General features: G+C 41.6%; 3 protein-coding genes across 16 annotated transcripts; all 3 read right to left on the bottom strand.

Annotated features, from left to right (window-relative positions):
* Positions 1-72,546: 72,546 nt before the first annotated feature.
* Positions 72,547-86,721, bottom strand: PRDM14 (PR/SET domain 14; the record flags this gene model as incomplete). The annotated part of the gene is made up of 7 exons (XM_082600915.1): positions 72,547-72,774; positions 74,654-74,755; positions 79,761-79,963; positions 83,924-84,194; positions 85,160-85,317; positions 85,410-85,463; positions 86,022-86,721. The coding sequence occupies 7 exons, from the start codon at positions 86,719-86,721 to the stop codon at positions 72,547-72,549; spliced, it is 1,716 nt and encodes a 571-aa protein (XP_082457041.1).
* Positions 86,722-134,119: 47,398 nt separating this feature from the next.
* NCOA2 (nuclear receptor coactivator 2) lies at positions 134,120-409,925 on the bottom strand. 14 transcript variants are annotated; one of them, XM_082601468.1, is made up of 25 exons: positions 407,913-408,486; positions 407,162-407,261; positions 399,929-400,158; positions 308,009-308,065; positions 229,897-230,001; positions 227,090-227,262; positions 192,185-192,288; positions 187,986-188,163; positions 185,239-185,427; positions 182,798-182,899; positions 182,364-182,507; positions 178,814-178,961; positions 175,697-176,969; positions 168,237-168,447; positions 165,702-165,908; positions 162,787-163,002; positions 159,950-160,079; positions 150,729-150,894; positions 146,868-147,146; positions 145,908-145,985; positions 144,302-144,536; positions 142,110-142,287; positions 141,325-141,523; positions 139,471-139,560; positions 134,120-138,005 (listed from the first exon to the last, which is right to left on the bottom strand). In XM_082601468.1, exons 5-25 carry the CDS (start codon positions 229,980-229,982, stop codon positions 137,994-137,996), a joined length of 4,398 nt encoding a protein of 1,465 aa, XP_082457594.1. In that variant the 5' UTR covers positions 229,983-230,001; positions 308,009-308,065; positions 399,929-400,158; positions 407,162-407,261; positions 407,913-408,486; the 3' UTR covers positions 134,120-137,993. The 14 variants fall into 14 exon arrangements, with proteins under 14 accessions (XP_082457594.1, XP_082457597.1, XP_082457587.1 ...); XM_082601471.1 differs by lacking the exons at positions 399,929-400,158; positions 407,913-408,486 and adding an exon at positions 409,463-409,925; XM_082601461.1 differs by lacking the exons at positions 399,929-400,158; positions 407,162-407,261; positions 407,913-408,486 and adding exons at positions 230,730-230,778; positions 409,463-409,925.
* Positions 409,926-529,703: 119,778 nt separating this feature from the next.
* On the bottom strand, positions 529,704-559,413 carry TRAM1 (translocation associated membrane protein 1). The gene is made up of 11 exons (XM_082600981.1): positions 559,134-559,413; positions 550,694-550,757; positions 549,087-549,208; positions 548,855-548,971; positions 547,399-547,457; positions 545,637-545,721; positions 539,231-539,301; positions 539,021-539,125; positions 537,852-537,995; positions 537,341-537,501; positions 529,704-531,277 (listed from the first exon to the last, which is right to left on the bottom strand). The coding sequence occupies exons 1-11, from the start codon at positions 559,254-559,256 to the stop codon at positions 531,204-531,206; spliced, it is 1,125 nt and encodes a 374-aa protein (XP_082457107.1). The 5' UTR covers positions 559,257-559,413; the 3' UTR covers positions 529,704-531,203.
* Positions 559,414-560,416: the final 1,003 nt, after the last annotated feature.

Genomic DNA, 560,416 nt, shown 5'->3' with positions numbered 1-560,416 from the left:
ATGTGGAAACAACCTAAGTGTCCATCGACAAATGAATGGGTAAAGAAAATGTTGCCTATACAATGGAATATTATTCAGCCATAAAAAAAGAAGGAAATCCTGACATTTGTGACAACACGGATGGACCTTAAGAGCATTATGCTATGTGAAATAAGTCAGCTAGAGAAAGATGAATGCTGTATGTTATTGCTTATATGCGGAATCTAAAAAAAAAAAAAAAACAACCAAGAGTAGATTGGTTGGTTGGCAGGGGCATGGATGCGAGGGAGGGTGGCCAAAGAATACAAACTTCCAGTTATAGAATGAACACGTTCTGGGGTCCTAATATGCAACATCATGGCCATAGTTAACAATATTTTATTGGATACTTGAAAGTTGCTAAGAGAGTACATCTTAAAAGTTCTCATCACAGAAAAAAAATGGTAACTATGTGAGGTGAGGGATGTGTTAACTAATCTTACTGTGGTAATCATTTCTCACTATACATATATATCAAATCATCACACTGTGCACCTTAAACTTACCTAATGTTATATGTCAGTTATATCTCAAAAAAGCTGGAAACAGGGCTTCCCTGGTGGCGCAGTCGTTGAGGGTCCGCCTGCCGATGCAGGGGACGTGGGTTTGTGCTCCGCTCTGGGAGGATCCCACGTGCCGCGGAGCGGCTGGGCCCGTGAGCCATGGCCTCTGAGCCTGCGCGTCCGGAGCCTGTGCTCTGCGACGGGAGAGGCCACAGCAGTGAGAGGCCCGCATACCGCAAAAAAAAAAAAAGCTGGAAACAATTTTTGAATAAATTTTCACAAAGACTTTGGACAAGTCTTTACGGTTCTAAAAAATTTAACAAATTTTGTTAACTATTGTCAGAGGAATAACTGGCCAGAGTCCAACAAGCTAATATATGCAGAAACATTTGCGAGCATACAAGACCCCACTGTTTTGATTTGTTTGTTTGGGTTTTTTTTTTTTTTGGTGTGGGTCAATATATATTTTATTCATTTAAAAAATTCTTTTCCAGTGTCATGGAACTATAATAACAAATAAAAAGTGTATAGATTTGAGGCATACAACATGATGGTTTGACATAAGGCCCCACTGTTGCTAGTATCATGGCTTTGAAAATTCCTCTGGGGACTTCCTTGGTGGTCCAGTGGTTAAGACTCCACGCTCCCAATGCAGGGGACCCAGGTTCGATCCCTGGTTGGGGAACTAGATACCACATGATGCAACTGAAGATCCCGCACACCACAACAAAGATCCCACTAAGGATTGGGTCCATGTTGCATAGGGTCTTGCTGCAACTAAGACCCAATGCAACCAAATAAATAAATAAATTTTTTAACAAAATAAAATAAATAAAAATTCTTCTGGAATACTGGAATTAAAGATGAAATAGAGACCCCAGGAAAGTAGGTGTATCCTGTATTGTCATGTTTCAATAACTAGCCTCTTCCCAAAAATATATTTTCCCATTTAACAAGGAAGAAAAATAGGACAAGAGAAATGCACTCAAACTAAGATGTAAATAGACTCATTATGTAACTATCTGTCTAAAAATAAGAAATAAAAATAAGCTCGTATCTTCTACAGATTATTTAGATGCCCAAGATGTTTGTTACATTAAAAAGAGATTTAAGCTTTGAAAAAAATGATTAAATTGTGTATTTATTTGGAATTATGAATCTGATCACCTCATACTTGCCGAAGAAAAATATATAAAGAAAGGTTGAGGACTTCCCTGGTGGCACAGTGGTTAAGAATCCGCCTGCCAATGCAGGGACACGGGTTCAAGCCCTGGTCCAGGAAGATCCCACATGCCGTGGAGCAGCTAAGCCCATGCACCACGACTAACCACTGCACCTCCAGGGAAGTCCCTGATTTCATATTACTTTTATTCCTGTTTGTTAAGAAAATAAAAAGCATTTCTAAAGAGCTCTGTTTAATAAATAATTGAGGTTCTTCATATCACCTCTAATGTTTAAAATTACAGGTCCAGACTAATCATGTTTAAAATTTTTTTAATGTCCTAATATGCTGGACTTTCAAAAAGCATTAGCGATTTTGAAGAACACATGATGCCTCAGGATTAAATTTATCAGCTGTAAAAATGACGCTGACTCATTATGGGTTTATAGGAGTTGATTACACTTTCTCTTCCCAACTCCCACGTCTCTAATCTGGGAGCTGACCTGATTTATGGTAGAAACATGTCAGAAGGCAATGTAAAACAAAAGCAAGAGAAAAAAAAGCAATGGAAACATCACTAAAAACCTGAATTACTGATAAAACTAGAGCAGCAGCCATAAAGTGACGTGGGAATACAAAGTGCCTAAAAGTATTATATGCATTTAATCAAAGTAAACCTCATAAACAATAAATGATATCCCAAAATATTTCACTGGCTTAAAGGATTTTTAATGAAAGAAAACATCCTAGTTTTCTCTAGGATGATTAAACCTATGAATAAACCACAAATTAGACAAAAATTCTTCTTCACTTGAAAGAGCCTCCTCCTCTTGAATACCTCTTAATTGTTATCAGTTTAGAATTAAATGAATCAACTTAGAAAAGGATAAAGGCCCCAGCCCACTCACCATACATTTGAGCCTGAGGACTTTTGGCAAAAGATACCCAGAAAACTGTTCAGCTGACCCAGAGACTAACCCATTTATAAATGCATCCAGCCGCCACTGAGTATGATGGGGTTTTATTCATTTAATGAATACTGATCTAATGTAAATCTGTATGTAGTTAAAAATAGAGGACCCCATTTAATCCTACTCAGGACTTTTTATTTTGCTTCTTAGTGAGTACTGCTATGGATATGTCAATATTACTTCCAGAATGATAGATTCCTACCGAGTAATTCAAACATCCTAATGATGATAGCAGGAGGAAAAAGAACTCCAAGCACTTTGCTCTGACCCCATTCATTAGAACTCTTAAGGTTAAAAAAAAAAAGAAATGGGGAAATTCCCTGGCGGTCCAGTAGTTAGGACTTGGCACTTTCACTTCTGGGGGTTCTATCCCTGGTCAGGGAACTAAGATCTGGCAAGCCACGTAGCATGGCCAAAAAAAAAAAAAGAAGAGAAAGATGCAGTCTGCATGCACAATTGACAGTGGTTAAAAATATATGATTCCGGGCTTCCCTGGTGGCGCAGTGGTTGAGAGTCCACCTGCTGATGCAGGGGACACGGGTTCGTGCCCCGGTCCAGGAGTATCCCACATGCCGCAGAGTGGCTGGGCCTGTGAGACGTGGCCACTGGGCCTGTGTGTCCGGAGCCTGTGCTCCGCAACGGGAGAGGCCACAACAGTGAGAGGCCCGTGTATCGCAAAAAAAAAAACAAAAACAAAGAATCCGCCTGCCAATGCAGGGGACACAGGTTCGAGCCCTGGTCCGGGAAGATCCCACATGCCGTGGAGCAACTAAGCCTGCGAGCCGCAACTATTGAAGCCCACGCGCCTAGACTCCGAGCTCCGCAACAAGAGAAACTACCGCAATGAGAAGCCTGCACACCGCAACGAAGAGTAGCCCCCGCTCGCCACAACTAGAGAAAAGCCTGCGCGCAGCAACGAAGACCCAACGCAGCCAAAAATAAATTAATTAAATAAATTAATTTTTTTTAAAGTCTTCCAAGGCCACCCCTCCCCCACCCCAGGACCTCTTTATCAACATGCAGGTTTTGTTTTCTTTGACACATATTTATAGTTAAAGTTGTCTGTTTGTTCACATGTTTATTGTCTGTCTGGCCTTCTAGAAGGAAAACTCCCCAAGGGCAGCCACATCTGCCTGCTCACTTCTGTGCTCCCAGCTAAGGGAACAGCAACTGGCAGTTGAATAAATGAATGAAAACCTTTCAGCTCTAAGATTCCAGGACCCGTTTCCTCTCCCAAAAAACCTTTCAATGAACAAACACACTTAAAGAAAGCTTTAAGTGTGTTTATTAAGGAACAAAAAAGCAATTGTAATCTCTAGCTCTGATCCAAATCAAAATATAATTTGTAGTAATGTTGTTTCTGTTTTGTGGTATTTTGTTTCACAGTGAGAGAGGGATAGTGGTAGCTTTTGCCTCTTGAGAAGTGAAAGCAATGCTCCAACAGAAGGAAAACATAAAATCCTGATGTCTCAGAATATACTCAGAGATGGACCGAGAAATGATGGTAATAACGGTAATGCTTATACCACTAGCTAGCACTTAGCTTATTCAGTTCCAGGCCGTCTGTCTGTTAACTTGCTTAATCCTCACCACAACCCTACAAGGAACATAATGTCATTATTCTCATTTTATAGATGGGAAAAACTGACCAATTTAGCTTCAAGTCATCTACAGAAAAAAAAAAAAAAAAACAGCCAAGACGCTAACATGTTTCTTGCACTCATTAACTTTCACTGGTTGATTTAATGCTCATTCCGATTTTTTTTCCTCTCTCCAGCATCTCTCAGCATGATTTCAAAAGTGGAGACTGGAGAAATCTTTATTCCTTTCTCATGCAAAGATAAATTCCAGGAACACGTATAATCTGTCGTGTCCTATCATTTTCCATAATGGGATAACAATTTGTAACTTTTGTGAGACAAATTATGCAAATAAGCACAGCCAAAGAGAATGCACAAAGTAGGGTGAGAGCAATGGGAAAATGGAACGAGGGTGGCCCTTCTATTTTCTCTTACTGCAGCAATGTGCTGGAAGGCAGCCTCTTGGATGGGCAGAGGGTCAGGGTTTTGTCAGCAGGAACTGCACAGCTGCTCCTGGTCTGGCTCCAAGTGCCCACTCCCCGGCCAGAGGCCAAGATCTTCCTGTAATTGACTGTCTCCTGCCCCTGTTCATTAACATATGGCCCTCAAACAGGGCAGTTTGGAAAAGTGCCTCTCCACTCAGAAGGAAAGCCCTGAGAGCCCTGTCTGATACTTAGTAGGTGGTAGTGAGCAGCAATATGGCAGGCTGGCACCTCCATTCACAGTGCTGCTGACATATGTCTCCATGCAATCAAAAAAAAGATATCCCCAGATTAACTGGCTCATCGGGGAACACCTGAAGCAAGATGAGAAGGGGGCAAGAGACACATATTCAGGAGGTGTGAAAGACGTATTTCTCCATTTATCTAAACAACAGTAGCAGAATCTCATCCAAAAAATGAAAAGCACTGGGCCTTGGACAATTCCACAAAGAAAGCCACAGCTACCGAGCTGACGTGTGCTATGGTCCTAACAGTCACAAGGCCACAGCTTAACTCTGAGCTCAGGCTGAATCTGAGAGTTTAAGAACCAAGTTTCAGATCAATTTCTAAATGGTCAGATATAATGTATTGGCATTTAGAGCCAAGAAATACATTCCTTTTATAGAACTCGTTTGTGTTCCAGAAAGACACTATGCACATCAGCTTCAAATTACAGACCGGCTTTTGTTTCTCAAGGATTCAACATACCACTTTTAGCTGATTTCTGTCTTTTAAAAGACAAGCTGTACCTTTAGTTTAAAAAGTAAATGGTCAAGGACTTCCCTGGTGGCCCAGTGGTTAAGAATCTGTCTTCCAGAAACCCTCTTGCACTGTTGGTGGGAATGTAAATTGATACAGCCACTATGGAGAACAGTATGAGGTTCCTTAAAAAACTAAAAATAGAACTACCATACGACCCAGCAATCCCACTACTGGGCATATACCCTGAGAAAACCATAACTCAAAAAGAGTCGTGTACCACAATGTTCATTGCAGCACTATTTAGAATAGCCAGGACATGGAAGCGACCTAAATGTCCATGGACAGATGAATCGATAAAGAAGATGTGGCACATATATACAATGGAATATTACTCAGCCATAAAAAGGAACGAAATTGAGTTATTTGCAGTGAGGTGGATGGACCTAGAGACTGTCATACAGAGTGAAGTAAGTCAGAAAAAGAAAATCAAATACCGTATGCTAACACATATATATGGAATCTAAAAAAAAAATGGTTCTGATGAACCTAGGGGTGGGACAGGAATAAAGACACAGACATAGAGAATGGACTTGAGGACAAGGGGAGGGGGAAGGGTAAGCTGGGATGAAGTGAGAGAGTGGCATGGACATATATACACTACCAAATGTAGAATAGATAGCTAGTGGGAAGCAGCTGCACAGCACAGGGAGATCAGCTCGGTGCTTTGCAACCACCTAGAGGGCTGGCATAAGGAGGGTGGGAGGGAGACACAAGAGGGCGGAGATATGGGGATATATATATATATATATATGTATAGCTGATTCACTTTGTTATACAGCAGAAACTAACACAATATTGTAAAGCAATTATACTCCAATAAAGATGTCAAAAAAAAAAAAAAAGAATCTGTCTTCCAATGCAGGGGATGCAGGTTTGATCCCTGGTCAGGGAACAAGGATCCCACATGCCTCGGGGTAACTAAGTCCACAGGCCACAACTACTGAGCACAGGAGCCATAACTAGAGAGCCCGTGCACTGCAACAAAAGATCCCCCATGCCACAACGAAGATGCCACATGCTGCAACTAAGACCCAACGCAGCCAAAAATAAAATAACAAATAAATAAATATTTTTTAAAAGTAAATGGTCAGTGGTGATGGCTGCATAACTATGTGAATGTACTTAGTGCCACTGAACTAGATACACTTAGAAATGGTTAACCTGGTCAGTTTTATGTTATGTATATTTTACCACAAGTTTTTAAAAATTTTACTTGAAAGAAAAAGTAAATGGAGACATATTTGAAAGTTTCATCTTTAATGATAAGGTAAGGAGACAATAATGCTGACAATGGTAATTTTACATCAATATATTTCCATTTTATTTTTTATTTTATTTATTTTTTAACATCTTTATTGGAGTATAATTGCTTTATATATTTCCATTTTAAATGACAAAAGAGAAAACAAGGAAAAGAGTTAATAAAACAAATCTGAAATGTCTTGTTTTCAGGCATAATGTCCACATGGGAAATCACAATTTTTCATTAGCACAAAGTGGAGGCATTTTTGGACTGCAGGTTGAACTCAAAACACTGACTAGATCTAAAAGTCTTTGAGGAATTTTAACAAATCAAAACCAAATCTCTTAAAATTCTGATTATTTTAGTTCTCAAAAATGACAAGAAACACTGTGTATCAATTAAATTCTGAATCATCTTACAGAAATTCCTTAAAAGCTGTCAGATTTACTTGACATCATCAATGGAACAGAACACAGTCTAGAAATAAACCCAAATTCATTCAGGAATTTAGTATACTATAAAGATTGACTTCCAAATAAGCAAGGAAAAGAAAGATTAACCAACAAATAATATTGTGATAAATGAGTAAAGTCATCCCTACCTTACTTATATACCAAACTGAATTCTAAATGAATCAAATATTTCAATGTAAACACACACACACACACACATGCACACACACACTCACACTCACAAAAGAATGAGAAGAAAACATGGAAAATTTTGTAAAATAATCTCAGAATTGGGGAAGCTTTAGTAAGATACAGCATCCAAAAGCTGTGAAAAAATATATCAATGAAATCAAAAGAAAGGAAAAATATGAGAAAAACATTTGCAACAAATATCACAGACAATAAACAAGTAATTTATTAATATACAAAGAGTGCCTAAAATCAGTAAGAAAAAGACCAATCACCAAAAATAGGTAAAAGGGTAAATAAACAATTTATACAAAAGAAATACAAAGGTCTTTTATACATATAAAAACATGTTCAATTTGACTTATAAGAAAAATGATAATTACAACTACAGTGAGATACCATTATGACTTTCAAATTAGCAAACAGCAAAAATCTGATGACACATGACACACTGTGTTGGGGAGAAAACGAGCAAACTAGCACTTTCTTATCTTGTTGGTGGAAATGTAAATTTATACGACTTCTTTGGAGGAGCTATCTGGAAATATTTATCAAAATGTTTAATGCATATTCTCTTTGGCCTGGCAATTCCAGATTTAGAAATTGATCCAACAGTTATGCTCACACTTATAACAAATGCTGTTTGTACAAGAATTTTCACTGGAAACAACAAAATGTCTGGCTAAAGAAATGCTTAGGTAAATAGAATACTATTAGGTAGTTCTGTCTGTAATATATCCCATACGTGTAACTCAGAAAGCAAGGTGCATGTACAAGCGATCCTTTGAGAGTGTGTGTAACTTTTAAAGGGATGCAAAATACACACACACACACACACACACACACACACACACACACACACATACCCTTAAATGTGCTGTAGAATTCTCTGAAAAGGTACACAGGGAACGGGGTATCATTTCCAGTGCTTCTGTGAACAGGAAATGAACAGCTGAGGGAATAAGAGGAAAGCTTCCTTTTTAACCATAAACCCTCAGACTCTTGAATTTTGTACCATCAACATTACACACATCCCTAAAAATTATTTTAAAGGAAAAGCCAACCAATATAAATGTCTAACCTACCGACACCGATTAATTAGCTCCAGATTTAGTGGTTGAATTGATATTTTCAGAAAAGAAACTGAAACACAACTCCTATCCCTGACAATATAGGATAAAATCGATGAAAACTCAGTTTCATTAAGAGGAGTCGTGAAAAAAACTTTTCTTAAGAGCAAAGACAATAAGTATAATTAAACTCTTCTTTTGTCAAGCGTCTCAAATACTCCAAGATTTTACAAAGCCCTTGGAGCAGGAGGGCAAAATGGTAATAATCCACATTTAAGAAATGAAAACCTTTCAAAGTATTTTCAGACAGAAGTGGTACATAATTAGATTTAAAAGACAGCTCTCAGGTTGTCTTCCCCGCCAACCCCTGAGCTGTCACCCCAAAATATATATGTACAAGCATCATTCTAATCCCATGCATGCACCATTATCAATAATCAGAATGTATCTGGTTAGGTAGGCAGTGGGGCAAGTAGCTAACAATCCTTCCAATTTGGCCATTAGGATATTAGTTTTGCTTTATTGTTTCCAGGAAGTGTTTTCTCCGACAGCCAGCCTGCCACCCCTGACCAAAGTAACAGAAAGCTGGAGCCCAGATCTCTGTGCTGTGTCCTAGGAAAGGGAGACCCAGGCAGGTCCCCCCGGGAGGGGCTGCTGCGGAGCCAAGCGCTGCTGGGGCCGGCTGCATCCCCTCCACGTCATCTGTGGGCCACGGGAGAGTGGAAGAGGCATCAAGGAGACGGGAAGGAATTTCATCCTTGAAAGAGCAACGGAAAGCACTTGACATGGTTCAGGTCCAAAGATAAAAACTCTTGGAGAGAAGAATTTTAATTCTCCAGAACACTTTCAGGAGATTAGCATGTTATAATTAGCCATAATTCACTGCTGTTAATTCTATTTAGATTCCTTTTTATGGACAGACACGGCATACTGGGATACACAGTGGAAAGAAAACAACACAAGACCTTTCGTTACAGGACCATCACCCCACCTACCCTTCCGGTCTTCCCGCTCACTCTTCTCCTACAGAAACTCTGCGTTTTCCCACCTCTTCACCTTGCTTATCCTGTTCCTCCTTCATGAGATGCTCCCTTTCCAGTCTATTGAAGCATTTTATTGAAACGCTTCCCATCCTTCAAGGCCCATACCAAATCCCAGTCCCTTCCCCAAACCTCCTCGAGTCTCATATGATAGCTCTGAATTTTAAGACACTTAATATTTTATATTAAATATATACATACACACACATATATATATACATATATGTATGTATATATCATTTCAAAAGGCAATTAAATATAACAGCCATAACAGGCAACTGAACATAACAGTTAAGATGGCCTGAGGTCCTGGGGTTGGGATTCCCATGCCATCTTTCCTGTGTGAGCCTGAAGAATTCACTTAACCTCTCCAAGCCACGGTGGTAAGACCCAAGTTTAAGAACTACTACTCATCAGGGGAATTCCCTGGCTGTCCAGTGGTTAAGACTCCGTACTCTCGCTGCCAAGGGCCAGGGTTCAATCGCTGGTCGGGGAATTAAAATCCCACAAACTGCGAGGCACAGTCAAAAAAAAAAAAAAAGAACTACTTTTCATCACTGTGTTAATCAAGTATTTGCTAAAAGTCAATTACGTGCCACGTCCTGGAGAACAAGATGAACAAGATCTCACCTCCATAAGAATCTAGTGTACAAACACGATCAGTGAAATCTAGATACAGTCTAAGTGGAGTCTCACTCATCATAAAATAGCCCACAAATAACCAATAAACAATTCCAATGGGAAATGACTTCAGTGATTTTCCAGAACACTTTTTAATGATGTTATCTAGAACATGATAAAGCTATGATTATGAAGAACAGTTTGTGAATGCAATTGTTCAAATTTCTAGTGACATGAGCACACATCCTAGATGCCTAGTTTATTTTTTTAATTTTTATTTCTTTAAATGTGGCAAACAATTTATTTTTAACATAAACATTTCCCCCTAAGCATCATATAATGCTTTTATATTAATAACATATATATATTCAACTTTCTTCTGTAGGTAAGGATATTGCCAGACCTCAGCCATAGTTCTATAACACATATATGCTACATCTAAAAGGCTGCACCTGAAATAAGAAATACAGAAATAAGAAACTGAGCTGAATGTGTACCCACCTCAGGGTATCCTTAAGGTTGTTTGAATTTATTTTTAATAAACTTAATCTGACTTTTTTAAAGAGTAACTTGTTTTACTAAGTAAACACTCAGCAAATATTTGAGTATTCATTAAACAATGTTCTAAGTGCTAAAAGGCAGAACAGGAGATGGGACGAACTTGAAGATTTCAGACAACTGGTTCCTAATTAATAAAAGTTAGCCCTAATTAAATCACCAACAATACAAACAATAAAAAATTGACTGTCTCTTCTATCTTTACGCCAATGATGTAAAAATTATTTCCTCTTATTAGTAGGGCAGCCTGCCTGCTATTTTCTTGCTTTGTAAAACTCTCCCAGGTTGCAGCTATGCAGGATCCTTCCCTACCTAGCAACTGATAAACAACAACAACAAAAAAAAAAAAACAGAAAAAAAAAAAACCCTTTGTCATTGGCCAGATCTCTTTTTGGAAACAGGCATAAATTCACTCGTCCTAATTTTAGCTACTGGAATGCATCTTAGCAGAGGGAGAAGAAAAGAATGTAGCTTTTTTTAAGCTCTATTTTTTCATTGAAGTATAGTTGACTTACAATATTATATTAGTTTCATTATAACACAGTGACTCGATATTTTTACAGATTACACACCATACAAAGTTATTATAATGTTATTGACTATGTTCTCTGTGCTGTCCATGACACCCCTGTGACTTATTTATTTTATAACTGGTAGATGGTAACTTTTTTTTAATGTTTGTTGTATTTATTTTTTCAATTTATTTTATTGAAGTATAGTTGATTTACACTGTTGTGTTAATTTCTGCTGAACATCAAAGTGATTTAGTTATACATATATATATATATATATATATACTTTCTTTTTCATATTCTTTTCCATTATAGTTTATCCCAGGAATGTAACTTTTCAGTGCACTTTAGCCTCTAACGTGTGTGAATGCCCCAGAAGAGAGCGTCACAGTCTGTAAATGAAGAGGAAGAAAAAGAACTTAATGACACATTGAACTCTTTAATTAACAAGACCATCTGCTATTGTCCTAGTTCAGGTAGCTCATGGTGGGACCGGGGATAATAGATATGAAAAAGCAACGACACTTTTGGTGCAGTGTTATGTTTAAAAACAATGACGCACGCTCATGGAAAAGCTTGCAGAGACGGCCCCCAGGTGTGTCTCCTGCCGTCCTGTGCTGCCCAGGCTCAGAGCGAAAGAAAACCAATACCAACGCTTTCAATCTTCTTTTCTAGGGTTTTTGAAGTATTGATAGTTTTACTCATCTCACATTCATCTTGCCAACAACCCTATGTCAAGGCTAGTATGATCCACACCAGAGATCTGGCCCTAGAAGGATTCCCAAGGTTATAATGAGTTTCCAACAAGCCCAGGAATCAGGTCCAGGTTTCCAGTCTCTGCTGGCTGATCCCCGTTCCACGTTGGAAAACATTTCTTTCCCTCACCCCATCTCTCACCCTCTTCTATTCTGAGACAGTGTTGATGCCCACGCTGAAAATAGAGTCCCACACCACTGCCTAAAGATTCTCCCTTCCCTGCCCACCAGAGGGGGAGTCAGAACATGACAATGACCCATCAGGCTTATCTCCCGAGGTCCCCCCAGTTAGGCTGCTGGGTTTAGCAAAACAATAATGTAAGACACCCAGTTAGATTTGAATTTCAAACAGTGAATGATTGTTTAGTACAAGTACGGCCCATGCAAAATTTGGGACAGACTTATACTAAACATGTATTTGTTATTTATCTGAAATTCAAATTTAACTGGACGTCCTGGCAACCCTATACCCACTTGTCCGCACTTCTACCCTTGTGCCCACACACAGGAACACATCAAGGACAGGAAACTCACCCAGGACATGGGGAACAACACACAGATGTTTGGGAAGGTTGTCTTCAACTCAATTATGCAAAATTGTTCTCTAATCCAAACCTCAGATAATCAGGCTCATAGGTATTTTATAATAAGCTTTAAAAAAAAATGCAGCGACTTCCCTGGCAGTCCAGTGGTTAAGACACCGCACTTGCGTTGCAGGGGGCATGGGTTCGATCCTTGGTCGGGGAACTAGGGTCTGGCATGCTGCACAGTGCGGCCAAAGAAAATAAAAATAAGTTTAAATTTTAAAAAAATGCAGTAATATTTATGGAGTTTTTTCCCTAATTGCAAAAGTAAGATGCGTGCATTTTCCAAAGATGGTTGCAATATCTCCCATCTCACTTTTCTCCAATGTGACCAAGAGATGGTGTCTATCTATGTCCCTTCCCCCTTAAATATGGATGAGCTTGTAACTCATACTCAGTAGAGCCAGCAGAGTGAGACCACACAACTTCCAAGGCCAAAGCAGAAAAGGCAGTGCAACGTCTGCCTTGCTCACTGTACTGGTCACACTGAAGCCCTCAGCTACACTGAGGCCGCCATGCTGGGAGAGAGCCCAGACACACAGAGAGACCACATGTAGGCGCTCCAGCAGATAGGTCAGTCTTCAAAGCATCCCAGGGGTCAGACATGTGAGCGAAGGAGCCTTCAGGTTGTTCCAGCCCCCAGCTGTTGAGTCATCCCCAGACTTCAAGTCTTCCCAGCTGAGGTGTGAGATGTGACGAGGAAAAGCCAAGCTGTTCCTGCTCTGACCTGTCCAAATTCTTGACCCATAAAACCTGTAAACATAGTAAAATGACTGTTGCTTTATGCCAGAAGTTTACCGTGGTCTGTAATACCGCAGTAGCAACTAAAACACAAGACATGCTCATGGCAGAAAAATCAAAAAAACCTGTAATTCTCCATGCAAAGTCAACTGCTTCCAAATTTTGAGCTATGTGCTTCCAGTGTTTTTCTATGGCCATATGCACACTTTTCTTCTTAGGTAAACATAACATGGGTCTGATTTTTTGGCTTCAACAGTATTACTTGAAAAAACTCCATCTCACTGAACAATCCTGTCTTTGATAATAATAACTGTAACAGCGATTACTGCACATGTAGGTTGTTTCTAATTTTTTATTAGTATAAATACAGCTGTACATACAAAGCTTTCCATTCTTCTAATTTTGGCCTTAAGATATTCCTCGTAGTATTTAGAATTCTTAGGTCAAAAGGTTTATGTATTGTTTAAGGTTTTGATACATACAAACTTTCCTCCAGAAACAGCTATTCTTTTCAGTAATGGGTTATATCATTTTCTGCCGCCAACAGTAATTTATGATTGCTCATTTTTCACATTCTCACCAGCAACAGATACTCTGATTATTTTAAATCTGGGGACTGCCCTAGTGGCACAGTAGTGAAGACTTCGAGCTCCCGATGCAGGGGGCCTGGGTTTGATTCCTGGTCAGGGAACTAGATCCCGCATGCATGCCGCAAGGAAGACCCGGCACAGCCAAATAAATTAACTAAATAAATAAATATTTTTTTAAATAATAATAATAATAATAAAATAAAAAGGGAAATGGCTAAGAGCACAGGCCTTAATAATAAAAATCATTAGTAGTATAGCAATATCCAACATCTACTCACTTTACTTAGTACTTTGTATACTTTTCCTCATATAATTATCACAATTACCATTTAGAGAGGTACTATTAATATTTCTAACTTATAATTGAGGAAATGAGGCTTAGCAAGGGTCAAATGACTGGTAAATGCTATACTCTGAGGCCTGACCTCTGCCTCAGCCTGAGTATCAAACACCAACTAAATATTACCATTTCCCCTCATCTACTTGCCTAACCTCTCCAAACCTCAGCTTCCATACTTGGTCTTTTGAAGATTAAATGACACCACATATATACGGTGCTTAGCATAGTGTCTGGCACACAAGATGTCCTCAATAAAAGGTCTGTCATAAAAGATAAGTGTTGGCGATGATGTAGAGAAGTTGGAACCCTTTTGCACTGTTGGAGGGAAAGCAAAGTGGTGCAGGCATTATGTTTTTTTTTTTGTTTTTTTTGTTTTTTTTTTTTTTGCGGTACGCAGACCTCTCACTGTTGTGGCCTCTCCCGTTGCGGAGCACAGGCTCCGGACGCGCAGGCTCAGCGGCCATGGCTCACGGGCCCAGCCGCTCCGCGGCATGTGGGATCTTCCTGGACCGGGGCACGAACCCGTGTCCCCTGCATCGGCAGGCGGACTCTCAACCACTGCGCCACCAGGGAAGCCCTGGTGCAGGCATTATGGAAACCAGTATGGAGGATCCTCAAAAAATTAAAATAGAATTACCATATGATCCAGCAATCCCACCTCTGGGTATTTATATAAAAGAAATGAAATCAGAATCTCGAAGAGATATTAGCCCTCCCAGGTTCACAGCAACACTTTTCGCAATGGCCAACACATGGAAACAACCTAAACATCCAATGATGGACGAATGAATAAAGACACTGTGCTATAACCAATGTTCATTGCAGCACTGTTTACAATAGCCAAGACAAGGAAACAACTTAAATGTCCATCGACAGATGAATGGATAAAGAAGATGTGGTACATATATACAATGGAGTATTACTCAGCCATTAAAAATAACGAAATAATGCCATTTGCAGCAACATGGATGGACCTGGAGATTATCACACTAAGTGAAGTAAGTCAGAGAAAGACAAATATCATATGATATTGCTTATATGCAGAATCTTAAAAAAAATGATACAAATGATCTTATTTACAAAACAGAAACAGACTCACAGACTTAGAGAACAAACTTGTGGTTACCGGGGGCAAGTTGCAGGGATAGATTGGGAGTCTGGGATTGGCATGTACACACTGCTATAATTAAAACAGATAATCAACAAGGACCTACTGTACAGCACAGGGAATGCTGCTTAATATTCTGTAATAACCTAAATGGGAAAAGAATTTGAAAAAGAATAGATACATGTATATGTATAATGGAATTTCTCTCTCTTTTTTTTTTTTTTCTCCAGAAGACTCGGGAGACCAGGAGAGCTGTACCAGCACATAAATACAACTTTCTACACCAATAGACATTTTTTCCTAATCATGCCCCATCATGAAACTTTAATACTACAAACCAAGGTACTATCTGTTGAAATAGCACAGATATTTTTGTCCTCAAGAATCCATTATCAGCCCCTTGGGTTTTGGGTTTTGTTTTTGTTTTTTTTTCTTTTTTGGCCTTGTCGTGTGGCTTGCGGGATATTAGTTCCCAGACCAGGGATTGAACCCGGGCCCCGGCAGTGAAAGCACAGAGTCCTAACCACTGGACCAGGGAGCTCCCCGTTATCAGCCCCTTGGAGTGATATTATCCCCACCATCCTTCCAAGCCTCCCTCTTTGAGAATGCTTGGTCTGTGTTAACCAGAAAAGCCTCTGATGGGCATCCTGCCTATCCTTCGACACCCATATCCTGACATGGTTCATCTGAATAACGCTGCTGTGCAAACCTCAGCAGATGCAGGACAGTCCACTTAAAACCCAGCCCCAGTTCTGACATTTAGAAGCTTTGTAAAAACAGATATATAAATAAAGGCAAAAATATTGATCACCTATTTTTTTCTACCACTTATAAAGAGGAAAGAATTGTCACTGATAATTTTTGCAAAGATGAGCCTGGACGAATGATCCTGCCTGAACTAAGTCGGTATGACCGTCCATGTGTTTTACCTACCTTTCTATGATGTATAATTGATCAAAAGATGAAAACTGACAGAGAAGTGATGCCACCCAATAGCTGGGAGTTATTAAATCACCGGCTAACGAGTCTTCTGCAATGCACTGCAGATGGCAAATTCTCTCCGCCTTCTATTTTTTGATTTAAATAATCTAATGTTCTGCTCAAGGTCAGAAAGATTCTGGGTTCATTGACTGTGGTGAGGTGGGATTTTTGCTGAGTATTAGGCAATAATCATGATCATTTAACAGCTAGGAGACAGGATAATCCACTGCTGAAAATAGCATCCACAACCAGCTTGGAAAGTGTTCTGTGGAAGAAAATGTACTCAGGCAAATGCCAGCGACTTGTCACTTTGCCAGAATATTCTTCTTCCTGGTGTGTGTTTTGGACCAACTTCTTCTTACATACCAACACAGCCCCATCCCATCCTCAAACTGCCTCTAACGAACTGTGCTTTGGTAGTGAGCCCTCAGTCTGGCAGAAATAACCATGCAGCGCTCATATTTACTGTCAGAATGTTGGTGAGAATACTGTTCCCTACAGAAGCCGATGTTCTCTACAAGACAGTAGACATTATTCTTTGGTTTCAGCCCCAGGAATGATTGTACTCTCCTTTAGTTACCAGTTTATTTTTAGATACAAACCATGAACAGGAGACCCTTGACATTTGCAGATTTGATCTTTGTATTTTCAACTGTTCAAAAGACTCAAGTCCTATGGGCCTCAAGTTTAACTCGCAGCCACTGCAGAGCTGGGGGGCGGTACGAAACTCTTGCTAACAAGTGGGTCTGACCCCCGCGATGTGCAGGTGTTAGCACAGCTCAGCTGTGGGCTGACTCGCATCCTTCTCTACCACACTGTCCTGTCCCTCCCTACTTTTCCTCCCCCTGGGGGCTGCCAGAAAACTCGGAGCCTTCTAAAGGGAATTAGAATTCACAGCATCAGTTCTGGGTTCAATGACTTCAGAGTTTCCAGGTGCCCTGCCGAAGGGCCGAGGGGTCTGCACTGTGTCACTTCACCCTGAACGGAGTCAGAGCTCCGCTCTGCGGGACCCTGAGCTGGGTTCTGCGACAGGACAGAATAGAGCAGGAGGGGGCGCAGGACCACGCCACGACCGGACGTGCTCGCTTCCAGGAAGGAGTTCCGTCCCGGCAGAAGAAAGGGATGAGGGAAAACAAAACAGAAGGAGAGATGCTCATCTTTCCCCCCGATGAAGGGGGAAGAAGGTCCTCTCTCCCAGCAAATGAGAGAGAAAGTGCCATTTCCGGCAGTTTTGAGAATCACTTCTGGGTATTTCCAGCAGAGGGCGCTCGGGTATAGGAAGAAAGGACAGCAAGGCGCGCTACCTCTTGGGGAAATCCCGAGAAGCCCAGACAGGTTGCCCACCCAGCTCCAGAGTTTCTATACAGAAGGCACTTGGGGGTAACAATCTGGGTGGAAGCCGGGAGGGCTTCAAAAGTGTGTTTACATAGAAGGGGGAGGTGGAGTGGAATTGCCCCTAGGAGTCCTTGGGGCTTCAGCAGCCCTTAGAACAGTCACCGAAAAATAGGTAAAATAGTTCCAGGAATTAAGACCTACTGTATTACTAATAATTTTCCCTGGTATGTCTTATCATAGTAGCTTTCTGTACTTTGGCCTTTCACTTAATGAGTTCATTAAGTGAACTCATTCAGGCACTCATTAATGGTGCCTTCGATGGGCGAGCAAGCTGTCACGTGCTGTCACATGCTGTGGAGACTTGAAACATGTAAATCCAGTCTCTGTCCACAATGAGACTTTTATAGTCTAAAAGTGGAGATTAAGCAAAAACACAAGTCATTGTATTCTGCAAGTCAGAATAGGGCCAACACCATCAGAAAGACACAGTAGGTGACGGTAGGAAAGGAAAGTTCATGGGGAGCTGGGGAGAATAATCAGAAAACCATTTGAGGACGGCAGCTCACACATCATCCTTGCTTGCGTAGCTGTTATTCTAGGGCAATCTCCAGGGACTTACAAAGGTCCTGTTGTCTAGACATCAAAATGCCCTCTGAGGCAAGGACTGATAAAAATCATCACAGTTAGCCTTGGAGAACCTGATAATAGACCTCGTGTGTCTTTAATCCTATGACAATCATATAAGATATTATTATTATTATTATACATTATTATTCTCAGATGAAGGAATTGAGCACGTGGTCACCTGTTAAATGTCCTCACAGTCAGGATCTGAACCTGAGTCTGTCCAAGTCAAAAGCCTGTGTTGTTAGTCTCATTTCTCCATCCTGCCTCTCTGGTGTAACTAACTCTCTTAGTAATTGTATTTTACTAAAAGACAATGTTTTGAAAGAAAAAGTATTTAAGAGCCAAAGGAGAAAAGCCTTGGCAACCAGTGGGCCTTTGAGGTAGACGGGAGGGATTTTTAAGATGGTCCTGACGACATATCCCAGAGGCACACAGCCTCTCCATTACTCCTAAGTATACCTTTTCCCTCTGCAAAACCACTGCTTAGCAACATTTTTTGAATATTAATAATAATTTTCAGGTGACCTGAAATGAAAACCTCTGCCCTGAAAGCCAGGGGTCCTAATAGGAAAATGTTGCGTCTCTTTTCCACAAATCCTATAGGTGGCGCCCATGCACTGGTTTCCACTGAAGGAAACCAGCGCTACCTTTCAGGAACCCTGATAGGCGCACAGCATTCACCAGAGTAACTCCTTTCGTTCAAAGTGAGAAAGAAATAAGAAGTATAGCCTTGCTCCCTGTAACTTCACCTAAAAAGTCTCCCTTTTAACAAGGCTTATGTTCACCTGGAGAGGATACAACGGAGAAGTGCCAGCTTCCAGACGCCTGAGACTGACCGAACATATGACCTTGAGCAGACACCCAACCCACAAGAAGGGTTGGGGGTCTTCGGTTGGCGGTCTGATCTAGGCAGTCTCTAAAGTCCCTTCTAACCCATAAATATTTTGTTGACCTATCCCCGCCCCGCTAAAAAGAATCGTGAGGAGTCCCTAAAGGGAAAAAAGAGGCATTTGTAAAATCAGACTTGAAAGGGACTGGGAGGGTGATCCAGCCATTCGTTCTTGGAAATCCTCTGCCATATCTCCCTCCAGAGGTTGTTGCCGTCCAGGAATCATCAGTCCAGTACTTCACAGGACAGCCTGTATGACCACTGGAAAGTTCTTAACACAGTTTCCAAGCTGGCCCTAACCCTCCATTCCCTGGAGGGTCTCACCCCACCGGCCAGATCTCCATTTACCCAGAAGCAGCAACCATGCCCCCTACTTCTTTTTTTTTAATTATTCATTTTTTTTGGCTGCGTTGGGTCTTCGTCGCTGCGCACGGGCTTTCTCTAGTTGCGGCAAGCGGGGGCTACTCTTCGCTGCGGTGCGTGGGCTTCTCATTGCGGTGGCTTCTCTTGTTGCAGAGCTCAGGCTTTAGGTGCGCAGGTTTCAGTAGTTGCGGCGCGCGGGCTCAGTAGTTGTGGCTCGCAGGCTCTAGAGTGCAGGCTCAGTAGTTGTGGCGCACAGGCTTAGTTGCTCCGCGGCACGTGGGATCTTCCCGGACCAGGGCTCGAACCCGAGTCCCCTGCCTTGGCAGGCGGATTCTTAACCACTGTGCCACCACGGAAGTCTCCCTGCTACTTCTTATACTCATACACATGCATTCCCCCAGCCTGTCTATATCCCTTTTTTCCTCAGTGAAATGCTCTCGGTAAGTCTAAATGAAGTGGAGTAGAACAAAACTGTCAACTTCCTTGTTGCAAATACTGTACCTTTATTATTTCACATTACTAACAGCCACATTACACTATAGACTCCTAAATAACTCCAGCCAACTGAAGAGTCTAAAGCTGCATGGTCCAATAAGGCAGCCACCAGCCACATGTGGCCACTGAGCTCTTGCTATGTGGCCAGTACCACTGAGAAACTAAATTATTTTAATTTACATAATTTAATTTAAACTGGAAGACAAATTCAATTCAGTTATTGGAAAAAAAATTTTAAGTATGTTTGAAACAAGTTGGATATATGAATCTACTTTTTTAACTGTAAATTTTATGAAAGCTAAGTACAGATTAAGTATTTCCAATGAAAATTTAACTTCTGGGTTTGCGATACGCTCTAAGTGTAAAATGCACACTGGATTTTAAAGATTTCATATAAAAAGGGTAAATACATCAATAACTTTTAAATTGCTTAGTTGTTGAAATGATAATATTTTGGATAAATTGGGTTCAATAAAATATATTATTAAAAGTAATTTTATCGGGCTTCCCTGGTGGCGCAGTGGCTGAGAGTCCGCCTGCCGATGCAGGGGACGTGGGTTCGTGCCCCGGTCCGGGAGGACCCCATGTGCCACGGAGCGGCTGGGCCCGTGAGCCATGGCCGCTGAGCCTGCACGTCTGGACCCTGTGCTCCGTAACGGGAGAGGCCACAACAGTGAGAGGCCCACGTACTGCAAAAAAAAAAAAGTAATTTTATTTACTTCTTTTTACTTTTATTATTGGACCTATTAGAAAATGTAAAATTACATATATAGCTTGTACTTTTCTATCAGACCATACTGCTCCAAATTATTCAAAGCAGCTATCTGTGAGTCTTTCCATGCCAATTTGTCCAGTTGGGTTTTTAAATTCCAGTGTTAATCTTTATATTAATCCCCTTACATTTCTATTTCTTTGATCTGACTTACTATTCTAGCCAGGCAACCTGGGCTTTTGGAATTTCGATCCCATATATTTATAATCCCCTTCAACTTCACGTTATCCACAAATTTGATAAGTAAACTTTATATTCATCCAAGCCTTCAATTAAAATATTGACAAAGTCAAGGCTGAAACATTATTAGAAATCACTTTTCATCTTAGAAACAACACATTCATTAAGCATTACCGTGGATATGCTTTTTTTTTTTTAGCTAAATAGTAACTCACTAGTTGTAATAGGGTACAGTCAGTACTTTTCCATCTTCTATTGTATTGCCCTGATCGGCCCATCTCCTGCCAAAGAGTTGATGGACAGAAAGCTCACGGCAATCAGCGAGGCCAGGGTCAGGGTCAGGGTAGGCCTGGGGCTGGGGACAAGGCATCTAAGGAGACTAACATTGGCCGTGGCTGGGATAAGCCAGGCTGCAGCTTAAGAGAGCAGACTGTCCCAAACCGGGCTGGGCTTTCTGATGATCAGGTAAGAAATGCAGGGTCTCTGACGCCAGAGTGATGGAATTATGACCTTTAAGTAAGTTTGCTTCCCGGGTGGAATTTCAGAGCCAATCAGCCTTTCCCTCTAGCTCTCATTCCCTGTTGTCTCCCTTGTCTTAGGGTCAGAGGACCTTAGTCGAGGACTTCGACATCCTTTCATTCAAACTCCTGGTCTGTTCTACAACATCCTTGCAAAACCGGCAATTTAAGCCATCTGGTCGCCGCTAAAACATCCCCAGCAGGAGGGCCCCCACTATTTCATTGGGAAACATTCCATTTGCAAAAAAATGAATTGTTAAGGAATCCTTCCTTAAGTGGAAATCTGAGTCCTTTTTTTTTTGTAATTTAATTTTTATTTATTTTTGGCTGTGTTGGGTCTTTGTTGCTGCACACGGGCTTTCTCTAGTTGCATCGAGCGGGGGCTACTCTTCACTGCGGTGCGTGGGCTTCTCATCGCGGTGGCTTCTCTTGTTGCAGAAGACGGGCTCTAGGCACGCTGGCTTCAGTAGTTGTGGCACGCGGGCTCAGTAGTTGTGGCGCATGGGCTTAGTTGCTCTGCAGCATGTGGGATCTTCCCGGACCAGGGATCGAACCTGTGTCCCCTGCATTGGCAGGCAGATTCTTATCCACTGCGCCACCAGGTAAGTCCCTGAGTCCTTCTAACTTCAACTCACTGGTCTTATTTCTGCCTTCTGAATAAACCCAGTTCTTCTTCAACATGCCCGTATATATATATCAGGGCAGTAAGTGACCCTCTGAATTCTTTTCATATCCAGACGATCCCTAGTACCGTATTTTAGTCATTCTTCTTTGACCTGGTTTCGAACACTTCACCATCCCAGGTGCCCTGGTCTGACACACTCTAGTGAGCCCATCGACGCCCCCCATAAGGTGCAGTACCCAGTACTGAGCACAGTACCCCTGCAGTGTATCACCTCCCTCCCTCCCGACCTATACTTCCTCTAACATAGAGGAATGATTTGAGGCATTCACAGTAGACTGTTGACACATTCAGAACCTGTAATGCATGCAAATGCATGGATGATCTCATGCAATGCTGTTCACTGCATGTGTACCCCCTGCATCTATGCCAGACAAGGCTGATCAGTGTGGCACGCTGGTCCCTGGGATCCAGAAGTGTCCTCAGATTCCTTCTTAACACAATCTCTGGTCAGCCACTGAGAGCTGACACAGGTGCAGCCTATTTGGTGCCCGAATGCCAAGTTAAATCTCCTCCACCCTGTACCTCTGTGGCTGATTTTTATCTGACAAATCAAAGGCCTTTACATTTATCCTTCATTGAATTTATTGATATTAGATTTGACTGATCAAGTCCATTTTCATCATCTCTATAACACAGTGCTTAACAGAATATCTACAACTCCATCCGAAAGTTTCCTCCTTCGTCCTATCTTTCTTTTAATATTGCTCCCTAATGGTTACTGGAAATTATCTATTTTATCATCTGAGGTATTTATTGAATGGACTTTGATGTTCTCTCTTTAGTTTCAAAGTACTTCCATTTCACATTAAATTAGCTGCTTTGTAAAATTCATGTGGCACTGATTTTTACATCCATTTCAATTGTAAGCTTTTATTGGGAATCTGTGGGGTGCAAGCAGTAGACATCAATGTGATCCAGACCATGTGCAGTGCTCACAACTCTTTAACAAGCCTGATCCTTAATTCATCACAATAATTTCTTCCCAGGATCAGTAGGCTCCGTGATCATCAACTAATATTTTCCTGTCTCATTCTCATTGTCACAGAAGCCATCAGGGCAGAAGACCTGAATCCTTTAAGAGCAGAAACTGGTACCAAGCTTTACTTTTCCTCTGCTCGGTCTCCCCCAGGACCCTGCAGCTGGAAGAGTGTGGAAATGGAATGTTCTGGTTTTGAACTTTTGTATGACATGCAACACACACAGCAGAGGTAGACAAAGACTCATAACCAGAATCATCCCCTTCCCACAAAATAGGTTATAGAGGTTCAATGTTAAGTAATAGAAGTTTCTTAGGAACAAACCAGATCTTCCGGTGGGGGGGGTGGGCTGTATTTCAGATCACAAGTCTTGGGTCTCTGAAGCAGTGTCGCCATCAGATGATGTCCTCGTGGCTAAGAATGTAAATTTTACACACCCAGCGTTACCATATATTACAGAACTCTGTATCACACAAGGTCAGAATACATTAAGTAGGTGTTGAGTTGTTGCCCAGCCTCGCTTACCCATAGACAAGCAAACCAGATATTCTAGGAAACAGAATATGATTCACATAATTCCTTTTCCTCTCCCTGTCCTTTAGCCAACCACCGTATTACTGGGGACGTGATACTCTGCTAGACAATCTCTACTCTAATTGAAATTACCCAAAGACAACAGTGTGATGAAGTGGTTTGAGCACAGAAGCTGCAAAGAGAGATCCATTTTCCAATCCAACTAGGAGGTTAATGATTATATGTCACTTTGGAAAATCATCACCTCTTTGCTGAAATTAAAACTAAATCCAAACGCATGTTGCGTTGTGTTGGGTCAGACCCTCTAACCTTTAGGGGGAGAGGTCAAGGCCTCCTTCCCACCCCTATAAAGGAGCTCTGAGAAAGGACAAAATAGTGTCTCCAAGATGCATAATTTAGAAACGTTACTAGATCTTTCTGTGGGAGGAAAAACAGAGCTCAAAAGCCCCTGCATCCACCAACAAGTGTAGGCAAGAGGGACTCTGGGGCCCCTCTGGCTTGTGGGGCCTGGCAGGACACCCCTGGGGTCCAGGTTAAAGGAAGCAAACCCAGAGCAGGTAGATTCCAGCTGGCTCTTTCCTGCGCCTTAGGACGGGAGGAAGAAAGAAATTCTGAGATTCCCGTAATATCCTCCTCAGCTTATCAACAGGAGAGACGTGATAGGGATTTGGGGCAACCTTGTAGGAGGAATAAAAATATATATGTATATTTGCCTGCATGGCCCTCTACCCCAGGAAACAAGCAACTCAGTAGGGGGTGGGAAGGGACTTATGGAAACATGTCTTCCAAAATGACGGGCATTCTGGAAGCAGACGGCACTGTGAGAGAGTGAAGAACAGAAGCCTGGAGTCAGGTGAGCTGGGTTTCCATCTTGGCTCAGCCTTGGACCACCTGTATGACCTCGAGCCTCAGCTCCCACCTCTGTTAAATGGGGCTTAGAACCCACCTCAGAGGGGCAAGACTGGAAAGGTCTGAAGCACATAAAGAGATTATCGGGGGCTTCCCTGGTGGCACAGAGGTTGAGAATCTGCCTGCCAATGCAGGGGACACGGGTTCGAGCCCTAGTCTGGGAAGATCCCACATGCTGCGGAGCAACTAAGCCTGTGCACCACAGCTACTGAACCCATGTGCCACAACTACTGAAGCCTGCGTGCCACAACTACTGTAGCCTGCACACCTATAGGCCGTGCTACGCAACGAGAGAAGCCACCGCAATGAGAAGCCCGCGCACAGCAACAAAGAGTAGCCCTCGCTACCCACAACTAGAGAAAGCCCACGTGCAGCCACGAAGACCCAACGCAGCCAAAAATAAATAAATAAAATAAATAAATGTGTTTTAAAAAAAGAGAGATTATCGGGAGTGAGTGCAAAATAAGAGCCCCATAAATATTAGCCATTGTGATGGTAACAAAGCTTTTCAAGCTAAGGTTAGAACACACTGATTTGGCGGCAGCATAATCAGAGCCTTAATTCATATTATAAACACCCACATGGAGCCTCAGAAAGGTGAGCAATAGAAGACCAACTCCCTCAGGCAGCCCCCAGAGAGAATACCTCATAATGGAGGCCGCTTCTGGGTAAGTTTCATTATTAGTCACATCAATTTCTACCCCTACCCCCAGCAGCAGCAGCAGGAGCAGCTCAGAACCTGGAAACAAGTAAATACTAAGTGGTGACGATAGAAAAGTGGAAAATTTGTACAAAATCCCTGACCTCGTGGTGCTTCTGTTCTGGTGCAGGGAGAGAGACAACAAATAAATAAACCAATACAAATCAGATACAATGGTGTAAAGTATCATGAAGAAAAACAGAGCAAGGGAAGGGAATAGAGGGTGCTGGGGGTGGGACTTTGGATGTAGAGGGCTAGAAGGTCTTCTCAGAGGAGATGGCATCTGAGCAGAGAACTGACTGAAGGGAGGAGCAAACTGGGCATATGCGAAAGGAGCATGACCCAGAAGAGCATGTGCAAAGGTCCTGAGGCACAGCCTTGGTAGTCAGTGCTTGGGCAGGACTGTTGGCTGGAGACAGGCAGTTGGGGGCTTGAGTAAAAAGGCAACTCACCCCCACACACCTCCACTGGGTGCTCCTTTTTCTTTTTTCATAGTGTTCATTCCCTTCTAACAAGCTATAGGTTAGTGATGTAGCGTGTTTATTTTGTGCTACCTCCCCTTGCCAGAATGCAAGCTCCCACAGCACAGGGATCTCATCTGTCCATTTCATTGTTCCATCCCAAGCATCTAAAACTGGCCCTGCACAGAGCATAGAACACACAATTACCTGGTGAATGAAGGAATGACCTGCTGGCCAAGATGAAGATGGAGTTTGTTCTAAGGACAATGGGACTTTGGGGAGATTTTGAGCAGGAAAACGACGTAATCAAATTTACGTTTTGATTGCTTTAGCTACTGTGAGAAAAAAGACCAATATTGAATGGATGGTTGATGGTTCAATGGTAGATCATTGAATGAATCCCAGGATCCGTAGCTCCTGCTTTTGCAGGGGAGGATTTTTCAGATGCAGTTCAAGCGGGACGCTGCTCCGCTAACGTTGGAGTTGACCATCATCCTCACCACATCCTGCCGCTTCCCTGTGGCTCTGAGGGACTCGGGGAGAGAACAGAGCAGAGAACTGCAGTGCAGTGCAGCGGGGAGACCCTCCCAGGAAGGGGCAGGGGGCTTCCAAAAGCGAGCGAACCTCAACCCTTCAGAACCCTGAGCAAGCACAGAGAGACCATATCTATGGCTGGTGTTGGCGCAAATCTCGGGAAGCCGCAGCGGGGGAGCCGGAAAAGGACCAGGGTAGCCAAAGGGAGCCGGGCTCAACAGACAGAGACGTTTGTTTTCTGAGACACGCCCCGCTGGGGGTACTGCCAGCTTCCTCTTGAGGAGTTGGAGGTTAATGCCAGAGCCGTGCTGTAAGGTATTTGTAGTAGAGAAACTCATGTTTAAGCCCATGGTTTCAGAAATCACAGGTCTCAACCGTGTGGTCCAGTCATTCTCATAACCTCTTTGATGTGACGGTGTAAGGTCCTGAATTAAAGAATTTCTTCAGGTGTTGATAAAGTTAACAATACCATGGGGTGAAGAGTACTGAAAATTTCTGTCGTCTGATGTCCAGGGTACAGCGCCCCCTACAGGATGGCCCCTCAAGACCATCTGGGGGTGCCACCTTGTCCCACACACGTTCCTTTCTATGTCAGATTATTTTTACTGAACAACTTTACTGACTTACAGTGTGTGTGATAAAGCAAAGACTCTGTGTATATCCCATATGAGGCCAGATTCACTTTTTTCCACATTTAATTTTCAAGTGCACAGAATGACTGGTCACCTCGTCCCATATCAACATTTGCTCTAATCAGATGAGCAATCCATCTGCAGAAAGACGAGGCATCCATGTTCACTTATACAGGAAAGAGCTGGTAAAGTCTTCCCTCTTTGAAATCCACCTAGAGTCTTTCTTTTCCTCCTCGATTTTGGTTTCCTCTTGTGGCTTCTATAATCCTATACAAGTGATATTTTACATTTCCTAAAACCTTTTAAAAGCTTGAAGTTTGGTAAATGAGACAGTATGGTCTTTCTCCTTTGGAAGAAGACATTGCCGTCTTGTCCGTTTACCTAAATCATTTTATGGGTCATTAATTGAATAGGTAATGTTTCTCAGCAAAGGCTGAAGGGTAATTTACTATTTTCAACTTGACAACTACCCGTGATCACAAGAGAGCAATACAGAGAGAGGTGACACGGAGCTTTTATGAAGAGCACAGACCTGGCTGGAATCGGAAAGCTGCACGTTTTAGTCTCTTTTTCTGCACTTACACAGGAGATGAATGAGATGACTACCAATTTCTTCACTGTAATGAATCTCTGTTTTAATTGCAAATTCTGAATATCAAAAAGTCTGCCAATATGATGCTTTGGTTTCAGAAAACCAGAGGGTATGTTTTGTTCTTTATGATTCAAGAAATGGCTGGATGCAAGACCAGAGATCTCATCCCAAACACCCTTGACTGTTGCCATCTTTTTGTTAGAGGCACGGGGGGGGGGCATTGAACTGCTTTGCTAGCCAGGGTCAGAACAGAGCTTAAGTCTCTCGGAAAACAGCTCTGCAGTGATTAGATAACTAGAATCAGAGGAGTAATAGTGCCTTTCCTTTTTTTTTTTTTAATTGAAGTATAGTTAGTTTACAATGTTGTGTTAGTTTCAGGTATACAGCACAGTGATTCAGTTAGGTAGGTACGTAGATAGACAGATATACTTTTTCAGATTCTTTTTCATTATGGTTATTACAAGGTACTGAATATAGTTCCCTGTGCTATACAGTAGGTCCTTGTTTATCTATGACTTTCCTTTGGAAAGATGTCAAACAAACAGAAAAAAAGGAGTTTCCGTCAAAATGCTGAGTTCTTGGAATGAAATACAGCTCCATATCAAATCACCCTGCAGCACCACTTCCCCCCAGCCCCCATAACCTCTGACAGTCTGACAAGACCATGCTTCGTTGCATCAAACGAGTCACTAAGGGCAGAGGGCTTCAACCACCACTGGCAAGGTCAGTTTCTTCCATCACGGGAGAACCAGCATAGCCTTTTTTTGTTTAATTGTGGTGAAATATACATAACTTAAAATTTATCAAGTTAACCATTTTTTTTTTTGGCTGCACCACACAGCACGCAGGATCTTAGTTCCCTGATCGGGGATCAAACTCGTGCCCCCTGCAGTGGAAGCACAGAGTCCTAACCACTGGACCACCAGGGAAGTCCCATTTTAACCATTTTTAAGTGTACATTTCAGGGACACTAAGTACATTCCCGTTGCTGTGCAACTATCCCCACCATCCATCGCCAGAACTTTTCCATCTTCCCAAATTCAAACTCTGTACCCATTAAACACTACCTCCCCATTCTCCCGTCCCCCGCCCCTGGCAGCCAACATTCCACTCGTGTCTCTAAGAATCTGTCTAATCTAGGGACCTCTTATAAGAGGAATCATACGCAATATTTTTCCTTGTGTGACTGGCTTATTTCACTTAGCATGATGTCTCCAAGGTTCATCCATGTTGTAGCACATGTCAGAATTGCCTTCCTTTTCTTTTGTTTTTGTTTTTGTTTTTGCGGTACACGGGCTTCTCACTGTTGTGGCCTCTCCCGTTGCGGAGCACAGGCTCCGGACGCGCAGGCTCAGCAGCCATGGCTCACGGGCCCAGCCGCTCCGCGGCATGTGGGATCTTCCTGGACTGGGGCACGAACCCGTGTCCCCTGCATCGGCAGGCAGACTCTCAACCACTGCGCCACCAGGGAAGCCCCAGAACTGCCTTCCTTTTGAAGGTGACTAATACTCCATTGAATGCATAGACCACATTTTGTTCATTCATTCATCAATGGACATTTGGGTTATTTCTGCCTTTGTCTATTGTGAATAAGGCTGCTATGAGCATGGGTGTACAAATATCTGAGTCCTATTTTCACTTCTTTTGAGTGTATACCCAGACGTGGAATTACTGCATCATACAGTAATTCTGTTTAATTTTTTGAGGAACCCCCAGACTGTTTTTCAGAGCAGCTGCACAATTTTACATTCCCATCAGCAATAACATGCTCTTGTTGCTGATTCGTCAATGTATCACCAACGTCTTTGGCTGCAAATATCACCATTTGTCAATTCCACCTTGTTAGCTGTCATGTTAGAGTTCAAGGACACAGAGATAGGAAATGGCCGTGTAAATGGACTTGTGACATTTTCCCCACAAGAGGGTATGCCCAGCAATCAGCACATTGTTGGCTCAGGTGAGGAGAAGATTTTAGTCTCGTGTTACACAAGCTCAGAAGAAGGAAGAGGAATCCTTCAGGTTGCAGCATAAAGCCTGTGGGACACCCGTTCTCTCCACCCAACTTCATCTCCTTCAAGATGCTGGCAAGGGCGCTGATATAGAGTCATGAACGGAGCTCCCCAGAATAAAGTAGGGGGTGGAGAGCTTTACTGGAAGAGGGAATGAGATGATGCAGGACCTGAACTAGCCTGAGACGTTTCCCTTCCCACCAGGGAAGTGAGCACTTCTCATCAGAGCCTGGGGCGGGGTCTTGGGGAAAGTCCCTATCAATGCTTAAAGAATGAGGATTAAAGGTGGTTCTTTAAGGTTTGATATCCAGAGCAAAAGCCCCAGCCAGATTTTAAGAATTGACACTTGCTTCAACTGATCTGTGTTTTCTCTTAGGAATTTTAAACCCAGTGGTAGAGACTGAGGATAAAAACCCATTAGATTCTGCATATATGCATTAATATATGATATTTGTTTTTCTCTTTCTGACTTACTTCACTCTGTATGACGGTCTCTAGGTCCATCCATGTCTCTACAAATGACCCAATTTTGTTCCTTTTTATGGCTGAGTAATATTCCATTGTATACAATGGAATACATTATTTATACATTATTTATACAATGGATAAAGAGAGGTACCACATCTTCTTTATCCATTCATCTGTCGATGGACACTTAGGTTGCTTCCATGTCCTGGCTATTGTAAATAGAGCTGCAATGAACACTGTGGTACCTGACTCTTTTTGAATTATGGTTTTCTCTGGGTATATGCCCAGTAGTGGGATTTCTGGGTCGTATGGTAGTTCTATTTTTAGTTTTTTAAGGACCCTCCATACTGTTCTCCATAGTGGCTGTATCAATTTACATTCCCACCAACAGTGCAAGAGGGTTCCCTTTTTGCCACACCATCTCCAGCATTTGCTGTTTGTAGATTTTCTGATGATGCCCATTCTAACCACTGTGAGGTGATACCTCATTGTAATTTTGATTTGTATTTCTCTAATAATTAGTGATGTATATTAATATGCATTATCATATATTAATGCATATATGTGGAATCTAGAAAAATGTCACAGAAGAATTGGTTTGCAAGGCAGAAATAGAAACACAGATGTCGAGAACAAACGTATGGACACCAAATGTGGGAAAGTTGGGGGGGTGTGGTGGGATGAACTGGGAGATTGGAATTGACATGTATACACTAATATGTATAAAATAGAAAACTAATAAGAACCTGCTGTATATAAAATAAATTAGAAAGGAGAACTTTTCAAAATTGAAAAAAAATACAAAAAGCCTTAACATGAAAAAAAAAGAAATGTATATTACTATCATGTCTGTTGTATTACTATTAGTTTCTTGCACAGTCTTAGAAGTAAAAACAAAAAATCTAAAAAAAAACCCATTAGAGAAAGGAGAGTCTTGAAGCCTGATAAGGGTTGAGTTGTGTCATCTAAAAAGATATCTCAAAGTACTAACCTTCCCTTACCTGTGAACCTTATTTGGAAATAGTCTTTGCAGATGTAATCAAGTTAAGATAAGGTCATTAGAGCAGTGCCTAATCCATTGGAGGTGAGCTGGTCATGTGTAGATGCAAAGAAGGAAATTACACTAAGGAAAGCCTCTCCCTAGAGGTTTCAGAGGGAGCATATCTCTGCCGACACCTCGATTTCAGACTCATGGGCTCCAGAACCCTGAGAGAATAAATTTCTGCTGTTTTAAGCCACCTAGATTGTGGGACTTCGTTCTAGCAGCCCTAGGCAACTAACACAGAGCCCAATACCTAGAAACCACACCTTACACACATGTTCACATCACTATTGTTTCCGTATTTATTATGAGAGCTGTTGGGTTACGCAGGTTTTTTGAGGAAATGATCTCCTGTCATAATTTCAGATTTCCCTAAGTGTTTATGGACTTTAAAATCATAACCTGAGTTGATGAAATTGTCTCCTGCTGGAAGGTTTTCTTGTTGGTACGTAGACATTGCTTTTCTTTTCTTTTTATTGTTCACATTTTAGTTTATTTTTTTTATTATTTTTTAAAAAATTTTATCGGAGTATTTTTTTTATAAATTTATTTTATTTTATTTTTTGGCTGTGTTGGGTCTTCATTGCTGCGTGTGGGTTGTGGCGAGCAGGGGCTACTCTTCGTTGCAGTGCACGGGCTTCTCATTGCAGTGGCTTCTCTTGTTGCGGAGCACGGGCTCTAGGGCGCACGGGCTTCAGTAGTTGTGGCTAGCGGGCTCTAGAGCGCAGGCTTCAGTAGTTGGGGCGCATGGGCTTAGTTGCTCCATGGCATGTGGGATCTTCCCGGACCAGGGCTCGAACCCGTGTCCCCTGCATTGGCAGGCGGATTCTTAACCACCGCACCACCAGGGAAGCCCTATTGGAGTATTATTGATTTACAATGTTGTGTTAGTTTCAGGTATACAGCATAGTGATTTAGTTATACATATACATATATTCATTCTTTTTCAGGTACCTAGACATTTTTAATCCCTACATTTGATTCACTTTTTTTTTTTTGGCTGTGCTGTGCAGCTTGTGGGATCTTAGTTCCCTGACCAGGGACCAAACCTGGGCAGTGAGAGTGCTGAGTCCTAACCACTGGACAACTAGGGAATTCCCTTGATTCACTTTCAATGAAAATTATAAGCCCCATTTTGTTCGGATGTTCCCGAGTCAGATTCGTACAAGCTAAAGTCAGGAGTGATTTATCATGATAAAAAGTGAATAGATTCTACACCCACTTTTCTTCCCTTGGAAGAGACAGCTTTGCTGCAGGACATTACACATGGGTTTCAGAGGCTCATTCGGCTTTCTAAAATTCCCACCCCCCTAATCTCCAGTAGTCAGGGAGGGTCTGAGAACCCGCCTATTGCCTTATCAGCTCCTTGAAGGGAAACAGGGTAGGGCCCTGCAGCTCCCACATGTGAAACCAGCATCACAGATGTTACTGCCTAACTATCTCTTCTGTGTCATCTGCTTCTTCAGTGCAGAGAAGAAATTAAAAAGTGTGAGTGCCAAAGGCAAGAAGCATCTACCTAATGAGATATCTGATGAGTTCACTGCTAGGGGTAACTGAAATTAATTGACTAATAGTCTTTGGATTCCATGTGGTTGGTGAGAAGAAGAATAGGATGGGAATATAAAATCAAACAAGATCGGAGTGGAGAAGGCGGAGAAATACAGCAGCAGAAAAATTCATTATTCTTTACACACTTGCTCAACACACACACACAACATGAAGAGAAAAAAGTGCCACACTTAACTGTGACATTAACAAAGAATGGCCATGAGTAGACAGTTCACAGAAAAGGAAGCATAAAAGGCCTGAAACGTGTGAAAAGAAGCTCAACTACACTTATAACATGAGAAAGTGTATGACGTTAAACCTACATAGAGGGACTTCCCTGGTGGTCCAGTGGTTAAGACTCCACGCTCCCAATGCAGGGGGCCCGGGTTCAATCCCTGGTCAGGGAACTAGATCTCGCATGCCACAACTAAAGATCCCACATGCCAAAACTAAGACATGGCACAGCCAAATAAATAAATAAATAAATAAAATTTGAAAAAAATTTAAAAACCTCCATGGACATACAACTTCTCATTTATCAGATGGGCAAAGATTCAAAATAATGACAACATACACCCCCTATGGCAGTCAGCTTGGCCATATATGTTCAGATGACAAATGCATTTGCCCCTTGACCTGGCAATCCCACTTTTGAGCATTTACCCTAAAAGATGCCTACATATGTTCTAAATATACAAGATTATTTATATCTGCATTATTTGTATAATAGCAAAAGGTGAGAACAATCCAAGTGTTCATCTATAGGAACTTTAAAATTTACACAATGAAGAAAAGAATGGGAAATCATTATACGTACATGTGTAGGAAAATCTCTATGATACATATCGTTACTTTTTTTATTATTATTTTTTTTTGGCCACGCCACGCAGCTTGCAGGATCTTAGTTTCCCTAACCAGGGATTGAACCCAGGCCCTCGGCAGTGAAAGCACTGAGTCCTAACCACTGGACCACAAGGGAATTCCCCTATCATTACTTTTTTTTAAAAGGTGCAAAACCATGAAAATATGGTGGTATTAAAATATGTGCACAAATTCTTTGATACTTTTCCCTTTAAGAGGTGGAGCCAAAGCCCCTTCCCTTGAGTGTGGGCTGGGCTTAGTCACCTGTTCCTCCTAAAGAGAATAAGAGCAGACGTGACATGAGGCTGCAGAGACTAGGTCATAAAAGGTACTGTGGCTTCCTCACTCTTTCTCTTGAATCACACGCTCGGGGGACCCAGCTGCTACGCCATGAGGATGCTCTGATGATTCCATGTGGCAAGGAACTGAAGCCTTCTGCCCGTAGCCATGTGGGTGAGCCATCTGCCTGGAAGAAGACCTTGTATCCACCGTCAAGCCTTCAGATGACTGCACCCCAGCCAAGAGTTTGACAGAAACCTCCTGTGAGACCTTGAGCCAGAACTACCCAGCCAAGTCAATCTTAGATTGAGGACTCTCAGAAACTGTGTGATAATACGTTTGTTTGTTTGTTTTTAAAGATGCTGTGTTTGAGGGGAGTTCCCTGGTGGCCTAGTGGTTAGAATTCCAGGCTTTCACTGCCGTGGCCCAGGTTCAATTCCTGGTTGGGGAACTGAGATCCTGCAAGCCTTGTGGTGTGGCCAAAAAAAAAAAAAAAAAAATGCTGTGTTTGGGGTGGGGTGGGGTGTTAATTTGTTATAAAGCAGTAGCTGACTAATGCAACAGTGTTTAAAACAGGCTATTTTGTGTGTAATAGAGGAGAAAATATACAATTATATTTTCTTATTTTACAATGAAGAAACACTGGAAGTGTACCCAAGGATTAACAAAAGTGGTCACCTGTATAAAAGGTGTGTGGAACGGGGAACAGGAGAGATGGGAATAGGGAAAAAAACAAGACTTCTCAAACTATACCTTTTTATAGATCCTCTTCTATTTTTTTAAAATGAAGTTCATATATATTAACATATTTTAAAAATAATTCCTTTCAAAAAAGTAAAACTCTTTAGGGCTTCCCTGTTGGCGCAGTGGTTGAGAGTCCGCCTGCCGATGCAGAGGACGCGGGTTCGAGCCCCGGTCCGGGAAGATCCCACGTGCTGCGGAGCAGCTGGGCCCGTGAGCCATGGCTGCTGAGCCTGCGCGTCCGGAGCCTGTGCTCCGCAACGGGAGAGGCCACAACAGTGAGAGGCCCACGTACCACAAAAATAAATAAATAAATAAATAAAAATAAATAAATAAATAAATAAATAAGTAAAACTCTTTAAAAAGGACTACCATGGAAAAGCATGTCCTCTGTTTAGTGGCTGTTATGGGTGCTCATGGGGTGTCATCCTAGCCTTGGTTTGTCACTAGCAAGACCCAGAAAGCATCTTAAGAGAAAGGTTGACAGATTGCTAGGAAAGAGATCAAAGGAACATCTGTCCTGGAAAAAAAAAAATCCCAGAGAGAAGGAGAAATGGTGACATGTCATGACAAGCAAAGTGGCATCCCCCTCATTCAGACCATGTGGTGTGCACAAGAGGTTTCATATTGTTCCAAAGAGTCAAGCACACAGAGGGGGATGACTAGAGATAATACGATTGTCTGAAAGTTCTGGTAGAATGAGAAGCTGTGCTTACAGATGAAGTGGCAGAGAAGGGACAATAATCAGGTACATCAAGAGTCAGGGAGGGCTTCCCTGGTGGCGCAGTGGTTGAGAGTCCGCCTGCCGATGCAGGGGACACGAGTTCGTGCCCCGGTCCGGGAAGATCCCACATGCCGCGGAGTGGCTGGGCCCGTGAGCCATGGCCGCTGAGCCTGCGCATCCGGAGCCTGTGCCCCGCAATGGGAGAGGCCACAACAATGAGAGGCCCGTGTACCGCAAAAAAAAAAAAAAAAAAAAAAGTTTTCACAAGTTCAAGAATGTGTAACTTTTATATCTAATAATATACAGACTAAATAATAATAATCAGCAGCTTATTTCCATTGAGCACTTGTTAGATTTCAAAGACAACGCTAGGCAGTTTGCATTACTCTCTAATTCACAGAGCATTTCTCTCATACAGTATTATGTTTATTATTCCCATTTTACAGATGAAAAAACTGAAGCATTGAGAGGTTAACTGACTTGCTCAAGGTCATACATTCAGTGTAAGCATGAGAGGGGATGGAATGAAGGAGGAAGGCCATGGCCCAGCACAAAGCTATGAAAAGAATGACAAAGCCTGCTTTCTGTGTCCCCCACTTGCCCATTAGAAAATTCCTATACAAGTAAAATGTCATTGAGATTTCCCCATATAGAAGTAGTAGGTAAAATCACCGCCCCATAGTCCTAACAGATGATTGTCAAAAATGACATAAGTAGAGGGAATTCCCTGGTGGTCCAGTGGTTTGGGCTCAGAGCTTTCACTACCATGGACCCTAGGTTCAATCCTTGGTTGGGGTACTAAGATCCTGTGAGCCACATGGCGTGGCCAAAAAAAAAAAAAAATGACGTAAGTAGAAAGAAGACTTCTTGAAATTTTCTCTTGTAAATTTAGGATATTATTTGATGTTTACCTTGCCTCTTTATATAAAGTAACAAAAAAGATAAATTTTGACTCATTAGACTATATCTGGCATACTGTAATTATATTCAGGAGACAAAAAATGATGAGTATGTATTAACATTATTAGAAGAATAAATTATCTAAATGTTTCACTTAGTTTATTTGCTCCCAGTCACATCTACAAATGGTACAATTCTGTGTTTCACGGTGCTATTTTTTTAATTTAGATTTACTCTCACTTTTTTAAATTGAGGTATTTTTTAGTTGATGTACAATATCATATGTTTCAGGTGTCCCACATAGTGATCCACAGTTTTTAAAGGTTATACTCCATTTATAGTTATTATAAAATATTGGTTATATTCCCTGTGTTGTACAATATAGCCTTATAGCTTTTTTATTTTATACAAAGAAGTTTGTACCTTTTAATTCCCTACCCCTGTCTTGCCCCTCCCCCTTCCCTCTCCCCGCTGGTAATCACTAGTTCTCTACGTCTGTGAGTCTTTCTTTTTTTGTTATATTCACTAGCTTGTTTCACAGTGCTTCTTTAACGAAAGAATGTATTGCAACTCGTAATAAATAAACATTTACAACCTCACATAATTTCTATTTTTTTCCTCAATTGCTTTACTACTTGAATGACTAGTAATGTAGCTTAAAGATTTTTTAATTGCTTCTTTTTCTTGCATATTTATTTGCATTCCTAAATTTACTTAACAAAAGGTTTTCTTATTTGCATAGATCAATCTTGAATGCAAAGCCTATAGAATATACTTGCAAGCAGACAACAGCTCTGCAGGGTTAAGGTATTAGAGTGTGACTACCTTTGATTGTTTAAAAGATGGGCTAAGTGCTTCTTTTTAACCTAAATAGAGACCCCACGAGCACAAAGAACCAAAGTCAGTCATGGGTCCCTGCAACACCTTTACACAATTAAATGAAACACTCTGAAAACTCCTAAAAGGTTTTTAAAACTTGCCAAAAAAAGGGAAAAAACCATCTGTGTCACTCATTGCTACTAACCTCATTGCAACCACTGCAATTACTTTAACACACACTAATTAGATTTATTAGGTCATGGTGTTTGGGCTGGGTCTTTGCTAAAGGAGCACGCAGTCCAATCTGTAGATTATTAACGAAGAGGGTCTATATGCCATAAAGTCCATTCCGACCTTTTTATTTTTTCATGAGACATTCATCAATGAATGGATTAATAGGACCACAAAGGAAAAGTGAAGCATTTGTGTGCCATAATTCATCCTCTAAACGAATGATTAACTGACAGATTCTACTGAATGCCAAAACCTAACATCAAATTTTATTCTTCAACTGATGCAGCTTAGGAAAGTAATTATAAAATAAACATTTTTATAAGTCCAGAGAGAGAAAGCCTGGGAAAGCATGCCAGGAACTCGAGTCAGTGGTTATGATTCCCAATTAATTCTCCAGGAAATTTAGTGAACTTAGTCTTTTATTCATAATCTACCCTAGTTTTCTGGTTAAAATGGGAATGCTAGGGACCTCCCTGGTGGTCCAGTTGTTGGGACTCCTCGCTCCCAATGCAGGGGGCGTGGGTTCCGTCCCTGGTCAGGGAACTAAGATCCCACATGCCACACGGTGCAGCCAAAAGGTAAAAAAAATTAAAATAAATAAAGTTAAATGGGAATGCTAGTGCTTAGTGGATTAAAAAAATATTGGGGGGGATATTTCACACATACTTCTGTAATATTTGAGTTTTATATGATGAGCGCACAGTACTTTTGTAATTATACAAAACAAGAATTTTTTAAATTAAAAAAATTTTGGACAAAATGTTGACCTCCACCATTTTTTTCAAGAAAGAAAATGGAATGCATGCAGGACGCAGCCTCTCTTTCAAAGCATCTAGTCTACGAAATTTGTAGTTACTATTTACCCCTTTCAAAATGTCTCTGAAGTACACCTTCCCGGGTATCCGATTATTCAACAGCTTCCCTCCATGTTACTCCAAATGCAATGCCAGACAGAAGCATCCTGATTTTTTTTTCCTGCACAACATACAAAGCTGAATCTTACACTCTCATCCCTCCTCAATGGATAAAAACCAAGTCTGTAAAACTTGAGAGAAGGCATAAAGGACAAGCAGTTTTGAAAACAGAAGTTTGATTTGATTCTATTCTTCTTTCTTTAATTCTGATTGCCTTTGTCTAGTTACTTGTGAGTTTAATTTACATCTAATTTCCTGTTTGACTATTCACTATATTTACACCACATTTACACAAAGGCTTTAGAAAGTATGGAAAACATCGTTCAATGTGTGCCGTAGATTAAGATGAAACTACAATGCTTATTTTCCCGGCTCTGCAATGAATTTGAAATTTTCTGCCTGAAGATAAGACCCTGAAAAGAGCAGTTGTCTTTTCCTTTCGGTTAAACTTTTCTCTTCATGTTACATCTGCACACTGTACACGGTGAAAAAATAATTAACATTTTCACGAACGCTCCTTCCTTTCTCTGACCCGCCAACCTGAGTTGTGCTTTCTAACCCTGCTCGTGAGTTTGTGGGAACGAATGGAAATGTTTATCTATAAACTCGTACTAGGTTCCCACCCATTCTCATGCTGACGGTTATATTCCAAGAAGCCAGACATAGAAAGTAGCGTCATCGTCATAATACACTGAAACTATAGGATTCCATAAATAAATTGCTGATAAATGTTAGTAACCAGTTTTTTTCACTCTGCATTTCTCTGATTTTTTTTAGTTGCTCGCACGCGCGCACACACACACACACACACACACTACTATACTAGAGTAAATTAGCTTTTTGTCCCTTGCCAGAAGGAAGCTAAGACGCTAAGAGGTAATGAGTTTTATTAACTCTCAGAATGTCTGCAAAGTAGCCCAGCATCAAAGGATCGGATCCCTTTTTAGTCACTCCCCAAAGACCTACTTACAGGAGCAAGCGCATCGGTGCCTAATTGATCAGCAAAATGCCGGCTGAGGCATCTGCTTCCTCGCTGCTCCTGTACCATCTCCACCGCCTGTTACAAACTCGCTGTTCCTGTACCATCTCCACCGCCTGTAACGAACTTACCGAGACACGCACTGCGCTGTACAGGAATCAACGAGACCTGTTCCCCAAGTGTGCGCCCAGCTCATTTGTCTGGAACTGGGATACTTTTTTTCCATGTTACAATCGTTGTGAGGTTCTTTGGCTGGGACACGAAAACTCCCTAAGTCATTCTGATACTTTGTGATGAAAAAAAAAATAGAAAGCAAAAGTGAAATTAAACAAAGCTTTGCAAACCTAGACTAAGAAAGTGGTTTATTTTTTGGTAACTCCGAGGCTTGAGAGAAGCAGAATTAGAGACTTCCCGCGGCCTCAGGTCTGCAGGTGTGGGTGTGGGCTCTGTTTGCTCCCTAGTGAGTGACCTCCATCTTTGGCACAGATGTGCCCTATCCTTAGCATATCAATCGTGACAAGTAATCCCTTCACCTGTAGTGAACACACTTTCAAAAGAAGCCACTAGACTAGAATCAGAGTTTGTCAGGGTGGGGTCCCTAGACCTGCAGCTTCTCGGATCTGGTTAGAAATGCAGATGATCAGGCCACACCGCAGATTTTCCGAAACTGGAACTCTGGCGGGCGGTGCCCAGCCATCTGTGTTTTAGCAAACCCTCCAAGCGATTCTGAGGCAGGCTCAAGTTTAAGAAGCACTGGATTCGCTTTGTGTTTCCCAAACTATCCTGATAATTAAAAAAAAAAAATCATCCGGCGTCTTGATTAAAACTAAGGATTTCTGGAACCCTTCCCTGAAGATTCTTTCCGTGGAGCTGCTCTGGGGTCCGAGAATTTATTTTAACCAGAAGCCAGGGTGCCTCTTCTCCTCCTCTTAGGGCTCAATCCAAGGGAAGCCCTGGACTGAGCTCTGTCTCTAAGACTACCTTCCAGGTCTGGCTTTTCCTTTGTTGCTTTTGAATAGAGCAGTATTTTGAAATAGGGACAGAGAACAAAAGAGAGGTTGAGGTGAAAGGGTGAGGATCAGAGTCTGAACTGGAGGATGAAGTCTGAGGGAGGTAAAGAGATTGTGTTTCCATCAGTGAGGAAACCTTTGCCAGGGAAAGAATGTCCAGCTGGGTGAAGGTCCCTGTGTGAGGAACTAAAGGAAACATGGAAATCAGACTTTGGTTAGACTTTAGCTATGAAGTTAAATGTCTTCCTGGCAAGAAGGAGACAAGGAAAGTAGTGTGTAATTGACCACTCGCCTCAGTAGGATATTCTTAAATCAGGGTCCATAATTTAGGGGATGGGGGGCACGCAGCGTTGACATTTCAGTTGTACTATTTCTCTGCGTGTCTACATTAGACTGTTTGCCACGTGGACACTGGGAACGGTGCCAATGAGCACAGGCCAAAAAGCCAGCCCTGGGAATTATCTGGTGGTCCAATGGTTAGGACTCAGAGCTTCCACTGCAGGGGGCATGGGTTCCATCCCTGGTCACAGAACTGAGATTTCACAAGCCTCGCGACCAAAAAAAATAAATAATAAATCTAGCCCTGAAGGACCCCAGCCCTCTGCTGACAGTTACACCCCTCAAATTTCTTTCATAGCTTTTTAGACTTGAATCCCTTAAATATGCAAGAATTAAGTCTTATTTATCTCAAGAATTCTACTCCATATATCAGCTTAGGGCAAGGACAGGACCTAGGGCTGATGCCCAAGTAGCAGAATGCCTATATTTTCGGTGGTTTAAGGGAGCCCTTAGGGCTGTCTTGTTTGTTTCAATTGGGTAGGGAACCAGGTTAGAGGGTATGAAGATAAATAATAAATGAGTGACAGCTCAAGACCACAATTAGGCCAAGGTTAATAAGCCTCAATCCCAGCGGGTAAAGAATCTCTCTTTGGAAGGAGTCCCTACATAAATGTATATCACTGATGTACTTGTTGGTATTTCTTTTATTAAAACAATTTTTTTTCTAGGGGGGAGGGACAAATTAGGGGTGTTGGATTAACAGATAAAAACTACTGTATATAAAATAGATAAGCCACAAGAATACACTGTATAGCACAGGGAATTATACCCATTATCTTGTAATAACCTATAGTAGAGTATAATCTGCAAAAATACTGAATCACTGTGCTGTATACCTGAAACTAACACAATATTGTAAATCAAATATACTTCAACAATCCTACTTTTTTTTTTTTTGGCCACACCCTTGGCGTGTGGGATCTTAGTTCCCCAACCAGGGATCAGACCTGCACCCCCTGCAGTGGAAGCGTGGAGTCTTAACCACTGGACCGCCAGGGAAGTCCCCAAAGATACTTCAATAAAAATAAAATAAAATAATCAATTAAAAAATTTCTAAATCAAAATAAAATCAGAAGAGTATAATCTTGGGAGCAGGAGGTGAGCTTTTTGTCCCTTCTGTGACATTATCATGTTGGATTGGCAGTTCTTTTACAGTTAAATTTATTTCTAATTTTTATTCCACACAATAAGCCAGTGTAACATAAGTTCGTGTGCCAGAATGTGTGTGAATTTTTTAACCTGACTTCGCCACAAAAGTATTATGTTGACACATTCACCCTGAGCGTCCCTCCTCTGTCCTTATCCGTAAGCCTCTATAGCTGAAAGGCAGTGAGGAAGACTATTTAAAAGCAAATGCTTTGCTTTACGTACATATCATCAGGGGCTCTTCACCAAGTTGGCTACAGAAGACTTTTCTGCTCTTTCTCCATGTCTCCCAGCGATCACAGGCAAAAAGGACACCGATGAGAAATAATCATTTGCTACTCTTTTCTAAAGAGAAAGATACAGAATGTAAGTTTTCTTAAATCAACAAATGTCATATTCTCATTCTACACAATTAATGCATAGAGATTGGAAACAGAACCTTCAGGAGTCAAAAAGACAGCACAGTGGGCTTCCCTGGTGGCGCTGTGGTTGAGAGTCCGCCTGCCGATGCAGGGGACACAGGTTCGTGCCCCAGTCCGGGAAGATCCCACATGCCGTGGAGTGGCTGGACCCGTGAGCCATGGCCGCTGAGCCTGCGCGTCCGGAGCCTGTGCTCCACAACGGGAGAGGCCACAGCAGTGAGAGGCCTGCGTACCGCAAAAACAAACAAACAAACAAACAAACAAACAAAAACGGCACTGGGAGAGAAGGGAGCCTCTTCCTGTAGTCCATACAGATCATCCTCCCAGGGACAGAGTGAAAAATAATGGACAGTGAACTTGGAGGCGCAGATGGAGGATCAAACATCACAGCTTTACCAAACTTTGTTTTTAAGACTAAAATACTTGGAGTTCACTAGTGGCGCAGTGGTTAAGAATCTGCCTGCCAATGCAGGGGACACGGGTTCAAGCCCTGGTCCGGGAAGATGCCACATGCCGTGGAGCAGCTAAGCCCGTGTGCCACAACTACTGAGCTTTCGCTCTAGAGCCTGTGAGCCACAACTACTGAGCCCACGTGCCTAGAGCCCGTGCTCCGCAACAAGAGAAGCCACAGCAATGAGAAGCCCGTGCACCACAACAAAGACCCAACACAGCCAAAAATAAATAAATAGATAGATAAAAAGACTAAAATACTTACTTTTTAACTGATAAGAGCACTTATCCATAGTCAAACTAAATGCTTGAATGATGCCTTTGATAACACAGTCACATGTTAAGGTGTGTGTGCAGAGTCATCTATGTGGTCATATTTTTTAATTTATTTTTTAAATATATATATGGTCATATTTTTAAATTTTTAAAAAATTTATTTTATTTTTTACCTTTTTAATATATATGGTCATATTTTTAAGTTATAGAGTTTCATTATATTATATTATGATATCGGTAAAGGCATCTTGCTTTTTAAGAATTAAATAGAAACGACAATGACTATATCTTGAAAAGAAAATAAATTTCGGTAATCCTACTAGTTAACAATTTAAAGGATAAGTTCTTTAATATAAATGTAGATTTTAGAATTTCTGTCACATAAAATGCAAGATATTTTAAAAGCTGGTATTCATGCTCCTACCTGTGTTGTTTTAGAATGTAACTGAAAGTTACATTAAAAAAAAAATCCATATAAGTTCTTTTTCTTCTGCGGCTGTCATGAAATGTTGTTTAGCTGAAAACACTTCACTACCCACTTTGGTGAGGTGATTCCAGGCTCTAAGCTTTAAATCCATTACTAGTGGGATTATGTAAAGTTTCTTAATAATCCACAGTAATTTATAAATCAAATGGGGAAAAAATTGCAATGAGAGGACTTCAAAAATCTTCTAAAAAGTATCAATAGGGTAAATTGCTTTTGATTTCAAATTGCTTCCCCTTCTCTCTGAGAAGTAAATGAGGAATACAAGCTAAAGTTAACATCTGTAACTTACTTGAGAGGAAACTGTCCTAATAACTCAATCAGAAAAAATCACCTGGCTGTTCCTTGGAACTTCTCAGAAATGGTTTCTTTTCAATCCAAGGAGAAATCGTCTTATTAGATAAAGGTACCATGCGGAGAATGAGATGTGATCAGAAAGAGAAATGTCCTGTGAGAGACTTGAGGGGTCACCTGCAGGATTCTGATCATGGAAACGCTACCCCAGTTAAATCAGAGCATTGTCTGAAGTAAAAATGATAGTAAGGAAGATGAATGCGTTGTTCTAAAGATGCTCAGCTCTCAAAGATTCTTTCTAAAAAAGAACAGAGAACTTGATTGCTTAAGTAGTAAACTTAAAAAAAAAAAGTCAAAAGGAAAATATAAAGAAAACTGGCTCGCAGTTCATTTGGGCAAAAATAATCCTTCATTAGATTTATGTTTTCGGATGTTGGAAAACTAAATTAGGCAACTGTCTTACTAATAAGCCACCTTGGGTATTACCTGTGCCTGCCCTACTCAGACCAGTGGTTCAGAAAAAATGGGAAATGGGGGCAGTGCTTGTGGGTGTTTGATAATGTTGGTGGCAAGATCAAGAGCCACAGGGCAGTTCTGGAAGATGCACTTGAAATGCCATCTTCATAAATAACAAGGGAAATAAATCTTCTTAACAAGAACATCTGAACATTGAAGTTCAGCTTCCCTAGGCTCTGGGAGGCTATTGAGTTAGTTTCCCAGGGCTGCTGTAACAAAGTCCCAAATACTGGGAGGCCTAAAGCAACAGAAATGTACTCTTTCACAGATCTGGGGGTTACAAGTCCCACATCCAGGTGTTGGCAGGGCTGCATTCCTTCCTAAGTGTCCGGGGAAGAATCTCAGCCTCTTCCAGCATCTGGTGGTTCCAGGCAACACTCCAATCTCTGCCTCCTCTTCACGTGACCTTCTGTGGCTTCTCCTGTCTCGTAGAAGACACTTGTCATTGGATTTAAGCCCCACCTGGATAATCCAGGATGGTCTCATCATGAGATCCTTAACTTATTTACATCTGCAAAGACCCCTTTTTCAAATAAGGTCACAATCACAGGTTTGGGAAGTTAGGACAGGGCATAGCTTTTGGGGGGGTTCCCCATTCACCCCACCACAACTAGTGAGTCTGAATATTTACTCCTTTGGATGTTAAATATCTCATCCTCAAGATAAAGTGATGACAAATCACAGCAAAAACCAAAGGCTAATTTATTATAGGAGGCACCACGGAGACACCAGGGCAAACGCCTTGCTTACACGTTGACTTGGATCTTCTGGGTAGGTCTTTCATGGTTATTTGTTAGAAACCCAAATCCTGTAGGTTAATGATAACTGGAGCAAGCCATGATAACCAAAAGTTAATTTATCTTATTTTAATTAATTAATTAATTAATTAATTTGGCTGCATCGGGTCTTAGTGGCAGCATGCGGGATCTTCATTGCGGTGCACGGGCATCTCTCTACTTGTGGTGCGTGGGCTCAGTAGTTGCAGCATGGGGGCTTAGTTGACCCATGGCATGTGGGATCTTATTTCCCCAACCAGAGATCGAACTCGCATCCCCTGCATTGGAAGGTGGATTCTTAACCACTGGACCACCAGGGAAGTCTCCCAAAAGTTAATTTAAATGAAGAATCTTTGGTAAAATCTCTTTCCTTGGCTCATCTTTTGTAGCATCTTTTTAGGCTCCGGTCCCTTTGTGAGCCTCTGCCCAAAGCACCTAAATGCCCACCACTCCCTGAGCACTGAATTGCATTTCAACCGATAATCAGTTTCCTCATGCTCAACAGACATAGTATTTGACCAGTTTCACTTCCTACATCCAACCCATAACTACCACTCAGCCGCTGGACATGCTACTTTCCATCTTTCAAACCTTCTGATTGGGTCTCTATTCGACAGTGCTTTCATTCACTTATAGCCATGTGTTCATTAGGTAGCCAAAGTCACAGAGCTTCTTAGACGACATCTGTATTCAAAGTTCAAGCTTGAGTCAGTAATATCATCATATTAAATGAACTTGTTTTTAACTCAGAGTGTTTCTAACACACGGGGTCCTGCGTAGTAGCTATTCCTGCTTTAGTCTTAGGCTATCCCTTTTTAGTAGATAGTCACCAGTTTCTTTTTGGCTGCCCAGAGGACTCGAACATCCTCTCTACATATTAAGTAATCCCCCATGTTATGAGACAGAGTCCCCTCCTCTCTCTCTCTCTCTCTCTCTCTCTCTCTCTCTCTCTCTATATATATATATATATACACAAACACTCCCCTTTCCCAGTCCCTTGGAGCAAGGGCCTGGGTCAGACCTAGCTTCTACCAACAGACCCAGCTGCCAGCGATTTTAAATGTCAGGATTTAAATGGGGAAGCAGGAACAAGACCCTTATGAAAAGGGTGGTGGCCTCAGCAGGCCCTACTGCATACTTTGGAGGGTCCAGTACAAAATGAAAGTGTGGGGTTTCTTGTTAAAAGGGCAGGAAAAAAGTGCCATTAAAAATACTAAAATAGGGCCTCCCTGATGGCTCAGTGGTTAAGAATCTGCCTGCTCAATGCAGAGGACACGGGTTCGAGCCCTGGTCCGGGAAGATCCCACATGCCGTGGAGCAACTATGCCTGTGCGCCACAACTACTGAGCCTGCGCTCTAGAGCCTGCGAGCCACAGCTACTGAAGCCCACGCGCTTAGAGCCCGTGCTCCGCAACAAGAGAGGCCACCACAATGAGAAGCCTGAGCATCGCAACAAAGAGTAGCCCCCGCTCTCCGCAACTAGAGAAAGCTGCCGCACAGCAACGAAGACCCAACACAGCCAAAAAAAAACAATACTAAAATATAAAGCTTTTTCCTTTAAAAATACCTATTACATATAAAATGTAATAAGAGTAATAGTGATACATGAGTAAAAGCAAATTTAAAATTGCAAAAAAAAAGTATTTTTGGTTATAATTTTATAGGCACAGTAAATAATAATACCTTATTAATGTGATATTTTGATCGATCATAAGATTTTTCTGGCTCACTTTTCTGAAAGTAAGTAAAGGCTGATTTCAAAATTTGTACTCTTTCAACTTCATTTTCAGTTGGTATAATTGAAAGTCACACTTGGCATATGCAAGATCACAAATGATTTTTGATAATTTTTCTTTTTAGAAGGACTTTTCTACTGATGTAACGGTTACCGGCATTGTTAGAAGTATTTTTTTAGGCTGTGGAAACATTGGGATAACCTTCTGGTAAATTATTTCCGAATATAAATTTTAGGACATGGATAACTGATGATTCTCATGGAAAATTTTTTCTAAAAATATTTAGCTCTTCATACAAATCATTCGGTGTAAATCTAAATTTAATTTTAAATGCAAATGTATACAATGGCATTTTAATGCTTCCCCTGAAATTTCCTGTAACTCATGGAGGTTTACAAGAAACTGAAAGTGGCTTCATGATTTGTACATAATTCCAGTCGCCTGTTTCTGCATTCTGTCGCTGAATCTTCAATTATAAGAGAAAAATCAAGTTTGAAATTGTCTTCTTCGTTAATAATTGGCTTAGCTGAAGCAGCACATAAAAAGAGTGTTCTTTTCCATCAAATGTGACAATCTTTAAATTTAATTTCTATTTCTAAGGCTGCGGATATTGGTTTTGCTACGTTGCAGCAGTTTTCAAAACCAGGGATCCTAAATTCATTGAAGAGTTCTAGTTACGCTTTATTGCAATGTTCTTGCGTACATTTTTGCTCTGTAATAATTAACCGACAGTTTGCAGGCCAGAGAGGTACTGTAGGGATGGGCTCCGGGGACAGTAGCGCCGAGGACCCCCTCTCTCCAGCTTCTGCCGCTGCCACCACGATCACCAACGCTAATCCGAGCGAATCTGGGAGTCCCCGCCCCCCGCCCGGGACTGGCCCGAGGTTGGCGCGTGCGCACTAGGCGCCAGGTCAATCCCGAAGGGGTCATACTCTGTTGCCCGCTGGCCGGAGTCCCCGCCGTGCTGCCCGGTTTATCGGCCCATTGTACCATCGGCCGTTACTTACAAAACACAAGTTCCAAGGTAAAATTATTAAGAATTTCAAGACGGCAACAGCCTCAGGGCATTAAACGAAGCGCGAGGGCCCTTCCGGGGGCGGGGTGGGGGAGGGGGGAGGAGGTCTCGCATGCCCATAAAGGACCTTGCCTCCGTGGTGTCAGCAGGACAGTATGATGCTTGCACCCAGCCTTCACTCTAGAAACATGTTTTCATGTAAGGTGGATTTCAGATGAAACCAAAGGAACTGGGTACTTGTGTCCTTAAAAGTGATGGGGATTCTGCCACCGATGAGCTGTGTGCCCTTGGGCGAGCGGTTCGACCTCTCTCCGTCATTTGTAAAAGAATATAGCATTGTACCAATGTTAATTTCTTGGCTGTCCTCATCGTGCCTCGGCTAGGTAGGAGATTAACACTGGGGAAAGCTGCCTGAATAGCTGATGGAAATTATCTGTACAGTACTATTTTTGCAGCTCTTCTGGAAGTATAAAAGTATTTTCAGAAGCAGATGATTTGGAAGGGAAGGAGCGCCTCCCAGCCGGTATTAGAATCAGAATGCACAGGCACTGACAAGTCTTGGCTTCTCCTCGAGGCTTTGTTGTGAATAGTTGTATGTCCTTGGACACACTGCTTAACTAATCCCTTAACTTCCTGGGGAAAATGTGATACTGAATAGATTCTTAATGTCCTTTCTAGTGTTAAGATGTAAGAACAATTGAAGGGCCTCTAGGGTCTTTTACCTCCTTAGCTCTTCCTTAATTTTTTTTTTTTTAATTCATGCTTCCAACCCTCCCTAGCTGTGTTTTCCTCTTACTTTTTGATCCACTCAGTATATCTTGAGCACATTTAAAGTTAGTACTTACAAATATCCAGGAGTACATTTACAGAAGAAAAGCAGTTTTTACTGTGGGAAGAAGCCTATTTCTAGCATATCAAGTTGAAAGAAAGTGATTGTCACCCAGTCATTTTCAGCTCAACTGGCGTCCCACAACCTTGGCGGTCCCCTGAAGTCACCTGGGAATCTTTTAAAACTATGAATGCTCCACTGCCCACTGCCAGAGATTCTGATATAATAGGTCTGGGTGTGACTAGGCTGGATTCCACTTTTTATATTTGGTGCATTTGTGATATTCATCAAAACCATCGCTCCTCTGACATTATAATCGGTCCTATTGAAGCATAATTGTCTTTTCATAAGACATAAAATGCCTGTATCACATAATCCCCTCTCAAGTACAACTCCCATTTGGTGCAATGTGTACATTACTGCACGGTACAAGAAATGCAATAATGTATAATTGCACCAAATGAAATTGAGGTCCTTATAGATACTTTTGTTCATTCAATATGTGCATAAATACATTTGAGATTGTAAACTACAATGGGTCAGGGAGCTAAATTTTTTTATTACAGCTTTAATGTGATATAATTCATATAAAATGCAATTCATCCATGTAAGTTGTACAAGTCAATGGTTTTTAGTATATTCACAGAGTTTCAAGGACCTAAAATTTAACCTTTGTTATACAGGAGAGCAAATGTGAAAGACCCAAAAATTTCCACTTGATCAGGGCAAGCTTTTTATCATTTTTTTCCTCTCACCAGCCGTGTTATTCTATTAAACCTGCTTAAAGTAAAGAAGGTAATCACCAGTCGTAAACTCATCTTTAATGAAAAGAAGTGTCATTAGGAGAAAAAAATGTCGGTTTTCTTTTAATGCTCATTCATCTTTCCTGAAAGGACACAGAACACTTCCAAACAGTGATGATTAGATCCAAAATTTATATGCTCTGCTTTATATACTCTTTGATTAATCCATAGCAACCAATTACCATTGCTTACCTTTATTATTAGATTTTCCTGGCAACATTACACCCCTGACTAATGAAAATGCTAAGAAGAATCTTTTAAGAGCATGCACGATGCCGAACCATTCTAGCTAATGCCGAATGGTTAATTGTCTTCAAAATTTGAAAGCAAGGTCTTATGTTATACGGGACCCAGACTATATATAAACGGGTCCACATAAGGCACTTAGAAGAGCACTGAGCACAAAGTTAAGTATTCATGAGTAGAGTGATCATATCATCTAGAAACCAGGACACTTTGAGAGTGAAAGGGGGTGTGCGATTGTATTAGCTATTATGATTATATAGCATCTGTCTACTTTGCATAATTAAAATGATAATACAAACAAATGGCTGTTCTTAATATTAATTTATAATTAAATCTTGGAAAGAAACAGCACATAGACTTTTCAAGGTTTTCCATTAGAATTAAGGTACTTATAAAAAAATAAATTGTCTCCACTTTCGAATCACACTATACCCCCAACCAAATCCACGTCAGCCACAATACATAACTGTTAAACAGCCAGAGAATATATGTGTATGAGACTGGTCAGACCTTCCTGAGCCAAACGTGCAAACTAGTTGGTCTGCAGATGCCAGGCTCTTACACATTTGGATTTCTGGGGCAATTAATCTGTCACTTTTTGACATGGGATCCATTTTCTAATCATTGAACTTTAAGAGGAATGGGTAGACAATGGATCTTTGTACTCGAGCTGTAAGGAAGCGATGAAAACAAATGATTTTCCCAGGTCATGGGAGCTTCCATTATCAGCACTTCCAGTCATTTTAGGTAGAAATCTTCCAAAATGTGTGAGCCTCATAACAATGGTTTCCAAGAGAGCCTGGGTCCTTCTTTTAGGAAATCTCATTTCATGACTAGAAAATACATGGCTACTAGTCAGCCCAGTGCTTTGCACTTTCAGGGAAGAAAGAACATGAATGCTCTACTTACTCTACACGCCAAAGATGAGAGTCTTGCAGAGGCACCTCCTCATGCATCCTTGACATGGCTGCCTCTGTTCATTTACAGTCAGGGAAGGAGCTTCTGGAATCAACTTCTCCACAGGTTCCTTCATTATGATTTTCTAGCTTGGAAGTTTTGTCCTTTTTTCTGCTGTGACTCCTAACAGACGCTAGCCACCTTCGCAGCATGTGTCCAAGCATCCCCAGGGTGAGGCAGCAATGTTGGCTGGCCACTTATAATTTCACCCTTTTTCCTAGCACTCAAGAAAGCATATTGGGGGACTTCCCTGGTGATCCAGTGGTTAAGACTCTGCGTTCCCAGTTCAGGGGGTCCAGGTTCGATCCCTGGTCAGGGAACTAGATCCCGTAGGCTGCAACTGAAGATCCCATGTGCTGCAACTAAGACCTGGTGCAGCCAAATAAATATATAAATAAATATTTAAAAAAAGAAAGAAAGCATATTGGAAAGCAAGTAAGAGAGATATTATTGTATGGATAATCTCAGATCTGCTCTGATTTTCTTTTTAAGAGAACCAACTTGGGTATGTTTGCAAACTTGGATGTGTTACTGAGAAAACAAATATTTGTGAATTACAACTTAATTAAGACACAGCAGTGTGCGTCCTCAGACTCCCCTTGCTTTGATGGATCTGCAGTGAGGCCACCTTTCCCTTTCTTCCCAGAATAGTCATTCATTATTTGTTTATTCATTTGCTGTTCTTTTATTCTTTCCACAAACACTTAATGAATGTTTATTGTGCTACATGCTGAGGAAACATGATGATCAAGACCAAAAATCCTCTGCTGCTAATGAGCTCATATCTAATGAAGGAAGTTAGATATGTCAACAAAAGAAATGGAGATGAAAGCATGGACACGGTTATAGATATAGATACTGTATCTGATGGATGGATAGATGATTGACAGCTGAGGATAACTGCTACATACAGATACATATAAGAGATCCAAAGGGTCTCTAACTCTCCTGCGGGAGAAAGGTGGTCAAGGGAAGCTGAATCTGGATGAATTGGACCACTTGGCCAGCCAGGTAAAGTCAGGCAGGCCTTCCAGGCAGCGCCATAGACATGCTCTGTAACCAGCACGCAGGCCTGGAGCAGCAGTGTTGGTAAATTAACTTATGCCTCAGTGTAGTCTGAAGATGTCAGAAAGTTGATAAATCTGGCAGTATAAGGGCTATAAACTGTTTTTTTTTTTTTAAGAGTGAAGCCAGAAGAAAATAGAGATCTGGGAGGATTATGACGGAAAGTGGGAGGGAGATTAGAGGTCCCCCTCCTCTGAGCCCTCTCTGCCTCACCCCGTGTTCACTTATATACTTTTTCTCCCAGACCCCTCAGCTCCCGGAAGCAACCAGTTTAAATCTTATTAGTTTTGATCCAAAAACATAGTGATCTTTTTTTTTTTTTTTTTTAATTTTTTGGCTGAACCACTCGGCATGCAGGATCTTAGTTCCCCAAACAGGATCGAACCCGGTCCCCTGCAGTGGAAGCACAGAGTCCTAACCACTGGACCTCCAGGGAAGTCCCAACATGATGATCATTGAATTCCCTAAGATTTCAGGGTTGCAAAAGCACTTTCTTAGCGCAAAGGCTTCTATGTAAATGTTCCTACCAGCATTGTTCATAATAACCAAAAACTTAACTGGTGGTATTCCACACAATAGAATATTCTCCAGCAGAAAAAGAAACAAACTACTGATACTTGCAACAACATAGATGAACCTCAAAAATGTTACATTTAGGAAAAGAAGCCAGATACATATTACATGATATATGTATCTACCTATTTTTATGAAATTTCTAAAAAAGGAAAATCTATAGAGAAAGAAAGTGGATCAGTGGTCATCTGTGTCTGGGGGTAAGAGTGGGGATTGATTGAAAATGTGTAAGTGGGAACTTTCGGGGTTATGGGAATATTCTAAAACTGAATTGTGGGATTGGTTGTACAAATGTAAATTTATTAGAAACCATTTTTGCACTTACCACAGGTAAATTTTATAGTATGTAAATTAGACCTCATTTTAAAAATCTACTACCCACTTCCCTATTCTTTTAAGAAAATATATTGAGCATTATTGAGCCCTTGTCTTTAGGGTGATCCGCATAAATATATTGTATTATCAGTATAGCAGATTGGTTAGGTGATAAGCTGTTTGATCCTTAGCAAGTTACAAAATCTTCAAAGCCCTCAGTTTCCACATGTGTAAAATGAGAATAAAAGTATCCACCACATAAGATTGTTAGAAGAATTAAGAGAAAACCTGTAAAGTACTTAGAACAGAGTTAATAAAAACTCAGCACAGTAGCTGATATGATGCTAATGATTGTCATTCCATGATTAAAATAGCAGATGGGAGAAAGGGGAGGAGGTGGGAAAGGAAAAGCGTCCAAGGTGATAAAATTATGGCAGCTTATGTTCCCTCCAATCTTAGTTTCTTTTCTTTTTTTTTTATTAAGTTATTTATTTTTGGCTGCGTTGGGTCTTTGTTGCTGTGCGGGGGCTTTCTCTAGTTGTGGCGAGCGGGGCTACTCTTGGTTGCGGTGCGCGGGCTTCTCATTGCGGTGGCTTCTCTTGTTGTGCAGCACGGGGTCTAGGCGCTCAGGCTCAGTAGTTGTGGCGCATGGGCTTAGTTGCTCCACGGCATGTGGGATCTTCCCGGACCAGGGATTGAACTCGTGTCCCCTGCATTGGCAGGCAGATTCTTAACCACTGCACCACCAGGGAAGTTCCTCACTTATTTTTTAAACTAGTTTTTTTTTTCAGTTATTAAAAAATTCAAGCCATAAAAGTGGGTTTGTGTAAAGAAAAGTAAATCTCTCTCCACCACTCTTAGAATATTTCCCTGCACACCTAGGCATATGTGTGTACGCCTATTCGTATATTTACATAAGGTGTACCAGATACGGTTCTGCATCTTCCTTTTCAAATGTAGCAATATTTCTTGGAAATATTTGATATAGCATACTTTTCCCTTTCAGACAAGCCTAATATTCCTGAGATACCATAAATTATTTAACCCTACAACACATTTTATGTTATTTCCCATCTTTTTCAATTACAAGTAAACTAGAAATGATTATCCTCTTATATATGCTTGTCTCCATCTGGAATTGAATTTGGGGGTGAGAATGCTAGTTACCTCAACATTATTTAATGACTAAATTGTATTCTATCTCAGTGATTTGAAATGTCACCTTTCCTCCTATACTGGTCTAAATTCTCAAATGAATTTTTGCTCTATTTCTGCATGCCCTGTTCTGTTCCACTGATCTATATATTCTTGATTCATATATTCACGTGTCAATACTAAATAAACTGCTACACTTACTGTAGTTTTATAAAACATTTTGATATCTGTTAAGGATAGGATTCCCTTGTTCCTTTTATTTATGTATATTCAGTATTTCCAGAATGAATCTGAGGAAATTCCATTACATTGAATAGATGAACTATTTTAGAAATACATCTCATTTACACTTTAATGAGACAGAAAGTAGTAGAGGGACTCAAGGAATCAGAGATTTGGGGTGAGGGAGGGCAGGAAAAAGAGGGAACATTCAGATGTTAATTTGCTCAGTGAGCCCACACAGACACTAGAGGTCCTGAAAGAAAGAGGAGAGGGTTTCCAGAGAGAAAGGGGATGACAGGAAAGAGGAGGCTTTCACTCCTTGCCCCTGAGATCTGGCTTCTGTGCTCCCCACTCCCCACCATGCTCTTGACAAAGACACTGGATTTCTGGTTCCTAAATACAATGGGCTCTTCTCTTAGGGTCCTGGGCTAGCCCCCAACATGTAGCAGTGCTTTGCTGATACCCTCATTAAGCTGTAAGATCAGACTCAGTTTGAATGGCTGCAAACCTCAGCTCCTTTTGAGTTTAGTCCATCTCCCCAGGCCAAAAGAGTCCATCCAATCCACGTGCGATGACGTCTAGATCGCACAGGATAATCTCTGCCTTTGCCTTCAAGTATCCTCCTCTCAATCACATCTTCTCTCTCCTCTCAGCCTCCACCCCTCGTTATCCCTATTCCTTTCCCACTTGAGTTTCAGAATGGTACAGTGAAGTATTGGGGGAGGGAGGTGTGTGGGGACAGACTGGGGGAGACCCAGGGGTTAGAATTTCCCCCAATCGCCAACATTTGCCATACAGCATAATTTCCCTGAATAAATAGCTCTCAGCTGTTGGTAAAGTCCATGGTACAGTGTTGAGTACAATGTTTAGAAGCAGAGGTACTCAGTGTCTGTTGAATAATCAGCTACTGACTGGTTTGTTGCTCCTAAATCAAAATTGCTGTAGCCGTTAATGACAACTGTAGGTTACCCGAAGGAATTCATTTCTGCAGAACTTGGCAAAGACAGAGTTTGTTATAAATAAGTATAGTTTCATTGACATTTGGTCTAGGGCAACTAGATTACCCAATGAGGTGATTTATAAATTCATTCAACTTAACTGTTAGGAAACTGAGCAATGGTGCTCTGGTCATGGGGTCTGATTTATATCAGAAAAGTGTACAAAAGAAAATGGAGGTTCTCTATCTCACTCTTGCTCTCTCCTGGTCTCCTGTTACTATATAACATGCATCCTTTTCCCTGTAATTACCTTCTTCATGGCTTGAGAGCTTTGATGACTTGATTAAGCCTTGCAGTGTAGTTCCAGTCCCTACCCATCTGATTAATTAGCCCAAACCTTACTAACTTCCTAATTCTGATCAATAAGGCACTGATGCTAAACTATGCAAGGGCAAACTAAGGAGGCAATTTTATTGCAAGACACAAAGTCCCTACTGGTGTTTTGTTTTTGTTTTTGTTTTTGTTTTGCGGTACGCGGGCCTCTCACTGTTGTGGCCTCTCCCGTTGTGGAGCACAGGCTCCGGAGGCACAGGCTCAGCGGCCATGGCTCACAGGCCCAGCCGCTCCACGGCATGTAGGATCTTCCCGGACCGGGGCACAAACCTGTGTCCCCTGCATCGGCAGGCGGTATCTCAACCACTGCACCACCAGGGAAGCCCCAGAGCTATCTTTTTTTTTTTTTCCTGCCCCTTGGGTTTGCAGGATCTTAGTGTCCCAAACAGGGATCAAACCCGGGCCCCCTGCAGTGGAAGTGCAGAGTCCTAACCACTGGACAGCCAGGGCATTCCCCTGGAACAGAGCTATCTGAACAGAAGGCGGGGGGGAAGTATATATATATATATATATATACACACACATAAACAATTTGAAAAATACAGAAATGGCAGAAATCATTATCAGACTCATGTTTTCTGTCTCATTAAAAGTGTAATAAAAGACAAAAAAAGGAAAGGAAGAATGGAAAAAATAGATCTATCAGGTAGATGCTAATAAAAAGAAAGTAGACATAGTAATAATACTATTAGACAAATTTGGAATCAAGGCTAAAAGTATTAAAAGGGACAAGAGGAATATTTTATAGTCATAAAAGGCATGATCCACCAAGAATATGTAACAGTTAGGAAACTTTATGTACCTAATAACACAGATTCAAAATATATGAAAACCTGAAAACAAGACAAGCAAGTTATTGACAAACCCACAATATAGTGGGAGATTTTAACCTATCACTCAAAAATCAACAGATCAAATATATACAAAAAATATAGATGCAGATGATTAAATAACACAATTTAGTTAACAAACTTGAATTCATAGACACAGATTTTCTTACCCAACAAAAAAATACACATCCTTTTCAGACACTCATGGAATTTTTGCAAACATTAGCCATATATTAATTAGGCCAGTAAAAAAGTTCAATGAATTCCTCAAATTAGAAGTTTACACAGGCCACATTCATTGGCTATAATGTACTGAAATTAGAAGTTAGCCAAAAGGAGCACCCGTTCTAAAGATCTCTTCCAGTATGTCTCTGGAGGTCTGAGAATTTTTTCAGTTTTCTCCTTCTCCACACATTGTCTCTGTTTCCTCCCAGTTTTGTTTTGTTTTTTCCTATTTTCTTATTTTGATCTCTGTTTGGCACATTGAAGGCTTTTGCCATGTCAATGATCCTTGTTCAGAATGTGGATGTTCAGTGTGGCATTTTCTGTCCACCTGAGGGTGGGCCTGGATGCATAGGTTGGGGGGTGAGATCTGAGGATCTGTTTCTTATAAACCTGCAACCAATTCTCCTAACTTCATCCCCATCCCGTACTCCCATTTGTGGAAGAACTTGATGTCTCTCTGAGCCATCTTGGGGCCTGTGGTGGGAATCATCTTGATTCTTGCCAGTTTCTTCTCTGCCTCTAGAGAGTCAGCTCTCTCAGGTCGGCTGAAACAGTCAATACTTGACCATCTGCTTTCCAGCTTCCAAAATTTTGTCACAATACCTTGTCCGCCATGATTTCTTTTCCCTTTGTCCTTATAGTTTTCTGCCTTTTTTTCCCTTTTAGTATCATCTTTAAACCAAGCAATTAAAATAGACACTCTTTCTCAATGTACATTTTTGTGCTAGCATATAGAGTACTTATCCTTTTTTTTTTTTTTTTTACTTCCAGATATTTGACAATAAAAGCAAAAGAAGCTTTTAGATTTTGCACACTGCTTGGCTTTTTGTTTTTGTTTTGTTTTTTCTTTTATGGTTTCCTTCAGAGTGAGTCAGTCTTTCTAGAATGATGGCCCAATGAGACTTCTTCTCTTTTCTTTTTTTTTTTTTTTTTCTTTTTGCGGTATGCGGGCCTCTTACTGCTGTGGCCTCTCCCGTTGCGGAGCACAGGCTCCGGACGCGCAGGCTCCGGATGCGCAGGCTCAGCGGCCATGGCTCACGGGCCCAGCCGCCCCGCGGCATATGGGATCCTCCCAGACCGGGGCACGAACCCGTATCCCCTGCATCGGCAGGCGGACTCTCAACCACTGCGCCACCAGGGAGGCCCCTTCTCTTTTCTTAAATATAGTCTTTCCACTTCTCCAAAATTCTGTTCAAGATATTTGCTTTCCACAAAGCTTTCCTTCATTTGACTGCATCTTATTTCAATGCTTCTGGTCACTCTGGCTCACTAGCTGTATATTGGATGCATATTTCATGTTCATGTCACTCAAGTATATATCAGCTCATCTGATACATACTTCCCATGCCTCCCACTCCTTCACTTCCGGTGGACTGCAGACCATCAGAGAGAGAGTATCCATTTTAATTAATCCATTCAACTGTAGGTTTCCTGAGGATTTATGTCTTCTAATTTTGTGGGGAAAGGTGGGAACCAGTTTCCAAGAGGAGTTGAAAAGTAGGCTGAAACTTAAAAGATGTGGAATTTAGCTAGGTGAAACACAGTGATCCAGGTAGAGGAAATTATCTGCCCATACGTCTCCTCATCCCTCACAGCACTCAGAGGACACTGTCATTAATGATGGCCCAAACAGCAGTGAGCTCGAGGCAGCTTATTGCCATGTACAGAATTGTTGCTGTTTTATTCCTGGTTCTCTCTTGTCCAAACAGTAGTACCCAAGTAGGCAGTTTCTATATATATATATATATATATATATATATATATATATATATATATATATATATATATATATATATTCAGTACATAACTGTATATATATATTCAGTATACAAAAATATACATTATATGCATATTCATCTATTAAGGAACCAATATAGGAAGTATAAGAGGTAGTTCCTTGCATTCAAGAAGTTTAACAGTAGTTAAGGACATGTACAGGGCAATCAGATTTAGGGAGAATGAATAACCGAGAAACTTCATAAAGTGCCAGGCTGCATCAATCTTGGACTTGAGGCTTCCGCTCTACACTCCCTAAGCAGCTTGCAAAACAGCACGACAAAGATTGCGGAGGGGGGTGCGAGGGAAGGCTGCCTGCTCGCTCTGATGCCTTCCTTCAGCCCTGCCCCACCAAGAACCTCTCTCTGAGGTCTGGACCCATTCCGGCAAAAAGAAAAACATCACCAATAGAAACCAGGATCATTCGCCCTTTTCCTAGCCCGGCTACATGTTCTGGCCTTTTCCGAAGGTTGAAGCAGTGGAACCCCACGCATCGACCTTGGCCCGAGACTCACATGCCACCAGGCCTGAACCGAGAGCAAACCTCGGCCTGGGCGCTGGATGACTTCCCTGCGTTGGGCGGCCACTCATGCCAGTTCTGCAGGGACGGAACTACAGTGCAGGCGGGATGCTGCGTCTTGCTCGCAGCGGGCACAGAGACGGTTCCCGAGTTGAGAAGGGTCAGAAACGCTGTGGAGACCCACGTGTCCAGGAGCCAATGGCTGAAACCGAGACGGAGCGACAGTCACCCCGGGAAGAGGCGGATGCTACAGACCGCACAGCCCGGAGATGCCAGCACCCGCGGAGGTGGACAGAGGCACGGCCAGCCCCCGAAGCTGCTGAAAACTCAGGCTTAAAACAGGGTGGAGTCCGGGAAGGAACCCCAGCCTAACGCCCGGCCGAGAGCGCCCCTTCGACGATGCCCTGGCCTGGAGCCCAAAACACCCCAGTGGTGCCCTCATTCAGCCTGGGAGGACTCCTCCCCGGGCCGGCCCTGCACCGGGATGAGCCTGGGGTCACTGGGGTGCAGACAGTCCCCACTGTTCTTTCCTTTCCTGAACTACGTCATGCGATCAATCATAGCTTAAGGAACTTTTCTTTTAGATCTGCCTGGAATTGTCCTGCTTCTTATCTTATTCGAATCGTACACTGTGATTCAAAAGAAAAAAGAAAACCAGCGCCCCATCTCAGTGTGCAGGTAGAGAGCCCCGAGTTAGACCTTTCGTCAGAGGGCGGGTCTCTAGCTGCCTCCTAGGTGGCTCCCCAAAGTTAGGTGAGAGCCAGCCCGGCCTCCAGGGTTAGGGCGGTGAGTCGGGAGGGCCGGGGTGCAGCCTGGAGCGGGTCTAGGAGCTCCGGGAGGCCCGGGGCCGCGTGGGGAGCATGGAGCGAATCCGTGCCTCAGTTCCTCTCTGCAGGTAGGATGCGCGCCGACCGCGGCCACGCTCGCTCGCCCGCCCCCTCTGGCCCCAGACGGCGGCTAGGCTTCCCACTCACCCGGGAGTGGAGGCTCCGGCAGCCTCGGGTGGAGGGGCGGGGGAGGAGGTCCGGTGTGGGGTTAGGGAGGGAGAGGAGAAAGGAAGGGGGAGACTGCGACTCCCCATGGCCAGCGGCCCTGAAGAGGGCCACCTGTCGTCAGGGCCACTGTCACACCCACGCAGGGGATGGGGCGGGACCGGGCCCTGGAGGTCCCCTGCGAGGGACATCCATCCATACATTGGGTCTGGACCCCTCCTGTGCCTCTTCCCTTCCCATCCCACACTGGATGTCTGGTCTCTTGGCCGGGTCAGGACTCCCTACAGGGGAAATCGCTGGCAGTCAAGGTGAAATCAGTGCCCCGCTTTAAGCCGGGAAAGCTCTGAATAATGTCGATAATTATTGGAGGGGGAAGGGGGGCAGCTACAGGAAAACGTTCATTGCGTAGTAAGTGGGGGAGGGGCGGGTTACAAAACAGTTTCTGTTTAATGAGGAAGAGGTATAGACATCACCTGGATGCACAGAGATTGGAAAATGGTTACCTCCAGGTGGCTGGATGCAAAGCACCAATTTTCCCCAAGGATAAGAGAAAAAAAAGTTATTTCAAAAAGCAATTTGAGGACTTCCCCAGTGGCGCAGTGGTTAAGAATCCGCCTGCCAATGCAGGGGACACGGGTTCGAGACCTGGTCCGGGAAGATGGCACATGCCACGGAGCAACTAAGCCCGCGAGCCACAGCTACTGAAGCCCGCGCGCCTAGAGTCCGTGCTCCGCAACAAGAGAAGCCCCGTCAATGAGAAGGCCCCGCTCGCGGCAACTAGAGAAATCCCCTTGCAGAGCAAGAAAGACCCAATGCAGCCATAAATAAAATAATTAATTAATTTAAAAAAAAGCAATTTGATTCCGCCCTTCAAACCCTCTCTCCCTTCCCTTCCCCCTCGCTCGAGGTCGTCAAGTTCGGAGCAGCGGAGGGGGCTGGGGCGGCCGCAGGAAGCGAACCTGTTCCACGCCCCCTCTTGGCTGACCCACTCCAGCGCCGCCGCAGGCAACGAACGCAGGCATCCAAGGTCCGCCTGTGGCGGGACCCGGAAGGGTGTGGGCGGCTGGCCAGGGGTCCTGGCATCTCCACTCCCCTCTCGCCGCCGGCGCCTTCCTTCAAAGTGTGTTGATTTCGGGAACTGACCGGAAATTACAAGGCCAGTAAAACGTCCTCCGCTTCAGAACTCTGGTTAAGCCCGAGAGCAGATTGCCCCCCAGTCCGCCAGTCTCCACCGCGGTAATCTTTGGCGTTCCCCCCACCCAGAAATCTCCCGGAGGTGATCACTGCCGGCGGGAGGGGAGCTGTGTCATGGCCTCTGCTGGCCGGGAAGGAGTGTCTCAGTGACTCAGCAGAGACCAGATCGACTCCCACTCAAGACCAGAAAACCAGGGGGAGGTGGAACCCAGGGCGGCCACTGGCTCCCTGGAGACCCAGCCGGGAGACGGGGTCCTGGCCATCTGTTCTCAGGTCCCTGGGAGCAGGGATCTATTCCTCAGAATCTGCTGTGTGTCCCCCACCAAACATTAGGCACTTCTGTCTTTCCACCTCCATTGCCCCATCGGAGGCTGCTAGCCGTTTCTAGAGTTTTCCACTTCAAATGCTTACTAGCTTTGCACCCCAATTCGGCGTCTCCATACAGGGCCAAAAAAGGAAGGCCTGACCATAGCAAATGTTAGGGGAGAATGTGCCTTCCTTGCATGTTGGTTCATGGAAGCCTTATAGAGGATAAATTAGTTCAACCTCTTCATTTTACAGATAAGGAAGCTGAAGCCCAGTGGAGTGACAAGCCAGTCCTGGAGGGCATGATAGCTTCAGTACATAATGACAGCCCTTAAAGAATTTACATAAGGCCAGCTAGGAGGGTTTCCTATCTAATTTCCCCCTGCCTAGTTACTAGTGCCTGGAAAATTGTAGTTTTTACCCATCATGAGGAACTACACATAAGCTGTGTACAGATACATACCTGCTATACAGAGAGATAGGATTCTTTCTGGCTTCACATTACAGTGTGAGCTTTTCCCAATGTCACACAGTAGGTTTATAGAAAGAATGTCAAACATCCTTCGAAAAACTTCAATTTTAGTTAGCCACCCAACACTCCATTGTATCCATGGGCCACCAGTCCTGTTGCCGGACATTTATGTTATCATGTTTTTCATTGTCAAAAACAGTGCTGCTAAGGGACTTCCCTGGCGGTCCAGTGGTTAAGGCTCTGTGCTTCCATTGTTGGGCGCACAGGTTCGATCCCTGTTCTGCGTGCCGAGCTGTGCGGCAAAAAACAAAAACAAACAACCACAACAAAAAACACGGTGCTGCTTAGAGCACGCTGGGTTCATAAATCTTTGCATTTCTTACTCTCTGTAGAATGGCTTCCTAGATCTAGAATTAATTAAGTTAAAGACTACAGACCTTTTAAAAAAGGCTTTTGGTTTCCAGTGCCTAGTTGTCTTCTAAAAGAGTCGTGCTGGTCTATACACTGTAGGTAGCAGAATGGGTGCGCCCATTGGCTTTGATTACCAAGCCAAGGTTGAGAGGTTGGCAAGGTTGAGAATTTGTTGTGAGTGCATGAAAGTGACAAGGTGTAGCAGCCTGATGGTGGCCATATGGGATCCTGCAGAAGCATCCCAGGGTAGTGAACCTTCTTTAAGCGTACCTTGAACCCACTGTGCCTGGCTTCTCTAGTACCCGGGACCATGCATGTTGTTGACTAAATGAATGCGTTCCACATTCCTGCCACGCTTCCCGTTCCTCACCCCCAGCCCCATAGGTCCCAGCTGGCCCATCTGGGCTGTCATCTTCCTGCCTGCCAGCACAAGGTGTAAGCTTATCATGACGCTGCCTTTTCCCTCCTTGTCTCCACACAAAGTGCTGTGCTTTCCCACTTGCTCTTTTATTTTTAATTTAAAAAATTAATTAATATATTTATTTTTGGCTATGTTGGGTCTTCGTTGTGCGCTGGCTTTCTCTAGTTGCCATGAACAGGGGCTACTCTTCCTTGCGGCGCATGGGCTTCTCATTGCAGTGGCTTCTCTTGTTTCTGAACACGGGCTCTAGGCACACAGGCTTCAGTAGTTGTGGCATGCAGGCTCAGTAGTTGTGGCGCACGGGCTTAGTTGCTCCATGGCATGTGGGATCTTCCCGGACCAGAGCTCGAACCTGTGTCCCCTGCACTGGCAGGCAGATTCTTAACCACTGCACCACCAGGGAAGCCCCCCCACTTGCTCTTTAGTTTGGTGTCTTTGTTCTCCCCTCTCCAGGCCGTCACATACCCTGGGTGGTTGCTGTCACTCCTACACTTTGGTTCCATAGCAATGACAATACAGGGAAGGCCGGGGCTTCCCTGGTGGCGCAGTGGTTGAGAGTCCGCCTGCCGATGCAGGGGACACGGGTTCGTGCCCCGGCCCGGGAGGATCCCACATGCCGCGGAGCGGCTGGGCCCGTGAGCCATGGCCGCTGAGCCTGCGTGTCCGGAGCCTGTGCTCCGCAGCGGGAGAGGCCACAACAGTGAGAGGCCCGCGGACCGCAAAAAACAAACAAACAAAAAAAACCAGAGCTCACCTTTTCATAAGCTCATTCATTCATTTATTCATTCAATAAATATTTATTGAGCCACCTGCTATAAATACAGGGTACTGTATTGGAAACAGAGAAGGAAACAATATTGATATTAATATCTAACATGTATTGAACACACACTAAATGCCATACACTACATTAAGGATAAGGTTAGATTTTACTTAATCTTTATATAGCCCAATCAGGTAAGCACTATCATTTCCCGCATTTTACAGACAAAGGAACAGATGTCAACAGAAGCTAAAGGTCACACAACTGGTTAAATGGTGGAGTTTAGATCCAAATCTAGGTGGCCAGCACTCAAAGCTAGATGCAGAAGAATGGGGAGGGCTCCAGGCAGAAGATATATAATCAGTGAAGTCCCTGAGGCAGAAAGTAATTTGACTTGTTAAAGAGACTGTCAGAAACCTAGGGTGGCCAGAGCAGAGTTCTAAGGGGAGTGTGTTTCAGGAAGAGGCTGGAAACCTTGTAGGTAAAGGTTAAAGATTTTGGACTATAAATGCAAAGCCATTAAAGGGCCTTGAGCAAAGGAGTGATTTGTGTTTTGAAAAGATGCCTCTGGCTAGGAAGGAAAGGACCTGGAGGGGCAGGAATAGATGTGTGTCATCCGGTGGGGATGGTGGGCCTGAGGCTTCCGAGATGAAGTGTATGAGCTGGAGGTGAGGTGTGACCACCAGGTTCCTAGGACGGGAGGTGGTGGGACCCTTCCTATGATAGGGATCTGGTGGGTGGTCAGGCTTGTAGGAAATGTCTTTAGTTTTAGACAGGGCAAAATCAGGTGCCTCCAAGACACACATAGAGATTTCCATTAGGAATTCAGGTCAAAATGTAGGAATTGGCAGGGTGGAGGTGGCCGTTGAAGCCAGCTCTGGAAGTGCAGGACACTGTGGGGACGGAGTGTGTAGTGGGAGGAGAATGCAGGTTCCCAGCAAGGACAGATGAAGTATAGGAAGGGGGCCTGTAAAGGGGGCCTATTTCCAGAGGAAATTGGAGAGTCGAGGAGGGATCAGGAGAGGGATCCGTGCTTCAGATGCAGACTCACACCCAGTGGAGGCTGGAATATCCACGGGGGTCAGGCTTGTAAGCTGGGACCGGAAGTAACCTCACCTCTCTCGGCTCCCCAGAATTTGTGGGCTGACCAGCTGTCCACCCCCTGCTCTTATTTAGTTTCAGCAGAACATAATTCTGAAGTGACTATTAGGGCTTTCTTTGTAATTTCTAACAGATATTTACATTATGTCTCACCTAACCCCCAAAAAGGGGGGGTATAATTAAAGGACAAAACACACGTCATTGTATCCGTTTTCATTATTCATATTTCTGTCTGTGCACAGACTAGTCATTAATAAGTGAATGCAACTAAACATTTAAAAACATCCCTAGGGACTTCCCCAGCGGTCCAGTGGTTAAGACTCTGCGTGTTCACTGACGAGGGCGGGTGTTCGATCCCTGGTCGGGGAACTAAGATCCCACACGCTGGGCAGCGTGGCCAAAAAAAAACCCCAAACGAACAAAAATCTCTAGAACTGCACTATAGAAACAGTGAATCAAGTTCTCTGAGTCCTCATCTTCCCAAAACAGCAACGTGCAAATCCCAATTCTTTTCCTAGATGCCTCAAAGTCCAGTCTCATTTGGGCACTACTTTTTCCCCAACGAAACTGTCACCAACCATTGAGTCCCTGCTGGGCAAGACACACAGGTGCTGAGACATCCAGATTAGGTGCTCAGTAATTATTTCATGAAAGAAGGACAGGAGAGAGGCAAGGAAGAGAGGAAGAGAAGGGGGAAGATGATTCTTGCCATAAAAGAGCTCACAGTTTGGTGGTGAAGATCTTTAAATGACTGGAGGATATTTGGGTAAATGATGGCAATATGCTTATTTCCTAAGAACATGGTTGAAGATGAATCTTTAGAGCACTAGATCACATAGGCGTGTGACTCTGAAATGCTTTATATGAGATGAATACCTTTAAATAGAGTATATAAGCAATGGGTTTGTGTTTGAAATGAAAAAAAAAAAACCACTTCCATTGCCCTGCACGCTAGCCCAACGCTGTGTGCGCTGCATGGTAGCACACGAGCCGATTTCAGCATTATCTTCTTTTTAGCAGGTTTATCAACCAATCATTAAGTGAGTTAGCTCTACACCCAGGGAATGCTGATGGCAGCATTAGCCATAAAATAAATAAGCTAATATGTACAATAGCTAAATGAATAGACTTCTCCTTGGTTGTTTTATGGCCTGAAAAGAATGCAGCTTTTCATTAAAGGAATCATTTGAAAATGTGGAAACTGATACTGCCGCAGCTCAGCACCCTCTGCCCATTGGTAATGGCCTCTGGATCAGTAGTGGGAGTGCAGACCATGTCCATTTACTTTTGCAAAGATTGGTATTGAATGAAACCTTTAATGGGGGAGTTTACGATCCAGCTCAGCTAAGAGCTCAGGGCTGCCTTAGAATAGTCTTTCCCTCTACCTTGAGGGCTCTTAGAGAATCAATACAGGTAATATGTCAGTTGGTGGTCAGTCGTCCTGTAAATAGAAAGGTAGAGCTGAAATGGAAACTGACAGGTAGCCACTTAGAGAGAGGGTCTGAGGTAAACACTCTGAGAGTGAAGCTCCTCTTGGGAGTGTGCAGCCCTCCCATTACAGCCAGTGCTGGGATCAGACAGGAAGAGATTAGGAACAAAGGCTAGCTAGCAGGGGAAAAGCCACTCAGAGCTTAGGAAAGGCCTTCCATCATGGTGGTATTTTAGAGCCCCAGAATTCACGTGGTTTGTCCATCTGTAGTAGCTATCATCGGTCTCATTAAAAATAAATAAATAAATTAATTAAAGTGGTAAAATACACAGAACAAAATTTACCATTGTAACCATTTTTTGTTTGTTTGTTTTTTTGGCTGTGCAACTTGCAGGATCTTAGTTCCCTGACCAGGGAATGAACCCGTGCCCCCTGCAGTGAAAGCACGGAATCCTAACCACTGGACTGCCAGTGAAGTCCCCCATCTTCACCATTTTTAAGTGTACAGTTCAGTGGCATTAAGTACATTCACATTGCTGTGCAGCCATTACCACCACCCAGCTCTAAAACTCATCTTGCAAAACTGAAACTCTGTACCCATGAAACAATAATTCCCCATTCCTCCCTCCCCCGCCCCAGGCTACCATGACTCTACTTTCTATGAATTTCACTACTCTATGTGCTTCGTATAAATGGAATCGTACAATATTTGTCCTTTGTGATTGGCTTGTTTCACTCAGCATCATGTCCTCACAGTTCACCCATGTTGTAGTAGGTTGGAATTTCTTCCTTTTTAAGGTGGAATCTTATTCCATTGCAGGTACAGACCACATTTTGTTTATCCATCCATCTGTTCATGGACACGGGTTGCTTCCACCTTTTGGCTATTATTGTGTGGCCTCATTTTTGACCCTAAATTCACATACTCATCTTCTTTCCTAGACAGCAGTTTAAAAAACCTCCAAAACCCAGAAAACCTTCCTGGGATTCTTAGAAAAACAATACTTAGTTTGGAGCACCCCAAGCCTCCTGTCCTCTCCTCCCCACCCACACTGAGGGTTCATAGGCCATTTCAGGTGATGCTTATTTCTAGGCAAGTTTGAGAAACTTGGGCTTCAGCTTTATAGGGACCACTTTACTACAGATCAGCCCCTTTTACTTGGGAGTTAAAACATCACAAGCTTGATAAATGCATGGCTGATTGTATTTCTTTCAAAATATGGATTCTCAGTCTTGCAGTTTGTCATCTATTATTAGAAAGTTAAGGGCCAGGCACTATCTCAGAGGTTGAATAAGTCAACAGCTGTAACCACAAACCTACCCTTCTCATTTTCCATCCGAAATCATTTTTCAAATCCGGAGTGATAGACCAACTGATGACTGACCTATGGGTTGTGGGATTAGATTTCTCAGAGAGAATTTCTCATTCTGCGTATAAGTATTTCTGTAATTAGGATAATTCACATATAAGGAATTCCCTGGTGGTCCAGTGGTTAGGACTCTGCATTCTCACTGACAAGGGCCTGGGTTCAATCCCTGGTCAGGGAAGTAAGATACTGCAAGCCGCGCGGTGCGGCACAAAAAAAAAAAGGTAATTCACATATAGATTTCCATTTTTTAGTGTCTCTTGACATTTTGCATTTATTATTTCAGTAATATAGATTAACATCCAGTTCTTCCTTTGTATTTCCTCTCCCTCAAATCCTGCCACTCCTTGAGAAAAAACAATGGCATACACGGCCCCAGGTAACTAGTGGAGGCCTTTGAGATTTGTCAGTTGAACACTGGCAACAGTTCCTGGCTGGCCCTGCTCAAGGCCCTTCTCCCTGAAAACGCCCCTGGGCATCTGTGAGTCTTCAGACTCAGGACCCCCATGCACCCAGAGCTGTGGATAGCCTAAAGGGGCCTGTATCCCAGCACTAGCCTTTCCAGGCCCTTCGGTCCTCCCCTTTGGCCAATGGAAAAGACTGGATCCTAAGTCATGTCTGATCTTGAAACTACCCAGCCCTCGGCTGCTCCGATTTCAGGCCCTCCAGTTATAGGAATAGACCTGCCCTGGGCTTGCCCCGGGGGGCTTTAGGGCTGAAGGGATTTAATGTTCAGAGGAAACAGAGATAGCAGCTGCCTTCTAAGGAAGAACCTGGAAGAACGACCTTGGAAGACACCCTGTCCATTTTTAGTGGAAGGCAGTTTCAAAATCAAATTTAAGAGAATTTGGCTCTGGCACCTTTAAATCAGATAACCCTGGAGTGTGAAATTCACCAAGACAATGACTCAGCTTCCCTCCCTGGTTCAGGCCTTCACAGTCCTGTGGCAATCAGAGGTTGAGAAAACATTTCCAAAGGAAAAGAGAAGAAAAATCCTTCTGGCCTTGAAAACAAGCTGTCTTCCCTCTCAGTCGTCTTGCTACACCTAATTGGTTAAGAATGGGGGGAAAAATCACATATTTGGCCCTAAAATCTTACCTAGTACTTTTACTAGCATTTAATAAATAATTGACAGATGTCAAATAAAACACACTATGGGAGCAAATGTAAAAACACTTAGCGTTTTAAAACAGTTTGTATAATCAATAATCGAGGGCTTCCCTGGTGGCGCAGTGGTTGAGAGTCCGCCTGCCGATGCAGGGGACACGGGTTCGTGCCCTAGTCCGGGAGGATCCCACATGCCACAGAGCGGCTGGGCCCGTGAGCCATGGCCGCTGAGCCTGCGCGTCTGGAGCCTGTGCTCCACAATGTGAGAGGCCACAACAGTGAGAGGCCCGCGTACCGCAAAAAAAAAAAAAAAAAAAAAAATCAAGAATCGAATTCTAATCCCTTTGGTATATTGTGATAGCAAACAGCTTTCAACAAAGTACTATGCTACAAATAAATCCAAAACAAATCACACAAATTTATAGATAGAACTTACATAATGCTAAAACAATTTATCCCACTTTTTAATATATGAGGTCACAAAAACCCTGAGATAATGTAAGATGAAAAAGAATGACAGTGAAAGAATATTTTATCCTGAGATAATCTTCTCCCTAAACATTCTTTACCCTACTTGTAATTAGGGCTAAATATCATTTCAAAATATTATAATTCATTTTTGTTAACATTACTTTAAGCTCACAAAGCAATAAAGTTCAAGTTCTTTGCAGCAATAAAAGGAAGCATCATGTACTTTATATTTCCTGGATATACAACTTCTCAAAATAATGGAGAAAACTATTGTTTTCTATGAGATTCCCATACTTTATGTAGAGATTGTCAATGAGAGAGAAGTTTATTTCTATTTTATAGTATTTTTAACACTTTTTCTTTCAAAATAATTTTGGTTATTCTACTTTGATATATGTCAACCAACAAAAAAGTGCTGTGATATATTTGAGTTAAATGTTTCTACGGAAATAATTCAATATATAAATTTGTTCTCCTGAATTTTGGATAGGGTCCTTATAACAGCTCAGTGCAATTACTGTCCCTAAGAAGTCATAAAGCATTCTGAAAATGCATAAAACTACCATGAATGAAACATTGTACAGGGCTTCCCTGGTGGCGCAGTGGTTAAGAATCTGCCTGCCAACGCAGAGGACATGCGTTTGAGCCCTGGTCTGGGAAGATCCCATATGCCGTGGAGAGAAAGCCTCTGTACACAGCAATGAAGACCCACCGCAGCCAAAAATTAAATTAATTAATTAAAAAAAAAGAAATACTGTATAAACTGTCACGTCAATAGATGGCGTAGGACAGTATTTGTGGTTTTATCTCTATATATAGTGAATGGCAATTTCTCAAAACCCCAGTCTGCCTTGTACTCTGTGGGTACAAACCACGCTATGACTTAACTGCCATAACCCTGCAAGCCTACCTACTGCAGGCCCCATAGAGGTCCCAAACATCTGTCTACTTTGATAGCTTTGTTCATTGCAACCACCAACTTCCCGAGTCCCAGAAGGACACCCCAAGGGCCCATGAAGACCTCCATCAATATCACAGATGCCACTTTACTTTGAGCCTCGTTATTTTTCCAGGGTTCAGAGGTCCCTTTTTGTACATTTTTTTCTATAATAAATGAACTGCTATTTATCATCAAATATAGACTCAGGTAGGGAAAGGAATATAAGCAGAGAGATTACCTCTTGAGAAGGTCTCTAAATTCCATCCATCACGTTCGTAGCTGTAGAAAGAGTTCCCCGTGTTTCCAACAGGAAAATGACAACTGTGCTCTGTGGGTATCCATTATTCCCGGAAAGAGCACAATTCTGCCTGCCATCTGCATTCTAATGGTTCTTCCTAATGAACCACTCTGTGATTCTGCCAAGTCACCGAGCAGTTTTACCCATTGCTATGTTGCAGGGACTGCGAGGATAAATCACGTAAAGCAATGGTTCTCAAGCCTTAATACAATTGCTGGGTCCCACCCCCAGAATTTCAGATTTAGTAGATATTCGGTAGGGCTAGAGAGTTTGTCTTTCTAACAAATTCCCAGGTGATGCTAATTCTGTTAGTCCACAAACCACTGAAAGAAAGCATATATATCAATAATAAAATTTGAATAATTCTGTCTCCTCTTTGCCTTCATTGACAGGTTAAGAGGAAAGAAATAGATTTGTGAAGTATCATCCAGAAGGCAAGTTGTCTCATTTTACTTAATTCTCACAACACCCTACAGCATAATTATTACATGCTTATACGGATGAGCATGGTAAACTTTAGAAATTAAACAACTTGCCCAACGTTATACAATGAGGACATGGTGCACAAATGCCAGTCTGTCCAACTCCAAAATCTACAGTCCGTTTTCCAACCATGTTCGGCTAACACAATTACATTAGCTGAAAGTTTTAATTTAATTCTTTTAATGTGGTGGTTTGTCTTTTACTTTAACTGTGTTATTCCTTTTTTTTATTCTTATTGTTCTAAGCGGATCTAAATCATCTTTAGAAATCGGTGAGATGCACGTTTTAAATAAACACAAGAGAGCAAAGGTAATTACTAAAGGAAGATGTTATGAACTGACTATTTTCCCAAACAAAAAGTGATATATGTAACCCAGTCAATATGACCAAAACTTTGTAGAGACAGCTCAGATTAAATAAAAATGTCCAAAGTGTTCCAGCTAGTGTGGGGATGCGTGATCCATATACTAAGGTATTATTTGGCATGCAAGCATTTTGGAATTAGTGCTAGAAAAGAGGAAAAGAAATTTTTTTTACCTTCCTCTATTACCATTCTGGTTCAAAGAACAAAGTAGTTAATTTGCAATTATTCAACTAGTGGAAAAAATGGCATCACACCAGTTCCTGAGGTCTTGCTTTACTATTTGGTTTTAAAGTAACGTTCAAATCCATACATAGTAAGAAATATATTTAGAACTAGCAGGCAAATAAAGGCTGCCTAACTACAGGCTGAGCCCTGATCTTTTCAAAAGACCATTGTTCTGACTTAATTAACACGAACTGAAACAGTCCTGAAACAACAGGGCACACTCCCATTAGGATAAATTACTCAGACCTAGTCACCGCAGTCAGGCATTCCCCAGAGAAAAATCTGTCACTGCTTTTTCCACCTGCACTGCATCTCTTTCTCAAAGGACTCAGCCACAGCTAGGAGCCTCCCTCTGAAGGGGCATCTGTTCCATATTGAAATCTCTCCATTTGGAGACACATGGACCACGAAAAAAGGGTGAAGAAAAATCCTAGGCAGTCAATAGCACCACGGCTAGGGGTGTGACCTAGTAGCTACATAGCTGCTTGCCTACGATGCAGTTTTATTCTGGTCCCCGATTTTCCATGTGAATATTTAAAAGTTTGTTGTTGCTTGCCCCAAAGTAGGGAAGAATGGCAGTCAATAGAATAATGCTCTTTCCTTAGCAGGATTCATAAGTTGAATATAACTGGTTCATTAGAGCCTGGGCTTTGGGGCTTCCCTGGTGGCGCAGTGGTTGAGTCCGCCTGCCGATGCAGGGGACGCAGGTTCGTGCCCCGGTCCGTGAAGATCCCACATACCGCGGAGCGGCTGGGCCCGTGAGCCATGGCCGCTGGGCCTGCGCTTCCGGAGCCTGTGCTCCGCAACGGGAGAGGCCACGACAGTGAGAGGCCCATGTACCACACACACACACACACACAAAAAAAAAAAGAGGCGGGGCTTTGGAGTCAGGACGACCTGGCTTTGACCCTTAGAGGCAAAGGCTGGACCCCTTCTTTCTTTCCTTCAGTAAAGTGGTAACTCAGTGGCACTCTCTCAGAGGGTTCATGCTCTACATAGATGTTGGCTATTTTGACCCACATGAGATGAGTCAGTCTGCTGTCTCCTTGCACATTAGAAAGCCTTGTGACAATGTATGTGGCACATTTTTCTTTTCACTCTATGTATTAGTATGGACCAGCGAATTAGAAGACCTACAGAAAAATTCCACTTGTCTCTTCATCAGGTTTAAAACTAGAGCACTATAAATACATTTATTTATTTCGTAGCCTATTGCAATTTTCAGCCTTTCTTCATTTGGTAATAATTTTTCTTCCCCAATTGTTAGAGGTCACAGATGGTAGGGTGAATAAGTAACTTCTGTGTCCTCCAAGAAATTCGGTTTGGTGCTAAACAAACTGTTAACATCAGGTGTTTTTCATGTGATGGGTAGAAACTAAGGGTTTTAAAATGAATCCAAATAAAATGGGAGCTTAATTCATGTCTGAACACTTGTTATAATACTAATGAAGCTCTGGCTTGAATGGATTTTTAAAGAATTTATTCTGTTAAGAAACTAACAGGGGATGGGCACAGACATATTACAATTGCGGGCCTGAGGGAAACAGTAGAGAAAAAGCCTTTTTTTAAATCGCAAAATCAAAGACTTTGTTCCTAGTCCCTGAAATGAAATATAGTCCCTTTCAGGGTTGATGTTGAGTTTCCAGACCTTTAAGCACTATTAACAGCCAGCTTTCATTATTTCTAGGTGAATTCAACAAAACTCCATTCTTGTTAGAAATTATGAAAGACATTTCTGTGAAAGCTGTTAAAACCACAGTCAATAAATCTGGTAAATTCTGCTACTTGGTCAGTTCCATTATTCTGTTCCTCGTCTCAATCTAACTGGCTTTTGTTTGCAAGATACACCTATAAACAAGAAATATCAAGACAGAAATACAGAGGCACTGTCCTCAGACTCTCTGAGGGCTAGCAGTCTTCATGAAACTTCATGTGGGAGTGGAGGGCTTCTTGACCTGGGAAGGTCTTTCCACAGATGTTACAGGAACAGCCTTCATCCTCCTTGTGCGAGCGTCGGACATGGCTGTCGTGGGCAGCGTGGGATGCGAAAGATTTACCACAGTACTTGCATTTGAAGGGCTTCTCCCCGGAGTGCTGTCTGATATGTGTGCGGAGTATACTAGAGGCAGTGAACCTCTGCAGAGGACAGAAAGCAGGAGAAAAAGTAAACTTCCATCAGCTGGACAACCAGTGAAAGAAAGGGGTTAATTTCACTGTTACCGATCCTTATGTCACCCCTTAGTTCTCCATTCAGCGAACCTTGGGCTTTAATGCTACAGGGCACGCTTGGTCAACAGGTGTAGCCTTAATAAAAAAGGACACGATGGGGCTTCCCTGGTGGCGCAGTGGTTGAGAGTCCGCCTGCCGATGCAGGGGACGCGGGTTCGTGCCCCAGTCCGGGAGGATCCCACGTGCCGCGGAGCGGCTGGGCCCGTGAGCCATGGCCGCTGGGCCTGCGCGTCCGGAGCCTGTGCTCCGCAACGGGAGAGGCCACAACAGTGAGAGGCCCGTGTACCGCAAAAAAAAAAAAAAAAAAAAATTTGTGTACAGGTTTTCGTATAAACATATAAACTTTCATTTCTCCGGGATAAGTGCCCAGGAGAGCAACTGCTGGGTTGTGTGGTGGTTACAAGTTTAGTTCTTAAAGAAACTGCCAAATAGCTTTCCAGAAACGGCCAAATAGTACCATTTCAGATTCCCAAGTACTTTGCTGCTTTTACCTGTCTTTTCTTTCCCTTATTTATAACCTTTCCCTTAATTCATTTCAATACTCTGCTCTGACCTTTGTCACTTTCAAGTATTTATTAGCGATGTAATGACTCCATTTATTGGGAGTCCATTGACAGAGATACAAAACACCGGGTTCAACCGGTGACCTTGGATTTGGGGGGCTGGGCACGCATGGGGTTGGCCCACTGCTCAGTAAGGAGCACAAGGTGTAGGTGTCTAGGACACCCAGACAAGGACAGTCTCCATCAGCTTAGGTGACGGTAAGTCAGAACGCCAAACAGCTCAGTTATGCCCCAAGTGCACTGAGTTCCCTCTTTGGGCACCTCTCATTCCCAGGTTAGCCAGAAGACCAAGGTGGGGATCAGAATTAGAATGCCAGAAAGAGGAGGGGCGGTGGGATATTTTGAGCCTGCTCTGGAAATCCTGCGGGAGAGTATTCATCCCTCAGGATGGATTCCTCATCCATACAAATCCAGGGCCACCTTCCTTAGGTCTGTGCTGGCTCCATATGGTCTAGTTATGTCTTAGCCCCATTTTGCTACACTGTACACATTGGACAGTCCAAATGTATCTCATCAAAATAGAACATGAGGTGCTTTAGTATAATATTTTTAAGGAATGGTCAGACTTTTGTTTCTAGCCCAGCCACCCCTAACCACGTCTTTCTCTCTTCATTTTTATAACTTATTACTCTGTATAATGAAGATTAGATGCCACTTCAGCGAAATTGCTCTAAAAATTTAGATCAGCAGCGTGTAAGAGTCTGTACTTTGAAAGACTGCATCATCAGGTCTGCTATCATCAGGCTCCTGTAAATTTAGGGTCTATTTCATGACAAATGCCCTAGATGCCAATTTGGCAGTAGTAGGTTGCATCTGATCATTGTAAGTGAACAGGAGTATAATCTGGGGGTGGAAATTGGGGATGGGCTGACAATGAACTAATTTACCAGGAACTCTTTTTTTTTTTTTTTTTTTTTTTTTTTTTTTTGCGGTACGCGGGCCTCTCACTGTTGTGGCCTCTCCCGCTGTGGAGCACAGGCTCCGGACGTGCAGGCTCAGCGGCCACGGCTCACGGGCCCAGCCGCTCCACGGCATGTGGGATCTTCCCGGACGGGGGGCACGAACCCGTCTTCCCCGCATCGGCAGGCAGACTCTCAACCACTGCGCCACCAGGGAAGCCCCTACCAGGAACTCTTATAAGCTAGGGTTTATGCCACAAGTTCTTATCCATGGACACCCAATCAGGGCTCAAGGCAGATCCCTTAAAAGAAGGTTCCATTTACCTTTGTACAATATACACAGTGGTAGGGTCTGTCTCCAGAGTGGACTCTCATGTGCTTGTTTAGGCTGGAAGATTGAGAGAAACATTTCCCACACGTAGAACACTAAAACGAAAAAGAAAAATACGGTTGAAACCACGTCTTCCCCTTAACAAGTTTATTTCACCATTATGTTTATCTGGGGGGAAGAACTATTGTATTTATTCTGTGCACATCTGTAGGCAGAGGATCAAGCAGATCCAGGCTGAGGGTCTAGCTGAGACAGGAGAAAGGCATCCCGGGACTACAGGGAAGAATCTGGCAGCATGGGTTCTGGTCCAGAGGCTGCTAATGCTGTGACTAAGGCAGTTCATCTGAAGTCTTTGGGTTAAGTTAGCTGCTTCAGATGTGAAACGGCAGTGTATATAGAGGCCTGAATGTGTCCTGCTCTGTCAACAAGTAGCTGTGTGACCAGAACAAATCAGTTAAACTCGGGATCTTTGTTTCCTCAATTTTCCTCATGGGCAAAAAATACCTGTCTTGCCTTCCTCACAAGGCTGTGAGTAAATCGCAAGCCCCCAGCAATTAATTCAACAAGTATTTATGGAGAACCTCTCAACACTCTGCTAGAGACAAGGAGGAACAATCTAGTGGGGGTAGGGACGAATATGCAGACCAGAGCGGCAATACAGGTGACAGATAACTCAACACATGTACCTACAAAAAGAGGGTAATATTTTGGGGGGCCAGTGAGAGCCTGTGGTACAGCCACTTGCTGTGAACAGTTCCTGTCATTTCTCTGTGTTCTTGACCCTGATGACTTCTGTGCAATCTTCTCAGGAATTCTGAACCAAATAAAGGAAACTATTGTGTTTCTGGACCCTGTTCCCCAGGTGTCCTTATGGGCACAAATGAGAGCCTGGCTATTTTTAGATGGTGGGATTCTAGGGTGGATTTTTTTTTTTTTTTTTTGCGGTACGCGGGCCTCTCACTGTTGTGGCCCCTCCCGTTGCGGAGCACAGGCTCCGGACGCGCAGGCCCAGCGGCCCTGGCTCACGGGCCCAGCCGCTCTGCAGCATGTGGGATCTTCCCGGACCGGGGCACGAACCCGCGTCCCCTGAATCGGCAGGCAGACTCTCAACCACTGTGCCACCAGGGAAGCCCTACTTGACGTTTTAATAATGAGCATGTATTGTCATTACTGAAGCAAAAACAGATGTTGAGTTCACATTGCAAAAAGAACAGATCAATTATAAAAGGGGAGCAATTAGAACATGAAACTGTTCTTGGAAATTAAACAACAAAAAAGTATCGAATAGAAATGCTGTATGTAATAGACTCAGCTGACTGCTAAAGACTGAATACATGACATAAAAATTAAGGTTGGGGAACTCTCAGAGAATGCAGATGAAGAAGAATTAAAAGTCAAGTACAGGGAGGTAGATTCAACCTAACATTTGGCTAAAAGGAATCCCAGGAGAGAACAAAAATCGAAGACAGATAATAGCCAAGGAAAGGACAAGAGAATTCCTTTGAGCTTATCACTTGTGCCTTCAGGTGGAAAGAATACTTTGTCTTCTACTGACTACAAAGCAGGAAGAAAAAAAAAAAAAAAAGGAAAGAAAGAAAAAACCATATAATGTAACACATTCTGTTAAAATTTCAGAACTCAAAAGTTAAAGAACAATTTTCACAAAGCAGGAAACTGGTTATTTACAAAGAAACAAGAACCAGATTGGCATCAAATGGTAGAAGAAATGATTCTTTAAAAGTTCTACCAGTAAATTATTCCTATCTAAAATTCCATATCCAGCCAAACTATCAAAGACGTATGTGAGTAAAATATCCTAAAAGAAGGACTCAGAAAATGTTTCACTGTGCACTGCTAAAAACGATTACTTGAAGATGTGCCCCAGTAATATAAAAAGAGAAATCAAGAAAGAGAGAGAGTGGCATAGAAGAATCAGTGGAGCTAAGGAAGGTAATGAAAGATATCCAAATATGACCGTTTACAGGCCTAGGGAGCAACTGGTTCAAATCAGAACAAATTCAAATCAGAATCGGATTTAAAAAAGAAATGAGTATAATTTCAAGAATGTAAGTATTATACAAGTTATATAATTAAGAAGCTAAACGTATCACTTGCAATTAAAAATCCTAGCAAAAACAAAAGCTTGCAAGGAAGTCAAAGACAAAATACAAAGAAAGTTAAAGTCTGGCAGCAATTTGAACAAGTCATGGAGAAAAGAAACGCCTTCTGAAAAAAAACAAAGTCCTCTCGCCATTGGTCAGGTGTTTCAAAAAGTTGGAGAGAACTGACATTCCGAATCTATGTATGAGCTCTTTGTAGTCATCAAGATGGACTGCAATATTTTTGTGTTATTCATTAATTTTGCCTGACAAATCAGCTGAAAAGGAGGTTGTTTAGGCTTTAAATGCTGGAAGGAGGGTAATACAAGGTTCTTCACTGTTGGTTATACACCCAACATCTTCTGATATTTTAAATCAGTAATTTTTTTTCTCTTTCAGCAGCTGATCTTGTTAAAAAATCATTTATCTGAAGTTCTGCCTGTCTGTTTCACTTGAGCTTTTTTTTTTTTTTTCTGTTCAAATTAAATCAAACGCTTTCTTTGGGGCTCCTGCAGAAATTAAATATACTTTATCATCTTGAAAGTTAAGTACTCAAATTAAAGTATATGAAATAAAGAAAACTAAAAGAGAATAAAAAATGTTTAGCAGTAAAGAAAAGCAAAGAAGAAAACCTCAGTCTTCTGAACATAACAAAGGAAGGGGAAGTGCCCGGGGAAATTCAGGTTGAGATGTCGGACTCAGGCTCAGGACAGAATTCTGGCTTGAGATTTGAAACCATTTAAATGGTACTTATAGTCATGATAAAGGATCACACCATTCCGGGAGGGTTTGCAAAGAGAAATACTGTCCTAAAGAACTCTCAGGAACACTCAGTATAAGAGGATGCACCCCCTTCTCTAGCCTTTAAAAATCACTATCCTGGACTTCCCTGGCGGTCCAGTGGTTAAGACTCCAAGCTTCCACTGCAGGGGGCACGGGCTCTGTTCCTGGTCAGGGAACTAAGATCCCGCATGCCTCGTGGACAAAATAAATTAATAAATAGTTTAAAAAATAAAATAAAACTACTATCCCTCCACTCTACCATCAAGACCTCTCCTCTCTGGAAGCCCAAGACATTCACTGTACTACTACCAGCTTACACCTCCTCTTATCATTCCTGTCATCTCTGGGCCTCCTGGTCTACGGTCCCCCGATTTCAAAGCCAGCAGTACTTCCTACGGCTCCTCTCGTCGATCCCCAATCCAAGACCCATCATTGTCCTCAGTGTTTAGGCAAATGACCCACGTAACGTTCTAGTGTATATTTCTTGACCTGACTCAGATAACCTTTTCCTGCATTCTACTTTGGTCAAAAAACCAAACCAAACCAAACCAAACCAACAAAAACTAATCCTGTAGCTTCTGCTTTTTAAGCAAACATCTTTTGATCTGGCTGCAGCAATCCCAGCAAATATCTTAAATGCTCCATCTCATCAACTGTAAGATCCACCACTACTTTATCATTTATTTTTGGCTGTGTTGAGTCTTTGTTGCTGCACGTGGGCTTTCTCTAGTTGCACACTGCGGAGCAACTAAGCCTGTGTGCCACAACTACTGAGCCTGCGCTCTAGAGCCCGCGAGCCACGACTGCTGAGCCCGAGTGCCTAGAGACCGTGCTCCGCAACAAGAGAAGCCACTGCAGTGAGAAGACGGCGCGCCGCAACGAAGAGTAGCCCCTGCTCACCACAACTCCAAAAAAGCCCACGTGCAGCAACAAAGACCCAACACAGCCAAAAATTAAAAAAAAAAAAAATTCTTACAAAAATAATACATGATAATTGTAAAAATACTCAGATTTTATAGGAGTATATAGTCCAGTGATTGTGATTTTTCCAGAAGCTTCACTGTGAACGGGAGGGGAGAGACAAGAGCAGTTTTATGATGACCACTCTGTTTTCAAATGGAGAAAACTGGGGGCTTGGAGGAGTCCTGACAGGGCAGGAGTCCGACCCGAAGCTGTCTGTACCTGAGCTTCAGCCTCTTTCTCCTAATTAAGACCAGTGGTAGCCAGCACTTTCTTGCACCAAGCCTGGCAGAGCCACCAGGTCTCCAGAATGGTGGAAAATGACTCCCTAATGCCACCATTGCTTTTCTGCCTTACAAAATCCTTGGCATGGCATAGAGGCCATCCATCCTCTGGACTGTGCCCATGTTTCATCCTCGCCTGTAACTATCAACATGCCTGCACGTTGAACCTAGAGATTATCATACTAAGTGAAGTAAGTCAGAAAGAGAAAGACAAATACCATATGATATCACTTATATATGGAATCTAAAATACGACACAAATGAACCTATCTACGAAATAGAAACAGACTCACAGACACAGAGAACAGACTTGTGGTCGCCAAGGGGGAGGGGGTGGGGGAGGAAAGGACTGGGAGTTTGGGATGAGCAGATGCAAACTAGTATATATGGGACGGATAAATAACAAGGTCCTACTCTACAGCACGGGGAACTATATTCAATATCCTGTGACAAACCACAATGGAAAAGAATATGAAAAAGACTGTATATAACTGGGTCACTTTGCTGTACAGCAGAAATTAACACAACATTGCACACATCATGGAAGAAGGTGTAGTTACCTAAAACCACAGGCCAGGGCCTTTCCCACCTGGAATGTCTCGAACGCCCCCCACCCCAGCCAATCAACCCCACCTAAGATATAAGCCAGACGCTCCACTGTCCTAGCTTCTTCTCACGGCCACCTGTCTACGAGGCCTTGCATGACCCACGTGTCCAGGTAGGACACCCTTCCTCTGTCCCCGTCTACCATGTACCTCCAGCCTCACACTCGGGTGTCACGGCATTGGTTCACATGTGCTCTTCCACAGCACTGTCGCCTCCTTCAGACACCCTGTCCCGTCCTCCCACCTGCTGTTGTGTCCCAGCAACACGCACGCAGGAGGCCCTCGGTGGTCACCCAGGGCTTTGGGGAAGCAGCATGAACGCAGAGTGCTGGAGCAAAGGGCAGGGTCACTCGCCGCCCTGACTCTTACCTTGTGAGGCCGATGCTTCTCATGAACGTGAAGGATATGGATCCGGAGCCGGTCTCTCTTCTCAAAGGACCGTTTGCATAAAGAACAGGGGAATTTCCTGTCACCCTTGTCCACACAGGGGGTGTACTTGAGATGCTTGTCTCTGTAATATTTGTAGGTGAATACTTTTCCACATCTTTCACACCTGTACCCTTCTGCGGAGTCTGTCAAACACAGGGGGATAAGTCGCTCGGTCAGCTACCCTCCCTCATTCTTATTTTCTTCAAGGTGATTTTTTACAACTTTTTATTACCAAAAATTTGAAACATGTACCAAAGTCAAAATAATGGAATAAACCTTCAAGTGCCCAAACACCAAGCTCTGACAATGACCAACTCACTTACGTGACTTCCCTCCATAAGGGATTATTATTTTTTTTCCATAATGGATTCTTTTTAACACTAATTTCTCACTTGGTTCATAAACATCTCAAACCATAATCTTTAATAGATAACGACTTTTTAAAAAGCATAACCATAATGCCATTGTCATACCTAAACAGTCAATCCTTATTCCTTACTAGAAACATATATATTTATGTACATACACACATGCATACGTGTTTCATTATTTTATAGTCAGTTGATTCAATGTAGGATTCAAAGCCTATTGTGCTGTCCACAGAGGCTATGTCTCTTCACTCTCTTAATCTATAGGTTCTCCTTACCTTTTGTTCCCGAAATATATTTGTTGAAGAAGCCCTTCCTCTGGCCCTGTTTCTGAGCAGGTCAGTCCTACAGTTCCTGACTGGCATTCTTTACAAGGTTCACATACCAAACACCTACCGTTGTTTGTCCCTTTCAGATCAGCCTGAGAGCTACAAGTTCCAAGGCGTTCACCCAGGACCTTGATGGACACCCACAGCTTCTCCCCAAGCTTCCCGAGTTCTGTTCCATTTGACCCCATTTACGAAGCCTTAGGTGCCCTTTTAGCTTAGAGCCTACTTCTCTGAACTTTTAAGGAAGATTCTAGAACCAATACATAGGGTTATTGTGATGATTCATTTAACCTTAACACTCACTGACTTCTTATCAATAAGAGATACTATCACTGAGTGACAGACAGACTGAGAAAGGTAAATCCATTTTTATAAGAGAGGTGGGGGTGAGGTTAGAGAGGGTTCAGCCGACTCTAGCAAAGGAGGTGCCAGGCTCAGGGGTGTCTATGTATTGGGGGAAGGGGAGAGGACTAGGGCCACCTACAAAAGCATCCCTGCCGAGGACACTCTGGATTCCAGAGCATAAAGTGGTTTTGACTGTGAATGCATCCCTGAAACCTCATTGTCTGGCCCCAGGGAGGCGGAGAGCAGCCAGGAGTGAGTATATGCAAGAGTGTGAAGGTGGAAATCTTCTTAGTTAGCATCGGGACAGCAGGGAAGCTATCCATCGGGGGTTCTGTTCGTTGATAACTGCGTCCCAGGCATGTTTAACAGGTGGCTAAGGAAAGAAATCAGTTTATTAAGTAAATAACCAGGAAGGCAACCACCAACGTCAGGATGATCCATTGCCCAGTCTTGTCTATCGCTTTCATTGAGGTGCTAATATTCTCAGAATCTCCCTGCTGGGATGGTTTTTGCTCGGAGCTAGAATTTTCATTGGTTAGAAATACCTGGCCTTCCTGCTTCCTGGGGTAGGAAGAGGAGGTCTACAAGACAGGGTCAGCGATCTTTACAAATCAAAGCACGAGGGCACACCAGAATTCAGAATAAGGGTTCAGTAGTGAATCTGCATAAGAACCACCACTTAGGCAGAAATGACAGAGCTCTCTCACCCTCACTAATCAGGCTGCGGCTGCCCACGTTTTCGGCTCAGGTCCTTGGAAATTTCTCTTAACCTAATTTTGTCCCGTTTCCTTTCCTTCTTCCTCCTTCCCATCTCAGTCTTTTCAGCCGAGGGGTTTCTCAATACCCAAAACTATGCCTCTGACCCACTACAGACACACCGTTCGGACAGAGCTTGGTAACGATTAAGAGCTGTCTACACATGCCACACCCTCAGCCCCCCAAACACACACTTGGCAGGTTTGCAAACTCAAATAACCCGCCCACATAGGGCCCAGGCCCTTCCCCCGACTCAAGACCTTCAAGGGGAAGGTTCCCACCGAGCCTCACCGAAAGCCTTTGCAAAAAAAGACCTTTCTTTTGAGAGGACGGAGGAATTTTGATTTTTCTTTCCTTTTCAGCCTATCCCCAAACATTCCTATTAACAGAAAACAAATGAATTTATCCATTAGTCTTCCCAACCAACTGAGCTGTTCACAAGTTCTCTGCCACAAGTTATCCTAAATATTTACACATCATCCTAACAGTGCCAACAAGCCTCGGATATACTTTGGTTCAGGAGCACAGATAACTGCAGGCCCTGTTGCTTATATGATTAGGATCTCTGATGCCTGTACATTATTCCACGTTAATGTATCATCATTTACTTAATTAGTCTAGTATTGGGCATTTAGGTTGTTCGTGACTTTTCACAAACAGGGGTGACGCTGTATTAAAAATCTTTATGGACAAAGCTTTTCCTTTTGGACTATTTCCTGAAGATAAATTTCCAGAAGAGTATTACTGATACGTTACTGATATATCCAAGGTTATGAACATTTTAACAGCTCTGATGCATAGTGCTGAATAATTTTTCAAAAGGATAGTGATTCTATTTTGCGTTATCAAGCATGTATCGTTCTCAAATCCACTTTTCACTTTTATTTCAAAAAAGCACTTGGCACATTTTTGGAAGTGACCAAAAAGTCTTGGCTTGGCGCCAAGCATGGGGCATCTGTGAGGTCCAGACTCAAGAGAATCCTGCACCCCACGCCATGCATTTATTGCGGTAGTGAGAAGGCAGTTCACCGAAACGGTTCACCAGCCCCTCAGTATTTGGCTTCTAGAAAGAGACTGCTCATTAGTCACCTCCGAATCCCTGGTGAACACGTCCTTGCCCTTGGCTTCACTATCCCCCAAGCCTGAACTGCCTCGCCTCTCCCTGCCTACCTCATCCATCTCACCACATCCCTAAGCAGCTCTCCCCAGTTTAGCCCAGCCTTCCTCCTTCTTTCAAGGCACATGGGGATCCAGAGCAGGCGCTATTCAAGTGTTTAGGATTGTCTCCTGCCCTGAAGGGTCTCAGTCTAGCAGAGAGACACGCATGCAGACCATCACTGCAGTATGATGAATGCAATTCACATTCTCTTTTACCTGCTACTTACGACATTTGTTCTAACATAATAAGACGGTCTTCTATCTGATTACCTATATTACAGTAATTCGCACTTGTCCGGTCCCACTCATGAGATCAGTGGTTCCCAGGCCTTTGCAGATATAAAAATCAACCGCTCAAAGAGCTTTTTTAAAATGCAACTTCCAGAGGCTCGTTCCCAGAGTGGGTTGGTAGTCCTCTAAAGTGTGACAGAAATGCAGAATCTCAGGTCCCAGCCCTGAATGAGAATCTGCATCTTTCCAAGGTCCCCAGGTATTCACACCCGCATTAAAATTGGAGAGCGAGAGTCTAGCTCCATGCTTCCCAAAGTTGACTAAGACCCACAGTAAGAAACAGATTTTATACTTGAGACCCAGTTCGCACACATCCATTTGAAACAAAAACCTCACCAAACAAGGCTTAACTTAAATGAGATTCACATCAATATTTTCTATTCTATTTTATTCTCATTCTCTCTTTTTTTCCTTCTTCTTTAATACTGGTCTCTACCACCAAATCCCCCACCCCGCTAAGATATTGCAACCCACTACTTGAAAACCAGTGCTCTAAAGCTTAGACTTCCGGAGCTGTGTGAACCTCAGCAGAGATGAATCAGAAGCTGGCTCACCTAAGGCAGAGGTTGCATCCATTTATTTCACTTTTATTTTATTCTCTGGGAGCGGTAGAAGAAAAGGTATACTGGTGAATAGGAGTAGCTCCAGCAGCTTTGGAAAGATGAGGGCATCTTCCTCCAGCTGGGTAATGCCCAGCTGGTTAGAGACGCCCTCAGTTTTGTGCTCTGAGTGTTGTGTTGGGAGGGAGAAGTTCCACAAGCAGGTGGAAAAGCTGCAGGAAGGTGTTGAGTCGGAGAAAGAGCCCAGTCCTTCCACTAAGACGGCCTCACTGGGTGAGGGGAAGGGGTGCACTCACCTTCCAAGGGCTCAGGCGTCTGCTTCCCGTGCTTTATGACCTGCAGGCTCACGGGAATGTCCAAAAACTTCTCATAGCAATCTCCATACCACACAAGGAGTTCTTGGTCCTGGCAGATCTCCTTGCAGGTTTCATAAAAGATCTGCCCTTGACATTGGACTGCAACCAGGTTCTGCTCCATGGGGAAGCGAGCACAGTTGACATAGGACATCCAGTTCCCTGCACCTCCTTTTCCATCAATAAAGTGGCTCAGACGACCATCTTCAAAGATCTAAATGAAATCAAACAAAGTTTGGAAATGCACATTTTTTTGGTCTGATCTAGAAAATAAATTTACTTATTAAAAATTTATAATTCAAAACTCACACTTGACCTACTGAATATATTTATGATCAATATGATTGAGCCTAAATGGATTTATTAGCTTAAAGATACCTCTATAGGTAGTGTGACATTTTAAAGAGATTCTTACTTTTATCACTTCCTCGATTTCCAGATTTCTAGAGTGAGCATACATTAGTTTCATAAACAGAGGCAAGGGAAACAGGAGGTTACATTTAATTCCACCACTTCAAGACAACCAATTAGTTTAGTATTTTATCTCAATTTAGTTTTCATGTGTATTGATGGAGCCATAATTTAATTCCTTCTCTGCTGTGGGCAATTCTACAGTCTTCAATGTTTTGTTATTACAAACAGCCCTGTGAAGTCTGGATTTCAGATTATTTTCCTCAACTATATTCCTTGATGTAGAAATCCACAGCGAGGGGCGATAATCTGATACATTCTGACAAACTGCAGTCCTACCATCCTGCCTCAAACAGAGTTAAGAGTATCAGTTTTCTAAAAATCCTCTTTAGATGAATGACATCGAAAATTTTCAATCTAGTCTTAGTCCTTTTTGGCATATTCTTAGCATCACTCTGTAATATTTAAAGTGTTTGGTTTTGTCTATAAATATAACCCAATGTATTAACTCTTTAAATGTATATTGCATGGCTAATCTTCAGAGGAAAATGCCTTAAGCCACCAAAAATTACACAGAATCCATGCAGAGGTGTTATCCTCAGGGACTGAACAGCTTGCCTTTCTTTATGTTGCAAAATAGGCAGCACAAGTTGGCAGATTACTGCCCGGAGGGGGCCCCCTCTCCCAGGCCAGGGGTCTCCCAGAGGGGCAGAGACCAAGGTTTCCTCCACCCACCTCCCTCCACCAACCCGCCAGAAACAAATTTACCTCCCACATCAGGGAATTGTCCCCGTATGTCCTGACTTCGCTGGTGTTGACCACTTTACCCTGAAAGGGCCCAAATCTGACTCCTTTGGCGACAGGGCTGCTGCAGAACACACCAAAATGTGCCACTCCACCGAATTTCGTCTGCCCAAGGCAGAGACCTAGGAGAGACCCAGGGCGGGAAAGAAAGCCAGTGAGGAAACTGACTGCATTTGTGCTGGAAAAGAAATCCAAGCCAAGAAGCCCTGCCTACCTTCTGGTAGCTGAAGGGAGTTGTTATCCGGAGTCCGAGGAAGAGAACCGGACCCTAGAAAAAGACAGGGTTAAATTTTTATTTTTTCGATAAAATGTATTATGAAATGCTTTCACACGGCGCTATCCTCCCCACCCCCTAGAGCTCACCATTATCCTGAATTGGATGTTTACTTGTCCTTTCTAGGTTTCCTGCTCCTTTTACATAGGCCATTTCTCACGTGAGACTCAAAACGACTCTAGTGGGTTATGTTGTAATTAACCCCGTTTGCAAATTTAAGGAACTTGAGGATCAGAGATAATGCTGATTTTGAGACTCCCAGGTACCTTGCACATCCCGGTAGAATCTGAGCCGGCCTGATCAGCCCGCCCCGCATGAACCGTTTCTCTTCTCACTAAAACAATCTTGGGTGTCATGCGGTTAAGCACATAGGGTCTCGGAGGTGAGCCTGCCATCCTCAGCTCCGTCTTCTAATGGAAGCACCTACGCTCCGCTGCAGGACTCGCACAGCCTCGGACCCACCTGAAAGCGCCCCTGCCCCCTCCCGTCCTCACCTCTCTTCCCGCCTCCCACCCGCACCCCCAAGTCCCGGATCACGGGGACTGCCTTTACCAGAGCTGTCTGTGGGGACCAGGAGGCCCGAAATCGCGTGGCGCAGGCGGGCTGAGTTCTGAGGGCTGGGGATGACCCCGTAGAGAACTAAGTGCAGGTCTTCCTGGGTGAACTGGTAACGGTGAGATGCCTTCCCCTCTTGGTTCGCGAGTTTGGGGCTATCCTCAGAGCGCTCTCTCGGGGAGCACGGTAACTGCTGGGAGGGCTTCGGACTCTCAGGGCGCAGCGAAGCATCCACTGGGGGCGGCGGCACGAAAATTTCAGGTCCCCAGCACTGGCCACCGTCGCTACGGCCGCCAGCGGGGCCCGCGTCTTCACTGGAGACGCCTGTAAACTCGTGACTGCAGTTCGGGAAGTGTCGTACCTCCCTGGGGCGGCGGGGAATTGGGTACCACGGCGGCACCTTGCTGTACCAGGGCAGCTCGTAGGGCGGCTCCCTCTGCAGCGCCAGGCCGGGGCTCGGCAAGGGAGGCGCCATCCGGAAGGCGAAGGGGGGCAGAGCCGGGGACGCGGACAGGGCCTCCAGCTGCCGGAAAGTTTGGAAACCCTCCTCCGCGGCGGTTAGGGTGTTCCCGTAGTGGCCGTAGGGCTGGAAAGGCGGGTAGTAGGCGTCCACGCGTTGGGGGCTACTCTGGAGCCTGTCGGGCGGGTAGCACCCCTTGTCCTGGGGTCCGGCCTCACTTGGCGGCCGCAGAGCCATCCCGGGCCACGGGGCGTGACGGGTCTGCGGAAGAACAAGCGCGGACGAGTGAGGGGCGCGGGGCGCTGCGGCCCGGCTCCTGCCTGCCCAGCCTCCACCGCCCGAGGCAGCCCCGGAGAGAATCGGATAAACTTCCCACTTCGATCCCTCAAGACCTACCCGCAAACGAAACAAAAACGGCAACAAACAACCCCGCTCCCGCCTCCCCCCCCACACCCCAGAAAAGACAAACAAACTAAAACGAAAATCTGTCGGGATTCTGCCCGACTCCAAATTCCAGGTACGTGTCGCCTTTGCTTTCCCTCTCCAAAGACGCCTTGACCTAGCAGGGCTCGTTTCCAACACCCACTCTGTACATCCGTCCCCAACCCCGCTCCTGCCAAATCCGTTTCAAGCTCCCTCTTCCGTCCTCTCCTCGGTCCCCGACACCCTCTTTTCCAGGGGGGGTCGGAGCCACAGGGCCTTCCCACTCCCGGAGCCAGGAGCCGAGCGCAAGACCGAGCTTGGGGGCAGGCAGCAAGCAGCTTCAGGCGCTCCTGGGTCCCTAGCAGGGAGGGCAGAGCCCAGGGCCCGGGTTGGATCGCGTAGGAGACGCGCTCCCCCAGCCCGGGGGCAGGTCCGGGGAGGCTGCCCCGCTGCGAGGCCCGGGTCTGACCCCGAGGACCCGGGCGGTCCGGGCTGCCGGGAGGAGTAGGCCGCCGCCTTCGGCTTCCCTCCCAGCGCCGCAGCCCGCGCGGGTTCCCCACGTGGGCCGAGTCCCGCTACCTCCCGCAAGTCCCTCGGGAAACTCGTCACCCCACCTGGGGGCTTAGGGAAGCTGGGGTCGCCTCTCGGGAGCGGGCGAGGACGAGTCCCAGGCCAGGTGGGAGAGAGCAGGCTCCCGCCCATGCGCCGCCGCCGCCCGTACCCCAAAAGGATGGAGTTTTGATGGACATAAGTTCACCAAGGCTGGGGGATGGAGCCCCTTCAGAGCCGGCGGGTCCTGAGGGCAAGATCAATGAGCCCAATAAGGAAAGCAAGCAGGGTCGCGACTCAGAAATTAAAGAACACGAAGTCAGGAGAAGAGGTCAGCCACGACGAAGGCATCTGCCCGTCTCCTAAGCCCCCAAAGGCGCTCCGCTCCTGGCCTCCTCTCACCTCGAGGATCTGCGACTTGGGGTTGAAAGCCGCTTAAGGAGTAAAACCTCCAAGAGGGCAAAACAACCTCCAAAACGAACTGCGCCAGAGACTGGTGCCGGCGCTTCCCGACCACCCCGGCGAACGACAGCCCCAGGCCACAGCAGCGCGCCGGGCTCTGAACCCACCTTCGAGAGCGCAGCAGCGGAGCGCTTGCCTCCGGGCCGCAGACGGGCGGCGCGGGCTCGGGACCGGTAGGCGTCGGGCGGGCCCGCAGGGCTGAGCCGGGTTTAAGAGGGCGGCGGGCGGCCGGGCGGGCGGGGCCGCGAGACCGAGAGCGCACGAGGGTGGGGAAGCGACGCGCGGCCCACGCGGGTCCCCAGGCCAGTCTCCTCCCCGCCCACCGCGGCCATTGGCCGACGCGCGACTCGCCCCGCTCCCCAGGGGGTCGTGCACTGAACTCCTCACTTCTGCAAACCCTGCCCGGAACGCCGGCCGCGAGCGCGCGCGCCCCCCGCTCTCTGCGTCCGGCACAGTTGAGGCTCCAGGATGGCGGTTAAGCCCGGGCAAAGGTGGCCGGGGTCCCCAGACAGGCTCCTCCGCGCCCTTGAGGCCGGGACTCGCGGGCCGGGGTCGCGCCCCTCTCTCTCAGCTTCCAGTTCCCAAGAGCCGAGCCTGGCCGAAGGCCGCGTCCAACCCCGAGGACCAGATGGTCGTTCGTCCCTGACACCTCTTGGGAAGCCGGGCGTCGCCCCTCAGGTCCCAGGTGGGGAAGCCTAGATACTGCGGTGCCGCTCCCAAGGTTTCGGGTGGGTGTTGAGGCCTCTCGGGGGTTTCTACTTCTCAAGCAGCTGTCGCTGTCGGAGGACCGGCCCCTGCGCCGCCACCGAGGTCCCTTTCTCCCGGGAAGGCTCGCCACCTCGGACGCGCGGGGCTTTTCAGGCCCATACCTGGCGCTCCAAGACCGCATTTTCATTCTCTCCGGCCATTGAGGGAAAGAAAGGAGCACTTAGGCCCATTCACATTCACACAGGGAAGCATCTAGGGTGGGGGAAACCTTGGTCTTGTCAGGTGACCTTGGCCAGTTTCCTCGCTTCCTCTTTGCAAAATGGGGCGAGCACTCCCTGCGTCTGGGCGCCGCGGTGCGGGTTGAAAGGAGAGACGGAAACCCTCACGCCCGGCCTGGCCTTGGCTGGGTCGTTTCAAACGTGGAAGGAAGGAAAGAAGGCAGCATCCATCCGGCCGAGGGACGCCGCCGAAAGCCCTAAAGCCTGTGGCGGAACGGGACCTCCTCCGTGACCCACCTCGGTTTCCAGAGTAGCCGCGGCGCGGCGGACGCCTCCTCTCTGGGCCCCGGGGACCTGACCTTATAGCCTTCAGCGCCCGCGCGGCCGCGGGGAGAACAGTAGGCGGGCGCGGGGCCTCGGGGTTTCTTCGAGGGCGCGGGCTGGGGACGCCCGGCTGCTTCTCCCTGCCGCCGGCCGCGCCCACGTGCGGGGTCAAGTCACCGCGGCCGCCCGACGCCGTCGGGGCCAACCGCGCCGCCCGCGTGCAGACCCGTTTCCCAGTCGCAAGGAGGATCTGAGAGGAGGGGCGGCGTGTGATTTTCCCCACCGGGATGGGGTGACACGGAGCCCAGGGTTCCTTCACCCTTTGTTCTAGATTCTATGCCTCTACCCGAGTTCTTAGAATCTTCACTAATAGGTAAAAAGTATCCGTCGACTCTCGTCCCGAGAGCCTCTGGGGAGGATCAGGTACTTGGAAAAGCAGAAGAAATTCTGCTGCCGTCTTCCTTCCGGAGGCATACCCACCCCAGGACCCCTACGACCCACCTCCATTTACTGTATCTTCCTTCCTTCCTCCCAGACCTCACCCGTAGGATTTAAAGACTGATGCGCCCGGCGCTTGGGTGGTCCGTGGATGTCAGGTCCTCAGGAGGCCATTTTTTGGTGAAGTCGCTCACTGGTTGTAGATTTAATTTTGAACAGGCAACGTGAACTTTACCGTCAAGCCTTGTTCTGCAAAGATTCTAGAGTTTAAAATAGTTCTTAAAATTTATTTTAAATTATAGGCTTCCGTGTTTAACCTTTAGAGAAATCGATAAAGAGTGGAAATCCCTGCCCACCCCTCATCCCTAACCCTCCAGAGGTAAAGCTGACTAACAGTTTGGCTTATTCCCTAGTTCCATTACTTTTTTGAAAAATACCATTTTTTTTTTTTTTTTCTAGCTGCGCCGGGTCTGCGGCATGCGGGATCTTTTTACTTGTGGCATGTGGGCTCTAGTTCTCTGACCAGGGATCGAACATGGGGTCCCTGCACTAGGAGCGTGGAGTCTTAACCACTGGACCACCAGGCAAGTAAGTCCCTATGAGCCTTTTAAACTGTATTTATATATGTGTGGTTTTTTAAAAAGCAAAATGTGTTTATACTTTAGACTTTTATGCAACTTTTCTCACTATCCACTAGTTATTGTTACTAACAGTACATTAGTATTAACTTCATTCCTTACAATGGCTGCATGGTGCAGAAATTCATTTTATGAGTGTACCTTAGTTTTTCAGCCTGCTCTTAGAAAGGTATTTAAGTTGTCAGTTTTTCAACACTTCAAGCTACTTCTGGGAACACTGTTACACAAATACTTATTTGTGCTACTGTGCCTGCAGAATAAATACCGAGGTGTGAAATCTGTGGATCAACGGTATCAACCTTGAACATTTTGATAGGTACTTCAATCTGCTCCTGGTTTATACCTCCATCAACACTGAGTGTGAGTGCCCTGTGTCTCCACATCCTCACCTCATACGGAATATTGCCAGTCCTTTAAAGCTGCCATCTCTCACGTGAAAGGTGGTTATCTTTTTCTAATTTCCTTTTTAGTTATTTACCCAACAAAACTCCTGAACACCTTGCTCATGACGTGCTGGTCACCGGGAATACAACTGTGAGCGAAGCAGCTCCGTGCAGCCCTGGTCCCCACAGCAGTCTTATGAGGAAGATAAATATTTGTGTAAATATTTGACAAAAGTGTAACTATGTGATGGAAGCAAAGAAGAAACCATAAAGAAGGAATGAAAGGGAAGAGGAGCATGTCCTGACCTAGGCTGAGAGGACGGAAGGTGTGAAAGATCTCTAGGGGTTCACTAGGTGATGAGGGCAAGTGGTATTCCAGGTTAGAGGAACCCTTGGTGCCAAGGCTCTGAGGCCTGGAAGGAGTGTGTCTGATTCACAGAACTGAAGGATGCTTCCTGTGGAAGAGATAGCTAGGGAAGCTGGAGAATCAGCAGAGGCCAGGTCTTGCAAAAACACCTGTGAAGATGTAAGTTTCCTTACATCACTACTTGCAAGACTTTATTGAAGGAGTACTAGGAAGTCTTTGAAGGGAATAGGAAGCTACTGCGGCCATCAGTATACTTCAACCCTAAATTATTTCAACATGCATATCACTAACTAAAGTGCAATATTTGTTTATGGTTCTTTTTTTTTAAGGTAAAATTTATATATGAAGACAAGCACACATCTTAAGTGTACCATGAGTTTTGACAGTTGCATAAATCAGTGTATCTCCACCTCCTATCAAAACATAGAGAGTGTCATTCCGAAAGTCCTCCAATCCCCTTCCCAGGTGAGCCCTGTATCCACCAACCCCAGAGACAGCTGTTCTGTGTTTTCTTGCCCCACAGATGAGTTTTGCTGGTTCTAAACCGTCATAATCATAAAGGATGTACCCTTTTTTTTTTTGCCACACTGCATGGCATGCGGGGATCTTAGTTCCCCAACCAGGGGTGGAACCCACACCCCCTGCAATGGAAGCACAGAGTCCTAACCACTGGACCACCAGGGAAGCCCCCAGAATGTACTATTTAGTGTACTGTTAGAGCCTTAGCTCTTTGACAGTGAAAAGGTTTTTTGTGTATTTTTTGTTTGTTTGTTTTTGGACAAGTTAATTTATTTGAACCTCAGATGAAGAGTTTGTATGTTTGTGGGGTTTTTTTTTAAACATTTTTTAAATTTAATTTTTATTTTATATAGGAGTATAGTTGATTTACAATGTTGTGTTAGTTTCAGCTGTACAGTAAAGTGATTCAGTTATACATACATCTATTCTTTTTCAGATTCTTTTCCCATATAGGTTATTACAGAGTATTGAGTAGAGTTCCTTGTGCTATACAGTAGGTCCCTGTTGATTATCTATTTTCTATATAGTAGTGTGTATGTTAATCACAACCTCCTAATTTATCCACCCCCCTCCCACTTTCCCCTTTGGTAACCATGAGTTTGTTTTCTAAGTCTGTCAGTTTCTGATTTGTAAATAAGGTCATTTATATCATTTTTTTAGATTCCACATATAAGTGGTATCATATGATACTTGTCTTTCTCTGTCTGACTTCACTTAGTATGATCATCTCTAGATCCATCCATGTTGCTGCAAATGGCATTATTTTATTCTTTTTCATGGCTGAGTCATATTCCTTTGTACATATTTTAACACATCTTCTTTCTCCATTCATCTGTCGATGGACACTTAGGTTGCTTCCATGTCCTGGCTGTTATAAATAGTGCTGCTATGAATATTGGCGTGACAGTGAAAAGTTTTGATGCACCCTGATAAAGACATCCGGCCAGCAGTCATACCCCACTGTGACGGGGTAATGGGTAGGGGGTAATTATCTGAAGCCTATTTGGAAGACTTCAAATGGACCTTGAGGTTTTGGCTCCTGTCCACACTCCACCTTTAATGGTTTGCTTTTGCCAGGAGTATGTCGACGGCAGGTAAGACACCTTCGGCAACAGCATCAAAATGGCAGCACTGTATCCTTGCAGTGGTGGGTTCTCACCTGGTACCTCATCAAGATTCTCTCTATGAAAGGCTCTGGTGCTTCCAGAACTTCAGGGAGTATCTTTACATAATTTATATCTAGGTATCTCTCAGTTCTTCTTTGATATTGGAGTGTACTTTTAGCATTCTATAATGGTTTCTTTGAACCGCTCCATGGTCATGGGGTTTTGGGTTATCTTGATTGGCCAGCACTCTTCTAAGGGGCCCCTGCTTGAGGTAAATGATCGGATAGAGCATTTGTCTTGGCCAATGGATCACCCTGGACATTACTTATTTCTTTGGTAACATTAGGGTATTTCAGAGTTCCTTGACCTTGACAGGGATCCCCATTGAAATTAGCCTCACTGTTTCTAAAGTACCCAGACATCACAGATGACCTCAAGGCATATTTGCTGCCTGTGTATACTAACTCTTTTCTCTCTCTGGTTAGCAGGCTCTAATAAGGGAAATCAATTCTGCCACCTGGGCTGTAAGGAATCATTCTAAGAGTGATTTGAGATCTGCTATGACATAGTCAGCCTGATCATTTCCTGTTTCCGTCTGTAGATCTGATCCATCAGGAATCACGGTCAAGCATGGACTGTCCAAAGGCATTTCTGGTAAGTCTTCATGGGGCGTGGATGATTCTTGCACGAATGCCAGGGAAAATACGTTTTGCCTTCTTTGGGGACGGGAGGAGCATAGCAGGGTTCAAAGAATTACAGTGGAGAGAAATATGTGTAGGAGAAAGTAATGATATTTCATGGGATGTAAGCTGGCTTAGCCAGGAATGTTGTGCATTTCTTTCTTTTTAAAATTTTTATTTATTTATTTATTTATTTATTTATTTATGGCTGTGTTGGGTCTTCATTGCTGCACGTGGGCTTTCTCTAGTTGCGGTGAGCGGGGGCTACTCTTCACTGCGGTGCGCGGGCTTCTCATTGCGGTGGCTTCTCCTGTTGCGGAGCACGGGCTCTAGGCGTGCGGGCTTCAGTAGTTGTGGCACGTGGGCTCAGTAGTTGTGGCTCGCAGGCTCTAGAATGCAGGCTCAGTAGTTGTAGCGCACGGGCTTAGTTGCTCCGCGGCATGTGGGATCTTCCCGGACCAGGGCTCAAACCCCCCCTGTTCCCTGCATTGGCAGGCGGATTCTTAGCCACTGCGCCACCAGGGAAGCCCTGTGCATTTCATTAAATAAACAAAGGTTGTACAGCTTGGGGGACCGTTAGGTTCAAAGAAGATTCTAAAACTTTTGGTCAGTTCGACTGACCAAGGATAGAGGGCTGTTGAAGAGCTAGGTGGTATGCAACATTCGTGTCCATGACGTGTGTTCCCAGGAAAGGGGCCTCGTCACCTAAAGGTCCTAAAGATGAAGTAATTTCAGAGAATTTGAGAACACCCTGTTTATAATACCTTTTTCCATAGTGGTTCTGGGGAAGTTCTGGATGGCCTGTAGTCAGCCAATCAGAGGGAAGAGCTTGCCTGAGATAAATCATGCTCTAGGATAATGAGCCTTTTGTTGAAAACTGTAATTTTTTGGGACAGTATCTTTTTGTGCCTAAAGTCAGAAGGTAGGTAGAATTCATTTTAGTGCTTTTCTAATCTTTAGGTTAGCAGAAGCTCATTATAAAGAGAAACTTTGAGGTCCTGATTAAGAACTTGTGAAAAGTAAGAAACCACAGTGAATCTCTGAGGCATGATGAGGCATGTATACTGTGGGTTCTCCCAAGGACAGGTGACTAGGTATTGATTATTTGAATTTGAGAGAACAGGTTCTAAAGAAGGCAGAATGTAGATGCACAACTGTAAAACAGATGGCCTTAGGTGGAAGTGGGGGAAAGAATAGTATTGGGAATTGACACCACTGGAATGTGGGGTATCATTATCTTAATGATAGCTCTGAGATGGTGAGTAAAGCTGTACACTCATTTATTGGTTACTTAATAGTCAGGATACAAGTATTCTAAGTACTAGTGCAAAGTGAAATGAGTCTTTTGTCTATTAGTCCTCTTACTATGGGTTTTAATTCTTCCTTTCCTTCTGGCTTCAAGGGTACCATACAAGCCTGGGTAAAAGTTGGGATGGGGCAGTGAACCTTGATGTAATCCTGAAAATGGTGGTAAATTTTTGGTCCAGTAGAACTCCGGTACCTCATAGAGATCTTCAAGTGGCGTCTAATTTATGTATTTGTATCTGAATTCGCGATGGTGTGGTTATGAATATGGACATCTTCAGAATTTCAAGAAAGAGAACCTTTTTAGGAAATCTTCATCTGGCAATTCCATTTCCATAAATCCGTCTCCTCTTTAAGTTTAGGCTGGGCAAGAGCATGTTTTTAGTGAAAAGACCAAGAATAACAGCAGCTGGGACATAGAGGATGCTTGAGGGCTGTTAGAGACATCCACCTCCTGGGTTTAAGTGACTTCAAGGGGGAGGGATGGGATCACTAGCAGGGTTATTGTTGAAAGTGTAACATCTGTAACTCTAAGAAAACAGTGAGTTTGGCTCACAATAGTTCATGGTAATCCTTCTTGTGTTTTTGTTTTTAATTTTTAATTTTTTATTGAAGTGTAGTTGATTTACAATGTTGCGTTAATTTCTGCTGTACAGCAAAGTGACTCAGTTATACATATATATTCTTTTCCATTATCACTTATCCCAGGCACTGAATATAATTCCCTGTGCTATACAGTAGGACCTTGTTTATCCCTTCTTGTGAGTTTTAAGGGGAGAATTGCAAGTTGGGAGCTCCCTTCTCCTTTGGAACCCCTCTCATTATCTGTTAGATTTTTCCTTGCCCAAAGCGGGACAGTTGGTCTTCCAGCATCCCTTTTGTTCATAGTAGCAGCAAGTATCCTTTCTGGGGGGAGCCTTTTGAGGGGGAGGCATAAGGAGTATCTGCGGTCATCCAGGTGTTTAATTTGAAAAAACATTACCTTGATTAGAGTCTAACTCTGTTTTCGTTCTCTAACCTTCTCCAAATATTTGGACAAATGCTATACATCTATCCCATTCTAGCCATGAAGTACCAATTCCCTAATTTCTGGCTTAAAGCTGTTATCTAAAAAATGAGGATAGGGACTTCCCTGGTGGCCCAGTAGTTAAGAATCCGCCTGCCAATGCAGGGGACACGGGTTCGAGCCCTGGTCCGGGAAGATCCCACATGCCGCGGAGCAGCTAAGCCCAAGTGCCACAACTACTGAAGCCTGCGCGCCTAGAGCCTGTGCTCCACAACAAGAGAAGCCACCACAATGAGAAGCCCACGCACCGCAACGAAGAGTAGCCCCTGCTCGCCGCAACTAGAGAAAGCCCGCACGCAGCAACAATGACCCAACGCAGCCAAAAATTAAATAAATAAATTTATTTAAAAGAAATAAGGATAGGGCTTCCCTGGTGGCGCAGTAGTTGAGATTCCGCCTGCCGATGCAGGGGACACGGGTTCGTGCCCCGGTCCGGGAAGATCCCACATGCTGCGGAGTGGCTGGGCCCGTGAGCCGTGGCCGCTGAGCCTGAGCATCTGGAGCCTGTGCTCCGCAACGGGAGAGGCCACAACAGTGAGAGGCCCGCGTACCACAAAAAATAAATAAATAAATAAATAAATAAATAAATAATGTGGATAATGTGATTAAAGCATCTATCTATTGATCTACCCCAGATTGTTGTCTGAAGACAGTTTCTAAAATTCTCAATGAATTCGCTTAAAAAAAATTGGATTGATGCCCAGTCAGTCTTGACTCAAAATAAAATAGGCGTTGTCTTCAGTAAGGATTATCCAGGTACCGCGTTTTGTGCTTTCGTTAGTCACCGTTCTGTTTGACGGAGCTCAGGAATACACAGATTGTTTCCAAGGTCCTTTCAATCAACTCTTTCAAGCCAGGGTTGAGCATCTGAAGGACCTATAAATATCAATACATATGCTAGTTAATGTAGGTCAGGGAGGCTGGGGTTATGGCTTCCCTGTATACCAGCTTAAATTCTAAGGTTCTTCATATTAGTCATAAAAGGCTGACCATTGAATATTAAATTAAATAATTAAATTTGCTGCCTCCTCCCACTTTGTCCCTTTGTTTTAAGGTGCCCCTATGATGGACAGTTTTGGTGATACTGAAAACTTCTCAAAGTGGTCACTTGGTAAATTGTATCATTTTATAAGATATGCACAAGAATTTGAATTGTAATGAGAATATACAGAAGAAACAGGTGTTTAGCCTGCTGGAGGTGTGGGCTTGGACCGAGACACCCCCAGGAGAATTGATAATGATCTGTCAGATGTTTCCTTTGTGCATCTCTGACCTCAGCCCCCATCCAGAGGTTGGCTGTCTCTGACCACAGACCTAACAACTGCAGCCTGTGATGATCAAAGTTTGGGAGATTTTTTTTCTCCTAAACCAATTCTTAGGGAATAAAGATAGATTGGAAGAATAACAGACTTCATAAGGCTTTTAGAATGATTACCCATGGCAAATTTCATCTACTGAGGGACATCAGCTGGGCAAGACCATAAGCTGGCCAGTCCTTTGGACCTGGTGGGCTTCTGCTCATTGACTATTCTTTGCTCTTTCCCCACTTTGGTCAATGACACATTGTAAGACAGGAAAAGCTAAGATAAGTTTAGATGAAGAATATAGTTTCACCAAGAATTTCTAGAAATATAGGTCTAGGGACTCCCTTGGTGTTCCAGTGGTTAAGACTCTGTGCTTCCAATGCAGGGGGCTCAGGTTTGATCCCTGGTCATGGAACTAAGATCCCACATGCTGCGTGGCACTGCCAGAAAAGAGAAAGAAAGAAAGAAAGAAAGGAGGAAAGAAAGAAAGGAAGGAAGGAGGAAAGAAAGAAAGGAAAGAAAGGAAGAAAGAAAGAAAAAAAAGAAAAGAAAAAAAGAAAGAAGAAAGAAAGAAAGATCTAATCAGAAAACAGAGATTTCAGTGGGTGACATCTAATTTTCCTGAGAAAAATAAGAACATCAATGAAACTGGAGCTCAGACCTAGTGTGTGACTTATCTCTCTCTTTGGGCCAGGAACCTCAAGTGGAGAGATGCAAGATGACTCATGAGGTGCCCATATTAAGGGTGCATGGCAGGGGGTCACAGCTGAGTTTTCATGGGCCTTCCAAATTGTGGAAATCTTCCTCCTCAAATAAAGCATCTTGTGAGAAAACCCCACAGGGAAGCCCAGGAGTCTAGCAATTTATTAAAAATCTATCATACAGGGCTGTCCTTTTGCCCTTGAAGGAGTAACTGCCATAAAAATTGCCTTTCTACTGTGAACAATAGAAAATAGGACAAAGTATTTAAATCAACTGTTTTGAGGTGTTGGGCAGCAGGCAGCACAGGACTGTGATTCCTAAGAGAAGGGAAATCAAGGAGCTGAGTGTTCCGATGCCTGAGTTAACTACTTTCCTGAGGGAGTTTCCATGGCGCAGATGGGGAAGCGGAACCCCACATCAGGACGGGGAACCCCAAACCACGCCCGACAGTCTTGCTGAGCTGAAGATACAGAGATCTGCAAGATGGTTAGAATTTGTGAGGCCGGGTACCGACGAAGAGGGGACTGCACAGAAGGAAAGTTCTGGAGACCTGCAGAGAGATCTCCTTGCCTCTGTGACTGAGTAGTGGCCTGTGCAGGTATGAGAGGAAACTATGAGGCCAGGGAAAGAACCCTAGAAAATGGTAGAACAGATAGATGATTCCAGGATTACACAGAGCTGAGAATACATCACATTCCAACCAGCCAGAGTGGAGAGACCATACACAGGGCATTAGCTGAGTACACAGGGTGTTAATTGAGTCCTCAGAAGACTGTCACCAGAATAGTAGTGAAAAATTAACCCTAAATTAAAGGCTGCTCTGGACCTACCCTAACAAAGCATAAAAGCAAGCCTCAAAAGTAAGTATCAGATTTATCCTACATGACCTAACTGCTTTCCAGAACAAAGTTCAACATCTTTAATAGAAATACAATAAAATCTAGCACCCGAGAACACAAAATTTACAATGTTGGCATGCAGTAAAAGGTTAATAGACAGGTACATCATAATTAAACTGTTTAATTAAACTAGTGCTAAAAAATGCAAATCTACCATAGGAGAAAAGGGGTTACTTTCAGGTGAACAAAGATAAGAATGAAAGCAGACTTTCCATCAGAATCTATGCAAACTTGAAAAACAACATAGGGACGTCTTTAAAATACTGAAAGAAGAAACGGTCAGCATGAATGCCCCCAGCAAAACTATCTTTCAAAAATAAAAGTGAAATACCTTTTCGGACCAACAGAAGCAGAAATAGTTTATAATAGAAAAGACCTGCAGTCCAAGAAATGTTAAAGGAAGCTTTTGAGGCAAAAGGAAAATGATGGTAGATTTAAATCCAAGTATATCAGTAATTACATCAAATGTACATAGTTAAGACTCCAATTAAGAAGCAGAGGTTGGATTAAAAGTAACAACAAAATAAGATCCAACCATAAGTTTTCTATAGGAAACCCACTGTTAAGTTCTGTGAAAGGTCTGAGAATTCACCTCACTTGCAGGTTACCAAGGTAGCCTGCCACAGTTGCTTGGTTGCTGGTTGAAGACATCAGAATCCTGGGTCAGTTTATTGATGAGGGCAGTTTATTACTCAGAACAATAGAAACAGCCAGACTACCAGCAATTTTGCACCAGGTCCCCAAGTCGCAATTCCACAGGGCAAAGCAAAGGGGGTCAGATGACTCCAGTGCACACAGTGGGCTGCTTTACAGACATATAGTGGATGGCACTCTTACTTATTTATTTATTTATTTATTTATTTATGCATGCATGCATGCATGCATGCGGTTCGTGGGCCTCTCACTGTTGTGGCCTCTCCCCTTGCGGAGCACAGACTCCGGACGCGCAGGCTCAGCGGCCACGGCTCACGGGCCCAGCCGCTCTGCGGCATGTGGGATCCTTCTGGACCAGAGCACGAACCCGTGTCCCCAGCATCGGCAGGCTGACTCTCAACCATTGCGCCACCAGGGAAGCCCTATTTATTTATTTTTTAATAAATTTATTTATTTATTTTATTTTTGGCTGCCTTGGGTCTTTGTTGCTGCACGTGGGCTTCCTCTAGTTACGGCGAGCGGGAGCTACTCTTCATCACGTTGCACAGGCTTCTCATTGCGGTGGCTTCTCTTGCGTGGAGCATGGGCTCTAGGCACGTGGGCTTCAGTAGTTGTGGCATGTGGGCTCAGTAGTTGTGGCTTGCAGGCTCTAGAGCACAGGCTCAGTAGTTGTGGCACATGGGCTTAGTTGCTCCGTGGCATGTGGGATCTTTCCGGACCAGGGCTCGAACCCATGTCCCCTGCATTGGCAGGCGGATTCTTAACCACTGCACCACCAGGGAAGTCCCTGAATGGCACTCTTTTAAAATGGGCAGTGATCATCCCTGCCCATTGCTCTATCTTCCAAGATGGTAAGCAAGCCTGTTCTCTGTTCAGTAGAGATATTATCTCTGTCTTCCAAGATGGTTTGCCATCCAAACATACTTGAAAACATAAGCTAGAGAAGAGGGCAGTCTGTTTGGCTCATAAGATGTTCACAGAGTACAATGACACCCACTTTTCAGGAGTCTGCAGCTTCAGGTGCACCTGTGAGGTGTGTCCTGGTTTCCAGAGTGGGAATAAGCTGATTGAAAGAAAGAGGAAGTCCAAATACTTAGGCACCTGCTTCCCAGAATTTTCTTTGCTGATTAAAGAAGTCATTAAAAAAATGTGCAGCCTTTTCTATAAAATAAAGTAAATGTGTGTTTTCATAATTTATGAATTTCATCAATTTTCTTCTTATTTCCTATTAATCACCTGTTCTCTTTCCTCAGTTCTTGCATCTTCTTTATTTTTTTTTTAATATCTTTTTGTTTTTAATGAGAGCGTGTACACAATGTCTGCCACTCTGAATATGGTTAGTTCCCTTCTGCCTTCTTTTAGTCTCTCTCTAACACTGCATTTCTGGATATACTCTACTACTGGATACAGTCTCTTAATTTGCCCTTAGTTTCTCCTTTGTTTGGAGAACTCAAGATACGTTAATTTGGGGATTTCCCTGGCGGTCCAGTGATTAAGACTCCATGCTTCCATTGCAGGGGGGCACGGGTTTGATCCCTGGTCAGGGAGCTAAAATCCCAAAGCCTCATGGTGTGGCCAAAAAATATATATATGTGTGTGTGTGTGTGTGTGTGTGTGTGTCTGTGTGTGTGTGTTAATTTTTCTTAGAGAAAGTATATAAGAAACTAGAAATTGTAAACCATTTCTCTAGTGTTCATTAGTTTTTGGAGTTTATCATAATATGTAACAATTCATTACATATGCAGTAGATTTCTCTTATGTACAAAATGTTTACCTTCAAAGAGCAGGACTTCACCTGCTCCATTACAGCCACAGTAGGAAGCCAGCTTTGTTTAAAACTCTATATCAGTTTGGGACCAATCAGGAGAGAAAAACTGTGCAGTAATTTGAACAGGGAAAGCTTAATATAAGGAATTATTATCTACAGGGGAATGGAGTGACTAGGGATTTGCTAGTAAGAAGTAAAGAGAACTCTAAAGAATGTAGGAATAGCAGATATATAATAGCAGATACAGTATTACATGACAGTATATCTAATAGGCACCCCTCACCCCATGACCTGAGAAGCAGACCTTGTTGGAAAAGGCTTAGCCATAGCTACTGAAAGGCAGACAGGTTGCTGTGGTGCCCCCTGAGGAACCTGCTGCACACCTGCCCTCTGGAGCTTATTGGAAATCAGCCCCCTAGCATGCTGGGGAAACTTGTTCACAGGAGGTGTCTCACTGCAGGCACTCTGCTACAAAACCACCTGAGGGAGCTTCTGGGAGCAGCTGCTGGCCACTGAGTGTGGCTGACTGCTGTGCACGGCAGCAGGAGGGCACTGGGGAAGCCAGGCATCTGGCAGGACCCAGGAGAGGTGGCCTCAGAACCGGAAGAGACTTTCCTCCTGCGGTGCCTTTCCCGCGCCCTCTGCTGGCAAAGCTTCAGAGCCCGCTGGCAACTTATTTAAAGGGCTCAGATTAATTTTCATTACAGCACTCAGATAGGGTGAATTTGGGGCTGAGAGAAAATAAGTCAATGACCGGCATAAAGTCCAAAAGGTAAATAAATCCAGGCCTTTTATTCTTGCAAATCTAACCTTAGTTTCCTTCTTTTTAAATTGGTCGTGGTTGTGTTATTGTAAATTTGAAGTTCCTTTTTTTCTTTAATAAATTTATTTATTTATTTTGTTTTTGGCTTCGCTGGGTCTTCATTGCTGCGCGTGGGCTTTCTCTAGTTGCGCGAGTGGGGGTTACTCTGTGTTGCGGTGTGCGGGCTCTAGGTGCACCGGCTTCAGTAGTTGTGGTTCACGGGCTCACTAGTTGTGGCACGCGGGCTCTAGAGCGCAGGCTCAGTAGTTGTGGCACACGGGCTTAGCTGCTCCGCGGCATGTGGGATCTTCCCGGACCAGGGCTCGAACCCCTGTCCCCTGCATTGGCAGGCGGATTCTTCACCACAGCACCACCAGGGAAGCCCCTGTGTTTTGTTTTTAGATTCCTCTTGGGTTGTTCAGACCAAACAGAAAGCGAGAGAGCTTCCCTCTACCAGAGAAACCAGTGACACGAGGGTGTCAGCCCAAGGGTGGTGGCAGGCGTGTCTCTTTGGAAAAAGCAAGTAGATGGTTGACACCAGGAGAGGAAAACATGGCCAGCTTCTGGGAACAAAAATAAGGGATTGAGGGGAATTCCCTGGCGGTCTAGTGGTTAGGACTCCACGCTTTCACCGCTGAGGGGGGATTGAATACTGAAGAGCGAACGTTCACAAAGACCTGTGATCTGTGATCTGGAAAGATGCTCCTGGCAGGCTCTAAACAACTGCAGTAGTTCCTCTTCTGGTTGGCCGAGTCAGACAGTTGGCTTAGGGTTTGGGGCCCCCCAGTGGGAGAAGCTTTATGCTTTTTCTGCCCAAGGCTTGTTTGTGTGCATTTGTGATTATAAAAGTACTTCATCACCATTATAAGGTTTTACAAAGGATAGTAAAGAGTTGAAGAAAAAAAAGTTACTTGTAATCTTATCTGCTCTTTTTAATTGTCTATCACATTAGAAAAAATTAAGAAAAATAATACTACCCTATACTGATAAAATTATCCTTATTCTGTTCATAGTAGAATAAATTTTATGTTTTCCAAAAAGAAATTTGGCAATATGTATCAGGAGCATTTTTATTCCATTTGGAGAACCTTTGTTAAGGGAAATAATCTCAAATACAGAAATCTGTAAGCACAAAATTATTTTAGTACTACTTTTGCTACTGAAAACTTGCAAATGACTAAAGTCAATGGGATAGTAAGTAGGATATTAACATTGGTAAACTCATTTTTCACTAATAGGAGAACATGCTTAATTAAAATAAGAAAAGCCGAATTCAGAGGTTTAATGAACTATAGGTCCCCACGGTGAGCCACAGCCAACGCCCACCTCTGCAGGAGACCCTCCATCACTAGCAGAATCATAATACCATGTCACACCTGAAAAAGTTAAAAAGATCAAGTGTCATGAGCAGCCTTTTGGTGAAAATAGGAGCCAAGGAGCAGAAGGTGAGCCCCTAGAGAAGTGCAAGCTGGACTGGGAGGGCTTCACGGAGGAAGAGGGCATTGGCGAAGAACTAGCCATCCACAATCGAGGGAAGGAGGGGTTCATTGAAGGGAAAGCTTTTCTAGACTGAGTGGGTCACAGGCAGCTTGAAATCGAGCGAGATAGGCTGAGCAAAATGAAACCCTGATGTGATGAGGAACCTACAGCAGCTGAATCCTGTTACCAACGTGAGCTTTGTGTGCGTCTGTGAAATGTTTCCCGTGTTTCCCAGCAAGGTCTTTTTTTCTACATTGAATTTCTGTCTTTGTTAAAAAAAAAAAAAAGTTTAATGAACTATAAAGTCAGTTTTGTTTTTAAATTGCGTATGAGGACTAGAGGAAAATATATCCAAAACAGTAGTGACTCAAAAGTCTATTAGAAGTAACACCCACCACTTTTCATTTCTCTTCTTTTATGAACACAGTTTTCTGTAGACATCTGGAGAGAACAGTATACCTATAAGGGAGAAAAAAAAATCATTCCTTATCTCTCTCCATGGAGAAACTACTGTTCATATTCTGGGCTATTTCCAGAATTTGTGTCCAATATTTACGTATTTACAGTAAAGTTCACTGGTTTCTAGCAATTTGAAAGCTTTTTTATTCTTTTCTTTTTGCATCTGTTTCTTCTTGTGGATAAAATTTAGACAATTTTGGCAAATTAAAAAATCCCATTGAAATATGAGTTGAAACTAAGCCTATAAGTTGGCTGTGAAAATCCAACATCCTCGGGTTCACCTACTTAAATCTTTTTTGTTCCTCTCTTAAACATTTTTAATAAGCTTAACCTTAGGAACTTTATAATTTAACAAAACTGGTATTGTGAGTGGGAATGTTGTATCCAATATATTCATCTCACTTATTAGAGGTATTGATGACTGTGATGATCATTCTGAGCTGTCTTATGAATTCTCATCTGTTTCTGTTGATTCTGTGGGATTTTCTAGATAAACAATTAAATGAACTGTGTGATGGTAACATCGTCCTCTCGTTTTCACTAGTTATGCAGCTCCCACGGTCCTCACCCGTGATCTGTCACTTTGTAAAACTGCATCAGAGATTTTGGGGTGACTCCTCATGCCCTGATGATTCTAGCAATACCCCCAGGTTTGTGCTAAGTGGCCCTGTTCCTTAACCATAGCTCTTCAGAGGCCTGATCTAAGGTAGTTCAATTGTATTTTTCTCTCCGGGACATGGAATTCAAAACCTGGGGCACAGCAGCTGAAGCAGTGTAGCTGCAGCTCTAGAGAGAAAGTCACTGGCCTCTTGCTGAGGTAGCCCCAGTCGCACTGGTTTCTTCTCCTCAACTTCTTTTTGTTTGTTTTGTTTTGTTGGTAGAGAGGAAAGTTGCTTTTTTTATAAAAAATTTTTCATTGGAGTCGAGTTGATTTGCAATGTTGTGTTAGTTTCTGCTGTACAGCAACGTGAATCAGTTATACATATACATAGATCCACTCTTTTGTAGATTCTTTTCTCATATAGGTCATTACAGAGGACTGAGTAGAGTTCCCTGTGCTATACAGTAGGTCCTTATTAGTTATCTGTTTTCTCCTCAACTTCCATATCCTTCTACGAAAGCTCTTTGCTCTTCCTTTTCTCTCTTTGTGTGTGTGTGTCTGTGTGTTAAGCCGGAATCAGTTCCAAGTAGTTGCCACCAAAAGGAGCTCTAATGCTAACGTCACCTGAAACGTGGTGGGTTTTCATGCGACGTAACACGTCTCCGTTTAAATATTCCTTTTCCTCTGAGCCAAGCAGTCCGAGGCACTGTTCCAGCTCCATCACCCAAACCTTACACAGTCACAGGCTCCGCATCCCGTTCTCTTCACAGTGAAGCCCCGACCCTACATTCAATCCAAGCCCCACCCACCCAGATGGTTCTGCCTTCCCCAAGCTCCGGTGTGTCCCAGAGCCCCAGGGCAGGGCAGTGTAGATTTCCCCCTGTGGCCCTTGACCTTTTAAATGTCCATTTGACTCAGGCAAGGGGTCTACAAGCTTTATCCACAGGTGACACACGTAGGGCTGCCACCGTTCAACGTACCCACACTTCTGTGAATTCTGTGGCCTTTCACGCTATGCTCCTGTTTTTTTTTTTAAAATTTTTATTGAACTATAGCTGATTTACAATGTTGTGTAGTTCCAGGTGTACAGCAAAGTGATTCATATTCACATCTTTTTCAGATTCTTTTCCATTATAGGTTATTACAAGATACAGTTAGTTCCCTGTCCTGTTGGTTCACGCTATGCTCCTTGGAAGCATGTGTTTGTGAACTCCAAACTCAACAAGGGTCTGCGTTTCCTTTCAAAGTTCTCTCTGTTCTCTCCATCCTGCCGCATCCCCATCCTCCTCTAAATTCTAGCAGATTCCTGTACACCTGTGCACAATTGTCATCAATGGTCGAACTCTTAGCTTACATGAAGAGTTCAGGGCGAAGTTCCAGTTCCTCGTAACGTAAAGAAAGCTGGAAAGAGCATTGCCCTCAGCCTAACAACAAGGAAAGGCGGGTTAACTACACACTCATAACGTACCTTGAACCCCTCAGAGAGTTGAGTTTGCAGGGTAACCAAGTAGCCTGAAATCTAAGGAATACAGGTCCCCATCCGGAGGAGCACAGGAGGAAGAAATACCAAGACCTCAGCTGAACTTTTGAACTAATTGCCGTAGGCTGGTGTAGGCTAGCATCAAAGAATAAGGCCTTTGGGAGCCACGGCAAGAGGTGGGGTTCAGGTTCACCCCACGTGCAGGCTCTTCTCCGTGGATCTCCACTGGGCTCTCTGAGAAAGCCTTTCTCAGGCTGCAGGCCTGGGGGAGGGAAGCGGCTGGTGCTGTAGGAAAGACGTGATACCTGGCCCGCATCTTCTCCCAGGCAGACAATCGCAGAAAGGGAGAGGCCAGCGAACACTTTAGCCCCCGTGGCTCAGGCGGAGACCCACTGGGGCTGGTGGAAGGGTCAAAGAAAACCATTTTGCCCGACCAGTGCCTGCTTCACCTGCACCTGCTCGCAGGACTGACCTTCCTACTACTTGCCCCAGGCCCAGCTGATGATCATTCTTATCAAAGGGGTGGTGAGGGGCGGGCCCCTCTACTGGTTTCCCTGGTAACTAATGACCTGACATGAATTCCCCTATAACTGGTAACCTCCCCTTCCCTGCCAGGAGCGGAGACTGAAGACGGCCGCCATGTCCTGCCCGGTCGGCCTCACGCGGTGCGGTGTCTCTCAGGGACCTTGCTTCAGACACGTAAGCTCCCCCGTCCACTAAACCATGGATGTCTGTGTTGCTGACTCCGGGCTCTTTGTTTGGTCTTGAAGCTGGGCAAGCACAGGCCTTGCAGGCCTGCGGGGTGCCGCCCACCAATTGGCAAGGAGACCAAGGAAACTCCCGTCAGCGCCGAGATGTCGGGAAATACAGGCCGGGGATGGAGACTTGGGGGGCTGTCCACTGACACGGAGGGACCCAGAGTTGCAGCGGTAATCCCGAAAGTTAAGGGGAAATCCCAGGGGGGCTGTCCTTGCTGAATGGGGGCTGCCCAGAGATCTGGAGAACAATGGCCTCTATTGGCTGTACTGTTGTATCAAAGTGAGCCTTTTGTCATTGGTTAAGCCACCTCTCCAGAAGGAACTGGTATTTCTCTTGTGCCTTTGAGATGTAAATGATCTACCTGACCTCTCTGGAACTTTAATTTTGTGTGATCTTTAGGAGTAAAGGAGAAAAAAGAGCTTTTAGGTAAACGCTGTAGAAATAATTGTTTTGAGAATGTCTATGTAAAATAGTCTCTCCTTGGGCTTCCCTGGTGGCGCAGTGGTTGCGAGTCCGCCTGCCGATGCAGGGGACACGGGTTCGTGCCCCGGTCCGGGAGGATCCCACATGCCACAGAGCAGCTGGGCCCGTGAGCCATGGCCGCTGAGCCTGCGCGTCCGGAGCCTGTGCTCCGCAATGGGAGAGGCCACGACTGTGAGAGGCCTGCGTACCGCAAAAAAAAAAAAAAAAAAAAAAAAAAAAAAAAGTATCTCCAGGGACTTCCCTGGTGGCGCAGTGGTTAAGAATCCACCTGCCAATGCAGGGGACATGGGTTCGAGCTGTTGTCCGGGAAGATCCCACATGCCGCGGAGCAGCTAAGCCCGTGTGCCAGAACTACTGAGCCCACATGCTGCATCTACTGAAGCCCCGCCTAGAGCCCATGCTCTGCAACAAGAGAAACCACCGCAATAAGAGGCCTGCACACCGCAAGGAAGTGTAGCCCCGGCTCGCCGCAACTAGAGAAAGCCCGCGTGCGGCAACGAAGACCCAACACGGCCAAAAATAAATAAATAAATAAATAAATTTTAGACACTTTCTTACATCATTGAAAAGTTGAGTTTTCTGAGCTGTATTGCAGACCAGGATAAAAACCACAGGAGGGTGTGGTGTCATCTCAGAATGTGCTCACTGCTTGTATTTTGCTTAATTGTCATGATCTCCCCTGTGCCGGGCTTGTTAGATGTCTTACATCTTGTTCCTAGTCTGAGGGAAGAAATCCATTTGAGGACTGAGCAGCAACGCTGGCCTCACTGCAAGATGAGTCTAATTGCTGGGTCTGCATTGAGATGCTCCTGTCATCCTTCTCTGGACTTGCATGAAAAATGGACCCAGCTACTGTGACTATGCAGGGACTATGGACCATGGGGGAGAAAGACTCACCACCTTCCTGTCCCACATGCCAGTACGTTAGAAGGACCCCCCTTGGTAAATGTTAACTATACGACTGGCTGCCCATGAGCCCACATGGGCTATGCCGTGTGGAATGGAATCGGCTGGCTTCTGGACACAGAAGTCTGACCAGTGGGATTAACTGTTTTTGTTTGCAAAGACCTAACGCGTCCGCCCCTAATGGCACCCAGCATAACATGGGGTGATAGATCTGTACTGTGGCTGCTGACTCCGGGCTAGGCCACCAGAATGTTTCTTTTGAAGCTGGGCCTTCTCCTCCCCAAGGAGGTGGCTCTGGTTTTATGAAAACCAGGGATGGCCTTGCCTTCCTTATGACCAGACAGGGCACTGCTGCTGTTGACTCCCTTTGCTTTGACCCAGTAAGCGCTTGGCTCCAAAATTAGCCCACATCCTGGCAAATGACTGTTCTGAGCATGCTGGGTATCATACCCTTGACACTCCTTGGCTGCTGCTGTCTGTATTGTGTTTGTGGTATCTGGTTGCACTGCCCTATGTACCTGACTCCAGGGACATCACAGAAGAGGGGTGGACCAAGATCGTAAGGGCCGTGCAGGGCACATAGGGGTGGAGTGTGTGGCCAGGCCACTCAGGATGGCTGTTCTCCTGCTCTCTGTCCATCCCCTGCCCGACCAGTGCCTGCTTCACCTGCACTTGCTCATAGGAGTGACCTTCCTAGTACTTGTCCCAGGCCCCAGCTGGTGATTGTTCTTATCAAAGGGGCGGTGAGGGGCTTCCCTGGTGGCACAGTGTTTAAGAATCCGCCTGCCAATGCAGGAGACATGGGCTTGAGCCCTGGTCCAGGAAGATCCCACATGCTGCAGAGCAACTAAGCCCGTGGGCCGCAACTACTGAGCCTGCACTCTAGGTCCCGCGATCCACAACTACTGAAGCCCGTGTGCCAGAACTGCTGAACCCGCGAGTCACAAGTACTGAAGCCCGTGCACCTAGAATCCATGCTCCACAACAAGAGAAGCCACTGCAATGAGAAGGTTGCGACCGCAACAGAGTAGCCACCGCTCGCCACAACTAGAGAAAGTCCGCGCGCAGCAGTGAAGACCCAATGCAGCCAGATACAAATAAAAATAAGAAAACAAAATTTATTTTAAAAAAAAGGGGGTGAGGGGTGTGCCCCTCTACTGGTTTCCCTGGTAACTAATTTGCCCACCTGACGTCGATTCCCCTGTAACTGGTAATCTTCTCCCTCTGCCACACCCCCAGAGCGAAGACTGCCACCATGTCCTATCTGCTGGCAGAGCCACACAGTGGGTGTAGCTCCAGGACCTTGCTTCAGACGTGTAAGCTCCTCCACCCATTAAACAACTGATGTCTCTGCTGCTGACTCCAGGCTCTTTCTTTGGTCTTGAAGCTGGGCAAGTGCAGGCCTTGGAGGCCTGCGGAGTGTACCCCAACATGTCCTAAGGTAATTGCTTCTTTTTTTTTTTTTTTTTTTGCGGTACGTGGGTTTCTCACTGTTGTGGCCTCTCTCGTTGCGGAGCACAGGCTCCGGACGCGCAGGCTCAGCGGCCATGGCTCACGGGCCCAGCCGCTCCGCGGCATGTGGGATCTTCCCGGACTGGGGCACGAACCTGTGTCCCCTGCGTCGGCAGGCGGACTCTCAACCACTGCGCCACCAGGGAAGCCCGGCAGGTGGATTCTTAACCACTGCACAACCAGGGAAGCCCCTGTGTTTTGTTTTTAAATTTCTCTTGAGTTGTTCAGACCAAACAAACCGAGAGAGCTTCCCTCTACCAGAGAAACCAGTGGCACGAGGGTGTCAGCCCAAGGGTGGTGACAGGCGTGTCTCTTTGGAAAAAGCAAGTAGATGGTTGACACCAGGAGAGGAAAACATGGCCAGCTTCTGGGAACAAAAATAAGGGATTGAGGGGAATTCCCTGGCGGTCTAGTGGTTAGGACTCCACGCTTTCACCGCTGAGCGGGGATTGAATACTGAAGAGCGAACGTTCACAAAGACCTGTGATCTGTGATCTGGAAAGATGCTCCTGGCAGGCTCTAAACAACTGCAGTAGTTCCTCTTCTGGTTGGCCGAGTCAGACAGTTGGCTTAGGGTTTGGTTCTTCCCCCCAGTGGGAGAAGCTTTATGCTTTTTCTGCCCAAGGCTTGTTTGTGTGCATTTGTGATTATAAAAGTACTTCATCACCATTATAAGGTTTTACAAAGGATAGTAAAGAGTTGAAGAAAAAAAAGTTACTTGTAATCTTATCTGCTCTTTTTAATTGTCTATCACATTAGAAAAAATTAAGAAAAATAATACTACCCTATACTGATAAAATTATCCTTATTCTGTTCATAGTAGAATAAATTTTATGTTTTCCAAAAAGAAATTTGGCAATATGTATCAGGAGCATTTTTATTCCATTTGGAGAACCTTTGTTAAGGGAAATAATCTCAAATACAGAAATCTGTAAGCACAAAATTATTTTAGTACTACTTTTGCTACTGAAAATTTGCAAATGACTAAAGTCAATGGGATAGTAAGTAGGATATTAACATTGGTAAACTCATTTTTCACTAATAGGAGAACATGCTTAATTAAAATAAGAAAAGCCGAATTCAGAGGTTTAATGAACTATAGGTCCCCACGGTGAGCCACAGCCAACGCCCACCTCTGCAGGAGACCCTCCATCACTAGCAGAATCATAATACCATGTCACACCTGAAAAAGTTAAAAAGATCAAGTGTCATGAGCAGCCTTTTGGTGAAAATAGGAGCCAAGGAGCAGAAGGTGAGCCCCTAGAGAAGTGCAAGCCGGACTGGGAGGGCTTCACGGAGGAAGAGGGCATTGGCGAAGAACTAGCCATCCACAATCGAGGGAAGGAGGGGTTCATTGAAGGGAAAGCTTTTCTAGACTGAGTGGGTCACAGGCAGCTTGAAATCGAGCGAGATAGGCTGAGCAAAATGAAACCCTGATGTGATGAGGAACCTACAGCAGCTGAATCCTGTTACCAACGTGAGCTTTGTGTGCGTCTGTGAAATGTTTCCCGTGTTTCCCAGCAAGGTCTTTTTTTCTACATTGAATTTCTGTCTTTGTTAAAAAAAAAAAAAAGTTTAATGAACTATAAAGTCAGTTTTGTTTTTAAATTGCGTATGAGGACTAGAGGAAAATATATCCAAAACAGTAGTGACTCAAAAGTCTATTAGAAGTAACACCCACCACTTTTCATTTCTCTTCTTTTATGAACACAGTTTTCTGTAGACATCTGGAGAGAACAGTATACCTATAAGGGAGAAAAAAAAATCATTCCTTATCTCTCTCCATGGAGAAACTACTGTTCATATTCTGGGCTATTTCCAGAATTTGTGTCCAATATTTACGTATTTACAGTAAAGTTCACTGGTTTCTAGCAATTTGAAAGCTTTTTTATTCTTTTCTTTTTGCATCTGTTTCTTCTTGTGGATAAAATTTAGACAATTTTGGCAAATTAAAAAATCCCATTGAAATATGAGTTGAAACTAAGCCTATAAGTTGGCTGTGAAAATCCAACATCCTCAGGTTCACCTACTTAAATCTTTTTTGTTCCTCTCTTAAACATTTTTAATAAGCTTAACCTTAGGAACTTTATAATTTAACAAAACTGGTATTGTGAGTGGGAATGTTGTATCCAATATATTCATCTCACTTATTAGAGGTATTGATGACTGTGATGATCATTCTGAGCTGTCTTATGAATTCTCATCTGTTTCTGTTGATTCTGTGGGATTTTCTAGATAAACAATTAAATGAACTGTGTGATGGTAACATCGTCCTCTCGTTTTCACTAGTTATGCAGCTCCCACGGTCCTCACCCGTGATCTGTCACTTTGTAAAACTGCATCAGAGATTTTGGGGTGACTCCTCATGCCCTGATGATTCTAGCAATACCCCCAGGTTTGTGCTAAGTGGCCCTGTTCCTTAACCATAGCTCTTCAGAGGCCTGATCTAAGGTAGTTCAATTGTATTTTTCTCTCCGGGACATGGAATTCAAAACCTGGGGCACAGCAGCTGAAGCAGTGTAGCTGCAGCTCTAGAGAGAAAGTCACTGGCCTCTTGCTGAGGTAGCCCCAGTCGCACTGGTTTCTTCTCCTCAACTTCTTTTTGTTTGTTTTGTTTTGTTGGTAGAGAGGAAAGTTGCTTTTTTTATAAAAAATTTTTCATTGGAGTCGAGTTGATTTGCAATGTTGTGTTAGTTTCTGCTGTACAGCAACGTGAATCAGTTATACATATACATAGATCCACTCTTTTGTAGATTCTTTTCTCATATAGGTCATTACAGAGGACTGAGTAGAGTTCCCTGTGCTATACAGTAGGTCCTTATTAGTTATCTGTTTTCTCCTCAACTTCCATATCCTTCTACGAAAGCTCTTTGCTCTTCCTTTTCTCTCTTTGTGTGTGTGTGTCTGTGTGTTAAGCCGGAATCAGTTCCAAGTAGTTGCCACCAAAAGGAGCTCTAATGCTAACGTCACCTGAAACGTGGTGGGTTTTCATGCGACGTAACACGTCTCCGTTTAAATATTCCTTTTCCTCTGAGCCAAGCAGTCCGAGGCACTGTTCCAGCTCCATCACCCAAACCTTACACAGTCACAGGCTCCGCATCCCGTTCTCTTCACAGTGAAGCCCCGACCCTACATTCAATCCAAGCCCCACCCACCCAGATGGTTCTGCCTTCCCCAAGCTCCGGTGTGTCCCAGAGCCCCAGGGCAGGGCAGTGTAGATTTCCCCCTGTGGCCCTTGACCTTTTAAATGTCCATTTGACTCAGGCAAGGGGTCTACAAGCTTTATCCACAGGTGACACACGTAGGGCTGCCACCGTTCAACGTACCCACACTTCTGTGAATTCTGTGGCCTTTCACGCTATGCTCCTGTTTTTTTTTTTAAAATTTTTATTGAACTATAGCTGATTTACAATGTTGTGTAGTTCCAGGTGTACAGCAAAGTGATTCATATTCACATCTTTTTCAGATTCTTTTCCATTATAGGTTATTACAAGATACAGTTAGTTCCCTGTCCTGTTGGTTCACGCTATGCTCCTTGGAAGCATGTGTTTGTGAACTCCAAACTCAACAAGGGTCTGCGTTTCCTTTCAAAGTTCTCTCTGTTCTCTCCATCCTGCTGCATCCCCATCCTCCTCTAAATTCTAGCAGATTCCTGTACACCTGTGCACAATTGTCATCAATGGTCGAACTCTTAGCTTACATGAAGAGTTCAGGGCGAAGTTCCAGTTCCTCGTAACGTAAAGAAAGCTGGAAAGAGCATTGCCCTCAGCCTAACAACAAGGAAAGGCGGGTTAACTACACACTCATAACGTACCTTGAACCCCTCAGAGAGTTGAGTTTGCAGGGTAACCAAGTAGCCTGAAATCTAAGGAATACAGGTCCCCATCCGGAGGAGCACAGGAGGAAGAAATACCAAGACCTCAGCTGAACTTTTGAACTAATTGCCGTAGGCTGGTGTAGGCTAGCATCAAAGAATAAGGCCTTTGGGAGCCACGGCAAGAGGCGGGGTTCAGGTTCACCCCACGTGCAGGCTCTTCTCCGTGGATCTCCACTGGGCTCTCTGAGAAAGCCTTTCTCAGGCTGCAGGCCTGGGGCAGGGAAGCGGCTGGTGCTGTAGGAAAGACGTGATACCTGGCCCGCATCTTCTCCCAGGCAGACAATCGCAGAAAGGGAGAGGCCAGCGAACACTTTAGCCCCCGTGGCTCAGGCGGAGACCCACTGGGGCTGGTGGAAGGGTCAAAGAAAACCATTTTGCCCGACCAGTGCCTGCTTCACCTGCACCTGCTCGCAGGACTGACCTTCCTACTACTTGCCCCAGGCCCAGCTGATGATCATTCTTATCAAAGGGGTGGTGAGGGGCGGGCCCCTCTACTGGTTTCCCTGGTAACTAATGACCTGACATGAATTCCCCTACAACTGGTAACCTCCCCTTCCCTGCCAGGAGCGGAGACTGAAGACGGCCGCCATGTCCTGCACGGTCGGCCTCACGCGGTGCGGTGTCTCTCAGGGACCTTGCTTCAGACACGTAAGCTCCCCCGTCCACTAAACCATGGATGTCTGTGTTGCTGACTCCGGGCTCTTTGTTTGGTCTTGAAGCTGGGCAAGCACAGGCCTTGCAGGCCTGCGGGGTGCCGCCCACCAATTGGCAAGGAGACCAAGGAAACTCCCGTCAGTGCCGAGATGTCGGGAAATACAGGCCGGGGATGGAGACTTGGGGGGCTGTCCACTGACACGGAGGGACCCAGAGTTGCAGCGGTAATCCCGAAAGTTAAGGGGAAATCCCAGGGGGGCTGTCCTTGCCGAATGGGGGCTGCCCAGAGATCTGGAGAACAATGGCCTCTATTGGCTGTACTGTTGTATCAAAGTGAGCCTTTTGTCATTGGTTAAGCCACCTCTCCAGAAGGAACTGGTATTTCTCTTGTGCCTTTGAGATGTAAATGATCTACCTGACCTCTCTGGAACTTTAATTTTGTGTGATCTTTAGGAGTAAAGGAGAAAAAAGAGCTTTTAGGTAAACGCTGTAGAAATAATTGTTTTGAGAATGTCTATGTAAAATAGTCTCTCCTTGGGCTTCCCTGGTGGCGCAGTGGTTGCGAGTCCGCCTGCCAATGCAGGGGACACGGGTTCGTGCCCCGGTCCGGGAGGATCCCACATGCCACAGAGCGGCTGGGCCCGTGAGCCATGGCCGCTGAGCCTGCGCGTCCGGAGCCTGTGCTCCGCAATGGGAGAGGCCACGACTGTGAGAGGCCTGCGTACCGCAAAAAAAAAAAAAAAAAAAAAAAAAAAAAAAAAAAAAAAAAAAGTATCTCCAGGGACTTCCCTGGTGGTGCAGTGGTTAAGAATCCACCTGCCAATGCAGGGGACATGGGTTCGAGCTGTTGTCCGGGAAGATCCCACATGCCGCGGAGCAGCTAAGCCCGTGTGCCAGAACTACTGAGCCCACATGCTGCATCTACTGAAGCCCCGCCTAGAGCCCATGCTCTGCAACAAGAGAAACCACCGCAATAAGAGGCCTGCACACCGCAAGGAAGTGTAGCCCCGGCTCGCCGCAACTAGAGAAAGCCCGCGTGCGGCAACGAAGACCCAACACGGCCAAAAATAAATAAATAAATAAATAAATTTTAGACACTTTCTTACATCATTGAAAAGTTGAGTTTTCTGAGCTGTATTGCAGACCAGGATAAAAACCACAGGAGGGTGTGGTGTCATCTCAGAATGTGCTCACTGCTTGTATTTTGCTTAATTGTCATGATCTCCCCTGTGCCGGGCTTGTTAGATGTCTTACATCTTGTTCCTAGTCTGAGGGAAGAAATCCATTTGAGGACTGAGCAGCAACGCTGGCCTCACTGCAAGATGAGTCTAATTGCTGGGTCTGCATTGAGATGCTCCTGTCATCCTTCTCTGGACTTGCATGAAAAATGGACCCAGCTACTGTGACTATGCAGGGACTATGGACCATGGGGGAGAAAGACTCACCACCTTCCTGTCCCACATGCCAGTACGTTAGAAGGACCCCCCTTGGTAAATGTTAACTATACGACTGGCTGCCCATGAGCCCACATGGGCTATGCCGTGTGGAATGGAATCGGCTGGCTTCTGGACACACAAGTCTGACCAGTGGGATTAACTGTTTTTGTTTGCAAAGACCTAACGCGTCCACCCCTAATGGCACCCAGCATAACATGGGGTGATAGATCTGTACTGTGGCTGCTGACTCCGGGCTAGGCCACCAGAATGTTTCTTTTGAAGCTGGGCCTTCTCCTCCCCAAGGAGGTGGCTCTGGTTTTATGAAAACCAGGGATGGCCTTGCCTTCCTTATGACCAGACAGGGCACTGTTGCTGTTGACTCCCTTTGCTTTGACCCAGTAAGCGCTTGGCTCCAAAATTAGCCCACATCCTGGCAAATGACTGTTCTGAGCATGCTGGGTATCATACCCTTGACACTCCTTGGCTGCTGCTGTCTGTATTGTGTTTGTGGTATCTGGTTGCACTGCCCTATGTACCTGACTCCAGGGACATCACAGAAGAGGGGTGGACCAAGATCGTAAGGGCCGTGCAGGGCACATAGGGGTGGAGTGTGTGGCCAGGCCACTCAGGATGGCTGTTCTCCTGCTCTCTGTCCATCCCCTGCCCGACCAGTGCCTGCTTCACCTGCACTTGCTCATAGGAGTGACCTTCCTAGTACTTGTCCCAGGCCCCAGCTGGTGATTGTTCTTATCAAAGGGGCGGTGAGGGGCTTCCCTGGTGGCACAGTGTTTAAGAATCCGCCTGCCAATGCAGGAGACATGGGCTTGAGCCCTGGTCCAGGAAGATCCCACATGCTGCAGAGCAACTAAGCCCGTGGGCCGCAACTACTGAGCCTGCACTCTAGGTCCCGCGATCCACAACTACTGAAGCCCGTGTGCCAGAACTGCTGAACCCGCGAGTCACAAGTACTGAAGCCCGTGCACCTAGAATCCATGCTCCACAACAAGAGAAGCCACTGCAATGAGAAGGTTGCGACCGCAACAGAGTAGCCACCGCTCGCCACAACTAGAGAAAGTCCGCGCGCAGCAGTGAAGACCCAATGCAGCCAGATACAAATAAAAATAAGAAAACAAAATTTATTTTAAAAAAGGGGGGGTGAGGGGTGTGCCCCTCTACTGGTTTCCCTGGTAACTAATTTGCCCACCTGACGTCGATTCCCCTGTAACTGGTAATCTTCTCCCTCTGCCACACCCCCAGAGCGAAGACTGCCACCATGTCCTATCTGCTGGCAGAGCCACACAGTGGGTGTAGCTCCAGGACCTTGCTTCAGACGTGTAAGCTCCTCCACCCATTAAACAACTGATGTCTCTGCTGCTGACTCCAGGCTCTTTCTTTGGTCTTGAAGCTGGGCAAGTGCAGGCCTTGGAGGCCTGCGGAGTGTACCCCAACATGTCCTAAGGTAATTGCTTCTTTTTTTTTTTTTTTTTTTTGCGGTACGTGGGTTTCTCACTGTTGTGGCCTCTCTCGTTGCGGAGCACAGGCTCCGGACGCGCAGGCTCAGCGGCCATGGCTCACGGGCCCAGCCGCTCCGCGGCATGTGGGATCTTCCCGGACTGGGGCACGAACCTGTGTCCCCTGCGTCGGCAGGCGGACCCTCAACCACTGCGCCACCAGGGAAGCCCGGCAGGTGGATTCTTAACCACTGCACAACCAGGGAAGCCCCTGTGTTTTGTTTTTAAATTTCTCTTGAGTTGTTCAGACCAAACAAACCGAGAGAGCTTCCCTCTACCAGAGAAACCAGTGGCACGAGGGTGTCAGCCCAAGGGTGGTGACAGGCGTGTCTCTTTGGAAAAAGCAAGTAGATGGTTGACACCAGGAGAGGAAAACATGGCCAGCTTCTGGGAACAAAAATAAGGGATTGAGGGGAATTCCCTGGCGGTCTAGTGGTTAGGACTCCACGCTTTCACCGCTGAGCGGGGATTGAATACTGAAGAGCGAACGTTCACAAAGACCTGTGATCTGTGATCTGGAAAGATGCTCCTGGCAGGCTCTAAACAACTGCAGTAGTTCCTCTTCTGGTTGGCCGAGTCAGACAGTTGGCTTAGGGTTTGGGGCCCCCCAGTGGGAGAAGCTTTATGCTTTTTCTGCCCAAGGCTTGTTTGTGTGCATTTGTGATTATAAAAGTACTTCATCACCATTATAAGGTTTTACAAAGGATAGTAAAGAGTTGAAGAAAAAAAAGTTACTTGTAATCTTATCTGCTCTTTTTAATTGTCTATCACATTAGAAAAAATTAAGAAAAATAATACTACCCTATACTGATAAAATTATCCTTATTCTGTTCATAGTAGAATAAATTTTATGTTTTCCAAAAAGAAATTTGGCAATATGTATCAGGAGCATTTTTATTCCATTTGGAGAACCTTTGTTAAGGGAAATAATCTCAAATACAGAAATCTGTAAGCACAAAATTATTTTAGTACTACTTTTGCTACTGAAAACTTGCAAATGACTAAAGTCAATGGGATAGTAAGTAGGATATTAACATTGGTAAACTCATTTTTCACTAATAGGAGAACATGCTTAATTAAAATAAGAAAAGCCGAATTCAGAGGTTTAATGAACTATAGGTCCCCACGGTGAGCCACAGCCAACGCCCACCTCTGCAGGAGACCCTCCATCACTAGCAGAATCATAATACCATGTCACACCTGAAAAAGTTAAAAAGATCAAGTGTCATGAGCAGCCTTTTGGTGAAAATAGGAGCCAAGGAGCAGAAGGTGAGCCCCTAGAGAAGTGCAAGCCGGACTGGGAGGGCTTCACGGAGGAAGAGGGCATTGGCGAAGAACTAGCCATCCACAATCGAGGGAAGGAGGGGTTCATTGAAGGGAAAGCTTTTCTAGACTGAGTCGGTCACAGGCAGCTTGAAATCGAGCGAGATAGGCTGAGCAAAATGAAACCCTGATGTGATGAGGAACCTACAGCAGCTGAATCCTGTTACCAACGTGAGCTTTGTGTGCGTCTGTGAAATGTTTCCCGTGTTTCCCAGCAAGGTCTTTTTTTCTACATTGAATTTCTGTCTTTGTTAAAAAAAAAAAAAAGTTTAATGAACTATAAAGTCAGTTTTGTTTTTAAATTGCGTATGAGGACTAGAGGAAAATATATCCAAAACAGTAGTGACTCAAAAGTCTATTAGAAGTAACACCCACCACTTTTCATTTCTCTTCTTTTATGAACACAGTTTTCTGTAGACATCTGGAGAGAACAGTATACCTATAAGGGAGAAAAAAAAATCATTCCTTATCTCTCTCCATGGAGAAACTACTGTTCATATTCTGGGCTATTTCCAGAATTTGTGTCCAATATTTACGTATTTACAGTAAAGTTCACTGGTTTCTAGCAATTTGAAAGCTTTTTTTATTCTTTTCTTTTTGCATCTGTTTCTTCTTGTGGATAAAATTTAGACAATTTTGGCAAATTAAAAAATCCCATTGAAATATGAGTTGAAACTAAGCCTATAAGTTGGCTGTGAAAATCCAACATCCTCAGGTTCACCTACTTAAATCTTTTTTGTTCCTCTCTTAAACATTTTTAATAAGCTTAACCTTAGGAACTTTATAATTTAACAAAACTGGTATTGTGAGTGGGAATGTTGTATCCAATATATTCATCTCACTTATTAGAGGTATTGATGACTGTGATGATCATTCTGAGCTGTCTTATGAATTCTCATCTGTTTCTGTTGATTCTGTGGGATTTTCTAGATAAACAATTAAATGAACTGTGTGATGGTAACGTCGTCCTCTCGTTTTCACTAGTTATGCAGCTCCCACGGTCCTCACCCGTGATCTGTCACTTTGTAAAACTGCATCAGAGATTTTGGGGTGACTCCTCATGCCCTGATGATTCTAGCAATACCCCCAGGTTTGTGCTAAGTGGCCCTGTTCCTTAACCATAGCTCTTCAGAGGCCTGATCTAAGGTAGTTCAATTGTATTTTTCTCTCCGGGACATGGAATTCAAAACCTGGGGCACAGCAGCTGAAGCAGTGTAGCTGCAGCTCTAGAGAGAAAGTCACTGGCCTCTTGCTGAGGTAGCCCCAGTCGCACTGGTTTCTTCTCCTCAACTTCTTTTTGTTTGTTTTGTTTTGTTGGTAGAGAGGAAAGTTGCTTTTTTTATAAAAAATTTTTCATTGGAGTCGAGTTGATTTGCAATGTTGTGTTAGTTTCTGCTGTACAGCAACGTGAATCAGTTATACATATACATAGATCCACTCTTTTGTAGATTCTTTTCCCATATAGGTCATTACAGAGGACTGAGTAGAGTTCCCTGTGCTATACAGTAGGTCCTTATTAGTTATCTGTTTTCTCCTCAACTTCCATATCCTTCTACGAAAGCTCTTTGCTCTTCCTTTTCTCTCTTTGTGTGTGTGTGTCTGTGTGTTAAGCCGGAATCAGTTCCAAGTAGTTGCCACCAAAAGGAGCTCTAATGCTAACGTCACCTGAAACGTGGTGGGTTTTCATGCGACGTAACACGTCTCCGTTTAAATATTCCTTTTCCTCTGAGCCAAGCAGTCCGAGGCACTGTTCCAGCTCCATCACCCAAACCTTACACAGTCACAGGCTCCGCATCCCGTTCTCTTCACAGTGAAGCCCCGACCCTACATTCAATCCAAGCCCCACCCACCCAGATGGTTCTGCCTTCCCCAAGCTCCGGTGTGTCCCAGAGCCCCAGGGCAGGGCAGTGTAGATTTCCCCCTGTGGCCCTTGACCTTTTAAATGTCCATTTGACTCAGGCAAGGGGTCTACAAGCTTTATCCACAGGTGACACACGTAGGGCTGCCACCGTTCAACGTACCCACACTTCTGTGAATTCTGTGGCCTTTCACGCTATGCTCCTGTTTTTTTTTTTTAAATTTTTATTGAACTATAGCTGATTTACAATGTTGTGTAGTTCCAGGTGTACAGCAAAGTGATTCATATTCACATCTTTTTCAGATTCTTTTCCATTATAGGTTATTACAAGATACAGTTAGTTCCCTGTCCTGTTGGTTCACGCTATGCTCCTTGGAAGCATGTGTTTGTGAACTCCAAACTCAACAAGGGTCTGCGTTTCCTTTCAAAGTTCTCTCTGTTCTCTCCATCCTGCTGCATCCCCATCCTCCTCTAAATTCTAGCAGATTCCTGTACACCTGTGCACAATTGTCATCAATGGTCGAACTCTTAGCTTACATGAAGAGTTCAGGGCGAAGTTCCAGTTCCTCGTAACGTAAAGAAAGCTGGAAAGAGCATTGCCCTCAGCCTAACAACAAGGAAAGGCGGGTTAACTACACACTCATAACGTACCTTGAACCCCTCAGAGAGTTGAGTTTGCAGGGTAACCAAGTAGCCTGAAATCTAAGGAATACAGGTCCCCATCCGGAAGAGCACAGGAGGAAGAAATACCGACACCTGAGCTGAACTTTTGAACTAATTGCCGTAGGCTGGTGTAGGCTAGCATCAAAGAATAAGGCCTTTGGGAGCCACGGCAAGAGGCGGGGTTCAGGTTCACCCCACGTGCAGGCTCTTCTCCGTGGATCTCCACTGGGCTCTCTGAGAAAGCCTTTCTCAGGCTGCAGGCCTGGGGCAGGGAAGCGGCTGGTGCTGTAGGAAAGACGTGATACCTGGCCCGCATCTTCTCCCAGGCAGACAATCGCAGAAAGGGAGAGGCCAGCGAACACTTTAGCCCCCGTGGCTCAGGCGGAGACCCACTGGGGCTGGTGGAAGGGTCAAAGAAAACCATTTTGCCCGACCAGTGCCTGCTTCACCTGCACCTGCTCGCAGGACTGACCTTCCTACTACTTGCCCCAGGCCCAGCTGATGATCATTCTTATCAAAGGGGTGGTGAGGGGCGGGCCCCTCTACTGGTTTCCCTGGTAACTAATGACCTGACATGAATTCCCCTACAACTGGTAACCTCCCCTTCCCTGCCAGGAGCGGAGACTGAAGACGGCCGCCATGTCCTGCCCGGTCGGCCTCACGCGGTACGGTGTCTCTCAGGGACCTTGCTTCAGACACGTAAGCTCCCCCGTCCACTAAACCATGGATGTCTGTGTTGCTGACTCCGGGCTCTTTGTTTGGTCTTGAAGCTGGGCAAGCACAGGCCTTGCAGGCCTGCGGGGTGCCGCCCACCAATTGGCAAGGAGACCAAGGAAACTCCCGTCAGCGCCGAGATGTCGGGAAATACAGGCCGGGGATGGAGACTTGCGGGGCTGTCCCCCGGCACGTAGGGACCCAGAGTTGCAGCGGTAATCCCGAAAGTTAAGGGGAAATCCCAGGGGGGCTGTCCTTGCTGAATGGGGGCTGCCCAGAGATCTGGAGAACAATGGCCTCTATTGGCTGTACTGTTGTATCAAAGTGAGCCTTTTGTCATTGGTTAAGCCACCTCTCCAGAAGGAACTGGTATTTCTCTTGTGCCTTTGAGATGTAAATGATCTACCTGACCTCTCTGGAACTTTAATTTTGTGTGATCTTTAGGAGTAAAGGAGAAAAAAGAGCTTTTAGGTAAACGCTGTAGAAATAGTTGTTTTGAGAATGTCTATGTAAAATAGTCTCTCCTTGGGCTTCCCTGGTGGCGCAGTGGTTGAGAGTCCGCCTGCCGATGCAGGGGACACGGGTTCGTGCCCCGGTCCGGGAAGATCCTACATGCCGTGGAGCGGCTGGGCCCGTGAGCCACGGCCGCTGAACCTGCGCGTCCGGAGCCTGTGCTCCGCAACGGGAGAGGCCACAGCAGTGAGAGGCCTGCATACCGCAAAAAAAAAAAAAAAAAAAAAGTATCTCCAGGGACTTCCCTGGTGGTGCAGTGGTTAAGAATCCACCTGCCAATGCAGGGGACACGGGTTCGAGCTCTGGTCCGGGAAGATCCCACATGCCGCAGAGCAGCTAAGCCTGTGCGCCAGAACTACTGAGCCCACATGCTGCATCTACTGAAGCTCCGCCTAGAGCCCGTGCTCTGCAACAAGAGAAGCCACCGCAATGAGAAGCCCAAACACTGCAAGGAAGTGTAACCCCGGCTCACCGCAACTAGAGAAAGCCCGCGTGCGGCAACGAAGACCCAACACGGCCAAAAATAAATAAATAAATAAATGAATTTTAGACACTTTCTTACATCATTGAAAAGTTGAGTTTTCTGAGCTGTATTGCAGACCAGGATAAAAACCACAGGAGGGTGTGGTGTCATCTCAGAATGTGCTCACTGCTTGTATTTTGCTTAATTGTCATGATCTCCCCTGTGCCGGGCCTGTTAGATGTTTTACATCTTGTTCCTAGTCTGAGGGAAGAAATCCATTTGAGGACTGAGCAGCAATGCTGGCCTCACTGCAAGATGAGTCTAATTGCTGGGTCTGCAGTGAGATGCTCCTGTCATCCTTCTCTGGACTTGCATGAAAAATGGACCCAGCTACTGTGACTATGCAGGGACTACGGACCATGGGGGAGAAAGACTCACCACCTTCCTGTCCCACATGCCAGTACGTTAGAAGGACTCCCATTGGTAAATGTTAACTATACGACTGGCTGCCCATGAGCCCACATGGGCTATGCCGTGTGGAATGGAATCGGCTGGCTTCTGGACACACAAGTCTGACCAGTGGGATTAACTGTTTTTGTTTGCAAAGACCTAACGCGTCCGCCCCTAATGGCACCCAGCATAACATGGGGTGATAGATCTGTACTGTGGCTGCTGACTCCGGGCTAGGCCACCAGAATGTTTCTTTTGAAGCTGGGCCTTCTCCTCCCCAAGGAGGTGGCTCTGGTTTTATGAAAACCAGGGATGGCCTTGCCTTCCTTATGACCAGACAGGGCACTGTTGCTGTTGACTCCCTTTGCTTTGACCCAGTAAGCGCTTGGCTCCAAAATTAGCCCACATCCTGGCAAATGACTGTTCTGAGCATGCTGGGTATCATACCCTTGACACTCCTTGGCTGCTGCTGTCTGTATTGTGTTTGTGGTATCTGGTTGCACTGCCCTATGTACCTGACTCCAGGGATGTCGCAGAAGAGGGGTGGACCAAGATCGTAAGGGCCGTGCAGGGCACATAGGGGTGGAGTGTGTGGCCAGGCCACTCAGGATGGCTGTTCTCCTGCTCTCTGTCCATCCCCTGCCCGACCAGTGCCTGCTTCACCTGCACTTGCTCATAGGAGTGACCTTCCTAGTACTTGTCCCAGGCCCCAGCTGGTGATTGTTCTTATCAAAGGGGCGGTGAGGGGCTTCCCTGGTGGCACAGTGTTTAAGAATCCGCCTGCCAATGCAGGAGACATGGGTTTGAGCCCTGGTCCGGGAAGATCCCACATGCTGCAGAGCAACTAAGCCTGTGGGCCGCAACTACTGAGCCTGCACTCTAGGTCCCACGATCCACAACTACTGAAGCCCGTGTGCCACAACTACTGAACCCGCGAGTCACAAGTACTGAAGCCCGTGCACCTAGAATCCATGCTCCACAACAAGAGAAGCCACTGCAATGAGAAGGTTGCGACCGCAACAAAGAGTAGCCACCGCTCGCCACAACTAGAGAAAGTCCGCGCGCAGCAGTGAAGACCCAATGCAGCCAGATACAAATAAAAATAAGAAAACAAAATTTATTTTTAAAAAGGGGGGGGTGAGGGGTGTGCCCCTCTACTGGTTTCCCTGGTAACTAATTTGCCCACCTGACGTCGATTCCCCTGTAACTGGTAATCTTCTCCCTCTGCCACACCCCCAGAGCGAAGACTGCCACCATGTCCTATCTGCTGGCAGAGCTACACAGTGGGTGTAGCTCCGGGACCTTGCTTCAGACGTGTAAGCTCCTCCACCCATTAAACAACTGATGTCTCTGCTGCTGACTCCAGGCTCTTTCTTTGGTCTTGAAGCTGGGCAAGTGCAGGCCTTGGAGGCCTGCGGAGTGTACCCCAACATGTCCTAAGGTAATTGCTTCTTTTTTTTTTTTTTTTTTTTTGCGGTACGCGGGCCTCTCACTGTTGTGGCCTCTCCTGTTGCGGAGCACAGGCTCCGGACGCGCAGGCTCAGCGGCCATGGCTCACGGGCCCAGCCGCTCCACGGCATGTGGGATCTTCCTGGACTGGGGCACGAACCTGTGTCCCCTGCGTCGGCAGGCGGACTCTCAACCACTGTGCCACCAGGGAAGCCCGGTAATTGCTTCTTCACTGTGCCATTTCAGATTACCAAAGTTGCATAGGAATGCTCTTTCTGATAGCTGGAGAAGCCTGGGCTGTTTACACATATTGTCTGCCGTTCAGTCAAACCTTCTGAGGGAGCTCCCCGGTGGTCCAGTGGTTAGGACTTGGTGCTTTCACTGCCGTGGCCTGGGTTTGATTCCTGGTCAGGGAACTGAGATCCCACAAGCCACGTGGTGCAGCCACAATGTAAGAAAAAGTAATTCTGAGACACACAAAAAAGCCGTACAAACTATAAAAGAGGATGCGCTTGCCGCATTCCTTGGCCGGGTACCTGGTGCCCTGTTCATCTGCTGCAACGGTACCACATCCGGTACAGGAGCTGTGAGCAGGAAGTGAAGGCGGTCAAATCTAGGGTAGTGTATGCTGGTTCTCCAGGCTGCATCACCAGGGGCCACGCTGGTGAAGTACAGGGACTATATCCCGCCTCCTTTAGGTCTTTGATGGTGGTGCTCATCGGTGCCATCCCTCCTCACCCCAAATCGATATAGTTTTTGATTTACTGCCTTGACTGGACGTCGGTTTTGAAGTTTCCACTGTGCTTTCTCTATAGTCTAGAAGCCCAACACGGGGGTTATTCCAACTGCCAAGTATGTAAATTTGTCTTGTACACTTGGGGAACTGGGGGGAAAATGCCCCCTGGGAGGTCCATGGAACAAATGGGCCCACTGTGAGTGAGACTTCAGCCAGGACTCCATTGACCACCTGGTCTCTTGGACCCTCCCGTGGACAGAGGTTCAGGATGATGCTTGTTTTCGCACGTCAGTGTCACCTCATCCTGTGCCCATAGTCCTCCAAGTGTCTGCTTCTTCCCCTTTCCCCAGTGTAGAGTCACCCGAGTTAATGACTGTAGCTCCCTTGGGGGAAGCCTGGGGAATCATCCTGTTAAAGATCCTGGCCGTGGTGTGGCGGGGTTCTTATTCCTAACAACCTGGCCATCTGTTCAGTCAGTGGGTTTTAGATTTGAAAATTGCCTCAGGTCTGAGAACTGAACACGGGACCATGACTTCTTCTTTTTTTTTTTTTTATTAGTTTCTGCTTTATAACAAAGTAAATCAGTTATACATATACATCTGTTCCCATATCCCTTCCCTCTTGTGTCTCCCTCCCTCCCACCCTCCCCATCCCACCCCTCCAGGCGGTCACAAAGCACCGAGCTGAACTCCCTGTGCTATGCGGCTGCTTCCCAGTAGTTATCTACCTTATATTTGGTACTGTGTATATGTCCATGCCTTTCTCTCACTTTGTCACAGCTTACCCTTCCCCCTCCCCATATCCTCAAGTCCATTCTCAAGTAGGTCTGTGTCTTTATTCCTGTTTTACCCCTAGGTTCTTCATGACATTTTTTTCCCCTTAAATTCCATATATATGTGTTAGCATACGGTATTTGTCTTTCTCTTTCTGACTTACTTCACTCTGTATGACAGACTCTAGGTCTATCCACCTCATTACAAATAGCTCAATTTTGTTTCTTTTTATGGCTGAGTAATATTCCATTGTATATATGTGCCACATCTTCTTTATCCATTTATTGGATGATGGACACTTAGTTTGTTTCCATCTCTGGGCTATTGTAAATAGAGCTGCAATGAACATTTTGGTACATGTCTCTTTTTGAATTATGGTTTCCTCAGGGTATATGCCTAGTAGTGGGATTGCTGGGTCATATGGTAGTTCTATTTTTAGTTTTTTAAGGAACCTCCATACTGTTCTCCATAGTGGCTGTACCAATTCACATTCCCACCAGCAGTGCAAGAGGGTTCCCTTTTCTCCACACCCTCTCCAGCATTTATTGTTTCTAGATTTCTTGATGATGGCCATTCTGACTGGTGTGAGACGATATCTCATTGTAGTTTTGATTTGCATTTCTCTAATGATTAATGATGTTGAGCATTCTTTCATGTGTTTGTTGGCAGTCTGTATATCTTCTTTGGAGAAATGCCTATTTAAGTCTTCTGCCCATTTTTGGATTGGGTTGTTTGTTTTTTTGCTATTGAGCTGCATGAGCTGTTTATAAATTTTGGAGATTAATCCTTTGTCAGTTGCTTCATTTGCAAATATTTTCTCCCATTCTGAGGGTTGTCTTTTGGTCTTGTTTATGGTTTCCTTTGCTGTGCAAAAGCTTTGAAGTTTCATTAGGTCCCATCTGTTTATTTTTGTTTTTATTTCCATTTCTCTAGGAGGTGGGTCCAAAATGATCTTGCTGTGATTTATGTCATACAGTGTTCTGCGTTTTCCTCTAAGAGTTTGACAGTTTCTGGCCTTACATGTAGATCTTTAATCCATTTTGAGTTTATTTTTGTGTATGGTGTTAGGGAGTGATCTAATCTCATACTTTTACATGTCCCTATCCAGTTTTCCCAGCACCACTTATTGAAGAGGCTGTCCTTTGTCCACTGTACGTTCCTGCCTCCTTTATCAAAGATAAGGTGACCATATGTCCGTGGGTTTATCTCTGGGCTTTCTATCCTGTTCCATTGATCTATCTTTCTGTTTTTGTGCCAGTACCATACTGTCTTGATTACTGTAGCTTTGTAGTATAGTCTGAAGTCAGGGAGCCTGATTCCTCCAGCTCTGTTTTTTATTCTCAAGATTGCTTTGGCTATTTGGGGTCTTTTGTGTTTCCATACAAATTGTGAAATTTTTTGTTCTAGTTCTGTGAAAAATGCCAGTGGTAGTTTGATAGGGATTGCATTGAATCTGTAGATTGCTTTGGGTAGTAGAGTCATTTTCACAATATTGATTCTTTCAATCTAGGAACATGGTATATCTCTCCATCTATTTGTATCATCTTTAATTTCTTTCATCAGTGTCTTATAATTTTCTGCATACAGGTCTTTTGTCTCCTTAGGTAGGTTTATTCCTAGATATTTTATTCTTTTTGTTGCAATGGTAAATGGGAGTGTTTTCTTGATTTCACTTTCAGATTTTTCATCATTAGTGTACAGGAATGCCAGAGATTTCTGTGCATTAATTTTGTATCCTGCTACTTTACCAAATTCATTGATTAGCTCTAGTAGTTTTCTGGTAGCATCTTTAGGATTCTCTATGTATAGTATCATGTTATCTGCAAACAGTGACAGATTTGCTTCTTCTTTTCTGATTTGGATTCCTTTTATTTCCTTTTCTTCTCTGATTGATGTGGCTAAAACTTCCAAAACTATGTTGAATAAGAGTGGTGAGAGTGGGCAGCCTTGTCTTGTTCCTGATCTTAGTGGAAATGGTTTCAGTTTTTCACCATTGAGGACGATGTTGGCTGTGGGTTTGTCATATATGGCCTTTATTATGTTGAGGAAAGTTCCCTCTATGCCTACTTTCTGCAGGGTTTTATCATAAATGGGTGTTGAATTTTGTCAAAAGCTTTCTCTGCATCTATTGAGATGATCATATGGTTTTTCTCCTTCAGTTTGTTAATATGGTGTATCACGTTGATTGATTTGCGTATATTGAAGAATCCTTGCATTCCTGGAATAAACCCCACTTGATCATGGTGTATGATCCTTTTAATGTGCTGTTGGATTCTGTTTGCTAGTATTTTGTTGAGGATTTTTGCATCTATGTTCATCAGTGATATTGGCCTGTAGTTTTCTTTCTTTGTGACATCCTTGTCTGGTTTTGGTATCAAGGTGATGGTGGCCTTGTAGAATGAGTTTGGGAGTGTTCCTCCCTCTGCTATATTTTGGAAGAGTTTTAGAAGGATAGGTGTTAGCTCTTCTCTGAATGTTTGATAGAATTCGCCTGTGAAGCCATCTGAGGGACCATGACTTCTTATGGCGGAGACTGCATTCAGGCTACTGCTCTCCATTCTTTCCTGTCTTGATTATAGATGTTAAGTCGATAGCTCTTAGTAGGGAAGAGTGGGTCCCCTTTGCAAGCCCAGAGATTTGGGGGCTTCAGAATCAGCAGCAACCATCTAGATGTCTCTACCCACATTTCAGGGTCCCAGGTTTCCCTACCAGGGCCTTGCCTTTTGCATAACAAACCTGCCTTAATTGAGCATTTGAAAACTCCAATAATAAGCTCTGTAGCCTGCCCCTCAGCTGTGTCTGCTCTTCCACTGCAGGAGAGGCTCTCTGGGTGCCACCACAGAGGCTCTGTAGTCTTATTTAGTGTTAATTGCCCCTAAACGGCCCTCATCAGCCTCATTATCCCTGTGCAGGACAGCAATCCAACTTGGCAGTGACCAGCCTTCTCCACGGTCTTTGTAGGCATCCTCTCACCCCCAAATCTTTTTTTTGTTTTTTCGGTATGCGGGCCTCTCACTGTTGTGGCCTCTCCCGTTGCGGAGCACAGGCTCCGGACGCGCAGGCTCAGCGGCCCTGGCTCACGGGCCCAGCTGCTCCGCGGCATGTGGGATCCTCCCGGACTGGGGCACGAACCCGTGTCCCCTGCATCGGCAAGCGGACCCTCAACCACTGCGCCACCAGGGAAGCCCCCCCAAATCCTTTGAATGCCTTGCATCATCCCACCTGCTGTAGCCTTGCCCTTCGCTGGCACGCTTTCCGAGGTCCCCACCAGTGAAATCTTCAGCAACTGAGCCGCCACCTTGTGCCAAGGACTGTCTGTGTCCTATTTGCTAACCAAGATGATGTCCGCTTCTACTGGCCGTGAGTGAGCCCCTCCCACGTCCTCATCTCACTGCCCGCTTTCTTAGATCACTTACGTTAGTCTGCAGCCTCCAAGAAGCAGTCGCCGAGATGCCATTGGATGTGCAAGCGATTTGGTAGGTGAGATGCTTGTGAGGGAAAGTAGGGAGGATTCCAGAGCAGGCCAGAGGAAGGAGCAGAATTCTAAGAAATCTTGGCAAGGCCGTGTAGAGTCCTTGAGGCAAAACTGCTCATCAGAGCAGCTCCATCTCTTGGGTGGGTCTGCCTTGTTATTCCTGCTGCAGCCAGTCATTGGCTGGGAGCTGCCTGGGGGGAAAGGTAGTGTAGCAGCTGGGCCCTGGGCTGATCACACTCCCCCTGCACAGCAGATCCGAGGGGTGTGTGTTCATGGCTGCTGCAGTGTGTTTCTCATCACGGCTTGATGGAGTATGGTGACCCTTGTCTCTGTACTCATGTCTTAGAGGCACTGAAAGATGTTTGGAAGCGTAGTGTATGTGGACCGGATCGCCAGTTGTGGGCTTTGCTGTAAGGTGACCTGGGAGTTTTCATGGGCAACCGGAGATGTTAGTCTCGGCGTGTCTTGCCTTTGTAGCTGCTCAGATTGCCTTGTGAAGACACTTAGGCAACCAGGCAGGAGAGTGTGTTCAGGAAGCTAATTTGGTGAACATTCTAACCGAATGTTAGAACATTCTAACATTCTAACATTCACCTAATAATATCCTGTTTTCAGTACGGTGCCACCCCCTGATCCCCGTTAAACTTTTCTGGAGAAGACACCTTAATTCTGCTGCCCAGGTTGGGAAGGTTGTTTGCTTGGAGTGGATCTGCCAGCTTCTTCACTAGGCTTCTCATGCCCACGTCCGAAGACAGCTGCTCATTTCCGAGTCTCTGAGAAGTTCCACAGTGAGACTTTGTTTGCTTCTTGCCGTTACTCACTTTGGCCCAGCACTCAGCTGTGTCAGGTCTACAAAATGAGTTAGCACTCTTCCATTTGCTTTCAACTGCCAAACCTTTGTTGGAGTAGTTTCTATTCCTATTATCCTTGTCCTCGTGGGTTTGTGCTTTTGTAGAAAGGCCTTTACTGTTTTAGTGGGATTTGGGAGGGACCTGAAATGAAGTCATGGGTCCAATCCTCCATTAAAAAAGAAAAATTTATTATTTATTTATAAATTTATTTATTTTATTTATTTATTTTTGGCTGTGTTGGGTCTTCGTTGCTGTGCGCGGGCTTTCTCTAGTTGTGGCGAGCAGGGGCCACTCTGTTGTGGTGCACGGGCTTCTCATTGTGGCTTCTCTTGTTGCGGAGCACAGGCTCTAGGCACGCAGGCTTCAGTAGTTGTGGCACGTGGGCTCAGTAGTTGTGGCTCGCGGGCTCTAGATGGCAGGCTCAGTAGCTGTGGCCCACAGGCTTAGTTGCTCCGCGGCACGTGGGATCTTCCCGGATCAGGGCTCGAACCTGTGTCCCCTGCATTGGCAGGCGGATTCCCAACCACTGTGCCACCAGGGAAGCCCCAATCCTCCATTTTTAATTGGTGTCTTCAATAGCCTTTTAGCTGGCTTCCGTACTGACTTTTCTCCACGCAGTAGCTAGTCTTTTAAAGACACAAATTAGATCACATTACTCCCTTGCTGAAAACTCTCCAATGGTTTCTCAATACACAGAATAAAATCTAAATTCCTTGCCTTGGCCTATAAGATCGTATATAATCCAGCCCCTGGCTTCTTCTTGGTACTCATCTCCTACCTCTTATCCCATCAGTTATCTTCTCCAGCCACACTGACTTTCTTGCTGTCCTTCAGACATCAAAGCTGGTTCCTATCTCATAACCTTTGTATTTGCTGTTTGATCTACCTGAAACAATTTTCCCCCCAGATTCTTACAGGTCATGCTTCCTCACTTTCTGATCTCTGACCGAATGATTAAAGGGTCAGTTTATCAAAAGGACATATAACTGTTATGTATATATGTACCTAATAACAATGTTTCAAAATAGAAAAGCAAAGATGATATAATTAAATGGAGAGACAAATGTACAATCATAGTTGGAGACCTTAACACTTTTCTCTTACTGATAGAAAACTAGATAAAAAATTAGTAAGGGACTACTTACATGCTGTTCACAGGGTTTAAAGTAAAAGGATGAATAAAGATACAGCATGCAAAACTAATCCAGCATTAACATGCTTATATATCAGATAAAGAAAATAAGATTACTAGAGATAAAATAGGGCATTATATAACAATAAAAGGGCCCGTTCATCTTGCAGAAATGTTTATGTGCCTCATAACACCACTTCTGACTACAAGAAGACAAAATTAACAGAACTAAGAGGAAAAAGAAAAACTCAAAGCCATTACTGGAGACTTTGACAGGATAAGTAGATGAAATGTGTGGGATGTTGCTCAAAGCAGTAAACAGAAGAACATTTATAATCTTGAAATACATGTATTAGAGGAAAAAAGGTTGAAAATTGATAAGCTGTTCATACATCCTTAAGAAGTTAGAAAAGAAAAACTTGCCAAAATAAATGAAAAATAAGCACAAGCACAAAAAAGGTTCAAATATGCAGTAAGTGGAATAAGAGGACATCTCAAAGAATGCTATGGATTTAAAGAAGAGGACATTTTAAACAATTTGCCAGAAAACTCCAGGCATATGGCTTCAGTGATGAGTACTACTCAAAATTCAAAAAATACCAATCTCACCAAATTTATACAGACCTTCGCTTTGGAGGTCAGAGAATTTATACTCCCACTAAAGTCCATGGAAGTATTCATGGCTATACTAAACTTAACTTTTTGCCAACTGGATGAATGAAGAAGTTCCGTATTGTTTTAGTTTGCATTTTATTGATCACTAGTGATGGTGAGCATCTTTTAATATTTAGCAGCCGTTTTTCACTCTCATGTGTTCATGATCTTTACTTACTGCCTGTTATTTTTCTCATTTATTTTTGTAAACTTTATGTTCTTAACATTAGTTTGTTTCCCATTACACTTGCTGTGTCTTCAGTTTCTTGATAGAATATGAATTTTTTTTTTTTTTTTTTTTTTTGCGGTACGCGGGCCTCTCACTGCTGTGGTCTCTCCCGTTGCGGAGCACAGGCTCCGGACGCGCAGGCTCAGCGGCCATGGCTCACGGGCCCAGCCGCTCCACGGCATGTGGGATCTTCACGGACCGCGGCACGAACCTGTGTCCCCTGCATCGGCAGGCGGACTCTCAACCACTGCGCCACCGGGGAAGCCCAGAATATGATATTTTTATAAGTTTATTCTTAATAATTTTTTTGTTTTGTCTTTTAAAGAATGACTTCACTTTTCCAGCAATGTACACATGTATTCTTCTAATTTTATATTTCATTATGTTTACACCCTTGATCTATGTGAAATTTGTTAATATTGTGAGGGAGTTAACTTGTTTTCTCCAAATGTGGCTGTCTCAACACCATTTTTTTTTTTTTTTTTTTTAGAACAGAGACTCCTACTGATAAGAAATGGCATCTCTATCATATATCTACCTACATACAGCGACCTGTCTCTGGGCTCTATATTGTTCTTCTGATGTATTTAGCCGTTTCTACGTAAGTACACTATAGTACTCACCAGTATGTTATAAAATGTTTTTAGAAGTCTTTTTTCTTCTATAACATTTCCATTATTGTACATCTTACCTTCCAGATGCATCCTACTTTTTGGATTTGCACTGGAATTGTACTAATGCGGGGGCAGGAATTGATATATAATACTGGGCTTTCCTTTTCTAGGTTCATGGCACGCCTCCCCTTTTCCAGGTCTTTTATATCTTTTCGTAAAACTTTGCAGTTTCTTCACAAACGTCTTTCACACTTCATGTTAGGTATAATCTTACTTTATAATCATTGTTTATTGGTTATTGTAAATGGGGATTTAAAAAAAATTGGGTATTAGTGTGAATGGAAGTTATTGCTTTTTGTATGTTCCAGCCATCTGAGCTTCTTTACTCATTCCAAGAGCTGGGTGGTAGATTCATCTGGGCTTTCCCCATAGGTGGTCAAATTGGCTAAAAATGTTTTACCCCTTCTATTCCACTAGCGATGCCTAAATTCTTAGCACGGGTAGTGGGCCTCCTTAGTTTGTTCTGATTTTAATTCTTTTAATATCTCACCATGAAGTAAGATGTATCACAGTGGGATTGTATCCGATAACTTCAAATAACTTTGGGACATTTACTCTGCCTAGAGGTTTTACTTTTCCTGAGGTTTTCTCAAGAATGTGGGCTGAAATTTATCCTATGCAAATTTAACAAACAGCATCTATTAAGTTAATCATGTTTTCTTCTTCTTTTACTTTGCTAATATAGTTAGTAGCACAGGTTTTTCTAATCACTCATTTTGTTTCTGGTATACTTTAAAAATTGTATAGTATTGTATTTACTGTAATATTTCATGTAGTTTATGACCTGGGTTTTAAGTATTATACTTGCATTGCGTATCAACTATTAACAAACCAATCTATTAAAACCATCATGATTATTCGAATGCAAAAAGTATAACCTTAATAAGCCAGTCAGGAGTCCACATTAGTCTCGTACATGTTTTTGGAGAAGTGGGGATGAGCAGTGGTGGCATCATTTAGGGCTCACTTAGATCTGGCCTGTGTTTGCCATGGAGTTTGTCAGATAACCTTAAGCAGGACAAACCCCTCTTGGCTTCAAACTGAAAATCTAGAAAATGGGTCATTGAGATGATAAATGTTAACAGGCTGGGAACAGTGTCAACTACTGTATAAACGTTGGAAATTATTAAATTACACATCAGGTAATTTTATATTTAACTGCAATTATGAATGAAGATACAATATAAACACATGAAAATCTCCAAAGCCATGTAAAACCCGAAGGCATTAAAATTTATTAAATGATGCAATAACAACAGAATTCTTTATTTACAATAGCATTATTTAACATCAAATAAGCAAATAGCATCAGCAAAGCAATATTAACTTGCATAAATGTATTTAAAATTTCTCTGAATATATCTACCTTTTGCATAAACTGCTCACACTAGAAATACAAACATCAATGCAGGTGAACAAAGTGATGTTTGGAGTCAACTCCATTTTGAAAATAAATCACAACCTGCAACACTGTAAGCTTTCTCCTGAAGAACCATAGTTAATATATTGCTTAATTTTACCATTGTATAATCTTTTCATATACACACATCTCAGATGCAAGTTCATGAGGAACTGTACAAATAAAACCCACAAATGGCATAAGAAAAAAAAAAGACAGTTAAATGTTTGAAGAAATGTATCATCATCACCATTCGACAACATAAAGGTTAAGTGATGATCCACCTATTCAAAAAATTGTACACAGTTCACTATACAAATATAATACATCGGACAGCTATGTAGGAATATACAAGACTTAAAAACAGATCTAAGGCATTATGCTAGATTTTAGCATTTTGAGGTTCTTGCACATAGCTTTTACCTGTAGTAAGAAACTTAAAAGATTTCGTTTTAGTCTATAAAGAAACACCAGGGAGAAAATTCTAATTAAAATCGAAGCCACTACAGTAATTTTCTTTTGTGCAGAGAATGCTTTGCTCTTAGGCAGCATACTACCATACAAATACTAGAAAATTTTAAATTCACACCAACAATTAATGGCTTAAGTTGCATTTCAAAATTGATTGTGTATCTTTGGGTTCTGCAAGGGGATCTGTGCCACCCATTTCATGTGTTAAGCCCATAGGAACTCCGTTTTTAAACACATTAAAAACTGCATTATATAAACTGCAAAAACATTGCTTTCAATTGTTACAGGCCGTAAGAGATACACGTGGGAGGGGGCATTTTCATCTTCGAGTTCAACGAATTCATTGCAGGAAAACAGCTCACTTCACTTTTTCAACTTACCACATCACATGAACACGTCGATGAGTTTCACAACCAAGTTAATGTATGTATACTTTTCACATTATGTGTTTTTCACATTTAGTAATATAAGTAAAACACTGATTATTTGTTCTATTAAACGAAAACCAAGTACTCAGTCTAACAAGTTTATTGTATACAGCATGAGAAATACTGATCGTGGAGGGACTGATTTGGCTTTTGCTTCTGTCATGATCAATGTGATCAGAGGGTTCCTTCACTGACTTTTCTTCTCTTAATTAGATGTGAAATCCACGACCTGATCTGAGCCGTAAGAGAACCGATCATCTCTTTTCCTTCAAAACGGTAATGATCATGAATTATTCCAAATTACCAGTATCACAGGTTTGCAGATTTGTCTGAATTGGGACTGACAGTAGAACACAGTGGGCGGAGGAATAAACAAGAAAAGGTACACAGGTGTTTTTGGACAGTGTTCTAGTGAAAAGGGACTTAAAACTCAAAACGAACAAATCCAGTTTAAGCTCCATTTCCCTTCTGTGTGAAGTTAAAGTCATTCTAATTCACGCGTTTCTAAAGATCAACTTGGAACTGGTCACGTGACACCTTGTATGACACAAGCCTTGTGGTGCCAGTGAGGGCACGGAGTTCAGGGCCAACATCTGCCCGTGTTTTTCGGTCACAGTTGGGCGACCCAATGGTTCGGTTGAGAAAAGCAGAGCCTTTCAAGAGGGACATGTGAACTGGTGGCCCCCAAGAAGTGCTGTTCCTCGGCCACCTCCCTGTAGTGAGACCCCCTCAAGTGGAAAAGAGTAGCGAAATGCAAAATTTTCCGAAAATTTCTTTAGTATGGAGCCACACTTTCAGACTGTCTACTTACCATTCATCTTTGGGCTATACCTCTTTCTATACTTCCATAATCTGTACATATAGAGAGAGATATACATATAAATAGGGGTAGTTTGTATATTTTTCACCCTGCCACAAATAAGGAATCAAATTTCAAGGAAAAATCTCTCTGTTCCTAAAAAGCCTGGCTAATGAGATATAAAATGCTTTGCTTTTTAGACATCAAAAAGACATCATTCTGAAATTAGGTAAGAAAGTATGTGTATTAGGGGTTGGGGAGAAATTGCTCAAAAAAGGTCACCAGTTTCTTGGTATTACAGTTGTCTGAAACTGATGCCAATTAAGAAAAGATTGTTCCCCTACCAGAGTGGGCAAGAAAAACAACCAGAAAAGTGGCCTGCTTAGTAACACGTAGTCTTCCTAAGGTTCATTAAGAAAGAATATAAACATATAAAAATCAAGAATCGGTTTCTATAGCGGCTGTGTATCCTATAGATTAGATAAATGACTTATGAGCAGAATCACAAGGTTTAGAAAATAAAAAGTCTTTAAGTCTACAAATTAGGTCTAATCGAGGCCGTGACAGCCTTTACAAAACACCTTTAGGAGACATTGCTATGAAGAGATCTAATTTTAATACTGAAGTACCTCATTTTGGAGTCAATCCCACAATATGTATACCTCACAAAAATTATACAATTAAAACACTTAAGTTCTCAACTTAAATTATTGCTTGTTTACATATAAATTGGATTTTATGTACCTTACAAAACGTCGGCTTAGTCAGCACTGCTAAAAAACAAAATAAAAAACACATGGTGGAGGTGAAATCTGTCGTGATGTCTGCTGTCAATTGTAAGCACACTATTGTTTTCTCCTGTTTGGTGGACCGGTGTTGCCGGGGGAGAGAATGAATATGCTTTCAAAGCATGTGTCCAAAGCCTGACAGGTGTCAAGTCCTAACTTGGCTCCTCTCCTTGCCAGTAAATGCCTTTTCCTGAAAGTTAAGAGTCAGCAGTTGGTAAGTGGCTGGCAAAACACTTAAGGAAATAATAAAGGGCTTACCTGGTTTCTGTTGCTTTTATTTAAAAAAAAAAAACCAAACATGAGAGTGGGGAGAACTGGGGAAGGCGGAGGGGAAGGGACGAGGCGGGGCCCGATTCAAGAGGAGGTGCGGATTCAGGCCGTCTGATCAATCTAAGTGAATCTGGAAATGAAAACTATTTCTTCTTGAGTCATGATTTGGGTGAACTAGTTTGGTTTGAATCAGAAAAAAAAAGAGGAAAAAGAAGTACTTGTTACTGTTAACAGCCCTCCCACAGGCTCCTTTTCATCCATTCAGTAACTGGAAACGCTTTCCAACATGGTCTTGAGAGCTTTCTACAAAGATACAACTACGATTTCTTGGTCTTCACTTCTTGGGTGTCTCTGTACATAGGGCGCGGTCCATGGTGTCTCCCCTGCTTTTATCCCAAATGAAGGCTTAACTTAAAACATCTGTAGTTTGATTTTTTTTTTTTTAATTCTTTTCTTCCCCCCAGAAGAAATCTTACTCTTTTGGACTGGACTGGTTAGCCAGGGAAAACAAAGCAAGAAACCAGTGTCTGGAACCAGACAGGAACAGAACAAGAGCATGGGTGTTTTCCTTAAATACATACATTTAGATACATTCAATCTGACACGGGTATGAAGTCTGCCTGTCAACATTTACTTTGCAGGAGAGATCTAAGTTGCACTAAGGTGAATGCAGTGAACAGACTGACAACTGTCCGGACGCGAGCTGCAGACCGTCTGTCAACACAAGAGGCAGCTCCTCCTGCAGCAGCCGAGGGGACTCCACCGGGGGAGCGGGGCCCAGGCCCGTCTGCCCATCTTGCTCTGGCGGGACTGGATGGCAGGTCGGTTGGGTAGAAACAAATAGACGCAGCTCTCCAGACTGGTAAGCATCTTGAGCAAGTGAGCCCAGTCAGCTGAAGAAAGAAGCAACCAGCTCCCTTCAGTGTCAGCAGTATTTCTGTAGGAAAACAGAGAGTGGTGTAATAGCGTGGGATTTTTGGTAAGATCATCAGAAGGCCCATCACAAAAACATCAGACCACTTGGCCGGTTTAAATAATGCCAATCACAAAGGCTGCATCCGGATGAGTTACGCTTGATTTTGATGCAGATGGCACTGATCCTAACTGAACACAGAGAGTGGTTCCCACAGCTGGCAGATCCTGCACGCTACTCCGAAGGGCACAGACTGCAACGGATTTCCCATCCCTCCTTCTCAGTGACCGCTGCTCTCTTACCAGTGACGCCCGCCTCCGCAACAGAGATCATTGCGGTACCTGTGAGATACCCAGCTGCCGGACTGCCTGCTCTTTGTGTCCAATCCAGAAGGGGTCACTATTTTCTTCATCTCTCCTCAAATCATCCAGTACAAACCCACTTCCTATAAAACGTTCCTTCTTTTTTTTTTTTTTTTTTTTTTTTTTTCCCGGTACGCGGGCCTCTCACTGCCGTGGCCTCTCCTGTTGCGGAGCACAGGCTCCAGACGCGCAGGCTCAGCGGCCATGGCTCACGGGCCCAGCCGCTCCACGGCATGTGGGATCTTCCCGGACCGGGGCACGAACCCGTGTGCCCTGCATCGGCAGGCGGACTCTCAACCACTGCGCCACCAGGAAAGCCCCTATGCTTTTACCTTTTGAACTTGAATGCTAATAATACTATCAAAATGATCCAAGATCCACTGTTGTATAGGAAATTCCACATCATCCCTACCTTTTTCTCCACTGAGAGAGGACTTCCGCTTTAGAAGAGAATTACCTGCTGCTCAGGACTGTATCTAGCCCACCTTCAGAGGGCCCCGTTCACCTGTGCCAGGTGGCTCAGAGCCCTCCCGGTCCCTCTGGCATACCTGCTGCCAGGCTCCCAAGTCAGGTGGCTTCTAAGCACTGACTGTTCTACTGTTTCAAGACTTGGCTGAACACGGTAATATCACTCTTCTTCGAATAAGTGTTTAAGGCAATAAGCAAATGGTGGCCTAACTAAAATGAAATATAGAAAAACACTTAGAGTAAACTTAGACTTAATTAAGGGAGAGAGCGCAACTATAAGTTAGTTCCTCTCCATCCTTCTGAAAAGGCAGACATTATGATTCAGAAAAAGCAAAACTGAATCAGTTTGCCCTCACACGACTAATTCCTTGCTACTTGATTTTCTGCTTGGCTATAATAATTTCACTCCGGGGCAGAATTAGTGTTCTTAATTCACACTCCACCGTCAGCTCAGCCGAAATGAGCTTAGAGAAAAAATTATTCACACAAAAACCACTGTATGTCCGATAAAATTAGAAGACATTTTAAAAAAAATCACAAGTATTACACAACTCTCTTCAATCTCCTGGCGGACACCATATCCATGCCCATTTTAGTCTACAGAACATCACATTCGCTTTACTACCGCATTCATGGCTTACTTCTCTGCTGTCTCTTACCCGTGGTGCATCTCCCTCCTGCTTAATTATATCCATTCCAGGCAGCTGGCTTGGGAAAAGGCTGCCTCCTCTGAGAGCAGGATCATTAACCTGAGGGCGGCAGGACAGCACAGGGGCTTTATTCAGTGAGACATCCAGAAGCGTATGGGAAATAACCACCCACCTACCTGCTTCTTTGTTTCTTGGAGTAGAATTATGGGGAGAAAGGACTACATAAAAACGGCCACTTCCCTTATCTATTCTTCCATGCATACGTTCTGGGGGGAGTGTGAAGGAACATGAAAATAAATCCTTATAATACACTCGCTGCCTTCACAATTAAATATTTTTTTTTGTATTCTGTAGAGAAATTCAACAGCGATGGCTATATTAGAAACATTCTTATGCCTTAACGTGTTCACTTTTTTGAGTGCAAATTAGATCAATGATTCCTGATGTCTGTTACTTTAGGCAAGTTATTGATTAGCAAGAGCAGGTGTGAATACCCCAAACGGGGCAGGATCTTGTGAATCTTTTCTTAGTGAACTATTCTTGGCATCTGTACATTTCTTTTACAAATTACACTTTCCCTAGAAAGCAAGGCAGGAACTGCTGGTGGTCCACTCCGGTAGAAAATTCAGCATCCACACTATATTTTCTCCATTGAAAAGATGAAAGTCTATTTTTCTTTATTTTGTGTTTAATTTATACACATAAGCATTTAGGCACCAGAGAAGTACAATCAATTCAACCAGAGAAGTGCAAATTATTATTTCACGCATGCATAAAGCCTTCTTACGTTGCAAAGTGCTTATATTTTCTCATGCATCACTTTGCATTTTTATTAATCTTCTTTTTACAGAATAAAACACTGAGGATTGTAAAATTTAGTAAATTTCCACACAAATTGTCCTTTACCAACATCAGGATTCAGTAGACCTAATTAAACTTTCAATCTTTCACCAGTCTCACAGTCATGATCTAATGGAAATTTATGGTGCTGTCAATGACACTTGATTAATTTGTTTAAACTTTCCATGCCTCTATTTCTCCAAATTTGAAACAAGATTCAGGGTCCTTGCCCCATTAACACTTTGCCTGAACTACTGAGGTGGTAGAATGCCCAGCAATTTGTACCCTTTAAAAATAAGGTCTTTAATACAGTTTAAAAATTATTAACCAATATCTTTACCCATCATAGATTTCTGAATCCCAGGCTGGCTACCTATGTATAAAGTGCTTTGAGTCTCTTTGCCAGCAAGTGAAGCTGGCAAGTAATTAGGGATGGCAGAATCATTTCAGTATTATTCAACGCAAAACAGAATTATTAAAAAAAAAATACAGACCAAAAAAAAAAAAAAACCATGGTATCCACATCCCAGAGATGACGAAGAGTAGTTTTTGGATACTCTGTGTCAGTCTCCCTGCACATGTGAACTATCATTTAAAGCTAACTGGATGGCAGGTAGTTTGGCCTTTGCTTTTCATCTGTTTTTATGTTTAGGAAAAAAATCGGTTCTTAAAAATCCAAAAATAAAACTATTTAAAAAAACACCTTTCACCACTCCATTTTTCGAGATTCATTTTAGATAGCGCCAAATCCCTCAAATAAGAGAAAAATTCAGAAGACAAGAAAGATAAGAAATATTTTAAAAGATCTTTGAGCAGTCAGGGATCCTTTCATGTTTATTTCGTCATTATCAAGTATTTCTGTTCATCACACCAACACAAGTGACGGTAAGGTGAAAAAAACACTCAAAATCAATGTGGGAGTTGATGGCAGATGTTAAGCACATGGAAAGACACACTTAATGCAAAAAGAGACAAGAAGTTACAATCAGAAGCCCGCGGGGGGCTTCTCCTTGGGGTGCTCACCTGCTCGGGACCCATGGAGGACAGCCCTGACGTAGGCACGGAGGTCACTGAGGTCATGCTGATCTGTCCGGTCATCTGGTTCATGTTGCTCATCCCACCTGTGTTGGTCGCCATGGATACATTGATGTTCATATTGTTATTGTACATGCTGGTGTTTGCTTGCTGTCCGAAGTGTGGAGGGGACTGCTGCGAAAACATGCTAGAAACACAGTGAAAGATGAAAATGTTAGAGCCCTCGGGCAAACAGGCAGGCAGTTTTGAGCACTGGTTTCTCAGGCATTTCCTTCAGAATGAATACATCTAGGCTGAGACAATCTGGGTGGGACACCAGGAGGTGGTGAGGTCAGAAACAGCGGGGGAAGAAGCCCTTGGCGAAGCTGCAGGGGCCACGGTTCTCTGTCCTTTTCCCCACATTACCGTGAAGGTCTGGAAGGGCACGTCCCACTGTCATGTCTGTACCAGACAAGGCTTCTGTTTGCTTTTATTACCTGTACCGATAGAGGGTGGCTTCTAGGCCACTGCCTCCCACAGCGGTTTTGATCTTCCACTGGTGGCGGTGCTGCCTTCTCAGGGGAGCTCCTTTTTACTCCCAAGGAAAAAAACATTAAGCTAAGGTTTGGTAAATTCTGGTAACTTCTGCCCTAGGAAAAGTAGACTGGCTTACTTAGCAGTTTACTTGGTACTGCTTGCCTGAGCAAAGAAGAAAAATCCAGAAGAGAGACAGGTGGGCTATGGAAAGATTCCCTGGTGTCTTTCTATCAGAAGGACACAGACACGCGGCATACCTGTTTGCGCCCATGCTCCCCTGCGCCCACCCGTTCATGTCCGAGGAGGCCTGGTAGGCTGGGTTCGCCTGGGACTGCTGCAGCATGGGGCTCTGCGTGTGTGCCAGCCGGGGCGACATCAGAGGGCTTTGGGGCGCAGTGGCCCCAGCAAAGCCTGGATCAGGCTGCTGACTTATTCCTTAAAAAACAAAACAGAAATCCAAAGGAGATTGAGACGGGGGACAGAAAACATTCAAATCAAATACACAAAGAAAATTACTATCAAATACCTGATCATGTGCTGGTAAATTATATACATTTAAAAAAGATTCCAAGATGGAATAAAATGCATGAAGAAAAACTCTCCATACCTTGGTTCTCTATAGTAATTAGAGGGGTGCCTAGGAACGATATTAACCATCACGGCTAGAGGTAGAGAGAGATACTATTCTTTCCCCATATCCCTTGCAAATCAAGAATGAGTCAAATGTGTATATTTCTCTTTGACTGGAAACAGTCTTTCAATGTTTATGTATCACTACAACTGGATTAAGGTTTAGTTATATATAAAAAGCCAACACACTTGAATAATTTTTTATTAAATTAACCCAAGTTATTCTATGATGAGATAGATGCGTTTTTAAAAATAAGTGACTGTGGGAATTCCGTGGTGGTCCAGTGGTTAGGACTCTGCACTTTCACTGCCGAGGGCCTTGGTTCGATCCCTGGTTGGGGAACTGGGATCTCACAAGCTGTGCGACATGGCCAAAAAAAAAAAAAAAATTTAGAAAGTAACTGCATTCATGATTAGCTTGTTGTGTATTTATAAAGGGCTCTACCATGCTTTTGCGCTATATAAGATTAGCAAGAATAAGAAAAACAAATTCCATGTAAGCTTCTTGTTCAGTGCAAAGGCAAATGGTGTTTACACTAAAAGGAGAGAAAGAACTTTTAGCAGTCTTTCCTAAATGATCAAAAAGGAAAGAGAGGAAGAGTTGGGAAACAAAGGAGGCGGCTTCTTAGACAATTTCAGGGATGACATTGAGGTAAGCCCATTTTTGCCTAGAAGATGTGTTAAACATGCATATTTAATTAATGCTTTAATGAGCTATAGAAGAAAAGCTTAAGATCACACAGGAAAAAGCTGCACATTATCTTTCTGTTTCTTTAAAGAAATAGGAGACGTGAGGCTAAGTACCACAAAGACTTGGTAGTTGTTTCTAGAGAACTCTGGCAGAAGATGGGGAAAGTCATTGTGAATATTAACCTTGATGTAAGCCCTTACTTTTATCAATAATTCAACTATTGGGCTTCCCTGGTGGCGCAGTGGTTGAGAGTCTGCCTGCCGATGCAGGGGACACGGGTTCGTGCCCCGGTCCGGGAAGATCCCACATGCCGTGGAGTGGCTGGGCCCTGAGCCATGGCCGCTGAGCCTGCACGTCCGGAGCCTGTGCTCCGCAACGGGAGAGGCCACAACAGTGAGAGGCCCACGTACCACAAAAAAAAAAAAAAAAAAAAAAAAAATAATAATAATAATAATTCAACTATTAATCGAATATGACATGCACACAAATATTAATGTTTATGACATTGCACGCTTGTCTCTTAAGACTGACATTAAACAACAAATCAATACGAAGAAAATTAAGAGGTCGTCTGCTGTGGTTTCTGTGCAGCGCCCCTCAAGAATGATCAATTCGTTAAAGATCTGGTATAATATTGAGAGCTTTTATTTTTCAAAAGCTGTAGAAAGTCTGTAAAATACTTACAGTGATATATGTCTTTCAACATTTTCTATCTATCGTTTTTAGACTCAGAGGTTTTCAAGTATAAGCATATGCACATGCACCTGTGTTTACAGACACTGACATAAGTGCAGACATTCACACGCACTCACACGCATGACTGGCAGAGGCACGCTACGCATGCACACCTACTCCGGTCATTCTTAAAGAAAGACCTGCACTCAGAGCAAAGGTGGCACCTGAGCTGAGAGACTGGAAGGTACCCTGCTGGACCTGGGGACTCCTGACGGGCCCCAGTGGTCCTCCCGACGGGCCCCAGTGGTCCCCCCAGGTTTCCTAGCACCCCCCGGTTAGCCAGGTTCCTCTGGGAGCCATGCAAAGAGCTGCGAGAGAGGAGCTGTGACCCAGGACTGGGGGACACCAGGGAGAAAGGACCGGTGAAAGGCGGCGGCGGCGTAAGTCCCATACCGTAGCTCGGAGGGAAGGGAAACTGCTGTGCATTTGCCTGGGGGACCCGGGGGCTGCTCAGAGTTGCCGGCACACCACTAGGAGCCACCACGCTGGGCGTCATGGTCAGCCCCTGTCCTCTCATCATCAGAGCTCGCTGCTGAACTTGCTGTTGCTGATGCATTTGTCTCTGTCGAAGATGCTGGTTCAGGATTTCCCTCTGTCTCTGGGCCAGCATCTGTGCGTTAATAGGTGCCTGGAACGGGGGGCAAAACGCGGAGGAAGACATTGGGGGTGGAGACAGATCGAAGAACAACCCGTATGTTAGAAACAGGATAACAAAGGGTACTGTCTTGTGTGGAATTATTTGGCAAACAGAAGAGAACAGTTCAGAGCTGACCAACTGGTGGTTGAGAATGTGAGCTTCTGAATTCTGTAGAGATGATGATTCTGAAACCTTGCAATGACTGACATGCGTTAAGTTTGATGTCAGTATCAAGAAACTTGAGACTCACTGTGAGAGGGCCCAGGTGACGAGGGGAGCCCACGGTAACCCCGGTCCTATCTGTGAGAGGACTCTGTGCAGAAACCTTGAGGACGGCAGTTCAGAGTCTCATTAAGGGACATTCAAGTCTAAAGGAAAACCAAGTCACTGTGCCAAAAGGTGGCTTTGAAGCACTTCAGAAAAGGCTGAACAGAGGCAGGCGCGTAGGGAGGCCAGGACAGGACGGGAGGGGCACCCGTGCTTGCTGTCAGTAAGTGGTACCAGGCTGGTTATGGGTCCTGGCAGTATACAGTCGACCTGATTATTCATGGATTCTGCACTGGTGAGCTTGTCTACCTGCTGACATTTATTGGTCACCCCAGAACCAATACTCACGGCACTGTCGCGATTTATGGACACGTGCAGAGCAGCAAAAAACGTGAGAAGACCAACGTGCCCATTCCCACCTGAGGCTGAAACCAGGCGGCACTGCTTCTTGTTTCAGCTCTCGTACTGCGCACAAGTGTCCTTTTTGTGGACTATTTAGTTCCACGTTTTTCACATTGTCGTGCTTTTTGTTGGTGACTCTGCTGTTTAAAATGACTCCTGAGAAGTGCTGAAGTGCTGCCTAGTGTCCTAAATAAGCACAGGGGGCTGCGACGTGCCTTGTGGGGAAAATCTGGGAGTTCGATGAGCTTCATGCAGGCATGAGTTACAGTGCTCTTGGCTGTGAGTTCAATGTTAATGAATCAACAGTATATATTAAACAAGGTGTCTTCAAACAGAAACACACATTGATTCATGAAAATGTGACCAAGAGGCTCAAAGGAAACGAACCCTTTATTTCTCCTAGGTGCAACGGTTCAATATTCGCTAATTCAGTGTTTGCAGTAACTTTACTGAACACAGCCAGTGTGAATAACGATAATTGACTGTGCCTGGCAATAAACATGGCAGTGATGAGGAGGGAACCACAAAAGCGACACAGACCAGACAAGATAAGCGAACGACATGACATCCACTGTGTGGGTCTGGGTCTATGTGTGGCCTTCTGAGTTACTTTACGTGGGACGTCAAGGGGGAAGAAATGACAAGAGAAGTTAAGTGGATCCAGTAAAAGCTGACGGCTGGTCTGCCCCTTACCTGTGTGGGTACTCCAGGCCTCAGAGTCAGGTTCACGTTTGAAACGTTGCTGATTTGATTCATGAGTGGCTGGCGATTCTAAACGCATACACATGGCAATCAATGTATTTTTCATCAGAATATATTCTATTTCAAATCACTTCCTCAAGAAATTGCCCCTCTCCCCACCAACCCAACATCTGCTTGCTGCTGGGCATTGAAACCACGTGGTCTGTACCTGGATCCCCTTGTAAAGCTAGTTATCATTGAGGTTTCCCATTGCTTATAGCTGAGAAGTTATTCTGGACAGTCTGGAAAACACAGTGTTTCCAAGGGGGCAAGGGAGTAGAATGATCAGAAAAGGAGGCCAAGAGGAAGATTAGGAAAAAAGCAGAGGGAAAAAAAGGAGAGGCGATTTAAAAGCCCACAACACGATTATTTACTACATGAGAGAAATCTGTCCAGGCTTGTTTCAGTGAGAACATGCTTTCTGGAGCTAAAATAGGTATTCCATAAGGCGGCACCCTCTGCCACCACTCCACTAAGAGTGATGATTCTGGCCACAAGATAGGACGAATGGCAGGAGCTACGGTTGTCCTGGGAGCTCCCTTTGGGCCAGAAACTGTGCCGGGCCCCACAGACACACACATACTGCCCGAGACTGTACAGCGACCCCATTGTACAGATGTAAACACTGAGGCTCACAGAGCTCAAGGTCAGCCCCTCAGTAAATAATAGAGCTAGGAAACCAAAGAGCTGCTCTACGCTGGAGTGGAGTTAGTGGAGGAGAGAGGAAGAAGGGAAGGAGGTGCAGCAGAAGGGAGTCTGGACGTCGTACGGTAACGTGGCAACGCTTTCACCCTCTTGGAAAGGACAGAAGGAGCTTTTAGGGCCTCTAAAAGGACCCCCGGGCTCACGTCCACCTTCCCTGTGCCCCGCCTCCGCACCGCCCCGATGTTCCAGGCGTGGCCAAGAACACACCTGCTGTGCTTGGAGGCGATGCTGCAGCTGAAGCCTCAGCTGGTTGGGCTGGGTCTGTGCCAGGCCCGTGGGCCTGAGGCCGGGTCTGGGCTGCACACGGAGCGTGGCGTAGCTTGGCCGCTGCCCCATGGTGTGGAAGCTTGGATCCTGCATGGCAGTGTAGCTGCCTTGGGCCATTTGTGCCTGAGATGCGTACGGCTGTGGGAACACGGGGGCCTTCGGCTCCAGCAGGATGTTGGAATCCTGACTCGGGAACTGCTCTGGATCCACCGCTTGGCTCTGAAGAGAAAGCCCCCGGATAACAAACAAATCAATAAAACCACTGAAAACTGCAGAGCGAACAGAAGGCTGTTTCCTCTCGCTGCCCTGTAGTTGAGGCTTCTGCTATTGTACTTACTACACAAAGGGACTTCTACCTCGACTCCACTTGTCTTCCTAGAAAATGCCTCTGTTCCAGAGATCCAGTTACTTGAGGTAAGAAGCAGGGGTCAGGCTTGACTCCCCGCAGCGCTTCTTCCGAGGGAAGGGAGACAGGGGCTGTGACTACGGAATGCCTCCTACTCCTGCTGCCAGTTGGAAGAATGCGAACGTCCCCTAGACGCCTCAAGGGGCTTGTTTTTTTTTTTTGCCGGCTTGCGGGATCTTAGTTCCCAAAACAGGGGTTAAACCCGGGTCCTGGCAGGAAAGTGCAGAGTCCTAACCACTGTGCCACCAGGGAACTCCCTTGTGTTAAGTGTTCTGATTTCATTAGTCACACCTGTATTAATCACTTTAACTAGACAGCTGCCTTGGTACCTGGCTGGGATCAGCAGTGCTGGGGTGCCCACCACTATTCGCATTTTGCAGATAACAAAACTGAGACTTGCAGACGTGCAGCAAATTGCAAGAAGCCTGTCTGGCTAGTGAGGAGCGGGTTCCAGTAGAGTCTGTGATGCAGGACCTGAGCCGCTCACCAGTGTGAAGCACCACCTGTATCTGACTGTTTTCTGTGGTCGTCAGGATCCCCTACACGTCCCACATTCTGCCACCATCTTATTTCCTACTAGCCGTATTTAACATGTTTGTTGTCCTCGACTTCTTAGGGCTGCCCTATCTGGGTCAGAAGGAGGGGCTGCAGAAAGTCCAGAACTTCTCCGAGGGGCGCACCCCCGATGTAGGTGGCCCTACATGACTCTGTGTAGAGCAGGAAGGTGCCCCTGGTTCATTCTCCTCTTCCTTCTGCTACAAACCTCCCAACAGACAGGAGGGAAGGATGCAACAGCAAAATCATCTCTCAGGTTTGCTTTAGCCTAGTAACAGCCTAAGCTTTCCTCAAGCCAGTCTACCCATGTGAGAGCAGGGCTTGGGGCCACCCTGAATCCTGGGCTTAGGTCACATGGACCCGTGAGAACTGGGTCCACTGCCCTGTCCGTAGTAGTTTTAAAAATGTGGATGGAGCCCGCTTGGGGGAAACCATTCACTGTTGAATTACTGCTCTAACTACATCCACAAAACTATTTCAGATCTTTAAATATTTGCCCATCTTCAACAGAGAGAAAGTTTAATATCCATTTTTAAAGAAAACACACAACTCTGATGAGTACAAATAAAGTCCACGTGTATTCTACAGTTCCCGACTCCACCTAATCATTATTTCTATAATTCAGTTTAATATGATATAAGGATGAGGGATTTGATGAGACAAAACAGAAATAACACAAATAAATGAGAAGAAAAAAAAAAGAGACTGAAGATATTCATGAAATGATACCACTTTTGATAAAAACAATGCTCCGAGTCACTCAGCAACCCCAAGAATCACATCTTTAAATGTCACTTAGACAACTCAGGGATAACAATACTGAATGCTAAATTCTCACCAGCACTAAAGGCAAAGCAAACCAGCCACACAGGAAATACTTCAACTCCATTTTCCTTTCTTATTTCAGGTTATATCACGTAACCTCAAGTCACTTCTTTCCATTCTGCTGTTCTCAGTATGAACTATCAAGTCTCAACTCCCACCTATGTCTGCTGAACGTGGGGATTATGACAGGGCTGTTTTGAATACTTCAGAGAGGTCTCCAATGGCTCTGTATCTCCCTTTCCACAGACCCTCACGATACACCCTACGTCCAAGAAGCAGAGTGAACCCTGGAAGGTGTTTCTTAGCAATAAGAAATAAAGACGATTCACGCTGAGAAAAGAGGAAGACAGCAGTGAGACTCATCGTTTTATCCAGGTGACTCTATAGGAAACCAGGATGCCTGCTTCACACAAACTGGGCTGCGTAGCCTTGATTCAGAAAAGTCCTAAGTTATTTCATGAGACTATGTTAGGTTATTTATTATATTGTTGCTATAAAGTACTCTTGATGTAGTTCATGACTTTATGTCACCAACTAATCACCAGGAGGGGAAGCCCACTAAGATTGGCTAACGTCTTTACATTCCCATCGATATTAAATAGCCCCCATTTGACTGTGGCTAAATCCACACAGAGGGCAAAATGATGAATGAACTGCAGCTACCTTTAAAATGACTTCTGCTGGGACTTCCCTGGTGGCGCAGTGGTTAAGAGTCCTCCTGCCAATGCAGGGGACACGGGTTCAAGCCCTGGTCCAGGAAGATCCCACATGCCATGGAGCAACTAAGCCCGTGTGTCACAGCTACTGAGCCTGAACTCTAGAGCCCACGAGCCACAACTACTGAGCCCGTGAGCCACAGCTACTGAAGCCTGTGCGCCTAGAGCCCATGCTCCGCAACAAGAGAAGTCACTGCAATGAGAAGCCCGCCCGCCACAATGAAGAGTAGCCCCCGCTCGCCGCAACTAGAGAAAGCCTGCGTGCAGCAACGAAGACCCAACGCAGCCAAAAAAAAAAAAAAGACTTCTGCTAACTTATGTGCAACATATTCTTTTAGCACAAGTAGCTTCCTATCACTAGCCCACAAATGTTAAGATGGAGAGTGACTGAGGATACTAGTTTGTTTTTTTTTTTTGTGGTACGCGGGCCTCTCACTGTTGTGGCCTCTCCCGTTGCGGAGCACAGGCTCTGGACGCGCAGGCTCAGCGACCATGGCTCACAGGCCCAGCCGCTCCGCGGCATGTGGGATCTTCCCAGACCGAGGCACGAACCCGTGTCCCCTGCATCGGCAGGCGGACCCTCAACCACTGCGCCATCAGGGAAGCCCAGGATACTAGTTTTTATTATTTTTTATTATTTTTTATTTTTCATCTTTATTGGAGTATTATTACTTTACAATGTTGTTAGTTTCTGCTGTATAACAAAGTGAATCAGCTATATGCATACATATATCCCCATATCCCCTCCCTCTTGCATCTCCCTCCCACCCCTCTATATGGACACAAAGCACCGAGCTGATCTCCCCATATTTTACATTTGGTAGTGTGTATATGTCCATGCCACTCTCTCACTTTGTCCCAGCTTCCCCTTCCCCCCACTGTGTCCTCGAGTCCATTCTCTACGTCTGCATCTTTATTCCTGTCCTGCCCCTAGGTTTGTCAGAACCATTTTAAGGATACTACTTTTTAGATGGAAGGTTCTGGATCGCTGGGGCAGCAATGTTCTGTTCTTGGCTTCTCTGCCCCTTGCATGTTCCTCCCTGTCAGTAGATGAGCTGGACTTGAGTTTCTGCCTTTCAGCTCAATTGACCCAAAGTACAGGTCAAACTCATTCTCAGTATTTTCCATTCTTGATGTGAGAGTAACAAGGAGTGGGGGAGAGAGAAAACAGAGCTTGCTTGTTAAGAGGTAAGAAAGCATTCTAAAAAGCAGACTGCAGATTATCTGCCGACAAAAGAGAACAGATATCTCCGTGCCCACGCCAGTGCTCGGTCCCCACCAGCTTCACCCTGTGCCCACCTGGCTGACCAGCTCGGGTATCCCCAGAGCTCTGTCGATCTCCTCCAGGCCATCGAAGTTCCGCAAGGCCAAGTACAGCTGGTCCAGGAGAGCGCCTTCGTCACTTGGAGACTCCGCTGCAGGGTGTGGACATAGCAAGTCATCTGGAGGGTTGCCAAACGGCTGCCTGTAAAGAGACAAACTTCATCTCAGGCCCACGGAAAAGCTAGTTGATTAGAGAACGTTTTTTTCCCCTTAAAGACAAAAGTAGTAAAATACTATACCAGCCAGACACAAACAACAACCCTAAATAATAGATATACTTCATCCAGTGCCTAACAGAGATAAGCCAGACACACATCTAGGCATCAGATGTTGTGAGCTTTATTTTTATTGCCCCCGCTCTAAAGCTGGCAACGCTGAGGCTTGGAGAGCTTGTCAGACCCTGTGGTGGAGATCACACAGGCAGACACTGCAAAGGGGGGATTCAACACCGACCTAGGTGACCACTACATTCCCACAAGTCCACGCTGACTCTTCAAGCATGTATGTATTTACTCTGTACTGAAGTAGTCAAAGGAGTTTCCTGAGTTTTAGCAAGAAGGACCAGTTGCACAGTCTCATTTCACATGAGGTTCTGAAGACCCGTCTGAGGGACACTAGGAGCATAAAAGCTCCATTAACTTTTTTGAACTCAGCTGCCATTAGACTGCACGTGGCTGGACTAAGAGGACATTTCTCTGTCATGCATAATTGGGACTTGTAAACATTTACTAAAATCCTCAAGAAGCGCTGAGTTAGACCTCCTGAGTTAGTCAAGAAAAGTAGACCAGGAACATGCAGATTATGTTTGTTATTATATAAGGTGATGGGTGATAAAACCGTAATACTGTACTCCAAATTCTATGGTATATAAAACTCCTATAATTTAACTTAACTGACAAACTTGGGGAGTTTTAAAAAAGAGCTCCTGAGTTACTATAACACCAAAAGGGGAAATGATACTCTAATTTGTACTCTTAAAGTTACTATATGTTTTGGAGAAAATAAAGTTTACAGGTAAGTTCCCTTATTCTTAAGCAATGATAGATTCACCTAGGGATGAATGACCTATCTAACCGGTTTCATGTGCTTTGTGCCACTTTGGCCCAGAATGCTGAAATGCTGAGGATTAAAGCCAAGAGTCAGCTGCAAACAGTTCTAACCCAGTGCGCTGGAAACACTATCCTCTCCATTTAGCCCATGTCACTTGTGAAAAAAATCACCCACTTAAGTGCGCCCTCGACGACCCTGCTCGCCGGCGGTCCGCGGCTCCGAGCCCACGTCCCACGGCCTGCGCGGCGCCGTGAGGGGCACCATCTTGAGCCCAGCGTGTGCGCTACGCTGCCCACCCGGCTCCACCCGAGCGCTCCCGTCGCTAGGGCGCTCGCCGGCGCTGGCAGAGGCCCGTGCTCCCGGCCGGGGCTCTCTCTGCACCTGCCTCCTCTCCCACCATGGCCTCGGTTCCCAGGAAGACGTCAGGCGCTGGAATGGTTCCCCCGTTGCCCTCCGCGCTTCCACACTCTCCCAGAGTCAACTTTTTAAACACAGCTGTGACCAGATCACCGCACACTCAGGGAGCAGGAGGAAGGAGCGGACACAGAAAAGCGGCAACAGGGAGGAGGACAGCCACAGGTCTGCGTGTCATGGAAGCAAAGAGAGGAGGGGATTCCCCGAAGAGCGAGGACCCACGTTTAGATGCGGTCAATGTCACGAACAAAGGAGCTCAAGTCAGCCAAGAGTGGATGCTGTCTGTTTACCAAACTCTCTTAGGCCTGAGACCTCATTCCCCAAAGATGCTAGTTAATATTCTCTTCCTCTAGCTTTATTTCACAATTTTCGACTTCTGTTTCTTCAGAAGCTTTTATTCCCACACGACCACAACCCCCATCCCAGATCTCTCTGCTGATGACCGGCTAAGGCGAAGTCGACTCCCTTTTAACCCGAGCAAGGCTGCACGGGCTCCACGGCAAGGCAGACTGCCCAGTGTGCACCTGCCTGAAACCCAGCGTCAGAAGGAAGAGGCCACTCCGTCTGGTACTCTGGAAGACAGCTCCACCCCCGGGAAGAGACATCCACAGGCTTAAAGAAAAAGAACTACCGATGCGCATTGGCATCTGAACGATTGCCCACATAATAAAATAACCCATTTTTGTTACATGCTTTTTCTTTTCTTAATTCAAAACGTTAAACCAGTGCTTGACCCAGATTCCCACTTGGGTCCAGGCCCTCTTCAACTCGAGCTGGGACCTTCAAGACACTTTCCGGCTTACAGTCTCTCTCTGATTCTCCCGATATGACGCTGTCGGGTTCCTTCTCCCGTTACTGAGCTGACTCGCAACGTCTAAGGCCCTGGGACAGGGTGCTGGTGGTGGTGGAATTCAAGGACGCACACACTTTGGTAAAGCCTAACCTTTCCCAACGTAATGCCCACGACTTCCCTGTGGGTCCCAGCCACCCTGGGCAACTGGCCTTTTCCCAGAGGATGCCGCATACCCACCATAATGCCAAGACTTCCCGTTCCACGTTTCCCGCCCTCTTCTCCAACTGCAACTCTACCTTCCCATCCGGGCTCGCCATGTCTCCTCCACAGCCACTCTGGACCACTCCCACTCTCCTCTCAACTCTATGTGCCACTCACTGCACTATGCTGGCTTGATGTTGGCATTCATTTAGAAACCTCAACCCTAGACTGTGCCCAGTGAGGCCATCTTCAATCTCTTTGTTGGACCAGTACTTGAACTGCATAGGTTCAGCAAGCTGGTGAAAATAAAAGGTTCTTGATCTAGCCAGGTTATCATACCTTATACTCAAAGAAATACATTTTTATACTCAAAAATACACTGCATTGTGGCTTAGTATTACAAATTTGGGCATACCACGAGTTACATCACTTCCCTTAGAAACATCATAATACACTTGGCTTATAGAAAAAAATATTGATCCAGACTTCCAATCCCAACTTTATAAATGGCTGCCAACATAATGAAGAAATTATTTTCCTACATTTTGGGCAATTACAAATATAGTTACAATCTAGATGGTGGCTGACAAATATATTAAGTCAAGGATAAAATTCAGAGGAATAAAGGGAAGAACACACAGAGGCCCCAAGTTGGCAAGATGGTAAGTAATGAACTAGCAGAAGGTAGTTAATCCATCATCAATAAAAACCTTATTTCTTGAAATCTACACTTTCATTTATTTATAGACTAGCAGGACATTAAAGATGGTGATAAGAAGGGGAATAAGATCAATTCTGAGCTCTTGTTTGAGAAATCATACCATACGATCACTTTTCATGTGTTTTCAAAATTCTGCAAAAAAGTAGCAGCTACTACATGATGAGAAATAGTCAACCAAAGAACCTTTACTCTTAGACACATTACAAACAAGAGAAAACCAAATTACTCAGAGATTTTGAACTTAATGTGAAAGGAAGTCTTTCATGAAAGGCAGATACTTTTCACTTTTATAAATCCAATAGAAATCATCAAAAAATCATCCATAAATTTGGGGCTATATTTTAAACAACTCTTTTACATACCAAATGAATAAAGGAAGAAAAACCACAATGAAACTACAGAAAATGGAAATTCAGCTATAAATAAATGAGTAAGTGAATACATTAGAGATTAAAGGGCTAAACTACCGTCTTTCTGAAATGTGTATATAAACTAATGCTGGGTGCATAAAACATTTAAAAACCTATTCCTAAATAGGTAGGCAGTAAAAATACAAAATATTAATGGTGATACTTATAAAGGAGATTTTAAAAAGGCACTGCTTTTTGTTTATTTCAAAAGAGAGACGTGGTTAGAACTTTTGTTATCCATCATTTCTGGATTTCTATGACAATAAGACTACCATAAAGTTGGTTATAAATTTCTTCCAAACAGAATTATTTAAAATAAAAGAAGAGGGGTAAGTGGCTGGAAAAACAGAAATAAATAACTTTAAAAGTGGTGGAAATATTTTGCTTTGTCCATAGCGCTCTTCTACAAAGAAAACTGACAGCAACAAGAGAACAGGGCGGGGCGAGTCACAGAAACGCCCCCAGCAAACTGAACCAGCTGACTCTGTAGCTGGCCTCAGTGTGTACTCGGAATTCTTCCATTTTATTATTATTTGATTTTTGGCTGCGCCGCGTGGCTTGCGGGATCCCAGTCCCCGACCAGGGATGGAGCCCACGGCCCCTGCAGTGGAAGCGCGGAGTCCCAGTTGCTGGACAGCCGGGGAGGTCCTCATGTTTGCTTTAACAGAACCCTTCCTCTGCTTGGGCAACAGTGAAAATCCTAACGTTGGGCCCAGTTTTCCCTAGAAACTAATATTAGACATTTCATCCAAAACCAACTCTCAGGTGCTGGATTTAATTGTTCGACTACCTTTTTACTATGTGCAGGTTTCCATGGAAATGGGTGTGTTTTTTAACATATCCAATAAACATATTTAGAAAACGCGCAATACTCACTGACACCACGAAATCAGACTCAAAGAGCTGGGGGACCCCGAGAAAGTACCACCTCCAAGAAGGATCACAGCGGTTATTTACGCGACACTCTATCCCCAAGAATAGTACTCAGTGATGGAGGCCACACACCGCCCTTGGCAGCTAGTCCAGTAAGAGCCACACTGGCTGACTGCGGTTCTTGTCTGTTCTTCCACACAGAGTGCGTCGGGGGAGCAGCGGTGCTGGCATCACCTGGGGCTTGTTAGGAACGCAGAATCCTGGGCTCCACCCTGACCTGCCTTTCAGTGAGATCCCAAAGATGGTTCATAGGCACAGCGGGGTTGGAAGACATGAGTTTCCCCCGCTAAGCGAATGGAATACAGCTGGCGAGCACCCTCTCTTCCTTATCTCCCTAAAACAGTTATTAAGCAATTGGCCTAATCATCTTTTCAGTGAAGTAACTAGTTCCCAACTTTTTCGCACACATCCAGTATTGCTGGTCTCATATTCATCTTCTGCTATTTTGATTTTTTAAAACTTCATTGAATCCTCTGAATCCTTTACCACTCTCTTAAGACATACAAAGGGGTGACTGAGCGGAGCCCAGTGACAGGATGCTGCCCACGTTTACTATGTACTTCAATCCATCTCTGAAGGGATCCCCCTCTAAAGATGAAGATTGTCCTACCTCCAGCTGGCGTTGCTATTAGGAGACCTGCACATCCCACACCGGTGCAACAGTCTGCCAGCTAAATTTTAAAAAACTGCTGGTACCAGGAAAGATTCAGCACATTCTCTGCACTGGAAACCTTCGTACCAAAGAGAGTTATGACTGTCTCAAGACTCTGGCTGGTGATGTTCATACTGTGAGAGGAGACTTCGATGAGAATCTGAATTATCCAGAACAGACAGTTGTAACTGTTGGGCAGTTCAAAACTGGTTTGATCCATGGACATCAAGTTATTCCATGGGGAGATATGGCCAGCTTAGCCCTGTTGCAGAGGCAGTTTGATATGGATATCCTTATTTCAGGACACACACATAAATTGGAAGCATGTGAGCATGAAAATAAATTCTACATTAATCCAGGTTCTGCCACTGGAGCATATAATGCCTTGGAAACGAACATTATTCCTTCATTTGTGTTGATGGATATCCAGGCTTCTACAGTTGTCACTTACGTGTATCAGCTAATTGGAGACGACGTGAAAGTAGAACAAATCGAATACAAAAAATCTTAAAGTGAGGCGTGTCCTGATGATTTTTCTGTTGGGTTTTTTTTTTTCTTCATTCCCCTGTTCAATTCAAGTAATTAAATGTTTAAGAGCCACAAAATTGTATCACTTTTATAATATTTTGCAGTAAAATATAATCTTGTCTTCTGTTAATACAATGTTCTAAGCTTCTTGTAAACTATAAGATTATATTTAGTTTAAGTATATGATTTCTATGAAAAATGTCCATCACACAGTAAATGGTCACATGTTAAGAAAGATTTATCCTTGTAAATATCTTCATAGTTGATATTTGGAACTTTATTACCAAAGTAGTGCATGAGGAGAAAGAACCTAGATTTTCTTGTATACATTTGTCTCTTCTCCAGTAATAAACAGTTACTTTTTATATATATGTATAAAAAGAAGATATAGAAAGGAAAATGGGCACCACACCACAGTTCTGAGCTATGCAAAAGCATTTTATTCCAGGGTAATAAGAGTCACTATGAAATCTGTATTTTTTTTTTTTTAAACAAGAAGCTCTGGAAATATTCTACCCTTATAAAATTTCAGAAACCCTGCTTTCATCATTTGTGAATTTGATAAAAGTATTTCATAATTTTAGACTAGAATAATCCCCAAAGGACAAAACGATCTGTCTGGAAGGTCCTCACTGGGCCTCCAACCCAAACCTTCTACATGTGAGCCTCAAGGCCGAATTCCTCCAGTTTGTTTTCTAACATGGTGACTGCCCAGAAAACATCGCCTGCATCATTTAAGTGCCCACACTGACTCCTGCTTAGGCTCCTAACTATCTCTCTGCCTCGGGGCTCTTCGCCCACCCAACTGGCCAAGCAGCACCATCACATAGGCCTCAAGGTTGCCTGTGCAACGTCTGCTTCCAGTGCTTTGCTTAAAAACCATGGGATTATGCATATAACGCGACTGTGATACTGTCTTTGCAGGGAATAATGGAACAAGATCCATCTTTGAGCGAAAACTTGAGCAACACCTAAGCCCCCAGCAACGGGTGTGTTTTATCCTTGAGAGCTGGGGCACTGGGCCACAGCCAAGTGAAAGAGCTGAGCGGAGAGTGCTGGACTGCACTGAGGAGAGTGGTCAGCGGGGACCCTCACCTCCAGCAGAGACCAATGAAAATTCCCTTGCAAGCAAAGTGTCTTCAACTTTAACCCCCGGCTGGATCATTGACAAAGATCAACTAGGAACTCCCAATGAAAGATTACCAAAATACTCAGGGAAACAGGCCACCACGAGCAAGAGTCAATCACTGGATTTAGAACTGCAAGAAATCCAGATATTGGAATTATCGAATCAAGAAATTTAGAAAGTAATGATGAATGTGATGTTTAATGATATAAAGATGGAATCACAAAAATAAGCAAACAGTAAGAGACTATGAAAAATAACCAGACAAACAGAACTTTTAGAAATGAAAAATGTAATTGGTTTAAACATAGCCAAAGAGATAATTAATGAAATGAAATACAGATATGTATTATCCCAAATGTAGTACAGAGAGATAGGGAGATGGAAAATACATGGGTTAAGAAGTAAGGAGGGTAGAAGTTTTAAAAAATCTGATGTAGAAAGAGACAGTTAACGTATGTCTTGCCAGAATCCCGGAAAGAAAGAATAGAGAAAATGGTGGAGGGGCAGTACATAAAGAGATAATGGCTACAATTCCAGAGCTGATGAATCCACGATAAAATAAGCACAACATACACCAAATACCAAGCAGTATAAATAAATCAATCTACACCTAGACACACTATAGTAAGACTACTGTATAGCAATTCTAAAAATATTTCAAAAGCAATTAGAAAAGATTACCTACAAAGAAACAAAAATGATTAGACTGATAATCAGAATCAAAAAAATTCAATCAAACTTGATCATATACTACTTCCTTTTTCAAAAAACTTCTTCAACGGCTTAATGAAAAAAGGCTGAGGGACTTCCCTGGTGGTCCAGTGGTTAAGACTCCACGCTCCCCATGCAGGGGGCCCGGGTTCCATCCCTGGTCAGGGAACTAGATCCCACATGCTGCAACTAAGAGTTCATATACTGCAGCTAAAAAGATCCTGCGTGCCTCAGTGAAGATCTTGCACGCAGCAACGAAGATCCTGCATGCTTCAGCTAAGACCCTACACAGCCAAGTAAATAAATAAATATTAAAAAAAAAAAAAAAAAAGAAAAAAGCCTGAAGAAGAGTTTGGTATTTAAGACCCTCTATAAATCTATTCCGTTACTAATCTACTTTTCAAGCCAAATCTTCTTTTTTTTTTTTTGGCTGCGCCCCGTGGCATGTGGGATCTTAGTTCCCTGACCAGGGATCGAACCCAAGCCCTTTGCACTGGAAGCATGGAGTCTTTTTTTTTTTTTTTTGAATATATCAGTATAGTTTATTTCTTTTATAAGAGGGAAGAAAAATACAGGGGGAAAAAAGTCAATAGCTGTGAACTGAATTATTGAAGAAGAATCCGTGCAAAAATGACTGTCATCATCTCAACTGCGAGCTATGGGAACACTTTGAAAAAAAATCTTTGGTTTAGTTTTCCTATTAAGCATTAAAAATTAGTAAGATTAAATGTTTATTAAATCATGAAAATTTAAGGTAAATACAGTATATTTTCTTAAGCTGGAAAAAGAGGATTTGTGACTTTACTTGATACAAAATGAATGTATGCATCAGTGTTTTTAAATACAGCAAATTTAAGACCCCAATAATTTTTTGAATGATTTTGGAAAGTATACACAGGTCAAAACATTTTCTTATCTGAATATATTTTAAAGGCTACTTTTTATGAAAATTTAAACATTCAGGCATTTATTTCACGGACACATTTTTGAATTATAGCACTTTGAATGCAACAGATGAAATGTGCAGTTTTGCTCCATCATTTGCTAGTTTTCCTCCGGAAGCAGGGAGTCTTAACCACTGGACCACCAGGGAAGTCCCTGGCCAAATCTTCTGATACTTTTATTTATTTTTTAATGTGGTAAAATATATGTAACATAAAACTAGACTATTCTCTGTTACCCTAAACATACTGTGTTGCTTCTGTAACCTTCAGGACTCTGATTATTCTGCTTTTGCCAGATGGACTGGCTTCCTGCCATCTCTGCCTCCTGAAATGATACCTTTACTCAAGACTCTGAAGCTTTTCCCCAATCACCCCAATTGGACGATCCCTTGAAATATGGTTTATTTCTCTTAGGGCATATAGTACATACTAGCTCATATTACAGTTATTCATTAGTCTACATATTTTATTTTCCAACTAAATTATAACTTCTTTAAAGGCATGTGCTAGGTCAAACTGATTTTTGGATCCCCCGCCGGCCCCCCGAACCCCTGTACTCCCGGTCCAGTAAATGATATAGTTTGAATACATGAAAACTGGTCAGGCACCAACTGTTCGAAAGGACCAGACTAACTTGTGGCCTAGGTCTGAGATAACTCACGGCGCTCATGAACTCTACTCTCCGGGACCTCCTGAGTGCTCAAGACTCACCTGTTCTGGCTGGCAAACGGTGCCTGTTCTATCGGCAGGATGCTTTCAGGCCAGGGGGCGGTCTGATTTGGAGGCGCTTGTTGTTGGCTATACTGAGGTCCCCCCATGTTCATCTCTAATTCAGATGGCCCTGAAATGGGAGAAGGAAACAATTCCAAAATCTTACAACTTGTAATAAGGGAAGTCATCTGTTTTGGTTATAGAATAGAAAGAGAAATATACAATTTACAGAAAAAGACAGAAGCAATAATAATTAGGTGAAAATAATAAGAGAATTTTTGTTCTGAAATAGAAAAAAAGGCAAGAAATACCAAGGCTAGTCACCCACTTTAGAGACTCTCTAGATCAGCAGTTCCAAGCCCCTTGGACTTAGGAGTCTTTATATTCTTAAAGTACAGCTTTTGTGTATGTGGGTTATATCTCATTGATATTTACTATATTAAATTAAATTAAAATGGGAAAAAGAAAAAATGATTATTAATTCATTTAAAAGTCATCATAATAAATCCACTATGTTAACATAAACAAGATTTTTTTCTTCCAGTCGTATTGAGATACAATTGACATACAGCACTACAGAAGTTTAAGGTGTACAGCACGATGATCTGACTTAACATACATCATGAAATAATTATCACAGCCAGTTTAGTGAACATCCATCACTTCAAATAGATACAAACTTTTCTTCCCTTGTGATGAGAACTCTCAAGATCTGCTCTCTTAACAGCTTTCATATGTAACACACAGCAGTGTTAGTTACATTGACCTTGTTGTAACGTTATGTCCCTAGAACTTATAACTGGGAGTCTGTGCCTTTGGACCGCCTGCATCCAATTTCCCCTCCGCCCACCTCCCCTCTGGTAACAAATCTGATCTCTTTTTCTATGACGTTGTTTGTTTGCAACATAAACAAGATTTTTTTAGCCGACTCTATTGTGCATCCATGACAGAATGAGAGTGAAGAAGGTACGTAATATCTTAGTATTATTATGAAAATCGTTTTGGCCTGGCAGACGCCTGGACATACTTTTGAGAAGTGCTGGTCTGAGTAAAGGAGGAGCAGAGAGGTGGCCCAGACAACTTAGACGTGCTCTTTCTTAGAAGTTCTCTGTAGAGGATTAAAGCTAATGCATGATATGAGCTCCTTAATGATTTTATTATCACTATCTGTAGACCTGTTTTCCATTACAACAGGTACTTTTCTGTTGAGTTCAGGGCTTTTTCGAGCTTATTAAAAATCAGAGAAATTCAGCTACACAGTGAAGCTCACAGAGCCATATTTCAAGCTCAAAAGCCAGGTGCCATTCAGAGAAGAAAGACTGAGGCTAAATGAAATTTCTGGATATAAGGGATTTATTATGATGATTTTGTGTGTGTGTGTGTCGGGGGGGGTACACGGGCCTCTCACTGCTGTGGTCTCTCCCGTCGCGGAGCACAGGCTCCGGACGCACAGGCTCAGCGGCCATGGCTCACGGGCCCAGCCGCTCCGCGGCACGTGGGATTCCCCCCGGACCGGGGCACGAACCCGCATCCCCCGCATCGGCAGACGGACTCTCAACCACTGCGCCACCAGGGAAGCCCTATGATGATTTTTAAATGAATGAATTAGCATCTAAAAAATTTCCCAGTTTATTTTTGCATGGAAATCTGGCCATTCTTAGCATTTTCATGTAAGCCTCAAATTATGTGAATTTATGTTTGGGAATCACACATTATTAGTTTGAAGTACATTCTCTGTAGAAAGGCAACGTGAATGTCATCTCAGAAACAATAGCCAAAATGTGCTGAGCAATTAAACAACTAGAAAAGAAAACCGATGCTGGGGTAGGATGAGCATTCTGCATCATCGTGTCAAAACAATCCTGGCATCTTTCCATTAACGATTTAGCGCTTACTCATCGTGTACCATATCCAAGTATATGAAAAAGTACATGAACGTCAACTTATCTGAATTATGCTAATGTACAAGGTAAGAGGAAGGTTAGTATGTCAATGATTAAGAAAATCTTGAGGATGAGTTGCATTACTTTTTAAAAAAAATAATGGTTTTATTGAGATATAATTCACATACCATACAATTAGCCCGTGTAAAGTGTACGATTCCGTGGGTGTTAGTGTATCTGCAGAGTTGTAGAACCAGCACAATGATCAATTTTAGGACGTTGTCATTCCCCCCAAAGAAACACCATGACCATTAGGGGTCACTCCCCATTCCCCCCATAGAGCCCCAGCCCTAGGAAACCACTAATCTACTTTCCTTCTCTACAGATTTGCCTATTCTGGACATTTCATATAAATGGTATCAGACAGTGTATCCGATCATTAATTTTAATAACATGTGAACTGTATCCAAATAGAATTCTAGTGATCCCTACATTTTGTGAGATGCCCTCTAAGAGCCTGCACTTTCAGTGAGGAACTGGGAGAGTCTGGTTTAAATAGTCTAGGGTAGTGGCCCAGGGATCTGCATTTTAAGGTCCTGATGACCATGCAGAGTTAGGAACCACCGGTGCACCACTGAAATACTTCTTCAAGATATCATCTGTGTAACATTTACAGTGTTACAGTGCAATTCACTCCCTGCAAAAGTTGAAATTAGATAATTTAACGAAAATAAAACATCATAAAGGTAGTGGGTTCTCTTAAGTAACCGGAAAGGCTGCAATTCTATGATCCTATACAGAGTTCCAGCAAATTCCCACTTATGACAGCTTGACACGGGGGGATTACCTAAACCGCAAATTAGCAGCATGTCCTGACAGAACTTATGGAGCTGTTCCCCTCTTCTTCTAAGAAAGTATAAAAGTGAAAAGCAGAGAGCACAGGAACTGCCTTACCCATATTCATGACCTGAGGCTGAAGCATCTGTCTTTGGCCAGGCTGGCTGTTGGGTCTCATGGGGATGCTGGCTGTTGGGTTCCGAATCATACCTCCTTGGATCGGCCGGTTCATGGCACTGGTGGTAGGAGCACAGGTGACTCTCACAGCAGAACTCTGAGGTGCCCATTCCCCAGATGGCAGGGTGGGCCGGGCAGCATTACTACCAATCATGCCTGCAGGCAAGCCAGAGAAAACGGAGGTGCAGTGAATGGAAACACAGTCAGCACGTATGAACACCAGACGATCTTACTCCGGTACGAGACGTTCATTCTCGGTACACGGTCAGCCCAACAGCTCAGGCCCTCACCGGGACAGACGTGGGCCCCTGGCTAAGAAATACGAGGTGGCGATTCCTACGAAGTTTTTCACAACACGGACCTGCCACTGTTTACAGTTCGGAAAAGCTGTTAAAATTGTTCCCATATGTACTTAGAAACAGGTGCTGTGGCATGTGGATAACCCCAACTTCCTTCCTCAGGAAGTGAATCACATTAGCTGATATACACGTCAATGCTTTACTTTCCAAAAGAGAGGCGAGGCTAAGAGGAGCAAGGTAAAAACTGATAATCAATATTCTAATTAAAAACCCCAATCACAGAGAATATCCCATGAAGCCCCAGCCAGACTTTCCTTCCCCAAATCCCTTTCTGAGCATTATAATTTGTTAAGCTTCCAAGCTGACCAAAGCAGCCTCGGAAGCTGGGGGAATGACAGCGTCTTTCCACCCCAGTTCTTTCTGGACAAGGCAAGGGAGCGCCACCCACTTCGGTGGACCTGGACCACCACATTCCTGGCGACGTAGGTCTAGGCTGCGCTGGGACAGATTTGTAAAAACCCTTCTATACGTGAGACATTAACAGCTATGTGACCACACACACCAGTGAGAAGAGCACAACCTTGCTGGGCAGATCGTGTGTGTGCTCTCTCTGGCCTGCCCCCCGAGATGCTGGCAATGGCCAGACATGGGCTAAGACTTGATATCCTAAAGGGGAACAACCCCAAGTGAGGACCCTTCATTCTGAAGCGTTTAATAATGGATGTGTAACAGTTCTGCTTTCAGAGACATGGCTTGCTTTCATTTACTTTGATTATGATAAACAACTAAAAATAGGGTATTATTTCAGAAATGGAGAGAACATGTACTGTGGATGGTTTTTCACTGGTGAAATGAGAATGTGCTACATTAGGATGATTTAGAGTAAAGGGTAATTAGACTGAACAAGTTAGAACAATATTATGTTAATACATATTTTAAAAACCGTTTTAAGGCTAGGTTTTAATTATACAAAGATGTGGGAGAAAAGGCATTTTCTTTTTCAAAAAAATCTATGATCTAATTAATATAACAAGATTATAAAAAGCATAGAAAGCAGGAGGGAAAATAATCCATACTTCGAAATATTAATGCACTTGTAGCCAGGGTAGTCTCTTTCAGGTTTTTTTCATTTTTCTTTTTGAAACAAAGCACAGGCATTGTAGGATCTTCACAGCCTGGATGCCAGTCATCTCCAGGCTGCCCAGATTTGAATATAGGTATATCCCCAAATTCCTAAAGATTCCTCCAAGAACCCAGATCTTCTTGTATTCCAATAATAAGAAGCCACCTTTCATAAATCATTGGCTCCTTTTCTCTTACAGAATTTTACGTAAGTCAATATTTTACTTATATAAATCAATACTTTATTGTAAAAATAATGTAAAACTAATATGGCATTGTTTCTGCGAATAAATAAATTAGGGATGTAGTCAGTGCCTGGCACGTATAGTAGGCACCTAATAAATACCTGCTGAATGAATAAACTATTTTAATACAACATTCTTCACATTTCCCATGAATTGCTTACCAACAACAGAAAGTTAAAAAAGAAATCCATCTTTTCAACCCTTAGACTGAACTCTTACTTTCTGTTAACTATCTAAATGGCAATGTGTATACAGGGATTACAGATAAGAATTAAAACCCATGAATATAAGTTCTTTTTATAATATCTGTTTCTTTCAATGCCTTTGTCTCCAGCGGTAAACTGTGAGCAGTTCTCCATTAGAAAACCTAGCATCCTAAGGGTACAGGATAACACAGGGTACAGATACCATTGGGTACAGGATACCACAGGGTACAGGACGTGGTGGTAACAGCAATCAATGCTGCAGCAGTGATTCCTAGCCTGAACTGGGTGGAGGTTTGGGAGTACGGTTGCTGCTATGACGGTGACTACCACTTAGGAATATTCACGGGCAACTTGGCAGACACCTTAAGTTACAGCAGGTCAAGGGCCAAACCAGATCACAGGCAACTTCACAGGTCTTTAAAAACGGAGCCCCTGGATCAGCTACTCTTAGGCCAGGCATACTACTATGTAAATTTCATTATTATTATTTTTTAAGTTCGTTATTTTTAATTAATTTTTTTTTGGAATGAGAATTGCTATCGTTACGAGTATAAAAGGTTGGTTGAATTTTAAGCCTTCATTCTGAAATTCGCCCAACACAAGTCATCAACGAACAGGGAGCTCTGGGGTTATCAGCAGATTATCACGACAAGCTAGCAACCACCAAATTATTTTACACATATCACTACAATGTCTGGAATAGTAACTGGAGCAGAAGTGAAATAAGCCTATGCCACAGGATTAATGATTAGAACCCTTGTAAAAACAATGATCACAGAACAAAAGGGTCAGCTTACTCAAATGCTTTCCGATGTTTCATATACCACGGTCGCAGTGAAAATTTGCAGAATTTAGTTACATTCAAATGTTAGTTTCTAGCATAAAAAATTTCACTTGAAAAATTCTACTAGTTTGACGTGGATGAATACATCATTAAGTTAAATAACCCACCAATAAAGTTAACAGCACATTTGAGCCCTTACCTGTGCTACTGTTCCCTAAATTTCCTTGGTTTCCTATCATCCCTTGATTACCCATCATTCCTGGCTGAGGTATCACTGAGTAGGGACTACTGTTTCTGATTGGTGGGAAAGGTCCAGCACCAGTTGGGCTTTGCAATGTGATGTCAAGTGGTAAATTCTGGTTTGGCAATAACCTGCCCAGTTGCCCTGGTCGTGGGTTATTAAAAGCTAAGGAGAAAACAAATGAAAATTTAAGGTTAATATAGGATAATGGAAAATAACAACAGAAGTAGTGTTCAGGGAAAAGGTCGTTTGTAAAATAACAAAGATACGCACGTCAGGGACCAGCTGCCTACATAAAAGACAACTTCACAGACAAAAGAACATGTGGCACGAAAACACAGACTTGCAATCTAATCAACAAGTCTCTAATTTAAATTCCTGACAACCTTGCAAAACAAAAAAGAAGTAAAAGGAAAAAAAAGAACATGTCTATTATTTACCATATATTTTTCTCCCCAATATTAACTTCTAATATTCAACTGTATTTGTTAAGGAAACTACTGATATTTTTTTTTCATATATTATTTGAATTTAGCAATATCGCTTTGTCACAGCTGTGAAGCCATAAACATCTCCTGCATATAGCACCAAACCCAGATACATGTGGTTTGGACATGAGGCTAGCATTTTTTAATTGGACTTTCCTAGGACTAGAATTAGGTTAAAAATGTCTACTCTCATTGGAAGTTAAAATCTTTAAATGTGTGAACTCTGGTACCTGAAGTTAGTATTGAAGCTTTAGGGCCCTGTTAAGTCTTCTAAATACAGCTTCTTTAAATTCCAGATACCTTTATATTTGAAAGGATTCTTATGGTTAGTTCACAAGTTTATTGTGCAGTAAGTACTACGCCAGTGCACTATACTATCACACAGACAACCACTGATTTGATAACAATGTTTCTTCAAGAACAAAGATATTATAAATTACAATTCATAGAGCTAATATATTAAATAAGATCAAGGACTTTATTTTCTCTGAATTATATAAACACAGTATGAAATAGAACATTTAAAACACGTTAACGTTCTTAACAATCAATAGCAGAAATAAAATATTTGGAAGAATTAGGGTTTAAATGAAAATGATGTACGTGCTTAAGCTGCCTTCCTCAGGTTTAGTTATCTGGTCAGCATTCAGTAGTCTGGATACCATCAGGAGGTACAGACAGAGGAGAAACCATGAGTTTTCAGGCAGTCCTCCATTAACTCCGCTGGGTCATGAGCATAAACCCGCTACTGTGTTTCTTACTCACTTCTCAACTCTCTGACTTTGTGATCTCTCATAGGCCATAAGCAACCCTCCATTCCCTAAGAAGCAGGCACGTTTGACAGATAACAAGCAAAAACTCTGTGTCGTTTTACCCTTTTCAGAATGATCACGAATCACTCTGAGAAAAGATCTATTAATCAAGGATATTTTGTGATTTGGTTGATGGTTGCCGCCATTTCTGATTTGAGAACAGATGCTAAGCTTTGGGTCAAACTGTATTTGAAGAGGGAAAAATCATTCTGTTCACCAATTTAACACTGAAGAGGTTCTCTGTCTTTCTACAGATCATGTCCCTAGCGCAGGAAAGATATTTTCTTCTGCGCACAACTATTGGACAACTTTAGCTAACTATCAAGTTTGTAAACTAAGTGGAGAAAGACCTCATCTTAAACTTACAAAAATATAAAATAGGGAATTCCCTGGTGGTCCAGTGGTTAAGACTCTGAACTTCCACTGCAGGGGGCACAGGTTCGATCCCTGGCCGGGGAACTAAGATCCCGCATGCTGCACAGTGCGGCCAAAAAAAACCCCAAAAAACAAAAAAAACAGGGAACTGAGATCCTGCAAGCCGCACAGTGTGGCCAAATAAATAAATAAATAAAATTAAAAAAATAAAAGTAAGTGATAAAAAATGTCACTTATAAAACAGTCTAAGGTCTTCCAGCTGTATATCCTACTAATTAAACTTAAGATGCACTTAGAAAACATTTATATGATAAATTTCCATGTAAAATGGATATTTATATGAGGATTCCTAAGAGACAGGACAAGATATTTTTAATGTGTGTAGCCCTCTCATGTATGAGTATTTTGATAAAAAAGTTTTAGTAGTATATTATTCCTGAAAAGTCAGCATAACTTTCTAAGTTTCTGTCTTTTAAGTATTCAGCCATATATTAAGACACAGAAAATCTATTGTAAACTCCATTTCTGAAGGCAGTAACTGAAATGAAGGGAACTATGACAATCATCCGAAGAACTTTATCAACGCAGGTCGGTCTCACCCCGTGTTGATTATATTAACCACAAGCGCCTGCAGAAAGGCCATGTTTACTAGAATCCACCCTGAATATTGTTTTGAAGGGCTGGGACGGTAGGTGGTGCTATCTGACCATAAAAACCTCGAAGTGACTAAGCTGTTTGCGTCAGATTTTAATAACCCCTGTTTCTGATGGTGATAACATGGGAATTTCTTGGCATAACCATCAATATCTCATACTCACTGCTCTGTGAAATTCGCAATGCTGTTTTCTGGGCTCCAACAGGTGTAACAGGGCTGCTCTCGGCTGTGAGTTGCATGAGGTCATTGATGATGGCTTGCTTGTCAACTGATCCAGCAGGGGCGCCTGGCCTCGTGTCTGGGAAAAGCTGTGGTAATTGACTATTCTGCAAATCATCCAAAATCTCCTCCAAGTTGTCCAGCTCACTGCCAGGCTGCGGTTAACAAACAGAAGAGTTTATCCAGTCCCACGCGAAGAGTGGGCGCCACAGGCCCGGTTTGCAATTACAGACCTAACCGGTGTAAGGCACCAGAGCCAAACAAGAGATGCAGACACACGCGAACCTCAGGCCTAACAAGTTAATTGATCATCTTTAAAAAAAATTAAATCAACAAAGGACAAACAATTTAATCTCTTGCTCCTCAGTTTCCTCATCGGTGAAAAGAGAGATGACTGAATTAGAAAGAAAGCTCTCTTCTAGCACTGTGATTCACTGGTGATTTATAAATTCCCCTTTGTTTTATGCTAATAATTCAATTAATTATGATTATGTGTATTTCTAATTAACCGTGGGTGTACTATGACTTACAGTCCAGGCCTAGGTTTTGTGGTTACCTCTCCTGACGAAGTAACAACAAAAAATTGGTGGAAAATATGATCCAAATTTACATGAAATCAGTATTTAGTAAATGGTTATTTCCTTTTAGAACTTTGTTTTTCTTTCTTTCTTTCTTTTTTAAGAGCAAGGAGTGAAACGCACGAGGAGCTTGAAGTAACCATGAACAGCTCAGCCCTGCCTTTTCCATTTGAGTGGTGTTTTTTTCCTGCTTACACTTTCAGTTTCGAATGACACTGGCTTTCTCAGTCACTCACCAGCTTTGGTGACAAAGGGAAGCAGGATGAAAACACAGCAGATATTAATTTGACTTTACAGAAGCCACAAAAATATTTCTTACAGCTTTTCCCTTTATTAAAATAATTTCCTTTCAACTACCAACATTAAAATAATAAGGTACATATCACCACTATTTCACACCTAGTGCTTTTCTTCCAGAGAGCTCAACTGAATTTATATTCGTTTAAGTAGAACCTATCTGTGTGCCAAGTATTTAAAATCAGACAGCGCCAACCACGTAAGAAAATGGCTAAGTTAACTCCCAGGATTACTTTCTAGTGAAGAGCGTGGTAAGAATGATTCTCCTGATGTGTAGGTGGAAAAACACAAGTTAGGCAACTTCCCCAAAGTCACTCGATGGACTTTGAATCCTTGACCATGTGACTAACGCTTTTGTCTACACTGGCAATTCAAATGAAAGCATTTACATCTGACATGAGGTATACTTACAGCAGAATGGCTTACAGTTTTATTCTATACACTAGAAGCTGCATTTACTAAGGTTTTTGCAATTTATGGCAAATGTAAATCTATATAGGAAGTCTTTTTACTGGACATAATTTCTCAAGTTAGGAAGGATACAATGAAGTGATATTTTACTGGATTCTTTGTTCAGAGTCAACTAGCTTAGCGAGAACTTGCAGATCCATTTTCCAGGGAATTCCTAATGCACTGTTTGAGCAATTACAAGGCCATTTTCGAGTTTTTTAGTTTATCCACCCGTTTCTAACAAAAGAGGGAGGGATCAAACTTGGGAGAGCTACATCTTAGGTAAGGGTTAGGTTCCAAAGTTAGCATTCTAAAGTATAGACAGACACAGACAAGATGATCCTTAGAACGGCTCGGGAAGGAACCTTATTGTATGTCCCCTCCACCAAGGGCAACACAGCCAGTTTTCCCTCCAGAGTGAAAGCACATCACTGCTTCTTTGGCTGAGTCCGAAATGACGAAGTTTACGTGGAGGCCATTCCGCACTTAAAAAGCCTGTAGCTACATTTCCACACTACTGGAGCTTCAAGGCAACCAAAACCCAGTTAAGTCTCTTGAACGGTGGGCAAAACTGCTCACGTGACTTAACCATTTAATAGCTCTCTCTCCTTTTCTTTTTTCTTCTTCTGAATGTGTATGGACAATTTTGGATAAGTTAAACATGTGTAAAGTGACTCCGCTGGAAAGCTATCGTTACCATGTTTTGCTGAATATGTAAGATACAAACATCAGTGTAATAAGCACTTACTGCCCTCTGAGGACAGTGCCTGGAACATAGCAATGGACACTCAGTCAACCCGATGAGTTCCTTCAACTATTTTAACCGGTAATTTAAAACATTTCCCAGAATTAACTCAATTTCTCATAGAAATTCCTATCATTTCTATAATTTCTCAGAAAAAAAGTTTCATAAAGATGGATAGGGACTTCTCTGGTGGCACAGTGGTTAAGAATCCGCCTGTCAAGGCAGGGGACACGGGTTCAAGCCCTGGTCCAGGAAGATCCCACATGCCGCGGAGCAACTAAGCCCGTGCGCCACAACTCCTGAGCTTGCGCTCTAGAGCCCATGAGCCACAACTACTGAGCCCGAGAGCCACAACTACTGAAGCCCGCGCGCCTAGAGACTGTGCTCTGCAACAAGAGAAGCCACCACAATGAGAAGCCCATGCACTGCAACGAAGAGTAGCCCCCGCTCGCTGCAACTAGAGAAAGCCCGTGCGCAGCAACAAAGACCCAGTGCAGCCAAAAATAAATTTATTTTTTTAAAAAAGATGGATAAATATCCTTATAGTTGTATCATGAAAATAGCTACAGAGGTATTAAGAGGTTCCAATAAACTGTGAAGTTTACTGCTGTCCTAGGAAACCAGGTTTCCCTACTACAGTAATGCTGCCTTGAGTATTTTAAAATTCATTGTTTGTGGAGGGGTGAGAGGGTGGGCCGTAATAAGTAATAAGCTACTTCTTGAGAAAGCTTCGCAGATGCCTTGAATGAGAAACGGCCCAAATAAATAGGTTCATATAAACGATAATAAAAATAAAGTATATTACTTTCCTCAATGGATGCTCTTGTATTTGCTCCCAATCCCAGACGTGTGTAAAAGCAAGCTTTTACAATATACATTAATAGTCTGGGTCCAGACTCCCACCTTTCCTTTTTACCTTTATTCTTTTCACATAAATAAAATGATACTTTAAACCATCTTGAATAGAAAAATAACTATCATAGTTTCAAAGAGTTCTAATGATAGGATTCATGATTCTTCCTTTGTGATCTACTCTTGTGTCGAATATGATGAGTTTAAAATAAGTCTAGTTAATCTCTCTCTATATACATAGCTATAAAAACATTAATATATTTGGATGGTTTAAACCTGTTTATTAGTTCTTTATTTCAAATAATTAGATAATTTAAAATCCATGATATTCCTTGATTTTTATTTTTAAAAAGCATATATTAAAACTGATTTTCAAACTTTAATCTTTGCCATTTCTAAGAGGTGATCAAATTCAACTGTGTTTCAGTCTAGCTTTGACAAGTAACTAAACACTTATTTGTCTTAAGAAAGTCATACAGGGACTTCTTGGCGTTATATTCAGAAGGAACTGGTTCTTTGGAGAGAAAAAAAAAAAAGGGCTTCCCTGGTGGCGCAGTGGTTGAGAGTCCGCCTGCCGATGCAGGGGACACGGGTTCGTGCCCTGGTCCGGGAAGATCCCACATGCCGTGGAGCGGCTGGGCCCGTGAGCCATGGCCGCTGAGCCTGCGCGTCCGGAGCCTGTGCTCCGCAACGGGAGAGGCCACAGCAGTGAGAGGCCCACGTACCGCAAAAAAAAAAAAAAAAAAAAAAAAAAGGGCTTAACTATAGTGTTCTTAACTATGGACACTATAGTATATGAATTCATTCAGCTTACCATCAGAAAAACGCATTATGAAAATTTCCCCACTAGAGATAATATTGCTTTGCTTGTGTTTATTTCTTGTCAATATCTGGAGTGTGCATTTAAATTAATCTAACTGTCTCAACTTTACTTGAAATGTTCTTTTTCAAGGAGAATATCTCTACACCTTTGGTTGCCTAGGAATAAAATTTGACAACTACGGGCATTTTCTTCTGTAGTCATGTAAGTCCTGGAAGGGGTGCAATTGATCACATGAAGTTTCTGATCAAACATTTCTGCCCCCTAAGTAAGCTTTAATTCTCATCAAAAGTTCTTCTAGTTCCTATCTAGTTCCTTTCTTAGGCATGATTTCTTCACAAAACAAAAAGATTAATGCCTTCCTTGAAAACGCTTTGCCAAGATACTTCGAAGTTTTGCTTAGGCATCTCTTCGAATGCTCAAATTAGCCACATCAATTTGAAGAGTTGGTTTAAACTATTTCAGGCAGAAAATGAGTCAGAAAGATTTTTGTAAAAGTTTTACAAAATGAAAATTGGACTTGATTTCTGCAATTTTTTCTGGTTTTATGAATTTTTCATGTGTCAAATCAATTTGTTTTCTGAAGGAAATATAAAGAACATATGTATTTTAATACATGTATTCTAATAAATTACAAAACAGTGTTTCAAAAAAATTTTTAAAAACTGTTATTTTACCACATTTGCCTAACATAAAATTGCTTTAAAAAAGGGCAACACAATTCTACCACATTTGGAGGGAAATTTTCAGGACACTACCAGTTTAAAATATGGTTTGCTTTTCTAATGGAGCCAAATAACAAGAAGAAATTCTTTACAGACTATTTCTAAACCCTCATCATAAGTGGCCCAGTAGCATTAAGAAAGACCATAAGAGTACCATTTAGTTAGTATCATTTACACATGCTCCACTGTGTAAATAAGTATATAACTTAAAAGTCAGTGAACATATCGGAAATTTTTCTGTCATTGTTTCCTGCTGGTTATGAAACACTGTAGAAACAAATGTTGTTTAAATACTCTACCTAGTGAAGAATGCTATTTTAGGTATAATGGCACCATCGAAGTACTTCCTGCCCTTAATAAGGTAGTGATAGGTTAAACACACACTGGGATAATGGCTCTTTTCTGAGTCAAAATAACAAGACAGTCAACTGTGCAATTCGGGCTCGCTAACAGTGTAACTTACTGAATAAAAATGTGTTGTGTTCCCCTGAAGTGAAAGAAAAACCTCTGATAAATTTGTACAGAAGTCAATAGGAGATACAATCAACCTGTATTTGGGAAAAGTGAAGGAGGGCGGGAAGTGAAAGAATCCCTGTTTTTTTTTTTTTTTTCCTTAAAGTAAGCCATTCTAACTTTGATCTAAATTTAGGTAATGCATACTTCCTGTGGTAACCTTTCTTTTCAAGCTGCAGTGTTTTTGATGTTAAAATTGCTCTGAAGCAGTACTTTTTTGGTGGAGTTTTAAAATGGGAATAGATGGAGGGTAAAACCAGGAACTGGGTTTCATTAAGAAAAAAATACTGCGTGTATGGGTGAGTGTGAGTGTGTGTGTCCACCCAAAATGACAGGTTTGTGCTGACCACACTCTGTGCTTTAAGCTCCCAAAGTAAGATAATGTTGATCAGAAAAAACGTTCTTTTAAATACCAATTAGAAACCTGCAAGTGACTCAAGGACTTTAAAAAAACAAATAGAACTTCTTCTGTGTCAGTTTCTCGTATGAAGTTAGTGGAATCGTACAGGTAAATACAGAAATGCCGAACAGCGCCCCCCTTCCCTGACCCTCTAAGTCCCTAGGGCCTCAGGCCTGGGATAGAAATAAATTCTGTTTATGGAGCGGGGGAACAGCCACTTAGCCACTAACCCAAGGGGGACCTCATGAGTCACCATCTTGCCCTCTAGCATGTGTCAAGAGACCTGAGTGACAGTGTCTCTGCCTGCCACTCTGAACGGCCACTAGCTCTGCGTATTCTAATCTAGTAAACCTCAAAAGATTAAAACATCTACAGCTGTCAATATGCTTTTACGCTACACTTTATCCAAGATATTGTTATTAACTTTCCGCTGAGCCCCCGGGTCCCCCATGCAATGATCTTTCAGCATCACAGAGTAGCTGGTGTAGAGAACTCAGCACTAACATCTAAGTTTAAGGATTCATCCTCACCAAAGGTGTTTACACAATTACGCTGTTTCCCTCATGAAGGGCACAGGGAATGGTAGCAGCTGTCCAGACATCAAAGTGAAAGACAGACAGGAAGCTGCGCGCTCAGGACCTGGGAGGAGGCCGGCTGTCCAGCACGCCTGGCCTCGGCCCCGCCCCCTCCCCCGCCCCCCATCTGTGCTCTCCACCCCAGAGCTGCTGCTGGGTCAGCCTCCACCCGGGAGGTCCAAGGTGACGGCCAGAGGTGCTCCATTCTCGCCTCCCCATGCACACCTAGTCCCTGAAGACAGCGACACCTAAAATGTCCGCTTGTAAAACAAGTTTCAAGGCCCTATCAGTGAACCATTTTAAGTAGAGAGGCCTGCGCGGCTTCTTCACTTCTTAACCCATCACAACTCAAGGCGGCGCTCAGGGATGGCAGGGTTGATGACGTCTTGGACCTTTACCCCACCGGTCGTTGATTCCCCAGAAAACCCCTTATGCCAAGTCGTTATTGTCAGCAGTAAATCATTTTTTTTTTTAAATAGGAAAATTTTAAACAGTCTTCATTTTCCCTCTGTGATGTCACTACCTCAGAGTGTCATCAAGAATGACTCTGAATATCACTTTAGCTATCCTTGATTTTCTCAGGAAATTAATTTTTCACGTAAGAACAACAGATAACGCAACCTATTATTTCAGTTTTGCACTTATATTTGATGGTTCCGCTCTACCAACATCAAGGCCACCTTTACCTCCTCTCTACTCTCCATTTCCCCTTAAATACTTTTTATGCCGATGGTCGAAGAAATTCCTTAGCGTTAAGCAGAAGTCGTGATTGAGAATAAAGAGAGGTAGAATGATCTTCACTGAGTCTGAAAACCAGTCAGACTCTGCTCTTAAAAAGGGAAAGGTAAGTAAAAAATAATTTAATTAAGTCTGTTCTGACAAAGCCCACTTTTGAGGAAGTGATTATCTCCAATTTAGGTATCTTCTAATAACAGGGGTCAGTAAACCCCAGCTGGCCTGCGGGCTAAATCCTGCCCACCACCTGTTTTTGTATGGCCCATGCACTAAGAATGGACTTACATTTTCCAATAATTGAAAAAAAAAAATCAAAAGAAGAGTATCTTGTGACACGTGAAAATTGTATAAAATTCAAATATCAGTTTGACTGAAACCCAGCACGCTCGTTTGTTCCTGTGTAGTGTCTAGGGCTGTGTTTGCAAGCCAGGGGTGGAACTAAATAGCTGTGGCAGACAGTGTGTGGCCTGCAAAGCCTGAAATATCACCACTCGACCCTTTACAAGATAAAAGTCAGCTCTATAGCGACGTCACTCGTTGCTAGACAGAGTGTTTGGGACACGCGGCCTCGGTGAGAATGAACTCTGTTTCAAGGTAAGGACAAAGGAGAAGACTTATTTTTATCCAGTCACCTGAGGCCTCAGAAGGCCCCTGTGGAGAAACCCCCGATGGCCATGGATCGGTACACCTGGGGGGACACGTGACAAAACTTACCTGGTCACTGGGCTCAAAGCTCATCCCCTCCTTCTCAGCTTTCATAGTGATTAATTTCGTGTTACTGGCAGGGTCTGTCTTACTGTCCAGTCGCTCCAGTTTGGGGGTGATTTCTGGTAAACCGATATCTTTAGTATCATCCTTATCGAGCAGGTAGCGAAGCAGTGCATTCTCTTTCTTCTTGGGGCTCACTGGCTCCTGCTTAATAGTCACCTCGGACCCAGGAGCTGTGCTGCTGGCCTCCTGGTTCAGCTCTTTGCCCGTGGCTTCTGCTGTCAGCTTCGCCAAGTCCACGGGGGAACTGCTGTCCTGCAGGAGTCTGTGCAAAATCTTATGCTTCTCCTTGAGCGAGGTTCCGTGCGTCGACCCAGAGCCAGGCAAGCTGCCTGTGGAGTCCTTGTTGCTGTCCGACAGAGCGCCAGGCAAGGGCGAAGGCTCCATCTGGTCGGATTTGGTGGTTAGCAGCTGCAGGAGTTTGGTCTGCCCCTTGCCGTCGTGCAGTCTGCCCTGCCCGTCAGGCCTCTCGCCGCCGCTCCCGGCCTGGGGCAGGCCGGCCTCGCTGGCATCCTTCTGCTCGCCCGGGTGGCAGCTGCTCTCTGCTGGCCCAGCTGGGCCTTCCGAGGGCTCCCCGTAAAGTCCGAAACAGTCTTTGGAGTCTAAGCTTCCCATCTTGCTGAGCGGCGGAGGATTCATATTCACCGGGGAGTTTTGCAAGTTGCCCATTTTGAGGTCCGGTGAAGCCAGCGACGACCCCAGTGAGACCCCGTGCCCCTCGCTGAGGGCCTGCAGCGCGTTGAGGGAACTGTTGGCGTAGCTATGGCTATTTCCTGTGCTGCTGCAAACTCCCACGGGGGAATGCAAGCTTCCTGCGGGGGAAAACTGACTGGGGGGGATTCGAGGGCTTCCGGCCACCCCAGGGCTCATGCGATGCCTCGGTGACAGCATGGAGCTGGGCTGTCCTGGATTCAGGCCCGGGCTGCTTTGTGAGGGGCTGTTCATTTTGAGTGCATAGTTACTACCCTGAGGAGTGGTCGCCTGCATGCTCGACACGTGGTTCATTCCCCCGGAACCACCAAACCTGCCCATGGGCATGCCCATTTGTTCCTTTGGGCCGTTCATGGGGAAATTTATATTGCTACTTAGGGTCATGTCCTGACCTGGGTTCCCACTGCACATGGCCTGATGGGCAGGGCTGCTCGAGCTAATTGGATTCAATGGCTTCCCCATCGCTTGTCCAGTCAGATCCGGATTCATTACACACACATTCTGCTCTCTGTAGGATGAGGAAAGAAACATACGATAAAAGGGAAGATACCGAGCAAGTTGTTACTAATTTTCGAAAATGAGATCGCCTCATTTCTTTAAAAGAACGAACGACACGGAAGGAAAGGATAATACTCTGATGAAACAATCTGCAATTACGGGCAAGACTGAACATGCAGCGCTTTGGACCAAGAGGGATGCTTTTCAGTCCACTCATTAAGACCTCTGTGGTTCTACAGAGGAAGTTGTGTTTAAATTTGACCTCTACCATACTGAAAGTATAGCTGCTAGACAAGACATTAGCGGGCTTCCAATTACATAACATACCTTTCTCATTAAACGGTACGTTATCACGAATAAACTGAGAGCTTGTACCGTCTGAAAGAAACGACCCAAACGAGTATAGCCGCCTTCAATTATCTGCCCGATTACAATTCCTAACAACAGACCCATCTGTGAGCCTGGAGCTTGATGTGTGCTACTTGGCTCAAGATAAAGAGTGAACTTAAGAGGGAAAAAAACTTGCTCCTACCTCTTTGAAACTCTGCAAGTTTTAGAGCCAATGAAGTCACCAAAACTGTTTAGAATTAGATTACCTGTCTAACAGATCCCCCGCCTGGGTCCCCCTGGAAGGCAAAGCAACAGCCTCTCAGCCACATGGAAGGAACTGCAGATCGTCCCGAGTCTGTGATCTTATTCCCCAGCTCGCAGGCAACCCTACTCTGCTCCTGGTCTCAAAGCAGGTTTGCTGAGCTGGATGATTTTCCAAACCCTATGAGCTTTAATTTACAGCTTGGCAGTCACTTGTGAGTTACCAAGCGTGTTCACAAATCCAAACAAAACAGGTTTCACAAATTGTCAAACACCAGCTTTCAGTTAGGGGGGTGAAATGTGGCACATCTGTAATCACTTTCAAATTGTTTCAGTTTGAGGTCGGATTTATTAACAGTTGGCAAACAGGGCTGCTTGGTTTTTTTGTTCGTAATAAGAAAATAAATAATTGAGAAATGTAATAAAAGAGAACTCCAGAGCAACTTTAGATATCTGCTGATAGCACCTCATAAAGTTTTACGTAGCACACAGGTAAATATTTGCATAACTTGAAATACAATCATTTCCTTAAATTTGTGCTCTAAAACTATATGGTTATGACACTTTAAAATCAACATTCAATTTTCCTTACTTTTATTTTTTAGGGAAATGTTCACTACCCTTCAATTTAAAGTCTAATGTCAAAAAGTTAATTTAAACCCGAGAATAACAATCTAAAGTATTCCTTCTAAGTAGATGTATATTTGAAAGTTTTAGATTTAAACACACAGGAGCAGAAGTCATTCTATATTCCTGCCCTGCATGTATCACCGCTGGGAACTGATCGATTTTCTTCTCTGATGTAACAGGCAGTCAGTCATGTCAGAGCAAAGTTAGTGCTAGTCTATGTCCTTCCAGCTGGGTTTTAAGATTCACTAGTATTGGGAATTCCCTGGCAGTGCAGTGGTTAGGACTCTGCGGTCTCACTGCCGAGGGCCCAGGTTCGATCCCTGGTTGGGGAACTAAGATCCCACAAGCCACGTGGCACGGCCTAAATAAAATAAAATAAAACAAAATAAAATGAAATAAAATTCACTAATATTAAGGCTAAAATTCAAAGTGTAGCCCTACTTTGAATTTCAGTATCGGGAGTTGTCTTTTAGCCAACAGTTAATAACAATTTAATTTTAACTTAATTTATATTTTACATGCCTGGGGTTGGTCAACAGAAATGTCTAGCACACCTGACAAGCTCTGGGATGATTTCCTGCTTTTGGAACCTTTCCTTGGGAAGGGCAGGTGGTGTCTCAGAACAAGGCTTACCTGTGCAGCATATGTAAAGATATCACAAGCTGAGGTTCGTTAGTAGTCTGAGAACGGATGAGCTTGCTCTTCGTTTGTGCAGCCACGAGAGTGCCGTCAGACAAGGAAAAACGATAGATCTGACTGAATGCCAATCCCTGTCTCAGCACTGCAGGCAAGCAAGGAAGCAGAACACATGTTTAGAAACAAAATCAGAAGGTGAGGGCCGGACAAGACATAATAACAGTAATAAACTTCGTTAAGTGTATTATTTTCCTACCAGCAGGTTAAACAGAGTTGTAAGTAATATTTCATGACATTAGAACATTATACATTTTTAAAAGCACATTTATCTTTCATTCAAAGTACCGATAAATTCAATATACTGTTTCCCCCCAACCCCGCAAATGAAGCTTGGACCCTTAAACTATGTTCTTTTTAAAATCTTCAGTATCATGGCAAAACAGAGTATAAACAATTTATTAGCTCAAAACAAGCTTTACAATGATTTGTCGAAAATGTTAGGAAACAATGCAATGCATAAACATGATACCTCTACAGGGTACAATTTGCCTTTAATTTCTCTTCAAACTAATACAGTAGTAAATGTTACAGTAAAACTTATGCCATTGAATATATTCTCCAAATATTCATCTTGAGGTGACGTACTGTTTACTCCATTATCTCACACTACTATTCCCCAATTCTGTTTCTTGGTGTGTAAGAAGTATTATTTCTGTGGTCAGGATAACAGGAAGTAAAAGATAAACAATCACAGGAATCTTTTCAGAGAAAAAAAGGCTAAACAGAAAACTGAAATAATAAAAGTACAAATCTTAGTGACATGGAATTGGTTTAATGTCTGGATAAAGAGGCGTTTTCATTTTCAAGACTAGAGCAGAAAATATAACACTAGGTTAAAATAATTTCTCTTAAAATTTCAGATTTATCTTTAAAACAACTGTATTTTAAAACTGTCAAATACTGCATATTAAAAAAGAACACTTCAATTCAGAAAAAAAGGAGCCATACAGTTTAGTTACCTTCTAAACCATTTTAAGAAGGCTACCATTTTCTACCACATAATCCTCAGCACAAATTTTGCGGGCTGAGTAGTTAGTCCCAAAGTGGCCAAGCACATTCATCATTTCACAAAATTACCACGAGAGAGAGAGAGAGAGAGACAGACAGACAGACAGACAGACAGTCAGACAGAGGTAGGTGCTGACACACAATGGGGATTCAGATTTTTTTGGTAAAATTTCACTTTGAGCAATTTCCCTGATGAACACCCCTGCAGTTCCAGGTACTTAGGGACATGCAGTATTTAGGTATTACTTTCTGCCACCAACTGCTGCATGATTACTCGGAAGTGGCAGTACTGGAAATGAGTTACTGTACATACATGTATCTTGCTTTGTACACCAAGTATGCCACTAAAAGGTGGCATAAATACCATTTTTATAATAGGACCAATATTTCCAATGGCTTATAATTTCAGAATTTTATCCGACCTTGGCTGTGATCCTTCAAGATTTTCCATTTCCATTTGGTCTATATCAAACACCTCTGTTGAGTAGATTTGTGTCAGCAAGCCCCTGAACTCATTCAGGAAGCTCCTCCATGTAAACAAAGCCTTCCAGCAGATTTTTATTCAATGCAGATGATTACCTTCAATCTGACTTACTTCACACATTTGGATGAAATGTATTTTATACACTGCGGAGCTTCCTTTCATTGGGTCCTAACATAGTGCCTAGTACATCTGCGTAAACCCTTTTGTAAGGAATCACGAAGCCACAGGATTAAATGTGGGGCATTGCTACTCAGGGCCCAAGGACACTGAACACGGCTGCTGATGGAGATTTCTTATTCTTTGTTACTATTCTTTTTATTTTAAACCAGATCTAGTGAAATGGCAGGTTAATTATTGAATTGTGTCAAATGTAGCATCTTTATTTCCTCTTACTCTTTCCCACTTACAGAAAAATGCTGGAGGACACAAATTGTTGGATTATGTGCTTATTTATTTCTACGAAATAAGGATGAAGAAGATAAACAGGATGAATAAGATGAGGGAAAAATAAGGGAATGGAAAGAGAGGTCATTTACCATGACTTGTACCTTTTCATAATCAGTCTTAAAAGCATAAAGTTTAAACATACAAACACTCTTGGTAAATGCCAAGGTCATGGATGCACGTTAAACGGAAGATGACCAACTAAAACTTGATTTTCAATAATGAGTTACAAATTTTTTCTGCAAAAATGCAGACGATTTGCCAAACTGAGTTATAAGGCACAGGGCCCCTGTCCCTCACAGGCAGTGTGGCCCCCATAGAATCCACGCCCATAACCAAGTGCCCCTGCCAGGACATGCAGGGTCCACGAGAGGAGAGTCAGAAGACCAGAAGGAAAAAGTGTCTCCCCTCCCCCATGGAGTCCTGCTAAAGAAAGGAATTTTTTCTTTGTTCTCACCGATTTAACAAAAACCCAGAATGCACTTGAGAAAAAGTGATGCTGCAGAAAGAACCATGGGAGCAGCGCGGTGGTGAAGTGATGGCCAGGACGGGCCTCAGCTCCAGCTCTGGAGCTGACACTTAAAAAAAAAAAAAAAAAAAAAATTTATTTATTTGGTTGCACTGGGTCTTAGTTGCGGCAGGTGGGCTGCTTAGTGGCGGCTCATGGGCTCCTGAGTTGCAGTACATGGGCTCCTTAGTTGTGGCATGCAAACTTAGTTGCGGCGTGCATGTGGGATCTAGTTCCGTGACCAGGGATCAAACCCGGGCCCCCTGCATTGGGAGCTCAGAGTCTTAACCACTGTGCCACCAGTGAAGCCCCAGGAGCTGACACTTTCTAATCGAAGGCTTCCGAGGCCATGTCACCTGTGTCAGCTCCCCACTGACAGCACAAGAGTCAAACGCCCACTTCCTAGGTGGGCTGTGGCGATCAAGGGGCTCACGGAAAGAGGGACAATGCCAGGCAAAGGGCAGGTGCTCAAGGAGGGCTGAGTCTTGGGCTTAGTTCCAGGTGTCCTATTAACTAACTGTGCGACCTCAGGCAAGTCACTTCATCTCTTTCTGGAAACATCTGGGCAGTCTTCAGTGGTCGTCATCTGGAAGGAGGCCTTGGGATCCCACTGGTGCCTCTAACAGGAATTCACCTGCTCTTGCAAATTTCCTTTCATTATTATTTCCACAGTGTCCTTATGATTCAGATGGTATTTCTTTTGCTATTAGAGGGGACCTCAGTACGTTGTTTTACACATCTAGAAGCCGTAGCATCAAAGACAATGATCTCTTTCCCTTTCCTTTCATCTGTCTTTGTGAGATTATCATGCCCAATTCGATTTCCTTCATCACACTCTTAGCCTTACAGGTTCTCCTATTCAATTTCCCTTCAGACGGCGACAATTCTGGGCAAGACGATGCGAGCACATATGAACCCAAAGAGTCACCGGATCCAGGTCCCCGGAGGTGGATTCAGGAATCACTGTTTCCGAGAAAGCTCTCATAAAAAGCAGTAATTTAGCAGGATGAACTTCAAGAAAAGTACCGTTTAGCGATGGTTACCTTCGTGGTGATGCCTCTTGGCGTAAGACACAGACTCCCCTTCGTGCTGCGCGTGGAACTTCTGGATGCACCTCCTCACCAGGTCCTCCCAGCCCGGCTTCATGGCTGCCCGCATGGTGCTCGTGTCCAGGGACGTGATCTTGCCTAGTAAATAACGGCAAGCATTATACCTACGCACTGATCTATTCTTTATAGAAATAAGTACATCTTAAAAAGGTAAAAATTTATTTATTTGGAATAGGGAGCACACGTGCATGGACCGAAAGGGTAGACAGTGAAAAGAAGTGTCCCCCCCGCCCCCGGGTCCAGCTCCTCCAGGCTTCTGCCCCAGCAGCAGCCACTATTGCCGGCTTCTTCATAGTTTTCTAGACCCATTCCTTGCATTTACAAACATGCAGGTATTCTAGAAGGATTTCTTTGGCAAGAAAATTTACCTTGGAGATCTTGGCGAGTAGTGAAACTTTCTGATGAGGGAAGAACTGGTCTCTCCTTCATGGGGACTCTTCTAGCCACACAAATCAAGCAGGACTGCAAATCTTCAATCACATACATTGATGGTTATCATATCAGGCTTTTTTAGTGTTTCAAACAAGATCAAATGCATTTCTGACAGCACAACCTTGTAGATCAATAAGGGAGAGAGCGACGAAACACTATGTACCTCCGCTCCTCCCTGAAGTGGGAAGCAGCTGGGGGCGGATGAGCTCGGGGAGCTGAGGATAAACCGCTGAGGCCACATGACACACGTGATAAAAGCACATCCACCATACTAGAGTCAACCATCTGAAACCATCTCCCCAGTGGTGGAAAAGAATGGAATCCTTTCTTATGAACTGGCTGATAGTAACAGCCAGCTGAATTCATAAAGAAAGCACACAAATGATGAAAACTAAAAGCTGATAGATACTCTGTCAAGGGTCTGTCTGCTCCTTGAGTTTTAGGTTCACCAAGATACAGGAAAACTAGATATACCTTCTACCCAACTACGTCAGTGCTCCTACAATGGCAATATGCAATTTAAAATGAAGTATATAAACAGAGTCTAGACTCAGATTCGGAGAACAAATCCTAGAAAATGCAGTGTGTGCCAAGTTTAGAGTCTCGGCCATGGCTAGGTTCTCACACAGCTCTAAGCATTTATTCCTTACCCCACTTCAACTGTTTTATGTATCTGTGTTCACTTCTGGAGAACAGGGAGGATGTGTTTTATCTTGTAACATGCAGAGCACACTGTAAGCCCTTTCAACTTCAAACATGCTGGGGAAAAGGTTGATTTAAAAAGTCTCTTCACATCTTATGTTGCTGATTTATGATTGTTCACCTTTAAATTCGGGAAAGAAGTTCTTTAAATATATCCAGTAATAGTGAGTATCACAAAAATAAATGTAATCCTTGTCCTCAACATTAATAAAAGCTAAATTTTTGAGCACTTACTATGAGACAGACACCTTTCTAGCTGCTTTATAGGCTACTGATTCATTTAATCCTCTTAACAACTCTATGAGGCAGATACTAGCATTATCTCCATTTAACAGAGGAGAAACCAAAGCACGGAGTTTCAGTAACTTGCCCAACATCACACAAAACTTTGGGGAAGCCAGGATTTGAACGTGAGTGCACCATGCCTCAGAAACCCTACTCTTAGGCTACACTGTGGAAACATGCGGAATCAGATATTAAATGTACAAAAATGTTTAAATAAATATATAGCACAAAATCATGAGTCAGCTCAGCTGTAGAATATGCCTTTAGAATATTATCACAGATGGATGTATTAGCAACACTTACTCTGTGGCATACAGGAGAATAAAATTGCTTGACATTCCATATCTATGTAAAAATTTAATTTTGAAAACTATGTATCATCTGTGACAGCTCTATTAACTTCCTTTCCAATAAAATTTAAATTAAAAATTACTTACATTTTTTTTTTAAAGAGGATTAAATATCTAGTATTGAATGCCAATCATGGCTCAGGCACGTTCATTTAATCCTTATTACGCTGTGATACTGGAATGGCTGACTTCACTGGTTAAGAGAGTACACGGATGTTCAGAGTCGAGAAGGTTGCCCAAAGCCAGAGCTGATTTAGGGGCAGGCCTGCCTGATGACAAAGCCCACCATGTTTCCACGGACTGACGGGCCTCAGCTCTTCCCCGTCTGCTACACACGCAGAAGGCGCTCTTCAGCACTGTCCCGTGTCACAGACAGTGACACTCAGCGGTGTGGAGTGGCTTGCTCGGAGGGCGTAGTGGGTGGACACTACACCAGCGTCTCTTTAAAGGGGAGAGCCTGTGTGCTTACAGTTTGGAGCCCTTCTCCCCACTCCCGTCTCCATCCTCTCCTACCCTGGACGCAGCATCCACAGACAAACCATATGAAATCCATTAATCCCTTGGAAGTATACAAAAGATGTTATTTGTACCATGTGTGTTTTTCTAGGGCGTGGCTCGGAGCTTGCTGTAGACATTCAGAGGAGCCTAGGATCCCTGAGAGGTTCAACGCTAGTGGACGTGCGCCAGCAGGGTAGCTACTGGCCACACGGGGCTATTTAAATGAAAACTTAATAAAACAGTTTGGTCCCCCAACTGCATTACTGATATTTCAAATGCTCAGTAGCCACATGTAACTAGTGGCGGCTGTGTTGGACACTGAAGACATGTAACACTGCCATCATCACAGCAAATTCTACTGGATCGTGCTGTTTTAAAGACTTAACAATTTTTGTGATAAATTCAATTATTAAGTAGGTGAAAAGAACAAAGAAACTGCCTCTACATTTTCCTTTGTGTGGCCTCTAATTTCAGATTATTAAGTGTGAAAGAAGTAGCACAGGAATACATGATGTAACATATCCCAGAGATGTGGCCCCTACCTTCTCCTTCTTCTTTGATGGACTTTGGTTGAGAGACAGCAAAGCACTGCATAGTTTCATATTTCTGATGTGCTTCCTGGTTTTCATGACCTTCCTCTTCTGAATCAGGTAAAGGTTTTACCAGCATCCGACAATTGAAAGTATGGCTGTTCCGCCTGGGAGGTTCGCCAGACCAAGCTCCCCCGTTCACTGAGCAAAAGGCAAAAGCAACCCGACAGTGTAAAGAAACTAGCGTCAGACTGGCTTCTGCCTAATTATCAGAACGATGTAGGAAACATATAGTTATCTTACTTTTATATATCTTGCTTTTACTTTTATACTTTTCTAAGTAATTTCAAAATCTAAAGGGGAAAAATTATTGGGTTAATTCTTGGGAATTCCAAATGTCTTTTACACACTTCTTACTCTTCACATGACTCTTTCCCTTCAAGTGCAGGCCCTGATTACTGCCCAGCCCCCTCTTACCCATCTAACCAGATCTTTCACGCTGCCCAGCACAAGCCTCCCCGCCATCACCTTCCATACCCAGTCCCACGTGGATATCCTTGCACCTGCTACCTTGTCTAAGAGGTCAGGCTGCCTCTATGTCTCCCATCCACATGTACTCTTGCTCTAAGGCTGAGATCCTTTAGATACTTAACCAACTGCTCTAGGCATCCCACACTGCCTCTTCTTACTGACCTTTCTTTCCTAAAACTTAACTGAAATTTTACTGTATATTCTGTAACTTGGCTGTAGGTTTTTTTTTTTTTGCTTCATGCATATTTCTTCATAAGACTGGGATGATCTTGAGGATACACTGCTAATGTCATTTCTTTTCAATGAAATACTACTTCACATGTCTTCTATTTTAGTATCAATACTTAGAAACATATATATTAATTCAAGAAAAAGATGAAAGAGAAGAAAGCCCTCTTTTTTGGGGGGAAAATGCATTAGAGAAATCAAAGAGAGAAATAAAATAATGACTAATTTTGAGAATTTAAGGGTGTTTACAGATCACCAGATCAGCCTCCTCATCTACAGACGAGAAAACTGATGTGCAAAGAAATATTCAGCTTCTAAAGAGCTGGAGTCAGAACCGACCCTACCTCTCACTTCGGTGCCCTTTTCTTTACTGTCGCTTGTGTTTTATCTAAAAGATATTAGGACCAGCAGGACGATGAAAGAGGGGACTCAGAAAAAAGGGCCAGCCGTAAGACAAGCAAATGCACTCTCAAAAAGTCACTAGTTAGAAAACGCTTAAAAGGACACCTAGGTGAACACAATGCTAACCCCACAAGCACTGGGCTGTAGAGGAAGAAAGAAGGAAACAAACCCTAGAGAGAAAAAGGAAATATCAAGTGAACTACAGGAGACTGTTTTACAAGGAGGAACCATAGCTAGCTTTATACAGACATTTGAGAAGTTTATTTTACCATCAGCATTCTTAAAAGCTTACTTACATAATGAAGACTACATAGAGTAATCAAAGAAAAAAGTTCTTATTAACTCAGGTTAATACGTAATTTGAAAGTATAAAAAAGTACAATATAAAGTAAGGCAAAGAGCTCTTTAGACAAATGAATTAATAATAGTGAACTAATAAGTATAGGTCTGCTGAGGAAATCATAAAATTACTGAAGAGATTTGAAAATACTAGTTACTTGAAATAAGACATCCCATTTTCTTGTTCATTTACTAGAGAATGTAATAGAAGAACCTCACAGGAATAGAGTAGTAGTTCACAGTCGTATACCTTGTATTACTGTTGCAGTCGCTTTGAACAAAGGGCTATCCTATTAGAGAAAAGCTAGCCACAATGGAATATGAAAGGACCTTTTCCTATTTACTGTGGTAACAATGAGACCAGCTAGCATAAACAGTTTTAAGAAAAGGAACAGAAATACTTGCTAACTCAGAACTTGACCTTATTCTCTACTAAAATATGCACTTCTTTTTACCCATGAAGACGTTCTCAGCATCATCAGCTTAAGTGAGAATATAAAAAAAGAGCCACCTAGTAAGTGGGAACAGCAATGCTCCAGAGCAGCCACTGAGGTGGGCCCACGCTGTGCATCACCCGCTTTAAAGTATGGCCCTTCGGAACCACGGACACTCCCGGATAGCATCTCCAGGTCGAGATGAGGAAGACAGGAAGGGGAAGCAGGGAGCGGGCGTGGAGGGGCGAGGTGGGGGGGGCCGTGCCCCCCGCAGAGCCACTGAGGAGTCTGTGAAGCCCCAGAGCCCATTTCGGGCTCCCAGGCTGGGAGCATTCGAACCTCCACACGCCACTTGTTCCTCAGCGCTTTATTTTTAGCCTGTCGTATACACCCACATCATACCCTTCACCAGCAGGACTCAAAATAAACTGAATCTCAAGCTCCGCGTGACCTTCTGCGTCTTAGGTTGTCACGGAAAAAGCAGAGCCGACGGGCACTGGATTGGGCGGGAGGCCATCGGCGGCTTCTTAAAAAACAACCAGATACATCCCAACGAAACAGCGGCCGTGTGCCTACTCTCCATCCGCATTATTTTTACTTTCTTGAAATACAGGGTCAAAACGATCATTCATTCAAGACCAGTATCTACAGATGTCCTCTTCTGCCTGACCTCGAAGCTTCCACAGTTAACACAAGCATCTCTAAAAAATTACCCAGTTACTCTTATCCCCAGCGGACAGAATATAGTGCTGCGTTCTGCCCTCTAGCCAAGACACTGTGCGTGTGGGCAGCGGCTGAGGAGAGACCCAGAAGACACTCATTTACCTATGGACTTTGGCAGCAGGTTTTTGACGAATTCAGTGTGGTCCCCAACATGCAGGATGCTATATACGCTTTTGTTCATCAGCTCTTCCTGGTTATACCTTAGGTACTGTGTCACATTCTCTGAAACAAACACAACGTTGCCTTCCAGGTTCACTACAAAGAAGAACCCATCAAGGGCCTAAGGGAAGAGGCACAAATTGTGTTAGAAAGGAGGCGGCATAAACTCACATCCGACTGCTAAGAAGGGAGTGGCCCCTTTGAGGGAGCCAAACTTCACGTGTGGGGAGAAGGGTGCGCTCTCTCGCGCCACTCCGAGCATTCAGAAACCAGGAACACATTTTCTCTTGCTGAAATGAGTCCATCTTAGTAAGTGGGAGAGAGCCTACATCAGGGTTTCTTGTCACAAACGAAATGACACTCACTCTGCTAATTCATCAGGAGATAACTACTGCCGCGTAGAAGCATGCGAGCATTTATCTGCATTTTCCAAATGAGACTGATGTACTCCGCAGGGCCGAGAACAACTTTTATGCCAGTGATCCAATACAGAGTCATTTTGGGGGTACAGTTCCTCATGGAATACAATGGGAAGGAGAGGTCACTGATAATTTTCCCTCAGTTTAAGGATAAATGCCAAGGAAAAAAATGAGAAAATTTTACTACCTTTAAAGCTTCCAAGGCTTAAGCGAAAAGAATCGAAGGTGATCTCAGACCTTTTAAGGAACGCCAATCCTTTACTGTTTGGTGTAAATGGGGAAAGGGTCTGGGAGGTGTGACTCTGATGTGACAAACTAGTCTTCTTGGGGACCACAGGCTGAGATACAGCCGGCACTGCCCTGAGACTACACAGGGCCTTGAGGTTTAGGTCTGTAACAGTGAGGACTGGAAAGGTAACTGATCACGCCTGGCTCTATTACTTGTTCTCCAAGTTGTCAAGATGCAGGCTCCTAAATCACCCAGAGAGCAGTAGCATTTTTCCTGGGATGAGTGCATAGCTCACTTTGCTGTCATTCCAAAACAGATTAGGGAAGGAGATGAAGGACCTAGGATCATTTCAGGAAATAAAGAGGATAATAATAGACATAGACACGTTTACTGAGCCTTAAACACATAGTGTCGCTTTAATATTTACAATTCTGGAAGGAATGCTTTCCCTTTTCCAATTCACAGAGGAGGAAAAAAAACTGAGACTCAAAGAGGTTAAGGGATTTGCCCAAGCTCTTGCAATGAGTCAGCTGGGATGCAAATCCAGGTGGATGTGACTCCAAAGCCCATGCTTTCAAATACCAAGCAGCACAGTGTTCTCCAGTATTTACCCAGCCCATCTTCCTATCATGGTCGCCTGGGTGATGCAAAGGCCGGGAACTCAGTGAGTTTCTCTTGGTTCCTCCTCCTTTTTCTTTCGGATCCTCACTTGTCAGAGCTGTTTCATGGATCAGGGGAGTGACAGGACTAGAAGAGCCTTGATACTGATCAGGCAGTCCTTGGACCAGGACCACGTGGGCCACCCAGTTCATGCCAGTTTCTTCATGCTGTGTAGTTACTACTATTTTAACACGAATGTTGCATGGACACACCAGTATAACAAAGTGTATGAATGGGGCATAAAGTGTTTACTTTTTCTCCAGTTTGTTTTTTCCTTAAGTTATTATTTAGCAGGCTCCTATTTTGTGAGCTTTCTTTGAACATATTCCATCTTTAATTCTATTTTCATGACAAAACTAAGCGCTCTCTCAAATTAGAACTGACCATAAGGCACCAATGAAAAGCTCTTAAAAATATATATTAAAAAAAAACCACCATTTGGTTTTAAGTTTTTCTTAAATGTTCAGTCAGGTTTTCCCAATGGTGTAAACAATATGCAGGGCAAAGCAAGACTATGTGTAAACAGCCTTCCACGATAGGTTGGTATCAACTGTTGGAAACCCTGTGTGAGTGTGAGTGTGAGTGTGTGTGTGTGTGTGTGTGTGTGTGTGTAGGACAGGAAGTCAGTTGGTTAGTTATATACCAAATGTCCTTTTAAACGCACTGCTTAAATACACATTCAACAGGGATTGTCATAATTATATTACCTATTGTTCACTTTTGGAAGTGCATGTAGTTTCCTGCTGCTTTGTACCATGCTAAGAAGACTGACTGTGGCATAATAGAACTGAAAGATGAAATTCTTTCATCTTATAAAACTGTTTGTTTTTTTAAAGCTCACTATGATATGCTCTGATGAAAAAAGCTGACATTTGGTTTTGCTGCCTAGCAACCACTATGCTATGATGTAAGCATGAGTGTGCATCTATGCCTAGAACGGCTCAACGGGAACAAGTTTTCTCCGTTTAGATTATTACATGCAAACAGGGATAAAGATGCAAATTCAAACCTTAAGTCTCTAGATTCAAGGCGTTACCTCTCACACATTTAGCACTGAAGTGCTGCTGAACAGGTGCTCGCTCAATGCACTGAATTCTCAGAAGGCTATTTTGAAACAGTGAAAATGTGGATTTATTTGATCTTATGAGATAAGGTCCACTGATATCTAGCAATCTGATTTCTGCAATTAGCGAACTTACTCTCAAAAGGCTTGAGTCATTGCCTTGTGGTTACTGAAAGCATTTCTTTTTAGAAGCCTCAAAAATCTCCCCGAGAGTTTCCACCCTACTTTAATTTTCCCCCATATAAGGAATAAGCACAGATATATGGGCATTTCCTAATTGTAAAAATTTAGATTACCATCATTTCCAAATGAATTTTGTTTCTAGTTCTTTCATCTAATTCTAAATAAACAGTCCACCTAGTTAAGAGTTTTCTCATCTGCTTCTAAGAACCAAGTGGGAAGTGGCACTCTCTGGCCTTCCACTGCCTTGTGAATTCTGGAAAATCAGGTTAAGTGTTTTTGCTTTTTCCTCTAAAAATTGTGGTTAAATGTTTTCAAGCCAGTGATAAAAGAGATATATGCAAGGGCCAATGTGGGGTCATTTAAAGTCTTTTGGCCAGCAAGGTCAGACCCAAGGAATGAATTCTGTCATTTCTAAATGTAAAGACCGGGTCAGACAAGCTTTACATTTCTTCTGTGTCCCCCCACCCTCCGATTATATGGTAGATTTTCACAGAATTAGATTTTCTAAAAATAAAAATCATCTTACGCACCAACCACAAAAGAAGGGGCAATTATTGGTCCTCTCTGCTTTAAAAATCCTAATTTCTTATATACGTGCAGCTGCTGCAAGTTAAGTGATTCTACAGTGGCAATGCTGCAGAGCTTCTGGCCATGCGGTAATTTCCAATCTCATCGTATCATCAGCAGAGTAAATCATCCTGAGAACTGACATAATTCATGGCTCAGAGTGCCTCTGCTTCTTGTTATATATTCACTGACAGTTTTTCCCTCCTCTTACCATAGCCTACATCTTAAATTTTAATTCTGGAATAGGTACAGCAAAGGACTTGGTGTTTAATACTGTACCGGTTAATAAAGTAAGGAAGCGGGACTTTACAAATTCTAGATAGTAGTCCGGTCATAAAACTTCCTAAAGTTGATAAAGAAAAGGCGGTTACGACAAACCATTACACTTACGAGTTCTGCCTATTCCTTCAATTTGCGTCTTTATGAAATCAATAAACTAGTTGAAGTAACATAAATAAAAAGCGTAAACCTCCTTTTTAAAAAAATTTTTGGCCGTGCCATGGGGCACACGGGACCTTAGTTCCCTGACCAGGGATGGAACCTGTGCCCCCTGCGGTGGAAGCGCAGAGTCTTAACCAGTGGACTGCCGGGGAAGTCCCGAGTGAACCTCCTTTTGGTCCTCAAATTTTAACCTGTATATACAGGCATATGTACACGCATATATGAAAATCTGAGAATTCTGGGGACGTTTCAAACCACAACAATATCACAGAATTTAACAGGACTTGTGAACACAGTGTTCCAAAATGAATGCTCAACTGACAGTTAAAGTTGGTCAAATTTGCATTCCAATCCACTTAATTTAATTCTGTATTATCAATTTGAAACGTATATTAAGCTGGAGTCCGGAGTACAATCTAGATACATATTATTAATAGTAAGCTCAAGAGGTCAGCAGTGCTTCAACTTTCAGCGTGAAAATTAAGTGTGGATTCTCCTTAAATTACATTCACTTGAAACTTAAATGGAACAACGGATAAACAACATTGTAAAATACAGAACCAAAATGAGGGTGCATTACCTCAAGCATCATAGGCCCTAGTGCGTCCTTGTCGATGACACCCTGCCCGGTAGATGACACGTCTGACTTCTGCACTTCATCTATGTTGGCGGCTGCTGCTTTCTCTGCAACAAACACAAGTGTGAATTCAACGGCAGTGCTATTTCAAGGGCAGAGTGACACAGAAACATTTCTATTGTAACGGTTTCAGAAATCTCCAGTGGGATCAGAACCAGCTATAAAAAAGTTAGAGTACATCCCCACCACCACTGCACAGGAGAAGCTGCTGGAAGCCGGAGCCGGAACATTAACTTTTCCCCTCCAGAACCTGTGGCTCAGCCCCTTTCATGCTGCCGATAAAATGAGTTTAGGGGTTTCATGCCAGTCCCTGACAAGCACTTTTTCTCTAGGTTGCAAAACTGCTCTATACCGCGGCATAATTAGTGACGCCTGCAGAGATTCCCCGAGCTGGGATGACCCGGGGCCTGTTGTTCAGGCTTCGGGAAAGAAATCAAAGATGCATTTGAAGAGGGAATAAAAACGCGTCCTGACCACTGCGGCTGCTCCCACGTGACACCCCCCTGGCTCTTGTACTGTCCCACCTCTTGTCGCCTTCACACTTAAAGTAACCAGAAAGACTGGCCCCTGTCTGGTGGAAGGTGCTTGACGAGGTAAGGCAGAGAGAGCGGCGCCCTATCAAGCACTCGGAGATTTCAACGGCTGCCCTTTTATCTAGTCCAGAGGTGTGGACTAAAACGTCTCTCTACGAGGCCTGGGAAGACGTTCCATCGTGGAAAAGTCTCACGGAGGAAACAGATGCACAGTCATCAATATATATATGCAAACGGGTTATTTCAAGAACACCAAGAAAAGTTTAAAGCACAACAGATACATCCCAACAACTTGCTAGGAAACGACACAAAACAACGCGTCAGCTATTTGTCCTGAATAAATTATACCCTTGTTTACACTGCATGTTATCATTGTAATTAAATGCAAGTAAAGAAAAGTGTAAATCAATTTAGTACTCAGAGTCAACTTGCTTTCGGGAACTTAGTAGACTCGGCTTCCTTTTTTTTCATAACAGAAGAGTTTACACAGTATTTTGAAAACCTGTCACGTTTAATTTGTACCTGGGAACCTAGAAAGTACTTAGGAATTACACAGGCCCTCCAAATCTTGCTGCTCCCTGATGGAAAACGTCCACATGCATATTTATCAGCGGAAAAGGGAAGAAGGCCTGTGTAGTTCAAGTCTAAGCTCAGCCACTTAGTACAAGTCAGAGCACGTCTCTTCAACTTTTTAAGGCCTTAGGACCCGCTTTCTCGCATCACGGCGAGAGTAAATGGGATGATATGTAAAACACACTTTAAAAACCAGAAAGGAGTTTACAGATGTAACTTACTACTAGCATAGCTTTTTAAAAAAAATCTTTTTTTAATTTTTAAAATTCATTTTTATTTAAAAAATATTTATTTATTTATTTATTTATTTATTTAGTTGCTCTGGGTCTTAGCTGCGGCATGCGGGATCTTCATTGTGGCATGTGGGATCCCTGACCAGGGATGGAACCCGGGCCCTCCGCATTGGGAGCGCGAAGTCTTAGCCGCTGGACCACCAGGGAAGTCCCCCATCTGCCTTTTTTTTTTTTTTAAATTGGAGTACAGTTGCTTTACAAAGTTGTGTTAGTTTCTGCTGTACAGCCAAGTGAACCAGCTGTAAGTATACACATATCCCCTCTTTTCTGGATTTCCTTCCCATTTAGGTCACCACAGAGCACTGAGTAGCGTTCCCTGCGCTATGCAGTGGGTTCTCATTAGCTACCTATCTTATGCATAGTCGTGTCTGTATGTCATTTATTAGCTCTCCCTTACTTAGTTCCAAATGCAGAATTTAAAAGCAGAGAGTATCTGTTTTCTCAATGACTCTGTGACGTTCCTGATTCACCTGCTTAGATCTGAATAATTGTGACCAGCTATAAACAGAGATATAACTCGTCTGATAGCCATTATAACTCAGCACGTGAGGATCGGTTAGGCCTCACTTCGTTTCTTTCCTTGCTGCCCTCCCTAGCTCTTGACTGTAGGTCCCCTACCTTATCTGCTGGCTTGGTCTCAGCCCAGTTCCTCAGCCAGTCTTAACTGAGGCAGGCGGCACCTCAGGTTCTTCAGACAATTACCGCACATGTTCTCCCCATCCTCTCCCCACGCCCCAGCTTCCCTGAAACTTTCTCACCACCAAGTAAACGCACGTGGGGCAGACCCCCACGCCCCGACCCCCGCTTCTGCTAGTCACTCTGTAAGGCTGTAGATTTCTCTTCAGGGTCTGCTCACTTTCCCACACGAGTCCGGGGACAGGACTGGCACCATCAGCTGCTGCTGCTTCATCTACTTTTCCTCTAATTTAACAGCCCTGCGCTGTCGGGGGTCTGTGCAGGCTTCAGGCCTAAGGATCCCTGAGTTTCCTTAATACTGAATCTTAAAACCCATGGAACAGATATTATAAATGTATGCGGTCCTACTGCATTCTCATTTATTTACTTTTTGTCTGCATTTGGGGTGTAGGAACCATGTGCTAACACGCTGCAGACTGAGTAATCCTCAGCCTTTCCTTGGCCTCCTAATCATTCACAGGGGCTTCGTGCTCCCACCAGCATCTTCGGTGGCAGCAGTGACTCTCAAAGTGGGATGGTGTGCCTGAGAAGACCTCCCCAGAGAAGGTCTATCAGAACCTGCAGATTGAAAGGCCTTCTTTGCACAAGATTCTGCTACATCTTCTTGGAAGGTATCATTTCTCCTCCCCTCCTGCAGTGAGAACCCCAGCCCAGGAAGTAGTATACTGTCCCCACCAGGAGTTTCACGAAAGGGGTATCCTTGGTGTATCCTCAGTGGCCAGCACCATCCCTATGTCAGAGTAGGTTTTCACTGAATATTTGGTTGCTGACGGATGAGACCAGACCCACTGCTGGCACTGACCCCCGGGAATGCAGGGGCAACTAGAATCGAGGGTGGTGGGGAAAGGAACTGATTTTCCCTTTCAGGCCCACTGGCCCTCCAGGTGCAGGGGTCAGCAATATGGGGAAAGGGTCTCCTGAGGAGAACTGGGCTTAAATGATGAATCATCTTGTCTTGCCTCAGTCATTAACTTTCAAGGCATCTCACATTCTTGCAGGCTCCCAGGTCCTTCCAATCCTTCCACTGTAACAACAGGTGGTGTTATTCTTCTTAAAGAAAGGACTGGGACTTCCCTGGAGGCGCAGTGGTTAAGAATCAGCCTGCCAATGCAGGGGACATGGGTTCGAGCCCTGGTCCGGGAAGATCCCACATGCCGCGGAGCAACTAAGCCCATGAGCCACAACTACTGAGCCTGCGCTCTACAGCCCGCAAGCCACAACCACTGAAGCCTGCATGCCTAGAGCCCGTGCTCCGCAACAAAGACAAGCCACTGCAATGAGAAGCCCGCACACCGCAACGAAGAGTAGCCCCCACTCGCTGCAACTACAGAAAGCCCGCACGCAGCAACAGAGACCCAATGCAGCCAAAAATAAATAAAAATTTAAACAAAGAATGGACTTAATTTAAATTAAGGTGAGGCGGAGTGAGATAGGAGGCAAAAGCTAATCACAAAGGCAGCCCCATACCTATCACTGATCACTGGAAAACATTAGGCTATTTGTCATATGAGATTCTGACATCACAATAGTAATAAATTATGGTTTTCTGTGGTGTCTATATTAATGCCTCATTTTATGGCAAAATAAATACAAAATAACAATGTATAACCCATTTCTGAGTCCTTTCGTTTTTGTTGGGTTTTTTTGTTGTTTTTTGCGGTACGCAGGCCTCTCACTGCTGTGGCCTCTCCCGTTAGGGAGCACAGGCTCCGGACGCGCAGGCTCAGCAGCCATGGCCCACGGGCCCAGCCACTCCACGGCATGTGGGATCTTCCCGGACCGGGGCACGAACCTGCGTCCCCTGTATCGGCAGGCAGACTCCCAACCACTGCGCCGCCAGGGAAGCCCTGAGTCCTTTCTTGTTGTTGGTTTTTTTTTTTTGCGTTACGCGGGCCTCTCACTGCTGTGGCCTCTCCCGCTGCGGAGCACAGGCTCTGGACGCGCAGGCTCAGCAGCCATGGCTCACGGGCCCAGCCGCTCCGTGGCATGTGGGATCTTCCCAGACCAGGGCACGAACCCGTGTCCCCTGAACCGGCAGGCGGACTCTCAACCACTGTGCCACCAGGGAAGCCCTCTGAGTCCTTTCTTTAAAAAAAAAAATTATAGCTGATTTACAATATTACATCACTTTCAGGTGTACAACATAGTGATTCAATGTTTATAGATTACACTCCACTTAAAGTTATTATAAAATATTGGCCATACTCCTTGAGCTATACATTACATCCTTGTGTCGTATGTGTATTTCCCAAGTCTTTAAAAGACAATCAATATACTTTGTGAGATGTTGGCAGTTTGAGGATCTGATCATCATTCTGAAGACCCCAAAGTTTCCTGAATTCATTAATTAATATTTTGTGGAATTAAAAAGATTCAAACTTGGAAATCTCCATCATGCAGGTTCCTAAACACTGATAAACTTTCAGGTCAGGGTATTCTAAATATTCTAGCGATGTGTTCAGGCACTGAATTTTTGACTTTTATTGGAAAATAAGAATGAGGGACTTCCCTGGTGGCCCAGTGGTTAGGACTCCGCACTCCCAATGCAGGGGGTGTGGGTTTGATCCCTGGGCAGGGAAGTTCCGCATGCTGCGTGGTGCAGCCAAAAAAAAAAAAAAAAAAAGAAAAAGAAAATATGAAGAATGAGATTGTATCTGCATAGCATTTTCTTTCATCTTTAGGAATCTACAGATCAGGTATAATTTAGGGCAAGGGCCTAAAATTTAATGTAAGAGATGACTTAGAGGGGATAAAACATGTGTTCGGGCTCTACTGTAAAGCCTGGACAAAAATAATTATCATCCTGAAAAACTGTAATAATAAAACATGTCCTTTTTTCCTCTCTATAACATTCAACTGAAAAATCTTCAAAAGGAGAAAAGCGGCAGCTAACAAGCAGTCACAGAGAATGCGGGGCTGGCATGGGGAAATCGCCCAGTTACACTGTCCACATGTCTGGATGTCTTGCTATGTGTCTCACTCATGTCTGTGGTGTGCAGATGGAGTGAAGGATCCTCGTGGGCTGAGAGCTTACATCCAGCTGCAGGGGCAAAGCACTGACAGCTGAGCCAATTGAGAAGTGAGGGCTGAACTGTGAGGAACTAAGTTCACAGAAGGGGTAAAAAAGGCTGGACGTGGCTGAAAATGCTTCACATCCATGGTAGTCGAATTGGATTCTGCAGGATTTGTGAGCACCTGGCAAAAGCAATGGACATGCGGCATCCCTCCCCGAGCAAATCTCAGCCTGGCCTTTGAAACCAGTATTATGGAATAATGGCAAAGAGATTGTCTAAACTGGAATTCTAGGAATCTGACTCAAAATGAAAACAACAAAAATGTTTCCCAAGGTCAATCTGAAATTGTGGAACGTGTGCTGGAAAGAAAACTCCAGATGAGACCCATTGATTATTTGCAAGAGAACTTTTAAAATGTTCAATATTTATACAACACTATTCATAGATTTACTAAGAGACTGGGAAATGTTCACGACTCACAGAGTAAATAAATAAGAAAACAGGGTGAAGAATTTAGGGCCCTTCACGGCCATCCTCACTAAGTGTTTGTATATATGCATTTTCCTGCTAATTTGTCCTCTATTATTCAATTCTGTATTAGATTTGTGCTTTGGCTATTTCTCAGTATTAGAACATCAATAATATGAAGTGATAGAAAATACCCGGAAATATGGCTTTACCAATGTAATTGGAATCTAAATTAAACTGGCCATGAATTTATATTATTTGGGTACTTTTCATGAAGTACTACCTCTGTACAATGTTCATTTGGGCTTTGAAATTAAATAGGAGAAAGAAAAGAACTCCTTTGAGATGTACTGTTATGTTAACCGGACATACATTGGTATTTTGATGGAGCATTTCAAGAATGAGTATGCTATTTTTATGTTCCAGATATAAATAAGCTTAAATCCTTAGATATATTTATACTTCTGTAAGAACAGCATTACTATACTAAAACATACTATTTAATATTTTAAAATTAGGCAGTTTTCTCAGCGGTCACAAATTATATTTACTTTTCTATATTTTGCATCCATTAACCATAAAAATATCCTTCAGTAAACTCAACAGTTTACTGAAAGATCATCCTGGAATTTCAAATGATCAAAACCTTATGAAATCTCATTATTACAGATGGAACTTTTAAATCGAAAAAAGAGATGATAAAATTTAATTTTCAGAGCCTACAAAAAGATTTCTCCCCCATGCCCTGACTTCCATTTCTTCCTCCTGCACTTTGACCATTAAAGTTATTCTTTTTAGATAAAAAATATGACCTAAGAGAATAACAATGAAAACAGTAATTCTGTCCTTTTCTTCCTCACTTCCCAAAAGACAAAAATACCAAGAAATAGCTCTGATCTTTTAAACAGCCCAGCTTTACAAATGCAAAGCTTTGACTGGAGAGACTGGCCAAGGATGCCCTGTCATCTCTCTCCTAGGGCCCCCTCCCTCCTGCTCGAGCAGTCCCATCTGGTCCCTTCCCCCATTTGCCTGTGCTCCAGAAATCCAATACCAATTAATTACATTTCCAGTTTCAGAGCAAAGAACAAACCCCATCTCTTCAGGGACCGTGTTAAGATGAATCATACCACAAACTGGGGGAAAATCATTAATATTATAGGCCATATGCTTTTCTTTATAAGTAGTTATTATTTGTGTTTTCTCTCAGAACACAAGGAAAGGCAACTAGGGAAGTGTTTAATCTCTAGATATTTAAGTGATTTAAAAATACATAGAAAAGTAAAATGTAAGTTTCCTGGTGAGAATAGAAACAAATCAGAAACTGCGATTCTAGCCAAAAATTTATTTATTCTTTAAAAAAGTACACTTAGGGAATTCCCTGGTGGTCCAGTGGTTAGGACTTGGCGCTCTCACTGCTGTGGGCCCGGGGTCTATCGCTGGTCGGGGAAGTAAGATCCCACAGGCTGTGAAGTATGGCCAAAAAAAAAAAGTATACTTAGCTAGTTTTAAAGTATAAAGTGTTTTTTTTTTTTTTTAAAGACCTTTACATGTTCTAGAAGAACATCATTTATTGATTTTTGGTAACTTAGTGAATCTTATAATATTAGAAGGTCTTATAATATTAGAAGGCAGGTGAACTGAGAACATACACTCACAGGGCCTTTCTGCCCTGTGACCAGAAACAAGAGTCCTGCATCTTCACAGGGATGCCAGTCGGGGCTCAGGGGACAGCCACGTAATTGTTCTAATTTCAGCAGCAGTGGTGGCGACCGACCACCAATGACTTAGAAACCTAAATGCTGTTTAATGTCTGCCCGTTGGAGGGACAGGGTGATATGGCCATGATTAAAGAGGTTTATATTCTTTCTTTTCCTTCTCTTTAAAACAATCATCTGAAGAGGCCATGGAAAACTTGTGGAAATTAGTTTATCTTTTAAAAAGTCAGAATTTGAACAAATATCAATCATTTACTCTGAAAAATACATCAACTGAAAGATAAAAAAAAAAAAAAGAAAGATAAGCCACAGGGTATTTACATCTATACGTGGAAAAAATTTTAACACTGCCCATGTTTAGACCTCCCTGACGTGTAACAGGTAAGAGTTTAAAAGTTGTTTTGATGTTTGGTCAAGCATGAGGCGAGTTGCTTTTATGGACTAAAATGGAACTAAAATGGAACCTGAGACTTTATGCGGGTTTTATAATTAAGTCCACTGCTCCAAAATGAGTAAAATCACTCACCCAGATACCTATCAATTTTTCAGTAGACTGATGTCAAACACAAGTCTAATCACCTCCACAACAAATTTTAAGACGCTAGTGGGAATACATCCACAATTTCCACCCTTTCCTGCATTTAGGAGCTGGATGATTTCAGGTGAAGTGACTGTCAAACCCAGCAGCACTGGGACGCATGCAGAGCAAAGAAGTCACTGAGACGACGACAGGCAGTTTCTGGCCAAGCACTACAGATGAAATATTACAGGGAAAGTGATGGAGCATCTCAAAGGTTCTGGAAGGTAAAACCAGAGAATTATGCATCTGCACCGAACTAAAATTAGAAAAGCTGCCATCTGGCTCTGTGAAGCCAGCAGCACATTCTTATTCATTAGGAAGCATTCTGCTAACATAAAAACACAAGGCCCTTCCTGTGCTCTCCAAATGTGTTTATCTTTTCAACATTAATGCACTATATATCATCGGGCTGCTGAAATCTCCTGCCGTGCATATTAAAGATGCACAGCTGCACTTTCTTTGGGAGTGGGAGGAATCTCAGCTCCAAGGCACCTCCCTCTCTTTCTGACACTGAGCTTGGCATTACCACATCACGGTTTCCCTTCAACACCAAGAAATGGCAAAATGAACCAATCTCAAGGCTACCTCCACCCAGCAAAATCCCCACACTCTCTGCTTCGGAGAAAGCAGTGTGCCTGCTTTCGTTTTCATCAATGGTGAGGCATGACTGCTTACACAGAACCAACCACCATGCCACAAGTTTGAAATATGCAGGCCCTACTTTGAAAATTAATGTACTGCACGGATCAAGAGAGAAAACAGTAACCAGCAAAGATTCTGGGTATAACTGGCTAGAAGATGCTTTTGTCTGAAAGAACTATCACCGACTCTGATATTACCAGTGTACCATTTTATTTAGTACTCCACTTCAGTACTACCTATCAATACTCAGTGTATTGACAGGTAAAACAGACAATGGATAATGTTTCATAGTAAGTCATGCATGTATGTAACAATTTGTCCAGAGTCTCCTTCTTGTACATCATCTAAATATGTCTATGAGGTAGGAGCTTAAATTTAAAGACAGACCATGGAAGGAAAAAAAAAAATCACATACACAGTAAACCACATCAACAGTGAAAAGAATCTTGTTTAAATCCATGGAAATACGGCTTTGGAAGTACTGCAAGTGAATCAACCGAAAGGCAACAAGCACGTGTCATTAAACCTCGGCTGTCAGGATTCATTCATTCTCCAGTGTGAGCACAGGGGTCTCTGCTTGCATCTTCTCTAGCAATGACTAGTAAGAGATGAGGGCAAAATAAAATATGCGAACTGCTTATTTCAAGTTAAATCTAATTCACTGGGTGCTGCTATCTAAGGTTTTAGGAGTTATCTGAGTGAGGAAATGGAGGAATCATAATTTGCTTAGAAGGCTGAAAGGTAAGACTGAAACCACATGAAGGTAGAAAAAAAAATCAATAGGTGAGAGAAATGAGAAGTGAGGTGAAGTTCGAATTCAGCACTCATTCAGAAAATTTAAGGGCAGCCTCTCAAAGGACCAAACTAAAAATGTTTCATTTCTCTCAACTATGTATGTTAACTCAAGCAATGCCAACAAAATTATACCACAGAAGCATGTAAAGTTTCCAATAAACAGGTTAAAATATGGAAATTATATGAAAAGTTGTTTCTAAAATCCTTAAGAAGACTTTGGGCTAAGTCATGTAAATAGTCTGTCTTGCAAATCATTATCCTTTTTACCAGCACAGCAGAACTCATCTCCCAACAGCCCTCCCTTACGCCCTGGCAATATTTATTCTCTCTCTCCCCGAATTTCAAGTATTAATAATTTCAAGTATTTTCTGACTGTTCCATCTGCACAAGATACCCTTCCACCCATTCTCTTTGAAAACCCCATCACTGTTCCAGAAGCTCACAACAATCAAGCTAAACCCCTTTCCTCTGTTTCTGCGATGCCTGGTGCCTATCTCCCCCTGACCCTGGCGCTGTGAGATGACTGATCTGTTTCCACATCTGTCCCGTTCACAGCTTTGCTGCCTTTGGCTACAGGAGAAGTCTTTTTACGCACTGGCTGGCACACAGTGGGTGCTCAGTCATGTCTGTGTTAACACTGAACAGTTTTACAGCTGGAGCTGAAATTCAGGATATGCACTGTCTATAAAACCCACAAATGCCTCTTTAGAGGGATCGATCTGGAAGAGCTTCAGTGCACACTTAACTTAACGGAGGTCTAGTCTAAGACTCTGATTTTTGTAGTCAAAGTATGAAGTAGAAAAGGGATGAGAAAGAAGGTCAGACTGTAAGTGCTAAGGACATCAGGACAATTCCCATGGTGGTCAGGCCAATGGAGGCAGCATTAGGTGGGGAGAAAAGTCACTGATGCTCCTTCTACACCTGAGAGATGAAGAAAAGCAAAAAGAGAGCAACTTTATTCATCCAAGTTATCATCTAGGAAGTTTCAACCTGCTCCATAAAGAAAGGGTAGATTGGGCATCATAGGAGTTTTTAATCAGACTCTGGGATTTTCCCAGCCATTCTTAGCTCTTAAGAAACTATAAACCAATCCAGGTAGATGTCTCAGAATCACCTATTTGCCCAGGGATCCAGGATAGAAGGGTGCTTTCATCAGATTTCTTCTTCTTTTTAATTTATTATTTTTTTGGTTGCGTTGGGTCTTCATTGCTGTGCACAGGCTTTCTCTAGTTGCGGTGGGCAGGGGCTACTCTTCGTTGTGGTGTGTGGGCTTCTCATTGCGGTGGCTTCTCTTGTTGCAGAGCACAGGCTCTAGGTGCACAGGCTTCGGTAGTTGTGGCACGTGGTCTCAGTAGCTATGGCTCGCAGGATCTAGAGCGCAGGCTCGGTAGTTGTGGCGCACGGGCTTAGCTGCTCCGCGACATGTGGGATCTTCCCGGACCAGGGCTTGAACCCATGTCCCCTGCATCGGCAAGAGGATTCTTAACCACTGCGCCACCAGGGAAGTCCCTAAATACATCTTTAAAGTGAACCTTTAAATACTGTATGGCATGAAATCTCTCCAATTTAAGCAGGAGTGGCACTGAGTCATCAATCAGCTTTCCACAACTATTTACTGCAGCAGGCAATTAAAAAGAAGATGAGGCTCAGCTTCACGCGGAAACTGACATGCTTCACCAGGCAGCAGGTGTGCAGTGAGGGTCTTAGAAACTTCAGAACCTGCATGTTTGAAAGCCCAGCAAAAGTGTGGACAAGAGGTGACCACAATTTGCATGATGAGGTCAAAGTGAAATGAACAAGGGCTGACATTTACAAAGACCCCTAAATGTGATATCCTGACTACCCTTTCTACAACGGAATCCTCTCCTTTCTTTGTGTATGGTCCTGTAATTCTCCAGTAAAATTTGTAAGCCAAGGGAAAAAAATTTCGTGATACCGATGGTAATTTAGTAATTCTCTTGGATTTTATATGTTATGTACTCTCAAATACAAAGATTATTTAAAGCAGTCAAATCCACTTGCAAGAGATCTTTAAAAGCCATCTTATTTAAAGTCTTACAGGGATGGCAGTCCAGTGGTTAAGACTCAGCGCTTTTGCTGCTGTGGGCCTGGGTTCAATCCCTGGTCGGTGAGCTCAGATCCCAAAAGCCTCATGCAGCGTGCCCCGCCCCCCAAAAGAAGGAAAGTCTGATAATTTTGTTCTCTAATAAAAGTCATGGAAAAGTCTGAGCCACAACTGAAAGATATACACACAGTGAGTGCCACGGCTATCTCATGGATTAAGAAAAAAAAATCCTAGGAGGTTAATTATGACCATCCATACAGGCCACGGCATATATCAAAATTAACTATCTAATTATAAATATGAAGAAGACATAATAGTAATTAATAGTAATTAAGTTATCAAATTAACTGGCTTAAATTAGCTTAAAATTACAGTTTTGTTTTACATATATTAGCCATAAGAGATAAGTTTCCCCACCATTCTACAACCGCTCAAATGATGAAATAAAATCAAGATGTATGCTTCCTGTTTTCAGTTTTAATTATCCTGCTTAAGCTTTCACATGCTAGATGATTTCGTATAATGCTGTCACCAAGACTTCAGTCAAGTTCTACCCAATGGCATTTTGTAACAGGTTTATTAGTGTGAACACAGACGAACAGTTTGAATTCCAGCAATCTGTGTCTGGAAATCCTGCCTGCCGGGTGATGGCGTATAGTGAGGCAGACACACGACAACTGGGCAGGTCCAGTATTGAGAGCAGAGAGCAGAGGGAGCCTTCCTTCCGTAGACCGAAAGCCTGGATTGGAGGAGGATGCTGTACTCATGCCATATGTGATTCACCTGCCTCTGAACTGGCAGGGGCAAGATACTGTCTTGGATTCGCATTTTCAAAAAGTTTTTTAATTGCATCAATGGACAGTGGATTTCCCAGAGACTAGAATGGTGGCAGTTGTTAGGGCTGTATTGCCAAGGAAAATATTTGGCTGCATGTGGGTTTTCCTGAGAGCAAGTTAGTACATGACCTCAATCTTTTCCAAGCTTATCATAATGCTGTGAGGCTGTGCTGATTCAGCAAAGCAATCCATAATCGCTTGCAAAATGCCCCTGCCTCCCAGGGATGTTATGAGGCTTAATAAGATAATGTATGTGAAGAACTCTGAGCGCCACAGAAGAAAGGTGCTAAGTAATATTATTACTCTGCATTTATAATTACAAGCAGTCTTACAAAGACAAGAATCCAATAAACCTGTTTACAAATTACAAATAAAAAAAGACATTGAATAATGTAATATAAATAACTGTATAACAAAGAAAATGTGAAATCATGCATGTTTAAAAAATGGAAAGGACGGACTTCGTCAGGCTAAGTCAAGTGAAAAGAAATAGAAATGGACAAGTTTCTACTAAAGGAAAGTTACACCCTTTTGTGATAAAACAGAACTGAATCAGAAACTTACAAGAGGGTATTTTATTGAAGTTATCTTGAGACATTGCTCGTTAATGAATTAAATTCAGTATCATTTCTATGGTTTTTCTACCAATAAATTTAAATTTTTAAAAAATCAATGTCAGTATTAACAGTAATAAAATTTCTTCAGTTATCTATGGTAACACTGAAAACATAAATTTTCACTCTCATTGGGATAAAATATGAGTACTTTACCAAATGTAAATTTCTTTCCTTTTTAAATATTACAATAATGCTGCCTTTTTTTTTTTTTTTGGCCAATAGCGTTTGTCTCTTAGAAGGGAAACACCAGTTTTCTGCCTCTCTGGACCAGCCCAGGCAGGGCAACATGACACACGGAAAATCTACTTCAACTGGGGTATTTTCAAAAGAGCAGGCCAGGTACTGCTGGGTTCTTGGGTGCCACTACCTTTACTGGACAGGATTGAGGCCTTCTTGGTCCTTGGTCCCAGGTGTCATTTCCTCCAGGAAATCTTCCTGGAATCTCAGGGGAGCCAAATTTTTACCCTCCGTTCCTCCAGAACACAACCATAATATATATCACTTACTACACCATATGGAAATCATCTGATTTGATCTGGATCTCCTCAGAATTCCCTTGAGACTGTGGAGTCCTTGAGCCAGGGGCTGTGTTTTTCATTTCTGCATCCCCGTCATCTTTGCTTGGCCCATACTGACCCATGCAGACACTCAATAAGAGTTTAGCTGATCCGTACTCTGGAGAAAATAGTGGAAAGAGCCCTCAAGTGTTCTGGGCAGGTTATACGGGATCAACTCCAAGCACACAGATGGTATAAGGGATTTTACTTTCTAATTTTTATTTGTAATTTTGTTTTCAAGAAGGTAGTATTTCATGTGTTTAAGGGAAACATAAACACGATATCAGATGGTGAGGATGCAAAGATAAAAAAGATAAGCCTCGCCCTCCTGTGTGTGTTGGAGGCACACTGCCATGGTGAAGCCGAGTGCTGAAATGGGGTGAGCAGATTGTTTCTTTAAAGTGTTGTAGATTTATGCAATAAAAGAAAAATGAAATTTATAAATCTGTAAGTATTAGGAGGTTTTTAATTTACTTGGCTGGAACACTCAGCTTATTTGGAGAGTAACGTTTAGGATACAGCATTGATCCAGATGCTGAATGAAGAGAGACTCTAATTATCTAAGATTTCACTAAGAATGCTTTCATCACAGACTGAACATGGCAAGAGCTGATTACTTAACTCAAAATAAACTTCCATCAACACACCAGGAACAATGCATACACCTCAGGATGCTAACAGGGCCAAATTAGTTCTCCAAAGTGTAGCAGCTCTAAAGAATTTTGGAAAATAAAAATGGGGAGGTTAACGATCTGTTATATTATCCTCTCAGGATAAACCCAACTGCCAAGGAAATTAGGACTTACAGGTCTCAAAAATTCAGGCTGAGAGCATACTCCACAGGAATAAAAATAAGTTGTCCAATTTTCCAAGTAAACCTGCTGGGTGAACTTAAAAGAGAAAACGCTACAATCACTTAACCACAAAAGTATCTCTCTGTAAGATGGGTTATGTATCTGTCCTTCCTAAGAAAAGCATGAGTCACTGAGTTAAGGAGTGAAGCGAAAACACACGAGTGTCTAGACCTCTCCTCTTCCTTATCCTAATATGCAAACCAGGAACTCAACTTTAAAACCTCAATTCCCAAAGGGGAGGATTAAGTCTATAGTACATGGAAAGAACCGAAGGGGTTCCTCAGATTGGTATACAGAAGAGAAGCATTACTAAGGGAGTTATCATAATCAACTATACCTATATAAATATTATAGTACTGTGACTCTGAACAAGAATACCTGGTATCAGGTCTTTACAGATCCTGGCGCTGGATCCATAATCTTTCAGGTTCATCATGGCCACCCCCCCCCATCCCTACACGCTGAGGGTCAATTTGGAAAAAATTAACTGTTCATAATTTGTATTTTTTAAAATATGAAAATAGCGTCATTGTGTCCTGTAGGCAACGGCTGGGCAGTGAGTGTATTCTTACAATTCTGAGTAACTGCTGTATTGAGAAGGTGGTCATTGAGGGTAAATCTGCTATTGCTTTGAAGCCACTGAGTAGGGACCAAAATCTCAGCTGTCCACCTGGTCAGCCAGGTAATGTCAGTAGACTTCAGTACTCACCTCTCCAACTGCACAGGTGGCCTGACCCCCGTTTCTCAGCACCCCACTTAGAATATTTCCTCTGAAATACTGATGAGCCATACTTCAACTCTTCATGTAACTTAAGATCCACTGTTTATCTATGTGGTCTTTGTCTCTTCCAATAGAAATTAAGAAAAGGGAAAGAAGAGAGAGAGAGAAGGAGAGAAAGACAAACAGACACAAGCGGGATGGTATGGAAGTTCAGGGGACCCACAAGTACCTCCCGTGGGATCAAAAGAGATAAATTTAGGGTTTTCTAAAGACTGAAGAGGAAATTGGGAAGAAAGACAAAGCCTGAAATAGAGCTTCGTTTATATTTCAAAGAACATCTGGAGCACAATTTATTATGAGTTTTAAAAGACCTCTTTGAAAGTTTGTGACTTTCCCTTTGTTACCTTCACTTTATCTGTTTCACTAGCTAAATAATTCCAGAATTGAACATTTGCTTCAAAGACAAGAAATGCACGTAAAAACCTGAATTTTGTGCTGCAGTAGATCAGGGGAAGAGAAAAAAAAAATCCCAGTAGAAATAAAGAGAGTGGTTAATTTAAAGGAAGACAGTGGAATGGGAGGTAGGTGAAGAGAAGGAAAGATAACCCTGGCCCAGCGCCTCCGCTTTACTCTGCCAGCTCGAGTGCCTATAGCTGTCAGACTCTTCACACACCCAGGCCTGACCCTCCCCATCACCACGGGCCTGCCCTTCTGGAACTCTCTCCTCTCATAAGCGTCTTGGCAAGTGGGGGCCTGGAGAGGGGAGGGTCCAGGAGAGCCTCCCAGAGCAGAAAGGAAGGAAGAGGCAACCATGCTCCAGGCCTCTGGAAGTCCAGGATCCTCCCAGGAAATACATGTATGTGCTGACTGATTAGCCTCTACAGTACCCTTCACCCTGTAATAAATATCGGGTCAGTGGTTCCCACCTTTTGGGGTAAGAGAGTTCTTTTTTTTTTTTTTTTTTTTTTTTTTGCGGTATGCGGGCCTCTCACTGTTGTGGCCTCTCCCGTTGCGGAGCACAGGCTCCGGATGCGCAGGCCCAGCGGCCATGGCTCACGGGCCCAGCCGCTCCGCGGCATATGGGATCCTCCCAGACCGGGGCACGAACCCGTATCCCCTGCATCGGCAGGCGGACCCCCAACCACTGCGCCACCAGGGAGGCCCGAGAGTTCTTTTTTAATATCAATAATGTCCATGGAGCCTCACAGGACAGTTATCTATGCTTGAAATGACATGTAACAGAAAGGAAAGGTTACAATAAATTTAGTAATGCTTCTAAAAAAATCTGTACCCTATTTATCTCTACACCATCACTATAAATTTAAAACACAGCTGTATATACCTCATATATTAAGAACTATTCTAGTTAGAAGCATTATTGGTTACAATGGGCTTTATGGAACTGGTCCAGGAATCTCATCACCAAAACTGTACAGTTTTGATGGAAAATATCCTCCATTCCAAACAATTAACTTACAAATAAATCTTAGGGGAAAAAAATGGTTTTTAAAGTTTAAAGTTCTGTGTTTCTTTCTTAAGAAACCATGGCGGGGCTTCCCTGGTGGCGCAGTGGTTGGGAGTCCGCCTGCCAATACAGGGGACACGGGTTCGTGCCCCGGTCCAGGAAGATCCCACATGCCGCGGAGCAGCTGGGCCTGTGAGCCATGGCCGCTGAGCCTGCGTGTCCGGAGACTGTGCTCTGCAACGGGAGAGACCACAACAATGAGAGGCCCAGGTACCGCAAAAAGAAAAAAAAAAAAAAAAAAAAAAAAGAAACCATGGCAAGTAGGGGGAAAAAAAAAGACTCATTAATTCAATCACAAGAGACATATATCCATATAATCAAAAAGACAAAAATAATTTCTTTCACTTCTGACAATTTTAGTTCTCTAATAATATTCCAAATAAAATGTACTATATGTTATTTTTTTTTCTAATCTGACATAAAGGATCTACAAATTGAAGATAGCCTATCAAAAGAAAAAAAAGGTCTTAAGAAGGTGAACTTAATTTGGGCTGGTAAAGAAAACTCATGTCAGTTCCAATAGGGCTTGCTTTTTTGTTCTTCCTTTCCTTTTTCTCCCTCTATCACGTATAACACTTTGAATCTTACAGAATGGTGGTATGCATATACCCGTCTAATGTAGATAGTCTTAAATAAGGAATCACCAGTCTACTGAGAAGTACTTCGGGTCTCCAGAAATAGAAGCTACACATGCCACCAAACGACTCGGGGATTCTGCCATGTCCCCCATCTGGCTCTAATGGGAGTGAAAGGTACCTCAGTCATGAATGTAGTGGAAGAAGCACCACGCCAAATATCAACATTATGCGTTTCACTTTTCTTCCACAAGGCAAAATGCCTTATTTCCAAAACGGACAGGCCCAAAAGGAGTCTAAGTCTATTACAGGTGATCAAGGTCCTAACAGTGTAAGCGCAGAATCCCAGTCCATTTTAATGAACAGTTTTTCTCTCCTGGGTACAATCTTCTACGTGATCGTGTTTGAAAGGGGCTTTCTTTTGTTCAGATTGACAGAAATGAGAAACGTAAGGCTACCAACGGCTACGGATATCTAAAATATTAAGTCTAAATATCTGAAATCGAATAAAATCCATTTTCCAGGGGAAAGTTTGCATTGCACGTTCTTCCTTTTCAGAACCCAAGTTAAAACACACTCTGTGTAGTCCTGTAATGCAGCTGAGTTCCCTTGTGTGAAACACAGCCCTCTGATCCCGTTCCTTCACTTTACTTCTGGTCACCAATGCAATGAGTATTGGGGTGGTCACAGTGACTGTCAGTAAGATCTATTTTGCTCCCAATACACTCTCCGAAATGGGAGTGGACACCTTAATAGGCCAGAAGTGCTGCTTCTCCAGAGGTTACACTGCACAAATGAGGTGGACAGAGAAAACGAGGAACATTCACTCTGGCACCACAACTCATCTGCTCGCATCAGGGTACAAAATGGATGTTCTGAAACAAGCTTGGTATCCAATTTTCTGGCTAAATACCAGGAAGTCATTTTTGGTCTAGACAGCAACTTTCTATTTTCTTGGGATCTTTTATCATTTTTTTTTTTCCTGACAGGAAAAGCAGAACTGCCTTGAACATGTACATCTTCTTCTGAAATAAGGATCTACAAAAAATATTCTTCCCAGGAACTAAGCCCCGACGTCGCAGGATATCTTAAATTCAACAGATAACATGCTTACCCAATTCCCTCATCACAACTCCTTCCAAATGGCACAAGAAAGCAAGAGTAAACAGTAGGGCAGCAACACGTTTATTCTATTTTTCAACTCCACTGGGAGACAATGGCTTTGGAGCTCAGTAGAAATCTGGATTTCAACTCTAGTCTCAACTCTTGCACTTAAACCCTAGGTTCCCCTTCTGTAAAATGGAGTTAATAAGTAAACCTACCCTACAGGGTGTTGTGTGGACGAAGTGGGATGATCGTGTATGTAAACAGTAGCTCCCAGCCCAGTCAGCACCCGACATGTGTGAGCCCTCATTTTCACTGTGGATGCTGACCCTTTTGCTTCTGACCTCATATATATTATAAACTTTGCTGGCATATAGGGATAGATCTGTTTTGTAGGACCAGAAGCTGATACAATTAGAGAGAAGGGATTCTCTTTTTTTTTGCGGTATGTGGGCCTCTCACCGCTGTGGCCTCTCCCGTTGCGGAGCACAGGCTCCGGACGCACAGGCTCAGCAGCCATGGCTCACGGGCCTAGCCACTTCGCGGCATGTGGGATCTTCCCGGACCGGGGCACGAACCCGTGTCCCCTGCATCGGCAGGCGGACTCTCAACCACTGCGCTACCAGGGAAGCCCGAGGCCCTGAGTCTTAAGCTTCATTAGCTTAGTGGTAATTCTGCCTCTGAAAGTATACAATGTAAATTCACAACATATTTCCTATGTATTTTATGTTGGTCATCTGCCTCTTGGAAAAATGTGAATGCTCTGAATACAGAGCAACAGTATTCAGAAGATTTTCATGTCTATGAGAGATTCTTTTCTCTGGTCAACAACACCTTAGCATCTTTTTCTTTTCTTTCTTTCTTTCTTTTTTCTTTTTCTTTTTTTGGTCGTGCTGTGCAGCCTGTGCGATCTTAGTTCCCCAACCAGGGATTGAACCCGTGCCCCCTGCAATGGAAGTGCTGAGTCCTAACCACTGGACCTCCAGGGAATTCCCAGCATCTTTTTCTTTTCATCCTTTGATGCTGAGATAACTAGAAAAAGACAGTATTGAAGATATTTATCCGGAATCAAAGAAGCCTGGTTAGAAACGCATAGTGTTTAGAACACACAGGAGCCTGGAGGAGAGGCACTTATAACCCAGAAGGGCCGTTTGTTGTTATAGTTTCTCAACCTACAATGCTTCATAGCCCTTGACTGTAGCCTCCATAAGGTTTAAGATATTTAATGAAGTCACACCCAATCCCCAATCATCAAAAGCTCTTCTAAGAATAATACGTGTTAAAACTACCCCTAATGACACAGCAGTACCTATTATAAATCTTTATTTTGGTTTTGAGTGTGCTGCTTTTGGAATCTCTCTGTAGATCAACATTTTCTCTCATAATAAACAAAGGTAAAGTTGAAGACTTGACCACCATTCTCAGAGGTAGGTATGGAACACAGTAGAAAGAGCACAGGCTTCAGAATCACCAGCTTGTCATTTGCTAGGTTTTTTTTTTTTTTTTTTGCAGTACGCGGGCCTCTCACTATTGTGGCCTCTCCCGTTGCGGAGCACAGGCTCCGGACACGCAGGCCCAGCAGCCATGGCTCACAGGCCCAGCCGCTCCGTGGCATGTGGGATGTTCCCGGACCGGGGCACAAACCCGTGTCCCCTGCATCGGCAGGCGGACTCTCAACCACTGTGCCACCAGGGAAGCCCCTCATTTGCTAGTTTTAAGGCCTCAACCTTGCTAACTGTTTCTGCAAAGCAGTTTCCTTATCTATAAAATAGACCATGGTATCAACCCTGAAGGAGTCTGGCAATTGGGTAAAGCAGGGATAGAGAAAAGAAAAGAGCAGGCTTCCAGAAGGGATGAAAAGGTAGCTGAAAATAGTATGTATGGATATATTTATATAACATGTCTTTAATACTGCTAAAGAAAATATACAGTAGCCTTCGATATAAAGAATCTGATTCTTAATATCAACCTTTATCTATCTAAACATTACCCACATGGTAGACTTCAATATATATTCTTAGAGATCAAAAAAGTTTTCTTTCCTACCTTCTCTGTTATCCCAGTTTCCCTTATAGCTATATCTAGCTATACGTATATATCGACATCCATCTATCTGTCATAGCACTTACTGACTTGCTATAATCATTTCTTCTTTTTCTTAGACCCAAATGCCAGCTTTATCACTTATTAAATGTAGGCACAGGCCAGGCTGGATAGCCACAGGTCTCCCTCTAGGGTGAGTTCTCACATCAGGAAGAAGGGAATAAACCTTTGCTGAGGACAAGGTACTCTAAATAGGCCTTAATGATATTTAATAATGAGTTCCTGGATTTAGGGACAGTGTTTTGCTTCTCTTTATATCTCTGGTAACTCGCACAGTATGTGACACATAGCGGGCATCCAGATATAATCGTGAGTTAATAAGAAATTGTCATGTTTAAGTACAGTCGTGGCACAGTCCCTGGTCATTTCCAGACGACACCACTGGAATTTATTTCATGTGGTGCTGTTTCAAACAGACACAATAGTTAATGATGGTCCTTAACTGCCTTCTATCTTTCTTCCCTCCACTATTCTATTCACACCTTCTTAAAGCATCCGAAGAAAATCTGAATTTCATGTTGCTTTGACATTTTCTCTAAACCCTAGTTTTTGGCAATTATTTTATATAAACACTTATTAAGCATCTCATATGTGCAAGGCTTAGGGGAAGGATATAAAAATGAACAAGCTGGGAATTCCCTGGTGGTCCAGTGGTTAGGACTAGGTGCTTTCACTGCTGAAGGCCTGGGCTCAGTCCCTGCTCAGGGAACTAAGATCTCTCAAGCTCTGCTGTGAGGCAAGAAGAGAAAAGAGAAGAAAATAGAAGAAAAGGGAAGAAAAGGGAAGGGAAGGGAAGGAAAGGAAAGGAAGGAAGGAATGAAAGAGAGAGAGAGAGAGAAAGAAAGAAAGAAAGGAAGAAAGAAAGAAAGAAAGGAAGAAAGAACGAACAAGCTATGGTTCTTCCATCAAAGTGTTTACATGGTCACAGGGAGTTGTTTTTTTTTTTAAGTTTAAACTATTGTATTACATGCCAAAATGAAATACGTATTTTACCGAACAATGAAAACACCAGCTGTGTAGCTTTGGGTTAAAGAGTAATTAAGGCTTCAGGTCTGCCTAGAAGAATGGCTAGACAGGTAATAGCAGGTGACAAACCCAAAATGGTGAGACCAGATGGTGGAGGGTCTCGAACACCATGTGAAGACATTTTACTTTATTTTGTAGGCAGAAGAGGCTCACCGAAAAGTTTTTGGAACAAGAGTTACATATCTAACACATTTTTAGGAAATCAATGTTGGTAGCAATGGGGATGAACTATAGAAGGTAGAGAAGCAGAGATGAGTTAAGGTAACAAAAGATGACTTAAAATAGGGTGCTGAGAATAAAAATGGGAAATATAAGGGGTGGAGATAATCACAGGACACGCTGAGGACCTGACAGAGCTGACTGGCTGGCTGCATATGGTGAAGAGGGAGAGGAGGTCGATGTGACCAGGACCCAGGTTTCTAGCCTAGATGAGCACAAAACAGGTGGTGCTGGCATGGCCTGAGACTGAGCACAGAGAACTGGACACACCATTCTGCTAAGGAGGCAGAGGAGAGACTGGGTTGTCTGGGATATGGGGCACCCAGGGGCGATGCCTACCAGGTGGCTGGAAATCTGGATGCAGGATGAAATGGCGAGGGCTGGGGAGAGGGGACTGGGGAAGGCCCTCACTGGGCATCTGTGCAATGAGAGGCATGGAAAGGCCTGAGATCTGAAGCTGACAGGATGTAGCACAGATGTGAAAGCTGAAGGGTGGAAACAGGTAAAACCGATGAAGGAAGGGATTTAGTTGGGGACAGAAAGAAGGTCAAGAGATAGATGAGGAAGGGAAGCCAGTGAACGAGCATGGAGAGAGTACAGACCAAAAGCAGAAGTGTTTTGAGGACAGCTGGTCAACAGTGACACAGCTACTTAAGTGTACACTTGAAAGTGGTAACAATTTTATGTTATGTATATTTTACCACAATAAAAACTGGTTAAATTAAAATCAATTCTCAGGTTAAAGTTAATGGGCATCCAGAGTCTTTAATCAATAAGTTATTATAAGCACACCGGCAATTCTTATATTCTGTGACTTATCGTTCACTGTCACATTCTTAGTAAACAAAATAGGATTCAAGATCTGATGTGCTGATAAGATTAACTCTGGAATAAAAGCTAACTAACAACTGTAATAAGCCTCAAAACTGCAGAAGGCCAATTTTCACTCAACTCTGCACTTGCGGGAAAACATAAGCTGTAAGGGTCTCCATTTCTTACCAACAAAGCTAAGAGGAAGAACATGATCATTCTTTTCCTGGAAGTATTACTTTGAAAACACCGGGCAGGGGTGATAGAAAAGATGAGAGGATTAAAAATGGACTCCTACACTTATTAGGAGAGATAAATGACTCAGTAATTAGGAAAAGGTGAACATTTTCTAAGTAGAAATGAACTAAACTATTTCAGAGTGAACAGCAGTCATAAGAGGAGGAAAGAAATGGGGATTGCCTCGATCTGCTCACCCCACGACTACAGACAACAGATAACAAGTCGGATGGATGAAGGCCATACTTCTTCTTCCTTGCCTGGAACCTATATAAAGAGGTTTAATGTAAAAGGCTTCAGGGAAAGAAACATTCTTTAGGGCAATGTGAGAGCTGGCTAAAGCGAGGGAAAATGTCTAAAAGGGAAATCTCAATGCCATTGTGTTATTTCTCATTTTCTTACTGATTTCAGATTTGCCTCAAGAGATCTTCCTTCTTGTACCTCAGAACCTCCTCCCCATATGCTCAGCTTTTATGGTCATGTTTGGTGCCCTAAACTATTCAGCAATTTATGATACTAAGACACTTGACTATAAAGGCATTCAGCGATGTCATATGGAATTAGATACTTATTCTTTTCAAAGTGTCTCCTTGCAAAAGATACTCAACATCGTTAATCATCAGGGAAATGTAAATCAAAACCACAATGAGATATCACCTCACACCCATTAGGGTGGCCACTAGCAAAAAACCAGAAAATAACAAGTGCTGGTAAGGATGTGGAGAAATTAGAACACTTCTGCACTATTGGAAGGATTGTAAAATGGTGCAGATACTATGGAAAACAGTATGGAAGTTCCTCAAAAATTTAAAAATAGAACTACTATATGACACAGCAACCACCCTGCTGGGTAAATATATTCAAAGGTATCGAAAACAAGATCTCCAAGAGATATTTGTGTATCTACATTCACTATGGCATTATTCACAATGGCCAAGATGTGGCAGGAATCTTAATGTCCATTGATGGATGAATGGGTAAAGAAAATGTGGTATATACATAAAATGGAATATTATTCAGCCTTTGGAAAGAAGAAAATCCTATCATATGGTATAGCATGGATGAACCTTGAGGATACTATGCTAAGTTAAATAAGTCAACCACAAAGACATAAATACTACATGATTCCACTTATTCATGAGGTATCTAAAGTCATCAGAGTTACAGAAACAGAAAGCAGAAGGTGGCTGCCAGCAGTTGTGGGGAGGGGAAATGGCAGCTGGTCAATAGGAATAGAGTTTCCATCACACAAGACAAAAGATTTCTAAGTCTGTTGTACAACAGTGTGCACACAATTAACAATGCAACAATGTACGCTTAAAAATTGTTAAGAGGGTAAGATTATGTTATATACTTTTTGCCACAATTAAAAACTCATCAAACCAGAAAAAAAAAGTCTCCTTGGAAGGACCTATTAAAATAGTTGCCTGTATAATAATTTATTACTGTATAGTCCATCTCAGTCTGAAAATTAACTGGACCTGAAGCACACAAAGGCAGCCACGTTTCCCGCTTCCTTGTGCTACCAGGGCAACAGGTTGGAGAAACAAAGAAAACCCAAAGAACAAAAAAACGAAGAAAAATCTACTTTAAAGCCTACATCAACCAGAGAATGGCAATAAAAAGAAGAGTCAAATAGTGGTATTTAGGCTCTATATTTTTAATCTATTCCTATATTAAAATCACTACACATAAATTTGATTGTATTCAGCCACTTCTAATCTTAAATAGTGAATTATACACACACACACACACACACACACGCAGTGAGTAAGTTATAATTGGAAACTCTTGTTATCTTCTCCTTACAACACTCCAAATATTTAATTCACTTCTCAAAAATTACATCATTATTGCACCCCAATGTTCACAGCAGCACTATTTACAACAGCCAAGACGTGGAAGCAACCTAAATGCCCACTGACAGATGAATGGAAGAAGAAGAAACGGTACATATATACAATGGAATATTACTCAGCCATAAAAAAGAATGAAATAATGCCATTTGCAGCAACATGGATGTGCCTAGAGATTATCATACTAAGAGAAGTCAGAAAGAGAAAGACAAATATCATATGATATCACTTATATGTGGAATCTAAAAAAGTGATACAAATGAACTTATTTACAAAACAGAAATAGACTCACAGACATAGAAAACAAATTTATGGTTACCACAGGGGAAGGGGGGGGTAAATTAGGAGTTTGGGATTAACAAATACACACTACTATATATAAAATAAACAGCAAAGACCTACTGTATAGCACAGGGAACTATATTCAATATCTTGTAATGACCTATAATGGAAAAGAATGGATATATGTATCTGTATAACTGAATCACTTTGCTGTACACCTGAAACTAACACAACACTGTAATTTACACCTGACACTAACACAAAACTGTAATATACTTCAATTTTTAAAATTACATCATTCTTCAAACTAAGAAGAATGAATAGATGTACACTTTAGCTCATGGAAATCTAAACGTATATGACAAAATCTTTAGATATAAGTTGTTTCAAAACCAATATATCCAGTATCTGCACAGCACTAGCATAAAGTGTGACTATGCTTTCTATCTGTTATATATTCTAGTCGGATACAATACGTCTATTTAAAATTGTTAGGGAACATATTCCACGTTAATTAAAGATCATAATAAAAATAATCATTAAAAATAATTATTAAAAATATTATTAAATATTATTATTACAAGAGAAGTTGTAATTTATCAACCCTGTATAAGGAAGAGAATGTACTCACCCAATTGTTAGAATAAAAACTTCAAGTTCTTTAACTTAGGCTGCTCTTTCCCCCCAATATAAAGCCATTATACAAGGCTAGATGAAGGCTGGCATCAGAAAAATGTGACAGATATTTATTTTATATAAGACAAACACTGTGCTCAGAACTGCGGCAGGTGTGAGTGACGCGTTAGATACAATCTCTGCCATCAAGGAGTCTGTCATTCAACTGGGGAAGAAAAAGAAAAGCCCACAAAAAACCTCATCAGAATAAGATTAGATAGGACAAGAAATGATAGGAGATTCAAAGGACATGAGTCTATATTGGTTGGGAATTAAGTTCTTTGTTTAAAAAAGCAGGCTTTGAGATGGGCCTTGAAGAAGGAACAGTAGGACTCTACTGGGAATAGACAGCAACAGGGAAAGGGAGGCATTCCAGAAAGGCAGGAAAGAGTCCCAGTGACACAAAAGAAGAAACACACAAGTCTGTGGTAGCAACAATTTGCAACAGGGTAGCAGTCTTAGGGTAGACACACTGATGAGACGGGATACAGGAACACAGCACTGGGCCAGACGGCCAGACGTGGGGTGTTGGTGAAGGGCCCTGGCCACTGGAGGTTCTACCCTCATCCAGCCTGGATGCCTTCTCACGGTGCTCTATAATAAGCCTACCCCACCCCAGTGGCCTATTAAAGGTGGGTAGTGGTCAACCAGCTGAGGGGGACGAAGAGAGAAGCATTCCAGGCAGCAGGCACGGAGGCCAGGAAATGCGTGCAGTGCACTTGCCGGCATACCCTGTGGGCGAGGGGATGGAAGTTCAGGGGGTTTGTAGGGTAGAGCAAGGGGGAGTATGGCACAACCGGAGACAGACCACACAGGGACTTGGATGCTGCGGTGAGGTTCTTCTTTGGGACTTTGTCACAGGCTCCTGGTAGGCAGTGAACCTGGGGCAGGAGGATCAGCTGGCGTCCTTTCAGGGGGGTTTCCTCGAGTATCTTCAGCCGATTCTCGCCGAGGAAAGGCCTGGTATCGCTCCCCCGGGCACAGTGGAAGATGCAGACACTCCCAAGCCCCCGAGCGGTAGCAGAGGCAGCGGGTTGGCAGCGGCGTACTGACGCACCTCCCGTGGACCACTCAGGGGAGGGTCAACGTGGGGGACGGGCGGGGCGCGCTCAGCCCAAGGGCCCCTATCTACGTGCCCACAGCTGCCAAATGACTCTGCTTTTAAGTCATTAGTGAAAATGCCATAAGAAACTATAAAATTTTATATTTAAAAAGGTCTCCACCTTTGTGTTTGGACTTGCACACGCATGCTTCTGAGGATGTTTACCAGCCTTCTCTATCTGCCAGGCTCTCTGTTGGTCTTTGCGGGTCTTACTGCCTTTTTATCTGTCGTTTTTCCCCTTCATTTCCTCCTGCTCCTTTTAAGTCCCCTCAACAAGTTATAAAAATAAATGAAAGGCTTTTAATTTTTTTTAAACATTTTTTGATGTGGACCAATTTTAAAGTCTTTACTGAATTTGTCACAACATTGCTTCTGTTTTATGTTTTGGCTTTTTGGTCCCAAGGCACGTGGGATCTTAGCTCCCTGACCGGGGATGGAACCCGCACCCCCTGCACTGGAAGGCGAAGTCTTAACCACTGGACCGCCAGGGAAGTCCCATGAAAGTCTTTTGAAATAAAGTATTGTTTCTTACAGATGAATGAGACATTTTATTGTTCTCATGTTTTCACTTAGTTTTTTCTTCTTCTTCTTCTTGTTAGTTATGTGCCTTCCACTCCCCGCCCCCAGGAATCCCAAGAAAGCCGCATTAAAAAAAAAAAAAAAGTTTCCCCTTCCTAGTACAGGGTATCTCTAGAGTCTGGAGACCATAGTAGGCGACGTCAAGTGAATTCTGCTGGAGATAGTTAGGACTTTCTCATTTTACGTCACCTTCTCCAAATTTCAAAATTGCTTATGGTCCTGTGCTGACTGTCCCATTTGGCTCTGACCTGCCCTCTTCAGCCTCAAATCCAACCAAATGCTTCAATCCATCTTACTACATCTTACTGTGGCTGAACAGTCCGACTTCGCACACACCGGCGGCCACGGAGGGCTCCTGTGCCTTTGCTCCCTGTTGGAAGGTCTCTCTCCTCCCCCCGGCCCCTGCTCTCTCATCTATTAGATCTTACACTGACAGCAAGGCCCACGTCGACTTCACTGTCCTCCCTGAAGCCTGTACCAGCATCGGTAATTACACTTATTCCCACTGTCCCTGTGTTCCACAGCTGCCCACGTACAAGCAGACTTCCCTCCAGATGAGTGAACGCTCCAAGGAAAAGAACCAAGTACTTACTGACTGCTGGATTCCTTCCCCCTTAGTGAATGCATAGTATGCCCTGCATACAGTATTTACTCAGTAAAAATTTTATGGAATGAATGTTTGCTCTTGAGTGAGATCAATACAGACAGCAGGGTGTCCGAATTTCTTTCCCTAACAGTACAAGGTGAGCAAGAAAACAAGCGATGCCTAACTTCCATTAGAGTGTGGAAGCCAGTTTAAGTCTTGAAATGAGAGCTCATGTCATAAATTGTTAAAATCCTAAAGCATTAGAGCACATTAAATTATTTAAATCCTCTTCATCTGAAAGCTGTTAAATACAAAAAAACTTCCATATACTCAGGGAAGAAAACCAAAAACCAAAAAACCCCAAACCAAGGGGCTCCTAGGAGGAACGAAAGTAAGAATTCCACCCTGCTCACTCATTTTAAGGATTTCATTAATAGTATGAACCACTAATCCACATGAAAATACGAAAGTGAACTATATGCATACCAGGGGGAAAGTATTTTATTTTCATTAAAAACTGCAATGTCAAGGACATACTGCTGATCACAGGTGATATTCTCAAACAAGGAAGTAAAATTTGCTTTATCTCTAGATGCATGGAACCCTGTAACAGTTTCAAATCTTCAAGAGTAAGCTAGGGGGCTTCCCTGGTGGCGCAGTGGTTGAGAGTCCACCTGCCGATGCAGCGGACGCGGGTTCGTGCCCCAGTCTGGGAAGATCCCACTGGGCCTGTGTGTCCGGAGCCTGTGCTCCGCAACGGGAGAGGCCATGACAGTGAGAGGCCCGCGTACCGCAAAAAAAAAAAAGAAAAAAAAAAAAAGAAGAATAAGCTAGGGCCGGATTCGTTCCTGTCTTGATGTAAGTAAGGATGAAATGAAAAGTGCCATGACTCCAGCCCTCTTTAGTTCTCCTTAAAGGTTCTTGAAAAATGTCACTCAGGTAACAGGGACGAGAAGGAGCCTACAGGGTGCAGCAGGGGCAACAGAGCCGGGGGAGGGGTGCAGCCAGGGTCACGCCAAGCACATTTTTTTTGGCCATGCCACCCAGCTTGCGGGATGATCTTAGTTACCCGACTGGGGACTGAACCTGGGCCCCGGCAGTGAAAGCACCAAGTTTTAACCACTGGACCACGAGGGAACTCCCCAAGCACTACATTTCTGAGTTCTGTCTCTGAATGGATAGTTTTGATAGCTCTGTTTACTTATTTCTGTATTACAATAAAAAGAATCAACATTATCAGAATATTAAGGTTTACAACCATAACAGAGAAAACATCCGAAAACGACTTGTTTCCTTATCAATACTGAATCCTTAGCAAGAAAACCTAGATTCATTTGGATGAGGACTCCAAGTCCAGATGTCAGAAACCATGGTGAGAAGAGCAATAACTACTGCTAAGTCTCCTTACCTGCCAAGCACTAGACTAAACCCTCTATAAACACGTTGATCACAGTCTCCACACGAGCAATGTGTAGTGGACGTTATCATCCCCTTTTTACAGATTAGGAAGTAAAGGCCCAGAGATGCTGGGCTATTTGGACACTGTGGTGAAGAGAGAGACCGCGTTCATCTGATTTTAAAGAACCCTTGTGCTCTTAATAAGCTCATTATATTGATTAACGTATTCTGCCAACTCAGTTTGGTGCTCGCGCTGGTCTATTACACAGTCCACACTGCTGGCCCACTTTTACATCCGGCTGCCTGACTTTGTCCATTTAATTATCGTCAGCACCTTTAGAAGAACAGGATGAAAAAGAAGTTGACAGTTGAAATTTAAACTATATGGAGTGTATAAAGGGCCACTAATTTTTGTTTTTGTTTTTTTTAAACTTAGAACACATATGTCATCGGTCTCCTCCTATTCATTCTCCAACTGATCAAGAGTTAGTACTGTCATAAATACTTGACTGGCGATCCATGACACTGACTTCAGTATGACTGTGTCTACAAGGGCACGCCTACCCTTTCCAGGGCAATGGATGACTCTGCCATCACCCTATGATTTCATCACATGGAACATAAACAATGTCTGGAAGCATCACCCCAAAGCCTGATTTGCAGACATCCTACCCCTGGAAGGGATCTGATATCGGAGCCCTTCTGCTCACTCTGCTTGGTGACAGCTATTAGTTCACACCTAGGCGTCAGCTTTGAATAATTGAATTTCCATCACAAGAACTTCATGTATTTAACATGGGGGGAAAAAAACTGGAAGGAAAAATATAATCTTAACGGGCTCTACATTTTACTCTTATGTGCTAGAATTAGGTTGTTTCCACTGCTATTCCCTTGAATTTTAAAATAATGAGTTCATGAATTTGACGCACCTACATTTACAATACAACCTCCTATGCCCACCAGTGGTATACTGGGAAATGCTTAAAAACCAGCTCCTTGGGGGAAAAAATAGTAATGTTGATTACATAATGTTGATTACAAATTTTACTAGTACAAAGTATGTGGAGTATATAATTTACAAATGATAATAAAATATACAACACCCTTTATTGTAAATTCCAGACAGCCAATTGATTCTAATAGAATGTTTGTTGATTTTTTGATTTCTTATCTTGTAGCTAACTTATAATTATAACTTATAATTATAGCTGATGAAAGAATATAGCTCTGACATGAATGTTGTTTGAAATTTTCATTTAAGTTAATGAGACAAAAGTGAAATAATGAAAATACATGAAGAAGATATCGAACGTAGAAATTCAATTGTCAGTTTGTAAGTGACTTTTTTGCTGAAGTGGACAATATTTTTTATGTGTGCATGTAATGTCTATCTAATGTTAAAATGTTAGATGTTAATTAGAGATTCGCAGTAACCACCACTACCTAGTGTTTCTATCATGTAGACACAAGACACAAAAGGCCGCTAGAGCATAGATAATAGTAAAATGCAGTACAATGATTAGGAAATGATGAGTTTTAGTTTTCCTTACCTTTGTGTTTTTAAATATAATTTAATTGTACGTCTAAACAATTTTTAATAATGGCCGTGCTTATCAAGTGGCTTATAAAGTTCTTGAAATTTAACAATTGGTTCTCGTTGCTTGATAACCAGCTGACTCCAGCACACCACTGCCCCACCCCCTCTCTTAAAATACTTATTTTTTTGATGCTATGTGCAATTGTAGGGGAAATTTACATGTATGAACCAATCCGTAATCCCAATGTTCTCATACGGGCACTACAATCTAAACTAAATCATTAGAATAATCACAATGAGAAACCAGACGATCTTTTAGGTTGCCTGATTCAACAAGGAACCCCGCCCCCCAATCTAGCCTGCACCAATGTGAATTTTTGAAATATACCTTTTCATTCTTATTGCTATTCACGGTCAGAAAAATAATAACAAATGGGTGAAACCAGTTCTCCACTGACTGATAAGTACATCCTATACTCAAATATGCTGCACTGGGCTTCCCTGGTGGTGCAGCGGTTGGGAACCCGCTTGCCATTGCAGGGGACACGGGTTCGGGCCCTGGTCCGGGAGGATCCCACATGACGCGGAACAACTAAGCCCGTGCGTCACAGCCGCTGTGCCTGAGCTCTGGAGCCCGCGGGCCACCGCAGCGAGAAGCCCGCGCACCACAACGAAGAGTAGCCCCCGTTCGCTGCAACTAGAGAAAGCCCACGCGCAGCAACAAAGACCCAGTGCAGCCAAAAATAAATGATAATAAATAAAATACTATAAAGAAAAAAAATCTTATGAAAAAATATGCTACACTAAAGAGGCTTTAAATGAAGTGACAAATGTTTTCCAAACAATACAACTCATTTTAGATTATTATTTTAGAAAAAAGAACAAAAAGTGTTGGGGTAATAGAGGAGATACTACCTCAAAGAGGGCAGTAGAAATGTATTAATCATTAGAACTCCCCTCACGTTTCAGTCACTTTATGCTTCAATTTTATTTTTTAAGAGCACAGGAATCGCCAGGTATTTTCCATAGGAATTTTAAAATTTAAGTTTCTAGCTAAGGAGTGTGAAACTGGACTCACTAATCCATAATTAAATCATTTGTATTTTTCATATTACTTATTATTCTTCTGTGAAATAGAAGCAATATTAGTCTTCCCAGTTAGGAAAAAAGTTTATTCACTACTTATGACTATTCTTTGTAAGTTACAGACGCCAGATGTTTTCCACATTTACCAGCATCATATCACATAGGAAGAAACACCCCACTTCAATATCAAAAAGCTGGTGTCGGGCCTCCCTGGTGGCGCAGTGGTTGAGAGTCCGCCTGCCGATGCAGGGGATACGGGTTCGTGCCCCGGTCCGGGAGGATCCCATATGCCGCGGAGCGGCTGGGCCCGTGAGCCATGGCCGCTGGGCCTGTGCGTCCGGAGCCTGTGCTCCGCAACGGGAGAGGCCACAACAGTGAGAGGCCCGCGTACAGCAAAAAAAAAAAAAAAGCTGGTGTCATGGTTGAAGTGCAGACTCTGTGTGCACTTGGTCTGCTACCAAGGTGCACTGCCGTGTGACGCTCTTGGAGAGGTAGCGTCTACCAAACACAGGTCTCGGAAAGTGCTACAGACCAGGGAGGTTTCATCATTTAGATAGCTGGTAACCCCCTCCAAAACCCCATCCTTTAGGCCATTTAAAAATATCCATCATCCTCTGCCTTTGTTCCCAAGCCTACGGAAGCGTGAGGAGCAGCTGATGACCGAGCAGACTCAAGTGAAAGAGCCCATCCTGCCTGGCTGAGCTGCCTGAGCTTTGGACGCTGGCGGGTTCCTTTCACAGGAGCCCGCTTTCCCGACTGTGGAGCCTTTAGTTGCACCTCACGCAATCCAGCTTAACTCTTCAGGACAGTTAGGATTTTATTCAGCCTGATAGCTGCGACTGCAATACAAATTAAGTTTGGGTGACGCTGTAAAGATGATGGTTGGATTCTATTTACACTGATTGACAGTTAGGTGGGTGGACACACACAGAGGGAGAAGGAAGGGTTCCGATCCGACCTACGTGCTGCTCTTGAACCTTAGCTGGCTGCCAGCTGCTGAGAGAAACCAAGGTGGCCACACAGAGCTGTCGGTGGATGCGGAGTCCTCTGGCCCCAGAAAAAATGTGACTTTCTTCAAATGACCCTGTAGGGGAGCATATTCATAACCATTTCCCCACTTTTTTTCCCCCTGCTTTCCATCTGAAGGAAGAGCTCACTGTATGAAGATCTGAGCATAGGTGAAGAAAAAAGGTGCCTTCCCACTGAATGTGGGAAAGATATTTACTGAATACGTACTAAACGCTTACTGTGATGAGTACCTGCTGGGAGCATTTACGTAGCTCCTAATTTCTTCAACAACCGTGCAACCTAGATGTTGTGATTGCTAAATTCTATGTGAGGAAACTGAGTCGCAGAGAGAGAAAATAATTTGTCCAGGTTCAAAAAGTCTGTAAGAGACAGAACCAGGATTCATACCCAGCCTCCACCCGATCTGATTCTAAGGTCCCTGTTCTCTCTAAAAAACAATTTATTAAACAAGCAATATTCTTAAAATATTAGATTGGTCGAGAAGTTAAAAGTATACTTGTACTTTCATTTGGGTTTTAACTGCTGCTTCCCTTTTCAAAACACGTTACTTTTCAAATTAATGGAAACAATATTGTAAGAGGGAGATGGGACAGGGTTTTTATTGTCGCTGCTTCTTGGGTGGTCGTGGTATGGCGGCCTTGATTACACCCACAGAGAAAGTACGGCAGAGTCCCAGCGTGACACATCTTAACGTGTTTTATGGTTTGAAGGGGGGAATAACCAAGGTTTTGCAAAACTGTAAAACCTGTGCAAGATCTTGATAGTAAAATACATACACATATAACTGTTTTCAAGTGTGAAAGTTCTACCTAATGTGGGATGTTCACAAAATCGAATCATTCAAAATCCATAGAAAGGGGCAACAAGAAGCTTAATGATTTCTCCACTGCAACGATACCAGAACCTAGAAATGCAGCAACTTCAAAGCACTGTTACCTTGAACCAGTTATTTCTCCTAAAAATTTTAGGAATATGATTTTATCCATTTGCTGATACCAAATTGAGATTAGACTGAATTGTTGATAACTAGAGAACCTCAAAAGGAACAAAAGGAATACGAAAGAGATGAAGGCGACTGAGGCATGCAACTGAGAAGAAAGTCCGTGAAAGCTGAATGCTACGATGATATAATTTTGATGGAGAAACCAGGAAATACTAATTTTCAGAGTGGGCTGGTGTTGGAAACTGCGTGGTAGATGCTATGTGTATATGTTTCAGTTCTTAGAAGACAGAACTGTACTTGCAAAGTTTTGGGCTCACACAGCTATAGGGACAAAGACATTATTTTTCTAAAATCTGCCTCTTTTAAATGTTATATAAAAGGCAGAGAAAAAAACTGATATGAACTCTAAGAGGATGCATTCAAAAACAGATTACAGGAGATTATTATCTCCTGAAGGAAAGCAGTGTATAAAGACTTCAGGAGCATATACTGGCCCTGGGCACCAAGACGCTGTTCGGACTTGCCTAATACAGATTTTTTTGGCACTACAAAGTCCAATGTGATTTTTAAAACATTATTTTCTTAAATTTTTTTTCTGTAGGCAAAAACATCAAAGAAGAGAGGCAGAAAATGATCTCAGGAAAAAAAAAAGAAAGAAAAGAAAACCCCAGGAAGAAAGCTGTCATGTTCTGTGTTTCAACTTCACAGAAGAATTCTATCTAGAGGTTGAGCCTTTCCAGTCTATCTCTTGTCACTCAGGATATGAAACTCTAATTTAATGGCGTGGCCAGTTGAGGCTCACACTTCAATATGCTGACGAGCTGAAACAGGAGGTGCTTCACTCCCTTACTTCTGGTTTCCATCCTCGGTTGGCTCCTTACTTGCAAATTATGACAGTCGCTTGCTGTGTAAGCTGTAAAAATTCTAAGGCAGGGGAGGAGAATCAGTGGGCACCTAACTGAGTTTCACTAGGTGAAAAGTGACATCACCCTGCCTCACCTCGGCCCCCTCCGTCTTTAGGGAATTGTTGAATTTTATATAAAGCCTATTTATAAACCACTGCAAGTGATACCTGCATTCATCTTGCCCTGTGACATCACCTTCTCATCAATAATTTAAACCTAAGAAATGGATTAAAGGGACTCTGAAGGGATTTCTCACACATGGAAAAAGAGAAACCAACTAAACTCTCCAAAATATTCATTCACTCCTCTTACCTTGTTCTTTGATCTGACGAATTTGCTTCACAGTTTCTTTTAAGATTGCACATTTGTCAGGTTTGAAGTTAAAGTTGTCTATATCGTTAAAATTAGCAAAAATCAGCTCTGCAAGTTCTTCAATATATTTATTTTCCTGTTCACGATTACGTTTCTCAGTGCTCCTCTTGGGGCTGTTATGAAAAAGAGAAGCATGTTAACCAAGTTCTAATATAAAGAGAGCAAACAAAAGTTACTTATAGAAACATGGAATACTCTGGTGGAAAAAAACCCTCGAATCTGCCCTAAATGTTGCATGGTTTTTCTTTTGAAATCAAACTTACCCCAGTTGGTAATTACATATTTACTTGTGTGATCATTTGTTCAATGTGTTTCATGTCTCCCACTGGACTTGTAAGCTTCACAATGACAAGGACAGGATGATTTGCTCACCAGTATGCTTAATGCAGTGCTTGGTAACAAAGAGGTATCAAATTCATTGTTGAATAAATAAAGAAGAGTTTTAGAAACATAAGGGAGCTCATGCTTATAAAAATTTATTTAAGATTAATAAAAGAAGGGAAGTTAACCTAGTTAAAATAGGAATAAATAAACTTCAATGATTTTTGATAAAGCACAGCAAAATGATGAAAATAAATCTTTATGATTTCATAGACTTCTTTAGGATGTTCATAATCAAACCTAACGGCCTTTTAAGATAACGTTAAAAACCACAGTACAGCTAGAAACAAAAGCGAAACTGGCCCCAGGGTCTTTGTTAACTGTCCGAGCTGAATGACATGCAAAACGTAAACAAGCGGTCCAAGTTCGACTTGAGTTTGAGAATGTTAATGGAAGGGAGGGAAAAAATAAAAATTGGCAAGATCTCCTCATCTGAATTTGAGGAAAGAGCAAACTCAAAAGTTCCCTTTGGTAATTACAGCATACAATTTTTTTCTCAAGTACGGTAGAGTCCACTGGATGACATTCAAACAATACAATAAATAAGAAAAGCAAGTTGTTTAATGCAGCAGCTCTCTGTATCCTTAATATATAATTATTTGTATGTGATGCCAATTTATAAAATCTTGTAATTTGTGGTAGACATTCATATGTTTGCCTCTAAATGTTAGCTTTATTCTCATGTACTAATAAACCTAAGATAGAACACAATCTCTCCGCTTTACAGTGGTTGCATGAGTTGTCCAAGATCACCTAGTGAGTGACTGGTAGAGCAGCGACCGGAATTGGTTTTGCTAAGTCTCGTCTTCACTGCTGGCTTCCACCCTATTAATTCCAGGGAAAGGGAGACAGTGGCTGCCATGCGCAGAAGAGCTAAGTTCCCATTCTGAACCTCTCTACCCCCTTCACCTCCCTCCATCACCCCTGCCCCCCGAAGATGCCAACGAAATGACACATGGGTGGGAAGGAGGGGCTGTGCTCCAAAGCCCGGGGGAGGCAGGCGCTGTGCTCATCCCGAGAACCAGCAGAGCAGTGGTGAGAGAACAGGCTCCATTTACCAGCTGGCCTCCTCAGCCAGGACCGCCGGGCCCTGAAGGCGGTTTGACAGACAGAAGGCTGAGGCTGGCCAGGATGGCCCAGGGAACCTAGAGGCCGCACACAGGAAGATGGGGGCTGCGGTGTGGACGGTGGCCATTTACGCGGCTTGTTTTGCTTGGCGACCAGATGGGGAAAATGGAATGGCTTTCTGCTCTTCCTCCTTCTTTCCCTAGTCCTCTTCCCTACTGCTCCTCATAGGATCTTTCTACTGGCCACGGGACAGAAGTGGCTGTCTAACGTTTAAAAAGCATTTGCACAATTTAAATCATCAAAAGAATGAAGTCTCTCTTCTACCCCTGATTCCCCATTTGCCTAGTCCTCATCCTCCCAAATGAGTAACAACTCTTATGTTTCTTAATTATCCTAAAACAGTATATAGAATTCTTATTCTCCTCCTTTTCTATACAAATGGTAGGACTCCATCAAGATTTTCTGAACCTTGCTTTTTCTCCATAACAATATTCTCAAGAGATATTGATATTGTTAAAATCAATCCATAAAGAGTGTCCTCATCCTTTTTCAGAGCTGTATTGTGTGTGGATGTATTACAGCTGTTTAGGTTTTTCCTAATCTTTTGTGCTTATAATCAACGCTGAAATGAGCAACCTCATTTTGCATGTGTCAAAGTATATTGTCGGAAAATTCCTAGGAATGGAACTGCTAGTTCAAAAGAAGATATGCATTTATAATTTTAACAGATACTGCTAAATTACCCTGCATGGAGGTTATAACAACTCATACTTCCACCCATAATGATATATGATATGATATGCAACTTGTTTTAAAGTTATTTGTTTTAGTCACTGAAGACGCACAGTCTTTATCACCAACTCAAAAGCAAGGGGATTCAATATTTCATTTCTTGCTCTTAAATATAAAAAAAAAGAAAGAAAGAATAAAAGCCAGTATAAATATAAAAGCAAACTTTTTTACTATGGGTTGTCTTGTCATTATGACATTTTAAAAGCAAACAGGAGTGAAAAATTCAAGATTATATAGAATAAACTGGTTTTAAGAGTCAAAGTACACAGGGGACCCAGAAGTATGTAACTTTCCTCTTCTTGTAAAGAATAATAAAATCTGTAACCGATTAGCATATCTAAAATGGAAGCTAAATAATACATAACTGTCCAAAGACTTGACAGTTAGGGAGAAAAAAAACCACAGAGCATTTGAATCAGGTGTGAAATCAATGTGATAAAATATCAAAGGCTCACACGTGTGGCTTTCATGGGCAATAATGGTTGTGTTCTCAGTGAGAATCTAACCTGGGTCCAAGCTGGTCAGGACATTCCTTACGCTTTCTTGTCTCTGCCCTGGATGGGTCAGAGGTATTTTCTCCCATCCCACTCATCTTGAACACATATCAGCAACTGAAACAGAAAACAAGGAGAAAACAAGTGAAGAGAGCTGATGATCAATTTACCAACAATAAAAAAAGCTATGGCTTTAATCAGAAATTTGACAACAGTAATTAACACATTGTTTTGATTTATGTGCATGTATGTAATTCCCAATGAAAAGGCATGTGTAATTTTTTTTGTAACTGTGCTTAAGTTAAGCAAATGTAAAGGTAAACAATTAAAAAACAAACAAGCCTACCTGAATGGGCCCACCCTTTGAACAGCAGCACCCTGAACGATACGCAATCTGCTAGTCTTGCGTCTCTGCCGCCAGCCTCCAGTTTCAGGAGCACTCTCGCACCACGTGGGAGCTACAGGTGCCATAAGGGGCCCCTCCCAGACTCTGTTTGGGGTTGGCCAATGTCAAGTCTGTGCTGCAATCACTCACCCATGAAGAACAGCCCCGGGAAGAGGCAGTGCCTCGCCACCAAGCTGAATGTTTCCAAATCCGACCAGGGCGCTCTGACACCCCTGTCCTGGCGAGCAATGCCCCTCAAACAGAGGATCTTCCTGCCTCCCTGGCATGCCCCTGGGGTCTCCTCCTGCATCAGCTGCTCACTGCTCCCTCCTCAGGGCCCTCTCTCCTGGCAGCTCCCTCCCTGAGCAGTGGCTTCCTCTCACATCCTGCCACCCCTGACCCTCCCTCCCTCCCTCAGCTGGTCTTAAGATGCGCTCAAAAGATCAGAAACGTTACTGACCCTAATGGAGGAGGCCAATTACTGGCCCCTGCTCTCTGAGTCCCTTTCCCTAAGAAAATAAAAGGACATATAATAAGAGAATCAGCGTGTTCACGTTGGTCATCATGAGTGCCATCAAAATAACATTTAAATATGCAAATAACAAGAGTGACAAAGGTTTAAGTTCCAAAAGAACTAAGCAAAGGGACTAGAAAAGACTTTGAGGAAGTGGAAGGCGGTGTTACTGAAGGTGCTTAATAACTGCTCAGCAAGAGAAAAACGACGGCCCCAAAAGTTTAAGTCAGCACGTACAAGTCTCTCCCAGAGTTCTAATTCTATGCCATCTCCCCCTGTCTTCCGTCCCCCAGGCTTCAAGAACTGCCTTCGCCCTCCTTCTTTTCCTGCAGTGGCTTTTTATCCTTTCCAGACGGGAAAAATCCGAGGGACGTGCCTTATCAGTAGAAGGTCAAGAACTTATAGAAGGTGCCAGAGAGTGACAGTTCATCCAGAGCGAGGACAAAGAGGAAGGTGGGCTAAGAGAGCACCACCCAGCTCCGACGGTGGCAGCACAGTCACACAGCCGTCCAACTGCCCGGCTGCTCCCCAGGCTGGGATCTGGGCGCTCAGGTGCACTACACTCATTTTTTCTGGCCTCAACTCTGATCCAAGGGGGGACGAGGAGTTAAACTTTTTTCTGAGGAATCCCGTGTAAGGAGGACGAAGAGACACTGTATCAGCTGAGGGAGGTGGTGCCAATCACATTCTATTCAAGAGGTCACACCAGGAGGGGACAATTCTGAAAGGTAGTGCCGGAGCTTCCTGCTGCTGGGAGCTATGTAACTAGTCCCAAGGTCCTGTGCTGTACTCACAAGTTTGGGTTGATAAGTATAATCTGTATCTAGTTACTCTGTGCATTTAGCATTTACTCCGCACCAAGCAATGTACAGATATAATTTAATCAGCAAAGACAGACTATGAGAAGCAGGAGAGCAAAGAAGCCAGGACACATATCCAAGCTCCACCAGTTGGTTCGCTGTGGGACCTTAAGAAGAAGTTACCTCTCGTGCCTCGATTACCTCGTCTGTAAAATGGGGATAATCATTAGCATCTATAGCACAAGGCTGTTGAGTGGGACTGACACACTGGCTTACACACTCTTAACCACAAAGTTATGGCAAGGGGTCGCCTCATCACAACAGCCATTCTCCCTCTACTCGTGGCATCACGGGTCAGATGGGACAAGCAAGATCCGGACTGCCTGGCCCCCATGCTTGACTCCTTCCCCCTCACCTAAATATCATTTGTTCATTCAAAGACTGCCTGCCTGCCACTGTGCGTCAGGCTCAGCGTGTGAGGACCGTGAGAAGGGATGTCCCTCTCTAGAAGGAAACAAGGTGAGGGAGAGAAATTTATGTAGGAAAAACGCCAACAAGGAAAAATAGGTGTACTCTGTACTGTGAGATCCAAGAAGGAACGCTTTGCTGGCGGGGAGGGCACAGGGCCTGAGCGGGGCTGTGCGGCAGGCATGTGAGTTACAAGGGCATTACAGGAAGTGTAAAAGGACAGAGGGTGCAGCAAAAACCCCAACACCGGCGCCCTTCTCCGATGGTACCTCACCAACATTCACTTTCAGTATTTCTCTTGGAACTGCAATGCCCACGGCTTCACTCATGAGCATGTAAAAAAAAAACACTTTACTCATCCAATCTGAGTGAGTTCTCAACAAACAACCGAGGGGATTTTCACCCTGGAAGCAGCTTTCTATAAATAAAAAAAATTTAAGTAAATTTTTATCATCAAAATATAGCCCCCGATCTGTAACAAAATACCCTATATAGTAGGTATATGTGATAAGTCTGTTGATAAAAATGGCCACCCCCCCAAAAGTATTAAAAAGTATAGTACTGAATACTATCAGAAAGCTCAGAAAGCTACTCAACAGGCAACTAAAATAAGTGACTGTTTTCCTTAAAGTCGTATATACTCAGTTAGGAGTTTAACATGAGCATCAGCATCATCTACTTTTACTTTTCCCAAAGTACATATCTAATAATTGTAACTCTGCATGAAGGGACACCGCTGATGCATTTCAACAAGGGACTGGATGGAAGTGAGGCGTGAAGGCAGGAGCGCCCGGGTTCTGGTCCAAGCGCACTAAAACCATTTGAGCAGACTGTTTATGTTTTACTTGTATCATCTACCCAAGTCTGGTTCACAAACCACTCCATTTGTAGCTTTAAAACATCATTATTGGGCTTCCTTGGGGGCGTAGTGGTTAAGAATCCCCCTGACAATGCAGGGGACGCGGGTTCGAGCCCTGGTCTGGGAAGCTCCCACATGCTGCAGAGCAACTAAGCCCACGCGCCACAACTACTGAGCCTGCGCTCTAGAGCCCGCGTGCCACAACTACTGAAGCCCGTGCGCCTAGAGCCCGTGCTCCGTAACAAGAGGAGCCACCGCAATGAGAAGCCCGCGCACCGCAACAAAGAGTAGCCCCTGCTCGCCGCAACTACAGAAAGCCCGTGCACGGCAACGAAGACCCAATGCAGCCAAAAATAAAATAAATAATTTTTTTTTTTTTTTTTTGGCGGTACGCGGGCCTCTCACTGTTGTGGCCTCTCCCGTTGCGGAGCACAGGCTCCGGACATGCAGGCTCAGCAGCCATGGCTCACGGGCCCAGCCTCTCTGTGGCACGTGGGATCCTCCCGGACCAGGGCACGAACCCGTGTCCCCTGCATCGGCAGGTGGACTCTCAACCACTGAGCCACCAGGGAAGCCCTAAATATTTTTTTTTAAAAAACTATTATTTTCCGCTTGAACTAAGTTATTTAAATGCCAACTTTCCCCTTTTATTTTTATGTGATGGTACCTTAAACACACTTCCTCAAAGCCTAAAAATTTCAGCTTTTCAAACATTCTTGTTTGTTCTTCTGTGTCTGCCCCGTATGTCCTCTTTTCTGAGCAACTTTCCTAGGCTATGGATGCCCAGGACACATTGCCAGCCAACCTTTAAACCACCAAAGGGAAGAAAAAGGACTGAGGTGGGGGTGTGGTCTGCAGCCACTGGCCAAGTTGGGGACAGGCGGATGCCCTCTGCCAGCCTCAGCCATCAGGCTGGGGATGCCCTGTCTGAATCACTGCTCATCTCCCAGGGAAAAAAAGGACAGACTCTCAGACGGAGAAAAAAAGGAAAAGGTGAATTTAGTGCTGGAGCAGGGAGAGGAGGCGGCTGGGGAAGGTGGTGACAGGCAGTGGACGGCTCCTGGGCGCCTCCCTCCTGCCTGCCACGGGGCCAGACGTAGATGTGATGTTACAGCAGACGCGTGGGTTTAAGCCCTGCTCCTCAGGGGATGAACCAAACAAATGACAGGAACCTCATCAGTGAGATATTCAAAGAGAAGAACCGAGGGGCTCTAACCTAGATTGCTCTAACTGATGTTCTTAATGCCCTGTGGAGGCTCGGCTGGCAGCACGTGTTAGCATTTCACGCCCGAGTGTGAGTGTGTGTGTGTGCGTGTGTGTGTGTGCGTGTGCGCTAGGGGAGTCAACTGTTTTCCCACCCAAGTAACACATAAAAACCAGAGACAGATAGACAGATAGATCTGTGGCTTCCAGGGTGCATGTACACGTAGAAAAATCATTGAAAATAAAATAAATTGGGGGGAGGGACAGACTGGGAGATTGGGATGGACATATACACACTGCTATATATAAAATAGATAACTAATAAGGACCTGCTGTATAGCACAGGGGACTCTATTCAAGCCTCTGTAATGACTTATATGGGAAAAGAATCTAAAAAAGAGTGGATATAGGTATATGTATAACTGATTCACTCTGCTGTATACCTGAAACTAACACAACATTGTAAATCAACTATACTCCAATAAAAATTAATTTAAAAAATAAACTGTATAGATAGATGAGTTTTAATGGATGTTTGTAGATCAAAGTTAAATATTAATTTCCAGTGAAGAGGAAGGAGATGGAGCATACAGAAGGGCAGAATTGAAGGCTCAGACATTTTATTTTTTTTAATTTTTTTAGACATTCTATTTTGTGAGCAGGTCTAAACTAATGGTTTCTTAAAAGGGCTGCATGTTTTCAACATTCACATGAAATTAACGTTCTGGAGCATTTCACTCTGAATTCTGAGGAGTTCAAGGTAAATCACAAAAACTGAAAATGACACAAGGAAACTCCTGGGTCATATCTGATGGGAAATGACAGTCATGGAGAACGAGCCAGTTTCTACCAGATGCTGGGTGGAGTGGGAAGTGTGTGTGAAAGGACAAGACTGGAAAAGAAGTTCCAATTCGTCCATTCTTGTTATCTAGAACCAAACAACAGCCCTGCCTTCACTGGGACAGCACATCCTCCCTTACATCCTCTGATATCAACTTGTACGAACTAGAGAGTTAGAGGAAAGATTTACAGCCACAAGAATTGATGTTTTGATTTTCTTAAATTAGCAATATTCTGGGCGGGTACGTGTGTGAATAATGCCAGTTAAATCCTTAGCATAATGACAGAAAGCAAAACACAATGTTAACCCTCAATACAGCTAAAAAAGGCACTCCTCTTGCATGAAATTCACCGATGCAGCCTATAAGGTAACAAAGCTGTTGCTCACAATACAGCCTCATGCCACTAAAACTAGTTAATCATCCAGAATTTATGTAAATGATAATGTGCATTTTATCTTTTATCAGTACTGGCCATCTTCCAAACAAGGCCCGTAAAGCTGTCAGATTTTTTATATGCTGAACAAATTCAGTTCAAGAAGAAATAAGGATAATACTGTTGCTGAACTCCAACCATAATAAGTGATCAAACATCAGATCTCTATTGCCAGTTTCAAGAAATATTTTTTAAAAGTTAGGCCTGCTCTGAAATTCCTCACTTTGAGATGAAATTTATAATGAAATGACATACAAAGCTGTTGGAACAACTTTTCTTATCAACACCTACGTGAGGAGGAGCTGACTGATAAATCATCCAGCTCTTGATATGAGACCAGAATTGCTTCTATACTTTCTAAGGCCTTCCAGGCTCTTCCAGAACTCTCTTTACAAGAGACAGATGACACTGTGTGTACTCTGTGGTCTGATTCTTCACAAACTTTGCAAGACTAAGAAATACTCAAGTAATATTAAAAGTGTACATACATCTTCACTTAAGCACTTTTCCATTTCTATTCTATTAAATTGATTATGAAAGGATAATCTTTTAGGGTCCTCCATCGCTCAGAAGTCCACCTCAAAAGTAAGACGCGTGCGTTATTTCTTTATCACAAGTAAAAACATCTGTTCATTCTAAACTGGAAACCATTTCTCCCTCAGAGTATACTGTGTTTCAGGAGGATCCCTTTACGTTACAGAAGCAAAATTTCTGGGTCAGACTCTGATAAGTCTAAAAAAACTCAGTATCTAATTTAAAAATATACACAATGTGCTTTTAGGATATAGATGCCCGAGAAAGGTAGAAAATAGGGAGTGGGCCAATCCTTGGACGTCAGTTAGATGATACAGCAGTGAAGACAAGGGAGGGGAAAAACCACTTTCTAAACAGTGTCAACTAAACAAAATTACCCAAAGCAAACAATATTTTGGCAAGACCCTAACTCTTGGCAAGAGTTAAAAAAATCTTCCATGTAGTAAGTATACAGATTGTATGCAAGGATGTATCGTTGATTCATCCAAACAAGCAAACAAAGAAAGCATCACACATACAAACACAACGTAAGCACAACTTTGAAGATTTACTGAATGCGGGATGAGAGCACACAGAAAAATCAAACTATTTCTTCCCACTGGCAAGACAAGTAATGCATTAATACAGTGACAGAAGAGGCTATTCAATATTTCAAAAATAAATTTTAGTTAGTAAAACGATATATTATTTTCCCCAAAGTGTTACTTTTTACTGGATCACAGAAACACTTTTAACTTCATCTTTGCATGATATTATTTGGTTCCTTGCTTTTCATATGATAAAGTTTTAGTTTACCCCACACATTATAGTGTGTATTTTCATAAAACTGTACATTAATTCATACAGTGACAAGAGTTAAGTTGCAAAGTTTTAGGAGATTCCCTTCATACAAACCCAGAATAAAGGGCATCTTATGGAAACAAATTCTCAGTTAAACTTCACTACTTTTGAGCAACTTACTGTACATGTGATTTTTTAAATTAACTTAGTAAGTCAAACACATACTATTATTAGGAGATGATTTTTCCAAAATAAAACACTAACAGTTTCCAGCTGGATACAGGATTTCAGAAAATACCACGGACTACATCTCTTCTTCTCCAAGTAAAATGGCTTCAACACCTACCTTCTCTTATGCTGTTTCTCACTCCACGGGAACATAATAACTGCGTAGAGACAAATGTTTAAGCTAAAAATTCCTTCCTTTTCAATATGCCCCACTCGCAGGTTTACTTTTGTATAATGGCCTTAAAGTGGTATATTAGACAGTAACTAGAAGACATATTCCATTTTCTGACTGAAAGCCAATAATCCTCATGAATTTTTTAGCTAAAAGACACTTCAAGATGCCATTGGGAAGAGTGTAATAAACACATTAGGCTGCAACTGGGCGGCAGCCACTCTTTAACACATGCTGCAATAATCAAATAAATGGCTAAATTCATTTTCGCTGGTTACACAAATATTTTGCTGTAACATTTCCATAATCTCCATCTCTCCTAAAGAAGGAAAAATCCTCTCTGAAAGTCTTATCTTAGCAAAATTCGGTGCAGGATATGTCAGTAGCAGAGAGCTGTTCTAAACTATCATTACCAACAGGGTGCGGTGGGGTGGGGGGTGGAGAACGGCTAGTCTGACATCAGTGGCATAAGATGGTTTCCACTTTCTGAATTCTCACAGGCTAAGTTCCTTAATATAGCCAGTCACTGGGCTGCTTCTACACCCAACGACGTCAGCCAGTGCTAATCCAGCCAGGAATAGCAAGACTAGGTTTTAACAAGGCCTCAGATGAGGAAACACCAGGGGAAGAACTGCATTCCTTGCATAATGTAAGCACTTCTCGCCCCTTCAAGTAGGGTGTACTTAGTCCCTATTTAATATCTGGAAAACCAGTTTTCACCAAAGGCTTGGCATTCTGGAAAGAAGTCATCCAACTAAGAACCACAATGTAGTGCTTGTGTTAGAGTTTCATAAACTTGCCCAGATTAAAACTCAATTCTCTTTCTTAATTCTGAAACCCATTTTAAACTTCTTTGAGATTTCAAAAAAACCTTCCTAATTTATGAGGAAAAACTGACAGAAATGTCCAGGGCAAGACAGTCTATACCTACGTAAAAAGTATTTTTGATTATTCCAGCTGTAAAAAGTTTTTAAATAAATAAATGAGAATCTTCTCCCACAGTATAATATGTTGTTTGCTTTTTTTTTTTTTGCTAACACTTACTGAGTACTTATTAAGTGTTAAGCACTTTTCCTGTTTAAAAACTTACATTTTAATGTTTTTTATATATGTGCATGTACACATTACATTCTCTCTCACACACACACACACACACACACACACACACACACACACACACACACACACCCTCACCCCTTACAGATTACCTAACCTCTCTGACCTGTTTCCATAAGTAATTTGCTCAAATTGCTCAGATAATAAATGACAGGTCAGGAGTCACGCTCGAGTGTGATCATAACAGCTATCATTTACTGAGTGCTTACCATCTTGGCAGGTACTCTCTAGGTACTTTACACATAGGTAGACCTTTAGTTCCCATAACAATCTATGATTATCACCAATTTACAGATGAGGAAGCTGAGGTACACAAGAGCTACAGTAACCTGACTGAGGCCACATCGTTAGGAAGTTTTAGAGCTCATAAGTGAATCCAAACACCTCCTCAATTCTTAACCGCTGCAACGTGAGCACTGAGGCTCCTATGCTTTAATTACTTTCACTGAAGTGAGAAACGTAAACTTATGTAAATTATAGAAAGCAGCATATTTTAACTTAATTTGATAAACACTGAATATGTAATTTAAAAGTACCTTTTGCCAAAATCATAGTAGTTTCATTGTAAAATGCAAAATACTATAAAAAATGTCTAGAATCATTCATCTATCCATTCAATAAATAATGAATGCACCAGGCACTGCTGTAGACATGGATAGAACCAGGAACAAAACAGACAAAGCCCCTGTCCTGCTGAAGCTCATGTTCTACTGCAGAAAGGAAATCCCGCCTCAGCTCATAAGCAATTATTCCCCGAAGAAAAATGAAGCATTACCATTATTACTGAATTTATTATGGAGTTACTGAAGTAATAAAACCAGCTAGGAATTTTCTCTGGCACACCAAGAATGCTGAGTTTCATTCAAAATAGTAAAAGCCTTCTTTTTCCTACAGAATCAGAAGTAGTAACTGGTTAATTTTAAAAGGCAGTTATCAAGAGCAATTACAGAAAATGATACGTACTAGTTAAATCATTTCATTTTAACTTTAAACATCATATATTTGAGTATCAGTCTCCACTGGGGTTTCGTATTGTCTTTCTCACATAAATCAGACCTATCATTAAGGCACTGTCTACTATTTCCAATTTTTGTTTATTTAAAATAGAGCTAGGGGCTTCCCTGGTGGTGCAGTGGTTAAGAATCCGCCTGCCAATGCAGGGGACACAGGTTCGAGCCCTGGTCTGGGAAGATCCCACATGCCGCGGAGCAACTAAGCCCGTGAGCCACAACTACTGAAGCCCGCATGCCTAGAGCCCGTGAGCCACAACTACTGAAGCCCGTGTGCCTAGAGCCCATGCTCCACAACAAAGAGAAGCCACCGCAATGAAGAGTAGCCCCCGTTCGCTGCACCTAGAGAAAGCCTGCGCGCAGCAATGAAGACCCAACACAGCCAAAAATAAAAAATAAATAAATTAAAATAATAATAAAATAAAATAGAGCTAGAACTCACACTTAGAGTTCTTATAAGTGCTTATGAGGTATAGATTTTCATTATTTTTTCCCAGCCTTTTATAGATGTGTTGCGTATACCTATTTGGAAGCAATTTTGGTCCATCTGACTGAGTTTTTCAAAGCATTCATCTCAGTTTTTATAGAAACATATGTACCTTTTCACACTCACAATCAGTTACATAATATTTAATAAACTTATGTGATTACAATAACAACCACAACTAGCATAAACCAGTCTGGACGAGAAGCCGGCTCTTGGTAGGCATGCAACGGCCCTGCTGAGCACAAGTGTTGGGTGTTCTGCATTGCCCGCCAGCCTGGGGCGCTTGGAGCCTAGCATTCTTGTGATTTACAGACGGAAATGCAGATCACGTGGTCGTTCCAGCCTTTCAGCCCCAATGAAAGTTGATTATGAAAATAAGAATTTATACAAAGCTAACCTGAAAGCATAGATCATGAAATCCCTCAATAAGTTTAACTGAATATGTATTACATGTCATGCATGGTTCTAGGAATTGGGGGATACAGCAATGAACGAAACAGACCAAGTCTTTCGTCCATAAGAGAAACAGTGAAACAACTCAGGGCTAGGATAGTACAACGTGTCAATAGATGGGGGTGAGTAGTGCCATTTTACTTAGGTGGTCAGGAAAGTTCTCTCTTGATAGAGTGACACCTTTCTAACAGAGCTCTAAGGTCCATAACAGAATTTCTTTATTATGCAACCATTAAAACAAAATTCAGGAAAAGTGGTACAACACAATGGCTAAGAGCACATCCTCTGGTGTCAACTCAGGTTTGGAATGCCTGGAATACCACATATTAGTTGTGCTAATTATGCTAATTAACCCCACTGGACCTAAGTTTCCTCATTTCTAAAACTGTAGAAATACTAATACATACTTTTATAAGTTTGTTGAGAGCATGAAATGTAAAGAGCATAGAACAATGATTGGCACCTAGTAAGGGCTTATTTAATAAATGTAAGATGTTATAGGTTGAATTTAATACCATGTAAATGTTTATGAAACAATCTAAGCTGATGGTGAATTACAGTTAGAGAGAAAAATTAATTTATAGAAAAAAATTAGAAGAAAATTCACCAGTGTATTAGCAGTTAAATTGTTTCAACCAGCACTGTGGGTATAATTTAATGTTTGCATTTTCCAAATTTCCTTTCATTAACACATCAGATTTTGATGAGTTTACCAAAAGGCAGAAAGGAGGAAAGGGAGAGGGAGGGAGGGAGGGAGGGAAGGAGACCCGGCCGTGCCACTGGAGAAAAACAAAAACAACAAGCAAACCAGAGATTCTTTTAAACAACCAGGCTCTCCAGGATGCAAATTAAAACATACAAATTGTTAACATGCTTATTTTCAGGAAGCATATTGCATAAAATGAGGTAAAGCTACTCTATGGTAAGTGGCACGAAAAATGCCTCAAGTGAATGAAATAAGAAATTGGACCCCCTTTTACAGGTAAGTATTTGCAATGAAATTTAAAGTATAAATTATTTCCTTTTACCAATCAAAGGATATTCTGTAACAGTATTCTGTAACTACTGAAACTCTATTACAACCAAATTATATTTTCTCCACATCTACCTCAAGTTCTTCTAAATAAGAAAGATGGAGGCTCTTGGTCATTCTGGACTCCTTACTGTATCCTAGTCTTAACTTTTGTAACTTTCTCATGTTTTCTCTCCCACAGATGCGACTCTTCTAAAGCAAGAACAATGTCCAAATCACAAGAGCCTTCCAGCAAAGGTTACTCAAATCGCGCTTCCTCAGGAAAATCTTCTCTTTCAAGTTCAGCTGAAAAGCCATCTTCTTTACGCAGGCCTCATGGATTCCACTAGGAAGAATTAGAGGTTCCCTTCTACTCGTTCCCTGGCCCATAGGACATGCGATTAAGATGACGCTTCTTTCTTCTGCATCCTCAGTTGCCTCCTTCCCAGGCAGGCCCACACTGCTGTCCCCCACGCCAGGTTCTGGGCGCCAGAGATGCCACGGAAGACACTCTCTTTCCTTTTCTCATTCACACTCATTTCACCCCAAGCTTTCCTATGCGTTCTTTGTCTCCAGTCAAACAGAACACAAAGCAGGGGCAAAACTTTTAAGCATGTCCCAGGGACAACGTTTAGGACCCAAATGAAATGTCTGTGGTTAGAGAAGAGAAAAGGATCGCAGTTATACAGCTCCTTGGGGCAGTTTAAATTATGTCTCGCATATAAGAAGCCTTTTTCTGGAATACTTTTTTATGCTCTTTCTCTTTTCTCTTCCACAGAAGTGGAAAGTGAGCAAGGAGGAAAACCCTGGTTTGGTGGGAGGACCTCTGATTCATTTTTTTCACCACACAAATTCTGACAAACTTTCTTTTCGTCAGATCGTTACAATAACTCCAAACAGTATTTGCTATGAGGCAATGGTTGCCATCAAAAATAGAAAAAGGCAGCTCTGGATCAACAGGTCCCCCTTCCCCCAATCCAATTTGTTCTTACAAAAACAAGCCAAATTAGGCATTTTTATTTGCAAATAACACATACCTACAGAATGATTTACTGAGAATTACTAGAATTTAGAAAGTTATTTACAAGAATTCATTATTTGAAAAGAATTTAAAAATTACCTTGGCACCTGAACTTATAAGCCGAAAACACTTACTTTAACCATTTTCTTCACTCTCAAACACTGGATTTTAGTAATTATCGAAACTAACCAGACTTGAGTTTAGGCGGGATTTGTACTTCAGCTTAAGCTTCAAACTTGGAACGCATAAACAGCTCTCGGTGGAAGTGCAATCTTATTGTTAGTATTGCGATTGTACAATGGAGCCCAGTTCTCTGACCTCAGGATCGGGGCGTGGAGAATTAGGGAGCCCTCTCGATTTGCCAGATTTTGTAAGAGCGGAGCTGTCCTGGAGAGCTGTCAGTGGAGGGCTTTCTCCTTCCCACTCTAGATGCAGAGTTCCTGCATTTTGGGGAACTAAAGTTATAACTGGACTCAAGAATGGAGCTTCTTCTCATCACCCTTTGGGTAGTTAATACAACTTTAAACCCAAATGAGCTTAAAGGGCGTTAAAAATAATAATTTAATGGACGAGATCAGGGTGGTCTCAAACAGGCACTGAAAAGATTAAAACAACTTCCTCCTATTGGAGAATGTGTCCTTCTGTACCTTTTTTTTTTTTTTTTTTTTTCAATTAGTCCTAAAAATGTGTTTGCACTGAGAGAGTAAAGAATCATTGTTTTGGTAAAACCTACAGCTATGGATAAAGATCTGTAAGGCTGCTGCACCTTATTTAACCATAACTGGCAAGTTAATAAGCATGAAATGAAAACTTGAAAGAAATTAAGGTAATTGCTTGACACACCTCAGATACAGGTAACTATTATATTACTTTTGCCTGGTATCAGGGAAAAAAAGAGAACTCATTAAGCTGAAACTCAAACCCTGGCTCCAGTTAGGATAAATGATGTAGAAAAAAACTAAGCTCTCAGAGAAATCACAACACATTATATATGTATGTTCATAACACAGGCATATGACCTTCTTTAGTTTGGTGTTCTAAGGCAACGTTTCGAAATCCAGAGTAATGACTATTACTTAGGGCAAAAACATATTTGGACCCCGGACAATTAAATTTTATATAAGGTTACGTTCCTAATTAATAAAGATCTCTTCTTGGTATTAAAAATATAACCTAAATTATAGGATTTTAATTTAAAAGTCTATTTGCATTTCTTTCCTTCTGATGTTCAACTGCGCTGATAATTGAGTAGCTGCCGAGAGCAAATTCCTGGGCTCTCTGGACACTGTCATACAATCACGGAGTAAGAAACAGAACTTAACCTCAAGAAATCAAAGATTTAGGAAGAAGAAACAAGTATGGAGTAAACTAACGCGGGATCCAGCACACATGAAAAACACAAAGTGCTCGCGAAGAGAAATCACTTCTTGTCGTGGGGAGCCTCGGCGAAGGTCTGACGAATGGGCCGAGTTGGGTTTTGAAGAAGGGGTACTACATTTCAAAGGGAAGCCGGGGTGGTGGTGAGGGTGTCCGAGGACCCTAGGGTGCCAAAGCGGTGCACTTAACAGAGAGCACGGTCGGGCCAGAGATGCTGGGTGACCGCGCGGCCATGTGACTCGACAGCCGGGGGGCTCTGGGTCTTTCCACCCTCACCCAATCTCTTCTCCCCCCAGGATGCTGTCAGGCCCTGGTTATGGTGCTGGCTGCACCCTACCTCCCCCAGTGCCACCCGGGAGCTGCGGGGAAACGCACCCTCCGGCTCCACCCAGCCGGCCTGAAGGACGCACCCTGGCGGCAGGCGGGGTCTAACAAGCCCGGACGCTGAGGCCTGCTGAGCTTTGCCAACCACTGCCATCAGCTGCAGGGAGAAAGTTTCTTGCCCCATCGGTGACCTGAAATCTGACTAACTCATAGTATTAATAATCTGCTCTGACAAAAAAGGAAAGGGAGAGGTAAGGCAGAGTACATTTTATTCACTGAATTCACGTATTCACCACGTATTTAGTAAGCATCTACTTTGGAGCGTCAGAATATAGAAAACCCTAAATGTAGCAGTCCCTGTTGACTTACTAAACCACAGGCACAGTGGAAAGGTCTCAGCCAGAGGTGGTCAGACCACAGTTAGGGTAGCGGTACCCACCACAGGTTTGGAAGTGTAGGGAGGAGGGGCTGCTAACAGGATACTGCAAACGGCCACATATGGTACAACTGCATTTATAGGAAACATCCAGAATAAGCAAATCCACAGAAACAGAAAGCAGATTAGTGGTTGCCAGGGGCTAAGGGGAAAGGCAGAGGGGGAGTGACTGCTAACGAGCACAGGGTTTCTTTTCGGGTTGATGAAAATGTTCTGAAACTAGATAGTGGTGATGGCTGCACGGCTGGTGAATAAACTAAAAACCACGGAACTGGACACTTTCAAAGGGTGAATTTTACGTTACATGAGTTGTATCTCAAAAAAGCAGTTATTAAAAACAAAAAAACCAGAAAACGACAACAAAAAGCCCCACAAGCTATTAGGCCTGATACTGATAACCTGCAGCGTTGTGGAACAGGTAAATGGATGGTTTACAAATATTTAGGAAACAAACTGGCAACTATTACGAGCAAGAGTGACTTCTCTAATGATTCACCCCACATGAATTGTCCTCCTCCTTTCTGCTAAAGACATAAGAGCAAGAATTTTGTTTTTTAAAGTTTTATTATTTTTTCTTAATAAAAGTAATGCATGCTCGTAGTAGAAAATTTAGAATATAAAATGCTAAAGAATAAATTGCATGTATTCCTACCAGAGAATAACCATTAAATTAAAAAAATTTCTGCTCAGCATTGGGAGTTTCGGATTGACATGTACACGCTGCTCTATTTAAAAAGGATAACCAACAAGGACCTACTGTATAGCACAGGGAACTCTGCTCAATATTCTGTAATAACCTATATAGGAAAAGAATTTGAAAACTAATAGATACATGTATATGTATAACTGAATCACTTTGCTGTACACCTGAAACTAACACAATATTGTTAATCAACTATACTCCAATATAAAATAAAAATTAAAAAAAAAAGTACTGTGTGTGTCTGTGTGTGTGTGCCACGAACTGCATGTACAATTTTATAGATGCTCCTATTATTTCTAAGATTTTTCCATGGTATTAAATATGTCTTTATAAACATAATTTTTAATGGCTCTATGATATTCCATCATATGAAAGTACCATAATATATTTAACCATTTTCTATAATCATTTAGTTTGCTTCCATTTTTTACCACCATAAATAACACTGTGATGAATATCTTTTATGTAAGTACTGATCCACATATCTGATTAATTAATAATCAATAGTCAATACAATAGAGTCTCAGAAATGTAATTACTGGATCAAACGGTGTGACCATATTTAAAGCTATTATATTTACTGTCAAATTATTTTCCAGAAAGGCTGTACTAATTTCTAATCACCTCAAGCAGGGTATGTGAGGTCCCATCTTACCAGAATTCACAACAATAATGAGTATTATGATTTTAAAAAATGCTTTGCAAATTTGAAGACTATGGCACATTATTTTCTAATTTAAACTGATTACTAATAATTGAGTCTCTTTCAAATGTTTTATAAGCATTTCATGTTTACTTTGATAAAAGAATGTGGAGTCAGGGATCTGGCATAGACACAGCATATTCAGGTTGGTGAGGCATCTGAGTTACTGCTGTTGTACAGATGAAAGCAGATGTGGCTCATAATGAATCACCTGAGGAACTTTTTAAAAACATGGCTTTCCAGGCTCTACCCCAGACCAACGAAGTTAGAACCCCCCTGCAGAACGACCCCAGGTGATCAGCTGAAGCCTGCCCAGCGCCGCCTGGAAAGGAAGAGCAGCGCTTAGAACTACTGGGCTGGGAGACAATGGCGAGTTAGTCTAGGCTGGTGGAATAACATGCCAGGTGTTAGTTAACTGGTTATTACAAACAAAGAGAGGCTCTCCAGTCTAGCTGATTTTTTAAATCAATGACTCGGAAAAAAAAAATTAACCTGTTTATCAGATAGGCAGGTGACACAAAGCATACCTATCATGTTTGATAAGAGTACTTTTATGAACATCTTAACATTAGCAGACTAGAAGAGAAGGTCCGACCAGCGCAATGACATTATTTACTCAATGTCTTTGTATTATTAAAACAATGTGAACACCTACAAAAACACAATTAAAAAAAAAGGAAAGGAAAATCCTTCATAATCTTCCTATTTTAATGTGTTCAGTATTTGAATTGGGGCAGAGATGAAACTTCTCTCGCATTTGGTCACCATCTAAACAGTTTTCTTTTTCTGTCTTGTGTTTCTTCCCAAATGCAACCCACAGCAGTTCTACGCCATCCTACCGGTCTTCCTGTGCCTCTCAAGTCTTACTCTGTAGGTAGAAATTCGCCCACATCCTTAACCCAGTAACAGCATAAGGAGCCTTTCGGGTCCCTCCTGACAGGCCCTCCCCACAGTCCATTCCCATAGACGCTGCCTGTCCTCTCATCACACACGTCCCAGGAACAGGAGGGCGCGGCACCCCCTCCGCCTTCCTCAGAGCTGCCACTAGGCCGCTGCTCAATCACAAGGGTGGCCTTGAATCAAAATCTCCGCTCCTTGGAAACCCATGTCTTAAAGCACCCTCTGTCCACGCTCCGGCCTGAGACGTACCAGTGTGCCACTTAACCTTCCACCTTTCCTGAAGATATTGGTATTTGATTAGTTCTTCCTCTCTAGGCCACATCTGGTCGCCACCGGAGTGATCTCACAACCTCTGTGAAATCCTCACAGGCCCTCCTGTCTCGTCACCTCCGACACAGGTCACCTCCACTGCGCTTCGGCCACTGCCCCTACGATCACTCCCGAACCTTGCTGCCACCCAGAACTGGGGCCCCCCGAAAGCCACTTCTGGCCCACAGCTTCCTAGCACGCTAGCTTTCTTCCTCCCCGGTAACCGGTCTTCATGGATCAAGAACTCTAGTCCCTTGCCCTCCTGCTCATCGCATGTCCCTCCCTACCTCGCTGGATTCACCACCGTCAGGTGGGTCTCACGCATCTCTTCTCACAGAGTTCCTTCCGCAAAACTTAATCCCAAGATTCCTCCACTCCTATAAGTAGGAGCCCGAGCACCGACGGAGAAAATCCCACAGCTAAGGGCGGAACGGCCCCTCAAGACGTTTCAAGGTTTCGCAACCTGCCTTAGACTCACAGGCCTGCCCGCCCATCCTTTTATTTGTTCTCCAGTCAGCTCCTATTTACCCCAACAATTATTTCCAGCTTCTACCACTTGGGCAAATGGCTGATCAACCTGATTTCATGCGACTTCCCTTCCTTTCACTCACACAGAAATCCACTGCTCTCTTCAACTCGCTCCTGGCTTCTCAGAGGATATGTAATTCCTTCTCTTATCAACACTAACCGCTCCAACCCCATTTCCTATTTCCCTCCCCATCTTCTCTGAGACTTTGCTACAAAGCTTCTCTCTAGCAACTGTTCACGCTTTTTCTTTCTACTTTAACCTATAAGCACACTCAGGTCATTTCCATCCCTTGAGTCTGAATCTTTCTCCAGCGGCCATCCAGTCTCACATCTGTCCTTCACATCCGGACCTGCCCAAAGACTACAGGCCTGTGCTCCCTTACCCCAAACACTAGGGAGCCACAGAATTTAGAATTCAGAGAGATTGACATATTTTAATTTTAGAAAGAGAAAACGTGGCATACGCCGTATTTCATAATAACCCCACAGAGCCCTGTGAGTGCATTCTGTAATCAAATTCCATATTATTTCTGCAGTGAGATGTATGAATATTCACACCAGGTGGGACAAGTGAAGATTATAAGCCATTCCATATCCATTCAGGTCAGGTTTTACCGCTAAATGAGTTATGAAAACCTTTCCAGTTCCAGAGTTTGTTGAATTCGGAGATTCAGACAAGGGAGTATAGGCCTGTGGTTTATGCCTGTTCCCTTCCACTCACTTCATGACCCCAAACAATTACACTTCTTCCCCCCTCGCTCCACTGACTGCCTCCCTCGTCTCCCGTGACCTTTGAATACCGAGCCTACGTAAATTCTGGCAGCCCGTGTTATGTGACTTAGCCCTTCCACTGTGTCTGTCACTGTGATCACGTCCCCCCAGGGATTCCTCCCGGTATATCTCTGTTCTGAGCCTTCCATGACACCACCCTCTATAGGGTCTCCCCTTAAACTGCATAATTCTTCTTCTTCCATCTCTTTTATGGGACCTTCCTCTTGGGAGTTCTCCAGGCCTCCTCCTCAGCCCAGCCCTCTCCTCGGTTCTCTTCCTTTTTTAAAATTATTTTTAACAGCTTTAGTGGGGTATAAGTCAGAAGCCATACAATTCACTCTTTTCACACATCCATTTCAGCGGTTTTAATCTAATCACAGGATTGTGCAACCATCACCGTATCTAATTCCACAACATTTCACCGCCCCAACAGGAAACCCCATGCCCATGAGGCAATGCTTCCTCATTCCCTCCTCTCTCCCACCCTGAACTCTCATCTGACTTTATGTATGTGCCTAATCTGGACATGTCATATAAATGGAAACATACAACGTGTGGCCTTTTGTTTCTCACTTATGTCAATGAGCGTAATGTTTTCAAGGTTCCACAATATTGTAGCATGTATGAGTGCTTCATTCCTTTCTATAGCCAAATATTGCAATGTATATAGGATAGACCACATTTTATTTATCTACTCGTCAGTCGATGGACATCTGGGCTGTTTCTACTTTCTGGCTCTTAGGAATGAATAATGCTGCTATGGACATCTGTGTACAAGTGTACAGATACGCTTTAGTTCTTTTGGATATAAATCTAGAAATGGAATTGGTGAGTCTATAGTACCTTTACATTTAATTTTTTGATGAACTGCCAGACTGCTTTCCAAAGTGAATATACCATTTTATTTTCCCACCAGCAATGTCTGAGGGTTCTGATTTCTCCATATCTTCATCAACACTTATTTAATTTTTTAAAAAAAATTATAGCCATCCTACTGGGCATGAAATGGTGTCTCGTTGGTTTGATCTGCTTTTCCCTAGTAACTATGTTGAGCATCTTTTCAAGTGTTTTTTTGGCCGCTGAATATCTTCTCTGGAGAAATGTCTATTCAAATCTCTGTCTATATTAAATTAGATTCTGCAGTGATTCTTAGCACCACTTTGGAGTTATGAATGGCTTTGAGAATCTGACCAAAGCCCAAAAGTAAAGCTACATAGATAACAAAAGAAGGCATACAATTCTCCTAATATGTCACTAACCCACTGTAAGACCACTTATGGACCTTCCAGATTAAGCAGCCTTGCTATAAATCATAGGTTCTCAACCCTGGGGCATATCTGAAGATCACCTGGGGAGCTTTTAAAAAACATCACGTAACCATATGACTCAGCATTTCCACGTCTAGGTATAGACTGAAAAGAACCGAAAGCAGGGACTTCAGCAGATATACGGACCCCCGTATTCACAGCAGCATTACTCACAATAGCCAAAAGGTGGAGACAACCCATATGTCCATCAATACATGAATGAACCAAATGTGTATATACATACAACAGAATATTATTCAGCCTTAAACAGGAATGAAATACTGATACAGGCTACAACACGGGTAAACCTTGAAAACATGATGCTAAGTGAAAGAAGTCAGACACAAAAGGCCATATATTATGATTCTACTCATGTGAGGAACCTAGAATAGCCAATTTCATAGAAACAGAAAGTAGAATTGTGGTTACCAGGGCCTTGTGGGAAGAGGGGTGAGTACTTATTGTTTAATAGGTTGCGAGTTTCTGTTTAGGATGATGAAAAAATTCTGGAGATGCACAGCTGTGATAGATGCACAACAATGTGGAGGGGTACTTAATGCCACTTAACTGTACATTTAAAATGGTAAATTTTATGTTAGGTATATTTTACCACAATTATAAAAAAACACATTTGTGTACACACACACACACACACACACACACACACACACATGACCAGGACACCATCAGTATTTTGCTTAAAAGCTCTCCAAGTAATGCAAAGGTTCCAAAAGGCTTAAGAACTGCTGCTTCATGCTCTCCTTGGTGGTATCACCTGTTCCCAAGGCTTCCCAAATCTTTCTTTCCAGCCTTCACCTCTCAAAGCTTCTACCTCAAAAATCCAGCTAGGTTTCAATTCACAGAATTGAGCTCATCCATTCCTCCTTCTCATCCCCAAACTGCCCCACCTGAAAGAGCGCCATCCACTGAGCATCATCCTTCAACTCCTATATTCTCGCCATAGAATCATCAGTGTGACTCTGCCTCTTAAGTATTCTCAAGCCTCCGCCCTTGTCTCTAAGATAATCATTACTGCTTCTAGCTCGGGCCTTCACCTTACCTGCAATAGCTAACGGAAGCTTCCTTGCCTCCGGATAATCAATTTCCGGCTCAGACTCTTCAGTAGACTCCACTCCCTCTGAGATGACGTCACTGTTGCCTCAAATGTTACAGATGATGCCTTATGATCTAGCCCTTGCCTGTTTCTCCAGGCCCATCTGCTTGCTGCTGATTCTGCTTGCCCTGGTGACGTACTGCACGGGGTCCCTTACCTACCACACACTAGTTCTCACCTCTTTTTCTGTGCTTGTTACACATGGAACAAAAAATATATTTTCCCCCTTTTGGCTAATTCCCACTCATCTAGCTCAGACGACCTTCTCCCCAAGGTTAAATTCCCTTCCTCTATCTTTTAATAGCCTATATATATATATATAACTACCATTAACCACATATATCTTAATTATGTCTATTTCCTTAGCAAACTTTAAGCTCTGTGAGGGGTAGAAACTAAGCAGGTTTCATCTTTTTATATTAAGCCCTTACCAGAATGCCTGCCACACAGTACTTAATTCATGTTCATGGAATAAATTGCTTTACAAACTACTATAGAGTTTGAAGCTATTTCATCAAAATAGGAAACATCATTTACTACGCTCTATCTGTATTTTATTTGATCTTCACAAAAACCCTATGAAGTCATTACTATTATGAGTGCCTGAAGTACAGAAACATCAAATAACAGGTCCAAGATCAAACACCACCAGCAGGTGGTAGAAGTGAGACTCCAGAGCCTGAGCCCTGCGTCTTCCCCTCCCCTGGTGGAGATACAGCTCTTCTTACCTGTGTAGGTCTCATCTTCTCAAGGAGCTATTTCCTGCCTTCCAGGATTTTTCTCTATAATTTTTGAAGTTATAATCTTAACATACTGTTTTGTATCTTTTAAAAATTAAAAAAGTTTTAGCGTGTTACTACGTGGTCTTCATAACCAGCGTGACTACTCATGAAGACAAAGGTAGATTCTTACAAAGAGGCTGAAACAAACAAAAAAATCAACTGTATGAAGTTCTCAATAGGGGAAGCTAAGGTGATGGCCACTTAGGTGATAATAGCCAGGGGATTTTAGCTGATTGCCAGCTTAATATGAATCAAGCAAATGACTGGATGCTAAAAAATAAGAAATGTACTCTTAGAAATGCAAAAACAAAAGAAAAATTAGAAATCTGCAATTCGAATAGACACATGAAATTCCATGTTGCTCCGGAAGATAAGAGATAATAGGTGCCTGGGGAATTTAGTCAATGAACAGACACTAACCAAGAACTTGTTTAAATAAGCAGGAATATGTATGTATGTGTGTGTGTGTGTGTGTGTACATGGATAAACTACTTGGGGAGATGAAACATACACAGGTACGAAAACACACTACATGTGTTGAAGGGATATTTCACAGAGAAGAAATATCTTAGGCATTTGGTAATTAGTAAGTGTTGGACCCTACATTATTTTATTTAATTCTCAGAGCTCTACAAAGCAGATACTGTCCCCTGTTTTACAGAGGAAAAAACAGATTCAAAGACGTTAACTGACTTGTCCAAAGTCTCAAAGCTTACACGCTATGCCACTAGGCTTCAAACCAAGCTCTGATTGCTCTTTCTACAATCCTTAACTTTCTACTAAAAACCATTAAATAAGGACCTCAAAATATATAACAGGAGAGTTGTTGATGATGGTACAAGGAAACGGTCTAGTTAAAACATTAGAAAACAATGAACATATCATCCTCGAAGTTTGTGGAATGTCCATCCCTGGAGACCTTCAGCTGTAACATCAAGGGAGGGATAGACAGTTGACACCAGAATTGCCAGGTAAGATCAACATCCCCACATGCAGTTAACCTCCCAATATGAACAGAGGAACCAAAAGCCATTACCTTACAATGCTATGATATGAAAGCACCTGATTTTTCGTTCTCTCCTCTCAGCATCATCAAGGAAGGATGAGCTTTCCCTTTCTCTGAATTTCCTTTCGAGTCCTTATGTCACTGTCACATGCTTATTTGTGCGTCATTTCCAGCCCTCAGACTGGTCCCACAACCTCCAGGTTCTGACTGTGACCAACAGTGAATACACTGCATCACTCACCTGAAGCACAAAATTATACTGAACTCAGGTGGCTTAGACGTTTAGGGCTGTACCAGGACCCCAGAAGCTCAATGGCGTCCCCGCTTATCTCCATACCTGCAGCCCAGACCCTCTATACCAGTGAAACATCTGTTTTTAGTGTCTGGCAATAACTGGATTGATTTCTCTGCCTTTGGAACATTCGGCTCACAGTAACTCTTTGTACAAGAAGCAACTTCCCACTTACATCTGTTACTTTGTCTTTCTCCCTTCTTAATCCTAGGTGTCCTGATAACATTTCCAAGCAAGTACATTAGAAAATTATGCTCTAGAATCTAATTCCAACTGTCTTGAGGTTACCTGGCAATTGAAATAATCTGGAGGTGACAGGAGATCAAACCAGGGAGGACAGAAGAGGCCTGTGGAATGGGCCATTATAGAAACTCTATTTCAACCCTGGCAGAGGGAGCTGTATGTAACTCCACAACGGTTAGCTCTGCTAAACATGTATCCTGGCTTATTATCTAAATGAAAGACTAAACTCGACAAACAACCAAGCAGAAAAGTCAGGGAACTTAAATTGGTCTTCTGCTTTTAAAGGTGAAAAACACAAAAACACAAGAAGCCCCACAGATCTTCTTGGCAAATGCCACACAGTACGAGACTCCACTGCACTCTGTTCTGAACCCAACCATCCATGCCCACAGCCCTTCCTAAGGACCCTCGACGGGCTGTCACGAGGAAGCTTTCACCCAGCTCCTGACACTGAAGACTCCATAGCAATGCTCCCCTGACACCTGATCTAGGCACCCAATGGACAGGCTGCCCAGCGGTCTACGGGGGCGGCTCGGCACAGAAGTTCTATCCAGACACAGACAGAGGTGATGGCCTGAGTCCAGTGGATTCTCAGAGTCTGTGGAATATGTGAGAGAGAGCTGTTCTGTGTGCAGAGAGAGAAGGCGAAAAGACACAGAGGAAGAAACCACGAGAGGATAAGGGACAAGGAGCAATGAACGAGCCAGTTAGGAAGCAGAGAAAAGGTGTGCCCGGAGCGTGAGGGGTCTGCTGAGCTCGTGAGACAGAAGCAGCTGGTGCACAAGAGCGCACCTCGGCCACCGCAGTCAACGCGCACAGTGCCTCTGCGCCCTTCCTCCCAGTAAGTCAGAGCACATGCTCCCCTAGCCCCGATTTCAATGGTTAGGCTACCAAACAGACACGGAAGCTTTCAATGTGGTAAATGCGCGGCCCACGAGCTATAACCCCACCCCTTCCCAATAAAGGCAGACGTCCCGTGGACACCACCGGGCGTACTGAACACTACCCCTCACTCGGCCCTGAAGTCACGGAAAGCCTGGCTCAGCCCTTGCTCTCATCATTTACTAGCTGTGCAACACTGGGAAAGGTACTTAACCTTTCTGAGCTTCAGCTGCCATGTCTGTAAAATTCAGAAATAATATTCACTTCACAGGTTTGTGTGAAAATTAAATGAGATCGAGCATAAAAGTACATAGCTTGATATATATAGGCTTCATTCAGGCATGAGTAATAGAGCTTGGCCAAAAGTTCAGTTAATGAGTCAACAATACATATATTAAATAAGGTGTCTTTAAACAGAAACCTACTCAAAATAAGGCTATGTACTGATCCAAGAGCTAAAATGTTATGACCAGAGACTTGTAGGAATCTAACTCTGCATCTCCCCTAGAAGCAATGGCTCGGTATTTGCTAACTCAGCGTCTGCCGTGACTTTATGGCACATAACGCCTGCAAATAACAAGGATCAGCTGTAGTTCATTAAAGGTAGAACATGGGAGTAGGGGAGAATCTGGGGGGCAGGCAGCTAGAAGGGTAGAGCCAGGTCGTGAAAGGGCCTTTTATGTCCTACCAAGGGGTGTGGACTTCATACCGCTTCTAATCTGATTACTGGTTAGAAGACTGTGGGCCTGGGAAAGGTCTACAGCTCCCTGCTCCTGAGTGGACCCCTGGTGTCTGGCACAGATGTCTCATCTGCAAGAAAGACTGCTACCCAATGCCTTACACATGTTGTCCTCTCGGCTCAGAGCCGTAGACAACAGAAGATACTGGGAGCCACCAACCGTCTAGTGGCCACGGTGAATGCCAAAACAAACAGGTGAAATCAAATTTAGTAATGTATTTTAACACATCATATTCAATATAGTTATCTTTTCAACGTGTAACCAATATTCTAAAAATTATTAATGAGCGATTTTACTTTTCTTTGGGGAGGGGGGCACTCCGTCTTCAAAGTCTGAGTGTATTTTGCACTCAATTCAGATAGGCCACATTTCCAATGGTCAAAAGCGACTCGTGACTTGTGGCTCCTAGGCTGGACAGTAAAGGCCTAGGATACCCTATACATCCTCCAGGGCCTGCCAGTCACCTTCTGTTCTCTTTACTTTCTCTGCCAAGTGTCCCCTGATCAATCCTCTCCCCTCCCCAGGGACAGTCAGTTACTCTTCTCCTGTACTAGTGAAGCACCTGACAAAATTTTACAATAAACAGTTGTTAAATAAACAGGAGGATTTAAGTGCAAGAATGAAATTGGCTATCTTTCCATTTTAAAAATAAACCAACCCGTAGGAGGATCCATCACAGGAGACCAAAGATAGATGATAACGCTATATCCATACCTAACTTTCCCACTCATTAGCAAAAATCCAGTTATAAAAATCTCGTGAGGTAAAATTTTTTCCCACCGTGAATACTGACGAGAAAGAGTGACATCACCTAGGAAAAAATACGCTTGTTCACTACTAAAGCCTGAAGAAGTAGAAGGGATCCCTATCTGAAATATTATGTAGACATGAACTCCTCTCTAGGGAATTCGCGTGGCTGTAAAATGACTTACAACAAATCCTAAATCAGTGGCTGGTATTCCAGGGGTGCTCCCAGTGTCTGAAAACAAGCATCTTAATTTGGATTCTCTGTGGTTTTTATACCTGAATGCTCCATCATAGCAATGCAGCGAGTAAAGGACCTTGAAAACATTAAGGTTTCCATTTGCCAAGAAAAAGGAGAAGGAGCTAAGTGAGAAAATATGTAACATGCATCCTTCAGACCCCACGGCTTCAGAACTTCTCCCCACCCCATGAGTCTCACACTAATTCAGGGTCCACTGCTCGCACCAATCTCCGCTCCACATAATAACGCGCTCGCTCCGCTCACCTTTCCTTCCCTAAAGCAGATTTCTGAATCAGCTGTGAGTTACTTTTCATGACTGTTTCTTTTCAGTGCAGACCAAACCTCATTTAAACGAAGCTTTAAGAGGGACCCTGGAAAATTTGCTATCTGTTGCACAAGTTTCTTTTTTTTTTTTTTTTTTTTGCGGTACGCGGGCCTCTCACTGTTGTGGCCTCCCCCGTTGCGGAGCACAGGCTCCAGACGCGCAGGCTCAGCGGCCATGGCTCACGGGCCCAGCCGCTCCGCGGCATATGGGATCCTCCCAGACCGGGGCACGAACCCGTGTCCCCTGCATCGGCAGGCGGACTCTCAACCACTGCGCCACCAGGGAGGCCCCACAAGTTTCTTTTTTTTAAAAAACATCTTTATTGGAGTATAATTGCTTTACAATGTGTGTTAGTTTCTGCTGTATAACAAAGTGAATCAGCTATACATATACATACATCCCCATATCTCCTCCCTCTTGCATCTCCCTCCCACCCTCCCTATCCCACCCCTCTAGGTGGTCACAGAGCACCGAGCTGATCTCCCTGTGCTATGCGGATGCTTCCCACTAGCTATTTCACGTTTGGTAGTGTGTATATGTCAATGCTACTCTCTGACTTCGTCCCAGCTTACCCTTCCCCCTCCCCATGTCCTCAAGTCCATTCTCCATGTCTGCATCTGTATTCCTGTCCTGCCCCTAGGTTCATCAGAACCATTTTTTTTTTAGATTCCATATATATTGCACAAGTTTTTTCACTTCATGAATTTTATATCCCTTTGGTTTCCAAAGAATTAAACTGCATCTATTAAAATATAGCCTAGCACCTTAATCCAGCCTAAATCTTCCCAAACTGTGACTTTCTCAAAAAACCAAAAACCTCCTAAGAACATATCTCACTGAGGTTTACAACACTGAGTACTAAGATCACCTTTAATTCCGTCTTTTCTTACCCTATCTCTCTTACAAATTAAAAATCTCTCCAAGAAGCAAACCCCCTCAGCCTGACAAGATCAGACCTGATTATAATTTCTGTGGTTAATTATTGTGGTTGGAATTCTGAAGTGTAGCAGGATTTGCAAGCTAGTCACCTGGCTTGTTTAGACACTACCCTGATGTCAAAATGTGTGTCTTTTAACTCTCATAGAAAGACTGGGGCTCTTCCTCACTCCCCAATCTCTGAAAGTTAAGATATTTTTAGATAACATAACAGATTAATCCTTTTATGAATGTACTTTAAAACTGTACAGGACTGACATTTGATGTCCTAGGAGAAAAACAGCACGATCTGGAACCAAACCTATTCTAGTTTTAAGAGAATGTAAATAAAAAGACTTTTTTTGTTGTTACAATACAAAGGAAATATGAACAGGCACAGATGGAGACCAGTTAAAACTACCATTCAAACATGCTCAGGGAGAAGTCGTTAACCAAATCATCAGGAATACTCTCTGATTGGCCAAACAAGTTTTACAAAAACCTCTTGACGATATAAAATTCCTATAATATATAAGATAATTACATTTATTGAGGCCGGGTTCCAGTGCCAGCTGTAAGTTATCTTGTAGGTTTAAATATCTTATTTGCCTTTGTTTTCCCAAAGTGTTTCATAGAGTGCCGTGTAATAATAGTAAGTGCTCAATAAAAACACCTTGAACTACCCCAAAATCCTTGGATCACTTCAAAAGCTTTAGATAAGGCGGCAAAATAAAATTTAAAAGCAAAAACAAAGAAAAACAAAGAAAGCCCAAACCATCTGGCTATAAGAGTTTCATTATTCAATATGATGCTAGTGACTTTTGGGCTGAAACCAGTATGTAATTGTCTTATATCCTACTTACAAGAATGTGGGGAGAGTCCTACAATTAAAAAATAAATAAATAGATCCCAGAATGATTAAAACCACAGGTAATTAACTGTTTATTTGAAACAAGTTGTCTTTTTGTGTAGGTAGACTAAACGAAGGTGCCAGTTATTTTTTTAAAGAAAATCCCATTTAATAAGATTAATGATTTTATTAAACTATATTGTGCTAAAATATAGTTTGTAGATATTATAAGGAAGAGAATCTCTTGCACCTAGTATGATTATGTTTGAGCTGCTCTCACCATATTTTCTTGGAGAAGATAATAAAAAGAATCAATTCTTTGTAAACTGTCGATACAGTACATAATGGCCAGATAGAGTTCTTACCTCCATCAGTGTCAATTTCAAAAGGGAGATATACACAATAAATAATATATGTGGTTTGAAACATACACACACCCCAAGTTGGGCACATCTGGTCTAGAAGTTAACTGAAAAACATATTAGTGAATTCATACCTCTGGTAAACACTGTATAACAGTTAACCCTTTTCAGATAAAGCTTATGATTATCTTTCCCCAATCTCAGATTTTTAAGTACTACCCCTTCCAAGGTTGAGAGAAAGGTACAGACTGCTAAGAGAATTAATAGCATTAGCATGAGCGAAAGTGGACAAGCACAGTCTAAAGATTAACTGCATGTTTTCAGCTTTCTGCATACAGTAGCATAAGGATGTAATAAATCAGAAAAAGTTAGGTACTCTATACAACAAAAGATCATTCATTCAAGGCCTCAGCCAAAATAAGAAGATTTATTACCTAACTAAAATTTAGATAATTTCAAATTCACTTCAAAGCCCTTTTTAAGGCTTGAATTACAAAAGGATATTAAAAATCTTAACAGATACAAATATAAAGCTTATATTTATTCCTTAATGAGTAAGATTTGCATTGCATTCTTCTTTGGAAATTTAGAAGATGCTTACCAATTCATTTCCTAAAACAAGCATGAGACTGTATTTGGCCACATAAAGAAACTGCAAGAAACCTTTAATCGCTAAAGAAACACATAAGAAATAGGGACCGCGAAGGAATCAATTTGGATAGCACTGTATGTATCTGTCCCCGAGAACACTATCACTGCCTGGTTGTCATGCTCAGTTTTCCCTCGGCAACACGCACATCCAATCCAGAAGCACACAGAATTCCAAGAACGCTGCCAAACGTTAAGTCAGAGCACTTGTGAAACACACCTTGTAATTGTCCACAGCCTTTGCAGTTCAAACCAGAGCTCAGCAGCTTGTCCTTATCTTCACCAGTGATGTAAATAAAAATACCATACATCACTCTTCCAAAAGAAAAACCAAAAAACCCCCACAATTAGCAATAAATTTAATGCCTCAGAGATAAATCTCCTGTGTTAACCCAAACCAGCAATCTGCCTTGATGTAAACCTGAGCACATGCTGAGTGCCCTGCTGCTTGCCTCCTCTGTCACTTGCTTCTAACGACAGCTGACAAACTAGCCTCACAAATCCTTTTTTTAGCTGCTGATCAGACAGATCCCCCTTTGACAATCCAGCATGGTGGAACACTCGAAAATTCTTCCTGCTTCTATTCTATTGCTTGCTCTAAAAACCAGTTTCCTTTTCATTGAGATAATAGCCTTTTCTGCAGTCACATGACTCAGAAGCTACATTAGCAGAGCTTTATGATAACAGACTAAGCCTCCACCCCCTCCTGTTATTAAGGGCATGTCTTTCTCTTTCTCTTTCTCTTTCCCTCTCTCTACCTCCCTCTCTCTCTCTCTCTCTCTCACACACACACACAGACACACACACACACGTGCCCATAATACACATGCACTCACATACACGGGTCTAAAATTATTTATTCTTCTTGGAATTATCATAATAAAGAAGTTTATGCTAACATGAAAATACGAAAAATTTCCAGATCTGCCTGCTAAAAATAACTGCTAAAAACAAACATTCTGATGCATGGTCTTCCTTTCAGCAGGATGCAGCACGCTGGCCATGAACACTCCCCAGTTAACAGTGTATGAAGTGGGACAGTCAGAGGGAAATGTGTATTCTCCTGTTCTCTAGAGCTTTGCCCCCAGAGATATAAAGCTGACAAATCTGGCATAACGAACACTGTGGAGACATGATAGCTACTCACACATTGGGAATTAATTAGTTTCACGTATTAGTAAAACACCATGTAAGCATACTTTTTTTTTACACCAAAATGTATTCTTATTAGGAATACACCCTATGTAATTTATAAGTTATTCCAAGAAGAAGAGATATTACCATGGCCAAAACAATCTTAAAATATAAAAATCAAAAGTTCTTTTGAGCCTGGCCAATTTGATTGATTTCTGATAAACCATCAACTTTCAAAACACGCATGTGGAAACATGAGGTCAGTGCCTGACACACAGTGGTTGCTCCACACTTTTTTTCTTTAATGTCCTTGGTAACAGGTTGAAGTACTAGGCAAAGAGAAAGCAGCGGATTACATTATCTTCTCACTTTGTTTTCGTATCAAAGAATCTTTTAAATCTACCAGACAAGCAATTTGGGGAAGGAGTTTAAGTGTAAGAATGTGCTGAGAAGTGGAAAATGGAGAAAAAGATGGGCTAAGGCGTTGCCCCAGAAGCAAAATCACACTGAAGCATAACACACAACTGGGAGAGCGCTGCCACCAGCAGACTGAAAGCAAGACAGACTGTTCAACTAAGTCAACAGATGAAGCTACATATTACATGTTTGGGTTTTATTTATTGCCTTGGTTTTCTCATCTCAAAAAGGGAAAACATACTAGATATTTTCATTTTTTAACTTTTCACTGTGCTAAAATACACATAACATTAAAAGTTACCACTTTAAGTGTACAGTTCAGTAGAGATAAGTCTATTCACACTGTTTTGCAACAGCTCTCCCGACCTTTTTCATCTTGCAAAACTGAAACTCTGCACCCATTAAACAACAACTCCCATTTCCCCTTCCCTCCGGGCCCTGGCAAGCACCCATCTACTTTCTGTTTCTATGAATTTAACTACTTTAGATCCCTTGTATAAGTGGCATCAGACAGTACTTGGTGTGTGTGTGCGTGTGAGTGTGTAGATATTTTAAAGAATAATTATTTCAATATCTGGAGATCAAGACAAAGAGTTTTCATCTCACAAAATCATTTTACACAAACTGCATTATTCCTAAGTAAACCAAGCCAAAATTATATTCTTTAATACAGAAAACCCAAGAATTGTTATCGATACAACTAGACAGAAGGGATTATTATCATATAAAAGTTATCTACACAAAAACTCTGTAATTTCTCAGAATCCAAAAAATTTGATAATTCTAATTCTGAAACTCCTAGTTTACTCTAATTAACCACTCAACACATAAATAACTCGGGTAGGGTGGAGTGGGTGTTGAATAATTCTCCTCCAGTCACTGGAAGGGACTGTGGCCACTCTGCTGGAACATGGTACCAACACCTCACCAAGCCTCCAGTGACCACACAGGGGTCCATGAGCACAGCTTCCATGAGGACCTGAGCAGAGAAATTCAGATACCAAGAAACTATACTTAAAACATTTAAATGCCAGCACATGGTGATACTTCATCACAAAAAGCCAAAGCACAAAGAACCTTGAAAAGTTATAATGATCTTAACAGCCACCTAACTATTTTCATTGTGTACTTAAAATCTAAAGTCAATAATCAGCCAGGGCATTATAGGAAATCAATGTGTCATAGGAAACCAATCTCACAGTAGATATGAGAGAACACTTTTTTAAAGAAATAGCCTAAAAACTGTAGGGGGCAGTTGTGTGAAATCCATCCACCTAAGTTTGTCCTTTTTCTGCTCACAACATCATCCGACCATTTCTACAGCGGTCAGGTGAGGTCACAGACACTCTAAAATTACCACCATGTTGTCCTTTATTAATTTCAATGGAGTTCTTACAAATTATTTCTCAGCCAATCGTGGGCAGTGGCAAAATTTGCTGTGAATTCGCTGATCAAATCCATCACAGGAAGAAAATGTCTCCTGCCAAACACTTCCAAGTAAAATGTCTTACTCCAGATGCTGTGCTTACACGTCAAGATGGATTGCTGTTAGCAAAGCTGCCCCTCTCTCCTGTTTTCTGCTGGCAAGCACAAGTAGGTGAAACTGTCTAACCCCCTCCCGAGGGCAGACTGGTAGCTGCAGCAGACTCTGTCATTACCAATGTTAACCCTTTTTCTTCACTAGGGCAGCAGTGTTTACGACGGAGTTAGGTTAGATGATTTGTAAAGATGTTTCTACCTATAAGGCTTCCTGAGAGTGGTGCTTATATATATATAATTGTGATTCATTTCTTAAACCAAAAGTCTGGTGAGAGGTAAAACAAGGATTCAACAGGGTAATGTTTCACTTTTTATAAATCAAGGTGAAATTTACATTCAGTGCAGTACACAGCCCTTAAGGGTAAAGTTTAAGAGTTCCGACCAATGAAAGCACCTACGCAATCCACGCTCCTGTCTAGATATACAGCACTGTCATCGCCCAGCAGAGCTCTCCTGTGCCCACCCGCCCCCCACCAACCATAACTCTTACTTTCTGGTATCACAGATTAGTTCTGCTTTTTCTAGAACTTCAAACAACGGGAATCATACAGTAAGTACGCTTTATGCTTCTTTCAGCATAATGTTTTTGTGATTCATCTGTGTTATTGCATATATTAACAATTTGTCCCTTTTCAGTGCTAAGGGTAATTCCATTGTGTGAATATACTGCAGTTCATCTATTCTCCTTTGATGGGCATTTGGGTTGTTTCCAATGGGGGCTCGTGGTAAACAAAATTCTAAAATGGCTCTGCAAGATCTCCCCCCACCCCACACCGTGTACACACCCTTCATAATCCCCAGCACTGTAAATATGGTGGATTTTCACTCTAATGATTAGGTTATGTTACATGGCACTATTGACCTTAAGGCAGGGAGATTATGGAGGTGGGCCTGGCCTAATCATAACGGATTTTCTCCATCTGGCAGCAGCAGAAGTCAGAAGTTTGAAGCCTGAGAAGGATTCTGTATGCCTTTGGTGACGTGAAGATGGGGGAAACCACATGTCGAGGAACGCAGGTGACCTCTAGGAGCTGAGAGTGGCACTCAGCTAACACCCAGCAAGGAGACAGGATCTCAGTTCCACCGCTGTAAGATCCTGAATTTTGCCAACAACGAGAATGAGCTGAAAGTGGACTCCCCCCCGCCACCAGAGCCTCCAGATGAGAACTCATTCTTGTTGACACCTGCATTTCAGCCTGGTGATGCCCTGAGCAGAGAATCACGCCAACATCATGCTCAATTTCTGATCTACAGGACGGTGAGCTAGTAATTGGGGGTTATTTGCGGTAATTTGTTACTCAGCAAAAGAAAACTAATGGGATGAGGGTTACGATATACAAGTTGCTACAGATACACATGTACAGGTCTCTTCACAGACATGAATTTTCATTTCGTGCAGTTAAATACCTAGGAGTGGAACTGGGGGCTCATGGATAAGTGTAAGAAACTGTCGCGGTGTTTTCCAAAGCAGCTTTACACTCCCACCAGCCATGCATGAGAGCTCTGGGTGTCGCACAGTCTCACCAATGTTTGGCGTTGTCAGTCTTTTAAAGTTTAGCTGAGATTCTACACGTGTTAGCAGCCTTCTCCACATATGGGGTGTGATCCCCGTCCACTTCCTTCTCTGTAGAGTTTCTATAACATTTACAGATAACACCACATAAAGCCCTGCTCCGTATTCTTCGTGTCTCTTAGGAGTTAGGCTCCTTTGCACTGGAGCATAAACACTGAAGGGCAGGGATCATGCCTTTATCCCTCTAAATCCATACCATCATCTATCCTAGTGCTGCTTCTATAGATTATGTGGTCAAATTTATGTATTGACATTTTTTTTTCCTTAAAAAGGTAATTACGTAGCAACATGAAAAACTGCTAATGAAGAGGCCACTTTGTAGGGAGGAAAGAGTGTGACCTTGGAATTACAGTTTTAGTTTGAATCCACTGCTAGATATACAACCTTGAGCAAGTTACTTAACCTCTCTGAGTCTTAAGTTCCTCATCTGTAAATGGGCGGGGGAAATGCCTACACTGCATTGTTCTTGTGAAGATCCTATGAATTATATGGAAAGCAACTAGCCCAGAGCCTGGCATAGGAGGACATCAATTGATGGCAGCTATTATTAGCTCTTAGTTTCTTACGATGTTCAGCAAAAAGAAGAGAAACAGTATCTTTCTGTGAAAACTCTACAGAAAGCACGGAAGAGAATACATAAAATGATATGAGTTGGATAAGGTGGATGAGACCATAGTTGATTTTAATTCTAATTTTTAAACCTTTAGTAATGTTTCTATAATTTTAAAATATAGCAAACTGTTGATAACTTCTAAAACCGGGTGAAGGGTATATGGCAGGAGGGTTATAAATACTATTCTAAATTTCCATTATATACAAACCTCAAGAACTAGAGTTCACTGTACCAAAAAAAGGGCAAATATTTACTCTACAAAGATTTCTTTTTTTTTTTTTTTTTTTTGCAGTACGCAGGCCTCTCACTGTTGTGGCCTCTCCCGTTGCGGAGCACAGGCTCCGGACGCGCAGGCTCAGCGGCCATGGCTCACGGGCCCAGCCGCTCCGCGGCATGTGGGATCTTCCCGGACCGGGGCACGAACCCGTGTCCCCTGCATCGGCAGGCGGACTCTCAACCACTGCGCCACCAGGGAAGCCCCAAAGATTTCTTGATACACTAAGACCATACAATTTATTAATTCAAATGATTAGAAATGACATAAACCCTGAAGGTGCCACATTTAACAAGTTGCAGAGTGTGAACAAACTTTAGGTCGTTTATGAAATTAATTTTGTTAACCCATTAGCATTGTAATTCTATATTAAACCCAAATACCAAGTTTTGAAAACCTGATAAAATATCATGGAATAGTTAATCTATCTGTTAAATACATTTTTAATGCAATAAGGGATAAGTTGCATAAATGGTAAGTTAATAAAGTGAAAAGTAATAATACCCACTGAAGTGGCTGTTTTCATTAGGCACCCGTGTCCACAGAATTATGTCACTTGGACCTCTGGCCTCCTTCCTCAAGAGGTGAGCCAGGGATAGAAAGAAGGCCTATCTGGGAATATCCTGCCTGTGGATGTCAGCATGCTAACATTCACTGAAGATGTCACTCCTCTGATACGTAGGAAAATGTGCCTTCGAGAAGGCCCAACTGTGCTAAACTAGCAGTGAGTGCTATTTTGTTGGGTTATTTCCAATAAAAGGCTTACGCAAACAGCAGTGCATAAACGTCTATGATACGACTGCAGGAGATTAAACCCCCCCAGAAGACAGCTGAGCAGAAGGACTAGAGAGCACAATCACTTCTAAACAGGACTTGGCCAAGTTGCCACTTCACGGAATGAAATAATATACAAACAGCTCACCACGTTTCCAACTCAGCATCTGCGCTTCATCCAAGGACTTGAGAAGCATCACCTACCGAATGTGGTTCTCTTCCCAATCAGTGCACATGTGAACTACTCCAAAGAGTCGCACTGATCCTTTGAAGTCATCGAGTACCCCTGGGTTTCAGCTAAAATTCCTAGGTGATCTGCTAACCAGAATGAATGAGAACCCTAGTGGTCTATCAGGGTTTATACCTTATATTCCTCACGATTCTAAAAATGGCGAAGGCTCAGGGAGCAGATTAAATACCACAGGAACTTGACTCATTGATTAAGCCAGCCCTCTGAAACTGGCATTATTCCCTAAAAGGCTCTGACAGGATCAACGACCATTTCGAATTATAAAATCACAAGGCTAAAAAGAACGTGAGAGCCATCTCACTCTGGGACCCCAGAAGTCTTCCATCTCAAATTCCCAACGTTGGATAACTCCACAGTCTCCAGTTAGACTTTTTCAATTCGTAACTTTAGTCATTTACATATTAATTAAGTACAAATCTTCCCCAACTGTTCTTAAGAGTTCAAAAAGTAACCAAAGGCTGAGACTATACCATACTGATTCTTTTTTTAAAATAAATTTATTTATTTTTGGCTGCGTTGGGTCTTCGTTGCTGCACGCAGGCTGTCTCTAGTTGTGGCGAGCAGGGGCTCCTCTTCGTTGCGGTGCACCGGCTTCTTCTCATTGCAGTGGCTTCTCCTGTTGCGGAGCACGGGCTCTAGGTGCATGGGCTTCAGTAGTTGTGGCACGCGGGCTCAGTAGTTGTGGCTTGCAGGTTTAGTTGCTCTGCGGCATGTGGGCTCTTCCCAGACCAGGGCTCGAACCCATGTCCCCTGCATTGGCAGGTGGATTCGTAACCACTGCGCCACCAGGGAAGCCCTGCTTCTTTAAAATGCCGGGAAGGACGGAGGTTCTAGGGACAAAACAGAAGAGCTATACCCTTTGGCCATGATGGCTAATGGCCTCAAACACACCGTCTTGTCCTCCTTAAACTCTGGTGGAATAACCAGATTTGCTCTTCTGACTGCTATTCTCTGGACCCTCTGTGTATTAAGTGCTCCCAACTGAAGACAAAAGGGAGTGACAGTCACACACACCAAGGACTGGAAGAGCCTGGCTCGCTGTGCCCACTGCATCGTAAAGGAACGCTGGGCAGGTACTGATAGATAGTAAGACTTTTTTGTTTTTTCTTTTTTTTTTTAAAGATTTGTTTATTCTTTCTTTATTTATTTTACTTATTTTTGGCTGTGTCGGGTCTTGGTTTAGCAGCACGAGGGATCTTCGTTGAGACACGCGGGATCTTTCGTTGTGGCGCGTGGGCTTCTCTCTAGTTGTGGCGTGCAGGTTTTCTCTCCTCTAGCTGTGGCATGCAGCTCCAGGGCGTGTGGACTGTGTAGTTGTGGCGTGTGGGTTTCAGAGCACGTGGGCTCTGTAGTTAGTGGCCCACGGGCTCTAGTTGAGGCCAGAGAGCTCAGTAGTTGTGGCACACCAGCTTAGTTGCCCTGACCAGGGACTGAACCCGCGTCCCTTTCATTGTAAGGTGGATTCCTTACCACTGGACCACCAGGAAAGTCCCACTTTTTGTTTTTTCTTGACAACCTTTTTAAACTAAGATCTGACTGAAAGTCTTCATTTATTCACAAATCTGGCCATATAAACAGAAGAGACAAAAAAGCTTCTCTTTGTGAAGATGCTATATTCTTAGGCAAATAGCTAATTATTCATCTATTCTAAATTTCCAAAGGCATAAGAGGCACTTGTGACACAAGGTGCTGAGGAACGTGTGTTTTGTGTTTGTCTAGAGGACTGCATCTCGCACAGCACAGCACTGTATCTTAGCACCAGAGCCGATTCTGGCTCAGCTTCAAAGGTCCCTTGTTAAATGCTTCTGAATGAGGTGGATGATTTCTTCTTCCTTCCCCTCACCCCTGCCCTTTTTCTGCTTTCCCCTTAGTCGTTCCTTCCTTTCATAATATTAAGTCTACTTACCCTTGCTTGGAAGAGGGTATATCATAGTATTGATAGCAAGTACAAGAAAAGAGGAGAAATATCCTTAGAGGCAAAAAAGTAATCTTTCCTTAAAGCCCCACAGGCCACAGCAATAGTTATAGCAAAGGAAAAACACGTCTGATTCCTGACCTGATGTCTTTCACTTCTTTCTCGCTCTTGTTTCTTTTGTAGCTTCAGACTTATTTGTTTCATTCAACAAATACTTATTCAGTACCAATGTCATGTAAGGCACTAAGTCAGGCACTGGGAACACAAAAGTGGACCGAAAAGCCCTGCCCTCTAGAGACCCATCATCAAGGAGGGCAAACAGAGAAGTAGGCAAAACTTACATGATCAGAAATGCCATCTCAAGACGGGCTGTTACCAGATGAAGAGAGACAATGCTTACCTTTGAAAGGGAAGGGCCAGGAAAGGCTTCAGAGGCCAGGAGGACAAGCAGGACTCCATCAAGTGTGTGAGGAAGGGGAGAAAGAGGTGCAAAAGCAGGGAAGCGTGAGAGCACGTTTCTCACTCGGGCTCCAGTGACATTCCCAGGATCACAGCCAAAAGGTACCCAAAAGAAGGTGGTGGGAGAAGAGGCTGCAGCGGTGGGCGTGGGCCAGGCCAGGATGAGCTCTGTCTGCAGAGCTAAGGAGGATGAAATTCATCTTGTAGGGAGGAGGAACCCATAAAAGGTTCTGAGCAGATGAATAACTAACTGTTTTTCTAAAAGAGAAAGATTTCCATAGGTAGGAAGTTTACGAAATGATTACCACTTGGGGAGACGCATTAGCAAGTTGTAACAATAAATCTGTGAGAAATGATGAGACTGTATGTAAAACAAGATACCTGCCCTTAAGTCTACTACAGCCCACAAATAAACCCTCACATATATGGTCAAATGATCTTTAACACAGGTGCCAAGATCAGTCAATGGGGCTTTTCATACTTGTCGTTTAAACAAATGGTTCTGTGAAAACTGGATAACCACATGCAAAAATAATGATGTTGGATTCTTACCTTACATATATAAAAACTAACTCAAAGTAGATCAAGGACCTAAACGTAACGGCTAAAACTATAAAATTCTTACAAGAAAACATAGGGGGAAAGTTTCAGGACACTGGCTTTGGTAATGATTTCTTGGATATGACAACCAAAAGCACAGGTAACAAAAGAAAAAATAGATCAGTTGGCCTTCATCAAAATTAAAAAATCTTGTGCATCAAAGCATACCATCAACAGAATGAAAAGGCAACCTATGGATTGGGAGAAAGCATTTGCAAATCATATTTAGTTGATCAGGGGTTGATACCCACTGTAAATAAAGAACTCCTACAACAACCAAAACCCCAAACAATTTGATATTAAAAATGGGCAAAGACCTTGAAAAGACACTTTTCCAAAGATATACAAATGGCCAAAAAAGCACATGAAAAGATGCTCCAACATCACTAGTCATTATGAAGATGCAAATCAAAACTACAATAAGATACCACTTCACACCCACTAGGATGGTTATTATCAAAAAACTAGAAAGTAAATATTGGCAAGGAGAAATATTGGAGAAAATGGAACCCTTGTACATTGCTGGTGGCATGTAAAATGGCACAGCTGCTGTGGAAAACTGTGTGATGATTCCTCAAAAAAAAATAAACATAGAATTACCATGTAACTCAGCAATTCCACTTCTGGGTAAGTACCCAAAAGTACTGAAAGCAGAGACTTGAACAAATGTGTGTACATCTATGTTTATAGCAACATTATTCACTTGGTAGAAGCAACCCAAGTGTCCATTGACAGATGAATGGATAAATAAAATGTGGTATACACACACACACACACACACACAGACACACACACAATGGAGTATTATACAATTATAAAAAGGAAGAAAAATTTGACCTATGCTACAAGATGGATGGACGGATGGATGGATGGTGAAGACATGTTAAGTGTATGTAATAAGCAAGGCTCAAAAAGATTAGAACCTCTTATATGAGCTTCCCAGAGCAGTCCAATTCATAGAGGCAGAAAGTACAATGGTGGCTGCCAGGGAATGGCAGGGAGGAGGAAGGTGGAGTTAGTGTTTAGTAGGTACAGACTTTCAACTGTGGAAGATAAAAAAGTTCTGGAGATGGATACTGGTGATGGCTGTACAGCAGTGTGAATGTACTTAATGCCACAGACCTGGACACTTAAACGTGGTTAAAATGATAATTTTATTATGGATATTTTACGACAGTTTTCTTAAAATTCGATATAGTCATACTTTAGTTAGGCGATGTCAAAAGTGTCCTCATATTCAGAGCTTTACCTATGTTTTCTACACTGTCATTACTGCCTCAGTGAAAGGGTGTTCTTTGTCAGCTGCCAGGATAGTTAAAATTTACTTCAATTCATATGAAGTAATACATTTAGAACTCAGTGGTTAGACTGAAAATTATCTCTAGCCTCTAAGAAGGGAAGCCAAAGCACAACAAACGCATGACCATTCCTCTGGGAAGGAGACATCTGGTCTCTTCTATACTGATCATAACCTCCACGCTAATGGAGACACCTGCCGTGTGCCCACGGTTTCGAGAGATTTGTGCTAGTTTATTAGTAGTCCATTAAGTAAAATTACCCCCAAATTTAGGAGTATTTTCTGCCAAACTTACAAAACAGAAGATAAAACCACGTGTCAACTAAGCAAGAGAAGCTCAACAAAAAGGTTAGAGAGCAGTGTACTTATCAGCTCAGAAGTGAGAGAAGTAAGAACAGCTTAGATATCTAAAATCTTCCTTAAGCAAGCCACGAAAAGCACACATAGGTAACTCTATATAATCCAAGCTAATAGATGATTTCTAATTTATTTCTATTTTACTGTGGAACAGAGTAACTGATGCACACTAATCCAAAGGCAAAAATACCGAAACACGAAACGAGACTAAGTCTCTCGAGGCTGGACCCTGTCATGGGATCAGGGAGGCCTGGCAAATGCACAACACACGTGCTGTGGTTGCCCCTTCTCCCCCGGCACAGCAGACACCGCTCATGAATCGCTTGAGAGCCTGAGTGTGGCCTCTCCCTTCTTACGACCCAGCACCCTGGGCAGTTGCTATAATCAATGGGATCGGCACCAGAGGTGAAGGCTTGCGTGTCTCCCCAGCACCGGGGCGAGAGCGGAAGAGAGATTTGGGGTGGCCGTGAATCACACACAGAGACGGTCCAGAAGAACCTCTGCCAATGCAGGGAGGATGCCACCACCACAGGACAGATTTTGCAACACCAGTTGCTACGTGAGTGGAAACTGAATCTGTTGCTTTGAAGTAGCCACCTCTCTTTCCGGAAGCTTGTTTTAGACATGAATAAAGATCCAGGCAAGCCCTCGGTGATATCCTAAACGGTAGTTCTTTGAAGATAGAGCTTTTATCCTTGATAGGATTGAAGAATCAACGGGCAGGACTAGGGATATGCTCTTGGAGTTTTGTTAGAAAAGTGATTTGCTGGTAAAGAAAACCTTCCCCAGCAGCAGAGGAAGGTTTCTGCATTGGTCAGCCACTCACCCCGTCTCTCTGATTCTGCTGCTCCCTCCTGGGTTTTACTCAGACCACATCCCCACCCGTTCCTAGAAAGCAGCTGGCAGAAGGCAGGGTGCAGAGAAATGGAGGCAAATTGACAAAAAAGGTTTTCAGAGACAGACCTAAACCAGCCTGTCATGGCTACTGAGTGGATCTGGACAAGCAATGGGAACCGAAGCGCAGCTGTTTCACGGTTGTACACGGAGGTGTCGAGACCACGGCTACGTTACCCAGTCAGGCCACTCCACGAGAGGGTAGTTTTATTATTTTTGATGTTTTATTATACTTCCCCCTTAAACATGGCCCATTTCATAAAGAAGCCCCATTCTTTATAAGCAAGGCATCTTACTCAGATTACATCAGGTCAAAACTATTTAACAGACTAAAGGGAGAAAAAAAGCAATAAAGACACATTAAAAAAAAGAATCAGGGCTTCCCTGGTGGTGCAGTGGTTGAGAGTCCGCCTGCCGATGCAGGGGACACAGGTTCGTGCCCCGGTCCGGGAAGATCCCACATGCTGCGGAGCGGCTGGGCCCGTGAGCCATGGCCGCTGAGCCTGTGCGTCTGGAGCCTGTGCTCCGCAACGGGAGAGGCCACAACAGTGAGAGGCCCGCGTACCGAAAAAAAAAAAAAAAAGAATCAAACACGTTTAGCGCTTACCATGTGTCAGATATTGGTAAAGCTGTTTATTGATATTCTTATCTCTTTTCCTCCCAGCAATATTATCCGGCTGGTACTATCATGTCTCCCAGTTTACTAAGGCACAGAGAGGTCAAGTAAAGCTGGTAAGTAAAAGGAGCAGGGTTTGAATTCATGCAGTCCGGTTCCAGGGTCTGTGCCCGTACCCGTTACACTCTACACAGAAAGAATAGAGGGTACTTATGCTTAATGATCCCCAAGGGTGCAGGCGTCATGCCAGCCAGGTGTTCTGCACGTGGGGTCCCACTGGTTCCTCCAAATACCATAGGACACTGGCTTAATCTTCCCCTTTTAGAGAAAAAACTGAGGCTCAGTGAAGTTAAATAACTTATTCAAGGTTACACACTAGAAAAATTGCAAACACCAGTTATTTATTAGGTACAAACTACATGCCAGCCAATCTGCCATGCATTCTCTCTTTAATCCTCTCTACAGCCCTGTAACGCAGGTATTGATTCATCCCTATTTTACAGCTAAGGAAAATGAGGCTTAGGGAGAGGTTCGGTAACCTCATCAGAGTCAGATCAGTAAGAACAAAATTTTAACCTCAGACCAGTCGAGTCCCACATCCCCCGTTTTTCCCCTCTGATGCTGCTGTAAATAAAACTTTGTGCATAAGCTACGATATGCAAGGCATTATGAGGGGTACAAAGACGATTCAGCTCCGTTCAATATGTCTGCAGCATAAAAAAGGAGAAAGGGCTGCTGTGCAAATCACTATAACTTCCATTCATTTATCCCTCAACTATTCATTGAGGTCCTTACTATCTGTAGGCACTGTGGATATAGCAACCAACCAGATAAAAGTCTCTGCCCTCCTGGCCTTAACAACCTAGAGAGGGACAACAAACAGATAAATGAGTAAAAGATACAACATGCAAGCTAGTGGTAAGTGCTAAGGAGTAAAAAAGAAATGGAGGCGGGTGAGCAAAGAAGGGAAACTGGGGACATTTCAGCTAGGGCAGCCGGGGACTCTGCTGCTCTCTGCTGGACCTTTAGACAAGGAGCCGGCCTCCATCACTGGGACAGCCAACACGGCCTCCTCACCTTCCCAAGCAGGCCACAGGGAAGGTCACTGGCCCTCCTGAGAGCCACGGATAAATCCATGTTCTCACCATTTCCTTCAAGGCTGGTACAATTGGGCTTCTGTCAGAACACCTTTTTCAATACTTCGCTTCAATGACACTGCACGACCATGCTTCTCTTCCTACCTCAGCTCCCTGACCTGTGCTGAGTCTACTTCTCCCTGCCCCCAAGCTAAACAAACAAACACACCCCAAAACCCTATGGCTAGCACTTGAACAACACCCTTGGTTTTGCTTCTGGCTATAAAGCCACTCCTTGCAGATCACATCTGCTGATGCAGGTCCTGTGATCACATCTGTAAAACGGGGACGTGATGCACACTTCAGCCTCACGACATCACCTCAGCTTCAGTGCCCAACTTTCAGCCCCTTCCAGACCTCTTTCCTGGATGTGTCCGGAACTGAACCCCTCACCTCCCTGAGGACACGCCTCCTCCTCCACCTGCTGCTTCTCATTTTCTGTCACCCAGTGAGTTTTCTGTGACTCCTCCCTCTCTCTCAATCTTCAAACCCAATCAACTTCCAAGATCTTGAGATAATACTTTTACAGTTTCTCTTGATCACATCTCCTTCTTTCTTTTTTTTATTTTATTTTTTTTTTCTTTTTGCGGTATGCGGGCCTCTCACTGTTGTGGCCTCTCCCGTTGCGGAGCACAGGCTCCGGACGCGCAGGCCCAGCGGCCATGGCTCACGGGCCCAGCCGCTCCGCGGCATATGGGATCCTCCCAGACCGGGGCACGAACCCGTATCCCCTGCATCGGCAGGCGGACTCTCAACCACTGCGCCACCAGGGAGGCCCATCTCCTTCTTTCTATTCCTCTTCAATGGCCAGAATTTCCTCATCTCTAAAGTAGGCGTCCCCAGGAACGTATCCAACGTGTCAAGGTTCCCCCTTTCTCTACTTATCCTAGGATCAGTATCAAATGTCAGTGCCATGGTCCCTTCATGTTGAGCATGGGCGTAGAAATCACCATACAGTAAAATCCTCAAATCACTGAAGATTAAGCATGATGACTATTAACAACCATCTATCACAGTTCTTAACATGCAGTAGGGACTTAAAAAATGTCAGTTCTCTTATTCTTATTCCCTGTGAAATCAAATAGGGATCTGGCATTCAGAGGCCTGTGCAATCTACCTAGTTTTCTAGGTTTTCCAAGCAAATATTCCTCTAGCTCTGTGGTCTCAGTTCTGGCCAAACTAGAGTGCCCAGTGCTCTTAGACTTGACACATCACTCGTGTAGTCCGCCCCTTTCTGTTGAGAGTGAGGTGTCCCCCTGCCATTCTCTGCCTCTCTAAACCTTACTAACCTCCAAGGTTCATCACCTCAATAGCCACGTCCTTCTGAAGTCTCCCCTCAGCCGTTCATACAAGAGACCTTTCCCTATCCCAATCCCCCAAAACAACCAACTACTCTAATAGCACCTTACAGTCAATTTATAAATACGTATCGATCATTTGATATGTGCCAGGCAATGTATATCAGAACCTGGGGACACAAATGTAAAAAACGACTATATTCTTTGTATATCACGGTTATTATTATTATCTACGTACTTATTTTACCCTAAGTGTACCCTAAGAAAGTGGCCCAGCACTATGATTTTAAGCTCTTTGATGCCAGAGTCTGTGTATTACTCATCTTTGTATTCTCTATAGCAGTTATTATGATACCTTGGTAAATAACATAAGCTTAAATTGTTAAATTTGATGGCACCCAGAACAATTCTGCAGTATTTCAAAAACATTTTACTCCAGAGACAATTAAGGGGTTTAGAGCAAAAAATTAACTATTACCAAAACACATATGAGAAAAATTACTATTATTTGAAAATTTTAGACGAAGAAATAAGTATTACATAGTAATTGGGTGCATAACAGTTTACTGTCATTCAAATACAAAGCTAGGGGCTTCCCTGGTGGCGCAGTGGTTGAGAGTCCGCCTGCTGATGCAGGGGACACGGGTTCGTGCCCCGGTCCGGGAAGATCCCACATGCCGTGGAGCGGCTGGGCCCGTGAGCCATGGCCGCTGAGCCTGCGCGTCCGGAGCCTGTGCTCCGCAACAAGAGAGGCCACGACAGTGAGAGGCCTGCGCACTGCGATTTAGAGTGGCCCCCGCTTGCCGCAACTAGAGAAAGCCCACGCACAGAAACGAAGACCCAACAAGCCAAAAATAAATAAATTAATTAATTTAAAAAAAAACAAAGCTAGGATTAAAATGAAGAGTCTCAGACTATGCCCAATCTTCAAAGTCTAAAGAATATGTCAAAGCAACGAATAAATAAGAATAAGACAAACTCAGTAAAACCCTCAATCCTTGTACTAACTTTTATTACATACTTCAGTATTTTGTTATTCAGTGGAGATCCGCCATGTAAAAGTCTTATGACTGGTACAAACTATGCCATATGTAAATGAGAAATTAAAATGCCTGAATAAAGAACAAATTCACTGCACTGGGTCCCTGATTCGGGAGTTAAACACAAGACTTATTAGTCAGAGGGATAAGCCAAATATAAAGTGTGAAGAAAATCTGACAGAAGACATCTCTACTCTAAGTCATTCCTTTGTATTCAACACCTCTACTGAGAAACAGAGTTAGAACTATAGCCCTCCTTTTAAAAGCTATCTAAAACAAAAGCAAATAAAGTCAATTCTCCAGTAGCTTAGATATTATAAATGTGTGAATACATGCTCAGAGAGTGGAAATAAGTCTTAATATTTTAAAAATATTTCTTGGCCCTGATACCTCCAAAGGGGTAAGAGTTTAGTGAGGATTAGGGGCCTATCTATGCTTGGTGCTGAGCTAGGCACCATACCTAATCATCTTCTTTAAACAAAATAATGAAGAAAAAAATCCATAGCTTAAATGTTCAACTTCTAGTGTTAAGTATCACAAGCACTATTATACAGTCAACCAAGAAACTGAATGAAAAGTACACTAACATGCATCTCCCACTTTTAAGATACTAAAGGCTGTCAATTTGTTTTCCATAAAAACATAGCCAATATCACTTATTTTGATAGAAAAAACTATTCTTTAGAAGTTCCTGGCTAAAAAAATGATTAACAACTAAAAATATTTACAAAGAGCTTAACAAAAATGAAAAGAACCACTGTTACTATTGAAACATGAACTAGTGAATGGACATTTTTCTGGGAAAAGCCACATTATCTGGGTTCACATGATAGGTCATCATAAAGATAAAACAGCATATTACATTTTGCTAACATGACAATATGCTTTAACAGAAAAGGTGAAGGAATGACAAAATCATGTGAAATGTTCTCATTTAGAGGAAGAAGCTTAGGATATGGCAAATAGTGAATATGATGGCAAAACACTGCAGTGAAATTTGAGTCCTAGTTTAGTAAAACATGTAAAGCTCAATTTAAAAAAACTTCGGTACATACAGCAGGTATTATGAAATAATTACAGCAAAAGAAATTAGCAAGCACATAAATATCAAAGCTTCAAATTAAAGTGACTTTAAGCACAGTTAATGTTTACTGAGTGCTTAGTAAGTGCTAAGCCCTTTACACCCATTATCTCATTTAACAACAACCCTAAGAAGCAGACATTCATCTTATCCCCATTTTACATTAAGTGTCACAGCTTGGATTCACACCCAGAATCTGACTTGGTTCTTTACCTACTACAATAATATACATTGTATTAACATATATGTATTAACATATGGTTCTTTAACCGTATAGTAATGGACACTGTATTAACTTTCATGTAAATTTAATGATCAATCACATACACAGGATAATTAACACGCCCAATCCTCTTGTAATATGGGAGTACTCTTAGGAATTGCTCAAATCTATACATGTTTAAGTACTTCTACATAAAGAAGAGGAGAGAGGCAAAGTAGTGACACTTGGTTCCTGACATGGAAAAAAGAAACCAGGGTCACTCTTTTTGCAGCTCCTTGAATCACAGCCCAGATAGGGGCGTGGCTGGGATGCTCTGGGAGAAATACATCCTGACGAACAAACCATGGTCTCTCAACGCACTGAATACGCAACTTTAATAGGCTTATAACAGCTTGGGGAGAGAAGGAGGACACGAAGCCAGTGGATAAAAGCACAATCTAGCTAAGGCAGTTGGCAGCCAATGTGGGAAGAGAACGCCTAAGAAGGCTGCCTTAATTTCTGCTTTGATCCAAAAGAGACGGTATTTCTTTTTTATCTTTAAGGAAATGGAGTAGTGAGCAAGGAGGGCATGCATTCTGCGGCACCATCATTTTTAGAACCATCGTTTTCACATATACAGTACCACCATTTTTAGAAAAAAGAAAAAGCCATATTTATGCCTCTTATTTTTTAAATCACTAGTTAAGGTAAGCCTATAGCTCCTACCACTAATTTTAGCATTTTCCTTTTGTTCTAAAAATCAAGGGTCAGTCAAATTATTATTTCTCATTTAGGGCAGTCGACCACACAGGAGTCTACCAAGGATTAGGTAAAGGTCTGAAAAATTTTAATAGTCTGTTAAAAATAATACAAATATACATACACGTATCTACCCAGAAGTCAAACTGAACAACTCTACCAACTGAACCAAAATATATTTGTTTACATTTTTAAATGGAATAAGGCAAAGTATACATCCCTCTGGCTCAAGATAAATATGTTCCTAAAATGTATATAAAATGTTTCTCACTTACCAAATACTATTTTCCTATTAAGTCACATGATTTAGTACGTTTCCTTCAAAAAGAAAAACCACACTGATGGGCTGAGCTAAAAATCTGGAGGGCCTCCCCTGGTGGCACAGTGGTTGAGAGTCTGCCTGCTGATGCAGGGGACACGGGTTCGTGCCCCGGTCCGGGAAGATCCCACATGCCACGGAGCGGCTGGGCCCGTGAGCCATGGCCACTGAGCCTGCGCGTCCGGAGCCTGTGCTCCGCAACGGGAGAGGCCACAGCAGTGAGAGGCCCGCATATCACAAAAAACAAAACAAAACAAACAAAAAAATAAATAAAAATCTGGAGAAATCTGACCACATGCCTAAGAAGTATGTATTCCAACAGGGGCCTGCAAGCCATCAGCTGAGTCCCATTGGTTTAGGTTGATTACTAGTGAAAATCAAAAAACAACTGAAAATGATCAGAACCTGGCAGGAAAACAACTGATGCTGACCCCTCTCCATTTTGACCAACTTAAACTCACGCAGCAGAACCACACAGACACAAATGATGATACCTCTCTCTTCCCTTAACAGAGCCCATTACTTAGGGTCAGGATTGCATAATCAAGATGCACAAATTATATTTTAAAATTCATTATGAGAAAATTAAAAATATTTCAAGGAGGTATATTTATCAGAAGCTAATTCTTTAACTTTCTTTCAGATAATTTTAAGTGCCAATATAGCTGCGACACTCACTAAAGGGTTTTCTTAGGTTCAATTAAATATTCACACTCAAAACGACCACAGGCAACATCTGGCATCAGTCTCCTGAGAAGGATACAGGCCAGAACAGGGCTTGCCAGCCAGGGAGCATTAGGCTCTACTCAGCTGTGGAAGTACTTCCACCAGACCAAGGATCAGTTCCACCCTGGATGGGTGCAGGAGCTGCCCCTTTAGACGTTTCCTGCTCCACAGAAGCCAGTATCTCTTTTAACAAGTTCATAGGCAAAGCTTCCAAAGTCCCTGTGGGGGAAATGTTTGTTTATAAGACTCACTGCACCCAGGGAATCTCAAAGCTAGGGCTCCCGCATCAGGTATTTGTATCTCATTTATCCTCCTATTCAAGATGCAGTTAACCAATCAGGGGTCATTTTTACTGAATATAATGTTGCTTGGGATCATAGTTGATATACAGTCTTATCAGACTACCAAAGGAACAGAGTTAACCAAAAGTTAAAAATGCCAACCTGAAGTACCTCGATTATATCAATAACTCTAAATCAATATAAAAGGGAATTCCATGGCGGTCCAGTGGTTAAGACTGCACTTCCACTGTAGGGGGTCCCAGGTTCGCTCCCTGGTCGGGGAACTAAGATCCCACAAGCCGCACAGCATGGGGGGGAAAATATATATATATATATTTACATATAAAACATAGCCTAATAGAAAAATGGGCAAAATGTATTAACAGGCAGTTCAGAAGAACCAAAATGGCCAATGTGTAATCTCAATAGTAATCAGAGAATGTCTATTAAAAGTAAAATGAAATACCATTCCACACCCTTAACACTGGCAAAAATTAAATCTTAAATCGCATATTTTACAACCCAGCAATTACCCTCCTAGGTAATGCCCCAGAGGAATTCTCACATGTACACAAGTTGGCATTCACAAAAACGTTGGCTGCTGGAATGCTTATAAGTGCAAAAAATTGGAAACAAGCTAACTGTTCATCAAGAGGAAAATGGACAAATTGTGACATGTTCATATGCTGTACACTGGACTGACTTGCAAATACATGGACATTATCTCAAAACAAAGTTACAGGAAGAAAGCAAGTTGCAAAACAAAATGGGCAGTGTGAGATATTTAATCAAGTTTTACAACGTACAAAATGATACCAAATATTATAAACAATTAAAAACACAAAGAGGGCCTCCCTGGTGGCGCAGTGGTTGAGAGTCCGCCTGCCGATGCAGGGGATACGGGTTCGTGTCCCGGTCTGGGAGGATCCCATATGCCGCGGAGCGGCTGGGCCCGTGAGCCATGGCCGCTGGGCCTGCGCGTCCGGAGCCTGTGCTCCGCAACGGGGGAGGCCACAGCAGTGAGAGGCCCGCATACCGCAAAAAAAAAAAAAACACAAAGAGTAAAGGTAAAAAGCAAAAATAAAAAGCATGGGTACAATAGACAACAAACTGTAGACGGCAGTTATCTTTGAGAAAAGAAAGAGAATGCCATAAATAATCCAAAGAAAAGGGGTCAAAAAAGTGTTTTTTAATTGGTAAAGAAGAATAAACATTTAAAAACCAAATAAGATTTTATCTTGGTAGTTCTCGATCAGAAGACACTATAAGACACTGGTTCTCTTTAACTTTAAGACGATCATTCTATTTGTGACTCTATTTTTTTTGTATTGAACTTCTCTCTTTCACTCTACTGACTGCCTTTTTGAGGCCAGGACCCTCGGTCCAGTTGGACGCAGCACCCACTGTTCTAGACCGAGCCTTCGCCTCCCACTCTTCTCCTGGCCTCTGGCCTCCTCCTCTCCATTTCACCCCCAAACTCGCCCTGTGCACCAAGAGCAAATCAATCAACATAAAATGCCACTTTGGGAATCTCACTCATCAGATCCTGAGATGTAAATCTCTGATGGCAGCCACTGTCTGGAGAACGAAAGGAAAAGGCTTTTAACCCAGCGTTTAAAGGCCTCAGAGTTGGTGCAACGTGTGTCCTCTATTCCTCCTCTACACAAAGGGCTCTCTGGCTTTGCCCAGTCCCCTCTCCTGCTCTTTGTTCAAGCTGTATCTCTTGCCGAGAAGGCTACACCTTCACCACCTCTCTTCAGGTATCCAAATCTTAGTTGTCTTCCAAGGCTTTGCCGCGTGTTTTATCTCCCCCAGAAACCCCTCCCTAACCAATGTGCCCTAATTTGGACTCATTTGTTCATTCAAATACTTATTGGATGTAGGCATGTGGCAGGAGACTTAGCTCTGGGGGCACTCGTGGAATGCCTATGTATACTACACATGAATTAAAAACTGGTGGTCCGAGGGCTAACACTCCGCACTCCCAATGCCAGGGGCCCGGGTTCGATCCCTGGTCAGGGAACTAGTTCCCACATGCCCCAACCAGGGGTTCGCATGCTGCAACTAAAAGATCCTGCATGCTGCAACGAAGACCCAGCATAGCTAGCTAAATAAATAAATAAATATCTTTAAAAAACCCCAAAAACAAAAAACACCTTGATCTTTTTGTTAATGTTTGTATGTCAACCTCAACTATGCTATAAGCTTCTTAAAGGTAAGGGATTCATTTTTTTCCCACTGGGCAACTAACAGTACTTTGTAGTGGTCAGAGTTCAGTAAATTATCTCTGGTGAAATGAATTGTGAAATGATAAGGTTATAGCACCTAATTTTTGGACCCAAAATAATTAACACTTATGCTTGGAGCTTTGAATAATGACAACGTTTTCTTGTGAAGTACGTATCTAGACACAAGAACAATGGACTTGGAGTCAGAAGGTCTTGTTTGAACTTAGGCTCCACGACTTACCACCTCTGGCCACAATACTCTCTCTCTCATTAATCTCCATGAAATGAAAGTATTCACACCTGTCTGAGAAGACTTTCACAACTGTTATGAGGAATAAGTAAACTAGGAAAAGACCTATGTTATTTATTATGTAAGAAGAGAGCCTACCTGGTTTCTCAGAAGAATTATAAACCCCCGTTATAAATCCTTGCTCTCCTGCTTGGTAGAGTTGCCCATACGAGAAGCAGCTGGTCTTGAAATCAATTTCTACAATGTGGAGTAGTCTGCCCCTGTGACCTTCATTTGGAACCCATTCTTGGAACCACCATTTGCCCTCTGTCCTGTCTTAATATTTAAGGCCCATCTTCCCCTACGGCAGTGCCACAGACCCACTGCCCCACTATTTCCGCTACCGGGGAAGCTCACTGAGACCCACCCCTGCAAGCTAATTTCCAGTAGACCATCTAGTCTATAATACATCCTCTAAATTTACTGATACTCAATGTAGCAATTTTTATATGATACGGCAGCAAACAGAAATCTGTGCGTTCAGTTTGTAGGCAAAAATCTTACATTAGACATAGTTTGACGACTTCTTCCTAAATCTTTTCTTCCTGGGTCACGTTTCTGTACCACAATGCAACATCCAAGTAACCACCACATAATATCTAAGATTATGGGCTCCGGTGCCAGACTAGTTTAAACACTGGCTGCACTAGACGTGTGGCCTCAGAAAAATTATTTCACACCTCCGTGCCTCAGGTTCCTCTCCCGTGAAAGGGTACCACCAGTACCAGTACCTACCTCCTGAGGGCTCACCTACCTCCTGAGGGCTCACCTACCTCCTGAGGGCTTACCTACCTCCTGAGGGCTTACCTACCTCCTGAGGGCTCACCTACCTCCTGAGGGCTCACCTACCTCCTGAGGGCTCACCTACCTCCTGAGGGCTTACCTACCTACCTAAGGGCTCACCTACCTCCTGAGGGCTCACCTACCTCCTGAGGGCTTACCTACCTACCTAAGGGCTCACCTACCTCCTGAGGGCTCACCTACCTCCTAAGGGCTCACCTACCTCCTGAGGGCTTACCTACCTACCTAAGGGCTCACCTACCTCCTGAGGGCTCACCTACCTCCTGAGGGCTTACCTACCTACCTAAGGGCTCACCTACCTCCTGAGGGCTCACCTACCTCCTGAGGGCTTACCTACCTACCTAAGGGCTCACCTACCTCCTGAGGGCTTACCTACCTACCTAAGGGCTCACCTACCTCCTGAGGGCTTACCTACCTCCTGAGGGCTTACCTACCTACCTAAGGGCTTACCTACCTCCTGAGGGCTTACCTACCTACCTAAGGGCTTACCTACCTCCTGAGGGCTTACCTACCTACCTAAGGGCTTACCTACCTCCTGAGGGCTCACCTACCTCCTGAGGGCTCACCTACCTCCTGAGGGCTCACCTACCTCCTGAGGGCTCACCTACCTCCTGAGGGCTCACCTACCTCCTGAGGGCTTACCTACCTCCTGAGGGCTGCAGTATGAAATGAGTCAGCACACGTAAAACAGAACAGCACCTGATACGAATGCTGTACACGTTCCGTACTTTTCATAGGTGGTGACACCAGTTACTGGAGGAATAAGGTGTAAGTATAGTTTTAATGCTTTAACAGTAAGGTTGAGCAAGTCTCTTTCTGGCGAGGAGGTCCTTTTAAGCTTAAAAAATTATAGGTGTGATATTGTCAGCTATCTACTCAGTTTATCTATAAGGATAAATTTATAAATAAATTTATTTATAATTTCATTCCTAACAGGTTCATTGTTTTGATAAGAAAAAATGTGCCCTAAGGAAAAAATGTGAAAAGGAGGGAAAAGTAAAGAAAGAAGGGAAACACTCATATTTCTACTATCTGAAGATACTATTTAACAAAGATTAACAATTTTTAACAAAACATAGTTTTTAAAAAGTTGTATAAAAATGAATCTTACCATTGTCACTTAACAGCATCACAGAAGTATTTTTCTTTATTATTTCAGCCTTTGAAAATATAATTTTTAATACTACCATAATATTCCAAGTTGAGTTCATATATTTCAAAGCAAACATGGGCAGGCTTTTCTTTTCTTTTTTTTTTTTTTTGCAGTACGTGGGCCTCTCACTGTTGTGGCCTCTCCCGTTGCGGAGCACAGGCTCCAGAGGTGCAGGCTCAGTGGCCATGACTCATGGGCCCAGCCGCTCCGCGGCATGTGGGATCTTCCCGGACCAGGGCACGAACCCGTGTCCCCTGCATCAGCAGGCGGACTCTCAACCACTGTGCCACCAGGGAAGCCCCCCAGGCTTTTCTTATAATAACTGCAACCAATATACAAAATACATATATTTACATTCTGTCAACCTAAATTCATCCTCAATAAAAAAAAATTCATAGATATGCCTAGGCTGAAACTTTAATTTTCAATCAAATAGCTTAGGGTGCCTTAGTTTATACATAAGGCATGCGTTACATATAACGCATATTCACTGAAACCCCAATTACTAATTCTACCACATTCAACATATACCACCTCTGATTGACTAACAGCAGCCAGTGAAAATGTTTCATTTACAAAAACAGTCAGGGAAGCATCATGGTTTGATAACATGAGCCACTGAACTGTGAAGGTGAGAACGAGGATTCATGTCCCAGCACAGCCCATAAGTAACTATGCAACAGCCAGAAAATTGTTTACTAACTATAGGCCTTAACTTTGAAGGAATTACATGATTCCTAGGGCCTCTTCCAGCTCTAAAACAAAGATGCTCAGAAATAAAGATGATTACAGTTCCATCACCTACATGCAAATCATCTGTCCTAGTTCACAGATGATTCTTTTTTTTTTTTTTTTTTTTGTGCTACGCGGGCCTCTCACTGTTGTGGCCTCTCCCTTTGCGGAGCACAGGCTCCAGACGCGCAGGCTCAGCAGCCATGGCTCACGGGCCCAGCCGCTGCGCGGCATGTGGGATCTTCCCGGACCAGGGCACGAACCCGTGTCCCCTGCATCGGCAGGCGGGCTCTCAACCACTGCGCCACCAGGGAAGCCTGACAGATGATTCTTACTTACTTATGTTCAGTGCTGTCCCAGACAGCCTGCACTTCCTTGCTATGTAAATTTTCTTTAAAACTAAAAAATTACAATAAAAAATCTACTTTAGTCTTTCCTGCCAGCTTGGCACCCCTACCTCTTTTTACAACAACAACTAAAAATAAAAATTAAATATTTGTAGTTGCTCTTGCTGAAGAAACTTTTGCTTCTGTGGTGCACAAGAAAACTTACTTTGAAATCTGCCTAACCAACAGACGACAATACTGTCAGTTCAAATAAATATGCTTGCATGGTTAACAAAAAAGAACGCTGTATGAAATCATGCTTGAATTCATTTATTTTGAACACATACCTAAGAGCAATTAGTTTAAAGATAAAGACAACAGTGATGGATTACCTACCCCATATTTATTTAAAACAGAGTACCTGCTTTGCAGGAGTTTTCAAAGCAGATTAAATTAGCAACTAAAAATCTATGAATGCACTCCAGAATGCTAATTTTGTTTATTTGTAATATGCAGTAAAAGGGAAGAAATATGTTGAAAAATATATCCTGGCCCATTAAAAAAAGCAACACAGGCACATGCTTTTTTAATTTTTAAAACATTTCCTTAAAGCAAGGAGGAACCCTCTCTTTGCCAGCTTTCAAATAAACACTCACTCCTGGTCTTAATTATAAACAAGATGCAGTACAGTAAATGACAGGTGTGCGGTGTCTTTCTCTTTAGTTAATAGAAAATAATACACTCAAAGAAATGGGGCAAAGTAAGCACCAGAGTACTGCCAAGGAGACTAAGCTTATTAATACCAATTTTTTACATTTCAACTGACTAAACATACCTGTAATTGGTACCCTGGTTGTAAATTTAAACTGCTATGCTTATGTAATAAGCAGTCATTATGCGCTTTCTTTTGTGTTCTCGAATGGAAAAACTGGGAAGGTCTTTCCCGTTTTTAAATTAAATGCTTTAATAAAGTAAGATTTTTAGGAGAACAAATACTCAACTTCTTACGTTGTAAATTAATAAAAGCTGCTCTCACTGGACTTGTCTGTGTAGAAACTACAGCAATTAAATGCTTTCCAGAGCTTACATGCTAGTGCTTTCAACATCAAGAACTAAAACCAGGATCATGTCAGCGCTCTGTTCTGCTAAGCTTTAGACAAAGGGTGAGCCACGGCGCAGTGGGCAGGCTCTGGCCACGCCGAGGTGTGCAGAAACGCCACAGCGGCCCGGAACGACCAAAGACGGTCTGCTTCTGACCCCATGTGCTTGCACACTAGCCCAGAACCCATGTGTTTGCCAACACGGCTTCTACACATTCAGCTAGCAGAACTTATCCTCACTCCTGAATCACTGCCTAGTCAAGGAAGTTCCTAGCTGAAAGCCCTCCACTCTCCATAGGAGAAAGAAATTTAGTTGTAAACAGCTGAAAAATAGAGTTGTGAAAACACTTTTTTTTTTTCTGGTATTTCAAAATGTGTTCAAACTTGGTAGAATCTGCAGCATCTCTGAAACTTGAAGCTTTTTCACGTCTCTTCTCCCATCTTTAAATTGCCTCTAAAATTTCATCGCCAGTATTCTGCTACAGGTACAGACATGGCTAAAACACATTCATCCCAGAAGGAGGTCTGTTTACAGAAATTAAGCCACATTCAGTCAAAGCAAAGCACATGCTGCAACACGAAAAGCCTACCCGCTCCTCCAAAACATCCTTAGTAGTGTCTGTCTGACTTATCTTCATGTCTCTTATACTCCTCCCTTAAGTTTCCTTTGTCATTTTTGTTTATATTACCCTGTGCTTTTCCTTTGATAACAGTAATTTTTAAAGGCTCAAGAAACTTTCTTCTGACCGTAGATTTAAGAGAGCGGTCTCGTAACCTGTGGGTCTAAAAGCAGAGAACCCCTTGCTCCACCTCTTAACATCTGTCACAAGAGTCAGATTACAAATCAACCCAAAGGAGGGGATCAGGAGGTGCAAGTGAAGAGGGAACACAAGAAAAGGAACAACGTGGTTACTGGTTAGGTCATCGGCAGAAACTATAATATAGTTTCGATTCCTTATCTGATACAATCCTACCAAGGGATCTCATGTTAGAAAACAGCATTAAACTGAATGTTTAATGTTGGAAAAAAAGAGACCATTCTACTTTGCTAAATAGGAATCCTCTTTGAAGATGTAAAATAATAATCCTCTTATTGGTCAATCTATGGAGATTTGTTAAAACACGTATGAAAAAATAAATATTTTCAGTGAAGAAAACTACTCTTTCATTCCCAGTTTTTAAAAAGAGACTTCTAATGTCGTCAGAAATATTAACAGAGAAATACATTAATTACAAACCAACGGATAACAATATATGTAAGCTTCTTATGCATTTTACTAGAAAAATAACTTTATCTCTGATGCTTTCTATTTTAAAAACTGACCTGTGCATTGCTTTTAATAATTGTGTTTCTAAATCTTCTGAGATTACTTTAGTGGACAAAGAGATTAATCAGTACCTATTTATGGGCTGCCAAAATATACTTTTAATTTTTTAAATGATAAGAGAAGCCTAAGGCAGTTGGCAAACATGTCAGTAATCTGAGTCTAAACAGTTTTAACTTATAACTTTATGCCAAACAAACTTATTTCAAGGAAACATTTGACTAAAGCAACAATAAAAACTTGTAAAATGTTGAACTTTTTTTAGGTACTAGATGGTTCTCTAATATATACAAATACCCAGAGAGCAATTTAGATCCAACTTTTACCCCGTTAAAACACTGAAGTTTCCAGAGCACAGAGTGTAACCTGATCATAAAGTGCTGTGAAGGGTGAGAGTTGACTCTATGCTAAATCTTGCCATCTGTAGGTGTTTTACACAACTCCAGTTTTGTTTTTTTGTTTTTTTTCTTAAATAGGGTCGAAAGTTTATAGTACATTTTTCTACTCATTACCAGTCACAAAATTCTTTTATGTTACGTCATCCTTGAACAATTCTCTGAGCAATTTGGGTATACCCAATCATAAATTTGCACAACAAGAGCTCTATCCCCAAATCCATTCACATTCCTATTATGGATAGTCTTTAATGATAAAGCAAATAATATTTATTTATATATTTAGGAAAAGGATTAAACTTCCCACAAAGTAATTCTCCCAAAGACACCACTTTTAGAATATAACAATTATTCTTACTCTAAGACTCCTATACAAAAACACTGACGGCTTGCAACCCAACAGTTCACAAAGGATGTAAATTGAAAAGGTATTCATACTCAGGACCTCAATTTTGTTGTTACTAAATGAACTCTACTTATGCTCAAGATGCTCACTAACCCCACTCATTTCACCTCTAATGTTCACAAGAGAAACACTGATGCACTGTGTCCCACGACTGGGATTCAGGACTGGAGAACTGTCACAGTGAGTTAGACCAAACAGATCTACACTACAATTAAACATATTAAAACGCCTGCATATAAAGAGCCCATACATGGCTAATAAAAAGGCCCTTTCACCCAACCAGTAGGTTGATCTGTAGTTCTGACAATTTTAAATTAGCAACCACTTCAAAATTCAAAAAAGTACAAATACGCCACTTTCTAAAATTCTCTCATTTTCGGTTTATTTCTCTCATTTACAGTTATCAAACTTTACTTGCCAAACTCTATCCTTAATTAATCACAGGAAATTTCCAGTAAATTGAAATCATCACCATGAATTCAGTAGGCGTAATGTGAAAGCATCAAAGGGTAGAACATAGTCTTTAAAAAGAAATAAGAAAGCAATAACATATAGCTACAGTTTACCTTCTAAAAGAAGAGCTAAAAATATTATATAAAATCATGTAAATTTGAATTCTATTTTCAATATATAAGGAGAACTTAATATTTAAAAAAACGCTTCTGAGTCCTATTTTTAAACTGAATAATTTGGCAGTACATACAATCAACTATTTAAACTATTTTATATGTAGGAGTCTGATATATTAAAATGAGTTAAATCAATGTAGTGTTACTCTAATTTTAAAAACAAACAAACAAAAATCAGAGCCAACTGAAGAGGAACACGTTAAGCAAAGAAAATATGAAAGAAACTTTGAATTAATGTTTCTAATTAGCAAGGGCTTTCACATAGACTCAAAAGCAAATTTCCCTTTCCTAATTAATTAGAACAACAACACAAAGAACTAGACTCTAATTGACAATTCTTTCAGAGAACTAGGATGGGACAGATGTGACCAAACAGCAGAATACATGTTCTCTAATTCAAAAACAATTGTGACAAAAATCCTGAGTTAGATAGATAGATAGATGGATGGATAGATGGATGGATGAATGGTGGTGCCTATGCTTAAATAAGAACGCCTTTGAAAAATCACAAAGGCTGTGTAGCTGGTAGTATGGCAGAAATATTCTGGCTAAAAAATAAGCTCACTCCGCTCAAAGTAACACTAGACTTTGCAAAGAGCTTTTTGTCAACTTACATATAATGTAAAATACTGACTGAAAAGACTTCTGAAAAAATCTAGAATTGTTCCTCTTCCTATTAATGATCCCATAATTATCACAGACATATTTCAGTGTTTGCCATTAACTTAAATAGGAGAATTTTACAATACACTCAGAGAATTCCAGTTGCTTCCTCCAAGATAAAAAGAGGCACAATACTAATGTGAAATGGATATGCCTAAATTAAATGAAAAGAGAGAAAAATTAAGAAAGAAATCTGGGACAGGACCCATAACAGCACTGCAATTAAAAAGATAAGGGAAGGAAATTCTCAGGAAAGACAAATAAATCCTCCAGTCTCTAAGATGAGGGACTTGCTCTTGGGGGGGAAAAAGATTAACATTAAAGAATAGCAAATTGAGGGGATTTAAGAAGCAAATTAAAAAATACTGCAGCAAAGCTTTCTGAGTGCCAAATTTTAAAGGTACGTACGTCTACAGGTTTTGAAACAATTCTCTAAACTTCTGATACACAGACCTTTTAAAAACAGAAATCATCTACATATACATGGTATTTTTAAATTTCTGATAATTTTTCATTCTTTATTAGCTACTAAATTTTATCTACTATTTTCTGTCTCACTTTACAAGTAAAATAATTTTAGAATCAATAACAAAATGATAAAGTATAAATATACTAAAGCCAAAATACCTTGTCTTAAACAATTTCTAAGATTCTTTCTAGGCAAAGCTTAGAGAGTTTCTCCGTTTACGCGTATTCCCCAATCCCAACCACGGGCAGTCCCTATAGGTTCTCATTTCCTTGGTTTCCTTATTAAAACAGTAAAGGTTTTATTTTTTCCTTACTAGTCCAGTGATCATATAAAAACAAAATAAGACAAAGGGGCCAAAATGGTTTGCAAAGTATTTCTGCAATAAAGTATAAATGACAGAAGTCATCTAAGGGTTGAGCGGCTCAACTACCCAATTTCCTTCTGAAACCCTACACATTGATCTGTGTTATTTTACCTTCCTAATTAGAGCATGCTTTCTACCATTCTACACTTTTGTTCTGCATCATCATCATCATCATCATCATCATCATCATCATCATCATTATCCCTTGCCTTTTCTGTTGTTCCAAGTAATAATCTTCTCTTTCCTTTTTAAAAAACTCAGTTAGGTAAGAAATTGTTTAATGATTCTTCTTTGAAGTTGTCCAATATGCTAAATTTTTCAGTTAAATGAAACTGACTCTGAAAGTGTTTTAAAAGACCCCAAATCTCTGCATGTTAAAATAAAATCGTTCTAAACTATATTATATTGTTTCATTGCCTTGTTAAATGGTGTTCTTCGGTAATATATTAATAGTAGTATTAAGGGTTGGAGAGTTAAGTAAAGATATTTTACTCCTATACTAAATGTTGTACAAATGCTAATTTTAGGTCACATCTATGCGTTATTAATAGTTTTATGTGGATTTGTTAATTATCAGGATTCTTACTGTCATTTCTTTTTTGATGAATATATCATAATTTATCCATTCTCCTGTTGTTACACATTTAAGGGTTTTTTTTTTCCAGTTTTATGCTATGTCCTCATTGTCATTTCTTGATGTATTTTAAATGCCTGTTTCTACCAGCTTGTCTTCTGTTTTCTAGATAAATTAAGGGTGACTTTACTCCCATATTCATATTTTTCATAATAGCTTTATTGAGGTATTCACATCCAATACAACTCAAATGGTTTAAATTTGTACAATTCAATGGTTTTCAACATATTCATAGAGTTGTACAACCAACACCACAGTCAATTTTAGTACCTTTTTATCACTCTACAAAGAAGCCCCGTTAGCAGTCTCTCCCATTTCCCCCACTCCCAGTCCAGTCCCTGGCAACCCCTAACCTTCTGCAACCACTAACCTTCTTTCTATCTCTAACGATTTGCTTATTCTATACAATATGTGGCCTATTATTACTGGCTTCTTTCACTAAACATAATATTTTCAAGGCTAATCCATTTTGTAACACATATCAGTACTTCATTTCTTTTTATTGCTAAACAATACAGTGTGTACATACCACATTTTATTTTTCTTGCTGATAGACATTTGGATTGTTTTCACTTTATGGCAGTTATGAATAAAGCTGCTATGAACCTTCTCATATTCATATTTTTATAAATATAGAAAATCTACTCAACAGTTTGTGCTGATAGCATGATGTAGATCACAGGGACCCTGGGTAACCAGAGAAGACAAAGCCAGGTCGTCTGTTGGACCTGGAATGGGTGCTCCATCCCTGAGCCTTCAATTACTACCTTCCTAACAAACTGCTCCAATACTGCTCGAATCTGCTTATGTAACCCCATCACCTCTGCCACTACCCCTGTGTTCGACTCATCATCTCACCATCGAAGGATTTACTTCGATGGCCTAAATGTGGCTCAGCCTCCAGTCCTGCCCAGTGCAGGGTATTCATTCCAAAATACAAATTTCATCATTTCATTTCCCTGCATCAAACCCTTCAATGGATCCCTGACGCACTTAAGGTTAAAGTAAAAATGGCTTCGTAAGTAAGACGCTTAGATGATCCGGCCCCACTAACCTCTGCAATCTTGACCTCTGACTATGTCTGTGGCATCCATAAGGAGTTATTTCAGTTCATTACTCTCTCTCACCACTGGACCTTTGTACATGCTGCCCCTCTGCCGGGAACGCCCCCCACCCCCCGCCCCATGGGTGCTTCCCTCAGCCACAGAACTGTTGACACTCTACCTTTTTATAACCAACATCTCCATGATAATATAAGCGCAAAATGAGAAAAGTTTGTGCTTTTCTCATAGTTACTGGTTCTAGTACGATGAATGGCACAGAGTGGATTCTCAACACGTATTTGTGGTTTTGATGAGAGAATGCTGCTTACTGGCATACCTGAATAATTCCGGTGAGGAGGTAGGACTTTTCGAGGCTCCAGGCTTGAAAAAATATTGGTGAAAAAAACACAAAACACAAACCTGCATCCTGGCTTAACCTCTCTGCGGTAGAGGCAAGTATCCCTCCACTGGCAGGCCATATGGTTCCCAATAGGACTGCCATCACTTCCACACAGCCTCTAGTGTGACCAGGGACTCGGGAAGATGCCTGCTCTACCTCTAGTCCCCTGGCAGGACTGATCTATAAGTAGGCGGGTAGGACATGCTAGGCCAGCGAGAGTCATTCCTGTGGTTTCTGCTGGCACTATCAGGAAAGAAATGCTTTCTGTAAAGGGGAACACTGGCTGTTAAAGGGATGTAAGCCAGAGCTGCTGACGGCCTTCTCTGCCATCACATAAGGTCCTAATTGAACAAAGAAGCCAACACAGAAGAAAGTGGAGACAAAGGAAAGAGAGAAGTTTCTGATGGCATCATTTAAATCGTCCATCCACATGCACCCAGAGCTGGTTGTGGCCTTGGCTTTCCCAGACATGTGAGGAAATAAATTCCAGTACGGCTCACACTGGTTTGAGGTTTTTTTATGGCAGCCAGAAGAGTCCAGGGCTACACATCAGGAACATCTACCTGTGTCAGCCTATAATTAGGCATCGAAATAAATGACTATCTATTTTTCGTTGTTGGTGCCATTTTACACTATATACGCCAAACATGTATGAGCTCAGGCAAAGAATATGCCCTATTCTTAGGGATACGCTAGTGTAAGGCATGACTTCTGATAACAGAGCTGGACTCCGACTGCTTCCTTTGGTGGGTGAAACAATGCAAGAAGGTTGCCAGAGCCAGGGCAGAATCCTAAGCCCCCTGGAAACAGGGAGACCTGAAGCTTTCAGAATGATAAAAGCCAGCACCAGAACTAGACCAACGTAGAGCAGACCATGATTCTGTAGGAATCCACGTTACTTACTTTAAGTCTCAAACACTTTTTTTTTTTAACCTACACAACCATGGGTAAATCAAAATTCATTTGTTTTCCAGGGACGCAATCTGGTGAAATTAAAGATCAGGTTTGGTTAGGCAGAATTCTTCCCAACTTCATGTAAGATGTAGGAATATTGAATTTTAAACACAGTCCGCCAATTACTTCCCTGTGGATGAATTAAGAAGGGCAGAGCCAGTTCACAAGGTGTCCGTGAAACAAAACCGGGTGTTCATCTAAGCTAGATTTCTTTTCTTGAGGACAGGGCCAGATATGGAAATTAAGACATTATCTGTGTCCTCAGAGACTGACAGAGAACAGCAGAAAGGACAATATGACGGAGGAAAATCAGAAAACTGGACGTGAGCACAGGCATCCCCACTGTGCAGGCTTGGGGCTTTTCCTGACCAGTTTTAGTTTTTCCTCACAGGAATCCATCCTATCCCTTACTACGGGGCCCTTTCTCCTAAAGAGTGGCTTTGCATTACATTGTTGGTGACTTCCCACTGCATGTGAAATATCAAAAATGGGAGGCCAGCGTGGGCTGTGTGGAAAGGACGTCGCACCAGATACAGCTGTCTGCGGGGGGAGTGAGGGTGACGAGGAGGGGCACGTGTGTCAGCCAGCCTGGCTGTGGAAGCTTCTGAGGAAGATGCTCACTAAGCATCATGAAGTCAGTCATTACGTTTTATGAAAAAATATATTAGAAATCCCAGGTATGAAAGATGCTTCTGTAATGGTGGTGACTTAAATCCCTCTCCCATTCAGGGAGCATAGCCTGTAATAGAGAAAACATGCATGCGGCTTCCAGCAGATCAGGGGAAAAGGTAAGGGAACTGAAGTTGGCTAGGAAGTATTCCCAGAAAAGCCCCTAAACTAGGAAATTCATCATCCCACTGAATTTTCGTGGATGGTAGCGGCCAAAGGAACAACACTGAACAGAATCAGCGGTCTCCCAGCAAAGGGAGATGCAGCGCCGGAGTCCTGCTTTATACCACACGGCAGGTGTGTTCGTAGCTACTTACAGTATCTGTTTAGAAAAAGCATTAAGCTTCAGAATTTCAGGCTTTCACGTCTGCGAGATAGAGAGTATACAATAAAACCACTATTAGGATGCTCGTGAGATGACAAATGCTACCTACCTACCACCACCAAACTTGGTTCATATTTATTATTTGAAGCCCTTCTAAAAATGTATGATGATAATCTCCTATTTTAGTAAATATAACAATCAAAAGATAATTTTACCTTTCTCTACGATTTAAGATCTTACAGTCCTTAGGACCAGCATTCTGAATATTTGATACCAATACAAAATAATGAAACTTTATAAGGGGTGGGAGGTAATACAGAATGTCCATGGACCCCAACAAATTATTAAGTGTGTACGTGCACGTGTTATTTTCTAATTTCCTTTTAGGAGAGTCTATTTAACAGGAATGTAAAGGAAAAATATTATTATTTAATTTAGCACCTCAGCATGGGGTTCATGTTAATGTAAGTTCATGATATCCAACTAGGTGCATACGGATTGATTATAAAGATTAATAAAGGGCTTCCCTGGTGGTGCTGTGGTTGACAGTCCGCCTGCCGACGCAGGGGACACGGGTTTGTGCCCCGGTCCGGGAAGATCCTACATGCCGCGGAGCGGCTGGGCCCGTGGGCCATGGCTGCTGAGCCTGCGCGTCCAGAGCCTGTGCTCCGCAACGGGAGAGGCCACAACAGTGAGAGGCCCACATACCGCCAAAAAAAAAAAAGTGGTGGGGGCTAGACAGGCAACAGGATAACTCTCCAATGGATCTCATCTTTACTACTAAGTAATTACTATGAAATTAGGCAGGTCACTGGATTTCTTTTTCCCAATTGTAAAATCTCCCTCACATAAATCCCATGATTCCTTCAAAATCAGTAATGACAGTGTCAGCTGGCTAGTGCTGAGTCTGGTATAATATTGAACCCAAGTGATAGGATCCACTTCTGATGTGCAGTGCTATCCAGAGTGATCCCAGGGTCCCAGTTTTCTAAAATACTCATGTCCTCACTTTGTGTGTGAACACTGTGTTTGTTCCCTTAAAACTGGATTTTCGGGCTTCCCTGGTGGCGCAGTGGTTGAGAGTCTGCCTGCCAATGCAGAGGACACGGGTTCGTGCCCCGGTCCGGGAAGATCCCACATGCCGTGGAGCGGCTGGGCCCGTGAGCCATGGCCGCTGAGCCTGCACGTCTGGAGCCTGTGCTCCGCAACGGGAGAGGCCCCAACAGTGAGAGGCCCACGTACCGCAAAAAAACAAACAAACAAACAAAAAAAAACCCAAAAAAAAAAAAAAAAAAAACTGGATTTTCATTGTCACTCCAGAAGGCCCCACCAGCAGGGCTGGGCCCTGAGAATAACAGTGGCGAAAGGCAGAGCCTACCCTCCAGCAAGCAGGTTCACGCAGACTCAACTCCAGATCAACCAGTTCCTCCTCCAGTGAACACGTTCTGTGTCTCAATGCCAACTGTGAACTTACTAACCTAGATCATCCATGAAGTTGAGAAAAGGCTTCCACAGATGTTCTAGGCGAAGGTCAGAAAACTACTGGGGAATTTATGTCAAGTATCAGAGTCGCTGTTTCAGGGATACGCCACTCAAACTGCATCTCTTTTCCTCTACCCCCAAAGCATCTGTAACACCCAAATGATGTGCATTTTAAATGGTCATCACGTTTTTTTTTTTTTTTTTTCTTTTTGGATTAACTGCAGGGTCACAATGGATTTCTCTTTGTAATCTTCCAGATTCTGACACACTGAGTCCAGGAAAAAGAAACAACATGCCCAAGGTCTCACAGCCACCAGGCTGGGACCACCCCTGGGAGCTGCCCGCAGGCTCCTGCACATGTTGGTTTTACTTGTGCCTCTTCTGAAGTAAGACACACAGATCTGAGGACTGAGGCTTAACTTTTTATCTGCTATAGCAACTGTTAGAGCAGTCAGTAAAAAAAAAAAGCATTAAAAGTCTTTATGTGGGGACTTCCCTGATGGCACAGTGGTGAAGAATCCACCTGCCAATGCAGTGGACACAGGTTCGAGCCCTGGTCCGGGAAGATCCCACATGCCGCGGAGCAACTAAGCCCGTGCGCCACAACGACTGAGCCTGAGCTCTAGAGCCCACGAGCCACAACTACTGAGCCCACGTGACACAACTACTGAGCCCGCGTGCCTAGATCCCGTGCTCCACAACAAAAGAAGCCACTGCAACGAGAAGCCCACGCACTGCAATGAAGAGTAGCTCGCGTTTGCAGCAACTAGAGAAAGCCTGTGTGCAGCAATGAAGACCCAATGCAGCCAAAAAAAAAAGTCTTTATGTGGTCTACCTGGCAAACATTCAAAATTAAAGACAACACTGCTAAAATGACATTTCCTGATATTATGTCAAAGCATAATATTCATTTAATTTGGTGATATTTTGAGTGATTGTTCTTTCTCTTTCTCCCAAGCCTACTCTAACAAATTTAGAAATATGAATGTTCAAAAAGGACTCCCCTGGAATAAATGAGTGACAGGCAGCCCCCCCTTTTTAAAAAAAATCACTCTCTCATCTCCTTAGTAGATGACTGCCAACAATGGCAACACCTCTTGACAACCGTAATGTACGCCAGAAATGTGATGAGAGGCTGAGCAAATGATTATTTGCTAGAGTCTAAAGGTAACGTGCTTAATCACTGTTCAGACCTCTTTTTGTGCTTTTCATCCTCAGAATCTCTAGACTGTGCTCCCAAGTAACAACTTGTACAAAGCCCTAGTTGGGAGCAAATTTTAAGAATAAATGCCTCCTCTTTCTCTTTCTTTTCTTTCTTCTCCCCCTAGAGGAGGCTTGACAGGATGTAAGCAGAGTAGGTGAAGAAGTAATCACAAAGGAAACATATATGAAGAGAAAATTTAGTAGAAATACTCAATGATTTTCAAGAGGGAGAAATCCTAGGAAATAGATTTTTCAGGTGTCGATGCATCATTTTTTAAAGGTTTCTGGTCCTCATCATATTTATTTCTTCTTAGAAGGCTGGAAAGGAAAGAACATAATGGGGAGGGACGTCTACTCCCTGGGCCACCCTATCCCATCTCCATTTTGTCTGTTACCAAATGCCTGATCAGATCATTTGTGGTTAACTTGTGAGTACCGTTTCCTAAGTGACTGTATGTATGTATGAATGTGTGTGTGTATGTGTATGTGCTATTAAAGATGATTTCAACTGATTATTGGGCTGTTACTCAGGAAAGAGCCTTGCCTCTACCCTATGGCAGTATGAGTTAAGACTCTTAAGGCTTAAAATAGACAAGAAACATCAGCAGGGAAAAAAAGATAGAAAGGATAGAGTCTATGGCCTGGACAATAGGTAGAGCTCAGCTGGGAACTGCTATTGAGATGATGATCTGAAATTTTCAGAAATGTAACTCAACCTAGACTAGGAACAGGAATCAGAGAGATGAGGAAGAGAAGCAGATGATGAGGAGAGGGAGGAAAAGGAGGAAGATCAAAGCTAACTTTTAAATACAATGTTCTAAGTGCTAGGCATTGTTCTAAGCGCTTTATGTGAATAATCTCAATACAACAAAACTGAAAGAAAAAGAAACAGATGTCTTAGGGAGGTAAGCAGGTGGAATCTGAACAGGAAGAATACATTAGACCCAAGTTGGTATTAAGAATAAAGGGCCCTCAAGGTAGGCTTTACTGCTGTAACACTGGACCTTCTCTGTTCTCTCTGTTCAAGGTACCTGCAACTGACTACTTGTAAAAAGGACATAATATCCTTATATTAAAGCATTAACCATTAAGCATTTTTATACCTTTTATACCTCTTCAACAAGAGGTATTCTTCAGTTAGACAATACATCAGATATAATTTATTAAACTCTAATAGATAAATTAAAATCTAAGAATTTACTCAGTACTTTGTATAAACCCAAGTGTTATGGCTTCCTCCCAATCATCTAGAGCAGGGAAATTTACAATCTAGTTGGGTTAGGCCTGGAACGTGGTAGCCACCCGCATTCTCAGGACACTTTCAGCTAAGATTGTAACTAGCAGTTATTTTTCTGTCTTTGCGGCAATTGAGTCCCATCAACAAAAGATATCCTGTATCTGTTTCATTTCTAGCTACTCCTGTTGTAATGATCCAGAATACACAGGAGGGTTGTAAATGTCACAGCAAGATAACCACAAGGTCAAGAGTACCAAGAGAGGGACAGCGATGGGCCCAGTGTCCCTTACTTTCCCACACTGTGCACCTGCTACAATACCTTATTTTACATTTGTTGTTACATTGCTTTGTAATCCCATTTATGTAACTTCATGTTTGTTTTCCACTTCTCTTCCCACATAAAAGATGTAGGTGGAACAAAGACTATATATATCGCTTCTGTACACCTGAAACATTCCTACTTTACTCTGTGCACAATAACACTGTGCTCCAAAATGATTATAGACCAAACTGGAAAAGACCGTCGGTCAGCCGGGGAATAAAAAACAAACCAGAGCTTCACCTAATCAGGAAGTTCCATTTGCATCACTAGAGGTGGCTATGCTATATGTGAAAGAGGACAGAGTGGGGAATATAAAGTCCCAGCTTCAAGGTCTGGAGCTACCTGCCTCCCTATATGGCGCTGAGTAATCTCCATGAGCCTCAGTGATTTCGCGGATAAAATGCAGATAAATTCTCTCACCAAGTCGACAGTAGTAAGAATTTGATGAAATAATATATATATTAAGGTATAAGGTATATTAATATATATATTAATGTAGGTATGCAAGAAAAGATTCCTTCTTAAAATTCCTTTATATTCTGATTTATAAAAATATTTCTACATTTTATTTTTAAAAGATGTGGTCAAGTCGTTACTAGAGGGTATATGAAGAAAAAATTTTAAGAGACTACTAACAACTATGAGTTACAATAGAATAAAGACTCAGAATAAAAATTTTAAGGGGAGATTTAATCAGTGCTTTAAGAAACAGCATGAATTATTAAAACACTGAAACCATATGTCACAGTATTAATTACATTATTTTGTATTTGCTTAAAAAACAGCTTGAAAAGAAAAGAGAAAAAGGAAACTGGCAGCTGTGAATAAAGTAAATTTGAGGTGGTAAGTAATTAAAACTTCTTTCTGTGTTCATGGTGAATACTGTTAATTATATCACAAAAACTCATAAGCACCTAAAAACACTAAGCACAGATCCTACTGGGAACCTGTGTAAAAAAAACTGGGAGAAATCTGAGAGGGAGGGTAGCCTAATTTTTAGACATTTTATAAAATGTAAATGCCACATCTGTTCATTTAGATCATGATTATCTAAAATATAATATAGTCAACATGAAATAGAAACTGTTCTTCAATATAAATTAAGCTTTTGGTAAAGTAATTGAAAGAATTCTCTAGTCACTCTTAGAAATATAATTTTTTCTAAATAACAACTGAAATTTGGTTTTGAATGGAACATCTTCTTTGTGTGAAAAGGTCATAGGATTTCCTTTTTTTTTTTTTTGCGGTAAGGGGGCCTCTCACTGTTGTGGCCTCTCCCGTTGCGGAGCACAGGCTCCGGACGCGCAGGCTCAGCGGCCATGGCTCACAGGCCCAGCCGCTCCGCGGCATGTGGGATCCTCCCGGACCGGGGCACGAACCCGTGTCCCCTGCATCGGCAGGCGGACTCTCAACCACTGCGCCACCAGGGAAGCCCTAAGGTTATTTTTAAAGAGAAGAACATGAAAAAGAAAATGAGGTAGCCCTTCCCCCATCCATTAAAACAGAATAACCCATGTTAATAAAACATCTAAATCCAAATCCCACTGAATGAATTATCTGTGTAAACTCATTTGAAGCCAGCTTCAAAGAACAGCTTAACATAATTTCTGTGACCTGCATTTCCCTTTATTAATTAATGTCAGATAATCATTTCTGATATAGTATACAATTTAGCAACTTTGTGGGCCTGCAGACCCTCAGTGGGAGGAAGGGGACAGCACGTACAACGCTAAGCCTTGTCATATTCTTTCCCATACTCAGAAGGTTAGCTCGAAACTTTATTTTGAAATTACTATCTCTTTTTGTTGTATGATTGGTCCGTTTATTTGTTCTTTATTTTTTAAGAGAACAAACGTTCACAGGCAAAAGACTACCAATGACAGACTGGGTTTGATTTCCAATTCTGCCTCTAACTAGCTAGTTAAACCAGGTGCACATCAATGGGTAAGTCACTGGACTTCTCAGTGGCTTCTTTCCCCATCTCTAAAGTGAGATCATAACGGCAGCTACTTACTAGGCTTCATCTGAGGGTTATGTGGATCATTATGGGAAGAGCTTAGAACACTACCTGGCACATGATAAGAAGAATATGTACACTAGCAATTATAAACGATCTTTCAGTTCCAAGAACTTCCTATTACATTAGTACTAGGATTAAAACAGGATCTGTGTTGATAATACTTGGTTCCACATTTATGTCTCTGTACTGAAACCCACATTGCTGACTGGCTTATAACTATGACATTTAATCAAATATAAGGAAACTGTACATTCAATTAAATAGATGACTTAAACATTTAAGCCTTAATTTGTGTTCATGTCCTACTTTCTACCTGTTTGGGGTCCCCTCATAATTATCAGTCTTTGGTAATATAGTAATGTTCTTTTAAATAAAACAAATTTATATATCTAATGACACACTGACACGGAAAAGCTACATGCCCATATATGGGCAGCAGTAACGTTAAAAATGTTCTATGAACAAAAAATGAAAAAAAAAGAAACACTGACATGTTGTTCTATATAATGAAAAAAATATTAATGACGTAGGATGAGTCTAACTCAATTTCCTTCATATTCCTGATTCTCATCTTTTGAGCACTTCTGACAAAATTCATTCTGTAGTATCTGATGGGATCAGTTAATCAAGTTTCCTTTTCTGAGATAAGAATCATTTTCCTCAACTAATATAGAAGGTGGCACAAAACGTCTTTGCAATTGTTACAAGATTCAATTAAAAGCAGATGAGTTGAAAGACACAAAGTTCTGTTTCACTACAGACATTACGGCCCAGGATATAAAATTTAAATGCTTTGAAAATAAAAAGTGGTTTAGTCTTGACTTCAATCAAAGAGAATTTAGACACGATCAAAACATACTTCAATTCCTGACACAAAGAATTTATCCAGAGTTTAAATGGATACAAAACGTGTAAAGGCCAAGAACCATGTCTTGCCAAAAGTAATAGTAAATGTTTGTTTTTCCTTTTCTCTCTACCCCTCAAGGTAACCTACATTTATCTCTACTTCAAAACACTGTGAAAACTTTACCTCATGAAATCTCATTGTAGTATATAAACAAATGATCAGGTATGTTATTTTCATAATCAGCACTTGAAATTTAGTAGGAAACAGGACCTTAATCAACAGAGACCTCAGGAAAAGTAATGATGACAATAAAAAAACACTGAAGTAGAAATACTATAAGCCAAAGATATCAAATTTATAGGAATAAACAGCTAATACGTAAATGCCTCTTATTTCCTACCCCTAGGGTCAGGAACGGTCAAGAAGTAAGTAAGCTCCTTGGTGTGGCATTCCTGGGCCCCTCAGGACTCGAGGACGGCCACCTCGAATATCCGTGGGGACTGCTGCTACCGCTGCAGGCAGCATTGGGCTCTGGGGCTAAACGGCTTTGATGACAGCCACTGTGCTGTGAAAGAAGAAAGGTTTCGGAGGAAAGAAATTAAAAGATGGGAAACATAAATATAGTGAGCACACGTTATGGTTTAAAGCAATAGGCACTGGCATGTAAGATATGCTAAAATCAAAATACATTTAAAAGATAACAGCACTGGGCTTCCCTGGTGGCGCAGTGGTTGGGAGTCCGCCTGCCGATGCAGGGGACGCGGGTTCGTGCCCCGGTCCGGGAGGATCCCACGTGCCGCGGAGCGGCTGGGCCCGTGAGCCATGGCCGCTGAGCCTGCGCGTCCGGAGCCTGTGCTCCGCAACGGGAGAGGCCACAGCAGTGAGAGGCCCGCGTACCGCAAAAAAAAAAAAAAAAGATAACAGCACTATGTTACAAAGGCTAAGATTTTATGTTTTCAAAAGACACTTTAAAGAGAAAGTTTGAACCAGATCTTGACATACAATATAAATATGTCAGTGAACGAGTTCAAAGAAGTAATAACTTACCTGTTAGACCATAAAGATTTTATGAAACGTTGGGAATATTTTGAAGCAGCATCAACAATAAACATCTAGCTCCTATATTAGACAAAAATGTTAACGTTCCAAAGCATCTGGCTTCAAAGAAAATCGAAAATCAAGATCCCACTGGGTTAATAAAACAAAGTCTACTACTGTATATACATAAAACTCATAAAACCAACCTAATTTGTCTAGCAGATGTTTTAAGTCAAAGGAATTTTCCATTTCCATTCCATTCAAATATAAGAGCATAAGTAACCACCAAGTAGTTTTCAAAATACATTAGTTCAAAACTATCTTCTATTTTCACACTCTATCTTATAACCTAGGAAACAGTTTATTTTCTGGACTGTAATAAAACCGCCACATCAAAGGCAGAATTAGAAATCTAGATCAAATCGTCTTCTTAGTGACAAAGAACTGAAAGAAACTGCGAAATAAACTGTTTCCTACGGCCCCGGCTTTCTCTATTCTAACTTAAGCTACCAATTCAATAATTATGACACAGTTGTTTCTTCAAAGGTATTCTCTTATAGTTTAGGTAAAGACTTCCAAGTCTCAGTATTCATAGAAGGCACTGGCAGGTCTTTTATAAGCTCCCGCACTCATCTGTCTGCTGAAGTTTACCCCAGCTCATCACACTCCTGCTTTTTCAGTCCTCTTCTCTTCTCAAGGAGGTACAGTAAAAACTGGGCTCCAATTCTGTGACACTGACAGCAAACAGACCTCCGGTCCTTCAGGTGGAGACCACAAAATTTTAAATGTATGATTTCTGCTTACGAAATTCATGTAACTGGCACCAGAAAGGTCAAAACTGTGGTTTAAAGAAAGCAAAGTCTTCAAATTAATCCATTCTAAATTAATTCAATATTTTTGAATACTTCCAAAAGTGGTGAAGGCAAACAAGTCTACAGACTATGGCACCACAGTCTCAAACTTGCATGGAGACATGCACTTAAGAGATCCTCCAAAATTGGAATACATACATCTCTAGAATATGGTTAAATTCCTATTTAGCCATTATTAAATGCTATATATTTCTTCCTCTCTCTTGGCTCTTTTTGGATGGGAAGGGAGAAGTGTAGCTGTGACTAGAACAAAAAATATATTTCCACTGATTGTAGACACCCATGAATCATTCATGAAGTAGCAAACAAGGCTTAGACAACCTAATGCATGGAATTAGGTTAAAATCACAAGTTGCAACATTTACTGTTAAATTCTCTGGTTATGTCTTATTTTTCTGAGTCTCAAGCTAGCAAGAGAAGTCTCAGTGGAAATCTCTATATCTTAACGGCAAAGAATCACAGAAAAGAAGAAAAGAAAGGGAGGGAGGGAGGGAGGGAAGGAGGAAATGTAATTAATTTTATAGATATGGATAATTTTATAAATAAATGTTTAATTTATCCCTTACATCTAGATGTTATGAACAGTGGAGAATGACATAAATGCTCTGTGCTTCAGAAATAAACTATGAGGGCTTCCCTGGTGGCGCAGTGGTTGAGAGTCCGCCTGCCCATGCAGGGGACACGGGTTCGTGCCCCGGTCTGGGAAGATCCCACATGCCGTGGAGTGGCTGGGCCCGTGAGCCATGGCCGCTGAGCCTGCGCGTCCGGAGCCTGTGCTCCACAACGGGAGAGGCCACAGCAGTGAGAGGCCCGCGTACCGCAAAAAAACAAAAAAAACAAAAAAAACAAAAAACCACAACAACAACAACAAAAAACTATGAGGTGTTTAATGAAAGCAGCCTGGTTTTATTCACTGTTGTCTCTTTAAAGGAAATTCTGGCAAGGTCAGCTGACTCAAATTCAACACCTGTCTAGAAAATAACATGTATCTGTCACTTTCTTCCAAAATGAAAACGAAGGGCATAGCTAAGACACCTAATAACTGACCACAAATCAAATGCCGTGTATTTGTTACTATGGTGGCACAAATAGGAAATTCTGCTTATCACACACCTTCTCCCTAAAGCTAACAACTCTACTATCCAGGTAAGTAGGATATACAAGTTTGAAATGAAATCTAAAGGCCAATAACAACAACAAAAACCAAGGCAGGAGAATGTACGTTTTATTAACAACCTGCAGCCCCTTCTCCCCACTCCTGGGCACGCACACACCTGTACTACAGCACAGAAGGGCACAGCTGAGAAACCAGAGTCCACTCGTTTCTCAGAAGATTCTGGCTCCAGTGCTACTTCCTCTAAGACATGCTAACTCGAAAGATCTACACAAGGTACAGGCTGGCAATATTCTTAATTATAATTATTTCCAAAGAATACCAGCGATGCTGATAGGAGTCACACTTAGAATTTTTCAATTAAAAAGACAAGTGCTCTCACAGTGAAATCTCCCTACACTGAATCCCAATTTACGATCCAAGAAACATCCTTATGAATTTTCTAAAAAAATGATGCTTGAAAATTGCTGTAATTCTAAATCTTGCAATTCTAGCATTTGGACGAGCCAGAGAAACCAGGTTCTGCCGTATTTCTGGTAAATCTTTCAGCAACGCGCTACGCTCACATCACTTGGCCTGGCTGTGCCTGTGGAAATCGCAGTGCCGCTGTTCTACGTGGAGACTGCCTGGACTCTGGGACTGTCTCAACCTCACCTGTCCCAACAACACACCTACCTCACGAGGTGTGTACCTGCCCAGGAGCACACTCTGGAAGCGCAGGTAACGCCATGCAAACAAAACATTTGCTTAGGAGGGACGGCTTTTGTTGCTGTTGCTTTGACCGCTACTCCCATGGATAGATTAAGGCTTTCAGTAGAAACAGACATATAATTCAGAAAACAAGGCTCCGTTTTTTCTTTAAGAGAAAAATCAGAACGCCAAAATTCAACGTAAAAAGAACGAGCAAGGAAATATGGCGTTAAATTTGCATAGATACTCCTTTTCCAGTTTAACAATCTTTGGTAGTTATTCTTTATGTTTCCCATAGCACTCAGCACAGACTAATACGAAATAAATAATTAATATTCTGAACGAACAGAGAGTCAAAAGGAAGGAGGATGGGTAAAGGAAAAGAGGGAAGAGAGAAAGGAGAGTTAATGGTGCTGAGTGAATGTAGTTTATGGGGAAAACTAAGCCAATCTGTTTACATGAATGTGTGCATAAAAAGAGGAAACTGGAAGCGTAAAAATGCTTTAAAAACTGGCCTGTCATACAGTTTCCAACTGTGGCCTGGTATTAATAACACCCACTGGAAGATGATTTCAACCCACCAGTAAGCCTGTTTTGTCCTGAGTTCAGCAGAGTCCATTCTACATACAAGGAACAGAGGCCTCCATCCAGGGGGGCTGGGATTAGGATCTTCATCTGAATAGCTAAATGACTGAGGGCATTCTGTCAACTGTCAAAGTATTTATTTTCCCAATCACAGTGCCTACCATGCTGACATCTGAAGGAAATCGCACAAAAATAGCAACACAATTAAATGCCGGCAGATTTCTGCCTAAAGCACAAGAGATATAGTTAAATCTACTAAATTTTGTTTAGAATAATACTGATTTTCAGGGGACACTGCTCAAAATCTCAGATTTTAGCTCCAATCAAGCTGCCCGTCTTCATGGGAATTTATACACTCTGAGTTAAATCAGACACCTAATCACAAATCTTCTCACATCTATGAACAAAGAGGGAATTCAAAATCCAACAAATATTCATTTGAAATGTACTTTCAACCATGCCATATCCAATATGAACATAACTTCTTTTACGTCTTGATACGTTTAATATAATGTTTAGTATTTAACAACAAAATGTATTAGTATCACAAGAAGTATACGATGCTTTATTGTACTTTGGAGAACTCTCTCTACATGTTCATATTGAAGAGTTGAGCTCTACTTAGTATGTGTGAACAATTCTTCACTCACCCATGTCACCCTGTCCTCTCACCCCAGATACCTCTAACATAGAGAAAATGTACTTATAAATAAATCCAAAATATATATGAATCCACAGTGAGTTCAGGTTTCCATGGCAAAGGGAAAATTACATTTCAAGGCTATACTGTCAAATAGATTTATCTAACACTTGCTCCTGTTTTGACTATCAATTCTGAGAAAATTTTATTGGCCAACTTTAAAAATGCTTAAAATGTGAGACCGCAATGGAAACACTGATATAGCTATAGATTAGGAAGCACAGTTCAGTCTGTTAAATAAATTTTGTCTTTTTAAATTCAAACTACAGAATTCCATTTCCCTATACTCAAACCTGGAATTTGCATTGACACTCACAGATATAATCCCTAGGAAAGTGTGACGAAGCATACTTAATCATGTTTTCAAATCAAAATTTTAAGCTATATTCAACAACACTGCCTTCAAGAACATTTTGTCCACAATATTGTACATTTAAGATTCAAAATATTTCTATATAACATCTCCTACTCAGCCTTGAAAATAAACTAAACAAGGAAAGCTGAAATTATATTTGAACCAACCCTGCTTTCCCTCAAAGCTATGTCACTTCGTTTCTTAAATAATTAAAATATTTCCCACAGAGACATAAATTATTACACCTTCCAAGATAAGGGTTCTAAGTAATTCTATAGTCACAATATTTCACACAACCTGTTCTCTGTAGGAAAAGTGATTCATCCAGCAAACCACAGATGCCACTCATAACCTGAAGTTTCTAATATTGCAAGGGAGAAGGAATGCTGATTCATAGCATACCATGTTTGTAACAAAAAAAGGAATCCAAATGGCTGTCTGCCATGTACCTGCCCCCAGAAGTGAGTATGAAATTAAAGTGCCAAGGCAGAACTTTAAATTGTTTAGGTCATCATTAAATTTCAAATGAGTCAGCATGTTTCAGTTTGAAATAAAGGTTAGAAGTTAAGACCTACTAATGAAATATAAGCAAAATAATCTTTGATTTTAAAATTAATTTTTAAGTCCTCAAATATGAATATGATTTTCCTATACTACATTTATTGCCACAAATATGCTCATATGCAGGGCTATTTAGGCAGAAAATGGAGCTCAGGGGTTAAGATCAAAGTCTTCAGAGTGGCAAACTGCCACTTACTTGATATGACCTTGGGAAAGTCACTTAACCTCTCTCAGCTTCAATTTCCTTATCTGTTATTCTGAAGATAATGAAAAGCACTTATATAATGCGTGGCTCACAGTGAGGGAGCAATAAGCAGTAGCTGCCGTTATTAGTGTTACGGAAGGAGTCTCTGCAAATTGCACTTGTAAATTAGATGTGAATAAGAAATGGCTGTGTAACTTCTAAAATTTTACTTAAAAAGAAAAAAAAAGCCTAAAGTTCAGACTTAGTTCTTTTTATAAATGAAAAACCATGATAGCAGAAGGAGAGACCAATGCCTGAAGAAGGTGAAACAGATCAAAAAACAACACATACGAAAAACAAAAGACATGAACCCAACAGTAGCGACTAACATCCTGGAACACTTAAAGAAAACTGCCAAAGACACAAGGAAATGGGTGGTTCCTTCGATAATGAATCCAAACCTCAATACAGAGGGCAGAAAAATGACCAAAAATTTCCCCCAATCTACAAAAATAAAATAACCTAAGTAAATTACATTTGGTATGAAGTGACAGGTAGTGGGAAATTTTTAACTTATTTGGCTTTCAGAGATTAAAACTGGACAACTAATGTCAAATATGTTGATACTTTGCTCTCCATAAAGATAACACAAAACATTTCCAACACGGTAGCATGACGGAGTAAGGAGGTGAGAAGCTCCCACTTGTGCTTCAGGTTTACCTGTCACTTGATCCTAAGACCCTACTAGGGTGGTGACAAAATTAAATACAAAATTGGAAGCATTATCCTCTGAATTCTACCCTGATTAATCATACTTGAGTACATAAAATATGTTACACAGTTAATTTCTCTGAACATTTATGAGCGATATACTCAAAGTATCTGATATAGATTAATTTCATATTTAGAAATAAGTATAAGGAGCTATTTCTATTTTGTATTTACAGATGCAGAGTTCAATTACTCTGAATATAAATAAATTCTTAATATGTATTACCCAATAATTACTGTAACAAACGCTTATTCAATCTTTCCCATACAATGAGCACTATCCTAAGGGTTATGGATACTGTTTTCAACAAGACAAAAATGGCCCCCATGTTCATGGAGCTTATATTCTAGTAGAGGAAACTAAAAATAAGAATACATCACATGATCATAAACATTATGATAAAAATAAATCAGGGTTGTGTGATAAGGAGTGATTGAGAAGCTATCTGAGACTGGTTGGACCAGAAAAGCCTGCTCATTGAATCTACCCACATAAGACTGAAACTTGCTGCCAAAATCTATAGCAAGCAATTTTTTATTTACATATAAAAATAAATGCAAACATTTTGCTAGGCTATGAAATGATAATTCACCCCATCCAATGGGTAAATGTAAACTCTTCCCAAATACACACAGTAAACACTGATAAACAGATACGGTCATTTTACCTCCAAATACCATTTCCAACACATTCATAGTGAATTTTCATAATAAAACAAATGTAGACAAATATACAACACTTTTAAAATTTATATTCATTTTACTTATGTATTATTTTGCTAAACTATAAATAGTATAATTTTAAATGTTTGATTTTACTTAAAAATCAAAATATACCAACAGAAAAGCTTACTTTTAAACTCACCTGTGCCTGTACACAGTGCAGAAGATCTATAAATTTGTAGCCAAATCCAAGAGAAATCTGCAATATAAAGAAACAAACAAATATGAATAAAAAATGCAGAATCCTGTTAGACTCATTAGAGTGGATGTGATTTTTTTTACAACCAATATATAAATAATACTCATTAATAACATCTCTCCATTAAATTGCATGGTAGATCGAGAAGACGACTTGCTGCCTTACTTCTATTTGTACAAACTAATGTAAGACACATAAGGTTACATTTCAGTGTGAATTATGAGGTGTCTACCCAACAAATTTTGAGTGCCCACCATATACTTATTACACTTCTCAGTAGCTGCCTGTCTAATCACTAGCACTGAAAGCTGAACAAAAGCAGAGGACGCCTGAGTACCCATTTCCACACTGCACTCCTAGCCCAATGCCCAGCCCACAGTAACACAGTACACAGGAAATGTTTGCCGAATGAATGAATGAACAAGTTAATTAATTAATTTGTTAATTAATTAAGTTAATTAATTAACTTAAGTTCACATACTGATCTTAACTTGCTGTGATTTATAGTTTGCTTATATGGAATAGAAAGGCTTGAAATTATTGAAATAAAAACCTATGTCATGATTGCTTAAACAAAGATGTTTAAAAGTGAATAATTTATCTAAAAAAAAAAAAATCTTGTGTAAAATGATGTAAAAATGATGCTATAGGGAACTCCCTGGCAGTCCAGCAGTTAGGGCTTGCTGCTCTCACTGCCAGGGGCCCGGGTTTGACCACGGGTCAGGGAACTAGGATCCTGCAAGTCACGTGGTACGGCCAAAAAAAAAAAAAAATGATGCTATATACGACCATTTGCATGAGTAAGAGCGGATAAGAAAAGGAAGAACTGAACATTTTCAATAATGAGGGCAACCAAGATTCATCTGGGTGTGGATCTTTGAGGACAAAGAACTTAGCCATGAAGGACCGTGCAGCACTTTCTCTGATCCACACAAGGATCACTTCCACTGTACCAAAGAAGTTTATTTATTTCCGAGATGCACAGTCAGTAATCGAACACAACCAGTATGTGCCTATCATATTTTATGTGGATTAACGTTTACCACTCTTGTGTATATTAAGGACCTAAGAAAAACTGCCTGACTGCTACGAGTAGTTGTGTCTTTATTTTAACTAGTATGTACTACTAGATTTAATCAGCGTCAAGGGATGTTTTTACAACTGCCTTTTTTTCCTTCAGGTGACACCAATCAGTAATAATGCATACTTTGATTCATTATCAGACTTAAGAGTATTAACTTTCTGATGTGCCCTTTACTCTTTAGAATAATAAATAGAACCTAATAGTAGAAAAAAGCTAATGTTAATTTAATACCCCAAATTGCCATTTTTTCTAGGGCATTAGCAACATCTGATTTCATAAAGGGGAAAGCAATGGGAAAAAAGTGCATTTTGGTTTTTGCCAGGATCTGATCAATCTGGAGACCATCACAGGTAAAGAAATGCAGCTAGGGTATGAGATGATTAGGCAGAGATGATTCATGAAAAACAAAAGGAAATCTGTATGCAAGTGAGAGGTTATCGCAGTAAATAAAACAAATGGGTTCTCCTCAAGTGGCAGCCTGTGAGTGGTGAGCAGTAAACTGTTACGTAACAGGGGTCATCAATTCTTTCCAGCTCTGCCGGCCTACTTAAGCCCATTCTAATTCTCTACCAACAACTAATGTGCTCGAGGACATCACACTATGCAACAGTCAAGAGTTAAAACTTGTGATGTGAGTACGAATGATGATATTAAACAATTACTGCTTGATCTATACCACTCAGAAGGTTTTTATGAATGTGCTAATATAATGAGGAAAAAGTGCTAATGAATCCAAACTAAAGTAAGATACATACGGACATGAAGATAGAGGATGTGAATAATTTCCACAGTACAGTATGATACCTCGGTGTAACATTTTAAACCAGAAGAATTAACAAAATACGTATAAACAAAGAATTATAAAATGTTTTCTAAGTCACTAAAGGGAAAAAATAGCTATTTAAAGCAAAAGTGCGGGCACCGACGACCTATAATAAACCGGCATCCCCCTTCTCATCTTCGAGTCCAGACAGCTTTCAGGAAGCTACTTCAGGAGTTTCAAGGGATGGAGAGGGGAAGACCGCACTGGGCCTTCCGTCAGCGGCAGACTGACAGAAGGAAAGACAGGAACATTGCAAGAAAAGGCAGGGATACACGCACGTCGTCCTCTTCTCTCTTACTACCACTACTATTTCCACTGTATAAACTAAAAAGATAAACCTCCTCTCCATGAAGAAGGCCGCCTGGAGCAGTTGAGAGAACCTAGGGTTAAGATCATCGAACAGGTGAGGTTTCAAAACCTGGTTTTCTCTTGTGAATACTGCTGCTGTTAATATTGTTCCATCACTAGCAGCTGCTTAGGTGTGTGACCTAGGAAATGTTATTGTGGGCTCAACTATAAAATGAGGATGATGATGTCCTCTTTGCAGCACCTTGGAAGTATCAAATGAGATGATTACATAAAGCACTTGGTACATGGTAGGCATTACACATAATTATGATTATGGCAAGTGTGATCCTGCTAGATGCTGCTAGCTGTGACAGGTAACTCAATAAAGTGACAGGTAATGTCAGGCCTACCCTACCCGAAGGAAAACTGATTTTCCCTGAGATGTCTTAATAGTGTTATCTGCCCATAACCACCCAGACGATGTATAAACAACGAGCCTGCTGGGAAAGTTTTGAATGGGGACCACTTTAAGACTACACCAAAAGCTGAAAGATACTACCCGACTTCAAATTTTATAGTAAAGTTATAATAATCAAAGCAGTAGGGTACTGGCGTAAGGATAAACAACGGAAGAGAACAGAGTCCAAAAACAGGCCCACACATTTATATCAATTCATATTCAACAAAGGGGTAAGGTAATTCAATGAGGAAAGGGCAGTCTTTTCAATAAATGGTACCAAAAACTGATTATACATATGGGGGAGGGGGAAAGAACCTCAACCTTTACCTTGCACCTTGTACAAAAATTAACATAAAACAGATAGATGATAGATCTAAAAGTAAGAACTAAAACTACAAAGCTCGTGGAAAAAAGCACTTGGAGAAAATTATTGTGGATTAGGCAAAAAAATTTTAGGTATGACACCTAAAGGCATAAAGGAAAAAAAAATGTTTTAAGACCATAAAAGAAAAAAACAAAACTGAATTCCTTTAAAATTAAAACTTCTGCTCTTCAAAAGAAATAATTTAACAAATGAAAACAAGCTAACACAACACTGTAAAGCAATTATACTCCAATAAAGACATATTAAAAAAAAAACAGAATAGAAAGCAAAAAAAAAAAAAACAAGCCACAGACTGAAAGAAAATATTGGCAAAATAATTATCTGATAACATACATGTATTTAGAAAATATAAAGAGCTAAATAACTATCTAATAAAGGATGTATATAGAATATATAAAGGACTCTCACAATAATAAAACAGGTAGTAATTCAACTTTTTTAAATGAGCAAAATATGTGAAGACATCCAATGTACACAAAAAAGTACTGAACACCATTAGTCATTAGGAAAATGGAAATTAAAACCAAAACAAAATACCACAGCCTATCCAATAAAATATCTAAAGTGCTGCCAAGGATATGGAGAAACTAGAACCCTCACAACTCATCCTTTGCTGGTGGGAAAGTGCAATGGTACAGCCATTTTGGAAAACAGTTTGGAAGTTTTTCATTATATATATATAGCCCAACACACCAAGGTGTGTCTTCATTCCTCTTGGCGACAGATGACGATACAAAGAGTTGTACTTGAACGTTCCTAACAGTTAGATCCAGAATAGCCAAAAACTGGAAACGATTCAAAAGTTTATCAATTGGAGAATGAATTTTTCAGAATGTGGTACATTCATACAATGAAATACCACTCAACAATAAAAAGGAATGGATTACTGATGTATGCTACAACATGAACGGGTCTCAAAAAACATTTTTCTAAAGAAAGAAGCCAGACACAAAGACAACATACTGCATGATTCCATTTATTTGAAATTTCTAGAAAAAGCAAAACTACAGAGACAGAAAACAGATCCATGGTATCCTGGGTCAGGGAATACCAAGTGGGGACTTGACCGAAAATGGACACATTTGGGGATGATAGAATTATTCTAAAACTGGATTGTGGTGATGCTAAAGAAAGATGTATAAGAAACATGAGACACACAAAACCGTAAGAATTTACTAAAACTCTTCTTTTAATACACTTAAAATGGGTGCATTTTATGGTATGCAAATTATACCTCAATTATTTTAATGGTTAAAAATTTTTAATTACTTTTTAAAATGTACCTCTGTGTCCCTGCTCTTTCTTCCTATGTGGTAGCTAACTGTGTGAGTAAAGGGATCTAAGGATTAAAAGTAGTTCTAGTAGCAAATGGTGGTGTGAGCATTTGTCAAGTAGAGTATCAACTAGCACCGGTTACACATCATTACTTTGAGGCAAAAAAAAAAAAAAGAGAGAGAGAAAGAAATCGGGATTGAGCCTACATCACTCATAAAAAGATTGCTGGCAGCATTAAAGCTACAGGTTGATGATTTCTTTAAAAGCAGGAGAGGGACTTCCCTGGTGGCGCAGCAGTTAAGAATCCGCATGCCAGGGGCTTCCCTGGTGGCACAGTGGTTGAGAATCTGCCTTCTAATCCAGGGGACACGGGTTCGAGCCCTGGTCTGGGAGGATCCCACATGCCGCGGAGCAACTAGGCCCGTGAGCCACCACTACTGAGCCTGCAAGTCTGGAGCCTGTGCTCCGCAACAAGAGAGGCCGCGATAGTGAGAGGACCGCGCACCGCGATGAAGAGTGGCCCCCGCTTGCCACAACTAGAGAAAGCCCTCGCACAGAAACGAAGACCCAACACAGCAAAAATTAATTAATTAATTAATTAATTAATTAATAATTTTAAAAAAAGAATCCACCTGCCAATGCAGGGGACACGGGTTCGAGCCCTGGTCGGGAAGATGCCACATGTCGCGGAGCAACTAAGCCTGTGCACCACAACTACAGAGCCTGCACTCTAGAGCCCGTGAGCCACAACTACTGAGCCCACGTGCCACAACTACTGAAGCCCGCTCCCCTAGAGCCTGTGCTCCACAACAAGAGAAGCCACCGCAATGAGAAGCCCACGCACCGCAGTGAAGAGCAGCCCCTGCTCGCTGCAACTAGAGAAAGACTGCACCCAGCAACGAAGACCCAATGCAGCCAGAAATAAAATAAATAAAATAAAAGCAGGAGAGGGTTAGGAAGAGATGTGCTCAATGTTTTATTTTATTATTATTTTTCATGAATAGTTATGAACAGAGCCAGAGGAAGGAAAGTAAGCCAGGAAGAAAATGAAGTGACATCTGCAATACTAGCTAAGAGAGCACTTTCTGACTACTAGGATGGGGAAGGACCATATTTTGCTGATTTGGTTTAAAACAACCACGAATAACAACAATAGCTATCATTCAATGAATGCTTATTTCATGAGAGCTCTGGGCAGAGGGCTTGAGACGTGTTACCTCATTTAATTTTCCTAACAACCCTATGAGGCAGGTACTGCCACTCTCATCACTATTTTGTAGATTCAGAAACGTAACTGAGACGTGAAATACTTTGTCCAAGGTCACAGAGCTGATGTGGCGGCAAAGCCTGGAATTGAACACAGAGTCTGACTGCTGAGTTCATGCGTGCTCTTACCCACTAGGCTACTACGGAAAATTTGATAATGTTATCACTGTCGCCAACTTGATTTGAAAAAGATGGCCCAAAATGTGATCAGCCTAAAAACCGCCTCCTTGCATTTTTGGTGTAGTGCCAATAAGAGCAGCATATTCCCCACATCACTCACCCCTGGCTGACACTGTTAATAAATCATGACCTTATTTTTTCCTGACTTAAATGTAGCCTCACTATTTTCTCACAGTTGCCACTCCAGTTAAAGGAAGTCATCAACATCAGTGTGGGTAAGCAAATGAAAATATATTTGCCAACCGTAACAACTAACTTGATTTTTTGTTTTTTGGGTTTTTTTTTTTGGCGATACGCGGGCCTCTCACTGTTGTGGCCTCTCCCGTTGCGGAGCACAGGCTCCAGACGCGCAGGCTCAGCAGCCATGGCTCACGGGCCCAGCCGCTCCACGGCATGTGGGATCTTCCCAGACCGGGTCACGAACCCGTGTCCCTGCATCAGCAGGCAGTCTCAACCACCGTGCCACCAGGGAAGCCCCTAACTTGATTTTTGATGGACAACATAGTACATGGCACGTGCTATTGGAAAGAGATGACTAGCCAAAGGGGAGCCATACAGCCACCATACACCATGTTCCAACAGAGGTCCTATTATTGGTCTTTGTTATTTAGCCAGCATCACCCCAGTCATCAAGCCAGTCAGACAGGTTGATAGAAATGAAGAGGACACATGGGGAAAGGAAGAAAAAAGCTGGAAGTACTGATCAAATTACTTGAGATTTTTCAACAGTCCCAGCCAAGCATATCTGAACATATACCCACCACAAGCGTATACCCCAAATGTATGATTAATACAATAATTTATTTTTCCACTTTTTGCTTAAAAGCACAAAAACTCCCAAACTGAACAGAAAACATACCCTTAACTCAGCATGTTTCAAATCATATAACATCAAGAGGAAAGCTATACCTTCAAAACTTAACTATGAGAACTACTTCAGATTACTGAACAGGACATGGTATTTGATATATGTAACATATATTTTATACAATATAAAATGTCTTAAAAAGTTTTAATAATGTAAAGAATGTGTACCACACATGCAAGGTAAAATTCTTTCCCAATTATTAAGTTAATGGTGCTAAAAATAACATCTAATCTACAGAAGAATAATTTATAAGTTAACTGATTAACTTCTATATATACTTCACACAAGCTTATGTTTTCTTTCTTTGTTTAAAGAGTTCAGACAATGACTCCTAACCAATGAAATTCTTTATACGAGGAATCTAAAACAATAAAACATATAACAAAAAAGATACAGATATAGAGAACAGACTGGTGGTTACCAAGGTGGGGGAGGGAAGGTGAGAAGGGGCAAGATAGGGGTAAGGGACTTGGGCATATATCCAGAGAAAAACATGGTTTGAAAGGATACATGCACCCCAGTGTTCACTGCAGCACTGTTTACAATAGCCAAGACATGGGAGCAACCTAAATGCCCATCGACAGACGAACGGATAAAGAAGATGTGGTACATATATAAAATGGAATATTACTCAGCCATTAAAAATAATGAAATAACGCCATTTGCAGCAACATGAATGGACCTGGAGATTATCATACAAAGTGAAGTAAATCAGACAGACAAAGACAAACATGACATTGCTTATATGCAGAATCTTAAAAAAAATGATACAAATGAACTTATTTACAAAACAGAAACAGACTCACAAACTCATGGTTACCAGGAGGAAGGGGGGGGAGGAGGGATAGACTGGGAGTTTGTGATTGACATGTACACACTGCTACGTTTAAAATAAAATGCCTGGGACTTCCCTGGTGGCACAGTGGTTAAGAATCTGCCTGCCCATGCAAGGGACACGGGTTCGATCCCTGGTCTGGGAAGATCCCACATGCCACGGAGCAACTAAAACTGTGAGCCACAACTACTGAGCCTGCGCTCTACAGCCGGTGAGCCACAACTACTGAGCCCGCATGCTGCAACTACTGAAGCCTGCACGCTCTAGGGCAGGCGTGCTGCAACTACTGAGCCCGCGTGCTGCAACTACTGAAGCCTGCTCACCTAGAGCCCATGCTCTGCAACAAGAGAAGCCACCGCAATGAGAAGCCCACGCACCGCAACGAACAGTAGCCCCCGCTTGCCGCAACTAGAGAAAGCCCGCGCGCAGCAATGAAGACCCAATGCAGCCAAAAATTTATAAATAAATAAATAAATAAATAAATAAAATAAAAATAATACTTTAAAAAAATAAAATGCCTTTCTATGAAAAAAACAAGGGGGGGGTAAGGGATTCAGAAGTATGAACTACTTACATATAAAATAAATAAGGATATACTGTACAGCACAGGGAATATAGCCAATATTTTAGAATAACTCTAAGTGGAGTGTAATATTTAAATATTGTGAATCACTGTTATACACATGAAACTTAATATTGTAAATCAACTATACCTCAATTTTAAGCGTAGAGATTTAATTTATGACTTCATAACTTTTCATCCATACTAAATGTAAAAAATTCATAAGCCATAATTAAAATAGATATATAGAAAAGGATATATCCTCTATTTAAAAACTAAGCTACAGGTAGGTCGACATACACAGTTGATATGTATGATATAATGACAACATCAATTTCACACATCTCCTACAACCGTTCCTTTCAATTTTGTCTCTCACCGACTACGATCAGAGCCAATATAGTAATGCAGCATCATAAAACAGTAACTCTCCAAAGAGTAATAAAAACAGTGACTCTCCAAAGAGTAATATTCTTGCACAGAGAAAGACCTAGAAGAAAAATTCACCTCACATGTAGTTGAATATACATGGCTCCAATGTGGGAGAGGACTAAAGATACTAAATTTGAAGTCACTAACCTGAAGACAGCATTTAAATCCATAGATATGGTTTAAAGGACAAAGAGCTGGGAATCTGGAATTCAGACACCCTAAGGAACTCCTCCTTTTAAAAATTATGTAGGAAAGGAATTAGTGGAGGAGAATGAGAAGAAATTACCTAAGAGACAGGAGGGAGAGCAGCACAGAATCTGAGAGAGGGCGTTCCCAGAAGGAGAGAGTGGACAACACTGGTCAATACTCAGCAGTGAGAACTGCACAGTTTCTACTCGGGTCCGCAAGCAGAAATTGCCCATGACCTTCCTAAGGAGAGTTTCGTCAGAATGATAAAGACGTAAAGCAGACTGGAGAAACTTAGAGTGTTGACAAGTGAATAGGAAATAAGGATTTGGACACAGTGTGTGCAAATGATCACTATCATGATTACCTTATGCTAAAATTTCTCTTCCCCTCTAGGCTGTGAGCATCTTGAGGGCAAGGGGTAAGGCTTCCTCCACCTCTGAGTAAGAAGATGACCTGAGGCTGGACTGGTGCCTTTTAAACAACTCTCCTGCAGAAGTCCTGGGTCTTTAATTACGGTGCTCAGCCCCCAAATTCACACAATAATAATCTTGAATAGAATTAGAGGGGAGAAAAGACACAATAATGTATTGGGCAGAAATTAATCTTCCTTCAACAAAAATAAAAGGCTCAGGGATGACTCCCACCAAGACTAGAACATGCCAACCAGACAACCAACCAGTCGCCCCAAAATAAAAGGCTCCCAAAAACTGTGAGTAGAATTTTAACTGTTTTTCTCCCAATAGCGTAGATCATTTTGCCTTGAATGTTCCCTATCATTCTCAGTGAAACAAGAACAGGTACTGAAGCCTACTGTATACACCAGAATAGTAGAAGATGCCCACAGATTATCAATTTATTTTTTACAATCAACCAGCTTGAGAGGAAACGTCTACCTTCCTTAATAAAATAAAATATATACCCTGCAAATATTAACAACAGAGGAAAAAAAATCTACTCCGGGGGAGGGAATAAGACTGTGAACTCCTCTCAGAAACTCACCTTCTCCTTGGATTTTCCCCCTAATTGATGATGCAAGGACTACTCTGACTGCTACAAAATGAGCCAAGAAGCTTCCCCTCATATCCCCAAGTGCAACACAGACAAGGTGGTATATTACCTCAGGATTGCAGGGTAACAAAAAGAAGTGAATCAGAAGTAACATTAAAACTATATGATCTGTCTATAGTTTAACCCCCAATACCCAGCAGTACCCTCAAAAACCACGTCACAGGGACCAGCACAAACCTTCTGTCCACCAAAGCCCGTCTTCTGAGTTTGTTCCCTGAGAACCAGCCTCTCCCCAAAACGACCGTCACTGTCAATTCCCACCACGTCCAGGGAGGCCGTGGCTTTCAACACTGTAGGACCACATTAAGATAATCATCATTTCAACATAATGAAGGGAGTATTCTTTAAAACAAAACAAAAAAACCATACTCAGTATGAAGGAGGGTAGGAGAATGTCTTTTTAAAAGGAAGGTGTTATATAATACCCATTTTATAGACAAGAAGAGGTAAGACAATTTGTCTAAAATCAAAGAATGTGTGACAGAGCTGGACATCAAACCAGTGGCACCTGACTCCAGGCCCTATGTTCCTATCACTCTGACTAGGCAGCTCTAATCCACTAAAGACAAAAACAAGTACCAAGCACCGAAACAATGGTATTTTTTTTTCAAACTGAAAACAGCTCAGGTGTGTATAATATGTGTTTACAGCTATAATTTTACATCACAGATATGTTTTTCCCCTTTGAGTAAAATTCCAATTTTATGTGATATAATTAAATGTAGCGATATTTTACAGAGTTCTAGAAAGAATATGGTATTCCAGAAATGAGCGCTAGACTACTAGGAGAAAAGCACCGCAACTTAGAGCAAAATGGACAGCTTATCCTTGGAGTACCGTTAGTATTTGTCTCTCTGTCTGTATGATTTCAGAGTCAATCTATGGTTCCAACAGTCACTCAGAAGAAATATTATCAAAAAAGACACTTCATCAGAAATTTGATTCATTGTGTGGGCCGATAAAGAGTTTCCCATTTTGTTAAAAAACTTAAAATGCAATTTTCCATTTTGCTATGTGTCTGGGTTTTGACAAAAACATTAAGGAACAAATGGAGAAAACTGAATCCTGTGGCAATAGCACAATTTTGCCTCAAAATTTAGGTCTGGAAGAAGCTTGGAAATAATCTATTGTAATTACTCAGTTTTACAGATGGAAAACTGAGGCTCAAAGAGCTTAGTGCCTCTCCTGACAATGACAGTACTCCCTTTGACTAATGGAATTTCTATGAACCCAGAAACAAATATTATCCTAAAAACGCTGGGCTTGCCACCACGTCTGAACTGTGTGCTGTGGAAATCATCATCAAATAGGTGTCCCCCTTCCCACCAAAGAAGGGCATTATGTACCCAAAAAGGTATGTGAGAAGCCTGTTAATTAGCTGTGAATCTAGAATTTTCAGGTAAAACATCTAACAATACAAAATACACATAAAACTTGAAAGATCTGGAGAGGAGCGGTCTAACATGCTAAACACAGAACAGCAAGGAGGGCCACCTTGTGTTAAATATCAGGTGTCAGCGACGCTGATACAAATTTCACAAGCATTACTTTTAATATTTTCCATAAATAGGCATCAATCAACTCCACTCTGCAGAGGTGGAAGGTGAAAGTCAGGGAAGTTAAGTGATTTCCTCAGTTTAAAGCAAGAGGAAGACCTGCTAGTGGCATCTAGGTCTCTGTGAGCTCAAGACCGCCATTCTCCCTCCACACACCACCCCCCTGCCGCCCCCGCTGCTTCCATCCTGGTTCCTTCAGCCAGGTTCCACTCCTCTGCACTTCTTGGTTCACCCACTTCCTCATTGTCCCCAGAAGAACAGATCTGATATCAAGAAGGTGCTTTCTAACAGCCAGCTACTACAAAACAGCCCCAAGCATCAATTCACCCAGCGAATTCACCCAATGAATTGCCCTAAAATGTCTCACTAACAAGATTATTCAATGATTGGCTTGTTGTGCTTATATAAGCGAAGAAAGTGGAAGAAATACTATGGTGTTGTAGCATAAAAGAGAGTGAAGGAAAAAGCTTAAAGGCTACGACAAATTGAGGACTTTATCTGACACGAGGAGTCGCATTTAAAAAAGAAAATACGACGATTCTAGAAGCTAAGGTGGGAGACAGCTAGGAAAACAGCTATTGTAGCTGAAGTTTTCCTCAAACTAGGAGCTCCAAAGACTACGAATGCATATAAATGTCCATGAAGTTTTCTCATGGCGTATTTTCTTTCCGATGACAATCTAAATTATTCAACATAGGGGTCTGCTAATTCATATGGATGACCATTATACAGCTGACAGCTTACTGTCACTTAATTTCAGTACTTGGACTTGTCCTTACAATTGGATTAGAGACTAGTATTATTTTAATGTCTTTGATATCAAGTGCTGAGGGACAAAGTTTTCTATAAGTTCAAGGAAAGGAAAATAAGGGGGGGAGGGGAGATGTGAAATACCGTCGCACAGCCAATGGTAGTGTATGCTGAACTCAAAGGTACCTGACCGCAGCAGGTTGTAAACAGCAGGCTTGTCACAGCCAGACAACACTGCATGGTACTGATAATTTAAATCTTACTGATTTGGTGGTTTTATTTATATTTCGTAAGTAAATCTGATTTTGTGTTATAGGTCCTAATGAAACGAAAATCTTTCTGCATTGAAAAGGAATCTAAGTAACATATACTGAAACGGGTGCTTTTCATAAGGGCCATTACACCAGTTAATTTTCCTCATTACTTACATAACAAATATGGCCATAAAATGTGATTTAAAAAATCATTTGTGTACAGCTTTTAAAAAAAACTCTGACAAATCAAAATAAGGCTCTACCAGTGGTTCCCAAAATGTGTCTCTGCGTGTAGCTTAAAAACAAAGCTTTTCCAGGTTTAAACCTAAGTGGAAAAAAAAAATTTAGTGCTTTAATTTTCTATTAAAATTGTTTTCCATAAAACTAAGTTTTATTAAATTTGAGGATTCTCCTTTATTAGATTATGAGCTTATTATTTTGTGGCATTAAATTTTCCTTTTATTTTCTTAAAAGGTGGTGGTAGTAGATGGCTTTTTTTTTTTTCCATGTAATGACTTGACAAAATTCAAAATTTGGCAATCCTATGTCAATTCCCTAGATTGGGGGGAAATTTTTTAATAGTATATGAAACCAAAATCTCTAGGTACCACACTGGCCTACCTATTATGAAATTTTACACACACACACACACACACACATAAACTCAATTCAAGAAGTTCTTGTTTCTACCCAAAGAAATGTAACACTTTTCTCTCTGTCTGCCTGCCTGCCTGTCTGTCTGTCTGTCTCTCTGGTCTGGGACTAAGGGTACTCAGGCAGTCAAGTCACAACTACAGCATGGAGACAGGAAGAGAGGAGCTATCATCAGGTCCCCAAGTACTTAGAAGCAGACATTTCGCTGAACATCCTAGAATAAACCACAGCCTGATAAGGTTAATAATAATGGTGACAAATAGTACATCAAGAACAGAACTATGGAAGACTAATGATAGCAATAAACTCTTTGATACTCCTCTCATTGAGAAATGAAGTTTAACTGCCTTTCCCTTGAAACTAGAGTTGCCTTAGTGATTGGCTGGACCAACAGACTGCGGCAGAAGAAGTGATATTCCGGGACTTCAGAGCCTTGAAGCTCCAGCCTGGAACACTGGAACCCCCTATCGCACAGTCCTGAGCTGCTAAACATGCCTGACTACCTTGAAGCCACCGTACTGTGAGGAAGCCAAACCTCGCCACGTGGAGAGGTCGTCTAAAAAAGAGAATGAGATGCCCAGCCAGCCGCCCACTGTTATCTAGCCCCTAACAGTTTTTCGTCATTCCAGCTGAGACTCCAGACACCATGAAGCAGAGACAAGCCATCCGGGCTATACCCTGTCCAAATTCCTAATCCACATGATGATGAGATGATAATAATAAGTTGTTATTTTAAGCAACAGATAACCAGAATAAAAGCTAATCCCTTTTTATAAATACTAATAAAGACTTTAAAACAAAAATGAAATGTCTCAGTCAGACTGGCTGGAAACTAGAATGGCATCCGACACAAAAGAGGATTATGATGCATAAAGATAAATCCATTCATTCATTTATCCAGCAAATATGTATACTACCAAGACCTATAAACAAGGAAATATACAGGCTCTGGAGATGGTTTAAAAGGAAAAAAAAAAAAAAAAGACCTGACTTCAAGGAACTTACAAAGTATTATGTACCTCAGTGTCTTCTTGCATACTTTTTAATGTTTTTCACAAAGGTAACATAGTCAACAATCAGATCAAATCAAAATGCAGACCAATCTCATAAAGTGACCCCAGGTTTGAGTTCTTCTGTGAGAAGGAAGTGAAGATTGAATCAAAATCCCACAAAAGGGCATTTGTAGTTTGTAGTAACAAAACATGCTTCAGTTAACTGTAGTATAATCAGATGTTTAGATTCTCATTTAGACTATAAATTCAAGGCATGCGTAACTAATCCTTTTTATTTTTTCTTCATAAAGTATCAGGTTAAAGAACCTTTTAAAGATATTATTACAAACAGGCCGAGTAGAACTTTCCTACTTTACTGCAGTCAAGGTTTGGGGAGCCCAGAATGAGCAAAGCAAGTAAGGTCCGAAGTGAGCTGCTGTTTTAACAAGATTTATTTCTGTCTAGGGGTGCGGCTAGAGTTTAAACAGAAACACTTACTATTCCAGTGACTAAAGTAATTTTAACTGCTTCTTTTATTAAAGCATAGACAATTTAACCTTTCATAATATTATTCTCAGAGTTCTAAAATTATTCACTCTTTTTCTATTTGCAGTATTTCTCTATTCAAATTTCACATGAAGCAAAAAAGAACACAAATAGAGAGAATTCTTCTCTCAGGTATTTTTAAATACAGGAAAATGTTTGATCTCACATTGTAAAAGAATAAAATGGTAAATAAGTGTGTGTGTGTGGCCTCTTGGGCCAAAGACCATACATAGCATGTCTTAAAAATCATCAGCACCGAGCACAATGCCTCTGTACAAAGTATTCCGCAAATGTGCGCTGACTGATAAGACATTTATTTCTCACTTATTTTTTAAGTGTGGCCAATAAAAATAAGCAATGCTACTTTCTGTCTTAGTAAGCACTTGAGGCAAAGAAAAAAGGACAACGTTTTCAAGAGCGGTCACGGAGAAACATATCTTCCCATTTTCTTCTTCCTAACATTAGAGGAGGTATGGTAGTGGGTATGTTAACAAATTCTACATGTTCTAAACGTCAAAATAGTAAAGGTAAGTAATAGTAAAACAGTAACCTAACTTATAAACTGCCTTGTGTTTATCTTTTCTCTCGGTTTTAGCACATTACATGGTAATGTGTCAGAATTTCTTTTTTAAAACATGACACAGAAGAATAAAAATTCTCATGGCTAAAAAGTAATTCATTAATATTTTATCCAATATACTGTAAAAGTCAAAACAGAGTACTGAACAAGAACATAATTAGGAACTTAAAAATAATACTAACATTCCATTATAAAAAGTAAAACAGTATCTGGGAGGAAGATACACAGCAGGAATATCTGATTTAACAGTTCACTGTTCCCTCTCCTAGACTGGTCTGAAGGCCAGGATTGCCGTGTGAGTGCGTCAGGAGACCTGGCCGTCTTCCTGGGTCCCTCAATGAGATTCAAGGCCAATCATTTACCATCCCAAGGCCTCAGTTTCCTCAATGACAAGAAGAGAGAGGGGCACAATTGTCTCCAAAGTCTGCTTCAACTCTAACAAAGTCTACCAACCTCAGATAAAGAGCCGTTCCTCTAAACAAATAGCGGTTTTTTTTAAACATCTTTATTGGAGTATAATTGCTTTACAATGGTGTGTTAGTTTCTGCTTTATAACAAAGAGAATCAGTTATACATATATCCCCATATCTCTTAACAAATAGGGTTTTAAGACACTCCCAACTTCCACTTCCTTAATTAAAGCACAATTATTTCCCTAATCTTACAGATAATCTACAGATAGATTCCTTTTCCCTTACTTTATCTTTACAACAATTCCCGGAGGTAGCCCGTGCCTGTAAATATTACGTGCATTAAGCAAATGTCAAAAGGGAGCCTAGGTGAGGTTATGTGATTTGATTAAAGTCTCAGCCAAAAAAGGACTAGAAATCAGATCTACTGACTTCTGGCTCAGTGCTCATATTTCCAGAAAAGCTGCTTTTAAATCCACGAGAACTACAAAATAAATTACATACTAGTAAAAAAGGACGAAAATACGGTGCTACTTTTAAATGGCTAGATTGCTTCTTTAAATCGCAATGTCACGTGTCTTAAATATCCTTAAGATAACACAATTTTAGGCCTTTATGTTTCAGAATTATTTTCAAGATTACTGGAATTGAAAAACCCAGTAGCTTAAACACATAATAAAAATATTACCATATGTCAAAGTTTCCTAAACTGATGCATATTCCTTGACAAAAAGGGGCCCATAGTAAAACAAGTGTTGGAATATTTGTGAACTTAACAACACATATAAGCTTTTTAGTTTAATGTGGCATTTCACAAAGTTGTTGATCGACACACATTTCAGACTTTTTAAAAAATAACAATTGAGATTCTAATGCACTTTTGTTCCAATGAACCCCTCTTGGAAGATACTTCCGTACATTTAAAAAATACAATCATTTGCTAAATAAAACACAAAATTACTATAGTTTGTCCTTACTTCCCAAGTAAGGAAACATACATATTTCCCATACATATTTTCATATTTTCTGAAAAAATGAAGTATCTTACAACTTGTTACTTTCAATGTGACAGTGCTTCTTTTTATTTTTTCCTGAAGAGTTGCTAATCTGATATTGTATTTAGAATCAATAGCAACTCAGGATAGAGAACTATGGCAAAAAATCTTCTCATAATCTTAAAATATACTCTCGGTGACACAAATGACCTCATATTAACAGGTTTCCTCCAGTTATCACACTAAATCAAATACCCAGAACTGATGCTTAAAGAATCTGAGGGAAGCTCTCAATTCAGATGGAAGTGTATTAGCAAAGACAGGTAATCGGGGGGAAAATGTTCATTAGAGAAATAACAGTTGAACCAATCTTAAACCCTTATAGGGATCTGTGTCCAAAATGCGGAGCAAATGTTTACAGTAAAGGTTAAGACTAATCACCTTATCACTGATGTCCAGCTCACCTAACAGCAACATGAAAGTAACTCTAAGTGTAGGTTTTGCCCTATTTATAAAATAGTAAACTCTGAGGCAAAGGCTAATTAGCTAATCTGAATTTATCTTGTGCTCATGATTTTATGACACTAGATGAGTTTATTTAAGTCCCAAAGGAATTAAGACATTTCTAACCCTTCCTCCAGACAACTCTGAGTTCCCTAATACAAATTAACCGAACACACTTCCTTTTCACTTCCAACTAATACCGTTTAGCACGTCCAAAAACACTTTCAAATGCTTCTGAAAATGTAATAAGGCAGCTTAGAAACTTGAGCTAAGTTTTTAGTAATGGTATTTTAAAAGTGGTGTAACTTAACACTCCAAGCAAAGAGGCATGACTTGTCACTGGTAATGGTAACACGGGATGCTGAAAAGAGCTGTTTTGAAAAAATAAGAGATTGTGGGTTCTAGTCTCAAACCTCACCCTTCCCCTCACATATATGAAACTTAATGCTTATGTAACACACAAATCAAATTTTGGTTTAAAATGAAAGAAATTATAGCAGAATAAGTTATGTATTTGCTTTTAAAGGTAGATCAAAACAACTTTTTTTTTTTTTTTAGAAATAGAAGCAGTCTGCAGTGTTGCCTAGAAGATTTTAGATATTTCAGTTCTTTCTAACCCTTAAATGTTTACACAAGTCTCCCCACCTCCTCTCTCTTATATCAATTTTAGAATTTAGAAAGTCATTCTGTTAACCAGGCCATAAACAGTTCTCAGATACAGAGTAAATTTCAAAAGCCACTTGCTTGTCCATAAATACATGAACAAGTCATGTTTTAAGCACAGAATACCACAAAAAGACTCACAAAAAGGTATCAAAGTATGGTATGTTCACCAACCTACAGTTATCCTATTTTCTGCTACAGAGTGAATAAAAGTCACCTTTGCACAAGTGAATTGAGACTTCAAGTGCTCGATTAAGGAGTACTACACATCTAAAACCACTTAAGAAATAATACCAAACAACAATTTTCTGGAAAGTCACATTAAAAAGATGAAAGTACCCAAACTCCATGGCATAAAAAGCCTCTATGAGAGAAATAACTGAAGAAACCTGCACTCTGCAGATTGCTAAACTGGAACCAAAACCCGGAAACATGTTCATCTCAAGTAAAACACTGGGAAGTGAGGGTCTTGAAATGCTCTTCATATTTGAACCCATATGGAACCCAGCGGCATTTATTTCCTAAATGTAAAATATTAATTTTTAAAAATTAAGTCTAGTGGAAAAGATTGACATTTAAACATTCTGAAACTATTTTTCATCACTTGTTAAGCTTCTTTTTTTAGAATATTATAACTGCATTGTTATAGGTGGGAAGAAGACCACTGTCCTTCTGGGCAGTCTTCTAACTTTGAGAACGTAGCCATCTCCCATGGACACGCTCTCCCTGGGCAGACGACAGAAATTGCAGCTCTGGCCTGTAATCAGTGTTCTCCAGAGGACACTTCCTTCAAGTCATCTTTCCTTTTATCTGGAAGCAGCACAGAAATGATAAACCCTGTGGACTGACGCTACTCATTCCTAGCCACTGGAGCCTTTCCATTCATTTCAATGCCCTAAATCTCCAACAAGGGCAATAAAATACTGGTAGGTGAAGAAGTTGTGGAGAGCTAATGAAGACAACGCACTGTGCCTCACCGATCACTTCTTGATTATGTATCCTTTAGAAATTGGGTAAGATATTTAATACTGGTTATAAAGGATGGATCATCTAGTTTGTTGATAATACAAAAGTCCATCCATCTGGGATTTTTTCCTCTTTTATTTCGGCTATTTCTTTGGGCATTCAACACCTCTAAGGAAAAGAAAGGGTTGAGAAAATGAGGTAAAATTCCAATCTATGAATTTCACTCCCAGTAAAAGCACTTAAAATACAAAACAAATAGAATAACCTCTTAGAGACGTAAAAGAAAATACACTAAAACTCTATAAGTGGTTATGTAAGGATGGTGCCATTTGTGGGTAAATTCTTTAATGTCCACACCTTCTCAATTATAACCATATTTAAACCAAAACAGTGAAAGAACTGTTGAGAAGGCAAGTTAAAACTAATGATTTCAAATATTTTCACTATCCTGAGTTTATTTTCTATAAGACAAAGGGGAAGTTGCCTATACAGCTTGACAGTGTAAACAAACATTAAAAATATCTCATAATTATTCCCTTCTTCACTGTCTATGTGAAGGTGGGGAAAGGAATAAAGGAAATGAAAGCCATGAGTTCACACTCACAGACCAAAACCACAAGAAAAATAATCTAAAACCAGACTATAGGAGGCAGGAGAAAAGCAAGAATCTCTACACAAGAAGTGATTTTGCAACACTAATAGGGTAAAGCCACATTCCTGCCACAAGCTTCATGCTTTCAAACAGGCCAGCTTCATGCTTTCAAACAGGCCACACAGCTGGCGGTCTTAAAAGCTCTCCAGACAGGAACCAAGATTGTAGGAAAAATCAGTAGGCCTCAGACCTAAACTGAGTCCTAATCTGATTCTGATGACACACTGCCCTGCTGGGGCATAATATGATGGCAGCCAAAAACTCAGTTCAGTAGATGATTATAACCTCCACAGAAAAATCCTGAAGAACCACTGCTTTGAATGTGGGCCCCTTTAGTTAATAATGATCTGTCCGAAGTATTGAAAAAATGCTTTCTAGAGAGAGTCATCCACATGATGCATAGCACAGGGTGAATGCTGCAGAAAGCATCCAGAGGTAAACTATGTTTGTGTGACTATTTAAGAAACAAGTTTCCTCTGGAAGTCAAAGCACCACGTGGTTGAAAAGAAAGACTTATTAGATTTGGAGACTGAACTTGGTTTACAAGGGCTCAGGGGTTGTTTAATGAGATGTTTTGAAGGGACCACGTTTTCACCAAGCCCTGGGAGAGCCCCCTATGAAACTACTGTGACCAACTCCAAGAAGCTAGACCCCTTCCTACACGAATCCCAAACACTTCACCTCAACTGCCAGAGGACACTCTAAAGCAGCACTCTGGTTCTGTTTTCAGAACATTCAAGAAATTACTCATCCAAAAGAGATCTGAGGAGATACCTGGAGAGCTGGCTGTGCTGCATACATTTTCCTCCTCACAGAGGAAGTAGTCTCACTAAGACATTCTTCACCAAACAGGAAGAAAAAACAGCATTCTTTCCTATGAGGCTTGACATTTTCTATTGTTGTATCAGGAATTCTTTTTTAAGCTAGAATGTATTTTATAAATTCGATTCTTAGATAATGCTTTCCTCTAAGTTAAAAAATATAAGCTTTGAAAAGTGCACAAAATGAGCAAGTGAATAATCTATCCACAAACTGTCAATAAGTTATTTATTTCATCACATCACCTAAATATAATCCTAAGAAAATTATCACACTGTCCAATAAATCTAGGTACACTGATACCAGTTCTTACCGAAATCTCCTTCTTTCAACAAAGCCATTATGACTCTAGGTCTTAGTCAAGACCATTAATATGAGTTGATTCCTATTATAAAGATTTACTGGGCTTCCTTGGTGGCGTAGTGGTTAAGAATCTGCCTGCCAATGCAGGGAACACGGGTTCAAGCCCTGGTCGGGGAAGATCCCACATGCCGCGGAGCAACTAAGCCCGTGCGCCACAACTACTGAGCCCGAGTGCCTAGAACCCGTGCTCCGCAACAAGAGAAGCCACCGCAATGAGAAGCCCACACCCTACAACAAAGAGTAGCCCCCGCTCGCCACAACTAAAGAAAGCCCGTGCACAGCAACGAAGACCCAACGCAGCCAAAAATAAATAAATTAATTAAATAAATAAATTTATTTTTAAAAAAAGATTTACTGATATTTAAGATGAACAGTAGTGATTACCACACACATGGCACTGATAAATGTTATGAGCTTCCTTTTCACTTAGAAAGTAGTATTCATTCCAAGTACAAAAAACTGTAGATTTCAATAAGCATGACATCAATTATTGTATGATAATAAGCAATATTATAAGAGCAATATGAGCATTTACTAGTATTCAAAATGTTTACAGTTACAACCAATATTTGAATTTAAGTAGTTCTTCCTCTAGTATCTTCATCCCTGAGATGTATTAAAAAATAGTAAATGTGTGCAAGGTTTGGAAATAGGCCATAATTCAAACACTGACTTCTGTCATTTACCATATGTATGATTCTGAATAACTTAATTAACCTTAGTTTCTTCATCTGTAAAATGGGAATAATATAGACCATGTTGAGTTGTTAAGAGTGTACATAAGAAAACATCTGTAAAGCACATACGGACGGGTTTGGCCCACAGGAGGCACCTAATACAGTAATTACTATAATCATTATTGAAGTTGCAGAGATCAACCAACTAATTCCTAGTAATAGCCACACAAGTGAAGTGTTCAGGACCTTCAGAAATATTTCAAAGAATTTGTTTTAAAGATGTTTTTAGACTTGAACTTCTAGGTGCCACAAAGTCCAGATAGCATCTCTCATTAGGCTGTGTGCTAAGACTCTTCTATTAGGTACTTTCTTGATGTTAGTGAGAGACAAGCAGGTATTCCATCTCTACTTGAAACACTAGGGCTGCCAACTACTGAGTCAGATTTAACTCACACATACACTACTCCGACTGTGCTACACACTTGGGGAGGCTGCATCGACTTTTTCAACAGCTGGTCAGTGAGTATTGTGTGTACAGCTGTGCACTGGAAACGTGGCACACACATCACGGATCAACAGAATCCCTGCCCTCAAAGAGCTTTCCATCTAAAGGAAACAAACAAAAAGAAACCAAAGAAAAATGCAGGAAAGTATATTAATTCTTAGTATTCTTAGTAGTAGGCTAAAGATGGTTATGGAGAATGGTGGACAACTGATGTTAACTAGAAAAGCTGCTTTGAGTCAGTCAGCTTTGCTGTGCTTTAAAAACAGGAGAGAAAACAATGGATGACTAATAGATGAAAGGCAGTTATAAATATAAATTACAGGCTTCCCTGGTGGCGCAGTGGTTGGGAGTACACCTGCCGATGCAGGGGACACGGGTTCGTGCCCTGGTCCGGGAGGATCCCACATGCCGCGGAGCGGCTGGGCCCGTGAGCCATGGCCGCTGAGCCTGCGCGTCCGGAGCCTGTGCTCCGCAACAGGAGAGGCCACAACAGTGAGAGGCCCGCGTACCGCAAAAAAAAAAAAGAAAAAGAAAAAATATATATATATAAATTACAATTTGGACACAATGTAGCCAACAGTAAGAATGCACATCAAAGTAGGATAAAACGTTAAGTAATAATCACAGTGGAAACAAAATCATCTGGAGAAGGCAAAGAATAAAATCAGCAAACTTTGAAAAAATTATTGTTGGGGAGAATAATAGCCTAACCTGGAAATTTAATAAAATTCTAAAAGTATTTGATACATTAATTCCTTTGCTAGTTATTCAACCTAGGGTAAGAAAAATCATTGCCTAGGGATACTCCATTTATTACCAGGAACAAGTTTCTATAAAACAATGGGCAAATCAAATTGCTGATTATATGGTTTATAATGTCTAACTCCACAGTGCCTACCAAACTATCTTTAAACTTTCTGTTATTTGGTGTGAGCCTATGAGTTTAACTGTCAAATTTTCCAGGAAAAGATAAAATAAATAAATAAAACTAACCTCAAAAAGGGTCAAATTTTAAAAAATAATATGTATATGTACACACAACTCTTCAGATATTATACAGCAAGTTAACAGTTATTCCCAGAGCAATCCTGATCTTCAGTGGGGATGAACAAGCTTCCATTAGCAATGCAGGGTCCCATTCCCCAGGCCTAGACCCTCACTACCCCTATGACTGATCCTATACACCACCGTAATTAGCTCTGCAACTTTTTCTTCTCTCTCTCCAAATCTGTCTTAATATAGCATTCCGTTTTTCAAGACTGACATACATATGACTAAGATACACACTCTTAGGACAAAATATACCAAGTAAGCTAGTGATTATTCCACTTCAAAATTCTCTATCTTCTCTATCGTATATTGATAAGATATATGCTATCTAACTCCAAAAGCATATGCTGAGGTTTATTGGGTCGATTTGTTTCCAAAATCTAGTGCAAACTTTCATTTCCTTATTCCCTATGAACTGATCAAGCAACAGGTGCCAGAGGTAAGAGAAGCAGTGTTAATATTATCCTTATCCTTACAGGATGTATTTGATAGATAAACAATCTCTGAAACAAAATTAATACCCTTCCTCACTCATTCCAAGAAGAGTCTGCTATCCCTAGAACCTGCTCCATAGAGATGTTAGAACAGGTCTTCTGTTTCCAAACTTGGCCTCATATCTGGAGCAGCTCTTTCAAATGATATCTATTCTTTCTCCCTTTAATGAAACTATTATTCACTCTGTTCTTTTTAGATTTTCCTTTATAAGATTGTAACATAAACAAATGTTCATTTTGGAAAACAGAAAAGTAGAAAAGAGACGGAAATAATGTTCACTGCCATCCCATACCCCTGCAGTACCTTTTGTTAATAGTTTAGCTAATATTTTCACTTAGTGTACTTCTTTCAGGTGTTTTTCTAACCATATCTTTAAATATGATTAAATATAATTCTCTCTAACAATTCACTACTCTGTTTTCCCTTACCATAAATGCTGTTGCTATCATAAGAACATCATTTACGTAACCATTTCTTCCCTGTTTAACAGCACTGTTTCACTGCTTAGAAACTGTGTGATGGGAATCTTTGCACATAAATCGTCATCTGGATGTACAACTACTTCCTTGAAACAGAATATCAGGAGTAGCATTCCTGTGTCAAAAAATATGATCAATTGTAAGGCTCCTGATATATGAAGCCAAAGTGATTTTCAGAAAATACCAATTTATACCACAAACCAGTAGTTCATGAAAACACTCTTTAATCACAACCTAATTAACAAAGGCCGGACAGACTCTCATTTATTTTGCTAATTTGATACACAGAAAATGGCATCTTATTGCAGTTTTCATTTGTATTTTTTATTTAAGAATACAATCCAGGGGACTTCCCTGGTGGTCCAGTGGTTAAGACTCTGTGCTTCCGATGCAGGGGGTGGCCCTTCGACCCCTGGTTGGGGAACTAAGATCCTATGTGCCACGTGGTGTGGCCAATTTAAAAAAAAAAAAGAATATAATCTATTCTTTATAGAGGCTAAAATGAGACTTAGCTTTCCCCCAGGATCTCTGACATGGGTGGCCCCATGAACTTGGTCTGGTCTTTCTGGCCAAAGCTTAGTCACCTCTACTTCATCACCTCATAAATGGAAGCCATTAGCACCTAAGCAGTAGACTGCTCTCCCTGGGACACACCTACCACCCCGGTGGCAGACAGCTCAAATGGAGCCACCAGAAAGCCAGGCTGGACTAGTCTTTCCCTCCCCATAACTAGCAAGAGAAGCCAAAAACACTGGGCTAAGGTTTCACAGATTTCCGCAGAAACTTCAACTGTTCTTAGTAATACTTTTCTCAATCCTCCCGGCACCCATGATACAGTTCAACGCAGTACGATTTCTGAGTTGCCTAGTACTTATAACACAAACTCTAAGTCTGTGTATATTATGCACATGAACTACTCACGTTCTTACCCTTAATAATTACGTTACTACCAGGTACATATCAGTCTGTGTATGTGTGTGTATGAAGGACACATCCTCTTAACCTTATTATCTAAGTTTTCCCACATACATGTGAAAGGATAAAGGCATTTCACTGCTATTAGTTCAAACTAGTGACAGCAATAAAACTAATACAAATAAAATCACGGAAAACTGACCCTTCCACTCTTCACATACAGAGAAAGGGGGAGGGACAGTTCAAGTGTTTTGATTCTAGAATCATACAGAGAACTTAAAATAACTTGAAGGGCATGTCTTTTATAAAATTATCTGTAACATGGAAGGTTCAGATGAGGAAAACTGAGAGCAGGTTTTTCTTTTCTTATGTTACTTACATATGATGAATGATAAAGATGGTTGGTCATAGCCTCGGTGATCTAATATTGAAGATATTAAGCCCAAAAGCTAGTGCCCTTGTCCCTTATGCAGAGTAAATGCACTGGTAGCTCGAAGCTATCCTCCCAACAGCCAGGATCTTCCAGGTACATAAAGGTGGAAGAGGAGAGGTGATGAAGTATTTAGTCTTCGATGGTTTGAAACTTTAAAATAAATTTATTGGTGGTAGTCCATAAACTCAACACTGACTTACAAAAGGCAGAAATGGCCTTAAAAAAATTAAAAGGCCTCAGCTGCCTTACTGTGGTTCTAATAAATAACTCATTTACTGGGTTTCTCTAGAGACGGCCCTCCTGCGTAGGACAATCAGTAACTCAGTCCTGTCCTGATAGCTCTTTACTAGCGACTACCCACTTCACTGCCTTTGCTTAAGCTTTCCTTGCCTAACTTCAAACTTTTCCATTTCTATTACAAGATTACAGATTTTCTTGAAGTTTGCTCAAGGAGATTAATTCATTCTGCTTTGTGTCATCTCTTTCCATACAACACAAGCACACGCGAACAGTCTTCAAATGAACAACAATCTTGCCAGCTAGTCATTTACATTTTGAATACTATACTCGAAATAAATTGAGTAAAGTATGCCTGTTAAAAGACTCAACAGAAAGCAAGACTCCTGTGTGTCTCCTCTCCTCATAAATATACACCTACCTTCCCCTGAAATTCTTAAAAGATCCATTCAAATATGGTCCAGAAGATACTTCAAAGCTTGTTAAGCACCAAACTGCCTTAACTGATTGTATTTCAAAGATATTTACTTTAAAAGTTCTTCAACCCATTCTCTATAGTTAAAAAAAAAAAATAGTGGCATCAGTCACAACACTGACTAAGTTAATTCAGTTAAAAGCCAACCAGTTAAATACAGCAGCAGCATGATCTGACAATATGACGGTGTTCGCGACTAACCAAAACCCTCCCGCTAAAACAAACGTATTAAACGATAGAAAGAAATTTACCTGACTTTCCAAAGTCATTTTTAATCTTACTAGAGAAAGCAATCATACAGTAGATAATATAATTAAACATGATGTATTAAAAGAGTCTAAGGAACAGAACAAAGATAGATAGATAGATAAATAGATAGGTTTTAAAAGCTGCATTACCTACCAAGTGCTTCCAACAATCCCCAGTGCTTTGGGAGACGGCATTTTAATGAACCAGCCTGTGTATCCCATAGGCTCAACCCACATTTCCTGACTTCTATGACAAAGATTGTCATTAACCTACCAAGATCACCAGGAATGCAGTACCAGTGTGGCCATACTTAAACCTTTCATCTATTTGAGCAAAACAAAAACACTGTGAAACTGGAATGGCAGGTCATACAACTTAGCACTATTATACATTGGTTTCAGGTGAGACCGCCTGACTAATCAGCGTACCTGAGACTCATACAGGAACGGCAAACACATGTAACTTGCACAAACTTGGAAAAACAAGAACTAATCAATTCAAGTAATTTTTAGCAGAATAACTTACTGTAAGATTATGTAAACCATACTCTGAATAAATGTCTAAAGTCCCATAGATCATATGTTATTGCTATATTTTGATGCAAAAAAAGACCTAGATTTTCTTTTCATAAAGGTCTTTACTGAGCTCTTCTATAAGACAATTAGTAAGTTTGTGACATTCCTGGATACAAGTTTTCTCGTTCTCACCAATTCTCCTTTGTAGACATCACTTGTAAATTTGATTTCTTCAATAAAGATATTTATATTTTTAATTCTTTTAAAATTTCCCGTAAATAAAATTCTAAATGAAACAAGTGGTTTCTAGAATATTTCATTGTCCTTATTATAAGAAAAACTTTATTAATATCAGTGATTTAAAAAGCAATCAAAGCTTGCTTACAAAGATAGGGATTAGGGGGAAAAAAACCCTCAGTAATATTCAAGTATTCAAGACCATGCACATGACCATTAATCTTTAAATATGAATAGGAATATACATTTCATGTTAAATATCTTTTCATTCTAAAACACAAGTTTTAATTTTCATTTCCCTGATATCAAACTCGATACCTTACCAGAATAAATAAAATTTAAAAGGGGAAAAGATTAATAACACCAACAATGTTGGATGTGAAGCAACTAGAACCCCATACATTGCTGACGGGAATGAAAACTTGTACAAACACTTGAAAAACCAATTGGCAGTACCTACTAAAGCTCAACTTACGATTATTCTCAAGACCCTGGATTTCAATCTTGGGTGTATACCCAAGAGAAGTGAGCATAAAACATGTATAAGGGTCTTGCCTGGTGGTGCAGTGGTTTAGAGTCCGCCTGCTGATGCAGGGGACACGGGTTCGTGCCCCGGTCCAGGAAGACCCCACATGCCACGGAGCAGCTGGGCCCATGAGCCATGGCCGCTGAGCCTGTGCGTCCGGAGCCTGTGCTCCGCAACGGGAGAGGCCACAACGGTGAGAGGCCCGCGTACCGTAAAAAAAAAAAAGCAAACAAAAATGTATAAAACTAAAAACATGTAAAAGAATGTTCATAGCTGCTATATTCTTAAAAGTCAAAAATGGAAATGACCCAGATGTCCATCAATAAGATGAATACAAAAATGTTAATACAGTCACACAATGGAACGTCATACAGCAATGAAAAAGAAGAAACAAACACTGTGCTACAACATTGATGAATCTCACAGATGTAATGCTGGGGAAAAGAAGCCTGGTACCAGAGAGTATGTTCTATATGACTCTATTTTTATAAAGTTCAAGACTAGGTAAAACTACTCAAGGAAGAATCAATATCTATGGGGATAGACAGCAGAATAGTGGTTATCTTTGGGAGGATACGGATGAGAGGGGGCACACAGAGAGTCTCCTGGGGTGACGGAAATGTTTTCTGTAGGGATCTGGGTAGTATTCGCAAAGGTGTATACGTATTTACACATATATACAAACTCATCTTCGTCATCGTCTGTCTTACCCCTTACTGGCTTCCTGACCTTTGTAAGTTACTTAACCCTCTACTCCTAACCTTTTCCTGTATAGGATGGGGATGATACCTTTGATACAGGGTTGATATTTAGATTATAAGACATTCAAAAAATGGCAATTACTATTATTACCTGTTTTTTTATTTGCATCATCAGAGGAACATGGTGACAGAATTTACGAAAGTCAATAGTAAAAAGAAATAACCTGCAGTCATGGGAAAAAATCAGACACAGGTTTTCAAAATCTGGACAGGTCTGATGCCATATAGTATAAAAGCAAAAACACAACTCAACAAAAATTCATGTGCAGTCACAAGAAAAGGAGAAATTTTGTTTATGTAATCTTAAAAGGCGTGAATGTGTACAATACACTTTTGAAAGATTTCAGTTGAAGTGGTTAGGTAAAAGCAAAGCAATTCTAACACCTAAGGCTTACCTGGAAAAGGCAGTTATATAAAGCAAATAGATAAGAAATTAATAATTTCTTATTAATTTTAGTACTTTTCTCTCCTAAATAAAAGCTTTTAATTAGCTAATTTGTTTTAAAGCCTCTCATACTCCCATTTACTTAAGAATGGTCAGCATAGAAAATAGTTCTAACACTAAGGAGGGATTTATTTAATCCCCAATTGCTCATAACAGCATAGCTTTTAATTATAAAAAGCAAATTCTATGTTTAAATTACAACTTTAGCAAAAGTGTTATATTTTTAACATTTTTTCCTGGATTTTTTTCTTATAATAATGGTCAAAAGTAAAGTTATTACTTATAAATTGTTTCTGCATATAGAAACAACAGCATAAAGCTTTCTTAGTAAAACAAAACAAAATAGAATTCTAACTTGACCAAAGCAATGCCAGAATGCTAAATTTAAAAGCTTAAAATAACCTAACACAATACAGTACAGCACATAAGTAACTGCAAACGGTCATTTCAATATTCCAACTTTTACTACAGCTTGCACGAGTCTCTGAATTTATTCTGATTCAAAATTCTAGCTTGCTCAAATATAAAATGCTACTAAAAATGTTAAACTAATTTGAAAAACTACTACAACTGTATAAATTATACACAGAGATGTTTTCCTTTTTACAGTTCTCTTCAGTTCACTAAGAAAATTTATAGCTAAAAGTAAATGAGATAATCCTGCTTTAAGCTAGTATGTCTAAAATTACTGCTATGTATTAATTTGTGTCAACTTTTTAAAAGCCTAACACTTTGATGTTATTTTCATAGCTACATTTTTTTCTGGCATTAAACTGCATACTAGCAGAAAAACCAAAGTAAAAATCAGACTTTATCCAAGTTCATTTTAAGCTAAGCTTTAATTTCCATTTAAGCTTTATCTTTCAAGGCTCACATTTAAATTTTCAAAACAAACCTCATATTCCATAAGGTAGCAATCAAATATATTGTTAACAAAATCATTACGATGTTACAGTCCCGGCAAAGGCAGTATGAAAAAATGCATTTTCACACGCAGAAACAAGTTACAGTTTTAAACAATAAACCATGACTTACTTACTTACATCATGAAATGAATAGATGCTGAAAAGGTTAGAATGAAAATCCCCTTCAGGTCAACAGGATTTACTTTTATATTCCTGTTTCATGAATTCCTTTACTAAGGTTTGAAGAAACACCACTTATGAAAAGCAGTCACTATGCGATGATGGAGGCCATTTTAAGACTTGTAAATCAACTCTTTTACTAAAAGCACGAGTATATAGTAAACGGTAACTGGAATTCAAAGAGGTCGGGGATGAAGCCAGCACAATTGCTTGTAGCTACAACTGGACAAAGTAAATACTCCAAAATTTTTCAGATCTCTAGCAGTTTTTTAAAAAGCTAGTCAATTTTTTTTTTTCAGTTAAAAACACAACTACACTTGTATCTGAGCACAGAATATCTGTGCCGAGTTTAACCTACTATGAGCTCAAATGGCTAGATGTGTAAGCAGGTTTAAAACTATGCTCAATAATTAAAAGAAAACCACCTACACGTAAATATGTTCCACAATACCACGATACACTACAATATGACTGAGTCTATTTCAAGAATGCTGGTCTGACTAAAACTTTTTCCCAACTTATTCCTAATTCTAGATATAAAGATGAGTCTTTTTTCTGTGGAAATTGATAGAAAACTCTACCAAAATCCCCTTTGACTGCTTTAGTCATAATTTTGTTGTTGATACTACCGTTTTCCGGGGAGGGTGGCAAGTACTTAAAAAAAAAACACAAAACTTATAATGTGTATTAAGGTATATGACATAAGATATATTGCTATTTAAATAGATTTTAACAGCAAATGTCATGCTTCAATCAAAGTAATAGTTTTTTGCACTTTAAATAAATCACAAGTGACCAGTGCTTGCTTTGGCGCTCTGAATACTCTAAGTCTATTTAATCTTTAAAGATCAAGCTCCGGGAGTCCATAGTTCAGAGAAACACATGCTTTACAAAACCTGGGAAATGGTTGCTTAATACAGAGAGGAGTAAAAAGCACTGAAATCATCACATATTGGAGGTGGGAAATACATTATTCTTCTTCGCAGAGGACAGTGCCTATATTTTAGTCATTACCTTGAGGCATCAAAGCAGGCTTGAAAGGAAAATGTTATTACCTTCATTTTACAAAAAGAAACGGAGAAAACTGAGTTTAAATAACTTGCCTAAGGTCTCACTGCTGGTGGCAAAGCAAGGATTCAAACCTAAGACTTCACATTCCAAATTCCACCTCTTTCCACTCTACCTTTACCCACTGCAATATTTGCTTGTCGCGTTTATCAAAGAGCTTGGCAGGACCAGTCTTTGCCAGCTGCTTGCAAGGCACGTTCAGAGACTGGACTCGTTTCTTAGCCGACGCCGATGAATGAATGAAAAGACTCAAAAGCAAATTGAACAAACTCAAGGACAGTCGCAAGCGTGCACTATTACATCGATGTGTATCCGGCCGTATACAGCGCCGGTAAAATCCCAGCGGGGCTGCATCCTTCCCAGATCCCCCAGCTCTCCACTGCTACTGGACAGAAGGGTCTCCAGAACCCTCGGGGGCAAGTGTGAGGCAGTGAACTCTGCTCTGTCCTCAGCACTGGCCTGAGAGGTTAAGCCTCTCGCTTATTAGTCAAAGCAATTATTTCCCTTATAACCTGCTCAGCTGGGTTTTCTTTTGCAGACTGCCAGGCGATGTGAATGTCCACTCGCAGCAAAAATGTCACAGCGCGTTTCTGAAGCATCTGCAGTTCGCCAGTGTGCCGAGGCATGGAGGTTTGAGAACCACCGGCCTGGGCGCCTCTGAGGACATAGCCAACCAAGCCGGGACAATGACAGTGAGCTCGGCAGTCCTGAAAGCCACCAGGCCCTCCATCAGCTTGTTCAGCCAGGCCATTTCACAACTACGTGCCCCTTGCCTGACCAACATGGCATACCTATTTTCTAAGAGTGGGCATTACTGGTCAGTTATCCTGTCATGCGATAAATTCTTTTTCACACATATGCTTATTAATTGTGAATTTCACTTCTTCCTTCCTTCTTTTCACCATTTCCTCTACTTCTTATCAATCCTCTCCTTTTTCTTTCTGCTACAACCCTCCTCCAGCTTTTCAAAATTCCACCATTCAATAACCTCTTCACTAACTAGTCTCTCTCTCTATAAACAAGCTCTTCTATATACTGCTGCCTAACTGGTCTTTGAAAGGAGCTTTCACACGGGGAGGGGTAGTGTTTGGGATTAGCAGATGCAAACCACTACATATAGAACGGGTAAACAACAAGGTCCTACTGTAAAGCACAGGGAACCATATTCAATAGCCAGTAATAAACCATAAAGGAAAAGAATATGAAAAAGTATATATAAAAAAATAAAATAGCTTTCATCATGTCAAACTCTTTCAATAGCTCTACACTGTGAACTAAATCCATTCTTAACACCTCTGCCTAACTTTTAATGCCTAATTTGTATCCTCCCTAATTATTTATCCAACCTCATTTCCTACTTCAGATGGACACCAAAGAACCAAGTCGGCCTCTATAATTAAAAAATCACAAATTGGCCAAGCCAGCCCTCCTGCTTCCTAACCCTACATTTGCCAACTTGACCTCTGAGGGTATCAAAACATGTCATTCCCACATTGGAAATGTTCAACAACTCCCCACAGCTTATGTAAATTCAAACTCTTCAATTAGACATGGAAAACTCTCCATGATCTGGCCCCAAAGTATCTTTCCCATCTTCTTCTTCCTACAACCAAGGGACATCCCGTTCTCTAATGACACGGGGTTCTCAGCCTTTCCTGGAAGAGATCAATCACCCCGGCCTTCCCTGTATCTATGTGTCACGATGCTCAGCTTGGATCCAGACCCCTGTTCCTCTACCTGGTAACATCCTTCCCGTCTTTCGAGGCTCCGCTCCTACTCAGGACCCGTGATCTCACTTCTGAAAATTAGATCTCTCTAGTCTGTTTCAAAAAAAACTTTCTTTATACAGCTTATGAGGCTCTGTCTTGTATTTCAGTTATACTGGTCCACATGTTTCATCTCCTCTTTTAGAGCACGAAGCTCTTAAGGGCGGGGGCTCCGGCTAGATCTTTACATCAATCCTAATAACTCATCGTATGTAGCTCAGGACCTTTCTTGAAATACCTGTTAGACCTAATAAATGCCGATAAATGGAGTGTATCTGGATCCCTGGCAAAGCCATCATATACTCCAGCTGGTAGACATGGTAGGAAATAAAATATAAGCAAAATGACCGGAAATTATCAAAAAGTCTCAAAATTATCAAAAAGTCAAAACTTTTAAACATGGAGACTGCTGACAGCACTTAATATTTTCATCCTGCTCTGGTGGCACCAGGTATCTCTGCCCACATAAACCACGGTCACTTCCTCACTCGCCCTGAACGTGGTCCCCTCATTCCTGCCTCCATGGGCTCTGCGCACACGGCCCCCCATACCTGCTTACCCCTTCCTTCAACGTCCACAGTAAGCTTTCTCGGGAACCATGTAACACATTCACATTTGTGTCGCAACGTCTACTCCCTAGAGAGTAGTGCTGAGGCCGTTGCTCTCAACCACGGCAGAGCCAGCTGCTACCAGAGAGTGTCTGTCTGCCAGTGAAACCACTGCACTAAAACAGCTGAACAGATTTTACACAGAATCTGTTGTCGTCGTTGTTTTAATTGTGGTAAAATACACGTAACGTAGAATTTACCATCTTAACCATTTTTATGTGTACAGTTCAGTAGTGATAAGGGCATTCACACTATTGTGCAACCAATCTCCAGAATTCTTGGCGCCTTGCAAGACTGAAACTCTGTAGTCATTAAACAGTAACTCCTGTTTCCATTCCTCCCTACCCCCTGTCCCTGGCAATCACCATTCCACTTTCTATCTCTATGAATTTACCCTAGGTACCTCAGGGGAGGAGAATCATGCAGTATTTGTCTTGTTGTGACTGGCTTATTTCACTCAACACGCTGTTCTCAAGGTTCATCCATGTTGTCAGAATTTCCTTCCTTTTTAAGGCTGAATCATATTCCATTTTAGGTAGAGACCACTATTTATTTATCCATTCACCTCTCCATAAACACTGAGCTGCTTTCACCTTTTGGCTGTTATGAATAATGTTGCTATGAGCACAGGTGCACAACATAGGGTTTATTTTGTGAAAACCCAGGAGTCGCCCCTGAGGGGCTGTGTGAAAAGAGGACAAAGGTACCTCCAGAGGGGAAAAAAAAGTCACCTTACAAAGCAGCCAAAACTTAGAGACAAGTGTCCCTTAAAGATACTGATGGAGACAAATACTGATGCCCATACGCATGAAGGTGCCATGGACCAGGAGCTGCTCACAAATTAGCCCTCAGCGCTAACATAAACTCATTACTATTTTTTTTTTCATTACTATTTTTAAATACGTGGTATGGACCGAATATTGACAAGTTTAAAAGTAATCCTATGTACACAAACACACACACCATGGCACCCCAGCCTTGCTGAGGAGAATCACTCATCAGAAAACAAGCAAGTCCCCGCTATTGCTGGTCTGGAGCACGCTAGGAAAGCTGTCCTTGAGAAAAGGAGCTCCTCTGACACTGGCCCCTGTGATACTCAGTGTGGGGCTCACATTTCCCATCAGGCAACAATACTGTCTCTCTCCTCCTCTTCCACATTCCCAGCTTCAACCGTGAACTTGGACGCAGCTCTCACTCTTAGCCCCAGATCTCCAGGATGAGAGGGTAGAATTGGTTCTTGATCCAGAAAAGTTTCTTCTGCAGGACTACTCACAAAGCCGGAAGAGGGCCACTCGCAGCCAGACGCTGTCACACTGCACGCCTCCCAAACAGCTAGAAGAGCAAGATGGTGAGAATTCCTGCCAGCACACCCCTCCCAGGGCTCCGTGTCTGGGCAGCAAGAGCATGGGAGGAAGGGGTCTGACAAAGAATCCCGACTCAACTTTCCACGAAAGATCTTTATGGATAGGAACAGAGGAAACTGATTAAGAGCACAAGTGGTGGGGCTTCCCTGGTGGCGCAGTGGTTAAGAATCCGCCTGCCGATGCAGGGGACACGGGTTCGAGCCCTGGTCTGGGAAGACCCCACATGCCGCGGAGCAGCTAAGCCCGTGCACCACAACTACTGAGCCTGTGCTCTAGCGCCCGTCAGCCACAACTACTGAGCTGGCGTGCCACAACTACTGAAGCCTGCGTGCCTGGAGCCCTTGCTCCGCAACGGGAGGGGCTGCTACAGTGAGGGGCCTGCGCTCGCCGCAGCTGGAGGGGGCCCGCATGCAGCAGTGGAGACCCAATGCAGCCAAAAATAAATTAATTAAATACATAAATTAAAAAAAAAAAAAAAGAGCACAAGTGGTGGAAGCAGACCGCTGAGATCCGCACACCAGCCGAGGGACCTGACTCCTTTGTGCCATCTGCAAAACGGGGGTAATGATCGTACCCACTTCAAACCGGGGTTGCTATCAGGTTTTAAGTAAACGAGTTAGTTGTGGGTTTTTTTGTTTTATTTTTGTTTTGGCCACGTGGCGCTGGCATTGTGGGATATGGGGTCTTATTGCCCCAACCAGGGATCAAACAGTCGCACCCTGCAGTGAAAGGGCGAAGTCTTAACCACCGGACCGCTGGGTAAGTCCCAATGAGTTGGTATTACTGAAGCACTTAGAACAATCAACACTTGTCCCGTGGTAAGCACTATACAGGCGTTTGTAAAATAAGCAGGTGGCTGAAGTTCTGTGAAAATGACCAATACTGCAAAGGTACAATGAAGTCCAGGTACCTCAACCAATTTTTCAATGTGTACATTTCTCAGCATACACATGCAGAACCACGAATCAAAGTATCCATCACTAAAAAGTCAGTAAAACTGATTGTGATGATGCATGCATGGGGAAAAAAAGTGTCTTCATTGATTTGTTAATTACTAATAAATATTATTTAGACAAAGACAAGAAAATAGATATTACTCATGAATATTTCTATTTAGTATTTATAATATTACTTGTTAGCTTCATACTTGTTTATATTCTTTTAATTAGTGAATTCTAACCTCTGGTAAAATAGAGCCTGGGGATTAAGCTACAAGATTTTTCACAACCTTCGCAGATACATAGAGAAAGGACAAAAGAAAGACCTTGGGCCAAATTTTCCAATACTCAGATGCATTCCATTTAATAATACAGTCAATACCGTGTTGTCTCCTCTATGTATTCTGTGCAAATGTTACATTTCAAGTATACACCGACTTTCCATTCCGTACAGATCTCTTTTTTTTTCTATGACAGTAACTTCCAAGGTACAGTTGATAAAACCTCCTAGGATTCTTTTCTCTCAAAAAGAAAATAAGGACTTTCTGGAATCATGCTAAGATTTTAAGTTTTTGTTTTGTTTTGTTTTTGCGGTACGCGGGCCTCTCACTGTTGTGGCCTCTCCCGTTGCGGAGCACAGGCTCCGGACACGCAGGCTCAGCGACCATGGCTCACAGGCCCAGCCATGTGGGATCTTCCCGGACCGGGGCACGAACCCGTGTCCCCTGCATCAGCAGGCGGACTCTCAACCACTGCACCACAAGGAAAGCCCTGAAGTTGTTTTTTAAGTCTGTTGTTAACTACTACAGAACTCAGTAATACACCTGATACTTCATATGAAACAGTATCACATACAGAAGTAGTTATTCAACCAGCCAACCTTTTCTAAATGATTTGTCTGTTTTGACAAACCAATGACAGTTAAATTAAGTTCCTTGTAATTTTAAAATTCAAAATATCTGAATTTTTTAAAATTAACCACACTAATGCAGTCATTTTCTGGATCGTGAAAATTAAATAGAAAGCAAAACAAAACAAAAAACCATCAAACAGTCCCTTAGGGCTTGTAGAAAATCAGAGCTTCTCTTATCATCTTTGTAAGTCAGTTTTGAAGGTCTAAGTTTTCAGAAAATTCAAAATAATTCTATAAATTATTTCCCTTAAAGTTTAAAACTTGCAAATACTGCTTTATGTTCTTCACAATGTTTATACCAATTCAAATAAAACTACTTTTGTGTTAAGACATTTTTAGTTTAATACTGCATTTTCCTTACTTTGAAGGAAACCTAAGTTAGCTTCTTTCTCTGATTCTACACCTACAAATACATTCTTATTTAATCATCCTAACACTAACATGATTGCTAGATTTTCATATGTTGAATTACTGCCAACCTGACAACATTCTGGAATACATTAGATACTGCAGGTGTGCCAGAACACACACACAGTAATATTAATCCATTATTATTTCATGCCATTTGTTCTTTTTCAATGATAGATTTCTCCCTATCCCACAACTTAACATATTTTTCTCCCTTTGCAATTACTGACACACACACACACACACACACACACCCTACAGAGTTAAAAATCTCTTCTGGAATATTGTTTGGCTAAGCAGCAAAATTTACAGGTAAGGTAGATTCCAAATATGCTTTTTAACACATATAATATATAAGTAATGTCACTGGATAAAGTACATGAAGATAGTATTTCAGAAATAACAGCCTATAAGCCACTAACCATTAAATTATATTCTATTTCACTACAGGCACTAAGCAGCAAAGATAAATATTTAATATCCTCCTATGGTCAATAAATTTGAATTATTTCAGCAGTCACTGCAAATACATTAGCAAATGCCTCTAGTTATGATCCATAGGTTAGTAAACAATTTTCAAGGGACAAAGTCACTAGTAGAACTGAAGTTTATTCAATGTCTCAGATCAAATGTTCCTTTAAAATTTATGTTTTTAACAGTGAAGTTGGTGCAAAGTTTCTACTTCTGCCCTTTCTGGTCCTTATCATTCTGCCACACATAACACACTTCTAGAATGTCACAACTAAAATAATGGATGAATCTTCCCATACCATTACCATATTTTTTTTTTCCCCCGGTACGCGGGCCTCTCACTGTTGTGGCCTCTCCCGTTGCGGAGCACAGGCTCCGGACGCGGAGGCTCAGCGGCCACGGCTCACGGGCCCAGCCGCTCCGCAGCACGTGGGATCCTCCCGGACCGGGGCACGAACCCGCGTCCCCTGCATGGGCAGGCGGACTCTCAACCACTGCGCCACCAGGGAAGCCCACCATTACCATATTAAAGATAATCAAAATACTCAAAAAATCAGTGACGATTTACACTGGCACATTAACATGGGTGACCAGTGTAAAACGCTGAGAACAAACAAGCCCTAACTTCTCTTTCATTAAGAATCTGAGTCTTGGGAATTCCTTGGCGGGCCAGTGGTTAGCACTCGGCGCTCTCACTGCCGGGGCCTGCACTAAGATACCGCAAGCCTCACGGTGCAGTCAAAAAAAAAAAAAAAAAGAATCTGAGTCTTATTTGAAGCTTCCACTCTCATTCAGGGTTAAAAAAAAAAAAGTGAAAGAAGATATTCAACATGAGTTTCACAAAGAAAATAATCTTCCTAGAAAAAAGTGTTTCCAAAATCCATTTGAGGGTTGACTGTTTGGAACTCGGGGCACTCTCTCCCACGAACAGTGTTATAAATGGTTATGAGGTGGCCTCAGACTAGCAACAAAGGGCTTTTTAATCCACAAATTCTATTTGTACAGTACTAGCTCGCATTTACAGTTCTGTAAAAGCTAACCGCCATGAGTAAACACGTGCCAGTAAGAAAACTCAGAATCCCCATCAGGGGTGTCAGGAAGCTCCTACGCCCCAACCTGGCTGCAGTGGCACAGAGGCCATGACCTGCCTCCGCACCCCGGGACCCTGAAAGGAGAATGCCGGGCCTCCTCCCCCCGCCACCCCGGGAGTGGGCAGGGGTTCCCGCAGGGCCAGAGGGGAGGCGTGCTGGGGACAGGAGATTGTCTGGGAAAGATGATGGCGCAGGAAGTGGTGGTGAACGTTTGAGAGTGGCCGACGACCGGGTCGAGGACAGGAAGTTTTGAGCTTGAGTGGAGACGGCCACGGGCAAGAACGGTGGGTCCAGTGGGGCTCACCAGTGGACAACCAGTGGCCTGGGCCAGCTTGCTGCCTCTTTCAACTCTCTTCACTGGTCACCTCTGCCCAGAATGCCACTCCTCTGGCCGGCTACAAAACAGACACAGCCTTCTCTCTGTCTTCCTTAACTACAAACCCTCCAGATCGCTAAGGATTTCTGCTGCTAATAACAACAACAGCTAGAGTGTTAAATGGGCCCTCTTATGCCTTGACCGGTGCTGAGTCTTTTTTGGAGGCAAATGAGACAGACTTCATTCCAGGAACTGGGACCAGGCGGGAGTGGAGGAAAGAGGATGGCTGCCCTCTGGACCAGGGCAGGGAGAAAAGTGAGACTGAGGGGAGAAAAGGTTCCAACACGGGGCCACAGAGCAGGGTAGAGGGCTCCGAAACTGCTGGAAGGCTCACAAAACAAACCCAGATTACGTAAATCAAGGCCTGTTTTTATTAACAAAACTTCAGCTATTCAAAAGACAAAACGGAGTTCTAAATAGTATTGTAAAAAATAAGCACTTAACTGTCTCAAGAAGGCAGTTAGTTTATTTCTTGTAAAATGTGTCTCAAGTGGAGTTAACGTTAACATGCTCTTTCCAACTGCTGATGTCAAAGCGGCAGTTTTGTAGTAAATTACAGTGGCCGAGATCATCTACAAGTAATTTACCGTCCAAGTTCTCCAATCACACCTGGAAACAGTTATGGCTGTCATGCCATGTATGTTAATAGTTAGGAAGCCGGGCCTGTGGATTAACCACATCTGAAAAGTTAAATTATCATTTCATATAACTCCAAAGGATCACAAATAACGCAATATGGTTACTCCCCAGGGGTAAAAAGGCAATGTGTGACATATGGGGATATAGGGATAAATAATCACTCCAAATCACCGACAGTTTTTTCAAAGAATTTATAAATGTGCCATGCACGCTTTATAAACTTTTCTCTGCTCAGAAGTTGTCTTCAAATTCAGAAATATGATTTTTCAGCCAGATAAAATTTCAAAGCATTTTTTAAGAAGGATACTTGGATTAACAGTACGTGCACCCAAACACTACCCTAATGTGTACTTTCTTCCCTCTACGAGGGCAGGCAGGGGGCCACAGAAACCAGTCAGCACAAAAAACAATGAACAGCAGCCGTCTGATAGCAACTAAACCTTAACTTACAGAAATACATATAATGCTTGGACCCATTCCAAGTACCTTGTAAAATCCTATTAAAATGATGAATTGCTCATAATTTAGATTTGTTTTAGCTGTAAACTTCTAAATGTAGCACAAGCATTAAATCCCTCTCTCAAAGAATCTATGATAAATGTCAACTTATTTTGCATAGTATTTTCTGCTACTGCTCTCCAAATCACAGATTTTTTTTTTTTTAATTAATATTCACCCACAGGAGCTCCCTGGTGGTCTAGTGGTTAGGATTCGGTGCTTTCACTGCCGTGGCCCAGGTTCAATCCTTGATCAGGGAACTGAGATCTCACAAGCCGCGAGGCGTGGCCAAACTTTACAAAAATAAATAAATAAAATTAATTTTCACCCAGACTCAAAAGAGATCTTCTCCAATACCCTCAAAATGTTTTGAGGCCAAAAAAAAAAAAAAAAATCCAGGTGATTTGCCTAAGGTCCAACAGTGCCAAAGGCTGGAGCAAAAAGTGACTTCGGGTTCACACAGCCAGCTAGCAGCAGGGCCAGGGCTGGCAGGGGGTTAGAACCAAGGCTCCTGAGTCCAGGCACCTCCCCCAACACCAAACTGCAACTCCCACCCCACCCCTGCTACTCCTGTCCAAATACAAAGAACTGCGGCGCCTGCTGTCTTTTCATGAAATGACACTTCCTTCGAAGAGGGTTACCTTTACTATGGGAAATGAGAATCCATGCTATTGCATATTCAAGAAATAGTCAACTTATGTGTGTTCACCAACAGAACATAGGTGGTTTCTTGTGACATTCTGAAATGTCTACCGATGGATTCCTGACTGCAGGTGGAATCTGCACTGTAAACGTTTAGTAATAAAATGTTTAAAGCGGGAGTAGAACGTTTTCACGTGCATCTCCTTCTCCGAAGCTGCACAGATCCTGCTTTTCTGGCCCTTGCTCTGGCAGCGTCACTGCACCTGCCATTCTGACCTGTTCAATGACCTTTTAATAACTGTTCACAGCCACTGGGCATAAATATCAAAGTGTTTGCCAAACAGTGATTACTTCTCCTTCTCCTAACATCCCTATTTACAGAGATGAAGAAACTGAGACTCAGATCAAGGCCTGTGTCTGCACTGAGGGCAGTATTTTTATGTTGCTAGAGCTTAAAATGCTGATTATTGTTGACATGATTATCAATCTGAACATGAGCTGCCTGCCTTTCTCCGTTAAAAAGAAATTGTTTTCTTTTGCAAAATAAGGAACTTTGCTTATCATATATATCTACACCCAAAAGCCTCACTAGACGAGACACGCCAAGCAGGCAGCTGGCCCAGTGCCTAGATCATACTAAGAACTCAAAACATACCTAGAAAAGGACTGGGCTGGCGAGTCCATCTCTACGCTCAAGCTGTTAGGTTGAATAGAAACCTAACTTTTATAAATGGTAGCAGGTTAATGCTTAATATAATTCCTATGTACATCTGTTCACTGTATTACTGAATCTTTTATCACGATGGAATGTCATAAATTTAATTTGCTGACAGGCTGGTGGACAGTTTAATTATGATTTTTCAACTACAAAAGCATGATTTTAATCTTTACCAATACCACCCATGTAAACTATACTGGCAGATTCACATTAAAGAAAACCATTTAGACCCATTTAATCTCCCCTTTTTAATCATCTTCATTCTGCAGACTAGTGGGACAAAGATAGTGGGATTTACTTCTTACATTTATAAATCCATACTGAATTCACATGCATTAACTTCGATCTTAAAATTTCAAGTATCATCATGAGTTGTTGGAATCTTTTATTTAAAAGAAATAACCACAAGAGGGGGTGAGGGCCAACCCAGTCCTGCTACCGCAACAGAGATCAATCAACATCGCTATTGCGACGCCTCAGGACTCACTGCCAGCAGAGCTTCATTATGCTATAAAGACAGCACTTGTTAGAAAGGCAGCGCCGGGAATTCCCTGGTGGCCTAGTAGTTAGGATTCGGCACTTTCACCGCGGAGACCTGGGTTCGATCCCTGGTCAGGGAACCATCCTGCATGCTGTGCAGCGTGGCCAAAGTACAAAAACTACATAATTGGAAAAGAAAAGAAAAACAAAGAAAGCCAGCGCCAATCACCCCAGGAGCCTGACTTGTACACCTGCAGCTACATCTCTAGAAAGGCTAATTTTATGGCACTTCTATACTGTTAACTCATTCTGGAGTAAACTTCTTAGGAAGAGAGTGTAAGTAGTTTCACTGAAGGAAACTATAAACAACGGTAGGACTTCCCTGGAGGCGCAGTGGCTAAGAATCCGCCTGCCAATGCAGGGGACACGGGTTCGAGCCCTGGCCTGGGAAGATCCCACATGCCGCAGAGCAACTAACCCTGTGTGCCACAACTACTGAGCCTGCGCTCTAGAGACCGCAAGCCACAATTACTGAAGCCCGTGTGCCTAGAGCCCATGTGCCTAGAGCCTGTGCTCCGCAAAAAGAGAAGCCACCACAATGAGAAGCCTGCGCACCGCAATGAAGATGAGCCCCCGCTCGCCACAACCAGAGAAAGCCCATGCACAGCAACAAAGACCCAACGCAGCCAAGAAATAAATAAAATTTTTAAAAAGCAGCAACAACGGTAATCATTTAATTATTTTCAATCAGTATTTGCTGAGTCTCTGTGCTAAATGCTGAGGCAGTGAAAAAGAAAAAGCAGCGTCAGAAACAGTTCCTACCTACTCGGAGCTTATAATCTAGTAGGCGGTATTAAGCAAGTACCCAGATGGCTAAAATACAAAGTGAGATAAGTACCCTAGAAAGAACAAAGAAAAGCATTCTGCAGGTCACCAAACCTAGTCAAGAATGTCAAGATTATCCGTGACAAGCTTCCTTTCAACTGGCAGACATGAGGGAAAGGGTATCCACTGAAGGGCAAACACCTGGACAACAACTCAAGTACGCAGAACAGAGATAAAACTCTCAGGCTGGATACAAGCGTGGGTAAAGCAGTGAGGGGGAGACAAACCAAGGAAGAACGTTTGGGGGCACTATTCTGGAAGACCTAGAAAGCTAAGGAGTTTGGACCTATTTGAGGAGGCTGGGGGACAACCAAGTAACCTGACGCTAAAGAGTGGTCTGACCGCAGTGAGTTAGCAAGTGTAACCCTATTTCAACATGGAGGATGAACTGGACTCAGCCACAAAGCCCAGGAGGTATTACAGTCGTCTGGTACGAAGCAAGGAGGGTCTGGGTGCAGGTGGTGACAGCGGGAATGACGGGGTCGTCATGTTATACACGCGGGGCGGGCAACACTGTGAAGGCAGGCTGCACAGAGCTTGGAAGTCAGAGTCAAAATGACTGGGGTTTTGAGCCTGGATGAGTAGCAGTGCCAATTAATAGAAACCAGGAAATGTGGAGGAAGAACTGGTTTGGGCGGAGGGAAGTCAGGAGTTTCCCGTTGGTTGTGCTGCATTGAAGGTGTAAGCAAGACACCCGGCGAGAAATGCCAAGCGAGCAGTTAGAGCTTAGAAGAAAGGTCAGGTTCGGGTTATAAATTTGGGAGCCATCGAAAATAAAGGCAATGGCAAAAGGTTGGATTGGATGAGATCACTAATAAAAAGAGCATTCTGGCTTGGAAGAGAGGAAAGAATGTTTGAAAATTCCTACCTGTGGGGGATGGACGGAAAAGGGGAAGAAAAGCTAGCAATGGACACCCAGTATTGGCCAGAGAGCGAAGGAATGAAGCCAAGCTCAGCTCAGTCCAACAGGAGTCAACGGGGCCTGTCACATGCGAGCATTAGCTGAGAGGTAAAATGATGAACGGTGAAGTCCCTACTTTAAAAATGTGATGTCGGGCTTCCCTGGCGGCGCAGTGGTTAAGAGTCCGCCTGCCGATGCAGGGGACATGGGTTCGTGCCCCGGTCCGGGAGGATCCCACATGCCACAGAGCGGCTGGGCCCGTGAGCCGTGGCCGCTGAGCCTGCGCGTCCGGAGCCTGTGCTCCGCAACGGGAAAGGCCACAACAGTGAGAGGCCCGCGTACCGCAAAAAAATAAATAAATAAAAATAATAAAACAAAATAAAAACGTGATGTCAAGAAAATCAAGCCAAAAAACAGTTGCAAAAAGAACTCAGGAGCACATAATTATAGCTACAGATACAGCAGAGACTTTTAATAATCATAGAAGAAAACTATGAGCAACTTTATGCCAACAGTTGAAAACAATGTAGAACGGATAATATTCTAGAAAAATATGCATTATCAAAATTGCCTCAAGAATAAATTAAGAGGGACTTCCCTGGTAGTCCAGTGGTTAAGACTCCACACTCCCAATGCAGGGGGCCCGGGTTCAATCCCTGGTCAGGGAACTATTAGGTCCCGCACGCTGCAACAGAGATCCCACAAGTGGCAACTAAGACACGGCGCAGCCAAATAAATAAATAATTAAATATTTTTTAAAAAGAATAAATTAAGAAATAAATTACTTACAAAACAGAAATAGAGGGCTTCCCTGGTGGCGCAGTGGTTGAGAGTCCGCCTGCCGATGCAGGGGACACGGGTTCGTGCCCTGGTCTGGGAAGATCCCACATGCCGCGGAGCGGCTGGGCCCATGAGGCATGGCCGCTGAGCCTGCGCGTCCGGAGCCTGTGCTCCGCAACGGGAGAGGCCACAACAGTGAGAGGCCCGCGTACCGCAAAAAAAAAAAAAAAAGAAAAAAAAAAAAAAAAAAACAGAAATAGATTCACAGACCTAGAAAATGAACTTACAGTTACCAAAGGGGAAAGTCAGGGGGAAGGGATAAATTAGGACTTTGGGATTAACAGACACACACTACTATGTATAAAATAGATAAGCAACAAGGACCTACTGTACAGCACAGGGAAGTGTACTCAATATCTTGTAATAACCAATAATGGAAAACAATCTGTAAAAGGATACACACACACACACACACACGCACGCGTGTGTGTGTATAACTGAATCACTTTGCTGTACACCTGAAACTAACACAACATTGTAAATCAACTATACTTCAATTAAAAAAAAGGATAAATTACAAGCCTGTAATAACCATTAAAAATGAATTTTATGATATCACTAAATGCAAACTAGAAAAAAAAACTATTTGGCTGACGAGGGGCAGAGGGGGACCTCCGTAACCTGATAAAGGCCATTCAGAGGCCCACCATCACTCTGGGTGGTCTCCTCAGGCCAACTCTACTTCCCAAGTTTTAACAGGAAAAGTGACTGCATGTGCAGTCAGGTCAGCATTCCATCAAATCCTAGTTCCATCTGACACTAAGGAAGAGCTTCATGTCATTTTTCAAGTGGAAAAAACAGATTCTAACTACCTCAAATTTTCTTTAATATTATTCTATTTTGCATACATCTCCTGTGAAGCTAATTTTCAAGAATTTTTCAATCTATACTCCATCTCGTAGTACTAATCTCCACAAGTTTACTCTCTACTGTATAATAGAGCTCTTTATTATCCTAAAACTGACTCACAAAATTTCTAGAAGCACTCTTACCCCACCCTCAATTCTAGGGTGATGGAATTTGAGCAATTTATCCAAGACCATATTTTAATAACCTCAATTACATCCTCCTCCTCAGTATTATGCTCTAAGGAACAAGTATTTGTAGTATACTGCGTTAAGTCCAGACACTTCATATATTTAATTAACAGAACATAGAGCACTTATCTCAGGTATGTACAAAGCATGGTTTTGCACAATGGCAAGATAACACGCTGTTCCCACACTCTTCCAAAGAATGCCTGGCGTATCACGGATGTATTATTGATGTTCTTAGCACAATATTTAGAGAGAATCATCTACAACAGCTTATAGATAGTTATATCCGGGTTAGAACTAAATTCAGGACTCCTCAGTTAATAAATGTAATTCATCTGATTCTCCCCTAAACAGACCACTGAAAACTATCACACGCTCAGTTTACTCCATTTCTGCTCACTCATTATCTGCAATTAGGTTTTTTCCTGGGGTATTTCATCATCCTAAAAAGCTAAAATTTGACTGTACACACACCCCTTTACACCATTTATACAAATATGAAATGAGATTAGTCCTGGCACCATTAATTCCTTGGAAACCCATACAAAATTGGAAAAAAAAAATTCTTCCAGTGAAGTGACAGTTCACCACCAACACTTACTTCCTGTTTCTAAGCCAAGGTGACTTCATGAATAACCATTTCTTCACTGTCTTACAGGAACCAAAAAATTTTTATTCCTTTTGGATTAGAACCTTGAAAGGTTTTATAAAGTTTACATAAATTAGCTTCACTGTTTCTCTCTCACCAACGTACTCCAATAATCCCCTAAAATAACACCAGTTTACCAATCAGGCAGGCTTTTCTTTCACAAAACCAGACTCAGTTAAGTTTTTGTTCCAAATGCCAGAATATTAAAATATAGCAAGACTAGCTGACAGGTGCTTTTCTGTGACTCTTCTGCAAGCTTTCTTATAATGGGACATATATTGACAACCTATCTTTATAGTAACATAATTGGTATAAAGGGTGACAGGTTGCACATTCAAGCCAACAACTCCAGAACTGTACCCATTCTTTTTCTCCAAACTATTGAGTGAACCACTTTAGCAAGTGATTGACTGTATTTGTTTGCTAATTAAGCCAAGAATATTCTATCCTTTCAACAGTTCTGTCTGCTTCTGATTTTAAACAAAATTTTAGATAAAGATTCCATTTAAACATATCCCTATTTTTTCATCCCTGAGTATATAATTTACACATAAATATCAACCAGTTCCAAGAATTACTAATGCATCTTTACCTGGGCTTTTTGACTTGAGAGGGTTTATTTGCATTCATTTTTAATCATTACAAGTAACTCTTTGATTTGATTTTGGCCCACTACTTTTCTTTTTTTTTTTTAAACATCTTTATTCGAGTATAACTGCTTTACAATGGTGTGTTAGTTTATGCTTTATAACAAAGTGAATCAGCTATACGTATACATATATCCCCATGTCTCCACCCTCTTGCGTCTCCCTTCCACCCTCCCTATTCCACCCCTCTAGGTGGTCACAAAGCACTGAGCTGATCTCCCTGTGCTATGCGGCTGCTTCCCACTAGCTATTGTACATTTGGTAGTGTATATATAAGTCCATGCCACTCTCTCACTTCGTCCCAGCTTACCCTTCCCCCTCCCCGTGTCCTCAAGTCCATTCTCTACGTCTGCATCTTTATTCCTGTCCTGCCCCTATGTTCTTCAGAACTTTTTTCTTTTTTAGATTCCATATATATGTGTTAGCATATGGTATTTGTTTTTCTCTTTCTGACTTACTTCACTCTGTAATGACAGACTCTAGGTCCATCCACCTCACTACAAATAACTCAATTTTGTTTCTTTTTACGTTGGCCCACTACATTTCTAATTTACATCTTGCACATTACACTTTCTTATTTGGGCAATGTTTGCTTTTTGTAAAAAAAAAAAAAAAAAAGAAAAGAAAGCTATCTTCTATAATCAGGGCTCCTTCCAATTTTTAAGGAGGTCGTGAGAAGTTTCTACCCTTGCACGTGATCCAATTAACCTTATATTTCATTCTTTTTCAACATACTCAAACAACAGATTTTTAAAATAAGCTCTAGTATCCATTATGTTTTTATATCCTTTTAATTAACTTAATAAATATTTATTAAGCATCTACTATAGTCCAGGCAAAGTACTTGGAATACTTGGTGTTTACAGTACAGTGATAACTCTCTTAATCATGAGATTAGCACTATTCTTCTTCCTTTTAAATGAGGAAGGTGAAGCTCAGAGTGCAGGAAGAAATTACCCAATATCCCGAAGTTTATATGTGGCAAGAGTCAAAATTGGAACTCAGGTCTTTCTGACTCTAAGAATTAGGTTCTTCCCACCCTACACACTGATATAAAGCTAAATGACACACAGTCCCTACATCCAAGAAGGTCACAGGCAAGCAACAAAACAATCCCAACACAAAACGTAAGTCTTATAAGTTTTCCTAACATCATTTTGTATTAGAAGTTTTTCTGAACTTACTTTGAGGTTTTTCCTATCTAGATTTATTAAATTAAACTATGTGCAGTTAGGCAGTTATTGACTGCCTATTACACTGAATGCAATATATACTATGCTAAGTGCTCAGGATGGAGGGCAGTTAAGAAATACATTTTATATCATGAACCAATACACAGAATAACAGAAACCAAAGTTTCAGTATTTACCATTACTACACGTGATATACTCTCATCTATCACACTTTTCTTAATGCTGGTCACGGCCCACTAAATCCATTTACAGGTCACACTCCCCAATTTGCAAAACACTGTCCTATACAACAGGCTGACCAGACCACATCTCCACTTTTGCTTCCTACTCAACCTGGTCATCCTGTATAGAGCATTTACGGCAGAAAACACCCAATAAGGCTTATTTTGCTACTATGCCTAGGAGTGTTACAAGAGATCATTCAAACCACGCTACACTTTAATATGTTCTCATATTTAATGATCTACTACTTTTAAGAGCTTCAAACTTCCCTAATTTGCAAATATTAGGTTGTTAGATCAAACTATTAATGCAAATTAAATTTTACTTTACCAATACTTTTTAACAAATTAACTACAGAAATCTAGCTTAAAGTTATCACAGTGACAGTCTATTACCATCAAAGAAAACATATTTAGAAAACCCAACCAACTTGGGTGTTTAACACACAGTCAGCTAAAGCAGTCCTTCCTGATTTAATGCCACGCTACTTACTGGCCACCCCCAACAGATTCCAATCTCTTTCTACTGCCTAATTTTTTGACAAATTTTAGAAAAATCATTAAAATTTTATGAGTCTCTTACTATAGGTAGAGTGTATAATAAGCGAATTTGGAAAAAATCAATGCTCTGTCCTTAAGAGTGTCTAAGCATTGGCAATAGCAGTTTGTTTGTGTTTTTCAACACTGATACTTAAATGCAAACCTAGCACTTAGGTGGCTAACACCGTTTTCTGCTAGAAGAAAGCAAAGTTCTTTGGAAAGTAGTGAATTCTATGCCTTGGGGCAAGGAAAACTCAGGTCCAAAATGTCTTACTGCCAGACAACGAGGATACCTTCAAGGATGGTAGGGACAGTGCTGAAAGGAAAGAGAAGCCAGTTTAAAGCAGGTCCTACTAGACAAGTTGTGATATCAATTGTGATGTCAGAACTTCAATAGCAATAAACGGTATGACAGTGAAGAGGATAATAATTTTATATAACTTTGTGGAAGCCATAACTTTTTAATGCTGAGTTAATATAAAATGTACAAAAATGAAGTTGAAATCCAAAATAAGAATAACTATCATTGGATGCTTAATTTATTTTACTGACTTTAATAAGTAAGGATTATTAAAATACTTGGATATTTGACTTCTTCTATGTATTTATCTCTATATAAAAGTATTATTTGTATCTATCTGTACCAATAGCATTGGGTAAATACAGGAAACTATGAGTAAGCCAAAAGAACAGAAACTCTTCCAGAAAGGACTGATGGGTGTCAATGGTCAATGCATTCTTCTCTTTAGAAATCTGGCTATCTGTTCAGATCACATCTGCTAGGAGAAGAAACCGCTGGATAACCTGACAGATTACGATAAGATAGTAATGAGGCATCTGTATGTTTCCCAATGTACCAGATCAGTGTATAATAATGACATGGTGGAGGACTATGTAATGCCGGCCAAGCAAAGCAGAGGGTAGCCTGATCTGGAGGAAAACTCATCATCAACCAGATGGACTCATGTAAAAACCGTGGGCTTAACAGTGCTGCTGATGTGAAACATCAAGTCCAATTACAAAAAGGGACCCAATGAGATATCCAGGGACTCAGGTTTGAATCACTTTGTGAGAAGAAGTCAGGCTGTGCCCTGTCCAAAAACCAACTGTTTGCCAACCCAATTCCTCTAGACTCAGGAAACATGAAAATAAGCATTTCAATTACATTCAGAAGATCTATGAAGAAGTAAAGAAATAATGAAGACATATATTAAACTCATGGTGTTGCTAGTTCATAACAGGCTTAAATATAATATTCTTTTAAGCATTGTAACTGTTATTTTTGCATATGTCTTATCTGTTTAAAGTATCTAAAATATTCAAAATAATCAGTCCCATTAAATTGCAATAAACAATGTTTAAAAGGGTAAAAAAAAAAAAAAAGGACCTAAACCATCCTTAAAACAGAGTTTAGATAAGCCAACTTTTTCTTTAAATTTTTTTTTTTAGTCTGGTAAATGTTTTTTTAGCGTAATGAATGGGAGAGAACTTCGAAATAAAAATGATGTTACACATTTCAAAAACTGTCTAGGTTTAGAGACGTCAGTGATTTGACCAAAGTCCTTAATCTCAGAACTTGCACTGGTCTCAGAACTGCTGGTCTGTCAGTGGGATCTCTTTCCACTACGCTACACGTTGTCCACATCTTACAAAAAATCACTACCAACAATAACAGCAGCTAACCTTGATATCTGCCTTGTCTAAAATTCTAAGGTAATTATGCTTTGACCTACACAACTGAAGTATATTTGGTTATGCAACCCTGCACACTGTCCTCTAATTAATTCCTCTGTATACATCTTAACTCGTCAGTAAGACCTTTAGATATGTCTTATAAATAAACTAACCCTTATAAACTATTAAAATGGTAAATGTAATTTAACCATAGGACTACTTTAAAGTCCGTTTCATTTTTAATCTCCTTAATGGCACACAATGACTGCCAAGACCTTAGCTCTGGATTCCATCATGTTGCTGCAAACGCTGAAAGAAAACCATTTCTCCTCTAAAAAAAGGAATCACTCTCTTTATTTGCACAATCTACCCTCTCCCAAGGGCATGACAAAGGTTTCGATTGTAATTTCAAACCCATTACAAAGCATCACAAATAATAGGGAAACATATGTCATTTCCATCTTTTCTCAGACTGTAAGAGCATTGTTTTTATAAAAATGATGTAAATAGTTATTTTTAAATATCATCACCATATAATCATGTGATATCTTCAAACACCAAATCGTAAATCTAATTGAATTTTATAACTATTTATTTTCATGTTTTGTCAATATGGCTTTAGTTTAAGTTATTCTCAAAGGCTAGAAAGAACAAAATTCACTTTCAATTATAAATCAATTAGAAAGAAGCCTGTGCCTTCTCATATGGATTCTCCCAAAGGCAGTTATTGTACAAAATTCAGAGGTGACCTGTGTGCATTCTTCTCCTTTGTAGGCAGTAATAAACATACTCCTCAAAAGACATATGCTTTGTAAATATGCTGTTTTAGCACAGGACAGCTGTATTCTACTATACAGTCAACTGAAATGCATTCAAAAAGGCGACATAAAAAAAAAAAAGAAAAGAAGAAAGAAAAAAAAAATGTGACATAACCCTAGTATACCAGTTCAAGGACTTGGGACACTTTGCCTCCATCTTTGATGAAATTTAAAACAATATGTTTCTAAATCCAGTTATAAAATCACTTGACAATGGATCCACAAAAAAAATACTGCAATCTCTTAGATGAATAATATTAAGACTTTAAAATTAATAATAATTAAAACAAGCACCTACTTAATGCTAAAGGTCTCTATGAAAAATACGTTTGCCTAACAGCAATCTTAGAAAATAACAAAACTAGCCAAAGCAATCTTGGGGGAACAAAACGGAGCTGGAGGAATCACACTCCCTGACTTCAGACTATACTACAAAGCTACAGTAATCAAGACAATATGGTACTGTCACAAAAACAGAAATATAGATCAATGGAACAGGATAAAAAGCCCAGAGATAAACCCACGGACCTATGGTCAACTAATCTATGACAAAGGAGGCAAGGATATACAATGGAGAAAAGACAGTCTCTTCAATAGGTGGTGCTGGGAAAACTGGACAACTATATGTAAAAGAATGAAATTAAAACACTCCCTAACACCATACACAAAAATAAACTCAAAATGGATTAAAGACCTAAATGTAAGACTGGACACTATAAAACTCTTAGAGAAAGACACAGGAAGAACACTCTTTGACCTAAATCACAGCAAGATCTTTTTTGACCCACCTCCTAGAGTAATGGAAATAAAAACAAAAATAAACAAATAGGACCTAATGAAACTTAAAAGCTTTTGCACAGCAAAGGAAACAACAAACAAGATGAAAAGACAACCCTCAGAATGGGAGAAAATATTTGCAATTGAAAAAACTGACAGGGGATTAATCTCCAAAATATATAAACAGCTCATGCAGCTCAATGTTAAAAAACAAACAACCCAATCAAAAAATGGGCAGAAGACCTAAATAGACATTTCTCCAAAGAAGACATACAGATGGCCAAGAGGCACATGAAAAGCTGCTCAACAGCACTAATTATTAGAGAAATGCAAATCAAAACTACAATGAGGTATCACCTCACACCAGTTAGAATGGGCATCATCAGAAAATCTACAAACAACAAATGCTGGAGAGGGTGTGGAGAAAAGGGAACCCTCTTGCACTGTTGCTGGGAATGTAAATTGGTACAGCTACTATGGAGAACAGTATGGAGGTTCCTTAAAAAACTAAAAACAGAACTACCATATGACCCAGCAATCCCACTACTGGGCATATACCCAGAGAAAACCATAATTCAAAAAGACACATGCACCCCAATGTTCACTGCAGCACTATTTACAATAGCCAGGTCATGGAAGCAACCTAAATGCCCATTGGCAAACGAATGGATAAAGAAGATGTGGTACATATATACAATGGATATTACTCAGCCATAAAAAGGAATGGAATTGGGTCATTTGTAGAGACGTGGATGGACCTAGAGACTGTCATACAGAGTGAAGTAAGTCAGAAAGAGAAACACAAATAACGTATATTAACGCATATATGTGGAACCTAGAAAAATGGTACAGATGAACCGGTTTGCAAGGCAGAAATAGAGACACAGATGTAGAGAACAAACGCATGGACACCAAGGGGGGAAGTGGGTGGTGGTGGTGGTGGTGGAATGAATTGGGAGATCGGGATTGACATGTATACACTAACAGGTATAAAATAGATAACTAATGAGAACCTGCTGTATTAAAAAAAATAAATTCAAAAAAAATAACAGAACTTTACTTACACAAGAGTAAAATAAGACGTTTGTCCTTCATGTAGCACAGATTTTGAAAAAGAACTTGATGGCTTATTATACTCAGAGATTTGAACAGTTCCGATATAATGAATTTATTTATGGGAAAAATTAGGCCGATCAAAGCCTACTGTAATTAAAGGTGTTTTGGCACAGATGTTGGTCCTCAAATGTTTGCTTTGTCAGCTGTCTAAATCCACACTGACATAACAGTAATTAGCACACTGTCTATAATGTTTTAAATGCAAATTCAACAAAATTAAGCTATTATATATTGGGAAATGAATACTGATCAAGCTATGAAATGTACTTCTCTATTACTATAAAATGTCAACCATATGTGTGGCACGTGTCCAGATCAGCCACGCTCCGTATGAAGAACATGCAAGAGTATTCAAAACCAGAAGAGAGACTGTGCTGATCTAAGCTAATAAAAACACATAAACATCCACCTAAAGGGGAACAGATTGTGATGCTTAAACAAAGGAATCAAAGATAGAGTCTTCAAGCCTGCCTGTCTCACAAGCACTTTCTAAGACAGATACTCGTCCTTTTTTTTTTTTTGAAAATTTTTATTCGAGTCTAATTGATTTAGTGTTGTGTTAGTTTCAGGTGCACAGCAAAGTGAATCAGTTATACATATACGTATATCCACTCTTTTTTAGATCCTTTTCCCATATAGGTCATTACAGAGTACTGAGTAGAGTTCCCTCAGATATCTGTCCTTTGTTTATTTGTTTTGACATTTATTGAGCCTCTGCTTTGTGTCAGGCACTGTTTTAGGCACTGGGGACAGATGAATGGATAAAATGAAGAAGGAGCCAACTACCCTCTTGAAACTTTCATTCGATGAAAGGTGCAAACAGGTTTTCTGTCACATACTAACTCTGAAATCCTGCCTGAAGCAGGAAGCTGAGAGGGCTTCTAAGGCCATGTCCAAAATTCAACAGAAAAGTTAGGAGCCAAGTCAGCAGCAATACGTGGTATGGACACAAGGAACAGTGAAAGACGGTGGGAACTTAAAGTTGCTGTCCCCATCCTAAAGAAATTTTTTTTCATCCTTCTCTCCTACATATACAGCACAAAAACATTAATCTAACAGTATGAAGTTTCTCAAACTGAGCTGACCTCTTTTGTGATTCTGACTGCGACTGAGGGGTTATCTCCACTTCAGTAGAAGGACAGGAATACCGTATTTAAACGAAACTATTTCTACACAGGAGCTAAATGTTTTCATGCTTCTCTGACTAAACATATAATTACAAGAATAATTTTTACCTGCCTTCTTAGAATTTAGAGAGACAAAGGGAGAGAATGATTTCATGGCCTTTGTCTCTCTTTAAAAGTTGATCTCCTATTTCCTCTCAATAAATGTTCCCGTAGCGAGCACAAACAAAAACGTTAAACTAACCATTCTTACAGCAGCAAGGAGCAGTAACACAGCCCTAACAGCTGTCCTTCTAAGAAACTGTGAATTACAAAAAATTCTGTTATAGAAACTATTGTTCCAATGATTTAAAATGTGAAAAGGGGAAGGACAAAGGCTAGAGAATTTCATACACTACATATTTCAATACTAAAAGCATGTTTAATGATTATAATAACTTTGTTCCCAAAAGCAAGTAAGTCACACTTTCCTGCTGATTAACCCTTTAAAGCCAAAGTCCCTGAAAACAAACTGATTTCCCTGTTAGTCAACTATTACACAAATTGATGTAAAACCAACAGCACAGGAGTAATAATTTCTCCTTACATTTCTATAATGCTTTGCCAGTTTTTGAGGTATTTTCACATTCATTACTCTAAATGAAGTAATGATGGCATGACTAAAATGGCTAGTTGTTTTCACAAAACAGGGAACATCATTAAATCTGGATCAGAGTCTTCTTTTCTTTGCCCTCTCCCTACATTTTGCTGTCTCATATGTTTTCTTTTAGAGTTATTATATATGGTTTTTCCCCAATAGAGCTCTTTTTTCCCCCTACCACCCAAAAGTGAAAGTAGTTTAATAAATCCTTGCTCAATGAGTTCCTTGTGCTTGGACTATACTTCTCCCACATTATTTTGGCTATCAAATTCTATCATTCAAAATTTATTTTAAATATTCCTTCTGCCAGGGTCCAAGATCAATGTACAAAAAACAACTCTGTTTCTATATACCAGCAATGAACAATCTGAAAATAAAATTAAGAAAACAATTCCATTGCATCTAAAATAATAAGCATCTAAATAATAATAATCATCTAAAATAATAAGCATCTAACATAATCTAAAATAAATAAGCATCTAAAGTAAAATACCTAGGAATAAATTTAACCAACCAGGTGAAAGATTTGTACAATGAAAACTACAAAACACTCCTTAAAGAAAGTATAGAATTAAATAAATGGAAAGACATCCTATGTTCATGGATTGGAAGCTTAATATTATTAAAATGGCAATATTAACCCGAAGTGGTCCAATGATTTGATGCAATTCCTATCAAAATTCCAATAGGTTTTTTTGACACTGGACAACCAATCCTCAACTTACACGAAATCCCAAGGGTCTCCAAACAGCCAAAACAATATTGAAAAAGAAGAACAAAAGTTGAAAAGCTCACACTTCCCAACTTCAAAAGAAAGAACAGTCTATTCAACAAATAGTGCTGGGACAATAGGCAATAGGATACCCACATACAAAACAATGAAGCTGAACACCTACTTCACACCATATACAAAGATTAACTAAAACGAATCAACAACCTAAATATAAGAACTAAAACCATAAAACTCTAGAAGGAAGCAGAGTATAAATCTTTGTGGCCTCAGATTTGGCACCAAAAATAAAAGCAAAAATAGATAAACTGGACTTCATCAAAATTTTAAATGTTTGTGCATCAAAGGTTATTATCAAGAAAATGAAAAGACAACCTACAGAATTGGAGGAAAATATCTGCAAATCATATATTTGATGAGGACTTAGTATCTAGAATATAAAAAGAACCATTACAATTCAACAACAAAAAGACAAACAATCCAATTAAAAAATGAGCAAAGGACCTGAACAGACATTTCTTCCAAGAAGCTATACAAAAGGCCAACAAGCACATGAAAAGATGCTCACTACCACTGGTCATTAGGGAAATTCAAATCAAAACCACTATGAGGTATCACTTCACACCCACTAATACGGCTATAATCACGAAAACACATACACATATTGGTAAGGTTGTAGAGAAATAGGAAACCCCATACATTGCTAGTGGGAATGTAAAACGGTGCAGCCATTGTGAAGAACACTGGGCAGTTCCTCAAAAAGTTAAACACAGAATTACCAAAGGACCTGTCAATCCCACTCCTAGGTATTTATCCCAAAGAAGTGAAAACAGGTACTCAAACAAATACATGCACACACATATGTTCATAGCAGCACTATTCAAAATAGACAAAAGGTGAAAATAGCCCAATTGTCTATAGATGGAAGAATGGGTAAGCAAACTGTGGTGTATTCATATGATGGAATATTATTGAGCTATGAAAAGTAAACTACTGATACATGCTACAACATGGAAGAAGCTTGAAAATACTGTGCTAAGTAAAAGAAACCAGACATAAAAGGTCACATACTGTCTGATTCCTTTTACATTGAAATGTCCAGACTAGGTAAATTCACAGAGACAGAACACCGACCGGTGTTTGCAGGGGCTATAGGGACAGGGAAATGGGGAGCAGCTGTTTAATGGACAAAGGGTTTCCTTTTGGGCTAACGAAATGTTTTGGAACTAGACAGAGGTAATCTAGTTCCTCTATCAACACTGTGCTTGGGGCTTCCCTGGTGGTCCAGTGGTTAAGAATCCGCCTTCCAATGCAAGGGACGTGGGTTCGATACCTGCTCAGGGAAAGATCCCACATGCCACGGGGCAACTAAACCCGAGCACCGCATCTACTGAGCCCACGTGCTCTGGAGCTCACGTACCACAGCTAGAGAGAAGCCCACGCACCACAACTAGAGAGAAGCCCACGAGCCACAACTAGAGAGAAGCCCACGCAATGCAATGAGTCCACACACCACAATGAAAGATCCCATGTGCCGCAACTAAGACCCCACGCAGCCATAAATAAATAAATATTAAAAAAAAGAAAAAACCCCAAACATTGTGCTTATCATTCTGAGTTTTATTTGCATTTCAAATACCTATACCCGCCCTAAAACTTTATTTTGTGTGTGGATCATTTTATCTTGCCTAATTCTGTAGTCCTCTCCTCTCCCCATTCCATCATTGTTATGCCTCTTTCTCTTCCTAGACTAACCTTTATTTTGCTGGAATAAACTTTGCTATAATCTTTTAGGAAAGAAAAGTGGACACAAAAACTTTAAGACACATAGGTTGAAGTTATCCCTACTCTGAATTAACTATAACGAACACAGTTAAATTATTTTTTATTTGGAGTGTACCAGCATTCTACACTACATAAACAAATCTACTTGATGTAATTAAGCAAATTTTAGTACATTTTAAATGTCTCTAAAGTCAAATCAGTGTCAATGGGTAAATTACAGAGCCTAAAGTAAAACAGTAATGATAGACAGGGAAATAAGGAGTTTTGAGTTGTCACTTTTACCCATGTGTTTAGTTTTTAGACAAGTTATTAGCTGAGAACGTAGCAACGCACGTTTCTTCTAGCACATTTTAATGAAAATTCACTATTTATACCTTCAAGTTATTAAAGTCAAGACAAAACAACACATAAATTAAATGCTGCCCTACAAGTCTTAACTGAATTTAATTAGCAGTACAAACAGAACCCTTATATTTAAAGCGTAGTTCATTACAGTACATGAGACTTAAGAGAGGTCATTGGAAGATTTTATGTTCATGGTTATTTCATCCCAGCAAAAGGTTTTCTTGAAACACACCTGTTTAAAAGCCACAGTTAACACAAAACCATTTATTTCCACATAATCAGAGGACTGAAATATCTCTATTATTAAAAATGTTATTTTAAAAATACTGATTCTAGTATGGCCTTTGGCCAAACACATCGCTTAAACAACAAAAACTTTTCAAAGGCCAAATTTTAAAAAAACTTTAAAAGATGAAATTCAAATTCTATGCCCAAAGCCAAAGGCCAAAGCCACCCTTGCTAATAACTCTGCATTGTTAAATAAAAGTATGCTGATCCCCATCTCTTATCAGTTTTTAACAATAGCTTCTTCATAACAAAACTATGTCTCTACAGAGCATGCATTTGCAATGAAAACTTTAGCTCTAGGAAAAATGAATGGGGAAAATTAAATTGTGTGTGAAATTGTAATTCATTTTAGATGTGTGTATATAAATTCTAGCTCTTTAATGAGGAAAAATGAGGACCTTTTGACACATATTATCACCTATCATTGATGCAAAAAGAACAGAAAATGCTGTTATCTTTAGCTTTCCCTAAAACTCTATTTTTACAGAACTTAGAACTAACCTATTCCATTAATAGAGAAATCCAGAATAATCCAATTATATGTAAATACATTTCTAAATGTCTACCATTTGCGAATGGAAGGCCAATACTTACAAGAAGTTCAATCATTTAGATAAATGGACTACATATTTTAACTCTATTGAGCGGCAGTGTAACAGTGAAGTAGGGGTTAACTGTAATCAGAAACCAAGGCCTCCTTAGGAAGGATCAAGAGGAAATGGTAACTTTTGGAAAATCCCAAACATTTTAAACACAGGAACATATCCAGTTTTGACAAGCTATATGACCATGGCATAAATGCTTCCATCTTCAGTAGCTGTTAAAACAAGCAGTCCTTTCCAGCTTTGACAGAGAACAGAATTCATTTCCCCTATACAGCTGCATTGTTTCAAAGTCTGTTAAACGTAAGTGTGACAGGATTGACTTTTTGGAGCATAGATATTTACTGTGTTGTCCTAAAGGACCTAGTTTAAAAATAAATAAGGAAAGTGTGTGTGTGTGTGTGTGTGTGTGTGTTGGGAGAGATGAAGGGAGGAAGGGCAAAGTTAAAGAAAAGAAGGAAAACAACAGGATAATCAAAACCACACGTGGACATTAATGCACACAGGCATATTTAGATGCTCTTTTTAAGAAGGTTTTTTTTTTTGGTATAGTATTAAAATCAATGCTCAGAACAATATATCAAAGAAAAATTGATACATGAAAAGATAAATCACATCCTGGGAGAAAATATTTACAAATCAACACATCTGATAAAAGACTTCTGACCAGAATATGTAAAGAACTCTTGAAACTCAAAAAAAAACCCAATTTTTTTTAATGAGCAAAAGATTTCAACAGGGTCTTCACCAAAGGATATATACACGGTAAATAAGCTCACCAAAGCATGCTCACCATCATTAGTCATCAGGAAAATGCAAACTCAAACCACAACTTAACAGACCACTACAGACCTGTTAGAAGGGTTGGAAGAAGAAACAAACTGACAATAATACCAAGTGCTGCTGCGGGGACAGAGCAACCAGGCCTCTCACACGCTACACTGCTGGTGAGAGTGCCAAATGGGACAGCCACTCTGGAAAGTCACTTGGCAGTTTCTTATCAAGTTTAACAAGCTACGTTTGCAAATAAACAAGTTACGTTTAAATTTACCTCACAACCTGGCAAGCTCCTCCTGGATATTTATCAGTGTGAAATGAAAATTCATGTTCATATAATCTGTAGGCAAAAGTTTACAGCAGCTTTATTCCTAACTGCCAGAACCTGGAACAAGCCTTTTGTCCTTTAACTGGTAAGGGGATAAATAAATTGTGGTACAACCATACTATGGAATATTATCAGCAATAAAAAGGCATAAAATGATATGCACAACAGCCAGACCCACAAGGCTGTGTGACTGCATTTGTATGACATTCTAGAAAAGGCGAAAACTATAGAAATAGATCAGTGCTTGTGAGGGGCTAAGGGTGACGGCTGAAGTTGACTAAAAAGAAGCACAGTAAAATTGGGGAGTAGTAGAATTGTTCTATATATAGTAGTTATGTGACTATATATTTGTCTGTATACATTTGTCAAAACACACACAATTGTACATTTTTAAAATGGACTGTACTGCGTGTTAATTAATTCATAAATTTTTTAAATGCTCAATATAGGGTCAAGAAAATGTTGGCCATCATCAGGAGTGTACTGGGAAAAAAAATACACTCTTTACTTTATTATAAAACATTTTCCCATCACTTGAATACTATATGCAGTACTGCTGGGTCCAGCAATGGAAAAACATAAATAGAGAAGACTCAAAGATTGGTACAAAAATGATAAAGGGAAAGGGTGTTGCTATACGGGACTCATTACAGATGGAAAGACAAGGACTGAAAGCAGATGTAACTCAAGTCTATTACCAGGAAAAATCTGGATGGAGAGAACATTATTCCAGTTGCCAATCCCAGAACACTGGGGGAAAGACATCATTTAAAGCTTTCGAGTTTTACATTTAAGACTGAGAGCAAACTTAAAAACTCATTCATCAAATACAGTATACGGAGTGGGGAGGGGAAGGGAGAGAAGAAAGAGTATAAGCAAAAAAATACTTGGGGAAAACGTCTAATCAACTTTAATTTGAAGGTAACAGCAATTCTGACTTTTTAAGGAAAATTACAATTTTTTTGGAGCGAAAATGTGGCGAACTGGAAACAGCAAAAAAAAATAGAGTCAAGGGACCTTGGAGAACTAAAGCAGATGATATATACTCAAGTCCATAAATGCTGAAGTGTAAAAATGCTAATAATAGTTGTTATCATACTCTGAGCTATAAACAATGAGCATGTGAATTTTCAAGCCTGTATGCTAATCCCACAGATGATTATTGTCACAGGGCCATAAATCAAAGAGCTAAGCCTTGAAACCCAATTTGTCCAACACCACAGTCTAAGCTCTTTTGACCACTCTATTATTCCATTTCCCCACAATACTTAAAGAACAATTTTACACCAATAGACATAAGGAGCAAAGCAATATTCAGCAACTACCAGAAGGTTCTACAAAGTGAATAGAGTTTTGCTTTGGAGTCTGTGCACATCAGCATAGGAAGTCTGTGGTAGGGATGGCCCTTTCTCTTTGTATGCTCTGATGTAGTAGTCACAAGTGCTGGATGCACATCTAGGAGGGTTTCAGTACCAATGGCTGAAGGACGTGGTTCTTCACCAATACCTTGTGCTGGTCTAATACTTTCCAGTTTTTTCCCATTTTAACATATCTCATTTGAGGCAAACAATTATCCAATAGGGATAGATAAAACTGACACAGAAAAACATGTTCACTTCCATCAAATGAACGCTTATGGAACATCAACTTATAACATAGATGACTTTATAAAACAGATACAACACTAAAGGAATAAGCCCAAAGAATGAAGTCCTGTTCTGGTTGAAAACAAGGAATCTCTACATAGAGCCAATCCTATTTTTTCCTTTCTCTGAACATCTGTATAGTTTCTAAATCATCTAATTCAGGACCAGATTATATAGCACACTATTCTTTTTCAGCACAGAGAGTATTCTTTCACAGGAAACCACCCTCATCTTATGGACTTCTGGAATGTTAACAATTGAATCCCATATCTTCCCGTGGTGCCCATTTTCAGGTCCAGACAAAAATTTGTTTTAAATTTTATTGACATACAGTTGATTTACAATGTTGTGTTAATTTCTGCTGTACAGCAAAGTTATTCAGTTATACATGTATATTCTTTGTCATATTATTTTCCATTATGGTCAGACATAAATGTTTTTAAAATGCCTTCCAAGCGTTTCACACTACAGATACCAATGTTATTTCTGCCTACAGAAGCCACTGTTGGTGGCAGAAGAACAGGACAGTTCTCTAAATTTTCTTTCGAAACAGAAAGGAAGAAAAGCAACGAGGAAAATTAGTAAAGATGACAATAAAAGAAGATAAATAAAGACATAGAAAGATATTAATTACCCAACAAAATCATTAGGTGAAAGGCCCCTTAACCATCACCATTCATTTCAGTGGAAGACGGAGGCGAGGCACAGCTCGGGGGAGGAATGAAATGAGCAAATACTGAACGGAATTATGCAAGTCTGCACCTGGGGGGTACGGGGTGGGGGAGATCTTCAAACAGCAGCTACCCAAGCCGGAGCCAAGGGCCTCCCTACCAGCGCCAGAACTCTCCACGCTGCCTCCCCTCAAAAGCCGCAAGATCCATTCCGGGCCTGCACACTGAATCTGTGCAGATTCCAAAGACCCCATGAAAGCCCTCGTACCACCACAGTGCTCTTGTGACCACACTGGAAGAAGTAGTATTTGAAAAGTGAGGTACGTGCATCAGAGAAGACAGAGGTTGGTGAATGTATGCTGTTCTAAAGCAGTGAAAGGGGAGGGGGAAAGATTTAGGGTACGGGTTCACAGAGCTGCTACAGCAGGAGCTGCGTAACATCTAATGCAAACTGTGAATCTAAGAAATAACAATATTAAGCATATTAAATGTTTCCATGTGAACTGCCTCTAATATGGCCTTAGTCACAACTGACTATTCAGAAAGGGCTCAAGACTAAAATGTTCAGTCCAATACTCAAGGGCTTTGGTGAAGAAAAAACATTGTTTTAATTCTCTATTACGAGGCTTTTTTCCTAAGCAGTCGATTCAGACTTACATTTCACTTACCTGCACAAGTACATGTATGTAAATAAGATTCAGAAAACAAGAAAAACCACTCTACAAAATTAAGCAGCCATCGTTTTGGGTTTTTTAAAAATAATTAATTAATTTGTTTGTTTGTTTTTGGCTGTGTTGGGTCTTCGTTGCTCTGCTCGGGCTTTCTCCAGTTGCGGCAAGCGGGGGCTACTCTGCATTGCGGTGCGCGGGCTTCGCGTTGCGGTGGCTTCTGTTGTTGTGGAGCCCGGGCTCTAGGCACGCAGGCTTCAGTAGTTGCAGCTCGCGGGCTCTAGAGCGCAGGCTCAGTAGTTGTGGTGCACGGGCTTAGTTGCTCCTCGGCATGTGAGATCTTCATGTCCCCTGCATTGGCAGGCGGATTCTTAACCGCTGCACCACCAGGGAAGTCCCAGCCATTGGTTTTTTCAAAACGTTACCTGGAAGCTTGAGGTACTTACTGAATGCTTGCTGTTCTTTCCTAGAATTCTGATTTTAGCAAAGATGAGATCCCAGGAGAACTCCAGCGGCTACAATCCACACACTTGAGCAAAATACAAGTTAAAACTCTGACCTTGAACTCTTAGAACAGAGACACCCTTTACCCCTAAATGTGATAAAGGTTCATAAAGGCAAAACAAAGGTGCAGAATATTAGTGGTCAGTATACTCCAAATCTGTACCAACCACCTGTAACTGATATGGCAAAGCAGAAACCTATAGTTCTCCTACAGAAAAAGAAAAGCAACCCAATCATGGCTGATTGTGTGTACGACCTTCAAAACACCATACCAACCACGGGTGACGAGGGAAGATTCTTTCTTAGAAATAAATGCAAGTTACTAGTAGCCCAGATTTTTCCCTTCAACCATTGCTATTCCTTTAATACAATCTCCTAAACCCATTCTCGTTTCCCTCTTCTATAACGTTGACCTTGTTTCAGCTTCTGTGTTTCATTATAAGATACTGAATACTGTTTTGAAATGAAATAAATTCAAAATAACAGCATTTGTGAAATTAACATGAAAACTTTGGTACCGATTTCTGAAGCTCTGTGGGAATAATGGTATTAAGTGCTACTATTTTTTCCTTTTTTTCCTCAGGAGGTGGACTGCACTTTCAGATAGAGGGAAAAGACTACCAACAGAGTAATAGTTACACCATTAACATATAAGTAGGACTGCCGGGAGTATAACATAGATTTTGGAGTTACCGCACAGAGGGACCAATAATCACAGTACTCCAGCATTTAGTAAAAACCAGTTCACAGGTACAAACAGTTTCAATTTAAATGTCTGATAATCAGAATCCATGTATTAAGTAGTACCATTCAAAGTGTTTGAAAATCCTCCGTAAAATAATCTCATATCTAAAATGTTAAGGATTTTTTAAAAGCTATTTTTAAAAAGGAACTAAAGTGAAAACTAACATACAGACCCTGCTGAAATAAAAATAACAGAGGTAACAATAAAACATACCCAAGCCATACCATGATTTCAAGAAGGTACTATCCCCCCAAAATTAACATGTATAAGACTGTATTCTCAACTATAAATGACATTTGATCAACATTTCTAGCTCTAAAAATCTGACTTTATGAATTCTGTGTTTTTTGCGGTTTCATTATGTGCAAAATACTGTTAAATAGAAGTAGATGCTATAGAAATGAACTCAGTATAGATTCAGAAGTAGAATCTCTCTGCTCCCAGGAAGTAATAAGACAAATAATAAAAGAGTTTACTGATGTTCTAAGACAGTGCAAGGTACGCAGCTTATATACCAAGTGGGAGCTGTAGAGAACGACAGCCACGATTTTATCAAAACATAAAACAAAAGCGTGCTGGCCTGTGCTACAAAGCTAAATGAGGCTTAAGCTCCTAAGCTGTAAAGCACAAATAGGATTTGGACAGGCAGAAAGACTGCCAGAAGCAAGGATCAGTCAATGCTGGCTAAAGAAGTCTGGCTGAAGTACAAGGCTTGCGTTCATGGCAATGGGGCTATAAAATACGCTGGACCAGGACTTCAATCTGGCCCAGTGGCAATTATAAGACGTTGAAAACTTCAGGGAGGAATGAGAGGTAGAGTTTTAGAAAGCATCATCACCAAGGGATTTGAGGAGCAGATCAAAGACCAAAAAAGTAAAATGGTACCTCATCAAATAAGGTAGAGAAATACAGCCATTATTTAGGTTTTCAAGTCAAAGAAAATCTACTACTGAGGCTAAAGCAACTGTATCTGTATCAATGAAATTTATCAACTCTCCACTTTATTTTTCATATAAAACAGCTTACGTATAGTTTAGATGGTTTATTTGATGAAAACCTTCCGCTATATTTCTAATGTGTCACATAACTATATTTATGTAAAAATCTACTTTAATTTAGAAAAATTAGGACAGTTGTTATTATTGGTCCTAAGCCTTTCTCAAAAGGACATAAATGATGCTTTACAGTTTCGTTGATTCTGACAGGCCGTAAGGGTGCCATTTGAGCACCAGAAGAAATTATGTATCGGTTGGTCAATATAACCAACCCCTCCTAAGACTGAGCAATTTACTTTGTCATTCCCCGTGGGAAAGTCTAGTTTGTAATGTACCTAGTTTGTTTATATTAGGTAAATATACTGTATAAAAGCAAAATTAACATCTTTGACATAATGGCTACTAAACTGAAATAGTAAATGTCATTAAACATTTTCCAAAAATAACCATAAAGTCTAAAAAGAGAAAAAAAGAGGGTTTAAGATGTTCTTCATACTTTCCATTTCTGTCCCATTAACTACATTATACATTTGCTAATTTCTTTATATTTATCAGTGTACCTAATAAATTTCAGTAACATTTTAAATTCTTTGTAATTTTTTACCTATTCTCAAAATGAATAAATTTCACTTGAAATTCACAGTTCATTTGACACACTCATTTATTCTGAACTATTACACACAAGTTCAATTTTTGTAAATCATATAGTTTAAGCATACTTTGGAAGACGTCCGTTTAAGGAAGCCCGTAGTACAAGGGGTTCTTTTTTTTTTTTTTTTTGCCGTACGCGGGCCTCTCACTGTTGTGGCCTCTCCCGTTGAGGATCACAGGCTCCGGACGCACAGGCTCAGCGGCCATGGCTCACGGGCCCAGCCGCTCCGTGGCATGTGGGATCTTCCCGGACCGGGGCACGAACCCGTGTCCCCTGCATCGTCGGGCGGACTCTCAACCACTGCGCCACCAGGGAAGCCCACAAGTGGTCCTTTTATAAAATTGAGATACACCAATGTAAAAGTGAGTATCAGCCCTGATAAATGTGCTGTTCTAAATTGGGATTTGGTATTTCTTAAAGTTTGTAGATGGTGCTATAAAAACTGGTTTATTGGGCTTCCCTGGTGGCGCAGTGGTTGAGGGTCTGCCTGCCGATGCAGGGGACGCGGGTTCGTGCCCCGGTCCGGGAAGATCCCACATGCCGCGGAGCGGCTGGGCCCGTGAGCCATGGCCGCTGAGCCTGCGCGTCCGGAGCCTGTGATCCTCAACGGGAGAGGCCACAGCAGTGAGAGGCCCGCGTACCGAGAAAACAAAACAAACAAAACAAAACAAAACAAACCTGGCTCATAAACACGGTACTGAAAATACTTCCATCATAATAGATCAGAGCAGTATTATATATTCGAATTTAGTTTTCTAATCAGTGAATAAACACATGATGCTGAGTAGCATGGACCCAATTAATCCACAACAAGTTTCACTGCTTGTTCCCCGGCAGCATGAGGCAGCAAGACACAGCAGAAGGCACACAATCTTTAAAACCATCCTTCAGTTTGAATCCTGCTTCTGTCAATGATTAGTCTGAGATATCGCCAAACATTCCAAATGGTGAATGCACATATACTGGGGACGGACGGGGGCTGCTATTACTTACCTCCTGGGAATATCGTGAGGTCTCAAAAAGACAACTTGAGCAGGGTTCCATCCCTTCTGTGCTTGCCTAAGGAGTACAACTAGAAGCTACCAAGTGTGAAAGGCAGACAGTGCCTCATTCACCCTTTTTTTCCCTCAGAACTGTAAGAATTATTTCAAAATATTTCAGAATTGAATTATTTTAAAACACACACAATGAAAAGGTGACATCTAGGAAAACAGACAAGTGAATTTTACATCGGAAAATTTTAGACTTTCTTTCACGAAATTCTCTAGAAATTATTTCCTACTTACGTGTGGAAATTATACTTTAAACAGTAGCAACTATGAAATAAAAACTTACTGTATTTCCATAAATACATATCCTACTTCAAAAGACCCTTGTATATGAGACTCACACATATGTGTGTGTGTTTGTTTACATCCTTTCCACAACAGATTTCTGGCAGTTAATAAAATGACTGGGGCAGTAGGAGAATCGGCACACTGGGTCTTATTTAACCCCTGCTCTTTCAAATGCCTTCATTTAATTATGACTGTGGTTCTCAGCCAGAACTGCTACACTTGGACACATCCTAAGAGAATGTTTCGTATGCAAAAAGATCAACTCTTCTGGAAAAAAAAAATCCAAACTTGTGTCAGAAAATAATGGATTTAAGGTGAACACATCTGCTTCCTCCACTTGTGTTACTTATTCTTTGTTTCTAAGAAATAATATTGTAAAGAAGCGAGAAAAAGAAAAAATGAGAATGACAAAGTGGGGGGAATACCCTAAAGGAACAGAGGCTACAATTAGAAGCTCATGATAGAAAATGCAAGACAATATTAAAAACAAAACAAAACTGAAGTTTACCAAGAATAGTGTTGGGATCAACATTTTAAAATTCTAGACTAGTGATTTAAAAATTAAATCAAAATCTCACACGATCTTTATTAATGTGCGGGGTAATAATGGTACATGTGCATTTAAATTAAGTTACCTTAAAAATAAAAGGGAAGCACAACAATGTAATATATTTAACAATACTAAACTGAACACTTAAAAACGGTTAAGATGGTAAATTTTATGTGTTTTTTACCACAATAATAAAAAAATATAAACTAAAGGTAAAGATTGCATAGACCAATATAGGATTCTTATACACTTAAAACAGAGGCATCACATTTGCAGCAACACGGATGGACCTAGAGATTACCTTACTAAGTGAGGTCAGACAGAGAAAGACAAATATCATATGATATCGCTTGTACGTGGAATCTAAAATATATAAAAAGGAACTTATTTACAAAACAGAAAGAGACTCATGGACATAGAAAACAAACTTATGGTTGCCAGGAGGAAAGGAGGGGGAGGGATAAATTAGGAGCTTGGGATCAGCAGATACAAACTTCTACATATAAAACAGATAAACAACAAGGTCCTACTGCATGGCATAGGGAACTATATTCAATATCTTGTAATAATCTATAATGAAAAAGAATATATATGTATAACTGAATCACTCTTCTATACACCAGAAACTAACACAACATTGTAAATCAACTATACTTCAATTAAAAAAAAATTAGAGGCATCAAATGGTTAGGGGTTCTTGTTCAAAATATACAGCTTGATTTTGTGGAAAAATACAAAAAAGAAATTTCACTTATAAAGATACTAAAAAGGTAAGTGATTTATAGAAATTCCTGATATTCTAATAAAAAGATATTTTATTATCATGGCTATCAACAGAAACCTTGATTCTATGAGTACTAATCTGTAGAGTTGGGTTTTTTGATGTTTTTTTTTAAACCACATAAACACAAATCTACTACACTTGGGGAAAATACATCAGTCCCAAGAGGACATAAGGACTACTGCAGCTTTTAAAATACATTCACTTCACTGGTTTCCTCAAAACCCTGAAAAGGAAATTCCCTGCCACTTCGGGCCAGCATGAGAGGACATCATGAGTGAGCTATTCTAAAAACTGTTAAGTTTTTAAAAGTTCATTATTAGATAATATAATAAAGTAGATTCCTTTAATGTTAAATTATCAAGCAAAACCCATTAGATTAAAAAAATAATAAATTTTCACAAATGTAGATTGTATATGCATGTAATATTTTTTATGGCATTGGGAAGAAAATTGTACCGGGCTAAAAATTATCTTAATTATTTTATGTTATGTAATCCATTAAGCCAAAGAAAAGTGGAAAAGTTAGTGAGCTAGATTACTGAGTTAATGGAAGGAAAATAAAACAAGGAGAGAAAAAAAAAAGACAGACATAAGGGTACATTCATTTTGAAACCCTACAGACAAAAAAAAAAAAATTCCAAGCAGAATTTTAAACAGCATTTCTGGAAACCAAATTCTATTCTAACACTCTAAAAGAACTCAAAGGTCATCCACCCATATAAAAACCACTACTAAAGTTTTCTCAGTTACTGGAAAAGAAGGAAAAGGAACACTGTATTTAATACAGAAATTAGAATTTAGTATTTTAATATGTGTTATGAAGTGTTAAGAATTAATTAGGGGCTCTGAAGAACTAAGCAACTGAGGAGCAATTCACAAGTAGAACCAACCTCCCACCCCCAAAATCCTACTCTTTTTCACAAGTGCCACATATGCTCATTTTAAATCATTTTATGATTTAGCCTATGCCGCTTCTGTGTCCTGGGAAGGGGGGAGAACAGTGGAATTCACACTCTTCTCATTGGCACTACCTCCATCATTTAAAGAAAGCATCCAAAACCATGGCTGTCCCAAAGCTTGTATTGTATGAACTGTACTAATGTGCACAAATGCGTACACAACAGGTGTGAACGGTTTGCTGAGCTTTAACAAGTAAACGTGCATTGCTACCAAAATTAACGTATACGTTTTCATCATTCCAGAAAGTTCCTTCATGACCCTGTATAGTCAATTCCTCACCCCGACCCCAGTCAACCTGTTGTCTGATTTCCATCACTATACCTTAGTTTTTCCTTTTCTAAATATATAACGGGGGCTTCCCTGGTGGCGCAGTGGTTGAGAGTCTGCCTGCCGATGCAGGGGACACGAGTTCATGCCCTGGTCCGGGAAGATCCCACATGCTGCGGAGCGGCTAGGCCCATGAGCCATGGCTGCTGAGCCTGCGCGTCTGGAGCCTGTGCTCCGCAACGGGAGAGGCCACAACAGTGAGAGGCCCGCATACCACCAAAAAAAATTAAAAAAATTAAAAAATAAAATCAATAAATATATAACGGAAACATACAGTACTCAACTGTCTTCTTTTAATCAGCATTAACCTTTGTGAGCTCCACCCATGTGGTTATGTTTATCACTATTCTGTACTTTATTATTGCTGAATAGTATCCCATTGTATGAATACTACAATTTATTCAACCATTTACCCTGTTGATAGACATTTGGGTTTTTCCCAGTTTGGGGCTGTTATGAATAAAGCCCCTAAGAACACTCACATCTAAATCTTTTTGTGGACATGTGTTTACATTCCTCCTAGGTAAATGGTAATACAGTAAGTACACATTAAATAAACTTCACAAGAAACTTTCTAAGAAACTGCCAATCTGTTTTCCGAAGTGGTAGTGCAGCTGACACTCCCACCAGCGAAGAATGAGAGATGAGATTTGCTTCACATTCTCCCCTATACGTGTTGTCCGGTTGTTTTTAATTGAGCTAGTCTATTTCATTGTGGTTTTAATTTGCATTTCCCTGATGATTTGATATTGAGCAGCTTTCCATGTGCTTATTGGCCATTTGCATATCTATTTTTTGTGAAGTATCTGTCTAAATCTTTCGAACATTTTTAAAATTTGGTTTCTTATTGTTAAGTTATAACTGGAGTTTTTCACATATTCTAGACACAAGTCTTCTGTATTATGAATATTTTCTTCCAGTCTGTGGCTTGCCTTTTTCATTTTCTTAACAGTTTCTTTAGAAGAGCAGATGGCTTTGATTTTGATGAAGTCCAATTTATCAATTTTTTTCTTTTGTAGCTAGTGCTTTTTGTGTTCTGAGAAATACTCGCCTATCCCAAAGTTGGTATGGTTTTGTCCTGTTTTCTTCTAAAGCTTTTATAGTTTCAGCTTTTATATTTAGGCCTGTGAGCCATTTCAAATGAAATTTTACGCAGATTATGAGGAAAAGGTCAAGAGGACAAAGTTCATTTTTTCTCATACAAATATTTATTGTTTTAACATCATCTGTTGATCAGAAAGCAACTGACCATATATGTATGGGTATATTTGCAAGTTCTATTCTGTTCCATTGATCTGTATGTCTGTCATTATGCCAACACCATGCTGTCTTTATAATAAAACCTGGAATCAGGTAGTGTAAGACCTCCTAGGTTGTTCTTCATTTTCAAAATAAATTCTAGCTATCCTAGGTCTTCTCATTTCCACAGCTTGTCAATTTATATATTTTTTTACTCACTGCTGAGTGGGGAAAAAGTAGCTTGGCAAACAATATTAAAAACAGAATCTCATTTTAGTTCAACCAAATCTATAAATAAAGGTACATAAAAGAAACTCAATGCATATATAAAAGAACGCATATGTAAAAGAATTCTCTCTAAAGGGTGAGTACAAGAAATTTTTTTCTTTTTACTGATCTGTATTTTCCAAAATTGGCAATTTTAAGGGAAAAGTTATAGGTAGCTAATGGACAGAAGCCCATCAATGACTTAAGTAGGGGGAAAAAAGACCTGATGCTCAGTCATCCTATTTCTTCGCCCTTTATCTCACATATGATCTGTAAATGCAAAGAAAGGTACGAAATGATAAACTACAAGCTATAGCTCTCCTTAGGAGAGAGGATTGTTGCGATAAGAATGAAAGAAAGACTTTCGCTTTTCATTTTATATACTTCTCTAATGTTTGTATTGTTACAATGACCATAATTTATATATCTAAGAAAAATTAAAATATTCATCAATAAAGATAAAATGTATGTATTTATTAGTTGAGCTGAAGCACTAATGAAAATATTATCCTAGAGAATGACTACCCAACTCTATGTCATTTAAATGATCAGTTAAAGAAAAGCCTTTTCTATATGTATAACTGAATCCCTTTGCTGTACACCTGAAACTAACACAACACGCTCCACTATAAAATAAAAATTAAAAAATAAAAAAAAGGGCTTCCCTGGTGGCGCAGTGGTTGAGGGTCCGCCTGCCGATGCAGGGGACACGGGTTCGTGCCCCGGTCCCGGAGGATCCCACGTGCCGCGGAGCGGCTGGGCCCGCGAGCCATGGCCGCGGAGCCTGTGTGTCCGGAGCCTGTGCTCCGCAACGGGAGAGGCCACGGCAGTGAGAGGCCCGCGTACAGCAAAAAGGGAAAGGAAAAAAAATTAAAAATAAATAAATAAATAAATAAATAAATAAATAAATAAATAAAAGAAGAAGAAGAAGGAGAAAAGAAAAGCCTTTGCTTGGCTAGGAATTGGCCTCTGGCATCAGGTGAGATAGCTGCTTCGGCAAATCCAAAATGAATTCATCATATGTCCTTTGGAATCAGAAGCACCGGTAAATACTATTTCACTAACCCCCGTAGGATAGCTAGAAATTAATGCTGAAGGCAAAACTAATGAGATTTAGAAGATAAAGGGCAGTAATTCGATGTTGGAGATCGTATTGTTAAACATAAACATCATCACAGGTGAGTGCGCCATCGCTATTGGTTCTCAGCCCACATTTTGTAATACTGATTCAGACTTAGGGACTGATCAGCAAATCCAGGTGAATCACTAACAGTAGTGATTCTTACACACCCAGGACGGTTCACAAACCTGCTCAAGTGTCAAACTCCTTGAAGGTCATAGTACTCTCTGAGGAACTCTGCCCTTACAGAACAGCAGTAAATGTCAATCCAGTTGACCCTTGAATGACACGGGGATTGTGGGCGCAGATCCTCCACAGTAGAAATTCCACGTATAACTTACAGTCAGCCCTCCCTGCACACCGCTGGGTTTCTCGAGATCCACGGTTCCGCATCCACAGATGCAACCAACCACCGACCCCCGCAGTACTGAAATCCGCATAAAAATGGACATGCACAGTTCATACTCGAGTTGTTCAGGGCAACTGTATATCTAATTCCATCCTATAAACAAACCTTTGACTAAGAGAAGATAAAACCATATTACATACATGAAACATAGAAGCTCCTGTGTTCATGAAGGAGCACTAGTGAATTAAGCATGAATTCGCCTACTAATACCCATTTGCTCTTTTCACTTTCACTTTATCACCTGCCGAGTATTGAGAGTCGCCAAAAGCTTAAGGAAAAATCATGGGAGAAGAAATTCAAGATGAGAACGTTCTACACATTCACTTATTTGGGAAAAAAACCAAAACCCTTCCACTCAGTTATAGCAATGAAATATCTGAGGCCACAAGTACGCTGTGTGAACGCCACCATTCCTTAACATAACAATAGTGCAGAGGGTGTATGAGCAGGAACAGGGCAGGAGCAGAATAAGTATTTCCAAACACAGGATGCAGAGACAGTTTTCCAATGCTCATCAGAAGGCACACTACCACTTCCTATTTTAGGAATAAACACCCTCAAAATTTAAATAGGCCGTTAGTTGGTCTCCTTCAGGGAGAGTAACTAATATTATCTAACATTTCTAACCTTTCTGAGCAGAACCCACAGTAAAAATATATTTTACACAGTGACTCAGTACATTCACACACACACACACACGAGCATGTGTGCACAAGCGCCTACCTTTGTACTCACCTATACTTTGTGCAAATGCACCCTGAAATTTTTCTATTATAGTCTCTAGTTTTGTTTTTACTCTGGTTATAACCCACTAAAGTGATAACCCACTTATGGGTCATTAACCTACAGTCTGAAAAACCCTAATATAGAAGCAAGAAGGAAGGACATGCATAGATTTAACATCTTTGAATTGTTAGCTTAGGAAATAAATACAAATGCAACACTATTTTAAAGTTCTATGGATGGATGGTACTTTATACTAAACTGCCATAAAAAGATAAACCAATGAAATTCAATTTTCATAGACACAGGTAAAATCTACTCGCCTTAGCCCAAGGTAGCAGTGCTACAGATAAACACAGCACGTATTTCACACTATTTCCCATCAAAATGTTATTCAGGTATATCTTGCATCTTCAGTTAATGAACTCGAGGCCCAGGCTGGGAAGGAGCTGCCAGAAAAAGTCAATCTCAGAGTCACTGATTATGCAAGAGCTCAGCTGGCCTGTTCCTGACCCCTGAGCATCCCCCAAGCCTCAGCTAACATGGATGGCATGTCACCATCAGTCTAAATTTTGAAAAATATATATTGATTTTCCACAAATGATGATAATGGGTTTTTCTGCAATAAATGTGCTTATACAATGTTTTCTTCTATACACCAAGACTGTGATCAACACAAAGAACAAAAAAGTGCTTTATGTATTTTTTTAAGACCTATTAGTTAATCCAGCTCCCTAATGAGTCAAAATCCATACCAAGACATAACAAAAATGTTAAGGAAGCACCTCTAATAATTCTTACGTTGTGAATAACATGTACTCTTAAAGTCCTGATTACATGAAAATTTTAAAAAATATCTATCTTTTTTAAAGAAAACCTTATTTCCCACATATTAGAAATCTCCTACAATTTTAACACATTTCTTTGACATAATTTAAAAAGGAATAGTCTCATAGAGTTAATTTAATTAGGCATAAATAAGTAAAACTTAAATACCTAGTGTGTTACATTTATTAGTAGTATCCAAAGTATCCACTAAAAAGGATTAAAATCTCTTAACAGTTGGAGCTTCCCTGGTGGCGCAGTGGTTGAGAATCTGCCTGCTAATGCAGGGCACACGGGTTTGAGCCCTGGTCTGGGAGGATCCCACATGCCGCGGAGCAACTAGGCCCGTGAGCCACAACTACTGAGCCTGAGCGTCTGGAGCCTGTGCTCTGCAACAAGAGAGGCCGTGATAGTGAGAGGCCCGCACACCGCGATGAAGAGTGGCCCCCGCTTGCCACACTAGAGAAAGCCCTCGCACAGAAACGAAGACCCAACACAGCAAAAATAAATTAATTAATTAATAAACTCCTACCCCCAACATCTTCAAAAACAAACAAAATCTAACATTTTGCTTATCTTTGATCTGTTTGGCAATTTAAGCCATCTTTATAATCGAAGTAGGTTGAACAGCTTTAAAAAAATAAAAACCCTTTACCACGTATTTTCAAATAAAACTATCTTTCATGCTATTGCCTGATGAACTAAAATTTTTAGTCTAAAATTCCAGGCACTGAATTGCAAAGAATGTTTCCCATTTCCACAGTACTGCAAGTAGAAATATGTAAATTGGTTCATGGGCAGAATCATTAATTTAGATAAAAAGTAAAAACACATTAACGGAACACCAAAAATGTGACAGTTCTTGCACAAAATCTAAGATGAGACAGCTGCTACCACTGGAGCTTATAAATCCAAATTAAATGGGCAAAATGGCAGAGAATTTCAATTCTTCTGTTTTCCAAGGAAATAACAAGTCTGATAGTCAGTGCACCAATCTCTAAACTAACAATGATAAGTCTGACTCTCATTTCGCTGATATTGGCCTAATTATCAGAGCCAAAATCATAGCTGGGGTTTGGGTAGGAAGCAAAAATTCTGACCCAACTGAGAAGCACAAGAGATCAAGTGAAATGGATTACCTCTGGTTATCTATTTCCTGGAAGATTCGGGTCAGTAACAACAGCCTTAACAGATACTGCTTACACCCTTTATCAACAGCCTTGAATAAAATAACCACAAACTAATTCTAAATGAGATCTAAATAATTACTTAGCAATGATTAAACATGCAGACCGTCAAACATTCTTAAATATTATTTTAAATATTTTATATATCAGTTGTTGAAAATTTGACAGGGAAATTTGGCTCTAAGTTGAGAGAAACAGAATCATGTGTAAAAATGAGAAGGGACACCAGCATTTTTGAACACCTACCCAACGCCACTATAATGCAGCAGATCACTGCATGTCTCTGCATAGTTGGCTGAAGTATCAATTGCATGCAAAATGAAATGGGGCGGGGCTGGAAGAAGTCCATCTTTTCAAGGGAGAGAGTTCAAAGCTTTCAGTAGACTCTCAAAGGGATCTGGCAACACAAAAAATAATTTCACTGATTTCTTACATAATCCTGAGGAGTTTACTATTACTTCAAAAATGAGGAAATGGAGACTCAACTAATTTAAAAAGCTTTCCCAAGGTCAACTTTTATTTCCCCAGTAAAATAAAAGCATATGAGAATGCAAGTTATTCTGGTTCCAAAGTCCCAGCTCTTTACCTCCTATGCTAAAAAATGACAACATAAGATGAAGAAACTGTTATTCAGTCAACATTGCAAAGAACAACCTGATGATGCTGACTTATAATAATAACAACAACAATAAAAGAGAACATCTATTAACCCTCACTCTGTACTAGGCACGGTTGTTCGTGCCCCATTTAGTCTTCTCAATAAGAGAAGCAGATGGCAGACACATTACTATGACCCCACATAGCTCCCAGGTGGCAGAGGTGGGTCCTCAGACTCTGCCCTTAACCTCTATGTGAGTGACCTTCGTCTCAGTGAGGACCCGAGATTGAAGAATAAGGGTAGAAAATGGAAGAAGGCTTTCCTAAATAAATTTCTTTCTAAGTAGTATTTTAGAAGATAATTATTATATGGTAATTCCTCCTTATTTTAGCTAAAATGCAATAGCATGTAAGCCTTAGTTAAATCAAAAATAGTTTTAGGGGGCTTCCCTGGTGGCGCAGTGGTTGAGAGTCCGCCTGCCGATGCAGGGGACACGGGTTCGTGCCCTGGTCCGGGAGGATCTCACATGCCGCGGAGCGGCTGGGCCCGTGAGCCATGGCTGCTGGGCCTGCGCGTCCGGAGCCTGTGCTCTGCAATGGGAGAGGCCACAACAGTGAGAGGCCCGCGTACCGCAAAAAAATAAAAATAAAAATATATATATAGTTTTAGGAACAATTTTCTGGTTCCTAAGATTTGCATAAACTCAAAGCATTATCCCCATCTCCTATCTAGGAAATCTATCGTCTTTCATTATAATACTTAATTTGATGAGTACAGGAGAAATCCTATGTTTAGAAATGTTTATTCAACAGGTACAGCCTACGACAGGAGAATCAAAGTTCTCAAAAATCCCTAAAAAAGACTTGTCAAGTGCTTTCACTCAACCTTTGTAAAGCCCTAGCAGAAGTATCCCTTTTCTATGAATGGGTCTGGACAAAAGCATTATTGCTTGATGGAGTCATCAGACCGCCTATCCTCTACATAGCTGTAGTTCATGTTATCACTGGTATTTTATCTGTTTCCACCACAATTTTACTTTATTGGGGACAGTCACTGGGAAAAGTGAACCCCAAGGAAAAACGTCTTCTTCATGCCAACTAAAAATCTTTAAAAGTTACGTATTAAAATCAGCAACAAAACAGAGTAATTTGTCTTTATCCTCTACATAATACTCTGAGCAACTTAACTTTTGATTCTATCAATTATTTCCCTGTGATGCTTTAGTTATTAGCTTGCACATCAACTAAAACTTGAATAAAGATGACCAACTGCTGGTTACAGACTGAAATGCTGTCTTCTCACATTAAATTCCCCATCGAAGGATATAAAAGTGTCAATAATTATGAAGTTTGTATATAACTCACCAAGGTTCAAAAAAAGGCAGTTGGATTAGTTCTGTTTTGAATATGCAAACATGACTACTCACCATATAGTTTGTGCCTTCTATACATAAGATAGGAAACAAATGTCAAGCAGGTTCTTAACGTGAGGAAAAAAAATGAAAAGTATCAGTAATGCCGTGAGTCAAGTGCAGCCTAAACTGAGCCATAACTCATTACATATGTAAAAGCTTTAAAATTATCTTTCGGTCTCAGTTTCTTTAGTAAAGTCACATGAATTACTTACCATTTACCTATACACTTCACATAACTTATTAAACTGAGATCCTACTAGGTTCCACTAGGAATCAGTTTTAGGACAAGTTTACTTCTCTCTGTCCCTCAAGACAAATTCTAATTCATTCTCTGCTCTCCTCCTCTTCAACTCCTCCCCCAAGTGCCCCCCCCAATACACACACACTTTAAGTTCCAAACGACACAACGCAAATAAGACTTGATTTTCACAAGAATTCCACTTTCAAACTAATTTTTTTCATTCACTCAACAAATTTGTTACCGTCTACAATGTGCCAGGCACTGTGCTGAGCCAAAAAGACAAGGTCTCTGCCATCTAGAGCTTAGACTACAGCGTGATTATTAACCTAATGTCCACCTTCCCTGGACTACACGTCTGCTATTGGCACCCCTTTAGTAGCAAGGGGTTCACTCTGTGAGCCTAACAGCAATGTTCTACGATTATTCCACCACGAAGCAAAACACTTAGAAAACTGAAGAGCCCAAGATTTTGTTCCTTCAGTCAGCATTGGTTAATTCATATATTAACACATGAAATTCTGTTCTTTATAAAACTGCTTTATAGGATGGAATGATATGATCTGGGATTTGCTTCAAAATGGGGGAGGGGAGAGGGAAAGGTAACAGAGGAGTTGGTTCATAGGAGATCGTTATATATTATGATTCTGTCCACTTTTACATAGGTTTAAACTTTTCCATAGTAAATTTTTTAACTGTAAAAGACCTTTAGCCAATACCAAAAAGAATTAATTTCAGGAATTTCAGGAAGCTGCACAGAAAGACAGCACGTGAACAATGGGGGTATTTCAATGTACTTTATTTCATCCACCATGGGATCCTGAATCATAATCCTAATTATAAATAACAAGTTTCCACTGTTTCAAACTGTTCATTTGTTAAACTGAAGGCAGTACTGCTAAGCTCTCTCACTGAAAATATCCTAGGAGCCTGTGATAATGGAGAACCCTACAAAGGTACCAAGTTGGTGCTACAGAGACACTAATACTAATCATGGAAAAGTATTTTCATAGTTTCTTTTCCCCCAGCCTCATGGATGATGAAATGGGGTTGTTATTGCAACACCATACAATTACCAAATGTAAAATAGTATTGTTTAAGTTATTCAAGCTTATAGAGGTAATAGCAAAAATGAAAAACTGAAGCTGAGTAATGAAGTATGTAGTATAGGGATCAAAGCTAGATGATTTTTTAAATATAACACAGTTTACTTGACATTTCTCAACCTCTGAAGCTCTCGTTCAGAGTCAACAGCTGGTCCAAATACCATACCGTTTAAGAGCTCATGGCTATATTTAAATGTGACCATAACCACAACAAATAATACACGTAATGGCATTGTACAGGCTGTAAGGCATTTAATCTATATTTTCTCATTTGGTCTTCACAAAATCCTGTGAATTAGGTGAGTTACATGGGAATGTTTCTGAAAACTAAGAATCTGCCTATGCCTCCAACTATGGGAAGAGGAGCCAAAAGTGGTCCCAAAACATCTAAATCCAAATTCGTTTCACTTTCCATTATCCCAAGCTGCTACAGATGAAGGAGTTTATTATTTCCTTAAAGACACAAGACCTAAATACATACCAAAACATTAGAACATGAGATAAGCTATCAGTAGCCAAATGTGTGGTCTGGCTAGTAAGTACTGATGAAGACCGGGAAGGGAGAAAATCATCAATGCGCCAAGATACTGGTAAAGGGGTCTTAGAGTCAATGTCATGTAAGCCATAAAGAAGCCCACCTGACATGAGTAGCTCTATCTGCATAGAGCACTTTCACAAACAAGAAACTTTCAAGTTTGTAACTGGGTTGAAATAGTAAGTTAACTGGCCAGAATAAAGGGCTGTAAAAGCATACGGTGAGGCTTACATTTAAAATACATTTTTTTTGCACAGCAAAGGAAACCATTAACAAAATGAAAAGGCAACCTACAGAATGGGAGAAAATATTTACAAATCGTACATCTGATAAAGGATTAATATCCAAATATATAATGAACTCATAACTCAACAGAAAAACAATCTGACTAAAAACTGGGCAGGGGAACTGAATAGACATTTTTCCAAAGAAGACATACAAATGGCCAAAAGGTACATGAAAAGGTGCTCAACGTCACTAATCATCAGGGAAATGCAAATTAAAACCACAATGAGATGTTACTTCACACCTGTTAGAATGGCTGTCATCAAAAATACAAGAGATAACAAGTGTTGGAATGAACGTGGAGAAGAGAGAACCGACCCTTGTGCACTACCGGTGGGAATGTAAATTGGTGTAGCCACTACGGAAAACAGCATGAAGATTCCCCAAAAAATTAAAAACGGAACTACCATATGATCTAGCAATTCCACTTGTGGGTGTACATCGGAAGGAAATGAAATCACTATCTCAAAGAGATTATCTGCGCCCTCACGTTCACTGCAGCATTATTTACAAGAGCCAAAACGTGCAAACAACCTAAGGGCTCATGGACGGGGTAAATGAATTTTTAAAATGTGAGACAGACTGATAGGTAGGTAGATAGATAGATAGACCCAATGGAATATTATATATTCCATTATCACATATATCTATCATATATATATATCATATATATATATAATTAAGCCATAAAAAAGAAGGAATTCCTGCCATTTACAACAACAATGATGGACCCTGAGGGCATTATGCTAAGTGCAATGAGTCAGACAAAGACAAATACTGTATGATCTCACTTATATGTAGAATCTAAAAAACATGAACTCATAGAAATAGAGAACAGCCTGGTGGTTCTTGGTGGAGGGGCAGCGAGGGGTGCCGCCACAGGGGGAAATGGGTGAAGGTGGTCAAAAGATACAAACTTCCAGTTATAAGATAAAGTCTGGGGATGTTATGTCTAGCATACTGACTATAGTTAACATTACTATAGGGGCTTCCCTGGTGGCACAATGGTTGAGAGTCCGCCTGCCGATGCAGGGGACATGGGTTCGTGCCCCGGTCCGTGAAGATCCCACATGCCGCGGAGCGGCTGGGCCCGTGAGCCATGGCCGCTGAGCCTGCGCGTCTGGAGCCTGTGCTCCGCAACGGGCGAGGCCGCAGCAGTGAGAGGCCCGCGTACCGCAAAAAAAAACCCAAACCAAACCAAAACAAACCAAAAAAACATTACTATATATTTGAAAGTTGCTGAGAATAAATCTTAAAAGTTCTCACCGCAAGAAAAAAAATTGTAAGTAGGGCTTCCCTGGTGGCGCAGTGGTTGAGAGTCCGCCTGCCGATTCAGGGGACATGGGTTCGAGCCCTGGTCCGGGAAGATCCCACATGCCGCGGAGCGGTTAGGCCCGTGAGCCATGGCCACTGAGTCTGCGCGTCCGGAGCCTGTGCTCCGCAACGGGAGAGGCCACAACAGTGAGAGGCCCACGTACCGCAAAAAAAAAGAAAAAGAAAAAAAAAAAAATACAAAAAAATTGTAAGTATGTGTGGTGATGGACGTTAATGAGACTAATTATAGTGATCATTTTGCAATATAGGCATATATCAAATCATTATGTTGTACACCTTAAATTAATACCATAGTATGTGTCAATTATATCTCAATAAAACTGGAAAAAAATTTTAAATACACATTTTTTTTTATTTCAACAAGGAAGGAAAGGAACAAAGAAAGAGGTCTTGGTCCCGATGTGATAAAAGTCATGGAAGACCAGGGAACACAAATACTCCATGTTGGGAAGGCTTGAGTATTTGTCGCTCCAAGCCCACCAACAATATCTAGAACACACATGCAGCTCCTTAGATATTGTTGCTCATGAATTTGAGAATATGAAACAGGGAAGGAAGTTAACACGTTATCTATTCTGAATGAAAATTACAGTTTATCTGTAGAAGTGGGTCTGAGCCAAGTCAAAGCATGGACGAATTTCTTTCTCAACATACCAAGTTAGCAAATTGGTGCCCACCAACTGCACCAATTTAGTAAATTACTAAATGATATCACATGCTCCAGAAGGGTTAATACAACTGATTCAAAAAAGCAGTGTGTCCCCCAGAGACTCATTTTCCCACCTTGATTCACTGTAGAATCAGCTGTGTTAATAATAATGCTTTGCAATTTTGTATCACTTTTCCTGCTAAAAGCTCAAGTATGAGCTGATATGGCACATCACAAACTACACAGATGGTACTCCACAGTTTCCACAGCTCTGACTGAATAGCTCATTTGACTTACTAATAAATGTTCCTATTTCAAGATTAAAAACAAATATGAAAAATTAAGGAAAATGGGAGAAAGAGAGTAAATTTTCATATCCAGTTCAGTGGCATCTAGCTGAAAAGGTAAACACTAAACAGATTACCCAGAGCATAAGGCAGTTCCTTCAGATGACAGTGCACCCAGGTGTCTGCTTCCAGAAAAGTCCTGCCAAGCCACCAAGCTACTGGGAAATGAAGCGAGGACTAGGCAGTAAAGAGGTTGTGCTATTTCCTATATGAGTGTGCAACAATCACACCTAAAAGGAAAAATTCTCTCCAAGGAGGAGCTAGACCTGCAATTATCTTGTCCTTCTGTTTTAGCCTGAACGTAGACACATGGTCAGAAGCTTGACAAGAAGTGAAGTGACATATCAGCCTAAAGCATAACAGGGTTACTGCGACTTATAAAGCATTTTTTTTTTTTTTGGTACGCAAGCCTCTCACTGTTGCGGCCTCTCCCATTGCGGAGCACAGGCTCCGGATGCACAAGCTCAACAGCCATGGCTCACGGGCCCAGCCACTCCACGGCATGTGGGATCTTCCCGGACCAGGGCACGAACCCATGTCCCCTGCATCGGTAGGCGGACTCTCAACCACTGCACCACCAGGGAAGCCCATAAAGCATATTTAATTGGACTCCTTCAAACCAAACATTTGTAAATAGCTATACTCTATATGGAGAGGTAGACTACAATCATCCTAGAACTTTCCTTTATGCTGTTCACAAATGCTCTGCTCATACTCTACTAATAAGAGAAAGCGTTTATTCCTTTGAACTTCATGAACAGAGCTTCTAAGTGTTCTTCACTGGCAACTATATCTAACTACTTCATCTCTCCCTGTGGATCTGGAAATTCCCCATTAGGGAATTTAGCTATATAAAGTTTTACATCATCTCTGGGTAAGTCATTGTACTCCACTTGTGTAGTAAATGTGGGCAAACACAACTAAATACAGGCATCCTCCATTATGATTTGAGAAATGTGAATTGATCCATGGAACAGACCAGATCTTGAAAAATTCTGAGGCAGCTTATCCCTATGAAAAACAAAACTATTACCAATGATCAGATTTAATGAAACTGTAAAATGGAGACCACTGAGGTAGAGAGAGGCTACAGAGTCTTGCTTTCCTTGGTGACTGAAGTGGTTTTGCAGTATCTACTTACAGAATTATATTCAAGCTCCAAGAAAAACAAACACCAGATTTTGGTGAATTATGTCCAACCATTGTTCGCAAGAGCTTCTTTTTTTTTCTGATAAAACGATTGTATTTGAAGCCACAGTCTGAACTGGTCAAAAGTGACATTCAAGTCTTACGTAGTAATTTTCTCAAAAGAAAAGGGGTTTTAAATTATAATCAAAACCAGTCAAGTGATTCCAATATTGAGCTGCCATTAGATATTCCTGAGAAATCTAAGTTATCCCTTTGCAGAGAATACCACTGTCCACTTACTTCTAAGACCAGCACTTAGATATGTCAAGCAAACATTCAATCTCCCATGTTAATGAAATGTGAATTTTATGTATTTTATATTTCTGATACTTTCAATATGATCATTAAAATGTTCTACCACCTCTGAGTAGTTTTAGAAATACTGCCCAAAATTTCTCCAAAACATAAGGAGCTTTACTTACCTCTCTTGATTTAAATCACCCTCCTCTCAATCTCCTGCATAAAGTAGCACCACCAGCTTGGAACCACATGGATTTAAACAAGGACAAGAAAGTTGGCAGACCGACATTCACCTAGTCTTTGTCCTCTCTCCCCACCCCCGCCTGTTGAGCACCACTGAATTAGAACTACTAGGGGCTAAAATGCTTTGTGATTATATCAATAATAATAATCATTCTGTCATCAGAGTAGTAGCCCATTTACCCTAAACAGTTGATAATGACAAGACAGTTTATAACGTATCCTTACAAACTCTATAACACAGAGTGCTGTGTGACCCTTTGCGTTTCTGGAACACGCATTAATTAATAAAGAAAGATGGTTTAAAAAAAACTTGACCACAGATAATCTTGAATACCTAGGTGGTTCCAGTCTTCAGGATTAACTTCCTAAACAGCTCCTTGAATCATCCTCAATTTGCAGTTAAAATAATCTGCTCTGAACCACAGTCCCAACTAACTAATCAAGATCTATCAAACACCGATTACGGTCAAATACTGATCACTGAAGGAGACTCAGAGTCATCGTAACAACAACAGTGGACATTTAAGGAAACTAGGGCACAAGGTCACACTTGTTCAAGCGATGAAGGCAGACCACAATCCAGGCAGTGTGGCTCTTAAGTGCTAGTCCCAGCTGACCTCACAGAATGAAATAAATAAGGAAGGAAACCTCCTGCATTCAAGGAACTCCTGAGTTTGCTGGCACGTAATATTAACAACCTCCAACAGAACATTCCACACATTTTTAGTGGATTCCCTAAGAAAGATTTTACAACCTTTCTTTCAAGACCATGGAAGATTTTATTTTATCCTTAAAACTGAAATGCCTTTTTCAAAAGACAAGTCCGTGGCTGGTGCTACATAAAACGTCATTAGTTACTTCAGCGTGTGGTTTTCTTATCTTTCTGCTACTGAGAAAGTTCTTAATGCATAAGAGTGTGCTCAAATAGTACACACAGACTGACAAGGGACAGTCCTGCCTGGCCGTCTCCACACTGACTGTCACTAACACCCTACTTCTTCTCAGGTTACTGAGACGCCTACTGGGAAGGAGGGTTCCCCACCTGTCTCAGGACCTAGAACTGGACCTTCAAGTCTGGCTCCCCACCTTATCTATCAGGGTCACCTGAAGAGTCTCTTTAAAAAAGCAGACAGGGCTTCCCTGGTGGCGCAGTGGTTGAGAGTCTGCCTGCTAATGCAGGGGACACGGGTTCGAGCCTTGGTCTGGGAGGATCCCACATGCTGCGGAGCGGCTGGGCCCGTGAGCCATGGCCGCTGAGCCTGCGCGTCCGGAGTCTGTGCTCCACAACGGGAGAGGCCACAGCAGTGAGAGGCCCGCACACCGCGATGAAGAGTGGCCCCAGCTCGCCACAACTAGAGAAAGCCCTCGCACAGAAACGAAGACCCAACACAGCCAAAAATAAATAAATTAATTAATAAACTCCTATCCCCAATATCTTCTTAAAAAAAAAAAAAAGACACCCACCCACCCATACTTTTGAACATCACAATGAGACCTTGGAATTTCCATTTTGTTAAGCGAGGTAGACTATTTGTGCACTCTGAAATTTGGACTAGAGACTTAGACTAAAAACTCTATCATCAGTGCTTCCAGCATATGAAAAGCAACACCTTTTAACAAAAAGCTGCCTTAATCTATAAAATGATCTGCTGAAGCAGCACCATTCTGGTGCTTTCAGACAGAACTGTGTTAATTATTACCCATATCATGAGCAGCTTTCAGGGCTAACTCCCTAGAAATGTTTCTGGTAAAACAAACAGTCCAAAAATATATGTCATTATCATTTAATCAAGAGTTCTACTCAGTAAATACATGAATAGCAAAGAAAATAACAGAAAGAGGCCATATTTTTTTCTCTATTTGGTAAAAAAATAATTCTAGAATTTAAAGAAAAATTTTAGAAAGATTAACTAATGCCCTGCAATCCTCCTTAGTGATAACAGAGAATCCTTTACCAGAAGATTTCTTTAAAAATCACCTAATTCATTTTGGCTTCATTAATAATTAAACCTTCTATTTGATCCTCACCACTCTTTGAGGCAAACAAGTATAATCCCCATTCAACAAAAACGGAAATTGGCACTCACACACATTAAATCACTTGCTCAAGGTGACAGGTCCAGCCACAGGCAGTATGTACTTAATCATTATTAAACTTATTTTAAAATCATACAAGATTTCCTCTGCTTTTAAAAAAAAGTCTATAAATTTTTATCAGAAAGTTCTTCTAAACATCTCACTAAAATCCCATCAGATACAGTTTAGGAACCATACCTTTTGTGGAACTGAAGAACTGCTGCTCATTATATCTCATATTGAATCACTTCATGTATCTCGGAAACAATAAATCCTCCTTCCCTTCTTCTTTTAAAGGAAAGGACAGCAACACTTCAACTTAGCCTGTGACAGACGATGGTTGCCAAAGATGACCACATTTCTCATCCCACATGCTCTTCTTCTAATTCAACTTTTAACATACCTCCCAGGCTTCCCTGGTGGCACAGTGGTTGAGAATCCGCCTGCCAATGCAGGGGACACGGGTTCGGGCCCTGGTCTGGGAAGATCCCACATGCCGTAGAACAACTAAGCCCGTGCGCCACAACTACTAAGCCTGCGCTCTAGAGCCCACGAGCCATGACTACTGAAGCCTGCGTGCCTGGAGACTGTGCTCCGCAATGAGAGAAGCCACCGCAATGAGAAGCCCGCGCACTGCAACAAAGAGTAGCCCCCGCTCACCGCAACTAGAGAAAGCCTGCACGGTAACAAAGATCCAACACAGTCAAAAATAAATTAAAAAAAAAAAATTCCTCCCAAGGAGAGCTCGGATCTGGGGAGGCTTGTGACTAAAGCCTAAGCGACTCTACATGACTTCTGAGGTTAAGTCATCAGAGGAGATACAGCTTCCTTGGAACTCACTCTTTGAACCCCAGCCGCCATGTTGTTAGGAAGCCCAAGCAGATGCAAAGAGGCCATAAGTAGGTGTTCTAGCCTATAACTTAGCTGAGGTCCCAGCTAACAGCCTACATCAAACACCAGGCATGTAAGCGAGCAAGCCTTCAACTGATTCCAGTGCTGAGCCATTCACTCAGTCCTGGATCTGAGTCTTCCAAGCTGAGACACAGGACATCACGCAGTAGATAAACTGTGTCCATCATGCCTTTTCCCAACTTGACCACAACATTTGTGAGCAGAATGCCACCAATTTTCGGCTGGTATATTATGCAGCAACAGCAAACAAAACTCTCTAATTCAGAACACAAGCAAGAAGTGAAAAGGAGACAAAGAATAAAAAAGTTTTTTTCTGACGGCTCAAAATAAATATCCCCAGTTCTGTGCTCTAAAGATTACTCACTTTACTGATAAGAGATCTTACTAAAAGTGCATGTAAAATAAGAGGAATTAGAAACATACTATATAATATTTTCTATCTTCACCCTAAGCACGTCTCTCTTTAGAATGCCTTTTCTCCTCTGATGAAATCTCCATGAGCCCTTGAGGCTCAAATCAAACAGTACAGCAGCTTTCCTCATCTCACAAAATGAACTGTTTGCTTCTATAAAATGTCTGTCCAGCCCTTCTAATACAATTTTCTATTCTAAAGCATATATTGTACTGTAATTACTTGTCCACATGTCTCCTTCCTTCCCTAAACTGTGAGACGTTGGAGGATAGGGCCTATTTCTTTTTTAACCTTTGTGCTCCCAACTCCAAACCCACGGCAGGTAAAGTGCAGAAAATCAGTAAGGAGAAAATGGACTGTTATTTAAATTAAATAAAAAATTTTAAACATACACACAGATACACAAAAAGTAACCTCCAGTGAACAGACAGAAAAAGGCAAGTCTAGTAGTTAAGCTAGAGCTTGGTAGTGAGAGGTCTATGGTTTACAGTGACTTAGTGGCGAGACAAACAGATCAACATCTTAAAAGATCTCATGGACACTGAGTGAATTTTAGCCCAAGTCAGTTTAGTAAATAAGGAAATACTACACATTTTAAAGTATCTTCTCCTAAATGACTAATGTTAAATTTTGAGGTGCTCAAAGGAATAAAAACCAGAACCAGAAAAATTAGACACACGAGGCCTCATGTGCTGAATGTTTTGTATAGCCACTCTTTTACAGTAATACGACTTTCTTTATATTATTTTTGCCCACTCCCACCCCCTACCCTGGCCACCTGTCCTTAATGCCCCTGTTTGGTTACATTTCAGAACTCCGAAGTACTTTCCTCCCAGTTGACCCAAACTGCTACCGTATCTGTTTGGGACATAGCACAGAGCCACTGAGAAACAACCACAGTACTGTCTGTCCAACCCTCTCCAACAGGCCAATGTTTTTTTTCCTTTTGTTTTTAATTTAGTTTGGTTTATTTTAATAAGCTCTTCAAGCACCTTCTGCAAGCTTGAGCAAAGACATGCATGAATATATTTCTTTTAAACCACACTAATGTATTATTTATCTTTTTTATTAATTGAAGTACAGTTGATTTACAATGTTTCCACCGCCAACACTGGTTTTTAAAAAAAGCAGTACAATACTCATAAAAGGGCAAGAACAAGGAGGATATCCCTTAGTACGCCTGTAAGACATTTCAGAAAAGTTTTGCAAAACACCAAAAATCAGAAAACGGGATTTCTGAGTCATTTAAATTCTAGTCCCCTCCAAACTGCCCTGAGTTGTTAATTTAAAAGGCCTACGTACAGTCCCACTTTTCTTCCCATTGTTGACATCTCTCATGTGTCTCCTAAGCTGCCACACTCCAAAAAACCCCAGGAAACTATTCTCTCTATAATGTCACTCCAAAGAAGTGTTTGATATAAAAGCTTTCTATTTAGCCAAGGGTGCTATGAAATGAATGTCTCAATCTCAACCCCCGTCCTGTTCCTAAAACAGGAATCTACTGCTTCCTAGGAGGAAAAAAGTCCTCAAACTCTCCGACTGTAAGCGTTCTCATAGACGGGCATTGCCTCTGTGTTTGCACGTCTCACGGCGTTACTTTTATGAATCTCCTTGTGATGTGTTTGTAGAAAGTATGTCTTGGCCCCAACCTACAGAGACTTCGGAAGGGGCCATGCCGAGGAAACACCCTAAGATGTTACTATCTCAAGCAGTAAGTTCTCAACAGTTAGGCTCTTCTTTAGCCCCGATCAAATCCATTAACGTATTTAACAATTTAATTTCTTAGCACTTCTGGAGAAACTGAAGTCTAAAAACTGAAGGCTGGTTGCACAACAATGTGAATGCACTTAACATTACTGAACTGTACACTTAAAAATGGGTAAGATGGTCAATTTTATATGAATTTTATCACAATTAAAATTTTTAATTAAAAAAAATAAACACTTTTTAAAAAGCCAACATCTAAAGAACCACAAAACCAACCAACAAAAACTAGGGGAATTACTGAGTATTAACAGAGACTACAGAACCAAATGCAATGGAGGAGCTTGATTAGATCCTGGGGTTTGAAACCCACAGCTGTAACAGTTTGGAGGTAACAGGGAAAATTGAAAGAAGACAGTTGATACTTGATGATATAAGTTTTCTTAGGTTTAAAACAAAGTTTTATTAGGTTTAATAGTTGTATTGTATGCTATTACCTAAGTGATGCCTTTATTTTACAGCGACGTGCTTTATGAGTAAAGGGTCATCTGTAACTTACTTCCAAATAGTTCACGCCACACACATACATACACACACATACACAAACACAAACACACACACACACAGAGCGGGGAAAGAGGGAGAAAGAAAAAGCACACACAACACTGAAATAGCTGTTATTTAACCACTTGTTCTACCACATTATGGAAGTATCACAGGAGCTAAGAAAAAGAGAGACATGACACTGCCCATCTCAAAGCCCCGCCCTGCTTTTCCACTGGGGTTGTATACCGTTTCTACTACTTAATATATAACTGGTTGATGAAAGAATCTGAACAGATGACAGACAGATCACGTTCTGACTTATTCTGCAAATAAAATGACCCCACAAAGTAAAAAAATTGCTGTTTAAATAGAGATTTGGGAAGAAAGTTGAGAATACTTTTCCAGGTCTTGTCACAAGTATTTATTAATGTATGGCCTGTAGAGGCTTCGTTCTTTTGATAGTTGTAGAATTTCATTACTTATCTATTGAGACATCAACCCTTCAAGTGATGCTTCCATTCTCTTTTTGATCACTTCTTCAATGGAAGTATTTAAGTGCCGACCCTACACTTTGCGTTTGGTTTTGTTTTATTACCTTTCCAGAACTACTGAATTTCCCCAAGGTTTTCTTTACCTTTTTTCTCCTCTTTCCACTATAAACTGAGATTATTAATCCCTCTTCCCATTACAGTGTCAAAATATTCGGCAGGGGAAAAGTTAGTAAGTCTGGGTGCAGAAAATGTTCAGTTTTACTGAGGCAACACCACCAAAAATGTAAGTCTTTACTGTCTCTGATTCAAAGGTAAGTGGACTTCCTTCTTGTTCTACAGCAAATTTTTTTGTAAAATCTGTAATCAATGTAATAAGCAACTGACTAATAACCTCTAGATATTGTTGGATTCCATCTCTCTTTTTGTTTTGATTGTACACTTTGCTGTGAACTGAGATCAATAATATAAACTCCCAGCAAATTGAGTTTTATATCAAAGAACTGCTTCTTAAATTTTAGACTAACTCATTAGTTTTCTCTAGGCAAATCAAAGAGCATGAGCTTGCGTGATCAACACATGTTCACAGCAGGCCAGGAAGAAGAGACTAACAGGTACAAAGGCTCATGCAAAGAGTAGAAATGGGGGAAACGGCTTTGTGACAGACCCATCTAGTAAGCGTCTGGGAATGTCTTTCTGTAGTGAGTGGGGGGACTTATATTATTATAAAAGGGATATTTTGGAAAGATCAGTCTATTAATGACTTACAGTACAGAAGGAGAATTTAAGTCAGCCCAAACTACAGTTTAAAAAGGAAAGACTTTAAGCTGCTCTGTATACTAATTGGGAGGAGAGGGAAAATGAATGAAAAAACACATATATGTGGCCTTCCCTGGTGGCCCAGTGGTTAAGAATCCGCCTGCCAATGCAGGGGACACGGGTTCGAGCCCTGGTCCGGGAAGATCCCACATGCCGCGGAGCAACTAACCCCATGCGCCGCAACTACTGAGCCTGTGCTCTAGAGCCCGCGAGCCACAACTACTGAAGCCTGAGTGCCTACAGCCCGTGCTCCGCAACAAGAGAAGCCACCACAGTGAGAAGCCCGCGCACCTCAATGAAGACCCAATGCAGCCAAAGATAAATAAATAAAACAAATTTATTTTAAAAAATACATATATGTGTATACATATACACACACACAAACATATAGACTCCATCCTTACTATTTCCCCCAATTTTAGCAAACCCATAAGAAAACAGGTACCATTCCCTGTTGTACCTGTATCATTCAGACAATAAGCCAGTGCATATAGTCATTTTAAGCATATTTATAGAACACAACAGAAATTTTAATGCCAGATTTGTCAAAGCATTTTATGTGATGGTTTTTCTCCTTGATGTTAAACTCCAAACAATGTGCATCAAAACTTGTAATGTGTTTTACTAACATGTTATGGCCCTCCGTTTATTCATTTAAACCTTCCCCAAAAAGCCTGTGTAAGTTGCCTATTCCACTTAAAGTAACAAGTACTGTAAGTTGAGTACTTGGTTTGATCAAGCTGATAAACTAATGTAATAGTCCATCCTTAAAAATCTTTCAAGCTGCAAGGGCATGTATTTGCTACTCTGGATTTACTCTATATATACCTTCATTAATTTACAGATTTCAAGCAAGGCTACTCTTTTGCATTGATATTTTCCACCTGCGTGGTCCTAACCTCTTTAGCCTGGACTCAACGCAGCAACTCCTCTATGGGCCGCTCCCAGTTTCTTTCTGAACGCCTTTCCTTTTCTTTTTCCTCATTATACACTCAATCCCTTTCTCCAAGAGAGTAAACACCTACGAATCATTGAGGCAGGCCCAGAAAGCCTGGGATGAGGCTGCTAGAGACACCTGAACCTCACCGGGAAGTTTCTTGAGTAGGGAATGAAGAGGGCCTCCATAACCAGGAAACCCGTCTCTATCCCTTGGTGCAAAGGCACTGGCTTCCCTCACTCATCTGAGGGCCAGGCCAGGTGAAGGCAAGGAGCTCAGCCTCTGAAAATCACAAGCCCCAGAAGGCCTTCCCTTGCCCTACCTGGTCTTTACCTGCTATTGGGTGGAGCAGTCCCCTCACTTCTCACCTGAAAAGGGGAAGAGAATCCCCCAGATGCTCAGTCTGGTAATACAGAGCATTGGGGTGGAAGGGAGCGGGCCATCAGGACCACCGACCTGGTCCAGAATTAAGGATGCAGCTCATCAGAAGACTCTACACATGGGAGCCGGCCAGCTCCCGGTGCGAGATCAGGATGCAGACAGCTACCGTGAAGGAGAGCTTCTGGGGCCTCAATGCCCTGGGACCAGCTCTACCTACCACAGGCTCTCTCTTCTCTCCCCACCACAGGGTCCGGGCCTGCCTCCAGTGACCATGAGAAGAGGCAGGGAGCAGCCGAGGACCTCTCCTACAGGGGTCCCAGCTGGCCCTACGGCCTGCACTGCACACAGGGCCGGGCCATATGCACCCAGTCCAGCTCCATCCTGCCCCAGCCTTCACTCACCTCGAGCCAGCAAACCTGGGCTTCCCACCGTCTCCTGACTCTCTTTTCTCCTGAATGCTTTTTCTCAAAGTGAGATATTTACTATCACGATGAGGTCATCAATGATTACGAGGATGCTGTTCTTACGATGTGAGTGCCCTTTACCCAGAGAAGGCAAGCGCTCCAGTTTTGTTTTCTAATGTCCTTCAATGTCCAGGCATTCTGTTGACTTTTGTTGCTGTCAGTTGTCACTGTCAATATGTTCAGGATACAGTGAATATCATGTCATTTTCTTGTGTTATACTTAACAGCTTAGAGCCTCTAATTTATTAAAATTCTTAAGTGTCCACACGTCTTGTTTGAAATACAAGGTAGTACAGCATAAATAGATCTTTCTGTAACGTCCAGCCCCATCACTAGATTTTACCGATACTTTTACTACCTGTTCATTTAGAAAAGTTTCTGGTGGTGCTAGAATACAGTAAAACGACATTTCTTAATGGAATAAATATTTCTATACCAAACTTTTACAGAAAACCTTAAGCAATCAAGATATTCATTCATCTTACTGAAAACAGCAATAGGAACACTACGCGAGTCTCAAAACAGAAATACAGAAATTGAAAACACAATACACTACCAGAAACTCCAAAGAGGTGGGCTTTCCTAAGGCTTTAGGGATTAGTTAAAATTTTCACCCGTCTTAAATCATCTTAATATTTCCAACTTATAACCATTTTGACCACTTGAATCTAATGAACATTTTCAAGACGTCTAACATGATAGAGCCTGTAACAATATCCTTAAACAGGGAAGAAATAGAATACAGCAAAGCTAGGGAACGTAATCCTCAATACTATTAGACAACAGAGGCTCAGTACCCCTGGTCAGCTGGACCACTACCTTGTGCAGCAACTAACTTCGAACAACAAATCAGCCAGTTACTGAGCCAGCCTGTTACGTGATCTGTCCTCAACCTAACGGCTTCCTTAACAAATAGCCAGCTCCTTCACCAAGTGCTGTGAGCAGAGATAAAGAGGGAAACTGCAGATCATGATCAGACACGAAATACTTAACGAAAAACTAATGATAGTAACACACTCCCCCATAATCTTGATTGTGTTCCTTCACTGCCACCCATCTTCCATCTTCAACTTTGGGGGGCGGGAAACAACCCAGCAACAACAACCGAGGAAGCCAGGGAAGAAGGAGAACAGGAGGCAGAGAAAAGTCTACAAAGATCTATACCCAACTGAGGCAGTCCAAAGCTGTGCTATTGTTTATCACTCCACCCTCACTTCGAAGGCCCGGTCTCCGAGCACAGCACACCAGACCCGATGTCCACAAGGGGCCGCAGGCACAAGGTGGCAGGTACAGGACACAGAATCGCCTCCAGGACCCGCAGGTCCCCACTGCCCAGCTCCCTAACTATCACAACCAGCTTCTGTAATGTCAAGAAATGCTATTATGTTAAACTGGTAGAAATTCATACACTTCTGACATTGAGATTTTTTTAGTCAGGAACTTCCATATTCCTTATTTAGGAATCAAAAATACCTGTGAAAGAATTCGCCACCTATGTTCCAACAATAACCAGAGGTCATTACCTAACAAGCATATATATGAAAAAAAATCTATTTTTAAATATATGTATACAAGCACATTAAAAATGTATGTTTAAAAATGTGTTTTCCAAGTAACTATCTAAATTTTCCATTTAGTTTGACTCTAGAAATGACTCAAGTAAAGCTGTAGGTTCCTCTAAAATATGCAATTCAATGTTCAATTTACATTTTGACAATAACTGAAAAGCTTTTCATTATTAAGCATATTAACAGGAGAATTAGAAATGTTAAGCTAAATGAATATTAAATATTCCTACAAGTGCTACTGTACCGCCCAAGGTAAGGAAAGTCATTTCATCTTTGATCCCTGAGCTGATTTTATAAGTGGGAACAACCTGCCAGAAAAGACCACTCGTTCAGACGGGTGCTTCCAGGGACAGAAATCAGTCAGCAACGACAGGAACTCCCAGAGCCCCCTCACACCCTGCAAGCCTTGGAAGATGTGGCATCACATTTCCTGTGGACCCACTAAATGAGTAATAGAAAATACCATGCCTTATATTTTCATCGCGGACAACAGGGCTTCAGACCCGGCAGCTGGAACGCTAAAAGCAGTGCACTGCTGAGCCCCGCACGTGCACAGGTGAGAGTTCCCTGAAAGCTCTCCCCGCTCCCAGCAAACAATTGAGCAGACAGAAGAATTCCACAAATAGCGGAGCAGAAGTCAGATGACTGAATATATTACCAGCCTCCTCTGGGGACTACAGTATCTCAACACCGAGTCACCCATGCTACACGGGTTGCAAAAAACCCTGCGAAACATACATCACACAATTACCACCTAATGGTTAAGCGTGCTAGAATTCAATATACATTAAAGGAACAAGAAGCCGAATATCGATACCAGTGCTTCATTGGTCCCAAAGCTCTATCTAGAGGGCTCTCTCCATCTCTTTTCTACCTCTCACCCACAATGGAGTTTTCTCAAGCTTATTTTCTGAGCTTCTGATTGTGAGAAACAATAGGCAACTTGAATGTGCTTTTGCAAAATACACTCCTACCCCTTTTCCCTTTCCCTTTCCCTAGTGGAGAATGACGGATCTGTGTTATCTCCACAAAGCACTGGATGGGACACATCCACACGAGGCTGCGAGGAAGTGCGGCCGACCGACCAGCTAACAAGAACACAAGTTAAGAAGGCAGGGCTAAGGGGCAACGTTGGCCTGGATGCGAATTCCTCTCCAGCACTCGGGCTGTGTGACCTTTGGCGAGTTATGTGACAGCTCTGCGCCCCCACTTCCTGAACTGTGAAAGAGGAATGACAAGAGCGCCTCCCTCACTGTCTTCCAGTGAGAACCAGACAGGAGCCTATAGCAAGGGCGCCTCATTAGCAGGGCACCAGGTTTTGAGTGCGCACTCAGGAAAGGTTACCTGTTTTGACTTCATCCATTACCATTCTTACTTTTTGAAAATTAAAAGACAAGAAAGAATCCTGCAATTTAGGAACTGTGAAATTCTGGGCTGATGACTAAAAAATCTGGAGACTGCTTATAGATCTTAAGATAAGTATCGACTGTCCAGGTATAGGCTTGCCTTGAGGCAAGGGTTTGGGAGACACAGGCTTACAGAATTTGCAGGACTGGATCTATTCAAACCTGTTCATCCTTTTTACAAACCAAACAACCAGACTGAGAGCCTTCTAACGACCTGCAAACATTTGCTTTATCAGATCCTGACCAGGAAGACTGTCCTCAGACTCACCATTCCCTCTGATATTTATGATTTGTTTCCCCACTCATTGGTCAAGGTTAATTTTTTCCCCGAACTTTTGCTCAGAGGCACGACTTAATCCCCTCTAGGCTTCATCTCCTCCTGGAAAATGAAGGTAACCTCTACTTCACAGGACTGTGGCACGAATGGAGGAATGGAGCACGCCTCAAAAAGCCCCTAACAGGTTGCTGGCGCTCAGTGACAGCTGCTCTTAGCATTTCAGTTGTTCTGGTGCTGCTCGCCCAGTGCTGACATTTTAGTCAAGAGCAAGAATGAGTTACGTCTAGAAAAACTGACAACCACAGCAGAAGACCTGTGAAAGGCCGTGCAAGGGAGTTTTCCATCCTTTAGAAACCTACAGTGGTAAGTAAGGCCCAGGATACGTTAGCCTTAAAAGCAGCAACAAGGCACAGACAATCCATAGAAATCGGAGGTCACTGACTGCCCTGTCACCTTCACCCAAACTATAGGTTGCCACCCGGACCACACATAACATGATTTCAGGGGAAATAAAAACAAAACTAATTATAAATATTCATACCTTCATTAAACGAAATCTATTTAATCATAAGCTAATCAGTCAGGGGGACATTTAACAACCTTTTTGTTATAAACATTACAATCCTATTTTCAGGGGGGAAAAAAACCCAAACCCAAATCAAAGCAGAATTATCTAGCTTATATAATTAAAATTAACACATTAAAAGAATAGATCTTTAGTATGAAAGCAAATTGAAAATTAAGGTGAGCACATCCCTTTCCACCCTTCCCCCACCAAAAAAAATCATCACCCACTGTGTGTTCCCCCTTTAATCACAGGATTTGCAATGGATGGTTTATACTATAAAAGTAAACTGCCAAAGCTGAGACACTCAAAACTCAACAAATAACTGAACACACAAATGAAACAATGGTTAAACGAGACAAGGATGCAAAAACAAGATCTAAAAAGCCCAAAATGAGAGTTAACCTGGCCATGGGGAACTCCATCAGGAACTCCTAACAGTGCACAATTGGCTGCCTAAAAAAACATAAATTCTGACAGAATTAACATGCTAACTTCAATTCTCCATGCATCTATCAATTGACACCCAAAGTAAAAATTGTTTTTTCTTTCAGAACCTTTAAGTATTAATAACTATTTAATTACTGCTAATAATGTCTACCTATAAGTAGCTCTCCTCTCTTACTTTCTTAAAATTAAGATTCTATGGCCAAAAGCCTCAAAAGCAGGTAAGTCAAACACTGCCATAGGTTCCCTGCTTATTTAATTCTTCTCTAGAAATTTCCAACTAGAGAAACAAATGAAAAGTGTCCTAGAGTCAATGTTTCCACAATTGCATTATGTCATCATAGCCACTGGAAGCCAGAAATGTGGTCACTGATGAACATTTCATAGGATAAACACATAAAATCTTTGCCCTAACAGCCAAGAGTATTATGATTTAACTGCAGACCATGTAGTCGTTTAATTTCAGATACCTTCATAGCACAACCTTTAAGATTTCCACTTTTTCATAATCACCCTCGCCTCAGTTTTGTAACAGCTAGGAAAACTACATACGTTTCTAAAATATCCACAAAAGTCACATTCTCACCTCTGTTTAGATATTAGTATCTAGAATCCATAAAGTATGTGTTTTCTTTATACTGTCTGAATTGAGGGCCTGTGACACTAAAACCGTATTGTACGGCTTTTCCAGACATTACTTTCAATAGACTTTAAAGAGTAATATGACATAATATTCTTTCTACAGTTAACGATTCATAAACCCTTCTACAAGCCTGTAAAAAACAAAAAAGGAAATAAACACAAATGTCAAAATCTTTTTTGTTTAGAAAACAAGGCATAGAGGTAAAATTAGCCTGCAATACGAAAGTGTATTAAAAAACTGAGTAAGGGGTTCGTTCTGCTTCCCTTAAATGGTTTTCATTATTAGTATGTAAACATAGTCTGATTATTTCACTGGGGGAAAGATCCTGATTCGCTGCTCATTTTATGATTTACTGCAATAAAAGACCAACGCCTTAAAGCAACTGACTTATTTTCTCCCTCCTATTCTCTTAATTTAAAATTGATAGAGCATGTAATAACATAAATTACCAAACAAAACTATAAACACAAAACATTGAAAAGCTAACAATTTCTTAAATAGCAATTTTGCTATAAAAATAGTGAAGCATTAATTATGCATTTAAATAATTTCAATCGTGACATAATAATGGTCAAAATATCAAATAAGGACACACTGTGCATTTCAGAAAACTAATCTTCTAGAAAAATTGTTTAAAGAGCCCCCCCTTTGTTTTGGTACCCAACATCCTAATGACTGCTTAAAAGCATCCCTTTTAAACTCAATTCAACACAAACAATTTTTCCTAAGAAATCCAAGCTGTCAACTTATGGGTCACATTTCAACCTGATGTGATTTGAAACAGCTAAGGTACTGAATCCTTAAATATAGGGTGTGTAACGAAAGCACTGTTCATAGGTCCTTGCTTCTGAGGCTAGCAAAGCTTTAATAAGACACAACTAAAGATAAAGCCAACCAAGGAGCACTGCCCCTTTATGCGCTCACACCGCAGCCCAAGTTCCCCTCTGATCTTTACATTTTAGGTTTCTAGTAAAATGCGTCTCTAACACTGAGCAAAGGTCATGTAAATTACATTTAACCAATGAAGGGTTAAAATCAGAGCTAAACTATCTAAAAAATATTAAATTCATAATTGGTAAGCTCTTTTCTAACCTCTGCTTCAGTATCCTGACATCTAAAACTCCTCTGTTAAGACTGAAATTCCCTGGAGGAAGAAGGCTCAGATCCAGTCTGAGAGCACACAATGGAATCACAGCTGACGATGCACATCTTTTTCTAGATGTCTCCATATGCTTGAGAGGTTTTTTTTCCCCCTAGCAGGCATTAGGGGACTTGCTACTCACTGCCACCAAGAATCTGAGAACATTCTCAAGGATTATTGTAGAGAAGGAGCAAAATAATGTGCTGCTCTTGTGCATACACAAGACACATGTCAGAGTGGCCGGCCTTCAGTAGCTAAATTAACTAATGACGGGGCGGTTTTGAATGTTGTCAAATTCTGAACGTTGTTTAATTTATAACACTCCCTACTTCTAGCAGCTAAATGTTTGTTTTAACTTCACAGTTTTTACTATTTTATCACTAAAATAACACCTCAAGGGCTAGAGCAAAATGCAATTGTTTATGCATTTTGGTGTTTATGCAAAGTGTTTATACGAACACTTACAATTATACTGGATTGGGAATTCATGGTAAATACTGTTCCCTAAAACTACAGACCCCTCAATTCTTTCTTAGTAACCCAGTTTTATTAAAAGCTCAAGAAACCAGTATACATAAGTATCACGCACATAATGCCTCAAAAAATAAAACAAAACAAATCCCTCCCAAGATTAAATTCATGGGATACTCATCACAAAATGAACAGATGTATTCTCAAGCTAATATTATTCATTCTTTGAACTCCCAAAGATTCTACAAATTCCAGTTGGAAAAAGGAGCCTTGCTGCTGTCAATGTGCACTAACCTCCCCAACAAAGAACAGGAGCGCGCGCACGCACACACACACACACACACACACACACACACACAAAGCATCGCAGCAGCAGCTGCTGTCTTTTTAAAACACTGCTATTCCTGCAGAGCAACCTGTGATCTTTACAGAGAACCGAAGACCTATCCTCCCTATTCTGAAAAGTCAAGAGTTGAGGAAGTCACTAGACTGTAGCCAGCAGTGTAAAATAACCAAAGATGTCTCCTAACCTTGCAAAAACCAAAAAAGTACCCACACACTGTACCATTCAGGAGTGTTTAAGCAAACTAAAATAATTTATTTTTAAGAATCTTTTGTGTGGGAGTAATCTGACAAACTACATTTTACTCACTTTCTTTCTGTAGACAAATATTCTTTGGCCAGCTTGTTCCTTAAATACCAACGCTTTAGGTTTCAAAGTGATGCTTTGGTTCTTAACTTCATTTTGTTTACTTAAAAAAGAGCAAAAAAACAGAAAACAAAAAATGCATACCATAAACCACAACTTTTTTTTTAAATGTCATCCCAAACACCGAACTTCCAAGTGTACTTTGGAAACTGGCGCTCTAATTAATCAAGGAACCATTACAAACAATGATGCTTTACACTCCCAATAATCAACTGACGTGAGTTTTTCCCGATGCCTTCGTTTTCAGAGAACCCTTTCAAATTTCATTGTCCCCACGCTGGAGTAGCTGAGTGAAACTGAGATAGAGATAAACATATAACTCCTATGGTCCTCAGCACGTAAACCGAGCGCTGAGGTCCAGAACGCGATCACTACAGTATATGCCATTTTAGAAACGGGCCTCGGACAGTTACTGCCACATCTTAAGTGCCTTTTAGACTTCGTCGTGTCTAAGACAACGTCTCTGGTGGTACCAGAGATACACAGTATCTCGTGCAAACTACGTTGCCTCCCCCGGTCAGAGCCCCCGTAAGTGACGCTACCCCACAGATCTAGGAGCGGGTGACCAGGGATGTGCAAGAGTGGAGAGCTCTTGGCGTCTCCATGACTCCCCCGCCCCGCGCGCAACTCCTCTCTAACTGGTCCGGAAGAAGCCCCGCCCCCTCCCTTCCTCCAGCCCCCGCGATTGGCTTACCGACACCCGGCAGGTCAGTTCCCTGCCTTCGATTGGCTCACTGTCCCATCAGTCAAACGCAACGAGATTCGGGTCGGTGGGAGGGGAAGGCTTTGGAGGAGGTGGAGTGGGAGTGGGAGTGGGATTAGAGGACGAGGTGGCGGAGGAGGGCGTTCAGGCTCGGTCCCCGGTTTAGGAAAGTTTCCCCTACCAGTGACAGACCCGGACGGCGTTAGGCCCGGTCCAGCTCCGGGCCGGTGCAGGGCGCTCGGACCCCGATTCCCGCCCCTCGGTCCCGCAGGCCCCGGAAACCACTAGGGGGAGGGGGAAGAAGGAGGGACCAGTTAACCAGGGACCGACCCACCCCCGATCTCGGAAGAGGCGCCTCCGGGACTCCCCGGAGGGGCGGGGGGCGGGGAGCTCCTGCGCGCAGCGAAGACCCTGACCCCCTCCCCCAGCAGCCCCCGGAGGCCCGAGAGAGAAGTGTCCCCCGGGCCGGGGCGTGACCGTCGCGAGCCAGCCGGGAGGGCCCCTCCCGCTTCCCGCCTGGGGGCCCTGAGGGCCTGTCCCTTCAGGGGCGGGGAGATGGGGGAGAGAAAAGGGGGCGCTGGCGAGCCAACCCGGAACCTCCCGGACCGCCTCCCGCCCCCAGCCCCGGCCCCTGCGCGCCTCCTGCACACACGCCCGCACCCAGAAAGTTAAGTCAGGGGCGAGCCGGGCTCGGCGCCGCCGCGGTCCGGCCCCCGGCTCCCCGCCCCCACCGCGGCCCGGCCTGCTCGGCCCGAGCGCGCCGCCCGCCCCGCCCGCCACAGCTCCTTCCCGTCCGCCCGCGGCGCGCGGCGCCCCTCGCCCCCCACCCCCGGCGCTGACACGGGCCCGGCCCGGCTGCCGGGCCGCGGATCCCCTCCTCCCGGCGTCTCACCCAGTCGGCCGCCCCTGACACGGCGCTTCACCTTCACACACCCCCGAGCACTTCCCAAGTCCTGCCTCCCCTCGCCCGGCTCCCACCCTGCGCAGCAGTCGCTCCGCGTTTCCATGAAAGAATGCACCTTCGGCTTCACCTTTCCGCCCCTGCCTCGCGTCCCCCGAGGGCGCAGGAGACGCGCTCCTCGCCGGCCCGCACCGAGCAGGGCGGCGGGCGCCTCGCTCCTCGGGCGGGGGCCGCGCCCGCGCCCCCGGCCTCCCCGCCGCGCCTCGGCTCTCACCTCTCGCCGGCGCCGCGGGCTGCAGCCTCCGCCCGCCTCGCGCTCCGGGACTCGTCTCCCGAGCTCTGGCAAAGCGCTGGAGCGCCTCCTTTCTCTCCCAGGGACTCCGCGTCTCCCTGCCGCTTCCCGCCCTCCCCACCCCCCAAGCCCCAACTCCCCAGCCTCGCGGCGCCTCCGCGATGCAACTCGCGTTTTCCGCGCACCGGGGCAGCGGTCGCCGCACACAAAACAGCCCTCTCGGCGGCGCGCGGCTCTGCCCGGCTCGGCGCAGGAAGGGCAGACGCGGCCGGGGGTGGGGACGCGGCGCCCCCCGCCCGCCGCCCGCCTCCCGCCCGCCCTCGCGGCCCCCAGGGAAGGCGCGGTTACCGGCTCGGGTCGGTCACGCCGTCAGGTGCCGGCTGCCGTCGGCGCTGACCTTCGCCGCCGAAGCTGTGGCTGAGGCTGCGGCCGCCATGTTCCCGTGTTAATAACTGCTGCCTGGTTGTTTATTTCAATGGAGATCCTCCCCCAACTCCCTCCTCCTCCTCCTCCTCCGCGTCTCCGCACTTGCCGAGAGACACACAGACCGCGCAGAGCTCGCGATCAGGGGAGGGGGCTCGGGAGCCAGGCAGTCCCTCCCCCCGCCTCCCTGGCCGTGGCCGCAGCCAAGTCCTGTCACTGGGAAAAGGACGGAAGGGAAACTTGCGTCCCGCACCCCCGGGGAGGGGGCAAAGGTGGACGGAGGGTTCTCCGGGAAGCAGACCCTGGCCGCGGGGTCCGCAGCATCTCCGTCGGCGGAGCCCTCTAAGAAGGCGACCTGGGGAGAGGTGAAGAGTGAGGAGAGAAAGGAGAGGGGACAAAATGGGTGACTGTGGTAGAGGGAGGGTGACCTATGGGTGACTGGAAGTGAAGGGAGAGTAAACAGATGACTCCATGGGAGGGCAAAGGGCAGTGCCAAAAAGAACGAGTGGATGGGACAGGCCGGGGCTGCAGAGTGGAGGCAGTGGGATCTTGAGGCTGCAGACGGCGGGGCAGATGCCCCCACACGAAGATCGGAGAGAGCCCAGTGCCAGGTTCGCCCCGGGAGGGACCTCTCGCCCGCACTCCGCCCGGGCCCCTCGGCCAGCAGCCTGCACCCCTAGGGCGCACCTCGCACGCCCGCGTCTGCTGCTGCGCCCTGGAGGCGCCCGTCGTCCATCAATTCAACCTCGGCCCCTAAGACGATAGGCTTCTCCAGTTGCAGCCGCATCTGAAGAGGGGATGGAGTGGCGCGACCGTGCGAGGCGAGCTTAAAAGGGTGCCACCCAGCAATTGCATGATAAAGCAAAAGGACACACAGTGTAAAGCCTGACCTGGTTGAGCATTCTTGTCACGACATGAGTCACAAAAGTTTTTTAGTGGAAAGTCTACTTTCTAGACAGAAAGTGATGTTGGGGGGATGCAGGAGAGTTGCACTGAAAATTAGAAGAGAAGCCTCATAAAGGTTACTTGGATCAGTTTTATGCTTTGGAAAAGCAAGTTCTTCACAACCCAGATACATTTCGTCCGAAGAAATGAGCAACATTTGTTCAACAAATTTCCTTATTTTTAGTCTTAAAATGAGAAAGGTCACTTGCCATAGACAATAATAGTGTTTATTGAACACTTACTATGTGTCTGGCACTGTGCTAAGTGATTTATACATTTTGATTATCAAGCCTTACAAAGTAATTACCATTTTTAGCCTTCATAAAAAAATGAAGCTTAGGGCTTCCCTCGTGGCGCAGTGGTTGAGAGTCCGCCTGCCGATGCAGGGGATACGGGTTCGTGCCCCAGTCCGGGAAGATCCCACATGCCATGGAGCGGCTGGGCCCGTGAGCCATGGCCGCTGAGCCTGCGCGTCCGGAGCCTGTGCTCCACAACGGGAGAGGCCACAACAGTGAGAGGCCCGCGTACCGCATTAAAAAAAAAAAAAAAAAAAAATGAAGCTTAAAGAAGTAAAGTAATTTGCCTAGGGTCATACAGCTGGGAAGCTGGAAAAGATTTGAGCCCAGTTCTGGCAGACTCCAGAGCCCACACTTTTAATGGCGTCTTCAACCTCAAATTTGTGGGAGTACCACCAATTTTCTTTCGGGAAAGAAAAAAAACGTGTGTATGCGTGACTATGGATAGAAAATGTTTGGAAGGCTATAACATTGTTAGCACTGGGGAGTATGAGTGGGTGTGTAATGGAGTAGTACTTCCACTTTTATTTTGTACACTATAGTGTTTGAAATGTTTGCATTCACCATGTATTAATTTAATAAATTTTTGTAGATCATTTTAATTACATGGTGTAACAGAATAAGGTTTCCTGAAAACCCAAAACTCTCCAAAAAACTGGGTAAGAAATGGGAAATGGAGGGTTTTTTAATGACCTGTTTTCTTCCACAAATCCTCATCCATAGTATTCCTACAATGAGGTGGTAGTCGCCTGAGGTCTGTCGCATTGCTGGACTCCAATTTCCTTTCCTGTCATCACCCCCAACTCTGAGTTGTGATAAAGAAAAGATTCTCCTTCTGGCTTTCTACTCCTCTTTTGGCAGAAGTCCAGAGTTCATCAATACTCTGCAACAGTAGATTTCACACTTTCAAAAACCACCCATGATATCTGTGCAAATTAATGACTCCCATTGCATTTCCATGTTACTCAATAAAACTTACTCAAGATACATGACTGTCTATAAAAATAAAACAAATTAAAAAATCTGACAGCATAATGAGTTGCCTCCAGCTGCTAATTGGTTGCCTCAAGCCTTGAGGAAGCCTATAACTTCTGCTCTCTTCTACAGCCTCTGGTCTCCCTCAACACTTCATGCTGTAGTTATAACAATATTCTGTCTTGCACTCGAGTTGTTTATATATTGTCTTTCTCTTTCACTAGATCGTAAGCTATTCAGGGCCCGGAACCATGTCTTGTTCTTGTTTTTACATGCTATAGCTCCTAACAAGATCTCATATAATGTTTGCTGTTTATGTGAATCTGTAAAATGTGAACAACAGTATCCAATCGGTCTTCATGTCCGTTTCCCCAAGTCACCCTCCAATACCTTGCTCTTAAAACGTATTTATAAAAAATGTTTTCAGTACTTTGAAAGAATTTAGATTTCTGTAAGACCTCAGAATAATTGTTTAGGAAAACCAGCCGTAAGTATTGGTGAATTATCATGTGATAATGTAACATAAAAAGGAAGAAAAGTAAATAAGTTGACTTAATTATTCAGTCAAAGAAAAAGTAAATAAAAGCAAAGATATAGGAAGTGGATATATTACCAACAGAGAACAACCCAATAGGGAAAAAATGTGGGTGCAAATTGTAAAGGGGGGCTTCCCTGGTGGCGCAGTGGTTGCGAGTCCGCCTGCCGATGCAGGGGACGTGGGTTCGTGCCCCAGTCTGGGAAGATCCCACATGCCGCGGAGCAACTAAGCCCACGCACCACAAGTACTGAGCCTGCGCTCTAGAGCCCGTGAGCCACAACTACTGAGCCCATGTGCCACAACTACTGATCCTGCGCACCTAGAGCCCGTGCTCCACAACAAGAGAAGCCATGGCAATGAGAAGCCCACGCACTGCCACAAAGAGTAGCCCCCGCTCGCCGCAACTAGAGAAAGCCCGCACGCAGCAACAAAGACCCAATGCAGCCAAAAATAATAATAATAATAATAAATAAATTTTAAAAAACAAAGTTTATAAAAAAAAAGAGAGAAGTTCCTCAATATAATGAACTGTATGTACAAAAAGCCTATAACAAATATCATACTCAATGGTGAAACATTTACACCTGCTCCTAGAGATTGGGAAAGAGAATTGGAAATAGAATGTCCACTATTACCATCTGTATTCAATATTGTACAGGAGATTCTAGTCAATGCAATGAAGAAAGAAATGATATAACTATCACTAAGGAAGAAATAAAACTGTCATTATTTGCAGATGGCATGAACGTTTATGTAGAAAATCCAAAAGAAGCAACAAATGATTAGAATTAAATTTTAGAAGATCTCTGGAATGGAAGGTTAATATACAAAATACAGTTGTATTTTTATATATTAGAAACAGAAAATGAAAACTTGAAATGTAAATTGAAAAGCTTTTTGGCAATATCCATTAAAGCTGAGCATTTCTGCTTTATGACCCAATAATTCCACTCCTAAGTATATATCCAATAGAATTCATTGACTGAAGAACGAATAAATTACAGTGTTTTTGCTCAATGGAATACTATATTGAAATTTAAATGAATATACTATAGCTCCATGCAGTAAAGTGGATAAATCATATAAAAATAATCTTGAGCAAATGGAGCTGGATATAAAAGACTACTACTGTATAATGTCATTACATAAGATGGAAGATGGATAAAACTAATCTATAGTGATAGATACCAGGACAGTCATTACCTTTTTTGGAGTAGGTGGTACCTGGGAGAGCACATGAGGGAGATTTGGAGATGATGAGAATATCCTATTCCTAATCTGAGTGGAGGTTACTTGGACGTGTTCATTTCCTGAAACATTGTGTGCACAGCTCATTCAAGGTATAAACATGACCTGTGTACCTACCTATATATATTAGACTTCAATTAAAAAGGTGTTATTGTTGTATGCACTTACTGATGTTTCCCTAACTCAACTGCTAGTGCCTTAAAGACAGGGATAATATTTTAGATTTCTTAATATCCCACACAGATTTTAGCACATCAACTTCCTAAAATGTTACTTTACTTAGCATAAGTAGGTACAGGTGCCAATAAAGTTTATTTAGTTTTAGTAAAAGTATAAATAATAGTAAAACAACATGCATATATACACATATATATACAAATATAATCAATTTAAGAAGTGTTGACAGGGGACTTGGTGGTCCAGCAGTTAAGAATCCGCCTTCCAATGCAGGGGACGCGGGTTTGATCCCTGGTCAGGGAACTAAGGTCGCATATGCTGCCGGGCAACTAAGCCCACGTGCTGCCACCACTGAGCCTGTGTGCTCTGGAGCCCAAGGGCCACAACTAGAGAGAAGCCCACATGCCACAACAAATGGCCCGCGCACCACAACTAAAACCCAACACAGCCAAATAAATAATTTTTTTAAATTAATGTGTTTATAAAAAGAAAAGTATTGACATATTTTCTACAATTCTTTCTCTTATGTTTACCTTGACTAACTCGAAAATAAAGATGTCTATTAAAAATAGAAACTAATAAAAATTAAATGTACTCTAATAAGTTAAGAGTTGGTCAGCTGTTGATCTCATCTCACTTAACATAAAGGTTTATGCAGGTAGGCTGAGAGGAGTCTTAGAATAAGAAGTAGGTTCTAGATCAGAATCTAAGCCCATAAACAGAGTGACTTAAACACTTGGTTAGTTGGTTGGTGGTACCTTTGTATTGTGGTGAAATATATATAACCTAAAAATTAACCTTTTTTTTTTTTTTTTTTGTGCTATGCGGGCCTCTCACTGTGTGGCCTCTCCCGTTGCGGAGCACAGGCTCCGGACGTGCAGGCTCAGCGGCCATGGCTCACGGGCCCAGCCGCTCCGCGGCATGTGGGATCTTCCCAGACCGGGGCACGAACCCGTGTCCCCTGCATCGGCAGGCGGACTCTCAACCACTGCGCCACCAGGGAAGCCCATTTTAACCTTTTTTTTTTTTTTTTTTTCCGGTATGCGGGCCTCTCACTGCTGTGGCCTCTCCCGTTGCGGAGCACAGGCTCCGGACGCGCAGGCTCAGCGGCCATGGCTCACGGGCCCAGCCACTCCGCGGCATGTGGGATCTTCCCGGACCGGGGCACGAACCCGTGTCCCCTGCATCGGCAGGCGGACTCTCAACCACTGCGCCACCAGGGAAGCCCATGTGAACCATTTTTAAGTGTACAATTCGGTGGCATTAAGTACATGCACACTACTGTGCAACCACTATCCATCTCCAGAATGTTCTCATGAAAATGTTCTGGACGTGTTATCAAGGACTCAAGTTTCCTACTTGAGGACTTTTTAAGATTCCATGCAGTTTGGAAATACTGTATCAGGGAGCTAAAGCTCACTCAGAGGAAAAAAGATGCCTTTGGTTAAAATGCAAGATTGTTATAAAATCCTGGGTGTGAAGGGGAATGACTGTGTTCAATTTTAGCTAGGACAGAAAAAATATCTTCGTGAAAAAGAGTGCATCTGAATAACAGCTCTTCTTCCTTAGGAGAACCATCTTCTTGCTTCTTTTGAAATAGGCTTCTATAAATGTGGACCACTTGACAAATAGTCCTTCTCACCACAGAGCCCTCATTCTAGCAATATTTCTTGGGCTTTAAAATATAAAACTCTGTTTTTATTCAAAACATTTACAGGGTCAATCAATGTTATATTTTAATTAGTCTATTATTTATGGATGTCAGCTTTTGACATCCTTGATGAAATGCCTAGGCTCCTGGCTTGTTTTGTTTTTAGGTTTTCCCCAAGATGATTATGAAGTTTCAGACACACAACTACCTGAAAGATTGCAGTTGTTCTCTTGCCCCATCCTCTAACCCTTTTAGATGATTAATGTCTTAGTTCTCACACTGAGTGGCAGGCATGTGGATATTTATTGTTCTTTATATCTGTTATACATGTTAGAAATATTATTTTGTGTATATTCAGTATTTAATAAAAACAACTTTAAAAATTCCTTCTATGGTATAAATTTTACTTAAGCACATTCCTTTGTTACAAAATAAGAAAAGCTAGTACTTAGATCCTGTATTTCTTTTAGACTAAGTTTTAAAATAAACTACTAATACTGGATACTTTCTAATACACTCAATCCCTGATTTATACATGGCCAACGAACCACCTAAGACTGGCAAGGTTTTTACTTGACTGGAACTCTCTTCTCTTTTCGCCTCTGCCTAGAGGTTTTCCAACTCATGTTTCCTCCTCCCTCTCTCTACTATGAGCTGCATAGACAGCTTTTCCTTTCCCCTGCGTACTAGTGGTTTCAGTTACGTCACCATTTCCTCGTATCTGAGCCCTCTGCCTCTCAAGAGTTTTGCTGTTTGGGGCTTCCCTGGTGGCGCAGTGGTTGAGAGTCCGCCTGCCGATGCAGGGGACACGGGTTCGTGCCCCAGTCCTGGAAGATTCCACATGCCGCGGAGCGGCTGGGCGCGTGAGCCATGGCCGCTGAGCCTGCGCGTCCGGAACCTGGCTCCGCAATGGGAGAGGCCACAACAGTAAGAGGCCCGCGTACCGCAAAAAAAAAAAAAAAGAGTTTTGCTGTTTGTTTGAACCCCTGCTGCCATCCCTAAGATGAAACACCAAACACAGTTGAGTTTGAAGACTCTTCTGCACTGTAACCACATAACTCCAAGGCTCACCATTTGAATCTAGACACGCTTAACAGAGTCCCTTTCCAAAAGCAGCTTATTAAGTTCTAGTTTTCCACAGAAACACACACATGATGGTTATGTTCTGTTACTACTATGGTGCTATTTTGGATTTCACAGGTTTTAGCAGGGCAGCTCTGAGAATCTAAACCCCTTGCAAAACCTTGTTTCCATAGAAAAATATGTTCTGCCTCACAACCTTATCAGTGAACAACTAAACTTTTGAAATAAATCCATGAGGACTGCCTGTACTTTTCATCTGAGACTTCAAAGCCTTTCACAAAAGCATCATTTAAAAAAAAAAGCCATTTTGCCATAGCTAGTAGTTATTAAAGGACTTATGTTCACAACTAAGAAGCGTGTGTTAACAACCCTTGGACATGAAATGCTGGAGATAATGTACAAATTATTACCAGGGGTATTGGACATGCTTCTTTCCATTTATTAATTCAACACAAAGTTATTGAGTTCCTATTCTGTGCAAAGCATTATTCTCAGTACTGGAGACCAAGTAATGAACAAGACAGGAAACAGCCTTATCTTAATGGAATTTACAAGTGATGTGCCTCATACTGGCACTTAATAAATACCCGTTGAATGAATGATTGAATGTGGCTAAGAAAACCATTCGAATATGATAAATATTTGTTTTATAAAAATTAAGTGAGGGCTTCCCTGGTGGCGCTGTGGTTGAGAGTCCACCTGCCGATTCAGGGGACACGGGTTCGTGCCCTGGTCCGGGAAGATCCCACATGCCGCGGAGCGGCTGGGCCTGTGAGCCATGGCCGCTGAGCCTGCGCGTCCGGAGCCTGTGCTCCACAACGGGAGAGGCCACAACAGTGAGAGGCCCGCGTACCGCAAAAAAAAAAAAAAAAAAAATTAAGTGACATCAGTGAACGGAGGGGTTGCAGAATGCAGAACATAAATTAGACAGGAATTTGTTCCAGCAGTCAAGGTTAAACTATTTCCTTATTATAACAAAGCAATACCGGGTAGGAGTGTTGGGTGATCACAACCAGAAGGCTAGTACCTCTACCATCCACATGGCCTTGACTTTGCAGAACACTGGTTAGAAGACAAGTGCCACCCCACCACTACCTCTATACCTTTCTGCAAAGTATAACTCTGAGACCAAAGTATATTTTATCTACAAGTAATTTTGATGTATCATCTTAACCGCAAGGACTCAGTCTCAGTGTATGGTGGCATTGTAACAATGAACCCAATTTTACTAAATGGAACAGAGGCTTTAGTCTAGAACAATGCAGTTGCATTTTAAATCCCATCTTCATAGATATTTGTAATATACTTCTTCTTTATGATATCACGTATGATTGCAATCCCCCAACAGGAAATACTGAGAGAGAGAGAGAGATTTCAGGGAATTGGCTCATGCAATTATGGGTGCTGGCAAATCCAAAACTTGCAGGGCAGGCCAGAAGGCTGGAAACTCCAGCAGGAGTTGACGTCTCAGACTTGGGTCTGAAGGCAGCCTGGAGACAGCTCCTTCCTTCGTGGGAAGCTCAGTCTTTTCTCTTAATGCCTTCAACTGATTAGATGTGGACCACCTACATTATGGATAGTCATCTGCTTTACTCAAAGTCTACTGACTTAAATGTTAATCACATCTAAAAAAATACTTTCACAGCAACATCTAGACTGGTGTTTGGCCAGACAGTTGGGCATAATAGCCTAGACTACTTGACACATAAAATTAAGCATCATAGTCCCCTGTTTATCAACTTGATATTCATATACATCTCCTTAAACCATACTTAATTTCCAAATAAAGACTATAACAAAGTCATACTTCTGTGTAATATGATACAACTATCATGTGTACAGCTGAAAGCACGCTAACCCTTTCCCTAAGAAGAAGATCCAAAATCCTCGGGTGATATTCACTCTTCTTGATATCCTGTAACTTTATGATGTAAAGTTAACAATACTTAAATACTATGATATACAGTTAATATATTTATGTTATATGATAAGGGGATAAAGGAGGGAAGAAAACAAAGGTAGACAGATAGATACACACATACAGACAGACACACATACATACTTATATACATATACACACAAGCATATTCATAATAAAAAAAAGAAGAAACACATAAAAATTACAGTCCTCGTTTCTGTAACTGGTCATATGGTCATAGCTGGTATTGATATCTACATCCGCCAAGCAACTTGGCTGGTTGTGGTTCTTTTTTCTTTCTTTCTTTCTTTCTTTTTAATTGAGGTACAGTCGATATACAATATTATATGTTTCAGGTATACAACATAGTGATACACAATTTTCAAAGGTTATACTCCATCTCTAGTTATCATAAAATATTGGCTATATTCCCTGTGCTGTACAATATATCCTTGTAGCTTACTTATTTTATACATAGTAGTCTGTACGTCTTCATCCCCTTCCCCCATCTTGCCTCTCCCCACTGGTAACCACCAGTTTGTTCTAAAAATAGGGGACGCTTCAAGAATTTGAGCGCCATCCTTGTGCAGGGGTCATGCTAATCTTCTCTGTATTATTCCAATTTTAGTACATGTGCTGCTGAAGCGAGCACTGGTTGCGGTTCTTTACCCAGTAGAGTGACCCAAACCTTCATTCATGAAGCATCTGGGCCATTAATAGACCTGCCTGAATTAGACTGTTGTAGTTTTCCACTGACTTTAATCCAGGGCATGTCACTAAGAGAAGCCCTAAGGGATCTCGTGAATTCTAGCCATACCCTCCTTACCTGTTTGTAGCAGTCTAATTTCCTCTTGGTAATCAGGATCAATCACTCCAGCCAGTACAGTAACCTCCTTCTTTGCATGTTAACTCAGAGGCATGGGAAGCCCAAAGTGGCCAGGTGGCAGTCTTAACTTCCAGTTCATGGAATCACTGCTGTGTCTCTGGTGGATGCATTCCTCCCTTTGAAACTAAGACCTCTAGACCAGCAGAACATAAGGTCACAGGGACAGGAAGCAAAATTTTTGCCAGTGGATCACTAGAGGTAGTAGTGAGTGGTGCCCCTCCCATTTCTACTCCTTGATTCTTAGACCTGGACCCATGAGTCCTGGCTATGAGAGAAAGAGCACCATATATTGGATGCCAATTTAGAGCATATACCACCTCCTGGAAAACTTTGCCACAGCACAGCAAGGTATTGCCACCTAGCTGTTTCTATAACTTTGTCTTCAAAAGGCTACTGATTTAAATGTTAATCACATCTAAAAAAATACTTTCACAGCAACATCTAGACTGGTGTCTGGCCAGACAGTTGGGCATAATAGCCTAGACCACTTGACACATAAAATAGCTTTCTACTATTCTATCAAACTAACTGCTTTGGGATGGTTGGAGAACACGAAAATCTATGAGGGTGGACCATTGCCCCAATTCATTTGCCATGAAGTGAGTTCCTTGATCAGAAGCAATGCTGTGTGTGATACCATGACGGTGGATAGGACAGCCTGTTCTGTGGCTACCAGTCCACCTCTTTCCCCAGAGACTCTTGTCATCACCCAATGGTCTCATGAACAATGTAGTCATGGTGGCAACATAGACTTCCATTCACCAAGGCCGACCTGGCTGTGGCCACCACTGAGTGCCCAATCAGCCAGCAGCAGAGACTAACACTGAGTCCCCCAAATGGCACCATTCCCAGGGGATCAGTCAGCTCTCTGGTGGCAGGTTGATTACATCGGATTACTTCCATCATGGGAGGGCAGCGTTTTGTTTTTAATGGAATAGACGCTCTGGATAGGGATGTGCTTTCCCTGCATGCCGAACTTCTGTCAAAACTACCAGCATCCGTGCTTTGTGACCACCTAGAGGGGTGGGACAGGGAGGGTGGGAGGGAGACGCAAGAGGGAGGGGATATGGGGATATATGTATACGTATAGCTAATTCACTTTGTTATACAGCAGAAACTAACACAACATTGAAAAGCAATTATACTCCAATAAAGATGTTAAAAAAAAAAAATTCAGGGCTTCCCTGGTGGCGCAGTGGTTGAGAGTCCGCCTGCCGATGCAGGGGACACGGGTTCGTGCCCCGGTCCGGGAAGATCCCACATGCCGCGGAGCGGCTGGGCCCATGAGCCATGGCCGCTGAGCCTGCACATCTGGAGCCTGTGCTCCGCAACGGGAGAGGCCACAACAGTGAGAGGCCCGCGTACCGCAAAAAAAAAAATTCACCCAAACAAAACAAACTATCATCATGGACTACTTTGCTAAGCAACACTATCTCTTTGCAATATTTTGTAAAAGAATATGCATAGCACTGAAACAGCAGTTACGACAGTCTTACTCAACTTTCTTTTGTGACCAAAAATCTATGACTCTATTAACAATGTAGTAGTTTTAATAACCTAAAATGAAACAAAAGCCTTACTCATAAATTACTACTGGCTATAAACATACTATCAGCAATGAGGTACATCTGCAGTACTAAATTGACTGCTATATGCAGTATGCTTTCCATCAGTGTATATAATGGGTTGTCAGTGCCAAGCTGAGAAGTTTTGGATCCCCACAGGAATCATTTCAAGATTTCTTTATAGTATGGTGGAATTTTGTAGGATTTTATAAAGAACAAGATACCCAGATTTTTTACTGAGCAAATTCTCCCGGTGCATTTGGCTTGATTTCACTGTTGGCTTTCCCTTGATTTTTACTAGGTTATTCATATGCTAAATTTTAAGTAGGGACATTTTTGCAATTCTTTAAGAAGTTTTATTCTCAGTCTGCTCCCTCCTAAAATAATGTTTTTTAAATGAACCAAAATGATATATTTTATATAGCATATTTTAAATAAATAGTAAGCAAATTTTTTGTAATAGCATGTATTTTCCAGTACTGTGCCATTATAGATACTACTCTGTTTTCTTTAAATTTGTTGGGGTTTTTTTTTTCTTCCTTTTAATATACCATTAACTTGTGATATTCTTAAATACACTTGAACTCTATTTTGAAATGCTTATGCTGTCTTCATGAGACATTCTTTTGCTTTCTTTTTTCCTGATCTTTTCCCTTCCCTACAAATTGTTTCTATTCTACTCTTTGTCCCATTGGTCCTTTCTCGCATATTTTTATTGCTTATTTACTTTCAATCTAACTCTGTAACTATCTTTTCCTCCAATTCTGAATGATTTAAGCAAAATCTATCAAAATGAGTTTTTCTCTTTTACACCAATGTTTAACCAGTCTTTGTCATTTCAAGGTGCCCTCAAATTTGACCTCAATTTCAAACAACTTTCCACTTGCTATTGATACAACTGTGGTGTTCATCTACATTTCACTTATAACTTCTAATTAAACAAGAATTATTATATTTTTTATCTTGGTTTAGATATAATGCAATAAAATACATTCTGTTAATATGCTTGAAATTCGATTTCAACATATTCCTTATTCAGAGGAAGCCTGTACATGTCTCTGTCCCAGCACAGATGGCACTTCCTTTTTTCCCACTACTAGATTGTAAGCCCCTTGAAAACAAGGAGTATATGTAAATCGCTAGTGTCTGGCACAGTGTAGGTTTTGAATGAATGAAGAACAAATGGATAAACAAATGAATGAGAACTGTTAGCTGTTTAATTTCAGTGGTCTCTTCCAAAAAAATACTTCCCCTGCCAGCACCAAATGACACCAAATAAAATCTCTTTCGCGAAGGTCAGATCTTTTCATTTCCCAACTGGACTTATTTTACAACAAAAATATCCTTAGAAAAACACACTCGTTTTAACCTATTCATCCAAGTCAGAAGTTGTCAACCCTGGTTGAAGAAGAAAATCACATACCCATCCCAGTAAAAATAAATTAGGAGCCCCCAGGTGATTCTCAAGTGCAGGCAAGGTTGAGAACGGCTAGGCTGAGATAGAAGTAACTGGTGGCAGGTTCCAAGGTGCAAGGAAAGCAGAAAAATAAGATCCTAATGACTTGTGGCAGAGAAGTTCTTTGTTGGAGGTGGGGTTTGGGGGGCAGGGAGTTTGAGATGAGCCCGGCTCTTCCTTCAAGAGGCTGGGGGTGGCTGGAGAGAGAAGTATTTTTAAAACTATCTATTGTTTTGAAAAATTAAGAGGAAAGTTTATACGTCGTTTCTAAAGAGGCAAACTTTGAAGAGGAAAGAATTTAAAATTTAAATTTAAAAATGAGGTCAGAGATTCCAACAATTGCTAATAAAAGGGCCCTTTGAGTTTCTTGGGCTTTTTACAAAAATACTCCCCAGGCTCGCAAATACCGCAAGCAGATTGGGTATACAGACGAAGAGAAAAGCATAAAGAAGAATAAATGTTGACATAGCAGAACTTGAGAGAAGAAAAACTGTTTTAAAGAATTAGTCATCCCCCAACTTGCGTCTATACTATAATTGCAACAACATATAAACTATATGTGAATATGTTTTATTTTATTTTATTAATCTATTTATTTATTTTGGCCGCAGCAGCTTGCAGGATCTTAGTTCCCTGACCAGGGATTGAACCTGGGCCCACAGCAGTGAAAGCACCGAGTCCTAAGCACTGGACTGCCAGGGAACTCCCAACTATATGTGAATATGGATTGAACAAGAAGAGTGAAGATGTTAGACAACTGGCATGTTTAGGTGTATTGAACTTGAAGCCTGAGGTTCTAGTTCCTACGTTGCTGCTAATATGCTGTGTTTCCTTAGGCAGGTATGCTCACTTCTCTGGGGCTCAGTTTCCTTACCTGCAAAATGAGGGAGTTGAAAGCTTGAACTAAATCAGTGCTTCTTGCAAGGTTTCTCTAAAAGAGTAGCCTGAAGCCCCCAGCGTAAGTCCAAATCTTTTCGAAGTCTCCTGTTTTGCCTTAAAAGTTCACATCCTGGAATGTGAATTATATCTCAGTAAAACATTTTTTTTCAAAAAGTTCACGTACTTTTTACTCCTTACTCTTCTTGTTTGTGTTTTTTTTCCTTTTAAATACAGTTTACCTTATATTGCATATAAAATTTTATATTGTGTTTTTCACTAAGTATTATATGGTTCACATTTTATATATGTCATTTAAAATGTTGTTACTTTCCTTCTTATAGCTTTCCAATATTCCATCCTATGGCCGTACTATAATGTATTAGCCATCTCCTAATTTGGGATACTCATATTACAGCACAGTGTGTTTTTGCCAACACACTGCCTTAATCCCGTCTGCTTGGATCCGTGCAAAGGCTGAGATTTCTTCATAGTTTCTAATTGAATCCTCTGAAGTGCAGAGATTGTAAAATGAAAAAAATTTTTTCTCGTATTGCTGCCATGTGTTAAGTGGTCTCTTGGTGACATAAGTTGTAATTCATTCTTTCTTGAGACCTCACTGCCAAGAGTGGGGGAAGAAACTAACATTTACTGAATTCGGAGTCTCTTATAAAGGTTATTACAGGTCATCCACCCAGTGAGGTAATGACTATCCCACTTCATGTAATAATAAGCTGAGGGGCTTCCCTGGTGGCGCAGTGGTTGAGAGTCCGCCTGCCGATGCAGGGGACATGGGTTCGTGCCCCGGTTCGGGAGGATCCCACATGCCGCAGACCCGCTGGGCCCGTGAGCCATGGCCGCTGAGCCTGCGCGTCCGGAGCCTGTGCTCCGCAACGGGGGAGGCCACAACAGTGAGAGGCCCGCATACCGCCAAAAAAAAAAAATTAATAATAATAATAATAATAAGCTGAGACTCGGAGGAACTGGGTGGCTGACTAACGACGTGCAGTACCTGGGTTTCAATGGCATCTGATCTCCCCCAGATCTGTCCCAGGCCATCCTGTTCAGTGTACTCTGACCCCACTGCAGCAAGAGAGGGAGCGCACGGCCACCCCTGCCCCTCCCTCAGCTTGCTTTTTATTTTTTTAAATTGAAGTATAGTTGATGTTCAATGTTATATTTGTTTCAGGTGTACAACATAGTGATTGAATATTTTCATAGGTTATATTCCATTTAAAGTTATTACAAAATAACGGCTATATTCCTTGTGTTGTACAATATGTCCTTATTGCTTAATTATTTTATACATAGGAGTTTGTACCTCTTAATCCCCTCCCCCATCCAGCCCCTCCCCCCTTCCCTCTCCCCACCTTGTAACCACTAGTTTGTTCTCTACATCTGTGAGTCTGTTTCTGTTTTGTCATATACATTTGTTTGTTTTATTTTTTAGATTCCACATATAAGTGATAGCATAGAGCATTTGTCATTCTCCGTCTGACATTTCACTGAGCACAGTACCCTTCAGGTCCATCTGCCTTGTCACATCCTTCAGTTTGCCCATTTGCCAATCTCTTTCCTTGGCAGTGCCATGGTTTCTCCTGCAACTAACATTTCATTGTTTGATGAGAGTTCTTTGACGCACAGCAGATGGTTCGTTTTCCAAAGGATAAATAAATAAAGGATTATTTTAATGCTTAGAGCAAGGGTCAGTAAACTTTTTCTGTAAAAGGCCAGATAGTGACTATTCTAGACTTTCTGGAACATACGGTCCCATACATATGAGATCATATATGGCAGTCCCAACTACTCAACCCTGCCTTTGTAGTGGAAGAGTAGTTACCCACCTTGCACAACAATGGATGTGGCTGTGTTCCAATGAAACGCTATTTAGGGGACTTCCCTGGTGGCGCAGTGGTTATGAATCCGCCTGCCAATGCAGGGGACACGGGTTCAAGCCCTGGTCCGGGAAGATCCCACATGCCGCGGAGCAACTAAGCCTGTGCACCACAACTACTGAGCCTGCGCTCTAGAGCCCGCGAGCCACAGCTACTGAGCCCGTGTGTCACAACTACTGAAGCCCACGCACCTAGAGCCCGTGCTCCGCAACAAGAGAAGCCACCGCAATGAGAAGCCCGCGCACCGCAGCAAAGAGTAGCCCCTGCTTGCCCCAACTACAGAAAGCCCACACACAGTAACGAAGACCCAACACAGACAAAAATAAATAAATAAATTTATTTTTAAAAAAACACGTTATTTAGGGACACTGAAATTTGAATTTCACATAATGTTCGTTTCTCTCAAAATTATTCTTTTTGGGTTTTTTTCATCCATTTAAAAATGTACAAATCATTCCTAGCTCATGGGCAATTAAAAAAAAAAAAAAAACGCCTCGTGGGCCTGTTTGCCAACCTCCCTCTCCCAATATGGGCCTGTTATTCATACATAAGGCTTGCTGTGGTCGCAGCGCTAGGAGGGAGAGTGATGGGTAGATGTGGGTCACGTCCACTTGATCCATTAAGGCAATTCTTTTTTTAGCCGCTCGTGCAGCATGTGGGATCTTAGTTCCCGGACCAGGGATCAAACCTGGGCCTCCCGAAGTGAAAGCACCAAATTCTAACGACTGGACTGCCAGGAATTCCTAACTGGGTGGTGTCTTTTTTGGTTTGTTTGTTTTATAATAAACAATGGCTGGTAAGTGGTTTACATGCTAATTTTATTTGTTATTTGATCGACTGTAAATATCTGGTAGAATTAGAATCAGGCCATATATATATTTTTTAAATTTATTTATTTATTTATTTATTTTTGGCTGGGTTGGGTCTTCATTGCTGCCTGTGGGCTTTCTCTAGTTGTGGCAAGCGGGGGCTACTCTTCGTTGCAGTGCACGGGCTTCTCATTGCGGTGGCTTCTCTTGTGTGGAGCGTGGGCTCTAGGCACGAGGGCTCAGTAGTTGTGGCTTGCAGACTCTAGAGCGCAAGCTCGGTAGTTGTGGCACACAGGCTTAGTTGCTCTGCAGCATGTGGGATCTTCCCGGACCAGGGCTTGAACCCATGTCCCCTGCACTGGCAGGTGGATTCTTAACCACTGAGCCACCAGGGAAGTCCTGGGTGATATCTTTAACTCAGGAAACAATGGTGAGGTTGCATGGGGAGAGGTGGGGGAAAGGTGGAAAAATATGAGGAGTTAAACCCAATACCCTCCCCCATGGTTGTGCTGGCCCTGAGGGCAGACCCTCCACCATAGCCAAGCTCTGGCCTGGTGACGCCTTCAGTCTAGGGGATTTGTGTGTCACTCCGACCTAGAGCATTTCTCCAAGGACTGCCTGCTCCCTGGCCTAAACCTGGGTCCACAACTCACCTGCTCTTCCAAGCATCAGGCCCAAGGCACAGTCAGAGGAAGGAGTGAGAATGGAGCTGAATTTTCCAGAATTATCTGGGCCACGGTCTCCATTTCCCTCAGCTCTTCAGGTACATTTTTCATGGAATAAATCCAGGCAGAGAAAAAAATTAGATACCAAGTACACAGCAAAACCTCTTCTCTGTCTGTAATTGGATAATTTGGGCTTTCTGAGCTGAGAAAAGAGATGACCTAATACTTCCTACTGGGAAATAACAGGTTTGGGAAATAGGCAGGTAATTCTCATCTTATTGCAACTGATAAGCTGAGCTAAGATGCTCTTAAAAATACCGAACATATGTCAGAGCAAGCCCAAGGTATAAATCATATAACACAATTTTGATGACCAATAAAAGCATTCATACTAAAAGAAAACTAATCTCAGAAAAAAATGAATGGCTTTTAAACAGAACTGTAAGATTAATAGAGAAAGAGAAGATATTATGTTTTATTATGTTTGATTTTTATACGGTATTCATATAGTTACATGAAATCGTACTTGATAAACCAATTCAAATTGACTTAGTTATGGGCACTAGTAAATAAACTAAGAACTGGCTAATGTAAAGCTACAATACTCTGGGACTTCCCTGAGGGTCCAGTGGTTAAAACTCCGAGCTTTCACTGCAGGGGATCCCTGGTTGGGGAACTAAGATCCTGCATGCTGTGTGGCAAAAAATATATATATATAAAATAAAAACAATTAAAAAAATTTTTAAAGCAACTATACTCCAATAAAAATAATTTAAAAATAAATAACTGGCTAAAAGGTCAGCAGATAATATGGTCTTGCTTCAAGTTGATGATATGTAGTGTGAACTCTCCAAAACTCAGCGTGCTGGAAACTGGAAAGCTTCAGTGTGCAGCTCTTTCATCTACCCAGTTATTATTACTTGATACAAATTCCTGGAGGGCAGGTCCATGACTGTGCATGTGTTTGTCTTTTCATTTCTTGTGCCGAGTCAGGTGCCTGGCATGTCATAAGCTCCCTAAATACAACTGGAATGAACGATGAATGAACATGGTCATGAGGATGAGACACTGCAAGATTCTCAATTGGTTCCTAAACCATTAAAGAAAGCCTAAATTACTTTCATTGTGTCTTGTATTCTAATTATTTGACTATTGCTAATCTGATATCATGTCAAATGGAAAATTCTCAGTTAAATGTGATACTCTTGTTTCCCACCAAACTGAAAATAGAGTTTATTGACATGTTATTAGATAGCAGATCCAGTGTTAATATTTTTATAGGTGGCCTTGAGAGTAATAAATACATTCAGTTTTCAGAGTTTAAGGCTCTAGGGCGCAGGCTCAGTAGTTGTGGCTCACGGGCTCAGTAGTTGTGGCTCACAGGCTCTAGAGCACAGGATCGGTAGCTGTGGCGCACGGGCTTAGTTGCTCCGCGGCATGTGGCATCTTCCCGGACCAGGGCTCAAACCCATGTCCCCTGCATTGGCAGGCGGATTCTTAACCACTGCGCCACCAGGGAAGTCTTTTTTTATACCTTCATTAGCGATATTGACATACAAGAAAACACATGTGATTAAAGTGTACAATTCAATAAGCTGTGACATGTGTCACATGAAGCCACCTCCTCGATGAAGACTGAACAGATCTTTCACCTCCAAAAGTTTCCTTGTGCCCCTTGGTAATTCCTCCCTCAGCTTCCTCCCCAGCCACCGTCTTTCCTCCAGACAACCATTGATGTGCGTGTTGTCACGGTTGCACAGTAGGCTAGTCCGTTTCCACCAGCAATTTTTCCCAGGACCCCAGTGGATTTTCCCTCGTATAAAATGGTATAGGGCTTCCCTGGTGGTGCAGTGGTTGAGAGTCCGCCTGCCGATGCAGGGGACACGAGTTCGTGCCCTGGTCCGGGAAGATCCCACATGCCGCGGAGCGGCTGGGCCCGTGAGCCATGGCTGCTGAGCCTGCGCGTCCGGAGTCTGTGCTCCGCAACGGGAGAGGCCACAACAGTGAGAGGCCCACGTACAGCAAAAAAAAAAAAAAAAAAAAAATGGTATAGCATGATCAGCCGCCCTTGTCCGCAGGTCCTGCATCCATGCATACCTAGGGCTGACTGTACTTTTAATAATGTATAACTGAACTAAAATCTTTTTCACTCAATTTAAAAAAAAGATTTGTTTCCCAACTGGAATAAACAAGTAATAATGCCAGAGTGAGGTGGATGATACACAGGTCATTAGAAAGCACTCTTAACTGAGTAATGATTTTGCAAATTATTTTTCATATTCCAGAGCCTAATGCTAATTGGATTAAAGAGTCAAGAATCCAGGAAATGAAGTAAAGGAGGAGGTATGTTGATTTTAATAAATAGGGTTTTTTTTTTCCTGTCTCATCTGTCTGCTTATTTCTAATTAATAAATGGATTTTCAAAACCTGGCCAAAAATGGAGATCTCCAATGACAAATGTTCAAATAAACTGTATGTTTCTTTAAAAAAACCCAAAAAAACAGCTATATATTGGAGTTGTGTCAATAAGAAAACAAAGTGAATTGTGGAAATGACATTAAAACACCACCTAAACTCTCTCTTATTAAAATACAAGTTTATTCTAACCTATTATGACCACATGTCAAAATTAGGTTTGCATACAAGTAAAGACTGGGTGAGGATGCTAAAAACGATAGCAGTTCAATTTTGGTGGCTTGTAGACTTCCGTGCATATTTTGCATTTTGTTTTTAATTAAATAAATATTTTTGTAATGAATGTGTAATAAATAATTTATTTCTATTCCTTTCCAATTTACATTATTCAGTTGAACTTGAAGCTATGCTTCCGTATTTTGCATGTTTTTGAAAGATGTGATATCTCACATAAACTCAACACTTAATTTTATAAACAACACATTTTTCATTCTCTTGACATCACCCCATGAAAATGCTGTACATTGGGACATGCTGTACATCCCAGCTTAGTTGGAATTATAATACGCGTACGCACTAATGCTACTTATTGATTACCACAATAAGGGCTGCTTCTTGCTTACTGCAGCTCTTCCAGCTCTTTCTGCAAGAAGCAAAATACAGTATTTGTGACAAGTGGTTGGGCTAAAATGTTTTCATGTGGTGAATGCCTGTTCCACATTCTCATAAAGCAAAGTAATTCTTTTTCATCCAAATGAAGTATTAGTTATTTTGGCTATGTGTATTTCCATTCTTGAAAATGTTTAGATAATTTTAATACCCATAAATCTATGTAGACTACATGGCCTAATGTACATTTTATTCATTGCCTTGTATGTGAATTTTAATTAAAATATGTTCCAAGTAGACTATTAGTTCCAACCACTGTTTTCGTAGGTTTGAGAGATATAGCGGTGACCAACCTGATTTACTAAAATATTTTTACTCATATATTTCTGATTTAAAAGATATAGATGTCTTCCCAAATTTATTCACATATTTCAGCACATTTTTGAGCACTCTGGACATAGCACCAGACTAGAAATGAAGGTGTATTCAAAGGAAACAGTAAATGGCCAATGGGAGTGTGCCCTGAAGGTGAACACACACAGTTAGGGAGGAAGTAAACAGCAACCAGGGGTTGATAAACATGAGTGTAGATGGGTAGATGGATAAGACCTGTATCAGTACTGCATTTACACCACTTGCTAATACTGATAATTGAAAGAATGCAGCAAGTCCAATTTTATCACTAGTTTCAAATTTGCTAACAACCTTCCTGACAGATGAGACCAAGGTAGATAGTTTTGATTTACAAATGAAATATTTCTGTGGATCTGGTACAATGGGAAGTACACGATTTTGATTAAAGAAAAAAAAGAAGAGCAAATATGATGTATTTCTCTACAGGATTTTAGAAGACAGGGCCTTCATTCCAGACTGGCACCAGGCCAGGCAAAGGTCACACCTCTGAACTCAGAAAATCCTGGGACTCACTCATAAAAACAAAAGAAATGCTGGACTCTCAAGAGTTACAATTATAATGGAAATTCTTTTAAACAATAATTTCAGATTTATATGTATTTGTATCTCCTGTAATGAGTTTAGATTTGGCAAATGTGCTTCAGACTAATAGGTACCTACCTACAATTCAGTGTACTTTTTTTTCTTCTGAAATTAAATCCTGTGTTTTAGGTAAAGCCCCAAATTTTTAACAAAAACAGTTTCTTTGCAACAATTTCTTTGAGAGATTTATGTGTTGCTTGGGAATTCTGCTGTTTATCTATTGATTACAAGCTATAATTCCATTAAGTAAACTGAGAAAGCATGTCACAAACTGATTTTAGCAATAGCTATATTTTTACATATCTGTCTTTTGAAAAAGCTGGACTGGGTATCTATATTTTACTTAGTAATATCTCAATTTCCTCAATAAGTAAGTCAGTAAATTGAATTTATAGTTTATTTTGTCTTTCCTCCCATCAAATTATATGAATAAGAAATACTGTGGTCTCATAACATAATTCTATTTCCAAGAGAAAGAACATACAAGTCTGTAAAATAATAGTCAATAGTATTTTGTCAAAATATATTTTTTGAGCACTTACAGTATGCTGGACACTGTGGAAGCGATAGAAACATATTTTGTCTCATGTCCTTGCTTCAAGAAGAGCATACTTTGTTTTTATTTTTTTTAACATCTTTATTGGAGTATAATTGCTTTACAATGGTGTGTTAGTTTCTGCTTTATAACAAAGTGAATCAGTTATACATATACATATGTCCCCATATCTCTTCCCTCAGAGCATATTTTAAAGAGAAAGAGACAAGTAGACTTTAGGTACGGGTGCATGTTTCGTTAAAACAAATAAAGACTGTGTTTTCTGATCTATATATCAAAAGTAGCTTTGGGGCTTCCCTGGTGGCACAGTGGTTGGGAGTCCGCCTGCCGATGCAGGGGACACGGGTTCGTGCCCTGGTTCGGGAGGATCTCACATGCTGCGGAGTGGCTGGGCCCGTGAGCCATGGCTGCTGACTCTGTGCGTCCGGAGCCTGTGCTCCGCGGCGGGAGAGGCCACAATGGTGAGAGGCCCGCGTACCGCAAAAAAAAAAAAAAAAAAGTAGCTTTGGTGGATCCATATATGTCAACAGAGGGCCTCTGGATTTAGACATTTTCAAAATCACAATGTTAAAAATGTTATGAGCCTCAAAAGCTTAGGATGTGAGCTGTGATGGGATGGCGTGTCCAATGTGGACAGGTAGGTGGAGGCCAGATCACAGAGGGTCTACATTCTTTAAGCAATGGACAGCTATTTCAGGATTTCAAAGCAGGGAGCAATTTTCCAGGCACACTGATAAGAATCTGAACTTAGGGACAGTAATTTGACTAGAGAGAGAGAGTCTGAGATGGGAAGGGAGCATAATTGTCAAAAGTCTGGATCAGTGACTGAATGTGACTGGTGATAAAAGGTTTCCACGTTTCTGGCTTGGGTGATGAGATGGATGGAGTTTCCGGCCCCTAAAGAAAGAGGCTAGAAGGCTAGGAAGAGAAGCACATACCCAAGAGAAGATTATTCCCTTTTGGCTTTTTCTGTTTGTTTGTTTTTTTTTGCCACAAGGCTTATGGGATCTTAGTTCCCCGACCCAGGCTCTCAGCAGTGAAAGTGCAGAGTCCTAACCACTGGATGGCCAGGAAATTCATGGATATGTTGAATCCATATATGGATATGTTGAGTTTGAAGCAATTTGGGGGACTTTTAAGACAAAAGGTCCGTTAGGCAGTCTCGTCCTTTGGAACTGCAGGGGAGAAATCTTTGCCAGGATTAAAGATTTCAGATTCATTAAATAAATGAGACTCATTAGCATATATGTTGTCATTAAAATCATAGGAGTGGATGAAGTGGCACAGGGTACTCAGTAAATGTTTATGGGCCTAATGAATAAATGAATAAGAAGGGGGAGATGGAAAGAGAGAACTAAGAGGGAGAGTGAGGAGTTCCAAGATAACAGGGGGAGTGCCAGGATCAACTGTACCTACTCCACAAGCTTCCCTAGAATTATCTTTGGCCATAGAAACACATAGCTATGTAGCTAAAAGAAGAATACCAAGAGAAGTAAAATGTGTATACAGTACATTAAGTTTTATTTGATAAGTGCATAATTGATTAATTGGAGATACCTAAACTAGCTGTTTCAGAACTGGTACATTTTAGCAGATTATGAATCTACTTTGTTGTGCAGCTCATGAATCCACATTACTGATGACATGTGTTACCCCTTCAATTTGTTCTCAGAGGAAAAAAACATAACATGGGAATTGAGAGTCATCGTTAACTGGTGGTTAAGAGCACAAGCTCTCGAGTAGCATCCTTTTTTTCATCGTTGGCCCTACTAAGGACTTTTAAGACATATTTTTTGGAGTTTCCTGGCAGTCCAGTGGTTAGGACTCGGCGATCTCACTCCCCTGGCTGGGGTTCAATCCCTGGTCAGGGAACTAAGATCCACTAAGTGGCGTGGCCAAAAAGACATATTTTTCCTAACCGATCCCCTTCCTCTGTGAAATTTTAATACTATTGATTTACTATATGTCTCTGTGCTGTGGCCCTTTGGAGGGCCACATACTATGGTGAGGTCTATTTTTTCACCCCGTGGGAACTCATTTTCACCCCCTTGAGAAGGCAGGCTACAGAGAGCCATACTGCCTGGCTTCAAATCCTAGCCATACTGCTCATTAGCTGTGTGATCTTGTGCAAACCATTTAACCTCTGTGCCTCAGTTTTCTCTCTGTAAGATGGAAATAACAATAGTACTGTCCTCATAGAAATGCTGTGAAGATTCAACAAATTTATACATATAAAGTACACAGCAAGCCTAGCATAGAAATACAAGTCCTTTCCTACTTTGCATACATCTTTCTTTCTTCTATCTCTTTGGTCTATTTTCATTTTACCTTGTTACACTGATCTTTGTGAACTGTCTCTTCGTGTTTAAATTTTTTTCTGCTTATAATTCAGAGAATATTTTATTATTAATATTATCCCTGATAGTTTTCCTCTCTTTGGTATATAAAAATGACTTGACTTCATAGCAATGTCACTGAATGGTGTTTAATAAAGCCCTATTCTAAAAGGGGGAAAAAAAACAGTAATTCTTTTTTCAAAAACAAAGTACCAGTCTTCAGAGACTCTGATTTTTATTTCTGTGCCTCATAGTATTTTTCTGTTTTAGCGCAATGCCTAGACATTGGTTATTTAAAACTCTTATCAAAATTCTGAACAAGGACTTCCCTGGTGGCGCAGTGGTTAAGAATCCGCCTGCCAATGCAGGGGACACAAAGATCCCACATGCTGAAGAGCAACTGAGCCCGTGCACCACAACTACTGAGCCTGTGCTCTAGAGCCCGCGAGCCACAGCTACTAAGCCTGCGAGCCACAACTACTGAGCCCACGTGCCGCAACTACTGAAGCCCATGTGCCACAACAAGTGAAGCCACTGCAATGAGAAGCCCATGCACCACAAGGAAGAGTAGTCCCCGCTCTCTGCAACTAGAAAAAGCCCACGGGCAGCAACGAAGACCCAACACAGACAAAAATAAATAAATTAAATAAATAAATTAAAAAAAATTCTGCACAAAACCAGAATTATTTGGTAGACTCTTTGTTTCACTAAAATTTAAAAATTTTGTCCAGATATTTAATGTTATGTAGCTATTGTTGATTAAAGGTGTGGAAGTTGGTCAGAGATAAAGTGAACACCTGCCTTTGGAGGTCACCTGCATTTCAGGCCCACATAGTGTTCCAGGAAATTTCACACACTGGTGAAAGCTAGGAGGCCCCATACAATGGGGAAGGTGGACACTGAGCTGTAGGTTATTTCATGTTCCCCACATCTCTGAGCCGTATCTCTAGGTACGTCACCTCCCCAGTCTGCTTTAGAGGCGTAACAATGTTTTGCCACGCATCTCACAGTTTATCTGAGATTGTCAACCCTTTATGCACACTCTACAACGACTGTCGCCTTGAGCTATCAGTTTTGATAATGAAGAAGCAGGAGCACGAACTGCTGAACCTAATCAGAACCAGAAGCACTGGCTGAATTCAATTCCCTCAAAACATTTATTGAGCCTTTATTGTGTACGTGTGGACTACAAAGGTGAATAAGTTCAAATCCCTGAAAATGCATAGCACACAAGGGAGAGAGACATGTACAAAAACCCGAATACAAGGCGGAGAGAGGTAGATGAGACGACACAGACATGGTCAGAGTGCCTCAGGGCACAGGGGAGGGGACAACATATTTGACTGAAAGAATCCGGAAGGGCATTTTGGAGGAGGTGGCATTTGAAAAAGGCCATCTAGGATTTTGAAGACATCTGTTGGAGGGTTGGGAGGAACATGTTAGGATATCATGAAACTCTTTAACTTGGTTCACAAGGCCCTCTCAAGGGGGTGGACTGGCCCCTACTTTCTCTCTGGACTCCCGTCTGAACACTTCCTGTCTTCTCTCCGGTCCAGCCATGCTGGCCGTCTCAGTTCCCGCTACCCTCTCTCCAGCCCTATGATTTCTACATAGGCTGTTCTCTATGCCTGGAATACAATTTCCACCACCTATTCACCTAGTAACTCCTAATTATCCTTCAGACCCCAGCTCAAGCACCACTTCCTCAGGGAAGCCTTGTCTGATCTCCCTGATGAGATCAAACCGTTCAACACAGGCTCCATCCCATTCATTCATATGATCAGTTGATCAGTGTCTGTCTGTTCCAGTGGATCAAAAGCTCCATGAGGGCACCGACTGTGTGTGTTTTTTCACCTTTGCATTACCTGCATGTAGCGTGGGTGTCCAATACCTGTGAGGTGCTTGAGGTGCTTAATAACTAGTCATTGAATGAGTAAATGAATTATTATGAGCCAAGGGAAAAAACAGAGAAGTGAAAAACCATGAAGTGTTCAAAAACTGGTAAAAAAAAATCTGGTTTGACTGAAGAATCTATCCTCAAATTTATGCTCTGAGACCATAATGATGAACAAGGTGTACATAGGGGTATTTGGGGGGGGCTATTAAATAATGTCTGTCTTTCCTCAACAGATTAAAAAATCATATATTAGTGGATAGGTTTCTCTATTTAAAAATTTTCTCTGATATGTGTTTCTTAAACTGTTAGAGTGTTTTTCCCCCTGCTAATAAGAAGTAGTGAACAGCAAAATAAATAAATGTGCAGCAAATAATATTAGAAGAAAAAAGTTAATCATGGTTAAATGGACAGCATGATCATTATGGACATGTGCTCAGAGATACTGCATTGTGCATACATGTAACAGTTATATTTTTCATGAGTTAAGTTGTTCCTAATTGCTACGACTCCTGTTCTACTACAAAGATGTAGAAAGGGTTGGCCAGAATCAAACACTCATAGGAAAAAATGTAAGTTCATTAAAGCACCCAGATAGCTTGAAATAGTATAATTTTGCAACTGTGTAGATAAAACATCTGGGTGATTAGATGAATTTTTCATTTTCTACCTAATTGTGAGTTACATACTCTTTCAATAGTCTGATATCACCATGGTAACTTTATATTTCACAACACACACACACACACACACACACTTACTTTGCTTTTGCTACATCTGAATTATCTGAAAGTCATTTAGGACTTAAAAATCACAATTACAGGAATTCCCTGGTGATCCAGTGGTTAGGACTCCATGCTTTCACCGCCGAGGGCCTGAGTTCGATCCCTGGTCGGGGAACTAAGATCCCACAAGCTGTGCGGCACAGCCAAAAAAAAATTTTTTTTAATAAAAATCATAATTACAACACTACTTTCTATTCGTTCAGAGAATTTCACTCTGTTTTCATATTGTTACCAGAGCTTCTGAGTTTTCCTGACTATTTTCTAATTCAGGATTTTTTGTTAAGAGTAATTTGTAATTCAAAACTCTCATTTGTTCTAGGATTTTTTTTATCCATTGTATTTTCCTAAAGTATTCATTTTATTCTCTTTTCTTCCTCTCTTTTATTTAATCATTAAATTATCTTATTTTATTTAGCTTTATACTAAAATAACCCAATACATTATACTGACCTCACCAAAGCTAGCCATATGTACAGCATTTACTTAATTGAACCTTTCTGGCTTGTCTTGTTCTATATTTAAGCCTCCATTATGCAATGCTATTTACTTGATTTATTGGATTTGGCTTGCATGTTTTATAAATTGTGACTGTTGGGAAAATTTTTAAAGAGATTGATTTGGCCTGATTGGGGAGTTTCATTGTGAGGACTCATTGCCATTGAAGTTACATTCGTTTGAAAAAAATATCCATTTTAATAAGGACCTTGATCTAGGAGTAAATAACACAGGCTTCTAGAAGCTAGGACAAAGGGTTTCTTCCAGTTTTTGATTTTTTCCAATATTAGAATTTGTTTAAAATCTCAAGACTAAGCACATGAGATACCAAAAACCAGGGTAAGGGGTTAGAAATTCTGTCACTGAGATGTTTCAGAATATCTGAAGAGAGGGCATTGTGCACGTCCTAAATTTAAATAGTTTTTTACATTGCCCTCTTTCCATCCAGCAATTTGGGCTTCTGCCTAAGTCCTTTTCTAAGGGCTTATACTCCTTTTCTAAGGCTACCTTTATGTAAAATAGGTAGCGTAATCATTACCATGTTAACAAAGTTTAATGAGCATTACTCCTTAAATAATTTAATATCCTTTAATATCCACTGATGAAAGGGACTAATTCAATATATAAAAAATACTGCTTTTGCCTTTACCTGTGGTTTGAATTCCTAATTTTGTATGGTTTTTGCTCTACTTAGTAGTACACGGGACGCTACAATACTATGTGCCAGGCACTGTGCTAAGTGCTCAGGAGTCAAAACTAAGGTAAACACAGTCCCTGCCCTTAGGGAGCTCACAGACACATGATGAAGTAATGGTGACATGCACAAGGTGTAGTGGTGATATTCAGGAAGGCCGGTGGAAAGGAGGATCAGGGAAAACTGCAGAGAAGTGGTCACTCGAACTGACGGTTGTAAGAAATTTGGATCTATTCCATCAGACTGATGGGGAAGGCATTCTGGGAGAGGAAACAGCACAAGTGGAGATGTGGTGCCTCATCCTTCATTCAATCATTTAACAAATGATTTGAGCAAATTTACTTGCTGAGCACGTTCTTCGGGCTGTGAATGGAAGACAGGGCTCCGTATCCAGAAGTGTAGTGAATGTGCAGTGGGGTGGAAGACCCAACCAGCAAATGATGGCAATACAGCACTGTAAATGTAGTAATAGAGGGACGCACAAGGTCAGATGGAGCTCAGAGGAAGGGCTGCCAATCCCAGTTCATCACCCAGCTTAACTGAAGCCATCACTCCATGTGGAGACTCCTGCTGTCCTTCTCCAAGGCAGAGCCTCCTCCATCCGGTCTGAGTTGACTCCATTCATTCTGACACTGTATTTGGTTGTCAGCAGTACCTTCCGGAGTGCCTGCCCTATGCTATGTTACTTCCCAGCCCTGACTCTGTCTATCCCAGCTGTCCCTGGGGTCACATGTGTTGTGCTAAGGACCTCAGATTTAAGACAACATGTAAAGAGAGAAATCTTGCCAAGGACTCAATGACACAGGAGTGACTAAGAGACCGACTGGTTGTGGAGATACTTGTCTCCAAACCAGCAGCATCGTCTCATCTGGAAGCCTGTTAGAAATGCAACATCTCAGACCCCTTCTCAGACCCAACAATTTTAATGGAATCCCCAGTTGATTAATATTCCCATTAAAGTTGAGACCCACTCGTCTCGCTCACACCTTCAGGTACAGTTCCATTTAAGCCATTCTAAATGGATGGAGGTCTATTCCTAGGGCTGAACACAACGTTTATCAACTTTCTTAGGTATCTTATTCCTCACTTGGATGTATATAGACGTAAATCCCTCAAGCAACATATCTGAAACCTCATTTTCCCTTCTGTTCTAAACTCAGTAGAGATGAAAACACATAGTCATCATTCTTTTTTTTTTTTTTTTTTTTTTTTTGCCTTTTGGCCGCACAGCGTGTGGGATGTGGGATCTTAGTTCTCTGACCAAGGATCAAACCTGGGCAGTGAGAACGCGGAGTCCTAACCACTGGACCACCAGGGAATTCCCTCATCACTCTTTTATATTAACCTTTCATATATTTTTTAAGTGCTTAGTTTCCTTAGCTCATAATTAATTTGAAAAAGCCTTCATTTGCACAAAAAGGGAAATTTCCTGGGTTAGGAAATATTGCTAACTTCGATAGCACATGCCTCATTGTGAAATGCAGGGTCAAATTTTTCCTCTAAGTAGTATTTATTTTCTTGTAATACTGCTTTGTCAACGGCTATTGACTTCTGTTTTGCATAAAGTGTCCTAGAATGTTGCAGGCCTGACATACTAAGGCTTTTTCCTTTCCCTTGAAGTCTTTGATAACCACTATGACCAGTCACTTCTGTGGAATGATTCCATCTTGCCCTGTGGTAGGGAATGACTTGCCTTATACCTGTCCAAGCCACCACTAGGTCTAGCATAGTGATACCGAGATGATCAGAGATAGGATTCCAATGACCCACATTTTATTATCTTGGAGTCCCCCCAATAAAAGCAGTGGTATTGACTCAAGATGAGGCATTTATGGATGAGCATCTATATGTGGTACATTTTTACTAGTAAAATTTTTTTTACTAGTAAAAACATAGTAAATGTAAAATTTTTAGGCTTTCCTCAAAGACTACTACTATAATAGTAGGCATATTACATCCTTCTCTTTCTTCTGTACCTTCAAGGGATCACTGTCTTCAGACAGCAATGATTTTCTGCAGACTTGTACACATTTTTGTAACTTCTTCAAGGACATAAATACTCTGCCTCAGGCAAACTGCTCTGTTCACAGCTCCCTGGATCTGTCCTACTCATGCCCACTCTGTACCTTTGGTTTACAGTTCCTCCTGCCTGGAGGGCTTTGCCCCATCCTCTCCGTTTGTGTATGTGTATGTGCTTCTTTCAAGGTTCAGTTCAAGTCTTAACACCTCCAAGAAATCCCTGTTCAGTTACCTGAACTCTTGGTAATTCATCCCTTTCCTGGTTTCCATACCTTTTTACTAGTTTAGCCCTTAGTCTGTGCTATTATTGTTTAGTGAAACTGTTACTTCTTCAGGGCATCCCCTGTGTGGTGGAAAGGATGATGAGGTAAGTCTACCTTAAGAGTCCCAGAAGCTCTTTATTTCCCACCAAAAAGTTTTTCTTTCATGGACAAGATTAAATTTCTTAAAACTAAGGGTTTTGAATTCTTTATCTTTAACATAAACTTCACAGTGCCAGGTTAATTACTCTAAAGCAAAGTGTTCATCATATTAGCCTCATATTCAAAAGGCTTCCTCAGCTTTTCATTACCGAAACTCCAAAGGCCAAAGGCAGGCCTGGCATTGAAGGCCATCACATCTGATCAAAGCTACTTTCTGGTGTCACCATTTACTAATTCCCCACACAAACTCCTGTTCCAGTTGATAAAATATTTTTCCTGCTTACTAAATTTAAAATGGAGATATATTGCCTTTGCTTTTCCCTTTGCCAATGATGCTTTCCCTCTAACCCTCTGCTATGCAAATCCTCATCACTTCAAGATTCAGCTCGAGCCTAGGTCTCTTGGAAGTCTACCTCCTACAAGACCTTCTTGTGCTACTTATTCAGTGTCCAGTACGTAACAAAACTGTAAATTCCTTGAAGGCAGAATCAACCCTATATTCCTTTACTGGACTTTGAGCCCCTTGAGGACAGGACTGGTATTCTAGTCATCTATGAGTTTCCAATACCTAGTGCCATTCCTGGTAAACAGTAGGTGCTTAAAATAAATGTTTTAAATGAATGAATGAATGAACTCCTCTACAGGGATACAAGGCTCAATATGTAAGGCTATTTCTTTGAGTAGCCTTACATTGAAAGCAGGAGGAAATGCTACAAAAGTGCATCCTACAGCCTGAGACTTGGGGAAAGGGGTCATTGCTGTCAGGCAGCCAACCCTGGCTCCAGGGGGTCTTTATACTCTGGGTCATTTTTAGCAACACCATAGGGTGTTAAGCAGCAATTGCTCCAGTTTACCATCCTTGGCGGGGCAGCTCTGCTCTGCCCTTTGCACCTGGCATAGTGCCTGGCATAGTATTAACACTGTAGTGGACGCTTCAAAAATATGAGAATTAAGGGCAAATATTGAATTATTAGCAAATGGTCAAACAAGTTGCTCTTGAGATGCGTAGTACTATGTATATTTTTACTGCTAAAAAATAATATACATCTTGACCTTGTGGTGGACACACTAATCTTAATGGGATACAACTGCACAAAACTAAGTACACACAAACGCACACACACACACACACACACACACACAGAGCGATTTTCTTTCTTGGACATATATCCCAGAGAAATGAGAACTTACATTCACACAAAATCTGTCTACAAACAGATTTATAGTAGTTTTATTTTTAATATCCCTCGAGGGGAAGCAACCCAAATGTCTTTCAGCGGGTGAATAGTTAAACAAATTCTGTGTCTCCATACCACAGAATATCACTCAGCAAGACAAAGAAGCAAACTGTTGACACACAACAACTTGGATGGATCTCAATGGAACTATGCTTAGTGAAAAAGCCCATCTCAAAAGTTCACTTACGATATGATTCCATCTATACAACATTCTTGAAATGACAAAATTATAGAGATAGAGAACAGATTAGCGATTGCCAGGGTTTAGAACGTGGGGTAGGAGGGGGATGGCCGGGGCTGTGAAATGGTAGCACGAAGGACCTTTGTTATGGAACTATGCTAACTATGCTGTATCTCAACTGGTGGTGCTCACAAAAATCTACACATGTGATAGAATTGTGTGGAACTAAGTATACACACACAAACACACACACAAAGGAGTGCACGTAAAACTGAATAAGTTTGCTGGATTGCATCAATGTTAATTTCCTGGCTGTGACATTGTACTATAATTATGTAAGAAGTTACCATGGAATGAAACTGGGCAACGGGTATGTGGACTTTCTTACAATTATGTGAGAATTTACAATTCTCTCGAAATAAAAAGTCTTAAAAAAACAGTAATTTCTCTGGAACTGGGGCTGTTTTCAGAATTAATAAGACAAAATATACAATGCAGATCTTTAAAAAGCCTTCTTTACGTGTGTAAATCTTTAATATTATTTTTAATTCTGACGGGGAACTTCAGCATCAGGTTTTATAATTCAAAATTACACCAACCGATGTACCTAACCTCGATTCTACCTTTTCCATTTGGAGTTTAGGGCTTTATTCATTTCTGTCGCTTATTAGTGTTCACTAGTTTTGCTAGCAACTTCAGTAAATGTTTCTACTACTTAAGAGATTTTGTGTGAGACAGTGAATGCTGTATTATGTATGGGTGCTCTCTATAAATACTGTTTAAAATTAGATGGCAAAGACTTTTAATTCACATCCTGCCAACTGTTTTACCACATTTTTTTTCCCCTTGCCTGTTGGCCTGCTATGTTATCCTCTATAATGAGTGAGTTACAGTAATTGTAGCTGGAAACATCATCATGCAAGGGGGAAAAAAAAGCTCAAAACCTGCCTTATTTTTAAATCAGTAAAGCTTCTGTCATTTTTTGGCCAAGTTACAGCTTCAGAGCAAAGTCAAAGAACCAGTAGAGCAAATGCCACGTGGGGAAAGGCTCCGTTGAAGCATAAATTAACTGTATTTCATTTTCCCTTAATAAAGAATTTCAGTTTTTCCACAGTTAACTGTATAATCAATTTGCTCCCCTGCTGGTTTGCTAACTTGCTGTTGGCTTTACTTCAATAATATTGAGCCCAGGCTGGAATGAGTGAAGGAGGAGGAGCTGATTTCGCTGAGAATATGCCTCGGTGATAGAATATAGATTTGCCTTCTGGAATTCTGCTGGGCCTTTTATCCTTAAAGAGCCTAAACGTACTGCCCCAAGGCCCCACACTCCTCTGGTCACCCAGCTCTCTATTATAATGCCTGGTATATTCATAGAGCTTCTTTAATCATGCTTTGGTGATTGGATGAGATTATCATTTTAAACCCTTCTTAGTCTTCTGCAGCCTTGGGCTTCCTAAGCCCCCTAGTGCCTCTGGAAGACGTTTTGTTTTATTTTATTATTAAAAAAAAAAAATCTATTAAGGGGACTTCCCTGGTGGTCCAGTGGTTAAGAATCTGCCTTCCAATGCAGGGGACGTGGGTTCGATCCCTGGTCCGGGAACTAAGATCCCACATGCCTCTGGGCAACTAAGCTCATGCGCTGCAACTACTGAGCCCGCATGAGCGAGCCAAAACTACAGAGCCCACGCGCTCTGGAGCCTGCACGCCACAGCTAACAAGAAGCCCACATGCTGCAACGAATGATCCACCACGCTGCACCAAAGATCCCGCGTGCCGCAACTAAGACCCAATGCAGCCAAAAATAAATAAATAAATAAATAAATAAATATTTAAAAAAATCATTTACACAAGAACTGAGAGTTCTAAGTAAGAAAGTATTTCAAGTCAAGTTGCTTCCATGAGTAATGCAAGGTAACTTTATATCAACTGCTGCTGTGCAATCAGGACTTGAATTGTAAAATTATCCTACTGGAAGGGCTGGAGAAAGCACAGAAAAAATACATTCTATCCTAACTGCTGATTTTGTTCTTCCTGCCCTTCCCATGCCTAGAAATTATACCCTATACTATGGGTTTGTTCACTCACTTGTAATTCCACATTTTTTTTTCCAGCTCTCTGGATTACAAGACACAAGTTAAACATACAAGATAAACAAATATTATCTTTAGTCACAGAATCCCCAGACAAAAAGCTCTTCAGAGCAAAGCCATCTCCACCCTCTGCAGGGCTATGTGTGCTCTTCATTCCCAAAGCAGCTCTTCAGTGTGAGGACAGTACACTTGGTAGAACTGGGGGAAGCGGTTAGGCACCAAAGTCAAACCACTGACCCCTCCTCTATCGGCCTAAAATTTCATTTGTCCCCCAAATAGCTTCATAGTTACATAAACTCCTAAGGTGCCTTCCAGAAGGCTGTGGAAGAGTGTAGGGTTACAAAGACTTCTTGGTATTCTTGGTTGAGAAACACACAAAGAACCTCCCGTTCTCAACTTTGGTTATTTCCTTTGTTATCCTTATGGTTTTAGCTTTTACTGTATAGCGTTGACGTATATTTCTCATGGTTCTCATTCCTGGCTCATCATTACATAATGGGTTGGGATGAGGTTTTGCTTTTGTTCTCTTCCCCAAATCTACTGTAAATCTCAGGGTTTTTTTTTCTTCTCCTGCTTTTCCCCAGAGAGTACCCAGGAAGTATTCTAATTAACTGAACTAGTTTTCTCTATTTCACTCAGTTTTTCCATCTGAAGGGAGGGTCCATTTAAATTGACTTTTTTCCTGAAAGAAATAGTTCTTTTTCTGCAAGTTATGTGAGAACGGTAAAAAGAAGTTAAAGGATAAGGAAATATGCCATTTAACATGAACTTTGCCCCTCGGGAATCTCTAAGGTTTGATGTACAGCCTAAATTATGCCTAAAAGGCAAGAAAGAGTTCATTACGGTCCTGTCATCGGAACATAAATCTGAGGCTGATAAGCAATGCTGGGCTTCCTGAAACTTTTTCAGTGAACTGACCAAATCAAAAATTGAGCTTAATTGGCTTGACATCAGGGCAATAGTGGAAATTCAAATGTACCAGAGTGACAATTCATCTCTGTTTGACAGAATCCACAGGAAAATTAATATAAAGATAATTATGATTGAATCTCTCTTTGGCAATCTTTGAGAATTATTTTTTGAGAAAAATTGTAATTGGGAATGGCAATATTTATTTAAGGAAAGCAACCTAACACAGTGTCACTGAAGCAGGATGTTCTGGTTAAAGCCTCTCCTGCCATGTCCCCTCAAGATCTAGACCAGATTAGGGGTATGGTCAGTCTCATCAAGGCTCAGAACAGCTGGACTGGGCCAAAAATCACTTTGAAGACAGTTGTTTGACTGCTTTGGGACAAGCCATGACAAGTCTAGGCAATAATTTGAAAGAAACTTCCAAAAAGATCATGTTCCAAGCTCCCAATTTAGAAAGCAGTAGGAATCGTGACCAGTCAAATAATGGTGGCCACACCCACTGTGCCCATTCAGAGAACCATCCAAGAGCTCTATGGTGTGACTCACTTCAAATCCACAGAGAAGATGTTCTGCAAATGTTTTCTTTGAGACTGAAGTTTTTTATCTTCTAATCCCTGCTTGAGAGTGAATCTAAATTCCCACTTTCCCTTTTCTTTTCAGCATTTGCTGAGACGGTCACTGTTTCTTTGGTCTTTGGTCTATGAATTCACCATTACTGATTTTTAATCAACTTTCATATTCTCATTCTCAACTAATTTCTTGGTAAAGAGAATCTGCATGGGCATATCTGTTATTTCTAATAGATATTTTTCTTCGAGTTTATAGAGGCTGTGATACAAAGGGATAAAATGGAGACTAATGCTCTTTTTCTCTTTTCTGGCCCTTAAGAAAATGAGAGGGCTGAGGGAATCATTTATGAAAGCAAAAGAAAGTTTTATTGGTCTTTGTAGGGCAGGTAGCTATGAATATCTTGCTTCTGTGAGAAAGCTGATAGTCTAAAAGGAATGTCTTTGAATAAGTATGCTTGAAGGCAAGAAATTCCTCTCTTTAGCATGGCCATGCAGAAAACACACACACACACACACACACACACACACACACACACACACACCGTAAACAAATCAAAACAGAAGATCAGAGTGAAGAAAGTGAAGGCAAAATTGAAAGAGGTAAGAAGACTAAAGTTAAAATTCAGTGTATGATACCTCAGGTTTTTTTTTTTTCTTTTCTGCCCTGTGATTAGAAGCATTCAGTGTAACACTGGCCAAGACGGGGATCAAAATAACAGCTAAGAAAGAAATTGCAAGAAAAAGTATAAGAAGTTTTTGAAGTAAGAGAAAAACTACTTTTTCTCTTCTTCCTTTGATATTAAACTCACACAGTGTCTCTCTCTCTTTCTCACACACACACACATATCACTTATATAACTTAGAAAAAAAATGTTCCTTGTTTCCAGCTATACATGCTTTTGAGGGATGTATAGAAAACAATATACTTAACTATTGTTGTGATACAATAAAGGAAATTTATCAGACAAGGTTACCTGGCCTTTTTAAGTTAAAAATTAGAGAAATTTGGATTTCTCAAATGAGTCAACTTATACATGAAGTGGAAACTGAAAATTTACTAGTGCCATGGTCTTTATCAAAAATCTCACCTCTGCCCAAATAACTGTCAGGGGAAAGAAACAAGATGAAACCGAAGCATCTGCTTCCCATTTATTCATTTATTAATTATTTAACAAATATTTGTTATACACCTGCTAAAGCACTGGGTACCATGAGGGACTGTATCCATTGGGGTCCCAGGAGTAAACAGATGGCACATTCACATTAGGATCATCCAAAGGGAGTTTATTTACAAAAGGGATTTGTCGCACAGGTTTGGGTAAGGAGGAACTGTGCAGGAACCCAAGGCCAGCACCAACACGGCTGTTGCCGCCCCTGGGCTCTGAAGGGACCAGAAGAGGAGAGCGCGAAGGAAGCAGCCGGAGATAGACTTGTGAGGAGCCGAGGACCTCAGAGGGAAGGAGCCGGGGAACCCAGTATCCTGCTCTCACTCTCCCACCGCCCTCTGACCTCCCCCTGGGGCTCCCCACCCCCTGAACCCGGAGGGCTCAGCGCCTGTGGACAGAACCCTTACCCACGGGCCTCTGGGAGGCCGAGCAGAGGGGAGCAAAGGAGACCAGGAGGGGCAGGTTCAGAGAAGCAGGTAAGGAAGCTTCTGTCCTCACAGAGTCTACTTTGCTTTTAGAAAGTGGATATGTTCACACGTCACAATAAGAGCCTGGAGTGCTATGAGGCAAGGCCAAACCAAGGGCGAATTTCCAGTGGGGGCGGTAGGAAATGCAGGGCAGGAGCCATGACAGTGAGCTACTGCGTTCTGAATGGCCGCAGCGCTTCTTCAAAAGGAGCATTTTAATGGCATTCCAGGCAGGATTGTAGAATAATGCACACCTTTCTCATTTTTAGAGAACTTTCTCCTTACAGGACGCTAATATAAGAAGTCGGGGGCTTCCCTGGTGGCGCAGTGGTTGGGAGTCCGCCTGCCGATGCAGGGGACGCGGGTTCGTGCCCCGGCCTGGGAAGATCCCACATGCCGCAGAGCGGCTGGGCCCGTGAGCCATGGCCGCTGAGCCTGTGCGTCCGGAGCCTGTGCTCCGCAACGGGAGAGGCCACAACAGTGAGAGGCCCGCGTACCGCAAAAAAAAAAAAAAAAAAAGAAGCCGGAACGGGGAGAACAGAACCATTATGTGAAACACATACCCTATTTTCAATTTTTTTCTCTCACCACAGAAGTATATGAGGTTGCCTATGCTTCTGGACTCTCCAGCACAGGTCTTATACATAAACTACATCTCACATACTTTTTAAAATAAAATTTCTCTTGTTTACAGTGCTGCCTGTCCTTCACGGCTGAACCTTCTCTTAGTTCTCCAACACTAATGTCTCCTTCTTCTAAGTCACCAGAGCACCTAAGTCCTTAACTTCATTAGTTATTTGTTTATGTGTGTTTCTTCTGTCCTTTCATCTTGACCTTAAGTTGCTTCAAGGCTTATGGATTTTTAAATATTTCTTTAGATTCTTTTTCACAGTATCTATCACTCTGGGTAGTACAGGAAGGTTACTGAGTTTGATTATTTATATCTGATTGTCTGGATAGGTAAATTGTCCCACTGAAATTAACACAACATTTATTCTTCAACCTGCTGGATCAAGAGCCTCCGTATGTGGGTCAATCATATGCCTTGTTGTGCCTGGTATAGTCTCAGTTTATGCCTGTATTATCTGAGTAAGTATTAATAGCTCTCTCCCCTCACTTATCAATATACTCTGAAGAGAATATTTGTAATGCACATACCAGGTAAGGGCCTAGTATTTGTAATATACAAAGAACTCTTTTTTTTTTAATTTAAGTATACTTAATTTACAATGTTGTGTTAGTTTCAGGTGTACAGCAAAGTGGTTCAGTTATACATATATATGTATCTATTCTTTTTCAGATTCTTTTCTATTACAGGTTATTACAAGATATTGAATATAGTTCCCTGTGCTATATAGTAGGACCTTGTTGTTTATCTATTTTATATAGTGTATATCTGTTAACCCCAAACTCCTAATTTATCCCTTCCCCCACCTTATAAAGAGCTCTTACAACTCAAAAATAAAAAGACAAATAACTCTATTTAAAAATGGGCAGGGCTTCCCTGGTGGCGCAGTGGTTGGGAGTCTGCCTGCTGATGCAGGGGACGCAGGTTCGTGCCCCGGTCCGGGAGGATTCCACATGTCGCGGAGCGGCTGGGCCCGTGAGCCATAGCCACTGAGCCTGCGCGTCCAGAGCCTGTGCTCCACAACAGGAGAGGCCACAACAGTGAGGCCCACGTACCGCAAAAAAAAAAAAAAAAAAAAAAAGGGCAAAGGACTTAAGCAGATTTTTCTCCAGAGAAGATATATAAATAGCCAATAAGCACATGAAAAGATGCTCAACATCACTAATCATTAGGGAAATGCAAACAAAAACACAGTGAGATATCATGTCACACTCATGAGGATGGCTATAATAAAAAAGAGAAAAATAACAAGTGTTGGTGAGGATGTAGAGAAATTGGTACCCTCATAAATGGTTGGTGGAAATGTAAAATTGTGCAGCCGCTGTGGAAAACAGTATGCTGGTTCCTCAAAAAATTAAACATGAATTCACATAGGACCCAGTCATTTCATTTCTAGGTGTATACTCAAGAGAAATGAAAAAGAGATATCCATACAGAAACTTGTACATGGATGTTCATAGCTGCATTATTCATAATAACTGAAAGGTGGAAACAACCCAAATGTCCATCAACTGATGAACGGATAAACAGATTTGGTACAACCATAAGATGGAAATCATTCAGCCATGAAAAGGAATGAAGCACTGGTTCATGTACAACAGAGATGAACCTTGAAAATATTATACTCACTAAAAGAAGCCAGATACAAAAGGCCAAATATTATGTGATTCCATCTATATGAATTGTCCAGAAGAGGCAAATCCATAGAGACCAAAAATAAGTTAGTGGTTGCTAAGGCCTGGGAGAAAGATGGCCAAGGAGCCACTGCTTAGTTTGTATGGGGTCTCCTTTAGGCGAGATGAAAATGTTTGGGAACCATATAGAGGTGATGGCTGTACAATATTGAATATACTAAAAACCACTGAATTGTACACTTTAAAATAGTGAATTTTATGTTATGTGAATTAAATCTCAATTTCAAAAATTTCAAAAAAATCTGTAACAGAACAAAATCCCAATGTGTCCTGGTTTGGACAGTTAATTATACGATCATTCTATGCATAGGGCAATTATTAGGGAGTAAATGGAAAAAAGGAAAGATTACAGAGATTGCGAGGAGCTGGGAGCTGAGGGACTGAATAAAGATCTTTCTTCAAGACCCAGTTCTCAAAGAGATAGACAATTAACATTGCAGGAAGAAAGCCCTGGGTTTGTGTTTTCAATCTGATATTATTCAGGATCAAGGCCAGACTGAAATTCCAAAGATTTTCTTGAAGAGTAAAGGTTAATATTCCTTAGTACAGAAGTTCCCCTAGCTGACAAATTTTAACTTACAACTTTCAGATGGACGAGCAAAACTGGACACCTATAGACGTAGTGTTAATTCAGCAGAGGCAGGAGCTTAAGAACTTCAGTGCACAGCCAAAGTGCTGCTGCTGAAACTTTTGGGTCAGGATCCCACCAGCACCCTAGTTTTCATGGCACATTTCAATGAGCCCAAAGCCAGAGTCAGTGGCAGTTGACAGCAAGGAAGATCCTATAGCTGCTAAAGGGGTTCCCTGGGCTCTTGGCAAACTCATCAAGGAGAAGAGTTGCCTCCTTCCCACATGTGCGGTGGAGATGAAACTAACCCATTTTACACAAAGATGACTGACAGAATGTGTATTAGCCTGACTCTAAAGCTTAAAAGATGAACTCACACTCCTGTTTAGGAGAAATGCATTTGAGACGTATGAGTTTATAAACCTAGCCTGTTTGGAAGTAGAAAGCTATACTGAATCTATTCCTGCCTTTGTTTTATTTTTTTTTATTAATTTATTTATTTATATTTGGCTGCATTGGGTCTTAGTTGCTGCGCGCTGGCTTTCTCTAGCTGCGGCGGGCAGGAGCTACTCTTCGTTGCGGTTCACAGGCTTCTCATTGCAGTGGCTTCTCTTGTTGCAGAGTACAGGCTCTAGGAGTGCGAGCTTCAGTAGTTGTGGCATGAGGGCTCAGTACTTGTGGCACACGGGCTTAGTTGCTACGTGGCATGTGGGATCTTCCTGGACCAGGGCTCGAACCCTTGTCCCCTGCATTGGCATGCGGATTCTTCTTTTTTTTTTTTTTAATAAATTTATTTATTTATTTATTTTTGGCTGTGTTGGGTCTCGTTTCTGTGCGAGGGCTTTCTCTAGTTGCGGCGAGCGGGGGCCACTCCTCATCGTGGTGCGCGGGCCTCTCACCATTTCGGCCTCTCTTGCTGTGGAGCACAGGCTCCAGACGCGCAAGCTCAGCAGTTGTGGCTCACAGGCCCAGGTGCTCCGCGGCATGTGGGATCTTCCCAGACCAGGGCTCGAACCCGTGGCCCCCGCACTGGCAGGCAGACTCTCAACCACTGCGCCACCAGGGAAGCCCGGCATGCGGATTCTTCACCACTGCTCCACCAGGGAAGTCCCCCTGCCCTTATTTTAAATCAGGTGTTAAGAGGTCTCCTTATGAACTAAACTCCCCTGAACTCTCAACAAGGCCCTCTCAGGGGGGCACTGACCCTGCCTCAGCTTGCCACACCATCTGCTTGTCCTTCCTTTTATTCCTTTCTCCCTCCCTTTTACTGAAGACTTTGTCTAGACTTAGCACTATAAAGGACACACAAAAGTAGACCCTGGAGATTTGCCCTCAGAGACCTCATCATCAAGTTGAAGAGACAAACAGAAATACATAGAAAATGGTAGATATTCTTATGCTTTAAACAACGTATGAGCACGCCACACAGTGATAAATGAACAAATTCGAAATGAGCAGAACAGGAGTACATACTATGGGTTTCGGAGGAAGATCATCATGGGATGAAAAAGACTGAGAATAGTTCTTTCGTTTAAGGGAACTCTCATTTTGAAGAACTGAAATGTTTTCTACTGACAGTTGAAAATATGTTGCCTATTGACTAGGGCTTGAAAATAGTTTTGTTTTACATAGTTGTAATCAGATTTGAGGTGTACCATAAAATTCTAATACAGTCTCCTTTCCTAACGCCAAATTGGAGAGCCTCTTAGCATTTGTGCTAACAGGATTTGACCTATAATACATTGTGTTTATATAATACCCTATATTTAGCATCAAATGGAAAAGTTTTCCAATAATGAGGTTTTGGAACACAGTCAATTCATGGCATCAAGTCATGCTCATGACAGCTCAGCAGCTCTGAACTGTTCTGGAGAAGAAAGTGAGTGACAGAATGCAAAACTAGCAATTGTGCAGAGAACTGAGCTGTGCCCTCCATCAAAACTTGACTGTAAACCTTCTTTATAATGGACCACTTGGCTGTTTGACCTTTCTCTGGGGAAACTGTCCTTCATCCTCCCATCCCCTCACTCCCAAAAACCTTTCATTCTATCTCAGTGGTAGTACTAGACCATCAGCTAAATTAGAACACTGGCAGGGTCCAATTTTTAGTTTGACAATTACTTCACTTAACCATATATATATTTTTTCCCTTTCTGAAAAACCTGCCCAATCCACAACACAACAAAACAAAACAGATGGACCAAAACACCACTATCACCGCCAGCAGCAAACAAAAATCCCCCAAATAACAACAAAAACTATGCCATGAGACAAAATTCCCCCACTGATTTCACTTTGCGAAGATTTTAGGGACCTATTTTGTGAGCCCGCCATACTGAGAACGTTCTGGCACAAAGAAATGAGAAATTTGCCTGTTTCAGGTGTGGCTTTTAGGAACAGAATTTTCCATACTGGATTAGATCATTTTTCCATCAAGTCCAATATCCTGCTTAGCTGACATGAAGTTAATGATGGTGAAATGCTTTGAAAACATACATACGGCATATATATGTAAGCAATAATAAGCCTGCATGCTAGTAACTTTATGGCCCCAATCCCTGGTTCATGAAAGAATTTTTGAAAAGAACCTTAAATGAATAGAAGAGACCAAAGTGTTAAAAAGATTAGCTTCTTGCTTCTTTTCACATTTTTCACGTCTTGAGCAAATAAATAATTAAAAAAAAAAAAAAACCTATAAGTGTTAACAATTAGGGGTGTTTCCAGAACCAGCTAAGCATGTGTTTGGTGATATTCTTTACAATGTTGGACGTGTTTCTTGGGTCTGGCTGTGAAAAACTGAGTTCAGCAGGTTGCATGTAACCATAGGGCTCACAGCCTAGAAGTGATTCTCTTTGTTCTTTCTTCTCTCCTATTGGGCAGGAAATAGGAGGGACAGAAGCTTTACCAACCAGTATTTCTTCAATTGTTTCACTTTAAATTTGCTCACAGAGTGGGAGCCATTTTCTTTCAGATCTGTTTACTTGGTATTTTTTTCAGGTTAGTTTAATTTGTACTTGAACTATGGGAAGAACATTAAAATAAACTATAGTGCTTGCTTTTTTACTTTAAGTATGTTTACTGAACAGCTTTTTAAAATTAACAACGACTGAAGACTGTATGGGATTCATCAGCGAATTATGGTTGCTTTGCTCTCTACAAAGGCTGAAAAAGACAAGAAATCACACTACAGAGTCCTGCATTCTTTGTGTTACTTTTTAAAAGGCATCTCAAATTTTCCATTTCGAAAGTTTCCAGATAACTTTACCATTTGGTCTTTATTTAATTTGGAGCTGTTTAGATCATTTCCCAAGAACACTTGGCTTCTTAAAAATTTCAGAATGATTAAGATATTGATGCTTTAGGAGCTTATATTTTTATTGGGATGTTATTTGAAATTCTATCTAGATTTTATCTAAGTTTTCTAAACATTACTGAATAACAGAGTTTATAAAATACAGAAGAAAAGGTGCCAAAATAACACAATATTTGTATGTAGTTTCTATCTCAAATAGCCCAAAGCACTTTGCATGCAAATATTTATTCTATTTTATAGATGAGAAAATTTAGGGACTAGAATAACCATCATAGCGTTGCATAGTGAAAAATGCCCTGAGCTGGAAACAGACTGTTTATAGGTTTGAATGTATCATCAGAGGCCTGGCATTTAACCTCCCTGGGCCTCAGTCTCTCCACTCATAAAATGAGGGATTTGGACTAAATCTACTGAGAATCCTAACATTCTGCATGTCTAACCCTGGAGGAACTTTTCAACACTAAGAAAAGGAATGAGAACTAAATTTAATTTGCCAACCCTAGTGAGGAAAGGGGACTGGGGGTGAGAAGGTATAAAGACACTGAAACAGGGAATTCCCTGGTGGTCCAGTGGTTAGAATTCCACCCTTTCACTGCTGAGGGCTGGGGTTCGAACCCTGGTCAGGGAACTAAGATCCCCCCCACACACACACAAAAAAAGGCACTGGGACATGGTGGCCTTGAGAGGAGGTATTGCTGGGATCAACCTCAGTGCTTTCACTGTCATGGACCCGGGTTCGATCCCCCGTCAGGGAACTAAGTCACACAAGCCTTGTGGCCAAAAAAAAAAAAAAAAAAAGGTTCCAGTCAATTCAGTGAGGAAAAACCAGTCAGGCCCATTGTTTCCAGCCAAGCATGCCTAGTAACCCTTAGATTCCCAGACCTTTTATATCTTTGCTAACTTACTTTTAACTTGCTTTTCCAAAACCAGCCTATCTTACCAGTAGGTTCACAGCTGCAATTGTATGTACACAATGCCAAGCACTAAATTAAATTCTTTTAGTTTCCAAATTAACTGACACCACCTAATCACACAACTAAAATGCTTTTCTGGTTATAAAAGCAATACATGCTTTACTGAAGAACATTAGGAAAAATTTTTTAAAACTACAAGGAAGATGAAGATCGGCAATAAGCCCACTACCCAGAGAGTCAATGAAACATTTTAGTATGTTTCCGCCTGAGTTCTCTTCTGTGGGCATATCTACAATTTCTGTTTTGAAAACTGGGACCGCCCTGTATACATGACTTTAAACCCCTTTTTAATATTAAGGGTATATTGTGAGCACTTTCACATCACAAATGCTCTTACATTGTAAGATGGTATTTCATTCTGATGCCAAACATCTGGATGAAAAGTTAAAAAATCAGTCAATTATCTGGATATCTTCAAATATCCAGATGTTTGGCACCAGGTCGACAAAACATTAAAATCCTCGACCAGAATTTGCAGCTTTTGAGCAGATGTCTGGCATTATGTAGGCAAACTCTCTCCGAACTGACTGTCCCCTTTGGCAGCAGAGGGACAGGGCATTTACTACATGCTTTAGGTCCAAAGTGTTTCAAAGTGTAGCTCATGTGTGCGTGGGTAACTTTTTCATTTTTTCGTAATGAGTCAGCAGCCCAAAGAATATGTATATATTTTAGGAACCTTCAATCCGTTATGAAGAAAGTCCGCCATCTATATCTTTAGTCACTTCTCAGCCAATTTGACTGTCTGTTGACCTCGAGAGCTTAGCATAAAGGTGTCATTTCACTCGAGTCTTGGTGTTGAAGATTCGTATCCTAGTCAGGGATTTGTTTTGTCTTTTTTGCTCTAATGAAGACAGTTCTTTCTGGCTGATAGTTTTATTAACAGATTGCTCTGAATATTTAAAAGTCATGTTAATACGCCAACATCCCTGACAACAGTCTCACTTAAAATACATTAAGATTGCTCTAAAAGGTAATTTTATGATTTTCTAATTACCTTGTTCCTTGGGTCATCGTCCTCCTTTTAGTGCTGTATTAGTGTCTGCCTTTTCACTCGTACGCTTTTTTTTTGATTCCTAAAGGCATTGTTTATATAAGTTCAGTGAAGTTCAATGTCATCCACAATTGTGTCACGCCAAATTTTATGTACTTTAATACATATTTATAGTTATCTTTGAAATTTCCACCCTTAGTATATTTTTCTACTTCTTGACATGCTCAAGAATGCCTTTCATAGCTGTCTTTCATCTTCCATCCTATCTGGTTTTCTTTTCATTAGTGTTACTTTGATTATGTCTATTACACGTCTATTAGCATAAAAATATTTCTACTTCTGTCGCTGAAATAGGAAAAAAAAAAAAAGAATCTATCCAAGTTATGCCAAAGAGAGCAATGTAGCTGAATAATGCAATGCACGAGTCAGTGAGTAACGTGAACTAAGTCCACGGCTTGCCTTTCACCCACGCAGCACTGCTCCTCTTGTCCCCTATGTTCTCTTCCTGGCTCCGTCGCCTCGTTGCTCAGCTGCCACAGGCAGGACATTAGCTGGGCCTTTGCCTTGGGTTCTTCATCCTTCAGCCATAAAAAATTAGATATTCCCACGGTGGTATGTCTTGTGAAATAATTTGTAAAGGTTCCTTGTCATCATAAACGTCAATATTAAATGTTACTGTTGAGTAGCTTGATTTATCTGAACAAGTTGCATTGAAAAACCAGGTGGATATAAATTTTTGATTTTTAAAAAAAATATATAAATCACCCCACATCTGTTGACTATGGCTTCGTTTCTTGCAAGGCATTGTAATCTCATTTTCAGTTTTACCATTTGGGTCTATGTGTATTATTTGCTCTTGTGAATATTTTCTTCAGATTTATTGAGTGGTGTTCATGCCCAATAGCAAATTACTTACGATTTTATGTTCTGGGTATTTTTCTGGGGTCTGAATGGGTCTAAGTAGAGCAATCATTAATGAGGTGTATGCCACTGCTATTCTGGGATGATATCGTTCCACAATTGCTATGTTTTATACGACAGCAAATCTTTGGATAAAAATGAGAAATTATAGCTACTTAGCTAGATACTTGGAAATCTCTAGACAGTTGTATTCTTTCATGCAAAATACTAGACTGCTGGGCTATAAAAACAGTAACCTTAGACTTTTGACCTAGTGTCCTTCAGATGTAGATTTCTGCGTGGCCATATAGGTTGTACATATAAATAATAAGTAGAAATATAGACGTGCACATACATGCAAAAACTGTTGAAAGAAATGGCAGAATCATTTCAATTGTTTAGTTGGCAACTGACAGTTGTATTCCGTTGCTGATTGGTTGCTTTAAGGTTAAGCAGTTGGTTAACAAACTTAACTCTTTCACCTTAGTATTGGCATGGTCATATCGTGGTGCACATATTTCTCTGCGGCTGAATTTCAGTGACTATTTCCTGATATCTACCAATGATGAGAGAGGTAAGATTCCTCTGTTTCTTTCACTTCCCTCATCCAATCCATCAGCAAGTCCTACAGCACTACCTTCAAAGTATATTCTGAATCTAACCAATTCTCGCCGTCTCTACGGCCTCCCCCTTGGCCCAGACCACTGTCACCACTTGCCTGGACTATGTAATCGCCTCTGGACTGGTCTCTGTCCTTCCAGTCTTGTCTCTCCTAGGATCTCTTTGCTCCCCTCCAGGTGCCAGAATAATCTTTTAAAAATATAACCTGGATCATGTTACTTTTCTGCTCCTAAGCCTCCAAAAGCTTCCGAAAATATTCAGAATATAAGCTGATCTCTGAGATCCAACATGATCTGCATCCTGTTCATCACTCTTCCTTTCTCTCACCAGCCACACAAGGCTTCTTACGGTTCCTCCCATATACGAAGCCAGCTTGTGTCTTAGGGCTATTGTGACCACTACATCCATGCCTGGAAGCTTCTTGCCTTGTAGACTCATACATCTCAGGTTCCTTCAACATTACCACCTCAGAGAGACCTTCCCAGTCTGTTTTCTAAATGAGGTTGTCTACCCCTTGTCATTCTCAATACCCTTGACCTGCTTTATTTTGCTTCATGATACTTTTCACTATCTAAATTTGTTGAAAGATATTAAAGACAATATAAATAACTGGAGAGATCTATTTCCTCCATTCCTGGATATTCCTGGATAGGAATGTTCAATATCATAAAGATATAAATTCTACCCCAAATGAATGAATCTATAAATTTAAAGCAATTTCAACCAAAATTCCAACTACCTTTTTAATTTGACAAAACAATACAAAATTAACCTATAAGAACAAGTGCAATGTGTACTTATTTTAGGATAGAGTAACGGAACAGAACAGAATCAGAAATTGACCTTTGTATACATAGGATTTTAGCAATATGATAAAGATGATTTTTTATACAATTTTTAAAGGTTACTCCCCATTTACAGTTATTACAAAATATTGGCTATATTCCCTGTGTTGTACAATACATCTTGTAGCTTATTTTATACCCAACAGTTTGTACCTCCCACTCCCTCACCCCTGCCACTCCCTGCCCAGATATACTTCTGTTTATGGATTGTTATTTCTCTCAGCTACCAGCATATAATCTTCTTGAAAGAAGGAATGTTGTTCATTTTTTGCATTGATGTATCCCAGCACCTAAATTTGTCTGGCACATAGTATGTGCTCAGTGAATATCTTTTCACTGAAAAAAATGACTCACGGTTGACTAATAAAGAACCTTTGTTCTCTAGATTTATATCGTTCTATCGTACAGCTCTGAGCTTGCAAAATTATCATGGAAACATTTCTTGGAGGCACAATTATCAGCAAATAATGTCTCCTAGACAACCTACTTAAAGAAATCTAGATAATATTAGGAGACGGTTGGATTTGAGCATCACCAGTTGATCAATTACATGATTTGTTTGCTCAGCTGTGCTGATCATTTCTGCCAGGTGACCCAGACATGGGTCCTGTTGGCTTACAGCCTGAGTGGGGTGAGATGTGCCATCCTCACATGCCTCATGAGTGGAATGGGACTTACACCCTCAATCTCTGTGTTATTAGGGTTGGTTTTCTTTTCCACCTTGGTTCACCTCAGAAATCATTGAATATTCGATGTTGTGGTAATTTCCCATGCTCTTAAAACTATTTTCTTCCACATTATTGAAGGATAAAAATGACAAAAGTTGACCCCAAAGGCCTAGCCACCTAAGCAGAAACTTCTCTTCTGTGCATACTTGTGGTTAGTCCATAACAAGTATAGGCTGAATTCTTTCCATGTGTCAAACTATGCAGTAGGCATTAAGAAAACGCAAAAACACAACTGCCCTTTCATTTGATCATGCTTTTTTAGAGCTTTCACAGATATTCTCATTTATCTCATTCATAGTCCCTGCTCTCAAGAAGTTTGTAATCTATTTGTGGGCTTTTTTAAAAATGTAAAATAATTTGAGACTAACGTGAAAGTATATAAAGCCTAAATTGCTTGGTTGGAATAAATATCACAGGAATTGAGGGCTTGGTAGGCTTGGACTGGAATGGACTTTTTTTGTTGTTTTAATTTATTTATTTTTATTTATTTATTTTTGGCTGCGTTGGGTCTTCGTTGCTGCGTGCAGGCTTTCTCTAGTTGCAGCGACCGGGGGCTACTCTTCGTTGCGATGCTCAGGCTTCTCATTGCGGTGGCTTCTCTTGTTGCGGAACACGGGCTCTAGGAGTGCAGGCTTCAGTAGTTGTGGCGCACTGCCTCAGTAGTTGTGGCTCGCGGGCTCTAGAGCACAGGCTCAATAGTTGTGGCGCAGGGGCTTAGTTGCTCCGCGGCATGTGGGATCCTCCCGGACCAGGGCTCGAACCCGTGTTCCCTGCATTGGCAGGTGGATTCCTAACCACTGCGCCAGCAGGGAAGCCCCTGGATTGGACTTTTCAGAGAAGGTTTCAGAGAGGTTAGGGTTGATCCAAACCTTTGGCCAATTTGTCCACTGGACCATTGCTTATATTAATTTAAAACATATTTCATGTTCTCTAAGATCTTATATTCTAGTGGGAAAGTTATAAAGCTAACATTAAAACAAAGCTGAATTGGGTACTATAAGCAAAACAGAACAGGACACCAGAGGAAAAAGAGAGAGCTTTGGATCAGGCTATCAAGGAAAGCTTCATAGAGAAGGGCCCACAGGACCTGCTTTTCAAGGATGAGGAACACTACTGCAGTCACAATAAATTTATTCAACTGGCCATGACTCAGCATCAATTTGGTCAGCGTTACCAAAGCATTTTTAATATGTAGCTACAACGTAAATAACTTCCCAGAGGTAAATGCATCTTTCAGGTTTACAGGGAGCAGTATTATGCAGGCAGTCTACCTCAGGAAGCTATTCCAGAATGGGATTCAAACCTACACACAATTAAGCAGAAAGGATGAATCACCCTCAAAATAGAGGAAATAACTACGCAAAACTTAACTGATTACTGATCGTTAGCCAAGAAACTCTTCTCTACTCCCCAAATCCAATAAAACAATACTACCTGCTCCTGTGAGTACAAGACTTAGTGCCACAGAAAATAATCAGTACATTATATTGCTATGTAAATTAATGCAGAATTGATAAAAGGAGATGCATCAGATAATGTGCTCTTTACACAAATCTTCTTCTTGTGTAAAGAAGATGTATCAGAAAATGTGCTCTTTACAGTAATCTTCGTTTTCAAAAAGGTGTAATCAATCCCATTTTGAGATGGCAAAACTGAGGCTCGGGAAGGTCAAGTACCCAAACTTCCACAGCTCCTAAATGGCACCACTACCAGGATTTGGAGTCTGGTCTGTCTGGCTCCATTACTACACTGTAAGTTGCCACAAAGAAAACAAGTGGGTGGGGTAGGGAGGAAGAGATAAATTAGGAGTTTGAGATCAACATATACACACTACTATATACAAAACAGATAAACAACAAGGACCCACTGTATACACTGTATAGCACAGGGAGCTATATTCAATATCTTATAATAACCTATAATGGAAAGGAATCTGAAAAGGAATATATATATATATACATATAACTGAATCTCTTCACTGTACACCTGAAACTGAAACTAACACAATATTGTAAATTAACTATACTTCAATTTTTAAAAATGATTATAAAAAAAAGTCTATTTTGTCTGTGAAAAAAAAAAGTGGGAAAGCAGGCTAGGTAGGAGCCGGAAGCCAGCCTGTGTAATCCACAAAGTGAAGTGAGGCTCCCGCATAATAATCTGCTGGGTGCACAAACAGGTGCCATCCACTGTCAATCCAGGGTGCATCATCTGCACCAAACCTTGCTTTTAACAGCACTTTCATTGTTCTCAATAAGAACTTACTTTGACTTTTCAGTTTCCTATATTTACACTGATTTTTACATGAAATTTACCCACTAGCCAAGGAAGCCCGTTTGAAGCAATCCCAAACAAAGCACAAAACAAAGGTCTCTGAGTCAAGAGAGGTTCAGGAGGCAGAAGTTTGGGCTGGTGCGTTAACATCCATCCGGAAAGTTAGCAGACTTTGCCTGGCAGCGCTGGTAGGCAGAGGCCAGGAGCAGACTTCAGGGTAAGGAGGCAAGACAGCGTCCCAACTCTCTTGAGTTATGCCTCCATTTAATTTTGCTTCAATTTTGAGATCAAATCTGCCCATATGTAAGTATGTCTTAACAAAAGCACATTTTAAAGCCCAATCTAAATACTCTGTACATCAGCCACCATTTTACAGGACTCAAGCGGTGTTCTCATCCATGAATGCTATTTACTGAATGTTGGTTAGTGCTTAGAATGCAAACAAAAAGATAACATTTCATGGTTATTACCCTTGACATATTTCAAAAGAGAAGCGGTACTGGATGTGACAATTCAAAGAAATTCTAATAGAGAACACTACTTCTGCCCCCAATTTTTCCGGTATCTTCAAACAGAGGGGCTGAGTTTTATTTCTCATGTCACTTATTTGTTGGTTCTTGCTCACAGGACTGGGATGAGTTCAGCAGATGGCCCTGGTGGTATTAGGGGAAGGGGAGAAACAAGACTTGTGAACTTGTTCTGGAGGGAAAATTGGGGAGACAGAATTGGCAGACAGGATGGGATGAGGCCCTGGGGTGGGCTGGGGCAACAGGTTCAGCACTAATGGTATCCCTTTTATGTGGCGCCTTGGTGACATAAGACCAGGTTCTAGTTCTTGATGTTGGTACCCATCTAGTCTACCCGCTCAGCAGGAGTCATTGTATTAAGACTTACTTACAGCAGCGACATGGATGGACCTAGAGATCGTCATACTGAGTGAAGTCAGACAGAGAAAGACAAATATATGATATCACTTATATGTGGAACCCCAAAAAAGGGTACAGATGAACTTATTTACAAAACAGAAGTAGAGTCACCAAAGTAGAAGACAAACTTATGGTTATCAGGGGGTAAGGTGGGGGAGGGATAAATTGGGAGATTGGGATCGACATACACACACGACTATATATATTGATAAAACAGATAACTAATAAGGACCTACTGTATAGCATAACGAACTCTACTCAATCCTCTGTAATGGCCTAGATGGGAAAAGAATCTAAAAAAGGAGTGGATATATGTGTATGTATAACTGATTCACCTTGCTGGACACCTGAAACTAACAAAACATTGTAAATCAACTATGCTCCAATAAAAAATTTTTTTAAAAAAGACACTTATATAGATCTAGATAGACGTATCATAAGAGAGTTTTCAAAATCTTAGTAGTACTGTAATATTCTTTCTATCTGGTCTTGGACCTCTCCTGTCAGTTTTAAAAACCAGAATACAAACCTTAGGTCCTAAGATATACTCTATTTTTTACTAATTTTTCTCATTTATTATTTTAACTCGAAATCACAAAAGAAGACAGAAAACCCTCATTCGAATGCCATGGGAATATGACAGTGGGTTGCACTTGGGAAACACAAGCACCTTTACCTGTGGATTATATTACTAGGAAATTTACTATAAGTGGAAATAAAGTGTATCAAATATGATTTTCTCATAAAAACAGTGCTATAACCGAAGGGTAAAGTTCCTGACCTAGGGCCTTATGCCAATTTTTACCAAATGCAAGACTTAATAAACTATAAATGATATATTTTATGTTTCATAGCATAAACCTTTCTAAAGCAGACATAAGTCAATTAAGTAGCGCTAGAAGTAGTCAATAAACATAAAATCCATTTAATATGATGCAGTCTGTTTGACCGCGTTTTCCTGCCAAATATTTTACCGAAGCAAAACAGCTCTAAGAAGCGCGTTTATTAGTTTTATGGATTTCAGGATGATTTTCTTGAGGACATTTTGAAGAGCACGTTGAAGGAAAGTTTGGGGCAGTGAGCTGATGCCATTTTGGAAAAGAGAAAACTAACTCAGTTTTCTGTGGTTCCCTCATTTTCTTATAGTCAATTTTCCTATCATAAAACCTAAGGATTAGAACTAATCACGGCCTGCTAGTGTGCTTGAGGTTGGGATTCATTTCCTCAAAAGGGGAGCATAACATATGTTCATGTGAGAAACTGCTGTTTAAGTGTCGGGAGTTGCAACGCGGGTGTAGTTGGCAGAGGGCTGTACGTGTGAATTGCTATGAGTACAAATCACCACAATGATTGCTTGCATGACTTTTCCCCCCTTCCAATTTATCACTGAGCAGAAGAAACATTAACTGGAAAACTTTGTTGCTTACAATCCTAGTTAATAAATTCAGGGCAAAAAAATGAGCAGATCCTGAGAAAGCCTGAGAATTCTGGACTAGACCTGAAAACCATCCCAAATGTTATCATTTTGACTACAATTTCACAATAAGAAATCACCAGTTATCCTTTAAGAAGCCAATCAATGTCAAGGGAAAATGGATCTCTGATAATAATTCTCCAAATCTTGCAATAAAATCCTGAATTTTCTATCAAGTCAGTCTGTGTAACAGGACACAGAGAACAGTGCAATTTGTTCTGATTTGTGTTAGAGGGAAAAAAAAGGGAAACTAACTGTTCATTTAATCTTGTATTATATCAAAACTGATTTGAGAAAAAGTCACAAATTAGTTCCGCCATTTCTGACAACATGATTTTTATCAGCTTGGCTAAATCGTGCAGGGAAGGGCGGGTGGGAGAGGAGATTTTATTACAAATATCGGGAAAAAGACCTTTCCATCAACATGATTCAACTTTCATTTGCAGATATCAGCGTTCAGAATAACTCTCCTATAGCTGTGTTTACTTTCTGCAGAACTTGCCCTTTGTCAGGTCCATTTATCTTAAAAGGCCCAGTTATTCCTTTCCTTAGTGCACAACCAACTCCACTAAAGCTGTGCTTATCTCTGCTTGTTTTCTAACCTAGTGGAACTGAGGCGGCTAGATGGTCAAGTATGATTTCCCCTTGAAACAGAAACTGCTGTTTACCTAGCATGTTGCAAAGCAGTAGTCTTGTTTTCTAAAAATCACCTGAAACATACTAGAAAGCAAGAAGGTCACAAACCAACCTTTCTGGGATAAAGGCACTGGTGTTGTCCAGATCTTGTCCTTCAGGGACAGGAAAAGTGATGTCCTCAGGTTCTGAAAGTGGAGGAGGGTCACCAGGCTGTTAGGCTCTTCTAAGTACAGGAAAAAAAAAAAAAAAAAAGGAAGCAAAGTAGGGACTGGTGATTGCTTTTGCCTCTTTAGCAAGTCCAGTTTTCTCCAGACTATTTGTTTTGCCTTCATAACAGTGAGTGAATTCCTTTGAAACAAGAAGGCATTTCTTTTAAGAATACCTTTCTCCTCAGCTCCTGTTTTCTGATTCCCTAAACTAACCCTCTGTTTGACTTGACAACTAAGGGAATAAACCCAGGAACATTGTGTACAAGCTGCAGATTGGGGGAAAAAAATAGCGTTAAAAGAAGGAAAACCAGGCTTCCCCAGTGGCATAGTGGTTAAGAATCCGCCTGCCAATGCAGGGGACACAGGTTCAAGCCCTGGTCCGGGAAGAGCCCACATGCCGCGGAGCAGCTAAGCCCGTGTGCCAAAACTACTGAGCCCGAGTGCCACAACTACTGAAGCCTGCGTGCCTGGAGCCCGTGCTCCGCCACAAGAGAAGCCACCGCAATGAGAAGCCTGCGCACCACAATGAAGAGTAGCCCCCGCTCGCTGCAACTAGAGAAAGCCCGTGCATAGCAACAATGACCCAACTCAGCCAAAAATAATAAGACAAATAAATTTATTTTTTTAAAAAAAGGAAAATCAGTATGTGTAGAGCTTGAAACCCTGGAGGGGAAGGACCACTGTAGTAGCCAAGAGCAAAGGCGTGAGCTAACGCCAGCCTTTAAATGGAACAGGCCTCAGCTCAATTCAAAACCTGTTTAAAAGTCAACACATCTTGAACAGGAGATAAGTCCTTTAGGCAAAATGGGGAAACTCATTAAGAGGTACTTGTAAGACTTAAACTGAGAGGTCTCTCAGGTGACTCGTGGCTGGGGGTGGGGGGCAATCATCATCCTTATAGGAAGAGCTTAGCAATGATTGTAAAATAACACTATCCGCGGAGCACTGTCTTATGCCAGGTGCTTTACATCTTATTTGACTTGCAAAGCAGCCCTATTCATTATTGTCATTGCCTCCTCTGTGGCTACCTCTTTAGTGACAAGACTGGGCTTTGAACCTAGAACTTTATGCTTTTTCTGCTACACAAAGTGGCTTCCCTCAAAAGAAGTAACCAGCGTAACTGCTTTGTAAGCAGTCAGGTTCTGTAATATTTTATAGTTAAAGCTTTCCCACTCTGCAAAGTCTAGCCAAAATTCAAAACAGAGCTCTCCTCTGTAAAGTGGCACGAGCCTGGGTTTAGCCGTCACTCGCTGCCTGCCTTCTTTACCCCAGCTGGAACCCCAATGTTTTTAGTTTGGAAAACAGTGATGATAATAGCTCCTTAAAAACTTTTTTGAGGGAATTCCCTGGCGGTCCAGTGGTTAGGACTCGGCGCTTTCACTGCCGAGAGCGTGGGTTCGATCCCTGGTCTGGGAACTAAGATCCCACAAGCCATGCGGTTCGGTCAGAAAAAAACAAAACGAAACAAAACTGTTTTGAGGAACAAATGAGGTAACATATGTAAAATAGTGCCCGGCACATAAGTAGGCAAAGCTGGCACTCAATAAACATCCCTTTATCCTCTTTCCTCATAACTGCTCAAAAACGATAAAATGTGTTCTCTGTCTTGACGAATACCGTCCCTCATCTATTCAGTCACCTAAGCTGTCAACTTTGAAAGAATCACTCATGCCTCCATTCAAAAAATACTTTCTGAGGGCTTCCCTGGTGGCGCAGTGGTTGAGAGTCCGCCTGCCGATGCAGGGGACACGGGTTCGTGCCCCGGTCCGGGAAGATCCCACATGCCGCGGAGCGGCTGGGCCCGTGAGCCATGGCCGCTGAGCCTGCGCGTCCGGAGCCTGTGCTCCGCGACGGGAGAGGCCGCTACAGCGAGAGGCCCGCGTACTGAAAAAAAAAAAAAAAAAAAAAACTTTCTGAGCACTTACCAGTGTTCTAGGTGAAACAGGAGGAAAGGTAGCAGGGAACCATCTGTAAAAGAATGACATACTCATTGAGGATTCACATGAACTGGTTACAAGTGATTAGTCCCAAGATGGCGGAAGATTCAACTCCCGGTAGAACTTGCGCCTCGTTATGCGCTCATTGTAATATATTAGCATATGCGAAATGACACACCCAAAAGCGCCGTGACAGTTCCGAGGCTGACCATAAAAGGCCAAAAAGTGGGCAGTGGCCCAATTCCTGGAAATCCCCGCTCCTTCCCCAAAATAGTTGCAATAATCCTCCCACTCATTAGCATATGAAATTACCCAGTCCATAAAAACTAACCACCCCATATTTTGGGGTCCCTCTCACTTTCCAAGACGATCCCCATGCCCTGGGGCCACGCTGAGATGGATCACATTCTGCCTATGGAATGTATATCTCTCTAAATAAACCTGCTTTCACTTTACTATGTCTCCTGAATTCTTTCCGGCACAAAGCCAAGGATCCTCACTTGGCAGCTCATCCCAGGGATTCACCCGAGACCTGGGACATGACCATCCTCTCACATCCCATTTTCCTGCAACATAAGCACTGGGGATCAGGAAGTGAACAAAACAGATAAAGATAATTTAACTACACCTGTCTACCTCCCCAGCTTCCCACCCAAATAACCACCAAACTCCTATCCATTGTATATATATCACTATGTTAGAAAGTGAGATCCTGTCTATCTAGAACATCTTAAATCTATCCCATCCTCTTCTTTCTACTGCCCCTCCAAAATGTGGAAATGCATTCTCTTCCAACTGTCTTAGATCAGTGGGTCTCAAACTTTAGCAGAATCACCCAGAGAACCAAGCAAAAGAGGCTGCCCAGAAAGCAGTTAACAGCGCCACTGGGGTTCCAACTGTTTCAAATGATCAGGGACCACGGAAAGAAATTCGTGCTTCACCAAAGAAAAATACCTAAACATCAAAAAACTTAAATATTATGGAAAATAACATTGCAAAATATAAAATAAATTAAAACAAAGGAAAGGAAACTTTGAAACTTAGGTACCAAGCAAATGCCAGGTCTAGCAAACATAATGCTAGTCCTAGATTACTTATTGATTTAAAAACACCAAAAAAATAGTAAAGTATAGAAACAAATTAATGTTTTATAGAGCCTGGGAAAAAGAATTTTCAGCAAAGTACAAAAATTTAAAGCATTCCTTTCCCTAATTTTGTAATTCTTTACTGTGGCTCAGAATGTCACTTCTGTTTTAAATAACAGAATTGATAACTGAGCAAGAAAACGTAATTTGGATTATAAAATTCTTGCCTTAACAAAAATTCCTTAAACAGTGAAAAAAGAAAAAAGAATCACCTGGAGAGCCTGTTCACACCCAAAGTGCTGGGACCCACCCCCAGGTAATAGTGATACTGCTGCTCCAGGAACAACACTTTGAAAACCACTGACATAGGTGGTTTTCACCTAGATTACCTAGATTACTATTGCTTGCTCCACCAGTCACCTCACCATCTTCTAATCCAGGGGTCAGCAAACTCTGGCTCCACAGCTTGTTTTTGTAAATAAAGTTTTACTGGAATACAACCATGCCCATTTGGTTACATATTGTCTATGGCTGCTTTTGTGCTACAAGGCAGATATAAGTGCTTGTGACAAAGACATATGCCTTATGACATATGACCCACAGAGCCTAAAATATTGATGATCTGGCCTTTTACAGGAAAAAATGTGTTGACCTCATCCTCACCTGCTACAAAAATGGTCCTTCCAAAAATAAGGCCCATCTTGTGACCTCCTGTTTTAAAAATACCAGTGGAATCCAAAGTCTCCTATGATACGACAAGCTGTCCCACCCTAGCTGGCCAATCTCCTTGTACCCTATCCTGTAATTTTGCCATCCTGGACTTCTTAATTTTCTCTGATCATGCCAAAATCACCTCCCATTTCCCTGTCATCCCACATCTTGTCCATCTATCTACACTACGATTCTCCTTTCCTTCACAGGATGAGCAACTGTATCATGTGTGAGTTTAATGTTTGAGAATTCAACTATACGCTCTGCAGAGACAGGGAGGAAGAGGACAGTCTGCCCGCCCATTCTGCTTCATGGGTTTGTGTTTCTGAATGAATGTGAGATGGGAGGCTTGAATCTACTGCTTCCTCAGTCTGCTCAGACCCAGTGTGACTCTCATATGTTCGAGCGAGTATCTCACCACAGAGGGTGTAATCCCAGTGTTTAAAGATAAGTGTTTTTCATACAACAGAGCCAATAAACACAAGCCAACTCTTCATCTGGTGCTCAAAGGAGAAGAAACAATCTGTTCCTAAACTGGAGGAAAATCTGGCTGTGTTGGGATTACTAGACACTGGATCTCTAGATACTGTATATGTAGATATTGTACCTTATGGGTAATTTAAGGGTTCACTTTAAACATCATCATTTAGAACCCAATCCCTAAATAAGACCTGACTCATTCTTTAAGCCTTAGCACAAATGTCCTTTCTTCTCATTTTCTCTGTCCTGGAGTCAGTCTTCCTCTGTGCTCCCATAAATACCTTCTGTTCCCTAAGTAATTTGTTTTACTTATTTATTTATTTTTATTTTATTTTATTTTATTTTATTTTATTTTTCGTTTTGGCCATGCTGCATAGCATGTGGGATCTTAGTTCCCTGACCAGGTTTGGAACCTGGGCCCTCAGCAGTGGAAGCATGGAGTCCTAATTCCCTGGACCTCCAGGGAATTCCCTCCCTAAGTAATTTGTATGTATCTGTATTATAACACTGAACTGTAATTATTTATTTAATTTTCAGGCTCTCTCCATTAGGCAATGAGCCATTCAAGGATAAAGGCATATTTTAGTGCTCCAGCATCTGTGTCTTTCCCACTACCGAGCCTAAGTATAAACATTTAACAAGAGTTTACTGATGGAATGGATAAAGTCCCACCTCCCACTTTAGACCACTCTCTTTTCTTTGAAATGATCGGTGAACTGCCACTGAAACTTTCAGTTAATGCCTATGGTTTAACATTTCAATGAATTTTAATTCTTCCGGTACTCATTTTCTTTTTTCAACTCGATTTAAGCTTGTTCAGGGCAGGATCTATATGCTTACCCCATTCTGACAACAAAATAATATTTGCTAGCGGATTGATTGCAAATTTCAGTGTGATGTGTTAAGAACAGAGAGAAATTAATCAAATTAATTTTTTCTTGGTCAGAGATTTTTTATGCCTGCTTGTCCAAAGTTATAAAGGCACTGCTATAGAGTGAATGTTTCTATCCCTCTCAAATTCATATGTTGAAACCTAATCCCCAATGTAATGGTATTTGGAGGTGTGGCCTCTGGGAGGCGATTAGGTCATGAGGGTGGAGTGCTCATGAATGGAATTAGTGCCCTTATAAAAGAGACCCCAGAGTGTTCCCTCAACCCTTCCATCATATGAAGACACAGTGAGAAGATGGCCATCTATGAACCAGGGAATGACCCATACAAGACACCAGATCTGCCAGTGCCTTGATCTTGGATTTCCCAGTTTCCAGAACTTGAGACATAAATTTCTGTTGTTTATAAGCCACCTGGTCTATGGTATTATGCTATAGCAGTCTGAAAAGTTTAAGACAAGCTCCAAATATGGCTCCACTTTGAATAGGAATCATCTCTCCTTATTTCAACAGAGCTCGTATTCAAAAATGAGCTACACCAATCTTGATATTATTGTCTGGAGTTGCCTAATCTGTGTCTTTTGCCTAGAACGTCCTTTCTTGCTGGTTGGTTGCTTTCTCACCAGCTGTGCCCTGTGCTGCTCCCTACCCCTTCATCATTTGCTCTTTCTTCCATGATCTAGTTTATTTTTTTCTTGCTAAGAATTTTTTCATTTGTTAAGAATGTAAGTTAAAAGTTCCAAATACATACTTGTCCAATGAATGAATGTCAAGGTACCACAGGTATAACTCAAAAAGTGGAAAATAGCTAAGCTAATCTGACCCTGTATTCAATTGCTCTATCTGTGGTGAAAAACATTAAGGAGGAAGTAATAGATACTTGGTTACTTAAAAGTTAACCAAACTTAAGTAAGTCCAGTATTCAAGATATTGATTATTCTGGAGCCTATGAAAGGCATTTGGGTCTTATTTACCAGGAATTTTCTGAAGACCTCAATTTCTTAGAATTCTAAGCAATAGTTCTTTTAAAAACAATTGTAGTTTATCACACACCTTTGAAACTTTACTCCACGTAACTCTAAGAAATTTAGAAAATATTTTATTTTCCCTTCTCCTACATTTTTGAAAGTGAAATAGAAAGTTTAACCAATAAAATTGTGCTAAGAAGTTTGAGACCAAGCAAGAGGAAGGTCTCTATCCTGGTGAGTGTCACGGTGAGATGGATGGGAATGTTGGTGGGTGGATGTGTATTTGTTCCTTAGTTTTGGGCCTGAACACTCAAGGCTGAGTCCATTTAGAGATACCAGGGAACCCAGATGTTTGCCTAAAAGCCAAGGAAGAATTGAGGGGAGGGGATTGAAGGACTGAAGTAGGATGTATGGGTTTCTCTCTCTGTGTCCCTCTTTCTGTTTCCCTTGTTTTGTTTTGATAGATTTTTTTTTTTTGTCCATCCCTTAATCCCTCCACATTTCCTTTCTTTCACCCACAAACCACCAAGATTTCGAACCTAAAATGAGACTTCAACAAATTACTAGCTATAGTAATTTTTTAAAACAGTTTATATTTTCTGATACACTTTTTCATTTATTCCTCTAATATAATATTTTGTTGCTCAGCTTGATTTTTTTTTTTTTTTTCTTTTTGCGGTATGCGGGCCTCTCACTGTTGTGGCCTCTCCCGTTGCGGAGCACAGGCTCTGGATGCGCAGGCCCAGCGGCCATGGCTCACGGGCCCAGCCGCTCCGCGGCATATGGGATCCTCCCAGACCGGGGCACGAACCCGTATCCCCTGCATCGGCAGGCGGACTCTCAACCACTGCGCCACTAGGGAGGTCCGCTCAGCTTGATTTTAAAGAAAAATCATTCTGACCTTCTTTGCTTACTATTTTTAAATGGTCTAAATGAATCAATAGCCTGAAAATGTGCTTTTCTTTGACCTAGAAACCTTGCTTCCCAGAATTTATATTAAGGACATAATTAAACAGGTGTGTAAGAACAGTTGTATAAGGCTGTTTATTCTAGAACTGTTCACCATATTGAAAAATTTGTACACAACCTATATGTCAATAATAATGCTGATTAAATAAATTTAGGTATATTCATGCAATTAAAGGTTATGCAGCCATTGAAATTCATTATGTAGATAAATATTTATTTCCATAGAATATATTTATGCTATATAGTTAAGTGATCAAAGCAGTTTATCAAATGATGTGTATCATGGTCTCTGTTTTACATAAATATATGTACACACACATACATGAAGAAAACACTGGAAGAAAACATGATAGAAATTTAATACATTGTATGGTGGTTATCTCTGGTGATGTGATTGTGAGTGATTTTTCTTTTTTGCTCACATGTAATTTCTAATTTTTCTAGAACTAGAAAAACTGTTACTTCTATAATGAAAATACTATAACCAACAAAATTAGGTGCTTATTATAGGTGATAGTTGACTAAGCTGTACAGAAAATAGCATCCATTTTTGTTCTCATTACTTTTATAAGCCTGTTCTCTTACTCCCTTTCTTTATCCCTTCTTTGTCTCTTCTCAATTAAAGAAGTTCTCATGTACTGGGGAAACCACTGGAGAGTCACTTGTTGAGGCCTCTGGAGCCCAAACGTGCCTTAAAGTAAAAAGCAGATAAAATGAAAAATTCACTGCTCCAGGGATCTGTTCTCTGATGGAAATGTTCCTTAGACTGCCACGATTTTCTTTCACTCTGTTTGATTTTAATGGTTTTCAGCTTCAAGATGGCTGGCGAGGATAGACTTCCAAAGGATTTAATGCCATGTAGCCTCCCACCTGGACACTCAGTGACTAGGAGAGTGGGCATTTTTGAGGCGGTGTGCACAGAATCAAAGGCAACCGGAAGTTGAGACAGTTTCCCAGTGTCTCCAATGATCTTCCCCTGACCTCTTCGTTTTTTCCAGACAGACAACACCTTGCCCTGAATCATCCTGATAATTCTGTATTTGGCACTTTACATATTTCCAGAATGCATGCTCAGAATTCCTGCATCCTGCTCTTTGTCAGTGGCAATGCCAGGGTCTGGCTTGGACGGTGGTAGCTATAGGCTCCACTGCAGGAGAGAAGCCATCACCCCACGAGACAAGTGAACTTCTCATATCTTCTAATATCCCGAGTCTGAACGTGAGGATAAAGGAGTCCCGGAGAGGATCAGGGCCTGGTAATTGCACGTGCTATTTTTAGCTCCTGTGTTTGGTCCCGGTGATCTGGGGGAACACTCGTCCTCTCTGTGCATTGGTTTGCGATGGACAAAATGAACGGTGTGATATTGTAGGCAGGGGAGCTGCTAAAGGCCAAGGAAAGAATGCCACAAACAGTATTCTCAGCACAGCTAACAATGATGGGGGTGGGATGCCAGAATTCTTTCCTAGATCTTATCTCTGACTTGGTGTGCGTCCCTGAGCACTTAAGCTGTTTCTGTGGCCTTAGCTTTCTCATGCAGAGACAGGTAATAATACTCTGTTCTCTCTCCTTTCATTAGATGGGCACTGTGAGGATAAAATAGCAAGTTAATGAGATTTAAAATAGGAAGAAAATGTTTTTGAAGCCTTTAATGTACTCTGAGATTTTCAGATCCTGATTAAATAGAAGTTATTGTTTCGAGAAAAATGTGTGCCGTTCATATTGTGTCCATACTCTTTCCTCGAATGCTATAGTTATTTGACAATTTCTTTTCCCTTTCTGCACAAATTTGGAGGAAAAATGGAGGCAAAGTAAGAAAAATAAGTACAAGAAAGCCTGAAATGAAAGTTTGGGCAGTCACGTTAAGCCTCGGACCCATATTCTGATTGGAACTAGCATGAAAACCCCCCTCTGACAGATTTGGAACAGTGCATTTAATAGGGTGACTAAAACGTCCACCCTGGCAAGGATGTTTCTCACATGGAGACATAGTGTAATTTTATCTTGGGAAAGCACTGAGAACATACTTCTTGAACAGTTACGATACTGAAGACATTTCCTGGAAAACCACTGGCCTTTGCCTGGGACAGTTGCATCACACAGAAATGTTTGTGGTTCAGGTTTATAAGCAACACAGGATCTGAAGCCAATGGACAACTTCTGCTCAGTACAACCAGGTGCCAGATCTAAAATATTAGGCATTTTCCAATTTGTACTTTAGAAAAAAGTTGTCCAAGTTGTGCAGGATTCCTACCTTCCTAATAAGCCAACCAATCAAAACAATAAACTACCTTCTGAAGAAAACAAATTTATTTCGTTGATTTAGACTTCTGACGACATACTCTCTAGTGTGCCTTTTTTTTTTTTGGCCGTGCCTCACGGCTTGAGGGATCTTAGTCCCCTGACCAGGGATTGAACCAGCGCCACCCTTGGCACTGTAAGCAGGGAGCCTTAACCACTGGACCGCCAGGGAATACCCTCTTGTGTACATTTCTTTTCTTTTGCCCTAAAACTACATCTAGAAAGGAGGGAAATGGCCAACAAATGTTCACGTATGTTCACATATTTGGCTTAGAGCATGGACTCTGAGGAAAAGTGTTCTTTTCTAAATATTATAAAACTATGTTCATTCTGGAAGAGCAAACAAGACTAATAATGATTACCTGCTGCAGAGGAAGGGGAAGTGGGAGGGAGACTTCACCTTTTCATAGTTTGTGATGTTTGCACAAATGTTAATCACCCACCCCCAAATTAAAATACTACTTTGAAAAAAATGTTTACCTATGGGGAAAGAAATTGGCAGTGAAGAGTGAGTAGCTGGAGATTCTTTTGTTTAACGGAACCATTCTGATGTTTCTGCATTTTTGCCATGCATATAAATATGTAAGTAAATAAAAATGAATGTATATTCATAATTAAAAAGAACAAACAACAGGAAAAAACAAAAACCTCTGTATTTCTTACTCCCGGAAGAAGAATGGATGTTACTTCTTGGTACTTCCTTACACACTGGAGAGCTTTTTTGCCTGTGCCACAGAGCTACTCCAGGATTGTGGGATGAAGAGAGAGGCCAAAGTTTGTTTAAAGTCCAAGTCAAATGGTGATTTCCCTGGACAGCTTTCTCTGTACAGACATAACAGGGTTACACATTCCCTGTGAAAAAGCTACAGACAGATTGCACCAGTCAACAGATCACCCTGCACGGAAACTGTAAAACCATTTTAACACTTACTTCAGATATTATTACATGTGACAAAGTATTTGAAAGATCAACCAAATAAACTGTTCCTAGGAAATGTTTCCAATAGAATACTTCTTGAATAATGTTCCTTTTCTTAGGTCACAGGGAACTGAAGTAAGATACTGAAACATAAAGTAAGGAGTGAAAACCTACATTCTTAGCTGAATATGTTTGTAGAAACCTCTAGCTACGATAATATTTCTCAATCTTTTTTTGGCATATAGAAAAACTGAAATAGATTGTCTACTTTACATGGCAGAGAATACATATGTGGGTTTTATAAATGTGACAAGATTCCAAATTCGACAGTATGTATCTGTGTAACATGAATCCATTCGTTCAGTCATCAGTCATTTCTTTTACTATGCATGAGCTCTGTATGAGATGCTCTGAAGATCTAGAAATAATAAGACCCCATTGGACATGGGGAGGCCAATGGGAAAATCAGAGACCACAGGCTGGTGTGACAAGGAACGCATAAGTACTGTAAGTACAGGTGTCCTCTAGAGCAGCGGTCCCCAACCTTTTTGGCACCAGGGACCGGTTTGGTGGAAGACAATTTTTCCACGAACTGGGTTGGGGTGGGAGTGGGGGTTGGTTCAGGCAGTAATGCCAGCGATGGGGAGTGATAGGGAGCGGCAGATGGAGCTTCACTCGCTCCCCCGCCTCTCACTTCCTGCTGTGCCGCCCCGTCCCATACTGGGCTGTGGCCCAGGGGTTGGGGATCCCTGCTCTAGAGTCAGGAAGGAAAATAACACCTCTCCTGGAGCAATGCATACAAAGCCCTTAACCCAAACCTGACACATCATAAAGGATTACTAGGTATTAGCTATTGTAAAGAAGGTAGCAGAGTTATAGAGTATTTTGGGAGCATCTCAGAAGAGTATGTAACTCAGTCTGAAACTGGCGGAGAGAGAAAGAGAGAGAGGGGGAGAGAGGAAATACTAAAAAGATGTACTTTAAAAGCTAGTTGAGGGCTTCCCTGGTGGCGCAGTGGTTGGGAGTCCGCCTGCTGATGCAGGGGACACAGGTTCGTGTCCCGGTCCGGGAAGATCCCACATGCCGCGGACCGGCTGGGCCCGTGAGCCATGGCCACTGAGCCTGCGCATCCGGAGCCTGTGCTCTGCAACGGGAGAGGCCACAACAGTGAGAGGCCCGCCTACCGCAAAAAAAAAAAAAAAAAAAAAAAAAAAAGCTAGTTGATAGTTTGTAGAACTGCATTAAGTCCGTAAACAATAAGTTGATGATCTTCAATCAAAGGAAGGCTGGATTTTGTCACGAGCTTGAGTTAAAGCAGGGACGTACCACCTACTATACTAGAACAAAAGGAACCAAGGCTTCCCGCTTTTGTCCCCTATCGACGTTTTAGACTGGATAGTTCTTTGTTGTGAGGGCCGTGCTGTGTATTGTAGAATGTTTAGCAGCCTCCCTTGCCTCTACCCACTAGACGCCAGAGTCAGCCTCCTGGTTGTGATGACCAAAAACGCGTCCAGCCATTGCCAAATGTTCCCTGGGGGTCAAAATCGCCCCCGATTAAGAACCGCGGCCTTAGACCAAGATAATTTCATTAAGTGTTTAAAAAGTTTCTTAAGCTATGCAGCTGCAGATGGAAGATTAAGATGGATAGAGAACCAACTTAAATATTTTGCTCTTATTTCGATTGCTGCTAAATGTATTGTGACGAAAACGATCAAATTAGCTTGGCTAGAGACTGGTTTATTCTCATGTCCATTTGCCAGTCATAACAGGGTCTCAGACATAATCCAGGAAAATGGCTCAAATGTGACGTGGGCACCACTTACTCAGAAAAGTGAGAGCCATACTAGCTTCTCAATACCTCTATTAACTTAAGCTTTCTTGGCGGAAACTATAAAATAGGGGTTTTCAGCCATCAAGGCCATTAACAAATTATATACCATAGAGGCTATGCCAATTTATTTTCTCACACTGTATGAGAGGGATTCCTTCCCTATTTCTCTGATGGGTTAAAAATAACTCCGTGTTTTTAAAATTTGCTTTTCTCTTCCTACAAGTGAAGATGAGTACATTTTCCTATGTGTAAATCAACGACGTTTTGGCCAACCCAATGTCTTTCTCTGTGAACAACTTTTTCACAACTTGAGGGATCTGCTTTTCCTTCCTCCCTCCCCTCCTTTCTTCCTTCCTCACTGATTTTTCTGTCTCTGTTTCTCCTTTCTAAAATTAGCCATTTTTTTCTATCATATCTGCTGCAAATATTTTTTTCTAAGTTTGTTTTTGCTTTCCAACTTTGCTTATGGTAACTTTCCACATAGAAATGCTTAATTTATGTAGTCAAATGTATTCTCTTTTTTTCTCTATGGCTTTTGTCTTATGTTTAGAAAGCCCACCCTTACTTTGAGATTAAAAAGAAAAAAATTCTTCCATGTTTTCTTCTAGTACTGTCTTATTTTCATCTTTAAATCTTTGAGCTAGTTGGATTTTGTTTTTGAATAAGGAGCGAGGTAGGAATCCAAGTTTTATTTTTTTCCATATGGTTAGCCAAGTGTTCCAACACCATTTATTTTCCCTCCAAATAAAACTATTACCTTTACTTACACTAAATATTCATATTTAGGATTATCTCAGAAGTCTTAATTCTTTCCCATTTATCTCTGTCTGTTCACATACTGGTAACAAACTATTCATAACAGGTTTTAATATATGCTTTTTTATTTATTAATATTTTCTTTTTATGTATTTATCAATATCTCCTTCTAAGTATACGTGATTTTTTTTGTGTGGCTGCACTGGGTCTTCGTTGCTGCGTGCAGAATTTCTCTAGTTGCAGAGAGCAGGGGCTACTTTTCTTTGCAGTGGGTGGGCTTCTCACTGCGGTGGCTTCTCTTGTTGCAAAACACGGGCTCTAGGCACGCGGGCTTCAGTAGTTGCGGCTCACGGGCTCTAGAACGCAGGCTCAGTAGTTGTGGCACATGGGCTTTGTTGCTCTGTGGCATGTGGGATCTTCCTGGACCAGGGATCGAACCCGTGTCCCCTGCATTGGCAGGCGGATTCTTAACCACTGCACCACCAGGGGAGCCCTATATATGATTTTATGTATATACACATTCCTTCAGATATAGTAATAGAGGTACAGCATGTTAGGATACAACCATTTTTGTAGTGGGAAAATTTTGACCCATTATTTTGAGAATCCCAACTTAAGCCATTGAGTGTTCACCTAGTTTCTTATTTATTTATTTATTTTTAAATATTTATTTATTTATTTGGTTGCGCTGGGTGTTAGTTGCGGCAGGCAGGCTCCTTAGTTGCGGCACACGGGCTCCTTAGTTGTGGCATGCGAACTCTTAGTTGTGGCATGCGTGTGGGATCTAGTTCCTTGACCAGGGATCAAACCCAGGCCCCCTGCATTGGGAGCACGGAGTCCTATCCACTGCGCCACCAGGGAAGTCCCCAGCTAGTTTCTTATTTTCTTTCAAACTCTGAACACGATTTAACCCTTAACACTCAATGTATCTTCATATATCACTTCACGTGTCACCTCAAGAGCTTGACACAAATGGCAGTTTACTGACTACAGTGGGGATGAGTCCAACTGTGACGGGTCCAGATAGTGACAGTAAGGAGACGGAAGCCAAGTGGGGTGTGTTGCCCAGGGAGCTGCACTGGCGAAGCTTTTGTAGCAAGTGGTCTTGGAAGAGGCCCAATCCCCCAAGCCTGTTGATTATGGGGACCACAGGAACAAAATTGTCAGGTAACGCAAAGGTTGTTTGATTGCATCAGAAGAAAAACTCCAGACCTGACAAACAGGATCCTGGACCCAATTCAAACTCAACAGAGCAAGGAGTACCGGGCCCTCAGGCAAGTGCCAGACTTGAGTTCATTGAATAATCCAAGGCACTCTTAACAAAAGGAGAGGCTGGTTGCCTTTAAGGAAGGCTGCTAGAAAACCACAAATGTATGCCATGAATCTTCCTCCTCTTCCCAAAAGAGACCTATTCAGAAACACTTGCCACTGGTCTCATGACTTTAGAGGCCTTTGTAGATCTGGATACTGTGTGGAACCTGTAGGAAATCTATGTGGATGATCCTGGAAATTTTGAAGCAAGTCCATGCCTCCTGAAACCATTCCCTTTTTCATATGAGAGAGCTCCGGACTTGCTACGAGGCTCACAGGTTGCTTGTAGTGAGGGCGTGACCTGCCAGGGTCCATTTTTGCGTGTGCTAACATCAATGGATTCCAGATCTGCCACTTACTAGCCATGTTATGATGAGCAGTCCCTTAATTTCCCTAAACCCCCGTTTCCTTGTTTTGTAAATGGGTTTTACAAAATCCATAGGTATATCTCCTAGGGTTGTTGTGAGGATTAAAGGAACAAGGACATGTTATGTACTTAAACTTGAACAGGCACATAGTAACTTCTCAATAAACGTTAAGGGCTGTTATTGCCATTATCGTTATTACTGCAACCATTTTGTTTAAAGACCGGGATTCTACAGGGTACAAGCAGAACACAACTCTTTCTTTCCCCTCCTGCCCATTCAAATGCACTCTGTAGGGCTAGCCTTCCTTTGTCCCTTGGGTGAAATCTACAGTAAGTCTGAGGATGCCCCTCATCACTCTCAGATACTATAACCTGTCATGCGTAGTTGCAGAATAGCCATACTTCAGTTTCATGAACAAGCTGTTTGAATGTGAAGTTTGACTTCATCTAATTGAGTTGCTACCCCTTTCTAGATCAGAGCCAGTGGCTTGTTTGGTTTCTCCCAGTGACGTATTGACAGATAATGAATACATATGGATCTGGTTAATAGATAGCTGTGTTCAGTATTACAGCACATCCCAGAAATTGATTTCAGCATTATGGATCCTGAAAAATAGTGTGGATTTTCCTGAACAACAAACAGCAACGATAGGATTTCTCCTTTACATTTCCCTCATACTAAAAGGAGGGTTGGCCTGGATCAGGATTTACAAACACTTTGGTTTGTCCTGATGAGCAGGAACTTGGAAAGAGCAAGTTGGTTTACAAAGAAGAGACATATAGATTCTGTCAGTGAGTTAATTATAGCAGAAATAGGAGATCAATCGATCAATCACCTTCATGGTGTAGCACAGGGGTAAAGAACAAGGGACACCTGTCATCAGATGATTATATTTGTGTGCCCTGAGCAACATCCCACTCAGTGTGGCTGACTCTTATCCTCTAGGCTTCCCGTGTATCTTCATAATCAATTGGTATAACTAATATAACTTGAGCATGCTTCTGTGTCTTGCAATCAAAAGAAATTAATACAATCATATTGTCCTCAAATAACAATGATTTAATCTTTCTCAGTCCTAATAGTTATGCCTCTTTGTTCTGTTTCTTGTCTTAAGGCATTAGCCAGAAATCCCAGAATTTTATTAAATAATATAGGTAATAGCAAGAATCCTTTTCTTGTTCCTGATATTAATGGTAGTGCCTCTGGAGCATTTTTGGCATGCTCTATCCCTTTGAGACTCTGATAAAAGTTAACTATAAAAATGCACATACCTATAATTTTTTCTTTCTTACAGTTTTTGGAGGCTAAAGCACTATAGACTACAAGGAAATTTTGGGGAATTTCATTATTAAGTATGAGGCTGGCTCTGGGTTTAAAATAATTTCTTTTTACTGTATTAATAAAGATTCTTTTTTTTTTAACGTTTTACTTTTCTGTTTTTCTTTTTCTTTTGGCCATGCTGTGCGGCTTGTGGGATCTTAGTTCCCCGAGCAGGGATTGAACCCAGGCCCTCAGCAGTGAAAGCTCAGAGTCCTAACCACTGGACCACCAGGGAATTCCCAGTAAAGATTCTTTATAGTGTTAATTTAGAAATAAGAACAAATATGAATTTCATCAAATATCTTTCATCATCAATCAATATATTTATATATTCTTTCTCTTTAGTCTTGCTGGTGCTGAATTATATTAATATGCTTATTAGTATCAAACCATCCTTGCACTCTTGGAATAAATTTCAGTTGGATTTGATATACGATATTTTTAATATTCTGTCAGATTTAATTTACTAGTGTTATACTAATGATCTAGCATTTGAATTTACTAAAAGATTATAGTGCATGTTAGACATATTTTCAAATAAAAAGCATTTTAAGAAAATTATTTGTTGGGTAAATCTCAGTTGGCAAGAAAATAATATCAATCAATTCGTCTCTTTTGTAAGCATTCTGGTAGGCATCAAAGAATACAGAAGTTCAGAAAATTACAGATCTGAAAGGAGCAACTGATCAAACCCACTCATTTTACAGATTAGGAAGGCGGTTGCTCAGAGAGGTTAAGGGACTTGTGCAAGATCACACTGCTTCATAGTGGCAACATCGGTTGTATAAACAAGTTGTATAAGCAAGTTGTTGAGGCTGAAAGAGAAAATCAGGGGAAAGCCTTGTCTCATTTCCAATGGAACATTAATTCCATGGGAGAGTGAAAAGAGTCACTAGATCTGTTTCTGAAACAATGAAGGTTTCACAAAGAAATGATGTAAGCGTTTTAATAAATTAAAGATGACTGTCATCTTTAAGGAATTAAAAATATTATTGGGCTTGATATTCCCATAGCTTTCAGTTCCAACTCTCTCACTTTCTCTGTATGTGTACTTGGACAGTTCTCCCCAGCACACACCAGGGAAGACTTCCTGCCAAGAATGGGCTAAATGCATTACCAATAGGGATGAAAGAAACACAGAACAAATGAAAGAGGCTTTGAGGACAGATATTTCGGAAAGTCTCTAACTTTTAAAACTATCTGGAAATATACCAACACATATGAAGGGCCCAGGCAAAGTAGAGGCTTCGCTTGCTTGCTGTTTGTGCATGTTCAGGCTGCATGTCTTTTAACGTCTCAAACAGGGTCCTCTGTATCCCCATCAGCTTTGGGCTGAACCTATCCTCCTAACTGTTCTCTCCCTTTAACCTCATTAACAGAGGGTCAGCTGGAGCTTGCAGAGCTGCTCAACACGTGGTGCCCAGCCAGTGCCTGACTTCACGTGTGGCCAAGGGCTGACTTTTGAGGACTGTGACAATAGGACTGAAACATCTTCTTTGTTTGGATAAGCCAGTGAGAAACTCAGCCAAACTGGTTGTTTGGTGTCACATAGCAGAACAATCAGTTAGATGACTGAATTTTTTCTCCCAACTGCTGTGTTGACAGACCTCAGATTCTAATCTAAAGGTACATTTTATTGAAGGCTTTCTACAAAGAGCACCATTTAAAAAACTTTTTTTAACGATTAAGGGGCTGTTATATTTACTATTTGTTTGAATCTCCAAACATTCTGCAGCAGATAGAGCAGTTAACATTATCGTAATTTAATAAAAGATGGACTTGATTGATTTGCTCCATCTCATAACTTTTTGTTTGTTTTCCTTTCTTTTTTGCTTGTGTGTTTGTTTATTCATAGCTTTTTAGTGGTGGAGCTAGACCTCACCTGCCTGTCTCTCCCACAGTGCAGCACTATCCCTGCTTTGTTAGCATTTCTTTTCTAAAAATGTATACTTTCTGGAGAGAAAGTTGTATTTGTTAGGGTTTTACAGTTTTAAATACTTCCAAGTATTTGTGGACTACAGAAGCTTTCAATAAATAAATGCTATATAAATTGTAAATACATTTTGGTGAGGAAATTTACTTACATGTATATTTGGAGGAACAGTGAAGAGAACTGAAATCTGTTTTTAAAATAATTTAATGGATATATGGAGTGTCTGTAGAAATATTAATATGTAAATAGAAACCTAATCACTCAGAATTTAGGACATTTAAAAACTTTTTTCACTGTGGGAATTTTAAAACATATACAGAAGTAGAGAGAAGAGTATAATGAACCCATCACCCCACTTCAGCAATTATCAACACATGACCAATCTTTTATCACCACCCTCTATGCCCCCCATCCCTTCCTTGGATTATCTTAAACTAAATCCCAGACATTATATCATTTCATTCATAATATTTCACTATGTGTCTCTAAAAGATAAGGACCCGGGGCTTCCCTGGTGTTGCAGTGGTTGAGAGTCCGCCTGCCGATGCAGGGGACACGGGTTCGTGCCCTGGTCCGGGAAGATCCCACATGCCGTGCAGCGGCTGGGCCCGTGAACCATGGCCACTGAGCCTGCGCGTCTGGAGCCTGTGCTCCGCAACGGGAGAGGCCACAGCAGTGAGAGGCCCGCGTACCGGAAAAAAAAAAAAAAAAAAAAAAAAAACCGATAAGGACCCTTTTCCTTTTTTTTTTTTCCTTGGGTGCACTGCACAGCATGCAGGATCTTAGTTCCCCAATCAGGGATCAAACCCATACCCCCTGTGGTGGAAGCATGGAGTCCTAACTACTGGACCGCCAGGGAATTCCCAAGGAGCCTTTTTCTTAAATCACAATATTAGCACACTTTCATAATTCATCTAATACCCAGTTAGTTCTCAAATTTTTCTGATTGCCCCCAAAATGTCCTTTATGGTTGGTTTGTTCAAATCAGGATTCAAACAAGATTCACACGTCAAATTTGCCTAGTATATCTTTAAATCTCTTTTAATCTAATTTCTGTCAAGAAAAATATTTAAATAACTGCCCCTGTCAGAATTCTCTGGCATTCGAGGGACTAGTTTCATTTATATATACTATAGTTGATTTATTCTAAGGCAGGGTTAATTGTAAGATGCATTATTATTTTACATAGCACTAAGAAATTTTAAATGCTGACAATTGTAATTGTTGGATGTCACCAACTGTAAAATATATTCCAATTTCAGAGATATAAAAATGGGGAAAATATGTCTTAAAATCAATGAAACATGGCAGTTGGAACACAGAGAGTTCACATGCCGTTTTTAATTTCAAATGGGGTGTGGAATAAGGCATATGGGATGCGCAAAAAGTTCCTTAGATGGGAATGGTTCACTTCTATCCCAGAGCAGACACAGAATGAAGAGTGATTTCTGTCCCTTGTTTTCCCGGCTAATCATCTTGAACTCTTTTCTCCTCTGTGTGCTTTGATTTCAAGTTTGACATAGAACCTGAATTTCTTAGAGTGTTTATACCACATTTACTGTACATCAGGACTTTAACTTGTTACACAAATCATGGTCTCTGAGAAGGCAACAAAATGCTTATTCTTTTGATTACACTGACTTTAGGATGTTAGGTGAGCCCAATTTGAAAAGTACATATTCATAATGCCACTCTGGCCTTCAAAATGCTGGGCAGAATGCAGCTGCAGAAATCCTTTCTTCTTGGTTTGTGCCATCCTAGATGAGTGCTTAATGGACAGTAAGGTTCTTTACATCAGCTGGATGACACAAGGAGGAAAATTGGCCAAACTGTCCTCAAACATGGTAGTTTTGGTTTTTATGCCTTAACCATGTTGATGTCACAGATTAGTTCCTGATAAGATGAGTGTCCACTTCAAAGACTTTGGGCTTCAACCTGTTCTCTTTTGGTTAACAGAAGCCTCTTGATAAGGAAAGGCTGGGAGGGTAGGAAGGTGTATAATTGTAGCACAAGTCCTAGTATCCATGAAAACTTGTTTCTAAACTTTTTTGCCTCAGGTCACTGACAATTTTTGAAAGGCAAAAGACTTTGAGTTCTCCCCGGAGAGGTTCTAACCCGTGCTGAAGAATTTTGCTTCTAGCTATCTGTGCTTGTAAGAAGAATCTGAGTTGTTTATTTACCAGATCTGAAGCAGCCCAAAGGCAACTTACTCCTAAGGCTCGCAGAAACCTGGGATGTAGAAATTTTTTAAAAAGTAGAAATGTACTGTCCAATTCTTTGTTGTACAGGTGCCCTCTGAGGTATAGAAATAGGCTTGTTGTAGAATTAACTTTCTAAATATCCAGGAAGTTCTAACATGGAGAATGTAAAACCAGGGTTCCAGGTAAACCTGCAATTTACTGTTGCTCTTGTGTTTCTGCCTTGGTTATTGAAAGGAATAAAACCTTTGAATTTCATCATAAGAACTTTGACTTAGCAGATTATTAATCAGTTTTTTCTTTCCACCATTTAAATTTCAATGATAGTGTGTTTGCAATGTATTTGGAATGCTTCCCTAAACTTATCAATTTTTCATAGGTGACAAGAGAGAAAGACTTAACTGTAGTTTGCAGTAGCCTGGTATCCTGAGAATTTACATCAGCTACTTTCAGTTTGAACCTCACTACTTACCAGTGAGACTTGTTAGTTAAGGGGAAAGAAAAAAAATAATGTAAATAAAGTTCAATGAATACATGAGACGGGAGCCTTAGAAATTTGACAACAGACATTCTGGAAATGAATAAATGTAAAAAGGGAGAATTACATATAATATTCAGAAGCAGAAAGAATATAGTAGTGGATATACCTGAAACTAACACAACATTGTAAATCAACTATACTCCAATATAAAATAAAAATTAAATAAAGAGTATAGGAGTGGGTATATTTTCTTAGTAAAGTCAACAATAAACACTATTCTTTGTCACAGTAGTAAAATAAAGTTCTGATCTTACATTGTTAATTAAAAAGAAAAAATTCAAACCCCATGTATCTTTTTTCTCTTCCAGTACTTGTAATGTCATAGTCATCATTTCAACAGGGTCCTCAAGAATTTCCTGAAGAACAATTATGTTTATATCCTCTGTTTGTTCCCACCCATAAATTTCCATAGACCTATGAACCTAGAAGTGAACTTCTTTTTCAGTAAATGTTTTATTGAAGTATATCTACAGAAAGGTTCAGCCAAATAATTTTTGTAAAGTGAACATATCCATAGAACCACCACTCAGATCAAGAAATAGATTATGACCAATACCGTAGAAAGCCCCCTGGCACCGCCACTTAGTCATGCCTCACTCCAAAGCTAACTACTATTCTAACTTCTTTCATCATTGCTTTGCCTGTTTCTGATCTTTATAAAGATGTTATCAGGGCTTCCCTGGTGGCGCAGTGGTTGAGAGTCCGCCTGCCGATGCAGGGGATGCGGGTTCATGCCCTGGTCTGGGAGGATCCCACATGCCACGGAGCGGCTGGGCCCGTGAGCCATGGCCGCTGAGCCTGCGCGTCCGGAGCCTGTGCTCCGCAACGGGAGAGGCCACGACAGTGAGAGGCCCGCGTACCGCAAAAAAAAAAAAAAAAGTTATCAGAAGTATGTATTATTATGAATCTTATTTTCATTCAACATTAATATTTGTGAAAATCAGTCCTATTGTTGTAGGCTGTCCATCCTCATTGCTGTATAGTATTCTACTGTATGAAAATACTATAATATATGTATCCATTCATAATATACATATCCATCAAATATTAATGAACATTTGAATTGTTTTGAGTTTTGAGCTATTATGAAGGGTCCTGCTATGAACATTTGTGTATGTGACTTTTAGTGCATGTGGGTAAGTTTTCCTTGGATATACAGTGAAAAATGGAGGATTTGAGAAGTTCAACTTTAGTAGATATTGTCAAACAGTTTTTCAAATTTGTTATACACATTTACACTTGCACCGGCGATGTATGAAAATTGAAATTACTTCACATCTTGCCAACATTTGGTATTGTCAGTCTTACTAATTTTAGCTATTTTGGTCGGTGTGCAGTGGTTTAAATTTGCATTTTCCTGGTGATTACTAAAATTGAGCATCTTGTCATGTGTTTATTGACTGGGTATCCTTTTTATAATGCCAGTGTAAGTCTTTTGCCCAAATTGTTCTATTGAGTAGTCTGCTTTTTTCTACTGACTAGTTGGAATGCTTCATATATACAGATATGATTCTTTGGTTGAATATTTGTATTACAAATAGCTTTTTCACTGGGTAGTTTTCCTTTTCACTCTTTTAATATCTTTTGATGAACATAAATTCTTATTTTAATATAGTCCAACTTATAGACTCTTTATGGTTAGTGCTTTTTATGTGCTGTTTAGGAAATTGTTGCCTGCCTTAAACTCATGAAAATATTCTCATCTATCTTCTTTCTAGGAGTGTTATTGTTTTATGTTTGGAATTAAAATTCATCTGCTATTAATTTTGTGTATGGTGAGAGATAAGATTCAATTTTCATTTTTTTCCATATGGATATCAATTAACTTGGCATTATTTGAAAAGACCACTTCTTTTCCCATGACACTGCAGTGGTTCTGTTTCTAACCTCTGTTCTGTTCCACTGGTCTATTTGTCTATTTTTGTACCAAAGACACACTAATCAATTATTGCAGCTTTACAAGTCCATTATCCATTAACTCTGTTCTTCTGCATAATTATCTTTGCTATTCTTGGTCCTTTGACTTTCCAAATACATTTTAGAATCAAGTAATAAATTTCCATTAAAAAAAAAACCTGCTGCAATTTGTATTGGATTTACATTGAATATCTTGGATCAGTTTGGGAAGAACTACATCTTTACAATATTGTCTTCCAATCCACAAATATGGCATATTTCTCTGTGTACTTAGATTTTATTTATTTTTCTTTCAATACAGTTCTGTGGTTCTGTATGAAGGTGTTTTGTATTTCATTAGATTTATTCCTAGGTAGCAAGATTTTTTAAATGCTAAGTGATATTTTTGTATTGAAATATAATTGACATATTATATTAGTTTCAGGTGGACAATGCGATGGTCCAATATTTGTATATACTGCAAAATGATCACCACACTGAATACAGTTAACATCCATCACCATATATAGTTACAAAATTTTTTTTCTGTGATGAGAACTTTCCAGATTCACTCTGCTAGTTATTTTTAAATATGCAATACAGATTATCAACTATAGTCACCCATGTTGTGTATTACATCCCTATGACTTGTTCATTTTATAACTGGAAATTTGTGCATTTTGACCCCCTTCACCCATTTTTCTCACCTTCCCCTCATGTCTCAGGCAACCACCAGTCTGTTCTCTATATCCATGAGCTCATTTTTTCTTCTTAAAATTCCACATATAAGTGAGATCACATGGTATTTACCTTTTTCTGTGTGACTTATTTCACTTAGCATAATGCCCTCAAGGTCCATCCATATTGTCACAAATGGCAAGATTTCATTCTTTTTTATGGCTGAATGATATTCCCTTGTATATATGTATCACATTTTCTTTATTCATTCATCAATTGATGGACATTTAGGTTGTTGCCATGTCTTGGCTATTGTAAATAATGCTGTAATAAATATGGGGGTGCATATATCTTTTTTTTAATTAAGATTATGTTTTATTTGTACATGGTACTTGATCAACATGATTCTTTGTGCCTCATTTCAAGTGAACAACAGTTTCCAATCATAATTGTCATTTGAACATTTTTTAACATCTTTATTGGAGTATAATTGCTTTACAATGGTGTGTTAGTTTCTGCTGTATAACAAAGTGAATCAGCTATATGCATACATATATCCTCATATCCCCTCCCTTTTGCGTCTCCCTCCCACCCTCCCTATCCCACCCCTCTAGGTGGTCGCAAAGCATGAGCTGATCTCCCTGTGCTATGCGGCTCCTTCCCACTAGTTATCTGTTTTACGTTTGGTAGTGTATCTATGTCCATGCCACTCTCTCACTTGGTCCCAGCTTACCCTTACCACTCCCCATGTCCTCAAGGTCATTCTCTACATCTGTGTCTTTATTCCTGTCCTGCCCCTAGGTTCTTCAGAACCATTTATTTTTTAGATTCCATATATATGTGTTAGCATACGGTATTTGTTTTTCCTGACTTACTTCACTCTGTATGACAGACTCTAGGTCCATCCACCTCACTGCAAATAACTCAGTTTCATTTCTTCTTATGGCTGAGTAATATTCCATTGTATATATGTGCCACATCTTCTTTATCCATTCATCTGTCGATGGACAGGTAGGCTGCTTCCATGTCTTGGCTATTGTAAATAGCACTGCAATGAACATTGTGGTACATGTCTCTCTCTTTTTTTTAATAAATTTATTTATTTATTTATTTGGCTGCATTGGGTCTTTGTTGCTACTCACGAGGGTGAACAGGGGCTACTCTTTGTTGTGGTGCACGAGTTTCTCATTGCGGTGGCTTCTCTCATTGTGGAGCACGGGTTCTAGGCACGCAGGCTTTAGTAGTTGTGGCACGCAGGCTCTAGAGCGCAGGCTCAGTAGTTGTGGCACATGGGCTTAGTTGATCCACGGCATGTGGGATCTTCCCAGACCAGGGCTCGAACCTGTGTCCCCTGCAATGGCAGGTGGATTCTTAACCACTGTGCCACCAGGGAAGTCCCTACATGTCTCTTATTGAATTATGGTTTTCTCAGGGTGTATGCCCAGTAGTGGGATTGCTGGGTCATATGGTAGATCTATTTTCAGTCTTTTAAGGAACCTCCATATTGGCTGTATCAACTTACATTCCCACCAACAGTGCAAGAGTGTTCCCTTTTCTCCACACCCTCTCCAGCATTTATTGTTTGTAGATTTTTTGATGATGGCCATTCTGACCGGTGTGAGGTGATACCTCATTGTAGTTTTGATTTGCATTTCTCTAATGATTAGTGATGTTGAGCATCCTTTCATGTGTTTGTTGGCAATCTGTATATTTTCTTTGGAGAAATGTTGATTTAGGTCTTCTGCCCACATTTGGATTGGGTTGTTTTATTGATATTGAGCTGCATGAGCTGCTTGTATATTTTGGAGGTTAATCCTTTGTCAGTTGCTTCGTTTGCAAATATTTTCTCCCATTCTGAGGGTTGTCTTTTTGTCTTGTTTATGGTTTCCTTTGTGTGCAAAAGCTTTTAAGTTTCATCAGGTCCCATTTGTTTATTTTTGTTTTTATTTCCATTTCTCTAGGAGGTGGGTCAGAAAGGATCTTGCTGTGATTTATGTCATACAGTGTTCTGCCTATGTTTTCCTCTAAGAGTTGTATAGTGTCTGGCCTTACATGTAGGTCTTTAATCCATTTTGAGTTTATTTTTGTGTATGGTGTTAGGGAGTGTTCTAATTTCATTCTTTTACATGTAGCTGTCCAGTTTTCCCAGCACCACTTATTGAAGAGGTTGTCTTTTGTTCATTGTATATTCTTGCCTCCTTTATCAAAGATAAAGTGACCATATGTGCATGGGTTTATCTCTGGGCTTTCTATCTCTTTCCATTGGCCTATATTTCTGTTTCTGTGTCAGTACCATACTGTCTTGGTTACTGTAGCTTTGAAGTGACTCTGAAGTCCAGGAGCCTGATTCCCCCAGCTCTGTTTTTCTTTCTCAGGATTGCTTTGGCTGAGCAAATCCTGGGGTCTTTTGTGTTTCCATACAAATTGTGAAATTTTTTGTTCTAGTTCTGTGAAAAATGCCATTGGTAGTTTGATAGGGATTGCATTGAATCTGTAGATTGCTTTGCATAGTAGAGTCATTTTTCACAATGCTGATTCTTCCAATCCAAGAACATGGTATATCTCTCCATCTGTTTGTATCATCTTTAATTTCTTTCATCAGTGTCTTATAGTTTTCTGCATACAGGTCTTTTGTCTCCTTAGGTAGGTTTATTCCTAGGTATTTTATTCTTTTTGTTGCAATGGTAAATGGGAGTGTTTCCTTAATTTCACTTTCAGATTTTTCATCATTAGTGTATAGGAATGCAAGAGATTTCTGTGCATTAATTTTGTATCCTGCTACTTTACCAAATTCATTGATTAGCTCTAGTAGTTTTCTGGTAGCATCTTTAGGATTCTCTATGTATAGTATCATGTCATCTGCAAACAGTGACAGTTTTACTTCTTCTTTTCTGATTTAGATTCCTTTTATTTCTTTTTCTTCTCTGATTGCTGTGGCTAAAACTTCCAAAACTATGGTGAATAATAGTGGTGAGAGCGGGCAACCTTGTCTTGTTCCTGATCTTAGAGGAAATGGTTTCAGTTTTTCACCATTGAGAAATGATGTTGGCTGTGGGTTTGTCATATATGGCCTTTACTGTGTTGAGGTAGGTTCCCTCTATGCCTACTTTCTGGAGAGTTTTCATCATAAATGGGTGTTGAATTATGTTGAAAGCTTTTTCTGCATCTATTGAGATGATCATATGGTTCTTATCCTTCAATTTGTTAATATGGTGTATCACACTGATTGATTTGCGTATATTGAAGAATCCTTGCATTCCTGGGATAAACCCCACTTGATCATGGTGTGTGATGATCCTTTTAATGTGCTGTTGGATTCTGTTTGCTAGAATTTTGTTGAGGATTTTTACATCTATGTTCATCAGAGATATTGGCCTGTAGTTTTCTTTTTTGTGCCATCTTTGTCTGGTTTTGGTACCAGGGTGATGGTGGCCTCATAGAATGAGTTTGGGAGTGTTCCTCCCTCTGCTATATTTTGGAAGAGTTTGAGAAGGATAGGTGTCAGCTCTTCTCTAAATGTTTGATAAAATTCGCCTGTGAAGCCATCCATATATCTTTTTGAGTTAGTGTTTTCATTTTCCTTGGATAAATACTCAAGTAGAATTGATGGATCATACGGTAGCTCTATTTTTACTTTTTTGAGGAATCTCCATACTGTTTTCCATAGTGGCTGTACCAATTTACATTCCCACCAACAGTGCACAAGTGTTTCCTTTTCTCCACATCCTTGACAACACCTGTTATTTCTAAGTGATGTTATTTTAAATTTTTCATTTTTAATTGTTGTCATTATATAGAAATAACATTGATTTTTAAAATATTGACGTTGTATCTAGTGACCTTGCTACATTCACAGCAGATTCTTTTATATTTTCTACATACACAGTCACATCATCAGTGAATAATGACAGTTTTATTTCTTCCTTTGCCATTCTTATAACTTTTATTTCTTTTTTTTTTTTTTGACTTATTGCATTGGCTAAGTACTGTAGTTCAGTGTTTTTAAAAATAGTGATAATGAGTATACATGTTCTGTTCTTGATTTCAGGGAGGAATACTTTTAGTATTTCACCATCAAGTATAATATTTGTTGCATGCTTTTTATAGATTCTTTTTATCAAATTAAGAACATACCCATCAGGGACTTCCCTGGTGGTGTGGTGGTTAAGAATCTGCTTGCCAGTGCAGGGGACATGGGTTCAAGCCCTGGTCTGGGAAGATCCCACGTGCCACCTCTTATGGGAGGTCTGTTATGTTTTATTATCTCCATTCAATTTACTATAGAATGGGGACAATAATAGTATCTACTACAGGTTGTTTTGGAGAGACGAAATAATTATATATAAACTGTTTTAACAGTGCCTGAGAAGTAGCAAGAATTTTATAAACATTAGTTACTGTTACTTTATACTTCTTTTCACACGTGAAGGAAGCAAGGTTGAGAAAGAGTGAGTGACAACCAGTGGTGGACTTGGTCCTGAAAACTAGATATCTTTTTTTTTTTGGACTGTGCAGCTTGTGGGATCTTAGATCCCTGACCAGGGATTGAACTGCAGTGAAAGCCACTGCAGTGAAAGCACCAAGTCCTAACCCCTGGACCTCCAGGGAACTCCCAGAAAACTAGATATCTTGACTCTCATCTCCTGGCTCTTTCCCTTACATCATTTTCCTTCAAGAGAGGATTCAGTGGCCTTTGACTAGTTTTACATTAGTAAGTCTCTTCATCATATTAAATGTTTTCAAAAGATGATAAAATAATGCTTCCAAACTGTACTGACTGGAAAGGTCCTTCTATAGATAGTTCTAGGTAGTCAGTGCACTTAGTGTACATGCTTCCTAAGTATGTCTCAGAATAGCAGAAGTATTTGAGAAAGAACTTTTTTGTCAAGTTCTTTCTTATATAGACTCTTCTTACAAGTTAAGACAACCACATCACTCATGGCTGCCATGCAAAGAATCTTGTCTTCAATCAGCTCATTAAGGTATCTTTGTAAAGATAGTGTTTTTTTTAAAGGCACTTTGCCAGCTCCCTCAAACATAACTTTGTAAATGGACAGCAAGAAAAACATGGCAAATCACTTCCATATGGCTCAAGGCAATGAGAAATTTTTTTGATTAATAACACATTCAGTACAACAAAATAACTTCCAAATCTGCCAGAGGGACACTAACTTATCTGCTACATTTATTTTCTGCTTGATTTTTTCAATGTCTTGACTCTTTAAAAACCCTCCTAAAGTCCCAATTGGTTCATTTTTAAACAACAGCCTCTTCCAAGATGATCACCTGTTCGTATTTGTCAGCCCTATCAAGCAAATAGCTGGTCTTAAACTTATTTTTGACCAGCTGCTTTAAACATATGCTTCAGTATTCAAGGGATGTTTTTTACAGACTCATCAGTTGATAAAATCATTAACATGTCATCTGCATATGCAAGTACTAGTTTGAACATCTAAACCACTCTGCTTCCTTCCACACCCGTCTAAGTTGTAAACCAAGCAAGTTAGTTCACATCATAAATTCTCATCAAAGCGTTTTTAATTAATACAAAAAGGACCAAATGGGCACCTACTCTTAATGTTTTCATTAGCTGGATCTCACCATTCCTCCCAGACAGAAACTAATCACATCATTTTCACACTCTTGACAAATTGGAAAGGTATGATGTAAGCCTGTGCAACTTTAAACGTGTCATCTCCCATAAAGAGCTATTTTTTTCTTTTTCAAATAAAATAGGGTAAAAACTCAACTGTCTTTTATTCTGTATGTTTTACAGTTTCTCTTGGTATAATGAAACCATCTGCCACCTCTGTCCCTAACGCCTGGAATGAATCAAATCATCTTCCTTGCAAACATTGTTAATCTCACAGTAAGCCTTCCTAATCGCTGTAATCAGCACTCAAAGGGGCTAAAGTTCCTTGATTCTTAATCACGATATTTTAATCATCATTCTCGTGAGACAGCAGTTAGTAGTCCCTGAATCTTGGGCTTATTTCTTCCCAACATCCTAATTATTCCCTAGAACAAAGAACAGAAGCTCTCTAGATATGAGAAACCAGGTCTCTCTGGCTAGAACTGGTTGGGAGAACATGACAGTCTCAGGGTGGTGTTTCTGATGACTGTTTGACTATTATTTTCAATTTTGGATACTGAAGACAGCTCCTTACTTTTATTTTACTTCCCAATTTTCCGTTGTTTTCTTTTATTTCCTTATTTTTTTTCCCTTAATCTCTTTTTCCTTCATTGCACTTTTTACCTTAGCAAAATTTTGCATGAGTAACAACTTATTTTTCTGCTTTGCATCCTTAAAAGGCTTTGGTTTCTGGATGTATAATTCCCTTTTGGTTTTTTTTTGTTTTAGTTTTTTTTGTTTTTTTTTCGGTACGCAGGCCTCTCACTGTTGTGGCCTCTCCCGTTGCGGAGCACAGGCTCCGGACGCGCAGGCTCAGCGGCCATGGCTCACGGGCCCAGCCGCTCCGCGGCATGTGGGATCTTCCCGAACCAGGGCACGAACCCGTGTCCCCTGCATCGGCAGGCGGACTCTCAACACTGCGCCACCAGGGAAGCCCATAATTCCCTTTTTTATTCTTTCTCAAACTGAGAAAATTTCCCTCTATTCCTAGTTCGCTGAGAGCTTTTATCATGGATCAGTATTGGATTTGATCAAATGCTTTTTATGCATCTATCAATATGATCATATAATTTTTCTCCTTGGGACTGTTGATGTGATGGATTACATTAATTGATTTTTGTCTCTATATTTTTAAGGTGCAATATTCTTACTCTTTTATATAACTTTACAATTTATTATTTCTTTTTCTTTCCAATTTTTTTTTCCCTGAAAGGGATGAAAGGAACTCATGACATATTTTATAGGCTTCATGTCTTTTTTTTTTTGAGTTTTGTTTTATTTATTTTTTATACAGCAGGTTCTCATTAGTTATCTATTTTATACATATTAGTGTATATATGTCAATCCCAATCTCCCAGTTCATCCCACCACTACCACCACCATCCCCTGCCACTTCCCCTGCTTAGTGTCCCTACGTTTGTTTAGAGGCTTCATGTCTTGTTAAGTAATTGAATATTCCTTTCTCTTCATTCTTAATTTTTCTCCATCATCAAGTTTAAGATTATGTGTTATTTCCTCATCTCACAATGTCTTTCATGGCCGTGTTTATATAACACTTATCATAAAATCTTTTTTTTTTTTTTTTTTTTTTTTTTTTGTGCTGCACGCAGGCGTCTCACTGTTGTGGCCTCTCCTGTTGTGGAGCACAGGCTCCGGACGTGCAGGCCCAGCGGCCATGGCTCACGGGCCAAGCTGCTCCGTGGCATGTGGGATCCTCCCAGACTGGGGCACGAACCCGTGTCCTCTGTATCGGCAGGTGGACTCTCAACCACTGTGCCACCAGGGAAGCCCATAAAATCTATTTTTATTCTTTAAATTCGTTCATTTATTTTAAAAATATTATGGGGGACTACTATGGGCCAGGCACAAAGCAGAAACTCATTCACCATTTAGTATGAGGCTCTACATCAGCTAAATACCTCTTACTTAGAATCTAAGTTGAAATTCTTGACCTTTAAGTAAACAATTGAGAAATGGGCCTTTTCCCTTGGTTACTTAAATAATAAAAATGATCACCAAAGAGTTGGGTGCTCCTTTTATGATCTCCTCTTCCAAGCCCCATCCTGTAGCATATTTATCAATTTATCAAGCATAGATTTGATAACTAAGAGTGTTTTAATTGCATTGGAAGGGAATGAGTCTGGAGACTGAAGGGAGAAAGGACCTGAGAAATCTTCTCTCTAAGAGTTTAGATTAGAAAAGTAATCACCTCATAACTTGTCTCAGTGCTTTTTGTTTCTCTCCACTCCCAACAGAGTAATCTCCCTCAAACATAGCACTGATTTTGTTTCAAAACAATTCAGTGGTTTTCAGTATGTCTACAGAGTTGTGCAATCTTCACCACAATCAATTTTAGGACATATTTATCATCCCCCAGAGGAACCCATACCCCTTAAGTATCATGTCCCAACCCTCCCTTCTCTCCATCCAGCACTAGGCAACCACAAAAGTGCTTTCTGTCTCTATAGATTTCCCTATCTCGGACATTTCATATAAATGGAATCATATGCTATGTGGTCTTTTGTGACTGGCTTCTTTCCCTTAGCATATTGTTCTCAAGGACCATCCGTGTTGTAGTGTGTAGAGATACCACGTTTTGTTTGTCCATTCACCAGTTGATGGACATTTGGATTGTGTCTACCTTTTGACTGTTATGTATATTGCTGTAAGGACATTCATTTACAAGTTTTTGTGTGAGCATATATTTTCATTTCTCTTGGCTATAAACTTAGGAATGGAATTTGTGGGTCATAATATAACCCTATGTTTAACTCTTTAAGGAACTGCCACACTGTTTTCCAAAATGGCTGCACTATTTTACATTTCCACCAGCAGTCTGTGGTGGTTCCAATTTCTGCACATACTCGCCAACTCTCATTACTGTCTGTCTTTTCTATTATAGCTAAACTAGTGGGTGTAAAGAGGTATCCCTTGTGGTTTTGATTTGCATTTCCCTTATGACTAATGGTGTTGAGCATCTTTTCATATGCTTATTGGCAATCTGTATATATTCTTTGGAGATATATCTATTCAGATCCTTTGCCCATTTTTAAATTAAATTGTTTGTTTGCTATTGACTAAATTTCTTTTCTTGTGATGTCTTTGCCTGGTTTTAGTATCAGGGTAATACTGGTCTCATAGAACAAGTTGGGACGTGCTCTCTCACCTTCAAAGTTTTGGAAGAATTCATAAAGAATTGGTATTAACTCTTCTGTAAATGTTTAGTAGAATTCACCCAGTGAAGTCAGCACTGATTTTTTTAACCTTTCTGTTAAAAACCCTTTAATGGTTACCAATTACTAATGAATTAGACACAACATCCCACATTGCACCCCTTATAAAATCTCAATCTGCATTCCCAGCTGTATGTCCTACTATTCCCAACTAGTATCCCACTGGCCACTAGTGATAGGCAACTTGACCACAGGCTGTCCCACTTCTTGCCTTGACTTAGGCTTCTCATGTACTTGTGTATCTCACTAGTCAGACTGCCATCCATCCTTAAGATATTTCAAATCTACTTCCACCTTGAAACCTTTTCTTGACTCTCCTGTTATATTAGTTTGGGTTTTCTTGGAATATTCCAACTAACTTCCTCTAATACCCTTTTTTTTATTATTATTTAAATTTTTGGCCACACCACACTGCTTGTGGGATCTCAGTCCTCCAACCAGGGATTAAACCCGGGCCATGGCAGTGAAAGCCCCGAATCCTAACAACTAGGCCACCAGGGGACTCCCTCTAATAGCCATTAAAAAAAAAAAATCTTGATCTCCACAGCATAGGACTTATTAAAGTCTTCATAATGGGTTTCCATAATTAATTAGTTTTAAAAGCCACCTTAATGGGGGAAGTCCCATTCCAGTTAAATTGGGACCTGTTAGTTACTCTGGTAATAACACTTAACTACCAAATGCTGTATGGAATCCACCGTGAACAGTATTTCTCTGTGAGTTCTTTTTCCAGTGTTCGAATAATTAACAAGAATTTTTGCTTGAGGAACTCATTATGAATGACTTCTCTGTGTTTCACCATATTTCTGAGGAAAATTCGTCTTAAAAAATAGATTCAGTACTGGGGGAGGTTCTGCATGCCTTTTTGCTGACTTTCCAAGTCTCAAAATAATGATCTTCACAGTAGGGAATAGCAAAGAAGCTAATGGCAGAGTTACAATGGTAAACGTTTTCTAAAAACTATTTCTTCTTCCAATAGCTAAAAAAAAGTTTTTCAGTATTTTAAAGCTGTGGTATAATTTTCTTTTAAGAAAATGTGTGGCCTTAGTAAATGTAGTATTTTATATATATAACATTGCTTTTCAAGTACATATGAAAATTGCATTTTCTTAATATAGTTTTGAAATGTTTATGAGGGGAAAAAATGCTAAAAACCTTCTCCTGTTTTGCCATATTTTGAGGGGATTTCTACATGAGTGAGTTAAAATTTATGACAAAGTGAATGCTGTACTAACATTACTCATGTATATCTGTTTCCTAAATTTCATTAAGATAAAAAACTTTTTTTTTAGTGAGGAGTGAGTTAAGAAGGAAACTCTTTAAGATAACATTATCAAAAAACATGTCATAGATCTATGCTATTATGTAAATGTTGTGACTACAGCCAGATCTTTAGCTGACTTCAACAATATTGCCAGTTTTATCTCAACATTAGCTGTGGAGGTATGTTGGTATTGCCTCTATTATTACTATCAATCAAAAAATAATAAGAGCTATATTCATTTATCATCACTTACTGTATACTAGGCAGGATGTCAGGCATTTATATTATCACTTAACTCACAACAAACCAGCAAGGAAGGTATTTAGATTAGCTAGGGTTAGGTTCAATTGTGAGTAACAGAAACCTAAAATAACAATGTCTTAAACAGGGAGAATTTTATTTCTCTCACGTAAAAGTCCAGAGCTAGGCGGTCTAGGGCTGCTTTCACAGTTCTGCGCTTGTTGTAGTCTGTAGGGACCCAAACTCTTTCTCCCTGTTAAGTGACCACTAGCTGCAAGGCCAACAGAGAGGAAAGGGATGAAGAAAAAGGGGGCAAAGGAAATGTACCAGCTTCCTTAGGAAGGTTTCTACAACATGATATTTCACTTAGAGCTCACTGGCCAGAATTTAGTCACATAAACACACCGAGGTGGGTGGCCAGGTGCCCAACTAAAAGTTGGGGGATCTAAAACATAGAGAAAGGAAGATAAGATATCGGGGGACAACTAGATTCCTTCTCTGAGACAACATTATTAGCTCTATTTTATAGATAAGAAATCTAACCCTTAGAACTATCAATTAACTTGTCCAAATTCATCGGTTTAATACATGCTTCAGAGAAGATTTATAACTCGATTTGTCTACCTGAAAGTTCTATGCTATTGGAGCAGGAGAAAAGGGGATGTCGTAATAGTAATTTCTTTTAGAAGCCTAGTACTATTGACTTAAGTGACGTCTCAGTTAGTTATTGCTATGTAACAAATCATTCCAAACCTAAACAATATGTATTTGTTTTGCTCAGGAATCTATAGGTTGGCTGAGCAGTTCTGTTGATCTGAGGCCATCTCGGCTGATCTCTGCCTGAAGGTTGGCAGGGGGCTAATCTGGAGCTGCCTTTGCTCTGATAACTCGACATTGCTCCACGCTGCCTCTCACCCTCCCGCAGGCTAGCCTGGGCTTGGTCTTGTAGTATAGCAGCAGTCCAAGAACAGAAGCGTGCAAGGCTTCTTGAGGCACTGGTTCATAATCGGCTTCATGTCATTTCCGCTGCATTCCATTAGCAAAGTAAATAACAAGACCAGCCCAGATTCAAGGGTTGGGGAAATAGTCTAAATCTCTTGATGAACTGCAAGTCACATTGGAAAGAGCATGGATCCAGGAGACCACTTACAAATACAATATTTTCATCTGCTACACTGAACCTGGATTAAGTCTAGGAAGCGATACAGAGGAAAAGAATCTGTGGCTAAAGATTTCATCATTGTCCTGTGAAACTGTAATTAATCCTGAAGTGCATTTTTCTCTAAAATAAAATGTCCATGTTAAATCTTAATTAAAAGTGTGTGGATAGCTTCAGGTTCTTGAGAAAGAGAATGGAAAGAGTTAGCTTTGTTTTCTTGATTGTTTGGACCAGTTGGTTTATTCATTCACTTAACAAAAAAGCACTGAGTCCCTACCATGGACTGAGCACCTTGCTAGGCACTGAGATATAATGATTAGCAAATCTAAAAATGGTGCCAGCTTTCATGGAGTTTACCCCTGGGGTTGGGGAGATGAGACATTAATTAATTTCACAAATAAATGCATTATGACAAAATGCAAAGAGTGACATGAAGTAAAGGTGTATGATGACATGACACTTTCTAAAACAAAGCTGATCTGGCCTGGGGCATCCAGGAAGGCTTTCTTGAAGAAGAGATGTTCAAGTTGAGATGCGAAAGATAAGTTAGAATCAAGAGTGTAGGGGTAGGGGCTTCCCTGGTGGCGCAGTGGTTAGGGGTCCACCTGCCAATGCAGGGGACGCAGATTTGTGCCCCGGTCCGGGAAAATCCCACATGCTGCAGAGCGGCTGCGCCCGTGAGCCATGACCGCTGAGCCTGCGCGACTGGAGCCTGTGCTCCGCAGCGGGAGAGGCCACAACAGTGAGAGGCCTGCGTACTGAAAAAAAAAAAAAAAAAGAGTATAGGGGTAGAGGACAGGGTTCAGGTAAAGAAACCGCACGCTAAAGGTCCTAAAGCGGCAGTGAGCCTGGCACTTATGAGGACTGAAATGAAGCCACTGCGGCTGAAAAACAGAGTGAGAGGAAGCAGGTTGTAAGATGACATGGAAGGGCTAATGGCTGTCAGATTATGTTGGGCCTTAGGTGATTATGAGAAACCTTGTCTTAAGTCAGACACAGAAAGACAAATATCATATAATACTGCTTATATGTGGAATCTAAAAAAAGGGTACAAATGAACTTATTTACAAAACAGAAGAAGAGCCACAGATGTAGAAAACAAACTTATGGCTACCAGGGGATGGGGGGGCGGATAAATTGGGAGACTGGAATTGACATATGCACACTACTATATATAAAATAGATAACTAATAGGGACCTATTGTAGAGCACAGGGAACTCTACTCAGTACTCTGTGGTGACCTAAATGGGAAGGAAATCCAGAAAAGGGGGATATGTGTATATGTATAACTGATTCACTTTGCTGTACACCTGAAACTAATACAACATTGTAAATCAACTGTACTCCAATAAAAATTTTAAAAAAACAAAGAAACCTTGTCTTTATCTTCAGAACAAAAAAGAGTCATAGGAAATGACATTGTTCTTTGCTGTCAAAGAATTTCATACCAATAACTATTGGGAAGCTTAAGTGTCAAGCCAAAAGAGGGGCTTTGCCCTGACACGGATCTGATTGAGTGAGTTCCATTTGTGGAGTGCATGTGTGTGTATGTGTGTGTGTGTGTGTGTGCGAGAGAGAGAGAGAAAGAGAGAGAGAGAGAGATGGAGGCAGAAGCAGAGAGAGACTGAGACGCAGAAGGAGAGACACAGAGGACGGGGTGTGGTGGCCCATTCCTCTGGCTGAACTGTGGGCTGGTCTGGTTCTCGTTCAACAGTTCTGTGACTGACATCTGACTCTGCAGCCTCTTTAGAATAAGGTCTTTTATAATTTCCTCCCATTTCTCTGCATGATTTCTGCCCATCACTGGGTAAAGCAGAATTATTCCTAATGGGTTTTTGATTTGTTCTTTGGAGCCCCCATTTTCAGTAAGCACACAAAAAAACTATTCATCCACATTGCTACCTTATACGAAACGTTCTTTGTTAAGTTAAATTCTACAGGCTGGGCAGCAGCATAAACAGTCAAGAAAAAAAAGTTCACTGTACGCCATTTCTAAGAATCTGGCACCAAACAGTCCTCTAAGGTTTGTTTAAACAAGAAATGTAGTAAAAGAGAGAGATTTTTCACAGTGATGATGGCCTGGACCACAGAAATCACATATTTGAGTCCTGGTCACTGCAGGAGCATTAGAGAGGCTGTCAGTGAAGCTTCCCTCTAGGGGAGAGCCAATGGGAAGATTTCTTCACTTTGGAAATTCTGCATCTTTCCGTTTTTCTAAGGATAGTTTCAGCTTTTTTTAGGCTTAGCACATGTCAATACTTGAGAAGAGGGTCGGAGAAAAGCAGCTGGAAGTGAAAAGAATTTGCTTTAAGCAGTTAAACGGTTCTTCTGTGACTTTATGCTATTCAGTGGCTTTCAGTCAAGTTGATCTTAATTTTCTAGCCACTTCGCTTCTAATTCGATCTCGTAAAACAACCTCGCAACTTCGGCATTAAGGACAGCACTGGGCTGGGCTGCCGTCAGGACGTTGTTTTTCTCTGCCGCCTGCCCGGGACTTTATTTTATCCGCCTGCCCAGGACTTTATTTTTTTTTGCGGGGTGGGGCAGTGTGGCTTCTGGGATCTTAGTTCCCAGACCAGGGATCGAACCCATGCCCGCATCAGTGGAAGTGGGGAGTCCTAACCACTGGACCGCCAGGGAAGTCCCCTGCCTGACCACAGTTGCGTCAGTCTTCTTTCCCCCATCTTAGCTGCCCACTCCCTGCTCAGAGCTCTCTGTAATTTCCCACCTGGCTGCAAATTATTGCTCAGGTGTTAATTTAATCACAGAATTTAATATTATACCTCATATTTTGTTCTGAAGCATTCCTAGACTCATAGGATGTTTAGAGCTGAGAGGGTCATTCATTCATTCATTCATAGTCATCACGTATTTGTGCTTTGTACCAGGCGTTGCTCCAGGCCCTCCAAAGCTTCCATTCCAATAGAGGGGGTGGATATGCAGAAAAGCCATTTTCACCCAATCAAATAAATGCTATTACGGAAGTGTGAGTGTGTAATAGTCAAGAACAGATCTGACTCCATACTGGATCTGTTTCTTTTACTTTAACCTTTGTATTCTATTGCTTCGGCTACAAGTTAAGAATGTTGCCTGTAGCCTGAACTATATAGGATAGCCCACTTTCAAGGCTCTGACCTTTAAAGGTATAAAACTTTTCCATTCACATAGAGATAAAAAGTTGCAGAACAGAGAATAACATTTGTCTCGCTGGAGGTTTACAGGAACATCAGCACCTGACCTACACGGACAGCTGCAGGGACAAGGGATTCCAGCACCAAGAAGTCTGCAGCCACCAGCCACACCCCCTCCCCTTTTAGAATAAAAGAAGCCTGCATTCTAACTCACGTAAGATGGTTCTTTGGGACACGAGTCCACCATCTTCTTGGTCTGCTGATTTTCTGAATAAAGCCACTATTCCTTGCCCCAAGAACTCGTCTCTCAATTTATTGGCCCGTCGTGTGGTGAGCAGTATGAGCTTAGACTCGGTAACAAGCAGAGTACAAGGGGGGCAAAGCAGAAGTAGTTTGTCAGTCTGTCGGGAGAAGACTGTGAAGGCTTCCCAGAGCTGGCAGTGGGCAGATAATACTCAGAAAACAGATGTAGGAATAGTGTTTCCATGGGAGAGCAACGTGCACAAAGACATGGAGAAGCTGAGGGATCACTAGTGGCTGAAGAGTGCTTTGAGTAGACTGCAAGCAGGAAAGCCACTGCCAATGGCCTTGAAATGCTGGGGGAACATCTTATTTATTTATTTACTTACTTACTTTTGGCTGCGTTGGGTCTTCGTTGCTGCCCGCGGGCTTTCTTTAGTTGCGACGAGCGGGGGCTACTCTTCGTTGAGGTACGAGGGCTCCTCATTGCTGTGGTTCTCTTGTTGTAGAGCACGGACTCTAGGCACGTGAGCTTCAGTAGTTGTGGCGTGTGGGCTCAGTAGTTGTGGCTCATGGGCTCTAGAGAGCAGGCTCAGTAGCTGTGGTGCACGGGCAGGGAAGTCCCTGGGGTAACATCTTGAAGGACCTTGAATGTCTGGGTCTAAATGGAAGAGAATTTAGATTTTAAATAGTAGCAATGGGAAAATCATTGAAGATTTTTTAGCAGATATTTTATGTTAGAATGTTCACTCTGGAACTGAGGGATATGGATGGGGTGGAAGGTGGAATCAGTGAGATTCGAGTCAGGGAAGCAAGAAAGAGGCTGTTGCAATAGTCCAGGCAACACATGAAGGCCTGAGCTAGGGCAGTGACTCTGGGAATAAAGGGGAAAGATGTTTAGGACAGAAAGATTAACTGGGTGGGACAGTGGGGAATATAAAATGAATCCAGGCTTTTCTGGCTTCACTGATTGGAGGGAAGTTTGTACCATTCATCAATACAAAATCTAGATATTTTCAGAACAGTTTAGGGCTGAAAGAAATGATGAATTCAGTTTTGTGCTTTCTAGGTTCGGACTGAAGACATGGAAACCTGGAAATATGACGTGAGAAAAGTCTGAGAAAGGGTCAAGGACAGCATTGTGGGGTACTCCACACTTAAAGATGAGAGATGACCTCAACTCTAATAGATTCCAGGTCCCACCCTAGATGATTTAGAAGGTCTAGGTGAGCTTTGAGAATCTGTTTATGATAAGCTCCTCAGGGGATTCTGATTGACAGCTAGAGCTGAGGACCATAGATCAAGTCCCACCCTACTCCAAGAAAGAGCCAGAGCTTGAGGTCAAGAGGGTGGAATGACTTTCCCAAGGTCACAGAACTCCCTAGAGGCACAGTGCAGCTCAGATTCCCAATATACAATCCTTCCTCTACAGCATTCACTTCTCCGTTTAGATTTTATTGTCTTTGTCTTATTTAGATTTTAAAACCACAGTGGGGTTTCCCTCGTGGTGCAGTTGTTAAGAATCCGCCTGCCAATGCAGGGGACACAGGTTTGAGCCCTGGTCGGGGAAGATCCCACATGCCACAGAGCAACTAAGCCCGTGAGCCACAACTACTGAGCCTGCGTTCTAGAGCCCACAAGCCACAACTACTGAAGTCCGCGCGCCTAGAGCCCGTGCTCTGCAACAAGAGAAGCCACCGCAACGAGAAGCCCGTGCACCTCAACAAAGAGTAGCCCCGCTCGCCGCAACTAGAGAAAGCCCGTGAGCAGCAACGAAGACCCAACGCAGCCAAAAATAATAAATTAAAAAAAAAATCCACAGCGGATGGTCTGCACCTCCATCCTCTGTTTGTAAAATGCAATCAGTTATAATAGCAAGTCTGGCTGAGTGGTAGATTTGTGGACTGAGGGAGAAATGTCCCTCACGAGTTCATGCCACGAGTTTCCTAACAATTCTATCTTGTACAGCACTCCCATTTGTAGAGAGAAAACATATTATCAGTGGCTCAGTTTTGACGTTCTGCTAGCAGCTTTTTGTTGAATCTGGACTGGGACCTAACATATTTGTATATAATCTAGACCATGGAAGAGAAAAATTGCCCCTCTTTTTGTGGGAGATGCTCAGGGGGAGAAAAGTAGACCCAGAATCTACAAGATTTTAAGTATTTATGGTTGATGCAGAAATAAAAGACAAGATAGTGGTGTTTAGAAAAGTTGGGATCTCATGGGTTGTGGGAAACCTTATGTGAATACCAGGACTTCTCTCCAGTTCTTCTCTCCTTTGGGGCACGTATGGCCCTTGGAATGAGTCACAATAACGTGACTTGCTTTAGCCAAAGAAATGTTAGCATAAGCAATGTGCATCACTTCTACATGGAATAAACATCTGAAACTTCTCCATTCTCCATGATTTGTGCCTCTGAGAATTGGGGATGATTCGTTTACAGCAGCATAGTTTAGTGTAATCTGACTAATGCACTGATCAACAGAAAATATGCACAGGAAGCAGGCAACTAATAACCCAGACCTTGAAGTGTCACAAAAGGGAAAGATCTCTGCAGGCTACAGTAGTCATAGAAGGCAATGCTGGTCAACTGGAATAATGGGACATAGACCGGATGCAGTTCAGCAGAGAAAAATTCAGGATTATGCACTTGGAGTTGAAAAGAGAACATGTTCAAAGGCAAGGTGCCAGCCACTCAAAGGCAGTTGGCTGGAAAATTAAAAGTATAGCTTTAGTGGGTAGCCAGTTGACCGGGAGGAATTGTCACAGCCCTGCAGTTCTGCTGATTGAAAAAAGTGCAAGCAGAGAACTGTGGCGAATGAAAAGCATGTCTGTATCATGAGGTAATTGCTACACTGCTCTGCACAGACCAGAACTGTAACAGAGCTGGGCTGGCTCTGGTCTCCATCGTTCAATGGGATTGAGAGAATGTGGAGAGAGTTCAGAGCAAGAGCAAAATAGTCATTCAGTGACCAGCAAAGAAGGGCTAAAGACCTGGGATTATTTAGCCTAGAGAGAAAAAGCTTCAGGGTCACTTGAGAAGCATCAGCACTGAACATAAACTTCAGAAGAGCCACGGCAAAGCGGAGGATGGCTGCTTTTTCTCTGTTGCCAAGAACACAAAAAGAAGGGGCTTATTACAGTTAAACAAAAGGAAGAATTTCCTGACCCCAAGGGTGGTTTGACACCGGATAGGATGGGAGATTTCTCTCTGGAGGACTTTACAAAGATCAATGTTCTTTTGAACGTAATGGATTCACTGGGTCCTTCCTGAAGCCAAGGGATGGAAGGTTCTCAGTCTCTTTTCTGCCATGACCCAGGTGATGGATGATGTCTGCTGTGGGACACACTCCCATGGGCAGGCTGATGTTTTACACAACCCCCAGTATGCTACTGGCAGTTGCATTCGTTTCCTTCCTCTCAAGAAAACGTATCAGAAAGTAAGGGAGAACCGTGTTGTGATCAGGCTCACCACAGATCCTCTTTTTGAAAAAAGGTAAATGTGTGTAAGTGTCAATATTTTAAATTCTTGTTTGTAGAAATAACCTGTGATAGGATGACTCAACGTTGATTTAACAAATGGTAATGAGTGAGGGGGGTGTGTGTGTGTATTGTGTGTGGGATATCTAAGGCTACATCAACCTGCAGCAACGATTCAGTATGAGAAATGCAGTTATGTGGGAAATGTGATCTGCTGTGAGACCATGGGGAAGGGCTGATTAGCTGGTCCTTGGAGGTCCAGGGAGGCCTCCAAAGGAAGATGTGTATGAGCGGAGGTTCACAGGGTGAGGAGAAGAAAGTTGGTCAATAGAAAAGGAAAGGCAAGAAAGTAGGGAGCGCTGGTGTGTGAAGGCTTGGAGGCTGGAAGCATCTGGAGGAATAGAGAAATGGGAAAATATCTGAACACAGACCTGGGTCTGAGGGCAGTGGGTGATGACAGGAGACAAGGTAGCTATGCAGGACGCAGGGCTCTCAGGGTCCTGCCAGCCATATTGGGAAGCTTGCGTTCCATCCTAGGAGCATTGTGGGGTCAGAGGGCTGTGTTATGCAGGAACAGACATGATCAGGTGGATATTTCAGAAAGTTTGTGCAGTATTCTGACTGCCATGTGGAAAACTGGTTATTAGAGAGGCTTTGAAATTAATCTGGCCTGGATTTGAATCTATGTTCTGTATGACTAGCTGTAAGATATTTGACAAATTAATCTCACTGAATCTCAGTTTCTTCATCTGTAAAATAGATAGCATACTGCCTGTCTGACAGGGTGTCTCTGAGGATAAACTTAAATATTGTATGGAAAAGGCCTGTCTGATTCCCTGATGTGGGTGCTCAGCAAACACTGGCTCCCTGCTCTACGAATTCATAATCAATTAGCAAATGATAAAGACACTTGACACAGTACAGAGTCAAACAATTCTTTTTCATTTGAGAGTGATTATCGCATGAGTAGTTTCTACAATCCTCTGAAAACTATCGAGACCAAACTAGATTTTTCTGCAGCTCTTTAATCATCTTTGTGGTTCTTTGCTGAGCCCTCTCCAATTTTTCAAAACTCCTTTTCAATTGTGGAGACCACAGCTAGATTAGTCACCAGAGAGAATTTGTGATAATGAGATCCGCATAGTGCAGTCACTCGCGCTGCTGCCTTAGCCACGAAAGCCCAGTCAGCTGGTCCCTGTCGCCGAATAGGTTGTGTTCCAGAAGTTCATTAGTAAGTCCGTTGTTTGGAACACAGAAAGCCTTTCCCCATAGAAACAGAATTATAGATGGTGGCTTGTTTCCCAGGCCAGTGCATAAAAATCTATTTAATGCACATGCAGCTGAGCCAGGGCCTGGCAATAATAGTCACTCAAGCCCTTGACTTGCCTAAGCCCCAGTGGGATTCCCAGTCCCATGGAGCCCTGAGAACCTCTGAACCTTGGGCTTGCAAACTTGAGCCCTCTGAGGGAGATGCGAAGTGGGCTGACAGCCTTTGGGGAGACCATTATTTGCAGCATAATTGCAAAGAACACTTCCTTGAACTAGACCCTTACCTGAAATAGCACATAAGCAAGTAATCAAGAGCTATCCGACGATAAACACACCTACAATATGCCGGGTACTTTTCCTAAGTCTACCTAAGTTATCTTTAATCCTCATGAGCATCTTGGAAGAAGAATATTCTTCTTATTCTTCCCGTTTTGCTGGTGTCTTGAGAAGACTTTGTGTGGCCCAGAAACAGTCAGGTAGAAGGTGGGGGGAGTGACGCAGGGAGCCCGGGCATTGGTCTTGCAAAGCTGAGAGCTTTCCCACTGCACAACACTGCCTCCCAGTGGACTGTGCTAGACACATACCCTAGCGTCACTAAACCAACTATGTATGATCTCCCAGTGAAGTAACAAGTTCTTCATTCATACACCCAACAAAGAATCTTTGAGCGCTTCCAATGAGTGAGGCCTTGGGAACACAAAATCATATTAGACTTGGTGTTCTCACAGAGTAGTTGAGAAAAGGAACAAGTAAATCAAGGGTTGGAAAAAAAAGAGAGAGATTACACAGAAACCCAGAAGAGAGAGAGATTAATCAGCCTAGGGCGTTGGTGATGGTAAGCCAGGAAGGCTTCCTGGAGAAAGTGAGATGAGCTGAGTTTTGAAGGATGAGTTGGAGTTAGGTGTAAATCTATATGACAAAGGGTCAAAAGATATTCTTTCTGTCCAGAAGGAATAGCATGTTTAAATGCATTGGGACAACAAACACATTAAAAATAGGTTAAGCATTTCTTTGACCCATCTGCTTTTGTGATATGTCAGCAACATGCCAAGATGCAGTAGCTGATAACTTACTTTGTGGGATAGTAGACAAGTGAAAATAGTATTTATTGTAGCTTTAATGTACCTTTCTTTCATAGTGATGTTTTTATATTCTTTATATATTTAAATATATATATTTGTATTTTTTCTGTGAACTGTCTATATTTTATTGATTTCTCTATTGGGTGTTTTGGTCATTCAAAGATTGATTTGTAAAGAAATGAAAACACTAATTCGAAATGATATCTGTACCCATGTTCATTGCAGCATTATTGACAATAGCCAAGATATGGAAACAACCTAAGGGTCCGTCAATGGATGAATGCATAAAGAAGCTGTCACACACACACACACACACACACACACACACACACAGGAAAATTACTCAACCATAAAAAGAGAAGGAAATCTTGCCATTTGTGACAACATGAATGGAACTTGAAGGCATAATATTAAGTGAAGTAAGTGAGACAGAGAAAGACAAAGACTATATGATCTCACTTATATGTGGAATCTAAAACAAAAACAAAAATACAAACACCTTGAACTCATAGACACAGAAACAGATTGGTGGTCGCCAGAGGCAGGGGCTGCGGAGTGGGCAAAATGGGTGAAGGGGGTCAAGAGCTACAAACTTCCAGTTACAAGATTAATAAGTCATGGGGATGTAATGTACAGCATAGTGACTATGGTTAATAATACTGTGTTGTGGGCTTCCTTGGTGGCGCAGTGGTTGAGAGTCTGCCTGCCGATGCAGGGGACACGGGTTCGTGCCCCGGTCCAGGAAGATCCCACATGCTGTGGAGCGGCTGGGCCCGTGAGCCATGGCCGCTGAGCCTGCGCATCCGGAGCCTGTGCTCCGCAACGGGAGAGGCCACAACAGTGAGAGGCCCGCGTACCGCCAAAAAAATAATAAATAAATAAATAATAATAATACTGTGTTGTATATTTGAAAGTTGTTGAAAGAATAGATCTTAAAAGTTCTCATCACAAGAAAACAACTTGTATCGATGTATGGCGATGGATATCAACTAGGCTTATTGTGTTGACCATTTTGCAATATGTACAAATACTGCCACTAATATAATGTTACATGTCAATCATGCCTCAACTAAAAAAATTGATTTGTAAGAGCTCCTAATTCATTGTGTGCTTTTTTTATCTTTTGATTTAAAAAAAAAATCTTTTTCTAAAAACCTTCCCCAACTTGGATTATTTTTTTAAAATTAAGTTTTCGCTTTTTTCACGAAGGTGGTGCCGAAGGCGAAGGAAGTCCCTGCCCCTTCCAAAGCCGAAGCCAAAGCAAAGGCTTTGAAGGCTAAGAAAGCAGTGTTGAAAGGCGTACACAGCCACACAAAAAAAGAAGATCCGTACGTCACCCACCTTCCTACGGCCCAAAACACTGCGGGTCAGGAGGCAGCCCAAATATCCTCGGAAGAGCACCCCTAGGAGAAACAAGCTTGACCACTATGCCATCATCAAGTTCCCCCTCACCACCGAGTCAGCCATGAAGAAAATAGAAGACAGCAACACAGTGGTGTTCATTGTGGATGTCAAGGCCAACAAGCACCAAATTAAAGTCCAGCTGACTCATTCTAAATATAAAAGTTTTCACTATAAAAAAAAAATTAGCTTCTCTTTTTACCTTCAAATCTTTGATCTGGCAGAAATATGGTCCAGTTGGTGTAAGGAGTCTTGCAGCAATGCCAGTACATTTCCCAGCCTGCCTTGTAGCTTTTCAGCCTCAAGGCTGGGAAGCCGGGAGCCAGGCTCCACAGGTGAAACTGGGGCAGAGATGGGCTTCCCCACATGTGAAAGGAGTCTTAAGAAAGCTGGGGCCGCCACACAGGCTGCAGCTGGGAGGAAGGTACCCGTTCACACTGGCAGGATGGAGCAATGAGCAGCTCGGACAGAACCAAGTCTAAGCCGCCTGGTGTCCTTTCACCACGTGGCCCTTCCCCCGATTTCTGTTGAATGAGAAAATGTGGTCCTTGATGCAGGCAGCAACAAACCTGCCGCAGGAGAGTGAGCTCACACAAAGCCAGCCACACACGCAAACGTGGGCACATGCACACACCCTACAGCAAGAGAAAATAAACAAAACAAAAAGTTTGAAGCACAAGAAGAAAACTAGCACTAAGAAAACCAACACATGGAAGGGGAGAGGGAGAAATTGGGAGAATGGGACTGGCATATACACACTACTATATAAAAACCAGATAACTAATAAGAACCTAATGTAGAGCACAGGGAACTCTACTCAGTACTCTGTAATGGCCTATATGGGAATAGAATCTAAAAAAAGAGTGGATATATATATAACTGATTCACTTTGCTGTACATCTGAAACTAACACAAGATTGTAAATCAACTATACTCCAATAAAAATTAATTAAAAAATAATGATTCAATAGGGGTTTAGACAGGAAAATCAAAACGTGTTTTGAAACTCAGTAATTCTATATTTCCAAAGCAAGTGACATTTAAAATTAAAAAAAAAAAGAAAACCAACACACTAAAGAGAAGATAATTTAACTACTAATAAAAAACCACTGGCAGCCTCCCCACCAAAATCTCTTTTCAGTCTCTGAGGACTAATCTCATTACACCTTCAGCTGTGCTCAATCACTCCCTGGACATCCAGGTCACTCCTCCGCTCCTACCCTCCTCATCTCCATATGGCTTCCCCCTTCCCTTATCCTGTCCACGTCTCCCATCCCTCCTCAACCCCCAAAACACTTACCCCCAGCCCCTGGCCATTAGAACACCCCCTACATCCTCTACCTCGTTTCTGAATGCTCCCCTCAGCTTCTTGCTCTAAACTAAACGTGGACCTCCCCTGAGGTCACTGCTTCCCCTGTTGTTCTCTTCCCAACCGCCCCACCCAACCCCGCACCCTGGTACCGCTGGGCCTGAAGCTGTCCTTCCTTCTCCTCATTGATGCTTCCAGGCAATTCCCTTTGTCTTTCCTCGATTCACTCAGCTTTAACCTCATGTCATCACACTATGTCACCCACTATTCATAACACCTTATTGCTGCATTATCATCTGACCCAGGGTTACTCCTGCCATGGTTCAGTAACTGCAGCTCCTACTTCACTGTCAGTCTCTCCAAGTTCACTCCTGCCTTAATTCTTGGTGATTTTTTTTTTCTTTTTTGGTCTCGCGGCTTGCCAGATCTTAGTTCCCTGACCAGGGATTGAACCCATGCCCGCTGCAGTGGAAGCACGAAGTTTTAACCACTGGACTGCCAGGGAGGTCCCTTGGTGATGTTTAATATACACATTGATGGTCGTTTCCATACCCAGGCTTCTCAGTACCTTGAACCCCCCTTGTCATCTCCTCTTCCCCATCTCCACTTACCTCAGTGGTCATTCTCTAGACTTTGTCACTACCAGTCACTGCATCCCCTCCGTCAAGTCCAAGTACCTCACTCTCTGAGCAAGCCCTCCTGTCTCTCCAGCTCGCTTTTTAAAACATTGAGGTATAACTGACATATATTATATTAGTGACAGGTGTACAACATAAAGATTTGATATTTGTATATATTGCAAAATGTTTGCCACAATAAATCTATTTAACATCCATCACCACACAGTTACAAGTTTTTTTCTTGTGATGAGAACTTTTAAGATCCATCCTTGGGACTTCCCTGGTGGCACAGTGGTTAAGAATCTGGCTGCCAATGCACAGGACACGGGTTCAAGCCCTGGTCTGGGAAGATCCCACATGCCGCGGAGCAACTAAGCCCGTGCGCCACAATTACTGAGCCTGCGCTCTAGAGCCCACGAGCCACAACTACTGAGTCCACGTGCTGCAACTACTGAAGCCCAGGCACCTAGAGCCCATGCTCTGCAACAAGAGAAGCCACCGCAATGAGAAGCCCACGCACCGCAACAAAGAGTAGCCCCTGCTCGCCGCAACTCGAGAAAGCCCGTGCGCAGCAAGGAAGACCCGACGCAGCCAAAATAAATAAATAAATAAATTTATTAAAAAAAAAAAAAGATCTATTCTTTTAGCAACTTTCAAATATACAACACAGTATTGTTAACCATAGTCACAGTGCCGTACATGACATCATGAGGACATTTGTTTTATAACCAGAAGTTTGTGCCTTTTGACCCCTTTCACCCACACCCCACCCCTCACCTCTGGCAACTACCCATCTGCTCTCTGCATCTATGAGCTTGTTTTTTTTTCCCTCAAGATTCCACATGTAAGTGAGATCATACTGTCTTTGTCTTCCTCTGACTTATTTCACTCAGCATAATACCCTCAAGTTCTATCCATGTTATCCCAAAATGGCAAGATTTCCTTCTTTTGTTATGACTGAATAATATTCCATAATATATATATATATATATATATATATATATATATATGTATGTCACATTTTCTTTATTCACTCACTGATGGACACTTAGGCTGTTTCTGTATCTTGGCTACTGTAAATACTGCGGCAATGTACATGGAGGTTCCAGCTCACTTTTTCTAGAAGCACAACCCTAATCTTTTCACCACCCCTCTCCCCCATGCCCTCTCTCTCTCCTTCCCAAGTTAAATTCCATGGTCAAATAGTGTAATTATTCCTTTGCATGTACCCTCAATTACCAAGGCCCTTTCTCACCTTATACTAGAAATTTAATCATACATTAAATATTTTGTGTCTGGCTTCTTTGCTCAACATTGTGTTTATGAAATTTCTCTTTTTTGTTGAGTGTAGCTGCAGTTTACTTATTCTCATTGGTGTATAGTGCCCTATAATACGAATACCCCACAACTTATTTCTTCATTATGCTGTTGATGGACATTTGCTTCCAGCTTTTTGCTAGTGCTGCTGTGAACATCCTCGTACCTCTCTTCCGTGCATGCATTTCTGCATTGGAGTGGAATTGCTGAGTCACAGGGAATGTACTTCCTCAGCTTTAATAGGTGATGCTAAACTGCTTCACGGTGGTTGTACCAACGTATAATCCCAGCTGCAGTGTATGAAAGTTTCAGTGGCTGGCATCGTTTCTCACATTTGTATTGTCAGTCCTTTTAAAGTTAGCCATCCTGGTGAGATTGTAATTGTATAACACTGGGATTTTAAATTTGTACTTCTCTGATTAAGGAAGTAAAGCACTTTTGTGTATATTTATTGGCCATTTGGATTAACACTTTTGCACAGTGTCTTGCGCATTTCACTAATGGGTTGTCTGTATTTTCGTGTTGATTTCTACAAATTCTTTATAGGACTGTGATTTAAATGTGTTGCACGTAACCTCTCCCATTCTGTTGCTTGCCTTTAATTCGCTTGTTTTTTTGATGAAAAGAAGTCTTAATTTTAGGGAAATCTCATTTATCAATCTTTTCGTCTATGGTTTTGAGTCCTATTTAAGAAATCTTTTTCTATCCTGAGGTTATGAAGTTAATTTAGATTCTCTTCTAGATTTATTTTGTTGCCTTTCACATTTAAATCTACAAATATTCTGGAATTTTGGTGTGAGGTAGTATTCAAGTTTATTTGATTTTTTCCTTATTTGGAAATTGTCAAGAACTATTTAATGAAAAGACTATTCTTTCCCTATTACTCTGTGTGATGTATTACATCTCTGTCATGAATTGCAAGTCCATACATGTGAGGGTCTGTTTCTGTTTATTTAATAAAATTTACTGTTATAAGAATGTATTCATCTCATCCAAATTTTCAAATGTACTGCCATAAAATTGTTCATAATATCCTTCTACTGTCTTTTCAATGTCTGAAAGATCTGTAGTGATGTTTCCTTTTTCAATTTTGACATTGATAATTTGTGCCTTTTTTCTTTTTAAAATCAATCTTACTAGAGATTTATCAATTTTATAAGTATTTTCAAAGACCAATTTTTGGCTTTTCCATTCTTTTACTTTAACCTTTCTGTATTCTTATGTTGTAAACATACAACTGAGCATATGTGTATCTATGTGTGTGTCTATGTATCCATACCTAATAGCATAAGATCAAATTATATGAAGAAGAAAATATGCTCATATATTCATTTCTAATATATACATGCAAATTAAATGCCTCAGTGGGGGGAAAAAACGTTCAGTACTACACAATCCATGGTTGGTTGAAACTTGTGTTGTTCAAGGGTCAACTGTAAAATAATATAGGGAAAGCACTTAGAATAGGACACTGGCACATAACAAGTGCTAAATAAAGGATAGCTGATCTTTTAAAATTCTCTTATTTTGGGTTTTTTGTTTCTGTTTTTTTTTTTTTTTTTTTTTGCTAATTGTGTTGTCTTGTAAATAGCAAGTCACTGAATGTTGTTTTAAAGATGTGCTTTGGGAATTGCCTGGTGGTCCAGTGGTTAGGACTCAGTGTTTTCACTGCCGTGGCCCGGGTTCAATCCCTCGTCAGTGTTTTTATTGAAAATAAACGTTCAGAAAGTGCACAGATTTTAAATGAATGAATATTTATAAAGTGAACAAAACTGTGAAATCAGCCTTCAGATCAAAAACACCCAGAAACTCTCCTTTTGCCTCCTTCCAGGAACTGGCCTCACCAATGAACCACTCCTCACAGCACAGGTAGTTTCACATCCTTTTGAATTTTATTTGAACAGATTCATACAGTGTGTGGTGCACCTTCATGTCTGGGCCCTTTTGCTCACCATTATGTTTGTGAGACTCATCCATATGCTGGGTGCAGCTGTAGTTGTTCATTCTTATTGGTGAATAATATTCCACTGGGTGACGTATCACCACTTATCTTTGTATTTATTGCTGATGGGCTTTTGGGCATTGTCTTGTTTATAGGACTATCTCAAACGGTGCTGCTGTGCACACTCTTATGCCTGTATTTCAGTGAACATCATATGCATTTTGGTTGGGAATATGCCTTGGGGTGGAATTGCTGGGTCACAGGATATGCATTTTTCAGCTTTATAAGATGCTGTTAAACAGTTCTACAAAGGGGTTGTTCCAGTTTACACTTCCACAAACCTTGCCTTTTAATAAGAGTTTTTAATTGTAACTGTTATGACCAATGTCATGTTATTTTGTGGTTTTGTTTTTGGTTTCCTTGCTGTTCTTTTATATTCAGTTCTCTTTTCAGTATAAACAGAACTTTGTTTTGCTTGCCTTTTGAAATAAGTTGGAGGATAAAGAACCTGTTTTTAATTTTACTAATGGTTACTATACAGCAGTTCACAATCATTGTCACAAGTTGAATTATCAAAATTACAATAAAAACAATTCTGTTGACTCACTTTTCATGAAGGGCAAAGATTGCAGTGCTTTTACTTTTGCTCCCTTCCCTGATTCTCGTCTTCAAGAAATTAATGTTGTGTCATAAATTCTATCATCCAAAATTGAGCCTATCAGAGAGGTGCTAGTCTGTAGGCTTGATATTGTCCTATATTAAATTGATCCAGTAGCATGATGCCATTGACCTTGAGCGCTGTTGTAAGCTATAAACTCCTGATTGTGATTATGAGGATCTTGTTCATTGCATTACCGTGTTTCCCAGCAAGACACTGTTCTCAGATCTCAGAATGAGAAATTGTGCTTTTCATGAGCATGTGGTTTATTTTTACCTTATGAACCTGGATACTTTCCTTTTTATAACACTGACTCATAGGAAATTTAGAATATATTTTAGTTCTCTATGTTTATATTTTTGAATATAATATTAAACCCTTTTGGAAATGAGATAAAATATGAATCAGTGTGGCAGGGCAAAGACGGCTTCCAGTCGATGGTGGTTATCTCCAAGGAGAGAAGTGAGATTGAGAAGAATAAAAAGTGAAAATAACTTTTACCGTTTACTCATTTGCATTATTTAAGTATGACTTTGTGTGTTATTGGTATAATTTAAAAAACAACTATGTATACATTGAAAAGAAAGAAAATAAAGGCAAATACATTTAGGATCTGGGACAGAACTTCCTAAGAAATGTGACCCAGAAACCATACAGAAATGATGGACAGATCTTACTCAAAAATTCAAAATCTTCTCTCCAGCAAAAACACTAAAAACAAAATACAAAAATCAGTAAACTACTGAGAGACAACATTTATGACAAATGTTTTAGACAAAGATGAATAACTCCCAAATATAATGAGCTCCTACTAATCAATAAGCAAAAGAGAAAAAGACAACAAAAATGAGCAAGACAGGGCTTCCCTGGTGGTCCAGTGGGTAAGACTCCATGCTCCCAGTGCAGGGGGCCCATGTTCGATCCCTGGCCAGGGAACTAGATCCCGCATACGTGCCACAACTGAGAGCCCGTGTGCCGCAACTGAAGAGCCTGCATGCCGCGGCTGAGACCCAGAGCAGCCAAATTAAATAAATAAATATATTTTTTTAAATGAGCAAGGAATATAAACAAGCAATTCACTAAGAAGAATTATAAGGGACCTATAGACATATATTAATTAAACTAATAATTTAAGAAATGAAGAAATGCAAATTAGAAATAGATTTTCTATTTCAATCTGATAAATTTTTCATCAGTCAGATTGGCAAAAATTCAAAGAATGCATATAATGTAGGTCCAACTGGTGTAGGTTAGGGAGAAAAGGGCATGCTACTGATGGTTATATAAAATAGCAAATAGCATTTGGGAAGGATAAGTGTATACTATATGAACTAACAATCCCATTTCTTAAACTCTATTCTACAAATACACAAAGATGTATGAATATATATACATATATACATACTTACAGCAGACACACATGTGCGCTGTAGTATGATTTGGAGGAATACAAGTAATGGAAATGATTTTTTTTTTTTTTTCGGTACGCGGGCCTCTCACTGTTGTGGCCTCTCCCGTTGCGGAGCACAGGCTCCGGATGCGCAGGCTCAGCGCCCGTGGCTCACGGGCCCAGCCGCTCCGCGGCATGTGGGATCTTCCCGGACGGGGGCACGAACCCGTGTCCCCTGCATCGGCAGGCGGGCTCTCAACCACTGCGCAACCAGGGAAGCCCAATGGAAATGATTTAAATGATCACTTTGGGAGGAATTTATTAATGGAACACTAAGCATCTAATAAGAAAAGTATGGTAGCTTTATCTATACTGACTTGAAACAATGCCTACAATACATTAATTGTGGTTGAACGAAAGAACGAGTGGATGGGAAGACACTTTTATAATCTGAACGGAAGCTCAAATACTGAGCTCTGTGGGTCAAAACTAGATATTAATCAACCTATGGGCACAGAGGGCACCAGAGGGGTTTCTGGCTTCTTCTGGTTGCCTTGGGGCTTGATGTGAGGTTGTTGTCTTAAAGGGCACTGGCCCTTCAAGATTAGCTTGGGGCTAGTTTGCCTGAGGGAATTATAGTGCACCAGGGTGTGTGTGTGTGTGTGTGTGTGTGTGTGTGTGTGTGTGTGTGTGTGTGTGTAAGAACTTGGTTGCCTGAATCTTTGTTTGGGGTCGGGGAGTGGTGCACAGCAGGCTTGGAATTGGGTTCCGTTTCACTCATTACCCCATCCCTTCTGTGAGCACCCCTACAGACCTAGAGAGTGGAGCCCAACCCAGGGTCTTTGAAGAAGAGCAAAAACTCTCCAAAAACAGTAAGCCTGCATCTCTTCATAAAGACTGCATCCACACTTCTATTACCGTTTAGAGGTAAGTAGTACAAAATGGGTTTTAGGATCTTGTTACAATCTTTTCCATTTTGGATCTGCTTCCAAATCCCCAGCTGTGATGACATAGGAGCACAGGTCCTTGGCGGGGAAGATGTGAGGGAGCTGCAGCCTTTTCTAAGAAAGGAAACAGGTGTCTGCTTCTGCGCTTCGGCGCAATCTAAACCTCTCATGGTCTGTGTGGTTGCATTGCTTTGTCTCCACTTCTCGTTGCAAATGCTCCCCTAGCTAGCGTGTAGGGTGGTTCTAAGAGGTGAATGGAGGAAGCTTACGAAAGACGTCGGGAAGCATCATCTATCTCTCCTTGCCCCCTGCACCCTCCAAACACCTGTTAACAAGACACACGTCACCGCACAAGTAACTGGGCCTCACTTTAGCAGGAATTAGTTTGTTCCCCTTCGGATTTGGCAATTTTTTTCTAGCTCTTTTTTTCTCTGTTCTTCCTTCCCTTCCTGTTTCTTTTTTAAAAAAATAATCTTGTTTTTCTATATCCTAGAAAATAACCAGTATAACCTATGTGACTGCACCACAGGTATCGCAGCTCTGACTTCAAAAGGAATCGTTGACTCAAGTCCTGCACATGAATGAAGGGGTTAGTGTGGAAGCTTCTGCTTACAGCACACGCCAAACTCAGGCTACAAAATGCATTTCTCAGAAAACCAAGCAAAGGAAACAGGAAGAAACAGGCAAAGTCCATCCCCCCTCACCAACCCCAATTCTCAGTTTTCATAAAAACTTTGAAAAAGGGCAGGATTCTGGAGACTTGGCTCTCTACTTATTTGATCCTGTTTTTCATGGTTCCCTTTTCCCTCTTTAGCTTCTCTCTCATGGCCGGGGCTCGCTTATTACATGAACAACATTGTTACCAAATGGCATTACAGTGACATCACCAAATATGCCTTTTCTGGAACAAGTTGTTTCAAGAGTCTAAAAAGTGACTTGTGTTGGACAATACCTGACAAGGCAACTTGTCAAACCCAGGCCTGTGATTCTGGACCCGGGGGACCTTACAGGAAACGGTGGTGGTGGAGACCGATATGGCTGGCAGTGGCTGGCACAAGAGGCTAGAGCCTGGCTGAGTTACCCGCGCTTTAAGAAATGGGACGGGCCTCCAGTAGGCTCCTGGGATGTGTCGCCCCAAGAACGTTGTGACCTGACGTACAAGACCTATGATTTTAGACAGCACTGTGGAACCTCTCCAACACTCACTCCAGGGAGGGGCCCCTCCCCAGGTGGAAGAGAACTGGACATGCGCCATCCTCTGAACGCCAGAATATCTTAAAGAGGGCATTTGCCCACAGCCCCTCCCCACCGGAGCCTGTTCTCTGACAATATCCTCTGAGAGACAGCGGGAGAGACTCAGACAAAAGAGCAGAATCCCAGCCTTCACGTTCTTCTCTGTACCCGGTAGGTAGGAGGGTTGTGGTCCAGTTTATTGTCAATAACAACAAAACTGGTAGCAAAAAAAAAAAAAAAGGGACGTGATTCTCAAAGGGTTTCGTTAGTATCCATGCACTCTTCCTCAGGGAGGTTGAGACTTACTGTGTTTGAAGAGTTTGGGGTCTTTCTCAAAGGAATTGTGGTTCCACTTGCTAGGTTGGCAGGGTGATTACAGAGGCAATGGGGTAACAAGTAAAAATGAAACCCTCGAGTCAAAACACAACGGGGGCCACTCCCCACAGCCCAGCCAAACAAGTGCCCCTCTTCTATGAGAAGGGAAGTGGGTTTGGCTAAGCAAAGATGGGAGTGTGGTGGGCGAATGTGGGGGAGAAGGAGACAAGGGGATGAGGGAACATGGAAGGAAATTGCTGTGCCCTTGGGGCTGCTGATTCTCTGCAGCCTGGAGCTTGTGTCCACCGTGGTGGCTTGTGGTTCCCCCATCGACTGGGCTGTGCTCTCTCGGCCCTGTCACCCTTGCTCCCTCCAGGCCTCCTCATACCCTCATAGATGGGCTCCCAATCACTGGATGGTGTGGCCAAGAAAGAACACACAGAGCCTTTCTGGATAATTTTCAGGAAATTCAAGAAGAGATGAGAAAACGGAATGTAAAAAACCAGTGCTTTAGTTTCAGTTCTTAATTCCCCTTCAAGATATCTCATCGGTGGAGGCTTCCTCCGATGGGTGGATGGCTTGGATTTTGCCTGAGCTAATTAGGGATTGACTATATTTGCCAAGTTCTCTGAGTGGGCGTGATACCTGAGCACGTGAGATCCAAATGAACTAAATTTTGTATTATTTTTTTCTATGTTCTTTCATTTTCAAAATTTTAAATCAAATTCATGGAGCCTGGAATACAATGGTATACCAGCAAGGAAAAATAAATGTACTTCGAAAGTGGGAAAAAGGAACCTGCCGTTTGATTTACATCATTTTATTAACGGGTTAGTCAACATTTACTCAGAACCTACTGGGTACAGAATGTAATAGGCATGTGGGAAAATTACAAAAATATGGGAAGATATTTTTTTCTCCCTGCAAAAATCCAACTAATTTAGTCTAATGGAAGACATCAGCTAAGATATATGAGAACAGCTAAGAATACAAATAATGGGAATTGGCCATGTCCACTAAGGACACGTTAGTTTCAACTGCCCATGAGTGCTGAAGGCTGGCTCAGACCCACTGGCAATGAACCATCCCAGTTGGGGATTTTGTGGCATTTCCCTGGCGAAATCTATCCAACAGCAGGCCTCACCTTTCTTAGTTACTCCACACAGGTAATTGCAGTGAACTTGAAGGGCTGGTTTCCTAACCATAATACTTGATTTTGTTAAACTAATGGTATCATGGTGGCCATCTGGGGATTTATGCCACAGGCTTTGTGACCATATCAGCTCAGGACTCTTCAATCTCCCTTAGAGTCAGAAGAAGCAGACGTGACACTTGGCTCTGAAGATACGAATGGTACCACCCAAACCTTCTGTGCCTCCATCTGGCCAGCTCCTGTTTTGTGGACTTCATGTAAAATCAAGCATCCGCTCTGGATAAATGGGACTTTTGCAGAGAGTGTGCTCAACTTTCAAAGCCTCCTTATCTGTGCTTCCTGCTGGCAGAAATCTGGAAACCTGCCAAGAACCTGGTCAAAGCCTCTATTTTGAATGAGAAAGTCTACAGGGTGGGTCCAAGCTCCCTTCTGACTTGTCAAGAGTGTTTCTGGGTCCTTTTGTGAACTGTCAAGTTTAACTGCCTGTGCTTTTGAGCGAAGTGCCTTTGAGGCCCACTTAGTGGCTCAGAACAAAGCGTCTTCAGAGCACCTGTGGGGAAGGACTGATTTTGTTTTAAATCCATTGTGGATCAATATTTTGGAAAATAATAAACTACTAGGAAAATTCAACTAAAAAAACCCCAAAGACTACAAGACACAAGCTTAATTTTTTTCTTTAGATTCAACACACATAAAACTATTCTGGGGCTTCCCTGGTGGCGCAGTGGTTGAGAGTCCGCCTGCCGATGCAGGGGACGCGGGTTCGTGTCCCGTTCCGGGAAGATCCCACATGCCGCGGAGCCGCTGGGCCCGTGAGCCATAGCCGCTGAGCCTGCGCGTCCGGAGCCTGTGCTCCGCAACGGGAGAGGCCACAGCAGTGAGAGGCCCGCGTACCGCAAAAAAAAAACAAAACAAAACAAAAAAAAAACTATTCTGTCAAACTGGCATAAAAGTTCTAAATGCTTTTACTCTGTTTCTGTACTTATCTCATTGCAGATTGGTTACAAACAATTTGCAGGATGGAATAGAAACTACTCCCTGGACTGAAGTTTGAGTGGCCCTGGCTTAAAAGGTGATGGGGGGAAAAAATGTAATGGGGCTGTGGATTATTTTCAAGTAGGAGCCTTCCAACTAATTGTTAGACAGAGCAGACCCCTTAAGTTGATTCCATAGAGTTTTTGTTCTGACTTCAATCAGAACTTGAACATTTGAAATCAACAATGTTTCTCCCTAAAAGCCAGTTGCCATGTCTCCTGGCCTCCCAGCTGAGACGCAAGCTCTTCTGCCCACTTGCATAGAACTGTTTAGTACATTGTCTCAGTTCTTTTACTAACCTGCAAGGTCCAGTTTAACAGTGCTCAATAAATGTGGGCAGGAAGAGTGAAATAATCAAATAATACCAATTACATGTGCTAGAAAATAAGCAGGCACCTTACCCATCAGATTTACCAGTGTTGCTGAGTGTCCCAAGGTATTTCACGTTCCCTGGCATCTTCACAGAAGAAAGACTTGCTGAGAAAACCAGAGGGAAAACAATAGATGAGTATACTCCTTCCCTGGAACCTGCAGGCCACACTTTCCCATGGAGATGGCAGGAACAGAAAGATATGGAGATACCTTGGTGCCAAGGAAAATGGGTGGACCTGGAGGCCCAAGGCCTGGCGCCAGCGTCCTGGAGAGACAGCCGCGCCGGCCTCCCGACCCAGTGGCACGTTCGTCCTGGGTGGGCTGTTCTAACTAACGCTTCCCTCACTCTTGGCCTTAATGGTACTCATCCTGGGCTTCTCAGCTTACAGGTAGTTTTCTCAGAGAGGCCTTTCCTCCTCTCCCCTCCATCCTTCTCTCGCTCTCTCTTTCTCTCAAGCATTCGGTGGTCCCCCTTTATAGCACTTGCATGTCCTATTTTTGTACATGGTTACTTGTCTTCACACTTTAAGCTTGGTGAGGGCAGGAATCGTGCCTGTGAGGTCTGTCCCTGTGGATTCTGAGCCTTGGCATAATGTTTGGAACCAGGGCACTCATAGCTGTGTTAGCGACAGCCCGGCCACAGCACCCATGCTGCTTGTACAGGCTCACCTCGCTTTATTGTGCTTCGCAGATACTATGTTTTCATGACTGGAACGTTTGCGGCAACGCTGTGTTGAACAAGTCTTGTTGGGGCCATTTTCCCAACAGCCTTTGCTCACTTTCTGTCTCATTGTCACACTTTGTTAATTCTCGCGATATTTCAAGCTTTTCCTTATTATTATATTTGTTGAGGTGATCTAAGATCAGAGATCTTTTTTTTTTTTTTTTTTTTGCGGTACGCGGACCTCTCACTGTTGCGGCCTCTCCCGTTGCGGAGCACAGGCTCCGGACGCGCAGGCTCAGCGGCCATGGCTCACGGGCCCAGCCGCTCCGCGGCATATGGGATCCTCCCAGACCGGGGCACGAACCCGTATCCCCTGCATCGGCAGGCGGACTCTCAACCACTGCGCCACCAGGGAAGCCCAGATCAGTGACCTTTGATGTTACTGCTACGACTCGCTGAAGGCTCAGGTAGACGGTTAGCATTTTTTAGCAATAAAGTATTTTTTAACTAAGATATGTACATTTTTTTTAGACATAATGCTATTGAACACTTAGTAGGCTACCGTATAGTGGAAACATAACTTTTATGTGCACTGGGAAACCGAAAACTTCATGTGACTCTTTGTACTGCGATATTCCCTTTACTGTGGTAATCCGGACCCCAACCCTGAAATCCCTCCGAGGTCTGCCTGTAATCGATTTTCTTCTCTCCCATTTTTGCTTGTAATCTTTTTAGCCAATGAACTGGGTTTGACAGGGTGGAATCATAAAGCAACTTCATTTTATTTGTCTCACTGTCCCTTCAAACCCCCTCTGTGGGCTCCTTCTCTTCCTGCCGGCGGGGATGCTCTCAGGCAGGACTTACAGCTTGTAAAATCCGCTGTAGGTCACTTGCAGTTGCGAGAACTGACTTATGTTAGTAGTTGGAGCCTTACCAGGGCCACGATGAAATCTTCGAACGTTTGCCCACCCCGGCCCCCGGGTCTCTGGGCTGCAGGCCTCGCCCCGGTCCTGGCAGTTGGGGGTCCCATCACTCCCGTCAGTCCTGGCGGTTGGGGTCCTTAGTGGGGGTGGCAGCCCTGCCCCTGGAGCCCCGTGTGCAGAGCCGTCCCGGGAAGGCCCTCACCCCACTTCCAGTGAAGGGGGCTGGGGCAGTGGCCCAGCACTCCGACCCTCCCCTGCATTTTCCCACTGTGGATCTTCTGCAGGCTGGGCTTGGGCGGTGGACAGCGTCTCTTCCCTCATGCTGGGAGGGGTCTAGCACCTACCCTGCTGTGGGATCCCACCAGATCCTTCCAGGCCTTCAGTCCATCAGTGGAAATGAGGCAGAGGGAATCCTTGGTAATGTTACCGAGCCCAAGCCCGCCCTGCTCGCCAGGACAGGCCAATAACTCAGGAGATGAATTGTTGGGGCAAGGAATAACGACTTTAATTGGAAAGCTAGCAGACCGAGAAGATGGCAGACTAGTGTCTAGAAAAAGCGTCTTCTGTATTCGGGCTCCTTTTATACAGAGGAAGGGGAAGGGGCGGGGCCCACTGCGTTGCCAGCCAATGGCTGAGCAGCACTGCTAACGGTCGCTCGCTGACTGTTGCTCCCTAATCAGTCACTTGCTTGGGGGAGGGGCCCACTGCGAGGCAGACTGAGCGGGACCGCTCACAGCTGTGCCCCTGCGCCACCCCTATCACAGTAACATCTGTTGCTCTTCTTACCAGGACACCGAAGACTTCCTAGGAGACACATTGGAGGAACTCTTTCCAGTCTTTATTTTCTCTTTTGCAACTTTTGACACCGCTGACCACTTCCCCCTTGAAGCCCTTTTGCTTGGTTTCCATGACTTCTAGCCTCTCTTCACCTCTTTCCCTTCTCGGGCTCCCTCAAAGATTTGTGTTTCCGGGCTTCCCTGGTGGCGCAGTGGTTGGGAGTCCGCCTGCCGATGCAGGGGACACGGGTTCGTGCCCCGGTCCGAGAGGATCCCACGTGCCGCGGAGCGGCTGGGCCCGTGAGCCATGGCCGCTGAGCCTGCGCGTCCGGAGCCTGTGCTCCGCAACGGGAGAGGCCACAACAGTGAGAGGCCCGCGTACCGCAAAAAAAAAAGAAAAAAAGATTTGTGTTTCCTTGGTTGCTCCTTACCCATCAGTGTCTCCATTCACGGGCGCAGTTTCTCTCCAGCCTTAGGTGATTCCTTCCTTCACCGATGGATTGATTCATTCACTCCCTTCCTTCATCGTCGGGCCCTGAGCACCAAGCCCTGAAGCAAATTCTTCTGATTCAAAACGCAGCTTCAGGTCGTTCCTCGGGAAAGCCTCCTCTCAGCTCCCAGACAGAGTCAGCTCGAGTTCAGCCTTGTACATGAGGCACCTTGTACTTGAGGTGCCTGGTACTTATCCCCACTCTGGAACTTTCCCCATTGTTGTAATTATTGTTTGGGATGTCTGTCTCCTCCACTAGACTGTGAGCCTTTAAAGGCAGGGACTGTGTTTAGTAAATTTTGTACCCCCGTCATATCCAGAAAAAGTCTATCAGTGTTTACTGAATAAATTAAAATGCTGTGTCTGATTAGTATTCTACAATTAGAAATAACTTTATCGGGCTTCCCTGGTGGAGCAGTGGTTAAGAATCCGCCTGCCAATGCAGGGGACACGGGTTTGAGCCCTGGTCCGGGAAGATCCCACATGACGCGGAGCAGCTAAGCCCCTGCGCCACAACTACTGAGCCTGCGCTCTAGAGCCCACGAGCCACAACTACTGAGCCCACGCGCCACAACTACTGAAGCCCACGCACCTAGAGCCCGTGCACCGCAACGAAGAGTAGCCCCCGCTCGCTGCAACTACAGAAAGCCCGTGCGCAGCAATGAAGATCCACACAGCCAAAAAAAAAAAAAGATAAGAAAAATTTATTAAAAAAAAAGAAATAACTTTATCTTCACAAAACTCCCTGGAAGTAAGAACAGTGAACATCAGATCTAATGATCCTCTTGTAAGGACAGGCTTGGGTGGAGGAGGGGTGGGTGGAGGAACAGGTCAAACACACCTGTGTCCAAAGCCTGGCTTTGCCACTTATGTCACTTCATACCGCTGAGATTCAGTTTCTGTAAAACAGGGCTAAGAATGGTCCCTACCTATTCATATGCTTCTTAGGAAGAGTAAAAATGAGTGGAGGAGCACTTAAAATAATAATTACAACTTAGTAAGCCTTTAACAAATGCCAGCAGTTTTTAAAGAATTTTATGCAATCAAAGAATTCACCATTAAAAAAATCCTTATTTTATGTACACTAAGAAAAAATGCTGCCAGTTATTGCATGCCATTGATTGAAAGACCCATTCTTATTTGAGAGGCTGAGGTATGGGGGTGGGAGAGTACATTTAGAATCAATAAAGTACAGTATTATTGTGTCTTATGGAAAAAAAGATTGTGGAGGGTAAAGAATGGGCTGCGGGAGGGTATTTTGGGGACTGAGGTGGGAGAGGCTGGTCCTTTGCTCTACCAGGATGTAAAAATGCACATATCCCGTCCCCATTTCTTTCATTTCAGATGCAAGATGCTAGACATTGGGACCCTGCTGCATGCAGGGAAAGATAAAGATGCCGTGGAATGAATGGAAACTATGGAGAGCAGACATTTGCAGAGCTCAAGGGGAGGCAAAGCAGGATAGGAACCCATTAAAACTAAGCATCTCTGCAATGAGAATCACTAAATATAAAATACCCTACAAAACTGGTAACTTCAGTTCTTTCAGGCAATGGGAAATATCAGAAAGAAACTTTTAAAGCCAGACTTTCAGATCAGTGAGTGAAGTTCTGGACCTGCGTTCAGCTTAGTTCCTCCCATTGGCCATTCTGTTACATCAAATCATAGTAATACGTAGGGCTTGTATTTGGAATTTTGAAGCCCAGTGTGTGAAATGGAAGAGGACTCTTTTAGTTGGAAGTGTAGCTCCTGCATAAAGAGACAGCTGAAATAATCAATGCAAAAAACAAATAAATAAAATCACAGGCCGAAAGTGTTTCCTTTTGTAGAGAATTTGTGACATTAGTTAAAAAAAAAAAAAAAAGGTACAAACGTCAAGGGCAGCTGGGTTAATGAGTACAGCAAGTACAGCTGCTCTTCCCAGTGGAGACTAGAGCGCTGACGTGGATGGAACGTGAGCGGGAAATGAGGGTGGTGATTGCAGCAGCCCCTAACGGGTACTTACTCCATGTCAATGCATAATGGGGATGATTGGCACTGCCGGCTGAACAAGAGATGCTGGGCTGTAATTAGAATGTTGGCGCTCATCAAAATACAGTAAAACAAGGAGAGCCGTGATTACTTAAACCTGAAGCTACATTCTGCAAGATGGCTTTGCTTTTCAAATTCTTTATTGTTTTAGTGTTCATTGAAAAAAAAAAAAAACCCCACAGGCCATGCAAAATTAGGATGCTGTATCATAGAAGAATAAATGAGATGAACCTGCTTTCTGTATAATGGCCAATATTTAGAGATGTGCTCCATAAATGTCAATGACAATCAGTGCAGAATATTTCTCTCTCTTCAGAAAGAGATTTCTTTTTGCTAAATGGCTATTTCCCCATCCCCCTCTCACTCCTCTGTACCATTGTTTCTGCACTGAGACCAAGTTGACCCACTACGCCATGATATCAACAGAGAAATAACTTCTAGGTTTGAACTGGGCTTTCTATTCACTGAGAATGACTGATGTTGTGTAGTAATGCAAGTTCTTTTTGAAGATAAAGTTGAACCAAGCCTCGAGGATTTTCTTTTGAACTTTTCCAAGCTTCCTATGTGTATTAGGATTTAGGTAAATCACCAGTCTTCTAATGTATTCCTGGTAGTCTTCTAGATCTTAATCCTACAGAATTGAATTCACTTTTTAAAAGCCACATTTCATCTTTCATTTTTCATTTATTAGCGTAAATACAGTATAGACATTTCTCCCTTCTGCCCTGAGTTACAAATAACCTGTGTCTTACTCTTTTGTTTGTTGTGAAGGAAATCAGCAAGAAATAGAAAAGGACCACTCTAACTCGTCAGAAGATCACTAATAACCTAAATTAGTTTGGTAAAGTTGTACTTTTGAAACATTAATCTCTCATTGTTCTCATAAGGAGTTTTATTATAGTTTCTCATATTTGAGGGAGGAAAAGGCTATTAGTCCAGAAGTCAATCAACCAATATACAACAGAGTAACAACCTCAGTCTTAAGATTTTGGTCTGTTTCATATATTATCCACACTTAGGTGTATATTCCCACCCCCTGCCCCACCTGCCTCCACTGCCATATCCAGGCCTTCCAGTCCACTTGTAATTTCTAGGACATTTTATGAGATCTGTTCAAATTTCTTGACTATCTTGTAATACACACTTTTCCTGTCCCAGGTAAATATGCTCATTTACCTGATGGCGTTTGATTCTTTCCATTAGAAGGTAAGGCAACTCTAAGCAGCTAATAGTTCTGTAGAAGTTGTACAAGCCATCTGAATGAAAGTATAGTTTCATAAACCATAGGTATCTAATTTAAAAAAATCATTCTTTAGGGACTTCCCTGGTGGTCCAGTGGGTAAGACTCCACGTTCCCAATGCAGGGGGCCCGGGTTCAATCCCTGGTCGGGGAACTAGATCCCGTATGCATGCCATAACTAAGAGTTCGCATGCCACAATGAAACATGCCACAGTGAAGATCCCGCATGCTGCAACTAAGACCCAGCGCAGCCAAAATAAATTACTTAATTAAAAAAAAAAAAGACGCTAATGTTTGCTGTGCAAAGGGCCGGAATACCTTTAAAGAAAAAATCGTTCTTTAGAAACTATACACACGATTTGCTTTTATGATTGTGTCACACACGTATAAATGATTCAGTACAGACTTGGAAGTTTGCTTTATGAAATTTCATGCTGGGTAAGCATGCCTGCAGTCTTCCAGTGATTAAATGGCTGTGATGGTGGCTTGAAGAGCTCTTGCAGCATCTTTGGCCCCCCTGCTCAGCAACCATGGAGCACTGTCCTTGTACTGTGGGCATGAGTGCTCATCAACCTTGCTCATCAATGGGGTCTTACAGGGAAAAGTAGTAACAACTAAAACTACTTAATGCTTACTATGAGCCATTCAGTCCCTGTGCTGTTTGTCACAAACTTATGAGCTAACAACTAACATTTAACAAGCATCAGGCGTGGAGCTATGCACAATCCGTTCTTAGAACTACCTTGTGGGCTAAGTGCTAACATTATCTCAGGAAACTGAGGTACAGACATTAATTAGATCACACAGAGCTTATTGGTAGAGGAGTCAAGATTTGAACTCTGGCCTGCTAGTCTTACTACTAGGTACCTATTAATAGCTGCAGAAATCAACAAGGTTATTTATCACTTGAAGTTTGGATCTTCAAAATAAGAAATTTCTTTCTTTGGCCGACGTAAAGTCAAAGTTAGGTTACTAGTAGTTATGTGATGGAATCTAAGCCTCTTAAGTTTCTTTTCTGATTTGCTTGTTTTCAGAACACAATGTTTGATTTCAGCTTTAAGCAAATATAGTAATAATTTAAAAAACTTAAAAATAGTTAAGCTAGACAAAGTGGCTTAGCCTTTCTTTGAATGGTATTGGATAAAACTGGTTGACATGTGACACACAGATGCCTAGTGCAGCTTTTTGTAAAGCAAGTCATGCTTAAACTAGTTGTCTTTGTAAATACTGAGCTCTGTGCTGTCTTCACAGGATAGAGCTGTGCCATAGCGGATGCTGCCTTCTGTAGATGGCTAACAGCTTTACACAGGGCTCAATAACCAGATGGACCTATTATTGGAGTTTTACAATGTCGTGTTCGTTTCTGGTGTACAGCAAAGTGATTCAGTTATACATAGATATATATATTTTTTTAATTTTAATTTAAAAAAATTTTTGGCCAGACCACCCGGCATGTGGGATCTTGGTTCCCAGACTAAGGAATCGAACCCACACCCCCTTCAGTGGAAATGCACTCTTAACCACTGGACCGCCAGGGAAGTCCCTATATTCTTTTTCATATACTTTCCATTATGGTTTATTGCAGGATATTGAATATAGTTCCCTGTGCTATACAGTAGACTTGCCCTTTGCCTCTCCTTTCATCCTAGTGTGTTGGTCTGTATACCCAGGGCTTCTAAAACACACACTCGGTCCAACCCCCTTTACTCTCTTCAGGCCCTAGGTTACTAGTCTTTAATTCTTCCAACACTCGCTAATGTCTACTCTGCAACTCCCAAACCTGTCTTGTGTTGAAGTTTTAAAGCAGATGATGCTTCTTAACTGAATTACCTATCACACCTAGGGTGATCTTTGGGAAAAAAACATCTGTTTGAGCATTACCATTGAATTTCCTCCAGGGTTACTTTTAAGGCCAGTCTTTAAAAAATGCAAACAGGTCGTATCAATCCATTCTTATAGGTGTCCACGTGTAGACAGGCAGCAGAACCAGTTTTCTGTGAAAACATCTGGCAACATCTTGGAGATATAGGGTGTCCATGGCTATTGCCAACATCTGCGCAACACAACATTTCTCTTCCATTTCCTCATCTATACAAGCTTGGCTCCAGGATTAATTCTGAATTTAAGGACTGTGTACGATTAATTTTAGAAGAATGTAGTTAATACATTTGTTCCAGAATAGTCCACCTGGACTACTCACAGCCATATCCCCCCTTTTATGGAGGGAAGGAAAACCCCAGAAGGGCAAAGCAACTAGTTCAAGGTCACTCAGTAAGACAGCTGTCCTGGCTCATGGTCCTACCATGATGCTTCCCATCAGGCTTCCCAGTTTGACCAGAGGCCGGGTGACAGCTGCCTCTGCAGCATCTGGGGGGCCCGTGGAGACTCTCCTCGGAGGAGGGGATCCAGGGCGTGCTAGTGACAATTACACTTGTGTATATGTGTGTTTTGTAAAGTTTTAACTACATACCAAGGGCTTCCCCCCACCCCCCAAACCCACAGCGTATGCCGCAGAACACAAGAACACACGGCATATGCTGTATGTAATTTCATAGAAAGAAGGTTCCTCAAACGAGTGTGGAGACACTGCATGCTGTGTCCCCGCTGTCGTCATTCCACGTGCCTCAGGAAGCACCTGTGCCTATAAAGGATGGCTAGTCCTGCAGTAAAAAAGACACCTTTAAGTTTGTTTAACTCAATAGCCCCTGAGTTTGGTTATAAACCACTTTTTCACACAGTTGCCCTCATGAATAATATATGAAACGAATCATCTTTTTTGGTAGAACACACTTTTTAGGAAAGGCTGTTCTAAATGTTTATCAGAAGTACACTCTTTCAATGTGTACATTTTAATGAGATTAGACACTAAAAAATAGCATAAAATTTGCTAACAACAAAGAAAACATCCAAGATACAGCTTGTGAAAGTAAAAATTTTTATTCTGATTGATTTCTCAATGTATAGTTCAATATAATGCCAGTTTTTAATGGCAGAGATTTGGTTCCACTGAAACTCCATGATGCTACAGAGAGCTACTACTTTTTCCAGGAAGTGGGTAAACAGCTGGAAACAGAAAGCACGACTTCCTAGCAGCATGGCAACTGATTAAACTGCAGACCTATCAGGTCTGCAACTTTTATACTAAAAATGGTGCAAACATTAGCTGGTGACAAAAGTGAGAAGTGGGGAGCGAAATGTGAACATTGAAAGGAGTGACATATGTCCTGTAAAGACGACAAAAACCCAAATAGAGCTATAAAGATTTTAAAGGATAATTATAGAAAAGGGAACCAAATACTTTACTCAAATGTTTTTTAGAGCCTTTCTATAGAGATACAAATATATATATATATATTTATCCAAAAATATGTTTTATACAGATAAATGTTTCTCAAATAAGGATGGGACCAAAGCTACAGTTATAACATAAAGCATTGTCTTTTTTAAGACTATTTATCCACCTGAATTTTCAATTTGAGGCTAGTGCATTAAATGTTTTCCAAATATTGACATCTTCTTATATATATAAATCAAGTAGGCATTATTTTTTAAAAGGGTTTTCAGGTTAAACAGTATTGTTCTAAGCTGCTGTGCGTATCAAACTTATGACAAGCCCCATTAAGAGTTATTATTAATAAACATATCAAAAAGGGCTATGGTCAAATTTCTTCTTTATAGTAAATATTTAATTTTCTGATTTCCAGTTTACAAGTGTTGAAAATGCACAAGAAAAATTTTACTTCACAAGTACTTTTATGTTAATATATTTTGATTCAATATATATGGCAATAAATCTTCACACGCCATAACCAAAAGTATGTTTTTTCTCCCTTAAAAAAATGGGGATGTAAATAACATTAACAACCACTATAAAATAAAGCACACAAGTATTTTGGTGAATTTACAAATCTTTTTTCCCAAGTGTAAAGGCTACAAAAATTCCTAAAAATTAGAGAACACTGAAAACATATTAAAGTTTGACATCCAACTTTATATTATTTCCATTTTGCCCTGAAAGATAACTTAAAAAATATGGCCTTGCTGGAATAGGCCATCTTGCTAATATAAAAAATTGGTGAGAGCAAGAAATTGTATCACTGATATGTAGAATTTTTGTAAATAGTTCTCTCTTCAAATCATTAGAAAAATGCTGAAAGATAAAAAACAAAATAAAATAAAATATGGTGGTGGTCCCTAAACTATTTGAAGGCAGGTAGCTTAGTCTAAGCTGAAGTATTTTTTTCACTCATAGTAATCATCCTCCCCTCAAATGCCCTTTAAAAAATGCATGGAACAATAGTAGCAAGAATCAAAGAGCACAAACTGTATTTTCAAGAACAGAAAAAAATCTCTAGTGCTGAAAGATATAGTAAAAAGCAGATTTCTTTGGGGACATTAATCAATTAGATTGTAATTCATTATGAAGATTTCTCTTTTCTATTACGGGGAGGGTCTGCTCCATTTGAAGTTACTGTTCCATTTACACCATTTTCTGAAAAGAGAAAAAAATCAGGATTACTTTCTAAGTAAGTGCAAATAATATTATCTTTTACACATAAAGGTACCCTCAGAAAAGAAAATTTAAAACCTAATATATACTCTTATGCCCTTAGGTGAAACTTACTTACTAGTGCTTAATCTTTACTAGTATTTAACCAACCATAAAACCTGATAACATGTTAAACACAATGAACTGAAAGCAGCAAATTAAAAGTAATTACATATGTCAACTACATCTCAACTAAAAAACAGTTAAAAAAGGAAAGTAACTACTATTGAAGGTAGGAAAAAAAGAGAAGACAGAAACTCTAAAAACAATTAGAAGAACTATAAAATAGTCTGCAGAGCAATACTTTGGGTAGAAAAAAAGGAACATTTTCACACTGGACAGCAGACAAGGGAAGTTCTTGGGGATATGTTTCTTTCCAACATATTAAAAAATTGGTGTTTAGTATGATAACTCTTATGTTTAAGAGTGTTATAATCGCCTTCTTCAAGCTATGATGGAATAACTGATGCCAGACCAACCCTCCCTCCAAAAATATCCACAAAAGGCAAATACAAAAATGGCTATTTGAAGGCACTGGGAAAAAAACCAAGTCAGCTAAGTATATTTCTCCCCCAAGGTATTTGCCAACTACTAAACGTGCACGCACCAAGCAAGACTGAGAAAAATCAAGCAGAAAGTAACTCCTAACAAAGAATAAAGCTACAGAGAGAACTGGGAAGTCTCACAATGATAGGGAGACAAAAATATGAATTTGGGGCCCACCAGAGAAGAAAGCCCTTAGAAATAGTTGATGTCCTCGGAATGAGGACAAACTGGAAATAGATCAGCTTCAGTGACACAGAATGATCCAGAGCTTCTACTAATTCATCCAGAGCCTCTGCATGCTTTTACACAAAATATTCAGTATTCAACCTGATCTTAGGGGCATTGGCTTCTGTCTGGCTTTGCTGGAGACCAGTCGGCCTCCCTGTGGCCTCAGTAACCGCCTTATGTGCCAACAACACAGGATTACATCGTGTGAAAGCCCCAAGTGGCTTTCTATATTGTTAGCACAGTATTTAGTGTATAAAGGCAGAATTCTTACAATAATTTTTTTTTTAAGTATGAGGTTACATGCAGTACTGACTTTTTAAATTTTAAAAAATTGGTATAATGTTGCTTATTTAAAAATAATGTTTGGATGCACTGGCAAATTATTTTTGTTTACAAAGTGCTTTGTTTACAAATTGTCAGTCTTGTTTGTTTTACTTTTAGTGTGATACTTTTAGTGTGACTTTTTAAATGTCTCAGAAATTAAAGTTTTACAAAAAGTGATTTCATAAAAAAAAAAAAAAAATCAGGTGTGCCAGAAAACAAGACAAAATGACTGAAAACTAAGAGAAAAAAAAAATCAGAAATAGATCCCCAGGTGATCCAGATCTGGAGTTGTCACACACGGATATTAAAAGAACAATGATTAATAAAAATAAATGAAAAGACAGATAATTTCATCCAAGGACTCAAAAATCTTTAATCCCAGGACAGGATAATACAGTAACTAAAAATATAAATTTAATAGCAGATTAGGCACAACAGAAGAGATGAGTGAACTAGAAAAAAATGCTCAGACTGAAACTCAGAGAAAAAAGGATGGAAAATGCAGAAAGCACGAAAAGATATAAAAGGACGGGGTAAAAGGGTTTAACACATGTACTGGAATCCCTGAAGGACAGGAGAAAGAGAATGGGGCAGAAGCAGTATCTGAAGAAATAATGGTGAAGGATTTTCCAAAAATGGCAAAAGAAACCAAGCCAAGATTCAGGAAGCTCTACACAACAGTGAGCAGGATAAATGCAAAGAAAACCAAACCCAGGCACATCATAGTATAACTGTCAAAAAAACAAAGATAATTTCATCAGACTGGATGAAAAAAATTAAAATCCAATTACATGCTGCTTACAAGAGACACAACGTATATTTAAGGACAAAGAAAGGTTTAAAGTAGAAAAACACAGGAAAAGATAGAGCATGCTAACACTTTACCACAAGATAGTCGGTGAACTGGAGTAAATTCAGACAAGCTAGAGATGAAGAGGGACATGTGACAATGAAAAAGGACAAATCCCACAGGGATTTATATAACAACCCTGAATTTTGATATACCTATAACATATCTTCACAATATTTAAAGCAAAAACTTACAAGCTACCGGGAGAAATGGGTCAATACCTTTTGCAGTAACTGACTGAACAAGCAGAACTCCTTCCACCAAGTCAGTAAAGATACAAACCTGGACATCACAAATGGACCTGCCACCTACCTACAGAACAGAATACTCAACAAACACACGATACACATCCTTCTGAAGTCCAAGTGGAACATTCATCAATATTGAACACATGATGAGACATAATGAAAGTATCAACAAATTTCAAAGAATTGAAATCATTCAGAGTACGTTCTTTAACCACAGTGGAATTAAGCTAGAAATCAGTAGGAAAAAACCCCCAAAACCTAGAAAATGCCCAAATACAGTGTCTGTAAACTACACAATTTACTTATAAATAATCCATGGGTCAAAGAAGAAACCACAACTGGAATTATAAAATATTTGAAACTGAATGATAATGAAAGAGATATATCAAAACCTGTGGAATAAGGGTAAAGCACTGCTGAAAGGGAAGTTTGACCTTAACTGCAAGTAATTCATGAGAAGGGATGAAAAATCTATGATTTATTTCCACAAGGTAAACCACAAATAACAAAACAGCAAATTAAACCCAAAGAAAGGGAAACAAGAACAGAAATCAATGACACAACTGAGACAATCAGCAAAAGAAGACAAATGTTGGTTCTTGGCTGATGGAAGAAGAAAAGAGAAAGGCATAAACTACTTACACAGGAAATGAAAAATGGGAATCACTGCTGTTCTACAGGCATTAATAAGATAAGTGGATATTATGAATAGTTTTACATCAATACATTTTGCAAATTTAAATGAAATGGATAAATCCTTGAAAAACACAATTTACCAAAAGAGAAACAATAAGAAATGGAAAATCTGAATAATCCTATTATCTACTAAAGAATGTGAACATGTAGTTAAAAATCTTCCCATAAAGAAGAGTCTAGGTTGGATAGCTTCACTGGTGAATCCTTCCAAACATTTAAATAAGAAATAACGCTGGCATTATAAGAAGGACAAAACTGCCCAATACTTTTTATAAAGCCAACATAACTCATATCAAAACCTGACAAGGATATTACCCCAGAAAAGGGCTAACTATAGCCCAATATTTTACATAAACACAGATGCAAAAAATCCTATTTTTACAAAATATTGAAAAAACCCATCCAGCAAAAGTGATATATTGTCATCATCAACTTGGGTTTATGCCAGGAATGCAAGACTGGATTTACATTTGAAAATCAATACATTACCAAAAAATACATATCAATATTCTTTATGAATACAGATGTAAAAATCCTCAACCAAATACTAGCAAGCCAAATCAAGCATCATCTAAAGAGGATTATGTACATGACCAAGTGAGATTTATCCCAGGACTGCATTGTTGGCTTAACATTAAAAAATCAATTAATATAATCCATCATATCAATAGAAAAAGGGACACAAATCATTTGATGATCTCAATCGTTGCAGAAAAAGCACGTGACAAAATCTAACATCCTTTCATGATAAAAATGACAAACAAAGTAGGAATAGAAGGAAACTTTCTCAACCTGAAAAAGCCCATTTAGGAAAAACTCACAGGTAACATCATACTTAACGGTGAAAGGCTAGATGTTTTCCTGCTAAGATCAGGAATAATATGAGGATATCTGTTCTCACTAATTCTATTCAAAATTGTTCTGGAGGTTCTAGCCAGGATAATTTGACAGGAAAATGAAATAAAAGGCATCCAGACTGGAGAGGAAAAAGTAAAACTATCTCTACCTGTCAACGACATGATCCTGTATACTGAAAATGCAAAGGAATCCACAAAAGTACTAGAATTAAATAGTAAAGTAAAATTTAAAAACCCTAATAAGCACAACAATGTTGTGGGATACAAGATCATTATGCAAAAATCAACTGTGTTTCTATACACTGGCAATGAACAATCCAGAAATGAAATTAAGAAGACAATTCTATTTAAAACAGCATTGAAAAGAATAAAATATTTAGGAATAAATTTAATGAAGAAGTGCAAGACTTACACACTGATACCTATAAAATTTAATTGGAAGAAATTAAAGAAGACCCTAAAAGATGGAAGGACATCTATGTTCATACTCCCCAAAGCAATCTACAGATTCAAGATAATCCATATCAAAGGCCAGCTGGCTTTTCTGCAGGAATTGACAAGCTGATCCTAAAATTCGTATGGAAATGCAAGGCACCCAGAATAACCAAAACATGAAAAAAAAGAAATGGTAGACTCACATTTCCTGATTTCAAAACTTACTACAAAGCTATAGCAATCAAGACAAGGGCATAAGAATAGACATAGAGATGAAGAGACTAGAATAGAGAGTCCAGAAATATTAAATTCTTACTTTTATGATCAACTGATTTTCAACAAGAGTATCAAGACACTTCAATAAAGATTAGTCTTTCCAACAAATGGTGCAGGGACAACTGGATATCAACATGCAAAACAATGGGTGTACAATGGTGCACTTTGGAAAACAGTTTAGCAGTTCCCACCAGATATTAAACATACAGCTATCATATGACCCAGCAATTCCACTCCTAGTTATATATCCCAACAGCAAAAAACAGGCGTTCAAACAAAAACTTGTGCGTGAATGTTAACAGCATCATTCACAGTAGCCAAAAAAGTGGAAACAACCCAACTGTCAGTCAACTTACAGATAAACAAAACATAGTATATCCATACGCTGGTATATTATTTGGCCATAAAGAGGAATGAAGTATTGGTACATGCTACGACATGTATGAATCTTAAAAATATGCTATGTGAAAGAAACAGCTGCAAAAGATCACACACTGTATGATTCCACTGATAGGAAATATCCAGAAAAGGCTAATCTACAGAGACAGAAAACAGGTAAGAGGCTGGCAGGGGCAGGGGAACAGAGGGAATGGAAAATGACTGCTAATGGTGAATATACTTAAGAACCACTGAAACGTGCACTTCAAAGGATGAACTTATGGTGTGTGAATTATATTCCAATAAAGCAGTTATTAAAAAATATTACTGAGAGAAATTAAAGATAATCTAGATAAGTGGGAGGTATACATCATGTTCATGGGTTGATATATTCAATTCTCCCTCAACTGATCTACAGATTCAATGTAGTATCAATCCAATACCCCAGTGAAGCTATTTGTGTATGTGAAAACTGACCAAGATGCACTAAAATTTATATGACATGCAAAGGGTCAAGAGTTGCTGATACAAGCCTGAATAAGGATAGGACTGGAGGACATAAACTACCAGCTATAAAGACTTATAAGGAGCAAACCACAGTTGATATATATTTTAAAATGGAACTCCTTGTGTTACAGTTCCAACTATTAACACTCGATGTTGAAAAAAAATTACTCCACTGTCAATGCATTTTCAATCAAAAGCCAGAAGGAGAAGAGAGGTTAGATGCAGACTCAAAGATGAAGGATCAAACAATCAGAAGTTATTTAAAAAAAAGGTGTTCCACCTGGGACTAAAGGGCAGATGGGAAGGGGCTGAAAAAAGGTTTTGCTTTTTAAATATGAGTAAGATGCTTGAAAGTACAATCACGCTCCAGGTTAGTTATTCACTAAAACTGCCCATGTCCACATTGGTCTACAGTGGCTCAAAGTCATCAAGTCTGGAAAACTTGTCAGAGAGAACTTAGCGGACAGCTTTTGAGGAGAATAACTGACCAACAAACTGTAGGATGGGGCAAAATGATTTTGTTTCTAATTTTGCTAATAAGTAGAATAAACTTTCCTTTATAAGATTTTAAATCTTAACAAGATTATAAGTAAGACCCCAAAACATTAAAAAAAAAAAAAGTTTCCTACTTGAAGGTTTTCATTGCTTACTGAATACAAACCTGTTCCTTTTCTAGAAGCCCTGCCTTTAGTCACTGTTGGCTTCTTCTTCACAGTTGGTGCCTGAAAAGTAGAATGTTCTCTCCACCTCCGAAGCTGAAAATTAATGAACTTCCACATCATGAATGCTTGGGTAATGCAAATGGATGCCAGAACAGCAATTCTGAGAATATGAAGGAATAAACAGAAAATTAGAGTGCACCCCAACAATGCCATTGAATAAAGCCAAAGTCTATCCTGCTTTGACAGGATTAACTTAGCACTAAATTCCCACTAAATTGACAAGATTATGTTAATAAATAATTATCCTGCTAATGATTAATCCCAGAAGTTAAATAAACGCTTTAGTACTTCAGTTTGGACATGAAATCGTTAACAGGTATGAAATCAAATCAAATGAATATTTACCCTAACCCCTGTATTTATCCCTTTATTTTTAGATGATTCATATTGAAACTGATAATACATACTATATAGTAGTGCAAAGTGAGAAAAATATTAAATCAACTCTACCTAACAGCCAACACATTGAAGTTTCCAGTACTGAAATCCAGCTTCTGATTCTCTGCTCTTGCAAGGCCAAAGCCAACAGTGAGTACCGAAAGAATTAAAGTCAGAAGTCTTCCCAACACAAACAGAACTGCCCACAGAGAAAATCTGAGAAAAATGTCACAAGTCAGATTCACAGAATTGCAAAGGTAAGAAAAGATCCTAGTAGAAATCAGATTCCTGTTAAGTAAGTGCATATCAAAACAGCATTTCTTATTGTTCTGCAAAAAGGATTCTGAAATAAAATGTTAGGGAAATGCTTCATATTATATCACATTTTTTTTTTTTTGCGGTACGGTGGCCTCTCATTGTTGTGGCCTCTCCCGTTGCGGAGCACAGGCTCCAGACGCGCAGGCTCAGCGGCCATGGCTCACGGGCCCAGTCGCTCCGCGGCATGTGGGACCTTCCCGGACCGGGGCACGAACCCGTGTCCCCTGCATCGGCAGGCGGACTCGCAACCACTGCGCCACCAGGAAAGCCCTTATATCACATTCTTGAAGATATATAACATATCAGCATTATTTCAGGTTCTAGAAGTCCAGTAAAGAAATGTTTGATATTTTTTGTTTAGCTGATCTTTTTTGTGTGTGTGTAACAACTATTAATGATTCTCGGAACTACTGGTATATAGAACAAGTTTGGAAAATGCTGGATAAAACAAAAGCCATGTACCCAATTCTCATGAGAGTCTCAGTTTTACTTTTTTGTTGTTGTTGTTGTTAAAGGCTTCACATTCTTTATAAGTCGTATCACTCCAATTCTGTTCCAGTTCAATTTTCCCATCAAAATATTTTAATATCTTTAAGGCTCTATAAGCTATTATTTCAATTTCTTCTGAAAGTTCATTCTTCCTTCTCCAAAAGAAAAACGTGCACTTAAACAAGATAGGAGAAGTTATATCAGAAAAGTAAACCCTCAACCCTCAAAATTACAAGTTCCAATACAGTATCTCTCTAGCTAAGAAAGACTCTATTTTAGAGAACAAAATACCAACATCAACAGCTAAACAGGGTCATTTTATTTAAAGCTGCTACTAACAGGTTATAAAACAATATAATCGCCAATAGTATGGTCCTTGACAACACAGGCACTGACTTTAATTACACAAGAAATAGAACGGCTCTACAACTTACCCTTTCTGATACTTTTCATCACTAAAATAAAACAGGCGGGAAATGTGGAAAAGAAACTCAACAAAATAGTGCAGCACCAAAAGAACAAGTCCTAGATGATTCAAGCTGTTAAAAAAACACATTTAAAATGAAAAGATTAATTATGAATTAAGACAGATTAGCATACGATCTGCCCAGTCCAATACACACCCAAGAAAAATCCCAACTCACTTCAAAAGATAAGCTCCAGCAATGTGAAAGAGGTAAAGACCAATGTAGACGAGCTGACGAGGAATATCTTCCTGTAAACAGAAAATTGCACAGTAGATTAAAACATGGGGAAGCAGTTCTGTTCTTGGGAGCACTGTGGCAGAGTGAAAATGCACTGTCACAGAGGAAGACTTGAAGGCCACTCTGCCCAGCACCCTTCCTGAATGCTCACCCCAATTAGCTGCAGTTCTTTAACCTCTCCTGGCTTCAGCTACTCATCTAAATGTGAGTAACAGCTGGGTTTGCCTGAATCAGATGAACTCCAAATCCCTTTCAGTACTGAGTGGTTCCTTTTATAATAAACATTTATTAAATGACACAATATTAATAACCATAATGTCCGTGTACTATTAAAATTGCTATGTTTATACCAGCAGAGGAGCTTTTGTTTACCTAAATAGTATTCACATTGTTTAGCTCATGCTTTTAGTCCCTTTCATTGCATTGTCAGTCAAGTCATTAAAATCGAAGGTTAAAATTTATCTTCTCACTTAGGATACCATCTATTTGTATATTCTTTCTCCTCTTAATAACCTGTAAGCCAGGTATTCGGATTTTACTTTTGCTTCTCTTTTTTCCTTCCATAGTCCCTAGTGACCTAGTTATCTTAGAAACAGTGGTTTTCAAAGACATAAGTCAAGTGAATCATGAAATCGATTTAGGGGGTCACTCTAACATGTTCTGAAATACGAAATAGAATAAAAAATGCTAGAGTGTATAGCACATTGCATTATTTCATGAAAATCTTAATCCAGATTTTACACACACACACACACACACACACACACACACACACACAGAATTATGATATAAACTCTGGTTTTTCATCTTGGGTTGCAGTAAAAAATGTTTGCAAAATATGAACAGTGATAGGCCCAATGTAACACTTGTTAATTTATGAAATGCCTGTACCTCTCATTTCTGCTCTTTTTTTGGCAGTTTACCACATATATTGATATACGTATGTCTCTATTAGCTTGGCACATATATATTACAAGGCTCTATTAGCCTGGTTAGTACTATTCATGTACTGCAGCTCTAATTAAAATCACTAAAATGGTGGTTGATGTTGGCCGACTGAGCTGCATTCATCTGGAACCTCACTAGACTCATCTCTGGCATATAACAGAGTTGAGCACAGGTCTCTATTGGTCTTCTTTTTGCCACTTACATTTAAAGTAGGGAGTTACTTGACCAAATCTTCTGAGAAAGAGTAGAGTTTACAAGTATAGTTTTGAAACTAAAAACTCTTTTCTAGTAAGAATGCTACAAAGATCAAGTGCTAGAAAGGTAGAACATACAACAGTTGACTAGAACTATATAGAGTCCTACACTTTGGGTCTCTCAGGGAAAACTCCCAAGGCATAATACCTAGTTTACAGTGGAGTTTCCAACTGGAGAGAGAAGTATCTCTGAAAATAGGCTGTCTGAAGATTCTCTCCACATAATTTTCAAACTTCCAATGAACTACTCCTTACCAAAGGAGAGAGGGAGAAAGGTGCCGAGACAACATGGTGAAGTTCAACCACAAGAAAGCCTCTTCATTCTCTTATAGTCATTTCAGACCAGCTCAGCTGTAGGGCTATAACGGCAATTTGACATGCTACATGGTGTGTATATCACTGGCACTGCACAAAATGATTTTAGATAGTATACAAGAAAACAAACTTTCATTATAATTTTAAATAAAACATTTTAAGTTGCAGCAAGGTGGCATATAAGTGACTACGTATGGGAAATACTGCCATATTCCTTCCTTCAGATGTGTTAAACAATGCTCCAAATTTCTGAGGGGAAAACAAACACTAGGGGGACCCCCAATACTTATAATAAAAGCTTTTTTGTTTTTTAATTGCTGATTGAACACTAAACTCATTTTACTACATAATAGCTTGTGTAAATCGATGTAAAAAACTAATTTGCTGGAATAACTGCTGGAAAAACCAGAGCAGTGTAACTGCTTGGAAGGATTAAAAAAAAAAAGATTTTTTTTTTTTTAAGAAGAAACACAAATAAGTTTTAAAAATACGCCATTTAGCAGAGAACATAAGATGCCTATCTTTTCTCCTCTGACCAAAAAAAAAACACTATTATGAATTACAAACACACTACATTTCAAAAAGCCATTCCATTTCTTTTATATTTCTTGTCCTTAAATCTCAATCTAATTAAGTGAGGCAAGGCTGTGCTTGCCATTAGGTAAAGAAAAATCCAGAGCTTCTTCCCTAAATTCAGGTTCAACTTTACATTTCAGCCCTGCCTTTCTGATAGCAGACCAGATGAGTCAATAATGGAAAGTAAACTACCATCACAGCTTCCATCTTCACAACCATCAAATGCCTGGCAAGAGCTTTTACAATAGTCTCTTCAACTTTCAAAAGGATGGAGTATTAAGAATCCTTTTTCTAAGTAACAGCAACTTCAGCCTTATACAAACTAACCAGTGTCTCTAAAGCAATGTTTGCATACTCAAAGCCTAACCAGAGACAATGTGTCAAAATAAATGAGTGACAGGGAAGAGCCCACAAGAAGTGGTGGAGAACGTGAGCTAAAGGCATTCCCATAGTAACAATACAAAGGTAATGTGCGTGATGTAGCGTGGCTTTTAAAATGAGAAATTTTATCTAGATTTCATTCAGAAAATGGCTGCTTTCAGCAGTCCTGTTCTAGGCCAGACTCCTCTGACATTCTTCAATCCTCATGGGGTTACAGCCCCTCTGGGACTTACATGTCTATGGCCAACAGTAAAGACCTTGCCCAGCACCAGGGTCTCTGGGGCCTACACGTTTCCCTGGGGCTCAGGGAGAACAGAGAAGGCGGGGTGAAATGCTGGCACATATCAGTTCACTGGCCACGTCAGATTTCAATTAGGGAGTCAGTAAGCCATCCACGGGCAGTTCATCACTGTTCTAGAATCTAGAGTCTAGATGAATATAAACATGGCTGAGAAAAGGCGATTTTGGTTTTTCAAGACATTTTCACACATCATTCTATGATTTTGTTACCAGGAGCCAGAAAGGAGGTTTTGTGTGTTTGTTTGTTTAAAGATTAGCAAACTTTTTTTATACTTGAATGAAAAAGATATATAATGAAACTGAATTATTAGAAAAGCATTGCCAAGTTCATATCTATCTTTAATGCTAACGTTCAAGTAACTTATATAAGGATGAAGTCAGAGTGATGACTTAAAACTCTGATAGCTTCATTTTTCATGGAAAATCTAATAAACATAGTACACTTAAATCAAAACAAATTCTAAAATTATAAATAACTTCAGGTGACATTTTCAGTTGTTATTCCAACATGTTTTTATTAAAAAGGTCAGCCATATACTTTAGTAAACTTCTGTTTTTTAAAGAAAATGCTTTTCTTAACTACACTGTACTGAAAAATTAACTTTAAACTGAATATCACATATATGCCCAAATATAAGGCACAGATTTGCCCCTAAACAACAGATGCAGCTGTCTCATATGTAAATTTTTTCAAAGCTCTCACACTACAGGGATCTGTATCAATTACTTTATTCTGAACAACAAATAAATGTTTGGGTAAGATACATAGCCTGAGAAACCTCAATCAATGTCGCTTCTAAATGCTTAGAGAGGTCTAGTGGAGGAATAAGTAAGACAGAGGTAATGATGTACTCTGGAAAAACTGACTTAGATGAGTCAAAGAGTAGCTCGAGGGATGAAGGACAGATGTTAACAACAAAGTTGAAGGGCGAACATAACCCTCATGAAGTAGGAGAAAGCATTTTTCTAATTTAATATACTTTATATGATATACAATTATATGTATGGATAATTAAACCAAAAAAACTGATATTAGAAATAAAACATTTGGCTATTTCATCCACACTTCCTTGAAACTTCATATATTCAACTTGGCTAAAAAATTACATTTTGAATCCTCTTATGGGCAGAAAGAGAGGACTATTTGTATTGAAACATACATATTACATATAGTTATAATATCCTTCTTAAAAGAAACTGAGTTATTTGTGACTACACATATCTTGAACTGCTACTGTGTTCCTTTCTTCATTTCTCTGTAGGATCGGTTCAAAACAATCAATGTACTGGTTTTTTCCAGTAAAGAGTTCTTCCAAAAACAATTTTTATAGAGTAAATTTTAAAAACTGTTTAACACATATGCAGCTGTTACTTTCAAATTATGTTAATTACTTGCAACAGTTACTTTCGACTGTCATATGTAGGTGTTAAAAATAGTTTCAGTTAAATTCTAAGTTATGCAAATTATTCCATAAAAATTAGATTGCATTTCTGGAGAAATGCCATCTGGCAGGAATTGATAAGAAAAGAGCTTTGAGAATGAAAATGAACAATTACTTTGAAATGTCCCTCTCTACTTACATGGCCAATGAACAAGATATAGACATATGAATTAATAATGAAACCCAGAGGTATTATGTCCACAGGTATAAAAAGTACAGGAAGAAAGCTTTAACTATTGGAACCATGGTACTAAGACATCCAGGAACTATGAGATATGAGAGTCTCAGCAGTGCTTTGCAGAACCTTCTGCAATGATGGACATGTTCTCTGTCTCTGATCCAAGATGGCAGACAGTGAAGCAACATGTGGTGAATGGGCACTTGTAATCGGGCTAGTGTGATCAAGAAAGTGAATTTTGAGGGTTTCCCTGGTGGTGCAGTGGTTGAGAGTCCGCCTGCCGATGCAGGGGACACGGGTTTGTGCCCTGGTCTGGGAAGATCCCACATGCTGCCGAGCGGCTGGGCCCGTGAGCCATGGCCGCTGAGCCTGCGCGTCCGGAGCCTGTGCTCTGCAACGGGAGAGGCCCCAACAGTGAGAGGCCCGCGTACCGCAAAAAAAAGAGAAGAAAGTGAATTTTGTTTTTGCTTAGTTAATTTAAATGTGCCTTGTGGCTACTAATTTGGACAGTGCAGCTATGGGACATGTATGGTTCCCAGTAGGTGCTTACTGAATATGCAAGCGTTACTGGAAGCTGTGAGCCTAAGAATTTTACCTTAAGACAGTTCTAAGTCAAAGGTTTTATGCACCTTCATCCTAATCCTTACAATCAACTTAACTAGAAAAACACTGTACTTTACATGGCCTAATTTGGTGGTGTTTTCTAATCGTGGCAGACAACGACATCAATGATGACAGACACGCGATACGAAAAGTCACAGACAACACAATAATAAATCAAGTGCCTATACTCATGAATTAACTATTTAGAGTATATATAGAAATAAGTGTTTGTGGCTTTTGAGAAGGCACAGGAAAGATGGTTGCTGGATGGGTTGGTTGCTCTGCTATTTTGGAAAGCTTCTCAAAGTAAGGGGATTTTAACAAGTGTTTTAAATGTGGAAAAATGTGAAATACATACAACACACAGACAGTATAACGAAGCCCCAGGTACCTATCGCCCAACTTCGTGGTTGTTAACTCACGATCAGACTTCTTTTATCCACAGCCCCACCCACGTATCAGTTCATATATAGGAATATTTAAACAATCTTGCCCCAAAAAAGAGAACTAAAGTGCCTGATTAATTTATCAGAGGGAAAAGGTATTCCAGAAGAAAGAACTGATGTGTTGGGATTCTAAAACTAGAGAATGTCAGTGTGAATGAGGCCTAAGGAGAGAGTGGAAGAAAAAGGGACCAGGGGAGGGGGCACAGACAGGAGAAACCCTCAGAGCACAGGTGAGCAGCTTTAGTTTAGTTTAAAGCAACAGGGAGCTGGTAGAGTTCTTCGAGGAGAAGGAGTTAAATAAAGGAAATAAAGTTGACTTTGTGACATCACAGAAGCCTGACTTCAGAAGTACTGAGGGCAAAACTACACAGGAGGCTACTGTAGCGCTCCAGTGGTTTACTCATTGTTCAAACAAAACAAACCAACATCTTTCCCACCTAGTTCACCAGGAAAAAATTCAAGGTGAATATTTAACTATGGTTTACTTTTCTCGATACTGAGTTTTTCTTTGGGACTTATACACAGTACCATTTGGTTGTACAATAATCTAATTAATCCTTTTGATCTCGCTTGTGAAACTGCTAAGGATATCAGTAACACAAAACTAACATTACGTTGCAAAATTGGTTTAAATTATTTTAAATTACCACTAACATAATTTTAAAATGAGAAACTAACATGTCAAATGTAAAATCCCCCTCTAAGTTAAAATGACTGACGCTTTCTTCAATAAATACTTAAGGATACTTAGTCTCTGTGGAAAGGAGAGAGGTGAGAGAATAGTGGGGGGAGATTTGAGGTGAGAGGGAGGTTAGAGACATGAGGAAATAATTTTAAAAAGACTTCCAAAAAAGGCAAAAAAAAAGGCAAAAGAATTTTTAAAATTATAAAACCCCTGCTTACTTTTTTGGTTTTCTGGAAGTAGAGTTCAGGAAAAGCATGAAACCAGTATGCCAACTGTGATATGTAGAAAAACTTCATTTGAAATCTGTACCAACACAAGAAAGTAAAAAATACCTTTTAAAGCATACCATTTTTAAAGAATAAAGTACAAACAAACACTGGAAATCAGGATGTACTAAGCAGCCACCTTTGTGTTATCACTTCAGGTCCCCTCACGATACTCCACGGACCGTACTCTCCAACAGCCACTTCCCCCGGCCCCCCGGCCCCCCGGCATCAGTCAGCTCCTCTGGATTAAACAGCAGAAGCAGACATCATCTGCAGAACACTGTGAACATGCAAGCGAGCTGCGAGGAAACAGAGCCCCTTGTCTAGTAGTTACTTAATACTGAGGAGTATGCCTGTCAGCTACTGAAGACATACGGACCATGACTCTAAGGGAATCAAATCACAGATCGGTAAGGTTTCGTCAAAAGGGAAGTGGGAAGGGCAAACAAGATGGATAGAAAAGTGAAGGTGCACAGATCAACCAGCACCTGAAACCAGGATAATCCCAATCTCAAACAATCCCTGGATTTTTTCTTAGGGAAATATGGTAACTCTACCAGGTTGCGACACTGAGAGCCCCCAATAAATGGAGGCAAACCAGGATTCCAGAGAAGAATGAGGCACTGACGGACTCGTCAGGAGACGAATCATATTCAGTCTAGAATCCAGTCTCCTCCTCACAGCACACCCCTCCAGATCTTGCGCTTTCTCTCTGCTCTCCCTCCCCCTCTCCTCCAGAGGTCTAAAGCAGAAAACACAAAGCCAATCTGAATAATTCCAGGGGGGTGGGGAGGGGGAGAAGATACAGTCCCACATAAATATGATGTTTATATCTCCAGTTTACCAAAGTGCATCGAATTAACAACTTTTAAAAGTCAGAATGGCTCAGCAGAGTATGGTAATATTGCAGGGTCATGTTATTCCCTTCATACTTTTTCACCAATCCTCACATCACAACACATTTATTGACTACTTTCTACCTGATAAGCACCTACAGCCTGGCACAGCAAAGGATATAAAAAGAGACAGTTCTTCTTGCTGTCAAGGTACATATAGCCTTGGTGGGCATGGGCACAGTTTAAGACTTACATAAATGAGACAATTACAGAACAGCCAAGACAATGTATAGATAAACATAAAATACTGCACGCCAAAATGACAAATTCAGGAGAGCAGAAGCCAATATAGGCTAAAGGAGCAAGGAAAATATGGAACAGATGTTCTAGAGCTGGGCTTGAAGAATGAATAACTTAGCTGGCTGACTTTGCAACCCCTGAGCTTCTTACAGCACTGTACAGAAACCCTGGGGGCCAGAAAAATAAAAAAGCAACAGTCCCTACCCTCAAGCTTATAGTGTAAGAGAGTAAGAAATGGAAGGAGTGAAAAGAGACTGGGGCAAAGAAAAGGAGCCAAAGAATGTAGAAGATGGAGCAGTGACGAGGAGAAGGGTTAGGGAAAAGGAAGGGAAGACAGAGGACTAAATTAGGATTACTGTTAAAAATCAGTTTTCTCAAGGTAACAAACATGCTGAAAAGATTATATACATGAAAAAAGCACACAGGAATTTTTTGTCCTTATGGCAGTGAGACTGCCAAAGACATACCTATTGTACGAATTTCCCTAAGGTCCTAAAGAGAATAACAGGAACAAATCCTGCTTAAAAGTGACATGACCATGGTCCTTAACTAAGACAAACCTGCTGAAAATGACTTACGTCATCAGGTTATGGGGATAAGCTCTCCACAAGATAGTTGGGTCTGAGATATAGTTTTCCTAAGAGAGAAGATACAAAAATTAGCTTAATGAGCATGGAAACGTCTTAGAAAATAAGACAGTATTTTCATTCCTTGCACATTTACATCTCTCCACCTCAAGTTCCACTGAAGTCCAACCTTTTAGATGTTTTAGTTATTTTCCATTCAGTCGAACTGCTTACTTTAGTGAAGTGAAAATCAATATGAGTAACTTGAAGTCAAATAAGACACAATTCCTGGCTTGTGAAATTCCTTCAGTCCAGTAGAGTAAAAAAGACACGTATGCAAAAAAACATAACACAACCAAAAAACAGTGATGGCACATAACAGAGTTACAACAGCCACTGGAGGGGTGAATTCTGTCCTGGGTAATCAAGCAAAAGGTTCAGAAAGAGGTGGCACCTGACAGGAGACAGAAGATCAAGGTGTTGCCAAGTTTTACAGGGTTATGTCCACATAAGAACCACGTCTTTTTCTTAGATAACCAGATCTATTTAGTGAGAATTACTGCATATGTATATAAAAAAAAAACCTGAAGAAACTTATCCTTAATATTTTCCCACGGAAGTTTAACATCTTTACGTTTTTTTAAAAATGTATAAGATGGAACTTTTGTACATCAACAATAAAAAAAATTTTTAATGTGTAAGAAAGATTTTAAGCTGAACTTTAATGTATCTATAAAGTATCATTAAAGCAGCAGTTTACAAAGGAACAAGCACTGGACTGAAAGGCTGAGTTTTAGTCTATCTCCAACCATAAGTGTCATACCCTGGAAAATTCACTTTACCTATTTATTCATCTCTAACATAGCGATTAAAAAAACCCACTGTGTCCTGACACACTCAAAATATGTAAACTCTGGGGTTCATATCAACTTAAAGGACTAATATTACTAATATTAGATATTCTCTTCCCCCTCATTAGTTAGAATGGTACACTTAAAGGTTTAGATAGCCTTAATAAAAAGTTAATCAATATTTTAATTTGCTCAGAAAATACCTGGACTGTTTTTAAAGAACGAAATGACTGGAAACACTACAACTCATGTAACCCAGTGAAAGTATCACTGATAACTTACCCTTTTTGCTAATACAGAGATACCTGCAAATGACTACAAGATATGAAGACAACACTCAGATCGACTAAAAATGAGTACGGCTTTCTGAAACATTAAACATAGTTGGCAATTTTTGCTGTATAAAAACTAACTAAAAGAGAAGCTTACTGATGAAACTTGATTTATACTAGTTCAATAGCAGAACTCCTAATCTTAGATAAGAAGAACAAGAGATGAGGAATTTTTCTAAGGTTCAGGGTTTGCTTATGAGCATTAAAAATAGGACATCAATTTCTGTTCTGGGTATATAATTAAATACTTTGAGAGATAAGAATTTCAGCACAGTACATACTTACAGATATGAGAATGAATGTGCCCCAAACACAAGAAAATAGGTAGAAGGCACTCAGCTGACCAGATTCATTAAACTTGCTGTGTTTCGTTTTGGAAAAGTGCATCCGCCTGTTAATTTTCTAAAAATAAAAACAATCGTTAATAATTAAGATTATAAAATATATTTAATGTGACTATCATAGTATGGAGAGCTAGTATTTTACAAAGTATAGATTTCTAAGATTGCATACTTACATCCAACACATATTCTTGAATTATGGCATGAATAATTATCGCCACTAGCATGTAGAAGAAAACTGTAGCCAAATCTTTGATACCATAGTAATAAAGGAACGCTGATTCAGTAGCTTGTTCTTCTGAAGGTCAAAAAGGACAGGACACACATACACAAAAATATACATAAGATTATAAAAACAGCACTTAAGTACAACATAGTTATGGAAACAAACAAGAGAAGACTAACCTCATAAGTAAGTTTACAGAAACATCATGGTAATTTGCTTTTGGACACCTTCAGTCTTAGGAACAATGAAAACTGAGGAGACTACCTAGAAGTCTAAAGCTTCAGAAATTATTTACAAAGACTTGACACATGTTAGTTACAGCCATTAAAGACCAGAGAACAGGGAAGCAGAGGCCACATTAAGATCCTTGAGGACTGTAAAATTGATATTACCCCAGGGATAGGGGTTAGATTATACTTAGGTTGTATTAAAGTTATACTTAGCCCATTTGCCTGTCTTTTCAAAGAACTTTTGAAACTTTCTGCTTTCTAGCTCTACTTTCAAACTAGACACCACATTTATGATTCTGCTGGAAAAGCTGACTTAACTTTAATTTGATTTAGTTTTGAATTCTAAGCAGGAGACACAGAGGCAACTGCTTCAATTGTTTTCAATCTTCAAAATTGCTAAGATTTTTTCAGAACAAGACTTAATCAAATACTTGTGAATTGATAAAAGAGCTTTGTTTTTTTCTGGCACACTCAAATTTCAAAACAACTTTGTGGTTCTGAGTACTGTGATATCTAAGTTACTACATCAAATATTTACAAAATGATATAACTGAACAAAAACCCAACTCCATGTTGTATAATTGATCTTACATTCTAAATAGAGAGACTCCGGGCTCACGGCAAGTTTACCACCTGAATATGGTAATATTTTGTTAACTGAATACCCCACTCCTCACCCATGCTAGTTAATTATATTACTGTATTCAACTACAATCAACTTCCAATAACAACTTGATTTTCACATAGCATCATTCAGAAAAACTTTTCGAAATAAAACCTAAAAGTGTAGTTTGGTTGTTTTTACCAGATGCTTATTGACATTCTCTCTAATCAAATAACTGATAGGATGGTACAGCACAACCAAAAAATGAAAAATAAAATGGGCTTAAGAGGGTTGTTATTACAGGTCCAAAACAGAACCCATACAAGTCAGAAAAACTGAACCGGAACATTGGGCCTTTAGAAACCTTGACTGAACAAAGACACTTCAGACAAATGTAAAATATCTATTCTTAGGATTTTCTTATGAAAAGATCAGAGGGAAGAGAAGGCAAAAAAAAAAAAGTTCTTCATTGGAATTTTAAGCCCATTTACAAAAATACACAATAAACATTAAACACATAAAAACAGATTTTCATACAATATATAGGGTGAAGTCAACCAAAAACATTAGATTTTGCATTACAAAATCATCAAAATAATATTCAGTCTAATCACGAATGAGACCCGTGAAAATAATGAAGAACCTAGTGTTCATGGAAATTTCCAAGTCTGTCCTACTGAACTCTTCTACTTAACCAGAAAATTCCAAAAGAAAACTACCTACCTGTTGCAGGGATGGTAACATTGTACTGAAGAGTAACAAAAATTATGGAAGCTTTTGCTGTTATCTAGAAAGAAAAAAAAAGAAGATCAAGTCAATTTGTGACCCTCGCCCAAACAGCAAATCGGGGGGAAAAACATTCCAAGTTCTGGCCCCACATCTAAGAACCAAGGGCACCCTAGTTCCAGCTGCACCCTGATAGGCACGACTGGATTCCCGATCACCAAGGAGTTGAGCTTGAAAGTTAACATAATTCACCAGTGAAGTCTGCGGTTTAGATGGGATTGTGTAATTCACTCCTAACTTTAAGATTTCAAAAGAGATACTGCAGTTCCAGTAAATGGTGTTTTGACAAATGTTTCTCTACTCTAGACCTGTACAATGAACACAAAATTTCCATCAAGAAAAATTTTAAATGTAAATTAATGAAAGAAAAGGAAGCACAGGTACCATGACAAAAGGTAGATCAAAGGTAGCATCTGTGGTGTGTGTGTTAATCTCCCACACACCTGGCATAGTTACATGGTCGGTAAATATTTAACTGACCTGACTACTAGTAAAAGCAAAGTGGTCAGAACAGAAAAATGGAGCGCTTACTCAATATTTATAGGCACCAGGCGCTGTGCTAGACAAGAAAGGATAACAAAGGAATGATATAATCCTGATGACTAGCAAGTGAGTCCAGTCTGGAAGACAGGTAAACAAATTGCTATAAGACCACAGAATCAATGCCAGTGTGAACTGAGGATAAACGACCAAAGCATATTTTTTGTTCTTGTTTTCCTCCTGGGGTGAGGAACGAGGCATGCTCTGGAAAGGCTTCGCAGGGGATGTGGTGCAGAAGCTGTCTCCTGTTGGAAAAGAAAAGTTCCCTAGGCTCACGCAGTGGGACCGAGAGGGCAGCACGGGTAGGAGAAACAGAAGCACAAAGGTCAAGGAGCGGTAAACAGGAGGTCAGGCTCGGGCACACATCAGGAGGGGGTAGAAAGGCCTAGAAAAGTTACCAAGTGCTAGAAAGGACCTAGTTTGCTGAGCTTAATAGTTTAGATTTTATTTTAGCCCGACCAGACAGTTTTGGGAGGGGGAAGTTATGGGTGCTTTTCAGAAAGATCGCTGACTGGGGCGCAGCGCTGGCCTCTCCAGACCCCTCGGGGCCACGCTCCACCCTGCAATCAGCTTCCCCTCCTGGTCGTGTTAACGCCGCTCCCCACACCCATCCTCCCTCCACCGCGCCCCAAAGGTCCTTCACCGATTCCCACTCTCTCCAGGATAAGAACCAACCCTGCGGTCTGGCCCCTGCTTCTCCAGCCCCCCGCCCGGCCACTTCGGCCCCACCCCTTGCCTCCTGCACTCCTCCCACCATAGCTCCCTGCACCCCCGGTGTTATCTAGAACACGGCTGGAAAACTTCTCCACTGCAGATCTCAGGTCACCTACACCCTTTCAAGGAAGCCTTCCCCGTCTCCTAGGACAGGTCATTTCCTTTGTTAGATGACCTCAGAGACCTGTGCTCCTTTCTCACAAGACGTACACTCACACTCTTGGCGTGATTGTGTTAATCATGCTGTCTCGCCCATTAGACAGACAGTAGTCTCCGTAAGAGCTGGGGGCACGTCTGTTCCTGCTCACCACTATATGCTTAGAGCCCAGCATGGCGTGTGGCACTTATTAGGCGATTGTTCAATATTACTGAACAGATATTAGATAAAATATAAATTGGAGTCAGGATGCAAGTCAAGTACGAGTTTTGCAAGAGACCCTGTGAAAAATTATAAGGTCTGAACGAAGGCAGTAGTAGTGGGTAGAGGCGGAACTTTTGAGGCAGAATAAGGCTTGGTGAGCAGGACAGAATCAGATCATGTACTGATGCTGCGACAGCTGGGTGAAAAGCAATACTATTAATAAAAATGTGGAATATACAGGAGGAACCGCAGGTCTGAGGGAAAGAAGAAATTGCGCTTTATATAAACTTAGATTTCTGTGAGATATGCAGGTGGCAAGACCAACAGGTAGGTAAGGCCCACGCCTGGAGCTCTGCAGGGAGACGCGGGCTTAAGGATTTGCAAGTCTCTGTTAACAGACAGTACACGGTACATAGTCGAGACTGTGCAAGTATATAAATGGTCTACAGAGAGTGTACAGGATTCGATGAGAAGTAGGACAACATCAGAACCACGGAGAGGGCAGAGAAAGAGGCTGGTGGCAAAATAAGAAGAAATGATCAGAGAGGAGAGGCAGAGAGAGAAGGAAGAGAGCTAAATGCCCTCAAAGCCAAAGGGAAAACATTTCAAAAAGGTGTGGTTAATAAAGTCAGAGTTTCAATAGAGATGTGTCAGGACAAGAGCGCAATGGACTGGACGACTTACGAAGTCATCAGTGGTTGCAGCTTGAGTGATTCCAATGAAGAAGTGAAAGCAAAAGCCACCTCACAGTGGAGTGCAGAGCACAGGGGGAACAAAGGGGTTCCCAGCGACAGATGCCAGGTCCAGATTTATGTCGTTTCATGACGGGAGGCACTGAGCTGGTGCGGGGGCAGTCGGCAAAGGCACCAGGGAACAGGGAGAAGTTAACATGTAAGGGCATAATGGATGGAAAGGTCTGGTAGGGGTGAAATATAAGGATAGAGCTAAAGGCTGATCTTGAGCAGCTTTCCTCTTAGATCAGGCAGGCAGAAGGTAAAAATGATGAGATAGATAAGTTCAAAAAAAGGCAAGAAACTGAAGAAATCCCCTGTAGGGGGGCGGGGGGAAGGCAATGTCATCTGTTAAGCATAGTTGGGGACTCAAACGATGAGTATTTTTATAGTTCCTTTAGGGAAAGGAGCTGGCCAGGGAAAAGTAAAAAGATCCCCGGGTATTACTTTTGTCTGAGGTCAGAAACCTTTGACTTGTAATATTATCTATCAGTAAGAGTGCATGACTTTCTCTGACAACACTGAGCAATCCACAAATGGGAAGGCACGGAAAAGGCAGATGGCAGGCTGGATCCACGGTTGGCTATGTGCAGGCCAAGGAGGGAGAAAGACCAAGAGGGAAAGGGAGCTGAGGGCCTGGGGAGAGTGTGGACAGTAGTTAAAGTCTACAGGAAGGAAAGCAAAGCAAAGCAACGAGGGGCTAATATACTGGAGAAAAGGAAAGGGGACCAGGCCCCACAAAAGCCTGGACTAGGTGGAGAGCTGGCATACGAGCAGCAGACGTGGGGAGGTGAACACCATGCCGGGTGCAGCTGAGTTCTGCTGTTCTGGAATTCAGGACCTGGAAATATGGCAGGCTTGTGAGATAAAGTCAGGGTATGGCCACCACAGTGAGTTGTTTCACTGGGTAGACACATAAAGATCACTGCCCTAGAAAAGGCAAGTAAGGCTTTTCTGTATTATATTTTGGGTCATTCACATGGATACGTGAGGCCAGAACAATGACATGGATTTCCAGGGTGACACTGCTTTCCTGTGATTCTTTTTAATGAAGTTGACTGATTACTAAATTTTATGTTTTAATATCTTTGTTTAGATTTCATATATCAACGCACACACACGCCACATCCCTGTTTCTTAAAATATGAGGTCACCACTACCATAGCTAAAAAAACTTTTTAAGTCTTTTTACAAATGACAAGTAAAATTCTTCAAAGATAAATTTAATATCAAATTCCCAAAGCAACAAAAATTAGATTATTCTTTAATGCTAGGCTTCCAAAGAAAATTAAAATCTGGCTTCCAGCTAGCTTAGCATGGGACAGCAAGCAGAATAAGAAGAAAAATACAAACTACATACCCTAAAAATGTTTACAGAAAAATTTTTTAAAAAGAAGAAAAATTAAACCAGTAATCATGCTCTTAGCCATTTCTAGGGGCCCTAAGCCTCATACCACGGCCAGCACTGCTTTAGTTAAACTAATATTACAGTTAATCAATAGTAAGACAAATTAGTTTGGAATAAAATATGCTACAGAAATATACAATGCACTCAAAAGTAAAAATGAGTTTATGACGATCTTGGACATTTAAAGCACTTCTCTCCATTTATAAGAAAAATATGAGACTTATTCAGATACATCTTAAACACGTTACCACGACTCTAATGAATTATTTAATTCTGCATTGTATAGCGTATCATGAATATCATAATATTTCTTTAGTGGTCACCAGCTGGGGCTTGGTATCTTTTCTTGTCATACAGAGATGTTAACTATTTTGTACTTGTCAGAGGGAAGTGTCACTACTACACTGACTGGGTGTCTCAAAGATAAAGGCAATTTCTGAATATCAAATCCCACTTTCTCACCAGCTTATATAAAATTAAGTTCTTAAAAAAAAAAAGGAGGAAAGAAAATGTTGGCATTAAGATAAGCCATGCTTAAAAATAAAACAAACCCCCAAGACTGTTCTACATAGTTGAAATTGTAAAGGTCCCCCAAACCTGGCATGGCACAAACAACCTGGACTCCTGAGTCTCTGAAAAGTAAATCCCTCCCAGAAGAAAATATTCCTCGTGGAAACCCGTAACTCCTCTTCTGTATCCTCACTTTCAGAAAGCTTCCCAAGTATCTTTACATCTTTCAACTGTTAAATTTTCCTAACTCCAATATGAAGTCATTCATTATAGACCATGATGTGCAGTATGTGGACAGAAACTGTCTGTACTAAAAACATGATTTCAAAATTCACAGAAATTTTTGATAACACAAACTTCCCTGGAAATTAAACTCTTCCATATCTCCCAAACAAACTATTGCTTTATCAACCTTATCAGTATATATAATCTCTTTAGATGCTAACTGTTAGAACATTTTCTCACATAAAAATGCTGCCTTCGGGCCTCCCTGGTGGCGCAGTGGTTGAGAGTCCGCCTGCCGATGCAGGGGATACGGGTTCGTGCCCCAGTCTGGGAGGATCCCATATGCCGCGGAGCGGCTGGGCCCGTGAGCCATGGCCGCTGGGCCTGCGCGTCCGGAGCCTGTGCTCCGCAAAGGGAGAGGCCACAACAGTGAGAGGCCCGCGTACCGCAAAAAAAAAAAAAAAAAAAAAAAAAAAAAATGCTGCCTTCGGGCTTCCCTGGTGGCGCAGTGGTTGAGAATCTGCCTGCCAACGCAGGGGACACGGGTTCGAGCCCTGGTCTGGGAAGATCCCACATGCCGCGGAGCAACTAGGCCCGTGAGCCACAATTACTGAGCCTGCGCGTCTGGAACCTGTGCTCCGCAACAAGAGAGGTCGGAATAGTGAGAGGCCTGCGCACCGCGATGAAGAGTGGCCCCTGCTCGCCGCAACTGGAGAAAGCCCTCACACAGAAACAAAGACCCAACACAGCCAAAAATTAAAAAAAAAAAAATTCTGTCTTCTGTTTTTCGACTTCGATAAATACCTAAGGAATAATGAGCTACCATGTACGGTATGCCTCCTGTAAGCCACACTTTGAACTAGCCATTATAAAACTTAGTTTAATTCTCAGAGTAATCTGATGAGCCCTATTTTACAGAAAAAGAAACAAGTTCTAAGAAGTTATATGACATGCCCTAGGCCACCCAGTTAGCAAGCAGTAGAGCCCTAACTCCCTTTAGCTTCAGCGTCTATATTGATTCTTCATTTTGGCTAGTAATGCAGTATGTTATCGCCTTGTCAATTTCACCATAAATCCTCCGACATTTCCTCAATGTCGGAAAGCCTTTCCTTTACACAAAAGGCTGAACACTTCTGTTGCAAAAACGTTAACTTCTCTATTATTCTAGCACAAATACTGTCATTCTGTAACTACGTTAACGTTGAGATTCAGCAATTACTTTATTATCATTTTTTAATTAATTAATTATTTTAAAAAATTATTGGCTGTGTTGGGTCTTCGTTGCTGCACACAGGCTTCTCATTGCAGTGGCTTCTCTTGTGTTGCAGAGCACGGGCTCTAGGCGCGGTGGCTTCAGTAGTTGTGGCACGTGGGCTCAGTTGCTCTGCGACCTGGGGGATCTTCCTGGACCAGGGCTTGAACCCGTGTCCCCTGCATTGGCAGGCGGATTCTTAACCACTGCGCCACCAGGCAAGTCCCACGGCAATTACTTTAGAAGTCAAGTAGCAAAACTAACCCAGTGAATTTTTTCCCATATGTAGATAACATGCTTTCAACTCCTAAAACTTGAACATATGGTAAGAAAAATGTAGTACAACCTGCACAAACTTCCTTCTACTACTTCAACATTCTTTTTTGAACTGACTTTAAAAACTTCTATTTAGATCTTTGTTGTGTCTATTTAAATTGATAAATTTCACGGATGTAAAGGTGAAAATCCACTCACTGTTAAAAAATCATTGACATGTGAGGCAAGGTATAGGTGGTGAACTTCTCTAGAAATGTGGTAAGAGAACATGAAATATTTTACATAAAAGCAACGTTATAACATTTCTGAGTGTCAGCACTTCTGATTTATATTCCATTTCATTCAACGCATTGCAAATACACCTTGCAGGTAATATTACTCCTAAATTATATCTTTAAACACAGGGATTCTTACCACGTGGAGACGGGTATATGGCAAGCTTTACGGAACTGTTCAGTATATTGTACACACAAAAGTATTACTTCTAACACCAAAGCAGAAAGTATATACAAGTATAAAATTCAGAAAGAGAGTACAAATGTTTAGCATTGCATTTCTAATATCATATACATTCATGTAGTTCTGTATAAACCGTGAGATGCCTTCTCACCATATCATCTGATCTCTGCAAACAATGGCTTTGAGAACAGCACAGGTGATGTTATTTCCTTATACAGAACAGAAAAACTGAGGCTTAGCCTTGGGTCATTCAGTAGGTAAGTAGCACAGGCCCAGCCTAAATCGAACGATGTGACATATGTTAGTTCCCTTCTACCCTCCCTTTCAGGATACCTACTATCTCCTTAGCAGTGGACTAAGTGGACGTAAATGACACTATCAAGAATCAAAAAATCTGTATCCGGGCTTCCCTGGTGGCGCAGTGGTTGAGAGTCCGCCTGCCGATGCAGGGGACGCGGGTTCGTGCCCCCGTCCGGGAAGATCCCACATGCCGCGGAGCGGCTGGGCCCGTGAGCCACGGGCGCTGAGCCTGCGCGTCCGGAGCCTGTGCTCTGCAACGGGAGAGGCCACAAGAGTGAGAGGCCCGCGTATCGCCAAAAAAAAAAAAAAAAAAAAAATCTGTATCTAGATCCAGAAAAGCTTATTTGAAGAGAAGCAAAAAATTATTAAAATATTAAGTTACCTAATCATAACATTTTAAAAATCCACATGGGCTCCATTTAAACTATTTATTCAACTTTCGGTCACTGGCAGTCTCATTACACCAGCTTTTCTCAAGAATTCTTAATGTCACTCATTAAGCAAATATTTTGTAAGCATCTCCTAAATTTAGGCTTTGGAAATAGATTAGAAAAACCCCAAAATTTCTGCCCTCACTGAGGTTACATTCCAGGAGCGGGGAGACAATAAGTAAGTAAAATAATTAGTGTGTTTGGTGGGCCACAGGAGCTACAGAGAAAAATTAAAAAGGGAAAGAAGATAAGGAATGGGGGTGTGTATTGGGGAGCGAGGGAAAGGAAGCCGTAGGATGTTACACGTTCACCTTGCAAAGTTTATTACCCACATTCAACAGCTGTTAAGTAAGTCATCACAATACTCGCTACGTGGGATGAGAATTTACACACTCCTGACATTTCCATCCTCTCCTATTTCAAGAAACAAAAAGAAAATTATCCGACGCCTCGGCACTGCTGTTCAGAACCCCGATTTCTGTATCAGACCTTGTTTCCTTAAGGAAAGAGCAAGCGCTGGGGCAAAAAGTTCGATCACTGGTAACAATACCAGCTTGGGAGACAGGAGTTAAAACAATCGGGTGGGTGCGACTCGGAGCTCCGATCCCGCGGAGATCACTCGCTGCCCCGCGGCCACCGCCCTTCCAGTGGGCAGCGGACGCCGGGTTCCGTCGGTTTCACCCCAGACTCGGTGCCGCCGCAGCCCCCACCCCCGTGCGCTCTCCGGCCCCCACGGCCTGGCCAGCCGGGCGCGCCGGCCATTGCCCAGCCCACCCACCGCCCGCAGCCAGCTCGGCGTGCAGGGGCCGCCCCCGCCGACCGCCGGCCCCTCGCCGGCTGCCACGTAACCCTTCCCGGGAACCAGGAACTGCGCGGCGCGGCCGGCGGGAGGGGGCGGCGGCGGGAGGGCGGCGTGCGTGACGGCCGAGGGGGCGACGCGGCGGCCCCGGCCCCTGCGGGCGCACGGCGGCCAGGCTCCCGGGGCTCCGCAGTCCCAGGCCGGCTCGGCGCGGGGCGGGGCAGGCCCGCTCCTCCGGGCTGGGCGGTCGGCACCTCCCCCCGCCCCCCCCCGCCAGGGTCCCCCGCGGTCCCGGGCCGAGGGGCTGAGCTGGCAGCCGGTACCCGGGGAGGGGACGGCGGGCGGGCGATTGCGGCGCGGGCAGGGCTCACCTCGAACATGAGCCCCAGCAAGAAGACCATCGCCACACAGGAGACGATGTCCGCGTGATTCTGCAGGACGAATTCGTGGCTCAGGACCGGAGGGCTCTTGGTGCTCTTCTTGCGAATCGCCATGGTGAAGCCGTCGCCCGTGCCTGCAGGTGCTCCGCCCCGGTTCCGCTCTTCCCAGCTGCTCACCAACTCGCCGCCGCCGCCGCCGCCGCCGCCGCCTCCTCCCCCTGGCTGCTCCTCACAGCCCCGCCGCTGCCGCTCGCTGGGGCTTCACTTCCCATCCCACAGCCAGTACGCAGCCGCCGGGGCCGCCCGGAAAAAAAAAAAAAAAAGAAAGAAAGGCAAGCCCACAGAGGAGGCGAGCATGCGCACTGGGGAGACGGCGCTCTCTCGTGCCGCGGCCGCCCCTGCGAGCCCACAGCGCCGCCTAGGGAGCGGAGGCCGTCCGCCCGGGGCCGGGCGAGTGTAAGAAACCTGACCTGAGCGGTGCCTCCCCTGACCCGCGCCAGGGCGGGGCGGGGCGGGGGGGGGGGGTTGGGAGTCGTTTGAGGCGCGAGCTTCCTGCGGTTACTAAACAGGCTGAGTCCGCGCCGCGGTCACAGGGCGGCCACGTGCTACGGCGTGCACGGGTGCAAGCGTGCTTTCCGCCCTCTGTGCCACCCTGGCCTTGGGTGTCAGTGCCTGCTTCCACATTGATTGTCACTTCTTGAAAGCCACTGCCACCAGCAAAATAATCTAAACGTATGAGTACAGCTTAACTACATAAGGGTAGGGGCATTCTTCGGTTTTCGCAGCTGTCTTAAAAGTTAACTTCAGAGTTATTTTAAACACGCCTGAGGACTTGTTTCCTGTTCTTTGTAGCCTTGAGCTAGTTTTCAAAAAGAACAATTCCTATTTGGTCTCACCTACCCATTCCCCAACGGGCATGGGACTGGAGTAAGTTCATCAGTTTGGGTTTACTGGCTTCATACTTATTATTAACGACACTTCTTGGTAATCTAGGGAGATGATTTTTAAAAGTTTGTGGATTAGACGTGTCTTCCTCTTTCATATTTCTGCCCAAACCAAGACTCCCTGTATTCTTTCTCCAGATGAATTGTACCACTGTTTACCCATTTGCCAGATCTAGAAACCAGAGTCATCCTGGACTGATCCCTTTCAGCATCCTTCCGTATCCAAACTATTACCAAACAAACCTAGGGCCGTTCAGTCCCCCCTTCCCTTTCCCACTGCTGCACCCTCAGGAGGGGACTCACCGCTCGCCTACAATATTACAAGTCTGG

This window comes from Mesoplodon mirus (genome assembly GCF_964341445.2).
Source record: "Mesoplodon mirus genome assembly, chromosome: 16".
Taxonomy (NCBI): domain Eukaryota; kingdom Metazoa; phylum Chordata; class Mammalia; order Artiodactyla; family Ziphiidae; genus Mesoplodon; species Mesoplodon mirus.
The sequence above is the reverse complement of the archived record's forward strand: the minus strand, read 5'-3'. Positions and strand labels throughout refer to the sequence as shown.

Coding starts and splice junctions, on each gene's coding strand:
- NCOA2 (XM_082601471.1), bottom strand. CDS start 229,982: ATGAGTGGGATGGGAGAAAATACCTCTGACCCATCCAGGGCAGAGACA. Junction 182,900..185,238: donor CATCAAAGAAGAAGGAGAAG/GTAGGGGCCACA, acceptor ATGTGATTGAAG/ATTTGCAGTCCTGCTTGATT. Junction 142,288..144,301: donor TCCCTTCCCTCCGAGCTACG/GTATGGGACTTA, acceptor TTGTTTTTTAAG/GAATAAGTCAGCAGCCTGAT.
- TRAM1 (XM_082600981.1), bottom strand. CDS start 559,256: ATGGCGATTCGCAAGAAGAGCACCAAGAGCCCTCCGGTCCTGAGCCAC. Junction 547,458..548,854: donor GCACATTCATTCTCATATCT/GTAAGTATGTAC, acceptor CTTCTCTCTTAG/GAAAACTATATCTCAGACCC. Junction 537,996..539,020: donor GATGAAAAGTATCAGAAAGG/GTAAGTTGTAGA, acceptor CATTTTTCTCAG/ATTTTCTCTGTGGGCAGTTC.